Source organism: Apis mellifera, linkage group LG10 (genome assembly GCF_003254395.2).
Source record: "Apis mellifera strain DH4 linkage group LG10, Amel_HAv3.1, whole genome shotgun sequence".
Lineage (NCBI taxonomy): Eukaryota > Metazoa > Arthropoda > Insecta > Hymenoptera > Apidae > Apis > Apis mellifera.
This window is the reverse complement of record NC_037647.1, coordinates 10,261,613-10,683,549: the sequence shown is the minus strand read 5'-3', so window position 1 is coordinate 10,683,549 and position 421,937 is coordinate 10,261,613. Positions and strand designations below refer to the sequence as shown.

Below are 421,937 nucleotides of genomic sequence, written 5' to 3'. Positions count from 1 at the left end.
TCTTTCTTTCCAAGAAAAGAAAAAAAAATTGCTCCTTTTTTTTTTCTGCCTCTCTCTCTCTCTCCCTCTCTCTCTCTCTCCCTCTCTCTCTCTCTCTCTCTCTCTCTCTGAGTTAACAAATGTACATGTTATCGTTTATATTCTTTTTTCTCTCTTTTTTTTTTGTCGTCTAATAAACGTTTCTCCCTTCACAGGAACAAATCGAAATTCTTTGTAAAAAAAAGACGAGAAATGGCCAAACTTATATGTACATATTTGAAGGATAAATGGGTAATCTACGAAACGAAAGTCAACGAACAACACTGCGAGGAAAAAAATGGCAGATTACTGGCTGAAACAAAATTCTCAAAACACGGAACAATGAAACGAGCGAAAAAATTTGACGTACGGCTGGTTAAAATTTTTGTCCAAAATTTTAATATGTAATAAATATAAATTTACCCGATAATACGCGAAAATCCGTCGTGTATCTCGTGTACAATAATATATAATTGCCGATAAATTAATCGAGTTTGGAAAATACATTACCGATTAAATCGAGTTTCGATTTCGCGTCGCGTCCAACCAATTCCCTGTTTTATCGCTCGAGAAAACCATCGGGATTATATTTAAATTATTTAACTCGGGATCCGAACCCGTCCCTTTTATTTTATTTTTATTGGAGAAAAGGGAAAAGAAAAATTTCTCCTCGACAACAATGATATTTATTTCTACGAATCGAATAAAAGATCGAAAGTTTCCTCCATCGCCGAAGAATTTTTTAATGTATTTACGAACCACCCGATTATCGATTATCGTATTTTCGCATTTTTACGAGCAACGAGATATTGAAACAACTTTACGATACAATCCTTCTATAGTTATATCATAATTCATATTATAACTGAATATTTTTAACCCGTATGTATAGAAAAATTATTTTTTTTTTTTTAAATAATTTGAGGAAGTACGATCGATAAATCGATCCATTTTTTTTTTTCGTAAAAATTCGTAAAGTAAATTATATTTTATTGCATCATTCGTTCGATAAAGGAGAGAAAAAATAAGAGACCTGGTGATTTTTCGCACCTTGATATATATATATATATATATATATATATATATATATATATATTTATATATTTATATATATATATATGTATATATATATTTTCTTTTTTTTTTCTGTTTCGCACAAAAACAATACATATATGTCGTACAATCGATGTCTTTTCTGTCTGTGTAACCTATAGTATAGACTTTCAACAAGTTGCATAATTATTACGTATATATTGCTGTGTCAATGTCATTCTTAAGCTCTACGTAGAAAGAGAGAAAAATTGTCGAGTGAACACAATGCGACAACGGTCGTCGCACCTTTAGCACCTAAATTGAAGAAATTTTTTCTCATTTTTTTTTTATTTTTTATTTTTTATTTTTTTCCCCCAAGAAGAATTATACACGATCGAGGAAATATTCGCGAAGCTGTTTCTAATTGTCTAAAAAGTACCAAAAAATCTACCCTCCCCTGTACAATTGTTTTTATTAAAAATTGATATGGATCGAAAATTTCGATTTGATATGGATCGAATTGATATGGATCGAAAAATTTCATTAATTTTCATTTTTTTATTTTATTTTTTTTCTTTCCGTTAAAAAGCGATCTTTCCCCTTTCGCTCGAAACAGGCGATCAGAAACAGCATTGTATACGTATACGTATAATCTCGTCTAAATCTACGATATTTTTTTTTTTTTTTTTTTTTTTTTTAATTTCTCGAACCAGATGGACAGGAAAGGAAGCCATTGCACAATGTCTCTAGAATTTTTTTTTTTTTCATAAAATTTCTCTCGTTTTCGAGATCGTCAGCTCCGTTCCCCTTTTTTGCTTATACATCCTCCTTATTTATATATATATACGATACTCGAATACTAACGATCTCGAAATCGCGGATCTTCGTCGTCGATCGAGTCGAAAGAGTACGTCGATATGTATGATTTGTCTATTTTCTTTTTTTTTTTTAAATCTTTTCTTTTCTTTTTTCTTTACTTTCGAGGAAATTAATTATTACGAATGTACGCTAGAAGGACACTGGCGGCGACGCACGAGGCTATCAGCGACGTTGGCGGTAGAACGCTCGGTGTGGCCGTGTTGCAAAAGTCTGTCAAACACGAGCAGACCTCTTGGCGGCCACCGAAACCGCTCCTCTGGTAACATTTCCCCTTGTAATTCGACTCGTCCCATCCGCAGCCCCTTATCACTCTCGTGTCGGGTGGAACTAAAGAAAACATTAAATTGGAATTAAAGAAAGCACAACACTGTTGTACGGTTCAACGCGCGATTATTAACTTAGTGCAATAATAAACGATAATATCTCGAGTTAGCGCAGCCGGTTACACGGTTATCGACGCGTACACTACACGGTTGGTAAAATAGGTTAAAAAAAATTAAAGACGCTTGGTTGGAAAGAAATTTTTTCCTTTTCTTTTTTCTTTTCCTTTTTTTTTTTTGAGCGTTACTCACGTCCATTAACGCTGAACTCGATGACTTGCGTGATCTTTCGGCACATGGTGTACTTTGCGCCGTTCTTCAGATCGGAGCAATCTTTTTTCAACGCGTCCGGTGGATTCTCGTCGGCGCATCGGCTGTCGTTATGACTGTTGCAGAGATAACATTGCATCGCGTTTATACCTAGAATCAGAGAGAGAGAGAGAGAGAGAGAGAGAGTGAGGGATTAAATTCATATTTTTCATCGAGGAAATTTATCATATTATCGTGGGAATAGGGGAATTGATTGTATTAATTTAATAATCCGTTATGTAACGTATATTGGGTACATACTACGAAAACCAGAGAGATTACGGGAATGTTGTTGGAAAACGATAAGAGAGGTCACGGTGGAGAGAAAATAACGCGACGAGACTTTATCTCCGTGGCGATGCGTTTAACGTACCAATATTCCGTGTTATATAGGTCATTACGTTTAGACAAAATTAATTATTGTTATAATTATTGCACGTCGAATTAAATAACTTTTAACGAAAAATCAAAGGAAAAGATAATTCGGACAAATTAATATTAAATATCGAAGCAAATTTATTTTTTTTAAAAAATCAAAAAAAAAAAAGAAAGTTTTTAAAACGATTCCAACAAAATAATAATAATAATAATAATAATAATAATAATAATAATAATAAGGTTCATCGTACCTCTGACGGTAAGTGATATAAAAATCAATGTAGCTACGTGCCCTAGAAATGCATACTCACAATAAGTTTACGCGGTTATCTTCGCGCTTTTTTCTTATTTCTACACATTATTCACAGTTTCAAAATATAAATAGCATTATAGCCATAACAATAATTAAAAATAATTTTTCGATCGATATATATCGACAAAAATTAAAAAAAAATAATATCCGTTTTTAGACTTTTTATTTCAATCCATAATAATAAACAGATTTTTCAACTCGTACGAAAAAATTTGGTTTTGCGCATAGCATAAAGTAGTCATTGATCTTCCATCAATCTGTTTATTTGCTTTGAAATAATCATCGATCAAATACACGTTCTCGTTCCGATCATTTATAATCTCTCTCTATAGTTGCTCGATGTATTTTGATTATATATATATATATATATATATATCCCGTCGTTATGGTTAAATCGGTCAAAACACTAAACACAGCGTTTAAACACAATGAGGAAGCAAGCCGATCCACTTTTCGAAACAGGGTGTGTTATTATCATTTCATTGGGTAATATTACGGTTAATTGGGAAAAAAGGAGCGAAATATATATTTAACTTGAATCAAATCTAATTCTTCGTATCTCTGGTATAATAATAAGCATAATTTATTAATAGACGCGAAACGGCGATAAACGGCGTCTCGGTAATTCTTTTATCCGCCTCGCAGACGCATGTCACAATTGCAATATCATTTTACTTGTTTATTTATATATTTATTTAATTATGGAAATTATCAAAAGAAAAAAGCACGAATCGTTTTTTCGTTTTCGAGGGAAAAATTTTTTTTCCACAGAATCCCTCGAGAATTATCCACCAAAAATTTAAATTATCGAAGAGCACGATTACGATTAATTCACAAAAAAATTTTATCAATTTTCACACCTTTTTGCCATATTTTTAACCATCCAATTTATGTAAAAATTTTACCGTAAAAATATTATCACCGATGATATAAATTCAATATATTACATTCCACCACCAAAAACACGATTCACTATTTATTTTTTATTGAGTAGTCACCGATTGAGGAAAAATTAAAAAAAAAAAAAAAAAAGAGCCAGCACTAAAAAGCCAGCGTACACGAGGATCGATATAGAAGCGGTCTCGCCCTCCTCCCCCTTAGATCGTTGAACCAAGTCCACCCCAAGAGTCGACGCTTACCGTAAAAACCGAGCACGACCAATAGGCAAACGACGAGGATGCCGATGCGTCTCATCTTTCCTCCCTGCTGTTGTTAAATCTTTGTTGTCGGACCCACTTCCTTCCACCTTATAATTCCACCTTCCTCGACAGACCACGAGGCCGACGGATCGAGAGGGTGGTGGAGGAGAGGAGAACGAGCAGAGGGAGAGAGAAAGAGAGCGAGCGAGCGAGAAAGAGGAAGAGAGAGAGAGAGAGCGAGAGAGGAAAAAACGCGGTCAAACGAAAGGGTTGACGAGGCCAACCATTCGGCCTCGACAGCTGGTGAAGCACTGGCCGTTTCCTCGCCGCGATTGCAGCGCAAGCCCGCGACTGGAAGCCGGCCACGACGATGCCTGCACCACCGGATACGGGCGGGATGGATCGAGGCGAGAGGAGAGGATGATCGAATCGAAGGACCAACAACAAACTTGAACGAGGAAAATACTCGTGTTGGTGGTTTTGCATCCTTCGTTCATTTCAATAAGTTGATTAAGATTGGAAGAAAATCGATATTTTTCAGGATTTGATCGATTTTCTTTTTTTTCCCTTCAAGCTTTTCATTCAAATTTTATGGAATATTATGGTTATACGGATATATCGACAGTCGAGTTATGCATATTCATAAATGAGCTTTTTGAGGTTATGTATGCGAAATTATATATACGAATTATTTGTTTTTATATCTTTGGCTAAGGTCGAAGTTTTATTCTCATCTCTCTTCTACGAAGCTTCTTCTCATGATCAGTAAGAAATCTTACTTAACATTATTATCGATAGAGCATTCATATAAAATCTGATTTATTAAAGTAAAACGATTCTTTCCCAGTGAAATTATTGATCAATGAGTTAATATTAGCGAAATATATTAAGTTAATTAAGTATCTGTGACATGTCGTGATAAATCCGATATTAATAAACCAATAGATAAGAAAGAAGCTAGTAAGACGATTAGAATATTATCCATGTTTATAAACATAAGCCACTATTGTAAACAAACAGAATATAACATCGAGTTACGCGCATTGAAAGGTTTATTTTAAAAATCGAATTTTCTCGAGAGCGAAAATTCTCTCGAAAATTACGCCAATGCACTTATGCGATGTGCTCGACCCACAATTTTGCAGGTCTGGGATTGATCGTTTTAGAATTGATTGCCTAATGCTTCCTGGCACCGTTTCCAATTGCGTATACGTATCCACAATCTCTCCTGCTCCTGAAAAGCAACCAAGAGCCTTGACTCGACGATTCGAACGTGAGTTTGATCGTGAAAATTTAGGATTGTTTCGATGGATAAAACAGGGCTGGACGTTAAATAGGGAAGGCCGTGGGCGATATACGTAGAGCTTTATGTTCAAATGGATCGTAAAGTGATGGTTTGGAACACGCTAAGTGGATAATATCCCTTTTCCTGTGACACACTGAACGTCATGAAATGTCATGGAAGCTTAGCGAGCAATGAGTTGCACGCGAACAATACGGAAAGGAATGTGAAGGATATCGTTCTACGTTGTTGTATCAGCTTCTGAATTATCACTCTTGTGACCTAATTTTTTTCTTTCAGCTTGATAACAAGATCGACGAGACGAAATATTATGTATATGTATATATATATATATATATATTTGTTAATGAATTTTTTTGCTTTGTTTGATTGAAGAGAAATGGAAAAGAATTTAATAATTAAAAAAAATATATATATATATCGACATGACACGAATTTGTTAGAAATTAAAATCAATTATATCACTTAACTTATTTAACACGATGAGTCCTTGACACTTGCGATGATTATATTCCGAGTGATAAGTATCCTGGGATTGTTTTCACGTCAAAGATACAACGAATTGTTTCCTTTTTAATTATTTTTGGAATTCACGTAACAATAATTTGAAGAGAATTATTGTAAGATATGCAAAGTAATCGAATAGACATGATATCGAAATAAAACTAGGAATATTTTTATTAGAAAGTGAATTTTTATTAGAAAAAATCTATTATATCCAAGTATATAAGTTGTATTTCAAAAAAAAATATTGTATTATTAAAAAATATTATAAAATAATATTGTATTGTAATATGTAATTACACTTTTCAGATAAACCAATGAGTATATAAATTGTATTACGTGAAGCACACTGTGTAGATATAAGTGCAAAGAAAATCGTGATATCTTAATGAAATTTTTAATTCCTTTTTAAAAATAGTAACTATTTCTGCATTGAAAATATAGAATAAATTACGACGAATAAGTGTTGTTTATTGTTTATTATTCCATCGAATATATGCAATGATGAAAAAAATCTAAAATTATTTTTATCACTATATAAACTCTTGAATCGTGAATTTCTAAAGTGGTAACACTGTTTTAGAATGAAATGACACAAATTTAGAAACAAATTATTTGTCATGTTACAAAAATGACTATTCATATATCGATATCGTAGTGTTTATGTCCAAAAAATATCGAATAAATTTCTACGTCGAAATCAGTAAAAAATTGTTAAATTGAATTGTTTCTATTCTGTCCTGATTGTTTTTCACCTTGTGTAATATTTGTTGCTAAATAGATTAATGGATACATAAATCGTCTAGAGAATTTCAATACATGAACGAAATATATAGGAAACAAATTTTTCATATCGGTGAATTCATCAAGGTATGATCGTATAACCTCTCAAGCACTATTATTATTACATTTAATGATAATATTTACTTTTTATTTTTTTTAGCTCTCTTTTTTCTTTCTTTCTATATATATTCTCTCTCTATATATATACATATATATCGATAATTGAAGAGAAAATAATATTAAAATATATTCAATAAAAATTAATTCCAAACTCTGAATAGAAAAGCAAGAAAAATTAAAAATGCGAGTGAATGTAAATGCATTACAAGTATTAATACTTTTATTTGTATTTCAAAGAGGTAAATTTAAAAAAAGGTATCGTACTTATTAACTAGAGATAAAACAGAATATAACTTTATCAACTATAAAGAAATTGTAAGCGTATTGAAACGTATACTGGATGTTGATAAATGAAAAAAAGAATTCGAAAATTAAATGTATCATTTATAAATTATTGAAATTAGATTAGAGATTATTATAGCAAAATAATCTCTAATCTAAACAAAAATACATATGTATCGATTTATATTATTGAAACAAGTTTCATATTTTTTTCATATTTCAATATATAAATTTTGTTATATTCTGTTTTATTAATATCAATAAGAAACAATTACAAAGAAATATATAAAAATTATTTACTCAAAATAAATTATATCTTAATAATATTATATAACGTGATTATTATATTGTTTATATATATCTGATATTTATTAATATATACAAGGAGAATCGAAAGCTATTAAATGTTATCAATGTAATAGTAAAAAGGATAAAGATTGTACTATCAATACGGTAGATATAAGATATTTGAAGCCATGTCCTGCGTCACAACCATTTTGTCGTAAAGCTGTGTACATATGTAAGTTGACAAATTTTTTTTTTCAAATTTATCACAAATATACAATTAATGAATTAATCATGTTGATTAATTTTTTTAGATTATTTTATGAATTCTCGAGAGTATATAATAATACGTGAATGCGCAAAGTGGTGGAACAGTGACAAGGAATGTTACAGAGGTCGTTATCCACGTGATAGTTATCAATACGTATGCGAGTGTAAGAATACAGGATGCAATCGATCGACGAGATTCTCATCGAAAACTATTATTTTTTTGTACATTTTGTGTCAAATAATTATCTTTATCGTTGGAAATCCTACCTGACACAAATGCATCTTTAAAAATAGACTAGAGACATTTAATTGATTATCATGACGACATTCCTTTATCATGACATTCTCGCAATAATTTTACTTACGAATAGAGTATATAAAAAAAAAAAAAAAACGACACACAGTTGTTGATACATTTACGATATAAATTTAATAAGTCTGAACAATTTTTTTGTGTAACAAAATGTAATAGAAATAGAATGTATATTATACATATGAAAAAAATATGTAAAATGTATGTAAAAAAAAAATATATATATATATAGCGAGAGCACTAGAGAAGAATGTTGTTTAAATTGAAAAGAAAAAGGGAAAACGCCATTGTGATTGTCTTACAACTTGTCTGAATAAAGAAATTTTATTATTTTCAATTTTCGTTCCTTTTTTTTTCTGAAATTTCCCTTTGTAAAACTGTACTTGTTCATCAAAAATGATAAATTATTCGTGGAAACTGCAACTATTACTTATTCGAGTAAATTTTTATTTTCATACCTAAATGAAATATTCCATCAATTTTTCACCGAACATAAAAGTAATAAAATCGTTTTTGGCAATCGGCCAATTCATATTACAATAAAAGGATACGAGCGAATAATATCTATCGTATGAAAACAGAGAGCAGTGAATTAATTCGGCGTTTATCCGTGAAAGCGGATTCCTCGATAGCCAAACAACTAATCGCCATTTTGGATCTGATCTAAACTCGGCCGACAAAATTGCACGTAATTGATACAATTAGCTCCATGCAATCATTCTAATCATGAGATAAATATTGACGAGCTTCATTGACATAGTTAATCATTACTTGATAATCTGTAAAATTAACCATTGACATTAACACAAAATTAACCATTTTGATCTCGATATAAATAATTTTTCAAATAATTACTTACGCACAATTATCTATTTTTTATTAATTCGAAAAATCGTTTTTCACATTGGTCGCAAAAGTTTCGTCCGTTTCGTTTCGTGGAAAATCGATCTCGTCTGAAACACGAAACGGTACTATAAACAAATTGGCCGGTTATTCACATCGAACAACGTACAACAAAATTACAGTAACAATCGACTTTCCACCCACCATCGTTCTTATTATTATATCTGCTTGCTCGAATTTTTCCCAACCAGTATTACGTGGGTGTCGTAACTTGATTTATCAACACGAGAAAAGTTTCTTTCTCTTTCCCTTAATGGTCTTCCTTGAAATTTCTCTGAAAAACAGGAATATGTATCTCTCGTTACGAAAGCGAGTCAGAATTTTTTTTTTTATATATATACAGTGGCTTACGAAACTATTTTTTTGTTCATATCAATAAATAATTTTTTGTTTTTTAATTAATTCGAAAATTAGAGCAATTTCTTTTTCATCGAGATTATTTTAAGGATACGAAATCAATAAATTTTTTTTTTAAATATAATTTTTCAATTTCGAATAAAACAAAAATTTACTAAAAAATAAAAAATGTCTAGAATGTATTGCTCTATTAATCCGTTATGAAAAAAGTTTTCGGTGAAAAAAATAACTTGATTTCTTCGTTTAATTGAATATTAAAAATTAGAATTTTCAGAAAGTTAAGTTTCCCTGTAAAATAAACATTGTTGAATAAATTTCATGAGCTATTCTATTATACGTACGCATAGGTACACGCATCGTGTAACCATAAGATAGGTTAGAATAATCTAAACAAGGGCCATAGAAGAGACGTGTGGTCGATCCAAAGGACTCGTAAAAATTTACTCGAATAATAATGTATACGCAGAGTCCAAGATTGAGGCAAATGTAGGTGGTGTACGGTCATTCTTCCTCGTCCTCCATCACTCGCAACAGCGTCTCCATCGACAGAAGCTTCGCCGACAGTATTATTACTATTTGGGTCGCGGCAATGTGGCGCCGAACATCCTGACGCTCTAACACTTCTCACCAACCTATGCTTTCATTACTGCGCACCCAAGATTCCTTGTGGGAATTAAGAGTAATTGTAGTAATTAATTTTGTATAAATATACATATAAAATAGAATTTATTTTTAACCTAAAGTTTTCCAATTAGTTAAACTGTAGCCACTTAACTCACTTTGGATCTTAATGCATTGGATGCCATATTTCGAAAGTATGTCAAGTTTAACTTGCTGGATTAGCACTTAACTTTTTTTATCTGTGAAAATTAGCTTTCTCTTAGCTTAAAAATATTTCTCTTCTTTTCAATTTTATATATATATATAGTTTGATTTTGATGTATGTACGATATAGGATATGCATACATTGTACAATTTTTTAGGTTATTTGAGGATATTTTAAAAAGTTTAGTGAAAAAATTCTGAGCCAGATCTCATGGTAATTGTTAAATTCAAAATTGAGCTAGACGGCGTCGTTCGCATGCTGGATAGGCGCCGCGACGTCTCCTCTTCTTATCTTTCTCTTTCTTTATTCTGTTTTCTTTTCTATAACTGATTTTACGAAAGAACGAAGTTTACATGTATATTTCGCCACACATGCACATATACACACCGAACAAAATGACCACGATTAATGATCCTGTCTAATGAAAATTTAGAGTATAATCTCACTCGAGCTGCGACTTCTTCTATCTGTATTTATAACTAAAAATACGAAGAAACTTGGTGGAAAATTTTGAAAACGGATACCGATTCAGTCGAACGAAAAGAGGTCGTAAGGAAATATAAATCGAAAATGAATAATATTTTGATGAAAATTTGTTGAAAAGCCGACTAAAACAATAAACATTTATGCTTACAAATTATGCATAACCTATAAATGAAACTACAAGTAATAACGATTTTGCAACTCGAGCAATTGAATTGAAGTTTTTACGAAATTTGAATGTTGTTATTTTTATATGTCGATAAAAAAATAATATATTTTCGTATATAAAATTTCGTATTATAGATATTTTTACGATGACTCTTTAAATATTTCTCAAAGTTATAAAATTGCTACTGTCAAGGAATATGTTTCTTCTTTTCCTTTTATATTCACGAAGTACATTTCGTCGATAAGTTAGTCGAAGAAGATAGATCGATAAAATTAAAGTTTTAATCAACGCCATCTCGCGTTTGGATTTCGGAAGCTTCGACTCGTTACTAGTATAACAGAATATGCATGGAGGTATTCGTCAGAGAAGGATAGAACACTGTGCGAGAAGGATAGAGAACACGTGCCACTATTTTTGGTTATGCGGTTCCTAATACCTCCCACCATTTCCAAAATATAACATTAAAAATTCGTTAATTATTAATTTTTTAATAAAAATTTATGCACTTTTAAGCTCGAATCTTAAAGATAGAACCCCGAACAAATTTTTCGTATCAATTTTAACAATAAATTCCTTTCAATTAATTATTTATTAATAATTGATGCGTGATATGAGAATTGACGCCATTAATACACAACACATTAATTTATTATCGTTAATTTATTATTATTATAGAATTTATTTATAAATATGAATATATGCATTTGAAAGCTTGTTACTTTCACGAATAATCTTTACTCGTAATTTTTTCGTTATTCGAGAAAATAAATCGATCATTCGTTCACTCGATCTCGAAATGAAAATTCGTCTACGAGACACTCTCTATGATAATCATTAATAAATCATTAATCGAGAAGAATTTCGAATTAAAATCGATACGTGAAACTTGTTTAAGGTTCTAACTTGAAGATGCAAATTTAAAAATGCATAAATTTTTAGTAAAAAATTAGTTATTAATTAATTTTCAACATAACTTTTTTGAATATGGTGGGGATATAATGGCGCCTTTTCTTTTTCTCGCACAGTGCTGCCCTCTTTCTCTGTGACGTCACGAATACCTCCATGCATATTCTGTTATCCTAATAACAAGTCGAAGCTTCCATGATCCAAACGCGAGATGGCGCCACAGGTACTAAAATTGTTTAATTCTCTTTCCTTGTCTAACACACGACAAAATTACCTTTACGTTCCATATTCCCACACAAATTCCGTGTATATTTTAGATAGATTTTTAAATTTGTATATACGTCGTATATACATATTTTATTTATTTTTTCATTGCATAAGCACATCATAAATATTTTATTTATATTATTTATATTTTCACACTTCGAATATACGTTTCATCGTAGGTTTTACACAACATAACTTTTTCGAATGTGGTGGGGATATAATGGCGCCTTTTCTATCTTTTTTGCACAGTGCTGCCTCTTTCTCTGTGACGTCACGAATACCTCCATGCATATTCTGTTATCCTAATAACAAGTCGAAGCTTCCACGATCCAAACGCGAGATGGCGCCACAGGTACTAAAAATTGTTTAATTCTCTTTCCTTGTCTAACACATGACAAAATTACATTTATGTTTCTACGTTTCCACACAAATTCCGTATATATTTTAGATATATTTTTAATATATATATATTTTATTTATTTTTTCGTTGCATAAGCACATCATAAATATTTTATTTGTATTATTTATATTTTTACACTTCGAATATACATTTCATCGTAGGTTTTACACGTGATATAATGACACTTTAAAGGGACAAATACAAAAAATAAACAGACAATAATTAAAACACGTTTAATCACATTTTAGAAAATTTTTCGCATGCCACTTCTTCCTGGATCATAATCCCTTGATAACAAAATCGAAATTTCTACGAGAAGAATATATAAACATCGGTGACACGAATTTTTCTTTTTAAATAAACCGTAAAGAAGAAGAAAAACAAGCACCTTTTCATTATACGTTTGTGCATTCGATATTTTTCGATCAAAGCCGCGCTCAAAAAAAAAAAGAGTTTCTTCGTTTAGGTAAATAATTCGATACGTGCCGGCGAAAAAAAAATTTGTTTAACCACTCCCTCGTAATGAAATCATCTCGATAATCGTCTCATTGAGAAATCGACGAGAGGTGCGCCTCTCTGTAAATAATTCGACCATTAAGTTTAAAACAGTTTACACGATTTGCGGTTATCTTACTACCTTCGAACAACGAGAAAAATATGAGCAGCAGCGCCACCTAAGATTGTTATTTACGCGTTTCTCGAGTCACAAAAATATGGCTGATCGTCGCTAACTTTTAATCAGGCTAATAGACAATTAACGTTCCTCGATGTGTTCCACACACTTCCTCCTTCCATTTTTTTTTTTTCGTCGTCATTCGAAGCTGCTGCTTCGAAAATTTATTCGATCCCCCCCCTTCCAGTTGCCCCTTATTTTCAACGCGAGAAATCGTTGGAATTCTTGCCAAACGGAATCTTCTGAATCGCATTTTCCACGCGAATTGTCTCGTGCACAATGTTTTAATCCAACCGGTATTACAGGAGCAACGGTACGTTTCAGTGATATTTTGAAAAAGTCGATTAAAGTCATTAAATGAAACGCGTTAATGCGTGAAATTTATCCATTCTATAGGACGGATAGGTAATACACAAGTACTGCAACAGGTGCATATAGATCTTGCTGTTTCTTTTTTTTGTGAATATGTGTTTTTTTTTTAAAAAAAATTCACGCCGATTTTCAAACATATCGGTTACATGGATTAAATTTCAAACGAGTAATTTCTCTTATAATGCATTTAAAATAAGAAATTGTATTCTATTAAAATTAATTAATTTTTCGAAAAGTAAAACGTTTTTAATAATATCTAGTGCACAAATATCTATTATATATCGAAATATAATGTATATAATATAATATATATCTTTCGTTACATTACTTAGAAAAATTACTCTTCGAGAAAATTCTCAATCGATAACATCCGATCGATCTATATACATCTTATATATCGAAATATAATGTATATAATGTAATATATATCTTCCGTTACATTACTTAGAAAAATTACTCTTCGAGAAAATTCTCAATCGATAACGTCCGATCGATCTATATACATCTAAATTACTAATTAAAAAAAATTTCTCGATCCTTTTTATGTACATACATCGAACTGTAACTTATCAATGTCGTCAAATCCATCAAAAGGATTAGTTTAAAAAATTCGAAAATTAAATAATTGTTTTATTTACTAATCAACCGATCCGTGTTGAATGTTGCAAATTAATATTAAATACGCAACACCGATCTCGTCTACACTTTAACACATTAAAAATTTTTTAAAAAATTCATTCGATGAAAATTTTACGAGACGATCTAGAAAAACAAATTTAGAAAAAAAAAAGAGAGGATAAAAAGAAGAAAGCTAAGTGGCTTGCGCGATTATGCGATCTCTATGGAGAGGAGTGGCAAAACGGAGAGAGAGAGAGAGAGAGAGAGAGAGAGAGAGAGAGATAGAGAGAGAGAGAGAGAGAGAGAAGGTGGCGAGTGGCGTGGTGAGTGGCGAAGCCCGCAATCTCATACTCGCGATCAGGCTGTCGACTCGACGACAACTCTTCCTCGTGCCCAGTGTTTCACCCTCCGTCACGAATCGCAGTTTGGATCCTGCATTCAAACGATAAACTTGTTCCACGTAAAAAAAAGAATCGCTACGACCACTTCCGGAATGAATCGAAGGATCGCGTCGCTAATCGTCAGCCTTGCCCTCGTGTTGGCGGTTCGTTCAGGTATGCATCCTTGTTCCCTCGTTTGAATTGGAAATTAATTTATTACGAATTATCGTGGAATCCGTGTCGATCCAATTTCTGTCGACGTGAGATATATTTATATTGTGTAATGTTCTAATAATCCTGGAATTTAGTTTTGAATTTAATTGGATTAAAAAAAACGATTAATTTGAGGAGTTGTTGTTGTTATTATTATTATTAAGGAAATATTTATTTTTGTGGCGTAATATATGTACGATTTAAATTCGAAAAAATTATACTTATCATCTTATACATATATATTATATATAATTACGTTATATTATTTAATTTCGATGCACGATGATCTTTGCAATATTTTTGTTGTGATGCTGCGTTTGAATTTATTTCGATTCTACTATCCAGCATTATCTCATTATCAACGAAACTTTATATCGCGATAACATTTAACAAAATTTAACTTATTTCAAAAAAATATCCATCGTTTTTATTATTATTTTATTCAATAACTGTAATCAAAGTCCCAATATATAAAACACCAAAGTAAACGCGTACTATTAATTTTAACTTCAATTCGTTAACTTTTAATCCATTTTTAAACGGGGAATATTCGTGATTATCGATTTCTTTTTCTTTCTTTTTTTTTTTTACAAGAATAAAACGTGAATAGTCACGAATTATTTTTTCATGCAAAAAATAACTCGAAAACTATGGAAGGGTTGTAGGTTAATCGTGGTTTATCGAACTACGAGTTGCAATTTACGACGGGAGGGGAGGGGGGGGGTAAGTCGCGATTCTTGGCGCCACGATACTCCGCGACCCAAATAATAACTACACACGGACATGCGTGTGTTTGGGGGAGGGAGGGAGGGAAAGGGAGAGGGAGAGGGAGAGAGAGAGAGAGAGAGACGTTAAGAATTACGTATTTTTCGATTTTATAAACATTCTCACGATATATCCGCTCCGTTGGTTAGAATTAACCATAGTAAATATTATGTGGACGTCACAGAGGACGTCATCTAGCAGGCGCCAAGGAAAATAAATTTTCATTGTCTTGGAAACAAATAATCTTCGGATATTGAGATACTATCTTCATATTATAATCAAGAAAAGTGGTATTTTCTTTAAATAGATTCGACGCGTAATTTCCACTTTTTCCCTATTTTTTCCATTTATATATGTATTTTATGCAATAAGATATGAAAAGAAACGAAGAAAATGATTCGTCGTGATTATTAATTTTTTTTCTTATTTCATATTACGTATTTTGGATTTGAAAATTTTATTGATAATTCTTTTCTTTCGTAATTTTATTTAACCCTTTGCGGAAAATTTTGGAATCTTATTTGAAATCTGATTCTTAATTCTCGTGTTTATGTTTTTTTATTCTATTTTTAAGAATTTATATTTCTAACGATTTTTCCTTTTTTTACATAATTGCGTCTTGCGAATCGTTTGTGATTCCAGAAGTACGAATGGGAAAGGATTTTCTTCGAATCTGATCAATTTTCGTTTAATTTAAAAATTTATTATTAATAAAAAAAAATTTATGCTATTTTTTTTGCAAACGATTCTTTGATTTTCTATAAAAGATATTTTTTATACGAAACAAGATCGTAAATATTGTAAATAAAAATTTATTAGGAACAATATGTATTATTTTATCAAGAATTTTATTATTAGAGATTAATTTGTCCATGAAGGGTTAATAATTTTACCATTATTAAATATTATAGGCGAAATAGGAGGTTAAAATACAGAGCTTAAAATGATTATACGAAAATTTTTTTCTAAATTCATTTCTACATTTCAAGTAATTTTATTTTAAATGAATTATAAATTGAGCAGCAGTTTTTTTTTTCCAACTATTTTTTGAGCAAAATCGTGTCAAGTGCCAAAAGAGACGTGCGAAAATATTACAATGCCAAACTCAACAACGTTTTAGTGGCACGTTGAAGAAGAGGAACGTGAAGAGTAGCAGGATGACGACAAGAGTGACCATTTGTACACAATTAGCGGATCATTGCTAATTAGCTGTGAAAAAAAGAAAATGTAACGATGATTATTTGACATAGAAATGAAATATAAACTCGTTTTTTTTTTATTCAACATCTCGTTCGTTTGATAAATGAAAAATGTTATTTGTGTTAAAGAAAAAAAAAAAAAAAAAAAAAAAAGAAAAAAAAAACGGTTTTGATTTTACAGACGACAAATTAAAGTGCTACATGTGTACCTCGTTGACGGACCCTAGCTGCGACACGGATCTGAGCACAGAGGATATCAAAGAGTGCACTTTGAACAACATGGACTCGTTTAAACAAAGGATTCAACAGCACAACGATTTAAATAAGATAGCCGTCATTTTCGAAGTCGACAAATCACAGTATTATCAAGCATCCGCCCCGATGGCATGCGCTAAAATGATTCTTAAGGGTACGAATCGTGAATTTATAATTTATAAAATTTAGAAAAACAATCAATGAATTTTATTTATTATTTCGTACTATATTTTATTTATTTTTATTTCAGATACATTTTTACTTTTATATTTTCTTATATTATCTAAATAATTTATAGAAAGAAATTATATTTTTGAAGTTTCAAATTTGGAAAAAAAACATGAGCTTATTATTTCATATTTTATATATTCATTCGATATATTTTTATTTTCATCGTAGAATGATTAATCAATTTTTTTTCCAAATATTTTTATATCTTGTATTCTATATTTTATAAAGAAGTTTCTTAAAAATATTGAACATTCAGCTTTGTTAACAACAGCTTTGTTATTAACAAAAAACACTAGCCAATCATGAAGCGCGTAGCCTAGTTGAAACACCGAATTATAGCTGACAATTGGCTACATACTGTCGACCGAACACAAACAAATTTAAGCAACATATTTTAAAGAAAGTGCGTTGAATATAACAAATATTTTTTTATCGATAAAAAATATGGAATTACATTGCAAACAATGAATGAATAAATAAATACAAATATTCAATACACTTTCTTCGAAATACATTGCTTGGATTTTTTCGTGCTCGATCGGCAACTCGTAGCCAATGCTATTATCTACTACGCCTAGTGTTTTCGTGTCTAGAGTTTTTTGTTAATAAGTCGTTAACAAGACTGCGACGAAAGTTTTCGCGAAAGAAAGTGTGAATCTCAGTGTGTGAATGTCTCAATATTTTTGGAATATCTTGTATTTCTGTTTTTATTATTATTATTTTTTTTTGTTATACTTTACATCGCGTTCATTTATCCATAAATGATCGAATTTATCAATTAACCTGTGTTCATCAGTCAACAATCGAGACGTGACGGTGAGGACTTGCCAGACAGCGAAGACGGAGACTATCGACCCATGCAAAGCGATCCAAGGCAAAGTCGCCAACAATATTCATGATCTGCAAAGTTGCGACTTATGTGAACACGACGCTTGTAACGGTTCCATTTCTGTCTCTCCAAGGATTCTGCTCCCACTGTTGTCCGCCATTGGTGCAATAGCTTTCGCTTCTTTTTACAAGACCGCGTAACCTTTATAAATTATCCAAGTTGAAAGAATCGATTTCGATTATCCTGTCGAGTTATTGATTCCATTTAGCATATTCTAAAATTTGAAACACACACATATACGCATGTATAAGCATCACATTGTTCATTGATATTCCACGTCGTTTCACAATGCGTTTCGAATCGTGATAACGGATATATTTGCGATATGAAAGAAAATCGATTAAAAAATTTATTAGATCTCTTCTCTTAAATTAAATTATTTATTTATTTATTCTTTTTGTATTAGATATTATTTTATACAATTCTTATTTATATCTTCGAGAGAAAGCAGATTAGAGTAATATTTGTTGAGAAAATCTAGCGTGCTATCGATACACTCGAATTTGAAACAAGATTAAATTCGTTTCGATAAATCGTTATTTCGATACGTGTAATTTTTATACAATTTTGAGAACAGAAAGAAATTTCCATTTTCTACGTTTCAAAAATAAACGAATCAATTAGCGGATTTTATATATATATCAAATTTGAAAATTAAAACAGTGTCTATGTAGAAACGTTAATGGTAATCGATTCCACGATTCCATCGCCTGTAACGCGTGTTCCTTATATAAAAATTCGAATATTGTATTTGTAATTGCATATTTGAGCACGATCTTATATAAATAAGTAAATACATTATATAGCTATATATTGTACGAATTAAGGGGCTTATGTGAAATTTTGGCCAGTGTTTATATCGGTGGAATGTTACTCGCAACAGTGATTGCTTGACAAGTTCGAATATATATATATATCGTCGCACGAGAATTATTACGAGCAATAAAATACACCGTGTATCGTTAAAATTTCTCAAAAAGATACGAATTTTAATATCTCTGTATATACGCGATTAATAATCGAGATTGAATAATTTTAGATTTGCAAAGGGAAAATTTTGAAAATTTGTGTACATGAATTTCTTATCTTCTTTGTAAATATCGATGGTTAATCTAGTTTCAACAATTAACTCCATGTTTTTTTTTTTTTATCATCAAGATGCGAGCGATATATCTTATGTAGCTTCGGTTTCGAAAAACACTTGTACTTTTTAATGTAACGTTTATGTAACATCTTTAATTCTGAAACAGAGGAATTAAAATATATATATATATATATATATATATATGATCGAAAGGATTAATCTATGCATTTTTTTTATCTGAATCTGAAGCCAAATTTTACGCCACTACGTAACTATGCAACTCCCTACTCTACTTCTCATTTTCAGAATCTATATACGATCCTTATTTTTATCGCCAGAGATAAGATAATAAGTAATGAGAAGATTCGGAACGTATGCAAAGGTGGTGCCGACATGATTGGACTAGCAATCTCGATAATCGTTCTCGTGAATTTAGGTAAGCGGTAACTTTCGATTTTATTTTCTCTTTCATCCAAGCTCAGAAAAGAAATTTAGAATTTTTCCAAATTATAATTTTCGTTCATCGCGAAAGCCCAAATAACATAACCCCATTGTACATACATCACAGAAAGTAACCTAAAACAAGTAAAAGTAACCTATTGTAAAATTTTTTTTTTTCTCCCTCCTCGACAATCATTCGCTTCGATCGAAGATATAAAGGCATCGATTCGAATTTGACAGAGTGCGGGAAAGGAGAGAAGTTGTGGTGTTACCAATGCAACACCAACTTGAGGAACAGGCACACGAGGGAGTGCAACGATCCTTACCCGTCATCCTATTTCGATTTAACTCTCTGCCCTCGAAACGAGTCGCACCATTGTTTGAAAAGCATCATCGATTGTGCGTATATGAAATAACTTTTACGTAGATTATTGTTGCGTGCGCCCGCCTTCATTACGTGCGCCCGCCTTCATTACGTGCACGCAACGTGCATCCACGTTGTATGTCTAACGCGCTATCAACATGTTCGATCATTCGCGGTGGATTCTATGTGTTGCATAATAAGTGATATATGGTTACGTGTATGTGTTGAATGGTGAATTTTGAATTTAAATTTAATTTCACGACTGTTTTTTCTTTTTCTTTTTTTTTTTTATTGTGTCAAGTATTCGAACGCTATTTTAGAAGGAAGTTAACCTAAAAAATCTTGTCTCGAATGAAACTTTTTGCTCTCTCTTTTCTCGACGATGAGAAATCTCTTTCAAAGGATGAAACGAAGTTATCATTTATATAAATTGTCTATATTTTTTCCTATTTTTGATACAATTTCACTCGACGATTTTTTTTTACAACAGAGTAAATTGTGAGTATTTTTTTAAAACTTTAAAAGAAAATTAATTTAAAGAAACTTTGAGAGAAAAAAAAAAGAAAAATGCTTCGTATTCATCAGAAGATAAAACAGTGTTGGAATGCTTTTGTGAGTCACTCTACTATATTCATTATTGATCTGATGATTCGATATCTAAAGAATAAATCAATTTTTTCAATAAGAATCGTAAAAAAATAAAATAAAAGTTCTTAGCTTTTCAAATGAATTTTAAAATAGAAATTTAATTTTTATTAATATAGAGATTTCACTGTATATTAAAAAAGAAAAAAAATATAGATTTGAAACATTAAAACGATTTCACGTTACGTGAAATTTGGATCAATCATTTTGTGTCTCTCGAGAGGAGGACGTTCTTCAACATTGACCAATGTTAAGCAATCGATGCAGAGTTAAGAGAAAAATCAATTATTACTCAATTTCTTTTTTTTTTTTCTCTCTTTTTGGAGATGTAACAAGGTCATTGGCGAAGAAACGACCAGATTTTACGACGTAGATTTATCTCGATTAGGAATTGAATAGAATTTCTTATATGGTTTTGTGAAAGTAGGGCAGTGTCTAGGTAGTTATGTTTTTGCCTTTTTGAAACAAATATCGTGCACTTATGTAAGAGATGATGAATCGACGGTGTGTCTTATCTATCCAGAATTTTATGCTTTTAATTTGAATTTATATGTATATATACGTATACATGTTAAAAAGTATATTATGCATTACATACTTTCCTCTTTAATAACAATTTTAATTCTATTTTACGTTAGAGAAAAGAATTGACAAATTGCTTACCTCTACGTGACAAATTAAAAAAGTATCATAGGATATATAAAATATTCGCTGGATAGAGAACACTTTAGAAACCAAGGACGGAATGTTAAACGCGAAAAACAATCGATCTCGACATTTTTCCTTCTTCTCCGCGAATAATTCATTCCTGTTCTTTTAATCCCGTATATTAAAAAGAGAGATATTAACACCACTCCTGCGTAATTTTAATCCACTATTTACATTTACAAAGAATACTTGGTAAGGAAAAATTATTAATTCTACGTGGCTGGTATTAAAATTAAAAAAAAGTATCATAGAATTTAAAATATGGTACGCTGGATACAACAATTTAACCAAGGACGGAATATTAAACGCGAAAAACAATCGATCCTGACATTTTTCCTTATTCTCACGAGAGATTAGATATAATGATTCGTCTGTACTCGTTTGATACATTTTAACGTATATTTATATACGTTAAACAGGCGAACAGTTTAATACTTCGTGATATAAAGTTTTTCATTCGAGGATATTTATTTATTTTATATTATAAAGAGAAATTAAATAAATTTATAATTCTATACGAGTTTAAAAAGCGTGTATAAATTTTTATTTACGAATTAAAAATATTGGTTAGACAACTTTGAGGATAAAATATTATAAGAATAGGTTAATATCTTAATGTTTTCCCTTTTTCTCACGAGATGGCACAATGATTTGTTTACGCCTTTGATATATTCCCACATCGGTTGGATAACTTTAACCTAGAATATTAAAAGATAGATTAACAATCAATCTTTGATGATTATACGTGAAACGATTTTATTTATACCTTTAAGTATATTTTAATAAATTTTCATTAAATAGATACAATTTAATACGATTACTTCGAGATTTAAAGTTTTTTTTCTATTTATCTACGAAAGAAAAATTTAAATAAATTTATAACTCTATATACGCGGCTGAAAAAACGCATATACAAATCATTATTTACGAATTGTAAATTACCGGTTAGATAACATTAATTAAGAATAGAATATGAATGGGTTAATAATTGATCTTAACTTCTCTTCCTTTCATTCTTTTTTTTCTACGGAATGGCGTATAATAATTCATCGTTGTCACAATTCATTTATCTCAATCTCGCGATTTTCGTTTTATATATATATATATATATATATATATATATATATATATATATCGCTGCCTTGAAACTGGTGAGACTATGACACAACTATTTCCTTAATGATGCAGATGGAGACGTGCTGGTGACGGTACGAGGCTGCGTGCCGTCACGAGAAATCGATGGATACTGCCAACAAACGGAACATTTTCCAGGATCCAGCATTAAGTGCTCTTTTTGCGACGATTACGCTTGCAACAGCCAAAATTCCAATCGTGTTTCGAACGATTTAATATCGATTATTTTAACTTTCATTCCTTCGATAATTCCAATCATATATTTATTTTAACTCTTCTCCTTTTTTTTTTTATATAATAAAATGACTTTATATTCTTACAAAATAGGTAATTATAAATGGAATAAAATTGAAATTAATTTTATAATAAATATTCTCACGATTCTGATTCTCATCGGATATTTAGAAATATTTCTTTTAATATCGAAATATTAAAAATAGAAATTTTATTACTAAAAATCGTTCTTCATATTAGAACTTGATTTAATTTCGTTCAACTTTGATTTGTTTAACCTTTCTTCCTCGAAATTTCCCTTAAAATTAACATAAAATTCTCTTTATAAAATCAACTTCCTCCCTTCAGAAATTAATAATACGAAAGTTTGCTTTCTTTTAACAATCACAAATCGTCATCATCATCGTCATCACCCATACACGAAGACGATAAACATGGATTATGAACCGGAAAAGGCTGTTGACTTTCAAGCGAGAAATTAAATTGCTTTATGAATGAAGACAGGGAGACAGTGTAACCTTTGTATCGATGATGCTGACTTCACTTGCGTCCCGTTACCAATACCTACAAGGATCGCGCGTACGCGTGTTACGCACACGTTTGGCGCATCTGGCCGAAGGGGGAGGGGTCAAATGCTCGAGTCAATTCGGTAATGTCTAATGCGGGGTTAAACGATCCTCTGACCCCTGATGAAGCAACCTTCCTTAACGAGTCGGCAAGCATCACTTTGCAATCCTCCTTCTCGTTCCATATCTGTATACAATTCGTGCAATCATTCCAATGAAATTCGTTTATTCGTTTATTCAAAGTTTATTTTATTTATTTAACATCGTCCTCGATTTTTTAAATTTATTTCTCGAGACTCGTGATAATTTATTCAATTTATTAAATTTTATAATTTAATAAAATAAATTATAATTAATTCTAAATTCCACCTAAAATCAATAAATTTAATTATACAATTTTTTTTAAATTAATTTCCGAGTTAAACTTTCATTCGTTGTTTCAGAATTATTTATTAATAATAATTTTTTATAATTTAATAATTTAACTTTATAAACAAACAAACTTTATTATTCATATAATTATATAATTATATCACATATATGAAAACAGTTATTGAAAAAATATATATATATGTATATTTAATTATTTAACATAAAATAAATAATATTACAAGTAGTCGTCGAAAAATATATTTTTATTTACGTTTCAAATTCCTTTTCTCTTTTCTTCTTTTTTTTTTCTTCAAACTTGGCTACACTGTCAAAAGAATAAAGTATTGCACTTCTATCCTACTCTGAAAATAAAGCAGAATCGTGAGTTATTAGGTTATCATAAAATAGGAGGTGGAGAAACAAGTTCGTTCGAAATCAAAACTATTCGAAATCTATGAATCTCTCTTACGAGACTCTTTCAAGATTCAGAATCAGAGTAAATCCTCAAACAATCATATTTTTCCAGCGCGAAGCTCCGCAAGATGCCGAAGAGGGGGTCCCATAATTGTTCTAACGAGTCCAATGAGGGTCCCCGAGGAGCAATGCCGCTTTCCTTTCTCCCTCTCCCTCGACTCATAATTACCGTTTCTCCCTTTCTCCCCTTTCGCCGCTTCACTCGGCGAATTTAATAAAAAATGTCCACGGTTGAAATCATACCGATAATAATGGTAAATAAAATGGAATAATTTTTCTTTTTCTTCGAGTAAATTAATCATTAACTTCTTTTTTAATGTAACAAGCTTTTATGCAAAGTAAAATTTTTTATAAAGTTTAAAAATTTAAAAATTCCTCCAATTATCACATTCTGTAAATTTGTAAATTTTTTTACAGTTGAATTTTTCAAGAATAAAATAATCTAGTTATTTTATACTTATATTGTACACATTTTTCTGTTTTTTATTATAATTATTTCTAATTAATTCAGAAATTTCGAAAAGTTGAGACACTCTTCTAATTCGAAGCAATTAATCTGTCAAGCGAATTACTTATGAAACGATTATGAAGTTAGTAATATTTTCACGACTAAAAAGGAACTATATAACTCGTAAATTATCCCTAAATATTTCTGCAACGTCTATGTAATTAATCCCCACTTATCGCGCGTATAACACGGCGATAATTAATTACAAATTACGTAAAAAAAAATAAATTATCATTTTCTACGTAACAATCTACGATCTACGACGTAAAAAAAAAAAAAAAAAAAAATGCAACAATATTCTCGATCGACGCACGCAAAAAAGGAACATTGTTCGAAAAATTTTAACCAATTAATTTCCTTCCACTCGATCGAGTCTCGACTTCCTCCGGCTCCTTTGGATATCCTATAGAGGATATTATTAATAGAGCGCGAGCTGCGCCTTTATTGGTCCGTTCCTTACGCCCCAAGAAACGGAGGAGAAGGAGAGGACGCGGCCGTGTTACTCCGGGCAAAAAAGGGGGTGTTGAGTGTTTCAGTAACGCTGTGAACACGTACGGTGACGGCTATCAATTCCTCTCTGCCTATTTCTCGACCGCCACATGCTCCAACAATAGATTTTTTTCCTTCGTGATTGGTGTTGATCGATTGGAGGAGGATACAACGGAGGATCGATATGTCGTCGGTGTCGAGTTGGATATTGGTCGTGGTTGGCCTGATCGTTTCGATTCAATCGGGTAAGCTATGATAAAATTTTAATATTGAATTTAATTTTTTTAGGAAAAAAAAAAAAGAGAGAATCGATCGATCGATTTTGATGACTTCTGAAGAATTTTTAATTTTTCCCGCCAAATTATTATTATTACGATCGATCAGTAAAATTCGATCGAAATTTTTCGAATTTGAATTTTTAAAGAAGTTTTGAAAAGAGCATAAAAATTTATAATCCAGTTTCTTTTTTTAAAAAAGAATATTTGAAGAGAATTGTGTAACTTGGAGTTATCAAGAAGTTAAGAAAAGTTTTCCAAGAATTTTTAATTCTTGATAAGCGTTTCTTTAAAAATAAATAAAAGTGGTAATTGGAAACGGAAAATTTTGTAAAACGAATTTAAATTTTAGAAGAATAATTTATTTATTATTCTTTCGAGGAGAAAAATTTGTCGATCTTGATCTCTGAAGAATTTTTAATTTTCCCGCCAAAATGCACGTTTTCGAACGATTGAATTTGATCGAACGTGCGTTATTTGATGAAAGAATATGATCCACTTGTTCGTTTCCATTTATTTTTTATCATTTTAGTTATCATTTTTATTATTTAACGATCTTGTTCGATAAATAAAATTACATCGAAATTTTGCGAATTTGAATTTTTAAGGAATGATCATAAACAATTTTATTTAGTTTTAAAATCATAAAAATTAATGATCGAATTTTTCAAAAAAAAGCATTTAACGTAACGAATATTTATTAATTTTTGTCAAGAAAAATTAATTTCTACGCATTAAATAAAATTTTTATGGAAACGAAAAAAATTGCGAAAATTGCAAAATTAAATCTTCGAAGAGATTCTATAATAATTTATAATTTAATAATTTATCATCCTGTGGAAAAGAAACTGAATCTCTTAATTTCTGAAGAATTTTTAATTTTCCCGCCAAAACGCACGCAATTCAAATTTTCGAACGATTGATTCCGATACGCGCGATTTGCCCCCCTCTCCCCTCCTCTCCTTGCTCGCCGAACGTTTCGAAAACAAAAAAAAAAAAGAAAAATTTAACAACGAAACGGGTGAATCAGAATTCGATGGCAATGACGATGGACGATGATTCGATAACAATGGCGGTTGAAATATGGCAGAGCAAAGCATTAAGATAAAGTTATTACGTCATTTACATTCATTAAACGTTAAACTCGGGCATTAATATTTCTTTCGACTCGTTTGGTCCAGTTACGACTTTAATTATTGTTTCTATTTTTCTCATTACGCAATCGTCCATTGTTATCATCTTATCAAATGCGTTATCAAATCGCCTATTGTTACTTACTTCTTTTCCTTTTTTTTTTTTTTTTGTTTGTTTTTCTCCCGCGGAGAAAAATAAATTAAGCACGATGATCGATCTATCAAATCGATTGTTACGATCGATTGTTCCATTCAATATTTTCATAATTTTGTAAATTTTAACGCGTCTCGTAAATATTCTTGATTTAACGCGTTCAGGTCGTGTGTGTATTCTACATTTCTATATATTTCGTCATTTTTGCTGCAGCGGAAAGGGGAATGACTAATCCATCGGAATATTCCATAATATTATTCGAAACTGACTTTTCAATATTTCATTCCTATTCTATAAACGTGTATGATAATACAAATGATATTGAATCTCGAGATCAGTTAGATGTAATGTATACACGTTTAATTTAATTTTACGCGGTTAAATTAGATTGAGAAACTCGAAGTAATAAAAATAGCGAAGTGATAAATTTATTTGTTAATATTCGTAACGTTTAATGCATCTCGAAAATAGTAACAATAGTAATTGACATTAAATTAGAATTATTTTTTTGTACAACTTATCCAGAAAAATGAAAACTCGAGGTATACAACGAAGCAAATTTATAAATTTATTTGTTAATATTCGATGATTTTTAATGTATTTATTAATTGAACAGGTTCAGCTTTACAATGTTGGGATTGCGCTTCCAACACCAACCCTTTGTGTGGTGATCCGATGAACGTGACTGATCATCATGGCATCTTCCATGTGAAAACATGCGAATCTGGAATTTACGATACGTCGAGAAAAATTTGCCGAAAAATCGTGAAAAGAGGTAAGAATAATTGTTTTAAAAATAATCCTCAACGAATATCAAATTGGGCCAGAGGATAGAATCAATTTTCTCGATAAGAATCGAGGGAAATAATTAAATTAAGAATCAAGGAAAATAATTGGTGTTTATACGAGGAAGGAAGAAATCCAATATATAAGAAACTTTTTCCAACGAAAAATGCATTTTTGAATGAATATTATAGCATTGAATGTAAATACGAATCCTAAAATCTAAATTTTCATATTTTTTTTACACTTAAATTATCCTTATATTTAAATCGATATTAATTTCATATCATTCGTACAGTTATATGTACGATTATACAATTAAACGTTTAAATATATATTCTACGTTTTAAAAAATAAAATGAAAAAATGAAAAACTTCCTTTGCGTATTTACACAAATATATAACAAATTCGAGACATCCTGTTTAGTCATAATCATAGATATATATACATGGATGTTCTCAATTCTTACATCAGGGATGACGTATACACGTTATATCATAGAATAGTGTAACTCATCGTCTTAAAGTTGATCGCCACGGTGCATTGTGTTGCGTTTATGAGTCATGTCACGTGCTTCTACACCATAATTGCGATAATTATGTATTGGCAAGGTCAAAATCGCGTCTATGTCATGAAAAAATCACTCGATGTCATGGAATCATAAATATTGAGGTTAATCGTGTAACTCGAATTCTGGACTTAACGAGTGTGAAAGATTAATTAAATTTGCATAACCGTTAAAAAAATGTTACTTCTCTAAACGCGAATAAAAAGTTGTGTAATGATATTTTAAAAACTCGATCGAGAATAATTTGTAGAAAATTATCAGTTATTAATTTCTAATTTGTTCTTTTCAGTGTTGATAATTTTGTAAATACAGAAATCAAATGTTTCAATAATTTTAGTTTGTATAAGTTGAATAGCTTTTGTGATAAATTTCGCAGATGTATCGTTCGTAGTTTCTAATCCTGGATAAATTTCCATGAAATCCAAATTCATTCAAATATGCAATGTTTCGTAATTACTTCCACAGTTTGTTGGTGACATTTGGAATCCCGGCTGTTACACAACCTGTTGCACTAGATCGCTCAAACGTAAACACAAAAGGAAATATGGCGTGCTAATATTCGGTTATACGCATGTGAATCGGAAGTTATGCACACGTTACGTTCTGTTTCTATGGATATTTTGGTTATGGATTACATAAATCCTGCGAATCTGCCAATAATTTCCCTTAATATCACGTTGCAATCGGAAGTTAACCATTTCACGACTCGATGACATCGTAGAATTGATCGATTGACATGCATAAATGTCAACATAATTGTAATTGCACGTGTGTCAACGTTACGAATACACATAAAAGAACGATGATTCGTAATAAAATGAAAGATAATAAACAATTTTCTTGATTTTCGAATAAATTTTGAACTTGATTTTTTTTTTTTCTTACAGAGAATGGCGAAAGAGTTGTGATTCGTCAATGTTCGACACCGAATGTCGACGAAGCGGACATAGTGGATGGTCCTTGCAGTGCAACCGCAATTTCAACTCGAAATTTAATCGAATGTTATATTTGCAGCACCGACCTCTGCAATTCCGCAATGGGAGTATCGGTTACACGATCTCTTTTCATGGTCACGTTGACTATTATCGGCTACTGTTACGTACAATCGAAATACATCGCCCTTTAATGAAAAACTTTAACCTATACACATTTTCCACTTTGAAAAATAACCACACATAAGTGCGCCATTTTTAAACGATTTTAAATTATTACCATCTTAAATTAAAACGTAATAATGAAGTGTTCGATTTATCGTAGTCTTGGTTAATAACAATTAATTATCAATCTTAGAAGTCGTTTGACTTTAAATTATACGAATTCAAACGAAGGTTCGATTGTGTAGTGTTGGTTAATAACAAAGTTATATTAATAACATTGGTATATTGGTAATAACAAAAGTATTAATTATTAATCCTAGAGAGCGCAATTTTAAATAATTTTAAATTCAAAAATAATAAGAAAAATTCCAATATTGTAGTCTTAATTAATAACCAAGTTATATATAATTAATTAAATCTTTATTCGTTATCGTAGAAAGCGCCGTTTTAAAGGATCTTAAATCTAACAATGTATTAATACTTCGTAAATAAATGTTATCACGTGTAATTTACTTTTTATCGCGATTATAACCATTTTTTTGGCCAAATTATCGATTAAATCGCTATTCTAGATGCATGTATCTACTTGAAAATCTTATTAAGATGATAAAACGGTGTATTAAAATGATTTTAAGCGCGCACAAATTTGTTAACTATTTTATAGTTAGGCATAGCTCGTTAGTCGCGTATCAAGTAGAATAGATTGACGTATAGCGGAGTAGTTGCATCACCGTGCTGAAAGCTTTATTTAATCTAATCGTTTATTTAACGATAACACGATTTCCGTAAAAAAAAAAAAGTAAAAATAAAAAAAAAATCTATACTAAATGGAACAACGATATTTTTGTACAATGTGTATATAGTTTTAACACGTGTGACGTGATTGTATAATAAAGGATTGTTAACTCGATTTTATATTTTGTAATTACGTACTTGCTTTCACGTCACCATTAGTAATTCTTTCCGATTCTTTTTTTATCGATTTTTTTGTTCGAATTTTCTTCTCTCGTTAACTTTATCGGTTTAAGCTTTGTCGTTTTCATTTTTTAATTCTTGTGTTATTTATATAATTTCTTTTGTAATGATACTACTTTAAGTTGAAAAGGAAAAAACGAGTGGAAAAAAGTAGCTTATCAGGAATCCGTCCAATGTATATAAGATGATACGAAATTTTGTTCTTTCATTTCGCATTATCTGATTAAAAGTAGTATTTTCTTATATCCCATTAAAATTCTTTAATTACTAGATTTAGTAGATTAGATGCATTATGCTTTTCATTGTGATTAAATTTGCTTTCATTATCGATTCTTTTTTTTTTTATTTGTTAATATTAAAAACAAGTTCAGTTTTACTATAAATTTTCGAGGAATGATAATTAGAATTTATTTTTCATATTTACAATTTTCTATTTTACTCTACTATATAGGAAAATATAATGTATAATGTATACCTATTTCTAAATTTCATTTTCTATCATTTGTGTATAATTACTTAATAAATACAAATTACTATTACATTTATACATTAATACTTACATAACATTATAATTAATAATTGTAAATGGCTATATAAATTTCATGGTAACGTTTAATTTAAAATTAAAATCGATTCTAAAAATACGTAATAACATAAAAATAAAATTATAAAGAAGGAATATCTCTATAGAAGTAACTGCTTAAAAAGTATTCTCTTACTACAAGGAGATTGGAACAATAATTATTTAAAACTAACTTTACTTACAACTTATTTAAGAAAGAGAAAAAAATTATTGATGAAAAACGAAAATCGTGCAACAGAAAAGCCTCTTTTCGAAATTGAAATGAAACGAATTTTTCTTGTTTTTCACATTTGTGAAATGTGCTGCACGATGATTTGATATGCTTGAAATTTAAGTTGATTCATGAGCATTGAGTTACTTACAAGAAAAGATTGCAAAAATCAGAAAAAAAATGAGCAAATTTTTTCTGACAAGTTGAGATCGAAAAGAACATCCAGTTATTTAAAAAACATTTACAAGATCTTTTTTTTGATTCTTATAATTAACTGCTATCCTTTCCTTGTATTTTGCTCCAATTTTATATTGTCTCTTATGTATCATTGAATACAATAAGAATATGAATTATTAAACTATGCAATAGTAAACAATATTAATTCTTTCAACTAATATTGATGGAATATACAATATCACACAGTATCGATAATTAATGCAAATTCTAACAATCTAATTTATAACCTATATATATATGCCATTAGTTATTCCTTATATTAATACATGACAAGGAATAATTTCTCCAATAGTTTCTAATCACACGCTGTATCACTCATAAATAAGTAGGATCTCAGTGATGAAATGTACACGAAAGAAAATAGTAAATACGTATCCTACTATAGTTATTCTTCCAGTTTTTTCTTTTTTTATAAATTGCAATGGAATCACATGTCAAGAAGTATTCTTAATTCCGATTATTCGACGATGGAAATTTGTTGGAAACTGGCTCGCATCTGCACACACAGCAAGAAGGGAAGAGGAACCAGTCCATGAAGATACCTTTGCAATCGTTATCAGGGTCGTAGGCGAGCAATCTGTGCCATTTATACTTTTGCTCGCAGCCACAGTCACCGGTGCACCGATTCGTCTGGGTTTTCCTGGAAACAGGAAACTTTCTCGAAGAAAACTTTTATATTCTCAAATGAAAGTTAAAAGACGTGAAAAATATACTTACGAGCAAACTTCTTGGTGAATGGCTTGCTCAAAATGCTGCGTGTTCACGATGGCACGAATCTTTCCAGCACTGTTGCTTGCCCAATAGGGCGTTACTATCTCCACCTTGGACTCGCATGCATCGATTCTGGAAAATTTTTTAATTCAATGCAAGGAAAAGTCGAAAAATCTTGGTAGAGAATATTAATAAATACAATGAATGAAAATGCAACGAAATAGAAAATGGATTGAAAGAAATATTACATGAAAATTTTGATATGTGAAAAATTCTGTTACATAATTTTTTGAAAAGCTGCATTAAATGCGAATTTCACTTGAAATTCTCTCTTTTTTTCACAAATGAATATTTGCATTGAGAGAGAAAATTCTTTTATAAAAAATTTACTTTCAAAAGTAATTTTAAAAAATTTTATTCTCAAATTTATTTGCAATATAATATAATTGAATGATTCTGATCAAATGTTTCTTTTTATTTTTGAAATCATTTGTATTAAACGTGTAAGGAATTAGAATCTTAGAATTTGAAACTTTCCATTAAACTTAATTAATATAAACTTTTTGAATATTTCAATTTCAAATGAAAAATTGATGACAGAAATTTCCCTTGCATTAAAGGTGTAAGAATTAGAATCTTGAATTTAAAGCTTTCCATTAAACTTAATTAATTACTTTTTCCTTATTTTTGGAACTCTTAGATTCCTAAACAATTTCTGGTTTGAAAAAATGTTAAATTTTCTCCATTATTTCCAATAATTTGTATATACCTGCCGCTGTCCTTGTGATTCTTTCCAGGAGATTGTCTAGGATTTCTAGTTTTCCTCACATTGGCGAAAAATGAGTCACCGTTAGCCTCGATTTCCGGATTCAATTCGTCCCGGAAATTGGGCCCACCATCAGGTATATCGTGCTTCACAGCTTCTCTACTTTTTCTTCTTCTACGTGTACGATGATGGCCAGCCTCTCTCGTTGGTGACCCGTATCCCGAACTCATTTCAAAGTCACCATACATTCTCTTCATTAACGCCTTGTTTTCGTCGATGAAACGCTCTATCCGCTCTCTAAAAAATATATATATATTTATATATATTTATATATATATATATTTTATTATCTCGTGGACATTCTGCTCACCCATTACAAGCCTCTTAATGAGATACTTATATCCTGATTTTTCTTTTTTAACTTAAAAAAATCAATGTTTTTCTATAATAAGATAATCATAACTTAACAACGGATCTTTATGCAAAATAGTTTTGCTCTCATAAATTAACAATTAAAGAGATAGAGTTTAAATAGAGATTATTAATCTTCTTTATTAATCCTTTAGAGATTATTAATCCTTCTTCTTCTTCAAATATCATAATATATATTATACTTTTACCATTTTACTTTTTTTCTTTTTGTTCAAATTCTATAGATTTTTCTACAACTTAAATTTTGCATAAACATCCGCAATTTAACCACAACAATAGTTAATAAAATATCAGTATACTCTCTCAGAATAGAGTAATTACATGGGATATGTGTTTCCAGCAGTTGGACAGAACAGTTGATGATACTTTTTAATGCAGGGTACTCCGCGTACCAAGTCTCCTCTTAATTCGACACCCAGAGCTACGGAAAGTGCAGTCCAAAGAATCTGGAAGAAAAATACGACGCGTTCAGAAGATCTGCTCAAAAACAATAGTAATTATGGCGTGAAATTCAATGTCACGAGAATAATAATAAGAAGTATAGATATGTAGATTGTACGAGACCTACGCATCTCTTCGTGTATTCTTCCAGAATAATGGTGATAGAACTATAGGTAAAATATAGTTAATAATGACGCCTACGATCGATCGCAAGGACGTTTCCATGGAGGAGACAATTGTGTCGCAGTGAACTGAGTGTGAATAACACTTGACTTCCAATGGAACTTGGAATGCAATGGAACATCACAGAGACGAAGTCGAGATATCAATATCACAAATTCGAGATTAAAACTTTCGATTATTATTTTTTGCTGCAAACTTTCAAAATTAATTTTAATTGTAATAACTTTAGAAGGTTGATGAATTGAAGATGTACATACGTTCGAAAATAAAATTCTTAAAAATTATTTTTTCACTGTGTCGAGTAACTTTTAACTCTCTCAACATAGCATCCATTGATAAAAATTAATTTTAATTAGAGATATAAATATATATTCGAAAATAAAACTTTTAAATTGAAGCTAATTATTCGAAAATAATTCTGTAGTGTCCATTGGAAAAAAAAATTAATTTTGGAAAATTAAGGATATAAAATACGTTCGATAATGAAATTTTTAAAAGTTACTTTTCGCTATATTGAAAAACAATTTTTTTATAAAAACAACTTCAAAAAGTCGATAATTAAACGTACCGTATTAAAAAATTATTTCTCGTCAATAAACTCGTTCAAGTGAGATAATAATTTAATAATTCTTGGAATATCGAAATGTCAATAATCCTTATCCACTGTTCCAACTTTATGATTAATTTTCCACGTACCTCGTGGAATTTGTAATTGCCGATTGTACCGGAAGTCGGGTCCGCCGATGATTATCATCCTACGCTCACGTCTCCATCGAACGATCAGTAGGCGTCATTCAGTGAGTCGAGTAACTTCAAACCGTTGTATCCAGGGGAAAATATTGATGCATTGCGAGGCAGAAATGAATCATGCCTCGCATATCTCGCGAGTACATGAACTTTTTATCTTTTAATAATTTTTCAGAATATCTTTTAATAATAATAATTTTTAGAATAATATTTCACTCATCTCTTATATTTTTTTAAGAGAAAAATTGCTGGTTCAACAGGAAGGAAACATTGACTAGAATGAAAAAAAAAATAATGTTTATATAATAATTATTCGGTAAATTTTCGATGAAAAATTACTTCGATGAAAAAGCACGAATTAATAATTATATATATATATATCGTTTCATACCGTGTATTTTCGAATCGAATTCGAACGATATACGAACTGGAATACCTTAATTACGGTGGAATAGGCGGGCCTGCACAATAATCGAAAAATACGACGCAAAAATCACGATGGAACATGCGAGGAAGGTTAATCGTATTTCTTTTTAACTTTCAGCGATTGGATCGAGGACATCGACCGGATCGCTTCCGAACTGTAATTCAATATTGTCAGTTGTGTTACGTTGTCACGTCGTTATATCGTTTCACAATCGATCGAATCGAATGATCTCAATTTTGACTGTTATTTATTACCACATCGTTCAATCACGTTTCAATTTTTTTAAAGTTTATTTACACGTATGAAAATCTATATTCCTTTCGCCCAATAGTACTGGAAAATTTAAGCAAAATATCAATTCTCTCGCTATGAAATCTCAACTCTTATTTATTACTATTGTTTCAATCTGTTAAATTCGAAACAACAATCAAAGTAACAATAACACTCTTGCTACAATTTCTTCCAATATTATCGACTGTTATTACATTTTTAAACCTACCTTTTCAACAAATTTCCCTTCTCCATCGAACCTTCAAAGATTCTTCCTTGATATTTATCATATTCGCAACATTATCAACAATCTTTCATAACACACGTCACATTGATTGAATTTATTCGAATAACCTACGAAACGGCGGGTTCAAGAGGTTATGGTCTCAATGCCAGCGAATCACGATTGACCTTAAGCCGGTATCGCATTGCGCCGATTCTTTCCACATCGTTCGAATTACACGCACGGTAGGTAAGAGTAGGTAAGAGACACGAGGAGAGGAGATGGGCGGGTGTAAGTGCATGCACCCAACCGACTCTTCGCGAGATTCTAGGGAAGATACACGGGGTCATGGGTGGCCGGTGAAAATGTCACGCTAGTTGATACAGACTTTGAACGTTCCTGTACCCACGTTCGATCACCTTTCAAACGATCCTCGAACAAGTCGATTTCAAGTACGAGACGCTTTCAAGGAACAAACTGTGGAGAATACTGTGTTTCGTGTCGCCAATGAAAAACATTTCTGAAACTGGTAAACTTGCACCGCTTGGTTAAGGTTAATCGACTTATTTTTGAAAGATAATCCTATTTTGTCCTTCTTTCATCAAATTTTTATCATTTTCATGGTAAACGCGATAGATTTGTTCATTTGATTTAAAGAAATTTGGAAAAAGAATGCAAAAATGAGAAAGATTCATTCATTCGAACGAATATAAAATTCATTGAAATAAAATCGTTTTTTCAAAGAGATTTAATATGGATAATATGGATAAAATATGGATAATAGATTAAATCATCACAATTAAGTTTCAATTTCGTTTCATTATCGATATTAATTATATCGAAGATATGTATCGTGAATAATTGATCGAATTATTTCTCGTAATCTTCGTATATAATATATTTTTGTTTCCAACCAGCGAATTTTCAATTTAAAACAATAATTGGCAGGAAGCAAGATCTTTATTGAAATTTTAGAAAAAGTATGCCAGTCATAAGGATAAAAGACATAGACGCGATCTAATTTTGAGATTTTGAGGTTATCTAACAAATTTGTTGAAAGTTCTTTCTGTATCTTGATACAGAATGTGTCGTACGTTTGACGAAATCCACTTATATATTCCACGTCTGTAATTCGTGCGTGGAACAGTTAAGTATACTTTCTACTCGCAACGAATTCTTCCGTTCTATTCTGAATCACACTATTGTTCCTCGATATTTAAGAAATCTTAAACGTAAGAATTGTTACAATTTTCGATATTATCGCAAATTTTATATTATATTTATCATTATATTTTCTGCTCGCAACGAATTCTTTCGCTCTTAGAGAAGAATTTCGTCCACGAGTCACATTAATCGTTGTTCAATATTAGTCGAAAAAATAAATATTACAATATTATTTATATTACATCCATCGCAACGAGATTCTTCCACTTCTAATAATCCATGAGTCACGTTATTCGTGAGAAATGTTACAATTCTCGATATTATTGCAAATTTATATTAGAATTTTCATATACTTTCTATTCACAACGAATTCTTCCGTTCTAACAGGTTATGAGTCACACAATTACTCAGCATTCGTAAGAATCGAACGAAATGTCACATGATTCCCGATCTTACTTACAAATTTATATTTCTCGTGGAAAGAAATATGGAGAAATAATGCTGTATATTTCCAACTTACCGGAATTTGTACGTAAGTACCATTGTTCAGTTGCGGATAAGAATACAGTGGCACTACGGGGACCGAGCCGTTCTTTAAAAAGATCGGGCCTTGGATGGGCGTGACGTGCGCATCCCTCGGTATCTCTGGATCTTTGTCGTCGTAGTAATCCTCGAAGTCGTCATCATAGTCTAAAACAGCGTGAATCGAAGTTTTTGTACCGGGTCCACTTTCCCCGTTTACTCTCGTATACCTTTAACAAAATTTTTTTTTTCCAGATCAGTAATTCGGTTATGAAACACTTGACGATGGAAACTGATGGAATCTTTTTAAATCTTTAAATCTCCGAAAATTTTTAAAATCTCGAAATTTCCAAAATAATTTCAAAGATGAAGAAAAATAATTTTGATGAATCTCATCTATAATAATGTAAAGCATAAGATAAATATTACGCAAATATAAAAAACAAAAATAAACCACAAAGTGAAACGATATCTCGAGAAGGAAATTGCGAAAGTATCAAGATATAATGCGTATAATGATCTGAGCGCAGAAATCAAAGGGACAAACGTGTCTTATCCTTTTGCGATAATTGTCAGCAAGTTTGGGGCAAAAAAATACCGCTATACCTCATATATGGTTGACACGTTTGTATTAATAATACATATCTGGAGTATATAGCAACAGCAGCGCAGAAAGAAGCGATATCGTGTAAGATCGATGATATAATTTCCCGCAGAAGAGGAAAGTGAGGGTCTCGGGTAACTCGCACGAGTCGAGTTGTTGGCCAGAAATTCATTAGGAATGCACGGCACGCAGCAAGAAACTGTTCGGTTCGATCGTTACATAAATAATTACGATTGCAATTAAGATTACCACTACGAGATGTTTTTTCAATGATGGATTCGAAGCGAAAATATCGAGTTGATTGATTATTGTTTTTAAAAAAATAGAGCTTAAACGAAGTGGAATTAACTCATCGTTTTTTAACTCTAATTAATTCTTTCTTATATTAATTTTCGTATTCGATCCATTTCTATTATTTTTATAGAAATTCTTGAGATACTTTGAGAACGAATTATTCAATTTTATTTTTAACAAATTTTCGAAGCCTTCTAAATCCTCAATGTGGAAATATTTCTCAAATTCTTTTTTTAAAAACAACTTAACTAATCACTTTCAGAGAACGGCAGCGACTAAACTAAACAAAAAACATTCAAAGTGAAAAGAAAAATCAAAATATAACAGATACAACAAAATTACCCATTCGGTCTGTCGGGATAGCTTTCCTGTTCAGGCATTCTCGACGTTCTGAAGTTCTCTTGCTCCTTTTCCACGGTTGCTCGTTGCTGTTGCTGCTGTTGCTGTTGCGCCAATGGCGGTGCGCTAGGTCTTATCTGTTGTTGCCTCGGCTGCGTCCTCCTGAAATCTTGATTGTAATTCGCGTATCTCGTGTCCTGAGCCGAGGAAAAGGACGAATGCTCGACGTACGGATTCCCATTCCTTTGCCGATTGAACGCCGATTGACGTTGCCTTTGCTGTTGCTGGTTTTGATAACCGATCGGCGGTATGTAGGGCTCGTTTTGGAACGGCTCCTGCTCGTTGAAATTTCGAGCCGGCGCGGGGGGCAGCACGGCGTTCAGGCGAAGGTTGTTCACCGTCGATTGCCCTCCGTTTTGCCCGTCGTAGAAGAACGGCGTAGGCGTAGCCGATTGATACGGCAACGTGAAGTTGGCCAGTGACATTTCTATTCCTTCTTCTTTCTGCAGTCTGTAAACAAATTGCGGAAGGAAAACTTTTGAAAGAGTTATTGTATAGATGAATCAATAATTTATTTTTGGTTTTTTTCTTTTTTGTAAATTGATACATATTGTAATTGTAAAATAAAGGGAAGTGAAAGTATTGCTGCTTTGAGAAGTGTATAAAGAAATTTTGTTGTTGATCTTGTTTAAAAGTAATTTGTTTTGTAATGATTAAAAAGTACTAAAGAAATTTTGTCAAAGGAACTTTTTGGATTATTGTATGGATCAATATTTTGTTTTTTAATATGTAGAGAAATTGAGAAAATGGAATTGGAAATTAAATGAATTTATAATAATAGATATAATATAATTACAATTTTAAAACTTACTATATACACAGATGAAAGATTTGACAAAAAAAATCAACGAGCTTTAGGGATAAATTTTCAAAAATTTGCAAAACTTTTATCGTGATCTTGATCGTGCAAAAAATCATCTCTCATTATCATGAACTTCATGATTCAACTATTAACCGATTATTTAACTGATTATTGTTCTCGGGATCTCGCCAGTATACCGTGTATTAAAAATTTGAGCAATCGATTTCACTGTATAATTGAGTTAATAGCGCCTCTTTAAACGTGTTATCTTTTTCACCAATCTTAATAACGCCTCGATTTCGTCCAAGTGTTGTTCAACGTCGTTTTTCGTTTTACGATATATGGCAACATACTCGTAAGAATACACGTAATGTAAATTCGAAATTTTTCCTTCAGATAGGAAGGGAAAAATAAATTTGCTCGATGAAAATTAATGGCTTCTTCCTGCCTCTCCTTTTGATTTTCCCGCGCAGCAGTTTTCGTCGCCTCGAGAGATCGATCTGAAACGATAACGAGAAGTCGATATATATGCTCGTTGAGACATGGAGCAAGTATTATCGATCGTAATTGCACGATAATATCACACTGAGAAGAGATAAATATACTGGTATGTTTTGAGAAACGATAAATATTAGTTAAAATACATTGTAAAATATTTGTGAAACATTTTTAGAGACTTATTTATTTAAACAAATTAATTCTTCAGAAACGATATTCAATTTGTTTTTTTTTCTGTATAATACGTAGTATTTCAAATGTTACGATGCTTGAGTTATTTTTACAATGTTTTATATATTTAGTTTTAAAAAATAATTAACAATGGAAGAAAATGTATCATACAATGCATCGACTTCGTACAATAATATCATAAATATCGTTTCTGAAAGGTTAAGTTTCCATTGAAGTGAAACAGTTCTATTTCCATTACATTGCTGCAAACTGCAAACTATTTATAACTCTATAAATAAATCTCGTCGAAAATTATGTTTCACAATCTCCAAAGATATATATATATATAAATATTTGAACAAAAATTAACATCAATTTTGCCAAAAGTACTTGTCAATTTTAAGTAACAATAAAAATCAAAATAAATTAATCAATTTGACTTGCTCTCTAGTACATTTTAATATTAAATCACTACACGTGAAATATTTCCTCGAGATAAATAAAAATTGTAATTTACATTGGAACCACACTTTTCACCAAGAACCATAAAAATGAATGAAAAGTAATGCAGTAAATCTTTATAATGTGGCAAGTATACGTTACTTAAAAATACATGTATATATGTATATATATCTATATTTGACAGTCAACAACTGGTAACATCTTTATGGAAGGAAAATTATGCGAATACGTTGGCGTGGTATGCGTGGCCACGCAATTGTTCGTTCGTATACGAGATTTTGCGCGCGTGTACCATGTGTGTTTCGAACATGTCCACCGTAAAAAAAGCCACGCTTCGCGAATTAAAAATTCTCTCGATTCATCTCATTCGTTACGAGCGATGATCATTTATCACTTTCGCCGTTCGGAAGATCACTTTCTTCGAAATCGAGTATGTAAATCGAGTATGCTTTCACCAAAAATTGGGCTCATACCATGCCAATAGATCTGCTTTCCATTTTTCGTAACATTTATCAAATTATTATTTAATTTGCCCAAATTATTGATATTCAATTAAATGCAAAACATAATCGCATCTTTCGTTGTATTCATTTAATGTAATTGCATGAAAGAAAAGTTTCAATGAGAATGAAATCTATATATGCTTTGGAAAGATAAGTGATCATAAATTCAAGGTTAGAAAACACGTTTTAATTTCGACAATTTTGATTTACAGGAATATCTAAAAAATAGAATTTAATTAAATATTTTATTTTATTCAAAAAGGGTCGAGTTCCCTTCTTACAATTCAACGTTACAATTATAATTGGTCGCAGAAAAAGATTCCTCGAAGCAAAAACGTTTTCAGCCTGTTGCTAATTTTGCGTGTTGAGTGATTGGAGAGGTAACCTGGCACGTGGATTAAGACCTCTTTGCTTATATTATTTATGCGCGAGACGTGTATGTTAATTGAGCAGCCAAATGAAGATTGCCGGAAGCCAAAGTTATCAATTGAAGGTTAATCATTTGGATTCTAGATTTTCCTAGAAATTTAAACTCTATATATATATAATTTTAATCACGTACTTGACACCAGAGTTGAACGCTAATGAACTGATTAAATTAATTAAAATTTTGAATAAAGTTACTTTGACTAAGAACTTATTATTATTATTTAATTATTAATCAATTCATAGTTACTACAATCTTAATAATCTTTTTAACTTGTACACTTTAATCAATCAATTAAAAATAAATGAAATAATATACCTTATATTATTCATAACTTCATTAAAATTTTACCTATCTCTGATTGGCGCTAAAAATCAAAAAAAAGAAAGTAAAGTTAATCAATTTTGGATTCCAAATGTCAGAATATTTTCAATAAATTAATCACTATTTTCGAACAAATACATGGAATATTCGATCACGCGTACACGAGAATACTCTTCTTTTCAAATAGCAAGAGGATCTTGGAAAAATTTCAAAGTTTAAAGAAAACTCTTCGAACATGAAAATCAACTTAACCTATCCGGTTAACGACATACCTGATATCGGTACAACGATCCGTTCACCGTTTCGGAATTTCCAAAGAGGCCGAGGAGCAGAACGGAAGCACCGGTGTGGACACGCACCGAAACGAAAATCTCATCTGTCGCTTTCACTTTTCGGTTTATTATCCGGCCGATTATTTTTCTCGCGCGACGAGAAATGTATATCGGTGAATTTTTCGAATTTCGAATCTCGAATCGATACGAAGGAAGATGGAAGATGGAAGAGGAAGAAATCCAGGTGTTGCGCTCGGAACGAAACACGTGGTCGCTCGTGCGTGATGTACACGAGCAGCTCGTCGCCGAAATCGCCGAGAGGCGTGCGTGACACCGCGCGAAACGCTGGGTTGGCGAGCGACAACTGAAGGAGAAGCTGTTTTAACCAACTCGTCGCGGAATGGGGATAAAGAGAGGTGTCCCTCGTTCATGAAGAATAGCGTCGACTGCGAGCTTTCTCTCTCGCTTTCCGCTCCTTCGTGTCCCTCTCTTCTGTCTCGATACCCCTACCTTCACATCCTTGCTTCACCTTTTTGTCTTCGGATGATGATCGTTTAATGGAGCATTCGAGCATTCGTTCGAAAGCGGTTTTCCCGCCATTTTCTGTTCATCCATCGTTTCGATTTGCTCTTCTTTTTTTCTTCCGTTTTCCTTTTTCTTTTTCTTTTCGTTTCGATTTCAGTCTCTTGTGAATTAGTAATTGGATGTATTTTTTTTTATTGGCTTTTTGCTAAAAAAGTTTTGTGCGAATTAATTGAGGGATTAGGAAGGAATCGTTTTGGAAGATTTTTTTGTTTTCTTCTCCCGTTATTTTATGGGAATTTAGATTGGGGAAGAATTGGAGGCTTTATTCTGCCTTTTCTCACCATTTTATGCGAATTAATTGGGATTAAAAAAGTATCGTTTGTCTTCTTTTTTTCTCTCTTTGGCCTTTTTTTGGGGACTTTGTTTTTTTTTCTATATTTGTTTGTTGTCTTCTTTCCATCATTTTCTGAATTAATCTAAATAATTAAAATGGAATTTCTATAAATTATTTGTATCAAATAATAAAAATATTAGAATTTAATTGTACCTACTTAATGATTAATCATTATGATTTCTGTATAATTTGCAAGTTGCTAATTAAAATTGAAGAAGAATCATTTTTGAATATTTTTCTTATTCTTGATTTTCCTGTCATTTTAAGCAAATTAAAAAAGAAATGTTTTGTCCGTTTCTTTTGTTTGAAAAAAAATCATTTTCCATTCTTGCCATTCTTTTTGAAAATTGCTAATATTCCTCCACAGCCACTTTCATTTAATTAAAAATCTGCAAACAATTGAATAATAAAAATATTGGAATTTAATCGTATCTACCTATAATTAATATTAAAATATTTCTACAAAGTTTTCTCATTTTCAATCTTCTCAAAAGAATCTGAAAGAAATATAATATAATAGAATAAATATAATATAATATAATAGAAATATAATCTCATAGAAAAAGAACGAAATTTCATTTACTCACCTCAATGTAACATAAAAGAAAGTCGTTTAAGATTTTATAAATCAGAGAAATCTTAAGAATCATCATTATCAACTGCTATTCCATTACTCTCTTACAAAGCGTTCGAATCACATCCATTACGCCATTTAAAAGTAATCGGTCCGTTTCAAATCACCTCTTTCTTTCCAACCAAACCTGCAATTCACTCTCTCGTTTACATCCATCTCGCAATTCGATCTCACGCTTCGTTACCACCATTCAACACGAGCACCAAGATTCGCACCAGGTTCCACGACTAGAATCTAAAGTTAAAAGAAGAACAAGAAGAAGAAGAAGAAGAAGAAGAAAGATGGATGGAAATATATCATACAAGCTGGAACCGTATCGCAATTATCACAATCCTATCACGTGCTTAGCATCGTTACAACCATCCTCTCCTCCCATCGTCGTCTCTCCTCTGCTCGAGAGAAGGAAGACATTTTTATCACGAGAGTGTGCCTTCTCCTCTCGAATCCCTAGATGCACCGCGCTCCGGAACCTTTCATTTCTTTACACGTGGAACGAGTATAACTGTATCGGAATCTCCAAGAGGCCCACCTACGTTCACCTTCTGCATGATCCACGTATGCTGAACGTACTTCTCTGTTCAAAAAGTTAATCGAATGATTTTTTTTTCCTTCCACCTCCCAGTCTTATCTATTAGAACAGATTAAATTTTGCAAAGTCTAGAGATAGGTTTATTAATATCCATATTAATATTAATATCTCTTTCTTAGAAAATACCTTTTGTGATAGTCTTGAAGAACAATTAATTTCTCTTCAAACTCCAGAAAATTAAATTAATGATTGACACGTTAAAGCAAGTGTGTGAAAAGAGTGTTTTGAATCATTTACAAATGGATGAAAAGATGGATATTGAAAAAAAAATTATTAGAGTTTTGAACAGAGTTTCACAAAAAGGTTTCCAACATTTCTTTGAGCAATGCAGATTTCACTGGAACAAAAAATATGTATTCAATAAGGAGACTATTTTGAAAAGGATACCATTGATTTGAAAAAAGTTGATGTATTAACCTTTTGAACAGATTAATATTCCCTATCCTTTCAAAGTCTTGTTCTCCAGATTTTGAAATTGAAGCCATTCTTTGAAGTAGACAGAATTTTAACAAAATATATAAAAATTTCAATCAAATCAATTGTTAAATGAATAGAAAAGATAGAAAAGATAGAAAAGAAATAGAAAATGAAAAGAATTGGTTAATTAAACATTTGGGATACCTTTGTGCTACTTGTGTATTTCTAATTATTTGAATTTTCCAAGCTGGGTTGAGAAATATGCCCTAAAGAATTAAACGCGAATATGCGTTTCAAGGAAATGTATCTTTAGTTAAGTCTCAAGGCTTTTTCTCTTTCCATACTATTTTCGTTCGGTTGATATATGGAATCGAGATGCTTAAAGAAGTTTAAAAAAGATTGGTAATGATAATTATTATAACATTTAATAATTAGGAATGAAAATTTAAATTCGAAACTTAACGAGCTTACTTCTTTTGTTTTTTTTCTTTTTTTTGGAAACAGTATAATACTCTGTACGTGTCGAATACTCCGTACAAGTGTCATAATAATCGTTTTCATACGAATCGCATAATTACCATATACTTTGATCGTAATTTCTAGGCTGACACATTTGATTTGTTTGAATGAATATGTGAACAAGATAGAAATCGCAAAATTATTGATTTTTCTTCATCCCTCTTCTACTTTCCTTGTTGACTGGTGTCCTTAATGATTCACTCTCTTTATCTCATACTTTATATACCTGAAACAAAATTTTTCACGCAATAAAAAGCTCATAAAAAAAGGATTTAACATATTCTCATTGTCAATACCTTAACTCATATCCTTGTTGAGCTGTATAAAATGAAATAAAATAAGAGGAAAAAAAAAGCAAGATATGATCTCCAAGAATAAATGAAATTAATGAATTTTAAAAATAGATTCTTTTTTTTTAAATCTCACCTTTGCAACCGTTGTACTCCGCTTTTGTTTCGTGGAATATAATCGTCGATTTTATCGTCACACTATCAAAGAAAGATAGATAAACATCGGCTTGGAACGACGACAAAAACAACTTCCTGTCAATTTCTGCTCCACCCACTCTACAAGGATTTTATCTGCCTTAGGCATGTTTGCTGCAGGAAGCTGTGAACACATAAAAAACATTACTATATTAATCACGCAGATATTAATTTTTTTCACTCTAATGAAATGAAACTGGATTAAATATTTCAAACGTTGCTCAGGATTTTTTCAAACTTGTAACTTTTTTTTCTAAACTATTCTTATCTCAAATCTTACCTAGAATTAAAACAGTTATATACATAAAACTTATTGAATATTTTATCAATGATATTTGTGTAATGTAAAAATTTTTGCTGTAAGCGAATTTTTTTTTTTTTTACTAAAAAGCCGCATACGTGTCAATGCGATCCTGTGGTTTATATTATATTTCGATTGTAAACATTTCAAAAAACGTATCGCAGAAAAATAATTAGAAACCTTGATTACGATATTAAATTATAATTAATCGTGCGCGAAAATACTTGGATTATATTAATTCATTTACATACATTCCATTGCATATAGTCTCTGAAATTATGGAAATAACATTCGAACTTTCACGAACGAACGTTTCATTATCGAACGTTTAATTTCTCAATTGAACCAACAATAGGAAATTAAAGAGTAAACAGTGCAAAATTATCCCATATTGCGCGTGTACCACAGATCTGACCCCCTTTCATTGTCAGTCTTTTCTTCGGGTTCACTGGCGTGTGTCGATTCACGCGGCATGCACGTTCCTAGTTCTGACGTTTTCGATGCACTTGACGCATACCGTATTACAATCCTGTTTCATTATTACGTTATCAACTCATTACTATTCTCAGAATCTGTAAAACAATTAAAAGAATAAATTTTTCTCTCATCTCGTTGTATAAAATAATTACTAAAATTAATGGTTATGCTACTTATATTATAGTATAACGTTGTAATTTAAATATTATAATAGTAATGTAATTTAATTTAAGTATTTAATAGTGATGCAGATTAAGAATGTGAATCTTTTTTTTTTCTAGTAATCACTTTTTTCTTACCTCAAGACGAAATAATTAGTATAGTCTTGAATTTTCGTTTACTATACACATTTTAATACGCAATTTAATTAATGAAGATTCTAGCATAGAATTGCATTGAATGTAATTAAAATATAATCAAAGAATTCTAATACAATTAATTTAATTCAAAATAATAATGCATTGAAAATTTTTATGACATCTTTTTCTTACCAGACGAAATAATTAATATCAATAATCTTGAATTTTTCCTTTAATGCAATACTAGTGTGGATTAAAATTATTTTGAATTGTATATTTTTCTTTTTCGATAATCGATTCTATCATAGAATTCGTGTTCCTTAAAAAACAAATTAGCATCGCTCAATAATCAGTTAAGTAAAATGATTTATCCGATTGATCTTGAAATTGAGGTTAGATGTTTACCATTGCGATCAGTGATCTATATCCTATGGGACAATCTTAATCTTGATTTCGAAGAAACTGCAATTGTAAATTTCATATTTGTCATGAACATTTTCAAAAATTGTTACGATAAAAGAATAAAACTATCACTTTAATTTTGTAATTTTTTTTCCTCATAACACAATTATTATTTTAATCCTTCCTAATTTTTTTACACCAAAGGATCGATTAACTTATGTTTATCGTCAATATTGTAGTTTTTTAGAAGAAATAGTCATATGTGATGAGAAATTGGTGGACAAACGTCAAGAGCAAATGATCAGAGGCAAGAGTGCGCGTTACACAAAGTGGTGTAACCCCGTAGAAAAGCTTGAAAGCAGACCAGATGCCTGCTGTGCAAAGGCCCGTGATAGGTATACTCGGTTCCTTGTGCAATCAACAATGAACGAGTGCAAACGGTTGCAATATAACGTAGTACGAGGGACACGTGCAAACACCTTTCCTTACCCTTGGAAGAAGGAAGCCTCTGAACAAGATCGAGAATTATTGCGACCACTTTCCATCCAATGTATAACGCAGATACGTGACAGGTAAAATTCTAGAAATTTAAATAATATTTAATTTATGAAATACTTTATAACTTATATCGAATCATAATTAAATTTGTACAAATATCATGGAAAGAAAATAAATTATAATTAAATTTATATAGATTAAAATGATTTGACTTATCTTAATTATATATTGTCAATATAAATTTTGTTTTATTATTTTATAATAAATATATATATATATAGTATATTATAAAAGAGAACAAATTCAGGTTTCTGAGTGTGTTAAACTCGTTTGTAAAGATGTATCTTAAAAGATCTCGTTCTCTTTACGTAAAGAATTACATAACTTTTATTCTCTGCAAAATACATAACGAAACCACCCAAGACGGATCAATTTTTAATTTTCCGTTCAAATAAATTCATAAATGAGTTATTGTATTATCAATTCTATATATTTTCGATTCGAGAGATATGCTTAGAAAAAAAATATATTTTCCGATATGTTTCTGAAATAAATATTAAATATGGATAATTATTCTTAATTTGACTGGTGTTACATAACCTATATCGAATATACTTGTAAAATCTCATCACCAAAATTGGTACATAAATTACATAAACATGACGTGAATATATTTGATAAATTATGTAAATATTTCAAATAATAGATAGTTTGTTTAGATTTTTTCACAAATTTTGGATTAAGAAAAGTAAAGAAACGCATAAATATATTAAAGAAATATATAACCAATATATATTAAAAATGTATATTATTAAGTCTTGATTTGTTTATAATTTTAAAATATATTTTTGATTGAATTATATTTATCTATATAAAATACTTAGCTTCTTTTCTCTTTTCTTTTCTTTCCTGAAATCCAAAACAAAAGAATTAGAATTAAGATTAAGGATTAATTCGAAGTCGAAAAATAATTGATTCGGATAACAAAATAATTAAAAATATGTATAAACTTACAATATAATATAAATCTCGGATTTTTCTTGTTTTAATACAATTAAATGAACTATAAAACATTATAAATGCAGCCGGAACAAGACCCTCATTAAAAGAGAATAAAAAAGAAGGGATATACATGGCACAAAGCTAGATTTCGTAATTTCTTGGTTACACATTACACTTGCACGACAATTCCGTGATTCACGCATGGTTATGCACGCGTAACGGTAGTGATAAATTATTATTCAACATCTATAGGATCTTTTGTCATCCTTTGAGATTGATTTGAATGAATGCATAAGGATCTGTTTACCTCCTCCGACGTAGAATAACAATTGATCCTTATCATTAATAACATATAGTCGATTCAAAAGTAATTTCTATTCAGACTATACAGAAATAAATATCAAATTTATGCATATTATGAAACGTCATTATTTCGATTATTGCAATATTTTTATTCCAAATATTTTTGTTATAATGTAATATTAAGATCTATAAGAAATTTAACAGAGAAGCGAAACTCTGAAAGAACATGAAATATGATTAATCAAATCGCAATTCTTCCTATTGTTCTTTTATTTTGTTCACAGTAAATCGTTACTTTTTTCGGTTTATTTGAGACTGGAATTCGAAGGTGACAAGGACCAACGCCCACATACTTCAACTATCATTCCGATCATCGATCATAATGAATTAACAATTCTGATGCAAGAGATTTGTGCTTCTCTTTTGCTACAGATATCAAACATTCAGAAAGTATGATGTTCTATTATCGTTCAGTATCATATCCTACCTCGGTGTCTCGTTCTTGGATAACAAGAGTGTAAAAATCATTTATCGTAAATTTTTAGAATGATCGTGATATATATCGTGATTTTAAAAGACGGCTCACATGCGAGATTGAACATAAAATTTGATTACTGATCGGAATGCAAATATTATCAATATCAGAGAAAAGGTGAACGTAGCCTTTCTCTTCGCTTTAATTTTAAACACTGGCTAAGTAACCGTTTGTGTATGTAGTGTTTTCCAATGTAAATTTTTAATTAAATGTATTTAAAAATAAATCGATTGAAAATGTAATAATTGTAAAATCTTTGAAAAGTTTCTAAAATTCATTTTATTCTTTGTTACCCTTCTTTCAATCATGATGAATAAATATTTTATTATATTAGTATAATAAAAATTAAAAATTTTTTTTTATATTTCTTTTAATATATTTTTCATTGAAATAAATTAGACAATAATTTCGGTACAATTTTTATATATAATTTTTTTCCCAAATTTCACATATCTCAAACGATCTGAAAACAATAAAATCAAAATTAGAGTAAACGATATTTGCCAAATAAATAAATTGGAAATAAAAAATAAGCGAACAGACGTAAACAAATGCAATTGTTACTGAAAATAAACGTCAGATTCTCGATGCAGAAAGGGTTAAGCCATTATTCGAACAAAATATCGTCGTATCCGAGTGCGTCTGGCCATGAGAACCACACCCGTGATACTTGAATACCCGTGGTGCTAAGATAAAGTTCTCTTAACCATGTACTATACTCTACACCGCAGGAACACAATAGCGTTTATCGTTATTTCACCATTTACAATACATTGGTCCTGTGACAACGCGAAATATCCGCCGTTTTTGCAGATCACGTTGCTCGTACACAAAGGGACGATTTTCCTTAAAATGGCCACTATGAATCGATGTTTCCTAAAACATTGCCATCAGGGCGCATAAATTTTCTTCACGACACTTAACGCGCAAATTCACAATAACTTTAAGTTAGAAATGTCACCAACGACCACACCTCGAATGACATTTGGTTCGATTCCTCGAAGAAATTTTTGCTTAACTATAAATATTTATATATATATATATTAAAATCGATTTGCTTAAATCGATTTATTTAATCGTGAACAATATTGCGCGTATGCCTATGTAAATAAATTTACATTCGATCTCTTCATTCAGTTTTAGTTCCGATAAAATAAATTAGATTATTTTAGCTAAATGTAACAATACGTCGCGATATTAGGGACCATTGTAAAACCAAAGTGATAGCAGTTGGCCTTCGCTTATGGGGGAGTGATCAACTTTTCTTAAAGTGGGTGTAGGATGTATATAATCGATTGTAGAGACATATTTACTGCTCTTGCAAAAGCGCCACGACGTGTACTAATTGTATTACAATTTGAACCCGATATACTATGCCGCTCACAACCTTAATCGTAATGGCAATCCTAGAAGAAAAAACAGAATTATAATTTGTTTTTTATTATATGCAGAATAAATGTATTTTAAAAAATATCTTTGCTCATTTAATGATATATATATATATTTTTATCATTGATTTTATTTTCTCTATTTTATAATACAACAAAAAATTTTATTAAATACTTTATTAAATTATTAATTATTATTATTATATAAATACTTTATTATTAAATTAAATATCAATTATTGGATTTTTTAATTTGAAAAAAACTTGGAAATAATAATTTGAATTTTTTAATTTTTTTATGTTTATGATGTTCGAAAAAATTTTACATAGAATTTTATATAACATATTTTATTTAATTGAAGGTTTGTCATCGTAATTATTAATTATTAAATAGAAAAAATAAACATTTCGTAAATCTATCAGGTTTTCTTACATTATAATTCAAAAACTAATCGAATACGTTTCCTTATAATATTTTAGGCGCAAAAATGTTACATTCTATTTAACGATTAGTTTCTAAGTTATAACATATTCAAAGATATGTGTGAAGTTGTCCTTTTAAAAGTTTAAATATTACATTCTATTTTAATAAATTCAATACTTCTTCCAATACTGAATATATAAATTAATATTGAACAATCTTTAAACTTAACCAATCAATCAAATCACTTGAGAAAGTAAAACTTTACAAGGACAACTTAATACTGATTCATACATAATTTTTATTAAGATAATAGATATTTTCAAAACAAAATCGTGTGTATAAAAATCCTAATCGATTTTTAACGTCATTTTTTTTTTTATGAACGATAATCGTTATAAATTTATATTTACACTAACTATCGAAATTAAACTAAAGCTTATTATGATTAACGTATTCTATCGCAATAGTAATTATAAAACGCTTCCTAAAAATAATATATAATCTTAATTTTTTTTAAATTTTCTTTTTAGTTTCTGAAAGAATGCATTTGTGCTTTGTTTCGAAAAATCTTAATTACTAAAATTGAAAAATATGACAAAAGCATTCTCTCTTTGGCTTAATGATGCCCAAAGAAGGTACATATATGAAATTGAATTATAAAAATTACAATTTTTATACAATTCTTATACTCTTAAAATTCTATATATTCTAATGTATATAATATATATATATATATATATCTGTATATGGAACACAATTTCTAAATTTGATAAAATACGTATAATTAATTTTTTATTTGTAGATTAGTTGAAAATTATTTATCGAATTAATTTCCACGTACATCGTACAAAGTTTTATAAATGAAATAAAATATAAAATTTTGATTATTGCTATATCTAGTCTATTTATTATTTCTAAACATATGACTGAAATTTATATACAATATCTTAAATTATTAATACACATATAAAGCAATTTTATTGTCAATACATGCACAAATTGTCTTTATATATTCATAGAGATAATTTATAATTTAAAATGAAAATGTTTAATTTTTAATTATAATTTTATTTTCTATTCTTGAAGAAAATGACTAATAAATGAAAAGTTAAGTATACTATAATCAAAATATTATCATATTAATTGAGAATAATATATTTTTTAATTATTATATCACAAAATATAATATTATGTAATATTATTACCTCTTCATTTTAAACAAAAAAATAAAGATATCTAATTTTATTTAATTATAACTATATGATCAATTTAAGCGTAATAATAATAATAGTATTTATAAAAAATCAATGAAACCAAATAAAAAATATTTGACGAAAATTTATAGATTGAAATATATCAAATGATATTTTTTGATAACAGAAAGAATATTGTAAAACAAAAATTTTGAAATTAAGTATCATCACTATCACTTTCTTGCTGTTCTCGAGATTCTTCCTCCATTGGAGGAACAGTGTCCATGTTTCTATCAAAATAATGAGGATTCCAAGCTGGCAACCATCTATTTACGAACCACCAATGCACGGATAATCTACTATGATTACATTCTGCTCTTTCACATCTACCAAGAAATTGACAAATACCAGTAACGCTTCCACTCTGATTTCTGATACAAGAATCATCGCACGTGTGTTGACGTTCTGTTGAACGGTTGGCAGAACAAACGGAAGGGTGTGAAGTTGAAGAATTGTGCGATGAGAAGATTGATCTAATATTTGATGATGTGCTAGGTTCATTGATTGTGGATGCAGGTACTGACATATTCGATGTCGAAGCGCCAGGATCTGCGCTGCTGGATGAATTTCCTGTATTACTTGTATTACTTCCAAGAGCTGAAACACAAGGTCTACCAATATGAACTGTTGCATAAAGTGGATTATTAACTGATGGGCTGCCTCTACTTATCCAATCAAGATATTTGCTAAATTGAGCGGCAGAATTAGAATTAGATAAAACTTTTGATCTGCAAGTACAATTATTAGGATTTTTACAATGGCATTCCATTCTTAAAGATTCGGTAGGTCGACAAGACGTAACGGGCAGTTTTATGTAAGAATATTCACCACGGCAAAAAGGGCACCTGCAATTTCTTGGTAATTGATATATATAATGTCTAGAATTACTTGCAAATCCATCTTGATAACGTAATCTGTTATGCAAGTTATGGCAATGATGACATAAATATCTCGTATCTATATGTCTACAAAACGAACACATACAATTGTAACCAAGCGGATAAATGGCTCGTCCAGTTGATGCATAAGCAATGTTTTCAGTCGAGAAACAGTTACGACCTAGTCTACCTAATCTATTCTGGCAAAATTGGTTAGACAATCGTGATGAATCTAGATAAAATTGTCTTGGTTGATCATATTGATTTCTACCTTCCATTTCGTTTAAAAAATTTGGGATATAATGATTTAAAATATGATATTTATAACAACGAGGATACGTTCTACTGCTATAAGAATATCGATCATCTATCCTTTCGTATGTATGATCGTCCACATTGTTTTGATTATTTTGAATCGTGGATTCATTATGAACAACCTCGCTATTATTCTCAGTATTATCATCATCGTCGTTATCCAGTCTTTCATAAATATTTTCTTCTGGTTCTTGTAATTGTCGATTACGATTGTAATTATGGACTAAATCCACCGGATTCTGATAATTTGGATTGAGATTTGAGTGCATCTGTATCGAACCACTGGGACGATTTTGGAAGCCTCGTGAACCACGACCTACGTTTTGATAACTATCATCTCTTTCTTGATTATTTCTATTGTTCATGACCGCAGCTGCCACTTCACCATTTTCATACCGCTGACACACACAACGTGGACCTTGACAATTATGCCCAGCATTACGATATTGCTGAAGTACATTTTGGTCTGGATTCTGGACTTGCACACCGCTGGGCCCGGCTTCCCGTGATTGATCCGATATTTCGGCACCCGGGTCTATATTCTGCTCTAATATATGCCCAGCGGATTGTAATCCTCACATCGATGTTGTGGATGGCATTGGTTTGTCGATTATTGCTACTCCAGCGTAACTACGACCAATTCCCATACAAGTTGGAAGAGTTGTCCAAGTATCCGTTCTTGGGGAGTATACTTCTACAGATGCCAAACTCGATGAACCATCGTCACCACCAACCACATACAAAAGACCATTTAATGCAACAACACCTAAAAATATTTATTTTTATTGTATTATTATTTCTAAAAAAAATTTAAATTGCGATTTGTGATAATTTATTTTTCAAGAGTGATAATTTCTATTGCTTTTAGATCTATTTCTTTATACTGTTGTAATTTTCGGTAAATCATCACTGTAATTTCAGTAAAAATAATATTATTTACCAGCATTTCTACGACAAAGAGCCATATCACTAACTGGAGTCCATTGATTAGTATCTGGATTGAAAGCTTCTACACTTTTTCTGACTAATGGGCCATCATGTCCTCCTACAGCATATAGAATTCCATCTAAAACTCCAACTCCGGCGCCACTTCGACGTGCAGACATATCGGGCACAGGTTTCCATTGATCTTTTTCTGGATTGTAACATTCAACGCTAGATAAACATTGTCTGGATACTCCATCATAACCACCAACCTATAATAATTTTGAATGTTTAATAATTTTTTATAATTGTATTATTTCATTATTAAACTTACAGCATATAATAATCCCTTAACAACTCCCACCCCAACACTACTCCTACGTGTTGACATTGGTGCAATAAACCTCCACTCATGAGTTCTTGGATCATAAACTTCAGCAGAATTAAGACCAGTTGATCCATCAAATCCACCAACCTATTTTTTTTATAATATATTTTTTTTAAATATTTTGTAATAGAATGATTTTAATAAAGTAGGATAAAATAATTTATTATATATTATGTATAATTTTGCACGTAAATATAGTTTAATAGATATAACATTAAAAAAAAATGAAATAAGAAAAAAAAAATTATGTACAGCATATATGCAATTTCCAAGGACTGCTACACCAAGTGTTGATCTTCTTGCTTCCATTTCTGGACAAGGTGACCATTGATCTGTAGCTGCATCATAAATATCTACTGTTCGTACTCTAAGAGATCCATTAAATCCACCAACAGCATATACACGACCACCAAGGACGGATAAACCTGAATATTAAAAATAATACAATAAATTTATAAGAAAATTTGCATTTTAAAAATTTTATGTAAAATATAAATTAAAATATTATTTACCAGCTCTACAACGACGCGTAGGTAATTCAGATACTTGATACCATTTTTCTTCTTTGAAATCATAACATTCTACACTTCTAATTGCTTTTGGAGCCTGTCCTCCTACAACTAGTAACACTTTTGGTAAACCTCTTGGTTGTCTAGGTTTTGTACGAGGTGTTTTGAATAATGACTTTTGTTCTCCTTTAAGTAAATGATATTTCAAAGCTTCGATCAAAAAATCTTTACCTACATAAAAAAAAAAATATATACATGTTTATTTCATTAAATTATTAAATATGTTATACTTTTATATAACTTGTTTGTTTTATTATTTGTTTACATTGTAAATTTGCTTTAAGAAGTGGTTCTTCTTCCACACGTTGTACTAAATATTCTTGGGATAATAAAGGTAAGCGTACATGTTCCATTAATTGTGCTAAATGAGCTTGTCTTTTTTCCAAATCATGATGCACCCATGATATTACACATTCGAATACTTTTTCTTCTGAAGGGACCATTAAACGATCACTGCAAATTAATTTAGCTACTTGCTGTGGTGCTAATGTCAAAAATTCTTCTCCATCCACTACTTCTCTGTGTATATAATGAGATTTTTAATTAGATATAAAAAAATGTGTTAATTGTAATTATGTAAAAATATATAATAATATTATATAAAGATATTTTAATATCTTACGAAAAATGTTGTTCAATGTAACTATCAGCATGTGACAATAACTCTAAACAACTATGAAGATCAGCAAATGCACGAATTCCTAAACAATTTGATGGATGTAGTTGAGCTTGTAAAAAATCACAACATGCATCACGGACATCAGTTAATTGTAAAAGATTTGCAGCTGGTAACAACACTTGTACATTATCTTCAGTGACGTGAACTTCTGCAGAATATACATAATCTACCAATAATTCAAGTGCAGAATAATCTACACCTTGTAATGTTATCCTTTCTTGATCTCTTTCCTCAAAACTGGTAAACATAGCATAAAAATAAGGACTACAAGCAGCCAGAACCATTTTATGAGCAGGTACTTCTAAACCTCCATCTGCCACCAAGATTACATCACATAATAAATTTTTCCTAATAAATAATTACATTATATTATATTTTGAACATGATGTAAATCCAAAAAAAGACTCTGATATAATTCTCTTTTTTTTGGATATTTTCAATATTATTTTAAATTAATTAAACAAAACAAATATTACATAAACAAATAAATATCTCTTACTTTCTCATTTCATTGATAACATCAAATGCCCGATTTGTATGATGATGATTTCTATATGGTGGTTTATCTTTTCCACTCTCACGAGGTATATGTTTTTGTGAACTTTCATCCAATGAATTTTGACTAGCATATCGAAGTAATAAACAACTAGAAAAAAATAATAAAAAATTCATCAAAAATTCAAAAAAATAATAAATACATTTTATTAATAAATCAAAAGATGAAAAATATATCATAAAATTATAAAAATTAAAAAATAATAATTAAAAAAAATATATGTAATATAATTTTACCTTCCCTTGTTTTCAGAAGTATCAGCATTGTTAGAGGCACTTTGTACCTGATTCTGACTTGCTGACTCCATTTCAATTATGTGACACTAAATGAAGTCAAGAGAAAAAATTAACCTGAATTAATGACAGGTAATAAAGATCCAGTTTTTTTGCACAAATATCGGTTGAACAATCATTATCGAATGTAAAATCAGTTGAAAGAAACAAAAATGACGCTACTGATTTTATCGGCACCGTACATTGAAATGTAAAACATTTACAAATATATGTTACATGATATTCAATTCGCGAAATAATATAAGAAACTATAATTACAAGAGTACCAATAATAATATTCTAGTAAAGAATACAATCACTAGAAACAAACTTTCTTATTCAGTTCTTGAATGTCATTTGCTACTTTTGATAGTTTCGTTAAGGAAAAACACACGTTGGTGTCGACATCTACGAATTTTTGTCTCTTTAAATTTTTATTCAATATTTATTTATTATCATCATTAAATAATTTATTAATCAGATGTATATATAATATAGTTATAATAAAAAATTATATAGAAATTATATAGAAAAGTAAAAATGAAAAAAATAAAATATAAATATAATAAATATAATATATTATAATATAAATATATTTTGAGTTTTAAATTTCTTTTTTTATTACGATTAGTTAATTGTTTTAATTTATTTAATTTTTATTTTTATTTATGCAGATTGTCATTTAATTTTGAAAAAATAATTTTTTTATCACAGATTAATAATTAATTGCGTATTTGGTTTTGAAGGCGGGAAAAATGTCAATATGGATGCTGTAACGATAAACAACTAAGATAAATGATAAATTTTGCATTTTGTAGCAAAAACAGACATATACATATATATATATTTATACATAATATATTCTCTTCCAAACTATTAATGATATATATTATTTTAAAAAATGCAAATGTATGCAATATAGTTTAAAAAAAAATATGTGCAAAAAAATCTTAGGAATAAACATACTTAAAAAACTCGTGAAATGTATATGTGCTTCAAACGTGAAATTTTTACATAATTTTAAATTATATATGAAATTAAACGCGCGCAAATTTCCTCCATGTAAACACTACAGCGATCGAATCGAAACTGTTTCCTTTCATTTGATACGCATCGCTCGACGAGTAAAGTCACGTGTATTGGAATATATCGATAACTGTGAATAAATTTCAAGCGAATATTTTAATACAAAATATTTAAATATTAATAAATAAATATTTTTATATTTTTATATAAATAAACATTATACGTTTTTATATAAGAAAAACAGATATCGTTTTAATTCAATAACTTTCAATAAAATTTCATAATAAATCATAGAGGGCGTAAAAAACACTTTTTTTTAAAGTCGGTATTTCAGAACACATAATATAAAATTTCATAAGATATTACATCTATTCTATACGTTGTTTGTGATATTATATTACAAATGTAAATTATAATATAAATTTTTAAGACATTAATTTATTTGAAAATTGAAACATAAATATATATTTATATTGAATTTATTACTTAATTTATTAAATTTTCTATTCGAATATATCTTGAGTATACGAATAATATTAGTAATTAATTTTTTAAAATGCATATTATCCCATAAATGATTATATATATAGATTATAACATTTAAGCATATATAATTATATACGTATATGTTAATTTGTATACTTTTCTTAACTTTACTAAATTTTTTCAATAAAAATAAAATTATTGCCAATTAACAATTTTAGTTTTTAACAATACTATGTTATATTATAATTAAACTATTGTAGAATTTTTAATAGTTTAGAAATATTTGCTAAAATTATTCAGTAACTTAATTTTCATACCATAATATACTACCTATATAATTATATAATAGTTTACAATGTATTTACATCATGAAGCAAAGTGCAAACTTATGTCATTATTATATATCATTTTTTTTATTACAAAAAATTAAAACATATACTATAAAAATTCTGTTATTTTATTCGAAATTATTCAATAAATTTTCAAATTTTCATATGTATATATATTCATATGTATAAAATAATATACATATATATATCATTTAATTTTAATCTAAATTTTGAAATACAAATAAAAAATTAAAATTATTATTAATTATAAAAAATTATAATTAAATATAATTATAATATTGTAAATTCAAATTATAAAATAGCAAGAAAAAAAAATTGAATAATATTTCAATATATCGAAATATATATTGAATTTATTGATCAAAATAGATCTAAGCCCTTTTTTAATTAAAAATCTAGTTAGAAAGTGAAAATCTGTTATATTTATTATGAAATTTGAATTTTTGTAGAAATTCGAATAAAATAAAATTTGTTTCTAACAAATATGTAACAAATATAATTTTTGAGATTTCTAATGTTGAAAAAATAGTTATAAAATTGCAACATATTTTAATAATAATTCGATAATGGTTATTCTTACAGATTCGATACTGAGATGTGTTTCAAAGCTCAAGGCGCCAGGTGTCGCAGTTCGAGTAGTGAGGATCGGCCGCGATATGGTTAGTCAGTTATCCAGCAGATTGCTGTGAGAGCGTTTCGTCGCGCCATAAGAGGCGTCGATGCTTTCTTACTTAGTCGTTTCTTTCTTTTTCTCGCCCTCGTGTTGCGAGAATTGGCGCGTCTCAAATTTCGAAATTCAAAACCCCGCGGAAACGATCGACGTTTATACATCTTGCATCAATCGCGTTCCTGCAACACAAAAACTATCGGAGGAAACGTCAAGAAAACAAGCAAAAAGGAATTTCGCGTTGATCGTGAAAGTTGATCCGGTCCTCTCGACGTGGAATCCTATTGGCAAGGAGCAGCTTCTTCGTAACTTTCCTTGTTTTCGTTTCTTCGAAAGGTATGTTAGATTCGTAAATATATAACTCGTCTTTAATCTCTTTGGTGTTTATCTTTGGCGTAACGGTGTAATGACTTTTTCAATTTCTCAATTTTAAACGTATTGTCAATTTATCGAAATCCAATTAAATTATATATTTTAATTTATATATAAATAGAAAGAGTATTATTATGATACGAATCATCTTATAGATAGAATTCATTCGTTCAATCACTTCGCAAAATAGTTTATTAAATTCGATTCGAGTTTTGCTGATTCGATGGAAAGTTATATCAATGTGTGTTTATCGATACATTACGATACTTTCGTAAAATCGAAAAATACACGTAACAATCGATTAGTGCGAGAAAATCGATTTCTCGATCGAAATAAACGATGGTAAAATTGAACATTACGTACAATTACGACGTATGAGTGGCCATGAGATGTATCATTAGAAAAACGTGTTCTTAAACACACGATTCTTGTGTGTTGCTTCGTTTTGCACTTTCGTAGAAACACACGTGGTTCAAAGTCACATCGCGTGGAGAGTAGCGGTATCTCCAAGAAGCTGCGAGATTATTTTTATTTGTTTATTTTTCTTGTCTCTATATTTCTAACCATGTTTTCCTTTCCTTCTTACAAATTGTACGATGATATTTCTAATCTGTTTACGATTATGAAATTTTAGATGATTCATTGATCTATTTCCAAATTTTTTAGATACGTTAATAATATATAATTAAATTGTATATTTAATTTCACGATTTAATCTTATTTAATTTTAACAAAATTAAAATTACATGATATATTTTCGTATTTGCTCAAATTGTGGTGTGACATTTCCAAATACACGTATGCTAAGATACAACTTTTACATACAAGTATATAATCGCTCCGTTTCAATTTCTATTTAAAGTTAGTCGAGTAGTTAACGACACTATTTCCAACAAAACCTTCATCCTTTAATCCTTCTGTCAGACTTTCCTGTTATATCATACGATTAATACCATAATTAATAATCGTCCCTCTTTTTAGTTATTTATAATTAATATTTACATAACGTAGAGGAATACGAAAAGCGAAATTAAATAGGCGATACTGTAACACGTAATTCTATATTATTTCAATAATTAACGAAACGTATAGCAAGCAATAAGTTGAACGTACATCACGTTCAATTATCTTTACCAGTATATTGCAGACCTCTATATAGTAATAATTAAATGCATTATCGTTATTGTTCCGTCTCGTTCAAAACATAAATATTTTAATTACGAATCTAAACAATTAACAACGATAATTTTGATTTATTTGCATATTAATTTTTTGTTCCATGTATATATATATATATATATATATATATATATAAAATTATACATTCTTTGATAAAATAATTTCAGAATTATTTTTTTTCGAAATTCTAAAAATTTGAAACTTTCAATGAATCGATCGAAACTGAAATCTCGAGAATAAAAAAAAGAAAGAAGTTATCACAGGATGAAAGGTGCCGACAGCGAGGAAGAGTACGTTCCTAATATATATATATATACCATTGTTACAAGTGCAAGGTTACATGCAACGTGCATTGTGTATCTGGACGATTATTTTCCCACTGGTAGACGATCGTCGATTCGCTGTTTGCACAATATGAGAACGGTTTCTTTCCAGGCTGTCGCCTTTCATACTCGACCTTCCGTCTAAATCATTCCGAGGAACAACTTTATTCGTGTAATTCCCGTAATAATTCTCTTCGCGTATACCGGCACATTCCGATGCATACGTTTTCATTGTCAAATCGATCTAATAGACGAGTTGATAGACGATTTACGAATTATAAGAATCGGGAAGATTTTTTTTCATACCTTTTCTTTTCTTTTTTTCCTTTTTGGAATTCCACGCAGCCTTGTAATTATACCGTATGTCATTTAATCGAAAGATAAAAACATTGGCGCAAATTATTATTATCTTATTATCAAGTAATTAGCAGTGTAATTAAGTTTATGATAATTCTTGCCTCGAATAATTACATTTCAAACGATGAATAATTTTTCTTACCGTTTATTTATTTTTTTTTATTAATATTTCGGCAGAGCGATCGAATTCGATGTTGTAATACGAAAATACGTTTCGAATAATTTGAAAGTTCGATCGATCATTCGAGGCAAAAATTGAATTTTTATTTTCATAATTAACAGGGTTTTTTTTCATCGGGAAATTTGTTTATAATTTTTCTGAAATTTTTTTTCTTCGATTCGAGATCGAGTGAAGCTGTTACGATACGCCTAGGATGGGAAAAAAATTGGAGAATAATATAATAATATAATAAAGCGTGGTACAAGAGCGTAGTACAAGTGGCGACGAAACGGACTGTTCGGGAACGAAAGTCGGACGATTTGATTTACGATGCCACCATGAAATTTCTAATACGTGTACGCGCGTGCCATGCTTATCAAAACGCGACGCCCGACACTTTGGACGGTAATGCGTGTTTGGCAAAAAACCAATGTGAACGAAGCAAGCGGTTCAGCCGGTAAAATAGCGTTTCCAGGAAGGCCAATTGTATAAAGAAATAATTATTGCTGCCAGCCGAGGCGTTTTACACTTTCGATGCAAGAGAACACACATATTTTATTAACGTGAATTCGCGCGCGCGTGTTATTTTAGATTATTTGGAATGTTTATCGACGTTGGATAAAATATAGTATTATATATGTATATATATATACGTCTTTCAAGTTTTGACAAGCGAAAGAGAGAGAGAGAGAGAGAAAATAATAATAGGTAAAATTTTATTAATGTTATTTGATAATAATACTTAATTTATTATTTAATATCGATATTATAATTTTTTCATCGAACGTTCGTTAAATGTTTATCGACGTTGGATAAAATATAGTATTATATATGTATATATACGTCTTTCAAGTTTTCACAAGCGAAAGAGAGAGAAAATAATAATAGGTAAAATTTTATTAATGTTATTTGATAATAATACTTAATTTATTATTTAATATCGATATTAAATTTATTTCGACGTGTTATATTTTTATATATAGTGAAAATTATAAAGGAGTACTTTTTAACGCTTCGATTGTACTTTCAGGTCGGATGAAAGCGAATCATTTTATTAATCAATAATACGTGGTTAATCAACCGACAAATGATGATCTTTATACATTTTTAGCTTTACACGATAACAGATACGCTATCATAGATACACTCTTAAATCGAAATCAATAACATCGTGTAAAAGCGAGTCTAAATCTGTCTAAAACGGGTCTACGTTGTTTCCCTCGATATATAATTAACATTATGAAAAAAAATTTTCAAAATTTTTCCCAAGTTATAATTTTTTAATTTAAACTAGCATCATCGTAGCATTTCCAATTAATTTTATCCAAAGACGGATGGTTATTGAAAAGGAAGAGTTTACGTAAAATATTTAAAAATCGATATTTCGAATATAAAATCTGAAAGTGAAAAAACATTAGAGGATCGATAAGATTCGAAAATGAGAAAAAGAAAGAAAGAAAGAAAGATAAAAGAGAGGCTGTCTTTGTAAGAAGGGGACAAAGACCTTTGTGCAAAGGCTAATAATTGATACGGAAAGAGATGGAAAACGAGCTCGTAGAAAGAGCCGAAAAAACATTCGTGGGCATAGGTGAGTCAACGAGTGCAGCGAACTCGTCGCGAAAACCACTTTAGATAATACTGGATAGAACGCATATCGTTATCTATACTCGTCGCAACGTTATCGGGGACAGCAAAGTACTATATATCGGTGGCCAAACTATACGGTACACGATATAGTATCCTCTACCCTTCTCGACTATTTCCGTGTCTCTTATTATTATTATTATTTTTTTTTTAAATAAAATTTAATTTCAAACAACTTTTCTGAAACGAATATTAAAATTTGAATTAAATCTTTTACAATACGATTTTTATTATTTATAAAATTCGGTTTAAACATATCCTTTAAACTCTATCCCTTTAAACTCTTTCTATAATACAATATATATAAATATTTTATACGATCGGTTTTATTGTTCAGAAAATTTCATGTAAACATCCTATGCGGCTTTCTAATCATTTCCTTCGCATATCACGTACGATTGCTTTTTATTATTTATAAAATTCGTATCAAAAATACTTTTTTTTTTTTAAAGCTTACATATATATAAATATATATTGTTGGTTTTTATTATTTATAAAGTTACTTACGAAATTCAACTTGAATATACGATCGGTTTTATTGTTCGTAAACATCGTCAATGCGTCCTTCCAATCGTTTGCTTCGCGCGCACGTACTGTACAAAATTTGTTAGGGCGGGTGGTTCTGTTCCAAGCTAAAAGACACTCGAGCGATAAGGGGATCGCCCGCCACTGTGTCTCCGCCATTCGTGCACGGCGTTTCACGGCGGGCGGCACGAAAAACAGCGCGCTCGGCCGCATCCGCCTTTTTTTCTTCCGCCGCTGCGGCATCCCGACGCCGGAAGCAGCCGGGCGGCGGCGGCTCGGAGGAAGCTCGGCCGGAGCGCGCGCAACTATAAAATGGATGCATCGATCGTGGCCGGCCCTCATTTCGATCGGGGATCGCCGAGCCACCGAAGTCATTCGTTCGAACCCGTTCGAACCGTGTTGATAAAATTGGCGCGTTGCTCGAGGTGCCCACCTTCCTTAGATCGATCGGTGAGTCATCATTTTCACATTAATTAAACAGTTTCCTGTCGTATATCCCGCCGTTATGACGTTAGCCGTTCCAAGGATCGCGCGCATTCCGTCTTTCGCCCATTCCCATCGCGTGTGTATAAGGCCCTGGTTATTATTACGTATCTGCCAATCCCCGCTCTCCGTTCTTAAATAATCCAATGATTGTTCAACGGTGCTTCTTTCTTCTTTCTTTCTTTCTCGAAATTGATAAAATACTCGATGGAATCGTTTCCAAAAGAAATATTAGTTTTTTATTTATATATAATATTCGTGTATTTTTTTTTTTTTTCTTTATCCTCGCTCGTTCTACGCTCCTCGCGTCACGCTCGACTCGCGAGAAACTAGTTTGTCCATTTTCTTTACTTTTTCTATTTGCAATAAACGACGGATATTAGATAGTAGAATATTTTTTTTTTCACCAGTTTTCCACCCAAGTTTTCTTATATGTATATATTATATATATATATATATATATATATATATATATATATATATATATATATATATATATATATAACTTGGGTGAAATATAAATACATAAAATGACAAAAACAAATATAATATACATATATATATATATGTATATAATAAATTTCGTAAGATGTAAAGATCGATATTAGATATAGGATATTCGCTCTCGAAATTCATCATTATCTTGTTATCGCTCTTACTTGAGTTTGATTAATAATTGTCAGAAGGTTGAAACGATATTTTTTTTTTTTTTTTTTTTTTAATACGCGTTAGGTGGACTCGGTTTCCGTGCATCGTAGAAAATTTAACAGATCTGTAAAGAAACACGAGGATTGTGCGTATCTCTCGGATCAATCGAGATGCAATGCGGAGATTGGATGGATATACGTGATTTTAAATTTAGGTATGTAAGGAATAATTGTGATTATGGTTGTTGGAGTAAAAGTAAATGGATGTGAGAAAACGTGTATAAATTTATTATTTAATTTGGTTTGCGTATAAATAAATGTCGAGTACGCGCAAATTTGTTTAAAATATTGACGAGCATTATTTTGAATTGATCATCTTCTGTGTGGATAATTCGTTGAGGAATTACGTGAACGTGTGAATGAGAAGATATTTGTAAAGTATTCGTGAGTTTGTTACTTGGGTTGAGAATCATTTGCAATTTTTTTCTTCTTCTTCTTCTTCTTCTTCTTCTTCTCGTTATGTAATACGTTATTTTGTTATTATTGCCTTTGTTTAATTAACGTTGAGGAATTATGACACGGTATGAATGTATTTATGAGAGACAATGTGTTTTGTTAATAACAGATATTTTTTTTTTAATACGTTATTTTTTAAATTTGTGTTAATTAATTTAAGAATTAACAAAATTTCTTTTTTTTCTATTATAAATATATCCATTTCGAATTACTCGTTTTATTCGATTTGGTTAATTTTTTAAGGATATCGTGAAATGATAGTAGCCAAGGTTGAGAGACACTGAATAATGGAATTTTTTTATTTTGAATTACTCGCTTTGTATTAATTAATTTGTTAGGAAATTAAAATACGAATATTGAATATTTGGGAGGCACAGGTTGAGAACCACTTGCAGCAAAAGATTTTTCTTCCTATTATAAATATGTTATTTTTATTCGCTTTGTATTAATTAATTTGTTAAGAATAGGAATATCGAATATTTGGGAGGCACAGGTTGAGAACCACTTGCGGCAAAAGATTTTTTTTCCTTTATAAATATGTTATTTTAAATTAGTCGCTTTGTATTAATTAATTTGTTAAGAATATGAATATCGAATATTTGGCACAGGTTGAAAACCACTTGCGGCAAAAGATTTTTCTTTCCATTATAAATATATCCATTTCGAATTACTTGCTTTATTCGATTTGATTAATTTTTTAAAGATATCGTGAAATGATAATAGTTAAGATTCAAAGATTGAGAGACACTGAACAATAGAATTTTTTATATATAAATACGTTATTCTAAATTACTCGCTTTGTATTAATTAATTTGTTAAGAATACAAATATAGAATATTTGGGAAGCACAGGTTGAGAACCACTTGCGGCAAAAGATTTTTCTTTCCATTACGAATATTATGCATATCGAATTATTCGCTTTATTCGATTTGATTAATTTTTTAAGGATATCGTGAAATGATAGTAGTCAAGATCCAAAGATTGAGAGACACTGAACAATAGAATTTTTTTTATATATAAATACGTTATTTTAAATTAGTCGCTTTGTATTAATTAATTTGTTAAAAATACGAATATAGAATATTTGGCACAGGTTGAGAACCACTTGCGGCAAAAGATTTTTCTTCCCATTATAAATATTATCCATATCGAATTACTCGCTTTATTCGAGATTAATTTTATAAGGATATCGTGAAATGGTAGTATCAAAGATCCAAAGATTGAGAAACACTGAACAATAGAATTTTTTTATTTTAAATTATTCGCTTTGTATTAATTAATTTGTTAAGAATAGGAATATTGAATATTCGGGAAGTACAGATTGAGAACCACTTCCAGCAAAAGATTTTTCTTCCCATTATAAATATTATCCATATCGAATTACTCGCTTTATTCGATTAATTTTATAAGGATATCGTGAAATGGTAGCCAAGGTCCAAAGATTGAGAGACACTGAACAATAGAATTTTTTTATTTTAAATTACTCGCTTTGTATTAATTTAATTATTATTGTATTTAATTTATTAAGAAATTAATACACGAATATCGAATATTTGGGAGATTGAGAACCACTTGCGAGAAAAGATTTTTCTTGGCGTTATAAATATATCCATTTCGAATTACTCACTTTATTCGATTCGATTAATTTTTTAAGGATATCGTGAAATGGTAGTAGCTAAGGTCCAAAGATTGAGAGACACTGAACAAAATAGAATTTTTTCATATATAAATACGTTACTCTAAATTACTCGTTTTAATTAATTTGTCGAATATTTGGAAAGCACAAGTTGAGAACCACTTGATTTTTCTTCCCGTTATAAATACGTTATTTCGAATTACTCGTTTTATTTAATTTGATTAATTTTTTAAGGAATTAATGGTTAAAATTATGGCTAAAATATTTATAAGATTCAAGATGGTAGTAATTATGCATATTCGAAGATTGAGAGCCACTGAACGGCAGAATTTCGAATTTTTTATTTTTTATTCTTTTTCTTCTTTTTTTTTTTTTTTCTTTCCGTTAAACAAAATTGCAGTATAATAAAAATTGTGAGCGCAGAAGGGAAACCGAGTTTTATGACTTGGGGACTCTTGGGGAGTCGCCACGCATCCGAGTCTCGGCCTCACCCAGGCCGAGGCGTGCAAGAATCTTATTGGATCAATTTCACGTCAAGTACGATCATATATCACCTGTGAAATATGGCAAATAATTATATTCGAATAAATAAGCGCCATTAACTAAAAACGGAATGAATGTCTTACGGGCCGGGGGGGCCTGCAGGTTGAGAACCACTGTTTCGTAACATTATTATCTGAAATCTTTTTTGTTTTTCACCTATTCAATAATCATATTTTAATTGCCACTCGAACGTGTATCGCTCTATCATTATTGTAATTGATATATATATATATGTATACTGTTTTTTTGATTTTATTTCTTTCTTATATTAATCTTATTTATGATTTTAATAAATCCACGTTTTCTTTTTTTTTTTTCTTTTGAGTCTACGTGATCTTTTCGAAAACAAATCAATTCTCGGTACAACGAACCTTTCTTTTATTTACAATCGGCAAATTTTCGAAATTTTTCATTTTTCCATTTCTTCTTAGAAACCGTACTTTTGTTGACAGTTGGCAACTGTTTGACCACTCGTTTTCGAGATACTTAATTCTTCTCCTTTTCGCGGCCATCTTCTCTCGCGATCTTCTTCAAACAAGGCTGATTTCGACGGAAGGATCGAACGGTCTTTAAAAGCTGCGCTTTTATCTTTTTAAGTATTCTTTTTAAGTCCACGGAGACGGGAGACCGTATTAAAGCAACCGTATTAACTATGAAAAGAAATATATGTATATATTCAAAAAAAAAAAAAAAATTAGAAGAATATATATAAAATTACAAACTATCCAATTTCTATTCAATTTCGTGTAATTAAGAAAACAATTTTCATGATTACAATTCCATCAAACTTGCTTACTCGTGCTTGCTCGCATACACACACACACACACACGCGCGTATCCCTTACACAAATATTATTTGCGATGCCAGATCTCACGAAATTCTGTAGGGAAGATGGTTTAATCAACGAAGTGCCTCATAGGCATCGAAGTCTTGGATATTTGTGTATTTTGCCACGCACGGTTTCGCTCAAGTGGCAAGAGGTATCAGGGGCGCCTAGGTGACGTAAGAGTCGCAATTAAAATACAAAAGTTGAAAGAAACGGAACACGCGATATAAGCTGGGTGGGTTTAATGGTATTGACTGTAATGTACGGTACCCGTACACGACCTCTTGATCTCTCAATAAATCAGAAACACCGGTGGTGAGGATCGTTCTTGGCGATAAATCAAACGAGGCAACGATTACTTTTGTATTTATATGCAAATAACTTGAGTGGAGTGTCACTTGGGACTAAAGACTTGCACGTTAGTCGCGGATAATGACCAGTGGATGAAATAATCGATAGCAATAAAGGATAAGTGATGTGGCCTCACGTTTTACACGCCCGTTAAATCGACCAAACTGACGAAAGACACGAAACGATGTTAACAGCTGCCATTTTAATTAAGTAACGTTCCATAAACGTGTATATGTAGATATATTATAAATGTGCGGAATAAAATATTTTTACACGCGAGGAAAAATTTACACGCGACTAAACGCGGCGACGAGAACCGCCGTGTTCTTTACGATACTAAGAAAAAGGAAGAAAAAAAAAAAAAATCGTGTTTTTTTATAAAATTTTTCTCCGTGCGCGATAATTTAGGTGTTTTTAATTAATAAAATTCATAAATGAAAATTTTTCGGTGTTAATTTTTTCACGATGACGCTTTTTTTCGCTTTGACGTCGATGCGTTTGCATATTATTATCATCGTAATAAATACTTTTTTTTGCATTTGTAACGTAAGATATTTCGTACAAAATAGAACAACTTTTTCCGGATGATAACGATGAATTAATATTGATAGTAAACATGAGAGAGTAATTTGCAAACATTAATGCCCCTTTCAAAGTGTCCCTTTGAGAAAAGGGACTCTCTAAAGAAACAAGATGAAAATTTCAGAGAAAGGTATCGAAGAAGAATATCAAAGAGAGGATAAAAGCAAAACGGGACAGGTCAATCCCCTTTCGCGATGAAATTGCTGTATATGCATATGTGACTTAACCTGTTTATCGCCTTATATTTTTCACAACGTTCGATCGAATATTTCTTTCATTCTAATTTCTTTCGTCCTTTGAAAAGTAATGGTGTTTGATTGAAAATATTTACTATTGTCGATCTACTTCCATTATCTCGATTATAATAGTATATATGCATTTGTACACACTTTGAATCGAGACTCAAAGAATAATCGTTATCTTTGAAACGATGGCAGTGTTAGTCGCATTACCAATTACCTTTATCTGTCAATAAGCAAACGGCCTTAACGATTACCTATATGTCCCACGTGTATTGCGCACCGGCTGTAACTATTCCTGTGATATACTCGCGTGCTTCAGATATGTGTTATTTGCGAAACGAGAGCATTATTTGTCAGAGAGAAGATCGATACGGTAGTGTCAATAAGGAAACTCTATGCTAGTCTACCTTGTTCTGGTTTTTCCCTTTCTCGAAGATCTAAGACGTGCCTCGTTTTTCGGTTTTCATTTCTTTTGTTTCTTGTCATCTCATAAATCATTGTTTCTATGTATATGTATATTGAAATATATTTTAATACAAACAAAAACGGAATCGATAATAAGAATAAAATTTACTTATTAATTATTTTTATATATATTACTAAAGATTTTGTATATTTGTGTAAATAGAAAAAGATTAATTTAAGAGAATTTATTTTTATTCATTTCTATGAATCTATATTTATTTTCAGTTACAAAAATAACGATGATAAAAAAAAGATGAATTTTAAAATTATTTATTCCGTATATGATTCGAAATGTTATTAAAGATCAGAATTATTAATTGATAATTTAGATAATTATTTATAAAATACAATAAATATTTTTATTATTTTCCTTCCAATAAATAAGTTATCATTTTTTGGTAAGTAGGAGGTTAACTTTGTAGTTAGTTTTCAAATATTCCGTTTGAGTGCGTTACCTGTAAGTCTCGGAGATTTTATACATCATTGTTGATAAAGCAGATTTCCTTGATTCAAAATTTAAAATTAAAACTTATAAAAAAAAAAAACCTTAAATTTCTTTGATTAATATAATCATTTAGAAAATCTAATTAAACTGTTGTTTATAAATATTCATTATTCAAAATATAAAAATTTTTTTATGTAATAATAAAAATCTATTCTCTTTTTGTTATTTATTGAAATTTAATCATTTCATAGATATTCGTAGGTATTTTATGTAAATGAATTATCCTGTTTATATATCTTTAATTGTATATATATATAATAAATTGTAATTAAGATATGCTTTAATTAATTATTTATTCGTATACATAACATAAATTGTATTGGTTCTATCTGTTCTATCTTATTCAAAAATTCAAAAATATAAAATTCATATGATAGTCGATTACTTACATATCGTACATTTAGTCGCGTTTTCGAAATAATTTTTTTTATATTTAATTCTTGTTATATTTATATTTTATTTCTATATATATAAATGTATCTTAATATATCTCTATAATCTTAAATGTATTTTAAATTATTCTGTTTTTTTTTTCTTTTAAATATATAGAACAATTGCATTGTAAAAGTACTATTCGAAAGTTGGACCTTTCCAAAAATTACTATATTCTGCTCTTTAGTAGTCTTTCAGAATTATAGCTTGCAATACAATGTGGAGAGGGAACAAACCGTACTCTTTCTTTATGAGGGTTTTATACAACTGTATGGACTATATAGACGGTATATATATGCACCACTATACATATGATTGTATGATGGTGAAGTAGCGTGGCGTGTAGTCTAGACTGCTGTGCTATAGTCAGGGGCGAATCAAGAATGGATGCCAACACCCTGCATAATAATGCAGTGAGATATAATTAACCTTACACTGTACTTCTATAATTAGCTATCTTCCTGTCTTTGAATCTTATCTTTGTATTCTATATTAATATTATATATATATATAATATACATATAATTTGTATATATTTACATTTATCGATATTAAAAAATAAATTAGTTTAATTATTAAAATATTTATGATAAATTTAATTTATTTATTATTTTTGCATTTCGCTTTGAATAGAAAACCAAGGTAAAACAAATTTATAAATTATATTCTATACAAGACATGATAGCTTTTCAATGTTAAAATAAGTGTCACAGAAGTAATAAAATTTTACGTTTTCATACTTGTATAGTAAAACGTTACTTACGTAATGCTCACGGTAATCAATTTCTGTAAATGGACAACTTCTACGGTGACCTTATGCTAAGTATTCTAAGAAGTAATAAGCCTAGGTAGATTAGCTCGACTAACGTAATTGATTGTCAGTTATATCCACAAGCTCGTCTGTATTTGGTATATTACATAATTCCTGAAACGATCTCTTCACTTTTATTAAATTATACTTTAAATGTACTAACTCATAAAAATAACTGTAACAAAGTTGAGAATTTTTAAAAATGTCATTAACTTATATAATTGATATAAATTAGTACCAAACAATCGGAACGTAATATCTATACAATAACATAACCTCTTCATAAAAATTAAATCATTTTGTTTTAAGTGTTTTAATAATTTTTAGCCAAATTCATTGAACAAGATTGCATCTTCTATTTGAATTGGAAAACGAATGGTGTGTAACAAGGAATCAAAAAGATACGGCCCTGAATGTAACGCGTATAGCACGCGGTCGTACAGTGAGAGTTCAGGTTTTGTCGTTCAAGCAGACGATAGTCAGTGCATGCAGGTCGTGCGGTAGATTCGTCTGTGTCAGCTTTTCGTCTGAGAATCGTCGATATTATTTCCGGTTTAAAAAGCACCTTTCTGTCGAATCTCGAATACGAGGCGATAAACATACGTGCATTTATCTTACCACGTTGTCGATATTGCGCGCCACGAACTAAGAATTTCCGCAATGAAGGTAAACACAGTGATGTGCGTTTTCGGTTTGACGATCGGAATGATGATTTGAACCAAGTCGTTTTCCATTCGATTTCCAGTCGATTCGCCACTCATGTCACATCATACTAACAATATTTAAAATACTAGTCGATGATCGATATAAAGAATAAATCGATTATATTGTCTACCATTGCTATGTAACGGTATCAAATGATTGTATAATAGCACTCCATATTCGTATTACAATTCTATGATTCAAATTTAAATTCTACTGATATTTTTATCAAATTTATCGAAATATGATATAATTTTCAATAATTTATTACAATACTTTACATCGTTAAACAAGGTAGATAATATATGTAAGTTAGTGTTTTGAATGGTCGTTTATTTTGATGTATCGAATGAAATACAATACGATAATACAAAATGTTATTACTGATTAAATTAATAGGCTGAAATTAATTTTTATCAGTCCACACAAGTGTCGTGTAAAAATTTTAATAAAAATTGAACGCAATTTGTGAAATATGAACGTTTCAGATATCACTCATACAGTATCGATTGGATAGATTTATCAAAGGTTTACTTTATTTATCATGTATTATTGATTGATCGCTATGATAATATTAGGTAATAACTTTAGCTCAGGTGAAAACGAAATTTTTAACTAACTAAAATTGTATAGAAGATTTTATGTTAAATCAAATAGAAATATTTTACTTTTTTTATCAATAAATTTTAATTTTTTCATTAATTTTTTTTATAAAAATTCTATTGTATATTACACATGGAATTTATGAATATGGAAATGTTCTCTAAAAATATATATGTATACATATTTAGTATATTACGAAAATAGCAACATAGTTGGTCTAACAATATATCTCTTACATAATACTGTATGCAATTCAAAAAAACTATTGTATATTATTATAATACAATGTTATTTGTATTGAATATTGAATAATGATGTTTTAAATGTTGACATATAAAAATTCTTATTCTAAAATTTATACACAAAAAAAAAGAATTTAGTTATATTATATTAGTTATATTATTTATAATTTTTTCTATAGTGAATAAATTTAACTAAATTTAATATCATTTCTTTAATATGTATAAATTAATATTTTTATCAATGTTAATTCTTCTTATAAATATTTATGCTTAAAATGTATTTTGTTTATATATATATACAACACGTATAAAAGTTTTTATAACATTTTCCTCTCAATTATTAAATATTATTTTATGCTTTTATTTATTAATAAATATATTAGGATGTTTCAAAATAAATAATCATTTCAATATATATAATATAATTATTAGTCACTTATAAATTATTGCAAAAGGATTCAAATATTCAAATTACTTATGAACAAATATAACATATATTATATATTAATCAAAGTTATAGCAATATGATTTGCGTAGTAAGCCATGTTACATCAGCGCCGCCAGTCGGTTGTGGCGTTACAGCTAACAAAATATTTTTCTTCGACCGTTGAAATCTCTACTTCATCAAAAATGGTAATTATAGAGAAGGCCGTGATCTCATTGTGAATATTCATATCTTGCCTTCATGAATTCTTGTATTCGAAATAGTATTTATTTAAAAAGTTACTTCGACCGTTTCTATTTTAATAAATCACGATTTTCGCGTTAATTTCTAATAATCGACATCTACAGTGATATTTAAAGCTGCTGATTATAAATAAAAGCAATATCGAGAAGTTTTTTATCATTTGTTGTTCAATATTGGAATAGATGGAGCATTAAAAAATACCTCATTGTTACTTCAATGAGGATACAGCCTTAATAGTATGCGCGCTTTTATTATCTTCATTTACGCCAAGAAAGATCAAACGTGTGTTTTAGTAATAAAAGACATCTCATAAGGATATTCACGTTTATCACTTATACATGCATTGCGACACCGTGTTATGTGATCCATAATTCCATCGGTGTTCATAACTTTCCAATCTTTGACTCATTATGCAAGACATAACAATGTAACTGCCAACGGTAAGATAGAAAAATATCTTTTTAAGAAGATGCATATGTCATGATATATCATTACTCTCGTAAAGTACTTTTCCAATGTGCAAAATTGCACGTACATATTCAAAAGTTTTAAAATATTTTTAATATTTGCAATTTAGACAAAAGTGAAGTTGATTATTTTATTAGTAGATTTATTAGAGGTTATATAGCAGTAGTTCTCAATCTGTCGTAATCTTTAAAAGAGTTTGAAAGAATTTTTTATGGAATCGTGGCGATTATTTTTCGTCAACAGTTATTAATATTCATAATATTCATAATAATATTTATAAATTTTAACAATAACATATTTTTTTTTTAATCTAACAGTTAGTGAGAATATATGCTAAAATGAAACGAAGAAAAGAAATGATGATTTTATGTGAGATCGAAAGAAGAGTCAGAAGAATATATAATATAACTTTTTAAAGAAAATAAATAAAATGAAACTATAGTGATCGTGTTTCGATAAAAGTATTTTTTCAAGAATGAAAACCAGCAATGAAAAATACGACTTGAAAATTTCTCGACCTATTGGATCTCGTAGAAGAAAAACTGGATAGGAGCAACCAAAAACAGAAATTGTGAATTCACGGGTATACCAATCATGTAAGTGTTTTCTCACAAATATGAAAATATTCAAGTGTATTCAAAAAGAAGATTCTTTGATCTGAATTAATATTAATACGAATACCAGTAGAACAAGTTTTTATGATAGCATATTTTAATGCATAATTAACCAATATCGAACAACATTGCTTTCACTCGAGCAGCAACAAAATGTTACTAGTCACATTTATTTTTGGTGAAAGTAACTAGTTGAAAAAAAAGAAACTAACCTTTCTTATCAGTTAACCTGCTATAGAGGTAGATACATATATGGAATATTGACGCACATCAATTACTATTTTTAACTGTTTGATAGTTTAAATTATTCTTAAGAACTGATAGCATTGTTTTTTAATTCATTTCGAGACTAATAGGATAATATATTTCAAAATAACTTTGCAAGAATCAATTGTTTACGATTTTTTTAATATCATCAACGTAAAGTATATGGAAACTAGTAAGATTTCAAATGGAAATAGAATTGTACGTTCCATTTCATAAATTAGATTCAATTTATTTTTGAAAATAGTGATGATTGCAAACTAGATTGTCCCCAGAGAGGCCGCCTTTCGCTGCGGATTGGATTCAATGCTTGTTCGCTGTTTTCGACTTTTAATCTTTCTGCGATTTAACTATCTCGATAAAAACTTCATATGCGCGTTAATATTTATCAGTCAACTTTTTCTACGCGATATTTTATTGCGATAGCGAAAGCAAGGAGGAAAATTGAAGTGCTTATCGATAAGATAAGAATGCTGAAAACTTTTTGCCGAGAACCGTCAACTTGGTACAGAGCAATGGATGGAAAATTGTTTTAAACCTATGAAACTGGTTTAAATTCAACCGGAAACAGAGTGTCGTTAACTGTGGGTAATTTAGTTTCTTCGTTTGTTGGATTGTTTTATTCGAAAGTAAAAGTTACTCGAATTAAATGCTTCCACGATTCTAGATCTTTTTTTCTCGAATTAATGGTGTATATGGTTAATGAGTGTTTTTCGTGTCGATTGAAAAAAAGTAAATTTAAACCGATATACTTTTCCTGTTTTCGTGAAATACATGTATACATGCATTTGATTCGTGCTTTGTGTTTTGTACTTATTGCAAATATTTGATCATTCTTCAAAATTTTTAGATTTTGACACTTGTCATTTATTTTTATATCAATCGATATTGATAAAATACGTATTATAATTAATATTATAATATTAATATAACAAAAAATGTATTGTTCAATTTTTATAACCTCACTTTATTATTTTCTGTCTCAATTCCGATCAATTACAATTTTTCAAAAATTTCTTCACATTTATCACACTAATTCTAAAAAAATAAATAAATAAACTAAAGTTGTTTGTATAATTTAAAAAAAAAAATCATTCTATTTTAAAGAGTGATCGAATACTTTTTCGTCAGATGTTTAAAACAATTGTTTAATAAATTATTATTTGTTTTTTGATTTTAGGAAAGTTTAACTTGTAATTAATCTTTATTGAAATACGGTGATTTTCGTTAGCAAGTTTGCGACACGTTTTTGAAAGACAAGGAAGGTATTTATGAGTCACGATTTTAGCATATTAACAACATTCATCGTTCGTGACGATGTGTCATATATAATTTCTATGTGTTATCGTGAAAATGTCGAGAAATAATTGAAAGAGCATCGAGAATTCGATATATAAAAAAAAAAAAAAAAGGGTATCGGTGTTAATGGATACCAGTTTGAACATTCGAATAATACGATATAAACAGCATATTTACTTGCATACTCGTTCTAACAGTATCTTGGTATTTCATTACATCGTCTGATGTTATTATATAGATGCCTTTAGGCGATAATTCATATATATATATATATATTTCATCATCGTGTCAATATCAATTACAAGATGCAAAAAATGAAAAAATACGTAACTTCTCATGCTTCCTCCTGTGATAAAAAAAAATTCGTGTTACTCTTTAAATATTTCTTTTCGAAACTTACCACACGATGAATGAAAATAAATTTAATTATTATTCCTCCTTTATACCGGAACAATGTAAACTCGAGTTTGTTTATTTAAAAAAAAAAAAAAATCTCGAGTTCTTTGACATTTCTTATTTGAATAGATTAATGATGCGCGATATAAGCAAAGTTGTTATTAAAAAGGAAATTCAAGCGGGAAAATATTTGATCGGACGATTTCGATCAATTTTACGATTGATTTTTATTTGTATATATTCCGATACATTATCATTGTATTGATAACCTCGCATCGTTTTTTTATTCGTTCATGTTTATATATATGTATATATATATATACTTATATACGTGACTCATTGATCATCTAATGGCAATATGAATATGAAATATGATTTTACAATGTGAAATATAGTAAAGTAAAATTAACATGTTTGTTTATAATACAAATATACTGTAATATATGTATCTCATATTGTATACTAAAAATATTCCTAAAAAAAGTAAATCATTTAATTTTTTTTTTTTTTTTTTTTTTTTTTTTTTGCGTGTGATAATATTAAATTATACCATTTCGTCGTTTGTTAACTTGAAATAAAGTCGAAAGATTGTGGAGGTCGTCGATATTATTATTACTTCATCATCATTTCCTAATTTTTTTTTAATATTTTTGATACTTCATGGTTTGATAGAAAAATATAACCTATAATGAAACCATAGGCGTTATCGAAAATACGTGTAATAGAAAATTTATTTTAATTATTATTTTAATTATTATCATTACGGTAAGTACATATTGGTACATGATGAAATTAAATTTTTGGAATATTGCTTCGTAATAAGAAGAAATTTACACTTTGGTGACTCAGTTATGTTTGAATTGACGTCACTGAGTAATCTGATTATTAAAGATGAAACAAATGAACACGTATAATGTGAATCTGCGATAAAGTCAACAAATACATGATATTTCTTATTTAAAATTATAATTGTACATAAACATTCGTTTAGATACACTCTCATTTACGAATACGCCCACTTAAGTTGCAACGTTACCGGATGTACAGTGACATATTGTAATATGTTACAGTTCGCCATTGTGACGTAACACATCATTCCACTTCGTTTATTCTATTTACAATAATGGTTAAATTTATAATGCATCATTAAACTGAATAATATATATCTGTTAATATGATATATCTGTTACCTTGTCAATAAATTTTCAACCTTTCTGAAAATGATAATAATATTTCGCTTGGACATATGTACGAATCTAGCATTGTACAAGTTTCTATAGTTCGTAACTGGAAAAGAGGATATCAAAGTATATTATCAATTATCGACTTTTCTTTGACCGTAGAGTTCCGAGTTTCGAGATATATATATTTCTTTCGATAAACTATGATATTTCGTCGACGCTTTTTTCTTAAAAAAGGAAAAAAAAATAAGGTTAGTTACAGTTGTAAACATGGTTAGAATTACAGCAAGATTTTAATAATACGAAAATTAATATAATACGAAAGTATATACAATTTTTAGAATTATTTATAAAATATTTATTCTCAATAATTATTTCATAAATTATTACGAGAAATATTTCGCTTCGAATATTATTGTAAATTTCCCTTAAATGCATGGCCCTAGTTACAAGATTTTGGGGTCCCTAGCTTCATATTCCCTAGTACCCTTGCGCTCGAATGAATCGACTCGACTTTTTGCGCTTCAAAACGCAAACGTAATCACGCTCGAAGTAGGAGAGAACGTTACTGTAACGAGCAACAGATTGGTGAATAGGATAGTGTCAAGGTCCCGTTTGACAGTGAATCGTTCCTCGTCGCAATGCCGATCGTTGAGTATGCTAGTGGCAATGCTAATGGCCACAGCTTATCCCAAGCATTGTCGGCTTTTCAAGCCTTTTCAATTCGTCAGATGGCGGCGTGATACGTAGACACGCGATCGCAGCATGCATCCTCGCGATTATTATCAAAGAAGGAATAAGTCACACTGTTGAAAACGTCACGTAATCCTGTTCAAAATTATTATAAGGAAAAAATTCGCCTATTCAATTTTTTTTCTCTCTCTCTCTCTCTCTCTCCTTGAAAAATCTGATAACCTAGAAATATTTCGAAGGACATATTGTTCAATCGTCGTAAGTTCTTTCGAGGAAGGAACCGTCATCTTGCTCGTGAAATTGCACTTGTCAGATTGCCAAACTTTTTTCCCGCAACTTTTTTATTAAAATTTTTCGTATAAAAAATCTCTTTAACCCGATCCAATCTCTCTTTTGCAATAAAATCTCGCCAAGTTATCGCGAGATGGAAATAAATTTACAGTGAGAGAGATAATTATTCAAAATAACGCGTTTGAAAGATTGATAATAAAATTTTTTGGACAATTGTTGTACCGCGTCTCGACGAATTTCTAATACTTTGGTGTTACACCGCGTAAATATCATTTTTATGCAAATTGTACACGTATAATTACGTGGATTTTTCGCATTTCCCAACAGGAGGAAATCCATCGTGTAAAAAAAATTTGCGATTATGCGGAGACAACAAATTATATTCACAAGGAATGAAATAATATTGATCAATCATATTTAATCGGGCCTTTCCAACGATGTTTCTAATTACGAAATTAGAAAATACGTTGTAATTTATCCAGATAATCATTAGGGGAAAACCAGGGTGACAATGTATACATATATATTATATACATATAAAATAAATATCGTAGTATTCTACACGTCTTGATAATTCAGTCCTATCTCTAATCTTTTGTGTCTCATTTTATGTATATCTGATTCTTATCGGTATAATAGTCATTATTGAATTAAATGAAATATTATCAAAATTTCTAGCGGAGAGAAAAAAAAAAAGAAAGAAAAAACAAACCATATTTTCATCGATTACACAATCGTTTTTATGGGAAAGATTAGATATTTCCGAGGTCAGTGACGTGGTTAATTAAAAATTAGCCTTCCCTATACGTTTTATGGGACATGGTAATTACACGTTTCTCTATCCGTATACACTCTGTACGTATATCTGTATATTCTCATTTTGTTTGATACACGATTACTTTTATATATATATATATATATATATATATATATATATATATATATATATACACGTCTTATACGAGTCTTAACTCTTTCAAGATTGGCGTGATGATACGTTTCAAGGTAATTTTTACAAAGTGTGCATGGTTGTTATTATTTTTCTTTTTTTCTTTTTTCTTCCCTCCTCTTCTCTTTCTGTCGCTATATCATACAGATAGATATATGATCTCATTCTGAAAGATTAATGAGGCTATATAAGGTGTCTCAATTAAATTGAGTATCGAAACTATTTCCGTTGCTCGATTAAAAGGTGAGAAAATATGACTAAGAAGGATTTTTTTTAATGGTTTCAAGGAGCGCATCTGATGGCGATCGAAGGAAAAAAAAAAAAAAGAAAAAAAATCTCTTCAAGGATGTTTTTCAAAGGTTATTCCAAAATAATCGTTATTTTTCTTTCTTTCTTTCTTTCTTTCTTTTTTACACACGTTGACATCTGCTTTTTGCAACGTAACGTTGCTCGGTCAATGTAAAAGACTTGGGTTCAAAAACGTTGTGCCCTTGAAGTGACCTTGGAGAAGAAAAATGAGTTTAAATTGGAACGAGCGTAAAAATAATAATAATAATAATAATAATAAAAAAAAGCTGTAGAAGAATGATAAGCCGGTTTATTCCATATGAATATTTAAAAACTTAGACTTTGCAGACACATTCGCACATTTCGTTTTCTCTGTAAACAAATACCACGTTCATTCCTTTTTCCATTAAAATATTTTAAGCCATTTAAGTTTGTAAAAAGAAAACAAAAATTCGTTGCATGAAATCTTCAAATTAAACACCGTTTCATATTACGTATGAAGGGCATGAAACAGGATCAACCTTGATGCGTTTAAAAGCTTTTGGAATCTAGAAGAAAATAAAAGGATTATCTTAAAAAATTTGCAACTTTGTAAATCAATATATATATATATATATATATGTGTGTATATGTTTTACCATTATATTTATTTAGCTGTGTGATTAAACATAGTGAAATATCCTTGGTGATAATCGAAGAAAGTAACAAAAGACTTTATTTTGTTACTAAAGTGAGAAAAATTCGAGGCGCGAAATTATACTAATTTATATCTTTTCAACTTTCGAACGCGTGTCGCGCGTTTTTCTTATTTTTCAAAGCGTGGAACAGAGACAGACGACAATGAGAAATGCCAACGATAAATTATGACCAGTGCTATCCCTCGTCGTCCTTTTGTATTCTCATTACGGCGATCCGGCTAATATTTTATAATCAAAATTTGTATAAAAATTGGAACGTCCAATTTTGCATTGATATATTGTTAATCTCTGAAAAAAAAAATTATGATAAAAAATTAACGATAACGTTTTTTTAACAATTTCATTTTTGACATTTGTTAATTTAAATTCAAAAAAAAAAAAAGTCTACGTACACAAAATTTAAAATTATACTTCTTGCTTTGATCTATGATATTTTTTAGTTCATGTTACAACTTCGTTGAATTCTCTCACTAAAATTGGAAACTGAAAGCTTGAGAAGGATTTGTTCGATTAGCATTTACTATTTCCTCGTGATCGAAAATGATTTGTCGTCTCGGCATACTCCACACGAACGATGCCAAAAATAACATTTCGTCCAAGCATCGATAATTATAACATCGACCATTAGCCTGATGAGTTTGGAAACTGGATCTAATAATCGTAGAGCGTTTAATTAACCTTCATAATCGCGTTAAGCACGAAAAGATGCGCGCGCACATGCGCACGCGAATATATATCATATTTTAATAATAAGAAAATTTGTTTACCACAACTTACCACAAATTGAGAACGAAAAATTATATATCCATTCGATTCTCCTCTACATTTATCTCTGCATTCGACTTAACATCGTGGCAAGGAATCTTCTTTGCGAACTCGTATTCAAATCTAACCTAACATTGTATCGATATCGTAAGATGGCGGGCACGGGATGATTCGATGAGAAATTGTAACGGAACACGCACGTCCCTTCTTCCTTTCCACTTACCAATGCTATAATCAGTCGTAGCAGAGGAAATTTGCCCGATTGTTCCACCTCCTTTCTCACCAACTAGCCTGCTTTCCATCCACCCTCTTCCTTTGAGTCGACTCGACGCGATGAACGCGTGGTGACGAGCTGTATTGCTTGATCGGTATGGCGCTCGATCGGCAGAGTCGTTGCGAGACCATTCGCGACACAAAAAGGAAACTCTTCTGCATTTGTACTTGCAGTTATACCGCTGCCAGTCCCGAGAACGACGATACGATTCATTGTTTTCGTAAGTCTGTGTCTTGTAACAAAATTTCATTTATCGTTTTCGAATATTCTTGTTTCGATACATTTTTATTCAAAAATTTTTCGCGTGTATTATTTTATCGTCGAAATAAAACGACGAGTTCTATTTATACAGATTAAACGTTAAATGGAAGAAACGTCTGGATGCAGTTGTAAATATAAATAAATTTATTTGAAAAGTGTTGATAAAAATTTCGTAAAATATGTACTATTCTATTATACTTTTTTTCGTTTGTGAGACAAATTGTTTTTTAATTTATTTTTATGAATTAAAAAAAGAAAAATGGAAAAGGAAAGTCTGGATTTTATAAATATAATAAATTTTATAAATATAAATAAATTCATTTGAAAAGTGGTAAAGTGATTTCTTTTTTTTTTTTTTTTTTTTGTTTTGTTTAATATTTATTCTACGTATTAAGTTAACGCGACGAGTGATTAGAGATAATGCAAACGAGACGATAACGAAATTTGTTTATGCGTAAAACGATCTTGTTATATCGTGAAAAATGAAAGTAGCGGACCACTTACTTAGATATTATCGTTGCTGCAAGGATTGTCGATTGAGCTTATTAAAGCGAATGTAAGACGAAGTAATCCGATACACTCGCACGTGTTTTATTTCACTAATCAAAAATGATAAATACACGATTGTTAAAGAACTAGCGAGCGTACGTATTTTGCCCGTGTCGTATCATTTTTCATAATACCGAAGAAGGAAGTATAGGTTTAGCCGTATTCCCCATTTCTTTTCTCTATTTAATTAACGTTAAAATTAATCCGTTAATATTCGAGTTAACGAAGAGTTAAGAAAAAAAGTGAAAAATGTATGTGTCGACTTATTACGCTTCGAGCGCAGACGCGCGACACACTTTCTTACGGAACGGAAAAAAAAAAAAAAAGAAAAGAAAAAAAGGAAAAAGAAAAAGAAAGAAAGAAAAATAGTACAGAGTATACGATCGAAGTGGTTAACTGCACATAGCTGTTTTGATTTTGTTCTGACGTTGTTTTGATTTTATTTCAGGTACGCGGAACGCAGTCAAGCTGGCTGCCTCCGCCGGTAACCCCTCCGCTGCCGTCGCCGCCTCCGCGCATCCTCCTGTGCTTTGGAGCTCGCGCAGGAAGCCCGGTAAGTCCATCTATGCAAATTATAAAACGTGGAATTAGCATTTTTATAAATCTTTTTCGAGGAAAAAAAATTTTTTATCCCTTCGAATACCAATACCTTCGAATTCAGATGGACGTATCGATTGAATGAATATTAAACGATATGCAAATACGAATTATAGAATAAAACGTGTACCGCGACGATTTAAATATAGCCGCTACTGGTTCTGAAAATAAACGTAAATAAATGTAAATTCGATCGTGGGAAAAATCGCGAGAAGGAAAATCAAGCGACCCGTAATTATTTAAAATATCATCGGGCTCGAGGTGCACGCATAACCTTTATCGCATTTGTTCATTTTCTCCATGATGCAAGATAAATTGCTCGCAGGGAACGCGACGATTTCCTGCGTTGGAGCGGAAAATTGTTACGCGCATTCAAAGATATGATTCGAAGGGAAAAAAGATTGGCGCGATTAACGTAACGATTGCAGCGATTGGCCGCTCCGTCCCCCGATTGCGCGCGCATCTGACAGGGCTGCGAACGCGAAGCGTGCAATTGGCTCTTGGGGGTTAATTTCTCCGCGACCGGCTAATTCGATACGAGTCGTGCTCGTTTGACCCCCACTTATTGACCCTGCCCGATTAATTCACAACCTCTCGGAGGTCTTTTGGGATTGCAGCGTGTGCAACCTCGTTTCCTGTGCCTCGTGTATTTTAATAATATGGAGTCCGCGACAATAATAATTTTGCGATTCTGTTCGTTTATAAAACCGTTAATTGCACGATATCGAACGTGATCGTTACGAATCGCGTTAATTTAATCTGTACGATTGCTTAATAATACTAAACGATTTGTTTTAAACGGTGGCTCATTGAAAAAGTTATAGAATAACGTACAGTGATAAATAACTGAGCATCGCGCATGCGCGCACTTTTTCTGCCATATAGAGACATTACACGTAAAGTGAAAAATGCAATAAACTTATAACACCGCACGAGCATTATAAAGTAAACGTAAAACACGAAAAGAATAGCGTGTACACTAAAAGTTTGAAATCACCATAGAGAATATATCATTTATATTTTTCGTACGGAATTCGATCGGATAATTTCAATCGTTCAATCATTCGTAAAGTAAATCTGTGTAATTAATTCGAGTAATCGTAGATAAAAATTACGAAATTAAATTTATCACGGAAGGAAAGAATAATCTTGAATTCTTTCTTTTTCTTTTTTCACCGTTATTATACACCACACGCAAAATTATTCGAAAGAGAACGAACTGTCGAGTCGAAAAATGACAGATGACCTTTCGATCGTGATACAACGTGAAACTGCCGTGACCTTGTTCGCACTAGCAGCTAAATGAAATCGAGGCAAGCGGTTCTTGCGGCATTGACACGCTTGTCAATGCCAATGGCAGCTTCGGTACCAAGACACGCTTTCAGACCGATCCTTTACCCCCTCCACCGATCTTGTCCCGCGATATATCTCGTGTTCCAAACAAGTTACGTTATTACTTTGGCCCGTACGTGGGCCGAGAGAGGAAGGTCGCAACCTCCGTGAATTAGCGGCGTCCTAATTGACGTATCCGTTCGAGCGTTTCCAGCGCAACTGCGCACGCGCGAGGATCATAGTCGATGCGAAGGAAGGAAGGATTTGAACGTCGGTTAAGATTACGAAATTTTGCCGAGACACGTACACTTTGAATTTAAATTATTAAGAGACAAGATATAAAATTTCGTTTTATCGATAATTCTCTTTCTTCATTATTATCATTTTATCGAAAGAATAATTAATCAAGATAGGGAATTTTTTTTTTTTTTCATGAATATATAATCGATCAATTTTGTCCCTTGGAAAATTATCAACTCTTTTAATCGAGGAGTCATTGTATTCGATTGTTATGCAGTTCCTACGCGCTCTATTATGAACGCGGCAATGAATTGCGTGTTTTAATTGATATCTATATCGAATAAACATCACGTTGGAATAACAGGAAATTATCATCTTTTCCTCTCCAATTGTACAATTTTTCTCATAATCTCGTAATATGTACGTAACACGGCCTCGATATAAATGAAACGTCTCTATTGATTATTTAAAAAAAAAAAAAGAAAAGGAAAGAAAATTAGATAAATAAAAAACGAGAAAATTAGAAAGCAATTGAATGGTACGATCGCGAGGTAAAATCGCAATTACACGATCTGTATTACATTCTCGCGGATGTCGCCGCTTTTGACGACGCAACTAATGAAAAACGGCTGGAAGCGCGGGCGTGTCCGGTCGTGCTAGCGCAGAAACGTCGGATCGGGGATTACCTCATGTTTCAGGAAACGTTGCATTAACCTCTTGTCTCTCTTTTCTCCGTCGACGGAGAACATGGGAAAAAAAAAGAAGAAAAGGAGTGGTCAAACGTGTTTACGATTCCCTGAAGCAGAGCCTGGCTTATTCAACATATTTTAATTATTTTATTATCGTCGTTTGAATTTCAATTTTTCCGGCGAACGATAGAAAAGAATAGTTTAACACATGGGAATTAATTCTGAAAAATTCTTCTGTTTACCGGGAAAGAGGGAGGGATACGTCAAATTATACACACATCAGAAGTGTAGATATATAAATAATAAATATTTTTTCCCCAAGATAAATCTTGGGGAAATATTCGTTTAATTTTCTCGAAAATTACTTCTCTCCATTATTATTTCCGACGTATTGTTGCGGAATAAATAATAATAAATGTGATTTTACGATCTTCGAGAAAGAGGAAACGTCGAAATGTTTTGACAATGAGAAACGAACAAATGTTCTTCTGCTTATAGGCAGGAAGGTAAAAGCGTTCCGCTCGAAAGATAAATTTCATCGTAAAATGGGATATAGCGATTTCGAGATTTCCATCTGGCGGTATTATTCGGTATTACTCACTCGTCACATGGGTGAAGGAGAGGAGGAACGAAAGGAAGAAGAGGAAGATTTCTCTTTTGAAGTCGCGGGTCTCTCGACCGTTACCTCACCACGACCGTCAATTGCAACTCTCTAATCGACGACTCGGCTAGTAGACTCGTTAAGGAATTCTCTTAGCGGCGATCTCGTAATTAACTCGTGCATCGTTTTCTCCTTACCGTGCTAACTTTGCATTTTCGTGTCACAGTCTTGAGTAACATTGCCATTTTACACTTCCACGGGTTCGTAAAAAACAAAAACATAACATTTATCTTATAATAATAACAGTGTTGACTGTGTACGTTTTTTAAAATCGATGGAAAACGCGTTATAATTTAGGGAATTTTTTTTTAGTGAGAAAGGTTAATTAAGTTTATAGGGAATTTTAATCTCGCAAATCAAAAATAAAGAAAGAATTAAAAGAAGAAAAAAAGTCGCAAGATCATCCATGCACATAAATTTATAGAACCTTCGCTTCGAGTGGTAGCGGAAAAGAAACGATAGAACAGATAATGGAGAAAGAGGAAGAAGGAGAAAGAGAAGGAGAAGAGAGGAAAAAGAAGGAGGGACGAAGAAAGAAAACGACAGTTAAGTTAGTTGGCTGTTCCGTCACGTTTTCACGCGGTAAGCACACGCGCGTGCGCAGGCGTGTTGTCTGCTAAGGGGCCTAGTCGCGTACCTACACGATTTCGTTTAGGTTATGCAACTGATGAGTTAGAACTAGCCGATTCGAAATATTATATCAATATTCGTAATATTATATCGGTATCTTTATTAATCTCATTTTTATTTGTTTTCTAACTATCTGTCGGAGAAAATTTCCTCGTGTTAATTTATTTAATGTTACGTTGTGATACGATTATTAGAATGGTGAGTCAATTTTTGCAATTTTGAAACGAAAATATTTATTTAGGAGCAGTAAAAGTGCGAAAGTAAAAATTTTAATGATCTTTGTTAATAGAATTGGAGAAGAACTGGAATAGGAAGAAGCATGAAAACGTGTAGCGAAAATATTTAACGATAACTAACATATTTTGAGGTTATTTCGGTATACGATGACGGGATTGTTAGATAAAGTTCAAAACTTCTCAACTCTATGACGCCATCGTATTTATTTCGACATGTATTAAGTTCTTAATTAATAATTCGCCCACATAAATCAGTGCAGTTTATTCAACATATGTGGGAGACGGAAATAGAGAAAAGGAGAAAGATGCGCGATAAAAAAATATTTACTTGTGAAACACACGTAATACATGACGGTTGATCAGTGCATTTATCAATTTCGTGAAATTTATTATAATCGCTTTAATTTGTATCTAATATGTTTATCTTCAAATAAGAACGATTTTAATTACACGTTATTGAAAATTATTCTTTTAATTTTATTATACAATGTTTATCGTTAAATCGTAATTGTGAATTTTAATTTTCCATAATAAAAATGTATTTTTATTTATGCAACCTTGATGTAATCGATGGAAGTGTTCGTAACGCAAAGAAGTTTAATTGTTTTGAAACGACATACAATATATATGATTTCATGCAGGCAATCTTGGTTTTCATGTTTCATGAGATAAGCAGGATTGCCTTCGTAAAATAGTCATACACATATATACTCTGTGCGGAACGTTCTATCATGCAAAATGTGATTCTCCTTCGACTAGAATCAAAAACTAAAGAGTGATGAAGACTAATCATATTTGTTTTGACAAATTTGCATGATACTAAAAAATCTACTGGTAATACTATATATATTATACATGTAAGTATTCTATATATATATATATATATGTATATATCTTTCTCACCTATGGGTTTCTCTCATTTCTCACTAGTCATTCGTATATATTATGTAAATAGATGAACGTACCCGTGGTTATCACACGAAAGCCGATGTAAGCACATACACGTCGGCCAACAGAATAGATAACAATTTTTATCTGGCCTCCCGTCTTCCAAGCCATCGTTCTCTTTCGCTTTGGTGACGCCAATGCACTTTACCATTTTGCCGGTAGCTAAACGAGCAAGGAACATAAATTTTGATACCTAATTCAAAAATTCATATCGTCGTTATGATAGATTAATTTTTTTTCACGCAAAAACAGATTTATTTTTCAGATGGAATAACGTATAAATGTTAAATTTTGCAAATATAAATCGCGACATTAAATATTTGCATAAGCGTGAAAACGATTCTTCTGGAATTCTTTCCTTTTCGATCTTTCGTTCGTTTTTTCTTCTCATCAATTTTTTGCATCAAAGGATTTCTGTTTTTCCTTTTATTTCGTTAATCTCTTGTCTTTTATTTGCCATTTGTGTTTATCGGCGATATCTGAATTTCAAATTGATTATTGTTCATATCGTCATATTTGCAATATTCTTAATACGAATAAGAAAAGTTAAAGAGAAATTGAGATTTATTTATTTTATAATTAATTTAATTATAAAATAAAAATTTAGATTTAAAATGAATTTATGAAATAACAATATTTAAATGATTATTTTAATATTATTCAATCGATCAGTTATGAATTATAGATTATATATTTTTTCTTTAAAATTATTAAATTAGAATAGAATAATTAAGTTTTCATAGTTATAAAAAAAAATTAAATTTTTTGTTACAGCTGTCAATTTTTTTACTTTTATTAACTTTTAAAATCTTTCCTCTTTTCTTTTAGCTTACTGTGAAATTTTTTTCTTCTTTTTTTTTCTCTTTCTCTTTCTCTTTCCCTTTCCTTCCCTCGCCCTCTTGAATCCATCTCTGTCAATCGTTTTGGCACAATTGTTGCGGTCTCTTTCTCTTCCCTCTCTTGTACTTAATCTTTTCTCTCTCTTTAGCTAACCTATCGTTGTTCTCGTCAGTCATACGCGTTTCTCTCTTTCTTGCGCTCCCTCTCTCTAGCTTGTTCGACTCTCGAGACCGTGACTGACTCGATTCGCTTCGACTCGGCAGTCGCGGTTAAACTCGCGCAGGAGGCGTTACGTGCGATTTTCGCGTCACGCGCGTTATTCATAACATAACGAGAGAGGGGAAAAAAAAAACCGTCATAACGGCCGGCTTTTTGTTTCTCAAATGTATATATCCGAAAGTATTTTGTGTCGTAAAGAGTGAACTTTTGTATTTGCGCATATCGATCGTTCCTCAAAACAATCGATTCAAACAATCGAGATGTAATGTTTAACAAGAGAATCGCGTTTATCCTAGTCTGTTGTTTGAAGGTGAACGTATTATCGTGAAATGTGGCACACGATGAAAAGAATTTCAACGTATTGAAATTCTGATTGTATCGAATATAAACGTCGTTTCGCAAGGCAGTGAAAATTCGTCCGTAAGAGAACGATCGATATTCGAATTGCGATCGAAGTCTGGTGACAAAGGTGAGAAAGTAAACAAGCTGCGCGTGCACCGTTGTCGTGTACGCCATGTGCGTCCCAGTCACATCCACAAGTGCTTCGAAGAAAGGTGGTTTTATCGCACGATAAGTCTTCGAATTCTTCGATGGCAAGAGAACGAAAATTATTTGCAATCAAACGGAAAATTTAAATTTAAAAGTGTCGTTAAGAATAACAGCGTGATATTGCGTCTGCGAATGCAATCGTTTTCAAATTAATGGAAGAAACGGAATATTAGATTTCTCTCTTACTCTTTATTGGAGTGGTGCGATGAGGTTAGGTCGCGATTCATCGAACAAAAAGAAAGAGTTGGAATAAATTAAAAGATACGATTCGAGCATTCTTGTTTCGCGTACTAAAAAGTGAACAGGAAGAAGATTGCTTGTAAAATCTCTCATCTGTATTCTGTGTCGAATGTCGGATAAGATTGGGGGATAAAAAGAAATTGGGCGCGATAAATTTGAAATTCGTGCTGTTCGTTCGTGAAGTGGCAGAGCGTATCGCGTTAATTCCTCCACGATGATTGACGCTCGATCGTTAAAAACTATTTTAACGATCACGTATTTCGACAAGACGATCGCGAGATCATAACAGTAGTTCGGAAGTTTCAATTCGAAAGTTGATCCATCCTGCATCCAGTCGTTAGAAGTACAGTACTCGAGAGTGTTGAAATTCATTTTAAATACTGTTCGCGAAAACCAGTTATTCCTTCGTTTTCTCTACAGTGTTAACAATTAGTGCCACGTCTTTTAACGAACAGTTTGATCGATCGTTAAACATTCTTTATGACTAACGATCATTTTGCCGAGATGAAGAAATGATCGGCGTCGCGAATCGGAGGCGCAGCAGTCGGCTTCCAGCTCGTGAACCAGTCGATTGAACATCGTCTCCGATGAGCGACGACGTTTTCGACGTTAAATCGTAATATCGATTAATGAAAAAAACCGTTCGAATTCGAAACTCGATTTCACCCGTCTCCATCGCGAGAACGAAGTTTCTGCGCGTGTTCAGCCCCCCTCCCCTCCAGGCACGTGGATGTTATCGAAGGAAATTTGCCCCGAGAGGTCGGTTCGCTACGTGGGAGCGATTACAACACAAGCGAGTTCATTCATCGTAGGGATTCCAGTGCACCGGAAGTGACGAGACGAGAGTGCTTCCCCGAAGTTGGTTGCGTGCGCGCGAGTGCACGAGTCGTCAACTTCTCTAGCGGAACGCGGCGGAGCGGTTGAAGAGCGTGTAACGTGCGTGTATATAGCGGCGTTCCGTGTGGAACGGGAAACTGCGAGCGGGGCGAGGAGAAGAGAGAGAGAGAGAGAGAGTCGAAGCGAGTCGCGCGCTCTCGAGTGGCAAGCCGTTCGAGAGAGAGAGGAAAGGTTCGAGAAGAAGAACGTGCAGCTGGGGCGAAGAACGGGGAGGAAAAGGAAGCGGCGCGAAAGAGGAACAAGGATGCGGTCGTGGCGGAGAATAGCGGGCTGCCGGACGACCAAGCAACGTCCTGCGAGACGCACGGTCGCTCCTTGAAGGACACCGCGGTTTTCGTGTCCGGAGGATGGACTGCTCTCTGTCGAAGGAGGAACGAGTTGCGTGCGAGACGAGCGGCGCTCGATTCTTACATGACGACCACGCTGTTTTATGAACCTGATTGTTCCACTTCGTCGAGGCGCCTCGCCACGCTGAGCGCACGATTATGCAGCTGAAGAAAGCGATGCTTAAGATATTCGATCAATGTGAGTTGCCGATTATTTTTGCTTTTTTATGTTTTGTTTCTTCTTCTTCTTCTTCTTCTTATTTAGGTTTTTTCACGCGCGTAATTAATAATTTAGGTTAACTTGGAAATAGAAAGTGTAAATTCGATATTTTGTAAAAAATTGTTTATTTTAGCAAATTAATTAATCCAATAGCACGTATATAACTTTCTTTTTGGACTTTAATCAAAACGAAATAACGAAGATTCAATTATAAAAAAAGAATATAAATCATTTGTTCTTTCAAAAAAAAAGAGAGAAAAGATTTATCTTTTCGTTTTAACAAATATAGAACTTTTTCTCTCATCAATTGATATTCGTTGCAAATTAAACACGTGAGATATTTCGTTCAAAGTGTCACGTAAACGATATCGCGTGACGAGATATCTCATTCGCGAATGCGAAGAGGTTAACGATATGCGGGAGAAAAAAAAAAAAAGAATTTGTTTTTCATCTTTATTAGGTTAATACGTGTTTAGTTGCGCGTAGTAACTACGAAACGTATATCGCCACGATTTAAGATTCGGAAAGAGTTCAAAACTGAACGAACTGTTACGTGTTTGAGGTTATGGGACAGCTGTCAAAAGTAATGGCGGCAACGCGATGTCCGATTCGATATATAATCCGATATCGATTGTAATACATTTCTACGCATTCTACGCTTTGCGATGAAATATCTCTGCACATCGTTATTTCTATAAATTTTCGTCCCAAAGAAAGAGACGAGGACGCGCATATAATATCTCTCTTGCGATCGCGAAACGAAAACGTGTTCGAGGGAGGGAGAGGGGGAAAAAGGACCGTTTCAACACTCGCGCATTTAAAGATAAGAAGCATGAACGAGCATGTACGTACATACGTACATACTAACGACGTAGTTGTCGCAGCTCTGTTATCAATAGGTCGGTGCAATCGCACGGGTAATAAATTAGATCCGCTCGTAGAAGAGCATCACCGAGCGTTTCTATTAAACAGTAGAAAAAGAAGGAGCACGCGTCGTGTCTCCGTCGCGTTTCGAGCCACGGTAGCTGCGCGGCATATATCCCCCCACCCCGATGGAAAAGTTTCGGTAGTAACAAACGGCGTCGTATCAGCCACGGGGCTGTGGTGGCTGGTAAATGCAGCCGCTCGCTCGAACGTCACGTACCGAAAGTATTGTATTTCGTGTGTAACCGTTTCTTCCAGTATGGAGAGCACAGTGGATGGCTGGATTGGATGGATGGGTGTATGCGATATAAACGCAGCGACGCGAGGTGCATGACTACGCGTTTTCTGTACGCGCGTGTACACGGTTGACCGTAGCTGCATGCGTACGTAACGTGATTCCTTCGTGCACAGCATGGGCCCCATTAGTGGCCCCCAGGTCGTAATAGCGTAATAGCCGCGATAGGTTACTGGAAGGTATCCGCGGAAACCCATAACCTCTTTAGGATAACTCGATCCCCTATAGCGATTCGTGTCACCGAATAAATCTTTTATCTCGAGCCTTTCTGCTGTTATATTTCTCAGTCGACTTTATTCCTTTATTTTTCGTCGAAAAATTGGAATTTCTTTAAATCTCGAAGTGATTCGATGATTATTTCGGGCAGAATTAATTCTCGATACGACCAACTCGATCGATAATGCAGATATTGTCGCTCGAAATTATATTACTGCCTTCTCTAAATTACCGTATCGGTTGGTTAACTATTATCGTCTCGGTTTTTCTAGAATTTCGATCGATCGATCCTCGAAAATTTCTATTACGGATTTTATCGAACAAGATTTATTATAATTTCTTTTCAACGTTGCAACGTCTAAAAATTTCACAATTCATGATTTTAAGTAACACGCAATCGCGTATCATTGGAAACGTGTACAGCTCGCTATGAATTTCACCTAATTAAAATGGCGAGGCGTATATGGTGGAAGAAGTGTATATAAGAAAGAAAGCTTGCTTGAGTAATTTTGAACGGGTTTCTATGCTACTCTCCTGAAATGAAATCGTAATTGGATACTCGCATCGTAGCAATTTAATTCGAATTCATTCTGAATTCGTGCTCCATTTTAAATACACGCTTTTCGTTCAAAAAACATTCCAGAAAAATGAAATACGATTTCTATTTGTGATTTCACCTTACCGGAAAAGAAGAGACATCTTTTTTTTTCTCTCTCTCTCGAAGATCTCCCCCCGAAGAGAAAGACGTTTCTTCAACGTTTCTTTATCGTTTATTTTTGAGGGGAGAAAAGGCTTAAATATTTGCTCTCGGTCGAATAAAGTTATAGCCAGGGCTCGATGGCAAACCGGAAGCGTCGTGATAGCCGATGCACAATCTTAATTTAGTTGATATGAATTTATCAAATAATCCTTTCTCTTTGATAGAATTCTATTCGTGTTCGCTTTTCATTCTTCGTGTTTCGAATGAAAAGAAGGAAGGGCAAAAAAGAAGAAAAAAAAAATGTTATTATTATTAAAAAAAATTCCTTCTATCGATTCTCGTTCAAAAAAATAAATAAAAATTTAAATCAAAGTTGAACCACTTGTTTCTTTCCCCTCCCTCCCTGTATATATTTTCGTTGTAATTTTCCAATAAAAAAAAAAAAAAAAAATTTTTAATTCATGGGGGAAAAAAGAAAAACTACTTATACTTGTTCCTCGACAAAATGGAGGCGCAGCACTCCTCATCTGTTTAATTCAACAGGTGCAAAAAAAATTTTTTTTCAAAATTATGAAAAATTATTTTCAATTATTATCTCTAATTATTATTTATTATTATTATTATTATTACTTGTAGATAAAATTTCAAAGAGGAGGCATATTAGAATATTATTATTAACATTCATGGGACAAAATTGCATAAATAAAGCGGACAAATGAAGTCTCCCATTCTTCCTTGGAATAGTTGTTGTTACGGAATGTTGTATCGATAATTGCCTTGGACGACTTAAATAAGCTTTGTTATTAGCCTAAGATATTTGCCTGTTTATGGCCTAATCGCAGGTAATTACACGCAGAGAAATTTAAAAACAAATTTGTTTGCTCGTTACTTCATTGTCGGTTATTGTTGGATTTATAATATCGTTGTATCGTTTGAAATTTTTCGATGTGATGGATGGAAAAATTGTCCTTTTTTTATTTTTCTATTTCTAATAAAAAATCGTATCACAGATATTCGGGTGAAACGAGGGAGAAGCTTTTTAATTGTAAGCTCTGAAATTTTGACGTTGACGGTATTAAATTGGCGTTAAAATTTCTTGGGGGAAAGATCTAGTTATTTTTTTGTCACTAGCGTTCGACGCGCAAGATTTCCTTCCCGTATGTTAAATTGGCGTTAAAATTTCTTGGGGGAAAAGATCTAGTTATTTTTTGTCGCTAGCGTCACTGTTCGACGCGCAAGATTTCCTTCCCGTATATTTGGAATGTATGGGAAAAAATTTGATACACGCCGTATCGTGTATCAAATTCGTCGAATCTTAAAATAGTTTTTATTCATTTTATGACGTACGATCCAATAGTTGACGTACACTTGTTTCCGTTTTAATCGGGTGAGTCGAAGTTTATATCGGCTATCTAGCTGAATTGTACGTCATAAATAAATAGAAACTATTTCAATATCCAGTAGTTGAGATGATATGTGATATTACGATTTTCGAAGGAGTTTTTCTTTCTTTATAATTTGACAACATGAAAAGGAAATGTCTGTCACAACATGTGAATGACTTTTTTTTTTTTTATAGAAAAAGATACTTCTAGAAATATTTTGAGATGAATTAATTTGCGTTTCGAATTTTATTAGTTTAAAATATAATAATATTTTGATAATAGAATTTATGATAAAAATTTTAATCCAATTATTCCTATATACAAGTGATTTTCGCAAAGAAGTGTTCTGTAATAAATTGGAAATTGTCCAACTAGTTTGTAATTCTAAGTCGTGACTCATCTGCGGAAATTGTCGGCTAAAAATTCTGAATAAGTTTGCTGAATGATATGATAGATAATAGATGGTAAAAAGTATATAATATCGAAGAATGATAAAAACTCGAAAGTTGATGCTTACCTTTATCATTTTTCTAATAACATGAATCATAGATTCATTTACCGGAATCGAGTTCCTTTTTATCAGAAATCGAAAAATAAAACGATAACTAAGATAGATTTTCTAAATCACTGTCTCGTTTTCTGGCTCGTAGCAAATTAGTAATTACAAAACATATATTATATTTCTAAACGCTTCTTTTATTTAATCGTTATGCTTTTCATTAGTATAGAACAAAATATTTATTAACATTAAAACGTTTTTCTTGTTTTGTAAAAAGAAAAAGAATATTTTCCAAAAAGAATTACTTTGATTATAAACATAACCTATATCTTATTCATTGATGTATCGTAACCATATATTCATATTTTCACATCGAAACGAATATTTCATTTTCAATCTTTCATTTGAAGAAAAATAAGATATAAAAAGAAAGGAAAAATTAATAATCACATTATATAATCTAAATATTATTGAAGATTAATATCGATCATAACGATATTCTTTCTTTCGTAATTAAAATGAAATATCTATATATCTATATATATATATTTTATTTCCAATCTTAGAGAGAGTTTAAAGAAGAAAAGAAATTAGAATTGAAGGAGGATCGTGGATGCCAAATCGAGCATTGCCATTAAGAAAATGGTTGATTCGGGTTAAATGGGAAAGGCTGCTCGTGCTTGCAAGCTTACCGACAGGCTCACGCACTCACACGAGCATCGACCGAGTTTAATATAGACGCGCGTTCGTGCCGCGTTCTCTTCTTGCATACCGAAAGTGGACCTCGACGACGAAACCATCACGACTGTTGCTCAGTTCGCTACGGTGAATGCGTTTATTTTTCTCTTCGATTCCGTCAAGCCAGACGGTACGTCGGCATGGGATTAAAACGGTGGTGGATAGCTCGGTTCTAGCGATCAAAATTCAACGACGAAAGAAAAATTCTTTTGTCGATTCGTGTCTTATACGCGATTCGTATAACTGCGTTTATAGAGGTTAGATTTATTCTTTTCACGCATTTTCATAATTTGAGAATATTTCGTTTTGGATATTTAATACAGATATTTTATACAATTCGTTTCGTATAATTTTTCAAAATTATTGGAATACATATAGAGTTTTAGATTATAGTTTTAGATATTTTTCAAGAATAGATTTGAAATTAGGTTAGGTTATTTGAATTTTTGTTATCCAAGATTGAAGGAAAAATATTTTAATTTTATTAGTTCATTCTGAAAAAATTAATTTGTATAAGTTGTAAGTTTAGAGTAAAATTTTTTAGATTTGTATTTGTGATATGATAATAATGTAAGCTATCCTTTCAGTTTGATTAAATTCGAGTGTCAATATCGTAATACGATAAGAGCACTTTTTGTAAATATAAATATTTTTATCAAATTCGAATTGTTTGATTTATTAATAAAGCATCATGAAAAATAAACGATATGTGGATAAAAAATAAAAAATAATTGCATTGCTAAGAATGTATGTTTAAACGTACAAGAAGCTTTTAGTGAAATTATTTATTTCAAAGATTTATTCAAATAAATTTGTGTATATAAAATTATATATATTAGCAATGGAGTCAGAAATTACGTATATGATACGTTATCAGAAACAGGATTCAAAGTAATAAATTGAAAGCAAGTTTTCATACATCGAATTCCATTATGATTTTTAAATAATAGCAATCGAGCAACAACCAAAATAATAATTTTGGCCATATATTTATAAATATTGATAGATTATTGCAAAAAATATGTGCTTACTTTCAATATTATTTATGATAGAAATATATTTATCATTTAATTATTGAATAATTAATTACGTGTACGTTCAATATCGAATTGTGAAGGATTTCAGTGAATGTAACATAATAATGTAATTATTAATTAACGTTTATAGAATTATCTATGCAAACAATTTTGGAAGGAAGGAAGATTCTTAATATACTTCGGTATATCAAGAGTCGCATATGCTTCAGAAGATGGATGTTAATTTGGGAAGACTTTGGTATCTTGTTATCTCTAATGATGGAATATCCCATTCCTAAATTGGATTTCCAAGTATGTGTATAAAGTTAGTTTCACGTTATCTAATTTGATTTTATATTCCAGTCAATATTGCCTTAGGGATTTTTAAAAATTATTTACAATTATTATTTTTTTTTTTTTAATACAAAATTATTCCATTCTTTAATCCATGTTTAATAATTTACTAATCATTAAATTTATGGTTTGATATTATTATTTCAGTCAATGAAAGAAAAATCAAGAATAACGAGTTAAAAAAAAAATTTATAAGTACAAACTGATATTCGATAATAAATATCGAAAAATGTTCGTCTATCGAAATTAATTTTAAATGGCTAATACGATTGGCAAATGGAAATTTTTTTAAAAAAATTTTTTGCAAAAATTATAAATTAGAAAAAAAAATATAAAAATAAAATAACACATAAGATATACAAAGGTAATATACAACAAATTATATTAAATATTTGTTATATTTTTCTTATATAATTCCAATTATATTTTATACATTCTTTGAAGGTTAGAAAAGTACTTGCATCTTGTAGGTGAACTTGTTTATTTCACTTGTATACGTATACCACCACTGCTGTGTGATAAAAGAATATTATGAGTTTTAACAGGAATTTCAATGACACACTTTGAAAGTCTATGCTAAGAACATTTGGAATACTAATTGCCGGCTTGAATGAAAATTCCATAGTTACGTGTACCAACGCGGCCACCTATTTCCGTAATTGCAATGACTGTACTGCCACGGATCCAACTTGTAAATCGCTGTGATAACATGTATACACTGTACATATAACATGTACGGCGAAATGTTCTACGTTTCACTTCGAGGAAAACATTTTTGTATTTCCTGCTTCCTTGTCTTCTTCTTCTTCTTCTTCTTCTTCATTTTATTTATTCAAATTTTCTTAATCATATTTGCGGATAATCTTCATGAATATGTGATAGCATTGTAAATTATTATTTAACGTCTTAGTTCCAGGGAATGTGAAACATACATGGATAAAAAAATATTGAAGTTATGATTTAATACAAACATAATGATATTACGAATATCATTGTTCAAATCATATTTTAATAAGATTTTTACTTGAATATTGCTTAGAAAAATTTTGACAAAACAAATTCTGAAATTTTTCTGAGATTGCAACCTAACCTAACTTAACCTAATTTCTATCTCCTTCTATATACTTCCGTAATATTTTTTCAACCCTAACCTAATTTTTGATCGCGACGAATTCTTGAAAAATGTTGATGATTCGAATTTTTTTAAACGGCAATGTATTTGTAATAGCATTGTAAATTATTATTTAACGTCTTAGTTCCAGGGAATGTGAAACATACATGGATAAAAAATATTGAAGTTATGATTTAATACAAACATAATGATATTACGAATATCATTATTCATATCATATTTTAATAAGATTTTTACTTGAATATTGCTTAGAAAAATTTTCAAACAAAAATTCTGAAATTTTTCTGAGATTGCAACCTAACCTAACTTAACCTAATTTCTATTTCCTTCTATATACTTCCGTAATATTTTTTCAACCCTAATCTAATTTTTGATCACGACGAATTCTTGAAAAATGTTGATGATTCGAATTTTTTTAAACGGCAGTGTATTTGTAACGAATATCTTGGCGCCACATTTCCGTGAGTTGACGACGACGCCGCTCCGGATCACCGGTAGGCCGTTGTGATAACTCTCGTGTCAGGCAGCCGACGATTATATATAGGCAAAAAAAAGCATTCTTACAGTAAGACATATAACAGCACCGTTTCGCCGACAACACCCCATTCAACGTGAACTGAAAACCGAGCAAACCATGCCATTATTATTTCTCTTTCAATTGCGACGTTTAACGATGTCGACCCTTTTTCCACACGTATTACTCATTATCGAGAAAACTCTTAATAATTATTAAGAGTGAAGAATACGTTGAGAAGAATAATGGACAAAAGGAAACAATTAACTTTTTCGATAAACTTTTGTGAAAAAATTTTTAAAATTACCGTTATTTTCGATACATATATATATACGTCGATTTATTATAGTGATATATATCGATATTATATTAGCTTCTTATTGTTGTTAATGCGATAATAGATTCGATAATAAAAGAACAAAGCAACGCGTCTAACATCACAAGAGGTTTTCAAGTCGTATCGTTGATGCAATATTGCAATCGGTCGATATCGTATATCTGAAAAATTATTATCATTTCCGGATTGATTATCTCATATACTTTAATGTTTACTTCGTAATATTTTCCTTTTATTAGTTGTATATATCTGCATTTAAAATTTTTAACACAAAGCAAAATACGAGAATAGTGAAAAGTCCATGAAAAATTTTCAATCTTCTTTTATTTTTACTTAACCTATAAACTGAATTCATCGACTGCGATGCTCTAAAAAAAATTACACGTTAAGAAAAACTACCAATATAACAAGATATCGAAAATATAAAATATCGTTGCAACATCTGAAAGTGATAACAAATGATAATTATAATGTTGCATCAATATAAATACAAAGTTTTTTACGACGTGAAAATGGTTGCTTTCTTATCGATTTTTAAACATATGTTCAAAGATCAATCGAAACATTCATTTCTATCCTAAGATTGACAAAAATGATCGTAGACTCAACAATAGAATGGAAAAAAAAAATATGAATTGCAGAAATTTCCAAACGCAATGTATAAACATTGAAATCACTTGGCCATGTCGTGGTGCATTATCTCGATCAAAAATGCGAGACTCGCCACGCGAACGCGATCTTCTCGAATCGTCGTTTCGATTTCCTTCACACCCCGCCGCATTCGTTTGGCGCTGCTGTAAACGTACACACGACGCGAGCAACGAATCGCAGACAGAGGAGCGATTATGGTAGCCGGTAGCCCGCCAGCTGCCCAGCTGGCTATCAATGACGTACGAAAGAGGCTTTGACGCACGGTAGCCAGCCGGAAGGAGAGAAAGAACCGGACACTGAGAAAAAGATGTAAGCAGTTTGTCGAACGAGAAGGTGTGCGTAGAACTGGCAAAAACGGAAATTCCAAGAGGAGAAGGCACGTAGGTAGGAAGATGGTGAAAAGAGGTGGCGCTGTTGAAGAAAATAGAGAAACTGTCAAAACGAGCGTTAGAGGTTAGAAAATTCTCAGTGTGTTTTCAGTGTATCATCAATTTGTGTTTGATTGTAAAAAAAAAAGAAGATGAAATTTGATTGATCGAAGGATCTTAGTTGTTCTACATTTTTTTATATAGATTTCTAGACGTTCGATTTCTAAAAGTTACATATTATCATGTGTGAAATTTCACTTCGTGTAAATTTTTAACGATAATTTTTAAGGATTAACCTATATAATATTTGAACTTTGTAAAACAACAACATACGAAAAGTTGCGGTAAAAGCAGTGGAACAGCTATAATAACGGTAATTTCACAAAATTGCATGTTGCATACATTATCATTCCGGTAAAATAAAAAGGATACGCAAAAATTGTAGAATTAGACGGAAGACGAAGTAGAAAAATATATACGAAGGAAACGCAGCAAGATGAAATTGAGACGAGAGTATTGGGGTGGGGGAAAGAGATAACGAATCAAAGAAAGAAACAAAAGGAGAGCAAGATACGAAAAACGGTGGCATTGAACTTGACACAACGACGAAGTACCGTGGTCTTTGCGGGAGAAGAAGAGGACCGGTGCTACCGGGATTCGAAAAGAGGGGAGGGGAGATGAGGGCGACCGGTCGAAAAGCAGGTTTCGGTGGCCTGTTCGTATAAACTCAAAGGTAAAGTGGGAGACCCCCGATGGACATGAAGAGAGATTGAGGAACGAGATGCGATAAATCCTTCTTCATCTGTTCCGTTCCGCTTTTCTGTCCTTTTTCGGATCTCTTCGACCTTGTCGTGACACAAGATCGACGGTTGGAATTGTAGTAGCGATGATTCCGTTTCCGGACACTATGAAATTCCAATATGTAAACATCGTTTGTTTTTCCCGCCTTTTTTTTCTTTCCCATTTTTAACCTATATAAAATTTATGTCAAATCATCGATACGATATTTTCGTATATCCACTTTCAAGCTTTTTTTTTATTATTATTATAGGACCACGAATAAACTTGTTTTATTTTGAAACAAATGAAACATAATTTGAACTATGCTTAGATATAATGACTTCTTGTCGCAGAATGTATCCGGTAATAACATTTTATCGTTTATCGATAATATAATATTATAAAAAATATTCATCCTTGTCTATGAAAATCCTCGATGTTTATATACACTTCCACAAATCGAAATATTATTTTTCTTTTTTTATTACAAACAATAGCGTCGTGTTTATCGAAACAATTATATATAGCTCGATATTTGTAAAGTTTGATACTTCTCCCGTCTTCCTAACTCTGCAATCACTGTTATATCCTGTCAAAGATAATCAAGTTTCCGGATATTTCACCGACTTTGTAAAAAAAAAAAAAAAATGACCGCGCGATAACGACCGCATCATCAAGCTATTCAAATATTTATCATTCATTAGGAGGAGAAAAAAAAAAGATGAGTGAGAACACAGATTGAAATGTGACGATGGGGGGATTCCGTGGAATCTCGCGCGAAAATAATCCCCGGTATGAACGAAACAGTGTGTATATAGAAGGTAATTGATGGACCTTGCTTGGATCGAGAGAAAAAAAGAAGTTCGCGAGATACGTAGACCGAGGCGATTGCTTACGATCACGCGGCACATCGTGCCTCGATTCGTTCGAGGCGCACGCACACGTGAGAGAGAGAGAGAGAGAGAGAGAGAGAGAGAGAGAGAGAGAGAGAGAGAGAGAGAGAGAGAGAGAGAGAGAGAGAGAGAGAGAGAGAGAGAGAGAGAGTGAGAGAGAGGAGCGGACGTTACTTGCACGACGTGTAAACGCTATATAGAGAAAAACATGGTTGCGCGAGCACGTCTGCACTTTCCTGCGAGCAGCGCACACCAGCCCAGTCGAGCAAGACAGGCCGATGTGCAAAAGGCGAGCTGTATGGTGTGTTGGTGGAAACAGATAGGTCAGCTTGGCGCCACCAGGCCGAGAGGCAAGCCGAGTGAAGGCCGGTCGGTTGCATGCTCTTGTTGCCTGGCTTTACTGTTCTTCGATATCCAACCATCGCTACCAACCGAACCACGCGCATTGTCATTGTCAGAGAAATCATGCATCGTGCGGATCGCTTCCCCCTTCGAACATCGATCGAAGAAACCGTTTGCTCATTCGAGTGAATGTGTTCGCTTTTTCTTTCTCTCTCTTTCTTTCTTTCTCTCTCTCTTTCTTTCGAATCGTTTCGTTTTATCGCGTGTAGAGGGATTTTTATTGAAACACATAGAAAGCACTGTTCACCGTTGAAAAGAAATGTTTCGTGGAATCTTCTTCGCTAGGATCGCCTATCCTTTAATTCTTTTTTAACATTTTTTTTTAGAGACAACGCGTTAAAGTTTCATATCACTGTAAGAGATTTGTCTTCTTGAATAATTCAAAATAAGTGAATAGAGATAGGATTCTATTGTATAAGTGATATAATTATTTTCAATTATGAAGTCATGCGAGAGGTTAGAACTCGTCGTTTCATTAGACCTTCGGTTGTCCTCTATCGAGTCGAATTTGTGCGCGTCCGTGTTGACAAACATAACGTGTTAGAAACAAAAATGCTTGTGAAAATGTAGAAAATACATTCCTCTCTGAATACTGATCAATCCTTCGACATTTTTTTCCAGCAATGAACAATAGCAATATCGTTGATCGTTTTTCGTTTTCTTTCATGAATGATGGAGAGGATTTGAGAATTAATTTTTAAATTAATTAAATAGTTGAAAATACGTATTTTATTTCTTGATCAATAGAATGAGTATATTATATATGAATTTATAAAAGATGTTGATGCGATATATAATAAAATATCGAATGGATTATAACGCGGAAATGAAAAGTAGTGGCGATAAAGATGAATTATCTGAAAAAGAGAAAAAAAATCAGAAATGATATACGGTAAACAGAAAAAAGATGATACTTATCGCAATTTCAAATTTAATTCAATCTTTTTTTTTTTTTTTTTTTTGGAAGCAATTACATCGCGCTATGCAATGTTATGAAATTGAACGATTACGGAAAAATTGTACGGCTCGATTAAATAATCAGATAAAGAACACTCGAATCGATACATGGGTTCCTGATCTTCGATCGATATCTTTTATTTCATCGTTATCATAGCCATTGGATATGATCCATTGTATGAAACGAATGTAATCGGTTTTTTTTTTAGAGTTGCATATACAGAGAAAATGAATCAAATAATTTTATGGAAAATGCTGGTTCGTTCGTTAAAAATTCTTTATCAAACGTGACTTAAACCGTGTGATAGTGATAGTGAGTCAATTTTCGCTTATCTTTATGTTACGATTGCATTTGCTATACCAAGTTACCAAGTTACTACTGAACTTTGTGCTTCAAGATCCTCTTCGAGATCGAAATTGCAAGTCATTTAACGAGTTGTAAAACCATGAAAATGAACTTTATCATCCTAAGGATAAAAGTTTTCCTCAGTATGCTAAGAATGGGAAAAATCGATGAATTTGATTTAGATGACAATGTTGAAGCTTTTGAAAAAATATGATGCAATAAAAGTACTTACCGCGTGAATACATTCAGTTTTATAAGTTTAATTAAATAAATCCTTAAATAAAGATTACTTTTGATCGATTAGTAGCTGAGCTTCTAAATCCTAGTTTGATTGATAAAATTAGATTAGTAGAATTAGTGTCAAGTTGTCAGTGTCTTTGAGATTTTAATTAAATTAATCTATAATTGTTTAAAATATTTTGTTTATTGATTTTAATTATTCGTTTTTTTTCGTAAAAAATTTATTTTACAAAAGATCTAATCAATATCTTCTTCAATGAGATTTTATTAAAAAAAGAACATTAGTCTCGAAATACTCGAATAATAAAACACTTTAGAAAATACATTCGATTTTCAATTCGTTCCTTTTTCGCTTAATTTTACACATCAATCCGATATAATCGTAATTCCTTTTAAAATTTTCGCGCCACTCGATTCTTCAAAATCTCACGATATATATATTTCGAAAGAATAGATCGAAGATGCATCGCTTCCTAACCTCAAAACGATGTTACGATCCAAACATCCAGACGAAAGTTTACCGATAAATTAGAAAATTAGAAAATCGTTTACGTTCTATTATTTCACGTTAGCAAGCGACGAAGAAGATAAACGTTGTGCAGTCAAGCTGGTGTTTCTCGAGGAAGTCAAGCACTCAAAGCGAGCAACCGTGGCTGGTAGAACAGATAGGTCAGCTTGGCGCCACAGCGCCGAGTCGCAGCGAATGAAGGCCGCTTGGTCGCATGCTCGTGTTCGCTACTTTACTGTTTCTCGCCACTCAACACCGGCAGCACCATAATGCGACTGGTACTGTCACCATTAGCGGTAACGGGTAAACGCTTGGATTCCACACGATCAAACGAGCGATACAACCGATCTTATTGGAAATTCGTGAAATTCCTTTTTCTTCGTTCGAAAGTAATGCGATTTTACTTAGGTGATACATCTTATGTAAGTATTTTTGGCAACTACTTCGAAATGATTATAAGTATATTTGAATTTAATTGATTAATTTTTATCAAATATTGAGATTGTTTTTATTTTTTGATATATAAAGTATACGATGCACGTTAATATATTTATGAAACATCTTTAGTATTAGATCGATTTTAATCAAATAAATGCAAAATTGGAATACAAAAATATCGATGTTTAAAATTTAGGTTAGATTAAACGAAATAGCGATGAAAATTAACTTTATTGTTGATATACGTAAAAAATTCTTGATGAAAAATTCTATTCGACGAATATATTAACATTTATCACGTTTATATATCAAAATACAAACAATTTTACAAATATAAATTAATGTTATGACTTTCTCTATTTATATTCTCTCCGCTGTATAAATTAAACGCGAAGCAAGTATTCTGATTCTCCTTAAAGGAAAATAATAAACAATATTCGATCACAATCAGATGTATATATTTCGCACATTGTATAAGAGCATTGTTGTTATATCGCGCGCCTATACTGCTTATTCCAATTATCAGCTATTATCGAAATTACGATCGCCCCATTTATTTTTATTAAGATCGACGAGGTAGAACGATATACGATCAACGGATCGTTGAATACGGGCGAAGACCGGCTGCAAAATATCCATACCTGCGGGGCCTGGGAAACGACGTGTACCATTAATTGTAACTAACACGCGTCCCCATCATTAACGATGGTTAGCGATCAGTTATATGGGTTATACCGTTTAATGCATACCCGTGCTTCAATGTGCGATGTGTGCAAATCGTTCGCTCGCACCGTGATTGGTGAAATATAGGCCAATGGAAGATATAGTTTTATATTTTCTTCTTTATTTAATCAATCGTTTATACACAAAGTTATATACAAAGGGAATATAAAAAAGGATATATATATATACAAAGTTGACAAGTTGGGAGTTTATTAATGATTATTATTGTTTTAAAATATATAAAGGTGAGATTTTTAAATTTTCGAAATATTTCTTTATATATAAATTTCGATTTCTAGAATTTTTCGAACTTTGAAGAGAAAAAGTATCGATTTGATAAATGTAAAAAAGATAGATACAAATCATTAAATTAGAGAGTTATGACACGAAATTTGATTATCCATCTGTTCTGTTACATGCTATTTTGGATCATTTCCAAAACTATTACCAGAGACGGTCACTAGTTATGGCATGATAATTCGATAGAGTAATCGATGTTTATTTTGATTCGCGAAATGTATCGAACGGAAAACAACTTTGAATCGTGCAACCAATTTATCCAGCATATGTTTCGCGGTAATTTACATTAATTAAATATATTAATTTAATTTGTCCAATGATCTACTCGATTAGAACACTATACATCTATTAAACCGATCTAATCCTAATTTTTGACGAATGAAGCGATTGAATAACGATCAATTAAATTCCAAAAAAAAACCAATTACAATTATATTTTCAAAATCGATCGAAAATCCCCTTCTCAAAAATTTCGAAAATTTATTTACCAAGATTTGAAGAAAGACGATCGATAAAAGACAATAATAAATTAATTGTTTTTCAAAACCCATTCGTCAAACTTTTCCTTTATCCCCCTAGTATTTTCTCGTCGGTTGGTATTGTGGTTTAAAATACAAAAGGATGGAATAACCCCGACGCGAATCGGTACACCGGTGGACGAGAAGCCACGACGGGGACCCGTGGAAAAACACGGCCACCGGTAAAATTCCTACGTTGCTGGTTTGTTCCCACTGCAAAAAGTCCCATGCTAATTCAACGTTGAACGCTCGAGAAACTCGGCACGGATGAGTAAACGCGCGTCTCATAATCCTTCGCAACGGCTTTGGATATCTCGATTGCAAAAAGGTGAGGAGGGGAGGGGGGGAGGGTGACGTGACACGATAATAAACCTTTCCTAGTGTAGTGTGGCCCTTTGTATCGGCCCACGGGAGGAAACTAAACCCCTCGAGTCGCCTGAGAACATTTTTGCAACGCCACCACCGTTTTTTTAGAGGTTAGGTTTCTCGCTTCTCTCGATCCTCGGATATTCGGAAGCGAAAATTTCAATTTTTCTTTCTTTCGTTTCCCCACCTGATTGAAACATCAACAATATGTTTACATGTGTATATATATATATATATTTTTTTTTAGTATTTATTTGTATTTAACCAGATAATTCATTAATTATTGATAAGCAGACGAAATGAAATGACACGGAAGATGAATTAACGGATGGAATAATTATGATATGCAAAGAAGTGTTACACACGTGCGGTTATTGTTTTTTTTTTTCTTTCTTTCTTTTTTTTTTGCGATTCCATTTAGGACAAAGTATTCATTTTGCAACGTAACGCGTGCGTTGAATAAAAAAAAGCGATCGTTTTGAATAGACTGTCGGATGCAAAATATAATAATTAAAAGAATAACGCTTAATCCGTATATATCCGATTTCCTGCCACTGATTGCAATCGTATATAAGGATCGACAATAGAATTCCAGCAGGGAGGACAATAGGCATTATCATTTAATTTTAACCATGTTTCTAGACTTATTAATATACGACGTATTCGTATATAATCGAATATTAATTCGAATATTAATTTTATCAATTTGTATATATAAAAAAATTTCGTTTCTTTTTTTTTTCGTGTACTAAAATATAAATTAAAAAACTATTATTACTAAAAAAATATATATATAAAAATATATATATATAAAAATATATATATATAAAAATATATATATAAATATATAATATATAAAAATATATATATATTTCTGATACGTTGATCAGATCACACAGGTGTCCTTTCTGACACAGTGTTAATTCCAAACCGGCGCGAAATCAAGATGATTTTCCACTTTCAGCGAATGTTTGCAGTTTAATATATCCTCGGGGAGGAATAAAGATCGGAACGGTTTGCTCAGCCCAACCCCTTCCCTCCGAGTTATATTGCGTGAAACGTTTTCATCAAGCCTGGCCGGGACCTGGTCTTTCGTGAAAATGAAGAGTTACGATGATCCGAGGTAGCGTTAAGAAAATGGTGTATCTTGCCCGATCAAGGATCAAGGATATATCTCGCGTTATCAGTGAGACGATGTGCAAAAAAAAAAAAAAAAATCGATGCGTTTCTTTTTTATATTTAAATTTGGAAATTTATTTTATTTCGAAATTCGATTTTTCGAACTCGTGTAATAAAATGTAATTTTGAAAGATTAATGATCTTATGGATTAGTCGCGTTATTATCCATAAATATTTAATAGATTTAAAGATTTTTTTTTACGTTCAATGTTGTTTATCGTTTATCCCCGCAGCATCGTAAAAAGAAAATTTTTCAAGGAATTTACGATCCAATTTAATATCTCTTAACTCACTGTAAATACGTATAATACGTATCCGAGTTAATTATTGCACGGTGCGAGATGAAAAATCATAATTTCCTTTTTGTAAATTGTATTTTCGCGCGTTTAGTAAGTTGGGAATACAAGTCGGGAATATTATTACTTATAAAAAAATCTCAAGTCTTCTTATGGGTCGTAAAAGTGTCGCGCGTAGTAAAGCGCTTTTTTTTTTTTTAAACATTCTTTTGACGAACGTAGTAGGTATCGGTCACGTGTTATCGCGCACACGACACGAATATTAAATCGTGCGCGAAACAATTATTCATCAATTTTCTTTTTCTTTTTTTTTTTTTTCTTTTTCTCTCCAACGAGCTTCTGATAGAGGATCTATGAAATTATTCATCCCGAAACGAATTCACGTATTGAACTAACGAACGTCGATAACTGGCGGGATCGTATTGACCGACTTATAATCCAACTTCTATTCTCTCGCCTGTCAATTTTTCCAATTCGTCGATCGATAGTGTGTAACAACGGCACGACGATTTATTTACAAAATCTTTCTTCCTCCTTGTTCTAACGTGTTGAAAAACTTGTGAAAGCTTAACTTCTTCGCGCAACATCATTACTCATTCTGTCAACGGATGGATCTTTTTCCTTCATAACCTAAAAATTTATAGCAGCCAAGGAGATCGTCATTTTGCGTTTCTTGTTTCACGGTAAAAGACGCATAAAAAATGCGCCACGTTCTCTATTAGTCTTTGTCAAGATAAATTGAACATTACGTTTTCATCTCGAATTAATGAAGAAACCTTTTCGCCAATTTATCATTTTAAATTTGTCCAAAGTAATAAATGTGGGAAACTATCGTTCCGTATCATTCAATTTGAATTATTCAAATTGATAAAAAGAATATCCCCTTTCTTGAACTTAATTAATATTAATTTAATTTAATAATCCATTTTAACATATATGTATAAATTTTTAAATTTTTTTAAATATCGTCGTCGAAAATAATAAAATCAAATAGTGGAAAAATATTCGTGATATATTCATTCTATTGAATTTTATTCAAATTGTTGTTGGTAGAAGAAATATTTTCGTTGTCGGTACGAGTAAGATTTTCGCGAAATTTTTCTAAACGTAAAATCGTGAAATACGTGGTGTGTTGTATCTGCGGTGTATTCTTCGATTTTGTTTTATGGTGCATAAAATAACGTCGTAAAATTTATGATGCCTTTATACCGGTTGAGCGCGAAGAGGAACAATCGTTGGCTGTTGCAGCCAAACGTCTCGTTTTCCTTCCACCTTATTTTACGCGTTTTAAACGCGTACGTATGGAAATTGATAAAAAAATATATCGATAAAAATTGCGTTAACCGATCGGATTGAATCGAATCGAAGGAACGTATCGAACGTGTTTTCTGTTAATTTCTTATTGCATTGTAATCTTTCTTTTCTTTCTTTCTTTCTTTTTTTTTTGTAACGGCCAACGAAGAAAACGTTTCGAAAAGTTGAGTCAATCGATCGTGGTACGAATATAAATTTGATCGCGACGCCATGCCGTCTCGGAATTTCCGGCATTGCTACTTGCTTCGTGTATGGTGCAATTTATATTCCATCTTCGTTGTACGTTCGACAGTGGTTTTAACGAGGTCATAGCGTGGCAAATCCGTGACTAACTTCTAACGTTAAAACATGATTAAAATTGAAATAATCGAATCGATTGAATTAATTAAATAAATATATATATATATGTCGTGTCGCAGGTAAAGTTGTCTAATTAATCAATTGGAAAATGGATAAAGATAAGATATAAAATTCTTCGTCAGTTTTATATATATTTATGAATCGGTTTTGTGAAACTAACCTCTCTTTTTGATTTCTTAACGTGTAACAGCGATTTCAATGAACGTGTTGAACATGTTACGAGATAATGTTATTGGTTATCAAAGGTGAAACGTTTACAGTGTCGAATCCTCTTGTTTTCAACGAGAGGAAGTTGTTTTAGAAAGTCTCGAACACGGTTGTTCATTAAATCAGTTACGTAATACGAATTACAATATCTAAATGAAATAAGGTATCGAGAGAAAAGTTTTCGAAATATATTTATACGGGAAACCCATAATGTATATACACGTGAGAGTTTATTCGATGAACCAAGTTTCAAATTTTTACGTTCACTTTCGATTTTTGTTTTTTTTCTTACGTTTCACTTTTCAAGGTCGTTCTTGAAATTGCAGCCGCCACACGATTTATTACGCGATTATCAATAACTTAACTTTTTATTTATTTTTTTTTTCTTTTCAAACTTTTTCCAGACACAATTTTCTTCGTCAATTTTTCATTTCATCATTAGATCACAATGATGAATTCGGTTCAACGGAACGTTTTATCAAAGGATCACGCAATGATTAATAATTTTGTCTGTCAAGTAGGCCTGCACTTGCGGAGCATCGAAGAACCGAGGATGACGGCGGAGACGGCAGCTCCTTGTGTGCAGGGGATGCAAGGGGTGCAGACCGCTATGGCCGGCCAGGGGGCGTTGCAACAGGTGCAGGATGGAAAATCCACCGGTGGTTACTATTCCTCCACTTCCGCCGTCTACGATCCGGAATACGCCCGCATGGAGGCATGGCTCGACGAACATCCCGACTTCGTCAACGACTACTTTCTCAGGTTTGTTCCTCTCTCTCTCTCTCTCTCTCTCTCTTGTTAATGTTATTTATCGATCAGATCTCGAAGATTAATTAATTTTTAATTTTGCAGTTTTTCTTGTTGAACGATGTTCGATCCGGAAGATTGACTTTCTCGAAGGAAATTTTTTTTTTTTTTATGTCTCTCTCGTCTCTTCATTTAACGAGGAAATATTATTAAAATTTATTCCGTTTATCTGTTGAAAATCGTCAGAGCGAGTAATTTATGCGAGGCAGGGAGTTGATTTAATTTATCCGGATTGGAAATTAACTCGATCTTTATCGCGAGAGATGAAATGTTATATAGTAAGTCAATAATTAAAATGATAAAGTAATGGTTAGTTTAGATAGGTTTTATATATATATATATATATATATATATATATATATATATATATATCTGGAATTTAAATCTGTACCACGTGGTGAGAACACAGTTTCTTCTGCTAAGTTTTTTTAAATTCTTTACACATACATGTTTGCTTGAAATTTTTCAATAGATGCACATAGATTAGATAGATTAGATGTCTTCCTCTCTCTCTCTTTCTCTATTTTGCTATTGACAAGTCAGATTATTCAGTGATCAATCACAAGTGTTAATATTAAGGAAATTAAATTCTTGGAATATGGATGAATTAACAATGTTGTTAATTTGCAATATTAATTAAATTAAAAAGAAAAATAATAGTAAACAATTAAATTAAAATGCAGATTTGTCAGATTTATATGCAACAGCAGATAATTGAGCTTAACAGAAAATTTTGATGATAAAAGGATATCTTATTATTTTTACTTTATCCATCTTGAATTTCTTTTAGTAATGAATTACATTGAATTAAAAAGAAAAATAATAGTAAACAATTAAATTAAAATGCAGATTTATTAGATGTATATGCAACAGCAGGTAATTGAGCTTAACAGAAAATTTTGGTAATTAAATTTTTAGTAGTTAATGTAATTACATTGAATTAAAAAGAAAAATAATAGTAAACAATTAAATTAAAATGCAGATTTGTTAGATGTATATGCAACAGCAGGTAATTGAGCTTAACAGAAAATTTTGATGATAAAAGGATATCTTGTTATTTTTACTTTATCCATCTTGAATTTCTTTTAGTAATGAATTACATTGAATTAAAAAGAAAAATAATAGTAAACAATTAAATTAAAATGTAGATTTGTCAGATTTATATGCAACAGCAGGTAATTGAGCTTAACAGAAAATTTTGATGATAAAAGGATATCTTATTATTTTTACTTTATCCATCTTGAATTTCTTTTAGTAATGAATTACATTGAATTAAAAAGAAAAATAATAGTAAACAATTAAATTAAAATGCAGATTTGTTAGATGTATATGCAACAGCAGGTAATTGAGCTTAACACAAAATTTTGGTAGTTAAATTTTTAGTAGTTAATGTAATTATATGTAATTATATATAATGTAATTATATTGAATTAAAAAGAAAAATAATAGTAAACAATTAAATTAAAATGCAGATTTGTCAGATGTATATGCAACAGCAGGTAATTGAGCTTAACAGAAAATTTTGATGATAAAAGGATATCTTATTATTTTTACTTTATCTATCTTGAATTTCTTTTAGTAATGAATTACATTGAATTAAAAAGAAAAATAATACTAAACAATTAAATTAAAATGCAGATTTGTCAGATGTATATGCAACAGCAGGTAATTGAGCTTAACAGAAAATTTTGATGATAAAAGGATATCTTATTATTTTTATTTTATCCATCTTGAATTTCTTTTAGTAATGAATTACATTAAATTAAAAAGAAAAATAATACTAAACAATTAAATTAAAATGCAGATTTGTCAGATGTATATGCAACAGCAGGTAATTGAGCTTAACAGAAAATTTTGATGATAAAGGATATCTTGTTATTTTTACTTTATCCATCTTGAATTTCTTTTAGTAATGAATGTAATTACATTGAATTAAAAAGAAAAATAATAATAAACAATTAAATTAAAATGTAGATTTATTAGATGTATATGCAACAGCAGGTAATTGAGCTTAATAGAAAATTTTGATGATAAAAGGATATCTTATTATTTTTACTTTATCCATCTTGAATTTCTTTTAGTAATAAATTACATTGAAGAAAATTTTTAGTAGTTAATGTAATTATATTGAATTAAAAAGAAAAATAATAATAAACAATTAAATTAAAATGCAGATTTATCAGATGTATATGCAACAGCAGGTAATTGAGCTTAACAGAAAATTTTGATGACAAAAGGATATCTTGTTATTTTTATTTTATCCATCTTGAATTTCTTTTAATAGTTTATTATTATTATTACAGTGAAGAGGAGAATTAATAAGCGTTTTATTTTTCTGTTTTCAAACTCCAATTCCTCTTAAGAAGATAGTTTCCTTAATTGTGAGTAGTTAATTATTTCTAATGAAATTTATAATCGTCTATCGTTTAATTTCAGTCAATATCTATCGATTGTCCTCTTAGACGTACAATTCTCGTAATTTCCTCCTTATTGCTCGATTACACGGATACAGCACGTTTAAAAAAGATATATTAAGGGCATGAATAGAAGGTATAAAAGTCGCCACGAATTCAATTTGACGCTTTGAAACGATACAAGTTTCGCAGACCTGGCAGACGTAATTCAATAGTCTTTCACATAACAATATTATATTTCATACAAACTTTTTCTTCCATTAAGTATATCAGTAAACAGTAAAGTAAAAGGTAAGCGATGAAAATAGGATAAGAAAAAGGACGTTTTTTCCCAGATTCCTTGAATTTCGGAAATCCCAAAATTGAGATCCAAATTTGAGATAAAAATTCATAAATTTTAAATCCGCTCGTATTTCTCTCCATTTCTACAAAAAATTCTTTATTCCTTAAAAAAACTTCCTTAACTTCGAATTTATTGAATTTAAAATAGTAATAATGCATTTTTTTATAGAATCAGAACAATCATAATACATTCAGAACAAATCTTACAATTTTAAAAATTTCCAAATTTTAAATTCACTCATGCGTTTCACACATATTTATCTTTGCTTCAAAGGAAAAAAAAATTAAATTTTTTTAATTTAAACTTCAATTTTCAAATTTGAATTATAATCAGCATAGAAAATCATTTTATACATATGGAATCTCAATTTTCTATTCATATTCTTCCTTATCCATCTATCTTTCTTACAATTTTAAAAATTGCAAAAATTTCCAAATTTTAGATTCGTATATGTTTTCTCTTACTTCAGAAAAAAAAAGAAGAAAGAAATTTATATCATAATAGTGCATCCTCCATAACAAATTAAAAAAATTTGAAATAACAATAACAACAACAACAACAACAATAATAATAACAATAACAACAATAATAATAACAATAACAACAATAATAACAATAATAATATTAATAATATTAATAACAACAATAACAACAACGATAATAACATTAATAATAATAATAATAATATTAATATTAATAATATTAACAACAACAACAATAACAACAGCAACAACAATAATGACAACAACAACAACAATATTAATATTAATAATAATATTAATAATAATATTAATAATAACAACAACAACAATAATAACAACAACAATAATAACAACAATAATAATAGCAACAACAACAATAATAACAACAATAACAATAATATTAATATTAATAACATTAATAACAACAACAACAACAATAATAATATTTATATTAATATTAATAATATTAACAACAATAATAACAACAACAACAATAACAACAATAATAATAGCAACAACAACAATAATAACAACAATAACAATAATATTAATATTAATAACATTAATAACAACAACAACAACAATAATATTTATATTAATATTAATAATATTAACAACAACAACAATAACAACAGCAACAACAATAATGACAACAACAACAACAATATTAATATTAATAATAATATTAATAATGGGTTCTCTATTTCAGGAAAGTGACGAGGCAGACGGTAGACATGTGGTTGGTCTCACACGCGACGCCAACATCCTCGTCGAGCAGCTGCGTCGAATTGTCCAGCCCGACCCATGCAGGTGGCACGTCGTCCTCTGGCCGTGGTGGATCCGGCGGATCAGGTGCCACCACTCCCGTACGAAAAATCTCGGCGCACGAGTTCGAGCGCGGCGGTTTGCTAAAGCCGATCGTGAACACGATCGACGGGACGCCCACGTTCCTCAGCGTTTCGCCCGGGGATTCAGGACAGCCTGGAGGTCAGCAGGTTGGCTCCGGAAACGCGGGCAGGCCCCAGAGACGGTCCAGACACGAGTTGAGGCATCTCGACGAGAAAGATCTCATATTCGAATTGGTACGAGTCGAGATTACAATGAGAGAAGCGAAGAAAAATTGAATGAAATGTGGTGTAGAAACGGGGAGAAAAAGGATTAAATATGGATCGTTTGATCGATCAAGTATGGAGGAAAGATATAAATATGGGATCAGAATAAATTTAAAAAAAAATCAAATGAAAAAGTCAGGAGGAATTTTATATGGGATAAAAATAGATAAATGTATTATGGATGTTAGAGAACTTTTTTTAATGAAAGCAAAATTGTGTTTTTATATATTGGATAGTAGCAATATGGAGATTATTATTTTTGAAACAACATTGAAACAACATATTATGAAATTAATAGATAGTGTTAAATATAATAAAAAGGATCAACGAGAATAATTTAAATGGATAATGGTATATTTAAATTGTATTTTCTGGACTCTTATAATCGTAATTATAACGTGATAATATCTTTACAATTCATGTTTAAAATCTTTGAGAAATTTTAATTATATTGTTATTAGTCAAGTATCTCATATTTCTATCAATTTATCATTTTCTCTTATCGTATCATTATCAAGCACACGAATACTTCAAATTTTCGTTGAGATATTGTAATTGTAATAAAATAACTTAACTTTTTTTATTTCTTAAAAATCATAATATAAATAAACTAAAGTATATTTTATTTTAATAATAAACATGCTTAAAATTTCCATTACAATTGAAACATGAAATATTAATTAAACAAAAGAAAGATAATAATTGTTATGAGAAAATGTTTCATTTTTTCCTCTATATACATATTTACTATTTATTAAAAAAAAAATATTAAAATTTTTGTATAAAGAAAACTTTTTCTGAGAATATTTTGTTTCTGATCACCTTGAATTTTGTAGGTGAAGGATATCTGTAATGAATTGGATGTGAGATCATTGTGCCACAAGATTCTGCAAAACGTGAGTACCTTGTTACACGCGGATCGTGGTTCCTTGTTCCTGGTGCAGGGGGAGAGAGGGGGTGGTTGCATGCCCTCCTCGCAAAATCACGACTCCACGTCGAACAATCCAAACGATAATGGGAATCCAGGAAAAACGGAGCAACGTGGATACTCGAGGAGCAGATGTCTAGTCTCTAAGTTGTTCGACGTGTGCTCGAGATCGACGCTACTTGAAATGGAGAAAAAAGATGAGATCAAAATTCCCTGGGGCACGGGAATAGTCGGTTACGTTGCCGAAAGTGGGGAACCTGTTAACATACCAGATGCTTACAAGGCAAGAATTTTATTTATCTGTGAAAAAGATATCATATACTTTATAAATATTCTTTGTTAAATGTTACATATATGGTATTTTTTTTAGAAACATTTTTCTATTTGTATCAAACAAATTTATGGATATATCTTTTTTATCTTGGAAAGATTTTGTAAAGTTGTAAAAATTCAAATTTATATGGATAATAATGTTAATGTGAAAACGGATGATTATTGTTCCAATTAAAATTTTAATTATGTACGTAATCATTAACAAAATTGTCAGACTTCAAATTCCAATTCTTAATAGACATATCATTATCATTAAATGTGCTTAAACTTGCTCAAACTTTATAAAGTATTTTATATATTATATATGTATAAATTATACGCGTTATTAAATTATAATTTTTCTTTTTTTAAATAAAATCATTCTCTAAAATATTATCTATTATGATATATTAGTATCGTACAAGGTTATTAAGTGTTTGATGTTCTTAGGATTCAAGATTCAATCGCGAAATTGATGCATTGACGGGATACAGGACCAGAGCCCTTTTATGCATGCCAATAAAGGATTGCAACGGAGACGTTATCGGCGTTGCACAAGTAATCAACAAACTCGGTGGTGAAAGTCAATTTACTGCGCAAGACGAAAAAGTTTTTGCCGGATATTTGCAATTCTGTGGTATTGGATTAAGGAATGCGCAGCTATATGAAAAAAGTCAATTAGAGGTTAAAAGAAATCAGGTCAGTAAATGAAATATTGACACAAATTTTGTAAAATTACTTACAATTCCCCTAATTATTGATATTTTCATTTCTTCTTTCTTTATTTTATCATTTCAACGTCAAGTCAATTTTCAATTTTACTCATTTTTCCCTTCTCATTCCACAGGTTCTTTTAGACCTAGCCAGGATGATTTTCGAAGAACAGAGCACAATAGAGCATATGGTATTCAGGATTTTGACCCATACGCAATCCTTGATACAGTGTCAACGAGTACAGGTAATCATTTTACACGACACATTCGTAATGGGATAAGTGGAAACGAAAAAAAGCTTTAACATAAGCTCCAATATTTTGTCCAATAGGTTCTCCTCGTGCATAAGGCATCAAAGGGCAGTTTCTCACGAGTGTTTGATTTCGAGGCGAATGACCTCACCGGCGAGGATTCAGATTCTCGCACTAGGTGAATGAAGTTTGTAATTACGTTCTCATTTCTCTTCACTCAATTACCAGCAATAATTCAATTTCCTCGGAAACCTTATATGTATTCGGTTTTGTTCATGCAGTCCATTCGAGAGCAGATTCCCTATAAATGTCGGCATCACCGGTTACGTTGCTACAACTGGAGAGGTAAATGTTCCGATTAATCGATCAATAGTACAGTTGTAATATTATATCTGATATATGAGATCGACGATTTATAATTTTAAGAGTTTAATTTTTAATCAAATTTTCTTAGACCGTGAATATACCGAACGCCTACGAAGATCCAAGATTCGATCCCTCCGTAGATGATGGCACTGGTTTCAGACATCGTACTATTCTCTGCATGCCTATCAAGAATTCCTCGGGTCAGATTATTGGTGTTATTCAACTGATCAACAAGTTCGACGACCTTGCTTTTACAAAGAATGATGAGAACTTTGTCGAGGCGTTTGCTATTTTCTGCGGCATGGGAATTCACAATACACATATGTAAATATGTAAAAAAAACTTGATTAAATTATATGATTATATTAATCGGATTTGGAAACGAATGAATTTCCTATTAAAATTAATTTTATTTTTATATTTAATTTATTCAGGTATGAAAAAGCTGTGATAGCAATGGCCAAACAAAGCGTTACTTTAGAAGTGCTTAGTTATCATGCTTCTGCATCATTGGAGGATGCACAAAGATTAAGAGTAGGTTCGATTCTTCTAACTTTAAAATATTCAGAAGAAAGGACAAAAGTTTTGATTTATAAAAATTGATATATTTAATTTTAAATTAAATTTCAGGGTTTAAGAGTGCCTTCTGCTGCGCATTTTCAATTGCACGATTTCAAGTTCGATGACATTTATATGGAAGACGACCAAACATTAACTGCGTGTCTTCGAATGTTTTTAGATCTTGATTTCGTCGAACGTTTTCATATTGATTACGATGTCCTTTGTCGTTGGCTTCTTAGTGTAAAAAAGAATTACCGAAATGTCACATATCATAATTGGCGTCATGCGTTCAATGTTGCGCAAATGATGTTTGCCATTTTAACTGTAAGAAAATTTAACGAATTAAATATAAATATAATTTATATTGTATAAAATTATGATAAGAATAAACAATAAATTTATTATCGTTCAGGCCACGCAATGGTGGAAAATTTTTGGAGAAATTGAATGTCTTGCATTGATTATTGCCTGTTTGTGTCATGATCTGGATCATCGTGGTACGAATAATTCTTTTCAAATCAAGTAAGTGTAGTTCAGAAAAAGTGTATGTAGAAAACATATTTTCCATTGTGATGTTAATTTCATTAACAAGAGGAGAATAATTTAATGTTTTTTTTTTCTTTTTCTTTTTTTTTTTTTTTTTTTTTTTTTTTTTAAGAGCATCTTCGCCATTAGCACAACTCTATTCAACGTCAACGATGGAACATCATCATTTCGACCAGTGTCTCATGATACTGAGTAGTCAAGGAAATCAAATTTTATCAAATTTATCTCCAGAAGAATATTCTCGTGTGGTAAAAGTTCTCGAAGAAGCAATCCTTTCTACTGACCTAGCAGTTTATTTCCGAAAGAGGGGTGCTTTTCTTAATCTAGCTCAAGGTGGTGGCTATAATTGGGCTTACAGTGATCATCGAGAACTTTTGAGGGGAATGTTGATGACCGTATGCGATTTGGCGGCGATAACTAAACCTTGGGAAGTTGAGAAGAGAGTGGCGGAATTAGTTAGCAGTGAATTTTTTGAACAAGGAGATATCGAAAGGCGGACACTCAATATTACTCCTATTGTATGTATTAATGTATTTAAACTTTAATAATTCAATCGTAAACATAACTCAGTAATATATCGATGACAGCCTACTACAGTATATGTGAAAATTAGCATCATTACTCGTATGATATTGTAGGACATTATGAACAGGGAGAAAGAGGACCAACTGCCAATGATGCAAGTTGGCTTCATCGAATCGATTTGCCTCCCTATTTACGAGGTAACTAGCTTTCTACGCTATCGACAATACCGTTTGAGCGTTATGTAAAGTATCATATGATGTTCTAGAATTTTTTTTTCAACATGTAAAAAATACTTTGTAAAACTGAAACAAATGTTTCTAAATATAAAATAATTTTTTCTCTGATAGGCATTCGCTTTATTATCGGATAAATTGGAACCGTTGGTGGAAGGTGTTAGAAAGAATAAACAACATTGGCTTGAGATTGCGGAATCCAGATGTAAATCAGACAATTGTACGAATCATGACAGGACACTATCAGATACCGAAGAAATTTGCGAACAGGCGGATCAGTAGTAGTTGTTGTTTCAATGGAGAAGTGAAAAATATGAAATGGAGACAATTGTACATGGATATAAATACTCGTTTTTAAAACGAGGAACAAACAAAACACGATGTCAAAAGAGAGCAGCAGGTAATGACCATTGTCCATATATTTGAAAAGCTTTGCATCTTCGTCTCGATACTGTTACATAGGTATTATATGCACTGTGAGTTCATTTATTAATTTATATTAATCAATATATTAATTATATAAAAAGTGATGGGATATTATTCACATCGATTCATAGCGTAATTGTAATTGCAAAGAAAATAATTTTTCAAAAGTAAAGTTTTGAAAAAATTTATTAGATTGAGGGGTTATTGATGTAAGTCTCGATCGTTTGCGAATGCTATTTCCATTATTGTTTAAAAATTAAATTAAACGCGAATAATTTGTTCCGCTATTCGAATATTAAAGAGAAAAACAACATTGTTTTTAGCGAGATTATCATGTACGTTTTATATGCTGTTCGTCGATGAAATAAGAAAAATCAATCAAGGAGGCTGAAGATGATTAATTTAAGACGAATTGTGCTTCGTCCTCTCTTTGGTAATAAAACAGATCAACCCCGAGATGCTACTCTTGTACCTGATCGTATTGTACGTATACTTACTATGGCAGATCTTTGATGTCCAGAGAGGGCGAAGAAGAAGGACGATAGAATATGCGAAACCCGAAGGAATCGCAACGAGAATTGATTTTCTTTTCGTATGAAATTTCCAATTACAAATTGAAGACCTGTGGTCAATCACATTTTACGTTTTCAAATATAAATATAACGTTGATGATGAATATTATAATGGCGTATACTTGTTGTAATTGGATAAAGATCCATTAAAATGAAGGATAAAATGACGGTGCTATTGATGTAGATATAATAATATTGTTCACTTATTAAATTTAGAATATCGTACGTAACGTAAAATACGTATTATCAAAAATGTATTACACGAATTAAAGAATGTTTTTTTTTCTTTTTTTTTTACAGTATTTTAAGCTATAAGATTTGTTTTTGTGCTTTTATTTTTGTTAATAAGAAACAACGATAATTATACAATATTCTATATAAGAATGATTTAATTAAATTTGTAAGAAACGAAATTGTAAATATAATTAAAGAAATAATTACTTGTTATCGAGATATTTTGAATCTCGTTTATCAACAAAACTACTGCAGGTCTTCAATTAACGAGACGGATAATTCCTCAATAATTACATAGATGTAAGAACTCTCAGCTCTTGTCTTGGAATCGCGTTTACAGGGAATTGTCTCCGATTTATGGACTCGTCCGACCAAGAATCGAGTCTTGCGTGTAATTATATAATGTATTCGTAAACCAAAGTGTACGTTTATACATCAAGATCAATCGTGATCTTTATTACTCGATATGGCAATGATTTTAAATGCTGTTGTGCGTGCTAATTATTATAATTAGAGGTTAGATGTGACGGGAATAAATTTTTTCGTCGCTTATCTTGCTTATCTTGAATGTTTTTTAACATCGTTTAGAATCGAATAATCGTTTTCCTCTTCGCGCAAAGCTTCAATGAAGAGCATTTAAAAGATACTTGAAGAAAATGATGTTTGTCTATGATGATGTATCTTTTACTTTTGAATTTGTAAAATCATTATTGAATACAGGACATATCACTGTGATTTAACATGTAACCAAATATTGTGACTTATACATAATGTGTAACAGTGATTTATAAATTATAGGTTATATTAAAGGTTATCAAAATATTTGAGTGCAAAAAGTATATTTAGAATCGTTTAAAATCAATTTGTATAAATTTCATTTGATTTTCATTTTCATTTCATCAATTTTCACAAATTATACAATTTTACTTGCAAAGTTAACATATCTGCTCTAAGAATAAAAATGTAGCTTTGCGAAGACGAAAGCATTTCAGAATTCGTCGCGTGTGATCGTTACTTATAATGATAGTCCGTATTTTATATATGTTCCTTTCATTGTTAAAAAAGAAGAGTGTCCTTTTTTTTTTAAAATCGTTAATAAATTGTCGATTTTATTGCGTGACGCTATAAGAGAAGCAAAATGATGTAAGAATTGTGTGATAAAAAAAATGTTTATTGCGTATGATTGTTATACTGTGAGTGAATGTTACGCCGATAAAAGCGATGCAATGTACAGTTTTTCGTGTAAATTATTGATACGTCAAAATCGAGTTGTTTAGCGTGTATGTTTATGTTACGATTTAACATATAGTATGAGAGTCATATATTATACTGAACAACATCTAATATATTAAAACAAGACTAAATTATGTGATATATCTATAATTTGTTTTTAATTATTTAATTTCCTCATTTTATAATTCTTTAAAATTAAATTTGATTTTAATTTTAATTTTCACAATATCATTATATATTATATTATATTTATTAATATTACATATTATTACATATATATATAACCATTTTTTACATTAAACATTGAGATATACTATAATTTTAAAAGAAAAGATAAAAATGTTACAATTGATATGTCTACATTTTGTCTATGCGTTAAGAACGAATCTAGACAAAGAAAACAAATAATGGAAAAAGGATAGAGATAGAATAAAAATTTGAAAATCAGCGCCATCTCTAGAGTGTCGTAAATGAAACATAAAAAGAAAGGATAGAAAATAGTAGAAAAAGGATAGAGATATTTAAGAATTAACAATTAGCGCCATCTTCTGAGGATTATAGATATCCTTTTTAAAGAGGGTAGTAAGATAAAGGAGAATGAGAATTGGATAATAGCGCCATCTCTTGAATACTTTTAAAACGATTTTTAAAGAAATTTCCTTCATTCCCTAAAAGATGGCGATGACTGTCAATTCCTGCCCTATTTATATCTAGAATGAGAATTAGATATTAGCGCCATCTCTTGAATACTTTTAAAACGATCTTTGAAAAAATTTCGTTCATTCCCTAAGAGATGGCGTTGACTGTCAATTCCTACCCTATCTCTATCTTTCTTTTATTATTTTCTATCCTTGTGTATTGAGTTTCATTTGCGGCACTCTGAAGATGGCGCTGATTCCACAATTTTTACTATATTTCTATCTTTCTCCAATTATTTGTTCTCTTTGTCTACACATATTCAGTACTCATACAGTTAAGAAACGATTTTGACGTGTTATAATTAATTTTATTATTAATTATTTGTAACAATCAAAAAAATCTGTGAAATCTATACAATCCAACGTATGTAATGCATAAAAATATTTGTAAAATAACGTATTAAAAAAATTATTTTTAAAATCTCTTAACTTTATCAATTTTTATCGCCGAATTGAATATAATTTCCGTACTCACCGCTCTATATCGTGGAATATATATCAAACATTGTTATTTTTTGCATGATCAATATATATTATAAAACATGGAACAAAATTCCATGAAATTTATTCTCTTATATCTCGTCCATGATACAAATCCAATAAATAACTTTCGAATTTATCATTAAAACGTAACGGTTAATTGAATTTGTATTTAAAAACGTCATTTTAACAAACCGATGACTCATTGTTATAAAAGGTAAGATCGTAGACGAGGCCGGATCAATAGTTGACAAATTGTGTTTTACAATGTGGGTCAATCGGTGACACGTAACGATAACACGATGTTGCAATCCTGTTTTAACGGACCTTGATTACCGATGCCAGAAGCATCGTGAAGATCGGCCAACAAACGATAATATTTATATTATAGTTTCCAATTATAAGGTATATAGGTATATATTAACGACTAATTTAATTTTTTCAAGATGGAGGAAATATTTGGAAAAAAAGGTACATTATTTTATTCAACATTATAACAATTCTTTCGATAAGATCGTATCGTTCGCGGAAAGAATGGTCGCTCGATATCTTATAGCGAGACACGTGTCAATAACCATTTTCGTTAAACTTTTCGTTCGAATTTTAAATTTCGCACGACAGACAGCATAATTTCGTTTCCAGCTTTGACAAAGCGATCATGAACCTCGACGTGCCTCAAATGCTGCACAGTTTCCCCGTTTATTTTCACCACTATATCGCCAGCTTGTAAACCTGCCTTATCGGCTAATCCTCCGAGAAGTACCTTGTAACGAAGAAAATATATTTTAATCAATTAAATTGCAATTGCCATTTTAGAATGGATACGATCATTATTATTTTTTTATATTAAAATAATTTCCTATAATTGAAAATTAGACTAAAAATTTCCGTAATAATTATTATAATTTATAAGATTTACGTTCGATAGAAAGAAAATTAATTCTTCTTCGAAATCAATGTGTCATAAAAAAAAAAGTGCGAGAAAAGAAATAACGCAGGCAAACGATAAAACGATCGTCGATTAAAATTTGCGAATATTCTCAAGGAATACGCGAGTATTTTTCTCATCTATGATTCGATTAATGATTTCTTTCCTTTTCTGAGAGCGATTTTCCGTTGGACCGAGCGCAGGATTCAGGCCGAGGGAAAACGAGGTTACGCGATTCGATACGAATCGTAGTGTCGATAAAAATCTCTAAAGCACGAAATCTGAATATTTTACGCGAAAATTTGTTCTAAATACGCATTCAAAATGCGTATCATTACGCTTAACGACACCTAATGATCCGTGGTTCGAGTTCAAGAGAATGATGTATTAGATTTTTATTATCGTACGATAATACGATAATATTAATGGAAATTAAGCAAATTTCGTATGCGTGTCACGATTCGAATGAACGTTAATTTTTATGTATACGTGCGATACGTTACCCTGACGACAGTCAAGGGAAAAGCAAAGTCAGCTCCTCCGGATAATCGAAAGCCCCAGGCTTGGTTCTTGTCGCTTCTCGAGAGTTTTATGTCGACGTCCACCATAATGATTTCTTCGATATATCAAAAGATCGATCTCTGTAACGAAATACAAGAAATAAAAAAAAACGATTCTTTCAATCGATAATAAATCAATTGTTGTACAACGATCTGTAACGAAATTGTGGAAAAGTTTCTTAAAAATCGGATTCGAACGAAGAACGAATGTTAACGTTCAGCGAGTGTTCGTGAAAATTGAGCGATCGAAGCGCCACTTTCTTCAACTTCTCCCGCACGAGTCGAAAATTATCGAAATTTTACAATCCCAATTGCAATTCTAATGTCGCGAGACAATGAGAAAATGTTTCTTGCTTACCTATTGAGCTACGCGACAATTCGAGGAAGTTCCTTCGAACTTCGAGAATAGAGAACTAAACTTGGAATAAGATCGATCGAACTGCGAAAGGAACTGACGATATCGCGACGTCGATCACCTGCTCGATGTTTCGCGAGCATCCGCGCATAAATAAACGATGGCCAATGTCCGAATGGTCATGACTTAACACTCTATATCACTGTTCATCCTATTATAGAGCAAGATCGTTCAAGTACAATGCCGGGGCCAGCTTTAAATTTTCAACTATATATGCTTTATATTACATTTTATCTAATATTTCAAAGATAACAAACGTTTCGATATATACGAAACAAATTTTGCCATTTTTTTTTTTTTTTTTTTAATCAGAATTATCTTTTCAGAAGTTTTGAAACAATTTTTTTTCTTAATTTTGTTGATAAAAGGATTGGTTATTGAAAGAAATTATTATATATAATTTTAATTATAAATTTTGACTAATAAAGTAATATTTGTGAATGAATTACTTGATCACTATGTTTCATCCTCGTGTTCGATCTGTTTGTTCAGTCTTATGAGTTTAAGTACTTTATGTGTGGGTGGAGCTAATATTGTTAAGTAGTGACGTTAATATTCGATAGGGTGTTTAGGTCATTCTTTTTGAAATATTGCTGCCTACACTTTTCAAAACTTCGTTACGTTGATTTTTTAAAACTATGATCAGCTGTATAAAGTTTTAGATATATATATTTAGATATAAAAAAAAAAAAAGAACGATACAATATTGTTAAAGTTCATTTATTTACTATAAAAAGATATTAATCAGATTACAATTTTGTTAAAAATTTTGAAAATTTTTGCTTTTCTTTTTCAGAATCATTTCCAAATCCATTTTCAGAAATTATTCACATCCTATATATCAATCATTCTATTTTCTTTTCAATTCTATTAAATGAAAAAATATTTAATTCTTGTAAATATGGCAAATTATAAAGATAAATATAAAGAAGATAAATAAATTCAATTCTAGAAAAATAAAGTGTTGAAAAAATGTTTAGTGTCTGAAAATATGGCAGATTCTCCTAATAAAAAATCTTGAAATTTAGTTAAAAAAAACTTTAACAGAAATCCAAAAATTTCAAATTTTTGAAAAGTAGGAAAAATTTCATATATCATCTCTTCTTATATTATATTTTCCTAATATGAAATCGAAAATTTAAATAAAAATTTTTGTCAGCTGAAATTTCAACTTGTATCAGGAGAACATAAGTTGAAAGGAGGTTGCTCGAAAAATTTTTCCAGGAATTTCAATTCTAAGAATTTTCGCTCGAGTTTAAAATTTCGACTTGTATCAGGAGAATATAAGTTGAAAGGAGGTTGCTCGAGAAATTTTTCCAGGAATTTCAATTCTAAGAATTTTCATCCGAATTTTAGACTTTATAAGAGAAGAATATAACTTTCAATAGATGGCATGCGAATTTTTTTGTTATAATTTTAAAAAAATTTTTTATATTTAAATTATACATATTATTTATATTTACCTTGAGATACTTATCTTCTACATTTTATACTACTCTTCATTTTATCTTCTACTTATCTTTTATAGTTATAATTTTTTTTATAATATTGCATATTTTTTTCAGTTTTCTTAATTCTAAAAATACTTAGCTTTTGCATATTTGTGATTTTTTGCAGTTTTCTTATAATTTTAATAATACTTACCTTTTGCATGTGCTATTTTTTTAATGATAAGAAAAGAATATTTTTTAAATAATTTTTCTTAATTCTACAAATACTATTTTTAGATGTTTCAAGTGATAAATTGGAATATTTTATCCTGAAAAATAAATAATAATAAATTAATTATGCATACAATGTATAAAAATGTAAATATAATATTTACATTTACAATTACTATAATTATCGTGTTTTTTATATTTTTCAAAAATAATCAAAAGCGTCATCAAATATTTTCTTCGCCCCTTAAGAACCGTTTTCTCATTAAATAGTTGAAATATTGCTCGGCAGTAGTTTGTTTCTAAGAACGAATCGCACAGTGAAATTATAGCTTGTTTCGCCAACCGATTTAAAGGCGGAACTACTTTAGACATTAATTGATCGGATCAAAACTACTTTGCAAATTTGCTGCCAACTTATTATATTCAACTTATACTCAACCATTTTATTTTCCTTCTCATTGATAATCAAATCAAATCTTCAATATTTAATACAATATATTCCTAAAGACTTATACATAATTAATAATTAATACATAATTCATTAAAAAAAGCTAAATATTATTAAAAATTCTTCTTTTGCCCACCACTATCAAATTCCAAAATATAAAATCTTCAGGAGATACCGTCAAACTTCTTCAAATAATCAAATGAAACATAAATACATCCTTTACATTCTACTCTATACTTTATACTCTATACCTCATTCTCTATACTTCATACCCTATACCCTATACTCTACACTCATATACTCGTAATACAATTCAATTCCATTGAAAATTCTATCTAAAATAATCGAATGAAACACAAATATATTCCCAAAAAACAGATAATATTCCTAAAAAGACTCTAATATACTCTACATTCCATACTCCATATACTCTTCTCTATACTCTATACTCTATATTCCATACTTCACATTCTATACCTAATCCACACTCGTATACTCGCAATACAATTCAATTCAATAGCTAAAATAATCAAATGAAACATAGAAGAGAACAAGAAATAAATAGTAAATTTATAAAACACTCTCATTCCATACTTCATACGCTCTTCTTTATATTCTATACTTCACATTCTATACCCTATATCCTACAATCCACACTCATATACTTCAATTCAATAGATAAAATAATCAAATGAAACATAAATTAAATACATTGCCAAGATAGTAAAACGCTCTAATTCCATTCTACATTCCATATTCCATATGCTCTTCTTTATACTCTATATTCCATACTTCATATTCTATACCCTATATCCTGCAATCCATACTCGCAATACAGTTCAATTCAATAGGTAAAATAATCAAATGAAACATAAATTAAATACATTGCCAAGATAGTAAAACACTCTAATTCCATTCTACATTCCATATTCCATACGCTCTTCTTTATACTCTATATTCCATACTTCACATTCTATATTCTATATCTTACAATCCACACTCGCAATACAATTCAATTCAATAGGTAAAATAATCAAATGAAACATAAATTAAATACATTGCCAAGATATTAAATTTGTAAAACGCTCTGATTCCACTCTACATTCCATACGCTCTTCTCTATACTCTATTCCATATATTCTATTCTCTATACTTCACACTCCATACTATATACACACTCGCAAAACAATACAATCTCATTGAAAATTGCCTCCACCTTCCAAAACATCAAATTTTCACGGGGGATGATGGTCAGATTTCATCGAGCAACCCCACCTAGGCCTGTTTTAACGCCGATCAAACGAGACACGTCCCGGTTGGGTTGCACCACCCAGTAGACAGGTGACGGGCCACGCAGCCAGCCGGATTCGTGGGTGGCCGAGGGGGGGAGGCGACGCAGCGCCCGTGGTGAATTTCCTCGAGTGGAGGCAAAGTTTGATTCTGCGGAGGGCGCACGCCCCGCTTCCAGCTGCACAACCGACTGGCCTTTAACCAGTCACGAACGAGCCCTCGTTCCTTCCACCCAACGTGTCGAACGTGCGCGCTCGCTCTCTCGCGCTCTCTCTCTCTCTCTCTCTCCATCCGCCATTCCCCCCTTCTCTTCGTTTCGTTTCTTTCGCTCAAGTGAGGATTGCGATTCGTGTTTAAAAATCGGTTATTCACGCGTGTGATTTCTCTCCGATAATCTTTCCGTGGTGATCCGTTGGTGATCCGTTTCCTTTCCTGTTTGGTGCAGGTTTTTTAACCAGGAGGAGATGTTGCTGCGAGCACAAGACAAGGGTTACTTCGCGTGAGTACATATTTTCCAATTTTCATTTTCATTTGGATTTTTACATCGTTCAAATAACTTTGTTACGCACGTTTTTCCTCTTTTCTCTAACAATTTAAAAGTGAGATGTTAAAAAGAATTTATCGAAAAATTTATTTTGATTTTAAGCAATAAAAGAGAAGTTATTTGTAGTATTGGAAATTTTTTTTAAATCTCGATCCAGGAAAGTTGATTAATTTAGAATTGGAAAGATTGTATAATAAATTTCGAAAATTTTAAATATCTATTTAGATCTGTGAAAATTCATTGAATTAGGATTAATTCTAAATCTCTGATTCTATCAATTTACCAATCGTTTCAATATTTTTAAACAAAGAAAAATTGGATTAGAATTAAAAAATTTGGAAACTAGATTCAATCTTAATATAAAAATTTCAATATTTAAACATTTACGATTTAACATTAACTATTATCTATATAAGATATCCAAAAATATCCAGAATTCGTTAATCGATTTAATCTTGTTTCGATTTTTCTTATTCGTTTATCTGAGAATTTTGTTTCGAATCTTAAAGATGCGTAGCGTTTATAAACAATTTATGAAATCGACTGCGATAGATTAGGGTAATCCGTAAGGATTCGCAGGGGTCCAGGATACTTCAGGTGATAGGTTAACGATGTTGAGAGAAGGGCTCGTGCGATTCTGATCAACTGTTCCGTGTTTGTTTAAAAATTTTTCTCCAGTGAATAACTCCAGCGATGTAACGATATTTGATAATAAACGAAGCGACGGTGTCGTCTGTCAATCGTGTTGCCAAGCGCGTATCTTATATTGCCGATGCAACATGTTCTCTACTTTAAATCGTATTATATTGATCATTATAAAATATCTCTGTACACGAGATGAGATCATTACTTTCCGATTCTGCGTGATGTTGATATATCGAATACCTGAAAGAATTATATGCAAATTTATTTTTGATTAATTTTGATAAATATTTGAGATATATATATATTTTTTTGGTGTTTTGTAAGATAAAATTTAAGATATAATTCGATTAATCGAGATAATTGGAGATGGAATTAAATAGTTTATCTTTTAAAAAATTGGAATTTATATAATTAATTTGAGTTGTAAATGAAAAATTGTATTAATCAAATTGTCTCTGTATTAATTAATCTGTTTCATGTATTATAGTGAGCAAGATTTTAATTTAGTTTATTAAATTAATTATAATTTCCAATACAAAAGTTAAATAATTTTCAATTCAATGGAGTGAAGTGTTTCAATAAAGTGATAGATAGTTTTAGCTGGTTTGATTTTCTAGTAATACGATTCTAAAAATATTTTAGGCGAAGTTTAAGGCGTGCTAGAGTCGATATTGAGTGGAAGTATACAATGATTATATCTGGATGAAATTGTAGAGATTAAACGAGGAGGTATGAAAGAATAGATTTTTAGAAATATAGAATAAAAATAGAAATTGCAATGATGTATGATATAAAATATCAATAATACTGGAAAGATTGTTTTATTAAGTGGAAAATGATTGCACAAGAAGTATAAAAACTGACCAACAATCGAGTTTCATCCAATTTCATCCAAGGATTAAGTTCAGGTTTAAATGCAGCAAGGAAAGGGACTGATCTCTGCAATTTCAGAAACACAATTTTAATAATTGAATTCCTTTAAATATTATTTTCTCATAAACATTTTTATATTTAAGAAAATATAATTTAGAATAATAATCTTAATTTTATTACCTTTAAACTTCTGAATTTTTCATATTCAAATAGTTTACAATTTCAATCCATCTTTACTCATTCATATGGTGAGATTTTGGTAACGATATTTAAGTAAAATGGAATTTTCATCGTACAAAGCAGATACCAGCCTCGACCACCTTATTGTTTCCTGATACCCGAGCTATTTCTCTTTTTTCCCCCTTTTGTTGGCTTATTGGCCGGCAGCCATCAACAGTTTTTGACACTTCACAGCATAAATCTCTTGTGCATCGTCCAAAAAAAATTTAACTAAATTAAAACCAGATCTATCGTGTTTGTTGAAATTAATAATTAAGAATATAAGTATATTTGAGAATAATATCCTTCCAAAATCCTTTTCAAATTATTTGCAAAATTATTCTTAATGTCATTTGTTAAAAAACATTTTCAAAAATAGTTTTTAAAAAAGTATTTAACTCTCAAATATATTTGTACCTTACTATTAATAATCAATTCTTTTCAATTGTTACAATACAATTTCAAATAAATAATTCTTCATTGGACAAAATATATTTGTATTTTTTCAAATATATTTGTACTTTACTGTAATTAATAATCAAATATCAATTCTTTTGAATTGTTACAATTTCAAATAAATAATTCATTGGATAAAAAAATTTGAATGATGTAAAGTAGGAAAAACATGGATAATATAAAATAATATAAAATTGAATAAATATTAAAAAAAAAAATAAAATTGTACTAGAAGAAAAGATATCAAATCTATAGAAAAACTTGAAATATTATTTAAATATTATTTAAATATTTCAAAATAACATATCTTAAGAAATAAATAGTAAATTATATTGTGAAGAAATACTTGGAGTTTCAAATATTTCAAGAAACTTTTAAAAAATGAAAAAGAAATACTGACAAAAAGATTAGAATAAAAGATTGGAATAAAGTGAGGAATCTTGAACAATGTTTTACCAATAATAGACTTTTAACACTGTTTCCACTTTATTATTTGCTGCGTAGCATGGCAACCTTAAGGGAAAATGGCGAAAGGAATTAAAAAAAGGCACTACTCGATCCTTGTATGCACCCTTGATTCTAAACAGGCCGATATCCATCGAGGGTCGTTCTATCCGGTCTATCGATTTTTCCTGAAATCCGTTGTTGACCTTAATAGCTGTCTGTCGTTGCTATCTCAATCCAGGCTTCTGCTTTCTTCAACCAACGACCAACATCTTTTTAAACATATCGATCAGAATTCTTAAGAAATCGTAGATCAGAGAGAAGTTTCGATCTTTATTTCCTGAAAGAAAAAAATCAAATTTTGAATTCTATTTTAATTTAAATAATCGTTAAACTCGAGCAAAAATATTCGATACATCCTTCCAAAGTAATCTATTTATGGATTTAGTTTAGTTCCAAATTTAGTTTAGTTGAAAGTGAAAGATATGAAACTTTTGAAATATTTTAAAAGTAAAGGAGATACTTGATATCAAATTTTAAGAAAGATTTCCAATTTTAAATCTTTAAAAAAAAAAAAAAAATACTTGCAACTTCAAATATTTCAAGATACTCTAAAAAATGAACGAGAATGTTAGATACAACATTTCAATTATTAAAGAATTTAAGTAAGTCGATAAGATAATTCTGAAGAATCCAGAAGGACTTTCCTGATCATCTTGTTGCTTGGCAACGATTAAAATATTCTTGATTCAAGGATTAGTATGAATTAATATAGAACTTCCACAATTACCGTTAATAGGCATTGATGATCGACAATGAACAACTTCATAGAATATATGGATAATCGATTCTTCTAAAAATTCATTGTATTCGCTTCACTATTATTGGACAATTTTCACCTCTATTTTCTTTCTACAATTTCTCAAGGGAGATACGGTGAAGTTGAACGTATAGAATATACAAGAGAGACTGCAAAATAGATAGGAATTGTGAAGGAAAACAATCAGAATAACATGGTGAAGTTTGAATAGAAACAAGTCTGAATGATGATTGTACGAGTGAAATACAACATTTGTTACAGTCTATAATCATTAAGTGTGAACCAAAGCTGTTTCAAATCTAGAAATAAATGGAGCAAAATTAAAAATATTTACAAATTGAAATTCTATTTAATTGTATTAATTGTGACAATTAATATTTTTCATTTGAAACTTTATACCTGGATAAATTTTCTTTTATCTTCATCAATGAATTGTGATTCTATCATTCTATAAAAAGAATTATTTAAATCATTAATAATAATTAAGTTGATCATCTATAATCATTAAATGTGGACCAAAGCTGTTTCAAATCTAGAAATAAATGGAGCAAAATTAAAAATGTGTTTACAAATTGAAACTCTATTTAACTGTGTTAATTGTGACAATTAATATTTTTCATTTGGAACTTTATACCTGGATAAATTTTCTTTTATCTTCATCAATGAATTATGATTCTATCATTCTATAAAAAGAATTATTTAAATCACTAATAATAATTAATAATAATTAAGTTGATCATTTAATTGATATTTTTCTTAAATATAATAAAAATTAGTTTACGTATTGGATATTTATATATAGAAGGATGTAATTGATATTAGACTTGTATATATATTTAACAATCGTCCTGGATTAAATTGCGTTTCAAAATATAAATCCATTCATTACACAAATGTACATAAATACTCAAAGCAATTAGAACTAATTTCCGACTTCATCGTCATTATTCTCTTGAGTGACAACAATGGAGAAACAGCTTATTAACCACCTCCTTGAAATGAAACGTGTATTAACGAGATTTCAACGATTAAGAATGGATTTATTACGTAAATAAAATAATGAAGTCGAGCGTTGCATGATTGAATTCATTTTCTATTCAATTAGGGGTTGTGTATTAATACAACAATAACAATAATAATAATAGTAAAAAAAAATTCAACTTTATATAAATCTTTGCATCGTTACGTGTCGTCTCCTCGTTCAGACTTAACATCAACTCGTGACAACGAAGATTCTACTTAAGTGAAGTGGTCTAAGATGCACGAGACGTTTCTTTTCAAAGCACTTCGCGTAGAACCCTCTGATACGAAGAACCACCTCTGGCGCGCTCTCAGATTAATGCTGAATGAGCGAGAGATAGCTGGTCGTTCGTCTTTTCACACACAGATGTAATTCGTGAAATTGGAGGCAGACGATCAATAATTAACGTCAAAGTTATGTTAAGTACTTTGTTTCATATTCAGTAATGAAATGTTCAATCTGGTGTAAGCGACATATTAAACTTATTTTTTAGTCCATCCATCCATCATCCATTTATATTTTTTTCAAATTTTTATAATGTTTCGACGAGGAACGGATGATGCTGTAAAATAGAATAACATTAATTTTCAATATAAATATAATTATGCATAAAATTATTAAAAATAAAAATCTTTCATTGAACAAAATGAGTAGATGAAAATGATATCATACCTTAAAATTGAATGTCATTTTAATCATTGAAATTAGAAAAATTATTAAAAAGTCAGCATTACATATTTGGAATCTCTTTCTTATAAAGATTCTTCAATAATGCATAGATACAATAGGAGTGACAATTAGACAAATGGAATACTTTTATAAAATATTCCTGTAAAATAGAATAACATAAAGATTATTAAAAATAAAAATCTTTCATCAAATAAAATGAGTAGATGAAATCATACCTTAAAATCGAATATCATTTTATCTCTTAATCGTTGAAATTATCCAGAAAATCTATTAAAAAGTCAGCATTACATATTTGGAATCTCTCTCTTATGAAGATTCTTCAATAATGCATAGATACAATAGGAGCGAAAATTGAATGGTAATTAGACAAATGGAATACTATTTTCTCTCTCAATCGTCTCAATCATAACCATGTAAAAGTCTATTAAAAAGTCAATGTTACAGTTATTTGGAAATTCTTCGTATCAAAAAGTTTTCCACCAACAAAACGAATAAACGATACGATACTTTAAAATCGAATATCCATTTTCTCTTTCAATCGTATTAAAAAGTCAACGTTACACTTTTGGAATCTCTATAAAAGTCCTTTACCAACAAAACAAATAGACAATAGGATACCTTGAAATCGAATATCCCATTTTCTCTTTCAATCGTATTAAAAAGTCAATGTTACACTTTTGGAATCTCTCTTTATAAAAGTCTTTCATCAATAAAATGAATAGACAACGTCATATTTTAAAATCGAATAATTATACAGAAACAAAATTAATATTATATTTTTAAAATCTTTATCAATAAAATAATTAGATGGTACTTTACCTTAAAATTGGATACCATTCATTTTCTCTTTCAATTGTATTAAAAAGTCAATTTTACAATTTTGGAATCTTTTTTTATAAAAGTCAAGACAATATCATATTTTAAAATTGAATAATTATACAGAAATCTATTACAAAATTAATATATTTTTAGAATCTCTATAAAAACCTTTATCAATAAACAAATAGATGATACCATACCTTAAAATTGAATACCATTCATTTTCTCTTTCAATCGTATTAAAAAGTCAATTTTACAATTTTGGAATCTTGCTTTATAAAAGTCAAGACAATACCATATTTTAAAATTGAATAATTATACAGAAACCTATTACAAAATTAACATTTTTAAAATCTCTAAAAATCTTTATCAATAATAATAATTAAAATTGGATACCATTCATTTTCTTTTTCATATATTAAAAAGTCAATGTTACAAATTTTGGAGTCTCCCCCTATAAAAATCTTTCATTAAAAATAAAACAAATGTATAATACCATACTTTAAAATCGAATATCCATTTTCTCTTTCAATTATTAAAAAGTCAACGTTATACTTTTGGAATCTTTCTCTACAAAAGTCCTTCATCAACTATATCATCACATTTTCTCTCACAATTGTTGTTATCGTCGTATACGGAAGCAAGACGAATATTAAAAAGCCAGCGCTCTTGAAATCTCTCCTTACTCGAAAGTTTCTCTCGCTCGACAACAGATGGACACGATGGAAAACCTGAAATACGAGAAAAATTACGAGCATCTCGACGATAATTTTAACACGGAGAAAGTGTGCAAATCACGAGCGTGCGACGGCTAATCACTTAACATCGTTTAATATAACGGGCTAACGTGTTGCTGTTACCTTGGATTACCAATAAAATTGCGTGACTGGGTCACGTTCCTTCTAATCGTAACGTGATCGAGAAAAGCAATACAAATAGCTTGGTTATTGCTTGCTCGCGCTCAATTTGTACCACCTACGGATGCTTCGCCTCTCCGCCACTTTCTCAAGGGCCGTCCATTGTGCAAGGGGAAGACTGCTTGCACGAAAGCATACCGCCAGGCGCGATATAAAGGCGGGAAATGAAACGTTGTGTATGGTTTCAAATATGGATTAATGTGCGCGCGCACGCGTGTGTGTGAAAAAAACAAGTGTGATTAAAAAAAAATATATATAAATATGTAAATATATATACAATGGGTCACGAAAGCTTTTTATTTTTTCGATCGAAATTTTAATAAACAATTATCTTTGCGATCGAAGCAATTTTCGTTGTTATTTTAAGGAATTCAAAATGAATTTTCCTTAAATATAACTTTTCTAATGGAGGGAAAAGTGAAGAATTTTGTGGTCAAAGATTTCCTAAGATGAAATTGTATCAAAAATTGAGGAAATGTTGATAACTTGGAAGATCGTTTTCAATTAAAAATAGATTTTGACGTGCATAACCTATAAAGTTTCATTTTAGAATTTTAGCTGGATCTCACTGAGAGAATAATATATATTCGAATACTTTAGCGAGGAAAAGAAAATTGTTAAATACGAATATCATTTTAATTAATAAAAATAAGAATTAAATGTTAATAATTATTTCGACGATTCCCAGTTTTATAAGAGATATTTGCATTGTGACCGGGTAAATTTTGCACGATCTCTGTTATACGTTTTCCACAGTGTCTCGTGAGAATACGTACTACACATTTTACATCACGTATAATTTTAAGGGGCTATAAAAGAGAATGTGAAGGTCTACGGGGACAGATTGAAGTGAAAAGATATAACAATGGAGAAGGAGAGAAACGCGATTTTCAAACACTACTGCGATCTTAGATATATGCGCGTTTTTTTTTTTTATATTTTATTCGATAAATTATCGCCTATTGTGTTGCAAATTTTTGATTGTATCCAAGGATCAAGAAAAAATTATTATTTTTATTAACAATTATAAATAAAAAAAGGAAGAAACAAAAATTCAAATTAATCATTTTCTGCATTTAATTCGGAGATTATAATTATTTCCAATTAAATTATTTTCCAAGAATTGTCCAGCGAATATTTATATTTATTTATATTTCCATTTATACGATGAAAAATATTCAATGGTAACTTTCGATTCAGGTTGAACAAAGCAGAACATAGAAATTATTATAATTATATTTTCGAAAGCTGGACAGACGCGCTTCCTCTTTTCACGATAAAAGCAATTAAATGCTGTTTTAAATAACGGTCGCTTAAATCGTATACCGTGATTAAATTTTATTCATTTGCAGATGATAACAGAAAAAGTTACTCGAAGCGAGACAGATTTCGCATCGTTTGTAACATATTTGTAATATTTTACAATAGAAACGGCTTTTTTCTTTTAATCGATTTTTCTCCCTCTTTATCAATTTTTCTTTTACGGAACAGAAAATTATCTTTTACGTTATTTCTTTACTAAAAATATTACATCTAATCGAATCATAAATATTATGAAATTGTTTCTCCTACAAATTCTTCAATTGCAAAAATTGTAAAAAGGAAATATGTAGAGAATAAAGTGTAAAGTGTAAAAATTTTGAGAAGCATTGAGAAGAAGAAGAAGAGAGTTAGGTATAAAGAGAAACGGTATAAATTACATAAAATACCATGGAGAAAGGAAAGTGGGTTAAATCGAACTGCGAAAAAGAAGAAAGCACGAGTGTGGAATGTAGAATGTTGAAAAACAAAAACGGTGAAAAGGGGATACCCAAGAGAGAGAAAATGGATAAAGACGCTTTTTTTTTTTTTTAGAATATAGCATGAAATTATCGAAAAAGAGAATGAAGAGTATGAAGAAAATAAAAAAAGAAAATATAACATTATAAACGATGAAAGAAAAGAAATAGTTAAAAGTGGTGTAGGCAAAACTTTAAATAGCTTCGTCAAGCGAAAAAATGATAAAAATGGAAAGGTAAGAATTGGTTCTTAAACTAACAAAGAAAGAAGCAAGAAACTTTCTAACTAGAAATAGATAAATAATAGCATTTAAACTTGGAAGATGTATATATAAGATATTCAAGTAGTTCATTAAGATAAACATATAAAGAATAAAGAAAGTTTGGTGAATAATCGTTTAAAAGCCATGAAGTAAAATATTCTTTTGAATGTAAATACTATAATGTTTGATGTTTCATGGTTTTAAAAATTAACATACTTTATTTTTCTTTTTTTTTAATTAATTCATATCTAGTTTGCTATTACTATAACATTACAATCATTTCCAAAAATTTGAAATATAAAAATGAATGAAAGAAAAATAAGATAAAAAGCGAATATCTATTTATATATAATTCCATACTATTATTATCAAGCAATCATTTTTAAAGGAAAAATTGTTTCCAAAGTTTTAAAATATAACAATATATGGAAAAAAGAAAGATAAAATTTGTACTGCTAAGATATTACAATGATTGTCAGATGAAAAATTGTCTTTTAGAACTGTCTCTTTAAAAGATATAGAAATGGATAAAAGAAAGAAAATAAGGTAAAGAATAATAATATCTACCTAATCCTGAACTACTGTATTCCAACAACAGTTAAAAGAGAAAGTTTGTATTACTGCAATGAATGCTGAAAAAAAAAAAAATTGTCTCTAAAGATTTTTAAAATGCAAGCAGTGGGTAAAAGAAAAGTATAAAGAAGAAATACCTATTTATTCCATACTATTCTGGCATTGCAATGATTGCTAAGAGAAAAATTGCCTCTATATAGGTTTGAAATGGGAATAGGAACGAAAGAAAAACAAGATAAAAGACAAATACTTCCGAGTTGAAATGCACAATAACGTTAAGGAGAGTGAAAAGACTGTTCACCACTTACAGTATTGTGACAAGGAAAGGAAAAATAGGAAGTCGGATGGTGGAGAAAATGGTGGCGAAGTAACGCGATGGGGAAAGAGAGAGAGAGAGAAAGAGAGGGAGAGAGAGAGGGAGAGGGAGAGGAACACGGGGTCGTGAGATCTGGGGGCGGCTGGTTGTGCCGGTGGCTGCATCGATCGTCCTTACTGCGCGCGGTAAAGCTCTTCTCCAGCGAACGATACGCTCTCCTTCCCCTGAAAACTATCGTAAATCTTGTTAACGACTCATTATGCAAACCAATCGATTTCCTATTTTTATCATCCCACTTTTGACAATTTTCAATTGGGGGATCGTGCTTTCGATTATTAAAATTAAGTAAAAGAGGATGTTTACTATACTTCAAAATTTGAAAATTTATACGTGCAATGAATATATCTGTGATTTGAATAATATTATATTTTTATAAAAATAAATTAAATTGAACTTGTAGATAATTATATATTCTACAAATTTTCATATTAAAAAAAAGAAAAAATAGTAGAAATATGTCAGAAATTATTTGTCGGTGAATTCTTTAAATATTGACTAATTACAGATATATATATATACACGCGTATATTCATTTTATATAAGTTTTTTTTATTTGAAAGTATTACCTGTTGATTTCACCAAGACCAGCTATAATATTTGTTTTAACGCGTGCATTATGTATTTATTGTTCAACTGTAAATTCGAAGAATCTGTAACAAAGTATTCGTGAATTAGAGATGGTTATTTCTTTTTTAAAAAATCTGATACATTTTCAATCGATTTTAGAATGAATGCATCATAATTGTTTCACGAGTTCCTATTAATAAATTATTTTGTATTTTAAAATAGTGCATTCTAGCAAACAAACCCTTTTAATGTTTCATACGAATAAACTCTGCCTTTGTTCGCCGAGAAAATAATTAGAACGCTTCGATGGATCCATAGATCTCGATATAACTAGTTAAGAGACATTAACGCATAATGAACTGAAGGATAACTTACTAACTCGCGTTCTCTCGATATATTTAAGCTCAAATTGTGCCATTATATTCAACACTGTTGATTGAAGAAAATCTGGAATTTTTTTTTTTATATTACTGCAAATATATTTTTAAGAATAAAATTTTAATATTGATACAATGAAGAGAAAAGAAGTGATAAATTCAAGCTTTTCATTAGATTCAAAAATGCAAAGACAAGACGCTTAACATGCTTTCATAATACGTTCGTCCCTGAACAGGATTCCCAAGGGTAACGGAAGTAGTTCGAGGTCCGACGTCGAGGAATGTTCATCAAATAGACCTTTATTACACTGACCTTGACTATCGTTCTTTATTTTGATACACATTTTATTTCAAAATCGTTATAAAATGAAATAGTGATATTTGATTGTTACAAAAATTTTTCACTAGAGGGCATTGCATTCACAGTGATTATCCTACGTTAATTTTTATTCCGAATGCAATATCTGTTAAAAAAAAAAAATATTAAAACTCTCGATAATAATTCTAAAAAATTTTATCTCTCAAATATATATCTTTGCAAAATATAACAATTTGTTAAAAGAAATGATTAGCTGTAAGACACTTTAAGTAAACAAAACTTTACAAAAGTATCTATGTTGCAAAAATTTTCCACTAGAGAGCGTTGCGTCAAGAATGATTTATCCTGCACTAATTTTCACTCTTGATTATTCAATAGTCATAGACGAAGAACAACTCTCGAGAATTTTACTAAATACGAATCCTTACAAAATATAAAATTTGCATTTGAATAAAATGATTGATTGTTGTAAAATATTATTTAAATAAATGAAGCTTTACGGAAGCATCTGTGTGTCACTATCTGAAATAAAAATAAAATTTGCACGTTTCACTCTTGAAAAAATTATTGGCTATAAGTCTGTTTGCGCCAAACAATATCGGAAAGCGTTATTGTTGGGATAGAAAGGCCGAGAGAATTGTCAAAGCTGTGTACGGGTAACAAACATGATATTTCCGATACAACGAGCGTTGGAATCGACATGTAGCTCTCTTAATTCTTTTGTTCTCGGCTGGTCGTTTTAAAAAGTCGGTATTTAGCCAGCTAGACAAAAACTTATTGAATCTTGGACGAAACGGAAGGGAAGGGAACGTTTTAATCTGTTCCACAAAATCTATTTCTCCTATCTATTGTTTCAATCTTTCGAAATAAAATTTTCATTTATTATTCACTCGACCTTTTCCAATATTATAGATTGAAAGGTGAGGTGAATAAATAAATATAATAAAAAGAGGAATATAAACGTGTGTGATAAATCGAAGTAATAAATTTTCGTGTTTCGCGCACAACAGAAAGAGCTGTGTACATAATTTCATTTTCCACCAGTTAGTTATCTTCACCAGTCTTTGACAAGTGAAACGTGAGGATTTACTCAACCTTTAACAAGTTCCATAACCCCTATCAATAATCTAATATATACGTATATCCATACGCATGTAGTTGTACAATTGCAATTGTATTAGATAATGAAACTAAATGAAGAAAAAATTTTAAAATATCCATAAAATATTCTATAAAATATTATATGTGTACGTAGATCAAATATGCCATATATACAACTTTATATCTCAACAAAATTAATTTCTGCGCTGTAATTTATTTGTATAGTAAAATATCACTGAACAAAATTTTGAAATAAACGAATCACCGTGTTATGATTTTATGGATGTGATAATTTCTTTTTAAAAAAAAAAAAAAAAATTCCGTGTAAAAGAAAAAAACGAAATGTGCAAATAAATACATATTGTTGAAAAGGATATTAATCCATTTAGATTTCAACATCCTCGTTAAATACTCATTATAGATTCGCGATAAATTTAATTTGTTAATGCACGAAGGAGAGAACTGGCAAGAAGAATTTATAATGGTGGATAATTACACCATCGCACGAATTACGGAAGGGCCCTTGAGAGAAATCCTATCATGGTCTACTTTATTTAAATTAACGTCCCTTCAGTGGCACGACATTGAAATTATTTCACTCGCATGTATATACGAGTTACATGGAAAAAACGTATTTTACAAAAGGGAGAAACACGTGAAACATGTGAAAAATTTATTATTTATTATTTTTATTGACATATTCTATATATATTGATATATATATTTTTTTCTATTATTTATATTATTAAAAATTATCGAGAATGGATAATTTTACTTTATATAAGTGAATATACCTTTTCTTTGATAGAATCACTTTCTCGTGATGAATATTGAACAAAAGTGAGTGAAGTGATCAAAAAGAGGATCAAGAAAATCGTTGAGAAGAATGTCGAGGAAATCAGAGGGGGTGGATGAGCGCCCCATGGATCCGGGGCTCAAACTTGGTGCCACTTGAATGCAAAAGAAAAAGGTTTGTTTCTTTAAAATTATATATTAATGATATTATTAATAATTACACTATTCAAACTCTTTTTTACCTTTAATTATACGCACTTAATTATTTATAGCTGAAAAAGAAGAAAAAAAGAGGAATTAATTAATTAAAAAATTATCTTCAATATCTTCTTCTTATTTTTAATATAAACATGATGATAAAGAATGAAAATGACAAACATTTATTTCAAAGTACAAATGAGCAGTACGCGGGATGGGCAAATCTTGGCTTTGGGCCCTGTTTCCTGCGACGATGACGATGATGGCGTACATCACTGTAACGACGGCTACCTCGACCTCGGTACCGTCCCTCTCTACGATTACCAGCACAGAGAGCATTCTCGATACGAAACGAGTAAGATATCTCTTTACTTTTTCCCAAAAATTAATCCTTAGAATCCTGAAAAAAAGGATATTTCTCAAAAATCTTTCTCTTGCTCCTTAAATTATTTAAATTAATTTAACATTGTAATGAAGTTAAATTTTAGTTAAATTTTAGAAAAAATATTCAATAATTATAGAGATCAAAAGTTTTTGTCCTAATTTAAATTAATTTAACACTAAAAGCAATATTGACATTTGAAGTTAAAACTAAATTTTGGAAGAAATCTTCTATTAGTTTTATATGGATCCTAAAGAAATTAATATTATTGAAAGAAGTTCATTTAAAATTACATTGGATTAATTAATAGAATTTATTTAACCTGTTCTATTTGGAAGGCGGGTATCGAAGAAGCTCTGGACGTGATAGAAGCGGCATCAACCGGATCATTGGGTGAAGATTGTGCCACGACAGCTGGTTTTAAATCTTTACCAGCTGCCGTAGCACTTGATCCTCGACGTTACGATACCGCACGTCAAAAAGCTGACATGACAGCCCTGATGCTCCAAAATCTTGGCACTGTCGGAGTGTCAAGGCATAATAGTGAGTATACGAATAAGATTAACAGAGAAGAATTAAAGGTCTTAAGATGATGAATAAATTATAACTTACTTTTGTAAATAACATTTTTTCCCTTACATAGTCTATGAAATATAATAATATTAAGATTTTGAAACGCGTATATATTTTACAAAAGAAAAATTTCTTCTTCATTCTTTTTTTATTTTAAAACAAGAAAAATGAGAAAGGATAATGGTATTTCCAGTATTCCAAACTAAAAGAAGATCTATTTTTCTTTTTTTTTCTATCGAATTCCAAATCGTTTCAATCTATAAGAGAAAGATAAAATCGATTTGGCTAATAAACCGTGCACGATGACAGACCGCATTGTCAACAATCCAATTTGTCCGGGACCTGGTATATCATCACCTAATCGAATTTCATCGGCTAAAATGGTAACGAGAATATGCATGCTATCGAGGTACATCGATTATATCTTCATGCTTTTGCGACCCTGCGCGTCGACCGATTTTAAAATCAGATCTTTAATATCTTTGAAACTGAAAAAAATGAAATTTATTATTCATTGTATTATGAATTTTACATATTCTATTCATCGAACAATGAATTTAATGATGAAACATTTTATATAATAATTATAACAAAATTTTAATTTGTATGTATGAGCATTAAAATTTTCAAAAATAAATGTACATAAATTAGATTTATATATATATTTTTATAGTACAATTATTATATAAAAATATACTTGTAATATTGATAACAAGTACTGTCAATCCTAGAAAATACTTATACTACTACTACTTGTCTGACTGGAATATGTCTACACTACTACTTAATGCCTGACTAGAACATGTCTACACTACTACTTATTGCATGAGTAAAACAGTATCTACTATCTACTATCTATTATTTATATTATTCTTATTTTTCTGATTAGGACATGTTTACACAGTATTTTCTATATCGAATTACATAATTGTTTTACAAGGTTTTTACAATTTCTCTCAATATACAACTTTATCATCAATTTTTAAACACACAATTTTTGTATAAGAGAGACAAACCTTTATATATCACCACATAATACGTTAATAATAGCTGATACATTTATAATTGGTTGAAATTTAATATTGTAGTGTTTTTAGATGTGCTAGCAAAGTCGTTACTGATGTCAGTGAACGACGCCGTGGAGACAAGGGTGATCGCACTAAACGCGTCCACGGGTGCAGTAATTAGCGCAGTCTGGTTGGAAAGAAGCCCGGGAAGTGTCGGAGAACCATTCAAGGTCGAGAGCCATGGACTCCAGCCGGGATCTATACCGGATTCTAATTTACCGTGGTTCGAAAATGCGGGTGCCACTACAGAATTAAGGTTAGATTTATCTAACCGTTCGAATTTCAAACTCTCATGCACCTTTTCCGACTTTTATTCGATGCACGTTCTCGAAAATCGCATGTATCGATATATTCATATTTCGATCATATTTTCTATTTTTCTTATCAAAAACCTGGAAAAGAGAAATATATTTAGTTAATATCAAACTATGCAATTAGTATAATTCTTTTTTTAGCGAAAATAAAAGAAATATAGTTACTTTAAAATTATATAATTAATATAAGTTCTTGCAATATTCATAAGAAATGACACTCATCGATTAAATATAACGTGATCACATCTGCACCTAGCTTTTTAAGAAGCATCAACCTGCACGCACGCACACGCACAAGCACAGAAAAATTTTATTTTGCATCTCGCCCTCCATATTCAATTTTCGTTACCTCTTCTCGGTAAGGTAGCTAAACGCACTAACCGAAAATCGATAAAAATAATATCGAATATCATAAATTTTAATAAAACACGATGTTCTTACCATGAACCAAATATTTATCTAAGAACAATTCTACCGAGAAGAAAATAAACATTTTATAGGCGCTCCACGATCATTCATCATCCTTCATCATCTTGTACAAGCGTCAAGTCATAGAAACTCGACACGCAGAAATGAGATTCAAATTTTTTCGAATCGAGTTTTTCGAATTTTTAATTTTTCTCTTCATGTTTCTAACATTTGTCAAAATATATTGTCTGAATATTGAAAAATTTACATTCGATTCCATAAGTATGCAATCCAAGTCGGGTACGAAATATTTTACAAAATTGTTGACGTTTTCCCGTTCATTAAATATTAAAGATACGGCTATGCACTATATTCAAGGGTGTTCATTTTGAAGGGGAATGTAATCGCTTAAAGAGAATTCTACGATAATCAATATGCCAACGGTACGTCGTTAAAAGCTTTTTATCATATGTGTGTACGGCGCTACGATATTTATAACTTGGCATCGTGAAACTAACCATCGAATATAACAATATGAAACGATTGACAACACTGATTATAGTATTCTAATATTATAGTATTATAGTATTTATAGTACAGTCATTCGAATCAGGATGAAAAATGTAGTATGCATCGGTCGAATAATTGCGTGGGTGGTTGTCGTAACAAAATGATTGGTATTTGGACCAAACGATCGCATTTGGATCGATTTCGACGAATCAGTGGTATGTTTACTAGAGAAAGCGGCAATTTAAAGATAACTTGGATGCAATTTTCTTAAGTTGTTTCACGCGAGATGTGAAAACGTTAAAGAATTCATTTCTAAAAAAATTATTTTTTTCAATTTTGTCTGTTTGAGAATTGTTTCACTTATATTGTTTAAATTATTACATATTTATATATTAAAATATGAAATTTTAATGGATGATGGTAATTCAGAATAATTATAATATTGAAAATTAATTCAGCGATCGCTTTAGGATTTAGCATGTTAAAACTAATGCATATTTTATGAGGTAAATATTTTCATACATATTTTATGAAAATATATATGAGAAATAATCTCTGGTTATGATTCAAAACAATAGTTATAATATAAAGGATATTTCATTTCTTTTCAAACCTTTTTCACTTATACTTTATAATAGATATAAACAAATATTTTATGAATATAGACTGTTTCAAGGTTTATTGAAGAGTTAAAATGAAAAAACAAAATATGAAGAAAATAATAATCTCTTGAAAATGATCTCTAGCCTTTTTTACTCAATATATTACACGAATTGAATTCTAATTAATTAAAAACTTCTAGATACAAATATATTCAGACAATATCCAACTTAATTCAAATGTAAAAATTTAATGTATATACCGGATGACCGTGAAGTGCCAGGATTTAAAAAGAAAGAGACAAAAAGAAAAAGCAAGTAAAGATAATAATGGGGTCGTTGCACGAAACATGTATGCGTGAAAAAATCGAAGTTTCTATGGCGGTTTGTGGCGTTTGCGTGTTATCCCAGGTCACCGAAATTCATGCAGTCACCGGCGATTGAATCCTACAGGGGTTGGTGGACCATCCCGTATTTCTCCTGCAAAAGTCATCGATGGTTGATTTCGTACAGTGTTAACATACGACCGCCAGACGCTCGCCACGGGTTCGTATCGATCATTTTAATTAATTTTATAACACTTAAATCTTTGATCATAATTAAATACGAATAAAATTTTAATTCGTCCATTACTTACATAGTTAATGAAGAAAACAATTGTAAAATGCAACAAGATGGCAATGCATACTTGATGACAATACCACATTGAACGTGTCAAAACTTTCATTTGATAATTTCAATCAATAATATCACTGCCTCGAATCTGCAACTCTTTGGATCGATTTCTAATCTTGTTTCTTCTCAATAAAGCGATCAATTGTTTCAACAAATGTTGATGAAATTATATTCTGTTCAAGGGTTCGTGAATTTTTAAGCGTAGATATCGATATTAGCGGGCTAGAAGTAAATCAATGCGATCCATCGCCCCATAGCAATGAGAATGAAATTCTAAGTAATCAAATAGCATCTTTTAAAGGCACGCACAAATGTCATAGCGACACCACTCAGGTAATTCTTTTCAATTGAAATTCCTTCAAAAAAGGATTATCATCCATTCTCTACTCTGTGATGTTTCCATGTTGCATGATATTTTTAGTGTGAATATCAAAGTCCGAGTATTCGTATAAATCAAAATGGCGTCGGTGCTGGTTGGGCAAAGGGCGCATATATATGCAAATGTCGGAAAGGCTATTACGACAAGAACCGTCAATCCGCTTTCAATGGAATCCTCGTCGAAAGTTAGTAAGGATAGTTCAACTCTTATGCCTCGAGTGAATGCGTTATTATAGTATATAACTGAAAAAACATAAATTTATAGCCGCTTGGAAGGAGATGCAAGAGAACATAAGCGATTGGTACACGACCATGTTCCGTTGCTTACGTTGTGCCCCGGGATGCGTTAAATGCAAGGGACCGGAACCCTGTCTGGCCACCTACAATTGGCCCTTCCGGTACGAATCTCCTCTTCTCTATCTTTTGATCCATGTATTTCTGAAATTTAAAGAATTTTTCAATAACAATGAAATTACAGAAATTCAATATAGAAATATATACTTTTACTTGCAGAATCGCTCTTTTATCGTTCTCTATTTTCTGTGTGTTTGGTACTATCATCCTAGTCGTCTACATGTATCAACACCGTAAACTCAAAGTGTTCAAGGTTGCTTCGCCGATATTTTTGTCCATCACGCTTTTGGGTTGCGCCATCATGTATCTTGAAGTACGTATAATTTATCATTTCACGAGTTCTTCTGCTTATGATTATTTCATACATACATGTAAAAGTGTACAATGTAACAAATACTTTACCATATATGTAAATTATATTTTCACATACTTTTGTGTATTTAGATGGCCGCGATATTCCCGGTTTTGGACATGTATTCTTGTATCGCGACCAAATGGACAAGACATCTTGGTTTTTGTATTTCTTATACCGCATTGCTGATGAAAACCTGGAGGTATGAAATATAGATTTATCAAAGTCGTTAAAATATTATTTGTGATTCAATAACGAATAACATATTCTTTTTTTGTCAATTTTATAAATTGTTCCTTTTTCTTTTATAGAGTTTCTCTCACATACCGTGTAAAAAGCGCGCACAAAGTAAAGCTCACGGACAAACAATTGCTGCAATGGATGGTCCCGATATTGTTAGTGATGTTAATTTATCTGGGCACGTGGACGCTCAGCGCACCACCATACGCTGAAGAGATAGCAGACAATTATGGTCTGAAGTTCAATCAATGCTCCTTCAATTGGTGGGACCATAGTTTAGCTATCGGTACTGAAAAAAAGAAAAATCAGATTGGAAAAAATACTTTGAAAGACGTCAATAGAATATATATATAGTAATATTGAAATTTTCCTTCCAGGAGAAATTCTGTTCCTTGCATGGGGCATTAAAGTTTGTTACAACGTTCGCAATGCAGAAAGTCTTTTTAACGAGGCCCGTTTGATAAGCTATGCTATTTACAATATAGCAGCTGTGAACATAACCATGATTGCCATTCAGTATGAATTTTTATTTATTTTTTTTCTTTTTTCTTTTTATCAATAATTATTGTCGAATCGAGTTCTAACCTTTCCATGATTTTCTTTGCAGTCTCTTCATTTTCCCTCATGCTGGCCCAGATATCAAATATTTATTAGGCTTTCTACGTACACAATTGTCTACTTCTGTCACCGTGTTTCTTGTATTTGCGCCAAAGGTAAATTATTCACTAGTTGTTTCACTTTCTTCCCCAAGAATAGATTCTAAAAATTAAAATAAAGTATATTATCTCATATAATATATGATATCTCTTCACTGAATATTGTTTATTAATTTTCAGAAAGTTCTTCTCATGAATATATACAAGACAATATATACAATAAATTCTACATTACCTTTTTAAATTATTATTAATTACATTTCAGGTGATTCGAGTTTTACGTGGTCAAGGAGATCAATGGGACAGTCGTGCCAGAGCCCGAGGTGTCACAGCGAGTTTCTCCTTAAATGGAATCGGTTTAGTATCCGAGGAAGCGACAGATTTGCATCAAGAAAACGAGGAACTGAAGGTATCGTTTGAAATTCTAAAAATATAATAATCACTTTAGAAATTTACACATTTACAGAGAGATTTAAATATACATTCTGTATATATATAATAATAAACATATATGTTCATCAAAATTTCAATTAACATAAATATCCATCCAATTATCATATATATATATTGCAGGAAGAAATTCAGAAATTAGCAGCGCAGATAGAATTCATGAAGATCGTACACATGGAAATGTACAATCGTCACATCAAACCGAAAGCAGGTGGCTACTTTAGCACCCATGGGCACGGGCATAGTCATCCGTCCTCGGCTCAGAGTCCAATTGCCAAAAGTTCGACGGCCAGTTTTATATTGAAAGTATGTATCTAACTCGTCTTATATTCGACACGAGTGTCTAGTCTTTTTTCTACGTGAATGAGATAAAAGGATGGAGGACATATCGAAAAATACAGTTAAGTAAATTATTGAGCAGACGGCCGTGGAGCGAGGAGCGAGTGCGGCCGCGGCTGCCGCGGTCGAGGATTCCACTTTTCCCTCTGGAAGTTTGCACAGGGCGCGTAGGATGGAAATACTTAGAGAACGGAAAGCGGAAAGGGGCAGAGAACGGGAGAAAGAGCGGGAGAAGGAGAGAGAGAAGGAACAGGAGAAATATATGGAGAAGGATAAGGAGAGAGAGAAGGAAAAGAAGATTGAAAAAGAGAAGGAAGCAGAGATGGAGAAGGAGGAGAGCAAAGAGAGGCAAAGGGAGAAGGAAAAGCAGGATGATAACGGTGAAGCGAGTGGAGAAGTTTGACTAGTGCTGAATAGCGACGAGGTGAGATTCATTACTTCATTTTCAGTATTAAGTTTGTTTTATGAGAAAGAATATTTTCATAAAAAATAAAATTGTCGTCTCTAGATATGGTTGTGACAAATTCGAGGAATTGAGAAAAATAAGGAGACGAGTGGAAAATATGATGGTGAAAATAGAAAAGAGAAAAAGAAGAAGAATCTTAAATGGTACTTTCTAATGGACATTAGGCGTTCATGGTTTGTATAAATCAAAGAACTGTGTAATCGGTAAATAGTGAATATTAAATCCGTATAACGTGTGTGTGTATATATATATATATATATATATATATATTATATGTATATATATATATATATATATATTACGTGTCATTTGCTTGTGGTGACAATGTCTTCTTGTTAGCTTTATTGTAAATTATTTATGTTACCACCAAATGACACCTCGTTGTACGAAGAAAGCATATTATGTATAATGACGATAATGAAGAAATATCTTTAATGATATAGTTATACAAAATTTTTATTAATTTCATTACTCAACGAGTAACGAAATTCTTATTATTTTAATAGTTATAAATGATTGCGAATGTAGTGATATTACTCTTAGGTAAAAAATAATCCTGAGATACCTGTGAAGTAGAAGAAACGAAAATTGTATTTCTTGTTACCGAAACGATCACCTTTGTGATTCATGTTAAATCAAATCGTAAGTTGTGTAGATCTATCCAAATAGTTCGATGATTAACGATCGATTATTTTACATGATTAACGATGATTTTGTTTAGAATAATATATATATATATATATATGATTTGAAAAAATAGTTGAAAGAAAGGAAGAAAATTGTTCAATATAATTGTAATATTAAATGTGTCAGAATGTATTGTATTAAAATGTGTTACTTGTGTAGTTAGAAATGACAGCAATGACACAAATATGATAATTATTTTCACTATTGTTTTTAATTTATATATAAAAAAATGATCGAATACGTGTTTCTTTAGGAAAAATGAAAAATAGATGAAAATATTATTAGAAATTTTGGTTTATTACGAAGTAAAACTTTTTTTTAGGTTAGAAATACTACGCATTTTTAAACGAATCGTAGTAATCCTACTTTCTGACACTGTTACCTGCGTATGAGAGAATCACATACAAATTTAACAATGTTGTAAACAAATGCAATCATATCACAATTCATACTGAGTAAAAATTGAAATTATCAATTGTTCGCTTTGATCAATAGCATTATCTAAACATTCACTCGATATAAATTTCTAAGATATAACAGCTATTGCAAATTATAGTGACATACAAATAAGAAAAATATAAAGAGACATAAATAATATTTACATACATACATATATATATATACATTTCATATGATTCATGACTTCTTTATAATTACGTACATTGTGTCGAATATTTCAAATACTTTTATGCCATTGATTCAAATTAAGAATTTATAAAGCACCAAAGTTACAAAAAAACAATATTTTTAAACAAATCTGAAAGTATAAGTTCTGATCAATGAATTGAAACCATTTGATATGAAATCCATTGTTTAAAAGCAATATTATCAATTAAAAGATTATTGCATTTCAAAGGCAAATTGATAGAATCTAACAAGTATGATACTACCAGGGCCCTCTCTTGCAATAATTTATTAACTAAAATATTTGAAGATTTGTCGAGTAAGTAATATAAATTTTTCTTTCACAATTTTATTAATTTACGTCGAATAGATAATTCATAAGTAAAATTTATTTATAAAATTTCATTTGCATTTTATTAATAAAATTATTATTGTTATGCACATTTTTAATATCGATAACTTGTTAAATTTTTAAATATTAAATGATATTATTAATTTACAATTGTTAGAAGAGGGTTCAAAAAACTCGTCGATATATCGATAATATTCACACACTCGCGATCGTGTATGTGTATGTGTGTATCGTGTGTATGTACATGCATGCGTGCGCGTGTCAAATTGAGAGTGTGAAGAATCGCATACTTCGAGCGTATCAGCGCACACTTCAGGTTAATGAAATTCGACTTTTATAAAAGGAAAAGAAAAAAAAAAAAATACTTTTCAATTGAATTGAAAATTGCGAAAATCACGTATTTGTATCGATTAAGACTTTGTAACCAATTTTTTGTTTTGTTTTAATTAAAATACGAGATACAGGTTCGTACATAATCATATAAAGATTGTGCGAAATAATAAATCGAATTCTCACAGAAATATCCTATTAGAGATATAAATCGAGAGAGATGCGAGAGGCATAAAATAGTTGAAAGTAAATACAGAATAAAAAAAAAAAAAACATCGTTGTATCGCACAAAATATCGATAAGTATCGAGCACACAAAGCATTTTATTATATGATTGGGGTGTAAAATTCACTTGAAAATATGTCAAAAGATATATGCATTTTATACGACAATAAGATAAAATTTAAGGTATGTTCTTGTTATTAGTAACACACAAAAGCGTGCAGCTCGCAATTTGTAATTACTGAAACGACTTGTGTTGTGTATAATTTTCGATTCTGATCATTAAAGACTTCGAACGTTAAACTATATATACATACGTACGCATATGTATAATACAAGTTCTGTGTATAATACAGGTATTTTCTGTGCGTTGCAATTTTTAATTCGTAAAATAATTGTTTAATTTTTAATAATTTTAAAATTATAGAGATGAAATAAAATATTTTAAAAAATATATTAGAATTGAAAATAAAAATGATTGAATTTAAAAGCATAATTTACAATTACGAGAAAATTGCTGCGTACAGGTTAATTGTCAATAAAAATTCTGCGTCATGTTTTATAGCATGTTAACAGTGTTGCAACATTACAATTCCGCACGAGCCTGCCCAGCTTATGAACTATGTATAAATAAAAAGATGAAATGAAAGAAAAGATTTGTATTGAATCTATTTGAATGATTGTTTTCCATTCTTTTTAAATTTTAAGTTATTGCGTATAAACTATTACATGTTACGTTGTATGGTTGACAAATTTTTAGCCAATAAATATTACTGTTTATATCTAAGATATTTATCGCCATTGTTGAATATGTATGTTTGCTTGCTTGTCTGAATGATATGCGTAAATACTTGTAATTAAAATATTTTTATTCAAGCCTCGTATTTTGTAGACAAATTGTTTTCCTATTTTCCTCTGATTAATTCCAATTTATGATGAATATATAATTTAAATCATATTATTATTATTTTGAATCGTTATGTTAAATAAATATCTTCAATATTTCTATAACATAATTTTGAAAAATTCTATATGGAGGAAAATAGATTTGAGAACAATAATGTTGATACAAGGCGGTTTTAATATGTCGATTTCGATGACAAGGACGTATGTATAAAGAAAAATTAATGTAAGGAATCGTCCAGATCGAATTCGTCTCGAGAAGTGGAAACAGAAGCTTATAAAAAAAAACTTTTCCAAAGTTATCGTGCGTTTCTTCATTGACGCAGCTATCGTGAAATGCATTTGCATAATATACATAAATGCAATCAATAGAAATAAGAAATAGAGCGAGAAAAAGAGATATAGAAAAAGCATCGTGCTTTCGATGTTGCCATTAATATATAAGATAATTTATTTAAAAGAAAAAAAAAAAAAACACATAAAAAGTGAATCGATGTTAGAAAATATTAATTCACCGACATAAATTTTATCGATGAAATATCGTGATCACGATATCTCTCGAGGCCAATCTCGAACTAAGACGATTCTTTTTTCGTAATTTTTTTATCAATGACATCAGATATTATGAGATTAGTATACAATTTTGGCGTTACATAATCATTGCAAATCATGATGAAGAGAAAGTATATACGATTATGCTAAACGGAATAATTATCTTAAATTTCCTACCCGACTCTTGAAAAAGTCTGTGTATAAGCGAAAAGAAAATGTATTTGTAAAAATATATTATATGTCGGAGAATATAATGACAATTGCGAGTAACAAGAAGGAAAATATTAATAGTCTTTTTATTTTTAATTGTATCAATTTTTTTCATTTTCATTATTTTATCAATCATTTCATTATTTATATACGTTTCTCACATTTTTAATTTTAACATATTAAATAACTTCTTTTTAAGAATTAGATGAAATAAAAAAGTGACAAACAAAAATAAATTAACAAATTTTTTTCACATATAACATATACATTTACTATCACTATTAAAAAGTTTGGATTAATCAATCTTTTTATAAAATAATGATTTATTATTTTTTTAAATAATCGAATTTTATGGATTTAAATTAATGATTATAAATTTTTGATCACTTTTTGATATACTTCAAAATATAATATATATTTGGGAATTTACTAATTAAACTAGACATTGACTTTAAAATTTATTTACACATGCTACACAATATACACTGTAAGATATGAAGACTCGCGTACGACCTTCTGGACGCTCTAAAGGATTGCACCAAGTACACTCGTAAATTTGTCTGCGATAGACCACGTGAAGGTCACGTCGCTGAAATAAATTGCACATCGCCGTAATAAAAGTTTTAATGCGGGAAGTGTAACACTGGTAAGTCGAGCAACAAGAATTTAACGAAATAAAATGCAATTCGTACAACAACAACAACTGATATTACAGAAAACACAATGAAGATGGCGTTAACGTCTACTACGTAATTATATATATATATTATATATATATATATATACATATAATATACATATATTGAACTCGAACAAAATTGGCTTTTCGTAGATTCAAAATGAATAATTCGATATTCACAAACATTTGTTATTTCATTCTTAAAACATGGAAACAATGATGATTATTTCTTATATCTTATTTGTAAAAGGAATATAAAAATTAAAAATATTATTTGTATTTTCTTTTGATATAGAAACGACAAGTCAATGCAAATAAATAATATGTGTCTCTAGAAAAAATACAAATGTACATTGTTCCATATTTTAAGTATCGAATTAATTCATTCAGTTAAATATAAGCGCAATTATAATAGCTACTTATAAAATTACAAAAACAAGAACACAAGAAAACGTCGATCAATCAAAAATCGTTTAAGAGGTTACGCTTCTAATAAGACAAAAAAAAAAAAAACAAATTAACAAGTTTCGTTCATACGAACGCAAAAAAAAAAAAAAAAAATTGCACCGGTTAATTTTTGAACGCTATTCACCATACTATTGTTTTTTCCATTTTTAATTTATAGTACGACAGGCACGCACACTTACGCACACGTATACTCTAATATTTGGACATTTGTACTTGAAGTATTTATAATCGCGTGTATAACAAAATATTCGAAGCTACATTTTTTTTCTCGGCTCTGAGAATCTGAGATTGAGCCTCATCTATATAGATGTAGTTTGCACTGTCGTACATTTAACTGTAAACTTTAATTTTTATAGCAATAAGTTCAGAGAAATATATATTTTAAAATTAATTTTAACGACAAGTTTATTAACGTTATATGTATATATTCGTATGAAAATTTGGAAAAAAGAAAAATTTATTTTTTTTCATATAATATGATGAAGTTTTTTAAAAAGTTTTTTTAGGCATTTAAATAATTCGAACATATCTTAGGCCTACATTTAAAAACATCTGTTCAAATATAAATCGTTTTATCGATAAAAATAATAAAAATGAAGTAAACTTTATAAAATTCTTCTTGCGTCAGAATCATATATTGCATAATTATTTAATTATAAATTTATCATATTAGAGCAACAACGTAAAATAAATATATATAAATATTCCTCCTAAATTAATATTTAATATGAGAACGTAAACGAATTCTATAACTCGAATCAGTTAAACAGTTTCACAATGCAAACCATACCACAGTCTTCCAGCTTAAGTAATTTGGTCGAGTTTTCAACATAAATTTCATCTCCTAATCTTATCGTACGATAGAAATATCGTGTCTTAAACGACGTAATGGATCGTCGTAAAATCCGACTTATCAGTACCTAAACAATCATCTCGAAAAATGGGAGATAAGGATTGTTTATTATTTTTTCCTATATATGGCCTGTATTCACCCTCGGTTAGTTAATTTCACGTAATCTAACGTAGGTGCTTCAGGTACTCTTTCGAACAAATTTCTATTTAATCTATAACAAGAATACCACGAATCTTAATAAATAAATAAATACAAAAGCCGTGATAAAAATTATTTGGTAAGATTATTTCGCCTTTGCGAGGAAATCGAAGACAGACATGATTACAATTATGATTTACAAATCGTAGAAGAATCATCAAGAAACCTAAATTTAAATCATATTTTATCAATAGTTTTATTGAAAAAAAAAAGGCTTCGTTTCATTTTATGCAAGATGATAATTTTTGTAATAAAATATTTTTAAGTTTTCGATATAAAAAAAAGAATCCAATGATTTATGTCTTTTTATATAAAAACTTTGAATTTAGAGTAGGTTAGGCAATGAATGGAAGAAATATTTGAAGATTAAATATGAAGTCAGGTTATGTTCATTTAGTATGTTAAATTATATAGCGATAACTTTGTTAATTCTAAAATTGTAAATACTCAGATAATTGTGACCTATTGGAGAAATATTAAATAAAAATTTAGAAATAAAAAGGATAAATTCCATGAGAAAAGTATTCATGAAGATAGATCTTTTATCGTGAAGATCAATAAGTAAAACGATGATTGCATCGTTTTGCAAATTGCAATGATTCATTTAAATAACTTTTACGAATCATAAAAAAACAAACTTTTTAAAATAAGAAAATTTGTTTTATATATATATTTTCTCTATTTATATTTTAACGAATAATATTTTGTTCATAAAAATCACTCATCTTGCATATAATGAAGTCTAACCAATAAAATTTTCATAAATTTAAATAAATTTTTCATTCTTGTCTTTTAAGTTTTAAAAATTTATACGAATAATTAATTGAATTTTTTTTCATATTGAATTGATAATCCAAATACCTACATGTTTTTATTTGTATGAATTAAATCTCGTTATTATCTCAATTATTTCGACGAAGTATTATAATAACGAAAGTAAAAGAACGAAAGTAAAACAAATGTTGAAATTTCATATAAGAGTAACAATTATTTCGCAACAATTTCATTCCATTTAAGTTTCGAAATGATATAATACCTAATTAGCATAATTGTATATAGTGAAATGTTTCTAATGTATCGTTGCGTATTTATCTTAGTTATATAAATATGAAATGTAACTTTTAACCAATTTACGATCTTATTAATTTACTAGATTAAAAAATACGAATTTTCTTTGAAAAAAAAATAAACATAAAGAATTAGAAAAATTATTGCACTTAAAACTTTTTAACTAATTAACTTTTCAACTAATTAATCCCATGGTATATATAATATGAAATTTCTAATTAATTTGCCCCTCCTTGTTAAAAGTTATTTGGACAAAGAAAAAACGAGAAAAGTACCTGATTCGTATCGTTGATCGAGAAGCTCGATAATTTTCATCACTCTTTAACCATATTACGATTTCTTACCCATAGAAAAATATTTTTTATAGAAATACGAAAAGAAATGAGAAATTATTTAAACGATATCTTGACCGTTTTCTACCTGACACCCATAATTGTCTTTGTCCTTATTCGCATCTTTATCTTTATTCTCATTTCCTTCTTCCACTATGTCTTCTTCTTGTTCCTTGAGTTTCCCTTCATTTTCAATGGATGCTAAATCTTCATTCTTCTCTGCTGAATTCGCAGAATGTGATTTGTTTAACAAAGAACTAAATTCTCCAAATTTTAAAATTTCTTCCATGGCTGACTGTTCTAAATTTACCTGTAACGAATATTTGCATTATTATCTAAATCTAAATTAATTTTCCTTTTCTACAAATGATAATGATAAATTTTATTACATTAATGTTTTCCAATTCATAATAATGAAAAAGGATAAAAAAAAATTGAAGAAAAATTAGGATCATTCGTGAAAACATTTACAAATGATTGATTATATTGATACAAATGTTATGAAAATACATGTCTAACCTTTCTCGGTCTACCCCTTTTTGCTTTACCAGGTACAGAGGAAACCGACTGACAACTGGAACTCGACAAGTTATTCTTTCTCTTTGGCCATTGTAAATGCGAGTCCAAATGCTGCTTCAACTTGTCCTGCCTAGCAAACATTCGTGGACAAATACTACAGGCAAAAGGTCGTTCACCTGTGTGAACCCTTCTGTGTCTAGCCAGATGAGAAGCTCTCGTAAAGGCCAAAGTGCAAAGATCGCAAGAAAAAGGTTTATACTGAGCTTTTTCAGACTTGGTTTGTATCGGCCTCGTCTCTTTCCCTTCGTTCAATACTGATCTCTTCGTAGATATATCGCCCTTTTTCTTCACACTTAATCTCGAATTATCGTCCATACTCTTCGAAGAATCCTGAAAATAAAATAGTGTCATGATGAAGAAAAATCGTTTTCAATAGAGAATGATTTTGAACTTACAAGAACGTACACAACAATTGAAGGATTCAGAGGCTAATCAATATAAATCAAATTCTCTGAAAATGATTTGCATAATTCAAAAATCATTTTATCCTTTAAACTTATCCAACTTTAATAAATCAATTAATTTAATTGTTTAATATTAATTTAATTGATTTGTCAAACAAAAGATTTGAATAATAAAAAAATTTTTGAATTTACTCATAAGTCATTTTCAACAATATGATTTACACGGATTAATTTCCAATTATTATCACAATCAATTTATTCACAATATCGCATCCTGCCTGATTGTAAATATCGATCGGCCAAAATTAGACCAACGAATAATTAAAATACCGATGAGAATGAATTCCAATCGTGATCATCTTATCGTACCAGACTCTCATCTCGTTCTTGTAAGTCGTCGTTCATCTGTATATCCGGTACCGTAGGATCTGAGGAAGCGTTATTAAAATTCGACTCGCATTTAACCGCACTCGAATCCTCGTAACTCTCCCTCGTCGAATCTTCCTTCGAAATGACCCGATCCTTCGATCTATACTCCAATATATCATTGTTCCTCGTCGAACGTCCCACGGAGACTCTTTTCTGACCTTTGAACCTCGTCTCTCGTTTGTACATAGGAGGCGGCATACGTCTCTGAAACGAGGGAATTATGTATTATTATGTTTTTAACAAATTGTCAAATTGATTTCTCAAACTAATTTAAGCAATTTTGATTAATATCCTTCGATCACAGCTTACGATTTGCGTGTCAGAGGTATGCAACGGTTCGTCGAACGCATCCTCGTGGCCGTCGATCACCATTGGATCGTCTTCCACCTCGATCTCTTCCACCTTGATGTGATCCTCTAACGACTCTATGGAAGACTGTTTCGGTAAGAATGGAATCACGGACGGCTCCTTCATATACTCTGTCGTGTGAACCCTCGCTTCTATGTGACACCGTTGCATCCTCGTCTCGACCCTCGTGTAAGGGCTGCGACTGTTCTCTTGGTTTCTCTGATCACCGGAAAGGCCACGGATCTCTAAATCCGTCGCGGTCTTGATCAAGGAGGGCAAATGCTCCTCGGCAACGTCGATCGAACCGCGATACATGAAGTCCAGAAGACATTCCATCTCTTCGACTGCCACACCTGCCCGATACAAATTGCGTTAATTAGATACACTTTATAAATTTGTTATTTTTTTTAAATTATTATATCGAATTATATTATCGAGTTTCACGATTAAAAAATTTTTGTCAATGACAAAATGTCACATGTTTTTAGCTGGCTTACCTTTTAAAATAAGAATTGGCTGTTCACCGTAATGTTCTTTGAAGACTCTTTCGAAGTAAGGACTACACGCGGCCAAGACCAATCTATGCGCCCTCAACATTCCATCTTGACAAGCTAACGTTGTATCTGTCAAGGAACCACTTTTGTACAATCCTTCGAATAATCCAGACAAGTTGGCTAGGTGATTGTTCCACGTAAGGTTGAATGTCTTTTCACCCATTATTGTGACGTGTCCAGTGTTCCCTGTAGAACAAAGAATCCGTATTAATTCGCACGAAACTTTTTCAGAATTTTATCTATTGATTGATAAAAAAAAATGTACATTCAATGATCTTGTAAATTATTTTTAGCGGTATTATATTATCAGGAAAAATCTGTCTGAAAAAATTAATGGTTCGTTAACGATGTCAATAATAAAGTATTGTATAAAATTTTGTCAATTAATTATTGATTTATTAATTAAATGGATATGTTCATAAGTAACGTATTTATATTCGTCAATATTATTTTATATGTTTAATATTTACCTTCATTGATTAACGATTGTTTCATGTTAGTTATTTTGAGCAATATGAAAAAAGAATCTGGTCAAAATTTTATTCAACACGTAAAGTTATGAATGGATATATTCACATAATAAATTTGCATAACGTTTGTATATTAATTATTTTGAAAATTTCAAGATACAGATATCTTCGAGAAAGTACACATCGAAACGAGCAACGACTGTAATTCACAATCAATACAAGGAGAATATTTCAACAGTGTGTTTATAAGTGTTACATCATAATTGAATCATACTTGTACATTGATACTGACATTGAAACATCAATTCATTTCACACGTTCCACGCAATTATTCGAATCCTTTGTGTCGAGATATTTATATAATAGTTTGCTTCTTATTGTTGTACACGCGATGTGACAAAGTCTAACAATGTTGGTATATAAACACTCGTGTCACGTGATATTCGTGCAGTTTAAGCGTTCACAAACTTCACGAAGTTCATGAACGATAATTAAAATCAAGAATAATTTATTACCACTATTGTAATTAGTATTTATTACGAAGACATTTAAATTGATAAAGAGAAAAAGAAAGAAAAAATTTTCATTGCATTGTTGAAATTGGAATAATTGTTCAAAAATTTATTTAAATTCGTAATTTTATTATTAATTAATTCCATTTAATGAAACTAAAAAAATTATTTTGCTAATTTTCTCTTTAAGTTAATCGATGTGGCAGAATATTACTTGTATATTTATTCAAATATTATTTCGAGTTACATACATTTTCACGCATATACACTGCATACGAATGAGTATAAAAATAAAAAATCATTTATTGTCGAGGATACAAAGTCGAAAGGAAAAAACAAGGATTCGATTGTGTAATTGTAAAATAAAATAAAAAAAAAAAAATCGATTCTATGAAGAAAAAATTTAGAAATAGAAGATATACAAGATCTTCAAAGAAATTTAAATAAAATTGTATTTAAAATATAAGAAATACACTCAATAGCAGAAAGAAAGTATTACATAAAAATCAGAATTACATAAAATAAGAAAAAAAAAAAATACAAGAAGAAAAGAAGAGGATCATAAAAAATAAAGTGAGGTTACATATTTTCGTTTTATCAGATAAAAGGAACGAAAAAAATTATGAATTCTCTTAATCAAATGAAGAGAATATTAAAATAAAGAAACATTTAACAGTATGATAAGAAAAATTATGTTAAAATTATGTTTAAAGTCAGGATAAAAAAAGTAGAAGAAATCGAAGAACAGTGATCGCAAAAAGTGAAATAAAATTATATATCTTCTTATTAAATTATGAAAAAAAAAATTATAAAATTATCAAATGTAGTAGTAAGATAGAAAATTTTATTTAAAATAATTTAATATCGTGATAAGAAAAATTAAAATGGAATTATAATTATGTATAATTTCACAATAAAAAAAAATAATAGAAAAAGAAGAAAAACTTACAACGATCGCGAGAAGCGAAATGAAATTATATATATATATTTGAATCGAGTAAAAACAGAAAAGAATAAAAAGACATTGCGAAATTATCAAATAGAGAAACTCACAATTTAAATACGATCGCAATACGATATCCGGCGTAACGTTGTTATTTATATCGCGTGAAATAAAATGGAACTAGGGGAAGAAAGCTAGGCTAGTGAAATACGTGGTCATAGGGAGGATGCACAGTTAGATGTATGGATACACGGGAATGTAGTGGAAAGTGGGCTGAAGAAGGGCAGAGCGATCTAGCGGTGGTCATGCGCAGACGTGCATGGCTAGGTCCGATCCATAATTTCGTTGGTGGACCCCGTCACGCATTTGCCAAGGGGCTAGGCTCGTGTGTCGCACCCTTTTTTCCCTTTCGTTTCGAAGCTGGCTACGTCACACGAGGGGGGACCACGAAAATCGACAACCGTCTACAGAGAGAAAACGGCCCCCTCTGCGCGATCGAGGATGGTCGTGTTCTTGCTGGGAGAAAATTTTAAACATGTTTCTTTTTGGCGACAGAAAAAGAGAGAAAAGAGATACACATACACATACACACAAAACACACACATATACATACACATCTTGTTCCAACCACGAAGAAAAAGATACTAAGAAGTGTGAAGTAACAATATAATGTCATAGGGATTTAATTCTTTACTAGTATTTTTTGTGTGGAAAATAAATAAAAAAAGAAGCATTATTAAAATTATAATTAATAAAATAATAAAATTAAATACGATTTATTTGTTATACGATTCAAATTTTAAATTGAACATTTGAAAATTAAATATATTTATACGATATATCGTAAATAGACAAATTGTCACTAATGAAAAAATTTAATTATTTTTTTCTTCGTTCCAAAAATATGATAAAACTGATAAAAAGTAAAAGTTATTTAATATCAATTTAAGATAAATTTTATTGTCGAGATATTTTCATATGTAAAAAAAAAACAAAGATAAAAATTTCACAAGGCTAAAATCTGTGATTAATAAATACCAAATATTCTTAGTTATTCATCAAAAACATAAAACATCAATATCATTAAAATGTATATATTTAATATCTATTATTATTAATTTTAAATGATATAAAAGTTCAACGAGTTACAATCACGCGAAAATTATTTAAGATTATTTTTTAGTTTTTGAAAATAAATTTTTTTTATTATATAATTTGAAATATAATTTATTATACTTCAAATTCTAACATTATATGAAATATATTAAAATAATATCAAAATAATATTTGCATATTATCAAATAATGTCAAATTTATGATACTTATATTCTTATATACGATTAGATATATAATTTATATTATATGATTTGTGCTATATAAATTAATTAGATAATCTTTATTTAAATAAGGTAAAGATACAAGTGAAACAAACATTCATCAAGATGAAACATTGAAGACTTAGAATTATTCTTGAAAAACAGGTATGGTATATTTAATATGTGCATTGATTACGTAGCAAATAGGTGCATATAAAAAGAAAATAGCTTAATAACAAAATTCAACTTGTTTTTATAAATTTACATTTATTTAAGATATTATAATCGTAATTTGTCCATTTCTAATAATATAATCTTTAATTTTACAATTTTAATCATATACCGAAACATTTCGTTAATAATTCGATATATATAAAACACTATGATAAAAAAAACAATTGATATCAGGTGTATGTAATCATTTTAGATACACATTTATAAAGATAAAGTTATCGAGACATTATTAAACAGGTATAAAAGTAATGTTTCTTGCTTAAAATTATAAGAATTAAATTTAAATTTCGAACGTTGGATTTAGGTTAGGTTGTTCTACGTTAGATTTTATATTTTTATAAAAAAACGATTTAAGTGATAAAAATAATTTTTTATCAGCAATTGCTTATGAAATAAAATTATTAATGGAAACGATTACTACGATATTTCAAGGAAAATTTCATTCACATTCGAATAGCTTGTGACTATATTCGATGTACCATCTGTATCCTCGTACAAGTATAATAAACATACTAAAACTATCCACTCAACGAGTTACGAAAATAACAGCGTGAACAGAAGCAGAAATTTTCACTAACGAATTATTTTCGTATCACTTTTGTATTTTGCTAATATTAAAATATTATAATAAACGTTACATTTTCGTCAAATAAAAAAAATATTTATGTTTTAAATCAACAAAATATTGCTTATTCAAAATTTATCATCTTAACCTATACACATTTATAAAAGCGGTCGACAACTGTTAAGCAATCGAAAATATTCAATTTCATAAAATTCAGAGTATTACGCGTTTATGACAATACTTATTCATTATGGTTTATTTGAAATTACGTATCGAGGTCACTGATTCGCGTGACTAAGGTATCCAAGAATGCACAAGATCTCCCGTGGCTGGTTAGAGCGCTCTAGAACGCTGAAGATCAAGAGAGCAAAGAGTCGGTTTAAACCGTGTGCCCCGTCCTAACGTCGACTCTATTAATACCCGCGCCTTGTCGTCGCGTCTCGAGAACGTGTGCACAGATATAGAAGCATTAATACGACTGTCCTTTTTATTAAAAAATCTTCTGTTCTTAGCACCGACAAATCGAACAATCATTTTCGAGTTGATCTCGATACGACCAGTACACGAGAGAAATAAATAAATCGAATACTAGAAAATAATCGAAACAATTTTAACGCTTTAAAAATCGAGGTATCGAAATCTATTTCGAGATTGTTATTCTACAAAAATAGAAACATCGAGGGTCTATCGTTACGATTGATTAAATTAATTTAAGAAGTTTAAGTAATAAAATATATATTTAAATGTAATCTGGCGTGTATTTTCCCTTCGCGAATTTTATTATTTCAAGACAAAATTGCAACGACACGATCTTCGATATCAACTTCGAGAAACGAAAGAAAGGAGTTGCAGCTTTAACAGGACATATCGTAGATGTCGTACAAGTGCATTCGCAGTCAATTATATGATCAGCTACGACCATTCGCTTCATGAAGCTATTAGGAACAAGTTAATAGAATCATCGCACCGTTCCAATGTACGGTGGGTTATGGTAAACAGAAAGAGGAAAAGGTACAAACTGTTACAATTCTAACTTAGCCTACAGATGTCGTACGAAGTCTTAAACTCGATCGAGTCAGTGCAAATACTTAATCGACAATGTCATTTCACCCTTGTGAAAAGTTCTTTCACCGATTCGAATCGATAATTGATCAAAAGATCGCTGTCAAAATGCAACTATATTTAGCGATTTGTCGAACAAGTCTTAAATTAGAAATGCAACGATACTGAGCAAAAAGAAAAAAGCGTAAAGATCGTTTCCCGAGGACAGCTATATCCTAACCATAAATTCTATTTTCTTCGTATTCACTCACCTTTGACGATAAAAAGTTAAAAGACGGATTCAAGTCTCGCGAGATTAAAAATATCAGCAGCAGGAGATCAATCGGGCGACCACGGTCCAAGAAGGAAGGTAAGGTTAAAATACACCTTGGCAAGTTTTCCACTTGTTCCTTTTTTCCACAACCACCGTATGTGTGTTACATACACCCTTATTTCGTTCGTTCCCCGAAATAAGAAATTTCGAGCGAGAACACCGGATCGCGGACGAAAAAAAGCGTACGCGAGGAACGTACACCAAGTGTGGTATCGAGCAAGCTATTGGGCTCACTCTGCGAGGGGCACGGCACGTGCTGGGGCTCCCTCGACCGAGTCGCGACTGATATCATTTCCAGCGGGGGACTGTGGGGTCGGCAGCCAGAACCCCACCAGGGGGTCTTCGTGCAACCCCCACGCGGTGTCGTAGTAGTCGTGTTCGCCGTCGTGGTTGTAGCTCGTTGTCGTGGCTCCACCGTTGCTAGCCTCTCGAAACCCCCTTTGCACGTACAGGGAATAAGGGACCAGGATGTATACGTACATCATGGGGAGAGAGAGACTCTCTCTCTCTCTCTCTCTCTCTCTCTCTCTTTCTTCTCTCATATCGCGATCCTTCTATCGTTCTCGCTCGTACTCTCTCGCTCTTGCGCTCCCGCGTACCTTTCTCACCTCTGTCTCGTTTCTACGCGCACTTTTATCGTCTACCTCGCTCCTCGTTCCTCCGCGTACTTCTCTCTCTTTGTCCGTATCTCCATCCTTGTCCCGCGCAACGCGTCAGGCCGAAGTTTGTTTCTCTTTCGCCGTTCTACTAGCTTCGTTCGGTTCAGTGTAAAACACGCGCAACACCAACGCGACCGTACATTCTTCCTCCCCCGCCCGTGGCCCCCTCCCCTCGCGCGAGTCCCTTACCCCCTACGTATCCAGCAGCTTTATCCACCCTGAACCCTCCTATGTACGAGGGTTGCTTCTCGGCAGGCCTCGATCGGACGTTCGCGAGAAGGGACTTTCCCCTCTGCCTCTCTACACCGCCCTAACCATGCTTTTTTTTTTTTTTTTTCGTATTTCAGATTCGAGCTTGTTGTTTCACTCTCGAGAAAAATTTTATCCCACATGTTACATTTCACGACCTCTTTATTAGTAATTTCGAACGAATTATTGTAAAATATCGTAAATCATCGTAAATACAAATCATAGTATTTTTTTAAAAATGGAATGATTATAAAATTTTTCATTTTGGCTGATATTCAAAATTGATTATATTTTATTTATTTTTATATGTGTATCATATTCCCTTTTTTTTTTTTTTTTTTTTCATTATCAATTTTCAAGGATTTAAAATGTTTTTAGTTGTTTGATAAGATTACGATGCTATCGTAAAGAAATTCGACTTTGGAAATTGGAAAAAGGAAAAGGCAATTTTCAAATGGATGGCAAAGAAGATTTTTGGTATATATATACGAATATTCGTTTCTCAACAAAAGTCCTCGAGGGCAATATTATCGATGCATTATTCGATTCAAAAAGTAAACTCGTATAAAAGACCTTGGAACATATAACTGCTCGTTAAAGAATATCGCAATACGATGAACACTGACTGCAATGGGCACTGACGTAATCATCACATTTATGTAGACGCTCATATTTGATGCGAGTCTACACATACGTATGCGTAAATTATAATAGTCGTATTCAATTCCTATATCTAGATTCACGTATCAATACAATTTTTAAAAAAAAAAAAATCTCTTTCATCAAATTTGAAATCTTGAATATGATATAAAATTGAAATTAAATGAGAGAAACTTGAATTTTATCGGCAAATAGGGAAGAGATATTTTTATATTTATATATTAAATTAATTATGGAATTAAATTGATATGGAAAAATAAATAAAACAATACCTTATTACAATATATAATTGATTGTTCACGCTCGAGGTGACCGGGCGACCAATTCGGGGGCAGCGAGCGAATATCGATTCGTTATTTTTAGGGGTAGTCCATCCATGAACCCCACCTTCGTCGCGCCCCCGTTCGAAAATTTGTCTCTAATGAATTATTATTATTATGAATATATTTATAAATCTAGTTTGTTCTATGAAATTAAAGAAATAAATAAGGAAAATAAAAAAAATAAAATAGAAAATAAGAACAATTTTTTTAAAAATTATAATATTTTGTTATTAAAAAATATTTTACATAGAAAAAAAATTCAATTTGTATGGAATACTTAAAAGGTTATAGTAATTTAAAAGATTAAAATAACATATATATATGTTATCTACAAAAATTATATAATTTTTATAGTTAATTTAAATAATTATAGATAAATGTTAATACATATTTAAAAATAGATTAAATAAAAATTTCTTTAATTAGCTTTCAAATATTTATTGCACAACTGATTAAATTTCTTTAAATAAACAATTTTTAGAAAAATAAATATATTAATATTATAATTTTTATTTATAATTTATATTTTATCATTATTTTAGTCAATATATAAAATTTAATATCAATAAAAAATGGTATTATTATAATTACACATGATAATTATGATAAGGCATTTTCATAATTTTTATTAATTCGTTAAATATTTTTATTATTCGTTAAAATTAATATTAATTTTTAATCTTAAAATAAAATCAATTATATTCATTTGAATTAATATTATTTAATATTTATATAAATTAATAATTAATTTGACAATAAATTATATTATCATAACATTTAAAATTATTTACAAAAGTAAAAATACAAAATATTTCTTTTTCTTAAATTAAAATTTAAGCATAACTGATTAAGCTCTGCTTTTAACATTAACAATTATTTGTCAAGACCATGTGTACAAATTATTTGAAAATTTAATATTTTCTATAATTTGAACATAGGCTGGATCAGGACTACAAAAATGTTTTAATAATTCACTATTAAATCCACAATCGCTCAAATTTTCTTTGCCAAAAACATATTCTGGAATTGGTACATTTTTGGATTCCGTTTGTTCTGTAAAAAAAAAAAATTGTTAGTTCTTTATATAATATTTGTACTATACAAAATAATCATTATTTAAAAAAAAAAAAAAAAATATATATGTACCAAATTTCTGTTTCATTGCTGAAAATGAAGTTGTCGAACCTAACTGTGCACAACTGGCAGAATATTGTTCTAGTTGGCTAGATTTCATTAAAAAACAAAGAGAAGGCAACACATGAGGCAAAAGTGGTCCTTTTAATTCCAAAGAAAAATATCTTTCTTTATCAACACGAACTGTACTTTCTTTAACCTTTAAAAATGAAAATAACTTTCAATTTATGTTACATTATTATAAATATTTATATTATTTATTTATTATTATTTTTATAAATATAAATATTAAATAATAAAATATAATACCTTAATTGGTTTTAAAGTTGCACCATGAAAAGCCACTGGTGAGAGGAGAGTTGGAGGCACACCTGCCAAAGGACCACTTGTTGTAATAGCAGATTTACAATTAATTAAAAAATTAAATAAAGCTTGTGCATCAACACCTTTTACAAAAATAAGAGATTGTTTCATATTATCTATTTCAATTTGTTTTTCTAATGTTATTCTTGCCTGCAATAAAATTATATATTTATAAATAATATATTAAAACAAAATTGCATGTATTTGAAAATTACCTGAGAATTATTAATTTTACGAATTTCAGAATTTTCAACTCCTAAACTTTCCAACCATTCATCTTGTGTTTGATCTTCTTCATCATCAGGATTTTCATTCTCAGTAAAGTTTGATGCATTTGACAATGTTGAATCCACAGTATCACATCCTGAATCAATTGTATCTGATCGTCGTTTAGAATCTTTTTTCAAAGGCATTGTATATTCAATTTCTATAAAAAGATAATAAAATAATATGAAATTTTTTTAATATTATATATATATATATAATATATATTAGTAATATATATTATATTAATATATATATATACCTTCTTGTTTCAGAGATTCTCTAAAACCACGTGTTGTAGGTGTTAAAAGTGCATGAGCTTCAGAAATTCCACATATTCCAGCAGCACGAAATAACACAGTAAAATTGTTTGCACACACATAAAAATATGGACATTGCCGTGCTCTTAATAAATGAAAAAGAGATCTAAAACTTTCACTCCATTCTTTATATAAAGCTTCTTTGATGGCTATATTGTTTACTATTGTTGTATTACTTGTTAAATTTGCACTCACTTTGCCAGCAGAGCGAGGAAATAATTCTAGCCATGGTAATGAAGGATGTTGCCATATTAAACAACATCTGTGTAATCTGTTCAATAGATATTTTAATCAATTGATCTGTCTTTTCTATTAAATTAAAATATACAAAATATTATAAAAAATATTATAAAAAATACCTTGCATTTGGACTAGTATCTAAAGTTGAATCTTGTTCGCTAATATCTAAACATCTTACAAAACCAGTAGTACCTGATGCTTCTTCGCTAGTTTTCAATTTACAATTCCATGGAAATGGTTTTGGGGACATAAATCTCATTTTAGTTTTTAAAGTCCAATCCATTGGAATATATTTTTCTCCTTTTGGAATTTCTGAATCCAGAATATTCTTATTTGTTTCCAATTGCAGAAATGCATTACTGAATGTTAAAGGACAATCAAGCATTAAATTTTCAATTTTATTTTTTTTAGGAGTTTTAAGTTTTAATAATTCAAATAATGTGTTATCATCACTAGTTTCCAATTCTGGAGCTGTTACATTCAATTTTTTATTTTTTATTTCATCCTTAGCAAAAGGATTTTTTCTCTTTTGACCTACACATTCATTAGATTCAATATTTTGCTTATTCTCAATTGTTTTTTGAGTAGATCCTAATCTTGAATTTTCTCTATTAATACGTGTATTATTTATACGTGCTTGAAGTGCACGTTTTTTCATTTTTAGACGATGTAACTGCATTACTTCGTCTGGTTTTTTCCATTCTAATAGTTGCACTTTGTTTATATTCTCCATTGGTAATTGAAATAAATATTGTCATCCTATCACATAAAAAATATAAATAACTTACTAATAATGATAATAATGATATATAATATTAAAAAAATTGAACTATAATATTAATTTTTCTTTAAAAATTTCGTTTTTGAATTACAATTATAGGTTAGGATTTTAAATATTTCATATTTCTATTTCTTTCAGAATGTTAAATATTTTTTAAAAATATTGCAAGAAGATAAATATAAAATAGTTAGATATACATACGGCTATTTAAAACTTTTTTTTCAATTTAAAAATATCGTCAATTAAATGAAGATTCCGACATTCACTAAAGTCACTACTAAACTCACTACTACATAAGATGTAGTAAAGTAAACAAGATGTCGCACCGAACGCATATATTTTCTTTACTATAACTGTACTTTATTATAACTGTATTTTGCTCTAACTATACTATATTTATATATATAATATATATATACACATAATATGGAAAAATTTCAATATATTTATTTTATTTCCAAATATTTCAAATTATATTTTATTATTTAAATAATAAAAAAATATATAATATTTAAATAATTAAAAAATAATTGAAAAAATAATAAATAAATTAATTTTAATATTTTATTTTTATTATATTTTTAATAAAATAGAATAGTTATATTTTTAATAAAATAGGATAAAAATATTAAAATTAATTTATTTATTATTCTTTCGATTATTTTTTTAAAAATAAAATCATATATTTTTATATTATATTGCATAATATATAAATTTAATAGTAATAAAGTTTTTTATAGATTTCTATAATATTAAACATATAACAAAAATAAAATATTAAAATTTATTTATATAATTTATTTCCCTTTATTCTTTAAATTATTATATATATTAAATATATAATTAAAGCATATCATGTAATATTTTTATTTTCCGTTTTGAATAGAAAAGAATCGTATTATTGCTTTAGCCAATAAGAAAACAGCAATCAGTATGTGACATTATTCAGTTATTAAAAATCGTGATAGGATGTGTAGTTTTCGGATCGATAAAAGTGCGTGATATTTTTATTAATATAATTTATAGACAATTGTTAATTTTTTATAATTAATACTTCACTGTTTAATGATAATTTATTGTAAAATTTTTTATTATTTCGAAAAAATCACAATTACAAACGATCAGACATAGTTTATCGTGCCGTTTGCATTTAATCTTTCTTCATACATATTTGTAAGAAATTTTGACACATAACTACAATTTTTTTATCGAAAATATAACTTCATTTCGTAGATATAGGTATGTAATATTGTCTTTCATTACGATCAATTTTATTGAATTAAATTATTTAAATATATTTAATATAAAGACGCATTTTTTATTTATTTATATATTTATGCATTTGTGTAAATTTAAAAAAAAAAAATGTTCACTATTGAAAATATTTCTTACCACAATCTTTCTAGTGATTCGTGTTTATACGATTTGTTGCCAAATTATTCCCTCTCCAATTTGAAATTTAATAGGCATAACGACGTAAGATTTCATTATTGTGTTGACATTTGTGATATTTAGATGTCGTTTCTTTTCGTGCCATGTGTAATTTTTTTGCATATTTACTTATTTTATTTTATTTTCCAAAAATATATTTTTTTATTATATAATAATATTCAATTAGTAACATATTTATTATCATAGTTGATAATCTTTTGAATTAAATTATTTTTTTTTATCGATTTATTTAGATTGGCAAATAATTCATATTACAGGTTTCGAAGATGAAATTTTAGTTTCTTGTTTTATTTCAATATAACTATTTTTGTAAATACATTTGATACATTTATTTTAAATTTTTTATTTTCTTTTGTGATTAGATCATTAGATGATTGCTGCAACGACTTAGAAGATGGAAAAAGAATTATCAAATATAGACGCCATGATAATTGATGTTTTAGAGATTAAAGGTAAGTGTAACAAATTTTCGTAGGGAATATTGAGCTTCAGTTGATAATGTCGAATAATATAACTTATCAAAAGTGCAAAGCAAGTGCTGCCACATGATAAGTACATATTTCTAAAAATTGAGATGAGAATATACACAGGTTTCAATAATTTAAAATAAAATAAATATTAAAAATTTCTTTTTAAAAAAATATTTTTTTTTTAATAATTTATCGTACTATTTAAAAAAATATTTTTTTTTTAATAATTTATCGTACTATCTATCATGAATCTATCGTGAAATAAAGTGGGTTTAAAAATATTTTTGATTCCTTTATTTTATATTTTTTTTAGTTTTATTTTGATACATAGAAAGTCTTGTAAAGTTTCCTTTTCAAAATAAAACTTTAAGATAAAGATCTTATAAAACTATTTTACCTTCGTCGTGATATGGTAGATGTATACCTATTCGAAAATATATGAAAATTATTATGAGGAAAATATAAAATGAGGAAAAGGAAGTGAGATATAAGGTTATATGCAATTGTAGACAATATATATACAACGTTCGATCGCATATTTTTATTTCGAAACATCGAATTTCCTGACGTCTAAATATCCGCAACGCTGATACCAATGATAAGATGATTGTGAAATGTATTTATTATCAACGTTTCATTAAAGCATTATTAGGAAGGGCCAAGCTGTTTCAGCGTTTCCAAGTCTTGTATTTTTTTTTTTTAATATTATTTATTTTGCGGTGCGTCTTTCCATCGATCCATCGATTTTGTAAATCGACACTTAGCAAAATGAATTTGCAAATCTAAATGGGCGCATACATTGACAACATCCATTGATCTAAAAATGTTTTCAACATTTGGAAGTAGGAAAGGGGGAAATAGGAAGATGTGTGGAGAACACGAACCTCCAAGTTTTATTTTTTTTTCTTTCTTTGGTTCGCCATTCTCTCTCTCTCTCTCTCTCTCTCTCTCTCTCTCTCTCTCTCTCTCTCTCTCATCATTCACACACACATTCAAATAATTCGAATTTTCTTTTCTTCGTTTAGAATTGCAAATACTCTCTCTTTGATTTGTATTACGCTCAAACACACATATTCACATTCTTGCTTTTATTTCTTGTTTTTTAGCACAAAGTTATCCGGCAGTCAGTTTGGCAGTGATCAACAGTTGATGGATGCCTTCTTCACCGCGGCCAGAGTAGCACTGATATGAACAGACACATCGATAAATAATGCGATAACTTTTTCCAACATTCTCTCTCTCTCTCTCTTTCTCTCATCATTCACACACACATTCAAATAATTTGAATTTTCTTTTCTTCGTTTAGAATTGCAAATACTCTCTCTTTGATTTGTATTACGCTCAAACACACATATTCACATTCTTGCTTTTATTTCTTGTCTTTTGGCACAAAGATATCCGGCAGTCAATTTGGCAGTGGATGATCAACAGTGGATGCCTTCTTCACCGTGGCCAGAGTAGCACTGGTATGAACAGACACATCGATAAATAATGCGATAACTTTTTCCAACATTCGAACAATCCTTTAAAGCTGTTACCGGCGCCTGAACTTTGCGCCGCTTCGGCTAAACCTGAACGATACAATCGATATTATTTCATGCTACGTATTTATTTCATAATAGTCATCGTCGTGAAAAGAAAAACCTTACCGCCGATTATAGATACGTGATCCTTTCGTGATGATCTTTCGAAACCAATCTTAATTTCTGAAAATAGATATATATGTACATTGATATTTTCGTTAAAATTATTTTAATTTTCAAATCATTCGAAGAGAGAGAGAGAGAGAGAGAGAGAGAGAGAGAGAGAGAGAGAGAGAGAGAGAGAGAGAGAGAGAGAGAGAGAGAGAGAGAGAGAGAGAGAGAAATTGAAATAAATGAAATATATTAAATTACATTTATAAAGTATTAATATTGTGAGATATTTTTAGTAGATTTTTAGAGGTTAAAATAAACACAAAAGTTATACAAAAATTGAAATCGATTGTTTAGGTTAAGTTAAATTAAGTTAAGTTAAATTTATTTACAAACAATTGAAGAAATAAAATGAAACTAACAAAATGAAGCAATAATATCATAGAAATAGAATGAAATAGTTTCTTATGCAAATTTAAATTGTTTATAACCGAATATTATAGGCTATATAATAAGTGATCATTTTACCTTTTATCATATTAACTTTTGTATTTGTTTTAGCTTTTAAAATCAATCTTTTAAAAAAAAATATATATATAAACAGAAAAGTTTATTTTATTTATATTTATATTATTTCTAATCAACATAGACCTATTCAAATCTATACAAAAATAATACTTGGAACTTACCGTATAACCTTAAAGTGCCGTCGGCTTTGCCAAGACTATTGGTCGACACACATTTGTAACTGCCTACGTCCTGCTCGGTAAATCCTTTGATTAACAACCACATCAGAACTTTGTATCCGGATCGTTCTTCCCTCACGTTGTATTTGAGTCTGCAATTCAACAACAATGAAGTTTTTTTTTTTTTCTTTCTGCCAGCTATTTTATCGAAATGCTCCCACGTATATGCTGAATCGAGGTTTAAGATTAGAAAAGAACCGATGTAACCTTACCCTTCGAGCAACATCTCGTCCTCTAAGCCCCGTCGGTTCTTTACCCAGTAATTAATTGTGTTTGGGAATGCCTCGACGTAGCATTCTAGCTGCACGTCCGTGCTCAAAGGTGCCCCCAGAAGCTGATTAGGCGCTTTGACGACAGGTGCAACTGTGAAAGCGATTTCAAATTAATTAGCCGATATTCATCTCGTTACACGGCTCGTCAACGTTTTAATTAACGTTTTCGTGCATGCTAGACATCGTGAAGATATATTAATTATATTTGCTTTTTTGCGTTGGTCTTGGCCGTTCATGAATAATATATACACTGTACATTGTAGAATATTCATTACGATTATTACGAATCGATCAACGTGTCCGCTTTAATTATTTTCGTTATTAGGTAGGACTAATTAAAATCTTTTTAAATTTGTGTATTTTTTTTTTTAAATTTAAAAAATTTTTTCTTTTTTAAATTTTATCATATGAAAACATAAAAACTTATTAATTGACAGGCAAAATGGATTAAAATTGAAGATAATTTTTGAAAATTTATCGAGAGGTCATCGATTATTATTACATCGATGAATTCAATTAAAAACGTGGAATTGATAAAAATTGATAAAAGCAAAATTTTTTTCAATTTTCGTTATTTTCGAATAATCCTCGTTGTTCTCGTTCGATAAAATGATAATATTTCGACGGAACTAGTGACGTTTATTCATTGAAACAATGCAAATTACGCGATATAATTTGTTATTCGTTATTTTCCTATTATTAATACATTAAACGATCCCTTTTAGCCCCTTTTAGCCGTTTGAGGATAATTTACGATTTTAGAAATGCGTCTGTCAATGTGTACGGGTGTAAAATCACAACAACTTGCGTATGATAATTTTATGCGGGCTTTTAACGCGCCACGATAATCCATTTCGAAAGTAATATTTGCCAAGGTATTATTACGTTTGACGGCATTGTTAAAAATGTATTAAAGGTATTAAAGTATAGGGATATACGGATATTTAATTATTAACGTCGGCGTAACAACAATGCTAAATTATTATTGGAATCTATTTCACGTTATGAAAATTGAGAATAATTAATTCTCGTTTTGTACCTTTTGTCTTGGAATAATTAATACCGGCATCAGTATCAATTTCGATTGGCGTGTGATCATTGGATATTGATATAAATTATTCTATGTACATATAAACACACGTGTTTTTCGTTAAATAACGATACGTTCGAATTATAATCGATTTTAATCGAATTTAAAATTAATCAAGAACATCCGTAGTGAATAAAAATTATTAAACACGACATCGTATCATCGACATGGATCGTTCATTAGGAAGATAAATTATTTGTTTTCCTTTACTTGTTTTCGACTTAATGTCATTTGCATAATTGAAATGCGGATTCTTAATTACGTATTTTCTTCGATCATTCATTTTTTCAATCATCAATTAAAATATATCCACAAACGATTATCGTATAATTTATTAAAATTAACAAAAATTTGAACCGCTGTAATTTCAAAAATAAGTAACTTCCGGTGAATAAATGAACGATCGTTAGAAGGGCAAAATTTTGCTCTTTAAAATATCTTTAAATTTATTTTAATACGACTTCCGGTTGCCAAGATATCACCGTATAAAGAAAAGGACAATTTTTAGCATTTCAATTCATCTAAGATCGATTAGATGAACCTTATTAAAATTGCGAAAAATTTGAATCGCTGTAACTTTAAAATTAATAACTTCCGTTGAACGAGTGAACGATCGTTAGCAGCACAGAACTTTACACTTTAAAACTATTTTTCATTCATCTTGATACGTTTCCCGGTTCTTGAGATATCATCGTGTAAAGAGAAGGGTAATTTTTAATCGCTTACCATCCTCGTCCTTGTCATTTTCATCGGATCTCTCACTCGCACTCATCTCACCGATCTATCTCTTAAATTCCAGACAAACGACAAACGCGATTCTTGGAAATCGCGTAGCCCAAACGGGACTCATTTATAATTCTTACATCATGGAAACTTCGAATCCTTATATCTCGGCAACCGATTGAGATATCGGAATAAAACAAAAAGTGGCTTTAAGGGGATGCTCTCCTCTATCTCTCGAATGGATTTTGGTGACAATTTTCAATCTCTTTTTTTCGTGAAAATTTAAACGAAAATTTCACGATTTTTCGTGAATGCGATAATACGTCTGTTGTTTCAATGAATATATACACACAATATCTTTTGATATTACGTTTTTAACTAACATAAAAATCCATGCATTCTATTCAACAATAAACGGTTCTATACGATTGAAATCTGCGCGAAAAAGCTCCCAACAAATGACGGATAATTTCCCCTCCTCTCGATTATTTCCTCGATTATTCCACCAACAATGAGCATTATTGAAGCTCGTAGCGGATCAACGTTACCCATTCTTTTCATCGTCCACGGGGAAATATCGTTTACGGAACTGCATAAGAATTATGAGAAAACTTTTTCACCGTTGATCATCGTTTCCAGTTACTTTGTTTTCCACTTTGAGAGACGAGCAACGAAAGGATCGAATATTAAAATTTACATTCCTTTCACGATTTTAACGAAATTACAATTCGGAGAAGCGTGGACAAACCGGGGGGGAGGGGGGGAAGAGAACGTTATTGCGGAGAGGTGATAAATCCACGGACAAGTTGTACAACTTTTCTTTATCCCCCCTTTATTCGTTTTATCCCCAACGCTTCCCGATAAGCGATCTCGAATCTCTTTCTTCGCCGCCTCTCTCGCGAAACGGAAAACCGATTCGATCTCTCGGACGGTCGCGTCATGGACGAAGGACGCGCCGGTAAACACGAATGTTATCGACCATCGGCAATCGTCGAATTAGGAAATGTAGTGTATACAAATTGCCGACAGATCTCGTATCTCGTTCGAATTTCAATTCGTGTCTCGAAGATGTGCGGCCGGCGAGTTTTAAATATTTTTTTTTTTTTCTTGTCGAGAAAAAGTTGTTGGTTGCTTCTTTCTCGAAGTTCGTTTTTTTTTTTTTCTTTTCTTTTTAATTTTTACTCTGCTGAAAAGTATCTGCGGAATTTCTGCATTGTTCTGCAGAAATTCAATATCTTTTCACCATTGTACATTACGGATTTTAATATTCTCTTCTTTTTAATTTTTATAATATTTTTCTATCGAGATTATTTTCAATTTTGGCTTCTGAATATTTTAATTGATAGAAGAAATATAAATTCCGTTCCTTTTTTTTTTTTACTAATATTTGTCTTTTTTTATGAAAAAGAACAACAATTTTTATAAATTTGAAGGGAAATTTGTTGTTTAACGAATTTTTTTCATAAGATTCGTCGTTGGCGTTTCAATGAGAATTCAGCCTAAATATTTTAATTAATTTTCATTGTTATTAATTCAAAGAAAAATTTATTTCCAAAAAAAATTCAATATAAAATTCGATTATTGCTTCAATGAAAACGCAACCTTAATATTTTATCAAAGAGATAATTTTCATTATTTTTAACTCGAGAAAAGAAATGTTTATCAACAAATTTTTCAAGAAAGGACGGAAATATTTATAAAAATATTTTTATCGAAACGACGATTTTCATTGCTCAAAGAAATATTTGCCAACAAATTTTTAAAGGAACGTCGTTTCAGTGAGAATGCAATCTAAATATTTTAATTAATTTTCATTAACTTTGTCATTAACTCAAAGAAAGTACTCGGTAAAGAAACGTTTAACGAGAAATTTTTCAAAAAAGGGAGCAATTTTAATTTTATCTAAACGACAATTTTCATTAAACTCAAAGAAACGACAAATTTTTCAAGAAATATTCGTCGCTTCAATGAGAACGCAATCTAAATAATTTAATTATTATCGACTCAAAGAAATAATTTAACTCAAGAAATTTTTCAAAAAAAAATCTTAATATTTTATCGAAACGATAATTTTCGATTTTTTTTTAATTCAAAGAAACCAAAAAATTTCTCAAGAAACATTGTCGCTTCAATGAGAACGCGACCTAAATATTTTAAATTAATTTTCCCTACTCAAAGAAACGTTTTATATCTCAAACATTTATTATTATTTTAATATATTATATAATATATATTATAATACTAATTATTAAATATTTATTATATAAAATATTTTAAATTAATTTTCACTTGCTCAAAGAAACGTTTACCAACAAATTTTTCAAGAAACGCGGGAATCCAATCTAAATATATTTTAATTAATTTCTACTGCTTGTCAACTACTCAAAGAAATTTCTTTACCAACAGCGGAAAAGTTTTCTCGTCCAGTTTTCTAACCTTAATATATAATTTGATATCCACGAGAGAGAGAGAAAAAAAAAAAGAAAAAAACTCGAAAAGGCAATTACGCGAATGATTCGTGAACGGCGAAGTTGCTTTGCCTTTTGTCGGGGAGCTTTTCCGACGGGTTAGAAATCGGGGATTAGGATGGAAGCAAGCTTACAATTCACGGCGAGCGTCACTCGCTTGCTAACGGCGGGCGGCACGTCGTTGCTGGCGATGCACAGATACGCCCCCATTTGTCGCCTCTCGACACGATGGAATTGCAGCACCGAACCGTTGTACGTCTCGTGCTTCTCGAAACTGCCGCCACCTGCGCACCGAGAAAACCCCACTCTCTGCATGTTTTCCTCGAGAATCCCCTCCTATCCTCTTATCCTATCTTTCCTACCGATCGGTTTTTTTTATTCGTTCCTCCTCGATTCTTTTCCACCGTTTCGATTAGAACGCTCGGCAGAGAGAGACTGGTAGGTTAGGTTAGGTTACGTTCGACGATGCTGGCAAGGATTTTGGGCTATTTTCTTTTTTTTTTTTGGTGAAATTTTTGCAATTGGAATAAGTTTTTGAAAAAGTTTGTAGTGTATATGGTGGTAAGATAAAGTTTGTAACTGGATGGATGTTGACAATTGTTGGTATTATTTTGGTTTTGTTTTGAAATATCATATGTGGTATAAAAAGTAAATTATCTGTTTTGAATTGAAGAAAAAGAAGATTAAATGTGATAGTAGGTAAAAATAAGAGGTATTATAAATTTAAACATTTTTTTCTATTGCATAAAAATATTATAGATATATTGAAATAATATCTATTGTTATTATCCTTAATTATTCTTGTTCCTTTTTCATCGACGATGAACAACAAATTGTTTCTCGTAATAAGTTCGTAAAAAATTGTTTTGAATTACTTTTTAATTGGTAGCTCCGCGAATGAAATATTCTTAAAATTTAATTATTCGAAATTCGATTAACACGAATTAATTTTCGAAATGAAAACGTGTCAAGTAGTTTGTACACATCTTCGAAGCGAAGTCAAATTATTTCATAATCTAATAATCTATATTCCATGTTATTTGTAAAATTAACAAAATAATTAAAAAAAAAAAAAAAAAAAATTCGATGACACTTTTCTCTACAAATATCTACAATATAATACGTAACAAACAAATATATAATTCTTGTGTCAAGCTAAAAAAAGGATAACAAAAATCGACGAAAAAGGAGTAACGAAATTTAAAAAAGTTTCGAATTAAATAACGAAATAATAATAATAATAGAAAAAAAAAAAATTCTACGACATTTTTCTACGATCGAAAATGATGTACAATGATGAACGCGTATAAATCCTCCTCTCGTCGGTCAAACCGTGAAGATCGACGAAGAGAAACCGTGAAATGGAAAGAACATTATTTCTCAGGGCAAGAAGTTGCAACTTTTCAGATCTAAACGAATCCAGGTACAACTTTTAACCAGGTCGAAACCACAGACTAATGCAATTGAACGACGAAGAAAACTACCGTCAAAGTGGAGTGGGTGAATGGAAGCCACCACTACTCCGCTTGTGAGGGAAGGGGAAGCATGGGAGAGAGAGACGGAGGGGGAGGGGGAGGGGGCGATAGCGACACGACGCGGAGAGAGAGAGAGAGAGACGCGGAGAGAGGAGTAGCCGGAAGGTGGACGCACTATTCGTGAACGAAAAGAAGAGACGAGAAGATATATGCTTAATTCACTACTTAGGTTGCTAACGAGTTTCTTAAGTGAGCGAACGCTAACGAGTTTGTAAAGCTCGTAAGAAAAGCGTCATCGTCAGGTAGAAAAGCGACGCAAGTTGCACGTGAGCGGTTTTGTGTATTCAGAGGAAAAGCAGTTCGATGCAGTTTACAAAAAGAAAAAAATGAAGAAAAAAAAAAAAAAGAAGAAATTGCAACGACGGATTAAACTTTTCGTTGCATTTAACGGTAATTCCTTTCTCGCGTGCACGATGTTTGTTTAAATACCGATATTGTGCGTTTAAGAAAGTAGGGTAAAGCTGGCCTACCTAATTGAGCTTTTTTTGTGTTGAGAAATATAGGAAGGAAAGCAGGTTTGGAAAAGAGAATAACGAGAGTTTTAAATTATTACTTTTAATTACTTTTTTTTTTTATCGAGGAAAAAAGATTTTTTTTAAATTTGCAATGATACAGGGAGAATTGCAAAAATTTATATTAATAATAGAGAAAAATACAGGATACGTTGTATTTACTAGCGAAAAATAATTATCGATAACTTTTGAAAGTCTCTATTCTCAAATGTATTCGCGTCATAAAAATAACACGAAAGATTTTTCTCTAAAATATTATTCTTAGTTATAATAACTTTTGGAAATTTTTCTTTTTCTAATTGATCAAAGAATCATAGAAGGATAATTACAATTTAAATTGATAACGAAAACTCAAAGAAAAAGAGATCTTTAGATGTAAGAATAACACGTGTATTTTCTCTCGAAATATTACTTCTAGTCCTTCCAAAAAAAAAAAAAATTTGAAATTTTTCTATCTCCTAATTGACCGAAGATCGGTATAGGGGATAATTATAAGAACCTACGGTCGGTAACAAAAAAAACGTGTCACGACTAAATAGGTAACATTACCTCTTATAAAAGGTTTCCTAGGGTATTAATAACATTCTCGCGGTAAGCACACCATTAAAGAATGATTAAATCTCGTACTAAATTTCCGTTTACCCCATTAACCCTTTAAGTATATACGTTTATTCGTGCATTCGGGCAAACGTTAATAGCATTTTTCGCGAACGACAATCGTTAAAATATCCTATCATAAAGAAAAAATACGCGATGAGAGAGGGAGAGAGAGAGAAAAGAAAGACAAAAGGTCTTGAACGTTTCAACTGCATTCGAGCAAGGTTGGAAGTAATAGTGGAACTAACGTAGACCAAAGTTTTGCCAACTCGAGGCCCTGCAGCGGAAAGATAGACCCTACCACGGTCTATCTCCTCCTCGATGTGTGTATACAAACCGTGTTATACGTATACGCACGGTGTATATATAGCTGTTCCTAGGCCGTGGTACAAGCGTAAGCTTCGTGGCTCGTGTCCCTACCATTCTGTGTACGTACACTGTGTAAGTCTACTTTTGCGAGTATGCGTCGTACAAGATACCATGAAGAGGATCCTCATCCTCTGTTTCTTTACACGCGCGCCCGCTGTTTCTGTCTTCGAGTTCAAGAGGCGAAACTTGTTTCAACGACCCGCCTCTTTATACCCACTTTACCGTGTTCTTACGCTCAATCAGTGCGTCCGAAAATTTCTTCCGCGCTCTCGATTTCTTATCTTTTCGAGGTCTCGTTCTTGGCGAGCTATCGTTCATTGTCGATGGAGAATTGGATTTTTTTTTCTTTTTTTTTTTTTTTTTCGATCAATTGAAAACTTTTATCTACAATTGTAGGAATTGTTTTTTTTTAATTCTTTCGATCTAGGTAAATAAATAGAGATAATAAATAGATAATAATCTAAGTAAATAATAAGAGGATCTAAGTAAATAAAATCGTAAGATTTGGATAGATTCGAAATTTGATTCGAGGAATTTTTATCTAGAGAAATTCTAGAAATATTTGAATAGAATTTTCGGGTAAGAATAATCGAATTTTAACAAGATTTAGAAGGTAATTCGATTCGAGGAGTTTTTTTTGCGAATCGCTCTCTCTCAAGATAACTTTATTGGATGTAATTCTTGGAAAAATTGGGAAATTTCTAAAAAAAAAAAAAAAAAAAAAAAAAACTATTCTTCCTCGAAATTGCATTACTTCGCGTCTAGCGTATTTTCGTGATAGTTTTTCATTATATTCTCACAATAGCCTCTTTTCAAGCATCTTCAATGTATTTTGCAGAATACATTGTTCTAAAAATACGGGCGTTTAAATATTTTAATTAAAGTTTATAATTACAATTTTAATTACGATCGTAATTAAATTTCGAAGGAAACGAAGGGAACTGTCATTCCCTATTGTTTCAAACAATTTCGCTATAAAAATTCGCGATAACATTCTAAAAAAAAAAAAGAAAAATTTAAAAAACAAAAAGCATCGAATTATGATATATAATGATAATAATAATCTGGATTATCGTTTCTTGAATAATTCGATCGGCCACACGAGAATATTCGTGAAAATATAATACATGTAAACAAGCGTAAGCGAATTAAGAAAGGAATTATTTAACGCGATAAAGGAAAAACACGTTCGAAATCCTTTCATACTTCGCTTCATTGAGATTAATCGCCCTCGCTTCTCTCGCGTAATAAAAGGCGAGATTGCAAAATAACAATTTTACTCGAAATTTTCGCCGTATTCTATTAATTTGAAAAATATTATCCAACGAGAAAAAAAATTGAACGTGATATTAATTCGATTAAGTCGTGAGTGATACATTTTGTGCGCGTTGTGTAAAATATTATTCGAACAGGATTTCTATGTAAATTGTACTTAAATTATTACTCAATTATTCTGTGAAACTAACATAAAGTCACACGCTAATATTTCTCCACGTATACTTACGACATGTACGTGTATTTCTATCTATGTGTATGTGGCTTTTTCGAATTAATGAGAAAATTAAACATGAAAATAATCGATAAGAGGAAGAGGGGAGGGGTATGTGCATTGAATCGTAAGAGAAAAAAAGAAAGAAAGAAAGGAAGATTGATTTTACGTCGTGGAAGAAATAAATTTTCCCAAAAATGTTGTAAATTTTGGCAAGTTCGAAGGTATTGCAAAGGAAAAAGCGTGGAATTTATAAGTGCAATAAATTTTCATTCGAGGAAAAATTATATTTCGCAAAAAATGTTGTATATTTTGATAAATTACATAAGAAAATTAAACAGGGAAATATTCGAGAGGGAAAGGAAGAGTGTATATTGAATCGTAAGAAGAAGAAGAAAGATACAAGATTGATTTCACGTCATGGAAGATAGCGAAATAAATTTTTTTCCAAAATTGTTGTACGTTTTGGCAAGTTGGAAGGCATTGCAAAATTGCGTGTGGGAAAATTTAGAAAACACGAGCAATAAATTTTCATTCGAGTAAAAAGGATAGTGAAACAAATCATATCTTCCAGAAATTTTGGCAAATTTAAAAGCACTGGAAAATCGTGAAAAAGAAAAAAAAGTCTACAAATTCAGAGCAATATATCTCCAAGAATCAAATTTTAAAAATGTTTTGTCAAATATTTACATCATAAGCGACATAAAGAAAGATCATTGCAAATTACAAAATTAAAAAAAACAAATCTAAAAAACTTTTTATTTCATTGGTACAAAATATTGATTAAATTAATTAATTAAAAAAAAAAAATAAAGCTTATATAATGTAACGAACAATTGTAAATTACAAAAAAAAAAGTAAACAAATTTATTCGTATGAAACATCGATCACAACAATAAATCTCCTAAAAAAAAGAATAAGAAAACAAAAATAGAAAAACTAATGAATATCTAAACCAAATCGTGCAAAAAAACTTTCCAAATTTTCTTTTCTTAATTGATAAAAGAAAAAGGAGGAGAAGGAATCGATAAATTAAAAGAAAAAGAATTGTATATTTAGGAAAGGAAAAAAAAAACAAAATGAATATTCTAAAAAAAAATAAGAAAACAAAAATAGAAAAACTAATGAATATCTAAACCAAATTAAATCGTGCAAAAAAAAACCTTTTAAATTTTCTTTTCCTAATTGATAAAGGAAAAAGGAGGAGAAGGAATTGATAAATTAAAAAAAAAAGAATTGTATATTTAGAAAAGGAAAAAAAAACTGAAAAAAAAATGAATATTCAAACTAAATAAAATCTTCAAAAAAAAAAAATCTTCCGAATTCTCATTTTTTTTCTCTCTCTATACTTCGATACATCGATTAAACGATCCCCTCCTCTCCCCAAGAAAGAGAGAAAAAAAAATCAGCTTGATTCGTATAAATAATAAAACGAAGCATCGATCACCGATTAACCCAGCATCGCGATATAAATCTCTCGTCGCAGTGGAGAGAACACTTGGGACGAGAGTGAGGGAGAGAAACGAGAGCGAACAAAGGATGGGTGTAATGGGTAGCAAACGAAATTAAAGCTTGGTCGTCGTCTCTCTGCCTTTTTTTCCCTTTTTCCTCTTCTTCTTTTTCTTTCCCCTTTCTTTCCTCTTTTCCTTTTCTTTTTTCTTTTTTCGCGAAAGGAGGAACGGTCTCTAAAGTGAAAGAGGTCTGTCCACGGAGATAGCCACGAGTTTTATAGTGTCATTATGTACCGGCAGAAGAGGCCCTTATGAGAATAGCTTCTCCGTCTTCCCTTCGCCAGGACACTCTCGGGGTCGGCCTTCCAGTCGCGCGACAGCTTAGAGTCGCATTGTCACCTTCCGAAACTGCCAAGTCGGCGCTGGTGTCGCCTCCGTAAACGATATCTGGCGGCACTGTCCAACAAACAGTGGTGGGACGTGTTTCGTTTAACATCTCGAATCCTCGAAACAATGTTTGGATTGAAAGATGGATGGTTGAAAGTGGTCTCGTGCAAAATTCATAATAAACCATTCGTGCCATTTAAGCGAGGAGTATCTTGATCATCAAACGCGTGAGATATTAGAGAAAAGACTCGGTCTTTCGTTTAGGTTATTTTTTTAGGTTAAGAATTACGGTTAAGAAGAAACGTGGAACGATTTCGATTATTTTCCGATGTTATTAATCTGTGAGTGAGTGGAAGGCATAGAGGATGTGTGAAGATTGTTATAAAGTTTTCGAATAGTGCAAGTTGATATTAAAAAAAAAAAAGGAATTAACCTATTTGTGCGATCAAAAATTATTAATTTTTTCAAGTTTGTAGATTTCGTCGAGATCATTCTGAAATATTTATCATATAAAAGACGAGCAGAATATCGGTTTTCTCGTCTTTCGTGTGATAGGTTAATACTTTTTTCCAGAGAATATTAACTGGTGAAAAATTAATTAAGAATATTACTTTTTTTGAAAGCATTCGATGTGAAAAATTTTTTGGTATCGAGTGATGGATGAAATTACAGATTAATAGGAGATTTCTCAGGTAAATTCAAGTATTTCCTTTGCAAAATATTAACGAGTTATTAATAAAAAAAAACATGGCGGCGAAGAAGATGAAGAAATTGGTAAACAAACAGATATATTGACAGATTATATAATGTTGATAGATTAAAGGAGGAAAAGGAATTTAAAAAAGGAAAAGGAAGAAAGAAGGTAAAAAAAAAGAATTGGTTAAATAAAGAAATAAAAAAGAATTGATGGAGAAGAAGAAAATATAATACATATAATATATATATATATATATATATATATAGTATAACACTCCATCATAGCAAACGTGTCAATTTTATTTTTTACGAGTTATATGATGAAAATTAATTAAAAAAACGAAAAAAAAAATGGAATTCGAAGCTCGTCGTAAAATTTTACACGATGACTCGATTATTCGATCTCGATTCGACGCGATAAAGAATTTCTAGAATTTAATAGTTACAAAATTTTAAACGATAAATCAACGATGATTTTCAGATAAAATTACGAGAAGATTTGAAGTTAAAACGTGTTAAGTTTCAAACGATGAAACGACAATAATATCGAAACAAAGAAATAAAGGATTTCAAATTATAAAGGCGCCATCAGCTTTGGACGATAAATCTACGATTAAATTAAACAGATTTTAAATTTAGATAGATGAATTTTACGTTACGTTGCAAAACAAAATATGTAATAATCTTTCTCTTTTTCTCAATCGATGAAATTTTTTTTCAAATAAGAAACTCGAAAGGAAAATTGTCAAGTGTTTTTATGAGACTTGAATATAATGAAACAAATAAATAATTAAACGGATTTATAGAATTATTATATCATTAAAAAATTTATTTGAAAAAAATTGATATTAATATTGTAATTGTATATATTTTGAAAAATAAATATTATTTTCTGTAAAAAAAAAAAAAATAGTTTGTTCAAAATAATAATTTTGAAAATTATCGATATTTATTAATTTAAATTTCTTTTTTTTTTTTAAATAAAATATCTAAAATATTATTTAATTTAATTTACAAAATTAATACTTTTTAACTTAAATTAAATTTCGCTTTGATAAAATAAAAATAATTTTATCGAGCAAGATATTGTAATAAATAAAAAGTTTGAGATCACTTGTCTTGTAAAAACGAGACTCGATAACGATATTCCACGAGGTCTTACAAAAAAAAAAAGGAAGAAAGAAATTACGGTAAAAGTGGAAGATTGATGAAAGACACAACTTTGTCAGTCTTCTCCGAGTTCTCGTATGCATAAACCCAAAGGACATCATCGTAATGAGGCGGCCTCTAACGTTTAGCACGAGTATAACTAGAGAGACGGATTTAGAGTGGTGGGGGGAGAACGGAGTGGGGGAAGCAAGGAAGGAACAAGGTAGGAACAAGAAATTACCGATGTTCGAAACGTCTTCGTCGGTCGTCGTGGACGCAATAATTATCCTTTCCAAGCACACCCTTCTGTGTGTTAAACGATGAGAAATGGGAACAGGAAGTGATTAAGAAAAGGACACGTTCTCGCCGTTTGATAAATTTTTATGGAAATTTTAAAATTTCATAAAACGAGGCAAGGATATTTCATAGAGCATAAAAATGAATACCACTTTTTGTTTTTTTTTTTCCTTCAGTAAATATTTCACTGATAAATTCCACTCGTTAAAGCGGATTAAAATTAATTCTTCTTGTTGTTTGAATCGTTTTAATCACAAGGGAGGGAGGGAGGGAGGGGAAGACGGAAGGTTTGTGTTCAATTATGGCCAATTATTTGCGATCGAAAGAGAAAAAAGGAAAAAGAAAGAAAAATATTATTATCGTACTTGGAATAATTTCGCGACCCCGTTCGCGACTTACTCCTGTTATCGAATTGGAATCGGAACGGTAAACGTGTATTTCTACGGAAGAACTCGTTTCTTTCTACGCGGATATAATCGAAACAACTTTAATCAAAATTAATCTTCTTAATCGTCCAACATGTTTAAATTTGTGAAATTATACTTGTAAATCACATTTATTAATTCTTAACGGTCCGACCATCTATTATTTTCTGCAAAAAAAATATTCAAAACGCAATATACGGTAATTGAAAAATTCTCAAAATTCTTCATTTTCTCTTAACCACAAATTCGCACAAATTTTATTTTTTCCACAAACACTCGCGATCTAACGATTAAAAACATTGTCAATTCTTGTTTTTCTATTCAAACGTCATGTACGACGAAAAGTTAGGTTAGGTTAATGATAATTGCGCGATAATTACGAGATATCCCGAGACTATTTCCAGTTTATTAAATCGATATTCCGTGTGTCGGTGGGAATCGACCTTCTTTTCGATTCCATCACGAGTACGAGCGTACTTTGACGTTTTACCACGACTTTCCACCACGTATCACCGAAGTTTCATCATTTTTCGAATAACCTAGTCGCTGGAAACTTTCCTTGTTACCATCGGTAAGTAAACGAGGTGCGCGCAATTTGTATCGCTTTGAGGCTAGAGTTGCGCAAAGACGGACAAATAGGCGGATCGATTCATTGGCAAGGGGCCCGGTGACACTCCGGCTTTTCCTTCTCCCTTCTTCCTTTTTTTCTTTTTTTTTTTTTTTCTTCCGCTCCTCCTCGCGAGCCAAAAAGAAATATTCCCCTCGAAGCGAGGGCAAGAAACTTGAACTTTCCTCGTATCGGAGAGAATCGTTACGGACCGAGTTAAAAAATTTTATTCGATTATTTATTTTTTTTTTTTATCCGTTTATTTGTTTCAACTGATTAAGTTATATCGAGTTATACGAACAGTCCCTGTGATATAACGAAGATGATCAAATTGTAAAATTTATTGAAACTATATAATTGTGAATAAACTTGATTGTTATTTAAAATCTAGAATAATAATATATTGTGAAAATTATTATTATTATTATTATTATTCGCATATAATCGTTAAATGTAAATTGAAATTGTATATTATAACAGAAATCAATTTAATTGAAAGCACGTATAGTTAATTTTTTTTTTTTTTTTTTTTACGTTTCAACAATTTATTTACATTTTTTTTTTTTTTTTTTTTTAATATAGAAATCGTATTTTCACAATAATTTGATCATCCGTTATTTTATTTGCACGAATCAATTTATAATGGAGTAAAGTAACGGTATGCAAGTGTAATTTATATATACACGAGCCATATTTTCGTATTTTCTTTATAACGCCGTTGTCCAAGCGCGTTACGCGAACCATATTTTTCTATCATTGATTCTTGAGAGGATCGATGTATTGTCGAAGTGAAATACGATTGTTCGACATGTTGCGCGAATATCGCTTTTCCTCTGTGCTGTTGTAAAAAAAAAAAGGTTTGTTATGTCGGCTATATTGAATTATATATATCGACGAAGAAAGAAAGTGTGGCCGTCGAGATTTCATTGGAAAATAAATTCGATAAATGCGTGTTGTAGCGGGCGTGGATTCGTTTTTCCGCCATATTGAATTTGAATAGGGACGGCAAATTGGCGCGAAGTTTGAACCGTCGGTAAAACGATAAAATTATTATTTTACATCGAGGCGAAAGTTTTATCCATCCCAAAATGTATCTATTAAACGATTTGACGTTTCAATGATAAAATTAATCAGAGTTAATACTCGAATACTTTTTGCAATACGATTTTTTCCCCGATCTAATATCTTTTTTGCCGATTTCATATCTTCGTAATATCGACATTGCCTTAGAACGACATCTACGTGATTTTATGGATTTCTTGGTGCGAAATTGAAAGGCATTGTACAATTTTAAAAGCTACCTCGTCGTAAATTTTATCGGCGAAAATATCGACGATTTCGAACATTTTTTTTTTCTTTTTTTTTTTTTTTAAATTCCTAATCTCTTTAATCTCATTCACTACGTCTTAATATTTTGTTTTATTTAAAATACGATACGTTCCATATTTATTTTCGTATGTATGAATTAGAGGGATATTGAATAACGTGATACAATTTTACTTTTGAAATTGTCGCAAATTTTATTATACTTTGCGAGAATGGATCGACAGATTTCGAATATTTTTAGAACTTTATTCTCGAACTGATTCTTTGGAAATTAAATATTAAATCAATTCGATTGAATTCCAAGAAGTTTTACATATATATATATATACACCAATCGGTGTATAATTGTATCCCAATATCCTTCCTCTTATATAAACGTCTATTAATAAAAAAAAAAAAAAAAAAAAGAAAAATTACACTCTTAATTTTCAATAATTTTTTTTAATAAAATTAACTGATCTGAAGAAGAAATTCAATTCAATTTTTTTTTCTACTATACCATCATAACCAAACAACTTAAAACAAATTGTACAAACAAATTACCAAACACCGGTGAAAAATTCCCTAGTTGTTTAAAATCAACTTACACACCCACTGTACACTCTCTTATCACGCCTTTCTTATTTACACACCGATCGATAAAAACGATCACTGTCAAGTCGACGATCAGTGTCAATTAAATTAAATTTGTATTAAAAAGAAAAAAAAAAAAAGAAAAACGTTGAAAATCGAAAACGATCTTCCTATCTTTTTTTTCTTTTTTTTAATAAATTGCACGACAATAAAATTGCACGGTTTTAAAACCTCCTCGATGGCGTTCGAAAAGATTAAATACGTTCGATCACCGTATTAACCCTACGTCATTTACCTACCGAGCAACCAGTTCCAGTTCCGGCTAATCGCGATATATTTCATTCCGCACGCGTATATATAATTTGCAGCGCCGTTTTAAAATTTAAAACTGCCCACACCGCAGTTCGTCGTCGCAGTTAGAATCGCGCGTGGAAATTTTTCGGATCGTTTCGTCATACCGATCGAAAACGCGGACGGCGAAGTCTTGAAATTAACGTCATTAATCTCGTTTCAGTTGGATTATTCGAATTCTTTCCCATCCCAACGGTTTGTAACCGTGAAATTCAACGAATTCTTTCTTTCTTTCTTTCTTTCTTTTTTCCTCTTTTCGAATTTCGAATTTCTCTCCTCTCTTCGTGAGGAAGGGGGAGGGGGAGAGAGAGAAAAGTTTGAGGAAAAGTTTGTTTTAAAAGGATCTTTAAAACGCTTGTAAAATCGATCGATCGATCGATCGATCGATCTTTTTTTTTTTTTTTTTTTTAAAAAGGGTTTCATTTGGATGAGATATTATGAGATTTATTATGAGATTCTTAATGGATGGGCTTGTAAAATCGATCGATCGATCTTTTTTTTTTTTTTTTTTTAAAGGGTTTCATTTATATGAGATATTATGAGATTTATTATGAGATTCTTAATGGATGGGCTTGTAAAATCGATCGATCGACCTTTTTTTTTTTTGTTTTTTAAAGGGTTTCATTTATATGAGATATTATGAGATTTATTATGAGATTCTTAATGGATGGGCTTGTAAAATCGATCGATCGATCTTTTTTTTTTTTTTTTTTTTTAAAGGGTTTCATTTATATGAGATATTATGAGATTTATTATGAGATACTTAATGGATGGGCTTGTAAAATCGATCGATCGATCTTTTTTTTTTTTTTTTTTTAAAGGGTTTTATTTATATGAGATATTATGAGATTTATTATGAGATATTTAATGGATGGGCTTGTAAAATCGATCGATCGATCTTTTTTTTTTTTTTTTTTTTTTTTTTAAGGGTTTCATTTGAGATATTGTGAGATTTATTATGAGATACTTAATGGATGGCATTCTGGAGGGACGTAAGGAATAAGGAATATAAATTGTAATTAGCATTCTTATTTAGCTGCAAAGGGTGGGGGAAGAGGGTGTTATATCTCTTGCATTCCGAGTGAAACCTTCTCCTCTTTGTAGATTTCTTTTCATTAGGATTCAGGTTGCTAGTTTTCGCTTTTCTCGTCGTGATTAAGGAGAATCATGAGAATTGAAAAATTTAAAAGGAAAATTAGAGGAGATTTTTTTTTTTTTTTATATATATATTGTGTTTTTTATTTTTGTGCGTGTATATGTATTATTGTATAGAAAGAGCAGGATTAAAAATTATAGAAATTGAAATTTACTATAGTTTAAAATTTTGTAGTAGGGAAATTGAAAAATTCGTAAGAGATAAATTCGACGATTCTAAATGACACAAATGGATGCACTCAACCATCCCATCAATATTATATTCTTGTATTTTTCGAGAAGAGAAAAATTTATAAAAAAAAAATAAAAAATAAAATCCATTGACATCCCTAAATGACAGAAATAAATGTAATAAATGTACCATTTCATCGATTTCTCAAATTGGAAAATTTGTAATACATAAATAAATCCACTTAAACCACCTTCAATATTTAATACTAAAAATTGGGAAATTTTATAGATAATAAAATCGATCGATTCAACGTCCACGCGAGAAAACTACAATAAATATATTTAATCACGACTAAAAACCAAAAAAAAAAAAAAAAAATTGGAAAATTTATCACAAAGAAATACATGTAATATATAAATAAATAACCACCCTTAAAAACCAAAATTAAAAAAATTAAAATCGATCGATTCAACGTGCATACGAGAAAATACAATAAATATGTCTAAAAAGCAAAATTGGAAAATTTATCCACACGAAAAAAGTACAATAAATACACCTAACCACCCCTAAAAACCAAAATTAAAAAATTTGTTAAAAAGTAAAATCGATTTAACATACATACGAAAAAAGTACAATAAATACACCTTAACCATCCCTAAAAACCAAAATTAAAAAATTTGTTCAAAAGTAAAATCAATTCAATATACACAAAATACAATAAATACATCTACTCACCTCTAAAAACCAAAATTAAAAAATTGTTCAAAAATAAAATCGATCGATTCAAAATCTATGTGAAAAAATATAATAAATATGCTTAATCACACGAAAAAAATATAATAAATACATCTTAACCACTCTTAAAAACCAAAATTAAAAAATTTGTTAAAAATTTGTTAAAAATCGATCGATTCAAAATCTACGTGAAAAAAATACGATAAATACATATAACTATTCTAGAAATCAAAATTAAAAAATTATTAAAAAATAAAATCGATCGATTCAAAATTTACGTAAAAAAAATACAATAAATACCACCCTAAAAACTAAAATTAAAAAATTTGTTAAAAAGTAAAGTCGATTCAAAATCTACGTGAAAAAAATACGATAAATACATATAACTATTCTAGAAATCAAAATTAAAAAATTATTAAAAAATAAAATCGATCTATTCAAAATCTCCAAAAAAATGCAATAAATATATCTAACCATCCCTAAAAACTAAAATTAAAAAATTTGTTAAAAATTAAAATCGATCGATTCAACATACAAGAAAATACAATAAAAACATTTCTAAAAACCAAAATTAAAAAATTTGTTCAAAAATAAAATCGATCATCTCAGAATCTACGTGAAAAAAATAAATACATTTAACCATCCTTAAAAACCAAAATTAAAAAATTTGTTAAAATGTAAAATTAATCCACCCGAAAAAAATATAATAAATACACTTAACCATCTCTAAAAACCAAAATTAAAAAATTTGTTAAAAAGTAAAATCGATCGATTCAAAATCTACATGAAAAATATGCAATAAATACACCTAACCACTCTTAAAAACCAAAATAAAAAAAATTTGTATTGTAAAGATAAAAATCGATCCAAAAATGATTTCTTAACAAATCTGCGAAAGGAAAATTCGATTGTTCCGATCGATGGATCGATCGAGCCGGAATAAAATAAAAAGCTCGGCATGCGTGACTCACCAAGAATGTCCAAACACCCTAGCTCGGATATCATGGGGCTGGTGTTAATCTGACACATGTAACAGTCCCTGTCCGACTCCTTCAACTGGCGAATGTGGAGCCGCCACGTGCCGTTCACCACTTCGTCCGCGGCTTGGCTACTTCCTGTCACCCCGAACGCGCTTCCGCCCGCGACTCCGGCGGGCATGGAACATCCGTTCGACTCGTACGAGACCGAGATACGCGCGTTGTGCGTCACCGTCCTCGTGTGGACGGAGAGGATCGTCTGGTCAGAGGCGCGTAACCAGCCAACCTGCAAAATTTTTATTTTCCTCTCGTCACGTCTCACGATCCACTTCTCCGCTCGACAGCAATCGAACGATTGATTTCCTCCCCGAATCTTTCGCTTCGAGAATCGTGTAATTGTGAATTCACGGGTAAGATAATGATATTAGAGATTATCTTGTATATTTATACTCGTATATGGATAATATAGGCGTAGATATTTATAAATGATTTTGTAGTTAAATGTAGTAGATGGTATAAGATTAGATGGTTTATATTTCTAGATTAATTATGATACGAAATGAAAAATAAATAAATGAATGGAATTTGTGTGTGTGTGTGTGTGTGTGTGTGTGTGTGTGTGCGTGCGTGCGTGCGTGCGTGCGTGCGTGCGTGCGTGTGTGTGTGTGTGTGTGTGTGTGTGTGTGTGTGTGTGTGTGTGTGTGTGTGTGTGTGTGTGTGTGTGTGTGTGTGTGTGTGTGTGAAATTTCTTTCTTTTTTTGGTATTCGTTTGTTTATTTCTTTTCAATGGAAGTAGAATTGGCAGTGAAGAGAATGTACTTTTATTTTGAACATTGCGGATATTGTTCTTTTTTTATTGAACGTGATTGAAATTTAAGAACGATTTTTTTTTCTGTCTGAATTTTTTGTTTTTCGTTAAATTTAGCTTTTTTGCTAAGTATTGAGTTAATTACGTTTAAGGGTGAGGATGGATAAGGATATTGAGTTTTTTATTTAGGAATATTATTTATTTTTTTATTATGATTGAATGTAATTGAAATTACTATATCCGGTAATAATTACATATAATTGGCAGATTTTGTTAAAAAGTTTCATTTCTGCGATTAATGTTATTACTATTTTTTTGTTCCCTGTTCGAGAGAAAAATGCGAAAATAATGGAGGATCGATTAAATTTATTATTTTTAATCTTTGATTGCCATTTCTATTCGATCGTTCATCGATCATATTTTCTATTCAAGATTGACGAATAACGAGAATTGTGAATGGGATTACAATAAATATTGTAAAATACGTATTTCGTATAATTAAATAAAATGAAGCAGAATTGATAAAAATTCAGGGCAAAAATTTTTAATACTGCCAATAATTTACGCTCAAAATTGAACGTATACAATTGAATTATATATATATATATATATATATATATATATGTGTGTATTATTTGAAAATGAATCGATGTAATTGAGTCGACCGAACGGAAGAGAAAAAGAAGAAAAATTTAAAATTAAATTAATCTTCATTGAACATTCATCGAAATTGAAAAAACAAGAATAAAAAAAGAAAAGAAAAAAATTCCAGGTGGAAAAATCAAATTAATCCTATCGATTTATCTTCGAATCGTACAATTTGAAAGACAATACGAAAATAAAATGTGATACGAGTAAAAGGAAGAAAATTTTCAAATGCGAGGATCAAATTAATTTTTTTATTCTCCCTTTTTTGCCATATTCGACTTCATTCAATTCGAAAAACAGTATGAAAGTAAAAGAAGAAAATAAAAAAAAAATTTTCAAATTAATCTCCATCGATCCTGCTTTGGGTCATGATCCAATATTTATCTTTGACTCAATTTGGGAAACAATATGAAAATGAATATGAAAATGAAATAATAAACATATAATACGATTGAAACAAGAAGAAAAGAAAAAGAAAACTTTCAAATGCAAAGATCAAATTAATCTTCTATGCCACAAGCCAATAATTCATTTTCGTTCAATTCGAAGAGACAATACGAAAATAAAACGATAAACATATAACAGAATCTATCGAAAAGAGAAGAAAAGAAGAAGAAAACTCTCAATCAAATTAATCCTTCATGCCACAAGCCAATAATTCCTTCAATTTGAGAAGCAATACGAAAATAAAGCGATAAACATATCAACATTCGATTGAAGAAAAGAAGAAAAGAAGAAGAAACGATTTCAAATGCATCTTCGTTCATCGAAAGAGAATATAAAACTGAACCAATGAATGCAATGAACAAATACATCAAATACACATCAATTAAAAAAAAAAAAAAAAAAAAGAAGAAGAAAAGAAGAAAGAAAAAAAATTTCAAACGCAAAGATCAAATTAATCTTTTAACCCTGTACGATCCAATATTCATCATGGAATCGTTCTATTCGAGGGACAATACGAAAGTAAAACAACATTTATAAGTTTGGCTGCCATCTTCCCCTCATAAAAGATCTCCGGAAACTATTTGGATCTGACCGGGGAGGGGAAGGGCCCGAGCTTATCTTAATCCATCCCTGGCTGCCAAGCTGCCTTGAGTGGCTTTCTATAGACCGAATATTTCATCTGGCTAGGATACTTTACGGGCTGGAATCTGTCGCCAGGGAAAATGTGTCTCCTTCGCCGTCTCTTTTACTCGCTTCTGCTCATTCCTGCTTCCATTCCATCTCTTTCTCTCCCCCCCTCCACTCTTTCTTTCTCTGTCTCTCTCTCCCTCCAACGCGAGCACACACGTATTACCATCCCATTCCACCACACCATCCTCCTTCTCGCGCTTTCCTTATCCGTTTCATCCTTCTTCCACCGATATATATATATATATATAGTATCTCGATCGAGAAACTTATTACTAAATATAGGTAACGTTGGAGGGAGGATGGATTGGTAGGGTGGAAGAATTTTCTCGCCAATGTGTACGTATAAACTTGGTAATGAGAATGTCGGTGGAATATTTCTCTTCTTTTTCTCTGTTTTTTTCCTTTTTTTTTTTTTTTATGTAATTAAGTGCGTGCAAATGAGTCGAGATGATCTGTTCTGGTATTTAATGGTTAATATTGGAGGAGAGATTTTCTCATGAGTGGAATATAGAAATGTTTTGTTCGTTTGTTTGTTTTGTTTGTTGATGCGAGTGAGTTGATTCGATTATGATTTGTTTTGATATCTCGTTTAATTGGTGAGAAGATGGTTGGGAGGGGGGGGTTCGAGGAAGGAAGAATTTTTCTCACTTGTTTTCTTAACAACTAATGATTTAATTTTAAAAATTTGTTAGTAAATATAGGATTACATTTGATTGGGAAGAAGAAAAAGAAGAAAAAGAAGTATTCTTCTTTCTTGTTTTTGTTTTTCAAGCTCCTAAATATGACTCGTACGAGTGATTGTGTAATTGCGCGTGTAACGTTTTAGATTAACATCAAAGATTAATCGTAAAGAAAATATTAAAAGGAAATAATAAACGAAGGGAAAAAGGAAACGAAAATCGAATTTTTTCGCTTATCATCGAATATCATTATTAGAAACTCTCTCGCACTTCTCTAATATCCGTTTACCGTTCGCCGGTAAAACAGTTGCAAAATCATTATCCTAAAATAAAACGAGTACACACATTTCGCATTTCAATTACCTTGTATTTCCCGATATTACGAACACTGCAAGAGAAAACAACTTCACGACCAATAGCAGCCGTTTGATTTCCAACTGGAGCGATGAACACAGGTCCCGAAATTGTGCTCGAATCTGAAAAAAATAACAAACGATTCCAAACAAAATTTCTTTATTAAAAAAAAATAAATAAATAAATAAAAAGAAAAGTAAAAAAAAAAAAAAATTAAAAAAATCGAATCGAACGTAATCTCCTTCTCAAACGACTATTAACCTTCTCACATATTCGATGCAAAAATTTGTCGCATCGATTCTCCCGTTTATTTCCTCTTCTTGGAGGATGCAAAACTGCCTTATCTACATCAACAGCCTACGAGAGATATCCCGCAGCGAGGCGTACATTAGCGAAACGAGGAGGAGCTTGATACCTCAAAGAGCATGAAACGTACACCAGATTGGATTACGTATACAATCGATTCCAGTAGAATATCAAAAGACTGCACGAGGGGGAGGGGGGGGGGTAACATTATCAAGGTATCTTGTCAACGTCATCCGAGGCACGTCCCACCCGAGTTTTCCGAGCTAACCAATCGAAAAGCGGAGCCGGATTGATAGATGATCATTTGCCATGGTAAATGTCGATTGACTTGCAAACCGCTTCGTGATCTCGTGTGATCGTAATGCCGTGCACGTTTGATGTATGAAATATGAAATATGCATCGCGTATCTGGGAATCATTAAGTAACGCTTAAAAAAAGGAAAGAAAAAAAAATTGCGAATGACGAAAGTTTGAAATTTTTTTGTATCTTAATTTTTTTTTTTGACGTCAAAAAATTGTCGAATTCGAATTATCAAAAAATCTCGAAGAACGGAAATTAAATAATATTGAATATCATTGGTTGTATCGATCGATCTTTCCTTTTGAGTAAGTAAATGTCGAAATTATTTAACGTTCTTTCGCAAAAAAACGAATTAAATTTTGAAATGAAAAATAATAAAAAAATCGTTCTTTATCGAAACAAACATCAAAACTTTTCCTCGAATCCGTTAAAAAAAATTTTTTTAATTACATCGATTGCCAGATATTTAAACATTCGAACGATAATGCAAGTGAATAGAAATTAATCACATTTACTTTTCATTGAAATAATAGACTCTTAAAAGTGCTGTAAATTTAAGCGCAATAATAATGACAATAACAATAATAATAATAATAATAATATGAAATCGTTGCATGATAAAAAAAAATGTAACAAAAAAATCAAATTATGAAAAGCGACAACAAAAGTAAGCCGGGGCATGATCGGTGATTCAGCGTGGCGATATCAAACAATTGAGCAACTAGGTGGCGAAATTCTGCCGCAGGGATGATAGATTGACAGGCTGGTTGAATGTTTAAAGCCAGACTGCTCGGTTGAATGGGGAGGAGGGGAGGAGGAGGAGAGGAAGGGAGGGAGAGAGAGAGTCGCCCATTGCTCGTAGGCAGAAGTGCAGGCAAAGCCGTGGGTGACGGTAACCGGAGTAAAATGGAGAACAACGTGATAAGATTACAGCACCGCGTACACCTGTACAAGCTTTTCCACGTGTTTTATATAGCCGTTTTAGTTATAGTTTTCGATATAAAAAAAAAAAAAGGAAAAATTTTTTATTCGCGTCCATATTTAGAATATAGGATTCAATCGAAAATACAAACGATGAAATATGAAATTAAATAATATTTTAATTAAGTTTAATTTTAATTTTCGAACCGTTTAAAAAAAAAGGAGAAGGGAAGAGAAATATCGTTTTATCGATTTTGTTATTAATTCGAAATCAATATTACAAATATCAAAAGTATAATTAATTTTTGCGTAAATAAATTTTCTGTGTTAAATTATAATCTAATTTCTTCTTTTTTAAGTTCTTCTAAAACGATTCTGTAAAACGTGTTAATTCCAAACTTTTAAGCAAGAGTGTAAATAAAGTACACGCGTATCAGGTTACGTAAATACGTCCACAAGGTGTTGATACATTCGTGGAATATTTTCTGGAGAGTCTATTCTAGATGTCAAAACAAGGGCAAAAGTTGTGTATTGACACAAAAATATCGATCTAGGCTTATTTATTAAGTTATGAATAATTAATTAAAATTTGATAGGCTGAGGTAGCTTTGTCCTCGTATTTATTTCAGCCTCTCAAAAATAATTCGCGAATATAATATCTGTAAAAATAGAAAAATATCCGAAAATATAAAGAAATATATAATTTTTTTTAACGAAAATAGGATACAAAACACACAATTAAGAAATTTTATATTTTTGTGAAAATGCAATTTTTTAATGACGTACCAAATGTTTCAAAAATTTTGGTCAGTACGATCAATTTTAAAACACGCTACAACACACAGACCAACCACGTTTACATTTTTAACGTGACCTTGCCCATGCTTGTGTATTTTGTATTACTCGTTGTGTACGTGTCAGATAGACATGATCCGTTGAGAGGTTAATATGAGACAGTTTCGAACGTCGAAATTACAGAAAATCATCCAGCAACGCAATAAGATCGATAACACGATGTTTTCTTTCTTCTCTCCTAACCTCTTCATTTTTGAAGTTTAATTTATTAATAATCAGTGTTCTACACTCATTCTAATTGGATATTTACAATTAGATCTTATACAGTTAATGTCATTAGCTGAAATACCGACATGGGAGTTGCATTTATCATTTCTCCAAATTTGTCCAACCAATCTCTTAGTTTGTCTTTTCCTCTCAAATTAACACTCGAGTATCCATCTTTCTCTTTTAAGTCAAAATTTTTTCTTAACATTTAAATTGTAGTAGACTTGTGGAAGATAAAAATATTTCTATCAAGAATGAATATATATATATCCTTTCAATACGCTTTTCTTCTTTGCTTCGTTTCAAATTGATGTTTTTTTTTTAGCCTTTAAAAGCTTGCTCGAATCAAATCGAGAGATCAATCACGAGATCTTTCGACAAATATATTAATAGATAGAGTTAGAATATAAATGCGGAGTTTAAATAAATGTAAGAGAAAGACGTTTTAGTAATTTCGAAATTTTTCACGTCACATTTTAATTTCTGCTTAAATTAGCGCAGAATGAAACGTCCGGATCGAAAGCTAGTTAAATCGTAGCTTATCGACACATTCCGCTGTCGAACCGCAACAACGGTAGAAAATATTTCAAGTGGAGGGGGGCGTTAACGGGACAGGGCGACATTACTCTTGTCTCGCACGCTTCCACTCGAGATTTCTTTTCCCCATCCCACGTATCTTCATTTCTACGTGTCTTTCAATCTTTTCCTCCTTACCGATCGAGTATTGGAAAACTCGTCGTCGAAATAATATTCGTATCTCCTTTAACGCTCCCGAGTAAATTGTCAACGTGCGACCAGGGAATACGAACGATAAATAATAAAATAATAGGGAAATAAAGAAAGAGGAAAAGAAGATTGGAATAAAATTGGAATTGAAATTCACTTATATATTAACACACGATACTCGTCTCGATTTCTGTCATTTCCTGTTTTACCATTCGAACGATTTAAAAGATTCGAAGGAATCGACGAGTTAAAGGAATAGTAATTGAATTGCCAATTGCATTTTTATTTTTTATTAAAGAGATAGAAATTATTGCATTCAAAAATACAATTTCTTGGAATTTTCAGTAATTCTAATTCTATATTCTAGATTCGAAGAGATTTCTTCTGGTAATTCTATTCGGATCGAAATATTTCGAAGAATTTTTTCGAAAAAGATCCTTCTTTGAAAAATACATCTCCGCATCGAAATGACGAAGTGTCTATAGAATCGTGAAAGGAAAAATCGAAAGATTTCTTCCTGTGATCCCGGTCGTTTCGAAGGTTCGAGAATTTTTTCGAAGAAGATTCTTCTTTGAAAAATACATCTCTGCATCTAAATGATAAGTGTCTATAGAATCAAGAAGACGGCAAAGGAAAAATCGAGAGATTTCTTTCGGTGATCCCGGTCGTTTCTCGAAGATTCGAGAATTTTTTTCGAAAAAGATTCTTCTTTGAAAAATACGTCTCCGCGTCGAGATAATGGATATTTATAGGGCAAACGAAGGTATCGAAGAAACAATCGAGAAATTTCCACCGATAATCCTCTGCAATACCGACTGTACAATATCATTTCGAGGAATTCGAAAATTTTCGCAAAAGTGCATCTTTGGCATCGAAATGGCGGGTATTTAGCGGTTGAAGAGGGTTAAAACATCGGATCCATTCGTTTTTTCTTCCGGTGCCTATTTCTTCCTCGGTTGGAATACCTTATGTTTTCACAGGCGTTTTCATTTATGCGGCTTTCTATCCTCGCTCCTGTCTCTCTCTCTCTCTCTCTCTCTCTCTTCCCCTTCTTTTTTGCCCTCTTCTTCTCTGCCCGTTCTTTCTTCTTTCAGACGAACACACCACCTTTCACGTCTTATTTTTTTCACTCTTACCCCTCTTCCACTTGTTCGCCAGTTCTCTTCAGACAGCAGAGAACCACTCTCCACGTAAGTAATATCTAAATTGCTTCCGCGGTTGAAACTTTTCTTCGTTTTTTTTTTCCTACTGTTTTTTTTTCTTTCTCTTTTTTTTTTGAGGGGTGGGAGGGAAGATTTTAGACTTATTGAGAAAGATTGCGAGTAAAATTGTCGTGAAACGGAGAGATCGTCGAGAGGAAGGATTGTCTTTTGGAGCCAATATTTGGATACATTGTCTCCATTCTTTCTTCTTCTTTTCTTCTTCTTCTCTACTTCTCCTTATAGTTAGACCCTTTTTTTATTTGTTCTGAATGTATAATGCATATTTTCGCACTGAGCCTGAACTTTATATTTAAATTATTTTTTTCTTTTTCAAAAGACTGAAAAAAAAAAAAAAAAGGAATTAAAACAGTACCACCACTTTTCTTCTTTCTCGCTTTGACTCACGTAGTTAGCCACGTTTATTCAGTGTATGTTTTCACCGCTACTTTAACCACCGTTAAAGATCTTTTTCCTTTTGAAAAAAAAAAAAAAAAAAAAAAGAAAAGAATGAAAGCAAAAGCATTAGAATAAATCGTTTTCTCATTTTCTCTTCTTATTCCTCTTTCTTTACAAATTAGATATTTATACATTAAAAAAATGTATGCTGTCTAATTTTTTTATTAGTTTGTACTCGTCGAATGGTACTTTTTTTTTTTTTTTTTTTTTTTTTTTTTAAGGAAAACAAACGAAACGAACAACGGTGGCAAACTTTTCTCTCGATTTTGTAAATAGTTCGAAATAGGTAGAGTATTCGCGATGCGATAGATGGCGGGCAACGACCCAATTGTTTCTTTAATGGGTGACGATAAACGTCGGTCGGATAGTACAGTTAAGGTCCTACACGGGCGCTGGACGAGCCGAGAATTAGGTTCGAGCGCACCATTGGGATAGCCGGAGTCGAAACCAACTGGATTCAACCTAGCTTCACGCTATACTGTAATTGCGACCCGAACTCTGCGCATACGAATTGTGTGTAAATCGACGGATTTCCCTTAAACGTGACAAAGAGTGTGTGATTTTCAATTTAATGCGTTGAGAAAGAAAAAGAAGAAGGAAGGAAGGAACGGATCTCGATGATGATCCAATTTTTTCGACTCGAGGGAAGAATTGATCGATCATCAAATCGTCTCTTGTGAAGATTTTAGTTGGGGATTTTTTTGTCGATAATCGAATCATCCTTCGCGAAAATTTCAAATGGACGGAATGAGAATTTATTTGGAAATTTTTCGTCCAAAAAATCGATCGATAATCGAATCATCCTCCGTGGAAATTTCAAATGATGGAATGAAAATTTACTTGGAAAATTTATCTTTCGAAAATCGATTGATAATCGAATCATACCCTGTAAAAAATTTAAACGATGGAATGAGAATTTCTTGCCCAAAAATCGATGATTAATCGAATAATACCCCCCCTCTGAAAATTTCAAAACGGAATGAGAATTTATTTGGAAATTTTTCGTCCAAAAATCGATTGATATAAATCGATCATCAATCAATAATCGAATCATCCGCTACGAAGATTTCGAATGATGGAAAATTTTGTAGATAAACAAAAGAAGAATTGGATCATTCCCTATGAAGGTTTCAAATAATAGAACAAGAAATTTGCTACGTTTCGTAAACAAGGTCAAATAAGACTCGTGTTTATGCGAACTTTTTTCATTGTTTTCGAGTAGTGAATCAATGGTTGGCATGGATCCCACATATGATGTATATCATTTCTTGTACACACGTTTTGCTTGCACGAGTAAAGAACGCAACTGCAGAATTGCAAATTTTTAGATAAACATTCTATTCACCGTAAAAATATCCAATTTAAAAAAAAAAATAAATAAACAATAAAATTGTATCATCAAATTCCATATGTTTCAACCATAATAATCTTTTTAATTTCAAAAAGAGAAAAAAAAATCATCGTAATATTCAAAATTATATTATTAAATTTTCATTTTTAAACAAAAAAATTTCATTCCATTACATCTTATTTTTATTCCCAACCAACATTTTTAATATCGTCTACCAGCATAATCCATCACATTTTTCAAAACTAATAACACACGCGTGCGCATTTAATTTTTCCTTGAATTGAAAAATTATTTTCACCAGACAATCTTTCGATAATTCGAATATGATATATTTCATCCTACTCGACGATCACAATCGTGTGCATTTCAAAGTATCGTAACACATTGTCTTATATATAACAGTATCCTGTTGTATACAATAATACTTTCTTGAAAATACGATTTAATACGGTGTAAAATCCTGGACCAACATCTAGCCAACTCTCCTCAAACTCTCTCTCTCTCTAATCAATAATTTCGATCGATTAATTTCCACGAAGAAAAAGAAGAAAAAGAAACGATCTTCCATTATTCCACTTTCCATTCCTTCCGAATCAAATCAAAGAAAAGAGAGAGAGAGAGAGAGAGAGAGAGAGAGAGAGGGAGAGAGGATTAATTCCTTGGAAGCAAGTTTGTTTCACGGGTATTCCCCCGCGTGGGAACAACACGAGTCGAGCAAAAGGAGAGGGAGAGGGAGGGGGGAGAAGTGGAGGAGGAATGATCGAAAGGAGAAAATTGCGAGATGTCGAGGATGATTGATTATTTTTCCTTCGGTTATCCGGTTTCGAGGCGAAAAGGAAAAAGGGCAAGGGAAGGGGAGGAGGCGGGAGATGAAGGTGTATTATTATACAAGGGTAAGGAGGAGGAGGTGTGTCAAAGAAAACGTCGTCGTGGATAAATATACATCTGAAATAATAACGACAACCGAGCGTCTTCTCCAGGGAGCTACGAGAAAGAGGGAGAAAGGGAGAGGGAGAGAGAGAGAGAAAGACTTGTATTTAGTTAGGGAAAGAGAGATCGGAGTTAATTGCGATATCATTATGAAAATCGGTGACGTATAACGCCTGTCCTAGTTCGCGTTCGACACGAAAATATACCACGTACAATAATATAGCGCTATAACGTTTGACCGAGTTAACATGCGCGCGCAATAGAGAGAGAGAGAGACAGAGAGATAAATGTGTATCTTTATGAAAAATATTTCGTTCGGATCGACGTCGCGATGATCGAGAGGTTTACTTCGTCGTAAAGTTTCGTGTAGATTCGTGGATGAAATGGTAAAAGGCGATACGATGCACAATTGATATTTTTTTCCGCTCGAACGTTTCGATAATTAATGCGTTGAGATTATGCCCGTATATTCGTGCTAAATATTTTATTCGTTGTGAATTTGAAATGATAGAAGGATGTCGCGATTATTAATATTTTGCGAGAAAAATCGTCGTTTCGATAATTACTTTGTGAGGTTATGAACGATACTTGTGTTAAATATTTCAAGTTGCGTACGTTAATTTGAGAATGTAATGATAAAAAGTATGATTAATATTTTGTGATTAATATTTTGGAAGAATCGTGACGTTTCGATAATTTTTGAATTTATGACCGATATTTGTACTAAATATTTTATGTTATACAAGTTAATTTAAATTTGGAATGAAATGATAAAAAGAATATTGTGATTAATATTTTGGAATATTTGAAACTTGTGTATTGAACATTGTATATTGTACATTGTTGATTTCATTTGATATGATTTTGAGGATAAAATGACAGAATGTTTTCGATAATTATGTTTTGAAATTATGAACGTGTTATTAATATTTCGAGTTGTACACAAGTTATAATTTGATTTGAGATGAGAAAAGGATGTTGCCATTAATATTTCGGAAGAATCATGAGAACGTTTCAATAATTTTTGAGGTTATATGCGATATTTGTGTTAAATATTTTAAGTTACACGTTAATTTCGTGGATTTGATATGGATTCGAGGAAGAGATGATAAATATATTGGAATATCGTGCGAACGTTTCGATAATTATCCGTTGAGGTTACGCGCGATATTTGTGCTAAATATTTTATGTTATATGTTAATTGGATTTGATACGGATTCGAGGATGAGATGATAAATATATTGGAATATCGCGCGAACATTTCGATAATTATGTGGCTATATTTGTGCAAAATATTTTATATTATATGTTAATTTCGTGGATTTAATATGGTTTTTGGGATGAAATGATAAAAGGATATTGCAACACATAATGTGATGAATTGAGATTATGTGTGATAAATATCTCGTAACGTATATGTGGAAGCGTATGTTATTTAATTGAGAAAAAAATTTGATTAAATTCTATATGTAATTTTATCATATGTATCTTTGTTATCATTATTATTATTATTGTAATTGAAAATTAAGCACAATATCGATATGGCATTTTTGATATTAAAACGATGACGAATTAAAATAATTCCAACCATTTAAATTTTATAATCAATTTTGAATCGAATTAAATGTATTATTTTCGAATTCCATCATTTTACAAAATTTTCTCTTTCGTTACACGCAAAAATTACACGTACCACGAGTACATCGTATTTATAATCAAAATATAATCATATATTTATAACAACTTTGAAGTTTAATAACCAGAAAATCGTGTTTCGTGCACGCGCCTGTTTATCTTTAATTTACAAGTATGAAATGTATAATATCACAATTTTGATACATGTCCAAGTATTTCTGATCTCTGATTTTTCTCCAATTTTTTATATCGAGATGGAAAGAAAATTTATTAATTTATTTTAATAAATTTATTTCAGTATTCCAATAATTTCAAAATAAAAATTTATCCATTTTCATCGTTTCTTCTTAACCTCTCTTTTATCTTTTAGACTGAAAATTGAAAACTATCCTAGAATTATTCTTTCCCTATATATTCCATATCTTCCCATTTTTTTCTCTTAAAAGAATATTAAATCTTACGTAAAATTTTTAGGATTTCTTTTATGAGAATCTTGAAAAAATTATTATCCTTTCGATTATTCCAATCTTTCTTAAATACCGTAAAAATTTATCCATTTCTGCCATTTCTTCTTAATCGTGTGTCACTTTTTTTATCGACAAAATGAAAATTATTCTATAACTACTCTTTCCCTAATATTCCATCATTTCTCTTATTTCTTTTCAACAAAATTAAATCTTGCGTGAAATCGAGGGTTTTTCTTTCATGAAAAGACGAGCTTGAAAAAAATAATCTTTCTTAAAGAATTTATTTCTTCTCAATTTTGCGATTCTCTTTTACCTCGGATCGAAAAGAAGAGAAATTGCCTTTCCTATGAATATATATATATATATATATTCCATCTTCCAATCTAAAAAACGCGACAGAAAAAAGAAAAAAAAAATAGTAATTTATCCCTCTTTTCGCGATGCAAAATATTTAACCCGGTGCATACATTATGTCTTTCAATATTAATATAGGGAGGAAAAAAACGTGTCATCGAGCGCATTCGACGACACACCACCGAAACCACTACCGATCGAACATCATTACGATTAGTGGTGAAACATATCCTATGAAAGACTCATTTTTTTTTCAGCCGAGTTGAAAAAAAAAGAACAGTCTATCTTAATCATCGAAACGATCCCTCGATACACACATACACACACACACATATATACACTTTTTTCTCCATTTTCCTTTTTTTTTGTTTTTTATTCTTTCTGAAATGCGGGCACGATAGAGAGAGAGAGAGAGTAGTTGTGCTAACGAGAGGAAGAGAAGGGAGAGACAGACAGGTGGAAGAAGGGGGGGGAGGGAGATGAGCTCGGTGGAACAGAAGAAAATCCCCTTTCGGGAATTCCTTGTTCCTCGACCTCGATCGATTTTTCCTCTCGCGAGCCCACGTCCTGTACCTGCACGTCTTATGCTCGAAATGATATCGAATCGTAAAGTGGCCCGTGCTTAGACGTAAAGCCGCGTCCACACTTGTTTTAAGGATGTATATACGGTATGCAATTTTGAGAGATAAATATTGAGAGAAGGAATTGAGGTTTGTTTTCCTTAGTAGTAGTTCTCTTCTTGATTTAAATAATTTTAATAATTTTTAATAATTGGTAATTCAGAAATTTACGTTGAGAAGATTTTTTTCTTCTTGATTTAAATTTTTAAAAATTAGAATTTAGAAATTAAGTCGAGAAGATATTTTTCTTAAGAGAAGAAATTGAGATTTATTTTTTTCTTAATTTAAATTTTTGATAATTTGAAATTACTAATTTAAAAATTTAAGATTCTTTTTTTTTTTGAAACTTAAATCAAGATTTTTTTTGAGAAAAGAAATTGAAGTTTGCTTTTTTTTTTTTTAATAGTTTTAATAATTCAGAGATTTAAGTTGAGAAGATTTTTCTTCTTAAATTTAAATTAAGATTTTTTTTTGAGAGGAGGAAGTTTGTTTTTCTTAGTAGCTTTCTTCTTTATTTAAATTTCGAATAATTTAGAATCAATAATTTAGAAATTTAAATCGAAAAGATATATTCTTTTTTTTTTATCATTTTTCTTCTTGATTTAAATTTCTAATAAATTATAAGACTTCGGTGTGGCATGGAGTGGACACAGTTTCAAGATATATTTGAGAAAATTTTTAAAAATTTTCCAGAGTCGGTTTATTTGTTGTCCTTACTGCGTTGAGGGTGAAAGTCACTCTCAAAATGATATCAATTTGCGGAAAATACTCTTGGGAGTAAATATCGAAAGTTGTCAACCTAAGCGTTATTCCCTACTGTGTGCGTAGAGAAAAATTTTCAGATATTCACACATGTTCAACATGACTATCGCCGTTAGAACGCGCACAAATTTTTCGTTTCGTTTCTACGATTCTCCTTTGTACATTTTTATAAAAATTTACATCCACCGTTTTATAATAATTTAAATTTTTCTTTATTCCGAAATCAATTTCTGATTTCTTCTAATTTTCATTAAATATTTCATTAAATAGTATCAAATGAATTCTATAAAAAAAAGATAAATAAATAAAAAATATTAACAGTATATTTATTAGATTTCATAAAAAAAATTATAATTTACGTTTCTCTATTCTCTAATTTCAAAAATCTCTACGCAGCATGCCTGTGATAAATATTCGATTAACGTTAAAAATAAAAATTGGTCGATAAAAAAGAACGTATCGTAAACGAGTGCTATAAAATATCGATCAATATGTTACAACACAATGAGACGACTATTATTCCATCGTTTTCAAATGTGCAAGAGATGCAAATGGAATTCATAAATAGGCAAAATTTAATAATTGAATAAATTTACATCGACAGTTATTTCAATAATTTATTGTTTGAAATGGAATAATAATCAAATAGCAAATAAGTGTATAAATGTTATACGAAGATCGAATCAATTTATTCAAATATTTTAATAGATAAAGTAATTAATTATTCTAAATTTTTAACTAGTTTTCAATAGGATTTAACATGTTCAACATTTAATATATCTTTTTATAAATAATTAATAAATAAATAATAGTTATTTTTCTTACTACAATTATTTCCTTTCTAGGGAATTAAAAACTGCATAAAAAAAAATATAACTATTCGATATTCCATCGAAACGTTTTTCGCTACTAATAGTAATAATAATAATCGTAATTCGATCGTGATAATATTTATCGAGATACGCCGTATAAGAAATAAACTCGGTGTTAATTTAAATATATTATATAGGTTCGTTCTTACTACTGTTCCATTCGATTTAATAACACGTTAGAGAAAATTGGAATGCGCATGCGTATCTATCTCTTGTATAATAACAAGGTGGGGATAGCAGTACGAAAATCCCGTAACCAGAATTCCAATTTTACGTGACAGCCACGTTTCAAATGGCACGGGTATAGAATTATACGTTTGCAGAGCGGGAAGAAAGTGGAATCCGGTCACGTACCAGTTTCATTTAAGAGAATCTTGTATTTAAAATCGTCACGACTTCCTTTACTCATTTACTCAGAAATTGGCAGAATACACTAGAAATCGTTGCTACGCATACATAACAGGCACGTGACTAATTTTTCCCTTGCGCTACACGATATATATATATACATATATTATATATAGTATATGTGCTTCTTCTTTCTCCTATTTCTGCCCCTCTCTAGAGATCGAAACTGCAGCAACAGGTGAAGAGGAATTACGCGTTTAATTACAGGCGAATTAAAATGTAAATTGAAAATTTTCCTTCTCTCTTTTCTTTTCTTTTTTCTTTTTTTTTGCAAATGACGAAAAGACATCGAAATTCGTAGATTGATTCTTTGGCTGAGAAATATCTTTTATCTTCGATTCGATTTTTGTGGTATTTTCCGTTTTATCTTACAGTAGATATTAAAAAGATAAAAGACACGTGTCGAAGAATTTCTGTATTGGAATATACAGAGATATATTCGTGCGAAATGGAATTCTTGAGGGAGAATGGATATTTGAAATTATATATTATTGTCGGACGGTGAAAATTATATAGCCGAATTGAATTATAGTCAATTTTCGATAAATATTTTTTTTTCACGGCGATACAACGATAAAATATAGAATAAAAATAAAATAAAATTCATTCGATCAACAATTCTATATTGAAAAACAGGAACGCGAAATATTTATGCAATCAAATTCGCAGATACGTAATATTCGGGAGTGGAACTTACAATAGTAGAATTTTATAGTATTCCTAGCCTCAGCCCTCGGGTTTTACATTTACTTTCGACGTAACTTTTCATACACGCATTTTTTATTTTACGATTTAATAATTGAAAATAAAATAAAATAAAAACAATTCCGTGTCGAAATACAAAATCGAAATAATTATATATATATGTATATGCATATAATAACTCATAAAAGTATTCGAAAATTAATTTATAACAGGGAAATTCACTTAACTCGAAAATTCTAATTTTAACGAAACTTTGCACACACATATATATATATAGAACACATTTTAGAGCAATTTTCTCGTAAACGAGGAATCATTTTCAGGAAGAGGAGGGGAGAAGAGATGAGTTTCAATTTCATCTCGAAACCATTTTTACAATGACCTGACAGAATTCTGAACAAATTTTTCTTCTTAAAATCGAGAATTATGATTCAAAAAAACGAAAATTCGATTTCACCCATCTTCAAATGACTTTTCCAATTGAAAAACAAACGAACCACCATCGATATAAATCCATCAAATTTATTTACTCGCACAGACACGTTTCTCGAACTATTGATTGCTATTATTACCCTTATTTTTCAACGATAATTGAAATTCCATTTCCTGTGAACGGAAAAAAGATATTTTGCGCAGAATCTTACGTTTTATTATTAGAAGGGACGAGCGGTCGAGGAAAAATTTCGGTTTCGAGATTATCTATGCCAATTTCGCAGGAGGAGATTCGTGGTGGGGAGGAGGAGGAGTATTCGTGGTGGGGAGGAGGAGAGGGGAGAGGAAGAAGCGAAACCTCCGCGATCTCGATAAATGGCTGCCGTAAATGGCTGCACGGGGTTCGAGAGTGAAACGACAACAGGAAGATCGTACAAAAGGATTTTGCCCCGCACCTGTGGATTCCTGTGGGTTCCTCTCTTTCCGCTTAATTCCTCCGATTTTGCACGTGCGTGCACTTCGAAAAAAAATCCTTTCTCTCTTTCAAATCGTACGATCTTTTTCTTTTTTTTTTTTCAATCTTTTGATTTTACTCGGCAACGGTTTCCTTTGTTTCTAATGTTTCTCTCTCCATCCTCGTTCCATTGTCTCTGCGATTCCGGAGATTCTTCTTTATTTTCCGGTTCTAGATATCTTTTGAACGTTTTTTTTTATGGCTAGTTTCGCGTATTAAGGGAGGAGGGGAGAGGATGATTGTGTCGTTGAAGTGAAATTCTTGTGACCGAAAAAAGATAATTTTATACGTGGATCCCCAAACGTTTCTCGAGTGTGCATTTTGGAATTTTTAAATTTTGAAAGCGTATAATTTTCGTATTGTATGTTGCATATTTTTCATCGAATGTTTATTAATCGAATATTATTACAAATTTAATCATATTTTGAATATAGAAATTTTGAAAAATTTTGAACGATTATTATTTTTTTTTTTTTGGATAATTACAAGAAAATTTTTATAATTTTAATCTGTATAACAATATTAAAACGTTTTTATTTTACACCAGTTTGACATTATCCACAATATAATATGTTTTCTCTAATTAATTGAATTTAATTTTTAATTGTAATAATAAAAATATATCCTCGATGAATTTAAAAAAAATTAATATTCTTGAAAAAACTATTTTTAAAAAAAAACGATTCTTTGCTCTTCATCTTTCATATATTTTTGTGCATAAGAGAATTTATCTAAATTCTATTTGTCAACATTTCAAGCTTGAAAATGGAAAAGTTTAAAAAAAATTACCCTTTCTGAGGAGACAAATTCTCATCTTTCTCAAAAGAGAATGATCTAGATCCATCAAATCTTCAAACTTAAAAACAGAGGAAATATAAACTACCACTCTGTACAAATTCTTATTCATTCTTTATCTTTCATACAAAAGAATGATCTAGATCCATCAAATCTTCAAACTTAAAAGCAGAGAAAGCCTCAAAAATATAACCCTTTTTGGAAGAGACACCTCGTACAAATTCTTATTCTTCATATTTCACATGTTTCACACAAGAGAATAATCTAGATGCAACATCACATCTTCAAAAAGGTTAAAAATCATATAAACCATTCCTCTTTCTGAAGAGAGAATTGTACTCTATACAAATTCTTATTCATTCTTTATCTTTCACAAAAGAAAATGATCTAGATCCATCAAATCTTCAAACTTAAAAACAGAGAAAGCCTCAAAAATATAAACTACCATTTTTTGAAGAAGCATATCCTGTACAAATTCTTATTCATTTTTTATCTTTAATACACTTTCACAAGAGAATAATAATTGATACAGATCCATCAAATCTTCAAACTTAGAAGTAGAAAAAGTTTCAAAAATACAAATTCATATTCCTTGTGAACAAATTCTTACTCATCTTTCATATAAAAGAATGATCTAGATCTACCAAATCTATGAAAACCCTCAGAAATATAAATTATTCCTTTTTGAAGAAGCATCCTGTACAAATTTTTATTCATTCTTCATCTTTAATATATTCACACATAAGAGAATCTATCTAAATTCTATTTCTCAATTTCACTCATCAGATTTGAAAAATTTCAAGAAACTATTCCTTCTAAAGAGACACCTTTTCAAAAATTCTTATTCATTCTTCATCTTTCATACAAAAGAATCTAGATTCCAGATCTAGAATCCAAATCTTCAAAAAACCTCAAAAATACAAACTATCTCTTTTTGAAGAGACATCCTGTACAAATTTTTATTCATTCTTCATTTTTAATATATTCACACATAAGAGAATCTATTTAAATTCTATTTCTGAATTTCACTCTTCAGACTTGAAAATAAAAAAATTTCAAGAAACCACTTCTTCTGAAGAGACTCTCTTCTTATTCTTTCTTTATCTTTCATATAAAAGAATCTAGAATCTAGATCTAGATTCCAGATCTAGAATCCAAATCTTCAAAAAGCCTCAAAAATACAAACTATCTTTTTTTGAAGAGACATCTTGTATAAATTTTTATTCATTCTTCATCTTTAATATATTCACACACAAGAGAATCTATCTAAATTCTATTCTCAATTTCACTCTTCTTGAAAATAAAAAATGACTTGAAAATAAAAAAAGTTTAAGAAACCACTTCTTCAGATGAGACATCTTCTTCTTATTCATTCTTCATCTTTCCAGATCTCGAATCCAAATCTTCAAAAAGCCTCAAAAATTCAAACTTATCCCTTCTGAGGAAACATTCCTATTTTCATTTTTTATCTTTCACGCGTTTTCACATGTAAGAGAATTTTGTCTAGATCCAACAAATCAAAAACGAAAATTCAAAACCAATATATACAATCCCTTGTGAAGAGAGCGCAAATGAGTCATGTCAAAATTGACAATTCGAATTTGACAAAAATTCGAATTTCGATTTTTCGAGTTAAACGAGAAAAAAAGAAATATCGAGGCTCGATGTAGCCAGATATCGATTCGAATCATACTCTGGGATACAATTTTTCTTTTTTTTTTTTTTTTTTTTTCTGGATGATCGAGGAACAATTTAACTTTCGCGTCACGTCACGAATAGAATTCTCTCTCCTTTCGATCGTTTCCATCCTTCTATCCACCATTGTTCCTCCACTATGTCTCCCCCTGACAATTTCTGACCCGAACTTCCATCGCTTTCCCCCTCCCCTCTCTCTATTCCCTCTCTCTATCCCCTCCCCCAAGTTTTTGTGTTTTCCACGCGTTGTTACGCTCGCATGAATGCAAATTCACGTTTCCACCGCCGGATTATTCGCACGCGAATTCTCTCCGCGAAAAGGAGAATTCCTCCCCGTTTATCCGTTTCCAATCTACTTTTATCGACTGACTATTTCTCGCCCGACGTTTCTTTTCTTTTTCCCAAATGTTTATCAATCACGATTATACGTACTTTTTTCCAAATGTTTCTTCTTCTTCTTTTTTTTTGTATATAGTTTTCGTAATCGTAATCAGACATAAACGTAATAAATTTTTATTTCGATTTATATAGACATGTGTGAATTTCTCTTTTTTAGAGAAGAGAATTTGACGAATGTGGAATACTAAATGGATAATAATAAAATTTTGGTATTGTTAATCGATTATATATATTTTTTGCTTTTCTTATTGTTTCTTTTTATGTATTTGTTATATATATTTCGCGTGTTTATTGAGAGATTTATGTAGAATTTTTCGTTTTTTTTTTTTTTGGAAAGGATCGAGTAATTTGATAAAAGGAGAAATTAAATAAATAATTCGCTTTAAATTGATCGTTATATAAAAATTTGTAATTGTATTGAGAGATTAATAGAATAGAATTTCTTCTTTTTTTTTTCACAAAAAATGAAAAAACAACAATTTTTTATTATATATTTATTTATTTATTATCGTATATATATTTATAAATTTTTTTATATGTGTAAAATGTTGGAAACGTTTCTTTCCTTTCGCAGTTTTTACTCGAAGCGAAATTATTTCTATCCTTCCACGTTTCAAATATATTACTCGAGGAAATTTACTACCCTTTAAAAATACACAGCGATGATAATTTTAACATTTTTAACGGGCGAAAATAGAAATTTAAAAAGCAATAGAATTTCTTTATTTAAAAACGAAATATATCTCTTATATCTTACTTTCTCGATCGAACCTTCAACGATGAATATTTAACAAGAATTTAAAATTATGTACTTTACCAACTACATAATTAATGGATCTTAGATTTTCTCCATAAAACTTCCTCAAACTGTCGTAAATTATAAACGCGGGAAGGGAGGGAGGCAGAGAGAGAGAGGGAAAAAAACCGATTTAATTTTATCGACAATTTTGAAGTGTAAAAAGAAATAAAGAATAAAAAAAAAAAAATCATGATATCCTCGTTCTATTATAAAATTGAAGAAAAAGAAAGAAATTAAAAAAAAATCTTCACCTCTTCCTTCCTTTCCTTTTAAAAAAAGCGCACTTTTAAACTGAATTTATTACTTAAGTAATCAACCGTCACGAGCACGCGAGAAATTGCCACGAACGTTGTTTCACTTTTATTAATTGAAATGCAAGCTTGGAAAAAAAAAAAGAAGCTCGAAAAAAGTCCGAGAAAAATCGTTAAAAGTTAATCGATGATTAAATTCCGTATATGATATACGTTTAATAAAGATTTGGAAAAAAAAAAAAAAGAAATCTGGAAGAGGAAACGGTTAAGCGATATTGGTTAAAAAAGTTTGCACAGGACAGGTTGCGCCCTCTTGGGGGGTCCTGCGAAACGCGGACAGCACGATGTCTCGAAAGGGGTCGTCCCACGAGACGTCTAATGAAAATCCTTTAGTTTCGTAGTTTAATTTTAGTTAAACTGGTTTTCATAAGTTTGACACGCTCACTCGTGAGAAATAATGCGATCTCATTAATATTCGTTTTTCTCCTCTCCTTCCAGGTGGAATGAATGAAATTTTATAATTGCAATGTAACAGTGGATGAAGCAATGTGAAGAAGAGATGGAAAGGAATAAGAAAGAAGACTGTTGTCCTATAATTCTGAAAGATATGTAAAATAATGAGTGAATAAGTAAATATGAGACATATAATTTAAAGTTATAAGAAGCAATGTATAGAAAATTGAAATCCAAAAGATTATGCAATTTTGTGAACTAGGAAATATAAGCAAATAAATATATTAAATTGTAAATAAATTACAAGTAAAAAGAATTTTGTATTACATAAATTTTGACAAATATTTTCAATCTTCTTTCCAGATGTAATGAATGAAATTTTATAATTGTAATGTAACAGTGAAGAAAAAGAACAAGAAGAAGAAGAAGAGAGTAATAAGAAAGAAGACTATTGTCTTATTGGTGTAATTCTGAAGGATATGTAAAATAATGAGTGAATGAGTAAATATGAGAAATATAATATAAAATTGTAAGAAATAATGAAAATTGAAAATTAAAAACTATTGAAATTCAAAAGATTATGCAATTTTGTGAACTAGGAAATATAAGTAAATAAATATATTAAATTGTAAGTAAATTACAAGTAAAAAGAATTTTATATTACATAAATTTTGACAAATATTCTCAATCTTCTCTCCAGATGTAATGAATTTTATAATTGCAATGTAACAGTGAAGAAAAAGAACAAGAAGAAGAAGAAGAGAATAATAAGAAAAAAGACTATTGTCCTATTGGTATAATTCTGAAGGATATGTAAAATAATGAGTGAATAAGTAGATATGGGAAATATAATATAAAATTGTAAGAAACAATGAAAATTGAAAATTGAAAATCATTGAAATCCAAAAGATTATGCAATTTTGTGAACTAGGAAATATAAGCAAATAAATATATTAAATTGTAAGTAAATTACAAGTAAAAAGAATTTTGTATTACATAAATTTTGACAAATATTCTCAATCTTCTTTCCAGATGTAATGAATGAAATTTTATAATTGTAATGTAACAGTGAAGAAAAAGAACAAGAAAAAGAAGAAAAGAGTAATAAGAAAGAAGACTATTGTCTTATTGGTGTAATTCTGAAGGATATGTAAAATAATGAGTGAATGAGTAAATATGAGAAATATAATATAAAATTGTAAGAAATAATGAAAATTGAAAATTAAAAACTATTGAAATTCAAAAGATTATGCAATTTTGTGAACTAGAAAATATAGGCAATTAAATATATTAAATTGTAAATAAATTTCAAGTAAAAAGAATTTTGTATTACATAAATTTTGACAAATATTCTCAATCTTCTTTCCAGATGTAATGAATGAAATTTTATAATTGCAATGTAACAATGAAGAAAAAGAAGATTGTAATGTAACATGAAGAAGTAAAAGAGAGTAATAAAAAAGAAGACTATTGTACTATTGGTGTAATTCTGAAGAATATGTAAAATAATGAGTGAATGACTAAATATGGGAAATATAATTTAAAGTTAATTTAAGGAGCAATATGTAGAAAATTGAAAATCATTGAAATCCAAAAGATTATGCAATTTTGTGAACTAGGAAATATAAGCAAATAAATATATTAAATTGTAAGTAAATTACAAAATTATGCAATTTTGTGAACTAGGAAATATAGGCAATTAAATATATTAAATTGTAAATAAATTTCAAGTAAGAAGAATTTTGTATTACATAAATTTTGACAAATATTCTCAATCTTCTTTCCAGATGTAATGAATGAAATTTTATAATTGCAATGTAACAGTGAAGAAAAAGAACAAGAAGAAGAAGAAGAGAGTAATAAAAAAAAAGATTATTGTACTATTGGTGTAATTCTGAAGAATATGTAAAATAATGAGTGAATGACTAAATATGGGAAATATAATTTAAAGTTAATTTAAGGAGCAATATGTAGAAAATTGAAAATCATTGAAATCCAAAAGATTATGCAATTTTGTGAACCAGGAAATATAAGCAAATAAGTGTATTTGATTGTAAGTAAATTATAAATAAAAAGAATTTTGTATTGCATAAATTTTGACAAATATTCTCAATCTTCTCCTCTCCAGATGTAATGAATGAAATTTTATAATTGCAATGTAACAGTGAAGAAAAAGAACAAGAAGAAGAAAAAGAGAGTAATAAGAAAAAAGACTATTGTTCTATTGGTGTAATTCGGAAGGATATGTAAAATAATGAGTGAATAAGTAAATATGAGAAATATAATGTAAAGTTGTAAGAAGCAATGTATAGAATATTGAAATCTAAAAGATTATACAATTTTGTGAACCAGGAAATATAAGCAAATAAGTGTATTTGATTGTAAGTAAATTATAAATAAAAAAAATTTTGTATTACACAAATTTTGACAAACATTTTCAATTCAATTCACATTTAATATTACAAAGATATCTCATAATTGAATGAAAAAATATAAAAAATATTTTTAGTAAATATTCTTTAATACAATATTTTAAATTTTTAAGGAGAGAAAAGAATATAACCTTGATCTGCATCTTTCAATTATTAAGAATGTGTTCTTCATTCTAAATATTAATATTATAAGAAACAAGAGAATTTGAAACAAGGGAATCTCTTTTTCTAATTGAGATCGTGTCTTTCTGGGCATAGCAATAATGCGTATCATAAAGAATTGAACAGAACAATCTAACCTCAAAATAGAAGGTATTTAATATTAAATCATGCCTCTTATTTTTCGACACGAATATCAATGTCTCAATCTCAGTTATTTTTTGCATTTAATCAATTTTAAAACATGTACTTTTATTATTGATTTAATTTTATTAATTAAAGTGAAATCGAGATAACTGAAGTACTCGATGGTTAAAATATTTTGTTAGTTTTAGAATTTTATCAATTTAGAAAGATAATTGAGATGTTTGATGAATAAAATAGATCGACGAATAAAGTATCAAGAATTTTATTATTTCACAAATAACTCTGTTTAAAATTCAATATTAAAAAAATAATAATTAATAACCTATAAACAAAGAATTACAAAACAACAATATAAACATCCGTTAAAACATTAAAATATACATTTTTCTAAAAATTCTCAATTTTAAATTATCTTGCTTTAATTTTCTTTTTTTCTTTTTTTTTTTACACCTTGATTTATCGAAACAAAATTTTCAAATCTCAAACTTGTTCTCTTACATTTATCACTACTAACCTATCAAACTTATTACACTAAATATTATACAGAACTAAAGTTGTTAAAAACCGTCCAAAATCATCTCAATCCACTATTTCTACTCACGAGAGAAAGAATTCACATGTTCACAAATTTCTAAAGAGAAATTTAGTTTGAATGTTTAATAGAAATGTTTGTACACAATGTGTATCAATGTCCATCGTTTCACGCTACAATGATTAATGGAACAATGCACGCGGACGAATAATTGTGATCACGTTAAATTGCAGAGTTGGCGCATTGAAATAAGTGTATATACCGTGTTTCAATGCAATAATTGTTGGCGTTTCAGTAATCAGATTTGAACTTGGTGGTATTTTATAATAAAGCCAGGTCTCCAATACTTGTTATCGCAGGATAATAAGGATCATATTGTTTCAAATTTCCCCTATCTCCAAGATATTTAAAATATTGTCTACCTCTTTTCAATCGTTTAAACAATTTTCCAATAATCTTGAATAATATCTAGACACTCTCAATACGTTTCTCACCTTGGAAATCTTTAAATTGCGAAAAGCAAACAAATTTTGAATTCCTTGACTGCCTCTTATTATCGAAAAAATAAAAATTCGAAAAAATTGGAGATTTTCGAGCGAGAATAAAGCATAAAATCCGCTTCTTTCTGCGCCAGAAATCTTTTCACACGATTGTGAATATTTGTAAAGAAAATTTTTTGCGCATCGTATCCAATGTGAAACGAGTGCTCAATTTTGTAGATGCGCCATAAATGTAGAATGCAATATTGTGTGGCAAGCTATATACGGTTTGCACATCAGAAAAAAAAAAGAGGGGATGTTCGACAAAAAGTTTCACTTTATATAATGAAATATCCACACGATATATATATATATATATATATATATATATATATATATATATATATATATATTTCTCCGGTTCGTTTTGTTCGATTACGTTTTTTTTTTGAAAAGGATAGGAAAAATGTATAATTAAATTTGACAACGACAATTGCGAAAAATAAACAACGGAAAATTATTCGTTACTCGTTTAAATTATCGATTTTTTTATCGCGTAATTTTTTTTTCTTTTTTTTTTTTTGGACGAGTTTTAAATATTCAAGAAATTATTCCTTTAAGCGTCGTTCATTTTTCTTTTCTTCAGAATCGATCATTAAGTCAGCTGAGAATCCCATTGCCTTGATTCCACCGAAGAGACACGTATACTATCTTCCGAACCACTACTCGTAAAAGCACGCTACTTTGTATGGAAACCGATGAGCCCATTGCTCAATGCTTCCAGGCCAAGCATTGACTCGTAGCTTCAACCAGCGCTCGATTTTGATTTGACAGAAATCTGAATGTACACTCCAATGATGGTTTCATGTTCGAAACTAGAGCTCTCTCTTTCCCTCTTTTTCTCCCTCTCTTCGCACGTGTCCTAAATTTCACTTAAAAAAAAAAAAAACAAATAAAAATAAATAAATAAAAAATTTATTCAACTCTAATTTATGTCGTGTAAACGTAAATTTCTTGCAGAAAAATTTCGTAAAAAAATATTACAATAAGTAAGACGTGTCTAAATCCATTGTTTTCGTCGAAAACGAACGAAAAAATGTTGACCGAGTCCTTTTTTTATCCATTTATCGAGCGATTGAGATTGAACGAAGATGAGGTTAGATGAAGCGAGACAAGGCGATAAAGCGAGGTGGCAGTGCGACAAGGATAGTGCAACTTGATAAATAAACTTGTTCTCGAAATTTTTACGTATCAACTTTTCTATTTTCGTTTCGGATTTAATTCTCCAAAAAATGTATTTTAAAATAAATACATCAACGTATATCTTGTTTCGCGGAGCAGAATCAGCATAGATATTGGTTTAGAATACATTACTTCAAAATGAGCGAGGTTACGGTATGGCCAGATACAGATATTCGTAGAGCACGTATATAGTAGATGCATAACACGATGCTCACCGCCTAACCGTGGTTCGCAACAGGTTCCTTTCAAAGCTCCAAGTTCCCTCCCTTCATTTTCGTAGAGAGAGAGCGAGAGTGAGTGAGAAAGTGAGTGAGAAGGAGGGAGGGAGGGGGGGAGGGAGGGGGGAGTAGCGAAAACGCGGCGTAAGAGAATGATCCCGTTCGATCGAACGAGCGATTAAACTCGAAGGCTCGCTGGCTTCTACTTAACGATAATTCTACCTCGCTCCCCACCTCGAGTTGCTACGTTCAACTGTTTGCCCGTCTGTTTATTCGCCACGGTGATTGCGAATCGAATTTTAAATGGATTAGTTTGGTTTTCGTCAATTTTCGCAAACGCAAACGTTGGACAAAGTAAACGTTGTTACGTTTCGAAATTCTCCACTTCGAGTTCTGTGCATCGATCCATTTTGTATCTTGAAGTTGGCCGAAATTGATTTTCAATAATAATGAGAATCGTTTGTTACGTAGAATTACGTAGAATTTTCCACGAGTTAATCAGCCACTCTTTTAATCTGTTACTGTAAGATTAAATAATTGTATATATGTATATATATATATATATATATACGTTAATTGAATTTTTATATAAATTTGCTAAAAAAATTTTGTAAAAGAATGGTTTTGAATGAATTGATGGAAAATCGGATTTTCTCAAAGCGACGGAGTGGAGGAGAGCGCAGGTATCCGGTTGGAAAAGGAATACAAATTATAATGGATTTTATTTCCATTAAATAAATGTAATATTAACCGAGCTATGCAACTTTAAACATCATCCAGTTAAAATCCACAATTAATTCCTTTGGACAATTTAATAATTCAATGAAACGTGATAAGTAACGTAGCAAGCGTGATATAGGTTGAATGTAATATGAAGATGAAAGGTCGAATTATAATTCTATCTCTTTTATCTGAAATTAGAGAAGGAAAAAAAAATGACAATTTTATACTGGTTAAACTTTATTATCCTGTGGTATGATTTTTTTTTAAGGTACAATTGTAATTATATTCGTATACCAGTGTTTCCAAATTTTCTTTGCATATCATATCCCAACTAGAGAAAAATTTTTTATTAATTTGTAACAAACTTCATTATCCTATGAACAATTTCTTCGCAAATGCAGTTGCAAAGTATAATTATACTCGTACTTCCAATTTTTTCTTTTTTTTTGCGTTATATTTCACTTTATATAAATTTTACGGTAATTTCATTTCCTTCGGATATTACATCCAACAATATTTTTTCAAAATTCCATTGTATGTAAAAAAAAAAAAAAAAAAAGAAAAAACATAGAAAACAATTTTTCGCCGTTCAACAAACTTCATGCTTATCCTACAAACAATTTTTTGACAGATGCAATCGTCAAAGCATGATAATACTCGTATATCAATACTTTCAAATTTTCTTTGCATTATATTCCATATACTTATACAATATTTATCATAATCCTATTTCCTTCGAATATTCAGCAAAATATTCTTATTCCATTCTACATCCGTCTCCTCTTATTTGTATCGATACATAATACTGAAAAATATTCGCGAATGCTACAGAAATATTCTGAATGGGGAATAAACTGCGTACACAGATCGTGGACAAAAGCGAAAAACTCACGAAGCTCGTACGTGTCACCTCGCATTCGAGTCATATGAAACACGATTTGATTTATGGCCTTCATGGTTATTCTCGATTTTCGCGCTGTCGAATTTTTCGTTTCGTTCCGTTCCGTTCCGGATTGTCGCTATTCCCGATTGGGGAACGTGCAAGAATCTCCTCCCACCATCGCAAAGTGGCGATTCTACTGGCATTCCACTCGTGCGCTCTTCTTTATCCGTTTAACCGTCTCTGAGACCGACTATTCCCGGCTCAGTCGGTAAAACAGGGTGAAACGAACGATTACTCTCTTCCGTCGATTGTTCTTTTCTTTTACCCCACTCATTCCAAGCTCCATTTCTCATCCGGTCAGTTTCTTCCGTTTTTTCTTACGTCCCTACTTTTTTGCAACTTCACGTTTTTTCCCTTTACCTTGCTCTTAAAATATTCTCTACTTATGAAGCTAATGTCTTCCATGATAAAATCCATTAAGAATATTATACGATGCACCACATATATTCTTTGTTCTTTGTATAAATGTTGAGACAGTTGTGAAATAGTTCGAAATATAATAGAAAATTGTGAAAAATTTTTACAATTTGGAATTTAATTTAAATTCTAAAGAATTTATTATAAATATTGATAAAAAAATTTAATAAAATTTTTGTTTCTATGAAACTTTAGTATCTTTGATGAAATCTATTACGAATATTAAATACATTTTTTGTAATCGTAATTATTAAAATAACGAAATTTGATAAAATCTTTTGAGATATAAATTTTTTTTGAGATAATAATAAAAAATTATAAAGAGCTTTTACGATTCCCCTTTCCCGATTTCATCTAGAATTTTAAAATAAAAATCTTTAAAAATATTTTCTTTTCATAGCAAAATCCATTAAGAATATTATATATCTTTCCTCATAAATATTGGAAGTAGAAATATTCAAATTTTAAATTTTAAAAATATAGAAAATCGTAAAGAATTTTCTCAATTTATTCATTTATATTTAGAATCTTAAATTCTAAGGAATTTATTCAATATTAACGATTAGATTCAATTTATATTGTCGCGATTTCGTTCCATCCTATGACCCAAATTCACGTGCATTTATCAAATTCAACGTAACACGAGCTTAGCTGCAATGGAGTGGACAGTTTTCGTACGGTACGCCGAAAATAAGAGTTTCTGCAATTGCTAGTCGCTTGGTAAATACAAGGTTAACCCGTAAATAACTTCAGCTGTACTAAATAGCATGTTCGGCGAAAGCTTCTAACTTTTTCCGCGCAACGAAGTTGTCAGAAATATTTCCTGCTCTATACCCGAGTTAGGTTAGGCGACACGATTTCACTCGAAATACTTTCGGATGGAATTTTTTATTCTCGAAAAAAAATAGAATTAAAAACAAATTTCTACATCATGATAATAAATGTAAACAAATTATTAAATTCCTTTCGCGTAAAATTAAGGAATTTTAAAACTTTCAATTTTATTGGAAAAATTTATCGAAAATTATGTTTATATTCGATTCAATAATTCGGTATACATTGAAAACTTCGTTTCACTTTGTGCAAGATGATAAATTTTTGTGTATTCGACGTGAATTCAATTGATATAAATATATATGCATATGTTTTTGTGCAAGAAACTTCGAATTTATTTTAGGTTAAATTAAGGTAAGTAATGAACGAATGAAAAATTCAAAGATTAAACATATAGGATTTAGGTTATGTTCAATTAACCTGTTTAATTTAGTATCTCTATCTATAGAAATGTAATGAAAAATATTTATTTATAATTTTTCACACACTAAAATCACTATTGACAGATTTACACTTTTTCTTAATGAATGAATAGGTTAGAAACAAATATATTTTACATACATTGTTTGTAATAATATATCGAATACTATTTTTAATAAAGTTGAAAATATTGAGAAAGTTTTATCAAAGATTTGTTTCTAATTAATCTCTGTATACGTTTCAGTAACGTGCATGGAATCGTTTCGAAACTATCAATTGTTCACAGAAATGGGAACTGTTAGGAGAAACTTTCAAGATTGTTCGGTCCCCGAGCGGCTCGAACGAAAAGACTAACTACGCAATTAGAGGTAACGTTTCGAATCGAACGATAAAAGTAAGGGAACAAAAAACGTGTGATTAACGCGTCAAAACGTTCGTAAGAGATCTGATTTGTAATCAACTTATTTTTCAATGTGTTTCATAAATACGATTTATGATAAAAAAAAAAAAGAAGAAACATCGTTTGTTACAATAATAAGTGTGCCAATTAAAATTGTTGTTGTTTTAAAATATGAAACCTATTATTTTTACACAGTTCTTTGTTTCAAAAATACTTTTTTATTAAAAATTTGAAAAATTCAGTTGTTAGAAACATTAAAAAATTTTTTTCGTGGCTAAGAAAAATGATATTTCAAAATTAAAATCTTTCTTTTATAAAAGACTCTCTACAATTTGCTTTATGATTTTTTTTTTATCATATTATAGAATATATTTGAATATTAGGATCAGAAAAATGTTAAATTTTTGTTTATTGTAAAAACAAACGGTACAGTAAATTTTAATAAATAAAATTTTAATCTGAAAATTTAAAAAAATATCTTTACTTTTCTATTTATTTAAAAATTGTGAAAATAAGAGATTTCAACTAAATTTTTTTAAAGTAAATTCAAATCATTTTTTCAATAATTAATTCACTCGTGTTTCCTATTAGAAATAAAATTAAATATTCATTTTAAAAATTCCAATTATCTTTCATGCTTAAAAAAATTTTTATTAATATAATTTTTACGTTTATTTTCTATTAAAGAATACATTCAATATTAACCTTATTTAAACAACGTCTTTCTCTAATAATAATAATAATAATACAATAATAATAATAGTAGTAGTAATACAATGTAATTTAATCCATGATAACATATAATAATAAAAGCAGTCGCTCAGTTTCCACGAATTTGAAACAAGAACATTCGTAAGACGCGTAATATGCGCGAGAAACTTGGAGGAGCAAAGTTTTCAATTTAAAATAGCGCGTGAGACGACCAGAGGACGCGAACCCCCCTTAATTAATTTCCTGTGGCCTTAATTAATTCACGCGATCGAAAGGAAATTCGAAATCAAAGGAGAAAGCGGCGTGTAACTTGTTTATTGAATTCCTACTGCGTCCGTACTGCGGCTAAATGCGAGGGAATGTTTAAACTCGGGCAAGTGAATTAAGAGTATCGTGTAACCAAAGGAAGTTTCACGAGTTTCAAGAAATTAGCAAAGTTTGCGCGGCGCAATGCCTTATCCCCTCCACTCGATTTCCCCTCCCACTCCCGTCTTGTCGAACACGAGAGATATCGCGGTTCAATAGTTCCAAATAAGGCCGAGGGACAAATAAAATTCTTCTTGTTATTTCTCGGCTCGAAGTTGGACAAACACGATATTTGTCCCGATGCAACGATAGGCACCGTGAAATACTTCTCTCCGTTTCAGAATTATTATACGTAGCGGCTGCGAACTGTGTACGATTTACTCATAGCCTGGATGAAGCATGGATGACATTTATCACACGAAGTTTTCTATTTGCGGGTAGAGAAGGATGGAGGAACGCACAAAATGTACAAATTTATGTATTGCTGGTATTTATCGGATATATTGAAGAAAAAGTTTTTCTAAAGAATTTTATTTTAACTTTTATATAAGTGACGAATTTTTTTTTTTTATAAGAAATGCATTAATCATAGTAATAAAATTAATAATAATAATAATAATAGCAACAGATTGTTAATAATAATGACAGTTAATTAGCATTATGTTTTAGTTACTGAAGATTGAAACAGGGACACAACATTATAAGTACTTATTACTATACATACTGGAAAGTTCAGGGAATTTCAACTGCAGTAACACATAAGTACACATACCTGTAACATTCTCATATACCGCTACTGCTAATTCCAGTTTAAATTTTCAGAGTGACTTTGAGAAATCTCACACTTGATTCCGTACAACTTAAATTAGAAACAGAATATAACTTTTAAAATAAATAATTATTATACCATATTCCTCTTTAAATAATAAGAAAGCGATGAAGATTTAAAAGGTTATGTACATAAGAAAAGATTATGTACATAAGGAAGCTACGTGTTACTAAGTTCTAAGTAATAAAGGTTAGATATTTGTAGGAAAAGGACAGCTAAGAGAATTGTGTTACGGTGTGCGAAGTCCCTCTAGTGGCAAGTATAGTAGGTCAGCCGCAAGTTATTTCATTATGTTTAAGGGGAAGCTACTTATAAGTAGATTAAGTATTATGTTAGGTATATGTGCATTTATGAGAAATTTATATATGTATAAAATGTGCGTATAATAATGCAAAAATATACCGAAAGTAAAGTGCTGTGATATAATATTTCAAGGATGAAACAAATCTCTACCCAAGTTCCATTTCTTTCCTGCACTCATAAAGATACTAATTTGCATAGAATCTGCAATGTACTTAGTCGACATGCTAATACTGTTATTACTATAGTATTATATTATCATATTAATTAACGCGTACATCAAGGATATTGTTAAAGGATACAAAGTACATAATTACTTAGTACTGTATTTCTCAACTTTTCTTGAATTATAACCTTACTTTTATAGTGGTCGAGTAATCTGTTTTCTTTCCCATATTTCATGCTTAAAAGAATAGAAAGGAAAAAAAATTAGGAGAAAAAAAAAAGCATTTCAATAATAAAATTACGACACGATAGATTTCAAGATAAGCTGAACGTACTACAGAGATAACAATTCACAGTGAATACGATCGTTATTGGTCATACGAATTGAACAAATGTTACACATCTACAATGATATCGAGAATGGTAGTAATATCTTTTAATATTCGCGATGAACGACTGTTTTTATATTTGGTTCGAATCTAATATCCAAGAAATTTATTTGCTTGTCGCTTCTCTTTCCCTTCTCCATATCTTTCGCGCACTTTTATTCTTTTCTCCACGTCGTCACCGAACAAGCACTCGAAATAGCACTCGTAAAACGAGGCACTCGATAAAAATCGTGGCGTGATGCAACATCGGTAAAGCGGTTTCCTTTTTTTCGCCTCCTCTCACCGCTTCCCTTCCGATCACGAGAGCCATTAAGCTTTTCCACTAGACTCTGTCAAGTGTCTACTAATATAGGCTCCACTAAATCATTCGCGCTTCCTGCGTTCCTAAAAAAAAAAATATGTGTGCAGTGATCTATTCATACACTCGTTCTGTATGTTCGTAAAAAAAAAAAAAACAAAACAAAACAAAACAAAACAAAAAAAGGAGTTCGAAAATATACGCTTTGTAACATGATGAGAGTATATGTACGATATTCGTTTACCAATTTATGTGAATAAAAGTACAAGAAAATTCTATGTCCATTATCTAAATTGAATTTCAGTGAATAAACGTAACGTGAAATCGTTAATTGACAGAAAGGAAATAAAAATTGAAATGAATGAATAGCCGATTTATTTGAGGTTGAATAATATCGCTAGCGAAGTGAACTGTACTACCGACCGAAAGCTTGGAATCGCAAATACGTATGTTTCACAAAACGTACTCGAAAAAAGTTAGGTTAGAATTCTCGTACGTAAATTTTTTCTAAAAGAATCTAATGGATTGAATTAAATTATCGATTATTCTTTAAAAATTTAGGTTTATTATAACTTATTATAACTTATAATAAGATTTCTTAAGCCACGTCTATGCACGATGCATAATTTAAGCACTACTAGGCTTACAAAACTATTAATAGAGCTTATGGCTGTTCTGATAACTCTGTTATGTTCTTTAGTGTGTATAGACTTACCAAATTGGAGCAGACGTACATGGTCAATGATATAACTACTTAGTTATATTAGCGAATGAACTCAATGATCTCATCGAAGAGAATCCTCAAACAAATCGAAACCGAATCCAGTCGGAGTTACAATTTCTTTTTTATTCCTATCAGATTTATCGTCAATAGATGAAACGGTTAAGCCGGATACCGCGTGATACCGAACCCAATTACAAACTGGCCATTTTCACGGCATTTCGATTAGCGTACGAATAGATTTGACATGTTTCCATTCACTTTTAAGTCTGGAATAATCTTTTTTTCATTCGATTTTTTTTTTTTAACATCTTATATATCGATATCTATATATTCTTACATTTAAACTTTTTAAAATTAGAGATTCATTCGATAAATATAGATGTATTTCAAAATATAAATTTGAAATATAAAAATATTTAATTTCGTGGAAAAAATAAAAATCGAAATTTATCGTTCGTCGATCTTTTCGTTTTTTTTCTCGATATACAGGATTAAATTGCACTCTTTCAAAGTGCGTGCATATTTTTTTTTCTTTCTCTCTCTCTCTCTCCTTTTTTTAATGCAAATTTTATGGCACATATTTTTGCTACATGCTTTTGCTTTTTGTTTGACGATTGCAAAGCGTTTTATATATAATATTTATATGTATATATATATAACTATACAAATGTTTGTGGAATGTTATCCATATATTCGTCCCTGCATGTTGCTATATATTTAATATGATATGCATGCATATCGAACTTGTTAGGACATGGTTGACCTATTTTTGACGAAAAAATTAATAATTATTTCGTAGAAAAATAAATAGAAATATCTTACAGTTTACATGTAAAATAATATATCTCTATTTAACTTGGTATGAACGATAAGTTAAAATAATAAAATAATCGTTCTACGTAAATAGAACCTAGATTCTTACACGAAAAGAAAACAATTTCCAGAACATGATTATTAATCTCTTTAAAGTATTCGAATCAATCAACGATACTCGGCTATAATTGTTCATACATAGGTTTTCCGAATTTTTCCACTCGTTTTACTCTTTTATCACTGTTAATCAATCCGAAGCACTGGAGAAGAGCGTGCTATCGGTATCTACATATACAGCTGCCAGAGTCACGTGACACGAATAAAACGTTATCCTCCAATTGTATCTAGAGCAACGTAGTACGTCAAACTCTTTGTGAATACATTTTTTTCTATTTTTTATTTTCGATTCATTTTTTCAATCAATTCATTTTTTTCAGATTATTCATTTTTTTTTTTATTTTATTTTATCACAATTTCAAAGATACTTTTCTGTATTTTTTATTTTTTTAAATTATACTTTTTAATCAAGAATTCTCTGCTTTCTTAGTTCCACCAATTTTTGTATTTTTTTTTCTTTTTTCTCTCTTCTTTTTTATCGCATTTAATTGTCCTAAAAAAAAAAAAAAAATAAGTTTTTTTTCATAAAGAGTCATTTTTTTTTTCACAATTTTGCAGATACCCTGCACTTTACACTTTTGATAATACTATTTTTTTTCTCTCTTTCACATTCGTCGTTTCACTTAATTATTTTATGTCATAGCAATTAAGTAAGCGAGTGCACCTATATTCCGCCAATCTTCAAATATAATTTTTCCTCTAAAAAAAAAAAAAAAAAAAAAAAAAAAACAGGATCCTATACGAAAAAATTTTATCCTCTAAAATTTTTCGATTTTCATATTTGCATTTTTAAATCAAGAATCATCGACCGTGTACCACAATTTTCTCGATATCCTACGTTTTATATTTTTTTCGATGACACTACCTTTTTCTCTTTCACATTATACCATACACAATTTTTAATATTCCACGAATCTTAAAATGTAATTTTCCCCCAAAAAAAGGATACTATATATGAAAAAATTTTCCTCTAAAATTTTTCGACTTATCGACCATGTACCAAGATTTCCTAAATATTCTCCACTTTTTCGTTCCATTCAATTATTTTATACCGTAACAATTAACTAAATAAGTGTTATTTATATATCATATAATTTTCAAATATAATCTTTCCAAAAAAAAATTGAGACCGTGTATGAAAAAATTCTATCTAAAAATTTTCCTCTAAAATTTTTCGACTTATCGATCGTGTACCAAGATTTCCTAAATATCCTCCACTTTTTCGTTCCATTCAATTATTTTATACCGTAACAATTAACTAAATAAGTGCTATTTATATATCATATAATTTTCAAATATAATCTTTCCAAAAAAAAATTGAGACCGTGTATGAAAAAATTCTATCCCCTAAAATTTTTCATTAATATTTACATTTTTAAAAGTCAAGAGTCGCTAACTTATCGACCGCGCACTACGATTTCCCGATAGATATCCCCGCGCTTCGCACTTTTTCGATGACATCGTTTTTTTTTTTTTCCTTCTTTTTTCCCTCCCCTCTTTTCACATTCGTTGCATTTAATTACGGTAAAAATAAGTTAGCGCCACGGTAATTAATTTCGAATTCCCGGGTAAAAGTTTAATCAGAAAGTTTTACCGGGTTCGCACGGAGGGAGTATCACGAAAGTGGCTTTTTAAGACGCCGTAAAGGGCGGAAGCGACGAGTGAACTTAAAGATATGGAGGAGTGGATGCCACCACCTTAATCTTCCCTACGGAAAAGTTTCCCTAGTCGCAAATCTTTCCTTCGCGCTTCCGTGAACCTCTCCACCTCTCCGCCCCTCTTATACGGCAACGAGCGTGTAAATCAGGGGACATTCGACTTTTTAAACAGATTACGCCATTTTCGCGGAATACGATGAAACATCGTATTCTCCGTTACGTCAACGTTCGAGAAATTGAAAAATCGAGAAAGGTGTCGCCACCTGTATTTCATCCTCGAGATTCGGATATAAAGTGTTGTCGATATACGAATATGAATGGTCGCGGAGATAATCTATTTTTATTTGCTCGAATTTGGTGGAAATTGTCGCTTGTTGATGGACGATGCGAGAAAATTTTATGATACAAGAAATTACGAAGTTTTTTGATACTGAAAATTGTATTCGTAAACATTATGCATTATTTTTTATTTAATTTTATAATATACGCGTGGATACGTTATAAATGTGAGGATTTTTGTCGAAAAAAATAATTTTAATTTTTGACGTAGAAAGTTGTTTTTCATATTAAAATATTCATATTTTGGCATTTGTAGATGTTGCGTTATTTAATTTTTGTTTTTAAAACGGATTACGGTAATAGAAAAATAGTTGTCGTGAAAATGATTTATTTTTATCTGATGGAAAATTGTTGCGTGTGATGGATGGCGGATGGATGAGAATTTTTCATAAGAAAATTTTATGATGTAAGAAATTATTTTTGATATTGAATTTTATTCGTAAATTTATAAATGTTGTGTTATTTTCATATCTAATTGTAGTTTTAAAGTGTAAAGATTTTTATAAAGAAATGTTATGACACAAAAAATTAATCGTAATTAGAAATTTTATTTAAAATACGGCGAATATTTTCGAATTATTTTCTAATTTTTTATTGTTAAGAAAATTTTTAAAGTTTTGCGAACGAATAGCAGCAAGTAGTTAACTGTTCGCAGAGAAACTTGGTTGTCGGCGGCTTAAACGAAATTTTATTCTCGAACCTCTTTCCTCCGAATTTTTACTTTTTATTATCAAGTTTCAAACGTTGGACTTAACGAATGATTGTATAATGTAGTAGAGAAATCATTTAAGTAAGTGTCCCTGAACTTTCTCATAATCTTCTGAAAAGTTTGCCTTAAAAAGGATTTAAAATTTTTACTTAAATATTAATTTTTTTTTCTTCATATCGAAACAAGCTCGAATGAGATATAAAAATTCGACTTTAAGTAGTCAAAGATGTCGATATTTCAAAGGGCGTTTAATTAACGAAGCTTTTCGAGGATCTAACATGGAGAAAAAATTCACTAACTTGTCTGATCATCTTTTACGTCCACGTATCACTCACCTTTTTTTCGATTTCCATTTGCGTTAGTTAAGGTCACGAAAAGGTTTCCACGATATATTCTGAATGTACGCTAATTCGACGTTTCCTATTTTCGATGAAATTCAATCGTGATGCATATTTTCAAAGAACTGATGAAAAATTGAAAAACTGAAAAAGTAAATTATCAATCAGAAGTTTGGAAACATCCTAATTTAGATTAGAATTATTAGATAAATCTAATCTACCGATGCAAGTTGATAAAATTAATATCTGATTTTTTATTTAGTATAGATAGATAATGTAGAATATAAAATAAATAATGTAGGTAATGTAGAATTAATAGTAAACAAGTAATATAGATAATGTAGAATTAGTAATAAATAGGTAATGTAGATAATGTAGAATGATTAAAAATTAAGCAAATGTTTAATTTAAAATATGGATTGCCAAAATGTATGCGAGAATTATTATTTACCTGATCCATTGATCCATTAATAATTGGCAGAAGATTCGATATAAAAAAAAAAAAAATAGTCCAAATTCTTTCGAGAATGTCATTTTGTTTTTCACAGTTACAGATATGGTATTATACTCTTACAATTGATATAGTAGAAAATTAGATCGAAAATAGGATTCCTCTAATTTGTTCTTGAGGGATTCGTTGATACATAAGGGACTTTATCACGCGGACCATTTAATGGAGAGGAAGGTTATCCTCTGGGACAAAGGGACTTCTCGTTAACTCGTTCCTTTAACCGTTTCGCTAAACTCCCGTGACGTCTTGAGCTTAAAATCCCGTTGGGTTGCTTGTCACTCCCTCTACTTTCGCCCAGTCTCACTGTTCCCTCAATTCATCACACATTCCACTCTGATAATTGAGAAATCCTCCGAATAATCCCTTTTTTCAGAAAGATTTTTGATTCTTGCTCTTCTTCTTCATTTCCTTCATCAATTAATTTTTTATTACATTCGTGTTTATCTTTTTCTTCCACCATATTCGTTGAATTAAAATTTTTCGAGAGTATAACCTGTACACATGTCATAAAAAATTTATTAAATCCAAGTTAGATTTTTGTCAGTTTATATATTTGAGATTAATATGATTATTTTAAGTGTGTTTTTATTATGTGATATAGTCTTTCTTTACAAATATTATAATTTATACAAATATTATAATTAACCTGTTAATGTATAATTTGATTCCATTTGTATTTCAATTTTTTTCAAATTTTAAATCATTTCAATTTTATTTGTTTATTTTTATTTTATTTATTTTATTATTGTAGTCGCTATTTTTTAAATTAATTCTTATTTCTTTTTAAATTTTACTCTTCTGTTTTCAATATTTCCATGTTCTATCCACACTTGTCTTGCTTCTTTCTCCTTCATTAAATTTTTGTAGCCATCCATTCTCTCTCAACATTTCACGCTCTTTTCCCTTCACGTTTTTTTTGCACACGTAAACATATCCATTCCCGCGCAACACGTGCATGTGACTAAACGTCGCCACCACGAAATCTCCTCGTATTTTCGTGGCAACATTATCTTCTATTCACCTCAGAAAAGAAGGATAGAGATGTCCATTATACCTTCTGCACGTATACGTATAATAAACGCAAGCATTCATCTAAGCGCCACCTAGCGCTATAGCAGAAAAGAAGAAGCGAAACTAATTTTGACATAGTCAACTATTCTACCTTAGTTTCCTATTCGAAGTTCAGTTATAATTTAACATGATACAAAGTGCTAAGAGGATAGATAAAGTCGATGAAAGTGCGAATCGGAGAGCAGTATTTTAAACTGACCTGGATTTTCTGTTTCTCCCGATAGAAGGAACATCTCGTGTGATGTTACTAACCTTTTCTCGACCAGTGATCGATATTCAAATGAAATTCCACAAGTAGATCGAAAAGAGGAGCAATATACAGTTTACGAATAAGTATGTTGATTTCGTTTGTGCAATTGTATATTTGTTATTTAGAATGTATTTAATATATTTAGTAAATAATAATTCGGTTCTAATCATATATATTTGATTGTTTTGATTTGTAATGTTCATGTTAGATATAGTATGATGTTTATATAATTTTGCGTATTTATTAAATAATTTGTTTGCATGTGTTTATTATAATAACTCGGTTTTGATCATTTGCAGTTAAATATTGTAATTTTCGCACTAGTATGATGTTTATTTATTTGGTTATTTGCTTTATGCGCATATTTAATAAAATATAATTCATAATAATTCGTTTTAATCATTACGTTAAACATTATGATTTGTAATTTTTTGATGTTAATGATACGTATATAAATAGAAATATTGTAATATATTACGTTATTGCTAATTTTTTAATTTTTATTAGAAAATTAATTATATTTTGAAAAAATTCAAATCGATCAAAATATCCGAATTTTCACGAATGGTAGAGTAATTTATAAAATGCATTCGAACAATTTTAATCGTTCCACAATAGTAGCACAGGCCGACAATCAATCACGGTAAAGGTGAAAATTAGTCGCGCAAAACCAATGGCTGCTGTAAATTCATAAACGTCGCTTTGAACGAGATGAATTTCGGTAACACTGGCGGTTAAAATTGTGAACGTGACAACAGAAAATTTTTATTCAAAAATGAAAAATATGAATTCGAAAGTAAGATTTTAAAAAAGTAATTTTTTATTATAATGAAAAATTCTTATAGTTTTATACAATGTTTACTTGTAAAAGATTATTTTCGAAAACAAAAAGTTTCAAACAAGTTTTAAGAGTTGTATTGAATATTTTTTCATAAGTAGACATGATGTTCAAAGTGAAAATTACTTTTGGATAGTTATTCTCAACATAGTTATTCATTTGTAAAAAAAAAAAATATTATGGAGAACAATTCTTAAAAGTTTTACTCTCAAATATATTCATATACTCTTAGGATACTGCATTTGAGAGTAAAATTCTTTTGTAAAATTTATTTTTGAAGATATTTTTTATAAATGGACATTTAATTTTTACTCTCAACACAATGTCTATTTGTAAAAAATATTCTCGATAATTTTATTTTTGAATATATTACATCCATCTTTACTATAGAAATTCTTGAAATTGGTTCCGCGATTGTACCAACATTTGTTACCAACATTCTAATAAATCTGTGATAGCCGACGTTGGTACGCCTGACGCAACTCTGCGCGTAATCTTCCTAAAATTTCAGAGACGACATAACCTAAATCAGTCAGTACTGCAATTGCGACAATGCCGATGGCTGTGAATCGCGGAAGGAGGACGACAGACGACCATGCCTGACGACAGGAATATAGAAGAAAAGAACGAAAAGGAAAGGAAACGTGAAAAGGTAACTGAACGAGAGGAAAGAAGAGAAGAGAGATAAAAAAAAAGGAGAGAACACCTCGGGCGAAACATCACGTTCGACCTCACATCGAACCAGAAAATTGTACGATGCGCGAAACAGACTCGAACCAATTTTTTTTTTTTTTCTTTCTTTCTTCGTTCATCTCTTATTTTTTTCCTATCTCATCCCAAATGTATATTTCTTCTTCCTTTTTTTTTTTTTTTTATTTTTCCATAGCAAAACTGCAAGTGCTTCAAAACGAAAATCTATGCAATCACGGTTATCGCTGTTTGTTCACTTCCGTCGTGTTTCAAAAGCGAAAAATTGCGATCGAGATCAAAGAGGCACTTTGATTGACAGAATGAATAAGTGCACAGTCATTTCTTTTTTTTTTTTTTTTTTTCCCCTCCCTTTTTCCGACCAATGGGAAATTTTAATACACCGAAGGGAAAATGATTCGAACAAGTTTGAACAATTTTTAAAATATCGCAGAAGCAATAAACGTCTGTACTTTATATATAAAATCTAAATATACGTAGATAAAATTCAAATCGTTGAATAAGCGAATTCTGTAACATAGATATATTTATATTTTTATTTTCGTGTAATTTAAATATCAAGAATCGAAAAATTACAAAAAAAATTTCTAAAATTAAAAATAAATATCTATTCATTTTTTTTCTTTCATATATAAAGTTTTTCATAATAAGACAAAATAGATCATGATAAAAAATTTTTTTCGAAAATACATATGACGAAAAAAAAATTTAAATGTGTTTTTTCCTATTCATATTATGATTACAATTGAAAATAGGGAATAAAGTTACATATAAAATAACGAGTGCTACGTATCGTTACCGCATTGAAGGTAGCAACAATTGTTTTTAATTTTATCACTCTCCACATTGACATTATTGATCCGAAGAAAATTGAACACTCGTATAAAGTTTAATTATAGTAACTTCTGATAAAATAAAATGTTATTTGTATGTTTATCGTCGAACATGCAATTACTTTTGTTCACTCTATTCTTTACCCGCACCTGGATATGATACCAGTATAATCAAATTTTTTATCATGAAAATTTAACGACTACCTTCCCATTATATCAAAGTTATGGAATTTATTAGTTTTCCCTAACATTTTTTATTTTGTTTGGTTATTGAAAATAATTTCAGTCATATCATAAACTAGTACATGATCGATAAACTTAACCTCTTTTTAATATCATAAAGATAAAAATTTGACTCAGTATATTTTCTCTTAATTATGATTTTCATTTAATTAATGTATCTAAAGAAATTTTTTTTTTATATTTTGCAATTGTTGAAAATAATTTTAGCTATATTCTAAAATAATATATTCTAAAATGGCATCAATAAACTTAACCTCTTTTTAATACTCGAACCCAAAAGATCAAAACCATATTTTTCCATCATATTTCTCTCTATGATTCTCATTCATAATTAATATTTTAATAAATAAATTTAAAAAAAAATTCTGTGAGTTTTATATTTTATATTATTCCACGTTTTTTTCAGCTATTACATTAAGGTGATTGCATTTACCTAGAATGCATACCTCTTACCTCACTGCACAGCACTCTGGTATACTGGATATTAAACTTAATTTATTTTGCCAATGTTTAGTATCAAGGAGGATCGTACAATTCATACAATTCGATTTATCTTCATTTACTCGAAGCACTCCATTTGTTAAATCGAACAGAAATATTATTCTCAACTATAATTAATTAAAAAGTTCAAGCCGATGTTCAAATTTTAAGATATTTAAATTTTTAATCGTTGCAATATCAATAGTGTGACTAAATAAATTTTGTTTAATTTTTGAAAAATTATATAAATATTTTTTTAAATACATATATAATTTTCGTATGTCTCAGTTATTCTTATTATATAGTTTATGTAATGCGTATTCCGTTTCCATAGATGGTCAAGTATTCGATCAACAGAGTTCAGATAGACGAGTATAATGTCTGATGCTATAGTATGCATCGGTTACTTTCGCAATTAATCAAAAGTTTCTCGTAATAGTGAATGAACCTGGTAAATTAAGGATAAATTAGCATATAACGTGACTTTGTACTTGGTTATCAATCTCTTATTAATCTCATCGAAGTTCGAAAAACTATATAACATCGTATTAACTGTACTTATCGTAACATATTATCGATAGAACATTTCACATTATATCGAATTCATATGATATATTATAAATTTTATTGCTTCTTCAAACTATGGGAGATTAATCTGTAAGTATATCTGAAAATAAAGAATTTTTTTTATTGTAGATATTAAAATGATTAATTTCATTAAGATTAATTATTTGATTTCTGAAAAGTTAACCTCTTTAGGGAGGTTATTAGGTTATAGTCTATTGTAAGATATTAAAGGCACAAGTTACAATACTTATTACGAAAATAATTATCAAATGTAAAAAAATATTGTCAGTGTTTCCAAATTTTTTATTATTATTAAAATATTCTGCATTAAAAACATTTTTTCGACGGATATTAATTCAAAGAAAAATTAAATGTATACATATATCATCAGTGTCTCTGAAGAGGTTAAATACTAATTATAATTCATAATAAGGATAATTCATTTAAATTAGTTCATTTGAATATCTTGTGATGATGATGCTCTCATATATTCTCATACTGTAAGTATTATTGTATAATATTTTAATTATATTATATTAAAAGATTGTGGTAATAATGAAAACGTTTTAAACAAAAATTATGATTATATAAGATTTTCTTATATGGATATATAAAAAATATATAAAGAATTATATTAAATATAATTATGCAATTTAATATATTAGTTGATACATCTCTATATTTTCTATAAAAAAGTATTTATATTCATTTATGTTATTAAAATCATTAATTTAGAATTTAGACTTTATGAATAGCTAAAATTTATAAATTTTTTGACATAAAATTATAAATAAATAGTATTTGGTATATTAAATTAGGTTAGATCAGATTAGGTAAATAATAAAAGTTATATAATAGTTTTTTTAAGCTTTGTGATAATAAATAAATTTTATTGTTAGTTTACTTATGATTTATTTATAGTTAATAATCTTATCTGTCGACATATTTCTTGAGAATTGACAAAAATTTGTCTTGTATTATATCTTGTAGCTATAAAAGGAAACAATGCTGTTACATTTCCATAATGCTGAAATACATTGTGGCTATTTTTTTTAACAACCACGACATGAATCTCGCATCATAATTTTTAATAGGCCAAAATGCATCGTGACTTTTCAAAAGATGCAACAACATTATTTCTATGACACCATATGTTGCATTTCTGCTCACGATTCTTTCTTTCGATCGAAGCGCATTGAAACGCGTTTCCGATTTTTGAGGTTAACATATGTATGCACGTAGAAATGAGATTACTTCGTTTTTTGCAAATCTTCAAAGTTCAAAAAAGAATCGAAATTTTCGCGTTACCAAATTTTCTTTTATTAGGTCGACGACAAAAATTCTGAAATCTTTTCAAAATTGCATTTGATTTTTCCAACTCATTTAAATTTTAATAAATATTCCAAAAAAAAAAAATAATTTTCTTTTTTTACTTTGAGAGAAATTTTTGAATTTAGATAGTTTAATTTTTCCAAGTTATTTAAATTTTAATAGATGTTTCAAAGAAAATAATCCTTTTTTTTTTTATTTTGAAATAATTGAGCGGTTTAATTTTTTTAAGTTATTTAAATTTTAATAGATATTTTAAAGAAAAAAATAATTGAGTTTAATTTTTCTAAATCATTTAAATATTAATGGATTTTTAAAGACAAACATTTTTTTTCATTTTAAGTTTATTTTTGAACGATAAAATTAGAATTAAAGTTAGTACATGTAAGAATAGATATTCTTATTTAAGCGAAATTAAACGAGTGACTGTTCATTGATACTGCTACAATTTAATTTACTTACCAATATACTTTTCGAAAGTTTAACTTTTAAAATTGTAATTTTTTTGTTCTAGTGCTAAATATTTATTCAAGTTCATCGATATTGTTAAACAAAGTTCAAGAAAACATTAGTTAAAAACATCAAATTAGTTTCCAGATTCGTCTATGTTTTGTTAGATATACATTGTAATACTTGCATCCATTGCTTTTCCTTACATATATTTATTTGAAACGCTATCTTTATTAACTATTTGATCTTTGATTTATCTAATTAAGCCGTATACAGTTTATATTACGCGTATATAAAGCGATACAGTAATGAGAAGTTTCTTCATTAGCAAGTATTTTAGCTGCATAAGTTATAAATTGACTAGATACTGTATGTTGCTCTTGAGAATTTACATTGCAATGCAGTTCTTTATGAATCAAATATTGCATGACTGACAGTATATGTTATATTAACCAATTTTATAAAATTTTATATAAATGAATTATATAGTTTACATGATAAATCTTTTCTAAAAGACAATTGAAAAGTTAAAATAAATAAAAGAAAATAATAAAAGATATAGAAATATAATTGATACAATTTCATGAAAAATATTTCTATCAATTGTTCACATTAATAAATAGTTACAATAAAAATGAAGATTTTGATAAAAGAACCTAATTACAATATTTATTTTATTATTATTAAATTATAATTACTAAATATATATAAATTTATGTGTGTGTGTGTGTGTGTGTGTATGTATGGAATGTGTAAAATAAAACAAATTTTTAAGTTTTTCTTTGATTATATTAAAAAAAAAAAGAATGCAATCTAATTATAATGTAACACATTTTACACAATGATCCAAATATAAAAATCAAATTTTTAAATTATAATAGCATTATTATTAGAATATATTGCACAAATATAATTTGTTGAATTAAAGAACAATAGAAGAATCTTTATAAAAAATTTAGTTTACTAATTATTGTATAAATAGATCTTTACATAAACAGAATATTTTAGGTAATATATTTATTAGTGAATATTATATAAGATATGGATTGAAAAAACTTTTTATAAACATAATATCTGTAAACATAAATAAATATTATTATCAAAATATTAATTAACAATTTTAATAAAAGAGTTCGATCACAATTTTACTTTTATAATTTAAATTATAATCAAAGTTCGAAGTTACAACAATATACAACATTATATAAATACAATGGTAAATTAAGAAACCTTGAGATTTTTATAAAAAATATTTCCAATTATTCTAACAAATATCTATTTTAATTAAAAATAATTTTAATAAAAAATCTCAATCACAAATTCACTATTATTAACTCAAATTACAACCAATGTCGGGATAAATCAAACTTTTATATTACAATCGTGTGATATATCACTTCAATGTGTGGCTGGTAAATTAGCAAAGAACGAAAGGAAAAAAAATCGTAGAGTTTCGTAGCTAAGAAAACGCGAAACCGCGTCGATATGAATTTCCAGCTACCTCGAGGGAAATGGATCGTTTGCCAAATTTATTTTCGTCGTTCCAAGCACAATGTGGACCTCCGTTTCACGATCGATCATATTTTTTCCCTTCCATCCTCTCTCTCTCACTCTCTCTGTCCATCTATCTGTCTTTCTTTCTTTCTTTCTCCATGCCTGTGAAACTGTACGATCGGCAGTGGTAACTGGAACGCTCGTCCATGTTCGAGCTGCCGTTGTGTCCAAAGTTGGAAATGATTCATTAGTAATGGTACCGGTGGTACGGCCGGTATTGAGAATTCAATGGCTTCGTCGGCAAGTTTTCGATTAAATCAATCGTCATGGAGTTTCAGGTGTTATTCGAGTCGGACGTTTAAATATCCTATAAAGTATTTTCGAAGTTCTAAAAAAAAAAAAAGGAAGAATACGATAGAAATTCAATTTGGTGCTCTCACAAGATGAAGGATAGAAATGTGATGTGAATAATATTTATGATTTTCGAAGGAATTTTATTTTGATTACTTGGATATTTAGAGAATGGAAGTGTAAATCGAATGATCATTATTATTCAAGATTAAATTTTATAAATATCAAGTAAGTAAACTACTTTTATCGTTTGTTTTGATATTTGAAAAAGTATAGGATGCAAATGTGAATACTAATTATGATTTTAGAGGTTAAGTTTTGTATCAAAATTTGATTACTTTGATTACTTGAAAATGAAAATATGAAAATTGCTTTGGAAAATAGAGAATGAAAATGTGGATTAAATGATAATTATAATTTTGAAAATTAAATATAAGTTTGAATCATTTTTATTGTTTGTTTTCATATTTGTAATATAAATGTAAATATACATTAAATAATAATTATTTAAGAATAAAGATATTTGCAAGATAAAGGATAAAAATGTAGAGAGTATAATAATTATTTTATTTGCATATATATACAAAATAATAATTACAATTTTGAAGATTAAATTTTATATTAAATATGAATATTTTTAAAGATAGAAGAGATAGAAATCTATACAGAATAATAATTAATAATTTTGAAAATTAATTTCTATATCAATTATAACTACTCTTTCGATATTTACAAGATGAGAGATAAAAACATGCATCAATTTGTTATTAAAATTTCGAAAACTTTATTTTGTTTGTCACTTTAACTTTTTTATCTTTAAATCTTTCTCAAAATTAAGACAATCACGCGTCAATTGTGACCTCTAATATCGGTTATCGATAATGTATTGCACTGCCGCCAAGCAATAGATCATGTAAAATTAATAGAGTTATGTCGCGTCGATGTTGATACGTTTGTCATGCGGCAAACAGTATCGATGCGTGGACAATCGAACTGCAATCCGATTCTGCACTACGCCTTCCTAAACACGCGCAAGAAAACCTATTCAAATATCGATATACACGATTAAACGAGAACACGAATGAGAATATTTTAATTCCAATTTATCGCGACAGTCTTGAATCCTTCTCCTAAAGAAAACATTTTCCGCGCAAATTTTACATAATCAGACATAGAATCCAAGTAAAGCGAAAACTGACTCGAATAAGAAAAGGAACATGAGAAAATATGATTTCATAAATTTTAATCTTGATGAAATACAAAGAAGATAAAGAAAAATATTCTTTTTTTTTTCTTGTCTTTCCTTATTTTCGTGCTTCGAAAAAACATCCTCTCTCCCTCTTCCTCTCCCTCTCTCTCTCTCCCTCGCTCTCACTCTCGCTCTCGCTCTTTCTCTCTTGTTTGCTCGCTCGCTCGCTCTCGCTCTTTCTCTCTCGCTCGCTCGCTCATTCGCTCTCGCTCTTTCTTTCTCGCTCACTCGCTCATTCGCTGTCCGCCTATCTGTCTGTCTGTCTCTGTCTCATTCTTTATTTTATCTCCACCGTTTGAAAGAGGACGAATAAAATCGTTGTACAAGTCAAGTCAATCATGTACAAGTTTTATTACTAGATACACACACATACATATATGTATATATATATCGTGAAGTAAGACCACATTATAAATGACACTGGTTGAATATAGTTATTTAACAATTTAACAATGGGGAGGGACGTTAGAAATTGCAAGGTATAATTTCATTTCGCGCATTGTGCACGGATTTAGCCTTGAAAGTCAGGGCACAAAGTCAGCCTGTGCAAGATTATGCGAATTGCCTCGGATGCCGGGGGTAAATTTGGGAGAGCGGATAGAGTTTCACTGGTGAAGGTGCAAAGTTCCCCTCCTCCCCCCTACCCCTTCTCCCTCTCCCCCTCCCCCCGAGGCTTGTTTCGAATTTTCCTTCTCCGCCAAAGTGCAACGTAACTTTCAAGTATATGCAACTAATTTACATATATTTTACGTTATTTGCCTGGAACATAATATTGTTGTTTAATTAGAAATTGAAATAAAAGGATCGATGGAGAGGAAAAGATATTCGGGTGATAATTTTTTTAATAGAAAAAATGTTTCTTTCTTTTTTTTTTTTTTTTCGTTAGATTAAAAATTTTATTTCGAGAAAAAATTCTTTATTTCGCTAATTTAACACGCAGAGATATGATTTTCTGAAACGATAAAATAATCCACAAATAAGATATATGAATGAGGTCAAAGAGGTTCTACTAGAAATAAAAATAAAATTTAATAGAGTGTAATAATAATTTGAAAAAAAGTTTAATAAAAATCACAAGTTTGAGAATTTTTAAAATACCGGTGAATAATTTCTCTCGTTGGATTATTTAATCATTTAACACGTGTGAAAAAAAAAAGGAATAAATGAAAATGTAAAAGGATCAAACTTTACGGAATCGTATAAATTTTCTAATTTCACACAGTATTTGAAAAATTAATCTTTCTTCAACTTCGTTCGTATTGCGAATTTCGAAATGATAAAGAAATATCGTTAAATAAATAAAATGATATGAAAAAGGCAGTTTTCTGAAACGATAAAATAATTAATATTAAATATCTAGTATTAAAAATTGCATCGTTGGTTCGCAATTATATCGGTATTAAACGTTCCAATATCTCCTCCCAGTAACCAGCGACATCCATGATGCAATGGTAAATGTAAAAAATATGGCGGTAATTCGTTTCTTATTGCGTTGACAGTAGGATTTAAAAGTGTGCACGTTATAAAGTTCAATGAAATTACCTCGACAGAATTAATAAAGCGAGCCTCGTTCCTATCGAAGTGTACAGAATTCGCGTTATCTTTAACATGCAATTCCCCGAACAAGGTTCCTTGTGTGTAGGCGAACGGTAATACCGAGCGATATTAAATTTCTTCATCAAGCTTCTCATTAAGTAGTCAACTTTACATCGCCTTTTCGGGAGAAAACGCCCACGAGTTGATAAAATAACAATAAAATTTATCAAATTGGCGAGAAACGAGAAACGAGATAATTTTAAAAAAGTGGAAGAATGAGAAGAAGGATTTTTTTTTTTAAGGTTATGTATACAAATTAATTCCTTCGAGATTTTGCAGAATTAAATTCTTTTCGGTGTAAAAATTTTCAAATTATTTCACGCGAGGAAAGATATGTAAATTTATCAAAGTGGCGAAAAATAAGAATAATTTTTTTAAGGAAAAAGATATTTTAGGCTCGTTAAAATTTCCCTTTAAGACTTCGTGAAATTAAATTCCCTTTGAAATTTTCAAATTTCAATATTAGCAAAATATTCGACGTTATTTACTAAATTAACGAAAAATAAGAGCAAAAAGTTTGAAAAATATCTAATATTAAAAAAAAGAAAAGAGAAAAGATGTTTTTAGGTTAGGTTCGCCAATTCCCTTCGAAACTTGACAGAATTAAATTTTATTTCATATTGGAACTTTCAAGTTTCACATTTAAAAGAAAATAACTAGGAAAATACTAGATTCGTGAATTTTAATTTACGAATTAAAAATAAAAAATTAACGATTCAAAAGATATCAAAGATATATTCCAAGTAGATTGTGGCAAATTAAGTTTGCCAATTTCATTAAGATATACGTGTCAAAGACTTTGGAAAATGAAATTCCTCGGTTTACCTAATTCCATTAAGGTATACGTGTCAAAGACTTGGGGAAAATGAGATTCTTCAACGTGGAAACTTTCGGTTTTCCCATCACCGACGTGAAACAACCCGATCTGTAATCCGAGAATAAAAACTCTTCTTCCCCCCCCCCCTCCTCCTTCTCTCCCCCATCTAATTCCAAGAACAAAGAAGTTAAATTTGACATCTCCCTCATAAGATTTGGAAAATTCATATTATCGGCCGACAGCCGAACTTTTTCTTAATAACGAATCCCACCGAAATTCCGTTTCTGTTTCACGAACTAGGTCGCGCTGCATGCGATTTCCAACCGCTCGTGCTCGTTTTCTATCCTCCTCCTTTCGATTCTTGTACACAATTTTGCGAGAGAATCGTTCGAAATGCTGGTACACATTTCCGTAGCGAGGGAGGGGAAGGTAAACCACTGTCTTCTTACGGCACAACTTGTCTCTATGTGTGTAACGTATGTACTCTGGTATGTAGGTGTGTACAAATCCACTTCGAAAAGTTATCTTTTGCGAAGGGAGAAAAAAGTGTGCGTGTACACAGCGCGACCATTTAACGTGATCGTTTCGAGTATTTTTGTTGCTTAATTTTTCTTTTTAAGCGAAGTTTTCAACATTCGACTCTTTTGCATATAATTATATTATAATGTCGAAATAATTTTAATGAGCTTAAAGCGAGTTTTTTTTTTATCCAGTGATTTTTATTCTTAACATATAAAAGAAAGGTAATTACTGTTTTACGGTATAAGGTTATGTACGGTACGGTGTAAGGTTATGTACATTTAACCACAATCAATTCAATTATTTTTGTCATTAATGAACCGATTCTTTTAATTTTTTAAAATTTGATGTTTCGATTTTAAAGGACTTAGTACAATATGAGTGTCATTACTATAAGGTTATGTACGGTACGGTTAGGTTATGTACAATTAACCACGATCAATTCAATTATTTTTGTCATTAATGAACCGATTCTTTTAATTTTTAAAATTTGATGTTTCGATTTTAAAGGATTTTGTACAATATGAGTGTCATTACTATAAGGTTATGTACGGTACGGTAAGGTTATGTACATTTAACCACGATCAATTCAATTATTTTTGTCATTAATGAACCGATTCTTTTAATTTTTAAAATTTGATGTTTCGATTTTATGATTTTTATTGTTGTTAGTATATAAACTATTTATAAACTATTTATATCTATAACAAAAGATAAACCATCATCTTATGCTACAACTTGTCTTTATATTTTGCACACACGCACTTGAAAAACTTATCTTTTGTGACCAGGGAAAAAGTGTATACCACGTGCACACGTTTTTTGTACGCTTTCTATGGACCAACTGCGCGAAAGGTAAATGAAAGGATGGTTGTTTGTGCGTGTGCAATGGCTGTGTACACATATACACCTCAGATGTGCTAAGTCAAGGTAATGATAAGCTCTCAGTATTTTTTATCGTAAACGTTATAAACATTTTTTTTAATAAAAAAAAATAAAAATAAAAAATAAAAAAATTTCTCTCTCTTTTCCTCTCCAACCATCTATTTTTTTTCAAACACAGAGGATTAAAATTTAACGAATGTTGTTTAAACTCAAACTTCAAAGAAACGACGCTCGCCGTACGCGCTAACCTAATATGTACACTGCAGTTTCACACTTGTTTTTATTCATTTCGTTCATAGATACAAAGTTTCTTGCCATTTTATCTCGTAAAAAATTATTGTTTCGTATTAATACGTGGCGTATGATAAAAGAGCAAACGTGTATAATTCGTATATAATCGAGGTGGGTGTATTACATTTTCGTTTTTAATTTCAATTCAAATAGGAAAATATTAGGAGGATTGTATTTTCAGAATTATTAGGCGAATTAAATATGAAATTAACAATGCCATAAATAAATGGAAAATATTAAAATGGCAAAAAGGGCAGTCAATTTAAATAATCTACATCATCAATTATTTTACATTTTTTTTTTTAACACATTTATCTTTTCCCTCTGGCATACTCTTCCTTCTAATTGCAATCAACGATAATAACGAAGACGAATGTAATTTCGTTTTTTTTAATAATTTCTCCCATTTATAGCTTTAATCGAACGAGAAATATTAACCAGTTTATGGGGAAAAGATAAAATATGGAAAATAAACGCGTAAGCACAATGGAGGGAATCGAAGGTGGAAAGCGGGATAAAAACGGATGGATAAATACGGTCAATAATATTTCTCATGCGAAGAATTTAAACTGTCGGTAAGAAAGTTTACGCAATAGGATTTCGACTCGTCTTCGATACGATAAAGGCTAATTTTCTACGAAAGTTTGCACGACAGGTTGACAAGCCAACTTTCTTCTATTATCTCTATCCACGCACGCGTGCATACTAAACGCGTGGAAATATAAAAGAAGGTAACTTTATATTCTTGGCGAAACATTTTTATGGAATTATAGTTACCGTCACGTATCGATCATTGGAAAGAGAGTTGTGAATTAATTTTGAAATTGTACCTATTATAAACTTTATCGAGTTTATCGGTTTCGTGTAACGAATTTAATGATAAAATATTATATATATAGATATGCCATGTCCTACAACATTATTTAATGTGCAAGGCCTTTGATCATGTTTGATATGAAATTGTAAAGAATAAAAATAGAAATAGGAATGACAAATTTAATGATAGGGCGAAATTGAAATGTATATCTTTGATTTGTATTTATTTGAAAAAAAATTTGTCCTTCTTTTCATTAATTTAATTATTAAAATTTCAATATATATATTCAAGAGAGATATTCAATCATAAATAAAAATAATTGCAGTTAATTTCCACACACGATTAAAGAAACGTAAAGAAAAAAATTGTAATAAGTTTAAATAACAATAAGAATAATAATTATACAAAAAGATTTCTGGTTTCTGGTAAATTAAAAAAAAAAAATGTATCTTTTGTTAACCTAATTTTTAAAATTCCAATGCACATATTCAACCATAGGTAAAAATACTATTTCAAGCAAATAGCAGAATAATTGCAGTCAATTTTCACATCGCACGCAATTAGAGAAACATGAGGTAGCATTGTGGCAAGCGCGCTGTTTGATGGTAACGTTCGAAACAAAAGTGAACACGAGGATAGAGAGGCGAGAAGAAAGAAAGAAAGAGAGAAAGAAATAAAGAAAAGAGGAGGAAGGGGAGAGGGGAGACATGTAGAGGGCGCTAAATCGAGGAAATACGGTAAGCACTGGCACATGGCATGTCTTGTTCCTGTGGTAAAAAGTGTACAGGCTGCGAAATGACTTTTTGCCTGTGGGCTCGAAACGGTGAAGGGTTGAACGATCGCCTCCAGCCAACAGAGTACATTTTGGATCTTTTTTTTTTCTTTCTTTCTTTCTTTCTTTCTTTCTTTTTCGGCTTAAGTTGACCTTACGCGTTAGAAGAGAAAGTTTGGATCGTTCGTTAAGTTGTACAGGCTATACATACACTCGGAATTACGACACTTTCCGTTCGTAATTTTCCATCCCTTTCTTTCCTCTTACTGCTATTTACTCTTAATTAACAGCGATCCACCCGTGTTTTTCTATCCGACAAATTTTTTTTTCCTCCCTCTAATTTTCTCTCGTTCGCTCCTTATTTCGAACTCGGTGTTTTTACGTTTACACTTATTTACGATATTTTTGTTTTGGGTGGTGCAAAATGATTGAAACGAATTTTTTTTAATGTGCTTTTTCAAAATCAATTATTTAATATAAATGTAAATGATTACGATTAGAAAAATTTTAATCTATCATGCTATCAAAATCGAAGATTTGAGGTTAGGAAAATTCGAACAAATTGATCATGGTTAAAAAAATTTTATTTTATAGTGTTAAATCATCAAAATTGAAGATTTGGCATTAAAAAAAAAGAAAAGAAAATAAATTTTAAAAGATAACTAGTAAATCAGTCATCTAAGAATTAACATAATTATAGTAATAATCGAAAAAATTCCGAATGATAAATATTCCATGAAAGGAATCAAAGGAACAACATATTTTATATTTCTTGTCGATTTAAAAGTCAATTCGATATTTTTTATTGTCAATATAACAATAGGAAATTTTCCTTCTTTTCTTTTACTTCTTCGTTATTTCCTGCATTCGTATCGTATCTCGTGCATAATCTCATGTGCACTCATAATGCACGCATTATGATGTACAAAAGAGATATTCGTAGGATCGAAGCGAGCGTCGAAGCGAATCGAGAGGACGATATAAAACAATAATTGCCGGTATACACCATCCATTAGAGATACTTGTCATGAAGTATGCAGGTTGGGTACAAATAGAGGTGATTTTTGGCGCGGTTTCTCTTACGATGCCATCGAAAAACTGTCGGACTAGTTGAGTAGCGATAGACATTTACCGATGGCCTGTCAAAAATTCATTTTCGCGCTTTTCACCTGTCAATACGCGTTACTGTATGCATTCCATCCCCACGTTCTCTCGTTATTCACAAATCGGTATGTACGACTTTCCGTTGCAAGTGAAACTAACCCGTTTGATCTGGTTTCGCGTCTCTTTATTATTTATGAAAAAAAAAAAATATATATATATATATAACAATATATGTAACGATTCATATTTTTTGACACTTTTGAAAATTTAAATCAAAGATTAGGTTAGAGATTTTTAGGTTAAAAAAATTTAAATCAAAGATTAGGTTAAGATTTTTAGGTTAAGATTTTTAGGTTAAAAAAATTCAGCGAAAATTGTATATACTTTTTGTATTATTAATCAAAAAGTTTATTTATAATAAAATATTACAAATAATTATTATTGTAAAAGAATCTATATTATTTATAAAAAGATGTTTAGAATCGCGAATTAGCTCGCGTGTTTTGCTTCTTCGTCTTACGTCGAATTTTCGTTGACATTTGCGTGTAAAGTATTCGGGTTAATTAATTTTCTTGTGATAAACTTTTTACATTGCTTTTACATAATAAATTATTGTTTTTTATCGTTGTAATAATTCATTTGGTCTAGATGTTTTTTTAACTGTTAATTCCTACACTATAATTATTCTTAAAGGTTATGTATTTATCGATATTTGTATTAAACATAATTAATTTTATTATTATTTCCAGAGTTTTATGCAAGAAAATTCTAATTTTTATATGGAATATGAAATATGGGACATGATGTAATTTTAAAATTTTGATCGATGTTTCATCATTGTGTTATCAAAATTTTACGTGACCAAAATTCAGATAGAATTTAAATCCTATAAATGTTTCATCGAGATTTCCATGGACGATTAATTAAAATTTCCACAACGTTCATTACTATTAGCAACACAATTACCGATCTATCGATCAATCTTCACTGAACGATATGTAATAAACAGAATAATCATGATCGACTTCTTATCTTCTGTGAACAATCGATAATAATTGTCCTTTCTTCTTCGAGTAAAAAATAAGAAAAAAAGAAAAAAAAAAAAGAAAGAAAATTGTTAAACACAATATCAGAAATTTGGAATCACTTTGAATTTTTTGTTTATTTTATAATTAAATCGAACATCTCAAACATCGACAAACTTTAGTTTTCTTAACAAATTTAAAAAATACACTAATATAATATTCAGGTTTAATTTTCATTTCGATTCTTAAATTCCATTGATTCCAAACTTTTTAGTCACTGAACTAAACTAAAAGAAAAAAAAAAAAAAGAAAATCGTTTTTTTACCTTGATGAAAAGTATTCCGTTCAACGTTGTGTCCACTGACATGTCCCATGCCGTCGATTCCGATGAACGTAAAAAAAAGAGTGGTCAACGAAGCGATCATCGAGATCGTCCTCGAAGTGTTCACGGCACGAGCTGCTGCTGGCATTCCTGCTTGCCGGTTTCCTTCCCTCGTCGAGTAATCGTAGATCACGTGACCGATGCGCCGAAATTCGTTAAAAAGAACGAACGCGTGAACGCGTGTACGTGCCTTGAAACGTTCTATTTATCGATACCACCGTCACAATTTCGTTCCCACAAATCGGTCCTCGATTAGCGCACCTGGTGCCGCTCGGAGCGCCTTCTGCGTGCGAGGCACGTGCTCCGAGCAGTTCCCGGCCGAACCACTCCGCTCATCGTTCGCGTCTTCTCAATCTTCTTTCCAAACTTCTCCACCAATAATTGGTGGTTTCTTCGATATAATCCACCAATGACAACGTTCGATACGTATCTATCACGATAATAATATTTATCTATCGAAGACAACTACCAATCACTAGCGATATAATCTCATCAAAAGATCGATGATGACTTGTCGAGTTTGTTATCCTATTTCATTATCACACTGAATCGTGAACCTTGCGCTACATTCAAGGTTAACACTAGCAACACTGAACGATGATACAATACATAGATCACGATACGAGTGTACGAGAGGAGAAGAGGGTCCACGACGAGCTCTCCTTCCCGAGGCTGGTCCTGGTCCCTCTGTCCCGGGCCGTAGACTGTCTGCTACCTGGAAATCCTCGGTGTACGGAGTATGCCTCCTCCTCTTCCTCCACCTCCACACCGTCCACCTACAACCCCCTCCTCCTCAGCCACCGCTCCCACCCACCGCCACTCGCCGCCGATAAACTTCCTACGGGCACCCTCTGACATCCACCCCGCGCCCCCCCCCCATTCGCTCCGTGCCGCCTGCAGCCCGCACCAGGAACAACCGTCTACCGTACATACGTTGGCGCATGCGCATTACAAACTGTGGCCCTGATGCCCGGGCACTGCTGCTGCCACTGCTGCTACCTCTGCTGCTTTCTCGTACCTTCACAAATCTCTCCTCTCCTCCTCCTCCTACTCCTCCGCCTCATCCTCCACCTCCTCGACTCCCGTTACTGCTCTCTTGCCCCTCTTAGCCCAGCTTGCGCGCTTCCTTTTCTCTATCGAGGTTGCTGGATTGTATCCTCGTCTCACGGTTTCACGTTTCCTTTTCTGCGTAAGGGCCTCTCTTACACGTTTATATCTCTTTTTCAGTTTTCTTCGTTTCCAAAATTTACATTCCATATATATATATATTGGAAGTTTCTTTTCTTCGTCAAATTTGGCTTTTGTTCCTTGTCACGTTTGCGCGTTTCTTTTTAGTAACACACGGTTGATGGTACTTCTCTTTATCGGTTCTTTCAGATTTTCTTATCTTATTTCTTTTCTTTTTCGTTATTTTTTCTCTTTGTTGTTTCTTTACTCCATTGTTTTCCTTCTCGTTGACTTTTCTTCGTTTTTCTACCGATATTTATCTTTATTCGTTATATTATCTCACTTTCTTTCTACTTATTTCCATCTTTATTATTCGAATATTTCTCTCTTCTTCCTTATTATCCTTTCCCTTTTCTTCTACCGATTTCTATCTTCTTCCCTTCGATACGTATCTCTTTTCTCTACCATAGTTCGAGTATTCTCTCCTTGTCGGTTTTTCCTAGCCTCCTCCTACTTCTTTCTTTATTTCTCCTTGTCGCTTATACGTTTCTGTTTCTCATTCTCGCACATCTGATTTTTAGTATCGTCTTCGTCTAAGAGAGAAGTTAGACTAGAGGTTTGCTTCGTTTCTCGAACACGTGCCTCGCTCGAGTTTCTTTCTTTTCGTTCCAGACGATCTCGCTCCACCGATTCGCCGCATCCCTCTTTCTTACCTGCTCCTCTGGATGACTCTGGTATCAGGTATAACGAGTTTCGTTCGAGCTACTTCCAGGGTAACGTAATCGGTGACGTCTAGGCCGTAACGCTGTTTAATACGAATGGAAGAGTCAATAGCTTTTGGAACTATTTCTGAAAAATGGATATATGTCAATAGAGAAAAAATAATCGAAATGATTAATTGTTCGTTGGATTGTAATTGGATGCAAGAAAAAATGAAGAATATATTATTCGATTATGAATTTTTTTAGTTGTGAAAGTGAATTGGAAAGAAAAAGAGGTTTTGTTGTAAATCGTGGATTTGTAGATGGTTGAAAGTACGAAGATAAAGGTTTGTAAGGGTCAAAGATTTATCGCTATTTACTCTGAAAATGTGTCGTATTTATCTGCAAAAATACACATTTGGGATTAACTTTCAGTTGCAAATACACCGATATTTTGGAAACTAAATCTGAAATATTTTTAAATAAAATTTAAAAATAGAAAATGAGTTATATATTTGTTTAAATAAAAGCAATCAAGATTTTTAATATTTCAAAAAGTAAAAAAAAAAAAAGATCTAAAATACTTTTTAGAAAATAATCAAAAATAAAAATTGAAATTGAATATTTAATTAAAGAAAAATATTCCAAAACTTTCAACAATTGCAAGCACAACAATATTACGTAAAGAGAAAATAAATAAGGAAAATAAATTCAAAATATTTTAATATTTTTAAGGAATATTTGGAAAAAACGATGAATAAAAAATATTGAAATATAAGAAATTAAATATACCACGTAATTTTGATTTTTATTTATCCATGATTTTCAGTATAGTTGACGAACATCTGTCGTATTCCATTCCGTGACACTGTGGTTAGAAGGCTTGTTCTGTTTCCAGACACGAGATAACGAGTTTCGTTGCGACAATTCCACGCATCTAAGAAGATCACGACCTACTACCGAGGAGCTACTAGCAATAGGAAGAAGCCGATGTAGAAGATAGGTCGAAGCAGACTGAGCTGACGTTATGAGAATACGAGAGACGGAATTTAGAATCACGGATTGCGATTGCTACGAAATTACGACACACGATCCGTAAACCATTGTTATTATCGAGTGAAACGTTTTTAATCTAGATAAAGAAAGAGAATCTCGATTACGTCTGACTTAACCTCTACTTATACTACTTACCGTTTCAATTTACTCATTCATATGTATTTGTTATTTTCATTACATTTTTCGTTTAATTCATATACAGTGATCACAAAATTTATCATTTTTTATATCAAGATTATTTATTAAGATAACCTTAAATAGTGTTGTGCTGAAATTTGAATTAACCTTATTTATTAATTTAACCTAAAACGCAAAATTTAATATAAATCAAGAAATTAAATAGATTTTTTGTTCGACATTCGATTGTGATGTTAATTCAGAAGTTTATTTCGAATAAAAGTTCAATAAAAAGTCAATTTAACAGTTTGCATTATTTATAGCGATAAATTTGATTGAAAACCTAACCTAACTTAACCTAATGGTTTCGAAGGGGAAAAAAATCATCGAGATTGAAGAGATAATGATATCTTTTTTGTAAATATCTATACTTTTGATATTAAATTATCGTTACACGACAAGTTTTCTAAAAATAGAGAGAAATTACGAATAAAAGAGATAGTTACTGCCAATCATTGAAGCAGTTTCGTGTCGTGATATCCATATAACTGAAAGATTAATCGATCCTGTAAAATACTCGAAGTAAAACTATTCAAAAAAAGGAAGAGACTCGGGTAAAATTCTATGAGATTATCTTTAATTAATCACTTCGAAACTTTGTACACGTATATACATTTGATATTAGATTTATGCACGGTCCAACGACTCCTTATGTCGTGTCACTTAATTTAGAAAAAGGGACGAGTTGTAAAAAAGAGTGAAAAAAAGAACAAACATTTTGTTTACAATTTTTAATTAAAAATATAAATAATAATAAAAATAAATATAATAATATATATATATTATAATATTATAATAAATAATAATAAATAATAATAAATATAAATAATAAAAATAATAATAAATAAAAATAATTTACATCGAAAATCATGGAAACTCTTGTGATTTTAAAATATATAATTTTCGTTAATTTTTAAAGGAAGAAATTCTACGATTTACATAATTCGTAATAAAATTTATGAAATCAATTTTTTATTTTCGGTATTTTAACACAACAATTTTGCATAACAATTGGCTCGCCGAATAATTTTCCAAAAGAAATCATTTGTTTGCCTGGAAATTGAAAACAACTTTCTTTTCAATCGTGAATTATTACGTACAGAGAGGTAGTTGAATTATTGTTCCGCGTCGAGAGTGTTTTAATTAATTCCAAATATTTCACACTTTGCACGATATCGTTTATAAACAACTCTGAACGATTACGAAATAAGCTTATTGTGCAACGTTAAAACTTTGATTTCGCTACATTTGGAATTACCAACACCCATCTCGTGATTATTCGCAGAATATATATATATATATATATATATATATATATATATATATACATATATATATATATCTCGACTATTGACTATTTGATCGTGCAATACGAAGATGGTTGCTATAATTGTTTGTTCGTATTATTATATACATTATTGCTGAGCCGGATTATAATGATTAAAATAACGTTTTGTTTCGATGAAAATGGATTTCCAAACGTGTAACGACTTATGCATATACACTTAACTATGGCATCGATAAACTTGATAAACTGATGAACCGTATCTATAATTGTCAGCAATATGTGATGAATTAAAATTTTTATTATTCTACAAACGAATAAATAAAGAGAAAATAATATAATTCGTTAGATTAATATTTTTCGAGGAGTAAAAGATTTATTTTAAAAAATTTTATTTCGTATCTTCCATTACTTCTTTTTTTTGAAAGTACAGAGAAGCTTGACTTGCGCAAGCCATAATTAAGAATTCGCTTTGATTTAATTTTCCACTAGGAGTCTCAAGAATTCTGAAAGAACTCGAAATTCGTCCCTATCTTTTTATCATTTTTAATTTTAAAGGATGAAATCTAATTAATTTTTATCTTCAATAATTCAAAGTGTTAAAAAGGGGAGAAATATGAACACTCTTTTCCCGGTGAAAAATAAGAAACCACACAAGTTATACGCAATTTAGCAAATTTATGCGAATCGGTCATTTTCTTCTTTTCAATTAAATTTTTATAAGCAATTTTTGACCGGAAAAACATTGCATCGCGATACAATCAACGTGTTACGTAATAATTCTGAAAAAATAACCCGGGAAACGGGATTAAACTTCCTGGTTTTCACGTATCTGCACTATTTTGTTCTGAAACGAGAGAGAAAATTGAGAGTTGAGGGAGAGAAAGAGAGAGAGAGAAAAAGAGATACGAAAACGAGAAACGTTAACAAGTGCTTATATTTTGTCGATGGATAACCGACAAATGCGAAAGAAAGAAATTGAGAGCGAAAAGATGAGCAGATCATAGTCAAATGAAATGTTAATTAATAATAAACTGTAAATTGCAAATCGTTTCTCGCGATTGAATATCTTGTTCTCGTATAATAAAGCACTCTTATATGTATATATGTGTGTATAACTTCGACTGCATTGATTGCTATAATGGAACTTATTTCCCTGTATTCTTACGCCATTGCAGTATTTATCGAGCTTTGCTATTCATTTGATCGTACAATTGAATTCTTTTCTTTTTTTTTTTTTTTATGTCGATTAATTTTCACTGGCATTATGTTATTTTAACGTAAAATAGCATAATATGAAAATATTTCATATTTCATCAAAATCGGATCGATCTGATATTTTTATTGTATAACAGTGATTACGTATTGTAATATTTTATGTCTTTTGAAAAAGATTACTGTTGGAAAGCTAATATTGTTATTAACATTTATGTTGAGAAATACATTGATAGATTATACCAGTGCTAAATAACTTCGACATTGGTTATGTACATTTTAATCTATATTTTCTAATGAAATATTTCTAGTAATCACTCTTGAACAATTTTATATCTAATTGTATATCTATAAGCTTTTAATATGATATATTTTACGTTTTAAATAATATAATGTAACTTTAAAGTTTTTTTAACTTGCGGATTTCATATGATGACTTTTAATATAAAGATAAAAAGAAAAATTGCTCTCCGATAATATTAATTTATTATTCTAATGTATATAATATTTTCTAAATATCTTCAGTAATCATATCAATCAATCACCTTTGAACTTCTTTATAAATGTATAAAAAAATAATAATATAATCAATAATAATATTTTTTCTAACCTTAAATATTATACACTAGTGCATCCACAATTTTGCTAAAAAATTCTAATTAGAAAGAAATAGAATATAAAATAGAAATATATCACTTTCTAGTAATATTTTCTCATTTAATTTTATATATTTCTAACCTATATTTTCTGAATAAAACGTCTTCAATAGCCATAATCATTCTTGTTAGATTTTTCTACATATCACACTTCTACACATCTATAAATTTTCCAACAGTCTTATCTTCCGAGATTTAATAACTATACACACTAAGACACTCATAATTTTAAATTTCCTTACAAAAATTTTTAATTTCCTATGACAATCTTCAATTGAAAGAAAATGAAAAGGCGAAAGGAGAAAGTGTCGCCCTCTAGACAATCACCAATATTAGACCATATATTTCTTTAGTAGCCACTTGTATACGTACAGATATTCGTATATTCGTAATATTTTTTAATATTTTATATTATTCTCTTTGGAAACTAATTAATATACGGATAATTTTAAAATTCGCATAGTTTTCCATCTAGAGAAGAAAACGAAAAGATAAAAGCAAAAAGTGTCGTTATCTTTAATATCCATTAATTATTATCCATCATTTTTGAGGTTAAATATCGTTCGCACAACAATCGCGTCGTATTTCGATATGTTTGCGTTTGGACCAATGGCAAAGCTCGATTGCATATTCACACAATACGGTTGGGCATATAATTAACAGACGACAGCAAGCGGGTGTGAACGGGGATTCGCGTGAAAGTAATTAATTGTCCTCCCGTCACACGTGACAAGGAAACAGACCAATTAACCTTGCCACTTGCCGATCCAGGCCAAAAGTGTTTAATTTCTAATTGTTTCTCCATGCATTTAATGCCCGCGTCAATATTCGATGCCCCGCCGTTAACGAGTTTCGTTAACGACCTTTCTTCATTGGTTGGTTGGTATGCCTGTTATTACGATGTTTACCGTGTTTAAGCATTTTCTCTCTTCGTTCTTCATTTTTTTTCTTTAATTTTTGCTGTGTCTTTCCTTTGTTCACATGTAATCTTTTATAAAGTGGAAATGTATAAAAATTTGGATGAAAATATTCTTTGTAAAATATACAATAACTAATATAAAATACAGTGATCTCTCAGTGATAAATATTTGAAAATTATTTTACGTGTTACATTATTTGAATGATTAATTAATAAATCTAGATATATTATATTTCACATCATAATAGTGAGTTCGTGTAATTGTTAAGGTCTTATGATGTATAGTACAGGATGTTGATTGAGATTTATTTATTGAGTTGTTGAGAATTCAATTAGCGTGAGATGAAACGAGACAAAGATAGAATTGTTTTCGAGAATAAATAAGACAGAAAATAATTCTCTTATCAATATAAATACTCTTATCAATATAAATACTTTGAATATTGAAATATTCAGAATATTGATGGAAAGTTTATGGAATATTTATGGAACATTTTTGGAAAGTTGAAAGTTGACATATAAAAATTGTTGATTACTTACAATCGAATTACAAGCAAATTTAAATTTGATGAAATGAAAATAGATGAAACACTATCTTATACTATGATTATATTATATTTCGTATCATATTAATCTTATTGTTTATACTATAACTGAAAAGATGTAGTAATATGAAAGTAAAATCTAAAATATAACGAAAAAAATATTTTATCGAAAAATAAAGATATGTGCAAATACAAAAATTTTATAGTCATTGTATTTCATATAACAATCGATATGCTCGATATTACAGAAACTTTTTCATGCAGTTGGCAATGTACAAATTTATATTTCGAAAATAACATGTATATGTATACATTACATACAATATCGTTCATGCTATAATTAAGAATAGAGTGAATCTACATCAAAAAAAAAAAAAAATAATAATAATCGAAAATGTAGAATAAAATTTGTTCGTTTAAATCCCTATAAGTAAATATATTCAAACTTCTGAAACTGTTTCAAATTTGTTAAAATAAAATATTTATCATATTGCACAATTGCCTTTATATTTTCATAATTATATTGTAAGGAAAGTGTATCTAAATTATAAAATTGTATATTATAGAATTTATATTTATCTAAATTTTTTTATATAAAATATTTTCGAACTCGTGCATCTTTGTTATTAAATAAAAAATAGAATACTTAGAAATATTAACATTTTCTCTCATAAAAATCGAATAAATAAATAGAATATAGTCATTCTCGTTTTTAAAATAAAAACAAGAAAAATAAAAACAAACAAAAATTTTTATTGGTTCAATAATTTCCAATTGGATAAAAAAGAATGATCTCTTTCTTAAAATAAAAAAAAAAAATAGCACAATCCAAATATAATCAAAATAAATCAATCTAATTTAATTTAAGAGCAATCAATGACAATTGATCAATTTCGATTTTTTTAGAAGAATAAGAATTTCTTGGCTAACCGAATGAAACGTGTTATAACCTCGTTAATTTTTAAGACAAATTTATAGGCCATCCATAAAAAAAAAATCCAATTACTAAAAAAGAATATATTTAATTATTTTACTCGAAAAAAGCCTGAATCCCTTTTTGCATCCAACCGCAAATACAATTATTAAAAATATAACTCACCTTGTACAATCACTAAAAATATTAAATTTCGCTTTAAATTCACGTGACATCCACGGTGAACGCCAGTAGGTAGATTTTGAATGACATTAAATCAGTCTAATCTAATTTAAGCTCCAGAGCCTTGTAAAGTCTTTCTCATTTCACGTGGCGCTCCACTACACGTTTATATACACACACAGCCAATACAAACATCTTCGCGTCTCCTCCTTTGAAAGGGAAGTGAAGGGAGATGAGGGACGTCATATTAGATCTGTTAGAGATGTCGTCCTTTTAATAACACAAGGTAAAGGAACGGCACTGGCTTCGACGTCTTCTGCACTTCTTACACGTACTTTAAACATGCATAAGTACGTCTACTAATCTGCGAAAACAGGGCATCGACGCTCCTCCGCCTCCTCTCAACGCCAGGAAGGAAATGCTCGCGTGCTGATTGCAAAGTAATTGCACGCTACTCGTGTATATTCGTGTGCATTGTTCGGTTGTCTACCCGTCAAGCGCAATGGATAACAAGAAACTAATCGAATTCGGGGTTTGAAAATATATGTATATATATATACCATATAAGCCAGATCTAACAATAAAGGTGTCATGGTTAAATTATCGTGTATTTGAATGTCTTTTTTTTTTAGGTTATGTGCTGATATTAATTCTGTTTATTATTGAAAATAATATTGACTCTGTGGAATGGTGTACGAATAATATAATTGTATAAAATTATTAAGATTATCAAAATATCTATTTTCAATATTTTGGAGATTGATTGAAATATTTTTCTTTCGATATTTTAAGTGATTCAAAACTGTTATTCAAGATCTTCAAAAATAATCGAAATGTTTTTCTTTCAACAAATTTGAAAATGATTTTGTGAAATGTTTTTCAGAGCATCATTTATAACTTTCAGAAATTATCAGAAATATTCTTGTTTCAATATTTTAATGAAATCACTATGAATGTTATCTTTTCAATTATTCTAATGATAATTTTGTGGATTGGTTTTCAGAATTGTTATTGCGTCATTAAAGTCATAAAAATTCTCTCAATATTCTCTCTATCTTTCGAGAAGAAGATTATTGATCATCACAATATCGAAAGTACCACGATGGAAGTTCTGAAGGTCATCCTCCGAAACCATTTTCAAAGTTGTCGAAGAGGATAGACAAGACGATGATATCGGAGCATAGTTTCCCAAAGGAAGCACTTTGAAAGTGACCATAATAGAATTCAGCAATGAAGTAGTAATTTTACCACGACAAGTTCATCAACTTTATCGAGACTTATAAGATTAGATCTTTATTTTTTATTTTTAAAAATTCCACGAAAAATTTAATTTCACCTATTTTTATCTTTTTCGAATCGACATTTCTCTCTTCTTATTTAATATTTTTATCATAACAGAGCTGCGAATATTTATACGCGTAAAATACAAGTCAAAACAAGTAAATAAAATATGTGAAATATAACGTGAACATTTTACATGAAAACATACGAATATACGTAAAATTATATAGAATGTGAAAATAAGTAATTAATCGATGACCTTCGTCAATTAAAACTAACTCGACGTATATTTACAGAGAGATGTGTGTATATTTAAATTTGCTCCAAAAGCGTCATTCAATTTGTGCCAGCTTTTCAATAAATTTTACCTTTCGAAATTTCACTTATGTTTGTAATATAATTTGGATATATAAAATCATCGTTCAAAACTGAATTTTATTTTAAGATATCATACTTTTCCAAAAACTTTTAATCGTATCGATTAGAAATTCTCTGACACTGTTCTATATAGTTAATATTAATTTATTCAAAAATTTACTCGTATTTTCGATAAATATCAATACAATCTTTGATATAATATCGAATTTTATAAAATAAATACGATGAACGAATATAAAACATGCTTTTTAAACATACTTTTGAACACATATTTAAAAAGAATATACGCGAAACGTGGAAAATATGAAAAATATGTAAAATAAACAATATATGATTAACAACTTTCAAATATGAAATCAATTTTTTAACATGATCTCTTTTTATCTCGTTTTATACGTTCTTCATGATCAAATGGATGATACTTTTTAGAAAAATGCTCATTCTCGAAATACGAAAATACAAATATTCTATTTCTACATTTCATCAAAAAAATTATATATAAAAATATAAATAATTATGAATAAAAGAATATCTTTTTTTTAAAAGTTTTGCTAAATTTTATACATTTTTCTAAAAAATAATAATTACTTACAAAGATATGAATAAAATTTTTAAGTCGTTGTACACATAAAGTTGTATACATGTAAAAAAATCTTCAAAAAAATATTAATTATACACAAATATAAATACAAAAACACGAAAGATTATTTCTAAGTTTCTCAAATAGTAATAATAATAATAATAATAATAATTATGCATAAAGATTCGAAAAATGAATGCATATAAGAAGAAATCTCTAATTATTTAATTAATAATTAATAATGAGTGCAATGTCTAAGTGACCAGGAGCCAGTAGATCGAAAACGAGGTTTACACAGGATCGTGGAGTGGTCCATTGTCGTCGACAACGCAACGAGCTCTCAATTTCCGTCCGTAGGTAATCACGGTAGGGAAGCCGCACAAGGTATACGGCTTAAAGCGAACTCCTTGCCGATAGTTAATTATTGCCGAGCAGAACTGATTTGCAAGTACGTCGTTTATAATCCACTTAAGTCCTAATCGAATCCTGACCGGTATCGATACAGACAATCGTATCCCACGATTCATCCTCAATCGAATCGATATCATTCGTTTTCTTTGATTTACATATTTTGCTTGCTGAACATTGAACATCATTCTTAATATTAATCAATTTTTTTCTTTCTTCAATTTCTGTTCTTAGCTACGAAAAAAAGAATAAATGAATTTTCATCAAGAAAATATTTCTTTTTCATAAATTTGTTATTTGTAATTATCCAATAAAATTCTAATTTAATCTTTAATTAGATTCTTAATTCTTGAATTATTATACTATAGTATACTATATTATTATACTATATTTAATCAAATCGTAAAGTTATGGATGAAATTTCTAATCTTTGATCAATTTTTTTCTTTTGATTTTTGTTTATGATAAAATAAAAATACTTACTTATATCGTTTAATAGATCTAAATCTTCTTCAATATTTGTTTTTTTATGATTACTATTGGAATTCAGTCATATCGAATAAAATTTTTTTGAATTTATAAAATCCTAACCTAAATTTTAATTAATTCCTTAATCCTAGAAACATATCACTATATTAATACATTTAAACATAAATTATAAAGCTACATATTATAAAAGTTTGCAATAAATAGATATATTTCAATTTTTTTACCAATTATTTGAAAAAAAAAGGAATTGAAAGAGAAACATCAGAATATCTCGATATAATTCCACATTTATATACATGCATACTCACATACCTATCTACTTATCGGTTTCACAAGGGAAAGCAATGCAAATATATTACGACGAAGAACTTAATGCTGTTATCGTAAAGCGAAGAATACCCACGTATTAAAAAGATCGACATACCAAAAGAACGATCGAAGAAAAATGGAAAATAGTTCAGCGGCCAATTACTGGTGGAATTTTTACGGACGATTTAACGCCGCTTACCTTCGTTTCTCTTGCGAAACCTCTCCGTTTCCATGGCGCCCTCTTCCTTCCTTTTCAAGAATCAACGGAGAAGGAAACGACGAGAAGAAAATAAAGAAGAGACGGGAAAAATTAGCTTGGGATCTCGTGGAAAATCTCGTGTCCTGATATTTGCATGTGATCTCTCACCACAGGTTTTACGGAGAAAAGAAGGTACACCGAGCTCTCGAAAAACGAAAGAAAACGGTAAGATTGAACTATTGACTTTCCGCTTCTTTTTTTATTATATTTTTTGTGTGTTGATAAAATTTATCGTGTTTTTTTTCTTTTCTTTTTAGATTTTATTTAAATAATTTTTATGAATTTCTAATATAATAAACTATATTCAGTTAGATTGGATTAGATTGCAAATGAAATGATTGAATACTTAATAAAACTATTGATATTTGTAGGTTTATTGAAAATAACATTAATTGAGAACTTTGACTCGATAAATTTAAATAAGAATTATTACAATTATTTTGAATAATTTGATTATAATGAAATATTAATTTTTTATAATTATATTTTTCAAAGATTCTATTAATATTGACAGCGAGTTTTTTATAGGTTATGTCGAATTTTCAATCTATAAAAAAAATACCCGAATTTAACATTGAAGTATAATTTATCATAATACACAAGTTATTTCTTTATAACAAGACAATTGATAAATTCAAGTTGCATTCATCGAGTATCAAGGATTTAAATTAATGTGTAATAAATATTATTCAATACATCGTATATTCAACGATACATTTAGTCACATATTTTTTAATATTTTTACAAATTTATGAAATCAATCATTTCGTATACAGTAACTTAACAGAAATTATTGAATTGAAGAAATTATTGAAGACGAAGTTAATCGATAAGCAATCTAATAGAATTTATCGAATCCAAAACGAAGTCGTAATTGAATAAAATTGAACATCAGGAATAGTGTATTTCTCTGGATTCTTCCATCTGATGTATTTCTCTGAATTCTTTCATATATTTCATTACATTCATTATTTCTTTCTTTTTTTTTTTATCTTTAATAGATACGTTTTCTTTTCAATTATTTTATTTATTATTTATTATTGCTTAAAATTTTTAATTTATTTCAAATTTTCCTATTTTTCTATATAACACATTTTATCGATTTCCCTATTTCTTTTTTTATCTGTGATAAATATATTTTCCATTTTCATTTTGTTCATTATTTTTTATTCTTCCCTTTTTTCTTATTTATTGATCACAATTTTTTTTTATTTCTCCTTCAAAATAATATTGCAATCACGATAAATTTTTTCTCCTTTTCTTATCACTAGAACAAAATTTTCGCGGCAATTTTAAAACAAACCCATCCCTTCCATCTTGTAATTCGTTACTCCCAGAGAAGTAGAAGAACTTGAATTGTTGAATTGTTTCAAAATAGTATTTCGTGTTGAAGCATAAATTAAATCGTATCGTGAGGAACACGAACCTTCTTCCTTCGAACAGTGGAAGAAGAAAAGAAAAGTGGAATGTAAATTAATTTGAAATCTCTGGAAGAAGTTGGTATCCTAATATTTCTATGTAAACTTGCCACAATAAAACTTAAATGAAACCAAGTTTTCGGCGCCGCGATTTGTATTTGAAAGAAGAATAGAATATTATGTACCTTTTGGCCCCCGTGTCTATAGAAATAACTCTCAAGAAGGTTGCTCGTTCGTGGGAAACACGGAAATGAAAATGGATTGTAACGAAAAAATTAAACGATAAAGAACAATACTATTATTTTTTAATCTTTCCGTGGATTCTCTTCTCTCTTAAAATGGTAAAGAGCGGAAGAAGAAAAAAGAATTCGAAAGAACAATGTGGAACTTGTTACAAGTTTTATGAGCTTTTATTTTATATTTGCAGTGGAGAAGTTTAGAATTTGAAGAAATTCCCGAGAAAAAAATGTTAATCGTGATAAATTGTTTCTCGTAAATTGATCGATTCTGCAATTCGAAAAATGGAAATTTTGAGTTCGAAATAATCTTAAGTGAAAGAAAATTTCCTCAAATTGGTAAATTTTTATTTTTTCTGCATTTTTTTCATAATTTTAAATTTTTATAAATGAAATACTCATAAATATGCATTCATGTTTCAGGTACATCAGGTACAGCTAATAAATTTATATTTAATTGAACATTGTGCGTATTTCATATTTGAAATATGATAGAAATTCACGATATTGAGCAAAAGATAGAAATATCAAAAATAGAGCATTAATTGATATACAATCAAAAATGATTTGCCAAATAAAATTCCTTAGTTTGAGAAATTCTTCTTTACTTTCAAAAAAACAGTAAGTAAGAAACACAAGAGAGGTTTGTTCAAGTAAGAGACATTGTTTTAAACAAGTACAATAATTTTTTTCTTACCACCAATTTATATTCAAAGATTACATTTTTATCTTCTTACAGAGTTTATTCTTGAAGAAACGAAGATACAGCATTGTATCGTTCGATGACAACGGAGGGAAGAATGAATATTTGTAGCGCGATAAAGAGAGGAAGACAAAGGAAGAAATCATAAAAGAGGAAGAAAATACCGAATCTCCATTTTCCTCTTTTCATTAATACGAAAAAAAATCTCTTGATCTGCGTGTGCCACGATTCGAGGGTAAAGGGAAGAAAGAAAAGGAAGGAGAAGAAAAACGAAAAATGGAAGAGGCGAGAAATCGATTTGACTTTTCCGGCACATCTGTTTTCGGAATTTGCATACGAATTCTTTCGGCCAAAGATTTAAAAGAAACAGGCATTCTCCGCAAAAGAAGAAAGTAGTGGAGTTCGAGCTCCCTGGCCACACGTGTCAATTGAATGTTTTCCAGTCTGAGAATTACAAACGTGGAAGATGGAAAAGAGAGTTCAATATGTATATTTATCTATCATCGATGAAAATCGATGGAGGAATATGGCTCGAAGAGGAAGAAGAAGAAGGAAAAACTGAGCGTGATTCTCTCTTTTTATGGTATTGAACAGAGAACGTAAAATTTCCATGCAAATTCTTATTCTGGTATTTACGAGAGGAAGACATTGCGGCTGGGAATAAAAAAAAAAAAAAGAAAAAAACAGTTCGAGATCTGTTTTAACGCCCGCATGCCAGTGGAAAATGCGAAGATATAGTGGGAAAACCTGAAAATTGCGTGAAACGACGAAAAAGTGTGACGAGATTTATGCAATTAAAAATTAGAGATGCGAGAGAAGAAACGTGAGAGAATTTTTAGATAAAATTTGAATACGAAACTTTTTAATGCGATGAATGAACAGAAGGAGTGAAATAGTAAAGTTAGTAGTCTGTGAGAAGAATTATTTGCACGCCATCTGAAATATTGATATTGTGTTAAAACAAATTGTCGAAAATGAACTGTACGTAAATAAAATTAGGAAGAATTAAGAAGGAGAAATTAAAAATTTTAAAATGAGAGGTATCACGAGAATTCTTTTAAAATGCATATTTGAAGATGAATGATGAATGAAAATTTCGTATGAATTAGAAATTCAGAAATAAACGAAAATTGGAAGAAACAAGAATAATAGAATAGAATGGAAGGTTGTCTTCATTCATACATATACATATGCATATTTTTTCATACATACGTTTATTTTGTAACAATATACATAAACTCGACAAATGGAAATTTTTTTCTAAAATTCTGTGAATAAATAAAATGATTTTTAAGTGATTCAAAGTCAAAATTATTATTATTATAAGTATTTAAATTTATTAATAGCATTATAAGTATTTATTTAATATTAATTATTATTTTTATTTTAGTATTTGTTAGAAATATTATTTACTATTAATATTATTTTTATAAAATTTTCAGATAAAATTTATATTTTAATCAATTTATCGAGGAATAGTGAAAACGTTGAAAAATTTATTTATTCCCTGAATTTTTACAAGAAACAAAAAAGCACAAAGTAAAAACAGTCAAAGATATACAAAATATGAAATGGTAAATACAAACATTTCAGAAACACGCGTTTTGTAATAACAATATGCATTTTCGTTTCGTATTGAAATTTTATTACCGAAAAAATCTCATAGAAATATAAGATTATTTATATATTGAAATAATTTATTAAATCTTTGTATGTACAATTAAATAAATCCATTTTCCATTGACATTTTGTTTTTCACAATATTAAAATCGATCATCAAATTTAAAAAAATCATCATATAAGTGTACTATTATTCATAATATAATTCAAAAAAGTGCCAAAACATTTTCATTAATTATTTAATTCATTTATTTATTTTGATATTGTATTTGCGAACTAAAAATCATAATTTTTAAATCTTAAAAAACAGAACCATGCACCGTTAATTTATAAGCTTCATTATTAAGGTAGAGAGATTATGGATTCATTATTGGACATTCAGCCACTTCGAACAACCGCGGTGCACACACAAGTTTCGTTTAATATTTATCCTTCCATTTGTAAAAGCTCGGCACGTATCCACGAGCACGAAAATGTGTATATATGTATGCGCATGCGTCCATGCGTTTTAGGCTTGCGCTTCAACCTTAAATCTGCCGGTAAGCCAGAGCACATCTGCCACCCACACGGTTTTCTTCTATTTCACACAGTATTCCTAGTATTCCTCGTCCAAACAAATACCGCAACTACAAAATCGAAAGCCGAGAGATTGTCTATCTTATCTCCTTTCCTTCGTCGACTACTTTTCCCTCGAATCCACTAGCTTTACGATTCCAACGTGCAAAGGTTGAGTTAACTAATTGATACCAAAAATAACTTTTTTCGTTCTTTTCTTGTTCTACGTCATTAATATTATTGATTTTATTTTTGTGATGGGGAAAAATTATTGAAATTAAAAATTGGACGATATATATTGAACATTTAAAGGTAACATAATAAGTTAATAATATACGAAATATAAAATTAGATAATATTAAGATATTTTAGATATTAATATATTTTATTGAGAAAATATAAAATTAGATATTTTAGATATCGACATAAGATTAATAGCGAAATACGATCGAATATTTTAGATATTGATACAATGAGTTATTAAGGAAATATGAAATTGAATGATATCGAATACTTTGAATATTGATACGATGGATTAATGGTAATATAAAATTGAATGATATCAAATATTTTGGATATTAACACAACATTTTATTAGCGAATTATGAAATTGGATAATATCGAATATTTTGAATAGTTGCATAATGGATTGTTATTGAAATATAAAATTGGATAATATCGAGTATTTTCAATATTGATCAATAACAATGATTTAATATCAAAATATAAAATTAATCGCGGATGATAAATCATAAATTTAAGTGCACAGTATATGAATATATGGGAGAATCGAGGTTGCTAGGCAAACAACAATCCTACAGTGAATCTGAATCAACTTGGAATTCTAAAGAACGTTATTCTACCGAGCGAAGAAACTTTCTTTTCATGGAATAGGACAAACTCTACGGGAAAAATTCACCCTCCTACTAGATTCCCAAGAAAAGGGAACTTGGTATAGAAAACCGAGGTAATTTCGTGTTCTTCTTTCCGTGTGACAATGAGTTTCAATTTTGAATCGATTGAAAAGAAAGAATCAATTGTCGATCACTGATTTTAACCAATTTTCCATTTTTTTTTTTTTTTAATAAAATATTTTTATTCAATTCAAATCTTTTATTCTTAAAATTTAAATTATAAGTCAGGTTTAAATACAATATAATAATTTAGTAATTAAATATTGAATTAATTAAAATCGGATTTTTTTGCTGTGACAATTATTTCAATCAAATTAATTTCATTCTTTCTTGTATCCAATATACAGTGTAACACGAAGGTAACATAATACGAGGATCACAATAGAAGCATACTGACTGAATTTTAAAGCACATCCGGAGTTATAGAGCGAATGGGATTCCCCTTCCTTCTAAGGATAAGCATAAACAAGCTTTGCAGCTCAACTTTTTTCAAAATCTTTCGATCATTGAATCGAAATCATTCCCACGAACTCAATACCTATATCAGATCCAGTTATTTAAATAAAAGAATCTCTTTCTGATATCTTCTCTCGAGAAAATCAGATATTCTCTCTCTCTCTCTCTCTCTCTCTCTCTCTCTCTCTCTCTCTCTCTCTCTCTCTCTCTCTCTCTCTCTCTCTCTCTCTCTCTCTCTCTCTCTCTCTCTCTCTCTCTCTCTCTCTCTCTCTCTCTCTCTCTCTCTCTCTCTCTCTCTCTCTCTCTCTCTCTCTCTCTCTCTCTCTCTCTCTCTCTCTCTCTCTCTCTCTCTCTCTCTCTCTCTCTCTCTCTCTATTTAAAAAGGAAAGTAAAATTAAAAAAAAAAAAAAATAATCTGATAAAATATAAATGAAAGACTATATTTTCTTGAAAATATTCAAAAGTATTGTTTTGTAAATTAAAAAACATCTTAAAAAGAAAGTAAAAATTTCCTAAAAATCTCACAGATTTCAGCATTTCTGTACACGTAGAATTCAAAAAAAAAAAAAAAAGAAAAGAGATAGGAAAAAACTTTTGGTATAACAGGTTTAAAACTTTAGAAAAATCGTTTACACGCAAAAGAAGAAGAAATTCTTATCCTGTTGGTCTGCAACAGCTTAGTTTTTGTTGAACTATCTTAATATATTCAACTGGATCTGTTAGAATTAGCAGATATTAGAAATATTGGTGTGATAGGTTATAGATTGCTTATTACTAAGAATGATACTTTTATAAACAATATAAATCAATACTTATATAATCAATAATACTTATATAAATCAAATTAATATTGATGATCTTCTAAAAACCATTAAATAGTAATTTTTCTTTTTAAAAAAAAGTCAAAAATGTTTTTTAAAGAATGAAGAATAGGTTTTATTACGTCTATATCAAAGTTCTATCATCCAATTCGATTCATCAACATCGAGAATCGAGTTGAGAAAAAGACCAAGCTTAATTCATCATTTTCAGTTGTTTCAGTCTACCCAACCCGTCCACCAACGTTTACTTTTTCGTCGTTTCTCTATTTCTTTGTTGAATCTCCGTCCTCATTCTGTTTCCATTTTATCTTTTAAGGTTACCATTAATACTGTGATCTTATCTTATACCTTCCAGTTGTCCTTTCTTATTACTTTTTCTTATGTATTTCCATGCTCTCATTTCTTTTTGCATTCAATTTTATTTCTTCAAGTTTTTTTTCTTGTATAATAATTTTACTTCAATTTTGTTTACTTTTTCTTTTTTTAACTCTCAATTATTAATACGTCGTTTGATATACAAAATTACTTTTTGTATTATATTCTAATGTTAATATTAAGATACCTTTTCACAATTGTTAAACTATTTTTATAAAAAAAAATATATATTAATTATAATAATTAAAGAAACAAAAGGTTATACAATACTACTTTTGAAATCGCGTTAACCTTACCCGCGTAGTTTTGATTTCGTAAAGTACGCATGCGCAGTATCAACTCCCTTCTCTTCGCGTAAGGTATAAATAGCGATACGCTAGCGTATTCGTATTCTATTCGTAGCCACCTGTCGAGGATCGAACTTCGGCCCCAGTTTGTCAAGAGCAAAGCTATTTGTATTTCAAATTTGTTCTGATTCTTTTCATCGAGTTTACGAAAAGGAAACATTTAAATAATCTTGTTGTAAATCAATTGATGCCTTTAGATACTTGATCGAAAACTTTGTGCCAAGATTTTAGTATTACAAGCTGTAGAAGATATTTGAATAGATATTGAATAGATATTGAAAGATGCTGTTGCAAAAGTATTAAAACTTCAAAAAAACTTAGATTTACAATAAATTTATATAAGAAGTTTTAAATATATATTTTTCCTGAAGTTCAAAGTATTATTTTATTATATTAAATTTATATTCTACTTTTAATATTTACTTCATAAAAGCTTTGTTACTATCCCATGAACAATGCTTGTTTGTAAGTATACATATAGTGATTTTATCTAATAATCTTATTTAAATACGAGTTTTATTATTCAACAAAAAGTTCAAAAGTTCACAACGCTTATTTAATTTCAGAATATATGCAAATTGAACCATGTAATCTACTCGGTTAAACATAGCACGCAAACTTCATATTTTTCCTCTTACTGTTTCTTTGAAGTTTTATCTGTTAGAATACTATTTACTATATGATTTACCTTATACCAAATTTTGTTTTTCTGTTTTGAACTTCAAATATGTAAATTAATAAAAAGATTGTACCATCGTATTTTTTACATTTTAATATAATTAAATTTTATTTGCATCTTGAAATATAATAATTAATATCAATATTTAATTTAATCAAGTAAATTTTGCATTTCTCTATGAATAATAAAAAATAAAAGATCAATGAAATTTTCAATATTTCCATCAAAAATTATCATATTTGAACTAATTTAATATTTTGAAGAATAATCTTATAATAATCATCTTGCCTGTATCATCTTATAAATCTCTATTTTCACTTTCATAACATGATTTTCCTCTTAAGACCTGGAAATGAAATGGAAAAATAAAATTAATCTTTGCACAACAATACCAATAATTTGAGCATTATTTATCAATCTATTAGAAAATACTTAAACAATTTTTTATTGGTTTTAGCAATTAATTACTACTCCCACGAGTCGAACCGTTCAGCTAAAGCTTGTTCTCACGGTACTAATCGCCATTGATGGTTCTGATAACTCACGTCCTCACTGTCAGTTGTGGCACGTACAACCTGCATTATCTACTGGTAAGACAGCGCATCAGGTCCATGGGGAAGTCATGTTCCAAAGGATTTACGAGCACAAATCAGAACGAGGACGATGACAGAGACCTTTCAATCCATCGAATTTATTTATGATATTTTTGTAATTATTTCTCATTTGTAGAAAAAATTCTGACAATTCTCAGTAATTCAAATTTGTCAAAATCTTGAATTTTACTCCTTATCCCATGTTAAGAAATCTGTTGGAGAAAACAAAATGATCAATATCAGAATATAAATTAAATTTTTAAAGTACAATGTTGAAATTTGTAAAATTTTTCAGTGATTTTTATCTAACTGTATAGGTGAAGTTAATTAGAAGTATGCAATTAAATTACAAAATAAATTGTGTATAAAGTTGAATGAAAGGGTAATATAGGTTGGCTCCTCTAATTTGATAACTTCAGATAATTTTTAATGAATGGTAGAAGGAGATAATGTGTTGTAATTAGTTTTTCGTAATTGGACGTGTAAAAGAGATATAAAAATCGATCAAAATGATAGAGTGAATAACGAAAAATATTGTGAAATGAAATTTTCATTTTATGCAATTAGAGCTTTTTAAAAATAGCTTTTTAAAATAATTTTTAAAAAAGAATGAATATGTATCTTGATAATTAAGTCAATCTTTGAATCTTTGAATATTTTAATAAATAATTATTTTCTTTATTCTATTTTATTAAATTACATAAAATTCTAATTGAACTATTCATTTATATTACATATATATTATAGATACAAAATATTCCATTTCAAAAAAAAATATGCTATCATTTTGCACCTTTAAAATTAAAATATCTATTATAACAACATTAAAACTAAATTGATCTTTATATATTCTGTATCTATCGACAGAAGAATTAATAATATTAAATTATATTCTTAATTCTTCTTTATTCAATTTTCGTTTAGGTATTTTTTTATGCAACAAGCAATTTAAGAATCATTTTAAAATATCAAGTTGAAAGACTTATCTTATGGAAAGGAAGACATTTTAATTAGAAAAGAATTAAAAAAATAAAAAAAAAAAGATACTATAATGAAGAATGACATGTAACAAAAGATATTTTAATTCTAAATACTAAATTTTCAAATTGTTTGAAATTCAAACATCTCTTATTTCTAAAAATTGTCATTTTTTTTTTTTAATATTTTAATTCAATGAACCATGTAGATAAAATCAAAATTTTATTTAAAATTATATTGTTAAATTAGATTAGATAGATTAATTTCGATTAATTAATCGTAAAAAAATGCAGTTAATTCAATCAATTTATGAAACTCGATGGATAATTAATTAAAAATATCGATCATCAATTGTCATTTAATAACATTAAATGTCAATCATCAATTATTAATTTCTAACCGAAATTAAATTAATATTCTATCTATATAAATTCATATACAAATATCTATTAGATTAAGTGAATATTGTTATCGAAGTTGATTGAGATACTAAATTTGCAGATAAATTCAAATATCAATTTCACGCCACAGAAAATTTAAATAATTAATCATACACTCGATTAATGATTAAATACTTACTTGGATCTTTAATTTTTTTATTCAAAATTATATTCAAATTTTTTTTTTTTATTATAATTTAAACTTAAAGACAATGTGCTATTATAAGGATTAAATAATTTATCTAATTGTTTTGTCATGCAATAACAATGGAAGATAATTGAAAAATAGCTATATTTGAAACATTAATTTTCTTTTTTTCATTTGTAAATCCGAACATATTGATTTGCATTTCTATAGACACCCTTTATTTTATTTCTCTCTGTATTTTATTTCTCACGGTTAATATTCACATAATTAATCATTCAAATTTTGCACATGGCAATTCTTCTTTAAAAGAAAAATACAGCAAATATTTCGATACTTTTATTAAAACCGAATTAATTACGGTTAACATAACCTATATAATTTTCAAGTTCGTTATTTATATTTTATAGTACGTTTAATCAATGTTCCACAATCAATTATTTCATTAATGTAAAAATTTTGATCAAAACGAATCGTTTGTTGAAAATTTTAACAAGAACAAGATGTAAAATTAAAATCGAATGATTAAAGCATAACAAGAATCCAATGAGAACCCCATTAAAGTTTAGATTATCAAGGGTCATTAGCTCGATAACGAGGTATCGGCTCATTGGGAATGTTTATAGGAATTCTGTCGTTCTTTATCATACACATCGATTATGTACACTGCGTAACATAAATATTGTTCGTAACGGAAATTTATATCAGCCCCGATAAGCATAGTTAATTTCACATGTATAGAATTTACGTAGAAACTAAATTTTCGGCATCGATTCATCGCTCGTGCATCCAGGTTAATTAAGAGTTACTTGGGATTTCGATAAACGTCGACCGAGACTGATTCAAGCGATAATTACCGTAGTTAGAAAACTTATAAATTACCAGGTAATTTAATTCTCGATATCGATTGAAGAAAATCACTGTGCACAAAGATTCGACCAACTACACTTTTGTTTCGATTAATTGCAAATGAAAAGAATAATTTGTCTTATTATAGTTATTTTTTATAGTTATTTTTTTCGATTTCGTGATTGACACTGACAGAAGAGAAAATACACACTAATTACACTGATTCCATTTTTCAATGTATAACAAAGAGAATGATACAAAGCTTTGTTTTACTAAAAGGTTGTACCATTAGTAGCCACATCAAAAGTAAATGTTTTGTTTTCGTGTGTCAATTAACGAATTGATGAGAGATTAACATGAAAATTAGTCTAAATATACGGTTAATTTTATTTTATTGGGATATGTGAAATTGAAGAATAATGATTTGGTAATACTGAATAGTGGAACTCTAGCTGAGTTTTCTATTATTAGAAATATTAAATGTCGAATATCACTCCATCTATAAGAACAAATGTCTTTTTAATATGATATAGTATTATAAATATATATATATATATATATATATATATATATATATATATATATATATATATATTTATAATATAAAATAAGTAAAAAATTAATTCATTAAATATTAAATCATTAAATTCTTGCAATGTTGTTTTTAAAATATTATTTATAATATTTAATATAGTAAAATTTTGTTCATATGAATTTCATTTATAGGAAATTTTATATAGTGCTTTATTATATGAACTTTAGCTGAGTTTACTATTATCCGAACTAGTACCAAGCGTGACTCCATCTATATAATTTTTATGATAAAGGTTAAAAATTTTGATTGTATCTATGATACAAAATAAGTAAAAAAAATTAGTTTATTAAACATTAAGTAGTTATTATACTTGCAATATTGTTTCTAAATTTATATTTGATACAATGGAACGTTGAATGAAGTGTTGTTAATAAATATAGTGATTGGTTATTCAAGCTTTACGTAAGCTATTATCTAAAATATTGCCTAACGTCGTTTATATAAATATAGATACAGCGTCTTTATGATATAAATTAGAAATGAATATCGTGTGATATAAACTAAATAAAAAATTAATTCATTAAATATTAAATAATTATTATATATTTTAAAGAAAATTAAACCTGGTTGTAAATGATAGATTATAAATAATAAATGAAATTTTAATATATACGTATATATGTCTTTCTTTTTTTTAAAGAAGTTTTATATTTGAAAATTGAAATTAAAAAATTGAAAAACTTCGAAATTCCCTTAATTTTATTCTATAAAAGAAACTCGATTAATTTCTATTACCATTTCTAAATTTGTTATGGATTTAGGTATTTGTAGAATTCTGTGTGTTCAATCTTGCATGATAACAAGCGTTGCAAAATTCATTACTTCCTGAGGTTGTACGTGGTTTTCGCTAATGATTATTTAATCATTAGTTGGTATGTAATAACATTTTTTTTATCAAATGCTTTATTCGATAATCGTTGTAGACGAATCGAATATGAATATACATTACAGATATAGAAAATTTTTCAATGTCGAAAAGACAAATTTGTATGTATCTATTGAAATTAATATTCAATATTACATTTGTACTAATTGTACTCGTGTTGTTATTATGAGAATAACAATTTCAGGAAGATTATAAACTACAATTGGACTACTACAAGCTTGTATTAATATGAAATATCCAATTTCGAGTGGATTTAAGAAATCGTAATAATATAATCCTGTTCGTTTGATAAAATAGACACACTGAATCGATTAGATATTTAATTGATAATTATCAATTGAAAAATTAAATTATTAAAAAAAATTCATTTTTAATTTATTGTGTTATTAAATCTTTAACTTTTTCTAAATTTCAGTTTTTTAAAATATTAATTTGCAACTTTCTAATGTATACAAAATTACAAAAATTATTAAATATAGAGATGCATTGTATGTATTTATAATATTTCACAGTAAAATCTAATTAACTACTATAAATTTTTCTTTCTAATTTCCTACAAATGAATAAAATCGATAAAGAAGCATTTAATTTAACTAACTTAATTTAATCAACACTTTCTCAATACATCTATCTTCTCGAATAATTATTATTTTCCACATCTAATTATATAACAATTAATTAATTTGGTATTAACTTTTTATTATTTTTTATCATTGATTCAATTGAATTAAAAAGTTAAACTTATAAATTGAAACAATATTTCTTGATTATAAGAGGATAATAATTACCGATAAATTTTGAACCATTCGTGACTAATATGCATATGCATACATAGATATATATATATATATGTATATTGTACTAGATATAGGATACTTTGAGCAGGCAGCCCACTTGCCCCCCTTTCTGCAGGGCAAAACGGCAATCCCCGTAAGCGAGGAAGTTCATTTCGGGTTTTACGTCCGTCACAAGTGTGTTCCTCCACTCGTGGCCATGGATTTAGCGCAGTAACGAGGCCTGATAAAGCCACTCAACTCCTCGCTTCGTACCACCGCGGAAGTCACGATGACCGTCAGATCGTTTCTATATTCGACCGACTGTTGCTTTTTCTGTCTGTTTTTCACCGAACATGCTTTTGTCTGCCATTCGCAACTTAAAAACTGTTCCTTTGTACCAACATGATTACGATATATATATAAAACATAATCTAACCTAATTTTGTATAAAGATTATCTAAGTTTATTAAATCATACTATATAAAAATCATGTTATAAGAATTTCTATTCTATCGAAAATATGTTTTCAAAATACCATATATTATAAGAAAGTTGATGTATTCTGCATAATATTTTAAAAAAAATATTTTATATAAAGAAAAATACTATTTATATTTGTCAATCGATCAAATGTTTGTCAGGTATGGTATAAGTGTTTTAAGTGTGATATAGTGATTAATTATGTCAAAATGTATTTGATAATGTTAACAAAAATCTATCAATAAAATTATATACTAGTAAGTGTATCTTCGATTTAAAATATTAGATTTTTCTTATTGATCGAAGTATCAAATGTACAAATTTACAATGGTATTATAGAAATAAATATAGGTTAGGAAGCTATTATTTCATTTTGGTTGTATTTCAATGACAAAGTTAAAACTACAAATAAAAATAAATTTAGTTCAACTGCTACTATAATAGAAAAAGAAAATCAATTTTTATCTTTACTATTTTAATCTTAAGATTCAAACAAATAAAAGAAAAGTTGAATAAAAAAAAGATAAATAGCTGGAAAAATAAATATCAAAATAAATAGTAAAATATTTATAAACATTTATTCATGATAAAATCGAAAATATAATTATGCAACAATTGTTTATTATATAATTCGGAATTATTAATTCTTCATATTGTTAATTCCAGGAATCCTTTCATATGAAATTATTAATAAATTTCATAATATTACACATCATAATACATACAATATAATTTTCCTAAATTTGTCATAAGAATTCAATGAAAGTGCAATTGTCAGCTTTCGCAATTTAATTATTACTCAGTTACATATGATGCTTCATTCATCTTAATATCAAAATCCATAATATTAAATGATAAAACATGTAATAAATTTTACGAAAAAATTAGTAATTATAAATGTAATGTTTCTATATTCTCGTATAAGTATATATAAATTGATTATTTTGGAATAATATAATTCAATTTTAGATTAACTATTTGAAATTATTGAATTATGAATCGTAACGATTTCTAATATAAATTGTATATAAATTGTATTATTCACAAATATAACAAATAAATAATAGTTTGATTTTGAAATTAAATTTAAATATCTGAGGTGTTAATATATATTAATATTCTACGAAATTAAAAGATAAAATGTTTAAAGAATTTTATGAATTAATGTATCGTACTACAAATAATGATTGAATTTTGAGGTTAGATCTAAATAAATGGAATGTTAATAGATGCCGTGAAATTAAGAAATGAAACGTTTAATGAATTTTGCAAAGAAATTAGAAAAATCACGTTTCTAGAAGATTACAAAAGATGACAAATTATTTTTGGATTATTATAATGGTAAAACTGTTACGTATTTCTGACATGCTCATAGACACGAATAGGATGTCAACAGGTGAGACCTTCGTGCATTTTCCAACACGTACCGGATTTCCTTCTTAACTTCCTACATATTCTTATTCATTATACAGTTTAAACTTTGTTCAAACAAGAATCGAAATTTATTGGAACTATGAATCTTAAGACACTTTCTTTTATACACATCGAAAATTAACAGTTTGAAATTTTTTATAAAAAAGAATAATTCTTAATTGATATTTTTTTATCGTTAGTATATATTATAATATTAATGATGTTGGTATTTCATAATTTTTTTTATAATCGAAAGTCTTCTTGTGACTTTGAAAAGGTTCAGAACTATTGCAACAGAGAGGTAATATATTCCGAGGAATTAGATCAATCCAACTTAAGCTCCGCAGCTTACAATTAAGAGAATTCCTCTCAAAGAGGTGAAACACATACCAATATAAACTTTTTACCTTATTTGAATCACTTAAACTACTAAAATTTAAAGTCTTTGTCATTCACTAAATATTTAAATATAATATCTGTTTATTTAAAATAATACATCACAAAATTTCAATAAAAAAATCGATATAAAAATGATTTGCACTAAATTTTTATTCGAAATTTTTTAAGTATAGAATATTGAATAGAATACATTTAAGAAATCATTTTTCTTCATTTTATCATAATTCTTTGACATCATTTCAAGTATCTTAACATAAAAACATTGCACTATTTTTAGTAAGCCAATTCATCAATACTCATCAATGAAGTTTAGATTAAGTTAGATTACCTATAATTCAGAAATGATGATCTCTATATTACCTTCATACAAGCATATTCTAGTACAAAATCGCTTATAACCTGAAAAACAAATTCCATAATTAACATTTTGTAGAATATTAAGGTATAACTGTATTAGAACGAAGATAAAAATTTTATAAAAAAAACAATTTATCGAGATATTTAAGGACAAAAAAGGACAATTGCAATTCATCGTCGTGTATACATGGCAACGTTCGTTTTTAGAGTGCATTACCTGTTCTTCATCAACATGCAACGCATTACGTATTCATCAAACTCGATTCGACGTGATTATATAGCGTTATTTCCGAATGTTGACACCTCGTGAGAAGTGTCAATTTACAATTCTACAATAATTCGACGAAAATACACTTGTATTTTGCTCCATTATTTAACCTAAAAAATGATTCTATTGAATCGTGAGGGAAGAAAACTCGTCCGTAAAAGTGTACGAATATTATTTTGTCTCTCGATCGGTGGACACCGATTAAATTTGAGGATTCTCAATAGTGATCTTGTAGCGTATGCAGAAAGTTTCGCGTATAATCTCATGTTTGGTCTAACTGTTATCGAGGGCAGTATCCCTCGGATGTGAAGAAATTCAGCGAGGCGAATCCGTAAACGGAACCAACCGGAAGTGGTTTCATTCTCCATAGTATAGATATATATCCTGTGTATTTCGGATAGTAACCGATTCCTGTAGCGATAGGAACGAGCAAGAGTTCTGAAACAAGAGTAGACAGTCATATTGGAGAATTAGATTTGAATTGAAGCGAGAAAAATTATTTTGAACAACTTTAAATTTAGATTAATAACTAGTAGATTATGAGAGAAATTGAATAATCTACTACCTAAATTGAAAAATAAATTGAATAAGAATAAACTTTTATAAATGATACGTTTTCTAATGAACAAATGATCCAATTATTATAATTTAACACTAAATGTTAAGCATTTATTGATATATTATTATAAATTCAGAAATTTTTAAGTATACCATTTACTTAAAAAACAGTGATAGTGTTCCAAAAGGATCTGATATAAAATGGTACAGATGAGAGTGCTTTCTAAAAAAAAATATATATATATATATATTTATTTATTTCAAAATCTCAAAAATGATCAAATATTTATTTTTCTCATCATAAAAATAATATGACAGATATTCTCTTGCTTACCTCTTATCTTTATCATTTTTGCAAATATATAATTAATAAATATTCAAATATGTAAATAAAAAATGTCAAATTTCTTCTAGTTGCATATCTTTTCATTTCGTCAGCATAAACAATCATATTTTAACAATTAATTATTGATTATTAATTCTTTTTATTAATCTATTTGCAGTTCCTGAAACAACTTTCTCACGAAGATTCCAGTTTCGACAATGAGTGAAGAAAACGACCTCGTCTTCAATCTATTCTTCTCATGAACGAACACTTATCAGGCCGCTTATCTACATGCATAGTCCGTAATCTTTTCCTTATACAACTTCCCTCTGTGTACACATACTTGAGCTCCACCTCTCGCATTGTCTAGCTGCTCAGTGTAACGTACATATGCCAGAAGATGGTTAGAACAGATATTTACGCTCTCACTCTATTCCATTTCTCTTGCCATCACATGATTATGTCGTTAATGAGGACAATAACAAAAATCGACGATGAATAAAATTAATCATTAAGAGCTGAAAAATTAATTAAAATTTTATAACAACATTAATTTAAGTAATAAGTTTATTTAAAATGCTCGAGTAAAATTAACTATATTAACTTTATTAACTATTATAATTAAACGTTGTTTATATAATCTCAATTTAATTTTAAGGCTATTGAAGGTTTTGAACAGTAAAATTGAACTTTATTCTTAATTTCAATTTTAAATTCAAATTTTGTCTATTTCTGACGATGAGTATATCGAGAGAAAGTGAAACAGAATGATGATATTTTTCAAAAGAAATTTTTTTTGTTTATAATCTATAATTAGGAGGTTATGCCAATATTATGAAATCATACTATTTCTCGATTTGCCCATCGTCTTAACAATAATGATAGCAAAAAGTTGAAATAGAATGATACACTTGTCATTTTCTGAATATATAGTATAAATCAGAGGAATAATATAGACAAATAATAATCAGACGAGAATAATACGGATATATACTATTTAGACAGCCGAATATATAAATTAATTGAGAAATAGAATAGATAGATAGTAGTCAAACTAAGAAATAATAGTACAGATATATGAGTCAGATAGAGAATATTATAGTTCAAGCACATAGAGAAGATGGCTAAGTACAATATTCACTATTTCTATCTCTTCTATCATCATTGACTAAGGACATTAACAAAGGTTAACGATGAGTATATCAAGACAAAGTGAAATAGAATGATGATTTTGCAACATAACCTCTCAATCAAAGAAATTCTGTTATATTTCTATTTCTCATCAATTTCATCATTGGCTAATAATGATAATGCGTAATGACAGAAGAGATGGAATAAAATGAGAGTGCATACTTTATCCTTTATTCTTTTCTTCTGATAAACGGACAGTATTTCTATCTACAGCGATATTCTCCATTTCTCGCACGAAAGTAGTGCCACCAGTGGCGCTACAGCAAAATATACATCTGTCCTTGTGTTAAATGGTCTTCCCTCCACATGCGTATAAACGCATACTCTGGTGAATGCACGAATTCGGAGGTTTCTGGACAAAGGGTGAGCAGAGAAGGGAGGTGTTACGCTTCGTCTGGTCCTCCGTGAGATTGCACACCGTGACCAACAAACTACCACGGTTTACGGGATATAACTCGGGAGGAACGAGCTCGACAAGAGGGAAACGGAAAATGCGGGAAAATGGAGATGGTCAGGAAAGAATAGTGTATGTGAGAACAGGGAAACGTACTGGTTCAAGAGGTACGTACATAGTATGGTGAGTGTGAAATCTTGATTTTAAGGTTAGACTTAAGTTCCAAAGAAGGTTATTTTTAGGTTATGAGAAATTGAACAAAATTTATCTTTAAGAATTGAGATGAGAAAACGTAGATTTTTCATAAAACTGAGGAACTATCTTTTCTGATTTTTCTTAAGAAGTAATATTATTATGAACATAATTTTCTTTATAACTTAATTTAAATTAAATTATATCTAACCCTAATAAAAATCCTAATAAAAATAGTAAAGTTCAAGAATTTGTTCTTGAAATTAATGATTGGATAAATATCACAATAATCATATTTTTTTAAAATATATCAATATCAAAAGTTCACAATCTTGAAAATGAACATTTTTTCTCTGATTTTGATTATATTATTATGGGTGCCATTTTTTAAAGATTTGACATTAAAATTCAGGATTTATGAGATTTGATAGTAAAATCGAGGAAATAATAAAATTAGTCGATTAGAAAATGTAACAATGATTTTAAATTACATTGAATTTTTTTAAGAGTTATAAATTAATGTTAATAATTTATAATTTTGAAAATACATATTAAAAATTTTAAAGTTAGATAAAGAAAGAAAGCCTTGAAAAATGAACTTACTATTATAGTAAATATAGTGATATTTGTATACCAATATTAACACGTTATATACGTATTTATAATGTGATATCATTCAATGTTTCACTAGTGTATCTATCACGATATAGGCGGCAACAGAGAGAAGAAAGCTCTCTAAGCTTCAGAGCTTAACTCGAATGGCATTGAATTAAGTTATCCAGGTCGTTGACGAATTCCTTTTCTCCACGGTCCTTAACTTTATACATAGTTGCCACTTAAATAATGAGATTCGTGACACTTTTAAACCTGTTAATATTTCATCTTTCCTCGAAGAAGGAAAATGGAAATTATTCTTGGAATAATATAATATAATATTTTCCAATATTGATGAGAATTTTGATTTTGTATCTTTTTTCTTGTCTCAGATAATGTATCATTAACATAAAACGAAAATTTAAAATATTATTTAAAAAATGGCAATGAATATTAACAAACATTATTAATAGCATAATTTAATAAATATTGAAAAAATTTTAAATAAATATATATATATTTTATAATAAATTATAAAATATAAATTATTAAAATATAGAAAGATAAATGCAATGAATAAAAATACAAAATTACTTAAAATGAAAATATAAAAATTAAGTTCCGAGAATTTATAAAGCGTAATAAAGATTACTACGCATGAAATCGAAAACCAAGGAAAGAAAATGAGGAGATGAGATGGATTATAATATAGTGTTTCTTATTTTATGAGAAAAAACCAATTATAAAATATGTATCTTGAAAACAGAAGGAAGTAGTAAAAGAGCGAAAAAATGGGATAAACTTTTTACGATGTAAACGATATTACCGTGAAAAACTAAGGTAGAACACATGTGGAAATAAAAATATTTAGCGTTGAAACATACAGAGCATACGGTAAAAATTTAATTAATAATAAAATAAAACGAGTACTTATATATTAAGAAACGAAAAGACGTGTTTTAAATATGAAATGTATCGATATCTATATTGATAATTAAAAATTATATAAATACAATTCGAATATAGTTTATATCATTCAATGTTTTTAATATTTCAGTCATACATAATGAATTTCTTAATTTAAAAATTTAGACAGTAAATCGATAACAAATTTGTTAAATAAAATCATGTAATTTTTAACTTTTACAACTCTAATCTTCTAAATTTTAACTCTCAAAAAGTTCGACTTTTAAAATTTTAATTTTTACTACTTTAATTTGTTAATTTCTTCAGCTAAATTTTAACTAAATTTTAACTTTTGCAAACTCAATTTTCAAAATTTTAATTTTCACAACTTTAATTTCCAAGATTTTATTTTTTCTGTTTTTTTTTTTTTATTGTTTTAACTTTCACATTTTTTAACTTCTACAACTTTAACTTCTACAACTTTTAACCAACTTTCCCAATTTCTACTTTCAAAAATTTCTTTTACTTCAATTTTCACGTTTTTTTAACTTCACTTTTCAATTTCAAAATTACATAATTAAGAAAAATATCTATCATGATTGATCTTCAATTTTTAACAATACTGAATTCCTCTTCTCTCTTTCAAAACTTAAAAAATCATATTTTATTTCAAACTTCAAAATACAAAAATTTCTGTCCATCCATATATCTTTAAAACACAAAACGAGTAGTATCGCGATAGAAATACTAAACAAGAGGAGCGATCAGGATGGCCCCTACTATTCTCTGACCAAGTACAATGGCGTAGATGCTTCTTGGTGGTCTTTTAGGGGGCCTGTGTCGAAATGGTTCCGCATCGGGGTTCCTTTTCGCGTTACACAGGTTTATCAGAGAAGGCAGCCCCCTTGATCAAGGATGGGACCCACTCAAAACCGACTTCGACCTCGTGGAACACCCCTTTGGTTCGATCGATGGATTTTATTTGTGCTTTCCTCGTCTCTCTTCTCCACCGACTAAAACGTGCCTTTTGTGCGCTTCGAAACGTGGCACACGCGTGAACGTGTGCTCGAACAAAGCTTTTATCGATTTTACGTCCGATTTCGTTTCCTTTCTTTTCTTTCTCCACCCTCTTGCCTCAATAATAATATCTTTACACGAGATAATATCACGATCAAAGGAAAATTTAATATATCTATTGAAGAATATAATGATGTATTGAATCGATGTGAATTGGCCTGAAAGTTTAACCTCTCTTTTGTGCGCGCATTATGGATTTTTGTGTGATTAATTTATTTTTCATGTAAATCTGTTTTATCGGCTGGTGGTAAAATTTTGGAGAATTTTTGTCGTTACGTTAAGGATGAGTTACGTTAAAAAAATTGTGGGATTAACGAGTTTGTATTTTTTGATAAAATTCTGGGATTGAGCTGAATTATGGGATTAATTAAAATTTTTTTAAGTAAATTTTTTTTATCTTTGTTATATTTTTATATATAGTTATACTTTTGAATTATATAATTATCGTATGAATTTTAGACACGGAATATTAACAAAAATAAAGTACACGAAATATTGTTTTATAAATATATGTATTTTATATTTTTCTTAACAATCTCAGTTAATTATTTATAAAAAATAAATAAAAAAAACTATTATAAAAATATAAACAAATGCAAATATGTAAGAAATAACATAGAATGAAATAAAATCACAAATTTAAAAATTTGCAATTTTTTATAAGCAAAATGTAGAAAAATAAAAAAACTTAAGTATTTAAGAAACTTTAATCTAGAAAAACATTATTTCGGTTCATGATCTTCTTTTGTTAATGTTCCGAGAGATCCAACTTTCTAAAACACATTAAGAGATTGTGGATGTGTTCTCTTGCTAGGACAGCCATAAGATCTACTACCAAAGTACAATTTCTCGAAAATTCTAGCTAACCTCCTTTCATACAAATGTATTCTTTGATGTAGCTTCACTGATGAATTCACTTCTTTTCTTTATGTTACAGTGTCACAAGTATCGTGCTGGTATCTTTTGAATTTTCAAAATAAACAATGTTTTCAACAGAGAGAAGAGACACTCGTTCAACACTCTTAATAACCAAATTGAAAACCACAAGATTTCTTTAGTAAATTTTTCACTAAAAATTTGGTTAGAATTTATAACCTCAAAAATTTGTTTGACAAAAAACATATGGATTTACTCGTACAAATTCACATTTTTAACGAGAATATAGAGAACTAATGTACGTTTAGGAAACCACGATTATTAAACATTCCAATTAAAACGAATCAATAAGGTTAATTGGTTCGCATAATTCTAACTGAATATGGCGCGCTACGAAATGCGTGCGGTAAGTTATCGTGGAATGCAATTTATATTTAGGTAGGTAACTTTACTGGAACTGGTGTAATTCATCTCCGTTGTAACTGTGATATCAGTGGTTGGCTTTTCGTTTGTCATATAATAGTGGAAAGTGGAAATCCAAGGATTTATGCTACAGGTATATAAAGATATATTTATGAATAATAATAAATATACTTACTTTAGTATTAAAATTCCATTTCTTAGAATTATAAATTAATTAATTATCATAACTTTTGTTTTATATATTTATAATTTTGTGTAAAAACATGTTAGAAAAAACATTTTCATTTTAATTCAATAATAATCTTATATAATATATTTTATTTTAATTTAATATATTTCTATTTCAATCGATCAAGATGGACATGTTGATTGCATCTTGTGGAAATCTCACTTTCACTCTCATCGAGAAGCAACGTGTTCTAACTGGCTCTTCGAGTCTGGCCTGGAATTGTTGATCACCTTCGTCGGTCACTGGAAGTAATAAGTAAATACGTGCGGTATTTCGTACACAAAGCGAAGGTATTCCGCCTCCAGTACAAGTTTAAGGACTTTACGTGGCAAACTCCTCGCATCCAGAGATGTTTAACCACGATAATCATTAAACCGAGCGTGAAATTGCATAATTTTCTGTGTACATTACGAAAATTACGATTGGAAACGTGATTGAAAATGATTGGCGAATAACTAAAAGTTTTGATAAAAAGATCAGATTTTAATAATTTAAAAAAAAAAAAGTTTTTGTGATGGATTGATGCGAGAAATTAAGCTTATTGATCCATTTATCTGATCACAATTTATTATTCAACTTGTTTGACCAAACGATTAGCAATATAATCTACGATTAGCCGAACTAATGGCTGACCTATACCTCTTGTCTGGCCCAGCAAATGCTATTTATCTGACCAAATGATCGATATATTATCGGCCTGACCAAAGGTTGACCTATACTACTTGATTGACCAAATGATTGAAGATGCAATATTGGTATGAACAATAGTCAACCTGTACTATTTGACTGACTAATATATCATGACTGAGAATATACTACTTATATGGCTAATTTTAAATATTTCATTATTTGTCATAAATAAATAAAAATGACTAATAAATTTTCCATATCTACTATTATTTCAATATTTGTTATCTATTTTACTTTTTAAAATAAGATATTCAATTATGATCAAGAGAAATGAAATTGTAAATCTTTGATTCTCAGAATTAAAATGATATATTAATCATAAATTCGTATAGGATGCTTCTTAATATTTAAAGTAATGGAAGGATTATATAGTACTACAAAAGGAATATATAATATTGATAAGCCTAGTAATATTCAGAGTGTTTCATTGCTATCTACGGTGAAATAGGATAAATTAACGTTTAATTACGTTTAATCTGGGATGAATTTGTTATTCTTTTCATGATTATTCTCTTTGAGTTAATTTTGTGATTATCTTAAGGATTATGACTGTTGCAATTGTAAGGAATGATTTATGGTTTAATTTATGCAAGGATTTACAGTAATTTAGTTACAAATATTGTTATATTTGAAAATGAAAATGAAAATGCAATGGAAAACTTTATATATATAAAATTATTTCAATGAGTTCGATAATTTATTACTAAAATATCGAATAATTGCAAATAATATTATAGTGCCAAACTGAGATTATAAAAGCGGAGATCAACTATAATAATTATTAATAAATATTACTAGTATTTTAATAAATAATTACTTGAAATAATTTTATTCGAAATTTTTAATTTTTATTTTTTTAACAGGTTAATATCCAACTCTGATTTAAAAATATAAAACTAGCGAGAAATGGTTGACTTGTTCTACTTATTCGGTTATGCAATTAAGGATATGAAATTGGTTTAGCAAATAGTTGACCTGTACTACTTGCTTGGTAAGAATATGAAATTCTTTTACTATTCATTTGATTAAATAATTAAAAGTGTATAGTTTCACATTATGTCATAGTATGATTAATATTATTATAATTTTTTATTAAATAAACAATTCTAAAAAATTGAAAAATATTAATTAATTAAAATGTATGTATTTTTTAAAATCAACATGCAAGTCTATTTATTTTCACATATTTGACCGTACAGAAAGTGGCACAGAATATGAAATTCAATACAAAATTATACGAAAGAGAATATATTGTATGATATATTAGCCGTTATTGGGTATGGATTTAAATCAAATTTAGAGCAGATATTGACATTTCAAAAGGATAATGATTATAAAAGTTGTGTCATAAAAAATGAAAAGAGGAAAAATGGCGATTCGTCACTTCAGCGATTGAAATCCGATTGTACCGGCTATCATCGAATAAAAATTTGATGAAAAAAAGTTATTTCGTTATTGAAAATATCGATGAATTATGCTAGAATATAAAATAAAAGTTAATATCTATTTTATAAGTCTAAAAGAATTGACGAAATGTGTGCTGAAATGTTGTTAATTAATATTGAAGGTAAAATATAGATTTTAATTTATGAGAGAATTTATTCTTGCAGAAATATAACAAATATATCTCTATTATGAATAATAATTTATATTATTTAATACACGTAATTATTAAAATTTTGTTTATTTAATGTAATTAATTTGTTTCAGTGTAACATATGTTCAATATTATTGTGCAAAGTAATTGTTATAAAAATTATGAAAATTCTCAAATATTACAATATTTGATTATTATCTTGAAAGAAAAAGTAATAGAATATAATAATAAAGAATAATAAAAATAGATACATGTTACATGTAATGATTCTTATACTTGAAAGGAATTGTTTCAGTCTACAAAAGGACCAATATTTGCCAGGCTTTGAGTTCGATCGAAGAACGATAAAACATGTATCAAAGCCCTTTTACATGTAAAATGTAATGTATCCAGTCTCCATTATTGCCTCAAAGCAAGTTGTACCAACATTTTCTATTTATATATATCTATCTTCTGTTTTCTTTCTTAAACATGGTGAAAAACATTCAAAAATTTCCATTTGTAAACGTTAACTCTGACTGATGTAGTTCTTACAATCATTTTAACTTTCAATTACTTAATAAGATTGTGTGCCATTCTATTTTTGGGATACGTTTTTAAGAGAGAAAACTTATTTTAAAAATATAATAATTAATCGGAATAATTACTTTGCAGAATTTAAAAAGATATAATAATAGATTAGAAACTTTAATTTTATTATAATAACTTTACATTAAATTAATATTTATTTTCTTAGATACATCTAATTTTTAACGTTATCATTATGTATCTCTACAACGAGAATTTTATTTGCTTTTTATTAAAAGAAGTTAATTATATTATTCTTCAATTTAAAATTTGATTTATACTACTTATCTGCTTAAGTAATCGATATATTACTTGTTCAGCTAATAATTGACTTGTACCACTTGTCTGAACAATGCTCCTCCTACTACAATAACTTTCATAATTAAATATTTTCGAACAAAAAAGAGGAAGACTTTCTTCAATTGAATTCCTGAAATAACACTAACTTTGTATAGAAATATTACATTTATAATATAAAATATTTGCTTTTTGATTTTCTAAATCAAATATTTTGTTTTAAGGAAGAAATCTTAATTCGATCAATAGATTGCAGATTTATGCATTTATGAAGAATTTTAATCTACAGAAAATCTATGGAATGCAAAAAAATTTATAAAATATTCAAAATAAATTATTGCTCGACCACGAGAAGATGACAAGAAAAATATGAATATTATTGATCCATTATCTGATATCTTTCTTCTCATAATTTAAAGGAATTATATTCATGTTAAATTGTTTGATAAAGAAGATAAATGATAATATATATGTGAGTATAATTAGAACAAATAAAACAATGTTGTGATGATCATTTCAAAATATTGGCGAATATTATTCACAAAATAATTTATGAATATAATTATAAAATCCTATTATTATATTATTAACAGATGGATTATGAACTACAATAACATTAAGAAGATTAAGATTATGTAAACGCCTTAGAAGATTTATAAGAATATTAACTATTCATAAAATAATTAATAAACTCATTATTATGCCAATACGTGATAACCTTAAGAATGTAATGAAGAAAATGAAGTCTACATCTTTCAGTTCTTCTCTACTAACCATTTTCTCATAGACAATATGAAAATACATATTATAATATTTTAAAGATAAAACAAATTTCTAATTCAATTCTATTCTTATCATAAAAATTTTAATTTGAGAATAAAAATCTAAACATTAATTATCTAATAATTTCATCTAATCTTAAATTTCTATCTTTTTCACAGAACAGAAGTTGTCGAAAGCATGACTCCACCTATATCACATAGATACAAATTTAATTTTTAAACGGACAGACGATCCAGAAGAAAGACCAGTCCCAGAGAAGTAAGAAGAAGAAGAAGGAGGAGGAGAAAGAAGAAGAGAAGGGTAGCTGATGGCCCGACGATATCTCGGACTCTCGAAACTTACCGGATAGACGAACTCTCCGCCAAACTTTCCTGCTCCAGCTCCTTGATAGTTAAAAGTTTGCACCAGCTTGGTGTTGATCTACTTCACCCACGCTCCGATTAATCGTGATTCCGTAGAACGGAGTGACTTAAGGAAGTAGCCTGTGCAATGTGAAAACGATAACATAAAGTAAATTGAAATAAAGGGAGGACGAAGAATTGCGCAGAGTAATTATCTGCATGAAGTCATTCCATCGATACAAAAACTTAAATCAATCGGATTGAATACATTTCTTATCATTAATTATTCATAATTATTTAAAGATACTAGATCTTGGATTTCCGTGATTTTTTTTTTTTAATATGTTTAATAGATTAATCACTTTGAGTGCTATTGTAAAAGTTTTATCTAGCAGTTTTCAAAACAGTTTAGATAAATTAAATCGGCTAACAGATTTTAATTTAAAAAAATCAATTTTTATTTAATTATTTGATCCGAGACAACTGAAATTAAACGTAAAATTAATATAAATTAATTGATATCAAATGAAAATTTATTTAAATTTTATGATTTACATTGGATAATTGAACTTTTTAATAATCAATAACTGTCAAATAAGACTTTCACAATAACAATATTTATTGTAATGATGTTTGAAATCAAAGATTAGTATCTTTTTATAAACATGTATTTATCATGATTTTTTTTTTTTTACTAAAAATATTTATCATATATTTTAATTATTTAAGTACAAGAAGAAGGATTGGATAATTATTTAAGTACAAGAAGAAGGATTGGATAATTATTTAAGTACAAGAAGAAGGATTGGATAATTATTTAAGTACAAGAAGAAGGATTGGATAATTATTTAAGTACAAGAATGAGGATAAAGGATGATTTTTTTTTAAGAAGCTGCAAATTGAAACATTGAAATTATCAAACAATGCATTTCAACGACTAATATTTCCTCCATTATTTAATCACAAAATGATAAACTAAGCGTCGCATATTAACTGTTTCACGTTTCTCTTCTTTTAAATCTTTTAAAAAATACTTCATCTTCAACATAAAGGAAGGAAAAAAATACGGAGTGAAACAATTCAAAAAGGATTCTCTTCGCTAAAACCCATTTAAATGCACACCGTTAAAATGCTAAACAAATGCAGAAAACGACGAAACAGCCTAAAAGGGAACAAGGGAGTGCGAAAGGAGGGGGGGTGGAACGACAACAACCTTAGAATATGCTTAAATCTCCACTACGTCTTGGAGAGTTTAGCACGGTTCCCGTGCTGGAAAAATAAATTTTCGACCGGTCGACGAGCGTAAAGGGATTGAAGAGAAAAGGACGAAACGAATACAAGACTGAAAAGAAGATAGAATACCAAGAGAAAGAGAGAGAGAGAGAGAAAGGCACGCAAGCTTACTGCATACAGACGAAATTACATTAGCCAATGTACTTTTCTTGGTAGGTCCTCCTTCTGGCTTCTTTCTACTTCAGTTTAAAAAGAGAAGAAAAATAAAAAAAAAAAAAAGAAAAAAAGAAGAAAAAGAAATGGCCAGCCAAGCTGACACATACACATACTTGAGATCACATACATACGTATACGCTGATGCTAGGGAATCCAATTAGTTGTATTTCCGCTCGAAAGAGACTCAAGGGGCCTATGCAAATAAATTTACCTCTCTGGTACTCTGTCTCGTCGTTCCTTCTCTTATACGCTATCAATGTATCTCTCTCTTTCTCTCTCTCCTTTCTTTTACTCATTTGTGTCCTCCTCCATCCTTTTCCCTTGTATAATCTTTATGTTCTAGTAAAACATGGGAAGAGTGTTGGATAATATCTCTAAAAAGATGGTAAAAGTTCAATCTCTACAGAGCTTTAATCATAGGGGGTAACAAATTGGATTAATTATTTGATGCAGGAGTAACCAGAGATTTGAAATTGGTTTCACAAATTTTTTTAGTTATTTAGAATCTTTTAGTTGTTAATGTTACAATATTATTTCTTTTTAGATTCCAATATGGATAAATGGATCTAAATTGAAGATGGATATCAAAAAATCAAGAAATCAAAAAATATCAAGATTCAGATCAATATTATTTAAGTAAATAAAAATAATTTTTGATGATATACAGTGTATCATCCAAAATATCTCGTTGCTTTTTGATAATAAGAAAAGTTTTAGATAAAAATTAAATTTTTTTTAAGAAAATAATATATGTATTCTGATGTTATTAATTTTTTTATAAATGAATAGAATTAATATGAAAATCGAAATAATTTTTTTTAATGAAATTGTATATTCTTTTATACATTAATAAATATCATTTTTTATAAAAAAAAAATACTAAGCTATTTATAGCAAAAAACCATTTATTTCATAAATGAAAAATATTTATTATAAATTCTAAATGACTTTTTGATTTGCATAGTTTAATACTTTTTTGTAAAAAATTTCATTGCATCAATTAATATATTTAAAAATATATGATTTCATTTAAAAAATTAAAGTTGACTTTCACAAGCATCTTACACGTCCACTTTCAAAAAATTAATAATAGTAGCATATGCTCCTCTTGAAACTATTCAACTTTTATCTGAAACATTTTCAAATATTATTAAAAATGTATATAAAATATATATTAAAACAGAAAAATATATGTGTAAAATGTTACATACAAATACCTGTGTTTAATTATTAATTTTATACGTTTAATTTTCTCAGTAAATTATTTTATTACCGAAATTGAAACTGAAATTAAAAAATCAGCATGTTCAATATTCTAATATTTTCCAAATACAATTATTGGATATAAGCTTGTGTAAGAAATTATGTAAAATTTTTCAGATAATTATACAAATATTGTAAATTATAATATTATGAATTATTAAAAAAATGATTTAGATACAAATAAATGAAAAGAAATATAATTTTTATTATATAACAATATTTTCATTTGAAATAATAAGCGTAAATCATAAGATGCAATTTATACCTTGCATAAATTAAATAAACAATATCTGAAAATCAAGAAACGCGCATCGGCCTATCTATTTTTTTTTTTTTAATAAAATTGCAATTTATTTCAAACATATAAACGTATAAACGAACGTTGGCTATCGCTAAATTTTGTTACATACGCGTGTTGCATATATTCCATAATGAAGATAACGAAAAAAATTCGATAAAAACAAAATATAATAATATAAAAGGTCATTTTATCGTGAAAATTAAAAAATACAGAATTTCTCACAAAATACACCAAATATCCAAATATGCATAAATATACACTTTTACACTTGTACATCCTCTAAGAAAGAATTAAAAAAAAAAAAGCAAACCAAAAAACAAATTAAAAATAATTCACATGATATTGTAAATTAACTTCTTTCATAAAATTTATATCATACTGAGAATTTACATGTGTTAGAAATTAAATTCATTCAACATTCATAATATTTATACCATGAAATATGTATGTGTGAATAAACATGTATCTACACGTATATATCGCCATGTAATTAAACAAGGGAAAGAAATTCAATAACGCGACAATTTTAATTGGTGGTCATTGCGGATTTAATTCGAGATTCGCTAATTGGGATCAAATTGCTTCATTCGGTTGTGCAGAAGTGCGAGCACGTGGAAACGTTAACGTATAACACGTTGTAACGTACCGATATCTGGCCATCGTGGCTACCACCTTGGCTTTGCCATGCACAATTAATAACAAACCGAATTCACCGACCCGTTATTAATGTCGTTCGGTATTCTAATCGTAGCCGAAACCTATCAATTCACGGATTAATACTAATTACGCGTAATGGTGAACAAAAGCATACATTATCGTCCAAGACGATTAATCCTTCTGTTATTGAATATAATATTTCGAAAAGTGTTTTGCAATTGATTATTGATTATTAATGAAATTTTGATTGCTTTGTTTAATAAATAGATAATATAAAATTTAGATAGAAGAACAATAAAGTGTTAGGTTAGAATTTCATAACTTCAAAATATTCTTTCATGAAAAATTCTTTCAATGCATTACGATTGGTTATTAGTGAAATTTTGATTAATTTATTTTGTAAATAAATGATATAAAATTCAGATACAAACAGTTATTATTACGTTATTTTAATATTTAATCTCAAAAAATTCATCGACTAAATTGGTATTGCTAGACAAACATGAATTAGCATTCAAGATAATAAATCTTATTTTTTTATCGAATATAATTCGTCGAAGAATATTTTACAATTGATTATTAATAAAATTTTAATTGATTTATTTAAATAAATGATATAAAATTTAAACACGAATAAAGTATTTAAGTTAGCTTTTATAAGCTCAAAAAATTCCAACGATGCAAATTAAATTAATATTGGTACAAACACAACAAAAATAATGTACGATACGATTTTAATATTCACTGTTGGATAAATATATAACGATAAATTCTTCGAATATAATACAGTAAAGATTGTTTTGCGACGAATTATGATAATAAATGATATAAAATTTACACTTGAGAAAAGCAAAACATATTATCTTTATAAAAATTTGAAGTGACAAGTATTGAGGAATTTAATCGAAAGTTAAGTTATAATTTCAAAAAATTTTTTCATAAAAGAATTCTGCAACTTGATGCAAATTAAATTGATATTAATATTTGTAACATTGAGAAGAATAATTATTCGAGTCTTCTAAAAGTTTTGCGTATGTTTCTTCTATATCAATTCATACATTCGTATAAAAACATGAATATAGATATTCAGCGATTAAAAGCGAAGGACTTGCAATACAATTTATATTTCAATTTTTTTTAAATTTTCTATAGGTGTTCAAAATATTAATCGTTTACCTCAATACATAACTAAAAAACATTTTAATCAACTTTTTCTATTTCTTGACACGTTATCGATTCACATGCAGCTATAATTTTTTTCTCTTATATCCTGCGCCGTGTTGTTGGCTTCGTTGTGATAAACCGCATTTTTTTTACTTTAGCTCGCGGATAAAAATCTAATAGAGTGGAGGAGACAGGAGGAAGAACTGGCTGGTCATTCCATGGTTTCTTATCGTTTTATCTAAACAACGCCAAAATTCGTTTCACACGTTTTGCAACCTTGGAAAATTTTAATTATCCTTGGATTAAAAAATTCTTAGTGATACTCTTACGTTGAATTCTTCTTTCTGTTTCTTTTTTTTAAACCTAGAAAAAAGAAAATACTCCGTTTTGATATCATTTCTACGAATTATTAAAATTTAATAACTTCTTATCATTTAATATTTATGTGAATAATCAAATGTGTTTAATTATTAAATTTCTGATTTTAATTTTTTGGTAATAAGATTGAAATATAATTGGATAATGAATAATTGTCAAACAATGATCTAATTGAATTTTAAAAATCTTTTGAAGAGAAAATAATACATTTTTACTTTTCTATTAAATGAAAGAATATACGTTGGATATTAACATAAGAATTAAAGAAATGAGAATTTCTAACAATAAGAAAAAAAGAATGGAATTCTTTTTAAAAAGGATGATTGTTGGAAAAATTTCTTTTTTCTCTGGTTAACCTTTTGAATAGTTTATTATAATCTCTCTAAATAAAGGGAATTCTTTGTAGAATTCTTTCATAAATACAGGAAATATTTAAACGATCTCATTTATTATTATTCATGGTTCACATCCATTATCATATTTTACTTTGAAAATATAACGAGATAACAATTTTTTCGATAAATCGTGAAAAATCATCTAAAAGATTCTATTTTAAATAATTCTCTAATTTAGTTTAAAAATATAATTTCGGAAGAAATTAAAAAGTTTCTCTTCGCCATTTGAAAAAAGTTTAGATAATGTTAAAAAATTTTAACATTAAAATAAAAACTTCACTGCGTGATACTCGTTAGTGATAACGTTCAAGTACTTACGTGACTATTCAACAAGAAGTTCTAAATGTGTTTTTCAAATGGCTTCTGCATACTCGATTGCGTGCAGAAGGACAATAAACGTTCTAAACTTGATCCTCCCTATTGTCATCAGCCTGTGTGGTTAAATATCAGATACTGTTCCTTAAAAAAAATTGTTCATACTTAAATACATATATGTACGTATAATTTATTAATCGATTAAGAAAACTTCTTTATAAACAAACATTTTTAAATTGATGATAATTTTACAAGAATATATAATTTTATATCAGTGAATAGGTTAGGTGAAAGACAATTTAATAAAAAATAAAATTAAACATAAAATAAAAGATTTAAAAAAAATCGTCACAGTTTACTTACGTAAAATAAGTGAAATATGAAATGGTTGATAATTAAATTAAAAATAAAATAAATTAAAAAAAAAAACAATTACGAAAGAATCATATGCGTCGCGACTTATTTACGTAGTAATAAATTAACCACTCGTATCGAAGAGACAATTAAAATAAAATAAAATCAAAAAGATGATTATTAAAAAAATCGAATTATATGATTCACATAATATGATTAATCGAAAGAAGGATTAAATCACCGAAAGCGTGAAAGTTTGGATGGATTGGACCGATGTTGATTCACACTATTATCTCTCATATGTAGTGTGTAGTCCTGGAAACACCGTGAGAGTTCGTAAGCATAAATCAAACTACGTGTTCCAATGAGGAATGCGCATTTGCGTTTCATGACACGCAACCGTGCGCTACATGTATATTGTAGTAAAATTATGACTATACGATTACATACGGTGCGCGTATACAGGATCGAAGATACTCGACTTTATACGTTGTTATCCGAATATCGTGCGTTTCATGCGTGCTCTCCATTGTTATTCGAATCTCTATTGCGCGATAAATTCTAAAATTCTTTCTTTTTCCTACTTTCGGAATATATGAAAATATTTGATCTTATGATGACATGTCTTAGCGTATTGTTTTATTTTTTTATTTATTTATTTTATCTTAACTCGTAATTCTTCACTCGTGAATTTTTTCTGAATAAAATTAAAATTCTCATAGATAATTATCGAGATAATTGAGATAATTATTTTTCAATGGAATTCATTTTCGTGATTGATCGAAATATCGACACGTTTATGGCAGACAGGGCGACTTGTGATCCCTATCTAATTAGCGAAGGGATAAATTCCTCGAAGGCAATCAATGATAAATCAATTACTGTTTATCTGATCGTCTACGTGTTTAATATTAATTTCGGCGACGGATCATCATTTAAAATTAACGATATAGTAGTTACTATTTATAATGTAATCAACGCGTGTAGATTTGGATCGAAAATTTTGTTTCTTCGAAAATTGAAAGTGCTTGGTGCGCTCTTTGCTCACATTTACAGTAACTGACTTTTAATTTTTAATGCCATATACTAGACCGTGTGGTCGGTACGATAAATATTAAAAATTTCATAGGGGAAGGGCGAAACAAATTGAAAGGATAATTGAATATTTTTTAATTACTCGTACCTTTCTCTTTTTTTATTTTTTTATTTTTTTTTTCCTAATTTCATCGAAAATTATTCAATCATAATGTATTATGAATGGAAATCGTATAAAATTTACGGTTGGTGGTGAAAATGAGCTTGACATTGATGTTAAAAATTCAGAGGGATTAATATTAACAAATTTTAAAATTGGAATTTTAACCGAAGCGAAACAGTTTCGTACAATACAGTCTCGTTAATATTTTACGAATGTATGCAATATCGAAGTTGCTAATTAATTTAATTTAATTAATTATCTTAATCGATTGGTAGCTTGCTTCATTTATCGAATATTGCAAAAGGTGAGCATATAGCATATATATACGTGTCATATTCATGTTATATTATTATTATTCCAACAAAAATAAATATAAAATTACATAATATAATTGTGTAAACAATTTGTACAAAATATTTTAACTTTTCAATTCGATTCAATTGTCACGATCTTTGATGTATAAAACAGAGACCAAAAAATAAATCAAAAGAATGAACGAGAATAAAATTAAAATATAATAATAATTTTCTTATAAATAAAGCTCTAGAAATATGTGTAAAAAATTATAGAAAACTTTAAAATTTCGTTAATTTTTGTATCTAATGAATTTTGAATATTGTTATTCGAAAGATACGAAAGTGAGAATTTTAACGTTCGAAATAATTTTCTTTCGAAGAAAAAAAAGAAACGTAGAATTTTCACTTTTCGAGCGATCATGTTTTCGAAAAAAATAAGATTTATGATTACAAATTTTCCGAAGAGATCGAGAAAGAGATTCGTAATTTTCTTTACCGACTATCGGTCAATTTATAATGTGTAATACACAGTTTATACATAACATCCTTGTGTTGGAATGAATAAGCGGATAAAAAAGATGGTGAAGAGACGAATAAATCTGAAAAGGAGAAGACAGAAATGTAAAAGAGCGAATATTTTTCCAATGCATCGATTGCATTTGCTTCAATCTTTCGAAAAATCTCTCTCTCTCTCTCTCTTTCTCAGACTGATTTCTTTGACTGATTTACACTTATCGAAAAGGGAAGATTAAAGTTGCATTTAGTTTTATATATATATATATATATATATATATACATATATTTCCAAGACTGAACGAGCAAAAACTAAGTTGAAGTTCAAAAGCTTAATTTGCCAGAGATGCAGGAAAGTATGGGAGGAGAGCTAACGATGAAGGCAATTCATTTTCCTTAAATTAGCGCCCATCCAAGTGTTTCGAACGTTCGAGAGTCAAAGCTTGCTCGTAAATGTAAAATGTGTTTCCTTGTTTATTTTATAGGTCGTTTATAACTGTGTGACGTAAACGTACACATTGAAGAGGGAGGCTGAATTAACTGTAATAAGCGAGAAAAGTGAAAAAAATTTGAGGATTTTAGAAGTGAAATTAATGAATGGAATGAATGAATGAAGAAATGAAAATATGTATTTGGTATCGAGTAGTTATGAAGTCAGCCATATTGATCAATTAAAAAATTAAATAAATAATATCATACAATCAACTAAATAATAATATATATAATATATATTTGAAATATTGCCAAATATTATAAGAAAAACTTGTAAATTATTGTAATTTGATTAACTAATAATATATATTTATCAATGTTTATATATTTTTAAAAATTAATTGATCAAAATTTAGCTTTCAAGATATTGAAAAATAAAAGAAGAAAAGGTTGGTTAAAAAATATAATAATATTTGTCGTTTATCCAAAAAATTATAAAGTATTTTAATTATTCGTTATATTTAGTTAATAAATGATACATATTTTGGAACGTTTAAATGGAATTGATCAAAATTTGGCCTGAAAATGAAAGTTGGCCCATTAATTAAATGATACATTTGAAATGTTTACCAAACAAAGCTATAAATAACAATTGCTTATTATAAGTTAATGATATATTTATTAATATCAATACACTTTGGAACGTTTAAACGGAATTAATCAAAATTTGAATTTGAAAATGAAAGTTGGTCCATTGATTAAAACGTTAAATAACGTTGCAACGTTCCAAAAGAAAAAAAAATTATAAATATACTACTACTATTCATTACAATACTTAATACATATTAGTACATTTTGGAACGTTTAATTAAATAGAATTGATCAAAATTTGGCCTGAAAATGAAAGTTGATCCATTAATTAAATAATATATTTGGAATGTTTACCAAACAAAGCTATAAATAACAATTGCTTATTACAAGTTAATAATGTATTTATTAATGTCAATATACTTTGGAACGTTTAAACAGAATTTATCAAAATTTGAATTTGAAAATGAAAGTTGGTCCATTGATTAAAATATTAAATAACGTATTTGCAACGTTTATCCAAAAGAAAAAAAAATTATAAATACACTACTTACTCATTATAATATTTAATAAATATTAATACATTTTGAAACGTTTAAATGGAATTGATCAAAATTTAGCCTGAAAATGAAAATTGGTCCATTGATTAAAACATTAAATAACGTATTTGCAACATTTATCCAAAAGAAAAAAAAATTATAAATATATTACTCACTCATTTAATAAATATTAGTACATTTTGGAACATTTAAATGGAATTGATCAAAATTTGACCTGAAAATAAAAATTGGTCTATTGATTATAATGTTAAATAAATTTGCAACATTTATCCAAAAGAAAAAAAAATTATAAATATACTACTCACTCATTTAATAAATATTAGTACATTTTGGAACGTTTAAATGGAATTGATCAAAATTTGACCTGAAAATGAAAATTGGTCTATTGATTAAAACATTAAATAACGTATTTGCAACATTTATCCAAAAGAAAAAAAAATTATAAATATACTACTCACTCATTTAATAAATATTAGTACATTTTGGAACGTTTAAATGCAATTGATCAAAATTTGACCTGAAAATGAAAATTGGTCCATTGATTAAAACGTTAAATAACATATTTGCAACATTTATCCAAAAGAAAAAAAAATTATAAATATACTACTCACTCATTTAATATTTAATAAATATTAGTACATTTTGGAACGTTTAAACGGAATTGATCAAAATTTGACCTGAAAATGAAAGTTGATTCATTGATTAAAATGTTAAATAATGTATTTCCAACGTTTGTCCAAAAAGAATTATAAATACCAGTATATCTTGAAATGTTTAAAATGGAAATTGATGAAAACTGAAGGCGGGCCTTCGACTGGCCGAAGTAAGAAAATGGTGAGCGTGAGAACGAAAGGTTAAAAATCGATTGCAGCGTGTCTTATACATAGGAGAGGCAGCGTTTCGCGTCTGACTGTGATCCGTCAACCGGAAACGACGCAATTTACATGAGGAATCGGAGCAAAGCGTCTAAAATGTAAGTAGCTAAGCCACAAACATATGTAATTCCTCCCTCCATACTGTACACAAGTATATCGATAGATCGATATATATAATACTATAACCGGCATATCTTCTCCAAGATCAACCTTGAAATTCCAAATAAATTGTAGAAATAAAATATCTTAAAATCTTGCATCAAATTATGCACGAATTAAAATCGTTGAATCTTGATAAAAAATTCAATTTCGAAGCAATACAAAACCGTAATATCGTGTATAACAATAATAAAAATTGTGTTGTTTATGAAAGAGATTTTATTTTTTTTTTTTTTTTTTAGCAAAATAGCAAGGACGAGACGAGGACGAAGAAGAAGGATAGATTCTTATTAAACGATGGAATTTGTATTGAAAAAAAAGAAAAAGAAAAGAAAAAGAAAACGAAAATACCTTTTGACATAGATGAAAAGATAGTTCACGTTGTGGCAACGAGAAAAATATGATTATATCGATAAATCGATATAGAGGACTCGATATATATCTCGTTCTATCCATCGTATCGATATCAATATCCCTATATTCCACCACGCCATCTTTGAAACTCTGCAAGTATAAAATATTAGTTACTTAGAAATTATTATATACTTTGTATAAATACGAAATATACGTAAATGACATCCATCTACGATTTTAAGATTTTAAATATAAATAACAATCACAATTTTAACTTTGAAATATTATTTTAAGAAATATATATATATACATATCATGGAAATTATTCCACATTACGAATATTGACGATTCGTATCTTTTTTCGTGAATTTAAACTTGGAAAATGTAAGGGGTAAAAGCTGCTGAGGATATAAATTTAGCATTTGAGGAATCTTATGTAAATGTTAGGATAGATTCAACGTTCATCTTTCCCTCTCTCTCTCTTTCCACATACACGGGTAGAGTATTCAAAACTGATGATCTGTCACTGAAAAATAAACTACGAAGAAAATTAAAAAATATCCAGTTCAATAAAAAAAAATATATATATACATATATCAAAAATGATCCAAGTAAAATATTTATCATCATTATGTTATGATAATTCAAATAAAATTACATAATACCTCCAATACGACAAACAATTTTGCAAATTGTATTCACACGCGCACATTCCTGTCCCTGTTCGTCGAATCGAGCGAATATTTCGTGCATTATCCCTCTCAATCTGTCTCTGATCTATTTTCCAAGTTTCGTATCCGTCCTGTTCCATCCGTTTCGTGTGTACATTTGCGAGAGAGGGAAAGTACATTTGCACAGGTGGTTACAAAACTGATGATTTACACAGTAGATTAAAAGCGGAGAGAAGAATTTTCTTCTTCTCCTTCCTTCCGCGCTATCTTCCATTCATTCACGTGCGAACGAATCCATTCACCGTGAATGGACCGTGTCCATCGTTACCTATTTGCGCCAATTTCTGCCTCTTGTTTGATTCCGTTTCCAGCCTCGATATCCACCCCGATCAAGGCTCAAGTTGCGTGCACTTGGAACTCTGGCCAATCCGTTCCGATAATTGGGAGGTTTGAATTTGTTCCTTTGGAAGCCCGTATCTCGATCGATGCCCCTCTCCCCTCCCCCCCTCCACACACAATTCTGTTCACTTTTAAGCATCTACTACTAAGCTGTCCGATCCGATCGATTTCACTTCTAATTTTACTTCTCTAAAGAGAATTAATTCTCTCCGAGTTTAATTTCTTGAAGGGATATATCGTGTTGATATCGTGTGAAATTTGTATCTTCCAAAGGGAATTTAAAATTATCCAATGACAATGATGCAAATTCGAAAAAATTAAGGGAAAGGAATGATATTTTTCAGACAGTATAATTAATGTGTGTTTAATAAAATGGTATATAAGATAATTTTAATCGATTAATTAATTAAACATTATTGTTATCAATCCTTGTTCGAGCAGAACATGTCTGTATTTACTCTTTGTCTGATTATTATGAGTCTACACTACCTCTTGTCTGACTATTATCTACTTACACTACTTGTTTGATTAACATATGCGATATACAATATATTGTATTTAATAGTCGAAGTTACGAATAAAGTTAAAGTTCGATAAGTTAATTTAATAATTTATTATTCAAAACGTAATAATAATCGCAAATAATTGTAATGGCAAACAACCGAGATTATACGGATCAACTGTAATGGCCAACGAACAGAGTTGGGCATTAATCTGTTGAAGAAGTAAGTAGTTAAAAATTTCGAATAAAGTTATTTTAATTACTTATTAGCTATTATCGATCCACTTCTCATATAATCTCGGCCATTACAATTATTTGCAATTATTATTACGTTTTGAACAATAATATATTGAAATAATTTATCGAACTAACTTCATTCCTAACCAATAAATTTTGCTCATTATTGATTAATAAATGAATAAATGTTATTCAAGCATTTTAATAAATAATTACTTAAAGTAACTTTATTTGAAATTTTTAAGTTACTTTTTCAATGAATTAATATATAATATGTGTTACTTTCTGTTTGATTAATATGTATTACCATTTCTTTGAATAGAATATATTTATAATATCTGATGTGTCTGTATTATTTCTGATTAGTAGATGCTATTGTTTAAACAATATATTTATAATGTTCTCTATTTGATTTTTATTTGACTAGAATATATCTAATTTTTTAACAATTCTACTATTCTATATTATTCTGTATAAATATGTATGAATATATAAATATATACTTATATTTATTATCTGATTCTTATGTATCTGTGCTACTTTTTGTTTGACTAGAATATGCTTCACTCTTTGTCAATGAATATATATTTATATTACTATTATTCTGTCTCTATATGCTATTATTGTTTATTTGAATATAAGCACTTACAATATGTACCTTGTAATATATCTATATTATCTTTTTATTTGATTAATATCTGCTTATATTACTTCTTGATTAACTATATAAATATATACTTATATAATATATATACACACATACATATATATATATATATTCTCTCTTAGTTAATATCTGCTTATGCTACTTCTTGATTGACTAATCAACTTGATTACTATCTGTGAATAGCATATGCCTATATATATTCTCTTGTCTGATTACTATCTGCCTGTAGTACTTCTCGACTGACTAATGTACTATCTCACTTTCTATTTGATTAATAGTCTACTTATTGTACTATTGCTGGATACTATAGAGCTGGATATTGAACTCATTAAAAAAATAACTAGTTTTTGAATAAAAAATTTTTGAATAAAGTTACTATTACTCTAAATAATTACTTTATTAAAATGTTTGAATAATCTTTATTTGTAACTATTATCTGTCTATCTCCATGCAATATATACTACTTTCTGTCTAATTAATATGTATTATTTTCTATCTGATTAGTAATTAGTTAATAATTTGAATTTTAATTAATTTATATTTATAATAATTATGATTTTAATTAGAGTTGCTTTTTCAACATTATTAGAACAAAAAATTTTAGAATATATTCAAGAAAGGAATCTAATAAAATTATAATATTTAAATTATTTCAACTTTTAATGGATGCATTAAAATTATTTTCTAAAAATGTATTTTTAATTATTCAAATTTATTTATTTATAGATTAATATTTTTTATATCTTTAGTTATATGAATTTTTTATCCATTAAAGTAATTAAATTAATATATATATATTAAATTATTATGATATAATATAATATTAGCTACGTTATACCTCCTATCTTGCTATCCGCTCGTACCGTTCTTCATTTTATATCTATTTGCCCATAGTATTCTCCGTCCGACTATATTACTATAAAATGCGCCTATGCTACTTCGATTTTCAATGATCGAACTTTCGATATCCTTCTTTTTTTTTTTTTTTTTTTACACACGAAGGAAATTTTCATAGACACCTACTGAGGAGGAGGTGCATTCGAGATAGCGGTGCATTCTCACCGGAGCTAAAATCTCCTCGGTGGCCTACTTCGACGTAACAGGGAGAGTTCGAGGAACTTCTCAGAGTGGGACGAATCGCGATGCGCCTCTCTGTGCCTAGAATTCAACAAACCTTTGACACCGAGTGGCTACGTGACTTCATGCCACTGACCATAGGTTAGGTTGGACATCTGTACACTCGTATTTACGTCGGGCTTTATAACCTTTAAAGTCGCTATGCGAATCGAGATAAATAAACAAACAAATCCTTCCACGCGCAATTTGTAAAGATAACGAATAAATAAATTTATTTCTGAGAAGAAATAAAAATTTCCTTTTTTTTTTTTCGTCAGAGTAAATTAGAATAACTTAGAATCTTATGTCATGGCTAGTGTGCATTCATGAACATTCATCTGACCTGTCGCCACCTGTTACCATGCTTGCGAAACAAGCATCTCTTTTTTTAGAAAAGAAACTAATATATGCAAGATGTTCTCTTTCTATATTAGTATATCAAAGATGATTTTGCGTGTAAAAAAAAAAAAAAGAAATAAAGGAATTTTTATATGGATTATAGAAAATGATTTTTTTTTTGATTATTTAATTTAATTTAAATTTTATTTTTTCTTTCTTCAGTGTTTCGAAGATTTATTATTATGTTTTTATTGAAAATTTGATGAAAATTTACTAAAAGGGATTAAATTCATTTCATATTTATAAATTTATCGATTTTCATTCACGGGATATTTTCAAAATACTGTTTCTCACTTTCACTATGTTTCTACGATACGTAATTCGAATAAATATATGTCCGCTTCGAATACAATAATATCGCAATCCATTATCCAGCGCGTATTTACAATTCATTCCAGCACGCTCTCTAATGTTGTTTGCATACGTTTGCAACCTTGCCCCTTCTCGTGCAATGTGTCCTCGAAACAAATCTTAGAGAACGAGGTTCGAGAAATCGAGTTGACCGATCGAGTTCTACGATTTAATCGATAAAATTTCGATGTGAAAGCAAAGGAAAAATAAATCGAATTATCTCGATTCAATTTTAATCCTCATCAATTTTAATCATCTTCTCTAATTCTTGAAAGAATTCTTTGAGAAAAAGATATTTTCTCGATTAAGATAAATCTGAATAGAAGACGAAAAATTGTACGTAAAAGTTTTTCACATTTTTATCTTGCGTAATAAATGTATATTGTATGTAATAAAATTAGGTTAGATAAAATGTTATTTCGAATTTATTAATTCTATTTAATGAATTGAATTCATATCATAAAATTTTATATTAACTCGTGCTTTATTACATTCGATTTAGGTTAGGTTTACTTTGACATGATCATCGTGCTATACTTTATTATACTTTATTATATTTTCATCAGAGTTTCTGATGATAAATTCTCTGAAAGAATTTCTCGAGAACTGATGTTCAATTCAGTAATTGAATCGGGTATCGAAGCTCTGACTGAATTACACCCAGTTTTTCACGAGTTTTCGAATTCTCTGACAAATTTCTTGTCCAGTTTAAACGATATCCAATTTCTTTTTCTAAAAAATAGAGGGATATGAAGAAAATATCGATTGTCATGTAAGAAAATATATAATTTCGTTTGAAAGAAGAAGGTTAAAAGAAGGTAAGAACGATATCATTTGAAATGATTTAATAACAGAGTTCGATCAAATTTTTGTTTATCTTATATTGCTTTAAAGCTCTGGTTTGCTTATGGAACATTCTGTAAAGCACGACATTAGATATAATGGGTTGCTTTCTAAACTCCAGAGTTTAAGTCGAACAACGTTACATCTCCTATTCCCATAGAATTATAGCAAAGTTTAGAATAAGAAATTGCTTGTCGTTTTATCAAATTTATCTTATTCTTATTCTATTCGTCTGTCATCTAAATATCATTATTTGTTCATTTTCGTGTCGATAATAATTTTAATTGTAATGGTAGATCTTCGATAAAACAATTTTTTTAAAATTATAGAATTCTAACCTCTCAAGCTCATCAAGTTCAGAATTTACGGAATACGTTATTAATTCTAAACTTTTGATCATTGATGTGAATGAAATAGAAATTATCAACGCGAAATTCACCGATAACTTTTCAAATATATAAATATAACTTTAATTGCGATCTTCGATGAAACAATTTTTTTAAAGTTATGAAATTCTAATCTCACTTTTGATCATTGATGTGAATGAAATGATAATTATCAACGCGAAATTCACTGATAACTTTTCAAATATATAAATATAACTTTAATTGCGATCTTCGATAAAACAATTTTTTTAAAGTTATGAAATTTTAACCTCACTTTTGATCAAATTTAAGAATTTACGGAATACGTTATTGTTTCTATAAAGTTTTTATCATTGGTGTGCACAAAATAATGTATTATCAACGCGAAATAATTGTTTAATATACAAACATTAAAAAATATCGACGAAACACAAATTTTTCTCGTGAAAGCCAAACGCGTGAGATTTTCGATCGAACAGTATTCGAGCAGTATTTTGACCGGTATAGAAATCAAAACTACTTAACTGTTAGAATGTTAAAGGGTGTGAAAGTGGGGTATTTGAGCCAAGTGTTTGAGACTATCGTGTGAACGAAGGGTGCACCACCACTCAACGCTTCGAACGGACGCGTTACTGAATGCTTCTGTTTAGTTGAGAGAGAGAGAAAGAGAAATAGCGAAATAGAGTAAATGGCGTACGTATGCAAAGGTAAATGGTCGGAGGAAATGCGTTTCCAAGTTAGTTAAGAATCGACAATTGAAGTCAGAGAATGGCGAGGGAGAGAGTTTGTAATAGTTTGATGGAACTTGAATACGGTGTAATCAAATAATTGATGTTGCGTTATTATTCCGTTCCTACTCCCATTTTCTTATTAAATACAATTATTCCCTTTTTAACCGTTCAACGAAATGCACGTTTTCCAATTTATCTCCAAGTTCAATGCTCCATACACAATCCTATGCATATCTCTTCCAAACTTTTTGCCATAATTTGTCTAACGAATTCAAAATATTTCCTGTAATAACCCACTCTCGTAAAATGGATCTATCTCATCATCCACGCCAATCCACTCCAGCCACTTCGAAATTGTTTAGCTATGCCAAAAGGCCAAAAACTGATAATTTTTTTTCAATAATACGTGGTTCCAAGAAACCAGGTAGTGTTCCATCCTCCTCCTCCTCCTCCTCCTCTCTCTCTCTCTCTCTCTCTCTCTCTCTCTCTCTCTCTCTCTCTCTCTCTCTCTCTCTCTCTGGATCGAGACCATTGAGAGTACAGATACAGTCATTGTTAAGTAAGAATCGCGCGAATGGTAACGTCGAATAATATTAAGTTACGAATTCCGTTGGGTAATGGGAGAAGGGGGGGAGGTGGAAAATCGATTTTCGCGACAACTAGTTTCTGCTTCGCATTTCCCCTTTCGGCCAACCTCGATTCACACAGGAGGCGAAATTTTCCACACACAAATACACAGAAATCAACTCTCCCTCCCCTTCCAATCTCGTCTCTTTCCATCTGGCCGAGGAGGCTGGATCTCCCTCCTCGTTTCGACTCATAAAAGAGTAAAGTCTTCGTGATTCGTTAATTGCGATGAGAATCCGCGGCTCCCAAGATCGATAGACATTTCCCTGATTTCCCGTTGAAAGGAAACTCCCCGGGCTGAATTTCAGTTTCATTAATTTCGAAGATCTTCCCTTCTGGTCGTCCAGAAGAAGGTCCTGCAGCACGCCTCTTGAACCGTTCTCCACGGAGGAAAGGAGAGGAGAGCTCACTCGAAAATTCCAATCACACCCGTTACCGAGTAGTAGTCGAAAATCGGTGGAGAGAGGGGGGAGGGAGGAAAAAGTAAAAAAGGAAAATTTTCCTCGCGACATTTAATCGACCGTGCTCGAGGAATATAAATAAGGGTAGGGATGATAATTGTTTCGTTACTTGTTAATGTCGTAGGGGGAAACGAAAATTTGTGGAGAATCGAGGATTTTGCAAGGAGAGATTCGAAGAAATTAGATCTTAACCACTTTTAGGGATAATACGTGTGTGTACTTGATTTGAAAAATCAATTAAAATTTCGAGTAACGTTTGTTCGTAGCTATTGTAGTTGATATTGTTGATTGTTGATTAATTTCAGTTAATTTATTTTTTATTATTATTATTATTTATTATTTGACAATAAATTAAGTAACTTGAAGAAACTTCATTAGTGTTTCTATGCCTGATGCCTGTACTAGGATCTTGAGTGGAATGTGTCTATACTATTTCTTGTTTGATTAATTACATGTTTATATTATTCCCTGTTTGATTAATATAAGCTTATACTACTTTATACTTGATTAGAATGTGCTTGTATTATTGAGATATATTTCTTTATTTGATTAATTATTTATGATATTTTTCTGATTCGTGCTTGATTAATATGTACTATTTGACTAAAATATGCTTATACTAATCTGATATCTCTAACTTATATTATTACTTCTTGTATCACAAATATAAGTCTATACTACTTTATATTTGACTAGAACGTAGCTATATTTTATCTGGCTATGTATGTATTTATACTATTCAATTAATATAAATCGAAATTTTAAATGATAAAATTTTTTAACAAAGTTATTTGCAGTCGATAATTTTTAAATTGAAGAAAAATTTGACGCCTATTTTTCCTATATTTGTTCTCTATATTCTAAAGCTTAATTATTTACGTCATACTATTACATAGAAAATTTTCACGTTGAAAAACTGAAAAGTACAAAAATAGGGAAAAATAACTAAATACCAGAAGATTATGTGCCACGGTGCGAAATGCAACGATTGTGTTAACACGTGGCGCGAGATACAACGAACGGTGGATAGCGATAAAGACTGCCACTGGTTCTGTCATTGGACCGTATTAATAGGTTCCAAATTTCGAGAATTTTCCTGCGAATCCGGGACTTAAATCTGCTCTGTAAATTTCGCGATACAAATCTACACGTGTACCTACACATACAAAATTACGATGCGTTTCAAAACACATTGCAAAGCGGATATTTTATGTCTAGTAATTAGCTAGTTTTTTTTTTTTCTTATGTAAAACGTATAAGACATTTACAATCCGTTAGTAATTAAATATTTCACTTTTATTCTCTTTCATTTCTCAAATAAATTCCAAATTGAAACATTTTAAAAAAAAAATTATTGTAAGAATATAATTGTCGTGTAATAGATCGTCGGTACGGAACCGTGTGACGAAATTACGATCAGTGACTTGAACGCGAGGAACGTCTCTATGAGTATCGAAAGAGGAAGGAAAAGGTTAGGGGATAGATGCGGGAAAAGGTTGGGTAGCAGTTTCAACGATGGTGCGATAGTAGCGCCGTTATTGGTGGTAGTGGGAACAACGGTGTGATGTTAGTGAAAGAGAAAGCTGGAACTGGCCACGAACGTGTGCGGGGAGGAGAGGTGGCGTGCGCTAGTCGTTTGCAGGATACCGACAGCGTGTGTGCCGACGGTGGTGAACGCGCCCGGACATCGATACAGCTCTACCGCCACTCTGCCTCTGATCCACTCTGACCCTCTCTGATCCCCAGGTATCCCCCTTTTGCACACGCACATAGCACATCCAGACATTCTCCTATACTTGTTCGCGTGCCATTAGCTTCGAGGAACGGAACAAACCTTCTGTCTCCCTCTCCCTCGCTCCGCTTCGTCCTTATTCCCTAACCTTATTCTCTCCCGCCACTTGCTCCGTCCTTGTCTCATGCGCATAGACCCTGGAAGTGCGCGCGTGCCAATCGTTCGTTCGCGTCCATCTTCCTTCCTTCTTCCTCTTTCGCTCTCGACACTGACCGCATCTACTGTCGCTTTATCGCCACAGGCTACTACGTGCTTAAGCTTCTTCGACGAATAGACGACGAATGACTGCATTATTATCCTTATAACTCTTAATTATGATACGAATTGATTAAGCTGTTCGGATCGTGGATCTAAAGTGTTATTTTTTTTTTTTAATCGATCGCACTAAAGGTTTTCCAGAGGAAAGGGGGATTTGAAATTGATTTCGAGATAAATTAATATAATTATCATTGTAAGTAAGTAATAGACATGCAATTTTTTTTTCTTGCGCTTTTTTTCTTCAAGCGCTTTGAAATATGTAGATGACAAGAAAAAGCAATTTATTATAATTAGAATTTTTTACTAATTAGAATTAAGTAATTAAATTGCAAAGTATTCTTTTTTTTTTTTTTTTAGATTTTATTGCACAAGACCGGACCTATTATATTTATATTCGGAAAGAAAATTATTTTACGTGAAAAAATACGTTGAAAATACACAATAAAATGAAATGAAAGAGGATAATCGGTAAGAGTTTTACGCATGAAAATAAATAAAAAGTTTATTTAGAATGACATTTGTTTCTTTGATCAATATTTTTTAAGGCCTTGTTTTCGAAAAAAATCAGCCTAAATATTTTTAATCAAACATCAACTGTATATGTGATAAATTTTCAAATTCGATTTTCGAATCTTTGAATGAAAAAAATTTATTACATTTTTTCGAATTATTTTTTCACGTGCAATTGCATCATTAGCCGCACGATATATCGATATCTTATTTGATAAACATGTTAATTTGCTAATTAAGTGTTTATGTATATAAATATATACATGTTTACTAATCCTTAACAGATGACATACTTGTTCAATTAAGGTTATATTTATCCGATTGGATTGTATACATTGAATATTATGCAAAGATCGATGCAATTAGAGAATGTTAGAGAAATCGTGCAATATCAAATATATAACGTTAATATATCTTGTCGATATTTCGATACCATGATTTTTTTAATATAATATAATTTGCACATGCATCGGAATAACAAATGAAGATGTATCGAAACACAGCTAATTTACATAATTATCGAGAAAAATATACTGAAATCAAATAACAACGTTTCGTTTAATTCTCTCCAAAGTATGGAAATAAACAAAGTACGTAACTATCGTTTTGTTTGTGAATTCAGTGATAAATTAAAATGATAAATCCAAAGTCACGTCCACGTTGAAACAACTACTTTTTAATGCTGCATCCTCATTGAAACAAGAAAGTTGGTTAGAGATAAGTTAGGTTAGGTTAATTCACATTTCTTTTAAAAAGAAATACTATACCTTTATTGGAACATGGATAATGTGTATTTAATAAAAATTCTGAATAAAACTCTTCCTATATAAATTTAATAAAATTATCCCTTTTTAATTTTCTTTTTGAAAATTATACCTTTACGAGAAACCGTTTAAAAAAGTAGGAGAGGCTTTCTTTCCATCTTTTTCTGAAAATATTATGCAACGATAATTTATTTATTACTTTAAAAGGGACATTGGCGCGTGAAAAATCACAACTCTGACTACTGCAAACAGGATTTCACTCTCTTTTGAAACGCTAAAAATGCCTTTCTTCTAAAAATTATTCCTCAGTGAAAATTTACGCTCTATGCGTAATTTTAAAAGAGTATCAAATTATACGTATACAGGGTGTCTCGTTTGAACCTTTGCAATTATCCACTTAATTATTTATTTCGAAAAATGTTTTTTTAAAACAGAGAATTAGAACTTTACTTTGTTCGCTAAAACTGTATTCGAAAAAAATCTTATTCGTGAAATCGCACAAAAAAAAAATAAATAAATAAATAAATAGAATTATTCATTTCTGTTTTATCCATTTTCAAAATTTATCTTTCCACGATCTTTTCATCATAGCCATGCAAAAATACGACGTGTAATCACGCTTCCTACCGTAATCGTATACTACTTTCCGTATATTCCGAGGCATCGTTGTTATCACATGACATCCTGGCATGGATTTTCTACCCTCTGATCGTTTAATATCCCTGAACAGCCCCTATAACTGATATTGGTAGCTCATTGTCCAGGATAAACAACCGATCGAAGCGTGGTTTCGACGTAAGCTTGCGGATAATTCGATCCGTTGACTTTGGTACTTGCGTCAACTCGTTAAGACGTATTAGACCGATGGAACAATAGTATCTTCCCACAAAATCGTCTCGTTTACTTGCACGCGTGGAAACGAATATTTTTTTTTTTTTTTTTTTTTTATAAAATATCCTTGATAAATTATATTTTGACACGATGAAATTATGAATATTGATGAGATGATTTAAAAAAAAAAAAAAAAAAAAAAAACGAAACACACCAATTTTGCAAAGAAATATTATGCATGTCAATTTTACGATAATAATTTGTTTCAACCGTTCATCCCGTGTATTTGATAAATTATATAACAAATTAAAAAAAAATAAATAAATAAAAACGATATCCTATGTCAGTTTTATGAATAAATAATCAAAAATATATTTCAAAAAAAAAAATCGATCACGTGTAATACAGTATCGAATATTACATCAAAGTAACATGTATCCCAAAGTTGTTATTCGTTTTATAGAATTTTTGGACAAAAAAAAAAAAGATCGTACAAATAAATACCACGTCCTACCTTTTGCATCCCGAGATTAATGTGTTTTATTTCAATTTGTTAAAAATAATTCGAGAGGACAATGTTCGAAGATGATGGTGTAAAAGCTTGTTCTCAAGAATCTGATTAAATCAGACACGTATGTACGTGTTTGAAAACTGGCAGGAGGGAAAGTGCATTCGATTAAATTGGAAAAATATTGAACGTGAAAACTTCGAGAAAGATTAGATAACAATGTACATTTTTAATATATTTTGTCTTAATTTTTTTTTTTAACAAAAAGTGAAAACTGAATTTTACCTGAATTATCTAATTACGAATTGGCAATTACATCTAATCCTTGGTATAATATTCTAATGTGTAATGAAGCACGTGCATAGTGTATGTTATCTATAGATGGTCAAAATACTCAAAAGAAATGTTGCGAGACCTAGACTTAAACTAACGCGTAGTTCTTAGCTTGGCATCACTTTCTGAAAAGTAATAAATATTTTTCAATATAATTTTTGCAAATCTTTCGAATAAAATTTTATTTAAAATTAAATGTTTTTAAAAATCTTTGGAAAGAGATGCCAATTACCAGGTCTCACCAACGAGGAGGTGACTACGCATCGAGACCCATCTGTAAAGAGTACAATAAAGAGAACAGTATATTGCATATTATTAAAATGAATTTAAATGTTAAATAAAAAAAAACTTAAAAAAAAATTGCATAAATGAGGATAAAATCAATCAGATATCGGTTCATATAATCAAATATATCCTCGAGTATATTTTTCATTATGGACGAGTATAGACGAAGAGAACAAATGGTAAGAGAAAGATAGAGATAGAGTAAAAATATTGAAATCAGCGCCATCTCCAGAGTGCCGCAAATGAAACATGTAAAATAAAGACAGAAAATAATAAGAGAAGGATAGAGATACAATAAGAATTAATCATTAGCGCCATCTCTTAGACACCAAAAATAAAAGAATCATTATAAAAATTATAAAAGTATTCAAGAGATGGCGTTCATCTTCAATTCTTATTCTACTTTATCCTGCTTATAAGTACTTCTGACTCTTAAGAGATGGCACTGGTGATTGATTCTTATCTCTATCTCTATCTTTTTCTTACTATTTTCTATCCTTATATATTGAGTTTCATTTGCGGCACTCTGAAGATGGCGCTGATTTCAGAATTTTTATTCTATCTCTGTCCTTCTCTCGCTATTCTATTCTCCTTGTCTTTACTTTTAGCGCACGATTAGAAATTACAGGATAAATAGAATTATTTATTAATGTTATAATTTATTATTTTTAATTTATTAAAATTTATTACTTTAAGATTATTTTTATATATAAGAAAAAAAATATTATAGCTTGATACAACTTATAAATTTTTATCTTTTTCAATTAACCTTCCGACTATATAATAACAATCGATATATCGCAATGAAAATTATAAACAAATAAAAATTGTAAATAATTAATTATATGTACGAATTTTTCTTTCCATTATCTTTCAACTTTCCTTTTATTTAAGTATAAGTATTTTCCATATTTGAAATTAATGATTGCAATTGGTTGTTTCAATTCTCCTATTACTATAAAAGTTTGCAAATTTTTTTTATTACAAACAGCTATAGGAAATATATCGTATTAATTATGATATATATATATAGGATACACGAAAAGAAATTGCTAACGTATCAATTACAAATTGTCCGTATATTTGACTTTACTAATAGTAATAATAGTAGTAATTTTAATCATTGTAATCATAATATACCATGGTGATGGTCATAATGGCGTACGGATAGATAGAATAATCGCAACAATAATGCAATTATAAACTATAAAAGTAATAATTAATATAATATTAAAAAAAAAAAATCATCACTACCATCTTTGGGAAACAATGTGCAAGATGATAAAAGTAAAAATAATGGATGGAACATAGTAATTAACCAAAGGAACCGAAAGTGACGAAAAGAATAAGAGGAATTCTTGCACGAAATTAAATCCGCGAATCCGTTACAGGTAGCAATATTATCATTATAATATTGGAATCCCTATTATTTGTAAATGACCGTCCATACGTGTAGCATTCACTAAAAATTCTATTTTCTCTCTCTCTCTCTCTCTCTCTCTCTCTCTCTCTCTCTCTTACTCGCATACTCTCGCGCGCGCGCAATTGTTTATCACTCCCTGTTCCTTTCCTTCCATCCCAGCGCAATAGAAACTCTTTTTCTCGTTCAAAAAAACAGTCTTTCGTTGCACTAGCTAGATGTCCTCCTCTTTGCATCTAACCTTATTATGAATGCGTTTTTTTTTCCAATATTTCGATGTTCAAAATAAAAAAATCATTTAGAAATTAAATCATTATAAAATCCAAGAACATCGTAAAAATGTTTTGAAACGCATTCAAATAAATAAGTATGACGTATTGATCATTTATCACATACCACGTCATATATTTATTTATGTACAAATAAATAAATGAGTGTACATTAAGTATTTTTTTTAATCAGAATTCAGAACTTGCCCTAATTGATACATTATTGCTGGAGATTTTTTTTATTTTATTTTTTTTTTTTTTTTTTTTTTTCAGTTGAAATTATACATCAACCAAATATTCAACGTTTACTCTTCTAAGCGATTAAAAAATAATTTTACACGTATACACCCTCATCATGTTATGAAATTACAATTTTACAATTATTCAACAGTTTAGACGAAGTGCTTATTATATGTAACAAATATTTTATACACGATTTATATAAATGGTTCGATGCAATTATAAAAGAAAAGTTAACGTTAAATTACATAACGATTCTTATCTCAATTTAAATTTGAAGTACGAAGTTGAAAATAAAACTTTGAAAATAAACTCATCTAAATTACACATAGAACTATTCAAACTAAAATTATCTCTAGTGGAAAGTTCCGTGTAAAATATTCTTATTCAAAATTATAAAATATATTTGCGATATACATATAATACGTTTCAATAATTAAAGCCACAATTTTAACGTATGACGTTTATAATTCAATTCGATATAATTCAATAAAATTGCCCATTAAATTATGAATTTATGGATAAATAATAATTATTAATTTGTACAGTATTGAACGAATAAGAAATAAAAAAAAAAAAGAAAGAAAGAAAATATTATTTCCTATGCATATCGCCTTATCAAGATTGTTTCTTTATTTAAATATTGAACGCGTTTCTATGATTATTTATAAAAAAATATGCGACTGTATTCGATCGAATACTTTTCGCAAAGAGGAGAGTGCAAGTTAAACATAAAAAGTATATTAAATCTTAGAAAAAAATAATGAAATAGAAAAATGTTTTCTTTGCACCTTATCACTTTATGTCTCAAAAACTGCTAACATAAAATCTATTACTCGTAAAAATGCAATTTATCCAACGCCACAAATTACATCGTCGTGATATTATCGTCATCGCCATATTATCTTAAATTGCAAGAAATAGGACATACGAATCCATCGATTACTACAAACTATACAGTTAATAACATTAGTAATTAATCTTTCTTATTCCTAATTTTAGTTATAACATTTTAGTCCATCGCTATTTTTCTATTATTTTATATTGTTAAAAACAATATTATTCTCTCCCATTTTCAAAAGATCTTATATATAAACTTGATGCAATAATATGTACGATTACATTTAACTGTATATCATGGGAGAAATCTTTTTCGAAGAATGATATCATTACGTCAATTATAATAATCTTTATAAATGTGGAAAGAAAATACATTCAATCAAAAATTACTTTAAAAACATACATTACACACACCCCCCCTTGCATACATTGCTCCTATTTTTCAGTTTGCGCGCGCGTCCTCTCTATATTCTCTCTTTCTCGAAATGTAAATCGCAAAAATCCATTCACACTGCATTTTTTTGCTCGCGTATTTGCACTTACAACTATCGAGACAGTTCATATTTCTCTTATTATCATAGAAAAGTTCAGCCACTTGTTACAAACTTATTACGAGAAATTTTTTTTTTTTTTTTGTTTATATAGATGAAAGCATCGATATTGCACAATTCTTTTGCACTTATTAAAACAATACAGTATAATAATTTCTGTTACGAATCGCTAATAACTTATTATTTATACAATTTCAAAATTATTTCGGAAGATTCGATTTACTTTGGACTCGTTCATCTTGACTTTAAAATTATTTTATGATATATATATATATATTTTTTTTTTGTTTATTTAAATACGTCTTTTAAATATGAAAAAAAGTTTTTTTAATGATAATGACATTCAAATATTGGCAAAACATAATGAATTATTATTCGGTGTAATAATGGTTTGTGCATATATTTTATTCTTATTTATTTTCCTCTGTCGAGAGGCATATTACCGTAAAGAAGGAACCATTTTTTTCTCTCATATGCTAAGTTGCATCACGTAAGATGAATAATTAAAAGAGGAGAAAAATTTTCGTACGAAATTATTTAAAAATAACAATTTCGCTTGTAAACTTTGCAAAAACAATTGAAAATATTGTTGAGATATTTTATTGAATGTTTGATATTTTTTTATTAATGTGCAATTACTCGAGCAAACGTATCGATATAGATTATAATGGTCTTGTGGATAAAAATGATAATAGTTATGGTGGAGGTGATGATGATGATGATGGTAATAGTGATGGTGATGACGTTGACGATGACGATAACAATGTTGACGTCGCCTACGACGACGACGACGACGATGATAACGAAGAAGACGAAGAAGGCGACGACGGCGACGACGAAGACGACGTCGACGATGATAATGATAATAATGACAATTGTAATAAGACTGAAAATGATATTGATAATGTTGTTGACTCCAATACGAACATTGCTTGCTTTCCATGGCCTTAAATCCTGGCAGTGAAAAACGAATTAACATGAATGGCGATGATGCGTATCTCGATATACGAGAAAGATTTTGTGTCCTTATTCGTAAAGATAATTTGAGGGCCAGATTTGGCCATATTCGGGATCACCAGTTAGCCATGCCAGGTTTATTTAATGTCATGAAGTAAATCTGGCACGCACTTCCGCCTTTAGCTGACGAGAAAAATACCTAAAATAACCGAATAGTAAAAATATGTAAAAATATACATAAAAATATATTTTAAAAATTGTTAAATTATATTAATTATATAATATAAATATTCACGTATACCTTATCATTACGCTCGCAAAGGAACTTGAGCCGTTGAGCTTTCTTGTGCATGAACACACCATCAAGGTGTCCACTTTCTACGCTTCTAATCTCAATAGCTTTGTTACCCCAGCCCATGATTTGTCCTGTACCGATATATGCAACACTAGTGGGCATTTCACCCCATTGTAGAACCATGGTTTTAGATAATCTACCATAAGTATTCACGTATACACCCTCATTATCATAACATAACAGTAACTGCATGCCATTACTGTTTGGTAATGCAACGATACAATGTGGACAAATGGGGCCTTGAGTCTATGATCAAAGACAAATAGATTTCGACAATAGATTCATGAATAAAGATTAATTATTTTAATAAATATTATTTACTCACATGTTTTGGCAGATAAATATCATAAACCGTAGCAGAATCCAAATCAACAGCGTGAAAACCATCGGCGCTGCCATAAATAACTTTCAATCTCGAACCCTCTTCTATAGTAAGATCGACAAGTAATGGTCTGTGTGCAAGTTCACTGAACGATTTAAACGCCATAAATTTGTGATAAGGTTTCGGAGCCCAAGCATAAATTTCTATCGAATCTTTTAATGCAATGACAAGAAACTTTATTCTTTCGTATTTGACTATCTTAAAATGTACCGCACCCTGAAGATCTCCAACATTAATCCAGCCATTGCGCCGTTCAACTTGCTGCAATAACATCGAATATTATCTATTAATTGCAATTCAATATATAATTGCAATAATATGTAACAAATCAAGAAACATAAAACTTACATCGCTATGTCCATCCGTTCGCAAAATTTTACTCTTAAGCCAAGAAAGATAATATACCCGTACTCTATTCTTTTTTCCACTAATTGTAACCAAAATATTTTGTCCTTCAAGAACTTCCATTTGTTGAAATCGTCTTCTGCTTATTAATTGATATACTTTTCCTTGACCACTTCTATCCAATAACACAAGGCCGTTTTCGGTACCAATTAATAGATTTACTCCTGCAAATATTGTACTGATCATTAAGAGTCTTCTTAAAGAGATGCATATGTATGTATTCATGTAATGCATTTATACCCCAAAGCGCAGCACAAAGAATTTCACTGTTGAATCGCTTCTTGTATTTGCGTATTTCAGGTGTATCAGATGTAAGGTCATGGCTGGTCGGTGTCACATTAACATTTACATGAGATTCCCTTCTAGCTGGTCCCGCACCAAATCCAAAGGTCAAGAAAGATCTCTGTTTCTGTTGATGTGCAAGTAGTTGTGGTGATTTAACTGCTTGCCGGTACTGTAACAAAAAGTATCTTAAAGTTAAACTGGAACATATGAAACTAAAATAGAATAGAAATTAAACCATTAAGAAATATATATATATATTATATATATTATATATATTATATTTCTATAAATATATATATATATGTTATTATAATTGATAATGCAATCAAGACACAAAGTACGATAATTGAGAGAATATATTGATTAAAATAAAAAATAGAATATAAATATATCTAATGAGGTGATAACATGCAATAAAAGAAATGGAAGATACTTATTAAAAATTATAGAAACACAAAAGTTTTTCAAGACAATTTGAGAAGCAGATAACGAATATATATGTATTTCATATATACTACAACAAATAAATGTAAAAAAAAAAAAAAAAAAAAAATATTAAAAATACTACTTGAAAGCAAAACAAGATTTAAGTTTCCAATACATTCCTTTATATATACATATCCAAGAATCTAAAATTGATATAAGTTTAAGAAACATAAAAGAAATAATAAAAAATTAGAATAAACAAGGAAGACAGATCACAAACCTAAGAAGGATGAGAAAGTGAACAAGCAAGTGAGAGATAAAAAGAAAAAGAGAAAGGGAGAGGTGAAGGAAAAAGAAGCTATGTGAATAATATTTGAATTAGAGATTGGTTCCATTCTAAGAGATATCCATTCTAAGGAAAGGACCCGCAAAACCAAAACGAGTGTACGACGAAGTAATGATAAAATAAGAATGTTTGTCATTCCATGCATGTTGCACGGTGAATAGTTAATATAAAAAAAAAAAAATAAAGGGTAAAAAAAGATAAAAAAAAAAAAAAAATAGAAAATTTTGTTGCGTTTTTTTTTTCTCGTTTCCTTTGCACACAAGAGATAATATCCTTCTATAAGAGGAGGCAAAAGCAACACTGAACTAAATTCGATATCGAATGAATACTTACATGATAATTAGTATTGGGATTGGGATGGTCAGTAGAAAGGGCCTTGCTCTTCGGATTAGAGCTCCCACGCGTCCCACAACACACAACAGAATCCTTAATTAGTCACGCTGACAAACGTAATGGGACTATTTTGCGCGGATATTTTTGCGCATAATAAAAAAAAATATAAGTACATATAATAGTGTAATGATTTAATAATTTCTAATTGATCATAAATTCGTTTTTTCTTTTTCTTTTAGATTCATAAAAAATTGTTACACTCTATACTTCTTTCTCGCTTCTCATCTAGTGGAAAAAAATTAAGTCGTTGACATAAATAACCTCAATCGACACATTCGTTCGATATCAACTTTTATTCTCGTTTCTACTTTTATATATTTTATATACATATATATATCCCATAAGACCCTGCGTAAAATTGAAAGACACCTGCGTGCTCTATTGTGTGAAAATTCGTGTTCGTTCGAATCCAAGATGTTCGTACCCAAACATCTTTCTCTCCTCATTAGCAAAATAACGGGATTTTGCATCATCGCGAAGAGATGCATAGAAGTGGAAACGCGTGAGATATCCTACCAACTTCAACAAAGAATATTGAAGAACAGAAAGGTGAAAGAGGTGCTTGAGAAATATCAGTCATTGGCAGGCACTAGTCTAGTAAGTATGATACAAAAAAAAAAAAAAAAAGAAAAAAAAATCGCAAAATAAAACGAAGCGATAATATAAATATAAATCGATAAATTTAAAATAAAAAATTTTAGAAGCAATGAGAGAATTGTGATAAACTCTGCCAAAACTCTATTATTTTTATTACTTTCCTTAAAAATGTATATCGTAAAATTGCATTGTATTTCATCCTTGCAAAATTCAATCAAAAGAAATAATCAAATGATATTCTATAAGTCGAGGAATTCTTTTAAACAGAATTAACTAAGAACTATGTATACAGTTAAGAATATCGTAAATATTCATTATATCGTAAAAATAAATCGAAACGATACTGTTAGAAAAATGGAAGGATAAAAAAATGGACTCTTGTCCTATATATCTATCATACTTCTATAGTTTCCTATACCAATCGTGTATAACTAAAAGAAACTATGAATCACATATTAAAGCTCGCTATCGATGACTACAAAAAAAAAAAAAAAAAAAAAAAGAAAAATGATAAAAGCAACAACAATTTCAATTCGTCTCTTTCGAAATATTTATTATTATTTATATATATATATATATAAAAAAAAAGAAAGAAAGAAAGAAAGTGCATCAAAAGCGAAGCAAAGAAAAAAAAAATCGATCGATCGATCAAGGTGCAAAAAAACTATACAATGATGAGATAAGAAAAAGACAAGATCTCGAAATGCGATCAAATTATGCTGTTGCTTTTAATAATATGCTTTTAATAAAATATACCGTACTTTGTCAACATTTTTTCAGAATCTTTTTTTTTTCTTCACCCCCCTTTTTTTTCTCTCTCTCTCTTATATCTGTCGGCGGTGATGGCCGTCATGCTTACGTATAATATTCTCTTACGTTATATCGTATATATAATGTGTCGTGTGAAACAGGTCATAAGTAGGAACACACGCGTGGAACAACACGTTTAACTATGAAGAGTAATATAAAACACAAGAGAAAAAAAAAAAAAAAAAAAAAAAATCAGCGATCATGGACAATCAAGACGAGATCCCCATTTATAGATTATATATAGCATTTGAACATTTGGTGAAACATGAAAATGTTTTCTGAAAATGCGTGGAAATTTTGCGTACATTCGCGTATACATATAAATGGAGAAGATGAAAAAAAAAAAAAATAGAAAGAGAATGGAGAGAAATGTAATGTTTATGTACACTTTTCGTTGCGTGGAAAAATATGTATCTAACCTCTTCGCTTGTTGTCTTATCCTGTCGCTGGCCAGGCGACGAGGTGAGGAGATCTGGCAACACGGAGCTCGGCCGAGATCCGGGAGACGAATCCGACCTCTGGAAGTCGCCACCGCTGCCTCCGCCTCTCGAACGATCACCGCTTTCTCGATTCTACAAAAACATGGATTAATATTTTAAGTGGTAGCCGATGTTAGTATGTAAAGAAAATAGTGGAAAGAATCAAAGGGGGGAAAAAAAAAAAAAGAAGAAAAATATCTGCTGAAAATTTGAAACCTGAATTTTCTTTTTTATTTATTAATTTAAAGTAGATCTTTAATTCTTCTTCTATTAAGAGTAGTAAATTCTGAAAGAGTTTTTTTTTTGTTGTTTTTCGAATAAAATTCAGGTTTTGATAAAAAGAAAAAAAAACAAGCGGTGAAATCAACGAATATTTTGAAGATCGAATTGAGTAATAGGCGAAGAAGAAGAAGAAGAAGAAGAAGAAGAAGAATATAGAACGAAAGGGAAAGGAGAAATGATGAAATTATGGATAAATGGGGTGAAGAAGAGAGAATTGATCGAAGACAAGCAAAACACTTAAAAAAGAAAAAAAAAATACAATAAAGAAAATAAAATAAATGCACAAGAAAGCAACAGAGTAAAATAATTCACTAAATAATGTAACTTAATTAGTTTAACAAATCTATATATCGATGAAAAATATCTATAAATATATAAAAAATGTATTACTTGAACACTCGAGTTTCAATAGTACTCGTATTCGATTAACGATAAAAAGAAATATTTTATACTTGCAAGAGAAAATATTTCAACTCACACACTGGTGGTAAAATTTATACGAAAAATAATTCTTAGAAAAATAATTTGACACAATTGTATTTTTTATTATTATCGACTGTAATATTTTTCCAAAATTTCAAGGATTGTTTTCACTCCTTCGAATGACAATTCGAATTGAAATATAAATGAAAAAAAATATAGGAGTCGATTAATTTTTTTGAGAAATATTTTTCACGAATTTTTATTTATTCAAAATTTAACGCGCGTGAGTTTTATATTTTTTCCCTTCCGTTAAACGTAAAATATTACTCGAAATCTAAATGAAATTCATGCATGCTAATTAACATGAATGAATTCGTGATAAATTTCTTCGTTTTCATTCGTCTACTGTATATATATATAAAAAAAAATAAACAAACAAACAAACAAACAAACAAACAAACATATATAAAAGTACACACTTTCTAAGATAATAAATGGAAGCAGGGGATAAGCAATTTGAGAGGGTGATTTTTGTACGTATATTCGTAACATTAGCAAAAAGCGTGCAACAAGGTGATATATATAATATTTGGCCACGAAATTGTTGAATACATTGATATTTTCGGGTTTGTAATTATTGCATTCATAGTTTTAATTATTTTAAACTAAATATATATATATATATAATATGTATTTATGTATATCATCCTTTAACGCAATATACACATCACTTAAGATATTACACATCTTACTGTCACCGTATATACTTTATTTTCCAGCACAATACAAACACGAGAAGAATGACACAGTATGGCTAAAATTCGAAGAGATATAATAGTAAAGTTGAATTTGATCGCAAAAAATACGTTTGGTGAAATGAAACACACGCATAAATAATTAAGAATACGTTTGAAAATTGACAATAAATAGAACAACGAGTTCTTCGTTTATCATAGTTTTCAATTATTTAAAAAAATCGATTACACGTGTAATTTGATTAAAATGGCGAACACATGATAAATAATTCTAGCAATTCAAGTGTTTTAGCAGAAGCACACAAAAAAAATTGTCAATTTTCTGCAATTATATGGTAGAGATTTTATAAAGTTAACATTGAATTGAAAACACAATTTCATACCATGCCCAAAAAACACATTGAATTGAAAAAAAGAAAAAATAAATAAATAAATAAAGCATGCTTGGCACATGCTGGCTATATAGCGATAAAAAAAAAACATATATTATCACATATATCAAATCAAATTAAGCATCATGCAAGACAATAAAGTCTCAATCATGATTCTATATAGTTTGAATACTACCACAAAAATATTTGCAAGCTAAATATACATTTATGCATCTGACATGTAACATAAAGGTGTGTACACGCACACACACGCAATAGCAATTTATACTCTGAAATTTCTTTCCTCGTAACATACACACACATACACACATATTTGCACATAATATATCCCAGTTTTTTTTTTTACTTGTAGATGAATTTTTTTTTATAATAATCACAATTTTTTAAAGTTTTTCAAATAATTGTAAGATACCGTTAACGGAATTAACCTATAAAATTTATATCAATGATTAACGCAGTGCTGTCCAAATTTCCACTCGCGAGAAAATCAAAATTATCTTGATTTTTTATCTTGAGAGAACGTGTCTAATTTATATAAATTTATAATTTCAGATTTTTATATTATTTTATATTATATTAAGAAAAATTTGTTAAGTGAAGAAACTTGTATGAAATTAAATATAAAAAAAATACAATTATTTCGTGAAAAAAATGTTTTTAATTTTCCTAAATCTTATTGAGATCGTTATCCTCGTTATTTGTTTTTTTTTTTCGAAAATTGAAATTTGACGTTTAAATCGAAATCACAAATTTTGTAAAGTCTAGAAATTCTAGAAAAAAAAAATAAATAATCTCGGAAATAAATAAGCCATTTTCATTTCTTGAACTACGAAGCATATCACCGTCACTCTACGTACGTAACTATGGAATATATAAATAAATACCTCTACTTAATGTACCTTCAATGGACAGCACTGAATTAATGGTTTCCATTCCCATCCTTTCTTCCCATTTATTTTTTCTATAGATATAAAGAGAATAATCTTTATATTTAAGAGAATATTCACATAACGATTAGTATCGCTCTGTTCGTTTGTTCAAAACTGTTTCGAATTGAAAAGCTTGAGTATGCATGCATTACATTTTTGAATAATCGACATGTTATATCAACATTGTAAAATAAATTTAAAAAAAAAAAAAAAAAAAGAAAAAGAAAAAATTATCGAAAAAATTTTCATTCACTTGACTAGAATCGTACATGCAAGAAAGTAACAGAACAACACTTGATCGTACTATATCCTCGTAAGATTTTCACAAGGATATACGTAAAATATAAATGAAATATTTTTAAATAATGACAAATTCGAACGATCGATCGTAGATTCCAGAGCAACACATTTTTATTCACCCTGTGTACCGAGAAAACTATCAATTAATTTCATAATACGAATTGATTTAAATAAAATGCGAATAAAACAACGTTTAACCTAAAAATCAATCGTCATTAATTTCATCACAAATGTCTCTTACGCATAAAAAAAATCTTCAAATTTAATATAATAATTTGACAATTATGTCACCTGTATGTATATTTGTATCAGAATTAGAATATTGTAAAAATTGTAGAAATATTTTGATCGATAACAATTACCGTGTTGCCTTGTTAACTTAACGAAAAGAGTCGAAGATGAAAGAAGAAGAAAAATGAAAAAGTGACATGAAATTAACGTTGAACCTATACATAGATGTGCGTGATGTGAAAATAATGAAAATGACGTACGGTAGAAACACTTTCATAAATATTTTTTTAACTGCTCTTATTCTTTTTTTCTTTCGGAATCCCGCGACGTTTCGCTGCGACGATCGTAGGAATATTAGCACTTTCCCTTCACACGTTGGTAATGTAGAAACAAGACGAATATATCCTCAAAGAAATTCCATGCGGTTAATCCTTCTCTCTCTCTCTCTCAGCCAATGGAATTCGAAAATATAACGATAGATATCGTTGTAACAATACGATTTCGTATTTTCTGCATTGCATTAAATATTCGTAGATCACTCGAAAGGAAGGAAAGGATTAGTTCCAAAAGAAACGGAGCGATAGTAGCAGTGGCAATAATGATGATGACGATGACTTATCCGATGATGGTAATGTTAGTGGATGACATTGACGATACTAGAAATAGCGCGCTCTATGTTAATAGTAGTAGTATTAGAATTCCTGAAAATGAAGCCATTCCTCTTTTCACATGTTTTTCTACGTCCAATAATAAATTCTGGTCCTTGTTAAAAATCAATGAACAATATTATTTACAATGTAAAATACGAAATAATATTTTTATGGAAAAATATTATTTTGCATTGAATATTTTACGGAGATAATATTAATATTTTTGTTTGAAAAGTATGTATTTACATGACGTTTCACTAACTTCTATATTGATATGTGCATATATTAACTGATGCGTTTTTCCTTTCTCTGTTTTTTTTCTATTTTTCTTTTGATTTCTTTTTCTACCTTTGTATTGTTTACTTTAAGAATATTTATATGAATGAAATATTTTTCTATAATATACACATAATACATAAAATTTAATTAAAATTAAAATTCTATTTTTCATAAAATTTTTTTTATATTTTTCCAAATATTTTTAAAAATTTTTTTTTAATGAAATTAAAATTAATTAATTTTCTAATGAAGTTAGTGAAACGTTATATGTATAGTTTCATTAAATATCATTAGTACTTTTGTAATTAGAAATTAAAGTTGACAAACAATAATAAACCATTAAGATGATATTAATAAGAATAACATTTTTGTAAGTATAAGTAAGTAAGTATTGTTAGACAACAAATATAGCAATATTGTTAATAATAGCGTTAGTATTGTTAATTATAACAATAACAATAGCATAATAATAACTATAAAAGTACCAACAAAATCAAAAATAAAATTTTCTAAATTTTTAACCCTTTCTTTGAATTTAATCTTCTACAATCATAATATTATTTTATATTTACTTTTCATTGGAAAATCTTTTACAATTCTCTTTATCTTATTCATTCAAAAATAAATTTGTTGAATTAAAATATGAATAAAGTGCAAATTATATAACAAAGGATGATACAGAGTAAAATCAATCAAAGAAATCTCAAAATGATTAATGCGTTTAAATAACTTGAAGTGTCATAATATGAAAAAAAAAAAAATTATTGTGTACGAACCACAAAACAAAAAGCAAGAAAAGACAAATTCCGTTAATAATATGAAAATGTTTTCTTCACTGTGTTAGATAATTATTATAACGATATTAAAACACTATTATAATTAATATGAATATGTTGTTAATTCCATTGTACCAGATATATAAATTATTCAAATTCTCTAACGTTCCTCTATGAAGCTTTGTGCGACCTTATTCGAATGAGTAATCTAGTAAAAATAGTAGGAGAGTAATACTGGTAACAGAATATACTGATAGCGCTAATAGTTGTATCCTACTGAGTAAGTCTGTAAATCTGTAGAAATAATAAAAACAGGAAAGGTAACAGGGAAATGCGCCTAGAATTCGAGCGTAGCTGACTAGCTTTCTATATCGATTTTTGTAATAATATGCCGTTAGATATTTGGAGAAAGAAAAGGATGTAAAGGTTCGATGATAAAATATGCCTGTCGATCTTAGTTTCCAAAAAATAATTCGAAACTCAAACTACTTATCAAAACTAGTTATTTATTAAAAAAAAAAAAGAAAGAAAGAAACCAACATCAAGCAAAATTCATTAGGATGTAAATATATATTTTAAGTGATAAAATTAATTTTTTACCAATGACATTACATCGAGCGTGAAAGTCACTCTCAACGCAATGTTTACAATACGAGCAGTACACTCTTAAAAAAAAAATATCGTCGCTTTCGTCACTGCAACGAAACAAAAAATTATTCTTTTGAAACATCGACAGACACTTGGCAAGGAAGATGATGATCGTTGGACAGAGAAAAATAACACATTAGGATGTCGAAGTTGGTACGCGTTGGACAGAGAATAAAATCGAAGGTAGAGAATAAAAGGTGATGCAAATAGGTAATATAATATATATCTGTCAGGCAAGCACACAGGCAGGGCTGATAGGGGGGACTGACCTGGGTGACAATGGGGCTGTACTCGCTAGCCGTTGTACTGGCCGTAGATTTAATCGTTCCCGCTTCGTCGACCGCGGCGGAAACCGCGTCCGATGGCCTACAACATCGCCTCCTCGCGGTGTCATCTTTATCGCGTCCAAAGTCGAGCCTTCTTGCCTCGTGCCTACTACCAAAAACGATCTCGCTCTCGGTTTTCTCCCTTCTAGGCCTCTGAACACCGTCACGACCGAACGAGAAGTCTGTAAGCACCGGTTCACCGGCGCTCACAGCGTTCCCCTTTTTCCCGGCGATACCTGCAACGCTTATCTCGCTGCCACGCCTGTTCCCGCTCGAGAATATGCTCGATCTCGAGGTGTCCGACTTCTGTAAGTATGCAGAGTGTCTCGCGGACGGGAAAAAGTCGGAATTCTCACGGCGGAAAGCGCGTGCAAAAGCGCTGGACGTGTTCCCACCAAGCTTCGAGTCGCTCTCTTGCCGCCTGTGCACCGCCTTCAACTGCTGTTGCTGATGCTTTTGATGATGATGATGCTGCTGTTGCTGTTGCTGATTATCGTACTTTCTGCGTGACGACAATTGTTCCTGCCTCTTTAACGTTTTCTCCGTGGACGAGGAGGAAAGGTGATTCTCGTTAACCGAGGAGGAGGAGGAGGGGGGCTTGTTGCACGCCTCTGCGCTCGACGACGACTCTTGCGACGACTCTTGCTGTTTCATTTTATCCAATCGTTCGTTAAAACCTTGGAAAAAACGGGTGAAATCCCACTCTTTGAGCAGGAGTTGCTCCTCGGCCTCGGAGCGTCGGTTGTTGTTGTTATTATTGGTAGTGGTGGTGGTGGTGGTGGTGGTGGTGGTGGTAGTGGTGTTGGTGTTGATGTTCGCCGTGCGATCGTCTGACATCTGACTAAGTTTCTAAGGAGGCGTTCGGACGAGGACGGTAAACAAAAAATGACAACAAAAGAAAAAAGAAGAGAAGAGAAGAGAAGAGAAAAGAGAAGAGAAGAGAAAAAAACATTCGCGCGAAAAGAAGAAAATGTTTGGCGTGCGGTTATACATAACGCGGGCTAGGCTGTGATATGTATGTATATATATATGGTGGCAGTGCATTGCGATCAAGTGTAATTATATCAACCGGTCAAATGTATATATATATTCGTTTCTCTAACGTATTGGTATGGCACACGTTGCACACGAAGCAAGATAATATAAAATAATATCTACTGTATGTATGTATATATATATATATATATACACGTGTATATATAATTCGTAAGAATATATTACGCGATATTATCAATATAAGAAACAGTACTACATGAAGCTACATGGAAAGATTCTGACTGATCTCTCTTTATCCAACTTTATTGGAAGGAATCATCGTTCGAACAAAGTTGAAAAAAAATTTGAATTACTCGTTTTGGCTTAAATTACACTGAATGCATACCTTAATTAATTAATATCTTTTTGCGATATATATACAATTAATCAAATCTAAGTAGTTCTACTCTTTGTATATCGTACATCGTGATATCTTGTCAATCAATTTTTCACGATGATTTCGCCGATTGTTTTTCCTCTTTTTATATTTATATTCTTTGTACATTTTGTTCTAATCTCTTAACGCTGGAATGGTGACAGAAATACGTATAATGATAAACACATTAAGTAATCGTATGAAAACAATTTAAAACATACAAACAATACGCATTTTTCAATTATTCAAATTGCAGAAGAATAATGGATGAGTAAATTTTTTTTCTTTTGAATTATTTTCAACTTATTAACAAACATACAACACAACAGAGAGATATATCTATAAAAAGGGGAAATGGAAATACAATGCAATCGTTCGTATTTTTTTTCTTTCTTTCTTTCTTTCTTTCTTCCATTTCTATTTTTAATTCGATCTCGATAGATAGTTAAAAGCATGTTTAAAGAATGAGAGAATTTTAAAAAAAAAAAATATACATGGATCGCTTCATGAGAATGAAATAAATAAAGAGACATAAGAGTATAAAAAAAAAAAAAAAAGAAATATTACATTCAAACCGAATACGAAGATCGATCGATCCGATATTATCTCATTATCAATATACACATAGAAAACGACAAGAAGGCGCTAAAAAATGTTACGTTGACTTGCAATTTGCGTTTACGCATCATAATTAGACAACAATCACTTACCCGTTTCATGACTAGCGTACGATCTCCTGATTCTTCTTCGTCGGGGGTTGGTGGAAGTGGCCGATTCGGTGCTCCACCTGTAAATACAAAATAAAATGTAATATTACACATACGACTTTATAACTTTTTACAGTGATGTTTCAATTTTATAGAATAAAAAAATTTTGTTCCTATATCTTTCCAATAAGCAAGTTTCTATATCTATATCTATATATATTTATTATATTTATACAGGGTGGGGCTCATCAAGTGTTTATAAACTGTTTTTTTTTTTCAAAATTACAGATATCGATATGCTTTTTTTTTTTCAAATTAGATTAGTTCTGATAAAGATTAATACAAAATTATTATTCATTTAAACGTTTACATAATTTGGCTAAATTTAAGGCAATCGTTATCCTTAGTAATTCTTAAAAATAGAAAGAAATTTGAATGAAACTTGATACTAATTAGATGTAATATAGATATCGATATCTTTCCTTGTTTCAGTTGAAATCATTTCTTTACTTAAGCATCCATATTTATCCTTGTATAAACCTTGCAATATTATTGTACCGTCCTCTTCAATTATAATATTCTATTTAATGTAATAAAAACATATGAGAAAACTATTAAAAATGAATAGAGAAAAATATTAAAAAATTAATTGTTCGATGTCCTACCTTTCGGCTTACCTTCGAGGTGCGAGTTCTGAGCATTGTGCGACGACGTAGACGATGGATCCGCGGATGGTCTGAAAGGAGAAAATTCGGGTCTGCAGCAACGGGAATAGAAATGATGGTCGTAATGGCGTACGAACGAATGCGTTGTGTGCGTTGCGATGGCGATGCGAAGACGACGATTCGAAGCGACATGTTGAAGCGTAATGAAAGATGAAATCAAACAAAACAACATTAGTAAGATTAATTTAACTATTACCCATGGAATACATAAAAATATTAAGTATACAATGGTTCCTCGAATTAGTCTAATTAGGTTCTCAACATTAGAGCCTTGTTGAGAAGTGGCATCCCAATATGGTTTTGAACAGGAGTATCAATCTGTTTGACAATGACATTGACAATGTAATTGAATATTTTAGAAAAATTTTCAAAATAAATAAATAAGTAAATATGTATGATAGACAAAAAAAAAAACAAGACAGATATTTCTCTTTAATAATAATACTAATTGAAGATAATTATTACTTAATTAATTATTGTGAAATATATTTTTTATATATTATTATATTATATATATTATTTGTAAAAAAACATTCAATTACTGAATTACTTTTCTTTTATCATTATTAAATTTAAAATGTTTTGTATCATATAAATATTTTGGATTTTAAATTGAAATTTAATTTGAAAATTGAAACAGATTGTATTCGAAATTCAAAGACTTACTATAAGTATTTTGAGTTTCTCATTTACTATTTCAAGTTTCTCATACAATTTTTTCTAATAAATAAATTAAATAAGTATTTAATTTACTTTCTATAAGTAAATTAAATAACAATTTAAATATATACTTTGTTCTTAAATTATAGTAATACAACTGTTGTTTTGTAAGTTAACCAAATAATGAATACAGATATAAACTATATCTTCTTTTATTAGAAATGAAAAGTAATATTTATGATAAATGTTATTTAATGAATGAAGGATTAATCGTTAAACGTATATTTTATCCATTTTCACCAAATATATAATATAAATCTTTGACTTACAAAGGTTTTGGTGGATCACTGGCAAGTAATGTACCATCATTCCTCGCATTATTTCCTCCTGCATCTTCGAGGTCATCATCACTATCGCTTTCAACGGATAAAGCCTATAAAAAAAAAGTATATAAGTTAAAAATATTTTTAAACTTATATAATATAATTCATTCTTTACATAATAGAATGATCATCGCATAAATGCACTAAGACTAACTATTAACTGGAAATCAAAAAAGAAAGGTATACATAAAAATGTAATACTTACTTGATCGAGTATACTGGAAGACTGTGGCATTTGTTTATTGTTTTGGTCATTACTGCTCGCAGGCTGACCGGAATTCGACGTTGATGATGGAGCCTTATGCTGCCTGTTTGGCCTTGGCGGGGCCTCTGGGCCCTGTGACACACCAAGCTCGTTGAGTTGAGCGGCCAGCATGTCCAAGTCCTACCACCCACACACACACACGCACAACCCCGTTAGTCACTGTTCCGAAACACCTCCAACAATTGTTTAAAAGCCGCCACCAATCAGCCAGGCGAAGCAGATGACAGAGGTACAAATATATATATATATACTAACTATTTCTATTCCTTTTGATTATGTTTTTGAGTTATGTTGATTATGTTTATCAAAATTATTAAATTACTAAAAAATTGCTTTATTTTTTTGTACAATGATGGATTATCAAATGGACAAACATGTATAGACAATTATTACATAAAATATATTTCCCAATGCAGTTAGATTGAACATAAACCAAAAGGACACTGACAAACACATTTATTTCCCTGTTAAATAATAAATACGTTATATTTTTATTACATTAAAATGTGATGAGTGAAATTTTAAGTTATTTAAAATATTATTTCTGAATCAACTTATAACATATCCTGATATACAATATGTGTTGTGTTTTATACATTTATAATGCAAACATGTATTGCGTTTAATGCATTTAAAGCAGTATATAATCGATTTTCTTGAAAGCATACATTCAGGTAATTTGTCTGAAGCATTCAAAAATGTTGTATTATTCTTAAATATAATAGGAACTAAACACGATATAAGGAATAAATAATACACATTTAATAAAGATAAAATTTAGAAATCATTTGATTGTGATTCTGTATAAAAATAAACCAAGCAAATTATTTAGTAATACCAGAAAGAATATATCATAGCCGCGTGTAACATGTTTCATAAAATTGCACGTATGGATAATTAAAAATGTTACGCTTAGGGAGGAGAATACATGTCACTGTATTATGTATAAATGTAAAAAAAATGAGAATGTAAAGAGAAAAATAAGTGTATGTGTTTCTTACCTCTGGTTTCCTTGGAGGCAGCTACGGTACGTGTGAACATGGAAAAAAAACAAAAACCGAATAATTTCAAATCTACGTGCAAGATGCGCGGGTATGTATTTCTGTATGTATATATGTATGTGTGTGCACGCGTGTCACGTTTATAAATGCAATTAATTATACGCACGCTAGGAAATAATTATGCAATTATATTTGCATACACGCCAGCGACTCAATAGCAAAATAGAAGAAAACTCTGCGTGCTACTGATAAAATATGTATTTGTTTATAAAAATGTAGCAAAAGAAAAATATAAAAATATATATTTATACATACAGTGTGCTTGATTTAAATAGCAATAATTAAATATCTCAAAAAATATAAAAAATACAAATACAATGCCTTCCATATCTTTTGAGAAATTTAACAATTGCCATTTAAACTAAATACACTGTATATATATATTGCAAAATATATACAAAATACACTAAGTTAATGAGAGGCAGCAAGAAGGCAAAGTAGGGTAAAAACAGCATGTGCTTGTCTACGATCTTTATAAATCATATTGAATCATTCAATGTTAGAATCTGCTTTCATAAATCTGCTTTCATAAATCTTAATAACATTAGTAATTATCTGAAAAGAAGATATTTCCTAGAAGAATAATTATCATAAACTGTTCTAACGATAAATGATTCATTTTATATATTTTATTGGCATAAAATAAGTGCGAAAGAAGAAGTTGCAATACGGAAATAGAGAGGAATAAAAAACAATAAAAACTTACCATAGGTTTAAAAACATGACTGTTTCTTTGTGATGCTGATTGTCCACCAGATCCTCCACTACCGCCTCCACCGATAAGAGGTTGATGATTAGAGGGTGGTGTCGAAACTTTATGAGGTTGTCGTGGATCATCCCTAGGTGTTGGAGGTAATGGCCGAGACGGTGGTTGTGGATCTGGAACTACTATAAAGCGCAAAATAATTATGTAACATTTAAGAAATCTGATTCGTTGTTAGAATTAATAACAACTTTATATCAACAGCAATTTTACATATAAAATGTATCCTCAGGCTAAAAATAATTGATTAATGATACACTGATATATATAATTTTAATGATAATTGATTTTAATTATCATAATTGATTAATGATATACCATCAAACGCACCGATTAATCTGTGTGGAATGGCAGGTCGTGCAGGTGGTCCTGGCTCTGGTATATCTCTTTGAGCTCTGCTACTCGGTTTTTCTTTAGCAGCAGGTGGTTGAGGATTTACTTCTTGAGTTAAAGTTCTACCTTCCTGAATTTGCTGGAAATTCCTACGCAATGTGTCACCACCAGGTGCTTGAACAATGGATGATGCTTCACCGGCTAATGCTGGTTCATCTTCTTCATTCTCACTACCACTATATCGATAATCGTCTCTCTCTATATATAATAAAATATAAATAAAGAAGCATTATTAAAAATTTTATTTACAAATAATTTTTTAAAATATTTTTCAATAGATCTTTTTTACCTTTCTCCTGTTTACGCTTTTTACAGCGATCAATATGATCTTTAAGTTGTATCCTAACTTGTCTTTCCGTTGGTTGGTCCCGAATAAACGGATGTTTAAGGAGTTGTTCCGTATACGGCCTTTGATGATAATCCTTTACTAAAACCGTTTCAATAAAACCGTGGAATTTCTTCGCCCACTTTTTCGATTTGAGTCTTGGTGGTGGATTACGTGGGATCAGAAATAAAGCCTTTTGTGTGAATTAAGCATAATCAGTTAAAATTAAATTTCACCCTTTTAAAACAGAATATTAATATACAATAATTGTGAAAGATATTTACACATATTTCACATACTCACCCGCATAGGATGAAGATCGCAAAGTGGAGGTTGTGATTCGGCCATTTCTAAAGCGGTAATTCCCAATGACCAAAGATCACTTCTGTTATCATACGTGGCGTCAGGATTTTCATCACAGGCTATTACTTCTGGAGCCATCCAATATGGCGTTCCAATAAATGTATTTCTCCTACCTATTGTCCGATCTAATTGTGCACTAACGCCAAAATCAACTACAACATAATGAGATTAATGTTAAAACATGGTTTTTAAAAAACATTATGTTAATAAATTGAAATATTAATTATTAATTATATTTTAATAAAGGACATTGAAAACACACCAAGTTTAACTTCAGCATTATCGGTTAACAGAACATTTTGCCCTTTAATATCCCTGTGTATAACTTTATTGCTGTGAAGATAACTAAGTCCTCTCAATATTTCCCGCGATATATACGCAATCCATTCCTCCTTTAAACTCTGGCCTTTAGTTGACTTGACCAGATCTGTAACGGAGCCAGCTCCGCAATATTCCATAACCAACCACAATTGATCATCTTTTCCTGGTGATGACTTCTTCACGAAGGCACCGTAATACGTTGCTATATTTCTGTGATTCGAATACTGTAACATAGGATAGAAAATATATAAACATAAATTTCGTCTTATTCTTTTTCTATTTAAAATCAATTCAATACTCACCCTTTTTAATACATTAATTTCTAATTTGATTTCTTCCTCTTCATCCTAAAACAAATAATAATAAAAATTGATTAATTTTCATATATATATAAATAATTCAGAATTATCTTAATCATTGATCATTTTATATATAGTTAAAAATTATATTAGTTGTTTTCATTAATTTTTGAAGATCTATAAAAATATATATCTGTAAAAATATTTCTATAATATGTATATATAAATATTTTATAACTTTTCTAATCACAAAAAATTTGTTTGTAATATGAAAAATAAATTGAAATTACATAGTCAAACGTATTTATTGTCTTCCAAGAAACAATATCATCATAAGGCCAAAAACCTTATTATTATTTTCCAACCGCAACCAGATAATAAAAGAATTGTCACTTGTGAATTAAATTATTACTTAGTATACAAGCAGCAACCTTGAATAACCTTGAACCACTTGAAATGGCCCTGAACCACCTTGAACGACACTGAACTACTTCGAATAGCCTTGAACGACCTTGAAAGACCAACATATTCTAGGTCAATGAATTCTTCTTGGAATGGTTAGGCGCATAGCTAAATGAAAGCACATGATCTATTGAAAAGTCAAAGGTCGTTTTAAATTTTCAAAGGCAATGCATTAGATAAAATTTATTATTAGATTGCAACATGTTCTTCTCTCAAAATAAAATAATTTTGATAAGAAATATTGATTCTCTGATTAAATTTTTTATATTTAAATATATGTAATGTTTTTCATTTTCAATGATTTACAAAATAAATTACCATTAATTATCATTACATGTGTCAATTTTATCTTTACTTTTATTAAATCGATTAAAAATCAATATATTACACAATTGTATTGATCGTTACAACAAACAGATATACCGATATTGATTTAATTAGATTAGATATCTATCTAGTGTCGCAAAATAAATTATCTAAAATACAAAAAAAAAAAAGATTCAGAAAATGGATAAAAAAAAAAAAGAATGATTATCCCAATTAACAAAGAACAAATATCTGAATCAGAAACATCTGAATTAACAAAGAACAAATATCTGAAAAAAGAAAATTCCTAAGCATTTATAGCAATGTTTCCCAACTTGTTTCGAGTTGCGATTTCTTTCTGTAATATTCAAGTAACTTGCGACCCCCTTCTTTCATACAAGGTAAGAAAAATCGAGAGGATCACCTTGATACTTCTGTAAAATATAGCAATGCATGTATTATTATATTTTTCCACTAAAATTAATAACTACTGAAAATTGTTAATTAAAAAAAAAAGAAAAAATACTTTTCAACACCCTCAGAGACCATGATTCACAAATTGGGAACCATTTTGTGATTTATGACATTGGGTTATGGGACCTTAAGAATCCTTACTGATGAGTGCATTGGCAGGACGAGAAACACTTTCTTTCTTTTTCTTTTCCGATTTTCCATAATTTAACTTCATTTACAAGCATCGCAGCCAGGTCAACTGACCTGAAAACCTGAGTCACCCTAACTTACGTGTCCAGACTATATCCCTCTTATTCATAAATATAAAGAGAAACCTGATTTCGTAGAAGATAGTCATAATCGATGATCAGATTAGATAATGAAAAGAATTCCTCTTCATTGAAATAATCTGGAATGAATTAAGTAAAAAATTAAAAAAATTTCACTATATCTTGTATTGTATTGGGTTAGCAGATCTGCAGAAGATCGCTTATAATATAAAATAATTCATTGAAATAAAATGAAAAGATGTATTTATAATGATTACAAATCTGATAAATAAATTAATTTGATCAATCACAAAGGAATTTTTATTTATCATGATAATCTAGCTGCATGAAAATGATAGATAAAAAGAAGTGAATAATTTTAACTAGAAATTAATATTACATTTATTAATACTTCAATCTTTTCTTTTATCTGACCAGATAATATAAATAGAAATACTTGCAAGAATAGAAACAAATATTCAATATTTAATATTGAATGGAATAATAAAATTTATATGTACTTAATGATAAATTAAGAATACGATAAAAAAAATTGAACATAAGAAATCTCATTTAAAACAACTCAACTCTCTGCAAAACTTTCTTTCTCTCTCTCTTTTAACTCTACACTCTCATTTCCAACTCTTTCTCAACTGACTAGTGCACGCATTCTTCACAATCATTTATCCTTGCATTCTCGCACATTCTCTCCTTCTCTATTTCTCTGTTTCCCTCATTCAGTGCAACTATCTCTAAAAGACGTTCTAAAATACTTGATCTAAAGTTGATATATTATCGTACATCCTTCGTTTACGATAATCAGAAGTATTCTTCTTTAAGAGATTACAGTAGTAATTCACAAAAATCTTCATACATCCTATAAAAAGATCACTTTTATTAAAAATTTATATTTTATTCATGTTTATTACATAATCATGATACACTTATTTATTAATTTTATATAACACAATAATAAATTAATTTTGAATCTTCTTAGCATATAATATACAAACCTTGGAAATTACATAGAATTTTATTTCAATTTTTATAGAATATATCAAGATTTTTGTAATATGGTTGTAATATTTATAGTTTTTGAATGGTTTTAATGTTGCAAAATTAAATCCATGAATCACGGTATGATTCCTTTAACTTTTATAATAAAGAAAAAAGTCAATGAGACTATCAAAACTGGAACATTTATCAGATAAGGAATTGTAATGAGATAGATAAATATTATTATCTTGTTCACATCCGTTCTAGAAAATAACAATAACAAGAATAATGACAAAGATACACCATATGTATGATCTCACCAATTTTTTAAAATTTAATTAAATGGTTAATCATAATAAAAAAAAATATAAATAGTGATTGTACATTCATAGACTTGTAAGAAGTGTAGTGATGCATGAAATATATAGCTATTATTATACAACTACTATGACCTACCGTCGCAGAAAGCTTGAACAAAAGAAAGAAAGCGAAATGAAGCGTGCGAATGGATCTAATTAGTTAGATATATGTCCTTTTATTTTAAGTAACGTTAATTATAATGTCGTATCATGGTGGCCAGAATTATATATTGTTTGATTTAATATATAATCAATATTTGTAATCTCTTCATGAGGAAAGACATTCAAGGATGCAGCAATTTGATGAAATTTTTGAAGGAGATAATTTTACTAAAAAAAAAAAAGTACTTTTTATCCATGATAATTTATATCTAGGCGTTTACCTCCCTTTTTTTTAATATTCAAATGGCTTTCTCCTTCTCCTTCTCCTACATATGACAAAAAAAGTTTTTAAAAGGGTACAAAATCATCAGCTAAAAATATTACTCTTTACAAAAAAACAGCCCCCTGGAAGAGGATTCTGATTGAGAATTCTATCAACGATCTAAGATCAGAGATATAATTATATTTTAATAAAAAATTACTTACTTCTGTGACGTCCATAACTTTAATGGCTGCCAATTGACCAGTTTTGGTATGCCGACCCTGAAAAATAAAAAAATTGAATTATTATTACATACAATTTATCCTTACAATTAAAATATATAAGTAAAAAGCATTCATTTACATTCTAAGGAAAAATCATCCATCCATTGCTTAATTCACTCCTATTTATCTCTTCCTAATTTTTATTTGTGTGCCACCTCAATTTAACCAAATATTCCACTTATCACTTTCTCTTTCCGCAAATTTTCTCCAATATCGTGTTAATTTCGATCAACACAAATATCTATCTGCATTCCCAACTCCGCCCCCGTACCTCCATCCATACCCCGTAAATTACCGCTTATCGCGAGTTATAGATACATATTTCAGAATAGAGAACTCGAAAATACGAATTCGAATTATTAACGATGGCTCTACGACGCGCCAATGCCTAAAATATATTCGCTAAAATATCAACAAGAGACATAGCAAAATTTCCATTGAGATTTGCATCATCCTCGATTACAGGCCGCTTTTATGCTTTTAAACAGAATTGGAGGCCGTGTAACAGGAGGGGGGAGGGGGGAGGGAGGATGCAGATCCATCGTGATCGTATCAATGAAGGAAACATACATACATACATATATACAAGATAAACAATGTGAATAACGAAAAATCGTGAAAAAAGTTTCGCAATAATGTAATAAACGAGGAAAGAGCGGAGAGGAAAATTTGAGGCATACGTGCGAATATATGATTATGATTAATTAATTTTAAAAACGATTGAGTAAAAAAAAATGGGAAATAAAAAAGCGAGAATATAAAAGAGATAGGAATAATCTACGGTTTATACACGAAAATATACCGTGAAATATTATTTTCCTACGAGGATTAAATTTTTATTAACGTTTCGTGCAAATATTGAATAAAACTGGATGGAATTGTCAGAAGAAGTAATTAAGAAGATTTCTTTCTTTTTTTTTCTAATAATAATAATTTAATAAAAATACGAAAAAAAAAAAAATGCATTCTTCGACGAATAATAATGACATCTAAAGAAAAAAAAGAAATCGAAGAAATCATTATTATTCGATAATTTGCCTTACTATTTTTATCGACACGTAAGTTTTCCCAAGTGAAAACGCTTCGTTGGAAAATAAAGATATGCGCGACACGCGATATTTACTTTTTACAGCCATTGTGAACATCTGATGAAGAAGAACGATGAAGGCACTGGAAACAAGTCACATTCATTGCAAAAATTATGTTAAATTCGTATCTCATTTAAGAAGAAAACTGTGGGAACAAAGAGAGTTTGGCAGCAATATGTTTCCCACACATTGGGGAATCGACAAAGAATTTCATCCTTATGAATGAGGAGAAACATTTCCTCTTAATGTGCCAGTAATTACCTGCTATAATACGATCGACAATATTTTAGAAACTAATTTAATTTACTTACAATATAAATAAGAAGTCTTCGTCCATAATTTTTTTTTTTTTCAACAAACGTGTAACAATCATTGATATATCCATGTAAAAAAAAAAAAAAATGAAAAAATAAATCAAACGTGAAAAAAAAAAAATAAGAAAAATGAAATGTCGTATAAAAAATAATTTGAAAGTATATCCATTATTAAAGAAAATTCGTTTTCAAGCCATAATTTTTAATTTTAAAACGAGATAAAATAAATGACCTTGAAAAAATTAAAAAAAAAAAAAAAAATCGATATTTTATTTTAGTAGCATAACATAAAAGATAAAATTTACGTTATTACATTATTGTACGAAATATTCGTATTATTATAATCATTATTTTTCTTAATAATAATAAACGAACGAATGAATTTTGAATTTTTTAAACGAAATACTATATGAAGATACTATATCAAAACAAATTCAAGCATGTGTGATTTTAATGACCTTCAAACTCGTATAAGGTGAAGAATAAATAAAATAATTTGAATATTTCATTCCACACCATTGCACTCTAGTCGTATAAATGTATTTCATATTGATAAGACCACATTGCACCTTCATTGTGATTGGCAAGAATACGTTTCTTAGATCTATGAATCACATTTTTCACGCCTTCTGCTAATTTTATCTCGAATATCGGTGGATACGCTTTATAAATCATTTTGATCTCTAGACTATATCATAAATAATATTTTTAATACGTTAAGCCCCAAATTTTGTAATTTTTTTGTAAATTTTTATAACACGTTTGTAACAACAATAACAACAACAATAATAATAATATATAATCTACTGATGAAATTAAATTGAAATATGATACTCATCTATAAAATTATTGTGATTAATTAATTTTTATTTGTACGTATTATATATAAGTTTTTAACGATTATATATAATTCAATTATATGAGATTCTTAATAATAGGATTTGGCATAGTGATTTTCCTAATATTTGTTAACTTTTATGAAATACATAAATAATCAAGTACAAATTGACAACAGAACGTTTAATCGTTTGTACTCATGCGCGTGGCTGTTTCATTCGTTCTATGTCGTCATCAATAGTAGGTCATCGCACTCTTCCTCATTCCCCCTTGTTCTTTATCATCGTGCACACATACACGAAAAATAAGAATCATAATATTGTCCTCGTGTCAATATAAAAATAAAAAATTAATTTTTGACCAACACGATTAATTATGTCGTAATAATCAAATTAATAAAGATGTATCATTCTACTTGTTATGATAAGCTTTGCATAAAATAAACAATCAAATTAAATTCATATCAATACACTATAAAAATGTTAATTAATATATATGATAATTTAAAATATGAAAAAAATTTTTTACATGATATCATTGTTGCTGGAATTCTCCTTGTTTTTCATATTGAAATATTACTACTACATTTTTTGCATCCTTTTAATTAAAAAAATTTGCTTTTCATTGCGTCATTTCTCTTTTCTTTTTTTTTTTTTTTTCAATTAAATATTTCACCAAAGATAAATTCGAATGAATTTTTTGAAATAAATAATTATCTTCTTTGACTAATTAGTTGTAAAATTTGTGACTCTTTTTTTTTTTTCAGAAAATTGAAAATATTAATATATATATTTTTATACGATTTATGCATTTAAATTTTTTTCAATTTCATACAAAAATATCAGAAGATTATAAAAATATTTCTTTATTGAACAATAATTTATTATTGATAAATTAAAATAAGAACTACTTATTATCTTTAAATTCTTAGTAATGATACTTAATATATTTACATAATATATGCATATAAATAAAAATCATTCTGTGAATTACATGTGACGAAAATTGATCAAGAAAAAAATTTAGATGTAACAGCTTCTTTCTCTAGCGTTTTTTATTAAAATCTTTGAATAATTTATATATATTTATATATATAGTATCTTTCATCAATTTTTTAGATATTTTTCATTTTAGATTTCTAGCATTTATCTATTGCTTATTGGAAATAAATATAACATTAAAACAAGTATTTTGTTTGTATTTTCCTTGACTTTAAGTAATAAATTTAATAAAAAATTAATAATAATAGGAAGAGAAATAATGTAAAATATGTAGAACATTGACATTCTTTTATTTTGAAAAAATTTATATATATAAATATCTTTTTAGCTTGAAAAAAGAAAGAAGAAAAAACAATATATTCATATGAATGATAACTAATAATATTTCAAGAATTATATGCTTGAAAAATTATCAAAACTAAAAATTGATATATAAATGAAACATAAAGGAAACGTATATGATAGCATAAAAAATTATATCAGAAGTAAACAAAACATCCAATTAGAATATGAAAAAATCGAAAAATTAAAAAAAAAAAATAAAAAAACAACTATATATTTATCTATAAATTATCCAGGAAGAGATTCTGAAAAATGCATTAAAAAAATTTAATTGTCAATAATATCAAAATAATATTATATAAGATATAATGGATTGACTAAATAAAATAAATAATTTTTATTCATTTACTTTTATAATAAATATGTTAATGCTTCTTATGTTAATAATATAATTTTTTTCACTTATTATATTTAATTATTCTATTTAAAAATATTTATATTTATTTATATTATATTTTAGCATCAATATAAATTTTTTGATTCCAACAAATAATAAAAAAAATTATGAATAGTTTATAATAGTAGTTTATAGTAGTTTATAAAGATTTTTGATACGTGTATAAAAATAAATAAAATTATGAATAAATATAATATAAACAGAGAAAAAGATTAATATATATATAATATTCAAAGATTTGAATTGGTTTATCAATAACTGAATATTTTTACTGTGAGGTTAATTATTAAAATATAATTATTTTAATAAAATAAAATTCTTTTTTATAAAATAAAAATTTAATGTTATACTTTTTAAAATTACAAGTAATTTAAATGTCACGATATGAAATTTTTAAGATTTAAACAAACATGATTGTTATATAATTAAATTTATTGAAGTGTATATTTTTGATTAGTAGTATATTATTATTTGATTATTGATATATTTGATTATTATTTTATTAAATTTTTTTATTCATTTTCTTTCATTTTTCATTTACAATTATAAACACACACACATACGCATATATATATACACATAACATGTTTAAATTTTTTAATATGTACTTACTTTATAAACTTGACCATAAGTTCCATTTCCAACAACTTCAATTAATTCAAAGATACCTGCAGGTTCCTATAACATAATATATGCACATATTTTTGTTAAAAATATATTTCAGAATATATATAATATATAAAATATATATAAAATAAATTAAATAAAATTAAATATTTAAATTTATATTAAAAAATTTATATTAATTTAAATAAAATAATTTAAGTAAATATAAATTTTTATTATTATTTAAATAATAATAATATTCTATTTCAATATAATATTAATATGTAATTTATCATAAAAATAAAATTATATAGTATTACAATTAAATATTTCTTAATTTACAAATATATTTATTAAAATATATCAGATATAAAATCAGATATAATATATTGTTTATTTTATATATTTGTTTAATTTGTATATGAAAATATATTGGTGTTCACCCGCATACGCAATATATGTCGTGTATGTCATTCATATGATAAAAAAAATTTATTTTTAAAATAATAAATTCATAATCATAATTATATATTTATTTAATTATATTATTATTTTAAATAAAAATTAAATATTATCTGTTCATAATAGTATTTGATTTAATTTTTTGATAATTATATAAAACGCTTCAAAATAAATGATATATAAAAATGTTGTAAATAAAATAACTTTGAATTCTTTCAATTTGACAACTAAGAAATATCATGATCAAAAATTCAAAAAAATTATTCTTTCATTTCCTTCTTTATATTATACTATTACCAAGAAATAATAATCATCGTTTATTCTTATGAGGTTAATTATGGTGTCTTTGTGTTTATATAGGATATAAAAAGTAACTTTCATGTTTTTCTAACAATAATTGCTTTTAAATGTTAGATCTATATTTGATAAATAAAGTACATTAAAAACCCTTACGTACTTTCAAAGCATTCAGATCAATGTCGTCGAGCGAACAGTTGACGCTCGGTGCCAAATTATGCGCCATCTTGATACGCCACTTGCGCTCCTTATGAGATATCTTTCCTACTTAAACTCAGCAAATGCACCGTCTATCCTCTTTTCTATTCCTCCCGTTATTGTTCTTATTTTGACTTTCAATTTAAGCCGTATAAAAATTTAAAAGTATAAAAAGAAAAAATTACTCGTTGCACTTACACTAACACAAAACACCAGGATCACTAATAGAAATTTTTATTAAAATAATTCACCGGCAAACTTGTTAGAAGAATATTTTTATGAAAATTTAACCGAATACAATCCAGGGAGAAAGGAAATACACGTAGAGCAATGGCACATGGCGTATGAATGAATTCTAACGATCAACGAAGAAACAGTCTACCAATCAAATTAGAAAACAATAAACCTCCATCACGTTCTTTCTGAACTTTTCATAAAATATAAATGTCAATAATGGCAAGTAACACGGTCACAGCGCTAAGCGCTGGATTATCGTATCGTCATAACGGATGCGGCACAACCGAGCCGAGCCCAAACACCACGGCAGCGGCCGTTCTACGTCCTGTCGTACTGCTTGCTGCACGCCTCTATTCTCCCTCCTTTGCACCCTCTTACTATCTTTTTCATTCTTAGGCGTGCGCATACATGCTTTTCTGTTCTCTCTTCTTAATACTGACAATGTTTTCACCGTCTTTGTTTTCGTGTGCTATGTGATTGTACATCACTACTCTTTTTGACGTCATCCACCATGCTAACTATGATGGCGGCAAGTACTTCCCTTCCTAATAATATATCATAAAATAAAATTTATCAAAAAATAAATTTGTCAATATTTTAATCTATTCCTATTTCTCAATTATATTCAATAAATATGATCTATCTTCATGATATTATATATTTCATGAAATTTTTTTATATAAATTAAATGAAATATTTAAACAATTAAAAATAAAAAAAATGACGTTTAATATTTTCATTAATAATTTATGTTTAATACATTTAAATAAAGACTCCAATATATTTAAAATAATATATGTTATATGTTATAAATAATAAATATATGTTATAAAAAGAATATGTTTATTACAATATATTTCTTTTTGTAACATTTCTTTTAAAAACAATTTCATATTATTTCAAAAAATATAAAATTTTGATATAATGATAACAGTATACTTACATATAATTTTGTAATTTAGTTATAACTATACACAAATAAAATGAACATTATTTTACAATATAATTACAATTTATCATTTATATCTATTATAACATTATAAATAAGAATTAACATATATTTACTATATGTACAATATAAAATACAGTAATATGATATTTTATTATTTATATTAATTAGAGGTCTTAATTAAAATTCAATTAAATCAATTTAGAATTATTTTCATAATAATTAATATCACAAAAAATAAAAAAAAAAGTTTAAACTTCAAAAAATTCAGAAATTTCACAAAATGCAAATTATGTTTCCATAAATTTTGTTTAAAAATATTTTCTAAAAATATTCAACACAAAGCAGCTAATTTTCGTACTGTGTTTAAATCTCGAACAAGCATTTGAACTGTTTGTTTAGTTCGAGGTTGAACATCTGAGGTAGATGAATCTTCAGGATCCATGGTTTCTAAAGCTATAAAAATATATTAAATATTAAATAATTTTTTTTATAATATATAACAAAATTGAACGAAATTTACCAACCACAAATTTCTGCCTCAATATACGTTAATTTTGCATCTATATGTTTTTGAAAATGTTCTATATGTTCTAATAATCGCATTCGGCATTCTCCTGGATCAATTGGCGCTTCTGGTTGTGGTATAAAAGGTTGCAATGGTGTTGACATTTCATTTTCTTCCTCATGCATGTCATTTGCTAATGTATTTGAGATAAATACATTATTTTCAGATAAATTTGATTGATTGGTTAATAAATCTAAATGCGAAAAATAAATACTATTTTTCAATTATAAATAAAGATTTAAGATTTTTTTTTCTATTTTTACCTGTATTTGCTTTAATTTCTGAAGATATTGAATTTTTATATTTGGTTTCAATAGTATCATTTTTTGTAAGTGCATCAAGAAGAATATGACTCTTATTTTGATGTACAAGATCTTCTTTTTTACCAGTATTTTTAGACTCATCTGAAGTTATATTATCTTCTTCTAATATCTTCATTAATTCTGAATCTGAAGCTATTGATTTTTCATCATGATCATCTTTTAAACTGAATTTCGTTTCCGTTTTTATTTCGATTCGATGAGAACTTTCATTTGTAGTATCTATACAATCTTTTCCTGATTTTATAATTTCCATAATTGGTACTGGTGTCATATTTGGTTTTAATACTTCAATTTTCTCCCAATTTTTAGCCCAAAGATATAATTTTGGATGATCTTTTTTTCTTATTATATAAATTTTATTATAATTAATAATTTTTCATATTTTTTAATTTGATATGCATATTACAATACATAATTATATAATACTTATATAATTATAATATATAATACTATAATACTTACTGAGCTACATTAATTTTCACCCTTAAACTGTGCAAAACTTGTTGTATTTGCAAAAGTGCTGCAACTAAATCATAAGAACGCTTTAACATAGCCGTTCTTTCATTAACTCGATGCTGATTTTTTGTTCGATTAGATAACGTTGGTAGTTTTCCCTCTTTTATCCAATCTTGATCGTGAAAATATCTTTTGGATAACCGTTGCCGATATGGATTGCGACAAATAAAACAAACATATTTTTCAGGTACATCTTTTTCTTTTTCTATTGCATTACAATGACCATGTTGCCAACATAAACAAAGATCACATTGTATCATTAAACCATCTTCTTCCATAAATCCACAAGTACAATTTATTATTTCTTCTCTACGAAGTTGTTCCACTTTTACCATTTCACCATTAATCATCATCATAACACCATCATTATCTACAAAAATTTGTTTTTCATTACAAAAAAAAAAAAAAAAAAAAGAAAGAAAGAAAAAGAAAAGAAAAAAAAAGAAAAAAAAAATTCACTCTGAGATGAAAAATAATCTATGCATAAATATATTTAAAAAAAAAAAAAAAAAAACTATGAAATAAATATTATTATATAAATAATATTAAAAAAAAATATAAAAAATAAAAATATAATCTTTGAATAGAAATACTTTTAAATCTAATATAAATTATGATATTGATATAAATTTCTAATGATTTAAAATAAAATAAAACACAGAAAAAATAAAGAATATACCTTCACCATCATTAGTATCTTTTTTACCAATATTCCCTTTCAAGGAATCATCTTTTTCAATACGAGAATCATTTAATTGACCTAAAGAAAAATAAAATAATAAAATATAATTAATTATAATATTTTATAACAAAGAGATAAATAGCAAAATTAAAAAAAATAGCATTCAATATAAAATTACAATTATTAAAAATAAAAAATAACTTACTACTTTGACTATTTTCATCACTTCTTGAATCTGATTTTCTACGACTATATCTATACATGAGTGTAGTAGGTATTCCTCCTTCCAAATCCATCGCACTATCGTCCAAATCACCGTATTCATCTGTAAATTCTTGAATACCTATTATAAAATAATATTTTTACTTTTAATTTATTAAAATAATTAAAATAAAATAAATATTTTATTATATGTACCATGCCGCTTTTTACCCTTATTTGATATATCAGAACTATATTCTGATAATTGTCGTTTCCTTTGACCTTTCAATTTGTCAATATGAATAGTCTCATCTAAAGATTTTGATCTATCTATTCTCTGTGCTTCGGAAGATACAGCTGGTCTTATTGGAAGTAGAGTTTTAATTCCACTTTGCGTTTTTTCTTCTTTAGTTTTCAAATCAAATAATGTTCCAGGTGACATTGCGCACGTATCTTCTCGTTTTTTCTCGATTTCATCATGCATATCTAAACTGTGACTAGAATTTGGAGACATTCTTTCTATTTTAATATCTTCTGTTTGCATATCATTACATTTTTCTATCTGATCTATTTCATCCTCTATTTCTGCTCCCATTGGTATAGTTACTGTTGGTGATGCAGGTTGAATGGTATTTGTTACAGATGGTGATGAAACATATAATGATCTATCTTGAATAAACTTTCTTTTTCCAAATTTATTACACTTTTCTATCAAATTATTTGATTTTTTTGGAATAATATCTTCAACAGATTCTCCAATTGTTCTTGCATATGCTAAATCTGCAACATTTGGAGTACATCCCAAAAATTTTGAATATTCTGGATGATAATGTTTTATATGCATTTGTAAAAGATTTTCTTTTCGAAATGTTTTACTACATCCCTCTTTTGGACATTTATAAGCACTGTCTTCCATTTCTACTCGAAGTCCACCAATAAAAACAGCTGTTAACAAATAAAATTAAAAATTACATTCTAACAACATTAAAGAAAATTTATATATATATTCTTCTATTATTATAAATAATATTTATTTGTAAATTTAAATTAATATTTATTTGATTATTTGATTTTATTTAATTTAATACAAAAACAATACAATTTATTTATTAATACTCACAATAAATTACTCCTAATACATGCAAGCATAAAAAAGTGACCTCAATAAAATTTGATGAATTATATAATAATATAATAGAAAAATGGAATCTTACCACCATCTGTAATAGATGTAGTTGATGTAGATACTAAAGTTGTAACTGGTGTGTTTGTAGGAACAAGCAAAGAATTGTCAGTTACTGGAGTTGCCTTTGTTTTAGGTAATAACGTTTTTATTTTTTTGGGAGCATCCACAATAATATCTTGTTTTATTTTTTGACTTTGGTTCTTCTTTTTCCGATGAATACAAAAATCAAATTTTTCCGGATCAAAATCAAATTGTCCTTGATTTTCCATGAATGCCCTAATATCATTTTTTGATCTAAATTTTTTTCCACTAGATTTATGAAGAAATAAAACATCCCATTTTCCAGCAGATGTACCAGCTTTTCTTTGAGTAAAATGTTTTTGCCATCCAGGTGGTAATCTTTTATCTGCCACTATTATTGATCGACGTGGTCCTACAAAAATAAAATATATCGTACATTTTATTTATCATCAATATCATTATATTATATAAAAAAAAATAATATTTAACAATTTTTTTCTTTTAACATACCATCATTTCCATCTACTATATAAGATTCAGTTCCTTGTGGTTCTCCATCTACCCATTCAGGTCCTACATCTTCTAGCAGATCTATGTCATTTTTAGATACTTCTTTTTTATTTTTTTTAGAATAAGCTTTTAGTTTTGATACATTAGTATCAAATCCTCGTAATAAATCTGTGCCTGGGTCATAACAAGGCCCAAATAACGTACCATCCAAGTCAATTTTATTTTCTGAAAAGATTTCTGCATTTTCATTAACTGTAATTCCTTCCTTTTTTGTTAATTTATCCGTTTCATTTTTTGAACGTTTCCTATAATGTGTATGAAATAACTCCATCACTGTATGTTTCCTTTTTTTATCTCTTCTTTCTTGCTTGCTTCCTATGTATTCTTCAGTTTGACTAGATTGCTATTATAAACAATATAGTAAAATTTAATTTTATTTATTCTTCTTATTTTTATTGACTCCATCTAATAAATTTTAATTTTTGTAATATAAAAAATTATTATTTTATCTATTTTTATACTAATTTTATTTTATAATGAATAAATTATATTATAAAGTAAAATTTATATAGATTCATTTAGAAAAAAAATTCATAATATAAAAAATTTTAATTTATGAATAAAATATATATTTCAATAATAAGTATTAAATTTATTATATATTTATAAAATTGTTATATATTTTTTTAATGATTTTTAAAAAAAGATATATCTAATTAATTTCTTACAATTACTTTTTCAACATTTTAAATTATTAAAATGAGTTAAAAATCAATTCTTATTATAAATTATTTTAATAATAATAATAAAAAGGAGAGTAATTATAATTAATTGAATTTTATATTAATAATAATATAACATAACCTTATTACAAATACTGTACCTTTGTAGGTGTTGCAGCGATTTTTGTCATTTTTGACGATTTAATCGTCTTTGTATATCCATCATCAAATAGTACATCATATCTATCTGTAAAAATAATTTATAATTAAAAAATCAACATTTCTTGAATTAGAAAAATGTCTTATCACGAAACGTCAAACCAACAGTATAAGTAATTTTCACAAGTACGCAGTTAAGGTTAGATCACTTACCATTTCCCAAGACGGCATTCACTTTGGCTGGATATTTTCTACCATCAGCCCATGTAGCAAGAATCCTTTCTCCTACTGAAAAGTCTTTCATTTTTGCTTCCCTAAAGGATTTAAATTGATTTATTGCCATATTCAAAAAGTTATGATTTATCATTATAATAAATATATATGAATGAATAAACAATTTCTAATTCAATTTATAAGTAGTGATTTTGTTCTACAATATTTAAACATTGTACAAAAATATATAAAAATCCAATTGAAAAATGAATTGTTTTATTTTTTAATTTTATATTTATATTATTAATTTATTTTAATATTTATTAAAAGATATAAATATATTAATATTTATTAAAAAACAAAATGAGAGAGAGAGAGAGAGAGAGAGAGAGAGAGAGAGAGAGATGAAGAGAGTAATAAAGAAAAGAATATATTTCAAATATAATTTTCATAAAGTTTTTTCTTAATATCAAATTAAAAATTAAAATTAATTATTAAAAAAAAACTTCTTTTAATCAATTCATTCTATATAAATATGAAATGCAAAATAATATTTAAATATAAAGAATTTTTTTTCCTCTTATTTAATTAAAATGACAATTTTTTATAAAAGTAAAAAATTTTTCAAATTTTTTTTCAATTTTTTAATAATAATTTAAATAAAATTAATAATTATCTATAACTTAAAAATTGTATAAGAAATTTTTATATAACATAACAGATTTAAAAAGAGATGAGAAAAAAATAAAAAAATTACTATTGACTTTATAAGAAATAAAATAATTTAATATTTTTTATAATTGCATAAAAACTGCTATAAAATATACAAGTTTTGACCTAGCTAATAATTATACAATATCCACTTACAGAGATGGTAGATTCCAGGTTTGTTCGCTTTAAAAAAAAATAAATCTATAAGTAATTCAGAACATATTTTATACAATAAATCAGATCAACAATTATTTATGTATAAAATTTTTTATTTTTTATATCTACTAATTCAAATAATTTTGTAATAGATTTATTGAAATTTTACTTTGACTTACTTTGATTGTGTTTGTAATACACGTAATCTAGAACTATCCATAGGTATCCATTCATCAAATCTTGAGCTCCATTTATCAAAACGTATCAGGACTTCTCGCTCATCCCAATCAGTTTCAACTACTTTTGCTGAATACCTACAATGTAAAAAATAATTATTTATAAAAATTTGTTTATATTTTTATATCAATATATTTAATCAATTAATTATAATTAATTGACTTTAAAATAAATATTTACCATTTTTCATTAAAATCTTTTGCTTCTAATTTGGCTCCAGGAAAAAATTTTAATCCTCCTCGATTAAAAATTTTTGGCTTTAATTCTTCTGATGTTTTCTCATCTTCTATTTTGATATTTTTTAGTTCTTCTTTAATAACTAAATCCTTTTGTATATGTTTCATTGTTATATCAGATTCAACAATACCTAATTGCACTGCCATAGTGTTAACTTCTATTTCTGAATTTTTATTTATCTCTTGATGTTTCATAGGAGATATATTCTCTTCTTTCATATTCAAAGTTTTACATCCATTATCAATTAATTCTGTTGAATCTAATAAATTAAAAGAATCAGCTGATGATTCTGGTCGAGAAGAACATGTTTCTCCACAGCTATCGGATTTTGGTGTTCTGGCACCAGAATTCAATGGAGATATGGATTGTTCTAAATTCAAAATTTCAGAATTAATAAGATCTAAATCTTCTTGTGCATAAGAAGTTGATGATTTTACAGACATTATTACAGGATCTGTAAAAAAATATATAACTATAAACTTTAAGAAAATAATATTTTCTATAGTTTTATTCAACAATAATTTTCAAATATATATAAAGTTTTAAGTATACCTTGAGAAAACATTTTATAAATAAAATATTTAATTTAAATAACAATGAATAATTATTATTTATATTGTCTAATTATTTTATTAACATAATTATATAATATTATTAAAAAATATAATATAAAAAAATTATAATAAAATAATTGAATATTATAAAAATATAAAACTATATCTAATCTAAATCACAAAAAATAATACTATTATTAAATTTAAATAATTTTAAAAATTTTAAATATATTTTCCATATATATATATATTTTTTTTTATCTTATTGATAATTAATTAATCAATTATTTACAATAGAAGATATAATTATTATTTAATTATTATCAAATATCATATTTACATAATATATATATCATTTATTATTATTATTATATAATGTTCATTATATTATTGCAAACTTATAATTATTAATATAAAATATTATTATATAATGTTCATTATATCATTGTATATTTATTATTATTAATATAAAATATTCTAGATTTTTTCAACTTTATTAATATATTTTTTATATTAATAAGAAATAAATGTTACATAAATATAAATTGTTTGAAATTTTTTTGAAAAATTATAAAAAAATATGAAATAAAATAAGAACAATAATAGATTTATAATTATTATGACATTATAATTTAAAATAAAACAATTATGTTAATTATTAAAATGATACAGTCAATAATTAAATAATAAGAGATTTTGAATTTATTTTAAAAAGATTATTTTTATGATATCTTATTGATTATCAATTCTTTATAACAATTTATATATTTTACTTCAATATATTTTCTAAATTTGAAAATCTAATAGCATAAATCTAAGCAAATTTGATAAATAAATCATTTTCTTTAAATTTTTATAACTTTTTAATATAATGAATGTCTTAATGAATATTTATATATTTTGTTTATTTATATCTATAAATTATATCTATAAAATATATTGAAATATCATATTGAATTATATGGAAAAAACTACAATATTCTATACATATAGCAATATATCATATTTTGATAATAATAAATAAAGAAAAATGAAATTATAGAAAAAATCATTAAATTATAATATTATTGATTATTATTATCTATAAATGATAGAAAGTTTTTTCTAATTCTTAAAGTAATATAATATATTCTAAATTGTCAATAAATTAACACATAGATTTATGCATAAAAAATGTAGAAAAATGTACATATAAATTATATTAGAAGTAATTTTATAAAAAAATAATTTGTAAATTTATAATCATAAAATTTTTCTTATTCAATGATTACTTATTTCAATGATTACAATATATTAGTAATTTTTTTGTTCGATATATATTTTATCGTTTTTTAAAATTTATATTTAAAAAAAAACATTAAATCATATCACAAAAATATTTAAATATAACATTATTTATATATCTTTGAAGATTATCTTTTGAATAAAAATACAATAACAATAAAAACATGTTATAGTATATATAATATGATATATAAATGTTATAAAAAGAAATACTAAGTGATACACACCCGGATGATTGTCATAATCTGCAAAAACCGACGGAACACTACCTTTACGTAGAAGTAATTTATGTCCTTTAGCAGCTTCGTAATCAGCTCGTTTAAAATGTCTGTGACAAACAACTTGACCTGGTGAAGGTTTAAAATTCGCGTCAAATCCACCACTAGTCAACCATTTGTTTCTTAAAGTAATATCTTTCGGAAATTTATGAAGCGGTAACCCTTTAGCACGCGCATCTTGCACATCAGCCTCACAGCTACGCACGCAACATTTGCGCGCCATTCTCATCGTTCCTATAGGTAGTATTCTTTTGATATGCGACCGCGCTATACGCCGTCGCTTCATTTACGTGCTACATAGCAATGTGCCGAAAAAGTACATTTCCTAAGATATTCGTGAAAATAAAATGTAACCACGAGATTAGCAGTTGTGTGTCTACTACTTTGACACGCACCCTTCCGAGTGAAAATACTTCAACTAACGTTCGTAAAAACACTGAACTATCTCAATTGCGTATATGATCCACTAATCGATCTGTACTTTTCGAAGAACGTTGAATATGTAAGTATTACTTATTAAATAAATTTATCAATATGTGGCGCCCTCTTCTAATTTTCATGAATATTCGCAATAATATAAAATAATACTTCATGCATCATTGAAATTATTTATTTAAAATATTAAATTTTATCTAATAAATTATATTAATAGAATCGTTAATTTTGCTAGTAGAATCGTTCGAATATTAACACTAGATATAAAAATTATTTCAAATACTTACTATAATAATTTCGTTGCATTCTCATGAGAATATGATATTATAGATATACAATAATTATAATATATATGATAATAAGTTATATGTGCATATAATAATAACACTACATATTAATAATAATTAATAATTATAATATAAATTTTTATGTTAAAAAATATTTCGTTTAATTATCAAATTAACCAATAGGATTATGTTATTTTTATTTAGTGATTAATTGAAAGTAGTCCCTAAAGATATCACGTGATTTCCTTTGAACTCGTTTCTCTTTCCTTTTAGCTGGATCAAGCGAATGTCGGGTGCTTGTTCTCTTTTCTTGAGCTAAGGCTATATCAGCGACTTGCACCGTTTTATCATTCCATCTAGCTTCAATATATTTTATACAAGTGACAAACATGAATAAAAAAGCTGAACTTGCTTGCGTTTATTCAACATTAATTCTTGTTGATGACGATGTTGCTGTAACTGTAAGTATCACTCGTGGATTTTGATTTCTTAATATAAATTAAATATTTAAAAGTCAGACTGATTATTTATAAATTCTTCAATTTTAATTGTTATAAATCAAATTTATTTATCTTATTAAAGTTAATTATTTGATTTTGTTTTAACTTATGAAAATTAAAATATTTTTATTTTTTTATTAATAAAATTAAAAATATTTATATAATGTTACACTTTATATACTTTTAATATAATATAATTATAATTAAAATATATTTAATAGCTAAAAATATCAATTTTTAGGGAGAAAAAATTCAAACAATTTTAAAAGCTGCTAATGTTGATGTGGAATCTTATTGGCCAGGATTATTTGCCAAAGCTTTAGAAGGAGTTAATATAAAAGAACTTATAACAAATATTGGATCAGGAGTTGGAAAAGCACCAGCAGCAGGTATATTAATATTTAATATTACTTCAATTTTTTTGTTATATAAAACTTTTTTCAAGATAAAATATATATATATTTTTTTTAATATGTTTTCACTATATGATATATAAAATTATTTAATTAAATGCATATATTTACTTATTCACATTATTAAAAGAAATATATATCCTCTTCATCCACCGTTCTATATAATCATTTATTTTAGTGCGGTCAGCAAAAGAGGAAATAAAAAAAGAAATAGAAAGTTCTGAAAATCATATTTGAAAATGTGATTAATATTTCTATATACGACAATGATAAACAATAATTTCATTATTGTTTTACATAGATCATATAATTATCACATTGAATTTTTATATAATAAAATTATTTATTTTTTAAAGCACCAGCAGCAGCTGCACCTGCCAGTACAGAAAGTGCACCAGCTAAAGAAGAAAAGAAGAAAGAAGAACCTGAACCAGAATCAGATGATGATATGGGCTTTGGTATGTAATATATTTTAAACAATATAGTATTAATGTTCTTATAGATTTTTATAATTTTTATATTCAATGATTATTATCATGTATTAGCTATTGATATATTTGATGATATTAAAAAAAATGAGAATATTATAATAATATTGTAATTATTATATTGTATTATAAACAAGAAAATTTGACTTTATAAATTTTTTTTACAGGATTGTTCGATTAAGCCTAAGGATCACAATGGATCAATTTATTGGTCTATGTATCATCTTTGTACAGTTGTATTGTACTACAAATAAAATATTTTGAAACTAAATTATTTAATGATATTAATTTCATTTATTAGAAAATAAATAATTTTGATCCTATTTAATATATATTTTTTTAAATGTAATAAATTTAAAATTATTTTGTTTTATTAAAAATTTTTTTTGATTCTTTTTTATGAAAAAAATTGCAAATTTTTAATCATATTTATATTAAAAATTATATAAATTCATTTTATATATGACAAAATTTTTTAAGATGTAAAACGTAAATAATAATTATATATAAAATTTAAATTTTTGAGTTTAAATTTATAATAACAATTAATTAGTTAGTTTATTATTTTTAAAGAGATGTAATTCGTAATATAATTTTTTTTTTTCAATAAAAAAATATTTGTAATTAACAGAGTTTTTTTCGATATATATCGCTTGAACTTCATGCTAGTCGATTCAACTACGACTTAATTACATAGAGACTAGACGCTGCGTGATTGGCTAATGTTTTTTGTTAATAACTCGTAACAAAATTATAACAAAAATTTTTTTAAAGGAAAATTACTTCAGGAATATTTAGTTAATTTGTTTTCTCAAATTTTTGAGATATCCTGTATATATACTATATTTTTTTTATTGAAAACTTACATGACGCGACATCTTGAAGAATTAAAAAAAAACCAAAAATATGGCGAGTATAAAGATTATGGAATTTTTTAAAACTTCCAATAGAAAATATAAAATTAATACCATAGGATTAATAATAAGAAATATACACGATGTAACTTCAAAATCTGCTAAAAAAGTCACTCATACTGGTCAGGTAAAATTAAAATTATGAAAATATATATATTTGTATAATTTTTTGTAACCTATATTATTTATTTTGATAAATATTTATTTTTTTAATAGATATATGATGAAGATGATTATCGCAATGTACGATTTGTAAATAGACCAAAAGAGGTTAATGATAATTGGGCCATAAAATTGATAGCAGAAGCTTCTCCTACATCAGCAAAAGAAAAAATTGTGGCATGTGATGGAGGTGGTGGACCTTTAGGACATCCAAAAGTTTATATTAATCTGGTATAAATTATTACAGTATTGTAGTATTAGTTAAAATTTTTGTAGTATTAGTTAAAATATTTCATAATTTTATTTTTATATATTTTAGGATAAACCTGGTAATCATACTTGTGGATATTGTGGTTTACGCTTTTATAAAGAAGATCATTAAATAAATGCAATATATACATATAGTTACATTATAAATTATTAATTTATTTTAAATTAATGTATGTTTATGGTAATAAATGTTAGAAATATGTACATAGGACAAGATCTCTTTTATTTATATATTTTAAATTTTCTAATTTATGAAACAATAATAAATTTTCTAAACAAAATTTGACTTTGGTAATAAATTTTCACAAAGCTGTTTTTTGGCTGTTCATACTTAATGGTATTGCTTGCAATTCAGTTTTCATACAGAGAAATTCACCACAGACACACATTATACTTAAAGATATAATATTTAAACACCACCAACTAAAAGTTGATGGAAAACTTGCATTATATACCCAACAGCATAATAAATGTATTAAATGTGCTGTACATGCAAAGTCCATACATTGTTTTGTTCTCTGTACTAGCCACCATAATGCAATTGCTCCAATCAATGCATTTAAAATAAAAATAATTATAATAAACTGACCAGCAAAATCTCTAACATGGATTTCTTTATAATGGAAAACATAATCTAATGATTTTGTGGATCCTATATATGATGCAACAATCCAAATCCATAATCCAAGACAAAAATACATCACTGTTTGAATAGCAATTATTTGAGATATAATAAGAAATGGATCCCATATTGTTTTACGGAATTGTCCAGAAATATTATTCATTGTTTAATTTTTAAAATATTAATTTTGTTTAATAAAACAATTCTATGTTATATATTTTGTATTTTATCATATTGAAGTTTCTTTTCATCTAAAACAGAAGTGATTAATATAAGAATGAGAAATTTTTAATATATAAAAAAATATATGTATATTACAATTATTAATAATTTTATAATTTATAAAATATATAATTTGTTATGCATTATAAAAATCTTAATTTAATATTGAAATAGTAGAATAGAGCATTTTTTTCTTGTAATTCTTCTTTAATTTGTTTAATAAGATAATTTAATTTAATTGCACAATTATATTGATTTGTTACATGTTAAATTAAAATGTTTTATATAATATATATATATCATATAAATATATAAATTTTAGATAAATTTAAAAAATATCACTTACAAAAATTTATATAATAAAATATTATTGAGAAATTGTAATTCAGATATTTAAATTGATTTTAAATAGTTATTTATTACATGCAAATGATATATATATATGTATATATATATATATATATATATATATATATATATATATATATACACATATATATACATAAAACAGAAAGAGAAAGAGAGAGAAAGACAAAAAAATTTAATTAGATATATTGATGATTTTGAAAGATTTAATTTTACTGTATCTTACATATTACTATAAAAAGGATGATATTATATTATTTATAAATTGCGATTAATAAATCTCAAATTATCTATTTTTTAATTATAAATTATAAAAATTACTTCACTTCAAAATGGTTACCTTTCTATGAAGTTATTTTATGATAGATATAGGCTATTTCTTTCGATACAAATCGTGATATTAAGCTTGGCAACATCGCTTTTACTAGCAAATATCTGGAGTTCTATTTTAGCATACATAATAAAAATTGGTGAAATATAATTAATATATTTTTAAAGAAATTATAGCAAAATATACATAACCTATTAAAAATTATAAATAAATAATTGTATAAATAATGTATAAATAGTATAATAACTATAAATAATAATAATATATAGTAAATATTTAAAATGATAAAAAAAAAATATCTTATTTCAGATAAATTTGAATTTAAAATATTTACATTAATTAAGAAAATATTATTATAAAATAAATTTAAAATATTCCTTTAAAAAATGATAAATATATAATAATCAAAGCATAGAAATTAATCAAAATGAAAAAAATTTCTAATATATAAAAAAAATATATGAATATTAATTGAAATAAGCAGTATAAATAATTCAGAGAAAATAAGAAAAGTTTCTAAATCATTTACAAATTAACATTATAATTACATTATAATTAAATTATTTTAATTATAATTATATCATAATATATCATAATATAATAAGTTTTAATTTATAAAATTTTTATATAAAAATATTATACAACATTATATAAACAATTCATAATAGAACAATATTATCTCTAATATTATGTACTTGTTAAATTATTATACTATATAATTATGAGAAAAATAAAGTAACAAATGCAAAATATAATAATAAAATATGAAATGTAAAAATTTAAATTTTAATTTTTTTAATTTAATCTGTACTAAATAATTTGTTATATATATAAATCAAGTAATTATTATAAATAGATAAAAAATTTGTACTACATATATATTGTATTATTTTATGATTATTCTATTATAATCTTTTTATTATCATTATATATATTATCTATAATTTGTACTAAATAATTTGCTATATATATATAAATCAAGTAATTATTATAAATAGAAAAAATTTGTAGTACATATATATTCTATTACTTTACGATTATTCTATTATAATCTTTTTATTATCATTATATATATTATTATGAGCAAATATTTTTTAATTTTATAAAATCACGAAAATCCGAAAATAGTAATTTATAATAAATGTCTATCGAATTGAAATAATATTATTGCTAAATTTATTCTAATTATAACTTATATTTTATATGACTATCTTCAAATTAAAAAATATAATATTCTGTCAACGAGATAAATCACTAAATGTAAATAAAATTACATGATCAAAATGTAGAGAGAAATTAAATCGATTATTCAAAAATACATAAAATTTTTATTTTATTTTAATTTATTACATAAAATATTTAGTAAATATTAAGTATATATTTTAATATATATTTTAAATTTAAATAAGAAAAAGTATAATCGTTTGATTCAATAAATAATTCGAGAAGAAAGTTCACAAATATAATTTATCTTTATTAAGATAAAATAAATAATACTATTATAGTTAATATTGACATATTTTAAATATATAATAATTTTAATATCGATAATTCGTCAGCCAATAGCTGAAATTGTATCTAATTGTCACGTCTTTTAATTTATTTATATCTAGTGAGTTGTCTTGTTGAACACAGTCCATTACTATAGTTCGAGAATATTCAAAAATATGATGTAAGCTCCTTTTCATTAAGTAAAGAGATTAGAATTGTGAGAAATGGAGTTTTGGAATTTCATCCGCAATATATTTGGCGGAAACAATTCGGATAAATTTAATAAAAGGTAAAAAATGTAAATAAATATATATAATTATTGATTCTGCGGATTGCATGATTGCATTATTACTTATTTTTATTTATTTTTTATGACTTAATCAAATATATTATATTCTTTATTTTAATTGAATTTTCCAATTTTTTTTATTTTAATTAAATATTTCAGATTTGCTGATTGTGAAGATAATTATAATGGAGACAATTTTGGAAATTCAATATGGCAAATTGATGTTTACGATAATCCGAGGTGAATTTTATTTTACATTTTATGTAAATTTATTATTTGTTCATTGTTCAATTAATATTTTTTAAAAATCTATTTAATTATTTTAATATGATATTAATAAATTTTTTATATGAATAAATTAAAGATATATTACAAAATATAAACAATATATATTTATATAAAATTTTTTTAAAATTATTTCATTTTAAATAGTAATAAAATAATATATATATATATATATATTTAAAAAATCTACTTATATTTATATACATATAAAGTAAATATTTTATTTTGTTGTGTTTAAAAAAATAAAATTTTTTATAAATAAATGATTAGTTTTTCGAATTATTTAATTTAAAAACAAAATAATAATTTAAAAATATCATGTTTGCAATGACTTTGAAAAAATAGATTTTAATAGAATTTATGTAATAATTTATATATTTTATTTATTTATATTTATTATGAAAAATTATTAATTTTATTGTAACTTTATATATAACAGATATTTTGGGAGAAATAATCACTTTAATATCTTTAGTGATCCATTACAAATAACAAGATATTTTGAATCTCAGATTGAGAATATAATGATGAATTTTATTTATGGATTTCATAATGAAGGTATGGATTTAATAATGGATATCAATATATTGTTTTTAATTCATATATAATTATAAATATTATTTTAAATTTAAAAATAATTATAAAAATATTAAATTTTTTTAGGTAATGATGCAAATACAAATGTATTTCTATTTGGACCTTCAAATGCTCCTTCACAAAGAGAAAATTTACGAGATAAAATGTTGAAACCAAATAATAATCAGACTGGATTAAAATTAGATACAGATTTAGATGGAAAGTTAGTAATTAAATTTAATAAAATAATTAAATTATAATTCATTTAATTATTTTAAAAAATTATAGAATTATTTTTTAAAATTAATATTTTTTAAATTATATTTATAAATATTGAAAAAGATTTTGTTAACTTCAATAGGATTACTGTAGATAATTTTTCTAATATTTGGGATGAACATGACAAGTCAAAACTTGAAATATCACGTCCTCACATATTTGGAAAGTCCATGAGAAAAGAATATATTCGTAAACCTGATGGAACAATAGAGCAAAAACAAATTATTAAAGATTATGAAGGAAATGAAGAAACTATGATATCACAGCAAATTGGTGATAAAATTCACACTATTGTTACAAAAATAGACAAAAATGGAGTAGAAACAAAAACAGAAGAATTTTGTGATGTAAATGAATGTAAGTAATAAATTTATGAAGGATTCAGAAAGATAATATAAATTCTTATTTTAATACTATATTTTCTAATAAAAAAATATATTTAATATTTTTATATTTAATCTTATTAATAATTATAAAATATATCATTTTGATTACTGAACTACTACATTACTGAATGATTAGATGTGTTCATTGGAATACTTTTCTTAATTTGTTACAATTTTAGGATACTGATTAATTAAAAATTTAAAAAAAAATTATGAATTATTGGAATTATTTTTTTTAATGATTAAATTAGAAATTTACAAAATTTTGAGATATTAGAGAAACAAATAATATTTCTGTATTTATAACTTATTAATATAAAATTTACAGAATTAAAAAATATTTTCTAAATTATATATTTTTTTTTATAAAAATAACTTATTTACAAAAAAAAATATAATTTAAAAAATGTTTATATTATGTTTATTAATGTATTGAAATTTATACAATTTTTCAAAAAATCGTTTTTTAATTTCATTAATTAAATTCATTAATTTTTGTTTAAAAAATTATAATTATATAAATTTCAGGTGATTCATTTGGAAAAAAAAAATTATCATCAAATGAAAATAGTAATTTTCTCGATAGTGATTTAAATTTCTTTTCTTGGGATAAATTTTTTAAACCTAATCCAAAATTATGATAAAATTAAATAAAATTTAAATATTCTATAGTAATTTTCTATAGTAAAAATATTTATAATAAAAATATAGTAAATGATAATAACATGTATGGTATTGTTGTTAAACAAAAATATAAACTAATTTGATTTACATAATATGTAATAAAATTATTTCAGTAATATATAAATTCATTCTCTGTATAAATATGTATATCTGTTTAAGTGTTTGCAAGATATTATGAATATATTAATGCATACAGTGATCAAAAATAGTTTCTCTTTTTTTTATGTTTTAATTTCATGTGTAGAAATAGAACTATTTTATATTCTATATATGTTTTTCATATACAAATTTTCCAAGAAAAATAATATATGTAATATTTCATAAGATTAATATCTTAATTTAATAATTTTATTAATGATTATAATAATTTAAAATTATTTTAAATTAATTTAAATAATTTTAAATGATTATTAATAATTTTAATTAAATGATTAAGTTTAAGAAATAATTTTTTAATTTTTAAGTTATTAAGTTGATTTAAATTGTTAATTTATAATATAATATAATATAATAATGTATAATATAAATAAATGTTATGAATAAATATTGTTTTGTTGAATGTAATAACATTATAATTAATTATATAATATATAAATATATTATATAAATACAAATTATTGATATGCTTTCTTTATTTAATATTTGTGTATCATTTATTCTTTATCTACATATGCACAATATGAATTCATATATATGAATTACCTTTGTGAAATGTTAGTCGGCATGACAAAATATATATAACTTCTACTTACGTTATCATTGTCCATGATTTATATTTATATTTAATTGAAATTTATATTTAAATGAAGAAATTTATTGTTCATTTTAAATTATAAAAAAAATTATGAGCGATTTTGATATCCAGAATATAAAAAATATATAATTTAAATATTAATAAATATAATTTAAAAAATAAAAAATGAAATTAAATTTAATTAAAAAATTCTTTATGAAACTTTTTATCCTATAAACGATATCTTTTATACATCTTTTAAAATATATTTATTATAATAAAGATTATTATAATAAAAAAAACAACTTATCGAATTATACATAATAAATAATAGATATTTATTGTTATATTGAAATAATAAAAATAATAGAAAATAAAATACATATTCATTCAATTAAAAATTTACATACGAATATTCTTAGGAAAAAAATAGTAAATACTTTCATATACATATACTATAGTATGTATACTTTGTATATACTGAATTACAAAACTTAGAATATGCATTATACAGATGTTATATTACAAATATTTATATTCATTTTAACTAATTAGCCAATACATAAGCAAATTGATTTTTATATTATAAATTTTTTCACATATATATATATTTTATTATATTACTGTCAAAATATACATTTCATGAATGTAATTTGTGTGTACACATATATATGTTTTATATTTTTGCATGCATTTTATTAAATGTATTACTTATTTCTTACATTAATTACAATTTATTTATACATATATGAGCATATTATATGCACACACAAATTACTATTATTAATAAATTTCATGTTTATAATCCTAAGTTATTATTTCAAATATTATAAAAAATCAAATTTAAAAAAATTAGTTTAAATTTATTTTAAATATTATGAAAAAAATATCAGATGTTATAATGATTTAATAACAATAGTAACTATAATATTAAAAATTCTCAATTGATTTGAGAATTAATAAATAATAGATTATCGGAAAAATGACATTGCTACATCAAATATATAATGTTTAATTATATAAAATATTATCTAAAATTTAATTAAATCTGATAATCTGATAACACTTTTTATTTAGAACCAAAAAATATTCAAGTTAATATTATTGAATTACAAAAAAATCAAGATAGATATTTATTTATTATGCGCAAAAGAAAAGTAAAAGAAAGCAAAATTTAAATTGAAAGAGATAAAATATATAAAAATGAGAACAAATAATATGAAATTTTATATAATCATATAAATAACAGCTATAACGAAAGTTTAAAAAACTTTAATCATATGATTCACAATATGATAATAGAAATAGTTGTAAAAATAATTAAGAAAAGAATATTATAATTTACTATCAAATGAATTTAATTTATCACGAATTTTAAATAATAAATGCTAATAATTTACAAATATTACTTGCAACATGATTTTTATAACAAAAGCTATTATTTTTTTTATTTATAATATTTCAAATAAAAAAAATTTTATTTATAATATTTCAAATAATAAAATAATAAAATCAACTAAAAATATACAAATCATATATTATATTATATTTTTATAAATTTATATGATAAAAATTATATAAATTATTTAGTTTCATACATAAAACCATTATTAAATTTAGTATTTTTCATTTTTCAATCTATCTACAATGTTTTTAATGCAATTTTTTATACCTTCTTAGGACAAAACATGAAATCGTTATTATTGATTTGTCACATAAAATACAATATATTTATAGCTTAATATGTACAGCACTTATTATAATTTTCAAACCCTTTATTAGGGAATGTTATTAAATATCGTAGAAAGCATCAATAATAAACAGCAATTAAAAACATGATTTATTTCATTATAATTATTAATGAAACATAATGAAGTAAAATTAGGTAAGATTAATCTTAAAAAAAAAATCAATTATAAGATAATTATTTTGGCATCTTTGCTTTTATTTTATTATTTCTATGATTTGTTAATTGTATAAGTTTTATTTTGTAAATATATACAATTTTTTTAAATATTATCTGTGCATTTCATTGATATTTTCTACGAATTTTACATATTTAAATATAATTGTAATATATATATATATATATATATATATATATATAAAATAAAGAAATATGCTTTGAAATAAATTTTCAATTAAAATTAATATCAGAATTTCTTATAAAAGTTTAATACAAACATTTTCAATTCATTAATTTAAAAAAAATTCTTACTTAACAATTTTATCTTGTTATTGTAAACAAGATAAATCAAATCATTAAAACCTTGTACTACACTAAACTTGTTTTCATCACTTCTCATACATAGTAATATATTATATTTAAGTATTTAATTATTCTTGGCCAAAACCTTCTGTTTCTTCAATTGCATAATTTAATTTTTCTACTAGCTGATCATAACTTTTATATGGTGGTAAATCCAATCTATTGAAACATGTATGTGATCTAGGTAACCATGTATCTTTTCCTACTTTCTCTATACAAAATCTTTGAGGACCATTGCTCCCTAAAAAAATAATTTTAAATATAAATAATTTGAATTTAATTTCATTTAAAATTCATTTAAAATTCATTTAATTATTAATAATTATTATTTACCCATTAATTCTGCAAATCCTCCAACAGGTACTCGACAAGTACCTGTTACAAATTGTAAAAGTCGAGCTCGTTTTTCGCTATCTGTTCTATTCACAAACTGAATATAAAATATATAAATATAATAAATCTGACATATATATAAAATAATTTTTTACATATATAATCAATTATATATATAATAACAAACCTGCCAGAACCACAAAATTTGTTTACTATTTCGTGTATAATGTCTATAAATTGTATTGCGTTGCCAATCTTCTACATCTATTTCTTGCATACCACAAAGCATAAGTTCTAATTCACGCTCATCAAAATATTTTAACCATTCTAATGGTACAACAGAATTAAAACCTTCTAAAAATGCTTTAGTTTGGTCCTCTATACCTCTTGTCATTCTCCATTCTGTCATTAATCTTATATAATAAAAATTAATAAGTAAATTATTCTTTAACATACAAAATATTAATTTAATGTTTGTTATACCTAATATATTCTTCTTTATTTTCTTCAATAACTCTAATTTTGTCACCACCCTCTTTTAATTCATGATGTATTACTTGGCCAAGAATTTCAAAATCTACACTATAATACAATTCGAGACCACATTCATCAATATTGTTTTCTTTTATCCATACAAGAGATTTATAGAATTCTGGATCAATAGATTCTATATCTTTCATAATCAATTTTTTATTTAACATACGTTTATAAAATGGCATAGTGAATCCACTATAGATAAAACGTCCATGATAAAGAGCCTATATATAAAAATGTATATTAATTTTATTGATTTTATTAAAAATATATTATTGAGAGAATAACAATTATCATACCATTGCTATAAATCTTCCAATAAATTTAAAATACTGTAAATGATCAGGATTAACATAAGATGCTGGGTTTATTTGTAAGCTATAATTACTTTTATTGGCATATTCAAATAAACAATACATTGGATTTAACACTTCGTGACTCAACAAGAAAAACCATTCTCTAAAATCAAAATTAATATTTAATTCATTTTTATTTTTTTTAAATAATTTTTAATTAGAATAATTAATTCTTACCTTGATACACCTCCATAATCTAAACCTTCTTCTCCTTTAAATATTATATATAATCTGCGTCTTAATGCAAAAGCTTCAGCATTCATTATCTGATGATAAGAATCTTCAAATAGCGTTTGTCGATTAACACTAATTTTTATATGATTCGGTAATGCATTGGTTTGACATAAAAAGCGAAATTGTGATAATTTCCATCGAAATGATCTTTCATATGCTCTTGGTACACGATAAACACCTTTTGGACTAAATAACAAGATAATAATAAGTAAAAAAAGAAAAAAAATAAATAAGAAATAGAAAAAAAAATTTAAGAACGATTTAAAAGAAAATATACAAACCCTTTAGGTGCACCAGGTCTTGGATCTTGAAATGTAGTTGTCCTCGTATTATGATCTACAAAATATCGAACTCCATCTTCGGTTAATCGTATTTCCCAGCCATCTGGTAATGGTGGTTCATCAATTCCAGTTTCTTGTCCTTGCGTTCTTGGATCTTCCCATTGTGTTGTACGATTTTTATGATTTACATAATAAACTCTTCCTTCTGGCTGTTTACGTCTTTCCCATCCAGCAGGTAATGGTCCTAGAGCATCATCATCATCAACCATAGATGATGTTGAAGGTCCTGCTATAACAGTTTGATTTCCATGTGCCTGTAAATATATATTAAATTTTTAAGTTAGGAAGTTAAATATTTATATTTTAAAAACTAGAAATAAAATATAAATAAATAAAATTATTATATTGTAAATATTTATTATTTACTTGAGGATAGAGAAATCGTTGGTTTCCTTGTTGTACTACATGCTGTCTTTCACCTTGCCAATGCTGAAAATGTTGTAATCTTTCTGTATTTGGTCTTTGCCATGTTGTGGTTCTTGTATTATGATCTACATAATAAATTCTGCCTCTGGGATCTCTACGAACTTCCCAACCTGGTGGTAAAGGTTGTGGTCTTTCCCAAGAAGTACTTCGTGTCTTATGATCAACATAATATCTAATTAAAAATAATTAAAAATAATTAAAAATAAAGTATTAAAAAAATATATATTTTTTATATATTTCTTAAGAAAAATGTAAAAATTAAATTATTTTTTTAAAATAAATAACCTTCTTCCATAAATATCATATCTCATTTCCCAACCAGGAGGTAATGGCTCTTCAGAATGATTTGTAGGATCAACTTCAGCAAGTACAATTGAAGATCCAGATTGACTTGACTGTCCAGGCAGCATGTTAGTTGATCCTGACAATGAAGCTACCCGTTGTACTACTCGAGGATTTGAGCGTGTAGTTGTAGGATTTGTATATTGTTCATTATGAGTAGTTCTACGTGCTTCACCCATGGATAATATTGAAGATTGATCTGAACGTGTTATTCCACGACTATCTGTCATAAGAAACACTGTAGGTTGTTCTAAATGAGAACCATCTGGTAAAGTAAATACTACAGATTGCTCTGTCTGAGAATGTCCTTGATTATCAGTTAAAACAGGATTTCTAAATTGATCTACTCTAGAAACTATAAATCCATCCATTAAAGGGGTATCCTGATCTGTTCTCATATTTCCATAACTATCTGAAAGAGAACTAGTTACTGGTTGTTCTGTTCGAATGTTACGTTCATTAGAGAGAGATTGTTCTGTTCTATTATGTGAACATATATCTGTATTAGTAGTTAATTGATCTGATCTAGATATTCCAACTGTTCCAGACAATACTGTTGATTGTTCAATTTGGGAAATATTACGATTTTCTGAGGCAGAAACTTTTGGAAATTGTTCTGTACATGAACCAACTCTTATACCATCTATAATACCAGATGTTGATACATGTTCTATTCGAGACGTTTGACGATCTGGCAAAGATGTGACAAAACGTCCTGATAAAGATACAATTGATTTATCTGCAGGTGATATTGCATGTCCATTTGATAAAGAATTCGATGCAACTGGCTCAATTTGTTCATTGTTTTTATTAGTATTAGTTTGCTCATTTCCACTATTATAAGTAGAGTTTTGATAAATATTTGATAATGTTCCATGAAAATTAGATGATGCAACATGTTTAGCTTCATGTAATCTCATACGTGCTCGAATCCCGCCATTAAGAATGCTACTATTGCTAATAGCATCATTATTTGAAACACCTAAAATATTGTTATAATTTTAAATTAAAAACAGTTTTATATTATTTATATTTAAAATATATCAAAATTATAAAAAATTAAACACCTAATCTTAATTTCTTACCATCAAAAGGTATGCAGGCAGATTGTGTTTGACATGATGGTGATTCATTAATGCTTGATGATGTATTTGGCATATTGATTCTTAATCCATCAAATACTGTTATTAATTCTCCAACTTTACATAATTGAGAATCATGTTTATTTTCACTCATTAAGTCAAACGTTACTTCCATATTTTCTAATTTTCCATTATAATGAGATAATACTTGAGAGAGACTTATTTTTTTTTCTCCTATTAAAGTATCTTTTCGGAAAGTACTATGATCTAATAATCGAAAATGTAATTGTGAATGTGGAGTTACAAGTATTGTAAATTCCTCGTTCCATTTTGGTTGATATGTAGATTTTGAAACTTCTGTCTTTCGAGGACTTTTATCATCAACAGAAAATTCTATATAAGGATTAGGCTTTAAAAATGTAGAACTTCTTAATATAGCACCTTCAACTAAAATAATAAATTATCTTAATATTATATATTATTTACATGTAATAATAATATTATCTATTTATTTTTCTAATAGTTATTATATTTAATATTTATTTATTAAATAATATGTTATATTTATCAAAATAAATAAAATAATAGTTATAAATTTAAATATTGATTCATATATATATCATATATATATATATATATATATACATATATAATATATAAAATATAAACAATATAAATATATAATATATAATAATAATAATAATGACATGAAATTTATATGTATTTTAAGAATAATTTAAAACTTACTTGTAATACTCAATTGGTGAAAACCAGATGATGCCACTTCTTCGTCACAATGAGACATTGTATATAATTTAGTAAAATTTAATATATTTTTTGAAAATTCATAATTTTTTTACTATTTATATATAAATTTCACCTGGAATGAAGTTTTAAATAAGCTTAATGAATTGAATTAAACAAAAATACTTTTATTATGCATCTATAAATAAAAATTATAAAATTATATAAAATAATTAAAAAATATTCTGAAAAACAATTATCACTATGGTAAAACAAAAGAAGTATTTAAGTTAGATTAATAATTAAACTATATTATATTGTATAAATAAGCGAAATAAAAAATTATTTCAAACATTATAATATTTTGTATAATAATAAAGCAAAACATAAAAAAGTAAACTTATATAATTAATGATAAATACATACATTACAATACTGTATAAAGCAATACGGTTTAAAAAAGTTGATGTCTTTCATGTACTAAAAACACTATTACTATTGGTATTCTTTCTAAATGATGGAATTAAAATATTCAAATAATTACATAATACATACAGATGTATTTATTATGAATTCTTGAAAATGTATCCAACACATTGCCTATTTTTAAGGCTATTAATGTTTATATGATAAAAGTTCTTCAACATTCACAATTTTTATCACAGAACTTCGTTATCAGTAGGTCACCATCTTTTCACACATCAAAGGTAGGAACCTTTTATAATATGCAAATCACTATAAAAGCATAGGATATGCGCGCGCATATGTTATGTATTTATCTCACAGAAAATGCTAACTATATTAAGACTCTATTTTTACTTCCCTAGATATAAATATAAAATATAAATTTATTAATAATATAATTTTTTAAAAAACTAAAATATTTATATATTGCTAAATTAAAATATTTAATAATTTACAAATATAATATAATATAAAAAATATAATGTAATTAAAATTATGTATTCTTATATACATTATGATTAAAAACATTATTACTACATAATATATTAATTTTGTTATGTTATTAAAATTTTTATTGAAATAAAAATAAAATAGATATTTATCTTAATATAACAAAATTGCTTGTAATATTAAATTATTTAAATTAATTAATTATTTAATAACAGATTTCAATAATATTAATTTTATAATAATATTTATCATTAAACTATTGAAAACTAATAAAAAAAATACATGATATATATAAAAAGAAATATTAAGATATCTGTTTGTATTTTATATTCTGCAATATTAAAATATTAATTTTTTTTTTATCATGATTTATTTAAATATAAACTATGATAGTTAACTTGGCAACATCGCTTTTGCTAGTATTAAGAGTCTTATAGTATCGCAGTAATAACTTTTTTTTAAAAAATTGATCTTTTCCTAAATTATTTATTTGATAATCTGATATTTCTAATAATACATATATATATATAATACATACATATTTTATTAATACTAATTCTTATTAGAATTATAATTTCCATACGTAATTTGTGTAGAATATTGTATAATATATCATATTAACTGTAATCAAGATTTATCGAAGTAAATATTATCATATATAAAAATAATTAAAATAAAATTAATATAAATTTAAAATTAATATTTTTTAATTGAAAAGATTTTGAAATTCTATTGAAAGTGATACCGAATAATTATAATATAATACATATTTTTTATCTTAGAAAAATAAGTGTTACTTAACCTAATATTAATAAGATATATAAATGATATAAAAAAATAATGTAAAATATTTTTAAAGAGTAGAATTTTAATTGTTATTTAATTAAATTCTTTTTTTAGGTAAATTATAATGAAATTCACACAATTTTTATATAAACATCATATAGGTAAAGCAGTGAGATATTTATGGCAACATCAACGAGAGAGAACTATATTAATGACTAAAGCAGAAAATATTTTAAGATCTATGAATTTTCCAATTGAAGATGCTACAAAATTTATATTAAAACAAAATAAACATAAACACAAAATGTAATATTCTTTTCTTATTTTATATTATAGCTTTAATATTAATAGTTCTAATATTTATTTATTAATTCTTATAATAAAAAAAAATAAATTTAATAATCTTATTTGAAATTCATAAATATTTTTTCAATTTTTAATAATGAAATTAATAAAATTTTATAAATAATGTTAATTATAAATAATGTTATTTATTTTTTTTATATTAGAATTGAAAATTCAATTAAATTCAATAATATAAATCTTAAATTTGAAGATAAAAAATATTTGATATTTGAAGATCATAATGTTTTACAAGAAGGAGTACCACAAGCATGTTTATTAACAAAAACATTAAAAATTGATGATGAATTGCCAAAAAAAATACAAAATTTAATTACTGAAATTCCAGATAATATAAATAATTTATTGAAAAGGTATTATATAAAGATTATATTAAACATATAATATTGCTTTATAATTTTATTAAAACTAATATAATTGATATATATAAATATTAATTCATTTTAAAAATCATTTTATTCAGATTTGTTTATACATCTGTAATATATGATGCAGAACAAATAAAATTACCACGATTAAAGGATCCTGATCGACCTGCTTGGGTATTTCCAAGAGTATATGGTATAACTACTACAAGAAAAATGTAAATATCAATTAATTTTTATTATATATATAATAAATTATGGTTATAAATATATATATATTATATTAATAATATAAATCAATATAATAATAATAATAAGTTTCTATATATAAAATTAAATTTATATTTTTTTAACTTTAATTTTAAAGTAATGTGTATAGGCATGTGTTGTAGGCATAATTTATCAAAAAAGTTTTTACAACTTTGTGAATCATTAAGTGGATTAAATGATGCACAAAACAAATCAATAGTGCATAATGGACTTTTATCTACGTGTTTAGGTATGTGAATTATTGAAAAAATAAATAACATTAATTTGGTAGGATTAAGAAATATTATATTTTTATATGTTGAGATATTCATATTTATATATTGTTGTTATAATTTTCAATTAGTAGTTAAAACTTTAATAAAAATTCAGAAAAATTTTGCATATTTTGATATATATATTATTTTCTATATTATTTTCTATATTATTATTTCTAATATATTTATATATTTTATCTCTAATATAATATATTACTTCTAATATAATATTCTAATAATATAATAATCATTTATTGATAACTTATCTTTTAGAAAAAGAAAATTATTTCATAAAATTTTCTTTAAAAATGGATATAATGATGACATCTTTAATACCTTTAACACCAATAAAAGATATGAATATGAATAATGAATTTGATTTACCTGATATTTATCCATTACATTATACTATTGGTTTATCTAAATTAGATATTTTTGATAATGAAAATCTATATCGTAAGTAAAAATTTGATATAATATTTCTACATTATAATTAGAAAATTTAAAAATATATATTAATATTATAGCAATTATTATGGAATCACCATTTATGAATGTTCATACTATTTTTATAAATAATAATCCAGAAGAAGTTAGAAATTTAACTGAAATGCCAGTCACGGAAGATCAAATTCATGCACGTTCTATGATAAAATCATTTACAGTAGCAGCAACTTGTGCACAACAAAGATTTGGATTAAATGTGAAAAAATTACCTGAACCTATTGTTGTGCAATGTGTTCAGTCAGATGGACAAAACTTTCATTTTTCTGTATATCAACTTAATACCTTAGATATTGATGGTAAAGAAGGAATAAAAAATTTTTGGTGGTCAGAACCATCAATAAAATTATATGAAGAAGCTCAATATGAAAAAGGACAGCCTTGTCTTAAAAATTATAACAGTGATGTTTTTAAAAGATTTCTTGCATTTTATAAAAATAAATAAAATAAATAATTATTCATAATAAAAAATTTTTTTGTTTATATTTTTATATTAATTTGTTAGTTAAAAATATTTATATTGTTATATGTTAATTTAAAAGTTGTAAAAATTTGTAAATTTATTTGTAAATACATCATTGTTATATTGTACATATAAAATATAGTGAAACTTAGCTTTTTTTTTTAGGTTTTTATTTAAATATATTTCTATATATATTATATATTCTATATATATATATATATATTATATATATTTCTATATATTTTTTATTAAATTAAATATTTATTATGTGATGCTTAATAGATTTTTAAATAGTATAGTAGGTTGGATGTTTGTATTAATTTCTTTTTGTCTTATTTGATAACGATGATTAGTTTGTGGTTTTATCAAATATTTTGAAGAAGTATAAGGTTTGACATGAAAGTATATATGTTGTAGTGCCTGAAATAAAAAAAATTTTTAATTATTATTATATACTTTAATTGTTATTTTAATATAACATACTTCACTAGCTGACAAGCGTTTTGATGAATTATAAATAAGTATTTTACTAATTAAATCAATAGCTTCTGGTTCAGAATCCTCAATAATTTTTTCCCAAGTTATTCCTTTATGATATGGAAATGTAATCTTGTTATAATCAGGTAATATACTTAAATCTGGCCAGGTTTCTGATGTAGGTGAACCTAAATATTTTAAAACAATTGCTAACTGCTCAATATCTGTTTCACCCTGTAAGTTTACTACTAATTAATTTAATATTAAAAATGTTAAAATATAATAGAAAAAAATAGAATATATAAATATTTTACATCTTACAGGAAATAATGGAGATTTATTAAGTAATTCACCAAAAATGCAACCAATAGACCACATATCAATAGCTGATGTATAATATCGTGCACCATATAATAATTCAGGTGCTCTGTACCACCTAGTGGCAATTTGATGTGAATATGGCTTTGTTACATTTTTCCACAACAATCTTCCTAAGCCAAAATCAGCAATTTTTAGAATACCTTTCTCATTTATTAATAAATTAGCAGGTTTTAGATCCTAAAAATATTTTAATATTTTTATTATAATTTAATAGGATTTTAAATATTAAATATAAAAAAGAAAATTCTAATTATTTTAATTTATATAATAATATTTATTATTTACTCTATGTATTATATTTTTTTCATGTATATATGCAATGCCCTCTAAAATCATTTTTATATAAATTTTTATTTGAACTGGAGTTAATAATATATCATTATCTTTTATTATTTCCCATAATCCTGTTGGCATATATTCAAAGACCATTATAAAATCTAAACCAGCAGGAAAAGCATCTAATAACTCTATAATCTGTAATAAATAAATTTTTTTTTAAATTTTCTTATTTCTATATTAATAAAAAAATTTTTTCCTTAAAAAAATATTAATAAATTAATGAGTACATTATACAATAGAATTTATTAATAATACGTAATAATTAAAATAAACATACATTGAGATGTTTTAATTGTTGCAAAATTTTTATTTCTCTAATAATAGATGTAGATATACCATTGTCAATATTTTTTAAAAATAATTTTTTTAATGCAACATTTTTTTCTGTTTCCAAATCATGTGCTTTTAAAACAATACCTTGTGCTCCTTTTCCAATTTTTCCTGTGATTATATATCTATCCATATTTAAGATATTTATAAATTAAAATCAAATTATAATGCTGAAATAATAATTTTTTAGATATAAGCAATTTTTATTTTTTTGTTTTTTAATACATAATATTTTATTATTATATTAACATTATATTATATTATTAATATTAATCATTTGACAAGGAAAAATTTCTTTTTTTATATTTTGCTTTTATGCAATGAATAATATATAATATATAAGTATATAAGTATATATAATATATTATATATAATAATATATAAGTTTTATATATTCACATATATCATAAGTAAAGAAATATTTATTAAAATTTTTGGATTTCATAAAAGAATAAATATTAATTTAATAAAAGAATAAATATCGAAATATTTTCTTATTAATTTTTATAAAAAGTTCTTTAATATGTGCTTCATTTTTAAAATTTACTAATATATGATATATAAATAACTGAACACAATATTTATTACCGTCATATATTTTTATTTTACTAATTGATTACAAGATTCTTTATAGAAATATTTAAATTATAATAAGATTAAAGGAGTATTTGTAACTACAACAAAAACAATTGTTTTGTTATTAAATATATCTCATTGAAGTATTGAACGATAGAATTGGATGTAAATAAAATCACGTGACTAATTCTAGAAAAATCAGGTTGAATAACAATTTATAAATCGCTTTAATTTCCCTAGATTTTGATCTGTGATTTTATTTATATTTGTGGATTCGACTTATCGAATGAAATAAATAAGTAACTAAGTAATAAGTATCTAAATTTTAGTGAGAAATATTTCTAGAAAGATATTTGTTTAACCTAACCTTCTATTGAAATTATTTTATGAAGTGTTTTGTAAACAATTAATGAAAATAGTAAAAATAATATTAATCGTTTCCTATTTATATATTATATAATAATAAATTTTGAAAGTGAAATAAATCATATATTGTGTTAATATTAAGTTATCAATTAATGACATTAATAAAAATTGAAAAAATATCTAGGTATTTTGTAATGAATAGTTTTTTACGAATATATTTGCTATATTTATAATTATGGATAATAAAAAATCAAAAAATTTTTATAAAAACAAATGGTATCTCGATAAAAAGAAATCAACAAAATCTAACAGTAAGATATTATTTATTTTGATAAATCTTTTTTTTTTATATAAATTATGTTTCTTTATCGATATTTAAAATATAAAATTTGAAGTATTGGGAAAAGTAAAAAAAGTATTTTCAATTGTACAGTTTTATATAGTTTTATTAAATTTTTTATTACATAGAACTATTATATAGAAAGAAGAGATAAAAATCATTTTTTCTTTTTAATATAAGTTTTTTTATACTTAATAAAAAATTTTAAAGTAAATTTATTAATTTATAATTTAAAATCACTTTAAATTAAGTATATGAACTTCTTTTTGATTTCGAAAATTTATTTTTTCGAAAAATTATTTTTTTATATTATTTATAAAATTATCTTTGTAATATAAAAATATTCTTATTGTACGCAAATTACTCTTATAATACTCAATTTTTTTTTAAATTTTTTAAATTATTATATTATTTATTTTCTTAAATTCTAATCTTTAATTCATATAGATTCTAAAATTATGAATATTGCAAAAGTGCATCGTTTTGATAAATTATTTATTTTTTTATATATATATATATTTTTTTAAATTTATTATTAATTTATTATTTCTTTTTTTCTCATAAATTTTAATTTTTAAAAAAATTATTTAAAATATATAATAATTATAGTTAAAATTAACATTAATTTTATACCAATAATATCTTTATACAATATTTTAATTTAAAGTAATATCGATATATTTTTTTTTTAATTTTAAAAAAATAGAGAAAATTGAAATTCTTATAAAGAACTGATCTTATATCTGATTTTATTCTTTTTATATTTTCATAAAAATTTATAAAAATTTTATTAATATATAATATTCAAATTGCATAATCTAGAAAATGTACATAATTGAAGAAATTAATAAAAATTAAGAAATCATATGTGTATGTATATATATATATATATATATATAGTGTGTATGTCAATGTGTATGTACAATGTATATATGTATTAATGAATTCATGTATTAATAAATAGATTTTTATGATGTTTACATATGATAATTTATATTAAATTTATATAATAAAATTACAATTATATATTGATATTTTTATTTATTCAATTTTTATATTTTAAATATTATATAATAAAAATTTATTATATTATTATATTCTATAATTAATTTTATAAATTGATGGATCAAATCAAATTTTTATTTATCAACATTTTTATTTTAACATGTAAAATAAATAATTTGCAGATTATAAAAATAATGAAAACACTGAAAAAATATATAAATCTTTAGATCCTATTGAAACAAATAATTTAATTAATATTCATAATAATTATGTAAATTTCAATATTCCTTATTATGGATGGAAATTATTTTTTTATGATGAAGGTAATTTCTGTTATTAAATAATTACTATTAAATAAAATTGATATATAATATGCACATAATAATTAGTTAAAAAAATAATTTTGAAAAAATAATTCATTATTTAGAATATAAGGATGATTCGGATACTATTAAAAAAATTCAAACAGTAGAAAGTTTTATAAATAGATATCAACGATTGTTAACATTACTTTCATTAGAAAATTTAGAAAATGGAACAGTATTTATTATCGATATGTGTGAATTATACAATGATCAAAATTTTTTGAACGAATGGTCTGACTTCAAGAAAGATATATATGAAAATCCATTACATACCTTAAATTGTTTTAAACTCACTATACATCAGGTATATTAACTTTTATAACTTTTTTATATATTTTATTTACGAAATATTAAATTTTAATATTTTTAGCAAATTTTAAATACAATCCCACGAGAAAATTTGAGTTCTGTAAATATTATAAATATATTATCCAATGTTAGAATAAAAATATTGAATTATGAACCAATTATAAGTTTGCAAAATTTGAAAGCAAATTCTTACGGTATGTATATAATATTTATAAAAAATAATTTTTGTTTTTATATAATTAATTTTATTTGTTTTTATGTAATTAATTGACAGGAAGATTAGTATCTGTTAGAGGTTGTGTAATTAGAGTAGGTCATGTGAAGCATCTTGCACAATGGATAGCATTTGCTTGTCGTAAATGTAATTTGCAAAAAATAATGAAACAGCCATTAGGAGTTTTCACAATTCCGAAAAAATGTAATCTATGTGGCGTATCTAAATTTCGTGTGATATTAGATTCACCATTGATAAAAAGCATTCCATTTCAAACAATTAAAATACAAGAAATTTCGAATAATGATCAGGTTTTTATCTTTATAATAAATTAAAAAATTATAAATATTATAAATTATAAATAAAAATAAATCGAACATCTTTAATAATATATTTTATATATATTACACATACTATATGATATATCATATGATTTTTTTTCCATTAGAATAGTAAAGGTAATATGCCTAGAATGGTTGATATTGAATTAATGGATGATTTAGTTAACACTTGTATGCCTGGAGATGATATTACTTTAACAGGAATTATAAAGGTAAATATAGTAAATTATTATATAATATAAAATAAAATATATGTAATAAATTATAAAAATAAAATATTAATGTATAATTGTAAAATAAAGTGAAATAATTACTTTATTTATTCTTAAAGTTATATCAGAAAAAATTTCTTTAGTTGTGATTCCATTTTTTTTATTCTATTTCTTTTATAAATAAAATTGATATTGAATTAATTTGAAATTTGTGTCAAAAACTGTGTTTTTTCCACAGTGTAGAATCGTAAGATTTCGAGAAAAATGAAAACGATTGTATTTAATTCATTTAAAAATATTTCATATATTTTAAATATATTTTTTATTTATATGTATAAACAGTAAATATATACAGTAAATATTTGTAATCATCAGATTTATAATGGAAAATTCTTCTGAATGCATGAATCATTCTTCAAAAACAAATTAATCTTATTAGATATTGAAAATATACGCATGAATATCAAACAAACGAATGTTTGTTCACATATATTATTCGAATTTATGAGAATTAATCGATTAAATAAGTTTAATTTTTCATCTGTATTTATATATTGATAAATAATAAATTAATAGTAATTAATTTCAATATATGTAAATAAGTCGAAAAAAATATATAGATTTTATATTTTCATTTTTATTAATAGAGTAAAATATTTTTAATAAAAATTTCAAGAGAATTTTTTCATTTCATTTAATAAATCTTGAAATTACGCATATTATTTTGCAATTTCTTTCTTTTTTAAGCAATTAATTTTAAAATACACAAAAGAAGAAGAAAAGAACACAAAAAAAAACATTATATTTATAACGCAATTGCGAAGACCATTTTTGAATAAAAATTTACTAGAATAATATTAGACACATTAATTATCAGCATCTTTAGAATTTTTATTTTAATTTTTTTAACAATCTAAAACATTATAAAATTGATATATCTGAAAGATAATTTAGAAACGATTAGTATATGATTTATCAAAATTTCTGATTTTTACAATTGAAAAATCTTGTGATCTCGTCCATAATCTCATCTGTGACCTTTCCAAAAAATTCCGAATATTTTACGTCACTTCAGATAGAAGCCTCACCTTCACTAAAGAAAGATGTTCCAAGAGCGTATGGAAGGAAGGTCATGACATTTATTAATTCAAAAAATTAACATTTTTATAAGCAATCAACAGGTATATGGATTCTATAAGAAATCATCATCTAACTTTTTTAAATTTAAATAAATTTAATTTTTGTATATATTATTTTTATCGATATAGTCATCTTATTATATCGATATAACATCTTATTATTCAAAATATACATCAATATACTTGCTTGCTTATAAGTATCGATAATTTTGAAATTTTTTAAGAAGAATAACTTCAACAATTAAATTTTTATTTCTATTTATATTTTTATTTTTAATATATTATATATAATTATATATAATTTATATTTTTATTTTTAAATGTTTTTTTCATATTACTAAATGATAATTATTAATTAAATTTATATTTATTTTTATTAAAAAAATACATATATTTTATATTTTAATTTGTATATTAAAATTTTTGAAATAATATGGTATTATATCACATATGTAGGGTACTAATAATACTAAGATTCGAAATAAAATGTCATTTTCTTTATATATGGAAGCTATTACAATAATTAACAATAAACAAAGACTTCAAAATAAAAATTTCACGAATAACGAAATGTCAATAAAGGATTATTTAGCAATAAAGGTATACAAAATTATTAATATATCTTATAACTGATTTGAATAATTCATAATATTGTTTAAAAATACTTATGTTTTTATCAATTTTAATAGGAAGTATATAATACACCAAATATTTTTCCACTTTTGGTACATTCTTTATGTCCAAGTATATACGGTCATGAAATTGTCAAGGCTGGATTAATATTGAGTTTATTTGGTGGGAATGTAGAACATTCCGAATTACGAGAAAATATTCATATATTAATCGTTGGTGATCCTGGCCTTGGAAAATCGCAAATGTTACAAGCTTGTGCTCGAATTGCCGCAAAAGGTATAACAAATGAAAAATTTTTTATTTAACATATATCGTCAAAGAATTTATAACATGATTTTTAAAGGTGTATATGTATGCGGAAATTCAAGTACATCATCCGGTTTGACAATAACATTAGCGAAAGAAAATAAGAGTAATAATTTTAATTTAGAACCTGGGGCATTAGTTTTAACAGATAGAGGATGTTGTTGTATCGATGAATTTGATAAAATGTGTAAACAACATGCGGTAAAGCTATTAAAAAAAAAAATATTTATATAATTAAATTGATAAAGAATTTTTAATTTTATATTTTTATAAAATTAATAACATATTTTTGATAATTTATTATTTCATGATAATGTAACAAATTATTTGAATTATAGGTTTTATTGGAAGCTATGGAACAGCAAAGCGTAAGCATTGCTAAATCAGGAATAATATGTTCCCTTCCTACGAGAACATCCATTCTTGCAGCTGCTAATCCAATTGGTGGCCGATTTAATCGAAATAAGACAGTAATACAAAACTTAAAAATGAGTGCACCTCTCTTGTCCCGTTTTGATTTAATATTTTTATTATTGGATGAGCCAAATAAAGTATAAATAATTTAATATATAATGACGTATAAATACTTTTAATATTATATTTAATATTATATTTTTTTGTTCATAATAGCATATAGACGATTTATTATGCAAACACGTTATGTCCATCCATACTGATATAAATACAATTGATAAAACACAAAGTAATACATATCAATGTATAAATGCACCAGATACAACCAAACTTTCATTAAGGTAATTAAAAATATATTAATTAACTTATTATTCATAAAATTTATTTAAATATTTATTTAAAAACATTTTTAGAGATAAACTTAGACTTTCTGTGGACGAAAATCCGAATATTATTCCGCAATCAATTCTCAGAAAATATATCGCATACGCACGACAATATGTTAAACCAAAATTGACTAAAGAGGCAGCTATAATATTACAGAATTATTATTTAAAATTACGAAATAAAAATAATAAATTTAACGGTTTATCTGTCTGCAACAGACAATTAGAAGCTATGATACGATTAACAGAGGTTTATTTTAATTACTGTTTGTTTCAATCTTTATATAGATTTTAAATTAAAAAGAAATGTTGTTGTTAAATAGGCTAGAGCAAAATTGGAATTACGGACAGAGGCAACAGAAGCAGATGCTTTGGATGTAATAGAAATTTTACAACATACATTTGATGATAAATTTATAAATTATCAATCTTTAGGTACAAAAAATGTAACTACTGGAAAAGTGAGTAAATAATAGATTTACCACGTTTAATAAAAGATATATACGATATATATTGATATATAATCTTTATTTCAAGATTAAACAGTTTATAGAAATATTAAGAAAAGAAACCAATTCTAATAAAAGTCAAATATTTTCTATGAAAAGATTACAAGAGATTGCGATGGATAGAAATTTTATAATGGGTGATTTTTCTGAATTTCTTGCGAAATTAAACGAAAACGGAATCTTATTAAAAATGGGTAGTAATAAATTCAAATTTATTTCTTCTTAATCTAATATGTATAATATATAAAAGACAATTTTATCACGAAACAAAATTTATTATATACATCTGTGTTGACTTTAGACTTTGTATTTGTTGATAATATAAAATAAAAAAATTTAACATTATGACATATAAGATTTTAAACTTCAAAACAATCAGCTCTACATGGAAGACGCCAATACATATATAGACAACATTTTGGTGGTGGTGCGTGAAAACAACCAGGTCTGGAGCAAGGCCGTTTAGGAACATATATCTTTGGCGGTGGAACATGTGGAGGAGGAATAGTAACCTTGCAAAATCTGTGTTTAATAAAATCTTTTTATAATAATATATATTTTAAATAATATTAAAAATATTTTAGTTTTTAATGTTACTTATTTAATTCGTATAAAAGTTTATGTATTTCACTGTACATTTTACCTAATTGCATATGGTTTCATGTATGTGTATTATCTGTAGTTTCATTATAAACAAAATTACAAAACATGTTATTGGAAATTATTCAAATTATAATATGTGATATAATTGTTTCAAATTCGTGCCGAACGGACAAAAATGATATATATATATATGGATATATAAATATATTCTTCTAATGGAACAATTCATTTAGAGACAAAGGCAGCGTGCTGTAGCTCTTGTTAGGCATCTTGCAGCGCATGCAGGTGGACAATATGGAATACATTTCGGTGGACAAGGTCCGCACGGCACTGGTGGCGTACATATGGTAATTTTACATGGTGGAGGGCATGCAACACAAATTGGTGGAACACATGGATAAGATACACACGATGGGCAAGATGGTAACTGGTACTGAACCACAGGCGATGGGAAACAAGGTGAACAACATGATAAAGTATTTCCTCCGCAAGACATTGCACGTTCTTTCTCTCTTTTTTTTTTTTTTTTTTACTAAATTTTTCTTACTTAATTATTACTTTTATAATTATTCTTGTAAACCGGAAATTTTGATAACAGAATATCAAACAATTGAAGTTTATCCAAAATTATCATTCACTTATTATATACTAGATATATTCAGATGATATTGTCGTTTTTTTTAGAATAAAATCATTTCAGTGCAATGTTCCAAATAATAAATTAATTGGGTAAAAAATATGCAAAAAATATAATGAATATGTAAAAAAAATCGTATTCTATCATTTTTATAAGACTGGGATAAAATCAAAATTTGTTGTATTTTGTTGTTTGAATATAAACATTGTTAAAAATGCCATGCGATGGAAAAAATCCAAATTGCGATAGAAGACGAGAATTATTAGCTCAATTGAAATGTTTAATTAGTTCTATGGAAAGAAAGTAAGGGAATCTTATAATTACAGTCACGAGTAAACTTATAAATCATTTATTACAGAAAAGCATGTGAATGGGATGAGCCAGCATGTCCACCTCCTGTTATGTGTTCACCTTGTGCAGCACCTTGTGTAAGTATAAATTGGTTTAAATATACCGTGAGTCAAAATTTGCGTTATAAACTTGAGATCAGAAAGATAATACGATTTAAAATAAGACAAAAATAAAAAATCAAAATTCCATTAGACAATTTTTTTTTTTTTTTGAGAAAATTACAATTAAAAATTCGTCAAATATATATAAAACTTATAATTATTTATATTTTAAGTCGTTTCAAAATATTTTAGTGAATAAAATTATGGAAATTTTTATCTGGATATCGTTGAACATTTTTGAACAAGCAACAATAGTGCTTTTAAATCAATGAATAGCATTTTAAATTTATAATGAATCCGATAGTAGGTATATTTTTTCAAATTATATTAAAAAGTCTATACGATTCCATGATCAATTGAATAACGTTCTTTGTTAATCTAATCGTAATTTTCACTCAGTTTATAAAATTCCATCACCAATTGAATAGTGTCCTTTGTCAATTTAATCGCATTTTATATTCAGTCTATAACATTTCATCATCAGTAGAATAGTGTTCTTTATCAATTTAATTGCAATTTATACTCAGTTTTCATTCAAACGATCTTTATATTTTTATTATGCAAATAAGAAAAATATTGAAAGCGAATAATAGAAAAAAAAAAATATATGAATTTGATATTTCGATAATTTTTTTATATATATTCAAACTTAAAAAATTTGACTATTCAATGTTACACTCATTACAATATTATGCAAGATATAAAAAGTTTATTATATAAAAAATTAATAATTTTAAAAATAATTTGTAAAGTTATGAAAAAAGAAAAAATTAATTTTTATTGTAATAATTATAAGAAATTAAATTTTGTACATTAAATTTCAGATTCCAGTTAAACAATGTAAAAGCTATGATTTTCGAACAAGTATTATATATAGATGTGAATGTATCAAAAGGAATGGGCTACAAGATAGATGTATGATGTGGGAGTGCATGGGTAGACCAGAATGTATGACGAAATTGTATCCCGTTTGTATGCCAGGCCGTTGTGCGTTATTGAAATTAACTGAATTAGGAGATATGGAAGTTGCTTTAAAGAAATTTTATTGTGCTGATCAAGCAAGGGAAGCTGCTCTTGCCGCATATTGTAGATTGGTATGTAATACAAGCGCGGACAAACCTTGTTGCATGGTGACCCCGATATGCTCAAGCAAATCTTGTAAACCTATATGCGTTGAATTACCATGCTCACCATGTCCACCAAGTTCACCGTGTCCACCATGTCCACCATGTTTACCGTGTCCACCGTGTTCACCGTGTCCACCATGTCCACCGTGCCTACCGTGCCCACCGTGTCCACCGTGTTCACCGTGTCCACCGTGTCCACCGTGTCCACCATGTCCACCATGTTCACCATGTCCACCATGTCCACCATGCTTACCATGTCCACCATGCCCACCATGCCCATCATGTCCACCATGCCCACCATGTTCATCATGCCCACCGTGTCCACCATGCTCACCGTGTCCACCATGCCCACCATGTCCACCTTGTTCACCTTGTATTACTTCTTGCGTACCTCCTTGTGCTACTTTCAAAATTTGTGTCCCATGTCCACCACCATGTCCACCTTCATGTACGCCACCATGCGTAGTACCATGTATACCGCCGTGTCCACCACCGTGTCCACCACCATGTCCACCACCATGTTTACCACCGTGTTTACCATGTTTACCGCCATGTCCACCATCATGTCCACCACCGTGTCCACCACCGTGTCCACCACCATGTCCACCATGTCCACCACCGTGTTTACCACCATGTGCAACAGCGTGTCCACCACCGTGTCCACCACCGTGTCCACCTCCGTGTCCACCTCCGTGTCCACCAAAATGTCCACCTCCGTGTTCGCCATGTTTACCATGTCTACCGTGTTTACCATGTTCGCCATGTCCACCATGTTCGCCATGTTCTCCATGTTCGCCATGCCCACCATGTTTGCCATGTCCACCTTGTTCTCCATGTCCACCATGTTTACCATGTCCACCATGTCCACCTTGCCAACCGTGTTCACCATGTGCACCACCATGTCTTACGTTATGTCCGTCACCATGTTTATCAGTGTGCCCGTCACCGTGTTAAACAAAATGTTTCAGTATATATCCATCAATATGTTTTTTTCTATATGTGCCAATCTTTTCATAACGGAATTTATCTACCAGTTATTATATTGGTTATTGATTAGATTCTTTAGTCTGTGCATTTTTCATTTTGTTACAAATTTATTTTATTATATATGTTTCATATCTTCTGTCAACAATGTTATTTGTTAAATTGAAGATGTTTTTATAATGTTATGCCATGAAACAAATAAAAAATAAAAATTTTATATAAAAATATATTTCAAAATATTTACATATATATATCTTCTATTATATGTATATATATATATATATATATATATATATATATGCATATTTCATGTGTATATATATTTATTAATTTTTATTTGAATTTAAGATTATTAAAATTAAATTAAAGAAATAAAAATGAAAATTTAATTTTAATAATTATATTATTTTATTAATTAACATTTAAAAAAATATACATGGGATAAGACATAATATATAAAATATTATTTTCTCTGAAGTTTTCTCTGGAGATAATAAATTTTTTTTTTATTAATTATACAAATTGAATATAATATATTTTTACAGCTGCGCTCTTCGAGGACTAAAAGTTACTTTATTTTAAATAGAATGATATAGACAATAAATAAATTGTTTTACTATTTTTATTATATTTTAATTAAAATATAACAAATGATCTTTAATTAAAAAATAATTGTATCTTTCAAATGTTCTGCCATAAATTATTTAAAATTAAATTTTGTTTTTCTAAATCGATATTTGTTCGTAATCGATACTGCATATATACGCTGTTATATCTGGTATCTCGCATTATTTGAACGGTGGATACTGTTCTGGATGTCGAGATTGCAAATATTTTGCTGGTGGACATTTAGGCCATGGCTTGACCAAACAATCAGATTCCTGTTGACATTGACTTAATGGACAAGAATCTTGAAGACCATCTCTATGTACACAATGACATCTTGTAAATAAAATACCATTTCGCATTTCAGGAAATTTTAACCCATTTGTAGGCTGAAATAAAAATTAATTTTCAACATATAACTATATGTAAATAAATAAAGTAAAATATCATTTTTAAAAAAAAACGTTATTTTTAAATTTCACAATACAAATTGATTACAATTTACCTTCGAAATTTTTTTACTTTTTATATTACAATTATTTGATACTTTTGTTCTGTGATGTATTTTTTCTTCAAATGGGATCATGAGAAATGCTGATATAATTGGCGATTTTTCTTGATTGCATGCTTTCTGCTGTTCTGATATAGTACTTTTGGGACGAAAACTATTAAATATATAAAAATTAATTTCATTTTTAAAGAAATGATTTTATTTGGGTATATAATTATATTACCATTTATATATATATATATAATTTCATTTTTAATAAAATTAATAAAAAAATATGTTTGATGATTAGTCTAAAAATCTAAAAAAGTCTAAAAAATGGTAATTCAACGAAAACGAATTAAAATAGTTTTTCTATAAATATCTAAATAAAAAATTTTTATACAAATCTGTTTAAATATTTAATTAATTAATTTCTTTCAAATGATATATAAAAAAAATTATATATAAATATTAGAAATATAAAGAAAAATAAAAACAAAGAAAATAAAAAAATTAACAAAGAAAGAACAAGTAGAGAGATTAAAATAGTTAAAATAGAAATAATAAAATATTATGTTTTATAAGAGAAGAAGTGTTAAGTTATAACTTAAGTCTTATAAAAATAAGAGAAGAAAAGATACTCATCATATTATTATTATTACATTTTTTGCTTAAACCATTATTATTTATAAATATATTTATAATTTTCTTTATTATAAAAAATTAATCCTTTTCCTAAGTATATTTAATATAAAAAATATGTAAATATGTAACATAAATACGATAATAATGATTATATAACAAAATATATAAAATTATTTTAATATTTAAATACATATTTTATTATACATGTAAATATTCTAACATATGCATATATAAACTAACCATATTGACGGTGTTGCTTTTACTTTACAAATTGTTGTAGTTTGCATTATGTTTCAATTTTAAAATATTTAATAAAAATATAGCACAATTAATGGAACTGTTAATTTGTCATATTATAAAATTTTTTTAGTTATAAACTAAAATTTTGGAATTTGGAAGAAAAAAAATGGATTGATAAATTTCACAATAAATTTTCTAACGATCGGATTTTGTTGCAATCTATAAATAATGTTAAATTAATAAATATATTAACATTCTTGAAATGAGCAATACTAATCAATTTTTTACAAATTTCAAAGTTGACTTAAAACAAATGTAATTTTTTTCGCGAATTTGTAAAATAAAAAATATATATAAATTATAATATTTTATAAAGTATTCGTATTTTTTCAAATAATATTTTGTGTATCATTTATTACAGAATTATTATCTGTATTATAATGTATGTGTATAAAGTAGAGATTTAAAAAGTATATAAAATTAATGAATTTATTAAACAATATAAATTTATTAATTATCACAATAACAAATAATCAAAATAATGATTATCATAGTTATTTGTGATTAATCTAAATTAATAATATATATTAATTTTTCGATGTGCATATAATAATGTATTATATACATTATTATATATATAAAAATGTAGATAAAAAATTAATCAATTTTAAAATTTTTAAATTTTAAACATTTTAAAATTAAATCTTATTTTAAAACTATTCAAAAATTGTTTAATAATTTAATATTTAATATATATATATATATATATATATAAAACAAATTTTATTACACAAATTTATATAAAGAAATAAAAACACAAAAATTTATATTATATATATTTTATTTGTACATACATTATTATTAGTTTTGAACATAAATATCTGCTATTAAATACATCGAGGCGTAGGACATGGTACATTTCATTATCTACATCGATACCATTTATCTGTCTAAAGAAAAAAGAAAACGTTTTAATTTAAAAAATATAAAAATAGTATTAAAAACAGTTTTAACACATTTATATTCTCTCGAGAATAATATTTCAATATTTAATTAAATATAACTAATAACTATAGTTAAATATTCTTAAAAATTTTTACATACACCCTGTAATACATAACTTCGGCCTGGAATAGGATAAATCAAATCTGTTCCAATCTCATTTAAATTTGAAGTTAATAGTATAGTAGCAGTAGAACTATATGTAATAAGAGGTCGTCTCATAGGAAAGGTCATCCAAATTGGTTTACATTCTTCAGGACTAGGTTTTGTACCCCATGCTTCTGGATCATATAAATAATTATATTTTACACACATCATTGGTTTTGTAGTTCTCCTGAAAATTTCAATAATGTTATAAGAAAATATTTTTAAAATAAATACTAAATTTTATAATTTAAATTTAATTATATTATAAAATTAAATTATAAATAAATTTAAATTTTATATTTTTATATTGTTATTTAATATTAATATAAATTTAAATTATTATAATAGATTATTATTTATAATCTATTTTTAATATGTAATGTAATATAAAATTAAAATTAGATAATATAAAATATAATTTATATAAGAATAAAATTATTTCTTACATAGAATCCATTTTGTTAAATAAACATCTCAAACGTTTAAGTTCTTGACCGGAATTTGAAATTCTATTAGAAAATCCCCAATTTCCCATTGTTTCTCCTGCAGTACTCTTATATTTTGAAAATTTACAAAGATTATAATCGTTTTGCATCTTGACTATTATTAATAATATATAATTGAAAGTAATGAAATTAATATAATAAATCATAAACTTGAAAAATTTTTTATATAAATTATATAAAAATATTTTTTATCAAAATATTACATTATCATTATATATCTTTCATTTTATTTAAAAAATATTATAGTTGCAAACTTCATGTAATAATAAAATTTTGATTTCACACTATATCACAAATATATCTAATTTATACATTTTAAAACACTTACAGATATTATTTTAAAAGAAAAATTATATATTTATTTAAGAATAAATATTGTTACAAATATTTTTAAGATATAACTTAAATAGTTTGTACTGTTTGGATATACTGGATATCTTAAAAACATCTATAAAAAAAAATATTTGAAATTTATAATATAGATATTATGGAATTATTAAGGATTATTAAAACATTAAAAATTTCGACTTTTAATGAATTAAATTGAAATAAATAAATAATAAATATTTTTTATAATTATTTATTTTTAAATGCGTAATATATAAACAATATATATATATATATAATATATATATATTATATATATTATATATATATAATATATATATATACATATATATGTATAAATATTAAAGGTATTATTGACAACATTTTCATTTATAAACGACAACATCTAAAAAAGATAAGGGTATTTTCACATAACATTTTCACATAACAGGTAAATTCACATCAACATTTTTCATTCTTTTTATATATATTGTTATTCAAAAAAACCACATCTTTCAGACAATGAGATCAAACTTTAAATTAAATGTTAAACAAAAAATATAAGGAACTATACAGTAAGTTACAGGAATTTCTTATATGAAACTAAATTAAGTTTTATATATAAAATTAAACTCTCTCCCCATCTTGATTTGAAAATAATTTTTTATTGTTCAAAATATTATTTACTGTAAAAATATATATTTTTAATTTGTCATGTTTAAAAAAATATATATCACAATTGTATCTTATAAAATGTTATGAAATCTAATAAACAACATTCTCACACATCAAATACTGTATAATAATTTTATGATATCTCTCATTAACTAATAATATTTATTTATAGCTAATAATATAAATTTCGTAACAATAAATGAGGAAATATGAAAGTGATTTTCAAACACTAACAAATTTCATCTTGTAAACAATACAAATTCTAAAATATTTAATTTTTTACTGTTTTTAAAATTATTCTTTAATAATACTGTTCGTTCCTTTTTTGCAAATAATACCCTTAGTTTAAAACACATGTTTTTTTCTTAAATTCATAATTGATTTTTGAAATTAACTTTGTGTTCAAGTAACATATTATTTTCAGGTGGCAATGCAAGACATGCTCTTAAAATGTTTTCAATTGCAGCTCGTTGTCTGAATAATGCATTTACAATCGGCGTTCCTCGTGGTACTAATGGTGCTTTACAGAGGTATGAAAGTATGGATAGGACACTATGAAATCCAGTAAATTCATCTTTTGTATCTGCTATTTTGAAAGTAATTCGTGAGCAAATCTCTGCTAACAAAACCAAATCCAAAATAATTGGACTTGCCAATAAAGAATCTTCACATGTATTATGTACTACAATCGTATTATGTCCTCCCAGTAATATTTCTGATGTGTATTCATCCATCGCCCGTTTACTATCACCTAATAAGAAATAAAATAATAATATTTTATGTTCTATAATATTTAATATATATATTCTTTTTCACATACCAACATATGGAACATATTTAATAACAACACAGTGATCTGGTTTTTCTCCAGATTGATAAAGAATTTTATTTGATTGTACCATATCATCTACGACATTGCTTTTTGAAATCTAAAAACAGAATTAGAAATATTACAAATATATATTATATTAAAATTTTATTTTTATTTTTCTAATATATTACCTCTTTTGATCGAAATTGTTGAGGAGCAGATAAATTATACCCATCATTATTTCCAAGATGATTATAACTAACAATTGATACTGGTTTAATACCAGCTGAAACTAAAAAGTCTACAAGCACAGATTTTAATTTTGTTTGGCCAGATTTAAAATCATCACCACCAATAAATGTTTTATGTTTTTCTGCTAATTCTATTGCTCCTGGTACAAAAGTATTTTGAGGAGATCCATTAATATATGTACACTGAAACAATAACAATAACAAACAATAACAAACATAATATAATCAATAATATAATCAATAATATAATCAATAAATTTTATTTATTATTATGAATAATAATAATAATAATAATAATATCTTTATTTTATAAAGATTTTATAAAACAATAAATTTTACTTACTCCTTCTAAAGCAGCTGCTACAGCAAAAACTGTACTAGGACTAACTTCTGAATGACTTTTTTTAATAGCATTTAATAAATTTTCTGCTGTATCATTTATACCTGGAATGATTTCAGAAAATCGTTCAGTGTTAGCAGTCCATAATATAATTACTTGATCCAACTTATTTGAAGTTTTAAATTCTACAATGTCTTTTCTAATTTGTTCTAATTGTTCAAATTTTGTACCCGAAATAACATTATTTGCTCTTTTTTCCTGAAAGAATTTAAAAATATATGGATCCTTTGTTAATATTTAATTATTTTTTTCAAATATATTTTTTAAATATATTCAATTATTGTATATATAATTAATATATTAATTATTAATCAATAGTGAATATATCATTTATAATGAATAAAAAAATTTTTAAGAAAAATATAATTAAAAACATTATTTACCTGATTAGCAGCAATAAAATCTGCATAATATATGCTTTTTCTTGGTTTCATATGCATCATATGTTCTACTAATTGTTTTTGTAAATTAATGTTCAAAACTTTTGCACGTTGCATAGCATCAGCTAAATTCATGTCTGAAATATCCCAACCATCAATTTGAATATCATCTGGATTTACCATTGGAAGCATCCAAGACATGGGAACATATATATCTTCTTTGTTTCCTTTGCCTAATCTGATAGTAGATGCTTGAATTAAAGAACCATACCTGAAATTTAGATAAAAGTTTTACATAAATAATTAAATTCAAAAAATTTTAAAATATATTATTATCAAATGATTATAATTACCAATTTGCTTTTTGAATGCCATTCTTTGTGTCCCATGTCAACTTAAGTTTGTTTGCTAATAATGCTGCAGTAATAGTTGTGCCATTATTTCCACCCCATCCTACTAACATTAATCCAAGTTTTGGAACTTTCAGTTGTGTTCTAATTAATAGCTTTGTTGATACAGGTGTCACCTATTACAATATATATATGTATGTTTATATTCTGTAATTATATTATTTTCAAGTGTTTAAAGTAAATAATATTACGCGTAATAATTGTTAATATTTGTATCCAAGGTTTTTTATGCTACACAATGGTGTACAATACAGGAACCTTTATTTTTTTTCAAAAATTGAAAAATTCATTTCCAAAATTAAAATCATAGCGTTTGAGCAGCTGTTCATTTTTTTAATATATTTGTTCCTTTCCCCTAAAAAAGAATTTTTAAGTACAAAATCTGAAAATTGAATATTTATACAGTTTTTCTAAAAATGCCTTCCAACCTTAAATTGGATTAAATTCCAACCGTATTGATTAAATTAAATATCAATTTTTTTTTCTAATAAAAAATTTGTATATGAACATATTTACAATTTATTTAATAGTAATTGTTACCATTTATATTTCATGATCATATTATATTATAATTTATATACATATTTATATATAATTTTTACACAAATTATGTAAAATTTACATAACCCATAAATTTGAAAAAAAAAATTTCTTCACAAATTTAAAGAAATATTTTAAAATCTTTAAATAAATCTAATAGATCTGAAATATTTAAATCTTTTAAAATCTTTTAAAAAAGAGCTTTATAAAAATAAGTTTCTTCTTAAATCTTAAATATTATTATTTTTATATATAAAATATATAGAATTAATTTTTTTAAATAATACTTTACATACTAATAATAATTGTAATAATTTATGAAACAATAAAAAATCTATATATCATTACAAGCGGGAATTTTTAAAATTCTTATTACAATTCTTATTATTTGATGCAAATGAATATTATTAAATTAATTAATTTTTTCATCATTTTATATTTTATATCAATATTATATAATATTTTAGCATAAAATTTTCTTACAAATAAATTTTGATAATTTGGAAATTATATTTTTAATTATATTTGTTTTTCTATGAAGGAAAAGAACAAGTATGAAAAATTAAAATTATTCGAATATATATATTTTTAACAAATATAATTCTTTATTTAAGATTAAAACATTTTGATTATAATTTTTTCAATTTAATTAAAAATTTGTTAAACATTACTGCCTGTATATATTATGTGTGTGCCTGCGCGCGCGCTCAATGATCAATTTATTATTAGATAAAAAGTATAAAAAAAATATTTTCTTTTATTATATTTTTCCTATAATATTTTAATTTAATAAATGTAATAATAGAAAACAATTTAAATGATATTTTAAATCGAAAAGAAAAATTTATAGGAAAAAAGAACATTCTCGGTATGCTTACCGTATATTTTGTATCGTCTTCTGTAACGTTCGTTGTTTGATACTCGTACTGTGCTTCAATACAATCTTCTGTGTATTTTACCTTCGGTGATTGAACGCGAATTTTCAAAGCCATTTTGCTTGTTATTAAATTTTTACACCAATAATAACAGTTTTGAATTAGTTTTATAAAAAAATTTTCCACAAAAAATATACTTCCACAGAAATATTAGGTTCAAGAATTATTATAAATTGATTAAATTTTGGATTGTAATAATATTATATTTTAGATTTAAAAGATATATAAATTAATAATAAGTATAATCTTATGAGGTAATATTTCACAATATAAAAAATAAAAAAGAAAATTAATGGCTAAAGTATATGTAAATGATACTAGTAAGTGAATATTCGACGTCGCGTTCGTAGCTGAAACGTAAATGTCGAGAAGATTCGCAAGCATGCGCTTTAAAAGAAACGGCGCAGTCGCCCCTTCCACCCCTGATTAAATGGAACCCATTATATTTGATTACTGCCCGGTTTTTATCAAGCTAACTGATCTAACATAAACTAAACATATGCTTCGTTTGCAACTTCTTATTTCTCTTCTTTCTTATTTTTTTCTTATACCACCTTACAGGCACATCCTGTTTTGACCTTATCTTCTGAGTGTATATACCAATATTTCAATATTTGTACATATGTATGTGTTTTCTTCCAGTTTCTTTTCTTTTTTTTTTTTATTCAATCTTGTTTTCCAGATTCCAGATTCAACCGAATTTGTATTATTTATATACTACTGTGATATAAAACGTTCGAAAATGTTATTGTAAATAATGTTTTATTATATATAATTAAATATGTTTTATTAAATCTATTATAATATAGAAATAATTTATAGAATATAAAAAGTATTTTTTAGATTCTATAAATTTATCAAAAAATTTTGATAAATTTGAAATGAAACAAAATATTCAGTAAAATTTATCTGAATCGGATATTCGAAAGAGATTAAAATAATTAAATATTTTTTTAAAATTTAAAATTTAATGATTTTTACAATATGTTATAAAATATAAATTGAAAATTAAAAGTTATTTATACTTTTCAATAATTAATCAAATACTTTCTGAATTTAGTAAAAATTTGAATTAAAATAATTAATAATTTATTGACATTAAATTGATAAATATGAATATATATATTTCATATATAAAACAAAAATTTAATTATTATAACCATATTTAATTTTAAAAAAACATTAAATATTTACATATAATATTAATATATTATAATATTAATAATATTATTAGATAAAATTATATTTAAATTTTTTTTATTTAATAATAATATTTTATTAATAATTATTACCTATTAATATTTTTATTAGTAATTTTATTAGTAATATTTATTAATAATATTTATTAAATTTTGACTTTTTATAGTAATCGTAATTGTTAGATTATATTATTTAATTAAAAATACTATTATTTTATTTTTATCATAAAAGAAAAAATTAAAGAAATTTAAAATTTATAAAAATTTTATAATATATTTTATTATATTATATATAATATTATTATAAGATTATTTATTATATATTGATATATTGAACAATATTATTATCATTATAAATATTTACATAAAAATTATTTATATTACATTAAAATATTAATTATCTTATCTTATCATATAAAATCTTCATTTATTTGTCATATCATTTGTCATATTCCTAACATATTTATTTTTTATGTATAATTTTATTAATATTATAATATTTTATTAACTAAAATAAGAAATAAATAATAAAAATAAGATAATGGGATTTAAAATTTGATAAATATTTCCTGAAATGTATTAACATATATATATAGACAAATATAGACAAATATATAAATATATAGATCTATGAAACAACATATTAATACATTTTGTGTTTTAAATTATCATTGTTAGCCGGTCTGTGAACTGCTCAATTACATCACGTGTAGCTGGAATGCATAGATTGTTTCAATCAATTGGCACTCGGTGCCTCTGGAACTTTCGTAATGGAAGAATTATGTTGCCAGGCCATTCGTAAGACGACCCTTGACGACCGATTATGAACTATAATCTGTTTACAAAGGCTGATTTTATCCGACTCAACGTTATATGCGAGTCGTTTTGCTTTCATCCCAAGAAATGAGCATCATTATCGATAATATATATACATTATGTATGTATACATTATATACACACAACCACTCATCCACCGACCCATACACAACACGCGCGCACATATATATTCACACGCGCACATTTATGTATATGTGTATACAAACTTCAAAGCCCACACAAAATCCTACTATTAAATAACAAATAACGTTACTTTGCACCGTTTTTTTTCATACGTTTAATATCGTATGACCAGAAGTATTCCGGATCGATATTCAGAACATAACATCGATAACAATCTACTGACGCCACACATCTATTGCAGTAGTACAATCGTACTTATGAAATTTTAACAAAATATTTTCTTTATTTCTCGTCATATGAAAAAAAATTTGTAAAATTTTATAAAATTGTAGTTAAATAAATATTAGATATAAAAAAATAATATTTATGTATTATATATATATATATACATATCTAGTATCTAACAGAATAATAAAAGAAATATAAAATCAGGCTTATATTTTATATATTTTATTTTATATTTAATTTTTTATAATATTCAGCGCACTGTAAAATAAATTCCTAAATAATATTATGTAAACTTTAGTCAAAAAGGATTAAATGGAATTTAACCAACAGTTTAGGCTATTATTCATAAAGGGTGATAGTTGAACTCTGTCCAATACTTAAACTAAATTGAAGTAGAATTGGTCTGTGGGAACGTTTATCATTATATATGTATATGTTAACTTAATAGCTATTATCAATTCATATTTTGAAGTTCCGTGTTCTTTCATTTTTTAAAATTTCACAAGCAATTTTTTTTAATAATAAAAATTATACGATCTTTAAACAAATTTAATTTATAATTTATTTTACAATTAATATCATTAATACCTCATGTAAAATATTTTTTAATAATAGTTTATATATTTAACATTTTATTTATATTTTAGAATATTAAAATATAATAAAAACATTTTATATATATTTTATATATATATATATTTATATATACTATATACATACTATTATATATGTAAAAATAGATATTTTATATTTTTAATTATTAAAGATAAAAATATTTAAAACTAAGAAAAATTATTTATTGTTAATTAAAAAAGATTAAATAATATATATAAAAATATATATATAATAACATATAAATAAAAATAAATAATAAGGACAATTCAAAAAAATTATTGAGATCTTTAGACACTTCATTAAATTGTATTAAAAAATTGTATTATAATCTAAATATAAATTATGAATTTATTAATTCAAAAATAATTTGAATTTAGCATACTAGTTTTTACATTATCGAATCAGATTAATTAAAAGTTTACTCTGGTATGTAAAAATTTTTAAAAATTAATAATATTGCATACAAATAATTTTTTAATTCTGAAGTTACTAAATTATGAAAAAATTTGCAAAAATACAAAAAAAATGATTATTATTAAATTTTATATAATTATTAGTTTTGCTATATAAATATCTTCCTAGTATTTTTACTAGGAGAAGTTTGTTAAAATGTTACTAAAATATTAGTTTCATATATATTTGATATTTATAATTGAAAAAATATTGTTTGATATTCTACTAATTTTATAAACATAATGTGTCATTAAAATTTTGAAATATTACATATGTATTGTATATGCACAAACATACACCCAAACACACACACGCATATATACACAATAATATAATACTTTTTTTCAGAATATCATTAAGAAAAAGATTTTCATTGTCAATTGTAAAATGTCAAAATATTTGGAAAGAATACAGGATATATTAAAAAATGCAGATAGTAAGAAAATCACAGATAAAAGAGTATGTATTTATTCAAATATATGTATGTGACCAATTTTTTGTATAATATATTATATAATTATATTATTTTGCTTTTTTAAATCAATTTTATTTTGACATTTTGAAAAAAATTTCTATATAATTATATATCTATATTTCTATATTAACAAAAATAATATTAATTAACATTTATAAATATTATATATTAAAAACTAATATATTAGTTTTATTTAATAATCTGTTTTTTCATAAAAAATATTTTATTTTATTTTATTTACATAATTCCTTGAAATATTATTAAATATAAATAATAATTTTTATTTTAGAAATGTGTTTTAGATCTATTAGATATATATGAAAATGAAGAAGCAATAGTAGAAATCTGTAGAAATACAGAAAAAAAAACACAAAATATTATAAATTGGTCTTATATATTACATGTAGTTCATAAAATATTATTAAATGTAAGTATATTTTTATTCTTAAAATAAAATTTATTGAAATTAATATTAAAAGAATTAAAAAAATATAATCATATTTATTATTAAAGGAAACGGATAGACTTGCTTGTAAAGATATTAATAATAAAACAGCAATTACTGAACGACAAAATACATGTATACTCATACAAAAAACATTTCAATATGCAAATTGTCATAAAATACCACTTTTAAAATGCAATGATATAATGCCCTTAATTTTGCAAGTTTTAGGCACAGATATATATAAGTATTATTATGATACTTACATAAATGTATTAATTTCTTATATTCTTCCATTTAGAATATATCAAATAAATATGCTTCCTAAATACTGGGAAGAATTATTAAAAATATGTATAAATTTATATAATCATATGTCTTCTGTTATAAGTAAGAGAACTGTTTTAGATGCTTTACAAATGATTATTGAATATGGTTGTTTACATACAAATTTAATTTTGAATATAAAAGAATTATTATCATTTTTAGGTATGTGAAATAACTTTTGAAACAAATTCTTTATTTCATTTTAAAATTCTATATTAAAAATAAAAACTTATTTATATATTTATATTTATAATTGTTTGTAATATATTTATTGTTATGTAATATATTAATTGTTTATGAATCATTGCAATGAAATATATCTTCTTTTGATTTTAGAAAATATTTTCTCTGATGTAAAAATAAATCAAGAAATTTTAGCTGAATCTAGTTATAAACTTACAAATACAATATGTCAACAAATTGCAATAGAATATAGAATTACACTTTGTCATTTTAGTGAAAATATTTTGTTAAATATAATCAGCTTAAAAGGTTCTATTGAAAAATATAAACTTTTATTACTTTTTATACAAATTCATCATCCTAAAGGGGCATGTAAAATTGATGATGGTGCCTATGCTTATAGTTGGGAAAAATGGTATACAGTACTTAAAAGTATATATCTAATGATTTTGAAAGATTTTAAAGCAGATATACTTTCAAAAAGTTTCCTTCGTCTTGCAACTGAAGGTAACATTTATATTTTTTTTAAATTATAAAATAAAAATATTTTATTAATTATTAAACTATAAAAATACAATTTTTAGTTTTTAAACAAATATTAGAAAATCCAGATTTAATTATCGAAAAAAAATCATTTAATGAATATGATTATATACAACCAATAAAACGTAGACGAATTATTGCTAAAATAAATGGACCAATTGATATGCTTATTAATAATAGTCCAGAAGAAGCTTGGCCAATGATACAAGTTTTAACAATGTTATTTGAACAATATCCTAAATGTTTAAAATCAGAAGATTTTCCAACATTCCTAAAAAATTTAGTAGATCTTTTTACATTATCTTGCAAAGAAGAGAATATTATGGACAATTTATATGAATTAGCTGCAGTTCTATTAATGAATGAACAAACATTTTCTATAATAGATGTAGAAAATTTAAATATTTACTGGGATAAAATATGGGATATTTTATTAAGGTATGATATTTAATATTTAGATTTTTTTATGATAAATTCATTAGAAATTTTTATAAATATTTATATTTTAATATAAACTTTTTTAGAATATTCATTTTATATTTGTCAATACTAATTTATTATTTTAGATCTTTAAATATAAATCAGAATGAAATATCAACTCACAAACTCATACAACTTTTTATAATACATAATAAAATAACAAATCCAAATATACTTTTAAAATTATATTTTACAAATGTGATTAAATGGTCAATTATGAGTTTGCATACATTAACAATAATTTGTGAACATTTTGCTTTATCTATTGATATTACAATGTTTAATATAAATATGTATTCACCAACAACAAATTCAAATTGTATTAGATCATGTCTTATAAAATGGATATTAAATATTCCTTGGCATAAAATGGCAACACAAATAAAAATTGATGAACTATGTTTATTACTCATTAACATTACATTAAAAATAAAACCTGAAAAACAAATAAAATTCAAAGAATATAATATTAATAAATCATGTGATTGTTTAAAAAATGAACAAAATACTGAATTGTTTTATGAACATATTGAACAATGTTATTTATTATTAACATATAAAAAAAATTTATTTATTGAGGAAAAAAAAGAAGATACTAATCAAAAACCAAAAAGAAATGAACATGTATTATACATGCAAGATATTGTTAATTACTTAATGAATAGTTTATATGTTATTATCAATGAAAATGAAACTGATGATCTTCATGTAATTATAATAAAAATTACAATTATAGCAAAAGTTATATCAATAATGAGACAATTAAATATGATATCCAAAAACATTGAAGAATTATCTTTGATGCAAACAATGAAAAATTATTTACATATTGTTTATGGTTTATTAGAAAATATAGATCCATCAAGAAGTAAATATATTTACCTTTATAATGTAACAAAAGCACTTAATACATTATATGAAACATCATATGATATTGATGTGGCAAAAATAATTGTTACATCTGCAACATTAGATATGTTAAAAAATATATTTAGTTTAATGAATATTGAAGATCATGAACTTATTGATTATAAAACAAATAATGATTATTATAATGATTATGAGTCTTTACAAAATAGACGTAAATATCTAGATAGAGATATTATGCAAAAAAAACAATGTAATTTTTGTAATGAAGGTACAATTAGAATACAAGCAACAAAAGCTTTAACTTTGTTTTGCTGTATAAATACAGGACAAGAAAAATGTGAAATTCAAATAAAACTTATGAACAATTTACTTAATATTAATATGTATGATCTTTCACATACAGTTGATTTTATAATGGCTATAACAGTTTTAAAATCTTCAGCAAAATATGGTAAAGAAGAATTATGGAAAAATCACAATGAATTACCATTGAAAAATTTATTGAAATTATATAACGAATGTTATAAAGATGAAATGGTTATCCGTTATATATTTGATATTCTACCATATTTTTTTAGTTATGCCTTAAGTCACAATTATAAAATAGATACTTTAATGGATATTATTATGCATTTTAATAAACTTCAATCAGAAAAAAAATATAGTTTTATTGCTCATAAAGAATTTATTAAATGCCTCACAGAAATTATTTATATTGATCCTTCACATTTTTATTATATTACACATAATGCTTCGAATCAAATGCCAATAATTGAAGGAATTTTAATATCTCTTAATAGTTCCTCATTTCTTGTACGAATACAAATAATTAAATGTATACAAAACATATATTCGATAAGAACTATACCTTTTAAATGGAAAGAAATGTTATTTAAACAAATAGAAGAATCAATAGATAAATTAATTATTAACAATGAATCAGATGATAAAGTGAAAACAGATAAAAAAGAAATTATAACAAAAAGTACTTTATTAATGCTTAGTGCTATAATATCTACTAGTGGAACATTTCAATGTCGTGCTTTATTAACAATGTTACGCTTTAGTATTGACAAAAAAGTAGATAATCAAATAATTTCAAAACCAATAAATATTATGGCAAATCAAATTGATTATTCAAACATCATTGAAGACAATTTAAATTATTTAATGTCATATTGGTTTAATTCAAAATATTCGTCACAATTATTTCCTTGGAATTTAATACAATGTAAATCAGAAGAAGAATTTTATAAAATATATAGTGATACATTAACATTTATTAAATTTCAAAATTTAGAACTTTCTAGTACTATTTCTTTTTGCAATTCCATTAAATTATCATTTGAACAAATCATTGAGAATATTTTTCCACAAATTTTATCATGGTTATTGTATTGTATTAATGGAAATAATGGAAATATTTCAAAACAATTAGCATGCAGAATATTTCATAAATTAGTGTCAAATCGAGATGAATTTGTCAAAATAAAAAAATTTTCTAATTTATTTAAAGATAAATTTGAAGAAATATTAATATTTCTTATTGAAAGATTACATGATGAAGATTATCTTGAAGAAATATTAGAAGAGAGAATATCATTTCCTATATCAGATCCACCTCATTTTAAAAAAGATATAATAATTGATTGCTTAAAGTATATGGAAGAAAACTTTTTTACTGAAAAAATGTCTATACAATATGTTTTAGTTTGTAATTGTCCAAATATATTGCAAAAAATATTATTACATTTAACTCATAATATTTATAAAAAAAAATTTGAAGAATATAAGATAAAAGCTTTTCATCAGTATATTTTTTTTTGTACATTACTTATTAAAGAACTCAAAAAAGATTATTTTAATACGTTATCTATGTATGTTATAAAAGATATTGGTTATACTTTACTTCATATAATTAAAATATATGATGATATTCTTCGTAAATTGGCATGTAAATATTTTTATAAATTTATAAAACATGTTTTAAATGTAAGATGTGAACAAATCAAAGAAATTTTGAACTTCATTGTTATAACTTTAATTCCTATAATACAAATGGAAAACATACCTACAAGTTTAGAAATATTACAGTTCTTAATAATTGATCAAAAAGAAATATTATATGACGCAATAGAGAAGTTAAATTTATTTCCAAAAGATCCCATCTTTTTAGATATACGAAATATACATTATAATTTGAAATATAAAGCAAAAAAAATTTGTAGTTTGGAAGAAGAAGTGCAACATTTTTTGAATACATCTGATAAATGTATACATTATAGTGTAGAAGATGTTGCTCATTTACACATACAATTATCTACAAGAAAAGAAGAATTACGAAAATTATATGATAAACTTGAAATATTTCATGGATTTTTTGGTGATTGTACCTCAAACATATTGTATCAATTGGTGTATAAACTTATAAAATTAACAGCATCTTCTGATATAAATGTTTCACTTGAAGCCGTAAAATGTTTAGGTGATTTAGGCCCAATTGATTTGACATCAATGATATATTTTGAAAAAAATCATGTTAGAGAATCTTCTGATTTAATAGAAATATTATCATATAAAATAGCAATAACAATGATACAATTCTTATTTCAAAATAATATTGAAATTCGGAAAAAAAGTGCTAATGTTCTTTATGTTATATTTTCATCTTCTTGGGGACAAAAACTATTGAACATAAAATACATGGAATATTTAAAAACTATTTTGGATGAACCACAAGTATTACCCATTAATTACATTCAGCCATTTATAAGTAATAAAAATTCAAAAATTAATAGCATTGAAATAAATTATACAAAAATTAATAATATTATAAATCAAAATAATACTATTTGGACAGTTCAATCTGATGGTTCATACTCTAGTTGGATTATAGCATTAACGTGTAATGTTTTAGAATGTTTTATAGGATTTTATTCTGAAAATTTAATCCCCATTTGTATTTTAAGTACTGATTTTTGTGAAATAATTTTACCGAGAATTATATTTTTAATAATTCATATAGATGAACAATTTATAACTACATTATGTTTATGTATTAATAAATTCTTTGAATATCATTTTAATTTTACAATAGAAACAAATAATACAAAATTTATAAATTGTGATCATTGTACTGTACGTTGTATGTTAAATATTGTGAATTATATTAGAATGCAAATTTCAAACAATATTTTAAAATTAAATTATATATATATTGCAAAAGCTGCTAAATATTGCTCAGCATTTTTTACTGCAATATTATATGCAGAAATGTCTTGTGAAACTATTTTAAATGATTATAGTAAATTTAATATTGTTTCAAAAATTGATTTTATTTATGAATTGTCACCTGAACAAGGAAGAGTAATACAAAACATACTTAGAGAATCTTATGCAAAAATAGGTGATTTTGATGCCATTAATGGTACTGGTTCCTCTCATTTATTAGATTATTCTTCTCGTATTGAACATTATATGCATACAAATGAGTGGAATAAAGTAATGCTTGCACAAGATGTTGAACTTTCTTTTGGAAATATGGCAATAATCAAAGGTGAATGACAAAATTATATATTAATTTGATATGAAAATATACATCAATAATGTTATAATTATTATAATAATTTTAATAAAACAATATTAAACATTGTTATAAGATATTATATTTTTTTTTTAATTTTTTTTTATTCTAAAATATTAATTAGAATTAAATTATATTAATTATAAAATTTTAATGAATTAAACAAATTTATATTTACATTATGTATTAAATATATATAAAATTTAATATATTATATATTTCAGAAATGGCAAATGGATTACAACAATCAGGTCTTCAATTTTTACTTAGTAATTTTATATCTACTATGTTGAAGAATGGTGCAAAAATAGATGAAGAGATTCAATATGAATGTGCTTGGCGACTTAGTAATTGGAATATTTATGAAACAAATCAAATTTTATATACACAGAATAACTGTAATTTAAAATTAGAAGTATCAGAACATGATTATAATTTTTATCATTATCAAGCATTAAAATATTTTCATGAAGGTAATAAAATAGGTATACAAGATGCAATTCAAAATGCTCGCATGAGCATTATAAAAGGACTTAGAAGTATTAGTCTAGGTAAGAATTATAAAATTTTTAATATTTTTATGTTTATTTAAAGATTTATTATTTTTAGAAAATAATAAAACTATATATGAAAAATTAATGCAATTACAATTAATTAATGAGATTGAGGAATTAAGTTTTGCTAAACAAGATGAATATGAACAAATATTGCATAAATGGCAACTGCAAGATATTGCAAATTTTAGTGATTTTCAATATATTGAACCCATTTTAACTCAAAGAACTATAATGTTTCAAATAAATAATATTTTAATTGATAATATAAATATTAAAAATGCGCTTTTTAATACATATTTACAAATATCAAAAATAGCAGCAGATAAAGAGGACTTACAAATTGCTACTCGTGCATTAGGTATATATAACAAAAAGTGTTATATCATTAAATTAATTATAAATTATAATATATTATTTTTATTTTGTTTCTTTATATTATATTTTTTTTTATAAATATTATAAATTTTTTTATGAAAGCTATTTTGACAAAACAAAAAGATATACCACAAAAAATTCAAGATCAATTACTTTATCAAGAATCTCTATTAGCACGACTTAGAAAGGATGTATATGTTGGAAGATTTCTTTTACGTAACTTAATGTATAAGAAAGATTTGGATATAAATTTGCAAGCACAAATATTAAGAGTTTATGGAGATTGGATGGCTGAAACAAAATCAGAAAATCCCCAAGTACATGTTATTTAGAGTAAATTATAAGAAAAAATTAAATTATGAAAAGAACTGAAATTATCTAATATTTTACAATTTATATTTATCTTTCAGACTGTGATAAAGGATTATTATTTAAAATCTATAGATATAAACACATCAATTATAGAAACTACACAAAATATTAATACTATTAAAGATTTACATGATACACAAGTAGCATTAGCTCGTTTTGCTGATAATCAGTTTGAGCAAATTAGTATATATATGAAATCTCCTCAATTTGAAAATCTAAAAGAATGTGTTGCATATTCTTATAAAGGAATTAATGAACATTCAATTACTGAAGATAAAGATATTAGAAGTGCAATGATTTTAAATCAAAGACAAAATACAAATGATGTGGCAGAGCTAGAACATATACAAAAAGAAAAAGATAATTATTTAATTTTAGCATTAAAGTAAGTTTCATATTTTATAATATCTTTTTTTAATACAAAAATATATATATATTTTATTTATTACATTTATTAATATTTAAATATCTTTTAATTACATTAAAATTAATATAATTTTATATAATATATTATGTAATTTATATAACTTATTTATTATATAAAAAGTATAATTAGAATAAGAAAATTATCTTTTCAATTAGGTATTACTTAATTACATTACAACAAAGTGAAAATTATAATTTATTAATATTTAGAATAATAGCACTTTGGTTAGATAACATACATCAAAAAGAAATTAATAATTTATTGCAAGAAAATTTAAATAAAATACCATCTTTTAAATTTATTCCACTTGTGCCACAATTAGCAGCACATATAAATGATGATTTTAATGAATTTTCTGAGAAAATATATTTTATTATAAAACGTTGTGCTTTAGAACATCCTCATCATACATTACCAGTATTATTAGCATTAAAAAATTTATATGGTGATTATGATTATACTACATTTAAAAAAGGTAAAATTTTAGAACCAAGAGTTCTTGGAGCTCGAAAATTATTAAAAGAATTAACAAATTCAAATTTAATTCTACAAGAAATGGAAAAATTATCACATGCTTTAGTTATGTTAGCTAATCTTCCAACTACTTCAAATAAATGTAAGTATATTACACTTTAATGAAAATATTTTATTCTATATATTATACATATAATTATATATATTATCACATATAAAAAAATATATTAATAACAATTTTAAATTATTTATAATATATTTTTTATTTGTAGCAGGTTGTATAATAAAAATACCAAGAAATCAAGAAATTTTAAAAATTAAAAATTTTGAAAATATATTTGTACCAACAATGACAATTAATGTAAAACCATATAAAAATTATAATAATATTATTGGTATTTCTAAATACATAGAAACATATGAAACTGTTGGAGGTGTGAATACTCCAAAAAAATTAACTTGTATTGGTACAGATGGTATACAAAGACATCAATTAATAAAAGTATATAAATATATAAATAATCTATAAATATTCTAATATCAAATTAATATTTTATTTTATTAAAAATTAATATATATATATATATATATTTAATATTACACATTTATAAATAATATATACATTTCTTTTGTATAATATTATATGAATAGAATATTGATAAAATATTGATAAAATATTAAACTTCAATATATTTAAGATTAAATTATTTAAATATATATTTATTTAGGGAAGAGATGATTTACGACAAGATGCTGTAATGCAACAAGTTTTTAATGTAATGAATACATTATTAAAATCTTATAAAGATACTAAACGTAGGAAATTAACAATTAGAACTTATAAGGTAATATCAATACATACTTTATATTTTAAATATTTTCTTTAATGTATTTATTATTAATTAAAATTATTTATTTAAACAAATATTTTTTCATTTTATTATATTGAACATATTAAGTATTTATTTTGTATATCTAGGTTGTACCATTAACACAAAGGTCAGGAATACTTGAATGGTGTGATAATACAACACCTATAATAAATGTATTAATAGGTTCAAATAATATACCAGGACTGCATAAGAAATACTATCCTAATGACTATACAGCAAATTTTTGTAAAGAAAAATTAGCTGTAAGATTATACTTGAATAATATTTTATTTTAAAATTGATAATATTTAACTTATTATTTTAATTATTTGTATATATATATTTTATAATAAATATATACATTTATATTTAATAAATGTATTTATTATAAGATAATTTATTTTAAACATATATAATATGTATCTTATTTATAGGCTGTAGGAAAATCATCAACTGAAGTAAAATTGAAAGTATTTATGGATTGTTGTACTCATATGCATCCAGTGATGCATCACTTTTTTGTTGAAAAATATCCATCACCTGAAACATGGTTTGAACGCAGATTAGCATATACCCGCAGGTAATAATTTCATTATTAATAATTTGATACATATATAACAATATATAAATATTATTATACTATTAATAAATTTTATTTATTCATGTATTTTTATAGCATAGCAACAACATCAATGGCTGGATATATTTTAGGATTAGGAGATAGACATTTAAATAATATCTTAATTGATCAAACAACTGCTGAAGTAATTCATATTGATTTTGGTGAATAGAATTGTATAATTTTTAATTGTATATTTTTTAATTGTATAATTGTATAATACAATTCCATAAATATAATGGAATTTTTATATTATATTATTAAATTTACTAGGTATAGCATTTGAACAGGGAAAAGTATTGCCAATTCCTGAAACTATTCCATTTCGACTTACACAAAATATTGAAGTAGGAATGGGAGTATCTGGTGTAGAAGGTACAATGAGACATTGTTGTGAGAAAACATTAACAGTATTACGTGATCAAAGACAAATAATTATAACATTACTTCAAGTTCTCTTATATGATCCATTATTTAAATGGAGTATAACACCTGCTAAAGCACACGATATACAAAGTGGAATTTCATCAAGATTAATTGAAAATAATCAATGTAAGTATAATTTCTACTTTCATTTTTTTTTCAATAATTATAGACTAAATGCTGATGTACGAACTCGAATAAATTCAAGCAACATATGTTGAAGAAAATATGTTGAATTATAACTTTTTTTGTAATATAATTCAATACAACATTTTATTAATAAAATATTTATATTCATTTATTGCATCAATATTCAACATATATTCAACATATTTTCTATAATATATATTGCTTAGATTTATTCACGTTCGGTCGATAATACATAGCGAATGCTATTATTGCGGCTCGACTAGATTACGCGCTTTATGATTAATGTTTTTTGTTAATAACTTATTAACAAAACCATAATAAAAGTTTTTGCAAAGAAAAATGTTGAAATTACGTGATGAATTTTCATATATTAACAGATCTTCCAATATTTTTGAGAACACATTTTGTATATATATATTAATAATTTAATAATAATATAAAATTAAAATATTAATTATAATATATTAATATTAAGAAAAAAATATGTTACTATAGATTCTATAGCAACTAATAAGTCAGCAGAAAAAGCTCTTCTCAGAATAGAACAAAAGCTACAAGGTACTGAAGAAGGATTAATGTCAAGTGTGTCTGGTCAAGTTGAAAGACTTATACAACAAGCTCATGATCCTATAAATCTTTGTCGTTTATATTATGGATGGCAACCATATTTATAATATTTTAATATTTCATAATATTTATAAATGAATATTTTTATTTAAGTTTATTTAAATTAGTTATTATTTTGCCAAAAGTAAAATTTATAAAAATTCAACAATATTTATAAAGAATTATAAATATTGTTTTTTAAATTTTTATTTATTTATATATTATTTATAAATTGTTGATATAAGTTTCGTCATTTATAAAAAAAAAATTTTTTTGTAAAAAAAAAATGTAAATATTTAAATTATCTAAAATATATCTACAAAGAATTGAAATTTTAACAGTTTTATTTATTAATTTTAATATATATAGTTATATAATTGTAATTATATAACATTTGATACTAATAAAATATAATTTTATAGATATTTAAATTAAATATCTCTAAAAATATATTAAAAATAGGGTAAATATAAGAAGTATAAGAATTATATTTTAAATTATAATTTATTTTTATTATCATTATACATAAAATATTTAAGATTTGTAAAAATTTAATTAAAAAAATAAGTAGATGACAAAACATTATGAATATCAAAAGTACCTTTTGATGGTATATTAGATAAACATTTGTGAATTTTTTTTAAATCAGTTTCATAGTTTAGTTCTCTGAAATTATCATATTTAAATTAAATATTATTTATAATATAACTATGTATTAATACAAAAATATTAATATAAATATATAATCTATATATATATTTTATTTTTGTGAATATTAAATTAGTAAATACTTACTTATAAAATGATAAATATCGTTTGATGAAAAATTTACTTAAATCTTCAAGGATAGGATTAGAATGAAGAGTTACAAATTGTTCTCTACATATCTATAAAAAATATAATAATTATTCATATATAAGAAAATAAAAAATTTAATAATATAAATTACTTTCATTTTACTTATATAGTTAAAATTAAACTTTATTTACTTTGTTCATAGCATCTACAGTACAAGGATGAGTCCAAAAGCAATCATGTACTGAGACAAAAGTAATATTTTGTGAATTGCAATGTAAACTAGTAAGCATCATATGAGTAGAATCCAAAGAATGTATAAAATTTGGTGCAAATGCATTCCGCTGTTTTATTGTATCACATTTTCTATATATATAAAAAAAATTATTTTTAAAAATATTCTAAATGTTAAAATATTAAATTAATGAAATTAATTTGAAGTATATAATATTTATTAAACAAATTATATACTTTTACTAACCCATTTATTTTAACATATTTATTTAATTTCTTCGTATAAGGTTGTATAATAGGAAGACCTAATGGAGTAATCCATTCCACATTTTCACAACAAATAGAAGAAATAATTCGAGCACATTCTGTAAACCAATCTTGAATTTCTCTTGCACTTTTGAACATTTTTCGTAAACTGTGAAATGTACATTCAGTCAAATAAATACTAGCAGGCCAAATATATTCTTGCGGAAAATTTGGTGTATCTACATAAAATATTAATGTTACAATACTTATTAATATAAAAATGTTTAATAAATATATCTATTGTGCCTGTAAAGGAAGAGGGAGGGGAAGGAGAGGGAGAGGGGGGAGGAAGAGAGAGGGAGAGAGAGGGAGGGAGGGAGGGAGGGAGGGAGGGAGGGAGGGAGGGAGGGAGGGAGGGAGGGAGGGAGGGAGGGAGGGAGGGAGGGAGGGAGGGAGGGAGGGAGGGAGGGAGGGAGGGAGGGAGGGAGGGAGGGAGGGAGGGAGGGAGGGAGGGAGGGAGGGAGGGAGGGAGGGAGGGAGAGAGAGAGAGAGAGAGAGAGAGAGAGAGAGAGAGAGAGAGAGAGAGAGAGAGAGAGAGAGAGAGAGAGAGAGAGAGAGAGAGAGAGAGAGAGAGAGAGAGAGAGAATATAATTAAATATGTATACCTCGTAACTGTCTTGCTATTTGATGTTTTGCACCATATTTTGTTACACCATATACTGTTGTCATTACTGTTTGTTTTATTATTTTTCTTTTTATAAATCCTTCTAATAATTGCGCAACCTTAACGTTATTTTCTGCATCAATTTGTCGTCGATTTTCAATCTAAAATATAAATTAATATTTTTTCTTTTAAAATATTTACATTTTTATATAATATCTTAAATATCTAAACTTAAGTCAACATAATGTCTTAAATATATAAAAACTTACAATTGATACAACTTCAGAATATACATCTTTAGGAACATCAAATGGATATAAATTAACACTTTCTGCACCAATTTGATCTTTACCAAGAGCTGCATAATGTTGCAGTCCATTACAACTTCCATCTTGATGTACTGGAAACGAAGTTATATATTTTTCTATATTTGGTGATTTTAATGCATTTGCTATTTCTATACATCCAGCTAAAGTTTGCCATGGTTCTTCTGATTGCTTCCACCACATTTTACCCTTCACAATACAAATACTAATTCTAATTAAAATTTTATACATCTTTTAATAAGTTAAAAATATTTCTTTTTTAAATAATAACTTACAGTTAAAGGTTTAGTAGCACTATCTATTATATTATCCATATTTTGATCTGCATATTCAAGACGTTCTTTAAGAGAACTTCCCTTTTTAAAATTAGTTAAATTAATAACATGTAATTTTAACCAATTTATTCCATTTGGTCCTAAAGGTTTTCCTTTTGCAAATAAAAGTAAAGAACGACCCAAATCAGATGATAAATGATTTAAATAAGGAGGAATTGGATAAACTCTTCCTCTAAAATCCAAATTATATGGTAGCCAAAATATTTTGTTTCTAAACTTTAAAATAAGAATAAGTTATTATATATGCAGATATATATACACACAAGTGAAATAGAAAATATGTAAAAATATTAAAATAAAATAAATTAATTATAATTAACAATAGTTAAAAATATAGAATATAGAATTAAAGAATAAAATTTTTAATATAACTATTTCATATCTAATATAATGATAATTTAATTATTAATAGTTTAATAAAAATAAATTATTATAATTAAATAAATTATTATTATTAAAATAATGAAAACATACATGATTAGCAATAGATAGCTTATAAAGAGTGTCACACCATAGAGCATACATATCTTTCTTTTTTTGTTTATATTGGGCTATAGCTATTGCTATTTGTTGCTTCTCTTCAATAGTAGCATTTTTATTTAAGGAACATGGTGGAGATAATACAGAAACTGATTGAGGAACATTTAATTCAACAGAACCACCATCTTGGAAAATCTTATTATGAAAAATAGAATAAAAATATATAAATAAGAATTATTTATAATAATAATATTTAATATTTCTTATTAATAATAATTTATTAAACAATTATAATAATAGAAATTTACCTTAATTACAATATCAAGTATAGCAGTGTTAATTTTCCATGGAATAGAACTAATTTGATTCAATGAATCAAATACAGGAAATAATTGTTTAGATTTTATATTTTGAAATTGATGCTCCTAAATAATAAATACGAAAATTATGTTTATATATTATATATATTATTATAAACTAATGTTCAAAATATTATACATTATATAAATATAATAAATATTTTTTTATTACATTATATATTATACATATATATTTAAAAAATAAATTAAAATAAAAAACTTACAATGGGAGATCTTATAAAGTTGGTTTTTGTTATAAGATATCCTCCTGAATGTATCGAAGTCCATGGAAGTGGTGGACTATAAGAAGGTAAAAGACGTACATCAAATGTTAATGTTTCCATATGTAATTTTTTATATAATTTTGATAAAAAAGGATGAGGTTTAATCTGTAATATAAAAATAAATTATTGAAAGAATATTTATATAATATTTAATTTTATATATGAAAAAAATTCTTAAGTATTGATTTCTACAAATCAAGATAATATAAAAATAATTATTATTTAAAAAAATAAATTTTCAATTTTTTTAAATAAAAATAAGTAGTAATAAATAATATAAAAATAAAGTCTGATATTCTCAAAAAGCAATATCAGATGCTGTAAAATTTCAAATATTTCAATATTTAATTTGCATATACAAACCTGTTCTGATAAATAATTTCCTTTATTTCTAAACAATGTATAAAATGCAGGAATAGAATGTTTTATATCTTGCCCTTTTAACATCTCAGGTTGAAGCATTATATCATTCAAAATAATTTTATATAAAAATTTACCAATATTTGTAATTACATCCATAGGCCATTCTAAACAAATAGTATTTAAAGATTCATCATATTTTATTTCTTTACATTTAAAATATTGCCACATAGTGCGATTATTCATATTACTTAAAGTATTATTTTTAGGATATAAATACCACTTAAGATATTTTAAATAAATACTAATTATTTTATCTAAAATTCCAGTTTTTTTTTTTGTTTCAATCTGTAAATTATAAAAATAAAAATTTAATGTGCATTAAAATCGAAATAAAATACATAAATATTTTATTAATAAATATATCAAAATAATTTCATACCTCATATTTTCTATAAATATATTTTCCTATTGTTACATATAATAATTTAAGAGATGTACTATAAGTATCGGATCCTATGGCTAATTGTCTAATTTCTCGCAATATAGCATTTATATAGTGTTCTTTATCCAAAACTTCTAAAAATGGATATAAAACCATCAAATTAGAATATTGTTGGCATTCCTTTTGTTTTAAACATTTTAAATTTTTTTCAAAAGCTATAAATGCTACTTTTTTCCAATGATTTTCTATTTCCGTAATTCTCTTCTTCTAATATAAAAAAAAAACAACTGATATTATTATATTTTGAAAATAAAAATCATAATTAAATTTATAATTATAAAAAGATATATTTGAAATATTAAATAATAAAGTATTATACAATAACATCTTACTATATCAGTATTTATATTTTTTTCATTTACTTTAATACTTGGTATCTGTACTTCAATTGCTAATTCATTTTCAAGTTGTATTTTTAAGAGTTCTTTTAATTCTTTATTAGTTAATAAATTTTTCGCTGGACTTTCATAATTATTTGACATTGGAATTTGGTTTAAAAAATTACAATTGTATGTTGTATCTATATTTATAAAAGAATGATTAAAATTTGGTATTAATATACTAATTGCTTTTAATACATTTTCTTGTTGATCATTTTTAAAATATGATTTATTAATGATGTCACTGAAAGATATATTATAATTATTCATTTCATCATTAAATTTTTTTAATAGTTCTAAAAATAAAAAAGATTATTAATATATAAATATTTTACAGATAGAAAATTTATTTTTAAAAATTGATATAAAACAAAAATATATATAATTACCACTTTGATTACTTGCAGATCCTCTCATCAAAACATCAAATATGTATACATAAGTTTGTGGTGTTGGAGTTAAGGAATCTTCTTTTATCATATCATATAACTCTAAAACTTTTGTTACTTTTCTTCTAGAAGCATAAGCTTCCAAAAGCATATTATAAAGTTCAATGTTTTTATCATAATTTTGAATATATTTCTTCCTATATTTCATTAATAAATTATTTGCTCTATTTAATAAACCACAATTCAAATAAATTTGTAAATGTACTATTAAATTTTTAACATAATTTTCTATTTTATATTTATTATTTGCGGTTTTATGTAATGAACAAAAATTTCCTGAAATATTTCTGAACAAAAATAATAATTAATACATTTAATAATATATATTCAATAAGCACATATTTAATATATTAAATATATAATAAATCAATGAAATATAAGAAAAAAAGATATATTTTGTGAATTTTATTATATTTATTATAAAAAATAAATATTATAATTTTAATATTATAAAAAATCAATTGATTAATTTTTGTCTAATATATTTTTATTATAAAATTTCAAAAATAAAATAATCTATGTGAATTTTTATATGATTTTTAAATAACTAACATAATGCAATGATAAATATTTTCTTTTTTGTAAATCAAATTTACATTAAAATATCTATATTTTTCAATGAAATTATATATCATTCTAATAAAATCCTGATAATCAATTTGAATAAGTTATAAATCTACATATATTTATATAAAATTATAGAATATGCAAAAATATTTCAAATTAGACATTAATATTAACTATATTTATCTTTATATCTTTAAATTTCATTTCTTTGAAAATCTATAAATTTATATAAACATTAGTAGTCTAATATATAGTAGTCTAATTATAAAAAACACATAAACTGAATTTAATAAATACTATTATGTATCATTTTGATGAATAAAAAAATAAATATTTATTATACTTACTTATTTAAATTGTTAATCTCCTTACTTTTTATTAATTTATTCTTTTTAATAAAATTATTTTTAGTTTCATTACAAACATTTGAGTTATTTTTCTTTTTATTATAAAAATTTTTGTAATTTTTTATTTCATTTTCATTATCAATAACTATATCTACATTATTTTCCTATTAATCAATTAAAAAATTAATAAGTTTAATAATATAATAATTATAGTAATATAATTAATATTTCACAAATAATATATTATTATAATTATATTATTTACAAAAGTAAATTATTATATCTTTTATCTCCTATTATTTTTAAAAATAATTCAATTTATTTTTTAATAATATTCAAAATTTTAAATATATTACATTACCATTTTTAAATAACTATCTCATATCTTAATATTTAATAAAACATGACTTAAAATAATCAATAAAAAATAAATTAATATAACTTACAAAATTTAAATAAATTTCATTATCATAAAAATCATGATAATCTTCAGTAAATTTTAAATTAAGAGTATGATTAAATGTAGAGTCTTTATCATTATTTGAATTATTTATAGTATTAGTGTTATTAACAAACATGGACAAATCACGTGCTGTTAATTTTTGTACTTCAGTCCTTTTATTACTTGCCGTTTTATTTGTTACTATAATAGAATGATATTATATTAAAAAATAGTTTTAAATTCATTTATTCAAAATTAATATTAAATTTTACCTGCTAATAATTCAGCATAATTTTTTGTCCTTTCCTTAATTTTTTTCTTTTTTGATAAATTATCTAATACATTTGCTGTTGTAGCATAAGTATGAACTTGATGATGTTTTAAAACTAAAAATAAAATGAATTTACATTATAATTAAATTATTAATATATTATTAATATAATAAAATCTAAATTATTAACATAAAATAGATATAAATATAAATATGAAACTAAATTTTATATTTTACATTATATTTTATTTTTGTATAAATAAATATAATTTTATATATTAGTTAAATAAATATTACATATTAAATACAACAATTTTGAGAATATTTAAAAAATCATACATCATATTTTAATTATTACTTTATATAAATATTTATATAGTTACAATTAAAATAAACGATTTTGTTATATTTTTTTTTGAAAGTTTTATTAACTTTATTTTCAAATTTCAATATCTAAAATAATCTTAAATAATTACTTTAAAATTCACTTTCTTTACAAAATAATAAAATATAAAACATCTTGTGAAATATAAAAATATAAAAATATAAATAAATATAAATATAAATAATATAAATAACTAAGTGTTTACATCTAAACTAATTTATATGCTTAGATAGATATATTTAAAAACTAGAGAAATAAATATTACTAAAAGAAAAAAAATAATAAACATATATCTAAATAAAAAAATTACTTAATAAATAATATCCTAATACTATAATTTAAGTCATATATTGATATAATAATTACTTTATAAAATTGAAATATTAAATTACATTAAATTTTAAAATATTCCATAAAATATTTCTTTATAGAATTATTAGTAAACATACATTTTGATATTCTTCCATGATAAAAATTACAGAAAGAACACAAATGCGTTGATCGCTGCACAATTATATGTTTTGATACAAAATAAACACCATGTGAAGATATTCGTTTTGTAACTCGTGTTGCCAAAAGTTTATACATTTTCATATGATTACATAAAATTATTCACTATTTATGTAATAATTAATCATTTCAGAAATAATATTACATAAAGTAATAGAAGCAAATTTATATGCAGAAACAATCATTATACACATAACCTATAAACTAACATAACCTATGAAAATCGAATAATCTTACATATAGTCACAAATAAAACGATCATTTAATTAATAGATGGCAATGTTATTTTATTCTACAAAAGAATATTTGTTCTTTGAATTTTTCATTTTGAATCTAAAATTTTATACTTATTTTTTGTTAAATTTAAATTATTAATAGTTTTATATTATACATATAGCAAAATCAATATTCTTTAAACGAATTTAAAATTATTAAAAAAATAAATAAAATAAAGAAAAATTTTTTCTTAATATTTACATTTTTTCCTTAATATATAAGACTATTTTTATTATAATAAAATTTAATAATAATTGTAATTTAAGCTAAAGTTAATAATACTCATATAAATATAAGTATATAAAATAATATATAAAATAATAATATAAAAGTATATAATATAATATATAATATAATATAATTTAGATAATTTAAAATAAATTA

At 28.1% G+C, this 421,937-nt stretch overlaps 32 protein-coding genes and 19 long non-coding RNA genes across 121 annotated transcripts in view; 21 read left to right on the top strand and 30 right to left on the bottom strand.

The window, feature by feature from the left end:
* LOC413925 overlaps positions 1–985 on the bottom strand; it is a 9,127-nt gene extending 8,142 nt beyond the window's left edge. For 4 of the 5 annotated variants that reach the window (XM_006566190.3, XM_006566192.3, XM_006566194.3 and 1 more), the window contains exon 1: positions 1–985. This exon is cut by the window's left edge and continues 307 nt beyond it. The gene's annotated coding sequence lies outside the window, so the exon portion shown is untranslated. The other variant, XM_006566193.3, reaches the window with a different exon arrangement.
* Positions 986–1,400: 415 nt separating this feature from the next.
* Positions 1,401–4,737, bottom strand: LOC726321. Its single transcript, XM_006566196.3, has 3 exons — positions 4,389–4,737; positions 2,502–2,669; positions 1,401–2,256 (listed from the first exon to the last, which is right to left on the bottom strand). The coding sequence occupies exons 1-3, from the start codon at positions 4,441–4,443 to the stop codon at positions 2,039–2,041; spliced, it is 441 nt and encodes a 146-aa protein (XP_006566259.1). The 5' UTR covers positions 4,444–4,737; the 3' UTR covers positions 1,401–2,038.
* A 2,073-nt stretch (positions 4,738–6,810) lies between these two features.
* LOC100577788 lies at positions 6,811–8,585 on the top strand. Its single transcript, XM_006566188.3, has 4 exons — positions 6,811–7,065; positions 7,139–7,337; positions 7,766–7,900; positions 7,980–8,585. The coding sequence occupies exons 2-4, from the start codon at positions 7,280–7,282 to the stop codon at positions 8,204–8,206; spliced, it is 420 nt and encodes a 139-aa protein (XP_006566251.1). The 5' UTR covers positions 6,811–7,065; positions 7,139–7,279; the 3' UTR covers positions 8,207–8,585.
* A 30-nt stretch (positions 8,586–8,615) lies between these two features.
* Positions 8,616–11,147, bottom strand: LOC102656724. 3 transcript variants are annotated; one of them, XR_001704373.2, is made up of 6 exons: positions 10,969–11,126; positions 10,288–10,368; positions 9,850–10,171; positions 9,296–9,425; positions 9,108–9,201; positions 8,616–9,027 (listed from the first exon to the last, which is right to left on the bottom strand). It is a non-coding gene; the product is annotated as an uncharacterized LOC102656724 (long non-coding RNA). The 3 variants fall into 3 exon arrangements; XR_410510.3 differs by having other exon boundaries at positions 9,108–9,219; positions 10,288–11,147; XR_410508.3 differs by having other exon boundaries at positions 10,288–11,130.
* A 3,411-nt stretch (positions 11,148–14,558) lies between these two features.
* On the top strand, positions 14,559–19,315 carry LOC102656594. Its single transcript, XM_006566186.3, has 3 exons — positions 14,559–14,776; positions 16,961–17,188; positions 18,062–19,315. The coding sequence occupies exons 1-3, from the start codon at positions 14,716–14,718 to the stop codon at positions 18,292–18,294; spliced, it is 522 nt and encodes a 173-aa protein (XP_006566249.1). The 5' UTR covers positions 14,559–14,715; the 3' UTR covers positions 18,295–19,315.
* A 126-nt stretch (positions 19,316–19,441) lies between these two features.
* Positions 19,442–22,919, top strand: LOC100577748. Of its 3 annotated transcripts, none has more exons than XM_003250786.4 (3): positions 19,482–19,674; positions 19,920–20,078; positions 22,585–22,919. In XM_003250786.4, the coding sequence occupies exons 1-3, from the start codon at positions 19,613–19,615 to the stop codon at positions 22,679–22,681; spliced, it is 318 nt and encodes a 105-aa protein (XP_003250834.2). In that variant the 5' UTR covers positions 19,482–19,612; the 3' UTR covers positions 22,682–22,919. The 3 variants fall into 3 exon arrangements, with proteins under 3 accessions (XP_016769769.1, XP_003250834.2, XP_006566250.1); XM_006566187.3 differs by having other exon boundaries at positions 19,891–20,078; positions 22,585–22,838; XM_016914280.2 differs by lacking the exon at positions 19,920–20,078 and having other exon boundaries at positions 19,442–19,674; positions 22,585–22,838.
* Positions 22,920–25,199: 2,280 nt separating this feature from the next.
* Positions 25,200–30,094, top strand: LOC726268. The gene is made up of 3 exons (XM_003250766.4): positions 25,200–25,418; positions 27,352–27,510; positions 28,975–30,094. The coding sequence occupies exons 1-3, from the start codon at positions 25,358–25,360 to the stop codon at positions 29,211–29,213; spliced, it is 459 nt and encodes a 152-aa protein (XP_003250814.1). The 5' UTR covers positions 25,200–25,357; the 3' UTR covers positions 29,214–30,094.
* On the top strand, positions 27,519–28,943 carry LOC107965032. The gene is made up of 2 exons (XR_001704377.2): positions 27,519–28,292; positions 28,553–28,943. It is a non-coding gene; the product is annotated as an uncharacterized LOC107965032 (long non-coding RNA).
* A 1,110-nt stretch (positions 30,095–31,204) lies between the features above and the next one.
* LOC726201 (protein spaetzle 3) lies at positions 31,205–42,924 on the bottom strand. Of its 2 annotated transcripts, XM_006566183.3 has the most exons (10): positions 42,909–42,923; positions 42,699–42,833; positions 41,833–42,562; positions 39,185–39,675; positions 38,317–38,823; positions 37,075–37,306; positions 33,421–33,545; positions 32,671–32,964; positions 31,908–32,033; positions 31,205–31,830 (listed from the first exon to the last, which is right to left on the bottom strand). In XM_006566183.3, exons 5-10 carry the CDS (start codon positions 38,796–38,798, stop codon positions 31,638–31,640), a joined length of 1,452 nt encoding a protein of 483 aa, XP_006566246.2. In that variant the 5' UTR covers positions 38,799–38,823; positions 39,185–39,675; positions 41,833–42,562; positions 42,699–42,833; positions 42,909–42,923; the 3' UTR covers positions 31,205–31,637. The 2 variants fall into 2 exon arrangements, with proteins under 2 accessions (XP_006566246.2, XP_026298979.1); XM_026443194.1 differs by lacking the exon at positions 39,185–39,675 and having other exon boundaries at positions 42,909–42,924.
* Positions 35,182–35,533, bottom strand: LOC107965034. The gene is made up of 2 exons (XR_001704390.2): positions 35,397–35,533; positions 35,182–35,230 (listed from the first exon to the last, which is right to left on the bottom strand). It is a non-coding gene; the product is annotated as an uncharacterized LOC107965034 (long non-coding RNA).
* On the top strand, positions 35,404–38,413 carry LOC102656315. Of its 4 annotated transcripts, none has more exons than XR_001704379.2 (4): positions 35,404–35,943; positions 36,339–36,622; positions 36,942–37,086; positions 37,332–38,413. It is a non-coding gene; the product is annotated as an uncharacterized LOC102656315 (long non-coding RNA). The 4 variants fall into 4 exon arrangements; XR_410503.3 differs by having other exon boundaries at positions 35,410–35,919; positions 36,339–36,536; XR_410504.3 differs by having other exon boundaries at positions 35,410–35,943; positions 36,366–36,536.
* Positions 39,682–49,465, top strand: LOC100577573. The gene is made up of 3 exons (XM_006566184.3): positions 39,682–39,782; positions 47,114–47,446; positions 48,962–49,465. Exons 2-3 carry the CDS (start codon positions 47,172–47,174, stop codon positions 49,131–49,133), a joined length of 447 nt encoding a protein of 148 aa, XP_006566247.1. The 5' UTR covers positions 39,682–39,782; positions 47,114–47,171; the 3' UTR covers positions 49,134–49,465.
* A 2,968-nt stretch (positions 49,466–52,433) lies between these two features.
* Positions 52,434–53,834, bottom strand: LOC113219049 (GATA zinc finger domain-containing protein 14-like). Its single transcript, XM_026443375.1, has 2 exons — positions 53,501–53,834; positions 52,434–53,425 (listed from the first exon to the last, which is right to left on the bottom strand). Exons 1-2 carry the CDS (start codon positions 53,832–53,834, stop codon positions 52,434–52,436), a joined length of 1,326 nt encoding a protein of 441 aa, XP_026299160.1.
* Positions 53,664–57,248, bottom strand: LOC410191 (ring canal kelch homolog). Of its 3 annotated transcripts, none has more exons than XM_006566177.3 (10): positions 57,137–57,237; positions 56,822–56,907; positions 56,529–56,675; positions 55,973–56,377; positions 55,616–55,869; positions 55,294–55,521; positions 55,034–55,206; positions 54,728–54,868; positions 54,410–54,665; positions 53,664–54,235 (listed from the first exon to the last, which is right to left on the bottom strand). In XM_006566177.3, the coding sequence occupies exons 2-10, from the start codon at positions 56,890–56,892 to the stop codon at positions 54,045–54,047; spliced, it is 1,866 nt and encodes a 621-aa protein (XP_006566240.1). In that variant the 5' UTR covers positions 56,893–56,907; positions 57,137–57,237; the 3' UTR covers positions 53,664–54,044. The 3 variants fall into 3 exon arrangements, with proteins under 3 accessions (XP_006566240.1, XP_006566239.1, XP_026299220.1); XM_006566176.3 differs by having other exon boundaries at positions 57,145–57,235; XM_026443435.1 differs by having other exon boundaries at positions 56,822–57,248.
* Positions 57,249–59,387: 2,139 nt separating this feature from the next.
* Positions 59,388–122,999, top strand: LOC100577138 (dual 3',5'-cyclic-AMP and -GMP phosphodiesterase 11). Of its 11 annotated transcripts, none has more exons than XM_016914473.2 (17): positions 72,441–72,652; positions 75,007–75,285; positions 83,660–83,764; positions 111,313–111,553; positions 115,547–115,919; positions 116,786–117,160; positions 117,640–117,888; positions 118,037–118,147; positions 118,234–118,331; positions 118,435–118,498; positions 118,608–118,843; positions 118,954–119,053; positions 119,150–119,404; positions 119,493–119,602; positions 119,739–120,144; positions 120,265–120,348; positions 120,499–122,999. In XM_016914473.2, exons 4-17 carry the CDS (start codon positions 111,345–111,347, stop codon positions 120,664–120,666), a joined length of 2,838 nt encoding a protein of 945 aa, XP_016769962.2. In that variant the 5' UTR covers positions 72,441–72,652; positions 75,007–75,285; positions 83,660–83,764; positions 111,313–111,344; the 3' UTR covers positions 120,667–122,999. The 11 variants fall into 11 exon arrangements, 10 of the variants coding, with proteins under 10 accessions (XP_006566236.2, XP_016769965.2, XP_006566237.2 ...); XM_026443434.1 differs by lacking the exon at positions 72,441–72,652 and adding an exon at positions 74,344–74,661; XR_003305511.1 differs by lacking the exons at positions 72,441–72,652; positions 75,007–75,285 and adding an exon at positions 82,378–82,621 and having other exon boundaries at positions 111,310–111,553; positions 120,499–120,784; positions 121,134–122,999.
* Positions 77,759–80,341, bottom strand: LOC102655866. The gene is made up of 2 exons (XR_001704558.2): positions 78,453–80,341; positions 77,759–78,373 (listed from the first exon to the last, which is right to left on the bottom strand). It is a non-coding gene; the product is annotated as an uncharacterized LOC102655866 (long non-coding RNA).
* LOC100577211 lies at positions 80,955–82,485 on the bottom strand. The gene is made up of 5 exons (XR_001704556.2): positions 82,351–82,485; positions 82,140–82,255; positions 81,755–82,013; positions 81,303–81,650; positions 80,955–81,212 (listed from the first exon to the last, which is right to left on the bottom strand). It is a non-coding gene; the product is annotated as an uncharacterized LOC100577211 (long non-coding RNA).
* LOC102655924 lies at positions 96,447–98,180 on the top strand. 2 transcript variants are annotated; one of them, XR_001704555.2, is made up of 3 exons: positions 96,447–96,849; positions 97,760–97,933; positions 98,110–98,158. XR_001704555.2 is itself a non-coding variant. In XM_006566171.3 (3 exons), exons 1-3 carry the CDS (start codon positions 96,684–96,686, stop codon positions 98,140–98,142), a joined length of 360 nt encoding a protein of 119 aa, XP_006566234.2. In that variant the 5' UTR covers positions 96,451–96,683; the 3' UTR covers positions 98,143–98,180. The 2 variants fall into 2 exon arrangements, 1 of the variants encoding a protein (XP_006566234.2); XM_006566171.3 differs by having other exon boundaries at positions 96,451–96,849; positions 97,760–97,920; positions 98,110–98,180.
* Positions 123,000–124,458: 1,459 nt separating the features above from the next.
* LOC102655756 (PDZ and LIM domain protein 7-like) lies at positions 124,459–126,034 on the bottom strand. The gene is made up of 3 exons (XM_006566167.3): positions 125,874–126,034; positions 125,459–125,596; positions 124,459–124,790 (listed from the first exon to the last, which is right to left on the bottom strand). Exons 2-3 carry the CDS (start codon positions 125,561–125,563, stop codon positions 124,611–124,613), a joined length of 285 nt encoding a protein of 94 aa, XP_006566230.1. The 5' UTR covers positions 125,564–125,596; positions 125,874–126,034; the 3' UTR covers positions 124,459–124,610.
* A 3,272-nt stretch (positions 126,035–129,306) lies between these two features.
* On the top strand, positions 129,307–151,004 carry LOC100577004 (probable G-protein coupled receptor CG31760). 5 transcript variants are annotated; one of them, XM_006566163.3, is made up of 18 exons: positions 129,307–129,828; positions 142,940–143,101; positions 143,318–143,479; positions 143,845–144,049; positions 145,177–145,402; positions 147,389–147,523; positions 147,835–147,985; positions 148,074–148,215; positions 148,296–148,428; positions 148,544–148,697; positions 148,829–148,938; positions 149,048–149,262; positions 149,354–149,492; positions 149,584–149,689; positions 149,898–150,041; positions 150,206–150,388; positions 150,501–150,845; positions 150,930–151,004. In XM_006566163.3, exons 3-17 carry the CDS (start codon positions 143,339–143,341, stop codon positions 150,822–150,824), a joined length of 2,508 nt encoding a protein of 835 aa, XP_006566226.2. In that variant the 5' UTR covers positions 129,307–129,828; positions 142,940–143,101; positions 143,318–143,338; the 3' UTR covers positions 150,825–150,845; positions 150,930–151,004. The 5 variants fall into 5 exon arrangements, with proteins under 5 accessions (XP_006566226.2, XP_006566229.2, XP_006566225.2 ...); XM_006566162.3 differs by having other exon boundaries at positions 129,308–129,828; positions 145,168–145,402; positions 150,504–150,845; XM_006566161.3 differs by having other exon boundaries at positions 129,308–129,828; positions 145,168–145,402.
* On the bottom strand, positions 143,117–143,956 carry LOC113219059. Its single transcript, XR_003305520.1, has 3 exons — positions 143,829–143,956; positions 143,305–143,524; positions 143,117–143,198 (listed from the first exon to the last, which is right to left on the bottom strand). It is a non-coding gene; the product is annotated as an uncharacterized LOC113219059 (long non-coding RNA).
* Positions 144,303–152,523, bottom strand: LOC102655481. Of its 4 annotated transcripts, none has more exons than XR_003305518.1 (11): positions 151,957–152,523; positions 149,868–150,056; positions 149,562–149,735; positions 149,064–149,265; positions 148,787–148,932; positions 148,532–148,691; positions 148,359–148,468; positions 147,615–148,273; positions 145,626–147,457; positions 145,096–145,538; positions 144,303–144,567 (listed from the first exon to the last, which is right to left on the bottom strand). It is a non-coding gene; the product is annotated as an uncharacterized LOC102655481 (long non-coding RNA). The 4 variants fall into 4 exon arrangements; XR_003305515.1 differs by having other exon boundaries at positions 148,815–148,932; positions 151,957–152,522; XR_003305516.1 differs by having other exon boundaries at positions 148,538–148,691; positions 148,815–148,932; positions 151,957–152,522.
* A 5,835-nt stretch (positions 152,524–158,358) lies between these two features.
* Positions 158,359–166,277, bottom strand: LOC100576963 (zinc finger and BTB domain-containing protein 14). 5 transcript variants are annotated; one of them, XM_003250762.4, is made up of 6 exons: positions 166,033–166,277; positions 160,623–160,865; positions 160,087–160,478; positions 159,718–159,981; positions 158,885–159,274; positions 158,359–158,675 (listed from the first exon to the last, which is right to left on the bottom strand). In XM_003250762.4, exons 2-6 carry the CDS (start codon positions 160,840–160,842, stop codon positions 158,427–158,429), a joined length of 1,515 nt encoding a protein of 504 aa, XP_003250810.2. In that variant the 5' UTR covers positions 160,843–160,865; positions 166,033–166,277; the 3' UTR covers positions 158,359–158,426. The 5 variants fall into 5 exon arrangements, with proteins under 5 accessions (XP_003250810.2, XP_006566222.2, XP_026299228.1 ...); XM_006566159.3 differs by lacking the exon at positions 166,033–166,277 and adding an exon at positions 162,715–163,323; XM_026443443.1 differs by lacking the exon at positions 166,033–166,277 and adding an exon at positions 161,442–161,466.
* LOC102655241 lies at positions 164,296–167,816 on the top strand. Its single transcript, XR_003305519.1, has 2 exons — positions 164,296–166,130; positions 167,381–167,816. It is a non-coding gene; the product is annotated as an uncharacterized LOC102655241 (long non-coding RNA).
* A 939-nt stretch (positions 167,817–168,755) lies between these two features.
* Positions 168,756–171,416, bottom strand: LOC410194 (protein downstream neighbor of son homolog). The gene is made up of 7 exons (XM_393677.7): positions 171,289–171,416; positions 170,426–171,065; positions 170,009–170,337; positions 169,698–169,909; positions 169,429–169,632; positions 169,132–169,318; positions 168,756–169,038 (listed from the first exon to the last, which is right to left on the bottom strand). The coding sequence occupies exons 2-7, from the start codon at positions 171,037–171,039 to the stop codon at positions 168,866–168,868; spliced, it is 1,719 nt and encodes a 572-aa protein (XP_393677.3). The 5' UTR covers positions 171,040–171,065; positions 171,289–171,416; the 3' UTR covers positions 168,756–168,865.
* A 564-nt stretch (positions 171,417–171,980) lies between these two features.
* On the top strand, positions 171,981–174,215 carry LOC107965079. 2 transcript variants are annotated; one of them, XR_001704544.1, is made up of 3 exons: positions 171,981–172,081; positions 172,902–172,991; positions 174,116–174,215. It is a non-coding gene; the product is annotated as an uncharacterized LOC107965079 (long non-coding RNA). The 2 variants fall into 2 exon arrangements; XR_001704543.2 differs by lacking the exon at positions 171,981–172,081 and adding an exon at positions 172,116–172,326.
* LOC726017 (lachesin) lies at positions 173,527–252,719 on the bottom strand. 3 transcript variants are annotated; one of them, XM_026443445.1, is made up of 9 exons: positions 251,956–252,719; positions 198,382–198,494; positions 194,740–195,031; positions 186,190–186,351; positions 180,077–180,226; positions 175,602–175,752; positions 175,333–175,481; positions 174,659–174,715; positions 173,527–174,580 (listed from the first exon to the last, which is right to left on the bottom strand). In XM_026443445.1, exons 1-9 carry the CDS (start codon positions 252,098–252,100, stop codon positions 174,453–174,455), a joined length of 1,347 nt encoding a protein of 448 aa, XP_026299230.1. In that variant the 5' UTR covers positions 252,101–252,719; the 3' UTR covers positions 173,527–174,452. The 3 variants fall into 3 exon arrangements, with proteins under 3 accessions (XP_026299230.1, XP_026299231.1, XP_026299232.1); XM_026443446.1 differs by lacking the exon at positions 186,190–186,351; XM_026443447.1 differs by lacking the exon at positions 198,382–198,494 and having other exon boundaries at positions 251,956–252,141.
* Positions 225,079–228,048, top strand: LOC107965080. Its single transcript, XR_001704548.2, has 3 exons — positions 225,079–225,268; positions 225,579–225,702; positions 227,093–228,048. It is a non-coding gene; the product is annotated as an uncharacterized LOC107965080 (long non-coding RNA).
* On the bottom strand, positions 228,191–229,776 carry LOC102655396. The gene is made up of 2 exons (XR_410490.3): positions 229,448–229,776; positions 228,191–228,818 (listed from the first exon to the last, which is right to left on the bottom strand). It is a non-coding gene; the product is annotated as an uncharacterized LOC102655396 (long non-coding RNA).
* LOC102655419 lies at positions 235,064–238,546 on the top strand. The gene is made up of 3 exons (XR_003305521.1): positions 235,064–235,345; positions 236,612–236,752; positions 238,291–238,546. It is a non-coding gene; the product is annotated as an uncharacterized LOC102655419 (long non-coding RNA).
* An 18,566-nt stretch (positions 252,720–271,285) lies between the features above and the next one.
* On the bottom strand, positions 271,286–272,724 carry LOC100576772. Its single transcript, XR_120295.3, has 3 exons — positions 272,667–272,724; positions 271,928–272,218; positions 271,286–271,836 (listed from the first exon to the last, which is right to left on the bottom strand). It is a non-coding gene; the product is annotated as an uncharacterized LOC100576772 (long non-coding RNA).
* Positions 272,725–272,867: 143 nt separating this feature from the next.
* LOC107965125 lies at positions 272,868–276,133 on the bottom strand. 2 transcript variants are annotated; one of them, XR_001704683.2, is made up of 3 exons: positions 275,671–276,133; positions 273,096–273,462; positions 272,868–273,003 (listed from the first exon to the last, which is right to left on the bottom strand). It is a non-coding gene; the product is annotated as an uncharacterized LOC107965125 (long non-coding RNA). The 2 variants fall into 2 exon arrangements; XR_001704681.2 differs by having other exon boundaries at positions 275,696–276,125.
* Positions 274,858–290,536, top strand: LOC102654938. 2 transcript variants are annotated; one of them, XR_003305484.1, is made up of 8 exons: positions 274,858–275,698; positions 281,898–282,122; positions 283,124–283,487; positions 287,011–287,505; positions 287,729–288,356; positions 289,155–289,282; positions 289,491–289,858; positions 290,002–290,536. It is a non-coding gene; the product is annotated as an uncharacterized LOC102654938 (long non-coding RNA). The 2 variants fall into 2 exon arrangements; XR_003305483.1 differs by lacking the exon at positions 274,858–275,698 and having other exon boundaries at positions 281,819–282,122.
* Positions 280,394–281,619, bottom strand: LOC100576715. Its single transcript, XR_003305485.1, has 3 exons — positions 281,548–281,619; positions 280,786–281,274; positions 280,394–280,610 (listed from the first exon to the last, which is right to left on the bottom strand). It is a non-coding gene; the product is annotated as an uncharacterized LOC100576715 (long non-coding RNA).
* A 6,263-nt stretch (positions 290,537–296,799) lies between the features above and the next one.
* On the bottom strand, positions 296,800–299,617 carry LOC113219039. Its single transcript, XR_003305435.1, has 3 exons — positions 298,162–299,617; positions 297,802–297,942; positions 296,800–297,073 (listed from the first exon to the last, which is right to left on the bottom strand). It is a non-coding gene; the product is annotated as an uncharacterized LOC113219039 (long non-coding RNA).
* Positions 299,618–302,504: 2,887 nt separating this feature from the next.
* On the bottom strand, positions 302,505–305,067 carry LOC100576750. Its single transcript, XR_003305434.1, has 3 exons — positions 304,127–305,067; positions 303,125–303,277; positions 302,505–302,824 (listed from the first exon to the last, which is right to left on the bottom strand). It is a non-coding gene; the product is annotated as an uncharacterized LOC100576750 (long non-coding RNA).
* Positions 305,068–316,837: 11,770 nt separating this feature from the next.
* LOC413504 (serine/threonine-protein kinase mig-15) lies at positions 316,838–347,933 on the bottom strand. 17 transcript variants are annotated; one of them, XM_026443105.1, is made up of 21 exons: positions 347,197–347,933; positions 346,284–346,349; positions 341,633–341,689; positions 338,203–338,247; positions 337,842–338,124; positions 337,520–337,731; positions 337,181–337,409; positions 336,829–337,089; positions 336,442–336,620; positions 335,676–335,696; positions 334,615–334,794; positions 334,356–334,459; positions 333,307–333,398; positions 332,645–332,721; positions 330,467–331,372; positions 324,473–324,625; positions 321,437–321,650; positions 321,140–321,360; positions 320,735–321,052; positions 320,356–320,655; positions 316,838–320,253 (listed from the first exon to the last, which is right to left on the bottom strand). In XM_026443105.1, the coding sequence occupies exons 1-21, from the start codon at positions 347,260–347,262 to the stop codon at positions 320,170–320,172; spliced, it is 4,068 nt and encodes a 1,355-aa protein (XP_026298890.1). In that variant the 5' UTR covers positions 347,263–347,933; the 3' UTR covers positions 316,838–320,169. The 17 variants fall into 17 exon arrangements, with proteins under 17 accessions (XP_026298890.1, XP_026298897.1, XP_026298889.1 ...); XM_026443112.1 differs by having other exon boundaries at positions 334,615–334,746; XM_026443104.1 differs by having other exon boundaries at positions 336,442–336,623; positions 347,197–347,931.
* Positions 347,934–348,590: 657 nt separating this feature from the next.
* On the bottom strand, positions 348,591–357,488 carry LOC725950 (PHD finger protein 20). Of its 9 annotated transcripts, none has more exons than XM_006566137.3 (16): positions 356,928–357,487; positions 354,806–355,316; positions 354,568–354,702; positions 354,389–354,415; positions 353,522–353,622; positions 353,311–353,396; positions 352,428–352,830; positions 351,925–352,329; positions 351,831–351,842; positions 350,942–351,655; positions 350,715–350,852; positions 350,507–350,587; positions 349,774–350,197; positions 349,252–349,652; positions 348,948–349,181; positions 348,591–348,876 (listed from the first exon to the last, which is right to left on the bottom strand). In XM_006566137.3, the coding sequence occupies exons 1-16, from the start codon at positions 357,262–357,264 to the stop codon at positions 348,755–348,757; spliced, it is 4,131 nt and encodes a 1,376-aa protein (XP_006566200.1). In that variant the 5' UTR covers positions 357,265–357,487; the 3' UTR covers positions 348,591–348,754. The 9 variants fall into 9 exon arrangements, with proteins under 9 accessions (XP_006566200.1, XP_006566199.1, XP_006566203.1 ...); XM_006566136.3 differs by having other exon boundaries at positions 350,927–351,655; positions 356,928–357,486; XM_006566140.3 differs by having other exon boundaries at positions 348,948–349,121; positions 350,927–351,655; positions 356,928–357,486.
* Positions 357,489–357,953: 465 nt separating this feature from the next.
* On the top strand, positions 357,954–359,375 carry RpLP1 (ribosomal protein LP1). The gene is made up of 4 exons (NM_001185144.1): positions 357,954–358,161; positions 358,442–358,589; positions 358,970–359,071; positions 359,269–359,375. The coding sequence occupies exons 1-4, from the start codon at positions 358,090–358,092 to the stop codon at positions 359,280–359,282; spliced, it is 336 nt and encodes a 111-aa protein (NP_001172073.1). The 5' UTR covers positions 357,954–358,089; the 3' UTR covers positions 359,283–359,375.
* Positions 359,376–359,783: 408 nt separating this feature from the next.
* Positions 359,784–360,658, top strand: LOC412328 (NADH dehydrogenase [ubiquinone] iron-sulfur protein 6, mitochondrial). Its single transcript, XM_395789.6, has 3 exons — positions 359,784–360,142; positions 360,232–360,408; positions 360,497–360,658. Exons 1-3 carry the CDS (start codon positions 360,008–360,010, stop codon positions 360,557–360,559), a joined length of 375 nt encoding a protein of 124 aa, XP_395789.1. The 5' UTR covers positions 359,784–360,007; the 3' UTR covers positions 360,560–360,658.
* LOC725977 (protein SYS1 homolog) lies at positions 360,650–362,133 on the bottom strand. The gene is made up of 2 exons (XM_001120649.5): positions 361,998–362,133; positions 360,650–361,320 (listed from the first exon to the last, which is right to left on the bottom strand). Exon 2 carries the CDS (start codon positions 361,230–361,232, stop codon positions 360,750–360,752), a length of 483 nt encoding a protein of 160 aa, XP_001120649.1. The 5' UTR covers positions 361,233–361,320; positions 361,998–362,133; the 3' UTR covers positions 360,650–360,749.
* On the top strand, positions 362,023–365,935 carry LOC102654029. Of its 2 annotated transcripts, XM_026443299.1 has the most exons (7): positions 362,023–362,127; positions 363,602–363,768; positions 363,928–364,008; positions 364,493–364,611; positions 364,717–364,852; positions 364,991–365,265; positions 365,823–365,935. In XM_026443299.1, the coding sequence occupies exons 2-7, from the start codon at positions 363,704–363,706 to the stop codon at positions 365,933–365,935; spliced, it is 789 nt and encodes a 262-aa protein (XP_026299084.1). In that variant the 5' UTR covers positions 362,023–362,127; positions 363,602–363,703. The 2 variants fall into 2 exon arrangements, with proteins under 2 accessions (XP_026299084.1, XP_006566196.1); XM_006566133.3 differs by lacking the exon at positions 362,023–362,127 and having other exon boundaries at positions 363,569–363,768.
* Positions 365,936–368,387: 2,452 nt separating this feature from the next.
* On the bottom strand, positions 368,388–374,087 carry LOC100576472 (E3 ubiquitin-protein ligase Su(dx)). 2 transcript variants are annotated; one of them, XM_026443246.1, is made up of 12 exons: positions 373,799–374,087; positions 373,376–373,508; positions 372,632–373,075; positions 371,490–372,528; positions 371,145–371,376; positions 370,719–371,032; positions 370,381–370,623; positions 370,147–370,306; positions 369,797–370,071; positions 369,501–369,726; positions 369,314–369,410; positions 368,388–369,221 (listed from the first exon to the last, which is right to left on the bottom strand). In XM_026443246.1, the coding sequence occupies exons 2-12, from the start codon at positions 373,431–373,433 to the stop codon at positions 369,049–369,051; spliced, it is 3,261 nt and encodes a 1,086-aa protein (XP_026299031.1). In that variant the 5' UTR covers positions 373,434–373,508; positions 373,799–374,087; the 3' UTR covers positions 368,388–369,048. The 2 variants fall into 2 exon arrangements, with proteins under 2 accessions (XP_026299031.1, XP_016770097.2); XM_016914608.2 differs by having other exon boundaries at positions 373,928–374,087.
* Positions 374,088–374,682: 595 nt separating this feature from the next.
* LOC725854 (39S ribosomal protein L37, mitochondrial) lies at positions 374,683–377,298 on the top strand. The gene is made up of 7 exons (XM_001121653.5): positions 374,683–374,929; positions 375,188–375,379; positions 375,583–375,789; positions 375,900–376,019; positions 376,194–376,300; positions 376,599–376,781; positions 376,853–377,298. The coding sequence occupies exons 2-7, from the start codon at positions 375,198–375,200 to the stop codon at positions 377,272–377,274; spliced, it is 1,221 nt and encodes a 406-aa protein (XP_001121653.2). The 5' UTR covers positions 374,683–374,929; positions 375,188–375,197; the 3' UTR covers positions 377,275–377,298.
* A 240-nt stretch (positions 377,299–377,538) lies between these two features.
* On the bottom strand, positions 377,539–379,565 carry LOC552469 (cyclin-dependent kinase 20). Of its 2 annotated transcripts, none has more exons than XM_624842.6 (6): positions 379,408–379,564; positions 378,767–378,989; positions 378,436–378,624; positions 378,091–378,327; positions 377,776–378,003; positions 377,539–377,712 (listed from the first exon to the last, which is right to left on the bottom strand). In XM_624842.6, exons 2-6 carry the CDS (start codon positions 378,950–378,952, stop codon positions 377,557–377,559), a joined length of 996 nt encoding a protein of 331 aa, XP_624845.3. In that variant the 5' UTR covers positions 378,953–378,989; positions 379,408–379,564; the 3' UTR covers positions 377,539–377,556. The 2 variants fall into 2 exon arrangements, with proteins under 2 accessions (XP_624845.3, XP_016770068.1); XM_016914579.2 differs by having other exon boundaries at positions 377,617–377,712; positions 377,823–378,003; positions 379,408–379,565.
* Positions 379,566–381,537: 1,972 nt separating this feature from the next.
* LOC412034 (DNA helicase MCM8) lies at positions 381,538–389,898 on the top strand. The gene is made up of 16 exons (XM_026443374.1): positions 381,538–381,775; positions 381,842–381,974; positions 382,055–382,305; positions 382,443–382,547; positions 384,143–384,286; positions 384,376–384,595; positions 384,663–384,826; positions 384,964–385,176; positions 385,256–385,380; positions 385,453–385,675; positions 385,749–385,886; positions 385,963–386,157; positions 386,771–386,884; positions 386,958–387,013; positions 387,533–387,602; positions 388,451–389,898. Exons 1-16 carry the CDS (start codon positions 381,662–381,664, stop codon positions 389,705–389,707), a joined length of 3,522 nt encoding a protein of 1,173 aa, XP_026299159.1. The 5' UTR covers positions 381,538–381,661; the 3' UTR covers positions 389,708–389,898.
* A 496-nt stretch (positions 389,899–390,394) lies between these two features.
* On the bottom strand, positions 390,395–391,765 carry LOC113218572. Its single transcript, XM_026443373.1, has 3 exons — positions 391,719–391,765; positions 390,849–391,023; positions 390,395–390,732 (listed from the first exon to the last, which is right to left on the bottom strand). The coding sequence occupies exons 1-3, from the start codon at positions 391,763–391,765 to the stop codon at positions 390,526–390,528; spliced, it is 429 nt and encodes a 142-aa protein (XP_026299158.1). The 3' UTR covers positions 390,395–390,525.
* Positions 391,766–392,562: 797 nt separating this feature from the next.
* On the bottom strand, positions 392,563–393,521 carry LOC100576387. Its single transcript, XM_026443283.1, has 3 exons — positions 393,314–393,521; positions 392,823–393,054; positions 392,563–392,668 (listed from the first exon to the last, which is right to left on the bottom strand). The coding sequence occupies exons 1-3, from the start codon at positions 393,517–393,519 to the stop codon at positions 392,642–392,644; spliced, it is 465 nt and encodes a 154-aa protein (XP_026299068.1). The 5' UTR covers positions 393,520–393,521; the 3' UTR covers positions 392,563–392,641.
* A 548-nt stretch (positions 393,522–394,069) lies between these two features.
* On the bottom strand, positions 394,070–398,477 carry LOC551143 (inositol-3-phosphate synthase 1-B). 2 transcript variants are annotated; one of them, XM_016914581.2, is made up of 8 exons: positions 398,046–398,463; positions 396,819–396,982; positions 396,571–396,743; positions 396,221–396,488; positions 395,781–396,035; positions 395,378–395,620; positions 395,196–395,304; positions 394,070–395,126 (listed from the first exon to the last, which is right to left on the bottom strand). In XM_016914581.2, the coding sequence occupies exons 3-8, from the start codon at positions 396,678–396,680 to the stop codon at positions 394,747–394,749; spliced, it is 1,365 nt and encodes a 454-aa protein (XP_016770070.1). In that variant the 5' UTR covers positions 396,681–396,743; positions 396,819–396,982; positions 398,046–398,463; the 3' UTR covers positions 394,070–394,746. The 2 variants fall into 2 exon arrangements, with proteins under 2 accessions (XP_016770070.1, XP_623377.1); XM_623374.5 differs by lacking the exon at positions 396,819–396,982 and having other exon boundaries at positions 398,046–398,477.
* A 3,270-nt stretch (positions 398,478–401,747) lies between these two features.
* LOC725613 (serine-protein kinase ATM) lies at positions 401,748–413,497 on the top strand. 2 transcript variants are annotated; one of them, XM_026443280.1, is made up of 18 exons: positions 401,748–402,016; positions 402,322–402,459; positions 402,546–402,966; positions 403,141–403,494; positions 403,572–403,968; positions 404,097–408,436; positions 408,688–409,014; positions 409,073–409,378; positions 409,498–409,712; positions 409,806–410,152; positions 410,350–410,810; positions 410,944–411,170; positions 411,397–411,513; positions 411,648–411,803; positions 411,975–412,120; positions 412,217–412,323; positions 412,433–412,711; positions 413,228–413,497. In XM_026443280.1, the coding sequence occupies exons 1-18, from the start codon at positions 401,945–401,947 to the stop codon at positions 413,404–413,406; spliced, it is 8,589 nt and encodes a 2,862-aa protein (XP_026299065.1). In that variant the 5' UTR covers positions 401,748–401,944; the 3' UTR covers positions 413,407–413,497. The 2 variants fall into 2 exon arrangements, with proteins under 2 accessions (XP_026299065.1, XP_026299064.1); XM_026443279.1 differs by having other exon boundaries at positions 410,941–411,170.
* Positions 413,498–413,823: 326 nt separating this feature from the next.
* Positions 413,824–421,553, bottom strand: LOC725579 (DNA-directed RNA polymerase, mitochondrial). The gene is made up of 18 exons (XM_026443134.1): positions 421,217–421,553; positions 420,384–420,497; positions 420,116–420,312; positions 419,670–419,833; positions 418,696–419,042; positions 418,259–418,602; positions 417,864–418,133; positions 417,425–417,769; positions 417,002–417,166; positions 416,727–416,843; positions 416,413–416,613; positions 415,879–416,154; positions 415,547–415,792; positions 415,279–415,438; positions 414,615–414,852; positions 414,328–414,499; positions 414,134–414,225; positions 413,824–414,004 (listed from the first exon to the last, which is right to left on the bottom strand). The coding sequence occupies exons 1-18, from the start codon at positions 421,359–421,361 to the stop codon at positions 413,890–413,892; spliced, it is 3,708 nt and encodes a 1,235-aa protein (XP_026298919.1). The 5' UTR covers positions 421,362–421,553; the 3' UTR covers positions 413,824–413,889.
* Positions 421,554–421,937: the final 384 nt, after the last annotated feature.

Excerpts from the sequence above, each read along its gene's own strand:
- LOC100576963 (XM_006566158.3), bottom strand. The coding sequence starts at position 161,174 with ATGAAACAATCGTTAATCAATGAAG. Across the intron at positions 159,982-160,086 it reads ATACCTCTGACACGCAAATC|AGACGTATGCCGCCTCCTAT; the intron begins GTAAGCTGTGAT and ends CCCTCGTTTCAG. Across the intron at positions 159,275-159,717 it reads AAGAACGAGATGAGAGTCTG|GATTCTTCGAAGAGTATGGA; the intron begins GTACGATAAGAT and ends TTTTATTTTCAG.
- LOC100577788 (XM_006566188.3), top strand. The coding sequence starts at position 7,280 with ATGCGAGTGAATGTAAATGCATTACAAGTATTAATACTTTTATTTGTA. Across the intron at positions 7,338-7,765 it reads TTTATTTGTATTTCAAAGAG|GAGAATCGAAAGCTATTAAA; the intron begins GTAAATTTAAAA and ends AATATATACAAG. Across the intron at positions 7,901-7,979 it reads TCGTAAAGCTGTGTACATAT|ATTATTTTATGAATTCTCGA; the intron begins GTAAGTTGACAA and ends TAATTTTTTTAG.
- LOC551143 (XM_623374.5), bottom strand. The coding sequence starts at position 398,159 with ATGGCTTTGAAAATTCGCGTTCAATCACCGAAGGTAAAATACACAGAA. Across the intron at positions 396,744-398,045 it reads AAGACGATACAAAATATACG|GTGACACCTGTATCAACAAA; the intron begins GTAAGCATACCG and ends ATATTGTAATAG. Across the intron at positions 395,127-395,195 it reads TAAATATGTTCCATATGTTG|GTGATAGTAAACGGGCGATG; the intron begins GTATGTGAAAAA and ends ATTTCTTATTAG.
- LOC725613 (XM_026443279.1), top strand. The coding sequence starts at position 401,945 with ATGTCAAAATATTTGGAAAGAATACAGGATATATTAAAAAATGCAGAT. Across the intron at positions 402,967-403,140 it reads AGAATTATTATCATTTTTAG|AAAATATTTTCTCTGATGTA; the intron begins GTATGTGAAATA and ends TTTTGATTTTAG. Across the intron at positions 403,495-403,571 it reads CCTTCGTCTTGCAACTGAAG|TTTTTAAACAAATATTAGAA; the intron begins GTAACATTTATA and ends TACAATTTTTAG.
- LOC412328 (XM_395789.6), top strand. The coding sequence starts at position 360,008 with ATGGCGAGTATAAAGATTATGGAATTTTTTAAAACTTCCAATAGAAAA. Across the intron at positions 360,143-360,231 it reads AAGTCACTCATACTGGTCAG|ATATATGATGAAGATGATTA; the intron begins GTAAAATTAAAA and ends TTTTTTTAATAG. Across the intron at positions 360,409-360,496 it reads CAAAAGTTTATATTAATCTG|GATAAACCTGGTAATCATAC; the intron begins GTATAAATTATT and ends TATATATTTTAG.
- LOC113218572 (XM_026443373.1), bottom strand. The coding sequence starts at position 391,765 with ATGCAAACTACAACAATTTGTAAAGTAAAAGCAACACCGTCAATATG. Across the intron at positions 391,024-391,718 it reads AAAGCAACACCGTCAATATG|TTATATATTTAATAGTTTTC; the intron begins GTTAGTTTATAT and ends TGAAATTAATTT. Across the intron at positions 390,733-390,848 it reads AAAGTAAAAAAATTTCGAAG|CCTACAAATGGGTTAAAATT; the intron begins GTAAATTGTAAT and ends TTTTTATTTCAG.
- LOC725579 (XM_026443134.1), bottom strand. The coding sequence starts at position 421,361 with ATGAAAATGTATAAACTTTTGGCAACACGAGTTACAAAACGAATATCT. Across the intron at positions 419,834-420,115 it reads ATGAAATTTATTTAAATTTT|GAAAATAATGTAGATATAGT; the intron begins GTAAGTTATATT and ends ATTGATTAATAG. Across the intron at positions 419,043-419,669 it reads GAGATTAACAATTTAAATAA|AAATATTTCAGGAAATTTTT; the intron begins GTAAGTATAATA and ends ATTTTTGTTCAG.
- LOC410191 (XM_026443435.1), bottom strand. The coding sequence starts at position 56,892 with ATGGAGTCAGCAAGTCAGAATCAGGTACAAAGTGCCTCTAACAATGCT. Across the intron at positions 54,666-54,727 it reads TTAAGGGATTATTATATGCT|GTTGGTGGTTATGATGGAGT; the intron begins GTAAGTTTAATA and ends AAATTATTATAG. Across the intron at positions 54,236-54,409 it reads TCTTTGTCGTAGAAATGCTG|GTGTTGTTGCATTAAATGGT; the intron begins GTAAATAATATT and ends AAATATTTTTAG.
- LOC726321 (XM_006566196.3), bottom strand. The coding sequence starts at position 4,443 with ATGAGACGCATCGGCATCCTCGTCGTTTGCCTATTGGTCGTGCTCGGT. Across the intron at positions 2,670-4,388 it reads GGTCGTGCTCGGTTTTTACG|GTATAAACGCGATGCAATGT; the intron begins GTAAGCGTCGAC and ends CTCTGATTCTAG. Across the intron at positions 2,257-2,501 it reads CGAGTTCAGCGTTAATGGAC|TTCCACCCGACACGAGAGTG; the intron begins GTGAGTAACGCT and ends TGTTTTCTTTAG.
- LOC100576387 (XM_026443283.1), bottom strand. The coding sequence starts at position 393,519 with ATGATTTATTATATTAATTTCATTACTTTCAATTATATATTATTAATA. Across the intron at positions 393,055-393,313 it reads TTTAACAAAATGGATTCTAT|GAGAACTACAAAACCAATGA; the intron begins GTAAGAAATAAT and ends TGAAATTTTCAG. Across the intron at positions 392,669-392,822 it reads GAAGTTATGTATTACAGGGT|ACAGATAAATGGTATCGATG; the intron begins GTATGTAAAAAT and ends TTTTTTCTTTAG.
- LOC100576472 (XM_026443246.1), bottom strand. The coding sequence starts at position 373,433 with ATGTCTCATTGTGACGAAGAAGTGGCATCATCTGGTTTTCACCAATTG. Across the intron at positions 372,529-372,631 it reads TGCCTGCATACCTTTTGATG|GTGTTTCAAATAATGATGCT; the intron begins GTAAGAAATTAA and ends ACAATATTTTAG. Across the intron at positions 369,727-369,796 it reads AATAAAGAAGAATATATTAG|ATTAATGACAGAATGGAGAA; the intron begins GTATAACAAACA and ends TTATTATATAAG.
- LOC410194 (XM_393677.7), bottom strand. The coding sequence starts at position 171,039 with ATGGAGAATATAAACAAAGTGCAACTATTAGAATGGAAAAAACCAGAC. Across the intron at positions 169,910-170,008 it reads AGAATCTCTGAAACAAGAAG|AAATTGAATATACAATGCCT; the intron begins GTATATATATAT and ends ATCTTTTTATAG. Across the intron at positions 169,633-169,697 it reads GTAAAATTAATAATTCTCAG|GCAAGAATAACATTAGAAAA; the intron begins GTAATTTTCAAA and ends ATTTTATTGCAG.
- LOC100577748 (XM_006566187.3), top strand. The coding sequence starts at position 19,613 with ATGCAAAGGTGGTGCCGACATGATTGGACTAGCAATCTCGATAATCGT. Across the intron at positions 19,675-19,890 it reads AATCGTTCTCGTGAATTTAG|ATATAAAGGCATCGATTCGA; the intron begins GTAAGCGGTAAC and ends CTTCGATCGAAG. Across the intron at positions 20,079-22,584 it reads TTTGAAAAGCATCATCGATT|ATGGAGACGTGCTGGTGACG; the intron begins GTGCGTATATGA and ends TTAATGATGCAG.
- LOC552469 (XM_624842.6), bottom strand. The coding sequence starts at position 378,952 with ATGGATAGATATATAATCACAGGAAAAATTGGAAAAGGAGCACAAGGT. Across the intron at positions 378,328-378,435 it reads AAAAAAATATAATACATAGA|GATCTAAAACCTGCTAATTT; the intron begins GTAAATAATAAA and ends AAATATTTTTAG. Across the intron at positions 377,713-377,775 it reads AACGCTTGTCAGCTAGTGAA|GCACTACAACATATATACTT; the intron begins GTATGTTATATT and ends TTTTTATTTCAG.
- LOC100577004 (XM_006566161.3), top strand. The coding sequence starts at position 143,339 with ATGGGCAAATCTTGGCTTTGGGCCCTGTTTCCTGCGACGATGACGATG. Across the intron at positions 149,690-149,897 it reads TTCTTGTATTTGCGCCAAAG|GTGATTCGAGTTTTACGTGG; the intron begins GTAAATTATTCA and ends ATTACATTTCAG. Across the intron at positions 150,389-150,500 it reads CGGCCAGTTTTATATTGAAA|CAGACGGCCGTGGAGCGAGG; the intron begins GTATGTATCTAA and ends TAAATTATTGAG.
- LOC100577138 (XM_026443432.1), top strand. The coding sequence starts at position 82,498 with ATGGCGCTCGATCGGCAGAGTCGTTGCGAGACCATTCGCGACACAAAA. Across the intron at positions 119,054-119,149 it reads AGGATGCACAAAGATTAAGA|GGTTTAAGAGTGCCTTCTGC; the intron begins GTAGGTTCGATT and ends ATTAAATTTCAG. Across the intron at positions 120,145-120,264 it reads CACTCAATATTACTCCTATT|GACATTATGAACAGGGAGAA; the intron begins GTATGTATTAAT and ends ATGATATTGTAG.
- LOC726268 (XM_003250766.4), top strand. The coding sequence starts at position 25,358 with ATGTCGTCGGTGTCGAGTTGGATATTGGTCGTGGTTGGCCTGATCGTT. Across the intron at positions 25,419-27,351 it reads GATCGTTTCGATTCAATCGG|GTTCAGCTTTACAATGTTGG; the intron begins GTAAGCTATGAT and ends TTAATTGAACAG. Across the intron at positions 27,511-28,974 it reads CCGAAAAATCGTGAAAAGAG|AGAATGGCGAAAGAGTTGTG; the intron begins GTAAGAATAATT and ends TTTTTCTTACAG.
- RpLP1 (NM_001185144.1), top strand. The coding sequence starts at position 358,090 with ATGAATAAAAAAGCTGAACTTGCTTGCGTTTATTCAACATTAATTCTT. Across the intron at positions 358,162-358,441 it reads ATGACGATGTTGCTGTAACT|GGAGAAAAAATTCAAACAAT; the intron begins GTAAGTATCACT and ends ATCAATTTTTAG. Across the intron at positions 358,590-358,969 it reads TGGAAAAGCACCAGCAGCAG|CACCAGCAGCAGCTGCACCT; the intron begins GTATATTAATAT and ends TATTTTTTAAAG.
- LOC100577573 (XM_006566184.3), top strand. The coding sequence starts at position 47,172 with ATGATCAGAGGCAAGAGTGCGCGTTACACAAAGTGGTGTAACCCCGTA. Across the intron at positions 47,447-48,961 it reads ATAACGCAGATACGTGACAG|TAAATCGTTACTTTTTTCGG; the intron begins GTAAAATTCTAG and ends TTTTGTTCACAG.
- LOC113219049 (XM_026443375.1), bottom strand. The coding sequence starts at position 53,834 with ATGAACAATAGAAATAATCAAGAAAGAGATGATAGTTATCAAAACGTA. Across the intron at positions 53,426-53,500 it reads TGATCGATATTCTTATAGCA|GTAGAAATCAATATGATCAA; the intron begins GTAGAACGTATC and ends ACGAAATGGAAG.
- LOC102654029 (XM_026443299.1), top strand. The coding sequence starts at position 363,704 with ATGGAGTTTTGGAATTTCATCCGCAATATATTTGGCGGAAACAATTCG. Across the intron at positions 364,612-364,716 it reads TTATGGATTTCATAATGAAG|GTAATGATGCAAATACAAAT; the intron begins GTATGGATTTAA and ends AAATTTTTTTAG. Across the intron at positions 365,266-365,822 it reads ATTTTGTGATGTAAATGAAT|GTGATTCATTTGGAAAAAAA; the intron begins GTAAGTAATAAA and ends TATAAATTTCAG.
- LOC726201 (XM_026443194.1), bottom strand. The coding sequence starts at position 38,798 with ATGTCACTGGCCAACTTCACGTTGCCGTATCAATCGGCTACGCCTACG. Across the intron at positions 32,965-33,420 it reads GCTGGAAACACATATCCCAT|AGAGCGGATAGAGCGTTTCA; the intron begins GTAATTACTCTA and ends TATATTTTTTAG. Across the intron at positions 31,831-31,907 it reads ATTCACCAAGAAGTTTGCTC|GAAAACCCAGACGAATCGGT; the intron begins GTAAGTATATTT and ends TCCTGTTTCCAG.
- LOC102656594 (XM_006566186.3), top strand. The coding sequence starts at position 14,716 with ATGAATCGAAGGATCGCGTCGCTAATCGTCAGCCTTGCCCTCGTGTTG. Across the intron at positions 14,777-16,960 it reads CGTGTTGGCGGTTCGTTCAG|ACGACAAATTAAAGTGCTAC; the intron begins GTATGCATCCTT and ends TTGATTTTACAG. Across the intron at positions 17,189-18,061 it reads CGCTAAAATGATTCTTAAGG|TCAACAATCGAGACGTGACG; the intron begins GTACGAATCGTG and ends TGTGTTCATCAG.
- LOC412034 (XM_026443374.1), top strand. The coding sequence starts at position 381,662 with ATGTGTGAATTATACAATGATCAAAATTTTTTGAACGAATGGTCTGAC. Across the intron at positions 384,287-384,375 it reads AGGATTATTTAGCAATAAAG|GAAGTATATAATACACCAAA; the intron begins GTATACAAAATT and ends CAATTTTAATAG. Across the intron at positions 386,885-386,957 it reads GCACTGGTGGCGTACATATG|ATGGTAACTGGTACTGAACC; the intron begins GTAATTTTACAT and ends ACGATGGGCAAG.
- LOC102655756 (XM_006566167.3), bottom strand. The coding sequence starts at position 125,563 with ATGGTGGACGTCGACATAAAACTCTCGAGAAGCGACAAGAACCAAGCC. Across the intron at positions 124,791-125,458 it reads TTCCCTTGACTGTCGTCAGG|GTACTTCTCGGAGGATTAGC; the intron begins GTAACGTATCGC and ends CTTCGTTACAAG.
- LOC725950 (XM_006566136.3), bottom strand. The coding sequence starts at position 357,264 with ATGAAGCGACGGCGTATAGCGCGGTCGCATATCAAAAGAATACTACCT. Across the intron at positions 355,317-356,927 it reads AGATTATGACAATCATCCGG|ATCCTGTAATAATGTCTGTA; the intron begins GTGTGTATCACT and ends ATTTTTTTACAG. Across the intron at positions 353,397-353,521 it reads GAATGCCGTCTTGGGAAATG|ATAGATATGATGTACTATTT; the intron begins GTAAGTGATCTA and ends TTATTTTTACAG.
- LOC726017 (XM_026443445.1), bottom strand. The coding sequence starts at position 252,100 with ATGCCAGCAGCAGCTCGTGCCGTGAACACTTCGAGGACGATCTCGATG. Across the intron at positions 195,032-198,381 it reads GTAATATCGGGAAATACAAG|GTTGGCTGGTTACGCGCCTC; the intron begins GTAATTGAAATG and ends AAAATTTTGCAG. Across the intron at positions 175,753-180,076 it reads AGTGACGCTCGCCGTGAATT|TTGCACCTGTCGTCAAAGCG; the intron begins GTAAGCTTGCTT and ends TCGCTTTCACAG.
- LOC725977 (XM_001120649.5), bottom strand. The coding sequence starts at position 361,232 with ATGAATAATATTTCTGGACAATTCCGTAAAACAATATGGGATCCATTT.
- LOC725854 (XM_001121653.5), top strand. The coding sequence starts at position 375,198 with ATGAAATTCACACAATTTTTATATAAACATCATATAGGTAAAGCAGTG. Across the intron at positions 375,380-375,582 it reads AATAAACATAAACACAAAAT|AATTGAAAATTCAATTAAAT; the intron begins GTAATATTCTTT and ends TTTTTATATTAG. Across the intron at positions 376,020-376,193 it reads ATAACTACTACAAGAAAAAT|GCATAATTTATCAAAAAAGT; the intron begins GTAAATATCAAT and ends CATGTGTTGTAG.
- LOC413504 (XM_026443104.1), bottom strand. The coding sequence starts at position 347,262 with ATGGCGCATAATTTGGCACCGAGCGTCAACTGTTCGCTCGACGACATT. Across the intron at positions 341,690-346,283 it reads CTTATGGTCAAGTTTATAAA|GGTCGGCATACCAAAACTGG; the intron begins GTAAGTACATAT and ends TTTATTTTTCAG. Across the intron at positions 338,125-338,202 it reads AAATTAATGTATTAAAAAGG|TATTCGAATCACAGAAATAT; the intron begins GTGAGTATTGAA and ends CCTATGTTACAG.
- LOC102655924 (XM_006566171.3), top strand. The coding sequence starts at position 96,684 with ATGCGTTTATTTTTCTCTTCGATTCCGTCAAGCCAGACGGTACGTCGG. Across the intron at positions 96,850-97,759 it reads GTATAACTGCGTTTATAGAG|AATTATCTATGCAAACAATT; the intron begins GTTAGATTTATT and ends TAACGTTTATAG. Across the intron at positions 97,921-98,109 it reads TTCCTAAATTGGATTTCCAA|TCAATGAAAGAAAAATCAAG; the intron begins GTATGTGTATAA and ends TTATTATTTCAG.